The sequence below is a fragment of the Artibeus jamaicensis genome, unplaced genomic scaffold (genome assembly GCF_021234435.1).
Source record: "Artibeus jamaicensis isolate MK-2021 breed Jamaican fruit bat unplaced genomic scaffold, CSHL_Jam_final scaffold_1964, whole genome shotgun sequence".
Lineage (NCBI taxonomy): Eukaryota > Metazoa > Chordata > Mammalia > Chiroptera > Phyllostomidae > Artibeus > Artibeus jamaicensis.
The window spans coordinates 44,658,884-45,235,599 of NW_026522030.1; the positions used below are offsets into that span (position 1 = coordinate 44,658,884).

General features: G+C 39.4%; 1 protein-coding gene and 3 pseudogenes across 3 annotated transcripts; 3 read left to right on the forward strand and 1 right to left on the reverse strand.

Annotated features, from left to right (window-relative positions):
• Positions 1-48,915: 48,915 nt before the first annotated feature.
• On the forward strand, positions 48,916-420,098 carry KDM4C (lysine demethylase 4C). 3 transcript variants are annotated; one of them, XM_037156753.2, is made up of 22 exons: positions 48,916-49,084; positions 77,952-78,112; positions 86,872-87,047; positions 88,565-88,679; positions 118,793-118,986; positions 135,001-135,050; positions 149,897-150,000; positions 153,981-154,118; positions 242,901-243,091; positions 246,045-246,280; positions 249,252-249,565; positions 252,905-253,013; positions 270,367-270,548; positions 272,162-272,375; positions 274,248-274,324; positions 302,620-302,675; positions 304,820-304,928; positions 356,173-356,358; positions 377,954-378,124; positions 411,133-411,252; positions 414,562-414,654; positions 419,060-420,098. In XM_037156753.2, exons 2-22 carry the CDS (start codon positions 77,969-77,971, stop codon positions 419,234-419,236), a joined length of 3,156 nt encoding a protein of 1,051 aa, XP_037012648.2. In that variant the 5' UTR covers positions 48,916-49,084; positions 77,952-77,968; the 3' UTR covers positions 419,237-420,098. The 3 variants fall into 3 exon arrangements, with proteins under 3 accessions (XP_037012648.2, XP_053512520.1, XP_053512521.1); XM_053656545.1 differs by lacking the exons at positions 302,620-302,675; positions 304,820-304,928 and having other exon boundaries at positions 49,019-49,084; XM_053656546.1 differs by lacking the exons at positions 48,916-49,084; positions 77,952-78,112; positions 86,872-87,047; positions 118,793-118,986 and having other exon boundaries at positions 88,568-88,679.
• On the reverse strand, positions 107,331-107,807 carry LOC119057836 (ADP-ribosylation factor 1-like; annotated as a pseudogene).
• LOC119057835 (keratin, type II cytoskeletal 8-like) lies at positions 161,474-177,148 on the forward strand (annotated as a pseudogene).
• Positions 420,099-448,508: 28,410 nt separating the features above from the next.
• Positions 448,509-542,204, forward strand: LOC128626042 (FUN14 domain-containing protein 2-like; annotated as a pseudogene).
• Positions 542,205-576,716: the final 34,512 nt, after the last annotated feature.

Genomic DNA, 576,716 nt, shown 5'->3' on the forward strand with positions numbered 1-576,716 from the left:
TTTCATGACAACATTGATGAAGTTGTGTAGTTATATAGATGTATGTGTATATATACTTTAATTCATTGGTAAAGGGTTCTTGATATCTTAAACACACACATTTATTTTTAATTTAACTATAATACAATTGTAGCATTCCAATTGCTTTTAATTTTTTTATGTTTTAAGGTAAAAGTATCAATTTTTAAAGATTTTATTTATTTATTTTCAGAGAGAGGGGAAGGAAGGAAGAAAGAGAGGGAGAGAAACATCTATGTGCAAGAGGAAGCTAGATTGGTTGCTCTGGCGTGTGCCCTGATTAGCAATGGAACTGGCATCCTTTTGGTTCGCAGGCTGAATTCACTGAGCCACACCAGCCAGGGTACAAAATAATTTTAAACTTTAAATTTTGTACAGTAACTTACTTTCATTGAGAAAAATTTTTATATTTTTAGTATATATTTTATATTTTATATTTAGGTCAAGGGTTGGATTTTCCTGTCAAGAGTTAGACAGTGAATATTTTAAACTTTGTGGGCCAGTCTCTAACACAACTACTTAATTCCACCATTGTAGCTCAATAATAGCCACAAACAATACAGGTCATGGCTGTGTTACAAACAAACTTCATTTACAAAAACAGTTCATAGACCAGATTTGGTCCATGAGTATAGTTTGCTGACCCCTGATTGAAACTGTTAATAGAACCTAAATAATATTAAAATCTTAATTACAACAACATAGTTAGTAATTTTACTTAAGTAGGGGACAAGAAAAATAAATATGGAATAAAAAACAGCTCATGAATTATGTGTCTTAATTTTATTACTCTTCCAAACAATCAGCAGTCCATCAGCAGAACACCTGGACAGGTGCATATTAGAATCAAGGGGGCGGGGAAGATTAAGAATGAGTAAGGAGGAGAAAATCTATAGAATAGGTGTCCTAGAGGTGAAGTAAAGAAAGCATGTCAGGGAGAAGAAAGACATCTTGTGGACTGGTAGAGAGAAAAATCTAGTGAATTAGCTCTGAGGAATAATGGGAGATAAGTTACTGAGGTAGTAATTATAGACAATTTATCTGTGCCAGCATGATGTTTGTTACTTATTGCTCTTACTGTGATCACTCATATCTCCTTGCTTCTTATGTAGCGTTAGAAGCCTGATATTACACACCTTGGGTGGGAATATACCCAAGTGTGTGCTAGTGTAAAGCAAATTCAAATAGTATTTGTGCCTTACAACCATGAATAAATATCATGTTCCCTTTATCCTCACTGTGCCTTCTTAAAGCCAAGAAAATATTTGGGATTAGAGACCACAAAAGTTTTCAAATAAGCTGAAGTTATTGAAATGGAATCTTCACTAACGTATAGTATAACTGAAATAGGAAACAGCAATTAGACTATGCCCAAATCCATTGACTAGCTTTAAGACTGGGCTAATTTTTCTTAGTAGGAAACACTATAGAAAAAAGTCCCAAGGAGCCTGTCAGTTTTTCAGGGGCCTGAAAGGGCCTCCCTGAAACCCTTTCAGGCAATTAAGAAAATTCATCTTACCTTCGCTGAGTGTTTGTATGTTGTGTCACCTGTCTCTTGAGGTATAAAAAGAACTAAATTTGACACCTTGAAGACCTGATTTTTTTTAGTGCAAAAAAACCGAAGTCTGCAATAACCTGACTTTGATACAGTAAGTGAAACTGGGGTGCACCAGCACTTCCATTTTTTTCAATTTCAGCCCCAAATGGACTCGGTCCAAGCGTTCCTGAGAAAGTATCTGTTCACGTTCGCCATCTGAAGGCTCAACACCTGCGGGGGCAGAACGTACTGCACACAGGTACCTCCAAAACACTGCACTTGCACTCTCTGAAGCTTACAACACCGCTCCAGTGACCCCTGTGAGGGATCCAAGCATGGATATTTGAGCCCACTCAGCACCTTCCCACTTAACAGAGGCTGCACCGGCTTGAAGGAGACCCGCCTCACGACACGATCCCAGGGATCTAGGCCAGCCTGGAGGCTGCGCCTCTGACTTCACTCCTCCAATCCCAGTGCATTGGCGTAGAAACCGTGAACCAGTGGGGCACACTGACTTCGGCAGGATGTTCCCTAAAAGAATCTGCGAATGACTGGGTATCATTTTCTCCTGCCTTCTCAAGTATCTCCCCGTTCTGCGAGGGCTCGGTCAATCACGCTCCAAAAAAGCAAGACATTTTGAGTCTGTGGCTTTAACAGTTACGGCGGGGAGCCGATCCAGAAAAACCTAGGCCCTACTCACAGTCAGTTGACTCACAGGTCTCTACAAAGCCGGGCCTGAGTTAGCTTTCCCGGAAGGTTATAAGGTCACGTGAGGCATCTTGAACCCAGCAGAGTCACAGAGTCACATGAGGTTCTAAGGGGCTTTCTGGAGCTTTGGCATCCAGGTTTTTGTGCATGCTCGGGAAATCTGCCCCCTAGGTGGGAGATTTGTGGGCCACATTTGTCCTGCCTTCCCTTCCGAGGTCGGGACACACAAGCCCAAGTAACTCATTCCCAGCGCCTAGTGCTTGCTGATGGAGGGCCCAGGACCAGACAGCCAAAAGATGCTGAGACCACTGGAACTAGGGCATTTTCTCTCCTGTTCCTGTTCTCTTCGATATACACACTGTCAGGTGGAGCAAGCTGCGGACACTGACAGCCCACCTAGCCCTGCTGGGTTTTTGATCCCTGGTCTGGCAGCTCTCTGGAAGACCTAAATTGGCGGCCCCCCACCCCCATAGGACCATTGGTGCTTACGGATGTCACTGGGTAGCTGACCCAGGCATGTCCCTCACCCCTCAATTCCTCTTCCCGCCCCCCTTTAAATCACAACCCCCAGAGATTTTTCCCTGGGATATTCCCGGACCGTAAGGGACAGCTTTTCCATTTTTAGCCCCTGGGGCCAAAACTTTCTACAGTGTCCACAAGCTACAATATCTCACCAGCAGGAGGGCCTTCACCACCAATGGGTGGTTCAGGACTTCCTCACTTATGGAAACCAATGGGCCTTTTTCCATATCTCCTTTCTAAAGATAGGCTATCTCTCAGGCTTAATGTATTACTTGCCTCCCATCTGTAAAAATGGATCAGCCCTTTGGCCTTTAAAACTGTATACATATTAAACTGATCCTATCCTTTATAGACCTTTTCGTGCTCAAGCTCAGATAGTCCTTTCCTCATGGTCCTTGATTATCAAACCATCATGAGGCCAGATAAACTAATTGACCTCCTTTACAAGGTGGGAGTTTTGTTAAAACATGTTTCAAAATCAAGTATGCAGTTTCCTTTAGTGTTTACTAGGTTTAACAATTTTATCAAGTAATATTTTCCTGTTCAAGCTGCCCTGGCATCATGCAGTTTTGAACCAAACAATTCATAACTGATCTTTATATTAAAAATAGATTTTGCATTAGCTATTATACAATTGAAGACTACCTCAAAGCCTGATGTCTTCTGATGCTTCTGCTTGGACATCAGTTGCTGCTGCAAAGCTAAAAAAAAACCCAAAAACAAATATATGGAGGAGAGCTGAGACCTCTGCTCGCAACAGCTCCGACTGAGCTTCCAGCAGGCATCTACCAACAACTGTCAGCCTTGCAAGGGAGGTCATTTGGATATTCTTTTATTTACATGTCAGGAAATGGAGTCCTTTACAGGATGTAGTACATGAGTGAGGTTTGGGAAACACAGATAGTTGGTATGTTGCAGTGGGGTGGGGGTAAATGGCAAGCAAAAGCTGACAGAAAGGTAAGAGTATCAGTAGGATCCCCGTGAGGTGGGCACTCTAGACAGCAAGGGTGGTGGATATCCCAAGAGTGGGTGGGCTTGTGAGGAGCAAAGAAGATACCTGTTATGATGAAATGATAGTAAGCACAAGTATTGAGCTGGAGAGTACTAGGAAGGAATAAAGAGTAGGTGGCTAGGTCTAAAGATTAAACAGAGATAGCTTGTGGCAGAAAGATGGATGTCCATCATCTGTCGTAGACTGCTTAAGAAAGACTTTGTATTGTTTAGATACTTGAAGAGCCATCATACAAGAATGTAAATAAAAGAATACTTAACAAGATTATTAAATCATACTCAGGTTTAAAAACAAAGGTTCTTTCATTCTTACATTAAAAAAGCACAAATTTTGTAAGTTTTCATGATTCACCAGGCTCATTCACTCATGGCTAATTTTGTATGGCTATTTTAAAAAATTGATGAATAATCCCAACTTTCCCCAGTTGGAATAATTGGGTTTACAAGAAGTCTCTATCCAATAAATTGTTTCTTCTGCCAAAAAATCACTGGGTTTCTTTACATATGTATGCAACTTGATATATCATCACTTAGAAATTGCAAAGAAGAACACATGGAAGTTTACAGTCAAAGTAGCAGCAGTTTTTATTTTATTTTTTTAATATATTTTATTGATTATGCCATTACAGTTGTTCTATTCCCCCCTTCATTCCCCTCCACCCTGCACACCCCCTCCCCCACCATTTCCCCCCTTTAGTTTATGACCACATGTCTCAAGTTCTTTAGATTCTATATTTCCCCTACTATTCTTGCCCTCTCCCCCTATCTTTTTTCTACCTACCATCTATGCTACTTATTTTCTGTACCTTCTCCCCCTTCTCCTCCTCCCACTCCCCTGTTGCTAACCCTCCATGTGATCTTCATTTCTATGGTTCACTCCTGATCTAGCTGTCCTCTTAGTTTGCTTTTGTTTTAAGTGTGGTTGTTAATAACTGTGAGTTTGCTGTCCTTTCACTGTTCATATTTTTTATCTTCTTTTTCTTAGGTAAGTCCCTTTAACATTTCATATAATAAGGGCTCGGTGATGATGAACTCCTTGAACTTGACCTTATCTAAGAAGCACTTTATCTGCCCTTCCGTTCTAAATGAAAGCTTTGCTGAGTAAAGCAATCTTGGATGTAGGTCTTTGGATTTCATGACTTGGAATACTTCCTTCCAGCCCCTTCTTGCCTGTAAGGTCTCTTTTGAGAAATCAGCTGACAGTCTGATGGGAACTCCTTTGTAGGTGACTGTCCCCTTATCTCTTGCTGCTTCTAGAATTCTCTCCATTTTAATCGTGGCTAATGTAATTATGATATGCCTTGGTGTGTTCCTTCTTGGGTCCAACTTCTTTGGGACTCTCTGAGCTTCCTGGATTTCCTGGAAGTCTATTGCCTTTGCCAGATTGGAGAAATTCTCCTTAATTATTGGTTCAAATAAGTTTTCCACTCGTGGCTGTTCCTCTTCCCCTTCTGGCACCCCTATAATTCGGATGTTGGAATGTTTAAAGATGTCCTGAAGGTTTCTAAGCCTCTCCTCATTTTTTTGAATTCTTGTTTCTACATTCTTTTCTGTTTGGTCATTTTTTCCCTCTTTCTGGTCCACTCCTTTGATTTGAGTCCCAGTTTCCTTTCCATTACTATTGGTTTCCTATGCATTTCCATTTATTTCAATTAGTTTGGCCTTCATATGTTTTTCTAATTTGTGACTAAAATCAACCAGTTCTGTGAGCATCCTGATCACCAGTGTTTTGAACTGTGCATCTGAAAGTTTGGCTATTTCTTCATTGCTTAGATTTATCGGCTCTGGGGCTTTAAGTTCTTGAGCCATGTTTTGATCTGTTTGTGCCTACTAGGTATGAGGAGCAGAGCCTTCGCTGTTCACCAGGGTGGGGCCACCCAGGTCACTGGTTTGTGACACTGTATGTGGGGTTGGGTCAGAGAGAGAGGCCTCCCAGGTCACTGGTTTGTGACGCTGTAGGTGGGGGCGGGGTCAGAGAGGGACAATGGCGGTCCCCTCTGCCAAAAGTAGCAGCAGTTTTTAAAAGGATTATTTGGATCATGTTCAGATAGAGCTCTACAAATTTCTTATTGTACTTGTATTCACCAATCTAAAAGACTAGTTATATGAACATGAAACAAACCAAGAAGCTTGAGCTTCATAGAGCTTTCATCAGCTGAAATAAATACATTTACTTAAGATATTCTTAGCACTTAACCTCATTAATAAGTTTTGGTATATACAAAATATTCTTCTGAATTATCTACAATATAGTACTTACTTCTGAGCATTTACTCTTGGACACTCACAAGGGTAAACAAGCATATATTGCATGAGGTAATATTATTGAAAACTATCTTTGAAAGAATAACAAAAACAAGTGAGACTATCATCTCACTATATATATATATATATATATATATATATATATATATATAATATTAGTGCATTCTCCCCTGGAAGCACGTCCACTCCTTTCTTTGCTCTCAGGCATGCATCTCCTAAACTCTAAGGGTTCCCACAAGACTTGCAACCAAGTGGGCAGTGGGCAGTGGTGGCTCATCCCAGGCTAACTCCCTGAACCTGTCTCCAAGGCCTTTTCTCTGACTTTTCAGTGAGCTAAAAGTAGCCCTACATTGGCTCTTTCATGTCACTGAGACTTTTACTTCTCAGTGAGTCCACACAGCCTCCCTGCCATGGCTCACTTTCCTATAATGTTTTTAGAGAGCCAAAGCAGCTCAACCTAGGCTCTCTCCTGTTGCTTTTTCTATCCTAACCTATTCCTCATTTCACTGTCCCCAGCTTTAAAAAACATACTCTCCAAATAAATATCATATTGTATACTTTAAATACAAAAAGACACCTTTCAGAATTGTCTAACAGCTATAATTTAATGAGCACCTACTAGATGAAGAGCACTCTCCAGATCAGCTGGAGTTAGCATTCACATTCCTAAGCTAGAGTTGCAAAGTGTGGTCATAGGCATAGTTCAGTATAATTGTTACAACTTCTTTAAATACAAATAATAGTGAACCCAATACAAATAGGCTTAATAAAAAGAGAATGTATTGGCTTATATAAAAGCAAAATTATTTTTAATAATATATTTTTAAAGATTGTATTTACTTTTAGAGAGGGGAAGGGAGGGAAAAAAAGAGGGAGGAAGAGAAACAAAAATGTGTGGTTGCCTCCAAGCACCCCCCTGTACTAGGGACCTGGCCTGCAACCAGGCATGTGTCCTGACTGGGAATCCAACCAGCAACCCTTTGGTTCGAAGGCCAGAGCTCGATCCACTGAGCCACACCAGCCAGGGCTAATAATTTTTAAAAAACAAATGATTTATTTGTATTACTACTGTTATTCAGAGTCTATATTTTCCAGCACCCAATGTCATTCAAAGCATCAAAATTTGATTCTGTAACTTGCTATGTTATTAGTATTATCAGTAATTAAGAAATTCATTTTTTTACAAGTAGTTAGTGTCCTTAAGGTAATTTCAAAGATAATTCATCTACATAATAGAGTTCAAAAGGATCACAGCTATCCTGCACCTATAGTTCATTATCAGAACTGAATGAAATATCTGGCAACAGTATTGCTATTCAATATTTAATAACATAATACTTGTAATTACAGTAGTAATTACAATTCAAACTTAAAAGTAATTCTACTTGAGGGACATAATACAGTTGTTTGGGTCACAAATTAGTCAATTTCCTAATTGGCCTACTTCAATTCTCAAGACTGTGAAACAAGTACAATATAACATCTGTTACATCTCTATAGTGTTTTTTTATTTCAGTTAGTAATAATTGCACCTCGGATAAAACTCATTGGCTACAAAACTGCCAATGCACAAAGTTCTATACTGTTTTATACCTTTAGAAATGCTCCCATTTAAAAAAAATGTACTTGATATGCAAAACAATTCAAGGAGGTCAATGTCAATAAGACTGGCACAGTACTCTCATTTTTAGGGTGGGAAAACAGACTCAGCTGTATTTTGTTGAGCACTTTAACTTATAAAAAAATCACACAACTGGTAAATAGAACAGATACGTCTGTAATATAGGTCTCCAGACTTCCAGTCCAGTCTTCCAAGAGCAAAACACTAGTTAAGAGGGCAGACTCTGACTCTGAGACTTTCAGCAATTTAACCTCACCATAGGGCAACTCATCTGTAAAATGGGAATAGTAAAGCACCTACTTCATTGGATAATAATTCACTGAGAATAAAGGATTGCTAATACCTGCAGAGCACCTAGAACAGTGCTTGGCAAATAATAAGTCCTATATAAATATTAGTAATTTTACCATATCAACTCCTATTGAGATGGAATTATCATATTATACAACCTTAACACTCAATTAAGCACACAAAGTAGGGCACATTTCAGAAGTGTTGGCTTATTTCTTTGTCCTTCCAAGCAAGTAAACATATAAAACTGTATTAAGAACACTTGCTTGGGACTGGAGATCACCAAGACCTTCAATTACTAAAGAAGCTAAAATCGAGAGCATTGAATCACTGAAAAAAGACATACCAATCAATATATAACAATTAAAAACTAATCAATATTAGCCCAAATCCACTGATTAATACATGGGAATTACATAATATTTTTAGCACGAATTATATTAGGTCAAAGCCTCAGGGAAACCCCGCTGCAACATTGCAGATTGTTTAAAGAATTGTTTCAGTACTGCTGAACTCATCCATCCGTCTCTGTTCAGCAACCAAGTTTGTGCTTATTTATTGGACACCACGGATGGGCAGAGCTTAAAGCTCAGCTACTACAGGTTGCTGCTGCAAGCTGGCTTTGGTAAATCATTTGTAAGCAGGAAGCACCCACAGTTCTAGTTACACCAATTCGGGCGATGTGCGTCCTGTCTCCCTCCTGTCTCTGTGTTCCCGACAAACTTCCAGCTCCCATTTCCCACCGAGGCCTTGTCCAATTCTTTCTATGAAAAGGCTCCACCTGAGCGGAGCGGACGTTCTTCTCACTGCCGCGTAGGTGCCACAAAATCAGGGCAATTTCCAAAACTAGCGCTGCGGATGCTACAAAGTCCCGGGGAAGGGGTTGGCAGAACCTAAGTCTCCCCTTTCCGGGTAAGAGAGGTAAAGGGTGAAACCACCGACTTACAGGACCGTGTCAGACAGCTCGAGGATCCAACCCCGATGCTCCGCCCACCACGCGGGCCCGGACGCCACCGCCTCTGACGTCACCACGCTGACGGACTCCAATAGGCCCGAGTGGTCAGTTGGGGGACTAGTTCATTAGGTCAGCGGTAGGCGCGTCTCATAGCCTTTTTAGGCCAGTTGCCCCTTTCATCTCCTGAGTCTTTTCATCCTGCAAGAACCTGGACTTCCCAAGCCCCAGGGGTCCGGAAGTTAGGAGATGGAGGCGTTTGCTTAGGTGAAGTGCGGAGGATGGAGTTGGAGGGAGGGAGGTTCCCGGAACCCAGTAGGCCACGGAGGTTCGCACGGCTCCAAGATTTCAGGGTGTGGCACTCACTATTGTTGAGGGTCGTGTGTCACACCCTTATGTACCTTTCCTAGCACTCTGACAAGTCACGCAACGCACGCAGAACGCTGGCTCTCGGGGAAGTGTTTCTGTAACTGACAGCTATCTGGAGATGGACACCTTTATTGCTGGGGTCCTGACCTGTTGGTCCCCCAAATCACTATTGGGGTGGGTGGAGGCATAGGGAAGAGGCTCAGGATAGTTTCTTAGCACCGTTTTTCCACAGTGAATTCTGAATGCACCAGCAGCTAGGGAAGACGGGGGTCCAGTAGGGCAGTTTCCGCCAGTGTCCTCCATTCCTGTTGGAACTACCAGTCTGGTGGAGTGAGCTGCCAGCTGGCTGACCTTTACCCCTCCTGCTAGCTAAGACTTTTTCTGCAGCGCTTCCCGCCCCACTACCCCCTGCCATTCATTGTCTGGTCAGTTTGGCCCACCTCCTCAACTATGGGAACTTCCTGCCTAAGCATGTCTTTCGCTTTATTTTCTAAGAGGCAATCTTCAGGCTCATACAAACAAAAAAGGTCCTGAAAGTCAAGTGGTGAAGCAGAGTTCAAAATTAAATTTGAAGTATTTTAACTGGACTTTAAAAAATTAGCAGTGCAGATAATTGTGCTGTGAGTGATGGTGCTGTAGAGAAGAAATGTCTTTTTTTAAAAGACACTCTTTTAAAGAGGACTTTTGGACTCTTGGACTTTTTGATCTTGCAGAGCAAGAAAATTTGACAGAAGAACTCCATATCTATCCACAAACAGGTGTATTTCTAGCCTGTTCTTTAGTCATCTTCTGCCCTTATTTGAAAAATGTGAAATAAAAGTGGGTACCTGAGATAATTCACTATTGTCTGCTGACTACTTGGTAGTTAAAACCAAAATTGATCTCAGAAACCCTTAACTATTGAGAAACTTGTCAAGGAGACACAGAAACCTCTCACCCCATAGACTGCTGAAATGCTAGTTGGTGACCTGAAGGCTGTCCCATATGTACAGTGTTCTGCATTCACGCAAAAATCTAAAGTATATACATATTTGACAAAGCACTGTCGGCTGCCCTGGCACCTCTAAAACTGAAGAAGAGAGAAGGTGAGTCTACTCTGAACATACCTTCAAAGCACTTTCTATATCATTAGTGGTGTTATCAGACTAAAAGCAATGTTTAAGTCAAATTAAAAATTAAAGTTCATTTTTGCAGTTGAAAGGGAACTGTTCCCTAATGAACTGTTACATGCCAGTTCCCTAATGACCTTACACTTTGTTATTCTGCCAGGCTTACTTAACAAATTTGGCATCACCCTGGAGCTGATGAGGTTAGGAAGTCTTTTTGGAAGAAAGAACCACATGGACCAGTTTAAGGCTATGATAAAATTCCCTGGTATCTGGTAGTGCATGCTCTTGCCTAAGTGGTGGACCAAAAGAAAGAGTAAGACTTCTCCCATTGTCATACCCGTTAATAGAGAGTGGGTTAAGTGATATAAGAAGACACCTTGGCATATAATAGTGTAGGCTCTCTGTTAGTGACTGGAGGCTTACAGAGGTAGGATTGAAGCCAGCTTCTTGAACTGTATCCTAGTTGTTTGTCCAAACTGACCGGACAGCCACCTAAGTCTGAAAGTGCAAGCCTGTGCTTTCTGGTATAGAGCTGCTCCCGCCATGCCCCCTGATCTCTCCCATCCTTTTACCCTGAACTTTATTGCTTTAAGAAAAGAAACTTTCCCTCTGCTGTGAACAGTTGACCTTTGCTGTGAACTCCCCAAAGAGATGACATGCTCTCTGGGCAGCTCTTGTAACCCCTGAAGTGCCTGTGTAAAATTCTCTGGTCCATGCTTCTTTAAAAACTCTGAATTTAGTTGATAAAGTTTGGGCCAAACTCATAGTAAAGAGGAAAAAACTAATGAATGAAGAGTCTGAGCCAATTCAATGTACCATTGTGAAAAAGTGTAATTTAAATATGTTTGTTATACTCTTGTACTATGCATGCTTATAAAGTGTTAAAGAAAAGTCTTTTGACATCCAAAGTACTCACGGTGTAAATAATATCTGTCGGTTGACAAATCTAAAGTTGTGATGTTATCAGGTGCTTGCTAGGTCTGACTAAGTTGGTCCCGACAGGCCCACAGGCAACCCATTCCTACAACTAGAGGCTATAAAGAGAACTAACTATGAAAAAAAAAAAGAAAAAAGAAAAAGAAGGCGTGACTAATAAACCCCAACGAAAGTCAGGACATTCTTGCCAAGTAAAGTTTGGGGACTGTGTGGCTGAATTTACCACACCGAAGTCCTCCAGGAATTAAAGAAAAATGGTGCCTTCTTCCACATAAAGGACTATGTTTCTTAGAACTAGGCTTCCATGGCCTGCCAGACTTGTAACTCATGCTAAAATTGACCTGCTTATCTGTTCCTTGGAACTTATCTGTATTGTGTTTTATTTGGCCAGCAGTTCACATACCCACGCAGCTGTAACTGATACCTCTGAATGTATTGTGGGAACAGATGTGTTGTATATGTGATACTTATCTTGATTATAAGAATGTTCCCAGTGGGATGAGTACACAGCTAGGTGTCCACCTGGATCTTTCAGCCTAGTTATGTGATAGCGGTAGGGAAGTATAGGAAGTCAGGTGAAGGGAGTACAGGGGATAAGGCGATCACTATACTAATTAAGGAGCCAACAGGAAGAAGATACGTAAGGAAACTAACCAGGAAGCTGTGCAGACTGACCTCCTATTCAGACCAGTTACTTCTAATGAACCTTCTGAGCTACAAGTGTCAGTGATTGACAGTTATGGAACTTGGGGCACTAGCCAGTGGTGACCACTAGGGTTTTGGATAGCATTTCCCTGATACCAATGGTATGCTCCATTGGAGGGGCAATTATTGAGTGCTATTATTGAGAACAATTATTGGCTTGCTTTTGAGTTCTGGACAATAACAGGCTGGCTAAGCAACAACACATGATGTTATACTCTGACATGCCCATTCTGGAATATGTAGAAAATAAAAACACCAACAAAGTGGGTATTGCCCAGCAAGCGTGCATTATTAAATGGAAATTGTATGTTTAGGAAAGAAGTAACTGGGTGTATTAATCTCATATTGCTGCTGTAACAAATTGGTGCGAACTTAGTGGCTTAAATCAACACAAATGTATTGTCTTTACAGTTCTGAAAGCCAGGAGTCCAAAATGGGTTTCAGTAGGCTGAAATAAAGATATTGGCAGGGCTGCACTTCTTCCAGAGGCTCCAAGGGAAAATCAGTTTTCTTGCCTTTTCCAGTTTGTGGAGGATCCTATTCCTTGGCTCATGATTATTTCCTCACATCATTCCAATCTCTTGCTTTCATCATTATATCTTCAACTTCCCCTATTATAACCAAATCTCCCTCTGGTCTCTATTTTACAAGGAAACTTGTGATTACATTTAGGGTTCACTGTAAGGGGGGCTCTGCCTGCAGAGCCCCTCCCCACACTCCCATCCATCATAGATGAGAATAAGTCTACCAAGACATGACCTGTTTGGGAAGGAAAAGTGGCCGATCTCTCAAAGGAGAAGAGCCAGAAGCCTGTTTTTCAGTGGGCTTTTATTTGGTTCAGTTTGCACAGGAATACAGGTAAAGCTCATCAATCATCGTCAGCCAGTAAGAAGTGAACAATAGATAACATTCAAACAACTAGGAAGGCTTATTCTGAGCCAGGGTCTGTTAGCTAAAGGGCTATAAAACCTTGGGAAACAAACTCATTTCCTGCTCCAACCCTTATCAGAAAATTGAGAGCATTCTTAGCAAAGCAGGTTTCACTGAATTTTGTGCTTTCTCTCTTAGGCCTGATCACCCTGGGGAACTTGCCCTTTCCTGCCCAGGGTTGCACCGCATTGTTTCAGGCTTAAATCAGGTAGGGGAAGTAAGGCAGCCAAGAGATTAGGAGACTTTTTGCAGACAGAATGAGGACTCAGGCTATGTCAAAGCTGAGGGGTAAGGGTGCATCACCCCCTTTTCCTATAGGCCCCTATAAGTCCTTCCCTGAGGGCTCCTTTGTGATCATGCCTGTCTTGGGTCATCTCTCCCTTGAGGAATCTTACTCATCGTTGCCTAACAGGTCAGATCCTCGGGGCCAAGCAGGGTGAAGTACAGGGGACAGAGGCAGTGCACCGGCCTGGAAGATAGGCTTTGTCTCCTTAGCAGCTTATGGTCCCACGTTCTCTTTACTCAGCCTTAGCCATGGGGGGGGTTATAGCTTCTGAAACCAGGGAGGGTGGTTCTCAACAGTTCAGATGGATAATCCAGGTTAATCTCCCCACCTCAAGAGCTTTAAATTAATCCCCTCTTCAAAATCTCTCTTACCACGGAAAGTAACAATCACAAGTCAACGGGATTAGGACCTGGAAGTATCTGGAAGCTATTGTTTGACCTTGTAAATTGGGCATGAATAGAATCTCATAGCTACATAGTTACCACAAAATGTGATTGTCTCAGATACTACGTCTACGCCATCATCTTAGTCTTCATGGGGTCCTGGGTACACTGAGGTTCCTGAGGATGCCTGGGTCTGGTTCATGGATGTACAGCTAAATTTAAGGCTAAAGGGGATTGTACAGGAAAGAGTTAACATAGCATGTCTGAGCCTGCTTATCCTTGGAAAGCTCTGTTTATAAATTTGGCTTTTAGCTGGTGTCTGGGAACTGCAATTTGGGGAGACTTCCCGCCATTCACATAACTGATCAGAGTGGTTCATTTTATCTAAACCGCAGGTGGCAAACACAAGGCCTACAGGCTGAATCTAGCCCTCCACCTTGTATTATCCGGCCAGGCACCTTGTTTCTACCTGGCGGCAGCGCCAAGCTTTTTGCCCCTAATTAAGGAGTAGTTACATTGTACAGTTCTAAGATTACATTTGTCCCTTTGAAGGCAACTGCCAGGCTGATGTGGCCCCCAGCAAAAAATGAGTTCAACACCGCTGATTTAAATTGTTTGTACAACCGATGTGGTTAATGATGAATACCTGCTTTCCTTCTGGGAGTCTAGAATTTTGGTATGTGTTAGGCAGAAGGTGCCTACGTAACCAGCCCTCGTGGATGCTGAGTCTCTAATGAGCTTCCCTGGCAGACAACATTTCACACGTGTTGACACACGTGTGTTGACACAGCTTGTGTCCTGTGTGACTACAGGGAGAGGACTTTTTGAAGCCTGTGTCTGTTATCTTTGAACTTTTCTCAATGTGCCTTTTTTTTTGTTTGCTGGCTTTGTTTTGTAATTTTTCACTATAAAAATTTTAGTTGTGACAAAACAAACAAGCAAGCAAAATAAAAACACAGACACTGAAATAGAGAACAAGGGGACAGTGACCAGAGGGGAGAGGGGAGGGAATTTCAGGGGGAAAAGGGGAAGGATTTACAGGAACTAGTATAAAGGACACATGGACAACAACTAAGTGGGGTGGAAATGGGAGGGAGGTGGGGAGCACTGGGGGGGGGTGGGCTGGGATGGGAGTAAAAAACAGAAAACTGTACTCGAACAATAATTAAATAAATTTTAAAAAATCTTAGTTGTGAGTACAACTATATGCCGAATGTTGTCAGTCCTAGTGAATCAGAGTACCTGGGGGAAGGAGGTGGTCTTGAGTTGGTGTCCAAAATGTTATTTGCCAGTTCTACTTGGTCTCACTGCAAGTATATAACAAAAGCATTGCTTGGGAAAAGTAAGAATGAGAGAACGAGGAATGACAAAACTTCAGTGCATGGTGGGCTATAGAACCATCTGTGGTATGAAACAGAAGTCTTTTATGAGAGGTAGAAGTTAAGTTATGGAATTTGAAAATTTATCTCCAAATCCCAGGGAGTCGGCCTGCTAAAGTGAGGGAGAAAAGTGCAGCCTTGTGATGTTTTTTTTGCATTTTTTTCTCCTCCAGGTGGGAGGAGAAGGGGCCCTGAAATTCCCAAGGGTGAACTTGCATTGGTTCAAAAATATGAAAAGATTGTATTGCTCTTTCCTTCAAGTGGAAGAAAAGAATGTTAGATGCATTCCGAGGATTAGAGCAAAGCAAACAAAAAGGGGAAAGGAGGGATAAAAACTGCTCTAGCCACTTCTTCAGCGTCGTTGCCATCATTGCTATTCTACCCACCTATGTTCCAGATGAGAGTCTTCCTTGGTAGCTGTACCATTAACCTTAAATGTTAAATTTATTTGTAGAGGGTTGAGTAGATTTCCATTTAAAATGTGGGGGATGGCCCTGGCTGGTGTGGCTCAGTGGATTGAGCACGGGCCTGCAAACCAGACAATCGAGGTTCGATTCCCAGTCAGGGCACATGCCTGGGTTGCAGGCTGGTTCCCTGCAGGCCAGATCCCAGCAGGGGATGCACGAAGGCAACCATACATTGATGTTTCTCTCCCTCTCTCCTTCCCTTCCTCTCTAAAGATAAACAAATAAAATCTTAAAAAAAAATTTAACATGTTCTTTAAAAAAAATAAAATAAAAAAATAAAAGGTGGGGGATGATGGATTTAAATAGTTTTGTGTTCTGTGACTGTTGCATTTGTATGTAGGATAAGAATTGATATAAAATGCTATGTGCTTGTGACTTCTTAAATGCTAGAGGAATCATCCCAATCAGGGAAAGCTGCAAAGAACAAGTTTTAGTGGGACACACAAATAATTGTTTTTTGCCACTGGTGGGTGGGTGGGAATTCAAATTTTTTGAATATAAAAACAAAATAAATCACTGTAACTGATAATATTTTTAAAAGATTTTATTTATTCATTTTTAGACAGAGGGGAAGAGAAGGAGAGAGGGAGAGAAATATCAGTGTGTGGTTGTCTCTCAAGTGCCCCCTACTGGGGACCTGGCCCACAACCCAGGCATGTGCCCTGACTGGGGGTGGAACTGGCAATCTTTTGGTTCACAGCTCATGCTCAATCCACTGAGCCACACCAGCCAGGGCTGTGACTGATAATATTTATTATACTTTTTGCCTATTGGAATTTCTGGAAGAAAGGAAACAACATGAGAAGAGAGGCACTTTCCAGATGGAAATAACATTTTTGGAGTTTTACAAAGCAGATTTTAGGTGCTAGTGAGCTTTTGTAAAATTAGATGTCTGACCCATAAAGGCTGATGATTTTCCAGCCTGATGTGCATATTTTTGAGAGGTCTATTGGGACTCTAAGACTGACAAGATTAAAAGGGTTAAATTAAGCCTTGTTTGTCCGTTGGACTTGGAACATAGTATCTGGCCTTGCAGCATCTGGGCTTTGCTGTTGTTGAAGAAGAGCCATTGGCTTTTTGGGAATCATGGTCTTTAATTGCCTTGACCTGACTGGACGCTGAAACCTGATACTTTCTGATATGGGCTGTTTCAGCCTCAACACTAGCTGTGTCAAACTAAACTTCAACAAAGTTATTCTGCTCAAAAAACAAAATTCAGCCCTGGCTGGTGTAGCTCAGTGGATTGAGAGCGGGCCTGCGGACCAAAGGATCGCGGTTCAATTCCCAGTCAGGGCACATGCCTGGGCTGCAGGCCAGTTCCCAGCAGGGGACACACAAGAGGCAACCATACATTGATATTTCTCTCCCTCTCTCCTTCCCTTCCCCTCTAAAAATAAAGAAATAAAATCTTTAAAAAACCAAAATTCAAACTCTAGGACAGATTTAGGACACCTCTGTATGGGCTATTTAGGACACCCCTGTATGGGCTGAGGTATGGGCTGAGTTGGTGGAAACACATTATGGATGATGGACAAACCTTCTAAGTCACCAACATATGCCCACTGAAAGGGCTATTTCTGGCTTATTTCTGGTAGGATCATCTGAAATTGAGCTGCTGATTGGCTCTTTCTCTCTTCCTTCCTTCCTTCCTTCCTTCCTTCCTTCCTTCCTTCCTTCCTTCCTTCCTTCCTTCCTTCCTTCCTTCCTTCCCTCTCTCTTTCTACTATTAACGGTTTATTAGGGGTAATGCTGACAGACAAAATCAGAGGGGACAGGTTTGGGCAGGGATAATATGCAGACCATAATTCAGATCTTCCAGCCTCTTTAAATATATAATTGTCACAGCCTGCTCATCATGGCTCAGGGTCCTTTTGAAATTATAAACTGATTATCCAATTGCCACGAGTGTGGAAAACGTGTAGGTAGCTCATAACCCATGTCTCGTGACCAAGGGTGGCCCATGAGGTAGGGCATACAGGGTGGTTCTGGGAAAGGAGGAGCCCCCCCTTGCCTTCAGATTGACCTTGCCCTTCTCTGTGTGCTTAGTAGGGATCAGTCTGCTCCTCCTGGGAGCAGCTGCACCGGGCCCTGAAGCCCTCTGTGGAGGATTCTGCATCTCATCTTCCTGGCATTGGCTCCTGTATGCTGTATCCCTCAGGGAAACTTTTTTTTTTTTACTGTATTCCCAATCTCTGCTTCAGGTGGGCAGCTTCTCTGCTCTGCTCTGCCATTTCCCTCTCCAACATGCAAGTCTTGACCCATTTGTCTTGAATTTTCCTCTTGAAGAACCATCTGGCTTTGAAGCTGTGCTCTGCTTGCCGCAGTTCTTCCTTCATTTGTTTAGCCTGCTGCTTGTACTTGCGCATTTCCTCGGCAGCTAATTTCAGTTGTTCTATGCAGCTGACAGCTGGTTCTCCTTCTCCATCTGCTCACATTGTTTCATTTTCAGCTTCTGTTCTGCAGCCACTTTACTTGGTTTATAGGTTTCATTGAGGATGTATAAATTCTTCATTAGCGTGTTCAATTCTGCTTTGTTGATTGCTTTAACAGATCTCTGCTTGAGGATATTGAGCTTAACATTCTCCTATGTCAGCTGTTCTTCAGATTTCATTTTTGCTTCATTGACAGATGCTTCAGTTTGATCCAAGTCCTGATTCTTGACTTTCTGATCTCTCACAGATTGCAATCTAGCATATGTTCTTTGAAGAATGTAATTTAGCCCTGGCTGATATGGCTCAGTGGATTGAGTGCTGGCCTGCAAACCAAAGGGTTGCAGGTTTGATTCCCAGTCATGGCACATACCTGGGTTGTGGGCCAGGTCCCCACATGGGAAAGGGGGGCATGTGAGAGGTAACCACACATTGATATTTCTCTCCCTCTCTTTGTTTCTTCTTTCCTCTCTCTCTTAAAATAAGAAAATAAAAATTTTAAAAAAAAGAATATTATTCAAAATTGTGTTAACCCCTTCAAAAGTTTTGACGTCATCCTTTTTCTTTTTCTTTTATTTTTTCTTAAAGAGCTAATTTCTTTTTAAAATATATTTTATTGATTATGCCATTACAGTTGTTCTATTTCCCCCCTTCATTCCCCTCCACCCTGCATACCCCTCCCCCACCATTCCCCCCCTTTAGTTTATGACCACGTGTCTCAAGTTCTTTAGATTCTATATTTCCCCTACTATTCTTGCCCTCCCCCTGTCTATTTTCTACCTACTGTCTATGCTACTTATTTTTTGTACCTTCTCCCCTTCTCCTTCTCCCACTCCCCTGTTGCTAACCCTCCATGTGATCTTCATTTCTATGGTTCTGCTCCTGATCTAGCTGTCCTCTTAGTTTGCTTTTGTTTTAGGTGTGGTTGTTAATAATAAGTGTGAGTTTGTTGTCCTTTCACTGTTTGTATTTTTAACTTCTTTTTCTTAGATAAGTCCTTTTAACATTTCATATAATAAGGGCTTGGCGATGATGAACTCCTTGAACTTGACCTTATCTGAGAAGCACTTTATCTGCCCTTCCATTCTAAATGAAAGCTTTGCTGGTTAGAGCAATCTTGGATGTGGGTCTTTGGATTTCATGACTTGGAATACTTCTTTCCAGCCTCTTCTTGCCTGTAAGGTCTTTGAGAAATCTGCTGACAGTCTGATGGGAACTCCTTTGTAGGTGACTGTCCCCTTATCTCTTGCTGCTTCTAGGATTCTCTCCTTTATTTTAATCTTGGCTAATGTAATGATGATGTGCCTTGGTGTGTTCCTTCTTGGGTCCAACTTATTTGGGACTCTCTGAGCTTCCTGGATTTTCCGGAAGTTTATTTCCTTTGCCAGATTGGGGAAGTTCTCTTTTATTATTTGTTCAAATAAGTTTTCCACTCATGGCTGTTCCTCTTCCCCTTCTGGTACCCCTATAATTTGGATGTTGGAACATTTAAGGATGCCCTGGAGGTTCCTAAGCCTCTCCTAATTTTTTTAAATTCTTGTTTCTTCATCCTTTTCTGTTTGGTCATTTTTTTCTTCCTTCTGATCCACTCCTTTGATTTGAGTCCCAGTTTCCTTTCCATTACTATTGGTGCCCTGTGTATTTCCCTTCATTTCAATTAGTTTAGCCTTCATATGTTCCTGTAATTTGTGACTAAAATGAACCAGTTCTGTGAGCATCCTGATCACCAGTGTTTTAAACTGTGCATCTGAAAGTTTTGCTATTTCTTCATCGCTTGGAGTTATTGGCTCTGGGGCTCTGAGCTCTTCTTCTTGAGTCCTAATGTTTTGGTTTGTTTGCACCTGTTACATATGAGGGGCGGAGCCTTAGGTGTTCACCAGGGCGGGGCCACCCAGGTCGCTGGTCTGTGACGCTATATGTGGGGGCAGGGTCAGAGAGGGACAATAGTGGTCCCCTCTGCTGCTTCCTGCTGCTGGGGCCCACATCATCTGTCTCATAGTCTCACTGCTGGCTCCTTCGCCGGTTATCTGCGCTCGAATGTGTGACCACCGTCAGCCCTCAGTGGGTCTGCCTGTTGCTACTCCACACCTGGGATCCGCCCACTGCCTGGGTGCCTGAGTCTCACTCCCGGGTAGGTCCAGTGGATCTTTCCTGTCCGACCCTGCTCTGCTGCTGGCTGTGCCCCTCTTACTGGTTTGGCTGAATGGTTCGTTCTTGTCAGACTTCTGTGTAGTTCAATTTTCTGTTGTTTGGCTGCATTTTTGTTGCTAAAACTTTGTTGTTTTTAAACTTGGTTGTGAGAGAAGGAAAAGTGTTTCCACCTACGCCTCCATCTTGGTGGAAGTCCTTCTCTTTTCTTAAAATAAGCATTTTTTAGCTCATCCTGCAGGTTGGCAGTGTAGGCAAGGCCCAGCTGGGTGCTTCATCTGCTCTCAATTGAGCTCATTCTTGCGTCTGTGGTCAGCTGTGCAACAGCTGGGTGGCTCCTCTGTCTGGGTGTTGGCTGCCTGTAGACTAGTGTAGGATGGCCTTGGCTGGGATCATTGTGCTTTCTCCTACATGGTGTCCTGTCCTACAGCAGGCTAGTGGGGGCTTGCTCACATGGCAGAAACCGGTTTTGTGTCATGCAGTGAAAGGAACAGAAAATGCCAGAAAATCTCAGATAAGATTCTGCTGAGAGCCCAAGGCCCATCAACACAGCCACCTGAGTTCTTACAATTTTTCAGTGATGCACTCCAAAGTCCATACTTGTTCTCCACTGCTTTTTCATTATCCAAGGTTGCTTCTATTCCAGCCTGTGGGGGTAGAGTTCTGAGGCTGGAAGTCTGAGATCAGGGTGCCAGCATGGTCTGGGTCTGGTGAGGGCCCACTTCCTGTTTTGTAGAAGTTGCCTTCCTGCTGCATCCTCACATGGTAGGGGAGAGAGAGTGATACCATCCTTAAATTTGTGTATTCATCAGAGAGAATTCTATTTTTCCCCTTGGTTCATTGGAGACTTTTTTTGGATTCACTGATCTTCTGTTCCCAAATAAATTTCTGCAAGTTCTACATTATCTTTTGTGAGATTGATCTGATCAGTTATGTGGTATAAATTAACTTGATATAATTGAGGCTTTATAGCAAAGCGTAGTTCTCCAGCTGAAGACCAGTACAGAAATTCTCAAGAAGGCACTACTTATGTTATATTAACATATACTTTCAAGTGCAGCAGGATCAAAACAATGAGGAACTGAAGTAATGAGTTTTTCTGTTTTGTATTCATGAAGTATCTGGATGAAATCCTTTGGAATCACCAAATACATGACTAAACCTGGGCTCTGGTAGATGGAGGGCCGAGTCTTGTTAGGAGAGACTGGGGTTGGTGGCTCTGGGGAGAGAGCTGAAGGGAGCTGTCAGGATCCCTGTGCTCAGTTACTCTCCCACACCGCAGATGCCATCCTTCTGGGGTGAAGCACTCCGCTCTACACTGCAACAGCCTCGGGGGAAGCCTGATTGGTTCTGTATTTCTGATACAGAGGCTGATTGCAGTCTTAAGTTATGATTCCTGCAAAACTGCAAGTTGGGGAAGGGCACGTCATAGGGAGTGTGACCCCTCGACCAACTACAGACAGGTGAGACCCCGGGGCCCTGTCTCAGGGCCGGCTCACTGCTGTTGACTTGCGTAGGGCTTTCCCAATCACTTGCAGTTTGTAATAGTGATCTGACAGCCTGACTGCACTTCCCTCACCTTTTTCCTGCTACACACACCTTAGTAAGGCAGTCTGATTATTAAACGCAGCATCCTATAGGGAGGGCTGGATCTTTTCTAGTCTGCTCTCGGTAAATGATGAGGACAAAAGGAATGGGATGTTATGTAAACCCATAAACATTTTTTTAATTCAAGTTTTCTTTCTCAATGTGGTGTGTATTTTTTATTAAATTATACAAAAATGCTTTTTTGTGAAAATGCTTTTATGCCTCTTGCATACAGCCCTTCCAGACAAAAGGTGCTGATGGGAGTAAATAAATAATTGAAAAAAATGTTATGTTATGATGGCTGAATAGGACACAACTGATTTTGTAACGATGGAGAAAAACCAAAACTCCAGCACCTGAGGACAGTGGAAGGGGAAAAATATTGGTAATCTTTGATTTTCAGAACTGTTCCCGGAACCCTTGCCCTCTTCCCAAAAGGGAAACTCACCGTGTGCCTTTTCAAGCTGTGAGTACTTTGAATTCAAGCTGGTCTGTGAGCTAGGTTCAAACCTGACCAGCACTGACCCTGAGATGGCAAGGGATGACCCCCAACACTAGCCCTTTCCTGCAGAACACACCTACAGACGTCCTTCACACTCATGAAGCTGTGTAACCGTGGTTGCCAACAAAACTGGGTGGTGAGAGCCTCAGGCAGTTCCTCTGAAGCCAAGGACTGATTTTGACTGGCCTGGGAACCTAAGGGGAGGTCCCACAGTAGAAGGCCACAGTGGGGGCCCCGTGAACCTGTACTGCCTGACTAATGTATGTCCTGCTTGGCATGCCCCAAGAATTGTAAACTCTTTGTTTCTATGGGTATTCTGTGAGCCCTCTGGGATTGTATTTCTCATCTGTGTGCCCTGACTTTCATGACACAGCCTCAGCCTTGGAAAGTTTTCAGGCCAGCTTCAATAGACCTGCTGTACCTACAAGTGATGTCTTGGGCGAGCTTAAAAAAAAAAGGTTAATACAGAAACTTAAGAGTGAAGCCAGCTGGCTTTCTCTCATCTGTATGGAATTTGTTTTAACTGGTTAAGGAAGAACACCTGAAGGACATAACAGATAAATACTGCAGATTGCTCTCACCCTGATGCATTATCTACTGATAATACTTTTGTTGTAAAGAAACCTTTCCTAAGGGCTAAGAGCCTGCTTATCTTAGAAAGTTCTGCTTACAAGTTTGGCCTTTGGCTGGTGCCTGGGAACTGCAATTTGGGTAGAGTTCCCACCATTCACATAACTGATAAGAGTGGTTCACTGTACCTAAATTGCTCATATAACCAGCATGATTTATGCTGAATACCTGCTTTTTTCTCTTGGGACTCTGGGATTTGGGTATGTGTTAGGCAGATGATACGACCAGCCCCCAGTAAACCCTGGACACTAAATCTCTAATGAGCATCCCTGGGAGACAACAGTTTGCAGTTTGCTCTAGAGTTTGCCCTAGGTGTCTTTTCCCTTTGCTGACTTTGTTCTGCACCTTTTCACTGTAACAAATTTTAGCTATGAGTGCAATGATGTGCTTAATGTTGTTAGTCCTCCTAATGAATCATGAAAGCTTGGGGATGGTCTTGGGGCCCCCTACATAGGAATGTATGATGCTGCAGCTGTGCAGCTCTAAAGAAATAGTTTTAAACTGTGCATGGAAAAGGGAACTCTGCTCATTGGCATAGTTGTGATTTACGGTGCTTGATCTAAAAAACCCTCCAAAAATATACCTTGTTATATTTTCACTGACTCATGGCTTTGGGCAATGGGCTAGCAGTGTAGTCTGGTGCCTACCAGCAGGAAAATTGGATGATCAGGTCTCAGGCTTGGCAGGGCCAGGCACTATGGTGGAAGATTGTATAAGACTCATGTTCTTTGCTCATGAACCATGTAGACATCTATGGAAAAAGACTCTTTGAGGATAAACATCAATGGAATCAACAAGCTGTCTTGATCTGAGCTTCCCAGGTAACGACCATAGCCACCTGGTACATTGTCACAAGGGGCATAGCAATCTACCTACAAGTCAGGACTGGCCCTAAAAATAAACTCTAGTGATTCTAAGACTAAAAGCCTGGTACATGTGCCCACACTGATAACTGTACAGTCAAGTAGTAAAGGGAAACATAGTCCTCAGCACTGACCCTGGCTGGTCTTGTCAAATAGACTATGTAATTAAACTTCTCGCTCTTGCTCTTACCTCCCATGTCTACCCTGTGGGAACTGAGCAACTGAAATTTGTAGGTAGCAGTGATGAACCAGGGGATGGGAGGCTGTGACTTGGTGTTTCTTTTACTACCCAGCTAAGCTTGCTAGACTTGGGCAGTTATATAGATAATGACGATAATAATCATGGATATGAAATGACAGCTCTGAAGTGCTGTTAGTGTTGCCCGAATGTTAGAGTATGGGAGATGTTCTAGGGTGGTACAAGGTATACAAAAAAGAAACTACTGAGCCACGTAGAAATGGGCCTGGGCATACGGTGTGAGTAGGACTTGGGGAGGATTGGTGAAGGGTGACTTGGTTGTTGTGGGAACAGATACTGAGCACTTGGCTCTGGTAGCACAACAACAGCTATGGCTGTTGGGAAGGGAAGAGACTGGGGAAGGACCATTAATCTCTCTCAGCTCTGACCTGCAGAGCCTCTGGCTAATTTAATGTAGAATGCCACCCTCATCTTGATCACTGGCTAATGGGAAATTTTAATCTAGAACTCTCAGAGACCTCTCAGGGGCTGCTAACTCCAGGAGTTAACAGCCACCACTTGGGACAACAGAATATGGACTTTCTGGACCTGATCTGATTTCCTTTAGTCTCATCCTACTCACAGACTATATAGCAACTGCTCTATATTTAACTTACTGTTGTATCTATTGTATGTTGCCTAGGACAAGTTAAAAAGATTTGTATAATTGGGATATTTGATGTGGTGGCCTACATTTCTAAAGAGTTCTTGATAGGTGATGTGAAAGTTTAGGGGTGGAGCTGTGGAGAAACTGCTTTGTGCAGGTGGCCTTGCATGTATCCGTATGGGCCACATAGACAAGGCTTAACCTCAATTGATCTAAGTCTTGGTAAAATGCCCCCAAATCCTGTCAGAACATAAAAGAATGTGAGGAGCTGCCGCAGGGCCATTTCTTATCCTTCTCTTTATCTTCTCTGCAAACTCTTGAGAGTTTCTTATCGCCTTCTGTGTCCAGAATATAAGGATTTCTGCCTCAAAACTCCCCTCTTCTCCACACTTCAGAGTACAACTGCGTGCTATAAATCTCCTTAGCATGAAATGCTCAACTGCTTAGTATGAAAATGACTTTTCAGAATCAGAGCTCCTTGTAGCCCGTGTTGCTTTGTTATCTGACTTCTTTTGTTTTAGTGTGGTCTAGACTGGAAGGGCAAGTTTCACAGGGAGATGGCACCTTTGCCAGTCTTGCTGTCATGGTCTATGTAAGTAAGAAACTGACCTAAACAGGGCTCCTGGTTTCTTACCTGAATCTCTCAGCTTTACCTGACACCAAGGGCAAATGCTCTATACTCATCCAAAGCCCATAATTATGGACTCTTTCCTCCTCTTATTAAGTAGTATTAACTAGTTTAATACTTGTTAACTTGAGTTTAACTATTATTTAACTATTATTTAAAATCAGTTTAAATAATAGTTAAATTTGACTAATTTTGTCAGAAATGTGATCAGAATTAATTTTTGTTTTTACAAAAGTTTTTGTGTTTACAAGTAAGGCATGCCCATTGATGACTTTGTAATTGACTAATTCTAGGCTCAAATTGTTGAAGCTTCTCACTGGTTCCTGTGTGGAGAGTAATCTGGGACATTTTAGTGTTTATTTATTTTTTTGGTGGGGTGTGTGAAGTTTTCATTGTTTTTTTAAGCTTGTTTTTTTATTTTTTTTTAAGATTTTATTTATTTATCTTTTGAGGGGAAGGGAAGGAGAGAGGGAGAGAAACATCAATGTATGGTTGCCTTTCGTGCGTCCCCTGCTGGGAACTGGCCTGCAGGGAACCTGCCTGCAACCCTGGCATGTGCCCTGACTGGGAATCGAACCGCGATTGTCTGGTTCGCAGGCCCGCGCTCAATCCACTGAGCTACACCAGCCAGGGCTTTAAGCTTGTTTTTTTAAAAATTTGTATTGAATTTATTAAGGTAACATTGGTTAATAAAATCATATAGGTTTAAGGTGTACAATTCTATAATGCGCCACCTGTCCTTAAGCTTGTTTTTTAATTCATCAACCAGCAAACAGCTTCTCGGGGGAGAAAGACAGATTGATTCTCATTCTAATCTCTAGATCTAGTTTAGAAAACATACTCCCTACCCAGTGCTTAGGAAGGAGTATTGCTGGTGACTTATTTAATAATATTTACATGACATATACTCCTTTTTTATCCCCACTCGAGGACATTTTTTAGATTGCTTTCAGAAAGAGAAGAAGGGAGAGAGAGATTAATATGGACATGAGAAACATCCAATTGGCTGCCTTACTGTATGTGCCCTGACCAGGAATCACACTTATAACCCTTCAGTCTATGGAATGAAGCTCCAACCAATTGAGCCACACCAGCTGGGGCTATACTTTTTTTCGAAAGTTGCCTTTCAAAAATGAAGAAAATATTGCAACTTGTAAAATACACCAAATTAATTGAGCTCATAATTTTAAAGTTTTTCCTTGTTGAAAAAGTAGATGTAGCAATCATTCTTTATTTCCCATGTGTGTATATATATATATATTTACATATATATATATTTGTGTGTGTATATGTATATTAATTAAAATTCTGAAAGAACACCCAAGAAATACTCATAGAGGTGAGGGAATCCTTTGATGAGGTTGGAGTGGGACATGGGCATATGTGACAAGATGGAGCTCAGAAGAGACAACCAGAATATACACTGTCTCTGAATGTCATTTGTGGTTTTAATATTTTACCATGTGAGTGTTTACATGATAATACCTGTTCAATATTAAATTTAAAAATAAAATGGATTATATTATTTTCATAATTTGATAAATATACCTCTTTCCTAAAAAGATTTGAGAATTTTTTTTATGATGTTTCATGTAAATATGTTTGTAGAATTCAGTTCAAGTTAATTAGAAAGGCATCAGACCAATTTATAACAAGTACAAATAATGTGAATATGGGCCTTAACTGAACAATTTAATCTTCGGTCCAAAGATGAAACTTTGAAAGAAATACATTTCCCTGAACTGCATACCCAAGAATAGCTTATCCTGAGGGCTAGGGCATAGTTAGGGAGGGGAAGAATGGTAGATGAAAAGGTAATAGAGACAATAGAGTGGTACCTCACTTATGGCTGGTTGTGGTGAGAAGCAATTCCTTTGAAGCACCAACTTATGACTGCAAAGTTCACCAACCCTGCAAACTCTTCATTATGCCTAAGCTCTGTAGATATTAGCCTCTTACCCAAGGGGAAGGAGCAGGAGCCTGCACACTGGGTGACAATTTCCATTTACAGTTGAGACGTACACTTCAACGTGGCCTGATTTCTTTTACTCTCTGTAGAATCCAGCTAGTGAATGTTTTTTTTCTCATCAATTATTTCACAACTTCCTAATTCAGAATATATGGTCCTTCTTTTACCATATCTTCTATGTCAACTAAGACATGAAGGAGATCATTTGAGGGGTGCAGAAATTCAAGGTCTTTGGGACTGGGCACAAGTCAGAGGTCACACTGAAGAGAGCATTAGACACATTCCAAATGTGTGGAGAGATCCTGGTGGTATCAGGAGCAGGCAGCCCGAGGTTGTGGCTCTTCCTTATGAGCCACCTGAAAGCTCATAGATACTGTGGTTAGTCTAAGGTAGCTGTTTTATCTATAAAACTTAATTTTTCAGACTACAAGGACAAGACTAGTGTTTTCACTCTTTCTTCTGCCCTCATCATCTCCCAGTTGCTGGCTACCATTTATTGATCACATATTGGATGACACTCATCTTGCCTAATATTGAATCATCACAAGTCACTATTATTATGATCTCCATTTTACGGAGAAGAAAACTGAGGCTCATAAAAGCTCTTTGTAATCAAGTTTCCACAAGTTAAAGGAGGAGAGCTTAGATTTGAACCCAGTTCTTTCTGACATCACTTAACCACTTTGCTCTGCTGCAGGAAACTGTACAAAAGAACCCCAAAGGAGCTCATAATTTGACAGGGAATTTGAAAGAGGCCCAAGTAAGAACACAGTTATGAGAGAGAGTCTCCATTTGACTCACGTTGGCAGTTATGGCTTGGGCAGGCTTATCATAGGGGCTCAAAAACGATGTGTTGAAAAGAAAGATAGTTATTAATGCCAGTATCATTTGGAATTAGTACATTCATCTCTGTGAGTTCAGTGGATGTATTATTTTGCTGAGGCAGCAGGAAAACCCAGAATAGAAGTTCAACAAAAGCAGGACAAGATGATGTAAAAAATCCTAAAAATAATCCCCTGCAGACATATTGATACAGATTTGTCCCCTGTGTGGATTTACTGTCCTTTGCAATAAATAATGTGCAATATTTTGCCCAAATTTTTGAGGGAAAAATAAGGATGTGCATTATACATGGATAGTACTAATTCTGTATCTACATAAATGTTTTTAATTATTTTATTTATGCTTATGTGTTAAAAGTATAATTCTAGAAAGCAATAACAATATTTGTATACAAAATAATACCCTGGAATGTGGTAATTTATTTTATATACAAATAAAAAGTTGAATTAAAAATTAAAACAAGATTTTTTTTCCTGAAAGTTTGGGCCAAAAATATGGGTATGCTTTATACATGGCAAAATGCAGTAAATGATGTCTTTCTTCTTTTCAAAATTTAATTTTATTTATTTTAAAATTATGGTTGACATAAAATATTATATTAGTTTTAGGTGCACAGCTTAATGAGTAGACATTTATATAGCTTACCAAGTGATTACCAAGATCAGTCTAGTAACCACAGTTATTACATATTATTGACTATATTCCCTGTGCTAAACACATGACCTCCCTCTTTCCAAAGGCATTTTCAGGCTTCAGAACTTAGAGTCAGTCTACAGCCCCATTCCAGTCAGCCTGAGTATACCATCTCTCTTCCTCCAGCCTCAATGTCTGTTTCCCACCTTTCAATCTATGACAATCCTTCTAGCCTACAATGAACAAACTATAGTACTTATTTAAAATGCAATAATTCATTTTCAAAAGTAAAAACACTGACAGATGGCTACTTCTTCCACATGCTATCTTTAGAGGCAAATAGACCTGGATTCAATCCCAGATTTTGCTACTTCCTTTCTGGAAACTTGCCCTGGTTACTTATCCTCCCCAAGACCAAGTTACATCCTCTTAAATGTGGGAATTGTAATAAACATATAACAAGATAAAAGTGATATAAAATTAAATCAGGCATGAAAACCATCTAACTCAATACCTGTCATATAATAAGTCCTCAATATATGTCACTTTTTCCGTTTGAACTACTTATCCCAGCATGAGATAGTTCTCTCTTATATTCAGTAAAACTTCACTTCATGGGCACGTCTCACTTTCTACCTGTACTATTTTTGTAGTTGTCTTATTTTCCCTGTAAGACTACTAGGTCCTTAAGGAGTTAGGGTTGCTTAGAATTATGATCTACTCCCTAATCCTCTACAGCCAACTCTCTTACTCACCACCTGTTTATACACAGTCCTTTGTACACAATATGTTCTTATTAAACACTTTAAGTTATGTTTAAAGTATGACTAAAATAAAATTAGAGAGAAAAAATGAAAGGTGAAATAAGATGATTGCATTAAAAATTTTATTTAATCAAAATAAATTCAGAGTCAAAATGACTCAGAAAGATTTCCAACTCATATCTACTTTTCATATACTCCCTTCCCACAAATTGTAGTGCTAAAATATAACAAAATATAGCACATAGTATTTTTTTAAGAAAGTAAAAAATATTGCAAAAATAGATCTGGCTGTTTGGGTTTCAGCTATTGGTATTTTTTGCTCCTTTTTTTCCCATAGAAACCTTCAGAAAGGTACTCGCCTCTTCTAATTTGGCTACCTGGCAACAAGATTCTTAAATATCTCAACTATCACCCACATAAAGGAAATCAGGAGGAAGATTTCACCTTCTGTATCAGCTGGTTAGGCTCAGGATGGCAGAAAAATGCTAATTTGCCACCTAGAAAATTCTGTCTAAAATCTGCCATCTAGTGTCGGCTTTGCAAAATTCTATAATTATTATTAGACATGTTAATTCTATATTTACCATTAGGATTTCCTTCATGGACACCAGATTCAAAAATTTTAATTATCAAATAAAAATGGTCAGAAGTAGCATCAAATTTGGTTTCCCATTTGATTTTAATCAGGATATATATATGTATTATATGTATATAACACATATATATATACTATATGTTATATATGTGTGTGTGTATATATATATATATATATAGAGAGAGAGAGAGAGAGAGAGAGAGGTGCTAGCTAGATATAATATATTGATGTGAAAATAGAGCTTTTGATCAGCATGCTAAGGTGGCGTTGGAAACCTTTAAATATAAAAACTATCTCATAATGAGTTTATACAATTGGTAGTAAAAACATAGGCCCCGTTGTTTATCCTTATTATTGGTAAATGTCATTCTTCAAAGGAAAGGGTGAGTAGAAAGTTATCATTTGTTGGGTACAGTCTATGTGCCCAACTCTTTATCTACTTTAATCTCATTTAAACCTCATCTTTCAGTCTTTGAGTTAAACTATTACAACCTCAACCAATGCACCCCAATAAATTCAATAAGAAAGTAAAAAAATTATTACAACCCCCATTTTATATATAACAAAATCAAGACCTAAAAGGTGAAGTAATTTGCCTTATATCACAGGTGGTTAGTAAAAGCACCAGGATTTTTACCCCGTTCTATTGACTCCAAAGCTCATGCTCCATAAAGCCTATTACACTTTTTGAAATGTTGGATATAGTGTACAAACCACCACTATGAAATTCCCTCTTTCATTTCTGACATTGGTAATTTGTGTGTTCTCTCTCTTTTCTTTCTCTGTCTTGCTAGAGGTTTATTAATGTTTATAAAATATTCTGCCTTTTTTCTTTTTCTTTTTAATTTTTATTTATTGATTTTAGAGAGAGGGGGAAAGGAGAGAGAGAGAAACATCGATTTGTTGTTCCACTTATTGATCCACTCATTGGTTAATTCTGTTGTTTGTTTTTTTTTAATCCTCACCCAGGGACATTTTTTTCATTGCTTTTTAGAGACAGAAACATCAATGTGAGAGAGAAGCATTGATGGATTGCTTCTTGTACACACCTGGACCAGGGATCATAAACACTCAGACCAGGGACTGAACCAGCAATCTAAGCATTTGCCCCGATGGAGGATCTGACTCACAACCTTGGCATACTGGGACAATGCTCTAACCAACTGAGCTATGTGGCCAGGACTTGTGACACTTTTCTTGTTTGCATCCTTGTGAGCTTACTCTAATGATGCCATATTGTGAGCAGCCTGATGGAAAGTCCCACAAAGCAGGGAACTTAGGGTGGCCCCCGACAAGCAGCCAGTGAAGAACTGAGTCCCTCAACCTAACATCCTGGAAACACTGAATCCTGCCAACAACATGAGGGAACTTGGAAGCAGATCCTTTTTCATTTAATCCTTCAGGTGAGATCACAGCTCTGGCTGACCTTTGACCATAGCCTTGTGAGAGACCCTGAAACACAGAACCTAGCTAAGCCATGCTGAGATTGCTGACACAAAGAAACTGTGAGATAATACATGTGGGTTGTTTCAATCCACTAATTTGGGGGGTCATTTGTTACACAGTAATATACAACTCAAATATCCACTTTATCCCTGGTAATTTTTTTTCTCTGAAGTTTACTTTGACATTAAATTAGCGACTCCAGCTTTTTAAATTTTTTTACTAGCACTTACTTTTTCCCCTATCATTTACATTTTAACATACCAATACCATTATAGTTGAAGTAAGTTTCTAGTAGACAGCATATAGTTGGGTCATATTTTTTTAATCTGATCTGACAATCTCTATCCTTTAATTGGTGTGTCCAAGCATTTACAGTCATATGATTATTGGTATTTAAATTTCAATTCCCTATCATCATTTTATTATCTGTTATCTGTGTATTTCCTATATTTTTCACTCCTCTTTTATCCCTTTCTTACTTTCTTTTGGGAAAAGAGAACAGTATTTGGTATTCCATTTTAATTTATTGATTGCATTTTTAGCTGTCACTTTATACAGTTTTACATGTTGGTGTACCAGAGATTATGATGTATATATTTTCACAGTTTGCTTAGAATCAATATTTTACTATTGCAAATGGACTGCCATTTAGGTCCCTTTACTCTTCCTCCTTTATAATTGTCTCACATATTATATCTATACATCAAAAGCTCATAAGACAATGTAATAATTTTTGCTTTCGAGCATCAAAGATTTTAAGAATGTGAAGAGGAAAAGAATAATCTGTTTTATTTACTCAGGTATGTATACCTTATATTCTTCTTCTTTTTTTTCTGATGTGTGCAGTTTCTGTCTGGTGTTATTTCCCTTATGTTTGAACTTCTCTCACAAGTTTTTAGAGCAAGGTGGTGTTGTTGTTGTTGTTTGGTAACAAGTCTTCTTAGTTTTCTTTTATCTATGTCTTTATCTCTTTTCCTGAATGATGTTTTCACCTGATATAGAATTCTGAGTTGAACATCTATTACTACATGAAATGAGCCGATAATGGTAATGTTTTTTCTAAACCCAATCCTACCTTTTGAACTGTGTGGAGCATGAAACTGCCATATAAACTCTCATGTCGTGGTGTATTGTGGGGATTTAATGTTTCCTTATTACCACACAGGAAGTCAGACCTTTTGAAAAATAAAAAAAAACACACAGATTTTAAACAAAACATAAATCTCTGTAATCTGCACATATAAAAGGAAACATTGTTAATTCTGTAAATATGTACACATTTTAAATAAAGGTAGAAGCATATAATAGATATTGTTTTGATACTTTTTCATTAACGTAGTAATATATTGGCCAGTGTTTTCTATGACAATACATATTACATGCTACAGTGAGGTATTTAATGAAAATATTAAATCCTACAATTTATTTTGTTACAACAAAAAATTTTGTTACAACCATGAACATTTAATGTTTCAATATTTTAGCTATCAAAATAATGGCAGGATAAGGTCTCATACACATAACTGACTCTAATCTCCAACTGATTTCTTGCAAAAAATGCCTAAAGTAGAATTGCTGATTTAAAGGCAATGCACATTTTTAAGTATTTTGACAGTTATACAAATTGCCCTCTAGAAAAGATATTTGGAATGTGAATTGATACATATCATTAGGTAATTTTTCCTGTTTTATTTTTATTTTATCTTATTTATTTCTTAAGGAAAGGTTATTTATTTATTAAAGAAAAGTTTATTGATCAAAAAGGTACCAATCCAGAAGATGGGATACCAATAGTGCCCCAAATGCATCTTGCTCACTGGACTAGGTTAAGGGATCTTAAGGGGCTGGGGGCACAGTTATGTAGGAATGCTGGTGGGGAGAGTTTTAATTGGAACACCTTGGAACTTGGCCATTTATGGTAAAGGGGTGTCAACACTGGAACTTTCTGGACAACAGATCCTTGGGCTTCTGAAACTTTTCAGGTTCTGGTTATGTCCTGGTCCTTTGGTTCCACTGCAAGGGTGGGGGCAGAGTGATGACTTTGGTTCCAGAGCAGCCAAAGGCCAAACTTCTCTCCTCTATGCGTGCTTTGGCTGGATGACTCGCTGGGCTGATGTCCCCAGTAACAGGCAGTGATCAACAACTGCAGATCTCCCCTACAAGTACAGAGCTTATTGTGCTAAGATCATGGCATGGCAGAGGCTGAACACCAAAGTGCATCCTCCTGTTTTTGTTTTTATTTTTAATTAATAAAATACAAAAAAGTTGCAAGACTAGAACAAATAACTCACACACACACACACACACACATATATATATATATTTTTCTTAGATTTACCATTTTTGACATTTTGCTGCATTTGCTTCATCTCTCTTCCTTTCTCCCTCCCTTCTAGTGTGCACACACACACACAAACACTCAGGCATGTTGATTGTTTATACTTTTTGGACTATTTGAGGCTGGTTGCACTTATGATGTTTCCTTTGCCCTGAAAACTTGAGTATATATTTCTTAAGTATGTAAGAGAAAAAAATATTGTCTCATAACTATAGTACTTAGATCAAATTTAGGAAATTTAACATTGATAAAATACTTCATAGTCCATATTCCAATTTTGTCTACTCTGCAGTCTGTATTCCAATTTCTTTAATTGTCCTAATAATGCTCATTATAGTATTTGTCTATCTATCAGTCCAGAACCACATAATGAATTTACTTGCCATACCCTTTAATCTTCCTTTCATTTGGAACAATTTCTTAGTCTTTCATGACATTAGCATTTCTGCAGAATACAGGCCAGTGATTTTATAGAATGTTCCTCAGTTTGAGCTTATATGATATTCTTCAATAATGTAAATGCTAAGTCTAGTTCTAAAACAGAAAAATAAAGCTGAAATAGCACTATCATAGATAACAGCTTTCATCAGGAAACATTTTCTGTAGAAAAAGGATGCTGAAAAAGAATTACTCAATATGAAAATAACAAGAGATCAAGAAGACTAAGCAATACAGCTACTAGATAATTAATCCTCTTAAGTATAGCTAATGAAATTAGGTCAGCAGAAACAGTTTTGTCAGCAATGGGTGCTCTTGCCTTTTCAGTGGTGTCAGTGAGGCATTCCTGCCTCATCAGTGGTATCACTGATGCTGGCAAAGCCATATCTACCTTGTATGCAACTATGACCAGCATCTGGACAATTCAGGGCACAAGGCAGGCACTCAATGAATCTCCATTTTCTGAGTTAGTGAGCAACAAGGACTACCCAGAGTTTGCATCTTAAGTTTCATGGTTATATTATTTTGTTGTCTGTTACTGTTAAATAACAGGAAACTAGAGTAATGGAAATAAAAAATTTTCTGTTTTCTCTCTGGAATCTGCAGCTACACTTGACTTGTGGGGATAGACCTGCTAGCTAAGAGACCTTATGAAAAAGTGTCCTCACCAGACATTATGCCTGTAGAAGGTAGGGTGGGGTGGGGTGGAGAAGCAGGCTGTCTTCTGCGGTCTCAATAGGGACAGTATTTGGAAAACTTATTACCAAACAAGAGGACTCAAGATCTAGAACTCAGGTGACCTCCTTGGAAAGCCTGTAGCAGCTGAAATTCTGCCAAGCAAGAGATGAATGGAGGATATTTGGCAAAAGACCTGGAAAACATTAAGAGGGGTACAGGGAAATGGAAGTAAAGCTAGGTGTCAGTCTCTTCTGCCATAACTGTTGACAGGGAGCAAATCTTGAATCCTGAGATGTTCTAAATTAAGCTATAGTGGCTGGAGGGTGAGAGAAAGAGACTGAACCGTTAGTCTGTTAATGGTTGCTGACCAGCTAACGAGTCTGCTGTCATTCTTGTTTTGCCTGTTGGGACTTCAGATTGATTTCTAGGTGGCTGCTTTCACAGTTTATTCAGCTAGATACCCTCTAACTCCCAGAGCAGCCACCCCCTCACCCCACTCCTTGGTTACCTGAAGGCTTTGCAGATTGCTGCCTCCAGCCAATCTATAGGAGTGGACATTTGTTTTATTCCTACTTGACTCCCAGACCTGGCCCTTCTTCACCTTCTACCACGCCTTTGCCTATAGTTTATGTAAATTCTTCCAGACTACCTCTTTTTTTTTCTTCCCTCTATTTGATGTATGAAGTAAAAGTCTGCAAAACTCTGGGATGGACATGCTCTCTTCTCTACCAAGCCATGGTGCTGTTAGTTTAGACATGGAATTTAAGTCTCAAGACCAGTCTTCTGTTTGGCTAGCATTTTTGACTCAGTGAAACCTTATTTGAAAAATTCCTTCAGTTGCAGAAGTTAAGAATTTTTAGTTTAACACAGGGAAAATTAGCTCTAGTAGTAGAAATATTATGGGTTCAAGCAGGACTTTTCTCTGCACATTAATGTTTGGAAGCAATTAAAGAAAAAAATCTTATACTGCAGAAAAACCTTAAGAAAAAGCTGAAAATCCTACAGAAGTTCCCCTTCTGGTGGAAAAAAAAATGTGGCTGGGTTAGAAAGTGCAAAAACCTACTACACTGTTAAATGTTAAATTGTCCCACAATGTTAAATTACCTTAGGAAGCTGTGTGTACAGATGAAAAATTGTGAAGACATTTTTTTAGGTGTTAAAATTTGATAGAGAATGCTATCCCTCGGATAGGATTTTGATTTTTGATAAAATTTGTCTGTAATGTCTTCATGAACTTACCTTGTCTAATGGGGGGCACAGACCTGCCAGAGATTCACTAGGGTGCTAGCCGCATTCTCTCCAGAAATTCTTACTGTGCAAGCAGCAGAATTGTTGATATTTTCTGGGTGTAAAGTGTTGGAATTGTTCGTGCTGTGCATAGTTGTTGTTGTTTTTTTTAAGGTTTTATTTACTTAATTTTAGACAGAGAGGGGAAGGCAGGGAGAAAGAAAGGGAGAGAAGTATCAATGTGAGTGATCAGTTCCCTCTCCCCCAGGAGCCATCTGCAGCCCAGGGCAAGTGCCCTGACCCGACACCAAACCCATGTTTTGCTGGGCTGAAAAACGCCTAACTGAGCCACATGGGTCAGGGCTGTTCTGCATAGGTTTTGAGTGGTATATTCCAATCCAATTTATCCCAAAAGTCCGTAATTTCTCAGAACTCGAGGATATTTTTAGGGACCATGTATTTGGGATTATTGCAGAAACGCCTGCAGCAGAAAGGCAATCTACCCTTTTATAATTTACTAAACGAAGGCACCCCCCACCCCACATCTCCGGGATAAGGCTATCTCTGTTGTTTTTTAGGTAGGGTTAGGCACACAGCCTCCAGGAGCCAGTGTGCTCCAGGGAAGGAATGGAGGGATGGGGAGAGTCATTAGGACCCTAAAAGGAGACTGCAGGTCGCCACAGGGTGGCGGGGGTCTCGTGGAGGCAGGAAACTCAGCCCGCAGAGTTAAACCCAGACCCAAACAGGTGGAGCCACACCCACGGCCTGCACCTCCTTCTACTTCTGGGTGCTCTCCTTGCTGTCCCTTTGCTTTTGACTCTGGGATCTCCCCATACTTCTTCCCCGTCAAGTCTGACCCGTGTCAACCCTGAAGTGGCTTTGTCTGGTAGCTCAGGCTGGGACGCCCCACAGCAGCAGCTAACGGACCCCTCTTCTAAGTCACATGCCCCAAGGAAGGAAAGGACACCTCAAGTAGACTTACTGTCAAAAGATGAGAGTTAAGGAAAATTTAATCTTTCTTACCGTTTTTTCTCTCATCCAGTTCTTAAACTTTTTGGTTGCAGAACCTCCTTAATTAACACTCTTGAAAATCGTCTTTGTGGGGCTTTCTTTGAAACCTGGGCCCAGCGGAATGGCTAGCAAGAGGAAGGGTGGCGAGAAGGGCAGTTCTGCCATCAAGAGGTAGTGGAAACACCATGAGCATTCTTAAGCGCATCCATGGAGTGGACTTCAAGAACCATGCCCCTCTGGTGCTCGAAGAGATCACGGAAGTTTGCCATAGAGGAGAGGGCACTCCAGATGTGCATGCTGACACCAGGCTCAACAAAGCCGTCTGAGCAAAGGACTAAGCAATGTCCCATCCCTTGCCTGGGTGTGACTGCGGTTGTCCAGAAAACACGGGGAGGAGGAAGGCTCACCAAACAAGCTTTCTGGTTGGTTACCTAGGTACCATTCACCACTTCCAAAAATCTACAGTTAATGGGGATGAGAACTAACTGTTGATAGTAAAACTGCAAATAAGTAAATATGTAAAATAAAAGAAGGAAAATTGTTTTTTGTGGACATACAATATTTATCATACTAGATTTTATTTTATTATTTAAAATGTTTTTTTTAGAGCAGCAGTGGTGGGGCAGAGGGTGGAGAGAGATAAACATTGTTTGTTGTTCCAAGTATTTATGCATTCATTGGTTGATTCTTGTACGTGCTTTGATCAGGGATCAAACCCACAACCTTGGTGTGCTGGGACAACGCTCTAACAAACTAAGCTACCTGGACAGCTCATATTAGATTTTAAGAAAAAAAATTGCAAATACACCAATACAGAAGCAAACATTCCATTAGCCTTCAGAGCAGTAGTGAAATCAATCCTAATTGTTTCCTTGAAAATTTCACTATGAATGAGAATAAATGACATGACAGAGAAAAGGGCAAATATAATCTTAGTGTTATTATAAAAATTGTTTTAACCTTGCTGATATCTGTAAAAAACTTGGAGAGCCACCATTCAAAAAAAAGTTCATCATAGTTTAGAAAATGATCACTTCCTTGAGCAATTTAGATGGGAGCCCTGTGGGAACTAGATCAGGATCTAGGCTGCTGGTGCAATCTAGACAGTAACCTGTGGAATTTACAAGGCTTGCTCTGGAATGTTGTCCTTATCTCTCCTCCATAGCATTTGCCCTTTAGTCTGGAGAGAATTCCTTTGCAAAAAAAAGAAGAGGTCATACCAAGTAACTAAATATCAATTGTTGAGAAGGATAAACTTCAATTTAAAGAAAAAACAAACACCTACATTCCTGAACAGGTGTCAGAATATCAATAGAAGTTTCACAAGCTAAGAACTCATTTGCAGAGAACAACCATTAAAATAGGAAAGCACCTTTTTGATGAAGTGGAAAAAATACTTGTTTTGTTGTAAACTAAGAAGGAAATGTAAAGAAATCTGTAGAAATGTTTTAAGTTTATACCAAAAAATGCATAAGAATTCTATAAACCTTTTAGAGATAAGCTAGCTCTTAATGAAATGAAACTACTTGATGAGAAAGTTAAATGTGGGGTCCCATTAGTGACAGAAGAGGAAGTTAGAACGAGCAAAACGTCAAGCTCAGGAAAATCCAACAGTACCTCAGGGGTCTCCGAAAGAGAAGAAAGAATCTTTTAATTATAAAAGTGATGATGCTAAAATTTTGAATAATTGTCTTGTGCAGGTCAACTCTTAAAATAAGGGAAAAATAATAGGAAAGAAATAGTGTTTTCTGAATTAGACGAGGGACAGCCAGGTGATCACCAAAGCGAGAGAGTGAAAGAGAAAATAGTTCTATCAGTTATCTATTGCTGTGTAATAAACAACCCCCAAACTTAGTGGCTTGCAGTGGTAGTGATTTCTTTCTCTCTTTCGTGATTATCTGGGCTGTGTACAGTTTATCTGCTGGTTTTGCCTGGGGTCACACTTGCAGTTACATTCTTCTGTGAGGTGGTTGTCTAGGTGGCCTCCCTCACATGTCTGGCAATTGATGCTGGCTGTTCATTGGAAGCCTTAGTTCTTTTATATGTGACCTCCTATTCTCAGGGTAGCATCATAAAAGGATGCAAGCAGAAGCTGTGGTTTCTCCTAAGACCTGATTTTGGAATCACATTACATCTCTTCTGCTACATTCTATTGATAAAAGCAAGTCATAGAGGATCAGTCCAGCCTTGACTGGTGTAGTTCAGTTGATTGGGGCTTGTTCCACAGGGTGAAAGATTGCTATTTCAATTCCCCGTCAGGGCACATGCCTGCATTTGGGGTTCAGGTTTGATTTCTTTCACATCAATGTTTCATTCTCCCTCTTTCTCTCTCCCCTCTCTCTAAAAATAAATAAATAATATCTTCAAAAATATGTCAATCAAGATTCAAAAGTGAGGAAACAGACAACTTCTTGATGGGAAGACGCACAAAGTGATAATGCATAGTCTCATGGGAGGAATTTGTGGCCATATTTTGCAATTTATCACAAGAGGAAATGAAATGAATATGACAAAGACCCAAGCTATATTAGCATTAGTTCAAGCAGAGAAAGCATTTACAACTGTTAGCTGAGTGGTGAAATGTCAATTATGCATGACTGGAAGAGAACTCAAGGAAGGTGAAACCGGATACTTGTTCTTTGTGGTCACTGTAAATCCCCTAGAAAGTGTATTATAAAGGTTCAAGCTGAAAATTGAACTCATTGATTAACAGAATGCCTACTGGAAGAATTTGAGCAGAAAAGTAAGATTAGGAGCAGTCAGCAAAGGAAAGGGAATATTAAAATCGGTGAACTCAATAAAATAAAGGTAAACTATAGAATATAAAAATATAGTGCGACATTTTGTTCTGCACAAGAATGCCCCTGATAATTGAATCTTTCTTTGTAATATGAAAGAGCAATTGCTAGAGAGATGAAGCAAGCCAACTTTGTGAGACAGAAATTAATAGAGTAACAAAAGAAAAAGTTGGTAATGTTCTGAAAAACAGGAGTTATTCAAGCAATTCAAGGACATTTTGTGGTCTCTTTCCAACTAGTACATCAATTTTATTTTTTTAAGTCAGCTTTATTTAATTATTTATTTATTTAACTTTTAATTTTATTTTGTCCCGTTACTTCAATATCATTTCTAAGATGCCAAGTGCTTTGTTTCCTATTGTAATTAGAACTTTATAAGAATAACAGTGCAATATCAAATTATCCCCTCAATGAAGAGATGTTTTCAAGTTCATGCCTGTGGGTGGATAAGTATAGTACTCCTCAATAATGAAGGGTGGCCTGTGAGATTACAGATACTCTGACCATTAGTGGAAGAGATGTGCTTAGTCTGGAACCCTGATGGATACTTAATCACTACCTGCCTAAATTCCTCCCTGTCACCACAATAAAAGGCTTACATCACAGTGGTATAAATCCCAATTCTTTTTAGCACTGTCCATCACAAATTTCACCACCAGCAGTACTTCTACCTCCTCCTAGTTATTTTGGACCACCGTACCATTTCATGGATGTAAAACTTTTCTTCCACACCTTACTCCTGGAAGAATTCCACCTCAAGCCTGAGAGAAAGCACACCTAAAATAATGGACTTGTTTCATGAATAGTAAATCTATAAACATTGACCTCCACTTTTTATCTTTAAAAATTTGTTTTTGTTAATTATAAATAATGCTGCTCTTAATATGTATTTTGGTGCATATATGCATGCATTTCTGTTGAACATATATCTAGGAGAGAAATTGCTGAGTCACAGTGTATGCATATGTTCAAGGTTAACTGATAATGTGTCAGTTTTCCAAAGTGGTAGTAATATCTAAAAGACATATAAACATATAAATAAAAGCAGCCTCTTTGTCTTTCATTTAAGATGAACTTGAAGAGACCAAGGCAGTTTTTTTTTTTTTTGCAAAGTGAGAATTAACCTACAAAAAGCACAGATACAGTATATGCGTGCATCAAAAAAAAAAAAAACAGTAGAATTTGTTTTGATTCTGATCAGGACAAGGTCACAATAATTTCTCCACCAAATAGACCATTTCCTTTCTATATTTCATACCAGAGCCCTATATCCTAGTACATTTCAATAAAAGTTGAATGAGTAAATTAATAGATCTTCTGTCTATAGAGACACACTTCAATGCAGTGGAAATCATATGATATTTATGGTTAGATATGTGATAAGGTGGACTTATTACTCTCAGATGATTTTTTTCTTGGGTCTATAATGTAAGCTAATACACCTTTTTCCTAGTAAACCCTCTGGATTATAGCAGATTACAGCAGTTGATTAACACAGGCATGGCATTATTAATGCTGTCATATGATGAACCTGCCATTTTTCCTACTAACCTGAAGTGATCTCAGAAAACTTAGGCGAGAAACTGTTTTTAAAATCACCCCCTTTTTACTTTAAATATTTTAATATTGTCTTTCCCTGCAATTAAATGTATATAATATGGTTGGGAAAGCTAAAAAAATTACTTATGCTGACAAAATTATTGTAGTGGAGTACTGCATTTCATTCTGAGTTATTGACAACCTTGGTTTAAAAAACAAATTGAGTAAAGGAAATGAGTTAAAAAGAGAAAATCCTTTCAGTTACTGAAACAAGACTTAAGGGTCAGTAGGACCCAAAGGAAAAGAAGCTCTGTTTCCTATCCACTTGTTTTTGCCTTTCCCCCTTTTTTAATACACCAAAATTTTTTATGGAAAAATAAGGGGACAGTTTGGAAGTTACATTCTTTATTTTTTTAAAGGTTTTATCTATTTATTTTTATAGAGAGGGGAAGGGAGGGAGAAAGAGAGGGAGAGAAATACCCGAGATTTAGCCATTATGTTTGGGTAGCAGTACTCATTTATTTTCATTGGTGTATAGTTTTCTATCGTATGACTATACCAGCATCTCTATCTCCATTCTACTGTTGATAGATATTTGGGTTGTTTACAGTTTGGGATTTCATATGTAACACTGCCACAAACCTTCCTCTACATGTCTTTGGTGCACATGCATATGTATTTCTGTTGCTGTTTTATGTTTTTCCACTCCACCATCATTTGTTTCTGTCAGTGTTTTTATTCTTAGCCTTTCTATGGGTATGTAAGAGTATCTCACTGTGGCTTGACTGTATGCTCCATGAATGCAAGGCCACATCTCTCCTATCTGTGGCTGTGTCACTACCCAATACCTGCACATAAAACAGTACAAGTTGTAATAGTAATGGGTGATAATAAGTAATAAAAGTGGATTGATTGGGACTGTAAGTACTCAGAAGTTTGTAACTTCAGCCTATGATTGTGGTTTTATTTTTATTTGTTAAAAGAATGCATATTTAGTGTTTTTATGTTATGATTTGGGTGTTATAAATCATTTCCAACATTTTTCTTGGTGCAAAAAACAGACTTCCTCATCAGTTCCTCCAGCACCTCACCCTGCCACATGTACACATGAACAAATGTAAGGCAATGGCCCAGGGGAACTAGGAGCCCTAGGGAAAATACGACGTATCTCTCTGAAGCTTAAATTTTATTCCATTATTCAAACAAATAATCTAACTGGTATGTAATTTTAGGCACTAGTCTTATATTAAAACAAACAGATAAAATGGTATCTAAACTCACTGAATGAATATTTAACTTACACAGGAGGCTTGAGTCACTTCAAAGTCTATTCCCATACCTGTGACCACCATACTCATTTTGGCTATTGTGACTCCTTTAGTAGAAAGCACTGAAAAGTTTGATATTGATGGGAAATTAATGAAGTGTTTCAGTTGGTTGGAATCATGATCTGATTTTTACTTTAGGAAAACAATTTTGGCTTGCAGTACAGAAGATAGGTTGGAGGGGGAAAGGTGGATAGAGAATGCATTGGAGATAGGTAGATCATTAGGTGAATTAAAAAAAAAATTCGTTTATGCTATTACAGTTGATCCCGCTTTTTCCCCCCTTTCCCCACCTCCACCCAGCCCCACTCTCTCCCCTTCCCCTGTCAATCCCCATTTCATTGTCTGTGTCTGTGTTATGCATAAATGTTCTCTGGTTAATCCCTTTGCCATGTTTCACCCAGTCCCCCCACCCCACTCGTCTCTGGCAGCTGTCAGTCTGTTCCATGTATCTATGAGTCTGTTTCTATTCTGTTCTTTAGTTTATTAGATTCTACATATAAGTGAGATCATGTGACATTTGTCCTTCACTGTCTGGCTAATTTCACTTAGCATAATATTCTTCAGATCCATCTGTGCTGTTGTGAAAGATAAGAGTTTCTTCTTTTTTACTGCTGCATAGTATTTCATTGCAGAAATGTGCCATGGCTATTTTATCCACTCATTTACTGACGGGCACTTAGTCTCTTTCCAGATCTTGGCTGTTATAAATAGTGCTGCTATGAACATAGAAGTGCATATATGTTTTTTTTATTGCCATTTTAGGATTCTTAGGCTATATCCCTACAAGTGGAAATATTTGGTTAAAAGAGAGTTCCATTTTTAATTTTTTGAGGATACTCCATATTGTTTTCCACCGTGGCTGTACAAGTAAGTCTGCATTCCCACCAACAGTGCACAAGAGTTCCATTTTCTCCACTTCCTTGCCAATGCTTGTTTGTCAGTTTATTGATGATAGTCATTCTGACAGGTGTGACGTGATACCTCACTGTGGTTTTAATTTGCATCTCTCTTATGATTAGTGATGTTGAGCATCTTTTCATATGTCTTATTGGCCATCTGTATGTCTTTTCTGGAGAAGTGTCAGGTTCTTTGCCCATTTTGAATTGGACTCTGTCTTCATGGAATTGAATTGTATTAGTTCTTTGTATATTTTGGATATTAACCTTTTGATAAAATTTTATTTTAAAATATATTTTATTGATTATGTCATTACAGTTGTCCCATTTGCCCCCTTCATTCCCCTCCACACTGCACATCCCCTCCCCCCCATTTCCCCCTTTAGTTCATGTCCATGTGTCACAAGTTTTTTAGCTTCTACATTTCCCATACTATTTTTGCCCTTCCCCCCTGTCTATTTTCTACCTACCGTCTATGCTACTTATTCCCTGTCCCTTCTCCCCGCTTCTCCTCCTCCTACTCTGTGTTGCTAACCCTCCATGTGATCTCCATTTCTATGGTTCTGCTCCTGATCTAGCTGTCCTCTTAGTTTGCTTTTGTTTTAGGTGTGGGTGTTAATAACTGTGAGTTTGCTGTCCTTTCACTGTTCATATTTTTTATCTTCTTTTTTCTTAGATAAGTTCCTTTAACATTTCATATAGTAAGTGCTTGGTGATGATGAACTCCTTGAACTTGACTTCATCTGAGAAGCACTTTATCTGCCCTTCCATTCTAAATTACAGCTTTGCTGGATAGAGCAATCTTGAATGTAGTTTCTTGCCTTTCATGACTTTGAATACTTCTTTCCAGCTCCTTCTTGCCTTTAAGATCTCTTTTGAGAAATCCGCTGACAGTCTGATGGGAACTCCTTTGTAGGTGACTGTCCCCTTATCTCTTGCTGCTTCTAGAATTCTCTCCTTCATTTTAATCTTGGCTAATGTAATTATGATGTGCCTTGGTGTGTTCCTTCTTGGGTCCAACTTCTTTGGGACTCTCTGAGCTTCCTGGACTTCTTGGAAGTCTATATCCTTTGCCAGAATGGGAAGAAGTTCTCCTTTATTATTTGTTCAAATAAGTTTTCCACTCGTGGCTGTTTCTCTTCCCCTTCTGGTATCCCTATAATTCGGATGTTGGAACGTTTAAAGATGTCCTGGAAGTTCCTAAGCCTCTCCTCATTTTTTTGAATTCTTGTTTCTTCATTCTTTTCTGTTTGGTTGTTTCTTTCTTTTTTCTAGTTCACTCCATTGATTTTAGTCCCAGCTTTGTTTCCATCACTATGGGCTCCCTGTGCATTTTGCCTCATTCACTTAGTGTAGCCTTGATTTTTTTCATCTGATTTGCTACTAAAATCTACCAGTTCTGTGAGCATACTTATCACAGTGTTTTGAACTATGCATCCGATAGGTTGGCTATCTCTTGGTCACTTATAATTATTGGCTCTGGGGCTTTGAGCTGTTCTGCTTGAGCCATAATGTTTTGGTCTGTTTGCACCTGTTACGTATGAGGAGCAAAAGCTTAGGTGTTCACCAGGGCGGGTCAACCCAGTTGCTGGGTTGTGACACTATATGTGGGGCAAGGTCAGAGAGGGATCGATGGCACTTATTCCTCTCTCTCTCTATTTCGGTCCCCTCTGCTGCTTCCCACAAGCAAGTTGGACCCTTCTGGTGCTGGTTCTCTTCCGGTGCTGTTTCCCCGGTGGGTGAAGCTTGTGTATGTCCTAGGACCCTGTCAGTTTTTCCAGTGAACTCTCCTATGAGGCTGGGAGCCTCTCCCAACACCTCAGCCCCTGAAAGTTTTTCCGGTCGGTGCTTTTAGGCTTTAATTACTGTTGCTGGGGCCGTGGTTGCTCGGTCTGTCTCACTGCTCATTTTTTTGCCTTGTTTATCTGCGTGTAATGGGTGAGCACAGTCAACCAGCTGCCTTGCGCCCTTACTGGGTCTGCCTGTTGCCACCCCACGCCTGGGATCTGCCAGCCACTGCCTTTGTGCCTGGGTCGGTCCGGCAGCCACCGCTTTTTTCTGCTGTGACCCCTCTCCGCCAGCTGCTGACTCCATTACTCTTACCACTATGGATGAATGGTTCATTGTTGTTGGACTTCCATACAGTTCAATTTTCTGTCTGTTTTGGTTGAGTTTTTGTTTCTAAATCTTTGTTGTCCTTAAACTCAGTTGTATGAGGAGGTACAGTATTTCCACCTAAACCTCCATCTTAGCCAGAAGTAGGAGATTAACCTTTTACAGTACATATCATTGGTGAAAATAGATGAATATATATTTTTAAATATTTTGTTTATTTTTAGGGGGGGGGAAAGGAAGGAGAAAGAGTGGGAGAGAAACATCAGTGTGTGGTTGCCTCTCATGTGTCCCCCACTGGGGACCTGGCCTGCAAATCAGGCATGTCCCCTGACTGGGAATTGAACCAGCAACCCCTTGCCTTATAGGTCTATACTCAATCCACTGAGCTACACCAGCCAGGCTTTTTTTTGGGGGGGGGAATAGGTGAATATTATAGTAATCCAGGTGAGAGCTAAATTCAGAACACAGGACACAGAGAAGAACAGGCACAAAAGTATATAATTTCATGAATACTAACTATCATATTCACTGTGACTCTTTAAAATATCATTTACATATTTAGTTATTGGTTGGTCTGTATTTGTATAAATAATATACACATGTGATAAGAATAAATACAAACATTAATGATTACTAATATTATTTCTTTATATTTGCAAAGGTCAAATAGACTTCAATATATTAAAATTATCATATATAATTTTATAATATATATTACATATTATATAATATATTATATATAAATATATATACAAATATAAATATAAATTAAATATAAATATATATTTAAAATTATATATTATTTGGTAGAGTATCATTTTGCTATATTGTACATATTTTAAGAAATTTATCATGATTGTCTCTGTGGTGATCTAAATAATAATTTACATAACATAAAAGTTTTAAGCAGAATCTATGTATACATTATACAGCCTCCACCTTATTGCAATTTTTAATTGGGAATAAGTCAATTAATCAACTATATGGCTAAAATGTTATTGTAATCTATAATACACAGGTATTTTGATATATTAGGGACAAAACATTGTGCTCTGTGCCATGAATCCAGTTGATTTCCTAATGGGCTCACTTCGATTTTCAAAATGGTGAAGTGCTTCATACGTTCACACAGTGCTTTGCAGTGTTTGAAGTGTTTTTTGACATTTTACATGATCTTCTTTGATTTTTAAAAATGCTTGGAGAAGTCAGCAAGACTGGTATGTCTGTCTTATGTTTTAGGTTTGGCTCTAGCTGAGTAGCTCAGTTAGTTAGAGCGTTGTCCAATTTGCTGAGGTTGTTGGTTGGATCTCTGGTGTGGGTACATATAAGAATCAACCAATAAGTGTATAAATAAGTGGAAAACCAAATTGATGTTTCTCTGTCTCTCTCCTTTCCTCTTTCTCTTTAAAATCAATACGTCAAATAAAACTGATGGGGTAGTGAACAACAGTGTAGAGGTCATGTGTTTAGCATTGTGCACCCGAAACCTGTATAATTTTGTTAACCATTGTCAGCCATTGTTGACAAATGGTTAACCATTTGTTAACCATTGTCAACCCAATAAATTCAATGTAAAGGAAAAAAACCCCTGAGACTCGATTTGCTGTGTTGGACAAATGTTGTTTGTATATTATCATGCATGTGCAAATTGTGGAGATTGGAATTCTTATTCTGATGTATGAAGGACCTTGGTTTTTAGTAGCTGACATATTTCTTAATCTCTATACTTCAGTTTTCATGTCTGTAACAAGGAGATAATATCTAGTCATTGAATGAGTACAAGGATTAATTAATATATGTGAAGCTCTTAAAATAGTGTCAAGCTCATAGTAAACTCTAAATAAATGTTAAATTACATGTTTATTGTTTTAGCATATCCAGTTGATTCATAAGGAGGGTTGGGATCCTCACAGTGTACACATTTGGAAATTCCCAGTTGGGGATACATGTTAGGCAAATTTCAGAGGTGTATGTGGTGTAAGTACACCTTAAATCTTGTTTAGAATTTAATAACTAAAAAGAGGTAGTGGTCCATCAATCCCATTAGTCTTACTTAAACACATTTTATTTGTCCTGGAAATGCTCCTTCCAGCGAGACTTGTCTTCAAGGGTGTGGCAAGTGGGTTTGAGGTATTTTAAAAAGCAGAAATCAGTGGATTGTATTAGAAAAACCCAGCATACTAGACAGCCCATGTGCTCAGTATTGTAACGATTTAGTCTTTCGTAGCTGAGAGGACGACAGGGGAAAAACCGCAAGAGACCCAGCTGGGAACTCTGCCTTTGGCAGTACAAACGTTTAACATCTGTGTGGTTTCTTTTGACACCTTGTATGGCAGAGTTGCAGCAACAAGTTGTGGCAAGCTAATTTATGTTCTTATGGTTCTGGAGGCACCTGCACTTTCTGTTACTACAATTCAGGTTAAACTGCTGTCATCTCTAGCTTTTTGGAGACTCCTAGTCCGGATTCCTATTGGGGCTACTCTTAGGTGTCCCCAGGTCAAGTGCACATCTGCTTAGGGCTGGACCTACTTCATATTAGGTGCCTGAAATACGAAGGTATCATTACACAAGGCCAATAACATGGCCTCTTGCTTGAGTTACTTGTTAAAAGGTTGGCAGGTGGACACCCTTCAACCACTGGGGATCTCCCATTGTTGTTAAGAGCCTCAGAAACCCTGCCCATAAATTGCTATCATTGCTGCCCAGGAGCGAACCCAGACGCCCAAGCGAAAATCGACTGGGCATTCCGAGGCCCCTCCTATGGCAACGCTACTTAGTCCGCGCCGGAGGGCGCCCTAGGCCGGCGTCGGAGTCTAGGAGGACGTGTGGCGCGTGGACTCCATCCTGTCCAGCGCTGCGGGTACACGGTCGGCACTTCCGGGCAAGGTTCTGTGCACCTGTTCCTTCCTCTGCTCAAGTGTCTCTCCCTTCTGGGAAAAAAGTACATGAGAACAAGATATGCATTAGCGAACCTAGGCTAAAAATGCTGCAGAAGATTAAGCCCAAAATGAGAAGGTGCTAGGCACCTTTAAGCTGTTTAGAAGTTCACGTGACCCACTAAGCACTGAGCCCATCGGGTCACGTGACGACGCGCGCGCCCTCGCGCAGGGGTATCCGCCAGCGTCGAGCGCGCACCTTCTCTGCTGCTTCCCATCCTCTCCACGGGAGGGTGAGGAGTGGCGGAGGGATCGGCGTCTGGAGCCGGGTGCGCGTGCGCAGCGAGCAGCTGTCACCCAGTGCGGAACAAGTCTCACAAATTTCTTAAATCTCTGTGGTCCCGAGGCCACTGTCTTTCTTTTTCCTTTTCCTCCTCAGGGCCCGGTCCTCGCCCCACCCTCGCACCAGGTAACCTATTTTCGGGAGTCCGTGCTATGGGGGTGGTGGGGGGAGGGCCCGGTCGGTCTTCTCGGCATTGCCCCACTCCAAGCGGGGCAGCAGGGGTTGCCGGTGTCCGGGAGAGTGGAGACACCAGACCTGAGACTATTGGTCCGCGGCCCCCGTGACTGTCAGGCTGGGGAGAGAACGGCCGGCAAGGTCTCAGGGGAGGGAGACGGGAGCCAGCGACAGACTGCTCCGGTTCTCACGGGGGTTCGATGCCGCTCTAGTCGTTCTCTTAGGGGCCAGAGTCGGGGTCGCGCCCTTTGGGGCAGACGAGCGCGCGGGTGGTCCGGAGATGCTGACTCCTTTCCTTTCCCCTTTGGTCTGGGTCTGCGCGGACTCGGGGAAGCAGGGCCTGCTTGAGTCCCTCGGGAGTGCCTCTTCACCTGGACTGTTACCGCCGCAGGGTGAGGGTGGGGGCTTCTCTTCAGAACACCCGGTCGCAGGTAGCCTTCGTGTTTGTCCTTTTGGTTTTTCCCCTCATGGGGCCATTTCTGCAGTGGCCGAAACTACGATGCGGGGTGGACAGTGGGTGCTTAATAAATAGGAGTTGGATCGGGTCGCGTGGAATGGCAGGCACGGGAGGTGGTGTGGGGTGCGGATGTGGAGTGAGGGAGTCAGGCCAGGCTGGCTGGCGCTCTGGGCTCGGGCTTAGGTTTTTCCTCGGGGCTCAGCCAATGAAACCTGCAGGGCTTGATTCCGATGCTTTCCGGGTGAACTCGGAGGCAGTCTCCCCCCAGAGCTGCACAGTGCACGTCTGCAGCGGCTGGCTTTGGTTGTGGGCGATGCTTGGGAGGGGTTTTGTCTGGTTCCTCCTCCGAGAGAGGGGAGGGCAAACTTTTTTTTAGCACTTGGTAGATTACCACGCGGGGTGATTTTTGAAGCACTGCTTCGGAAATGTGGGTTTGAAGTTGCAGTTGGTCCACCCTTACTTAACTTTGGTGAAAGTTTCTGGTAGCCTCTGTCCACCTAGTTTTGGACCCAACTTTGCCCTATTTCATCTACTTAATTTTGCAATATTTTTTATTTTTAACTTCGGGAAAGTCGACTTCGCGGTTTCTATGGCAATGGTTACTATCGTAATTTGGAAATGTTGTGCTTGAAAATTAGTGGCTTTCTGTTGTAAAAATAATTCTTTAAAAAAACTTTAATTGTATTTTTTCGTTACCATTTGACCCCATTCTACTCTCCTCCCCCTGCAATCATCACACTTGTCCATGTCCGTGAGCCCTATTTCCTTTTTTCTCTTACCTCCATTCCCTAACCGCCCCCCACCAAGTGGCTTTAATTCTTAAAGGGCCATTTTTATTTTGTAGCACTCGGGTCTCCTTTAAGATGATTACTCCAGTTCTTTTACCTAGTCAGTCCCCTCCCATCCCCATCCCCCAACTGTGTTTTATTTTATTGATTTTAGAGAAAGGGAAGGCCAGAGGTAGGGAGGGAGGGAGGGAGAGGAGGGAGGTAGAAGCCGGGGAAGGGAAGAGGAGAGGGGGAAAGGGGAGTGGAAAGGGGAGGGGTAGGGAGAAAAAAAAACCACAATTGTTTTAATGTTTTTATTTTTAACTTCGGGTTCCTTGTTCCACTTATTTATGCAATCGTTAGTTAATTCTTGAATGTGCCCTGGCCTGGGATGGAACCAGAAACCTTGGAATATAGGGATGACGCTCACTCGAACTAACTGAGCTATGAGGCTAGGGCTCCCCCACACTTTGCTTTGCAATGTATTATTACGTGGGGGTTTAGGATTTTTAGATCCTTTTTCCCAGTTTAAGGTGTTATGAAAAGTTTGTACATCATCTTTACAGCATCCCTATGAACTTGGTAATAACAGTGCAATTTAAAGTGGAGATGTGTTTCACATCAACAGACTTCAGTTGGTTGCTTTTTTTGAAGTTAAAAATATACATTTTAAGCATTGCACACGCACAAATGCTTTTAAAAAGCATTCCTATTCCTATTTTATGAAAATGAAGGTTTTAATAAGTTGAACTGGTACTTAACCTTTTTTAGATTTTTTAAAATTTACTTTTAGACAGTGGGGAAGGCAAGAACAGAGGGAAGTGTGTCTCACGCACACCCTACCTGCCCCCTACTGGGGACCTGGCCAGTAATCCTGGCAAGTACCTTGACTGGGAATGGAACCAGCAACCTTTCAGTTGCAGGCTGGCATTCCATCCACTGAGACATACCAGCTGGGGCGGGTACTTAATTTTTTAAAAGTTTTTTAAGATTTAAATTTCCATTTAAGGATGAAAATATGCTATAGTGAGTTTTCCTCTGGACATCTTCTATATCACCCAGGGCTAGGTTAGGTGCTCCTCGGGTACAGTCTCTTTCCTTTTTTTATTGTTTTGTAATTGCCTCTTGACTGGTTCTTCCTTACTACATACAATATTAGAACCTGAAAACAGGTTCTGGGTGTGTTTTTTTCTTTATTGTATTTCCAGCAGTTTAAAGTAGTGCCTGAGGTGCTCAAAATATCCTCTTTTTAAATAATAGCTTTAGTAAGAAACAATTTACATGCCATATAATCTTCCTATTTATTTATTTTTTAAGATTTTATTTTTAGAGAAAGGGGAAGGGAGGGAGAAAAAGAAGAGAAACATCAATGTACAATTCATCTTTTTAAAAAAGATTTATTTATTTTTGGAGGGGACGGGAAGGAGAAAGTGAGGGAGACAAACATCAGTATGTGGTTGCTTCCCATGCACCCCCCACTGGACACCTGGCCCACGACCCAGGCATGTGCCCTGGACTGGGAATGGAACTGGTGACCCTTTGGTTTGCAGGCCCACACTCAATCCACTGAGCTACACCAGCCAGAGCTATAATCCACCTTTTTAAAGTATACAATTTAATGGTATTTGTCACCACAATCAATTTTAGAATATTTTTATCACTTGGAAAAGAAACCCTGTTCCCATTAGCAGTTTTGTCTATTTCTCTTCAACTCCCTTCCCCTCTAGCCTTAGGCAACTGCTAACCTGTTTTCTGTCAATAGATTTGCTTATTCTGGACCTTTAATATACATGGAATCATATAATATGTGGTGTTTTGTGACTGGATTCTTTCACTTAACATAATGTTGTCAGGGTTCATCTATGTTGTCACATAGTATTTCATTCTTTTTTATGGTTGAATAATAGCCATTCTGTGACTACATCACATTTTGTTTATTTAATCATTAGTCGATGGCCATTTAGCTTGTTTCCACCTTTTGACTATTATGAATAATGCTACTATGGACATTCATGAACTAGTTTTTGTGTGTGGGTATGTTTTCTTTACTCTTGGGTATATGAGGTCTGTCCAGAAAGTATCCAGCGATATAAATATGAAAAATAGAGACATTGGGGAATACATAAGATACAAGAAATTTTGAACTTAGGACAATGATGCCTCAGTCCCATTCAAAGTAGGCACCTTGGGGCCTCACACAGTTCTCTGAATTTCCATCAGCTGCCCTGCTGTATTTCCCTGAATCTCATTGAAGGTCTGAAATCTCTTTCCTTTCAAAGGTGATTTTAGTTTGGGGAAAAGCCAGAAGTCACAGGGCACCACATCTGGGCTGTAGGGGGGCTGAGTCACCTGGGTGATTTGATGTTTGGCCAGAAAACTCTGTCCTGTCATGATAAAGCTGCCAATAACCAGTTAGTTGCCGGTAGCTGTGGCCTTCCAAATCATCTGAATAGTTTCTGCAGTAGAATGTTTAAGCTTATCACAAAATTTGATTCATCGCTTTATTCACATAGTCATTTTGAATGCCACAGCGACAACAGTACACACACTCTCTCAATGGCATCTACCACCTCCACTGACTAGTACAGTGAAGTTGTCATGGCTCACACATGCACATTCCAGTCTACTCCCCTGTGCTGCCAGGTTACGTCGATGTAGCGCAAACCATTCTTATTACATTAACAATGGCTGGACTTTTTCTGGACAGATCTTGTATATTTAGTGGTAGAATTTCTGGGTTAAACATTCCCTCCTGAATGAATGAATGAGCAAGGAGGGATTTAGTCTTGAGGGACACTCTCTCTAGGCCTTTGAGTGGTCAAATGACCCTTTCCTGCCCCAATACCAAGTATACTTCTGTAGAGTTCATCTGTGTGGGGCTTCGTTCTGCAGGTAGTGCTACATTTTTCTTGTCTAGATGTCATTAAGATCATCTCTTTCTATTAGTAGTTTGTATACATTTAATGATTATTCCCTTTATATTATTTTTCAAGTTTAATTAGAGACATGGTGATAAAACAGGTATATTCCATACTGTCATCAAATTCAGAGTCTACAATAGGACTTTCAGTCTTTTAAAATATATTTTCTTTTACGAAATAGGAATATCATATCTAATGCTCTTCTTACCACCCCCATTTATTTTAAAAAATTAAAAAATGTGTTTATTGATTTTAGAGACAGAGGAAGGGAGAGAGAGTGAGAGAGAGAGGGAGAGAAAGAGAGAGAAACATCAATTGGTTGCCTCCCATATGCTCCCCAACCAGGGATTGAACCTGTAGCCTAGGCATGTGTCTTGACTGGGAATTGAACCCCAACTTTTTGTTGTATGGGACACCAACTGAACCACACTGGCCAGGGCACCACCATCATTTCTAATAGGAATTTCTTGGGAGTTGTTCCATAGTTTAAGTCACTGTATCTTAATCTTCACCAACCTAGAAGGTTTTGTGGAGACTGATATATACATTTAATATTGAATTATTGTCTTTTTACTTTCACTAACTCCTCAAAGATTCCCCTTTGACCTTAACTCTCCCTGCCTTTTTGGAGAAGATTTTTATAATCTAAGTCTGCACTTGCAGGAGCAAGGATTAAGCCCACCTAAGTATTGGGAATAGTCCCCATAAGGAGTATACCAACTGTGCTTCTCCTTTTTGGCCTGCCGTTATTCTTTCTGTGAGGATCAAGTCCTAACTCTCAGCTCTATCAGTATGGCCAGCTAATTCTTTGCTTTCTGGCAAACTCATCTTTTTTTCTTCGGTTCCTTGGTTGGGTTGGGCTTGGTACTTTGCTTACATTATCATTCCCTCTTCTTAGACTGCCACTCCTACCTGTACCTACTTAATTTGGTTAATTTCATCTCTTCCTTCAAATGGCTCAGCTCAGTTGTCACTTCTTCCAGTTAGTCTTTCTTCAGTCCTGTATACTTGCAATAGCAGCATTCTGTAATCTCCTTCATAGTGTTAAATAATTACATCGTTAGTAATTTGCTCTCCACTTCCCATATATACACAGAAAGAAATCCACACAAAATATTGAAAGTGGTTAGTTACTTTGGGTGATGGAATTATGGACAGTCTGTCTCTTTTGTGCATATGTGTATTGGCAGAATTTTATCTTGTCTATCAGTATGACCAGGGAAGAAACTTAATAAAAATCCATGTTGTTAGAAAATCTGGAAACAGAAGAATTTATAGGAAAAAGAAAAATCATTAGTAATTGCCATTTTCATTTTGTAATTTTTTTCCTAACCTGTTTTGTTTTAATAACCTAGATGAGATTTTACTATAGCTTCAGTGCACAGCTTTTTTAAAAAATTATTTTTTTATTTTTAATTACAGTTGACATACGCATACATTATTATATTAGTTTTAGGTGTATATCCCAGTGATTAGACATTACATAACTTAGTAACTGATCATTCTGATAAATCTTGCACTCATCTGACACCATACATAGTTATTAGACTATTTTATTTATTTATTTATTTATTTTAAAATTTTATTTAGTTATTTTTCAAGTACAGTTTTTTTGTCTATTTCTCCCATCCCAGCCTCCCCCGCCCCTTGCTCCCCACCTCCCTCCCATTTCCAACCCCCTTAGGTCTCTCGTCCCTATGTCCTTCCTATTTGTTCCTCCAAATCCCTCCCTATTATTGACCGTATTTCCTATGCTGTACTTTTACTTCTCCATGGCTATTCTATAACAACCAATTTGTACTTCTTAATCTTTTCACTTTCTTTGCACATCCTTCTAGCCCCCTCCTATCTGGCAACCGTCAAAATGTTACCTAGCCCTGGCTGGTGTAGCTCAATGGATTCAGTCCTGGCCTGCGAACCAAAGGATCTCCAGTCAGGCCATGTGCCTGGATTGTGGGCCAGGTCCCCAGTAGGGGATGCACAAGAAGCAGACACACATCGATGTTTCTCTCCCTCTCTTTTGCCTTTCCTTCTCTTTTCTTTAAAAACAAACAAATAAAATCTTTAAAAAATGTTATCAGTATGACTCCGTTTTTGTTCTTGTTCACTTATTGTAAAGCTTTTATTACATTTTGATTCTCTCTCATATCTAGGGTCTTTTCGAGAATGGGGAGGATACTTCCCTAGGGAAGGATTGGTTGCCTAGGGATGGAATTTCTGGTATTTAAATTGAGCTGATTCTAAAGGAACAGAATCTAGCATCTGATACTATTAAAGTTTGGGAACTAAGTATTTGTTAATTAACCCATTTCCCTTTTTCACCCTGAGAAACTTCCTTACTAGTATATTTGTATGCTTTTAGTACTACAGAGTTTTTCCTTGCACAGTTGTTTGTTATATGCACTGCTTGTCTTATTTTTGCTGAGTAGTTTATTCTGCCTAGTAGTGGGTACATTTCTTCAAATTTTAGAGGTAGAGCATAGAGCAGTATACATAGTAAACAAAGAGATTCCCTATCATTTCATGAAAGAGGATTATATTGAGTGTTAATGTTTAGATAGGCTGTTACTTCTTATTTTCAGATACACTGGCTTCAGCAACTTTGGTATTTAGGAACTGTTGCTCTATAGAATCTTTAAAATTTATTCTAGATTCTTCTGGGTTTGTATTATTCTGTGGTAAATATTTAAGGAACAGAATTACGCGTACCAAACCCTTTTGGAGATGACTTCCTTTTTCTATATCTCCATCCAGTTCCATTGAACTAATTTGGCATCTACACATTTTAACTGCAGTAAGCTGAAATCCATCTTTCAGCTCTGCTTCTCTGAGGTCTCTCATGCATGTCATCCCGTTTCATTGCCCACTGGGGAAACGCGGAGTTATCCCAGACACCCCATGGTTCCTTAGCCCTCAAACCCAGACTATTACCAAATTTTGTCACTGCTTCCTAAATATGTTTCAGATCAGTTTGTTAGTATCCATCTGGCAATATCTCAGTATTTTTACTTCAGCCTCCTTCCTATCTCTCTTCTACTCAGTGAGGTTTTAAAATGCAAATCAGATCTTTCTCATTGCCCTGAGGATATTTCCCATGCTTGCTTCTCTCACCGCCGCCCCCAGCCTTTTCCAGGTGGTGTACTTTTCCTCTCTGTCCCATTGGCTTTTCTTTTCCTCAAGCTGTGGAGGCCCTCACTGAAAGTGCTATTTGCTGCCAGGCAGACTTTTCCTCCTACTTTCTTCCTTTCTGTGTATCTTTCTGGTCTCTGCTTGAATGTACTTCCTCCTAGAATCCTTACCTGTCACCCCACCTTTCCTCAATTTAAATCAGCTTCCTTAATGATTATCCTAATTTCCTAAACTTTTCCTTCCATAACACTTAGTACTTTATAATCTATATTTATGTGATTATTTGATTGTTTGTTCCTAACTGTAAGAATTCTACAAGGGTAGGGGTCAAGTACTATGTTTATTTACTTATATCACACCTGCACACCTTTGTCTCATCAGCACTGCACTGTAGCTGCTCAAAAAGCATTTGTTGTAAAAACGAATGTTTTTACATATATGGAAAAAGTAAGGAAATTAAAATCAGAGCACAGTAGGAAATATATTTAACCCATTCTGACCCAACACACATGTACAAATACACAACTGTGAAACAACAGTTTCACAAAGCATACTTTGCTAACTGTGCTATACTCTTGTACTTTTTGTTTTGTTCTATTTTACATATAAAAATATAGGGTAGGACCGTAGACTGCAGTTTGCACGACACAGCTCCAAGGCAATATAAGCAAAATGCTTCATTTCTATTAGCCCCTCCTCCTTCTTTGAAAAACAATTGCTATTTCTCAGTCTTTTCTGATGGAAAATGCAGGTATACCTGTAAATACCACCACCTTCCCCATTAAAAGAAAGACTTTGTTCTGCCTGATCACAGAGGAGGGTTGGTTAAGGTCAGGTTTAGAAAAGTCTAAATCTGACTCTCCCTTAGATTTTCCAGGTACTTTTTCACCCAACTGATAACTGATAAGTGGTCAGTCAGTGAAATTGAAGGCTGGCCTTTCATTAGTTTTGTTTTTCAGTTTGCTACAAACCAAACAAAATTCTAAAATGAAAACAAGAGGATTAAGGCAAACTGGTAAGTATTTGTGAATGTGTGAATTAAGGAGCTTGGCTGGGTAAGGATGTCACAGTTCAGTGGGTCACTGGAGTTGATCCGTAGAGCTGTGGTTCTCATTTGTTTACTTCACAGAATTGGTGCTGTTTGGTTTCATCATGAAATATTAATATCTTATAAACTATTTTGCTACCTATTAGAAATAACCCAAGTGTCTATTTTAACTTATTACTATGGTGTGAGATTCAGAACTTGGAAGAATGTTTAAAAAATTAGGCAAGTTCAAACCTATGTTTAATGAAAAAAGCAGTGTATAAAAATTGCATACATTGTACGGTTTCAGTTGTGTTTAAATGTGTTTAAACGTGTCTACGTTTAGAAAATATACACTGGAAATGATGGTGGGATTACTGGTGATTTTAATTTTCCTCTATTACAAATTTTTTTGAGAATGAACATTATTGCATTTATAATCAGAAAGGCTGAGTTTGAAAAAACAAATATCTTGTATATTAACATGTATTTGCAAATAGGTAAAATAACACCTTTATTAAAATGGTGGATGGAACCCGGGTTTCTAGTGGCTGTATTTTGGAGACCTCTCTCCAGGTGGGATCATAGATTATTCATGATTTATAATCTTGCACTGCATGATGATCCTTGTTTTTGCTCCTAGGTTGATTTTTTCTCTTTTCTGTCTAAGTTACTGAAGCTTACCAAGCTTTGTTTTTGGGATTTCATTTCTTTTTGCCTTGCTCAAGCATGTTGTTAATGAATGTTCACTTATGGTTGCCCATAGCTCAATATTTTGAAAGTTCTAATATTCCTTATTTAATCCAGCTGTATAGCATGAGTTGAAGGGATGGAGAGGGTTTTGGATGAATTAGGGAATATATAGATGATATCTTCTTTTTGTTAAATTTGGAAATATCTAGTTATAGTGAGAATTAGAAATGAAATTGAAAGAAACATACAGTAATAGTTTAACTGTGTAAACACCAGTAAATTTTCCCATACCTATGTTTGAAATTCAGTTTTCTAACATTCATGCCTAGTAGATTAAATTAAATATTTGAAAATATATTTGATAGCCATACAAAATAGTTTTTCTAGATGTTGATATACTATTTTTTTAAAGAAGGAATGGGAAAACTTCAAGAGAGAGGAGAAGGGAAGGAGAGAGAGGGAGAGGAACATCGATGTGTGGTTGCCTCCTATGCACCCCTCATCGGGAACCTGGCCTGGAACCCAGGCAATGAGCTCTGACTGGGGATCGAACCGGAGACCTTTTGGTTAGCAAGCTAGCATTGAATCCACTGAGCCACAGCAGCCAGGGTGGAATGGGAAAACTTTAATTAGGGGGAATTATTAAAGTAAGGACAGTTGGCCAGACACATAGGACCTTTTAGGTTGTGGGCCTGCACATGTGCATGAGTGACAACACTTTTTAGGGGACTGCATAGTACGGTTTTCATTTTCAGCATTGCAGGTTCCGATATGAACCAAGTTCAGATATGAACTTTTCCACTTGATCCCAAGTATGTCAGGCATTGGAGGACTTATTTCCACAGTGTTCCTCCCTAATCAAACTCACAAAAAGAACCAGAACCCAATTCCAAAGGGCATGTGTCGCTCTTTAGGGCTCTTTCTAGAATGTCTTGGTCCATGGAAAAGCACAGGAGGAATCACACATTGCTCGATGACAGAGAGGTCCCCAAAGATGGAAATGGGTATGGGGTTGAGGAATAATCTGAACAGGGTGTTGTTCGTTCACCTGCTGGGCTTCTCTGCCCCTCAAGACTACTCCCATCTGCTCATCAGATCATTCTTCCTGCAGACACATAGTCAGTCTCCTGTTCAGCAAGAACAAGGTTAAAGATTGATACACATTGCTTCATTTTTGCTCTCTATTTCATCTTCTAACTCATTTTTTCACCAGACATTTGTTTAAATTCCAGTCCTGAGGACATATCTTTGTCTCTGGTTGAACGTCAGTCTTGTTTCTCTTCTGTTTTGGGAGTTTATCAGATACTTAGAAAGGTCATAGGTATCCCTATGAGTGGAAGACTGATGGAATAGGCATTTCTTTATTTTTTTTGCAGGTAGCTCATTTCACCCATTTAAAAAATATGTGTTTAAATTTCAAAAGGAACCTTTGCCTGAAATTTGGGCAGTTTACTGAGAACTCTCAGTCTACAACATACAGGCAGCTATCATTAGCACAAAGAATCTGGCTCTGGGATAGGTAAATTCATTTCTCATTCTTTCTGATAATTTTATTTGCTTATATAAAAATTTAAAATTTATTTAGATAAATGTATGTTAAATACATACCTTATTATTTAAATACACAATACAAGGTATCCAACAAGGTATAAAATTCAGCAGGTATAAAAGGGTAAAAAGTATATATTCTCACCTTTGGCCACCAGATAGCCAGTTTTCTCCTTTCGGTCAACTATTGTAAAAACTATTTCTTTTAGGGCTTTCCAGAGATATTCTGTGTATTCTATATAAGATATTCTATATAAGCATATATGTACATAGGTACATTTTTTACAAAAGCGATAGTATCTATACTTACTGTTCTGAATTTAAAAAGTTTGATAGTATAACTTGGATGTGATTTTTAAAATATGAGTACATATAGAACTCTGTCTTTTTAAAGTGAGTGCACAGGTCCTGACTCTTGTGGCTCAGTTGGTTGGTCAGTGTGCTGCAAAATGAAAGGTTGCTTGCTGGTTTGAGTCTCGGTCAGGGTACATGCCAAGGTTGTAGGTTCAGTCCCTGGTTGGGGTGTGTACGAGAGTCAACCTGTCACTGTTTCTGTCCCTCTCTGTATCCCTCCCTTTCCCTCTTGCTAAAAAAAAAGTAAATAAAATTTTTTTTAAAGTTTCTTCAAAAAATGAATTCAGTGGTACATTGTTTGTATATACCATAATTTACTTAACCAGTGTAATATTGAAAGTCATTTAGGTTGATTTTATTCTAGTGATCTATTTATGATGTACCATTACCTTAATATTTTTTTCCTTCTTTTTAAAAAATATTATTTATTTATTTATCTTTAGAGGGGAAAGGAAGGAGAGAGGGAGAGAAATATCAATGTATGGTTGCCTCTCATGTGTCCCCTGATAGGAACTGGCCTGCAACCCAGGCATGTGCCCTGACTGGGAATCAAACTGCGATCCTTTGATTCTCAGACCCGTGCTCAATCCACTGAGCTACAGCAGCCAGGGCTACCTTAATATTTTAATTGTAGTTTTATAACATGTTTTCAGAACTTTCTGGGCTGTTTTTTATTTTTTCTCATTATACTTAGCTTTAGAATCAAAATTCCAAGTTCCAAAAACCTATTATTTTATTGAGAATTAACTTATAGAAAAACATCATACAGAGAAGTATCTTTAAGATGTTGAATTTTTTCCCCAAAATATGGTATGTGATTTCATTTGTCTTACATCCTTCTAAAGAGCAATTTAAAGATATCTTTTCACAGATTTTACACATTTCTTGAATTTATTCTTTTATTAATAATAATTTATTTTTTAAATAATTTTCTTTTTTACTTTGGGACCATATCAAAGCTTTAGAAAGTTGCATTATAGTACAGACAACTTTTATTTCCTTGAAAAATTTTCCTTCTTTCCCATTACTCCTTAATATAATACTTTGTTGTGTATTTCCTACAAAGACAGTTTCCTACATAACCACAGTATATCCATCAAAATCAAGAAGTTAACTGTGATCTAGTCTTTACACTCTTTACATTTCATCATTTGTTATTTGCAAAAGTACCCAGTCCAAAATGATGCATGCATTTTCTTGTTTTCAGGAAACATCCTTCAGTCTTTGATTTTCTTTTTTTCTTTTTAAAGATTTTATTTATTTATTTTTAGGGAAGGGGGCAGAGAGGGAGAAAGAGAGGAAGAGAAACATCAATGTTCAGTTGCCTCTTGTGTGCCCCCTACTGGGGACCTGGCCTGCAACCCAGGCATATGCCCTGATTGGAAATCAAACTGACAACCCTTTGGTTCCCAGGCTGGAGCTCAATCCACTGAGCCACAACAGCCAGGGCTGATTTTTTTAAAAATTTATTTATTGATTTGATAGAGGTAGGAAGAGAGACATTGATTTGTTATTCTACTTAGGCATTCTTTGGTTGATTCTTGTATGTGCTGTGACCTTGGATTAAACCTATACAACCTTAGTGTGTCTGGAGGACACTCAACAAACTGAGCTACCTGGTTGGGGCTGTCTTTGATTTTCATAATGTTGCCACTTGTGACAATAACATGCCTGCTATTTTACAGATTCTCCCTTAATTTTTGTTTTTCTGATATTTACTTGTGATTAGATTCTTGAGGCATCATTGGCAGGAATATCACAGATTATGTTGTATTCTTTTAATTGCATCTTATCAGTTGGCAAACAATTTTATTTTGTATTTCTGGTAATGTTCATTTTGATTGGTTTGTTAAGATGAGAGTCTTCTGTGTTTCTCTGCTGTAAAGTTACTGTTCGTTTTGGGAAAACTATGTAAATATCTTGTTCCTTATGGAGATTTTAATTTATTTATTTTTATGAATTTGGATTTACAGTTACTATTTTATTTAATAAGTATAACTGTTAATGTTATTGAATATTTATATTGATGCTTAAATTGTGATAGGTTTGGCCTATGGGAGCCCTTCAAGTGGGATTTTGTATCCTTTTGACATGTCCCTATAATCTCAATCCACTGAGCTACACCAGCCAGGGGGTAGTTTTTTGATTACTGCTTCAATTTCATCTGCTGTTATTGGTCTGTTCAGGCTTTCTGCTTCTTCACTGAGTTTTGGGAGATTATATTTTTCTAGAAATGTGTCCATTTCACCTATGTTTTCAACTTTCTTGGCATACAGTTCTTCATAGTAATTTCTTACAATCCCTTCTGTTTCTGTGGTGTCAGTTGTAATCTCTCGTATTTCATTTCTGATTGTGTTTATTTGGGTCCTTTCTCTTCTTTTCTTGATGAGCCTACTTAAATGTTTGTCGATTTTGTTTATCTATTCAAAAAACCAGCTCCTGGATTCATTGATCCTTAGAATTGTACTTTTAGTCTCTATGTCATTTGATTCTGCTCTGATCTTGTTTATTTTCTTCCTTATACTTGCTCTGGGCTGTCTTTGTTGTTGTTCCTCAAGTTCTTGTAGGCATAGGGTTAGGTTGTTTGTTTGATATGTTTCTATCTTTTCCAGATAGGCCTGTATTTGCTATGAACTTCCCTCTCAGGACTGCCTTCGCTGTGTCCCATAAGTTTTGGGTTGTTGTGAGTTGATTTTCATTTGTTTCCAGAAACTTTTTGATTTCTTCCCTAAGTTCATACTTGACCCATTCAATGGCATGCTATTAAACAACATGCCTTATTAAACCTCGTTGTTTAATAGCATGCCATTCAATGTCCATGATTTTGAGTGTTTTGGGTTTTTTCCTTTGGGGTCGGTTTCCAGTTTCAGTCCCTTGTGGTTGGAGAAAGTGCCTGGGATGATTTCAATTTTCTTGAATTTGTGGAGGCTCGTTTTGTGTCCTATCATGTGGTCTATCTTTGAAAACGTTCCATGTGCATTTGAAAAGAATGTGTATTTAGCTTCTTTGGGACAAAGGGCTCTATATATATCAGTTAAGTCCATTTCATCTAGTGCATTGTTCAACGCCACAATACCTTTGTTGATATTTTGTTTGGAAGATGTGTCCATTTTTGACAGTGGGGTGTTAAAAATCCCCTACTATAATTGTGTTGCTGTCAATATCTTTCTTGAAGTCTTCTAAGATTTTCTTTATATATTTGGGTGCTCCTATGTTGGGTGCATATATATTTACAATGTTAATGTCTTCTTGGTGGATTCTTCCCTTGAGTATTATGAAGTGACGTTCTGGGTCTCTCTTTATGGCCCTTTTTTTGAAGCCTATTTTGTCTGATATGAGTATTGCTGCCCCAGCTTTTTTTTCTTGTCCGTATGCTTGGAAAATTTGTTTTCGGCCCTTCACTTTTAGTCTGTGTAGGTCTTTTGTCCTGAGGTGGGTCTCTTGTAGGCAGCATATATGTGGGTCATGCTTTTTTATCCATTCAGCTACTCTATGTCTTTTGATTGGAGCATTTAATCCATTTATGTTTAAGGTTATTATTGATAGGTACTTATTCATTGCCGGTTTTGTACCCTTGTTCCTCTCTGTCTCTCTTTTTTCCTTTCTTTCCTTAAAGCAGTCCCTTTAGCATCTCTTGCAGAGCTGGTTTGGTGGAGGCATATTCTTTTAGACTTCTTTTGTCTTGGAAGCTCTTTATTTGGTTTTCCGTCTTGATTGAGAGCCTTGCCGGGTAAATTAGCCTTGGTTGAAGGCCTCTGGTTCTCATTACTTGGAATATTTCTTGCCATTCTCTTCTTGCTTGGAGCGTTTCCATTGAGAAATCAGTAGCTAACCTTTTTGGTGTTTCCTTGTATGTTATTTCCTTTTTCTCCCTTGCTGCCTTTTAAATTCGCTTTCTGTCTTGAAATTTTGCCATTTTAATGATGATGTGTCTTGAAGTGGGCCTCTTTGGGTTCCTCTTGATTGGGACTCTCTGTGTTTCCTGGATTTGTGTGACTTTTTCTCTCATCAAATTAGGGAAGTTTTCCATCATTACTTTTTCAAATAGGTTTTCTATCCCTTGTTCTTCTTCTCCTTCTGGTATCCCTATTTTTCGGATATTCTTATGTTTTATATTGTCTTGCATTTCTCTTAATCCCTCTTCATTCTTTCTGAGCCTCTTTTTTTTTCTTGCTCTTTCTGGGTTTTTTTTCCTACTTTGTCCTCCAGCTCACTGATCCGATCTTCTGCTTTATCTATCCTGCTTTTGATTCCTTCTACTGTATTCTTCATTTCCGAAATTGTATTCTTCATTTCCTCTTGGCCCTTGCTGATAGTTTCTGTTTCCTTTTTCATGTTGATATAGTCTGAACTGAGTTCATTATAGCTCCCCTGTAGTTTCTGGTAGCTCATTGAACTTCCTTGTGAGCTCTTTGAACTTCCTGATAACCAGTGTTTGAATTGAATATCTGATAGTTGACTTGTCTCTATTTCATCTAACATTCTTTCCTTTCATTTGGGGATTGTTTCTTTGTCTTCCCATTGTTTGTGAGACTCTTCTTGTTAGCCTCAGCTTCTTAAATTGATCTGTTCTGACTCCCTGGGTTTATGGTGTGAACCTCTGTGGTAGAATACCTGTGAAATTCAGTGGTGCAGTCTCCTTCGGGTATCCTGGTGTTCTCCGCTTCCGCCTACTCCTTTTTTTTTGCGATCAGTTGGAGGGGGAGGCAAAATGGTTCATGACGGCGAGAGAGTATTTTATGATATTTACAGTCACAGCCAGTAGAGAAGAGATAGAAGATCTTTAGGCTATATATAGTGTTAACCATAATCTTCAACCCAACTTGCTGCTTTTAAGAGAGGATGGACAAAAGATAAGTCTCTTGTTGGGGAGGGAAGGCTTGTGAGTTGGATCTAGAAAGCAGTGAGGTTGCGGGGGGTCAGATTCTGAGGGAAGGTGAGAGTAAAGGATAGTAAATAGGTGTAGTGTGTGAGCGAACAGTAATAGAATTCAGGAAACTGTGAAGTGGACTAAGATCTGGGATATGTGTTGTGAAGTATTTACAGTTGTATAGAATAGCTATTATTTACAATAATATTAGAGCAACAATTATGACAGACTCTATGTGATCTGGATAACGTGAACGGAGGTATAGAACTCTGGGTAGTGTGCTAAACAAAAACAAGTCACGTGCGTGTGAAGTATAGAAAATTAGCAATACACTGTGGAGGAGAGAACAGGGGAAACCTGTCAAATGATACCATATAACCAGCCAAGGCAAAGAAGCCTATAAAGAAAGAGGAGGAATACAAAGATACTATTAAAATATAAAAGAAGTGAGAATAATGAAAAAAATAATACAAATATGCAGCAACTTGTGGCTTCTCTGCTATAGCAAATTGAAATTTGTCTCTTTGTCTCTACTGTTGGGATGCCCCCTCTTTGGGCCCAGTTCTGGTCTTTTCCCAGATCCAAGTTTTTTGTGTCACTTGTGGGTAAAAGAAAAAAAGAGGCAGGAGAAGGGAGGAAAAAATGATAAGTTTGGAAGGAAAGGAAGAAGGAATAAAACAGTAAAGTAGAAAAGAGGAAAAAAGTATTGAAAGATAAAACAATAAAATTAAAAAGATAAAAGATTACCTAAAAAATAAAGAAACAAACAAAACAAAACATTGGTTTCAAACTGGCCAGACCAGTTTTTCTGGCTGCAGCAGGCTGAGGGGCAATTGGTGTGGTCTTTCTGCAAGCCCTCTCCCAAGAGCCAACCCAGCACCTCTCCACAGTGCCCCACCAAGGGGATCTAGGTCTTCCTCATTGCACTCTTTCCCCCTGGGTCATCACCGTGGGCTGGGTTGCGGGGTGCACATACGCACACAGGCCTGCCAGGCTGCCTGGGTCCCGCAGGTTCGGGTGCAGACCCGTCCCAGTTCTGTGGGGGAACTCTAGGCCCTGTGCCCAACGTTGGGTTCGCTGCCAGGCTGGGTGGGGAGCGGGCCAAGCTGCTGTCCCAGGAGAGTCCTTCAGTTTACTTTCCAAAAACTTTCTCCTTTAGAAAGCCTGCCTCTCAGCGCAGCTTAATCCCCCCCAGCAAGACTGGTGATTATCAGTGTCAGAGCCCGACACTGTGCCTCTCAATTCTCCCAGGCTGGTGACCACAGAGTCCGAGGTTGATTTCAGCCCTTTGTTTTAGTACTCTCTCTGCAAACTCTAGCAAACAGGTCTCTCCCGGCGTCCAACCTTGCTTGGCTGGGGAGGGAGGGAGCTAATAACCCAGCCCTCTTCCTAAGGACTCTTCAGCAGCCCCGGGGCTCCCAAAGAGTCCGCAGTAGATGCACAGGGAGTGAGTAGACACACGGGGAGCCAGGTGCCGGCTGAGGCTGCTGCTGCTCCTGTCTTTGCTCCGGTCCCTGAGATGCTGCTGTACTGCAGCCGTCTCCTTACCGTCTGGTTTTTCAGTGTCCGTTATGATTTCTGATCTCTTATTTTCATATATGCTTGGCAACTGTTGGCTTTTTGCGTTGTTCCTCCATAGATTGGCCAGGATTTTCTCCCATGTGTACAGGGAAATGCAGTCCACTCCGTCCTACTCCGTTGACATCTTGCCACCCCTCTCTTGAAAATTTTTTGATTAATCTTTGTGTTTAACTGTGGGAATAGACATTTGTCACTTGAATGAATGAATGATTTAGGAGGGATAGTTAGAAAGGTCTGGAAACCTACATGCTTTGGAGGAAGATGATGGGACTAGTTATCTTACTTGTCAAGCTGAAGAATTTGAAGTTAAAGTGGTTTGCAAGTAGAAGCCATTTTTACTGAGAGAATGGTTCGTTAAGAATGTTACATTTGGAAGATTCCTGTATATAGGTGGAGGTTGGGTGTTTTGTAGAGTTAAAAGCTTAGAAACCAAGGAGATATTGGTTAAATAAGGACTTGAACTTGAATAGGTTACTTGATCTTTGTAATAGTTTCTCCTATCCCTCTACTCTCTCTTCCTTCCTCTTTCTGATATATAACACTGGAGCCATGAAGCATCCAAGAGATCATTTAGTTCCCTGGTTCCCAGTCTTAGAGTTTTGAAAAAATAAAGTGGACTGACATAGGGTTGTCAGATTTTAATTTTCTAAAATAAAATTACCAAAGAAAACTCACTATGTAATGTAATGTTCAAAAAAACACAAGTGCCCTGGCTGGGTAGCTCAGTTGGTTAACGTAGTGTCCCCAATAGGCCAAGGTTGCAGGCTCTATCCCCATCAGGGCACATACGAAACCAATGAATGCATAAATAAGTGGAACAACAAATCGATGTCTCCTTCTCTCTCTCTCCCTCCTTCTCTTTTCCCCCCTCTCTCTCTTCCCTCTCCTCCCACCCCCTCCTGCCTGTGTCTCTGAAAAATAAAATCAATAAAATGTTAAAAAGAAGATCGTTTATTAAAAAAAACAAACAACCAAAGAGTGTTCTCTGAGAATAAAAGATGGAACTTGAAAAAAATCAGAGCACTTTCATTGTTGCTTTTCTGTGGACTGGTAGAACCACTTTTCCCCCCATGTTAAGGAACACTGAATTGGTTTAATTTTCTAAGTTCAAAGGTTACTAAGGTTACTTTTAACATTAGTTAAAAGTAACTAATGTTACTTTTAACATTAACAAGAATGAGCGTTTAAGTGAAGTCACATCTCCAGGTATTGATGGAGCCACAGCTCCATTCACTTCTGTGGCCCACATCTGGTCTAGTGGTTCTTAACTATTTTGGGGGTCATGTGTAGGTATATTTGAGAATGATAGGAACTTACAGGTCTCACCTTAGGGGAAAAATTGGACAAGAACATTAGGACTGAAAAGAGTACTGAAATACAGCTGAGACCATGAAAAACTTATGCTAATGTATTTGAATGTATAGTTGTCCCAAAAAATATAAATTCTAAAATGGAATCAAGAAGTGATAGAAATACATCAATTAAGATAATTGATTCTTTAGTTACATGTCTTACCATAAAGAAAGTACCAGGTTTAGATAGTTTTGCAGGTTAGTTCTACAAACTGTTGGTAGAACTACTAGACTATAGGTTTCTTTCTTTCAGGAATACTTCCCAACTTATTTTTTCAGGCTATCAAATTTTAATACCGGGTCCAGACAGGACAGTATGAATAAGGAATATTACAAGCTAGCATCACTTATGAAGATATGAAACCTAAAATATAATACTAGTGTGGATAATTCCACAGTGTGCCATTTTGATAATACATCGTCATGAAGTTGTGTAATATAGATGGGTTCAACATAAGAATCATATTTTATCACAGTAGAAAAAGGTGAAAACCTGTCATAACAGATATACAAAAAGTATTTGATAAAATGCTACATGTATTTGATTTAAAAGCAAAACAAAAAAAAAACCTTATAGAGAAAGGAGTAGAGCAGAACTTTTCTGACTTATTAAATTAAAGGGTACCTATATTCTGATGAATTAAGGTTAGAATCATCCCCCTTATAAGACATTCCACTCTCACTTCTTCTCTTCAGCATTACGGTGTCCTAGCTAGGTCATTAAGGCGAGAAAGAGAAGTAAAAGGAATAAGTGTTATAAATGAAACAACAAAAGATCACTATTCTCCAATAATTTTCAATGATAGTCTTTCAATTTTTAATGATAGTCTATCATTAAAGAATCTATAGACAAATGATTGAAAACGAGATTATTAGCAAGGTAGCTGGATGTGAGATTAATTTTAAAGCATTTTTATGTATCAGCCACTAAAGGAGAAATACTTAGCTTATAATATAGTAAATCAAAATAAGAAATGTTCTATTTAATACAGATATGTTTCATTTAGATGTTTAAATGTTAAAACAAAGGGACTGCATTCTTTAAAAATAAGTGTCATTAAAAACAAACATCCCGGAAATATATCAGATTAAAGAGTACTAAAGAGACATGACAGCTATACACAGCACTTCATCCTAGACTGAATTCCCTACAGAAGGGGAAAATAAAAGGTTATAAAGGATGCTATTGGTTCACTTGATAAAATTGGAATACAGAAATTATATACAAGTATTGGATCTATATTAAGCTTACTGGAGTTGAAAACTGTTCTGCTTTTATGTCAGAGAAGATCCCTATTAGGAAAGCACAGTAAACTTTAGGGGTAAAAGGGCATGATGTATGCAACTTACTCTCAAATGGTTCAGAAAATAACTCATATATATATATATATATATATATATGTATATATATATATATAACATACACACAGAATATTCTACCTTATATACTTGATCATGTGTATGTTGTTGACTTAAGAAATGTCCAAACCTGTAGATAATTTTACAGGAGTTTGTTTAGCCAAAACTGATGAGAGTTGCTGGCAAGTAAGATCTCAAATAAGAATAACAGTTTTGCAGTTTGTTTTATGCATTTGAAATTAAGGAGGGAAGATAGAGGAAGTTTACCTGAAAGTAAGAGAAAACAAGGTGGGGATTGGATTTCAGGATTTCAGGATATGTGGTTACACCTTCCAAAAGTATTACTCTTTTACAAAGGTGTTAAAGTAGATGTACAAGAACAGTGGAAAGACTTGGCTTAAAAATACTTCACTAAAGAAGTTATGGCCCTGGGACGTGACTACATCTCATGACATGCCGGTTAGGAATTTATGACTTATTACAGCACCCCCCTTTTTTGTCCAGTGTAGACACAGAGAGAACACAAATTGATAAAGCAAATATGGTAAGATATAACTAGATGAATCTGTGTAAAGTGTTCATAGTTTTTTTCTATTCTTGCAATTTTTCTGTTTGAAATTATTTCTGAAGAAAAAGTTTAAAAAATACTACTTATAATAGCAACAAATAAAAGAATAAACCCACAGAGCTTTGTGTCTTTATTCAACTCAAGTTAAACGCCCTCATTGATCTGACATTTTCCTAAAGCTGGGGGTGGGGCAGGGACATTATGGAAGAGATAAGGGGAATAGTTATGTTTGGCCATGAGGAAAGACTGGCAATTATTTTTTTCAAAAGATTTTTAATTTAATTTTAGACAGGAAGGGAGGGAGAAAGAAAGGGAGAGAAACATCAGTGTGTGGGAGACACATCAGCTGGTGGTCGCTTGCATGCCCCTCAATGGGAGACCTGGCCCAGGCATGTGCCTTGACCAGGAATTGACCTGGCAACCCTCTGCTCTGCTTCACAGGCCAGTGCTCAATCCACTGAGCCACACCATCCAGGGCTAGACTGGCAATTGTTGACCTTAACATTATTTTTATGCCTGTATTATAATATACAGAATGGTTCTTTTTTAAAAAAAATTGATTTTTTTATTTTGTGTTTTTTTACATTGCCATTTATCCCTCTTACCCTCTTCCACTGTAAACTCTGCAGTCACCACACTGTTGTCCTTGTCCACGAGTCCTTTGTCTTTTTTTTCAGTCCCTGCACCCCCAGCACACCCCTCTCCCCAGAGCTGTCAGCCTGCCGTCTCTGAGTCTGTCTCTATTAAGCAATATCAACTTTTAAAAAAATATTTTATTGATTATGCTATTACAGTTATCCGATTTTTTTCTCCCATTTATCCCCCTCTGCCCTGCACCCCCCTTCCACCAGTATTTCCCCACATTAGTTCATGTCCATGGGTCATACGTATAAGTTCTTTGGCTTCTCCATTTCCTGTTCTATTCTTAATCTCCCCATATTTTGTACCTACCAATTATACTTCTTATTCCCTGTATCTTTTCCCCCATTCTCCCCCCTCTTCATCCCCACTGATAACCCTCCCTGTGATCTCCATTTCTGTGATTCTGTTTCTGTTCTAGTTGTTTGCTTAGTTTGTTTGTTGTTTTTTAAAATAATATAATTTATTTATGCCATTACAATTTCCCATTTCCCCCTTTTCATTCCCTTTCACCCTGCACACCCCGTCCCACCCACATTCCCCCACTTTAATTCGTGTCCATGTATCATAAGCTCTTTAGTTTCTACATTTCCCGCACTACTCTTGCCCTCCCCCTGTCTATTTTATCCCCACTGTCTATGCTATTTATTCTCTGTACCTCCCCCCCCCTCTGTTGCTAACCCTCCATGTGATCTCCATTTCAGTGGCTCCGCTCCTCTTTTAGGTGTCTGCTTAGTCTGTTTTTGTTTTAGGTGTGGTTGTTTTTTTCATTTATTTTCATTAAAAAAAAAAATATATATATATATTTGTTTTTGTTTTAAATATATTTTATTGATTATACCATTACAGTTCTATTCCCCCCTTCATTCCCCTCCACCCTGCACACCCCTCCCCCACCCATTCCCCCCTTTAGTTTATGACCACATGTCTCAAGTTCTTTAGGTTCTATATTTCCCACACTATTCTTGCTTTCCCCTCTGTCTATTTTCTACCTACCATCTATGCTACTTATTCTCTGTACCTTCTCCCTCCTTCTCCTCCTTCCACTCCTCTGTTGCTAACCCTCCATGTGATCTTCATTTCTATGGTACCTCTTCTGATCTAGCTGTCCTCTTAGTTTGCTTTTGTTTTAGGTGTGCTTGTTAATAACTGTGAGTTTGCTGCCCTTTCACTGTTCATCTTTTTTATCTTCTTTTTCTTAGGTAAGTCCCTTTAACATTTCATATAATAAGGGCTTGGTGATGATGAACTCCTGGAATTTGACCTTATCTGAGAAGCACTTTATCTGTCCTTCTATTCTAAATGAAAGCTTTGGTGGATAGAGCAATCTTGGTTGTACTTGGAATACTTCTTTCCAGCCCCTTCTTGCCTGTAAGGTCTCTTTTGAGAAATCAGCTGACAGTCTGATGGGGACTCCTTTGTAGGTGACTGTCCCCTTATTTCTTGCTGCTTCTAGGATTCTCATTCATTTGAATCTTGGCTAATATAATTATGATGTGCCTTGGTGTGTTCCTTCTTGGGTCCAGCTTCTTTGGGACTCTGAGCTTCCTGGACTTCCTGGAAGTCTATTTCCTTTGCCAGAACAGGGAAGTTCTCCTTTATTATTTGTTCAAATAAGTTTTCCACTTGCTCTTTCTCTTCCCCTTCTGGTACCCCTATAATTCGGATGTTGGAACGTTTAAAGATGTCCTGGAGGTTCCTAAGCCTCTCCTCATTTTTAAAAATTCTTGTTTCTTCATATTTTTCTGTTTGGTCATTTTTTTCTTCCTTATGGTCCACTTCCTTGATTTGAGTCCCAGTTTCCTTTCCATCACTATTGGTTCCCTGTGTATTTCCCTTCATTTCAATTGATTTAGCCTTCATATGTTCCTCTGATTTGTGACTAAGATCAACCAGTTCTGCGAGCATCCTGATCACCACTGTTTTGAACTGTGTATCTGAAAGTTTGGCTGTTTCTTGGTCGCTTAGAGTTATTGGCTCTGGGGCTCTGAGTTCTTCTTGAGCCATGTTTTGGTCTGTTAGCACCCCTTACATTGGAGGAGCAGAGCCTCAGGTGTTCACTAGGGCGGGGCCACCCAGGTCACTGGTTTGTGTCGCCATATGTGGGGGTGGGGTCAGGGAGGGACAAAGGCGGTCCCCTCTCCCACTTCCTGCCGCTTGGGCTTGCTTGGTCAGTCTCACTGCTTGCTCCTTCACTGGTTTATCTGTGCGCGAATGTGTGACTACGGTTAGCCCTCAGTGGGTCCGCCACCTTGAGCCCTCAGTGGGTCCACCCGCTACTCCACACCTGGGATCCACCCACGGCTGCTGGTGAGCCTGGGTCTTGCGCCCGGGTAGGTCCGGTGGATCTTTCCTGCCCAACCCCACTCTGCTGCTGGCTGTGCCCCTCTTACTGGTTCAATTTTCTGTGGTTTGGCTGTGTTTTTGTTGCTAAAACTTTGTTGTTTTTAAACTTGTTTGTGCAAGAAGGCACAGTGTGTCTACCTACGCCTCTATCTTGGCGGAAGTCCCCTGTTCTGTGCCTTTTTCTCAGCTTCTTGTGGTTGCTGGCCTTCCTTGGTTTGCAGCTATATGTCTAGTCTGCCTCAGTCATCGAATATTCTTCCTCTCTCTGTGTCTTGTCTTTTCCTCTTTTTAGTACATCAGCGATACTGGACTAGGGTCCACCCTAACCAAGTATGATCTCATCTTTACATTTGTAAAGACTCTGTTTCTAAATAGGTCACTTTAATAGGTATTGGGGGTTAGGTTTCAACATATCTTTTTGGGGAACACAATTCAACCCATAACAATGCCTGGCCAAAGCAGTCTGAAAACAAATGCTTCCTTGAGTCTCTGTGGGACCCAACTGGTTGAGCTGCAGTTTTGGAACTCAAAGGCCAGGCTTCCAGTTGCCTCAGGCATGGCCTAGGCTCTGCCTCCAGTGAATTTAGCACAGGGAACTAGAGTAGAGCAGGATAGTAGCACCTTCTTGGCCTGAGCCTTGGTGCTCATTCCATTTAAAAATTTCAGTGAAGGAATGGAGGAGTGAGCGAGGGGATGTCCTGGCCTCTAGGGTGTGGGTTAATCTTCAGGAGGAATCATGGAAGAGGCTGGAATAGTGCTCTCTTCTAACACTAGCACAGCTAATAATTGTGCCCTCGTTCATTTTCTTCCCAGCCTAGTGCACTCTGTCTACCCAATGAGTGCTGCATCTCCCAGGGGGCTGCGCTCAGCAGCAGATCCAGAAGTAGTTTCTTCAAAGGCAGTTAGCAGTGCAGACCAGTTCTGAGGCAAGCTTCGCCTTAGAAACTAATACTTCTAGGATGAGAGCAATCAGTTTTTACTCAGAGAAACTGTATGTAAGGAAAACAATATAGGGCATAGATTTATGTTTAGCAGGAAAAAGCTTCAGCCAAGTAAAGCTCTTATATAAAGAGTAAGAAGAATAGATATTTTTCTTTTATGATAAGGTAAAATTTACAGATGAGAAGCATGGGAGAGTTATATAAGTCTGAATTAGTGCTAGACTTTAATTTACTTAATGAAAACGATCTGTAGTTCATTAAGGAAAAAATTATTAGGGTACTTACTATAAATATGGTTATTTGGTTTAGGTCTCAAAAACTTTGAGGCCAGCTCTATAAAAGCAAAATAACAAAGATACTGTTGTCAATCGCTGGGGACTCAGCCTCTAAAGAAGTGTAGCATTGAAAAAAATGATTATTACATCAGTTTCAGCTGAAAATTATACAGAAGGTTTTTGTAAAATGTAACAGTCCTCTGACTAGGAAACATTGCAAGAACATTTAAAATTTACTTTTCTGCTTTATTTTAGAAAAGTAAAAAAAGAAAGAATGTGTGCTGGGAATTTGATTCTAACATTATTAATTTAATAATGAAATCATAAATGTGTACTAGGAAAAACTTAAGGAACAGAAAATAAACTGCCTTTTAAGGGTAAAGAAAATAAGTAGGCAAAATGAAATGAAAATGGTTATAAATATTCAAAAGTGATCAGTATTACTAATAATCAAAGAAATGAAACTTAACAGCAGACTTTTTTTGCCTATCATATTGGCAAAGATTTGAGTGGTTAATGTGAAATTTTTAGATGCTTTAGCATTTAAATTTTAAAAATATTTATTTATTTATTTATCTTTAGAGGGGAAGGAGAGAGGGAGAGAAACATCAATGTATGGTTGCCTCTAGTGCGTCCCCTGCTGGGAACTGGCCTGCAGGGAACTGGCTTGCAACCCAGGCATGTGCCCTGACTGAGAATTGAACCGCGATCCTCTGAGCTCAATCCACTGAGCTACACCAGCCAGGGCACATATAAATTTTTTTTACTTTTCAATTTTATGATAATTGTACAATTTTTATTGATTTAATCTGAACTTATAGATTGAAAAGGTCTAAAACGTAAGCTAACTAGGTCTTCAGAATATGTATCTAATTGGCAGGTAGAACATATTGTATAATCAAGGAAGTAGTGACACTCGGAGGAAGCGAAGTATATTTTATAGACCAGTTAGCAAACCAGGTCAAGGGCTGAGGTTTAATTCTGATTACTAGTAATTTGGTGCGTATTTTAGTCTCATTGCTTCAGTTTCTTGTCAGAGCCAATGTTCTGTTTTTTAGACTAAAAATCTTGATTCCTATTTTTCTCACTTCTGTCAGAAAATTTCTTCAGAATGTATCTTCAGCCTGACCACTTCTCACTGCTCACCACCGGTCCCTGCCATCATTTTATCTTTGCCTGGATTGGCGTAAATTTCCTCTTTGCTTCTAACCTTGTTTTTGTTTGATACAACAGCTAGAGTGATGAACCTGCTCACTTTTCTGCCGAAATACTCCAGAACAGTTTCCTTAGAAAGCTGTGTCATCTCCTTGAATAGAGCATATTAGAGTATCAAGAATTGGAATGTATAAGAAAGGGAGGGTCAAGATGACTTGCCCTCTCACTCAAAGTAAATACCAAACTCTGATTCTCTCTGTCTTTTCTCTCATCCCCATCTCCCTCCCTCATCTCCTCTCTTACCATTCTCTCCTTTGCTATACCTAGTTCCAGTTACACTCACTTTTTTACTGTTCCTTCGAAGAGCCCCAGTGGCTTCTTGCTCTTGCCCCAGCCTATACTGCTGTTTGTCTAGATACCTGCATGCTTTAGTCCTTCCTTTAGGCCTCTGAAATGCCTCCCTGTATAAAATAACTCCCTCTCCTCTTTGTGTTCTATCCCCTTAGCTGGGTTTCTTCTTCAGAGCACTTATTTATTGTCTGCTTTACTCCACTATTATTAGGTTTTCGTTTCTTTCCTTCCTGAATGCCCACCCAGCTTTTTGGCATTTGTAACTACTTGTCGAGTGACTGGCTGGATTTCTAGTTCCTTCTGTAGTGGCTTCTTCCTCTGCTCAGAGAAATATGCAGACCATTGTTATTTTTTGGCCATAGGAAAAGTAGGGCTGCATTTCCTGTACCAGATGTTTCTATAACATCTGGTAATCTGGGTATAACATCTAAAGGTAATCTGGGGACATCTACTTTCTCACTGCTCAGATATTTATACTCTGTTATTCTTTACCTGTATGGCAAGTGAATCTGTTTTATAAGTAACATTTCTGTGTTTGGGACCAGTGTTTTCCTTTTCCCTACACTTGGTACTATTTTCTGTAAGTACTTTAGTAATATTTTGGTATTTATTCCTTCATTTAGTTAGTAAGTAGTTATTGTGGCAGATATTATGGGCCAGGCTGGGTTGCAGACCGGATGTTAGGGTTTAAAGAGATGGATAAGCCTGCCTTTTCTTTGAGAAGCTTAGAGTTCATTGTGTGGTCAGAAGTGCCAGACATTGGAACAGGCAATCCTATAAGAGGAATGCAGAAAGGAAGGTCAAAACACACAGATGGATCATATAGGCCTGCAGCGGAGGGTTGGGAATCTCAACAGTGGGCAGGAAGGAATTTGCCAGCTAAAGGATGCTCCAATAGGAGGAATTAGGGCAAAGGCATAGAGAGCTGTACTTGTTCAGAGAAGCACAAATCCATTTGTACTGCTGAAGCAGAAGGTATAATGCAGGCTGTGGTGCAAGGCCATGATAGTCATGCAAGAGGCTGATCTGGACACCTCTAAGGGGTCATGCATAACCTGTAGAAGGGTGAAACATCCTGCAGCCCATGGATTTGGGTATGAGTACCTCTGTAAGTGGGTGGGGAATGTGGCCTGGAAGGTTTTATCTTTTGCATGCCCTCTCCCATTGGCAGGGAGAATACAGGATATTTTCTGCTGTGTATTAATATACCTCCTTGCAGATTAGTTTTCCTTTAGATTAGAAATTCTGAAAAGGTGGCAGAATTTAATTTTGATATAGGTCATTTTTCTCACTTGTACTTGGTGAGACAGATGCTTTTTAAACCTTAAATGAATGGTGACCACAACTTTATTTGTAACCCTGATTTGTTTTAACCTACTATTATCCCATTGCATGTTTTCTCTTTATCTACTCCATCCTCATTTCTCAATACCTTTTTTTGTCAGACAAATTAAATTTATTAAAAAAAAAAAAACGAAAGGAAAGCTTTGAGAGGATTTGTTTTTTTTTTTGAGCTGTTGGATGCCAGACATATTGCTGCATCTGAAAGTGGGATGGTGGGACTCCTTCCTGCGGCAGGCACACCAGTGCTTCTTACTCACCTGGGAGTTCCCTGTGCCTGGTGTTCAATAAATGTTTGTTGAGCAATCACCTATTTATTGGTGGAAAGATTAAGTGTGTGCTTTTGTAGCATAACCTACTGCTTACTTTCCTACTTTGATCCCCTGGAATGATCCAGACAGACTAATCTCCCTTCTCCATACCCTCAATAGTTCCAAATATTTCTGCTGCTAGGACTGTTCTTTCTGTCATCTGGCAAACTCCTTTGCCTTTTTATAAGTCTTAATTCTATCCCTTTTTGAGTAACCTAGGGGATATTAGTTATTCCTTCCTGTGCACAGTTTTGCATTGTAGTTTGGCCTCTAGTCAGTGAGCTCGTATGGTGAAGATAAACCTTACCTCTTTCTGTGTCTCTGGTACTTTCGCTTGGTTACTGGCTGTTGTAGGAAAGCATGATGACAAGTGGAAGCACACCTGAGTAAAGTCTGCTGGGGATGTTGAACATTGTCCATCTTCTACTTAACCTAGACTGGGCCTTTATACATGTGTGTGTATGAGAGAGTCTCTTTCAGAACTGGTACATGGGAACAACACTGTTACCCGCTTGCAAAGTGAGAAAATTCTTACTAGGAAGGATTTTGAAGAGGCCAGTGATAATAATTAGGTCAGTGATTCAATGCCAAGAATAAGAGCTTTAGAGGAAGAATGACTAGAGGCAGTATCCACCCCTCCCCGCCCCTTGCCCCACTGCTCCCCGGCCCGACCCCAGCAGTCCAGAAAGAGATGAGGGGTAATAGAGTGGTAGAAGGGAATAGTACGTAAGTAAAAGACATGTTGCTGGAGCTTACAAGCCATTTGGGGGAAATGATCACTAGCCTTAACCCTGTAATAATTCATTGCTGATGACCGTGTCTTCCTCTCTACAGAAACTACCGCAGCCACCATGGAGGTGGCAGAGGCAGAGAGTCCTCTGAATCCCAGCTGTAAGATCATGACCTTCAGACCTTCCATGGAGGAATTCCGGGAGTTCAACAAATATCTCGCATACATGGAGTCTAAAGGAGCCCACCGTGCTGGTCTTGCAAAGGTGATTCTCCTCAGATCCTTTAAACCAGAATGATCACTTGGCCCTTTCAAGTATGCTCTTAATCTTCATGTTGTGGGAAATTGTTTTTTCCAAAGGAAAGTATTTGTAAAGTCTTTGTTCTTATTATTCCATATGGAGGGATCATTTGATTTCTTCAGAGAGTAGCTATCTTATTTTTTTAAACAAAAACAGTTCATAGAAACAAAAAGGATTGATATATGAGTTTTACAGGAGTGAGGGTATTCATAGCTTTTGTCAGTTTCCCACAGAGGACAGTTATTAACCTGAAGCTTAGCCACTACTCCCCTCCCTCCTTCCTCCTATTCTTCCCTCTCTCTTTCTTCTCTTTTTTATTCTGTATTTTTCTTTCTCTCTAAATTTTTTTAACAGATTGTTTGAGATATAATTCACACACCAGACAATTCCCCCTTTTAACATGTGCAATTCAATGGTATTTTGTATATTCACAGAACATCATCAGTTCATTGCCCATACCTAATTCCAAAACTTTTCTTCACCCCCCCAAAAGAAGCTCTGTCTATTAGCAGTCACTCTATATTCCCTGCTATGCATTCAGCCCCGGGCAACAATCTACTTTCTTTCCCTTAAAGATTTGCCTATTTATTTTGTTTTTAGATATCTGTTCACCCAGGGTGGAGTGTGCATACTACGTACCAGGCACTCACTGTACCACACATGGGAGAAGGTGGGGAATGGAGCAGAACAAGTTCCTGCCTCTATGGAGCTTATGTTCTAGTGGGAGCATCTTAGGATAGTGAGATTCAAGGACATTCAAGCAGGAATCCAAATGGTATAAAGAAACCAGCCTTTCAAGATGTGTGGACATAAAGTACAGCAAGTCCAGAGACCTGGAGGCTGATTTGAGCTTCATGTGTGGGAGGAATAGGAAGGGGGTCTGTGGAGCTGGGGCTCAGTGGGCAAGTGAAGAGGGTGGTAAGTAAGGTGAGAGCCGTGAAAGGGGCCAGATGGTATTGGGCTTGTCCAGCTACAGGAAGTGCAGTAGGAAGCATCAGCATCTTAAAGCAGAGGAGAGGAGGACATGGTAGCTGTTAGTTTGATTATTCATTATTTTGTGATATTATTTTGTAAAGATCACAATGGCTCTTATGTGAAGAATGACTTTGTTGGGGGAGGCAGAGCAGCAGCGGGGAGTCTTCCCAGGGGTAACTGTGATATGCTCAGAGTCATAGGAGTGGTTACAAAGGTCCCGAGGACTGCATTGCAGGTTTGCACCTATAGACCCAAAGTTGGAGCTTTGAAAGAGAGTTTGTTGCCTTTGACTTCAACTTGAGATGGACACTGTGTCCCTTCCATACTGGAAATCTATTTCAATTGAAAAGTTTCCCTTACAAGAATTTATTTCATAGCATTTATTTCATTTCATTATTGTTTTAAATGTTAAATTCATAATCTGGGTTTCTGTAGATTTGTCGGCATCACTATGTAAGTTTCTGAGCTCTCACAGAGCCCACATGAGACCCGTGGCTGGGTCTCAAGTTCTTGGAATTCCCTTCTCTGTAGGAAAGTCCTGTAGCTTTGAGAGCAGACAGTAGTTGAAGAGAGAGCTTCCAGAATTTCAGGAGTCAATGTTCAAGTCCTCCTACTGTATTATGGCTGCTGCTGCTGCTAGTAACCCAATTCATGGACTGTTCTGACATCTGTCCTCTGAAGTCTGTCATTCTGTTATATATGGTTCAGGTGCCTCCTAGAAAAGATTAAAATTTGAAGACATCATGTTGAATGAAGATTTATTTGAGGTAGGTGAGAGATAAAAAAGGAAGATAAAACAGAGAAAGTAATGGTTTATAATGAATTTCTCAGATGAGTGATTATTAGTTTAACCATTTTATTGGGTTAGTTCTTTAAAACATCCCATTTTTGGAACTTCAGCACTTCCAGATTATTATGGAAGAGAGTAGTCATTCTTTAAATATTTTATTTATTTATTTTTAGAGAGAGGGGAAGGGAGGGAGAAAGAGAGGGAGAGAAACATCAATGTGTGGTGGCCTCTTGCACACCCCCTACTGGGGACCTGGTCCACAACCCAGGCATGTGCCCTTGACTGGGAATAGAAGTGGAGAACCTTTGGTTTCACAGGCCTGCACTCAATTCCCTGAGCCACACCAGTCAGGGCGAGTAGTCATACTTTAGTTGAAGAGAATGATAATAATTTCAGAGTCATTTGACAAACACAGTTTTGATCATAAACTCGAAATAAGTTAGCAAGAAGTTTATTTGGGTGGAGGGGAGTTGGGGGTAACTGTCCCCTTCTTTGGGTGCTGAATGCAGTCCTTTGTCCTGTTCTTTCCCCCCTTTTGTTTCTTGAAAACATACATCATATTGTATTCCACTGAGGTTAGTGAATGCCCTGTGTGGCAGGGCGGCATGTTTAGTAACATGAGAAGAGGAAGCAGCATCTACCCTCACAAGGATTTTCAGGCACAAGCGCACCTGTGGCACCTTTGGCATCATGGAACAGAATGAAGTTAATGAGAACTATTGTATAATTAGCTTTCTAAATGTTGAACAGAGCACACCTGAGTCCAGACTTTTTTTAAAGTGAGATTCATTGAGCATGTTGGACGTATGCATTTACTTAACTTGTGATACTTTCCTTTTACTTATGTTAGGAATACAATGAGGTGTTTCTTTTTAGTTATCTTTGTCATCTTTTCTGTCAGATCACATAAACTCAGTTTCACCTACTTCCCCTCTTTTTCTGGAAGTTGCAGAAATGTAAATATATAAAACTATCAAATCATATCAAATTGTAAACATCAAAGTTATTAATGTTGCTGGTTTGTTTTGAGGGCTAGCTCTGGGGAACAGAACTGCCCATGAGAGTCTTTGTAATGCATCAATTAGCGAATGTATTGGTTTTGATTTGTAATTTATAATTTATAATTTGAAGAAAATAGTTGAGTAGATCTTTAGTTCCTCCAGATGTGACTTTGGCTTCAGATTAGAGTCTGCCTTGGTTTTCCTTTTACCAACATCTTTTAGGTTTATATGTTAGATTTAACTTTTATTTCCAGAGTAAGAGGTTTTATACCCCAAGTTTCTATCTATAAAGTTGGTAGTCAAGTTGGGAAAATGAAAAGAGTGACTACCTCCTTAAATGTGAATCTTCTATTGTTTTTGTGGAGGAAGATTTTGATGAACCACTATTATATATAACATGGGTGGAATTCTTCCACAACAATAATCTGGACATGGCTCCCCTAAGCCATAGATTATGGACAATATGTAGTTTCAGGAATAGCCTAGCAAGTACACTTAACGATCTATACCCTCAAGGTGAAGAAAGATTATACGAAGCACTACTCTTCCTCTAGCTCTTTCCTCAATAGTGATAGCAGATGGTAGTAATAGCAATTTATTTTAAGATAAGTAGTGCTAATACAGGTTTTAGTCAAAATTTTTCTACTGGCTATTCAGCTTAGGCTGGGGTTTGGAAAATTCTAATATAAAATACATATTTTTATTTTGATATAACCAGGAAGGTAAACTTTAGGAATAATGAGTTTCCTTCATTTGATTTATTAAATACAAGAGTTTAGTATTGGCTGATATGGCTTAGTTGGTTGGAGCATTGTCCTGTAAATGAGGGGTTGTGGGTTTGGTCCCCAGTAGGGTTGCGTATGATCACTGGTCCAGGTGTAAACATGAGGCAACTACTCAGTACTTCTCTTTTGCATCAATGTTTCTTTCCCTTCTTTTCTCCCTTTCTCTCTCTCTAAAGGGCAATGAAAACAATGTTCTCTGGTGAGGATAAAAAACATAAAGGTTTAATTTTGGAATCTTTAAAAATCCTCAGTATGTTGTGCTTCCATTTCCTGTGTAAGAATATCTAATGTGTTAAGATTTTAAATTACTGTCTCTAGAAGTACAAATTGGTAGTTACAGAATAGTCGTGGGAAAGTAAGTAAAGCATAGGAAATATAGTCAATAATATCGTGAGATTAGTATGTATTTTGCCAGTTGGGGTACTGGAAATAATTGGGGGACCACTATGTAACGTGTATTTTTTTCTAACCATTAAGCTGTTCACCTGAAACCAATACAAAATAAAATTGAAAGAAAAAAATAAAATAAAATTACAGTCCCCAAATAAGATTTTCATTATAGGTCTGACCTTACAAATTTTTAAAAGTTCTTTCTGAACAATTTAATCAAATTAATACATGCAGGATGGGAGTGAAAGGCAGAAAACTGTACTTGAACAACAATTAAATAAATAAATTTAAAAAATACACGCACTTGATATTTACAAAGGTACTATTTAGATTTTTGTAAATTTATAGTATTTCTTGCTTTTCTAACTTTTGGGGAAATATTGCCCAAAACTTTCTTTTTGGGTAAGCAACTGCTTTGTTTTTCATGAGAAAAGAAAATATTTAACTCGAAATGTAACACTAATTTTGATTTTAGATATATTTATTTTTAAACAGGATTGTGAACAAATCCATGTTTTTTTTTTTAAAGATTTTATTTATTTATCTTTAGAGGGGAAGGGAAGGAGAGAGGGAGAGAAATATCAATGTATGGTTGCCTCTTGTGCGTCCCCTACTGGGAACTGGCCTGCAACCCAGGCATGTGCCCTTACTGGGAATGGAACCATGATCGTTTGGTTCCCAGGCCCACGATCAATCCACTGAGCTATACCAGCCAGGAAATCCATGTTTTTTTTGTTTGTTGTTTCTTCAGATCTAACCTTGATACCAAATCTAACCCTAATCATAAACCTAACCTTAGCTTTCAGACCCTAAACTGAACTCTAATACTAATTCTAACATCAACATTAACTGAATCCTATGCCTACCCCTCACTCAAACCCTAACCTAACCTCTCTTCTTAATGCTAAACCCAACTGTAGTCTCTCACTCTAACCTTAATCCTACCTAATCCCAAATTGTAACCTAACCTCTAACACTAAACTTAATTTTAACAAAACGTAACCTCAGTCTTAACCCTAACACTAATTTTCTAACCTTGATCATGCTTCTAACCCTAATCCTAAATTTATCCTTAAGCCTACTGCTAATACTTAACCTAACACTAACCATAATCCTAAACCTACCCCTAACCCTAATTCTAATTCTAAAACCTAAACCTAACTTTAAAACTAACCTATATCTGCCCAAAATAGACAAAATAAACTTTAAATTAAAAAAAAATTTTTAAAGATTTTATTTATTTATTTTCAGAGAGAGAGGGGAAGGGAGGGAGAGAGGGAGAGAAACATCAGTGTGTGGTTGCCTCTTGCGCACCCCCTACTGGAGATAGGACCTGCAACCCAGGCATGTTCCCTGACTGGGAGTTGAACTGGCATCCATTTGGTTCTCAGGCCAGTGTTCCATCCACTGAGCCACAGCAGCCAGGGCTAGAAGAGTTTTTTAATGGGTATAGAGTTTCATTTCTGTAGGATGTATAAAGTTGTGGATATGGATGATGGTGATAGTTCCACAACAAAATGAAGTACTTAATATCACTGAATACAGTCTAGATGGCAATTTTTATGCTACATATTTTACCATAATAAAAGTTTTTTTTTAAAGTTGACCCTAATCTTAACATGAAACCTAATCTTAAACCTAACAGTAACATTTAAATCCTAAATTTGACCCCAAACGTGAACATAACCATAACCCTAACACGAATTATAAACCTATCACTAATCTAACCCAATTCCTATCTTGACTTCTAACCCCAAACCTACACCTAAAATTAATTGTAACACTAGCCCTAATCCTAACCCAAAAGCTATCCTAACTTCCAATACTAACCCTAAACTTAAACCTATAGCTAACCTCAATTCTAACTTTGACCCTAATCCTTCACGAACCCTAATCCTTCACGAACCCTAACTCTAACTTTTGTCCTAACCCTAACCTATAGTCATAACATTAACTCTATACCTAAGCATATACTTTACCCTAACCCTAATCTAACCATAACCTTTATAGTAACACTAACTCAATGTTTACCTGTACCCTATTCCTAACCCAAAGCCTAATCTGAACTTTGACACTAACTGTAACCTTTAAATCTGTTTCTAAAACTAATCCCAACTTTAGTTCCAACCTCAACCCAACCCTAACCTCACCTCTAACATTAATCGTAACCTTAAGTTTATACCTAACCTCAATAATAGCTTAAACCCTAACACTAACCCTAATACTAAATCTAATACTTACCCTAATCTACCTGGTAATCATAAATTTAACCCTAAAACTAACTCTAACTCTAAGCCCATTTTTTAACCCTAACTTTAACACTAATTTAACCTTAATCCCAATCCTACATGATGACCCTAACCACAACTCTTATCCTAATCTATAATCATAATTATAACCCTAACCATAATCCTAATCCCAAAACTAAAAGTAACCTTCCCCTTAAATTATCTAATTGTAGCCCTAATTCTAAACCTAAATTTAATTGTTACTCTGGCACTAATTCTATTCTTGATGTGAACCATAAACTGAACTTTAAAACTAACTCTAATACCATACCTAGTCGCAAGTCTAACCCCAATCCTAAAACTCACCCTAACACTAATCCTAACTTTAATTTAATCCATAACCATAATCCTAACCCTAACTTTAAATTTAACCCTAATTATAACCCTTACCCTAAACCTAAACTTAAGTGTATATTTTAACCCTAACCTGAACTCTTACCCTAACCCTAACTCTTATTCTAACTAATTCTAATCTATTCCTAACAAAACCAAAGCAACCTAACCTCTAATCCTAACCCCAGTTCTTAACCTAACCTAATTTTAACCTTAATCCTAACCCTAATCTCTAACCATAACCTAACCTCTAACATGAACATTAGCCCTAACACTATAGCTATTCTCCACCCTAAATCTATTTTTTTAATTACTCAGATTTAGTTCTGATGAAGAAGTTTAGTACTTATAACACTGTTAAATATAACCTCCTCTTTTCATGTGTGTTCAAGAAAATGTAGTATGTTTATTCATAGCCATTTGGTATGATTTTCCATATTCTTTTAAAGTATTGAGTATGTATTTCTAGTAACATATAGTATGGTTACCTATTATCTCATTTTTAATTAATATACCTTGGAGGAAATAAAATTTGTAATGTCCCCATATTGCTGATGAAAGCTAAGTTATTATTATGCTTGACATCTTATATTCAAATTAAAAAATTTTTTTTTGTAAGAGTATATTTAAGCCAAACTGACATGATGTGCTACAGAGCAAGATCTCAAGTACTCCGGAGAATAACAGTTTTACAGCTTCTTTTATGCAGTTGGAATTAAGGAGGGAACTAAGGAAGATCACATGGAGGTGGGAGAAAAGCAAGGCGGGATTGGATTACAGGATAGTTAACAAGGTTATGTGCTCTCTTGAGGGTGGATATGGCATATTTCAAAGGTGTGTTAACCCAGATGCACAGAGACAAGGGACAGGGCTTGCTTAAAGCAAAGAGAAACCTTTCACTGAAGATGTTGTATGCCTGCGGTATGAATACCTGCCATGATCTGGGCAGTTAGCAATTTATGATCACAATACCCTGTGTGGCTAATTTCCACACAGGGAAAAGAACCACCTTTTTTGAGGTTCACTGTTCCCCATTTTGTTCATAAATCAGTCAGAAGCATGCATTGATGACCAGTTTTTTGATTGGATAGTGTGATCTCATAGCACTAGGAAGGCTCATTCCTAGGAAGTCTCAGTTTGCACATTGTGTTTTTGACGGTTGGAAATGGGGCAATACTGTAACTGTGGGAAAACAGTGTGGGCTGAGCAACCTCACACAGGCACATGGGAATTAATAGTTCACATCTTTTTCCTACTCCATGTTTAGTGATGTCATATTGGCCACAGTGGTAGTGGTTACCATGGAAATAGGCAAAAGCTCCAAGTCAAGGTTTCCCTAACTTCCCCAGAAAGCTGGTTTTTAAACATTTATGAGCATACCACTCTATTTGTCATATTTCATGAAAGGTAGTTAAAAATATATTGACTAGTGCACATTTCATTGTCTTTCAGCTTTATGTTAAGAGAAAAAAAATTCTGATGTGCCTAAACCAACCTTTGGAAGTAAATTGGTAGTATGACTAACTTAGCCATTACTGTCTTGTCCTTCAGACAAGTTAAAAAATATGTACATTACACAAATGTTTACTTCTTTTTTCTCATTTGTATAAATAGTACCTGAACTTTAGAAGTTACAGTTCTGTTTGTCAATTTTACATTTAAAATTGGGACATTAACAGTATCAACTAAAAATGAAGTTAATTCAAGTATAGTAGTATTTGGTATAGTGAGTCCTCAGTAATTTTTGCTTTATAAAAAAATCATTATCAGCCCTGGCTGGTGTAGCTCGGTGGATTGAGCACGGGCCTGTGAAGCAAAGGGTTGCTGGTTCAATTCCCAGTCAGGGCATATGCCTGGGTTGCAGGCCAGGTCCCCAGTGGGGGACGCATGAGAGGCAACCACACATTGATGTTTCGCTCCCACTCTTTCTCCTTCCTGTCCCCCCCTCTCTAAAAATAAATAAATAAAATATTTAAAAAAATCATTATCAGTAAGGTGGATATTTGGGAGAATGTGAACATTTTTCTTAATCTGAATCTTCATGATTCTTCCACATTTGTCATAGAAATGCTGACATATTCCTCATGTGTATTCTGCTGTATTATGTAAGCTAAATAACTACTTGGAATATTTTCAAGCTAATATTTTATTTTATTTTCAGGTGATTCCTCCTAAGGAGTGGAAGCCAAGGCAGTGCTATGATGACATCGATAATTTGCTAATCCCGGCACCCATTCAGCAGATGGTCACAGGGCAGTCAGGACTGTTCACTCAGTACAACATCCAGAAAAAAGCCATGACAGTGAAGGAGTTCAGGCAGCTGGCCAACAGTGGCAAGTGAGTGGATCCGGTTTGCTATTTTTATTTCTTTCAAAGATATACTCGGGCATGGTCAGAAACCAAGTAGACAAAGGAGTTTGTAATGAAAATGAAAATGAGTTTCCTGCACATTACTCCTAATTTAACTGTTTCTGTTCTTCAGGTAGTTGCCCATTTAGATTTAGTTTACTGCTAAGAAAATTGTTCCTTGTTTTATCATTTTATTAATAATATCTCTGAATAGGTTTTTCTATAGTTTAGTTGTCATGAATTTTTGATTATATTCATGATTCATTTTTGTAAGGCAAATTTTCTTTGTGTGACAGTGTTAAAGTCTTAAATGATAAATTATACATACTAGAAGATGAGTGATTTAAAAATAAAATTTTTGGACTTGGCTGGTGTGGCTCAGTGGACTGAGCTCTGGCCTGTGAACCAAAGGGTCCCTGGTTCGATTCCCGGTCAGGGCACATGCCTGGGTTGCAGGCCAGTTCCCCAGTAGGGGGTGTGTGAGAGGCAGCCACACATTGATGTTCCTCTCCCTTTCTATCTCCCTCCTTTCCCCTCTGTCTAAAAACAAATAAATAAAATCTTAAAAAAAAAAAAAAGAAAATCCTTGAATGACTTGAAGGGCTACTATTATTGTATTAATTGCCAACTGTGGATTGAAAATATTTTTTAAAATGTTACGTTGAGCCCTGGCTGGTGTGGCTCAGTGGATTGAGCATGGGCCTGTGAAGCAAAGGCTCACCGGTTTGATTCCCAGTGGGGGCACATGCCTGGGTTGCGGGCCAGGTCTCCAGTGGGGGACACACGAGAGGCAACCACACATTGATGTTTCGCTCCCACTCTTTCTCCTTCCCGTCTCCTCTCTCTAAAAATAAATAAATAAAATATTTTAAAAAATGTTACCCATTGTTGCTGACATGTACTGTGTAGTTAGGCACAAGATGGTTGTGGCTATACTGAACACATACAGATGTTTTTTTCTTAAACAATAGTATAATTTACAATAGTAAATTAAACAATAGTATAATTTACATAGCATTTACATTTTGTTAGGTATTATAAGTAATCTAAAGATGATTTAAAGTATATCGGATGATACGAGTAGGTTATATGCAAATACTACCCATTTATAGAGACTTGAGTGTTTGCAGGTTTTGGTGTCCACGGTGGGGGTTCTAGAACCAATCCCCAGTGGATATCCACTTAGGGATGACATATAGTATAATTGGCAGAAGATTCAAAAAATATTTTGAAAGTTAAAATAATGAATTTTTAAGTACTTTTCTATTACTGATACTTTCAAGAAAGTATTTTCCTTACTAGTTAAAGATAGGAAGTTTTCATAGTGTTATTAAGTAATCTTAAGAGTATACATATTTGCTTGTTAAATTTGGCATCACAAATCGGGGCAGTATTTTCATTTAATGGAATTTTGTTTAGAAAGTGATTTAAATCAGATGGGTGGAGAAAAATCTTAAAATTATCTTAACTATTTTGCACTTACTATTTTCATATGCCTTTTCCAGATATTGTACTCCAAGATACTTGGACTATGAAGATTTGGAGCGCAAGTACTGGAAGAACTTAACTTTTGTGGCCCCCATCTATGGAGCAGACATTAATGGGAGCATATATGATGAGGTATATTTATATTTATGATAGGCTTTGTAAAGGATCATTTTATGTTACTACTGTGACCATTTTAGGTAGTTGAGAAGTAGTCATTTGTTGTGCTTTGTGTGATTCATAATTTCTCATGGGATAAGAAGAAGAAAAGACACATCAACAGAATTTCTGCAGCTGGTATTTTTGAATTGAAATGAACTAGTTGAACAAATACCTGATTATTCAACAGTAATATATATAGTAGTATATATTACTATATTACTTATAGTAATATAATAGTACTATAAGTAATATATTATTATTATACTGTACTACACAACAGTAGTGTGTAGTACAGTATAATAATAATAATAATATTAGTATAGTAGTACTAATCTATAGTATGTAACTATCTGACTATTCTTTAAATTACATTAAATTTTTTTAAAAGCAAAGCTCATGATGAATATATTTTGAAAACAGGATATATCCAGAATACCATGTTAAGGCAAAAGCAGTATTTTAAAATATATTCCTGTAGTTTTTTTTCTTAATAATTAAAAAAAGATATATTTGAACAGACCTATCTTCTTTTCTTCCATGAACTGTGAGAATTTTTTAAAAAAGTACATATTAGTATAGTCTTTCCAGTTTCAGGAGAACATCATCTACTAGATATAGTCCAATCCTTTTTGCCTTTTTGTAATTCTTATTTTTAATTTTTTTCCTTTTTTTAAACCTTTTATCCCTCTCCCATTGCTCTATTTTGAAAAATTTCTTGTCCAGCAAAAGGTTGAAGTAGTTCAATGAACACCTGAATACCCTTCACCTAGATTCACCAGTCATATTTGGCAGATTTGCCTTATGTTTCGTCGCTCTGTCTCTGAGCTGTAACATTTGAAAGTAAATTGCAGACATCATGACAGTTCACTCTTAATTCTTTCAACATGTGTCTGTTAATTACAAGGCAATTTAAGATTTATATGATATCATCTAATATATAGACCATATTCATAGATCCTTAATTGTCTCAATGTTATTTATAAACATTTTTTCTGCATTTGAAGGATCCAGTCAAGGATCCTTATAATCAATAAGTGATCTATAGGGTGTTACTTGGAGAGTAGATGAATATCTTTTTCCCCAACAGCCTTTCACCCAATGAATTTACATTCATTGGTACTCCTTGTCTGAGTCAATTACTATGTATTTTTATACCATTTATATTTTGAAAAACAGAACAAGCTAGAAAGGACGTAAAACATAAAGTTAGACCTTCATGAATTACCGTAAGGTGAATGCCATCGTCATCACTGACATCAGAGAAAACATTACCAGCATGCTAGAGAACCCCTTTACACCTTCTTTACCTAGTATAATACGCTCCCCTTTTTCTCTAAGGATAATCACTTTTCAGACTTTAAGGTAATCACTCCTTTCTTTAAAAATGAAGCTAATTGTATCTTGTTTCAAAACTTTATGTAACTAGAAGAATCATTCATTATATTCTTATCTGTCTGCCTTCTGTCACACCTTATCATATTTCTAAACTTTTTCTGTACCATGTGTATCTGTTATTTATTTTCATTGCTGTATATTCTATTATATGAATTCACCACAGTTTATTATTTTTCTGCTACTGATGATTGTTTTGGTCACCTCTAGCTTTGGCTTTGTGCTCAAAACTTCTGTGAATGTTTTATGTTTCCCAGAGTATGGAAGGGTTTCTATAGTGTGCATGCCTAGGAGTGGTTACAAGATATTCATGCATTTAGCTTGAAGTGAAACTATTTTCTAGTTCACACCTGTCTATAGCAATGTCTGTGAGTTCCCATTACTCCACATTTTCCCTGATGCTATTAACATCAGTCTTTTAATTTACTCTGTTGGATATGTGTAGTATCTTCTACCTGTTCAACCTCTTGTACAAGAGGTTTTCTTTTGTGTCATGCTTTTCTTATTGATTTATAGTTTTTTATACATTCTGGTTATGAGGTAGTGTCACATTTTCAAATTTTCTGTATGGATTTCGTGTTGTTGAATGCTGTTATTGAAAGGACTATTTTTTTAAAAAATATGGACTGGGTATCAAATGATACTGTGGAATTATTTTTGTCACTTTTAGATATAATGATGGCATGGTGGCTATATAAATATTTTTTCTTATCAACTGAAGATTCATACTTGAAAAATATACTGGTGAAATAACATGGAGTCTGGGATTTATTTATAAGATACCTCAGAAAACAAAGTGGAATGGGTATGGTTGAATGGAGTCAGGCAAACTGTTGGTAGTTGAGGCTCAGTAAATATGCATATGTTTGAAATATTAAAAATAAAAATTAAAAAAGAGGAAACATCCTCTCTTCTGGTTTTTCATTAGTGTAGGTAACTTCTTTATTGAGAATTTTTTATTTATTAATAAGGTAGTACATACTCAGGTAGAAAAATGAAAAATAGGGGAAATATGAAGAAAAATATTACTCATAAGCATACTAAACAGAATAGCCTTTTTGTGATTTCCCTTTGGCCTTTCCGTTTATGTGAGTGTGTGTGTATTTGTGTATGTATGTATTTACATATGTGTATGTGTTTCCCCACCAAAGATCTGAGAAGTTTTTAATAGTATTTTGGCTTTAGAAACATTTTCAGTATTGCTCTCCAGTGGATCATTTCACTGTGTTCCAGCCATTTCTGTACTGCCAGTTTCAAATTGTACCTTTATTAAATTGTTGCTATTTTTGATACTTCAGTTCCAATTGTATTACTGATTTATTTTTTAGTAATAACAACTATCTTTTAAGTTTAACATGTTATGGTTACGTTTTTGGGAAAATGAGTGCTATTACCACTAAGGCTTTCTTACAGAACATGGCACCTTGTCGTATTAAACCAGGTTCTGTGGGATTTCCACTGGAATAGGTGAGGGCATTTAAATACTGTTGATATTTTACACTTGAAGCCCAGAGCAGTTAAATTGCTTTTACAAAATTTTGAAGCCAGTAGAGAGGCTGCCAGGTGCTCTTATCCCTCACACCAGTTTTAAGGAAGCAGTTACTTACAGTCAATCTCATAGTTGTGTAAATGTGTAAAACTAGGTCAATGTCAGCTACAAATTTCTTCTGAGCTGATGGTTTATTTTGGGCCTTCTCTCTGGTTTCTTCTCTGTGCTATCCTGGCATGTTTTCAGGCTTCTGAAAGAAAAAGTGAGCTGAAGAATCATCTAAATACTGGGCTAATAGGTTGTATGTCTGAGTGCTCTAAAATAAAATAAAACTTAAAGAAAGTTTTATTAATAAAACTAAGTTTTAATAAAAACTTATTAAGTTTTTTATTAAAACCTTAATAAAAATAATGTAGACTAAGTTATTTTTTCTAACCACCCCTTTGGATCATTAAGTTCTTTGTTTCTTTTTACATATGTGATTAAGAGTTAGAAGCAGGTTTTTTTTGGACAATTGTAAAAACAATGGATCTAAAAAGCCCTGAACTAGCTTTCCATATTTGGTAGTGAAATAACAATTGTTTCCTGCACAGATGAGGCTGATGGACTTTGGTTTACTGTGCTTATCAATTTACTGCTTGTTTACACATTGGCGTTGCTTCTAGTGAACATTGACTCTAGGCTTCAGATTTAAGTAACTGAAATTATTAAATCCAATAAACAAAATCAACTAGTTTGTACACATGCAGTTTTAAACCTTCCTCATTATTTATAGGTTTGGGAGGCAGGACTGTGTCATTTTGGTAGGACTGACAAGGCATAGTATGTTATGGATTTTTTGTAGGCTCTGTGGGAGCATTTAGTAGCTTCAGAGTGGAGCTGACATTTCGATGCTTTTGAGGCATAAAGAATGATGTGAGAGAGATGTTGTAAACTGCTACTGGTAAATGAAAGTAATCACACTCAGGATACCTAAATTCAGACAAATGGAAAATGACTTGTATTTGTCTCCTTGAGGTGGATAGAGAGTAACAACAAAGAGAGTACATTAAAGAGAGTGATGAAGGGGCAGTGTAAGGACAGCCTGTGACTGTCGGGAACATCTGAAATCATTGCAGTGAATGGTCATTGAAAAAGCCCATGTATTACTATAGTAACCTTTGTATTGTTGAACTGTTCAGCTCAATATTTAAATTGTATTGGGAACTGACTTATTATGGTTCATGGCATTATATTGAAAGGGATTATAATCATCAATTTGTAGTTCACTTTCCCCTAGTTTCCAGTTATGTAGTTCACTCCCCTAGTTATGAGTGTTTTCTTAAATCTTAAAAGAATGATTGAAAATAAATCATAGTGTGTGTGTGTGTGTGTGTATAGATGGGAGTTCTTTGAGAGGATGAGGGGATGTAAGAGAAACAGTTTGTGTAGGGTGCAAAGATGAATAAGGGTCCTCATTCTCAAATAATTCCCAGAGGGGCAGTGAAGCCAGTGGGGCCATTGGGGCCAGTGGGGCAAAGAGTTATAAGGAACTGGGCCATAAAGGCAAATGTGGGGTTCCATGGAACCTGGAGGAGAGGCACTTGAAGCAGTCTTGGCATTGACATTCTTGTGGGAAGGGGACATCTGAGTTGGGCCTAGAGGAGTAAGTTCAAGTCAGGTAAAGGAGGAAGAGAGGAGGATGAGACAGGAACTAGGTAAATTAGAGGGTAAGACCAAGTTCAGTAAAAATACTTGAATTTGGAGGCTTTATACTGCACCTGGGCTTGAGGAGAGTGAGGCAGACCTGGAATAGTGGCTTGGCATCTGAGGGCCAGGGACCAATTCAAGATTGGAGACAGGGCTGTGGGCCTGGTCCCCTGGACCCATAGTGCTGTAGCAGCCTCTCCTTTCTCTTGCAGCATCAGGCAGGGAGGTGCCATTGTAATGTTGATCAACACAGGAATTGGGGGTGAGGTGTTCATGAGAGAAGCTGGTCTTGATAGTAAAGGAAGAAGGGCCTGGGGATCCTAGGGCACCGTGTGGACTGTTCATTCTGTTGCTTCTTTCAGAGGATGTACTGAGAAGTCTGTCAGCACCATGGGCAGTAGCCTATGGTAGCAATAACCCTAATACATTTTAAGCAAATTACTGTTTTTTAAACTGAAATATGAAGACTATCAAAGGCCTGCATTAAGAAAACCCAGCCTTTGTGCGTATGATGAAGGGCAGGACTTGGCCGTCAGATTCTGCCTGTTGCTATTCTTTGTAAATAAAGTTTTATTGGAGTATAGCCTCATTCATTCATTTACATATATAGAGGTCTGTTCAGAAAGTATCCAGCCATATAATTTGAAAAATAGAGACATTCTGTAGAAAATAGAAGATACAAGAAACATTATACATAGGACAATGATGCCTCAGTCCCCTTCAAAGGAGGCACCTTGGAACCTTACACAGTTCTCCCAATTACCATCAGCTGCTCCGTCATATTTTCCTGAATCTCATCAATGATCTGAAACCTCTCCTCTTTCAAAGGTGATTTTAGTTTTGGGACAAGCCAAAAGTTGCAGGGTGCCAGGCCTGGGTTGTAGTAAGGCTGAGTCACCTGGGTGATTTGGTGTTTCGCCAAAAACTCTGCAAAAAGTCTGCACAAGGTGTGATGATGAGTGGGCGTGTTGTCATGATGAAGCTGCCAATTACCAGTTGCCCATAGTTGCAGCCATTTTTGTTGTATTGCATCTCTCAACTGATGAAAAACATTGGGGTAGTACTCCTTATTAATTCTTTGGGCCTGGAGGGTGGGCCTGGGGCATATTTGTGATGGGCAATACCTTCCCAATCAAAAAACACAGTTAACATGGTCCTGATCTTGCTGCACACATTGTATTGTCCCCAAAAGCCTTTTGAATCATTTGAATAGTTTCCATGGAGGAATGTTCAAGCTTAATGCAAGATTGGAAGCAGATTTGTTCCTCTACTCACTCAGTCATTTTGAATGCTATGGTCACACAGTACACATGTTCACTCAACTGCGTGTACCACCCCCACTGACTAGTATAGTGAAGTCATCATTGTCCATGCATGCACATTCCAGTCCACTCTCTTTGGCTGTCAGGTTACATCTATGTCCCACAAACTGTTCTTGTGATATTAACAATGTTTGGACTTTTTCTGGACAGATCTTGGATGGCTTTTTTTGCCCGACAGTGTCAGAGTTGAGTAATTGTGACAGAGATTATTGGTTCACAAAAGCTTATAATATTTACTGCTTGTCCCTTTGCAGGAAAAGTGTGCCAATTCCCAATATAGAGGCATAATTATTTGTTCTTGGGTAAGGGTGCTCAAAGCCTTTTTGAGGTATAGGATCAAATTCTCAATGTTCTCAGGAGAATGAGATTCATATACATTGACTACATTGATATCTTAAGGCAGTGAAATTGTTGAAATGTTTGATGATGTCATGAACCTTCTGAAATTAAAGAAGGTCTTGAACTTAGATTTTGCAGTTTCTATTTAGAGCTACCTGTGCTCTTGAGTAGCCATATGGTTCCTTGGTTACAGTAACATTAGCATAAGAATCCTAATATCTGAACTTTACAAAAATGTTTTCTTTTTTTTTTTAAATGCAGGTTGTAGCTTTAAAAATTTTTTTTATTTATCTATTTTTAGAGAGGGGGAAAGCAGGGAGAAACAAAGGGAGAGAAATGTCAATGTGCAGTTGCCTCTCATGTACCCCCTACTGGGGACCTGGCCTTCAACCCAGGTATGTGTCCTGACTAGGAATTGAATCAGTGACCCTTTGGTGTACAGGCTGGCTGGCATTCAGTCCACTGAGCCACACCAGCCAGGGCTAAAAAATGTTTTCTAAAAAAATTTTTAAATGAATGTATTGGGGTGACATTGGTTAATAAAATTATGTAGGTTTCAAGTGTGTAATTTTATAATACATTTTCTGTATATTGTGTGTTCATCACCCAAAGTCAAGTCTCTTTCTGTCGCTATTTATCCCTCCTTTACACTCTTCTACCTCCACCCACTCCACTTTTCCTCTGGTAATCACCATACTGTTGTCTGTATCTATGAGTTTTATTTCTTTTGTGGTTAATTCCTTCACCCTTTTCACCCAGCCCTCAAAACCCCTCCCTTCTAACAGCTGTCAGTCTGTTTAGTCTGTTTTCTGTGTTTATGAGTCTGTTGCTAGTTTGTTTGTTTATTTTGTTCATTAGATTCCACATATAAGTATTTGTCTTCCTCTGACGAACTTATTTCACTTAGCATAATACTCTTCTAGATCCATCTTTGCTGTTGCAAAAGATATGATTTCCTTCTTTATTTACAGTCAAGTAGTATTCTATTGTGTAAATGTACCACAGCTTTTTTAATCCACTCACCTAATGATGGGCACTTGGGCTGCATCTAAATCTTGGCTATTGTAAATAATGTTGCAATGAACAGAGGGGTGCATTTTTTGGTATGTTTCACTAAGGGCTGGTTCACTAATAAAGGAAATTTTAATAGCCTTTGCTAACTGTACATTTAAAAAGTTAGCCTTCTGTTAAAGAAGAAAACACACAAAAAAGGTAAAGAAAAAAGTACTGTGTGGGATAATTTGGCTTGCCTAAGTAAGGGTCATGAAAGTCAACATGTATGTGTTGGAAAGAGGGGATAGAACATTTCTGGATAGCCAGTAGCCACATGTATTTCCACAGACCTTTGAAGATGGAATGTATTCTTCTTGTTCTGTGTGTGAGCTCAGAAAAAGATCAACATTATTTATTTACATTAGTACAGTACAGAGTGTCATTCAAGCATGTGGTTTATGCTACTTCAGGCTGCGTTTCTAGTACTACCTGTCATATAGTATAAGGGTGATCCTCTTAATGTTGTTAGTGAGTGGTTCATTGAATGAGGTTGAAAATGAAATTCCATGTGCTTTGCTTAAACTGGCTATTATCTCCCTAGTCCCTAGCACTAGAAGGATCTCCAAGAGTATTATCTAATTCCAAAAGATTCTTCTTTGCAAGATTTTCCCTTACTTGAGGGGTGACAGCTCCTCTTGTAAACCCCACCCACCTCCTCTATCACCCAGCCCAGGCCTTCTGGTTTAAATGCCTCATAGCATTACAGGCAGTGTAGTCCTCAGTGGCATTTGTGAGCTGATGTTTTCAGAGTAGATGAGTATAAGCCAAGAGTTCAGTTTATACTCATCATTGCAGTTCTCACTTAGGAGCACTTTAGCTTTCTCTGGATGTTTTATGTCCAGACACTTCTTTCTTTTGAAATAACCTATGAGACACATTACATTAAGATCGAAAATTTCCTTTGTGTGTAACCATTTTTCCTGATAGCTTTCTGCAGTTCACTTTAGGGAAGATAGCAGCCATCTCACAGTGAGGGGAAGGGAAGCTGCTGCACCTGTGATGTACAACTTGTGCCATATCACTGTTTTTAAATCTCCTAGACTTGTTTTGAAACTCGGTTCATTGACTAAATCATGTTCTTCCCACATTGCAGCCACATTCCGATATCTGCAGGTGTCCACACCCTATACGGTACCAGCCTGGTACTCAGATGTCTCCTACCCTGAGAGTAGCTATCAGTGCGTTGCACGAGGAATTTCTCTAGTTTTTCAAATACTGTGTTGGCTAAAGTAGTAAGGCTAAGCTTGCCAGGAACGACATTGCTTTATTTAGTAGAGGGGGGCATATTGAGATCGTGCTTTGTATGCTTCCCTTCCTCTATATGCATTGTCACCTTCAACTCTTTTTAATGTGTGGTGTTTTCTAGGTGTCTTATGCTCACTTACCCTCTTCTTGGGCATCTCTGTTCTTTCTTTCTTTCTTTCTTTCTTTCTTTCTTTCTTTCTTTCTTTCTTTCTTTCTTTCTTTCTTTCTTTCTTTCTTTTCATTTCTTTTGGTGGATTTATACTTTTATTTGATAGTCAGCAGTTAGTTCTTATCCACATTAACTGTTTGTAGATTTTTGAAAGTGGTGATTTTTTACATAGGCAACCAACATACAGAGCTTGTTTGGTCAGTCTTGATCCTCATTATGTTTTCTGGACAACTGCACCTGGATATGGTATGGGACATTATTCCTTTGGCCCAGACAGCTTTGTTGAGCCTGTTGCCAGTGCGCACATCTGGAGTTCCCTTTTCCTTTATAGAAAAGTCCAGATCTCTGTTCTTGAAACCCACTCTATTTGATGTATTTGTGGATGTTGATGGTGTACTCTGGTCACTACCTTACTAATGGCAAAACAGTCCTTCTTCTTGCTACTCGTCTTTGCAGGAGCCATTATGCTAGGCCCAAGTTGGAAAGAAAGTGCTCTTTTTGGGCTTTTCTATCATCTAAGAAAACATTTTTATTATTAATAATGGGAAGATGATAATAGTGATGCCTAATGCATTTAATATGGGCACAAGACATAATCCTTTTGGGAGAACAGCTGAGTAACAAGTGTACTGTTGTCTGTATTTTCTTACTTTGATTTGTATACAACTGAAATGATTCCAGGGGTGGATTTCACAGTCATTACAGATAGTTTTTTTTATTTGGACAATGAATTTTGAGTAAGGAGATACACGTTTTAACAGCAAATATTTGGAAAATAAGTACAGAAAATGAAGGATACTTGTGTTTACCTGACTTTTTTCTGTAGTAGACTCCGAGTCCAGTGATGACAGGTATCATTTCTCAGATTGTCAATAGTATCTGCTGCAAAGTGTGCACCTACATAATTGTAGAATTGATAAGTAGATGACATTGGAAAAATAATCTAAGGCTAGATTGCGGAATTTCCTGTGTGTCTTGGTTATTATTCTGTACCTCTTGAAGAATTGCTTGAGATCCTTTAGAAGGAAAATGATAGGATCAGAATCATGCTTTAAAAAGTGTGATCGGATAATGGTCTGCAAGATGTCCTGGTCATAGCAAAACGATTGGAGAGTGCTTTGAAGAGGAGGAAGAGGCAGGGGTTAGAGTGATCTCCTCTGGTATGTGTTTTGCTGAACACTAGTACTCCCAGACAGTGGTTCTTAAACTTTTGGTCTCCTTCAACAGAGAGGTTTATTTATGTAGGTTATATTTATCCTTATTTATTGCATTAAAAATTATGTTTAAAAGTATTCATATTTAATTCATTAAAAATAATGCATTACATAATAACATACACATTTTTATACAAAATGACTATATTTTCTAAACAAAAAATTTTAGTGAGAGGAGTGGCATTATTTTACATTTTTTTCAAGTTTCTAAAGTGTAACTTAATAGACGACCTCTAGATTTCTACATCTGCTTCTGCATTTAATGTTTTGATGTCATGTAGTCTCTGGAAAACTCCACCTCACACTCATGTACAATTGAGAGTGAAAAAGGCAAATACTGTCTTGATATAATTATGAAAATAGTTTTGATGCCACAGACTCAGATGGAATCTGAGTGCCTCCCAATGGTTTCTAAACGACACTTTGAAAAATGCTATCTTAAGATAGCAAAAGATTCATTCCCTGATCTCATTCTACATGGGTGATGGAAGGATCTTCAGGCAAGGCAATAGTGTTTCATTCTTGTTTACAGACCTTCAGGTAACTGCATCTTTGATAAGTGCCTCAGAGACCTAATCACATTAGGAGGCAGGGTTCTTACACAGCCAGCTGTGGAATTCCTGGGGAACATCATGCCATATATTCTGATATATAACTCAGGCAAGAGTTTATAAGCAGAAAATGGATTTAGGATGTAAACTCAAATCCCAGTGTCTGAAAAATATATAAAATATTTTAAAGGAATTATATTCTAAGATTCCCTTTCAATATTAATTTGCTGGTCTGTTGCTTTTGTCATGCAGGTATATACGTATGTATGTGTGTGTGTATTTATTTTTAATTATTTTATTTATTTGTTTCTAGATAGAAGGGAAGGGGGGAGGTAGAAGGAGAAGGAGAGAGACATCAGTGTGTGGTTGCCTCTTACATGCCCCCAAGTAGGGACCTGGCCCGCAACCCAGGCATGTGCCCTGGCTGGGAATTGAACCGGCAACCTGTCAGTTTGCAGGCCAGCACTCAGTTCTCTGAGTCACACCAGCCAGGGCTTAAGTATAATATTCTATACTTTGTATTTCTCCTTGAGAGGTAGTGATTTTTTTTTGCTATAGTTAGGTATGTATATGGGGTTCTATTTCTAATTTCTGTTGAATGTCTTATTTAAAATGCATACATTTTAGGGTAAAAATGACCTTTTGTTAATATGAATGGTATATATATTAAAATTTTACATACATAAAATTTAAATCACTCATAATCCTTTCACTCAGGGACAGCAGCTGTCAAAAAATTTTAGTGTATTTCTTTCCAATGTTTTTTCTCAGTTTAATGCTCCATAATTATATTTTTCAAAAGCAGATGTGGTATCACAGTGAACATAGTTCGGTCTTACCTTCCCTCCCCCCCCCCCCCTTACCGCACCTTCCAACCCTTCAGCTGCCCGATCATTTTCTTGTTTTCCAAGATGCTGTTCCCACTAGCCCACCCATCCATTTGTGCCACCATTCACATTTTTTATTTTTTCTCTATCTTTATTCAACCTCCTTTCTATTTTAAACACATTGTGAATGCTTTCCAAAAACGATAGATGTTCTTCAACAAGTGATATAACGTTTATTTTATCTGTCTTACTTTTATTGATAGGGTGGTTTTTTGGAACCGGGGAAAACAGATAAATCTAACGTGAAGAGGGATGCAGGTGGGCTGTGGAGGCAGGGAGGGAATGAGAGTTCTTGGCTTTGCGTGGGTCAATGTAGGGTGTAGTTTACAGTCTACAGTGGGGTGGCAAAGTCATTGTTAACCAGAGAATGGCACCTTGCACCAGGACACATTAACTACCTTATTTCCCGCCTTTTCTTCAGCAGTCCCTTGAAATGGAAGTCTATAGTAATCCGCACAGAATATTTAACCCGTTTACTTATATAATCAATGTCTGTCATCCTTAGCTGTGACTTTTGGGGAAGCTCAGTCTTTGCCCTAAAGTCTTCATCTGTAAAGGGTAGAGATTGAATTAACAGTTGTCTTAGGTTCCTCCCAGTTTAAAAATACTTGTTTTACAATATTTCTTCTTGAAGCAGTTTCTTTAAGAAGATGAACTGAATTTTTTCCTAAGAGTTTTTATGAGTTATAGATTTCTTTTGTATTAGGATTTTGTCAAGATCCCCTTTATAAGAAATCTGCTGGCTAAAGCATGGGAAACAGTAAGATTTTAGTTTTAACAGCATTGTCTTACAGGTGACATTATTTTCTTTTCATATGGATTAGCGTAAATACTTTAATCCACCAGATGGTGCTGTGGGACAACAAATTTATCTAAGGCTGTGGTTTTGCAAATGAACAAGTTTTCACTGAGTCACCAGCAGAGTTCCTTTCCATTTTTGTATTTTTATCATGTCAGGATATCATTTATCCTAAAATAAGAAATAATTTGAAGCCACTACACTAACTTGTGTAATTTTCACACCCAAGGTAAAATGTCATTATTCTGGCCCTGGCTGGTGTAGCCCAGTGGACTGAGCGCAGGCCTGTGAACCAAAGGATCGTGGTTCGATTTCCAGTCAGGGCACATGCCTGGGTTGCAGGCCAGTTCTCAGCAGGGGACGCGTGAGAGGCAACCACACATTGATATTTCTTTCCCTCTCTCCTTCCCCTCCCCTCTAAAGATAAATAAGTAAAATCTTTAAAAAATAAAATGCAATAAAATGTCATTATTCTGGACATTTTGGAGCAAAGACAGTTGTGGCCTATAGTAAGTAATGTGACTTTCAGATTTTTGTTTTGTGAAATAAAGCTTTTACTTAATCAAAACCCACCTGCAGGCATGTCGTGGCTGGTCTTTAATGAATGCAGTCTTAGCCTTCATGATCCTAAATTATACCATCCAGCCAGGGGAGGTGATGGTAGTTCTGTTCACATTGCATCAAGAATGTTTCATGTCTGGAGGCTGTGTTTTCTGAGTGGATATTGTCAGGGAATCGTCGATGGAAGAGAGTTAAAGTTCACCCACAGGATGACCTCACAGTATGTGGCTACTGCCCTCAAGTGTCTTTGCTTGTACAGCTGCCCCAGAACAGATTAGGCTGCCCTCAGGGTAAGGAGCTACTGACCTTGGAATGTTCACAGGGAAAACTGGCTGATCTTGTGTTAGAAATGATTTAAAAGACATTTGGATTGTTAGTTTCTGTTTTAACTCTTCTCTTTACGTCTCAACTTATAAAGCTCACCAAAGGACACTTAGATGGTCAATAAAGTGTTAAATTGGTAAACCTACAAATATGTGAGGAGTCCCATGCTGAATGGTTTATGGCGGTATGAGAAGCGTTAGGGATATGAGGTGTTTGCCGGTGCAAGGTGCTGATTAGGTAGCTGGAGAGTCATGAACGGTTTCCCTAAGGGACCAATAACATGTGCAGGGCAGAATAGGTACCCCATGGGTGGTAGGAATACCAGGTACCATAGGGATGTAAAGAGGTTAAGCTTCTAGGGTACTGAGAATCCCTGAGAATTCAGGACATTGGTAAGCATCAACATGTGAGCCATAGTGAAGAACGAGGATACTAAAGTGTTCTAAGGGTACTGGGTGATCAGTATGCCTGGTAGTTTCTATATATGAGGTCTGTCCATAAAAAGTCCAGCCATTGTTAATATCACAAGAATGGTTTGTGCCACACTGATGTATATTTAGTTTGGCTTATTTTGTAACCTTATTAAAAATAGTATCACTTTATGTAGTTCTCTGGGAACTTGGCTTTTTCTTTTCACCCCCTTTTTTATTGAATTTATTGGGGCAACATTGGTTAATAAAATTATGTAAGTTTGAGATGTACAGTTCTATAATACAGAAACTGTATATTGTATTGTGTGTTCATCACTCCAAGTCAAGTCTTCTTCCATTACCATTTTTATCCCCATTATAGACTTTGATTTTTTTTTTTTTTAACTGAATAGTAGGTTTTGTGTGAGCTACTGCTCAATCATTTTAATTGCTGGATGATATTTCATTTTATGAAGTTACATTTTATTTTTGTCATCCTGCCAGGGGATATTTTCTTTTTTTCTCTTTGAAAAATAAATATTGCTACTATGAACATACGATTCCTACATATGTAAAGAAGTTTCCCTAAAGTGCAGGTGGCAAACACAAGGCCTGCGGGCCAAATCTGGCCCTCCACCTTGTTTCTTCTGGCCTGGCACCTTGTTTCTAACAGGCGGCAGTGCTGAGCTCCTTGCCCCTAGTTAAGGAGTAGTTACATTTGTACAGTCCTAAAATTATGTTCAGCCCTTTGAAGGCAACCGTGAGGCTGAGGTGGCCCCTGGTGAAAATGAGTTTGACACTCTTGCTCTAAGCATTCACCTAGGAATGGAAGTGCTCCCTTATAGTGTCCAACTTTACCTTAGATACTGAATTGTTTTCCAAAGGGTTTGTATCAACTTATGCTCCTCCAGCAGTGTATACTTATTTTTAAGACAGTCTTACTGAGGTGTAATTTACATACCACAAAATGTAAAAATTCAGTGATTTTTGTGTAACCATGGCCACCAACCCAGTAGTAGAATGTTTCATTACCTCCAAAAGCTTCCTCGTGCTTACACATACTTCCTTTTTGGCACTTACTATATTGTTCACTTTTTTACTTATTGTCAGTCTTATGACTAAAATGTCTTGTGTGTGAATTTGTATTTTTCTGATTACAAATGATATGAGAATATATTTTCATGTCTTTATTAGCTGTTCGTGTTTCTTCTTTTGTAAAACCTGCTCCTATTTTTCTGTTAGAATGTTTGACTTTTTCTTATTATTTGGAATTATTTATGTATTCTGGATACCAAAACTATGTCAGTTGTATTGGTTGAGTTATTTGCTTTAGTTGTGGATTGTTCTTTTCATTTTTTTGTTTATTTCCAGTCCTTTTTTGTGTGATAACCAATTTTAATTTTAGCTCCTGAAGCTATGATAAAGGGTTCACTTTATAAATTTCACGGGACTGTTGAACACATTCAATAAAGTGAAAACTGCACAACATCACTTGGTATCTCAAAATCAGGAACATACTTTTGAAATATTTAAATATAATTTACAGAGTTTAAAATAAAATCAGAAGCCATTCACAGCTTTACCGATTGTCAATTAAGTGCTTGTTTTGCACTTAATACTTGATAGGATAGCCAATATGTAGTAGGGGTATTGAAAGCCGTTTGGGTATTGAAAGCCATTTGAGATTCTCATCCTGTTATATATACTCTATTGGAAAGGTTTCTTTCGTAAGTATGTGACTGGTCAGCATACTTAACCTAGTGAGCAACATGAGAACCAGAACAGCAAGTAAAGTTCTACCACAGTTTATGTACTTTTTATGTTTTTAATCAGTTAGAAATGAATAGTGAGAATTAAATACTTATCTTTACATGTGTACAAAGTATGCTGTGAAAGCACATTTGCAAACAAAAATATTGGGTAACTATTTTGTTAGGAAAATGATGTATCAAGGTAAATAGCAAAAGCATTACAGTAATTGTCTTACAGTGGAAAGATCAATTCTGTATTTTATGTTATATTAAATAAAACAGTTTTAGTTTTTTGAATCCCCAATCCAGAATTACTTGAAAAGTAGTAAGACCAAGAACCATTGAAATGCCTAAGTCCAGAATGAGCCTAAATATTTGTCCACATAGGTTATCATTCAAGAGTAGGAGTTAATGAAGGCTTTATAAGCAGTTTTTATTTTACAAATACAATAGGCATTTTGGTATTTTGGCCACTGGGAAATAAAGGCTGTGGCATCAGTAAAGGTCTGAGATACTTTACACATACTTAATCTACTTTACCTTTCAGATTTTTCATCTTATATTTTGTGTACTGCACTCTGCGTTAACGTCTTAAATTTTATCTTCTGATTAACTACTTGTTTAACACTCTTATTGAGATTTTTAGTTTAATAATCTCAATGAAATCTCAATTTTTAGTTTGCTTTTAGAAATCTACCCCACCCCTCCAGATCTGATTGGTCATTCCAAATAGTTTATCTTACTTGCTTATCTTTGTGATTCCAGTTTTTATATCTTTGAACATTTTATATATTTTAATGTCTCTCTGATAATTCTGAGATCAACAGTCCTTGATATCAGGTTGGGGAGTGTTCTACATGCTTTGTCAGCTGTTTTTGCTGCTTCCACGTTGGCTTGCCTCCCTGGGTAAGGGTGCTTTTTGGTTGTATGTTTTGGCTTCATTAAGATGAAGCCAAAATTTTACGGAAAATTTAAATTTTATGGAAAATTTACCGGTTTTGATGGAGGAGGCTTACCTCTCAAAAGGATTGGGGTTGTTTCTGCCTGGAACCAGAGATGCCATTAACCTCAAACCCTTAGTGGTCCAAATGCAAGGCAGTCCCAAGCTCTCTGCTGGCTATTATTTGGGTGTGCATTTTCCCTTTTTTCTTCTCTGCTCTCCTTTTCATACTCATGTTTACCTTTTAAAGGCAAATAGTCTCTTCATATGGCCTTTTTGTTGTAGAATTTTATTTCTTTCAAAACTTGCTCTACATTGGTTATTGTCCAGACCTTTAGAAAGAGAAGAACACACTGTTTAAAATTGTCAGTATTTTGATGTGTAAATATGAAAAAAAACAAGAAAAGTTATCTGTTTTAAAAGTAAAATGTTTAAATAATGTGATTTTTTTTTGTGGATAGGAGGAAGCACAAAGAGCTATCATGTCACACAGTGTAATTAAGTTTAAAGCAAAATGAATTGCACGTGGGTCCAATTTTATTCTTATTGTGTAAAGATCCTAAAGAGATTGTCAGTGTGTTTTAAAATGTGGACCAAAGGTTTTAATTTTAGTTCGTGAAATGTACAATTTTCAGACATTATTGTTTAATGGACTGAATTTTGAAGTCTTGAAATTTTATTTTTCTTTCTCTATGTACCTTATATTTGAAACTTAATGGCTTGTTACAGCTATATAAATTAGTGGCAGTAACATACATTAGCTTAGGCCTAACTTTCCAACAAATTAGTGGTGATTGCATGGATGGCCTTTTGTTCGGATCACAGCGCACTATTAGGTATTGACTGGGCTGTGAGGGGGTTTTATCAGGAGTGGTAGAGTCAAATGAGGAAAAGCAGGATTTAAAAAAAACCTTAAAAATTAGTGTTTTTAATAGTTAAGAGATTTTATTGTAATAGCTGTAATTATATTTCTTGTTTGTTGAAATGAAAACTGAAAATAAGTATATAAAACAGTTGATAACTAATTGTGTATTGAAAGCAGTAAGAGGTCCCAGGATACCAGACAAACCAGTTCTGAGGTTTTCCCTATGATAAAGTTTAACAGCTCCAGCTTCTTCAGTGTTTATTAAAATACAAAAGGAGAAATTAGAGGTGGTTGTTTTTAAGATGATTTTTTTTAAAGATTTTATTTATTTTTAGACAGAGGGAGACAGGGGAGAGAGAGAGGGAAACATCAATGTGTGGTTGCCTCTATTGTGCCCCCTACTGGGGACCTGGCCTGCAACCCAGGCATGTGTTTTGACTGGGAATTGAACCAGAGACCTTTTAGTTTGCAGGCTGGCACTCAGTCCACTGAGTGACATCAGCCAGGGATAGAGATGGTTATTTTTTATGTCAAATCTGACCCTTGCAGGCCGAGGAAGTGAAAGCACATATGGACGGAGGCTCTGAGGACCTGTGCTCTAAGATGACTGGCCACCTTCCCATGTTCCTATTAGTGAGACCCAGGTAACCTGGAGTGCGTGGTGACCATGCGTAGCTTCTGCTCTGGCCAGACTGGTCCCACTGAAGCAACTATACTGATCCAAGGGAAGGCTAGGGTCCCTCCATGAGGTCTGTGAGTGGTGGCTTCAGCATGCAGCCTATCCCCTGGGTAGTGGTATAAGCACAGGTACAATCATAAATGCTATGGGATGCAGGTAACCCAGTGAGTCACTCAGTCATGGACCATAAGTGACCATGCAAATGTATTGTGGTTGGTTCTGCCCACTGCATGTTCCAGACAGGAGACAGACCATGGGTATCCTGGACTCCAGCCTTACTGCAGAACCTACAGTTGGCACATTTCTCCTTTCTCTTGTATTTATAACTATTTTAAGATTTAATTTATTTGTTTTTACAGAGGAAGGAAGGGAGGGAGAAAGAGAGGGGAGAAACATTGATTGGTTGCCTCTCATATGTGTCCTGACCAAGGGATAAATAACAGGCAATGTGCTCTGACCAGGAATTGAACTAGCCACCTTTTGCTTTGTGGGATGATGCCCAACCAACTGAGCCATACCTGTCGGGGCTGTTTGTAACTATTTTAAAAAATGCACTGAGTTTGGGTTTAAAACCAACCACCAAAATAGATCTAAAGCCCAGAGGAGGAACATTGGGCTGATCTGACAGTGACTCCAGAGGCCCTGGCTGCCTAAAATCACTTCTCCGTACTAAACAGTGGGTTGATTCTATTTTTACAATAAAAATAAAGCTGACTGATATTGCATAGGAGTATCAGATACTGCCTCATCAGAAACAAGAACTGTTTTCATAAAAAACAACAACAACCCCATTGCTAGCTGTGATTGCACATTACACAGCATGGTAAAGCATCCTGGGACTGACCATGGAGACAGCTTCTGGCGCTCACACCACAGGGGCTCTTCTGCCACATGAGGAGAAAGCAAGGGTGAAGGAGGGAGTGAGGGGGGAAGGAGGAGTGTGGCTCACTTCTGGTTCTGGAGCTGAGGGGACGGCCAGTCCAGTGCCTTACAGAGCCCGTCTCCACGGATGGCACAGGTGGCCTGAATGCACCAGTTTCTGTGGCGCAGAGAGTGCAGGCACAGTTGGTTCATGATGTTAGGGAGGTCCTACTTATTTTTGAACATGAGCAGGTCAGCATCCCCTTGAGCTCCTCTTGGGCCTCATTCATGTGCTCTTGGTCATTGCTGTCAAATATGAGACCTTGTATATTCTGGAAGTAATGGAGCCACAGAGGCCAGGTCTTGTCCTGGTTACCCACATCCCCCGTGGTCTTCACATAGAAACCTATGACCTATGGTGGGGATGGTGGGCATGATCTTACCCAGCTTCGATTTGTACCGGTAGTGGTCTTCCCTGCAGCATCCAGGCCCATGATAAGAATGCACATTTCTTTTTTTGTAAAAAAGGCCCTTGAAGACGTTTGCAAAGATATTCTCCATGCTGTAGACTGGAGGGAGAAACACTGTTTAGAGAAACCCTTAGTATCCCTAGTGGTCCTGCTGCTCCGAGGCAGGCATTGATTTCACTCCCACAGGATGGCCAAAAATTAGTATTACTTAATTAGTTTAAGCAAAAATAACTAAAAAATACTGCACAGTAAATGTGAAATGAGATATACCATGTTATAATGCTGTGTTATAAAAATGGGACCCAAGCTAGTATTTATGAAGGGATTGATTACAAAGAATTGTGATTTTCTAGACTGACACCACATTTGCTACTGTGGAGACTGATTGTTTTGTTCTCATTTGTAAACAAGGAGGGCTGGTAAGTTACTGAGCATGTCATTTCTATCTGTAAAGTTAAGGGTGTTTTACATTTGTTTTCTCATCACTGGGATTATCCCAGTGCTTTTGAGATCCCTGTACTAATAAAATAATTAATTACTGAATACCTACAGAGTTTTTTAAGACTTAGATACAGCTTTTTGGGTAGATATCACATATAAAAAAAAGTTACTTAAGAAAAATTTAAAGGTATTTTTGCATGCATTACTTTGTTTCTTATGTCATCCCCTTTTAAATTATTGCGACAGGTGTCAACATTTTAATATCTACTACCTTTTTGCAAATGTGCCACAGATATATTTTGTTTGATCCACATAGTTTTAAAAGTTTGTTAATGTCACATAAAATTTGTATTTTGAGCTTCTCTTATAAGATCAGAAGATCTGGCAGTATTCCTAGTGACAGCAACAGACAGGAGCTAAGTAGTGGCTGTTTCTGTTAGGATAGTAGACAGTCCCCAGATGGTTTTCCCTGCCTCTCTTTTTTTAAAATATATTTCATTGATTATGGTATTACAGTTGTTCCATTTTTTCGCTCTCCTTTATTCCCCTCTGCCCTGCACCATCCCACCCTCCAGCATCCTTCCCTTTTGGTTCATGTCCATGGGTTGTGCATATAAGTTCTTTGGCTTCTCCATTTTCCATACTATTCTTAACCTCTCCCTGTCTATTTTGAACCTACCATTCATGCTTCTTATTCATTCCCCGCACCTTTTCCCTCATTGTCCTCCCTCCCCTTCCCCAATGATAACACTCCATGTGATGTCCATTTCTGTGATTCTGTTCCTATTCTAGGTGTTTGATTAGTTCTGTTTTTATTTTTTCTTTTTACGTTCAGTTGTTGAGAGTTGCGAGTTTATTGTCATTTTACTGGTCCCATTTTTGATCATCTTCTTTTTCTTCGATAAGTTCCTTTAACATTTCATATAATAAGGGCTTGGTGGTGATGAAGTCTTTTAACTTAACCTGATCTGGGAAGCACTTTGTCTGCCCTCCCATTCTAAATGAGAGCTTTGCTGGATAGATTAATCTTGGATATAGGTCCTTGCCTTTCATGACTTGGAATACTTCTTTCCAGCACCTTCTTACCTGCAAGGTCTCTTTTGAGAAATCAGCCGATAGTCTTATGGGAACTCCTTTGTAGGTAGCTGCTTTTAAGGTTCTCTTCTTATCTTTAATATTGGGTAATGTAATTATGATGTGCCTTGGTGCGTGCTTCATTGGGTCCAACTTCTTTGGGACTTCCTAAGCTTCCTGGACTTTCTGGAAGTCTGTTTCCTTTGCCAGATTGGGGAAGTTTTCCTTTATTATTTGTTCACATAAGTTTTTAGTTTCTTGCTCTTCCTCTTCTCCTTCCAGCACCCCTAGGACTCAGATGTTGGAACATTTAAAGATGTCCTGGAGGTTCCTAAGCCTCTCCTCATTTTTTTGAATTCTTGTTTCTTCATTCTGTTCTGTTTGAATGTTTAGTTTTTCCTAAAGCTCCAAATTGTTGATATGAGTCCTGGTCTCCTTCCCTTCACTGTAGGTTCCCTGTACATTCCTCTTTATTTCACTTTTCATAATCTTCACTTTTTCCTCTGTTTTGTGAATATCTCAACCATTTCTGTGAGCATCCTGATTATTAGTGCTTTGAACTGCGCATCTGATAGGTTGGCTGTCACTTTGTCACTTAGTTGTATATTTTCTGGAGTTTAGATCTGTTTTTTTATTTATGCCATACATTTTTTTTTGTCTGGGCACACCTGTTACATAGTACGCAGTGAAGCCCTAGGTATTCTCCAGGGTGGGACAACCCACCTGGGTGCATTGCAACACTGTATGTGGGGGAGGGATCCAAGAGGGAACAGTGTTGCTTGTTCAGCTCTCAGCAGGCTTTCAGTTACTTCCTTCACCATCCATAAGCAAGTTGGTCCCTTCTGTTGCTGATTCCAGGGTGGGTGGGTTTGTGTATGTTCTAGGACACTGTGGGTCTTTCCAAGGAACTCTTGTGTGAGGCTGGGAGTTTTTCTCGTTGTTGCAACCCCCACAGGTTTTTACAGTCAGAGGTTTTGAGACTTTATTTTCCCACGCTAGAACCCTGGGTTGTGCAGTTTGTTTTGCTCCCCAGTTGCTCCACCCAGTTTATCTGCATATAAATATGGGATGGTTAGGTAGGCCAGTTTGGGTTCATATGCTGTTAGGAAGCTTTGGGTCTCCACTTCTGCTGACCAGGGTATATTTTTTAAAGTATATAGGCCCAGGAAGGGACTAGACCTTTTCTATGGATGTTTCAAGGTGGCTGGCTACATTCTTGTCATTGCCTAGTTTGCAGACTTGAACCCTGGTCACTGCTCTGCCATGAATGAAAGGATCCTTCAGCTCCCATAGTGGCAGAGCCAGTATTTGGTTGGTAAACTTTTTTTTTTTTTTTAAACATTTTATTTATTTATTTTCAGAGAGAGGGGAAGGAAAGGAGAAAGAGAGAGAGAGAAACATCAGTGTGTGGTTGCCTCTCATGCGTCCCCCACTGGGAACTGGCCTGCAACCCAGGCATGTGCCCTGACTGGAAATCGAACCGCGATCGCATGGTTCGCAGGCCCGCGCTCAATCCACTGAGCTACACCAGCCAGGGCTGGTTGGTAAACTTTTGACTCCCACTCAGCATGTTATTTTTTTGAGATTGTGTCATTTCTTGAGAAAAAAAAAATTAACTTCATTTTGATCTTTTCAGGGTAAAGAAGAGTATGCGTATTAATTTGTCTTTATCGCAGAACCTTTTTTGTGGTGTTTAATGGATATGCCCTCATTTTTATTTTCTTTAAAAAAAAAGCCTAGCCCAGGCTGGTCTGGCTCATTGGATTGGGTGTCAGACTGCAAACCAAAGGGTCACTGGTTTGATTCCCAGTTAGGGTGAACATGTGTGGGCTGTGAGCCAGTTCCCCAATAGGGGGCGCTTAACAGGCAACCACACATTGATGTTTCTCTTCCTCTCTTTTTCCCTCCCTTCCCCTCTCTAAAAATAAATAAAAAATATTAAAAAAAGTTCAGTCTTTGGATTTCAGTACATTTGGTAGGCTAAAAGTTTGATTAGGTCAAACTCTTCTGGTCCTACTTTTAATATTTTATTCTGTCTTCATTTAGAAATAGCTTTTGGGCTGTTTTAATTGCTTTTAATTTATATCATCTTTGTGTATTTTTAAGTGACACAATCAAATTACGTATGTGTATCATGACAACAATAGATGTCACCATATTCCAGTTGTAATATGGGTTCTTAAATGTCCTCTCTGCTGTGGTTGTAATTTTTTTCTGTTTCACTCATGAGATACATTTGGGCTGAGGCATAGAGATATACTACAATGTCTTTCCTAATGTGCTATCCCACACAGTACTAGTTGACAGGATGTTGATGTATTATATAAACACGGTTTCATTGTCAATTTTTGGAAAATGTGGAGTTAAGCATGGTTAAACAGGCTTGCTTACAGTCAGGCTTCTCAGACCTTTGGAGTACCTGTCAGCACGGTGACTCTCTAAGAGGAGGAAAAAAGGGCAAAGTTTTTGTTTTTTTAAAAAAGATTTTATTCATTTATTTTTAGACAAGGAAAGAGAGGAAGAAAGAGAGTGGGAGAAACACTGATGTGTGAGAGAAACATTGATTGGTTGTCCCTTGCACGCCCTGAACTGGGGACCCTGCTGGAAACCCAGGCATGTGTCTTGACTGGGAATCAAACTAGCAACCTTTTGCTTTGTCAGATGACTCCTAACCCACCAAACCACACCAGTCAGGGTGAGGTAAAGTTTTTTAACCACAGTTTCTAGTAGGGCTTATGTTCTATTGGAAATAGTTTGGGAAAAATTAGTTTGCTATAATATTGCATTATTTCTTTATGTCAAGTGGGAATGGCTCATTATTGGTAAGGTTTGTGATGTGGCATGTTGCCGTCATGTCATGCTTCAGTCTCTCAGTGACCGAGAGCAGTCATTGTAGCATAGGTGCTGGATGCTCACAGTTCTGAAAAGAGGGTTCTTACTGGCTTGAATATATGCCCCTGAGTTTAAGGGCTGTGACTTCAAACTTGGTATGGCCTCTGTACGGTTGTGGGTGAATCGTTCATGCTCTGACGCCAGTTTGGGGTGTTTACTCCCTTAAACAGCTGCTGACTCTGGTGATGCTAATGAAGACTGAGGAGTTCTAAAAGATCCTTGATAATTATACATATGTGCACAAATCATGATCTAATGACGAATTATTTCAGAAAACCAGACAGACACTGGGTAAATAGACAAACAAAGCAGGATGGGTCTAAAATGGTGACTGGGTAATTGGGGTGAAGGGAGTGGAGGATCCAGGAGGAAATGTCTTCCTGGTGGAGGTCAAGTGAGTGACAAATATCACTCACACACCTGTTGACTTTGTGTGTTGTGCGGAAGAGCTTTATTTGAAAGGCGGGAATCTGGGAAGAGAGGCATTTGTCTCTGAACTTGGGCTGCTGTGGACTTACAGCTGAGATTTGATTGCTTTAAGCTTTGAACTGTTTGGCAGGTTTTGACTTGTCATTGTGGGGCTTGTTTGTAGCTGAGGTCTTTCTGGAGACTTTTATACTAAATCAGTTCTATTACCAATCTCCAAGTGAAGCAGCCTTTATTATAAGCTTTGCCAGTGTTTGTATGGAATGATTGTACCCCTGGGTGGGGAGAATGTGGCAGCTTTATGTGTTTGCCTGTCCTAAATTTTAGCCCTTTGGATATTTGTTGACAATTGTTGCAGAGAGAGGAGGATGATATGTTGTATTTTAAAATGCTCAGAACTGGAAGCATAGTGTTTATAAGTGAAGGCCCAGGAGTCAGATAGATTTAGGTTAATCTTTGCCACTTGCAACTAGTGAGGAATATTAAGTTTCCCCATTTGTTTATTTGAGTATAATGTCCCCTAATTTACAGGATTATTTTGAATAGGTGTGGTATATATATACATTTATTGTAACGAGGTAGAATATAGTGTACTACACCTAAGTGACAGGCTAGGTATGCTCTTTCTGTTTCTGTTCTGTTTGCGCGGTTTGTTTTTTAGTTCAAATTTTGATAGTTGTGAATTTATTGCCATTTAACGTTCATCATTTTGATCCTTTTTTAAAAAGAAGTCTCTTTACACAAATTAGAGGAACAAATGAAGGCTAAACTAATTGAAAGGAAGGGAAATGCACAGGAAACCAATAGTGATGGAAAGGAAACTGGGACTCAAATCAAGGGAGTGGACCAGAAGGAAGAAAAAAAATGACCACACAGAAAAATATGAAGAAACAAGAATTCAAAAAAAATGAGGAGAGGCTTAGGAACCTTCAGGACATCTTTAAACATTCCAACATCTGAATTATAGGGGTACCAGAAGGGGAAGAGGAAGAGCAACAAGTGGAAAACTTATCTGAACAAATAATAAAGGAGAACTTCCCCAATCTGGCAAAGGAAATAGACTTCCAGGAAATCCAGGAAGCTCAGAGAGTCCCAAAGAAGCTGGACCCAGGAAGGAACACACCAAGGCACATCATCATTACATTAGCCAAGATGAAAATAAAGGAGAGAATTCTAGAAGCAGCAAGAGATAAGGGGACAGTCACCTACAAAGGAGTTCCCATCAGACTGTCAGCTGATTTCTCAAAAGAGACCTTACAGGCAAGAAAGGGCTGGAAAGAGGTATTCCAAGTCATTAAATCCAAAGACCTACACCCAAGATTGCTCTATCCAGCAAAGCTTTCATTTAGAATGGAAGGGCAGATAAGGTGCTTCTCAGATGAGGTCAAGTTGGAGGAGTTCATCATCACCAAGCCCTTATTATATGAAATATTAAAGGGACTTATCTAAGAAAAAGAAGATAAAAAATATGAATGTGAAAGGACAGCAAACTCACAGTTATTAAGAACCACACCTAAAACAAAAGCAAACTAAGAGGACAGCTAGATCAGGAGCGGAACCAAAGAAATGAAGATCTTATGGGGGGTTAGCAACAGAGGAGTGGGAGAAGGAGAAGGGGGAAGAGGGTACAGAAAATAAGTAGCATAGATAGTAGGTAGAAAATAGACAGAGGGAGGGCAAGAATAGTATGGGAAATATAGAATCTAAAGAACTTGAGACACGTGGACATAAACTAAAGGGGGGAAATAATGGGGGAGGGGGTGTGCAGTGTGGAGGGGAATGAAGGGGGGGGAAATAGGACAACTGTAATGGCATTTAAAGAAACTTCTTTTAAAAAAAAGAAGTTTCTTTAACATTTTATATAATAAGGCCTTGGTAATGATGAACTCCTTTAGCTTTACCTTGTCTGGGAAGCACATTATCTTCATTTCAATTCTAAATAATAGCTTTGCTTGATAGAGTAATCTAGGTTGTAGGTCCTTGCTTTTTCATCACTGAATACTTCTTGTCAATCCCTTTAGTCTGCAAAGTTTCTTTTTAGAAATAAGCTGACAGTCTTATGGGAACTCCTTTATAGGTAACTATCTGCTTTTCTCTTGCTGCTTTTAAGGTTCTTTATCATTAACATTTGATATTTAATTATGATGTGTCTTGGAGTGGCCCTCTTTGCATCCATCTTGTTTGGGACTCTCTGAGCTTCTGGAACTTGTATGTTTATTTCCTTCACCAAGTCAGGGAAGTTTTATTTCTTATTTTTTCAATTTCTTGCTGTTTATCTTCTCTGTCTGGCATCCCTGTGATTCAAATGCTGATAAGTTTGAAGTGGCCCCAGAAGTTCCTTACCCTATTCTTTTTTTTTTTTCTTGATTCTTTTTTCTTTTTGCAATTCTTATTGAATGATTTTTTTCTTCCTTATATTTCAAATCATTGATTTGATTCTTGGCTTTATCCTCTCCAGTATCAGATATACTATGTAATCCTGTACATTTTTCATTGTTTAACTTAAACTTTACTTCTGCCTGGGTCCTTTTTATGCTGTTGAAGTATCCAATGAATTTCTTGAGCATCCTATTAATAACCAATGTTTTTAACTCTGCATCTGACTGACTGCTTATCTCTATTTGGTTTAGTTCTTTTTCTGTAGTTTTGACCTGCTCTTTCATTTGGGCCCTATTTTTTTGTCTCCTCATTTTGGCAGCCTCCTTATATTTGTCTCCATGTATTAGGTAGAGCTGCTTTGACTCCCTGTCTTAGTAGCATGGCATATTGTAGAAAAGCCCACCTGTAAGTTGAATGGAGCTGAGTCTTAGGTAATTTCCTAGGTGGGACTGCACTCATGAATCAGTTTGATGGAGTCTCAGATATGGTGTTGCAGCTCTGTGGCTCTGTGTGGGGGAGGGCTTAGAAAAGGGAAAATGACTGCTGCCTGGCCTCTGGAGTTTTGTCTGGAAGGAAGCTGTCCCCTGGCTCTTGCCCTGATGCCAGACACTTCAGTTTCTCCCTGTATGCTACTGGTACCCTTCAAACTGCTGCCCCCATATGGGAGCCAAGAGGTTATGTGACTGTGTAGGTCCTAAATCAGTTGCAGTACTTTTAAGAGGAGATGCCTGAGAATCCTATGGTTTCTTCTGCCACCCCAATTCCCACTGGTTTTTACAGTTGGAAGTTATTGTGACTTAGCTTCCTGGCTCTGGAATCTTGAGCTGGGGGGCATGGTATGGGGCTGGGATACCTTGCTCCTGAGGTATGCCTCCTGCTTTTTATCTACCATGCATTGGAGTGGGACTTGTGTGTTCTGTGTTTCCATGTTTCTGCATCTCTATTCCTCCTACCCATCTGAGCGAATGTGATGTCTTTGATTTGTCGGTTGTTGGACTTCTATACAGTTTGATTTTTTGAGTGTTCTGGGTGAGAGTTATGTAGTTTTGTTGTAATTTTTATGATGATTGTGTGAATAGGTAGTGGTTTTGCAAGGAAGCAAGTCGTGTTTACCTGTGCCTCCATCTTGACCAGAGTTTTGAATAAATGTCCTGATTCCTTATTTTAGCAAAAGAAATTAAAGTTTCAGCATCATGTCAACCTTGGCCTTGCCTACAACTTGGCCTTGCAAAAACATGTTATTTGCCTATTAGTGGGGAGAACTTCAGTAGTAAATGTCACAGGCCTTTATGAACTCTTATAACATGTTTGATTGTTATATTGGGGAGGCTCTCCAGTGAGATTTACTAGAGAATAGTGGAGATATTTATTCCTTCTGTTCTAAGAAATAAAGTTTTATTTTCTAAATATTTTATGTTCTTTAGCATGCTCAGGATTCCAAGAATCTTTGGGAGTGTAGTAGCTCTCATGTTTCTTATGAACAATGACTGGAAGCTCAGAAAATCACAGTGATTTTCACCCTGGTCAGTGGCAGAGCTGGGATTATAATCTGGGTCTTCCGCCAGTACCTGTACTTCTCTATCCTCATCCCTAGACCCACAGGTCTAAGGATGTCAAAGGAATCAGCCTCAGGGTTTTTTTTCAAAAAATAATGTCGAAAACAGTTAAGACTGGAGTTGACTTCTCTAAATGTAAGAGTTTCAGAGGAATACTTTGTTCCTAAATTTGTAAATTTTCATTCAATTTAAAAATGATTCCTATAATATGGCTCTCATCTATTACTTCAGATTCGTTGCCTCAGTAACGACTTTTAAATAGGACTTCACTATTAGAATGATTGGATTGATGTCTGATTGGACTAGGGATAAGAGATTGCATCACTATAAATAGAGTGAGATAAAATATTTTACACAATTTGATTGAACTTTTATAAAATTTCATAGGTTGGAACCTAGGACTTTCTCTAAAGGATACTTACTTTGACCAATTTCCAAATAACAAATTTCCCACTGTAGGGTTTAAGATAGAATGGCAATTTGGGAGAACTTGGGGATTAAATTATTTCCACTGGCACTTATAAGTATGTTACCTGAGTCAGACCTTCATGAACTGCTTCATCAACAATTTTTCTAACCATAGAGCTTGAGGAAGTAAGATCACTACAGTAATTAGAGAATTACGTATAGACCAAAATGAAAACAGAGCAACCCTGTAAGTTTTTAGTGTATAAGGGAAACATTAGATGTGGTTTTCAGTAAGGCCATTGGCATAGTTATTGTAGAGGGCCTTATTGATACACATACATTAATTTAACACCCCTCTTTAACATCACTTTGAGTAGGTTGTAATGATTTTAAAGGCATTTCGTTATCTTTATATAGGAATGTCACAGTCTCTGATAGTTATATTTGATTATGGGAAAGGCATATGGGAAAATACATTGTTTGTATACACTTTAAACAGTTGTGAATTATAGTGAATTAATAATTGACTGGTAAGTGTTAATTAAAAGAGAATCTTATCACCTTAACTCATACCAGCAACTCTAACCTTTTCTATCATCATCAGGCATGTTGGGTTATTGTTGGAGAACTACATTATTCCAACAATTTTACTAAAGTTTGGATAAGGATTTTTAATGCTTATTATATATTTAAAATTTCTCATCAACATAGAGTTTAACATTTAGTTGAAGAAGCAGTAGAAGCACAGTGATGTATCACACACTAAAATTGAAATGGGTGACAGAGAGGGATAAAAGAAGATATATTTTGCTAGTGCCATCTTGAAAGGATATCTGATTTTGAATATGACTTCTAAACTAATGTGTAAGTAAACAAACTGAAAAACAAAAAAACCCCTCAAAACTGAAAGGTGTGCCAAAGATAGAAAGCATACTCCAGATCATATATTTTGGAGCAATTATTCTTTTGCTTACAGTAAGTGGGGACTTACATTTATTTTGGCAATCAGAAAGTCATTTGGTATAATTTTATGCCAATATTTATATAGAACCTCATTATGTTCATAATAACTTTGGATATACATACATATGTGAGGCCTGTCCAGAAGGTATCCAGCCATATAATATAAAAATAAAGACATTTATTGAAGAAGATTCAAGGAAAATGACACCTCAGTCCCCTTCCAAGTAGGCACCTTGGGACCTCACACAGTTCTCCCAGTTGCCATCAGTTGCTCCATATTTTCCTGAATCTCATCAACAGCCTGAAATGTCTTCCCTTTTAAAGGTGATTTTAGTTTTGGGAAAAGCCAGAAGTTACAGGGCACCAAATCTGGGTTGTAGAGGAGCTGAGTCACCTGCGTGATTTGATGTTTAGCCAAAAAGCTCTGTATGAAACATGATGTATGAGTAGGCATGTTGTCGTGATGAAGCTGCCAGTCATCAGCTGCACATAGCTGTGGCCTCCTGAATCATCCAGATAGTTCCCACTGAGGAATGGTCAAGCTTCATGCAAAATTTGATACAGATTTGTTGGTCTACTTGCTCAGTCATTTGGAATGTCACAGCCACATCGTACACATGCTCATTTAACTGTGTCTACTGCCCCCATCGAGTAATACAGTGAAGTTGTCATTGTTCACGCATGCACATTCCAGTCCACTCTTGGTTGCCAGATTACATTGATGTCTCATAACCATTTTTGTTATATTAACAATGGCTGGACTTTTTCCGGACAGGCCTCTTTGTGTGTTTCTTGAATAATAATTGTTTTGTTTTTCATTTCTAAGTGAATTAAAATATACAGTGTAGTAATTTTGGCAGCTGTTGGTTTGAATAGTAAATGTTATCTTTACTAGTGTGTTAATATTTGATTTTTTTTCTCTCTTTCCTGGTTCCAGGGTGTGGATGAATGGAACATAGCTCGCCTAAATACGGTCTTGGATGTGGTTGAGGAAGAGTGCGGTATTTCTATTGAGGGTGTAAATACCCCTTATCTCTATTTTGGCATGTGGAAAACCACTTTCGCATGGCACACCGAGGATATGGACCTCTACAGCATTAATTATCTCCACTTTGGAGAGCCCAAGTCTTGGCAAGTTACATGTTTAATATTCATTTGCTTTGGAGTGTTGAAGTTTGGGCAAGGCAGTATAAACCTATTGAAGAGGATGTTTTTCTTTTGGTTGAATTAGATTGATAAGAGCTATAAGAAAATTTTTCACTAATAATGAATTGTCCTCCACTATGTGTAGGGTTTTGTTCAAAATCATAAAGCTAGTGGTGACTTGTCTATCTAAGTTGCCTGCAGACTAGTATTTGGGTGATGGATTGATTGATATTTTAGTCTTGAAGAATTTGTTAGGCATCTTTACTTATCTGAGCATTTGTTGGAAGGTATGTGGGAAAGTTTACTTCCTAGATATAAAGTATCAAATTATCTTAATGATTTTCTGGTCCAGTCTCATCTAAATAAATGACAGGTTCCTTATAGTATGTGTTGGCTAGCGGGAGAGGATGATAGGCATGGGTCAAAGGGCAAATTAATGTTGCCTATGTGATCTTGACTTGCAGTTTCCTCTATTTGTGAATCCCTGTCCTCATCTTTCTGAGCGATGGTTTTAAGACTTACTGCTTTCTAAAATGCATCATATAGTACATGCACTACATGTTCGTAATTATTAGTCTGTCAGTCACCTCTGTGTCCTTTGTGTTTAGCTAATTTTATGTTTTAAACTCGTTTTCATGGGTTTTAGTCTTAGGCGAGTTTATTTCCTATAACACCAGCCTGTTTTCTATAATACATGTATATGGAGGATAACACACAGGCAGAAGCATATCAACTGAACAACCCAGGAAATATGATGTCTCTGATGAACCTTTAGTTTGCTCCTCAGCTGCTTGTGCCAGTCCAGCAGCTTTTTGTCTCCAATTTAAAGAGAATGCCCTTTTTTTTTCAAGTGCTGCTGATGAGGAGTTGAGATACAGTATATAAGTTCTAGGCTCATCTTGCCATTGAGATTTTATCATTTGGCGAAGTGAGAAATTGTAAACTGTCTCCAAAAGAATTCAATTATAGTAAAACTTCCTAATGATTGAAAATGACATCTAATTGGAAGGGAAATTTTAGGTACAAGAGCAGAGTTCTTAGGACATATAAGAGAAATCCAGGCAGTTTTTAGTTTGCTGTGGAGTTTTTATTTAAAAAAACTTACTGGGAAGCCTTTTAACTTATTTTAAAGGTAAGCACATTTAATCTTAGCATTCTGCTTTCTTAATGGAATAAATCAAATTTAAAGATTTTTAAATGCATGGTCTATGACCTAGAGAGGCTTTGTGACAAAAAGTGTGCTGAGAGTTTTCATTATATAGGTGTTTACTGAGGGGCAGTTGTGAGTACATACTCGAGGCCCCATTGACTTCTCTTTGTCATATTTCTTCAACACTCTAAACATCTGTTGGAATTAGTACTTTTGGGACTTAGCTACCAGGGACTATGAGAAATATTATAAAGTAGCGCATAGGCTCCTGGGCAGTTTCTCAGCTGCATATTATCACCATGCTCTTTTTGACACCCCCTTTCAGTGTGGATAAAATGAAATGGATAAGTTCAACATGTTGGTGAAATCTTAGTATATAGTCAACCATATACTATATTTCCCTTAGGATATCTGAAAAATTAGTAACAAAACTTTTCTGGAGGTTTGTTTGATTATTAATTAATGTGAGTTTTTAGTATTAGGAGTTTTGATGAGGTCTCTGCTTTCCTATGAAGAAATATGATTTTTTCCTCTTGTACTGGAAACAGGTTTATGTTATCTGCTAATGGTTGCTTAGGGGAAAATATTCTGGTCAGGAATGAGGCTGATTTTAGAATCTTGTGTCTTTGGGAAGGAACACCACTGTTTATGAGAGAATAATGATGCCAGTTTCAAAAATACTCCTTTCTCCCAGCATGTATATATTTCAGTATTTAATTACGCTATTGGTTAGTAATTATATAGTCTCCATTATATGCATTAAGGGTAGATTTATATAACACTATTATCTTTAACCATCGTCTATAATGATAAAGCAGTAAAACACAGCAGTGAGTATGACAGCTAATCTACATTCCAGTTTTAAGATAACTACTTTAGGAAGCTAGTGATACAAATGACTCTAAGGAAATTTCCCAGTAGGTTTATGAAAGATTATATTAGATCAGCATAAATACTTGTGAGGTATACTCTATCATCATTAAAATTCCGTTTTAGTAATCATCATACTATATTTGGAGTGAGCTTTGAAAGTAAGTAAAAACAATACAAATTCATGTAAATATTGGGAGGCAAGGACTGTTTGTGGCAGAACTTAGACACGAAGGACCATCATTCAGGGATCTATTCCTTATTCTGCTGCTAACGTTTGACTTTGGGCAAATAACTGTACTTCTGGGGATTTCAGCTTCCTTACCTACAGAATGAGAAGGTTAATCAGTATAATCTGCAACCATAGGAATATTTTTAAAGTATATCTTATTGATTATGCTATTACAGTTGTCCCAGTTTTTCTTCCCTTTTACTCCCTTTCATCTTGCACCCCCCCCTTTCCACCAGCAATTGCCACTCCCCAGTTCATGTCCATGGATTGTACATATAAGTTGTTTGGCTTCTCCATTTCCCATACTTTTCTTAACCTTTTCCTGTCTATTTTGAGCCTACTATTTATGCTTCTTTATTCCCTGTACCTTTCCCCCCATTTTACCATGCCTCCCCCGCTAACCTTCCATGTGATCTCCATTTCTGTGATTCTGTTTATGTTCCAGTTGTTTGATTAGTTTTTTAAAAATATATTTTATTATGCCATTACAGTTGTCCTGTTCCCCCCTTCATTCCCCTCCACCCTGCAAATCCCCGTTCCCACCATTCCCACCTTTAGTTTATGTCCATGTGTCACAAGTTCTTCAGATTCTATATTTCCCATACTATTCTTGCCCTCCCCCCATCTATTTTCTACCTACTGTCTATGCTACTTATACTCTGTACCCTCTCCCCGCTTCTCCTCTTCCCACTCCCCCGTTGCTAACCCTCCATGTGATTTCCATTTCTATGGTTCTGCTCCTGATCTAGCTGTCCTCTTAGTTTGCTTTTGTTTTAGGTGTGGTTGTTAATAATAAGTGTGAGTTTGCTGTCCTTTCACTGTTCATATTTTTTATCTTCTTTTTCTTAGATAAGTCCTTTTAACATTTCATATAATAAAGGTTTGGTGATGATGAACTCCTCCAACTTGAGCTCATCTGAGAAGCACTTTATCTGCCCTTCCATTCTAAATGAAAGCTTTGCTGGATAGAGCAATCTTGGGTGTAGGTCTTTGGATTTAATGACTTGGAATACTTCTTTCCAGCCCCTTCTTGCCTGTAAGGTCTCTTTTGAGAAATCTGCTGACAGTCTGATGGGAACTCCTTTGTAGGTGACTGTCCCCTTATCTCTTGCTGCTTCTAGGATTCTCTCCTTCATTTTAATCTTGGCTAATGTAATGATGATGTGCCTTGGTGTGTTCCTTCTTGGGTCCAACTTCTTTGGGACTCTCTGAGCTTCCTGGATTTTCCGGAAGTCTATTTCCTTTGCCAGATTGGGGAAGTTCTCCTTTATTATTTGTTCAGATAAGTTTTCCAGTTGTTGCTCTTCCTCTTCCCCTTCTGGTACCCTTATAATTCGGATGTTGGAATGTTTAAAGATGTCCTGAAGGTTCCTAAGCCTCTCCTCATTTTTTTGAATTCTTGTTTCTTCATCCAATTCTGTTTGGTCACTTTTTTCTTCCTTCTGGTCCACTCCCTTGATTTGAGTCCCAGTTTCCTTTCCATCACTATTGGTTTCCTGTGCAATTTCCTTCATTTCAATTAGTTTAGCCTTCATATGTTCCTCTAATTTGTGACTAAAATCAATCAGTTCTGTGAGCCTCCTAATCACCATTGTTTTGAACTGTGCATCTGATAGGTTGGCTATCTCTTGGTTGCTTAGAAGTGTTGGCTCTGGGGCTTGGAGCTGTTCTCCTGGAACCATAATGTTTTGGTCAGGTCACGCCTGTTACATATGAGGGGCGGAGCCTTAGGTGTTCACCAGGGCAGGGCGAGCCATTTGCTGGGTTGTGATGCTGTATGTGGGGGCAAGGTCAGAGAGGGGCAATGGTGTTTGTTCCGCTCTCCCTCGGATTTCAGTCCCCTTTGCTGCTTCCCGCAAGCAAACTGGGCCTCCTGGAGCTGTCTCCAGGGTGTGTGAGCCTTTGCACCCTCCAGAACCCTGTGGGTCTCTCTGTGAGCCTGGAAGCCTCTCCCAGCACCTTGACCCCTGAACGTTTTTCCAGTTGGTGCTTTTAGGCTGTAATTCCCATCGCTGGGGCCCTGGGTTGTGTGGTCTGTCTCATTGCTCACTCCTTCACCTGGTTTATCTGAGTGTGAATATATGACCATTGTCAGACAGCCGTCTTGCACCCTCACTGGGTCTGCCCGTTGCCACCCCACACCTGGGATCTGCCAGCCACCTCCTGTGTGCCTGGGTCGGTCCAGCCACTTTTTCCTGTGCGACCACTCTCTGCCAGCCGCTGACTCCAGTCTGGGCCACTCCAGTCTGGCTGCGGTCCAGCCCTCTTACCAGTCTGGCTGAATGGTTCGTAGGTGTCGGATTTCTGTATAGTTCAATTTTCTGTGTTTTGGTTGCATTTTTGTTGCTAAATCTTTGTTGTCTTTAAACTTGGTTGTGCAAGGAGGCACAGTGTTTCCACCTACTCCATCTGGGCTGGAAGTCTTGATTAGTTTTTCTTTTTTCTTTTTACATTCAGCTGCTGAGAGTTGTGAGTTTATTGTCATTTTACTGTTCATATTTTTGATCATCTCCTTTTTCTTAGATAAATCCCTTTAACATTTCATATAATAAGGGCTTGGTGATGATGAACTCCTTGAATTAGACCTTATCTGAAAAGCACTTTATCTGCCCTCCCATTCTAAATGATAGCTTTGCTGGATAGAGCAATCTTGGTTGTAGTCCTTGCTTTTCATGAATTTGAATACTTCTTTTCAGCCCCTTCTTGCCTGAAAGTTTGAGAAATCAGCTGATAGTCTTATGGGAACTCTGTTGTAGATAACTGCCTCCTTTTCTCTTGCTGCTTTTAAGATTCTCTCCTTATCTTTAATGCTGGGTAATGTAATTATGATGTGCCTTCCTTGGGTCCAACTTCTTTGGGACTGAGCTTCCTAGACTTCCTGAAAGTCTGTCTCTTTTGCTAGATTAGGGAAGTTCTCCATTATTTTTTAAAAATAAGTTTCCAATTTCTTGCTCTCTCTCTTCTCATTCTGGTACCCCTATGATTCAGATGTTGTAATGTTTAAAGTTGTCCTGAAGCTTTCTTCATTCTGTTCTGATTGAATGTTTATTTCTTCCTTTTGCTCCAAATTGTTGATTTGAGTCCTGGTTTTCTTTCCTTCACTTTTGGTGTCCTATACATTCCTCTTTATTTCACTTTGCACAGTCTTTACTTTTTCCTCCATTTTGTGACCATACTCAGCCATTTCTGTGAGCATCCTGATTATCTGTGTTTTGAACTGTGCATCTGGTAGGTTGTCTATCTCTTCATCACTTAGTTCTATTTTTGGAGATTTGATTTGTTCTTTCATTAGGGCCATATTTTATTTTGGTTTCGCATAGTTGTTATATTTTAAGGAGCAGAGCCTTAGGTATTTGCCAGGGTGGGGCAACCTGTTTGTGTGTTGTGGCTCTCTATGTGGGGGAGTGGTCCGAGAAAGAGCAATGTTAACTTCCTCAGTTCTCGGCAGAATTTTAGTCACTTTCCCTGCTACTCAGAAGCAAATGGGGCCCTTTTGGTACTGATCCTGGGTTAGTGAGCTCTCCAACAAACTCACTTATGAGGCTGGAAGTTTTTCCTGCTGCCTCAACACCCACAGGTTTTTACCACTGGAGGTTTTGAGTCTTTATTTCCCTGTGCTGGAAACCTGGGGTGAGCAGTCTCTCTCTCGCTCCCAGTAGTTCTTCCCAGTTATCTGCATGCAAATGTGGGAACACAGGTCTGCTAGCTGATGCTCTGCCATGTGTCCTGTTCTCCCTGGCTGCCTGTGTCCACTCCTGCTACCTGTCTAAATGAATGTTTCTTCTTTGACTTCTTGGTTGTTAGATTTCCATACAGTTCGATTTTCTGGCAGTTCTGGTCATTTTTTTATTTTCAGCTATGTTATCCTTTTGGTTATGCGAGGAGACAAAGTGTATCTACCTACACCTCCATCTTGCTTGGAAGTTCAAAAAAAGCTGCTTATATTTCTAATGCTCACTTATTCGCTGAAACTGTTCTTGTTAGGATTTTTTTTCTCACTGTCATTTCCTCACTTATGACTGTCTGTCAATATGGCTGCTAGAGTTTCTCTTTTTCATCTAAGTGTTCTGTCTGTTGGTGGTCCACAGATAGCATTCAGCTCTGGCTGAATTCCTTTACTTAGAGTTTTTTATCTGGTGTCTTATAGGGCCTCAACTCAAGGGCTTTATTATCTAGGTCATACTTATAGATGTCCAGCTTGTATGATAAGGACTGACGATGCCTAAGTGACACAGCCTTACAAATGCATTCATTGTGACTGTAGTTTTGGTTGCTAGGGAAATCTACTCTGACATCAGATTTGTGGGGCAGAGGTTTCATGGATTATGCTCCAGAAAGAACACCTGTTAGAAAAACAGGACTGGGCAGGAGGGGAAGCGAGAGTGCAGTGGAGCCCTGTGCAGATCCCATAGGTGGGTCTGCTGTTAGGGCCCTTACGAATTCCTCCAGATTGAGGGGAGAGGGCGAGGCCGTTGTACTCGTATCATTCACTGCATATGGGACACCAGTCCTTCTCTTTCCAGAGGCCAGGATCTTGGGTAGGGTATATAACTTTGGGTTAGAGTGGGGTAAGGCAAGGATCAGCCTCTCCTTGATGAAGGCACTGAGAAGGGGGCCTCATCTGGAGGGGTACTTGGGCCTCTATCACAGCACCCTCTACAGTGTCACATTCATTTGCTTTTAAGACCTGAAAAGTAAGCAATGCTCTATTTTCCACAGTTAACTAATGAGACTTTATAATTTAAATAAAATATTAATGTGTAAACTTTAATAAATTCATAAATATTAAACCTTGTTAACATCAATAATGGGAAAATGTAACATGATCATGCATATAAAATCCATAGTTGTTCAGCCTTCTTTTTGATACAGTTAAAAATATACCTTGAAACAGTATAGTCTCAGCAATGTTCTTCCTTTTGGTTCATCAGCTTCTTTATGTACTACTGAGTTTAAACTGCAGAGAGCTATACTGATAAAATACCGAAGATAACTTGGATTCTGGGATTTGAATAAACCTATAGACCCCACACCGGAATGGGGAATGTGATTTTGAACTGTCATCAATTGAAAACTTGGTGATTGAAAATAAGATCTGACACTTGACTTGAAAGGTTCATTTTTGAACGCTTCAAAATAACCTTTGGCTTTCTGGAAAAATGGATGAAAACACCGTGTCAGATCCACCTTACAGTTTTTGGTCATTTTCATAATAAAATGCATTACGACAACAACAACAAAAACAACAAAAGAATATACCTTGATTAAAAACTATATTGTAAATTATCTACTTCAGAAATATTGAGTTTTGTGAAATATAGGTGTGATTCTGTTTTTTTAAAGATTTTATTTCTTTATTTTTTAGACAGAGGGAAGGAAGGGAGAAAGAGAAGGAGAGAAACATCAGTGTGTGGTTCCCTTTCACGTGGCCCCCCACCGGGGACCTGGCCTGCAACACAGGCATGTGCCCTGACTGGGAATTGAACCAGTGACCCTTTAGTTTGCAGGCCAGCACTCATTCCACTGAGCTACACTAACCAGTGCTAGGTGTGATACTTTGGATTTGTGAAGTTTTTTGTAGAACCAAAAAAACCTTAGTTAGTGGTTTAATGGCTTTGTTCTTTGTATCTGAATTTTATTTAAATGCCTTTGTCTTTTGCTTGGTACATATTATAATTTTAGTTTCAAAGGCTAGTGATTTCATTTTTTATTTGTGTTTTAAAAATGAGTGAACATAAGAAGGAAAGCTGGGAGAAGTGTACTGTGTGAATATTGGAACTTAGTTCTGCTATCAGGTATAAAACATTTTCTTCCAAAAGTTGGGTCACCCTTCAGATGTTGCAGAAATTATCGTAAAGGGTGGGCCAATAGCTTGTCACTTCCTTCCTATTGGCATCTTTTTGGTGATTGATTAGGAAACATGAACATCTTGGAATATGGAGTAAGTTAGGTCTGGGGTTGGGTGTCACCTATGTTACCACCTTGTGTAAATAAATTGATTCCTCTAAGCCTTGGTTTCTTCATCAATAAAATGGAGGTGTTAGTAGTAGAACTTAAAGTACAGCATCTTAGCACAAGTTCTAACTTATTATAGGGGCTCAATAAATGGAAGCTGTGATGAGCTCTAATCATAATGATTGGTTGGTTATTCTTTTCACTGAGCTCAACTAACTACAGAAAGCAAGTCAGATGTGCAAGCTCATGCCAGTAAAAAAAGGGGAGGGTCAGTTTAGAGTTGTTTTCTGTCAGAAAACTCCCTGGATAATTGAGCCTGATTATTTAGGGGAGATGACTATGAGCAAAACAACAAGAGGAAGAAGAAATTTAAACCAAGGAGGAAAGGGTTATCGCACACTCAGCCTCAGGGGGAGGGAATAGAGGACAGCCTTGTTTTAGGATTGACCTGCCTGAGCATGGCATGGATCTGGAAGGGGTTCTCCCCTCTGTGCCCTGAGCTGGATTAGCCTTGGATGTCACAGGGTAGATGAAAGCTGGGCCAGCAGGAAACATCAGAAGCACCTGTGAGTGAAACTGACAGAGGGACCCATGTAGTCATTTGTTTCAGCACAGTGCCAGAGGTATGGGCAGTGAGTGGAGCTAGGAACATTGGTTTCTGAACACATTATTGGTAGCCCCAGGGTCCCCGAATGACATTAGGGAGACTGAGGGAGTGATCTGAGAAATAGAAGTTACCCTTTGAGAAGTATTGTTAAACACTTCTAATGGACTGAATATACCTTAAAAAAAGAGACAAGTTCATAGAGAAAACCTGAATCAGAGAAATGGATCTAGTACATTTTGAAAAATAGTTTTATCTATTGGTAGTTTGAAATGTCTGTCTAGTAATTATTCAGGACAGTGCTTATATTACAGCCACCAGGATAACATCATTCTTGGTCCATTCTTTGAGCAAAGCACCCAAAAACATGCTTGGGGGATTATTCTGTTTTCTTTGGCCTTCAAATTAGATCTTTATTTTAATTTATAAAAGACTCTGGTTTTAAATAAAACATCACCTTATAAGTATCTAATTAGTGATAGATCATTAGTGATTCATAGTTTCTTAATGATGTAGTAGAACTGTTTGCAATATTCATCTTTTATATGTAACAAAAAACTCTTAAAGGCTAAATAAACAATGAGTAATTTCAACAAACTGGTATGTACTTGAGGGCATACAATGGTAGACATCTTATTTGGTGATTTTCAAAGAATACAAAAAAAAGTGCAAGAGATACTCATATCTTCAGAGAATAAAGAATTACCTGTGTGACTGAGCAATGGTGGCACTTAACGGAGTGCCTGGCTGTGAACTAGGCACTCACTGTACAAGGTCGGGTGAAAAGGGTAATTCATGTGAGCATTTCTGGGTTGTAGTAGGTGTGCTGTCCCTCACAGAACTCAGTGCCTATCCAGACAAAAGTTATTTATGCATAGCAGCTAGTTATGGAAGGTAGTGGAAAGATGATAAATACTACATGAAAAATGTAACAGAAGTGTTCTGGGTGAAAGAAGAGTGAGATTGCCGAGATTTATCATATTCAAAGAAAGCTTCAAGGGAGATGTGGAATCTGGGCGGGGCTTGGGACGTTGGGATTTGAAGCAGAACGGAGGGGGCTCTTTGAGGTGAGGAGTGAGGTCAAAGCCTGTGTGAGTGATAGAATAATTTATAGTCTAGCCTACTGAGAATAGACTGTTGATATTTAAGGCTGGGGCTAAACTGGGGGTGGGGTGGGGTCCTGAAAGCCAGCCAGTAAGGAATAAAGGTTTTTATATTCTGATAGTGCTGTGAGGACTGTAGCTGCCCCAGGGAGGTAGAGGCAAGAGAGTAGACTTAACGATTGTAGTCTAGTGGGGGCAGATCAAGATTGAAATTGAGGTTGATGCTGCCAGGAGATGGATAGAAGATTTTGAGGCTATGGAGTGGATGGGGCTTGAAATTAGCAATGGGAGCAGCGAGGATGAGAAATAAATAAGAGGTGACTCTGGTAGTTCTAGTTTGGAAGGCTAGGGGAAAATGGATTGTGAGCTGAAATGGGAATTCTAGGAGAGATAATCCGCTTAAAGGGGGAAATATGAATTTAATGTCGTGTATGTAGGAACTTTTGAAGTCATGGAATACTGTTATAGAAAAATCTAGGAAATGGTCAGGGCCATAGAAGTAGGACTTCTCTGACTTGAGGTCACTAACTATCTGTAACAGAACCTCTTTCTATAGGCCCTTCAACTTGTTGCCTCTGCTTAGTTACCAGTTCTTCCTGCTGGACAGATTTTCAATAGGGAAGCAAAGTGAAAGGATCTGATCGGGCTACATGGACTGTGAGGGCAAAGCTTGAGGCAGGGTTAACTAATTAAGAGGCTACAGTGGTAATTTGTGTGATAGAGAATGGTGGCCTGGACCACGGTGGTGGCAATGGGGACAGAGAAATGTCTTGAACAAATGAAAGGTAGAAAATGTAAAATGTGGGGGTTGATTGAATTAGGGGAATGTAACCACAGCTCCCACATTTCTGGGTAGTTGGTTGGATGGGGAACTCAAGGCAAAGCAGATCTGACAGGATGATGATGGAGGATTAAGCTTTGGACAAATTGTTTGAGGGCTGCCAAATGAACTTGCTGAATTACTGTTGGCTTTAGAGATTCAGAGCTTAGGGGACATGTATGGAGTGGAGCATGTGGGTGATCTTGAAGCCTTGAGTGAAGGTGGTTTCCTCAGGGAGGAAGGTGAAGACACCAAAACACAGAATCAGGGGAAACATCAGTGTTAGGTGTGGCAAGAGTAGAAGGTAGAAAACCACTGGAGATGAGTTGGGTCATGAACTAACTCAAGGGAAGTGAGCATTTCAAGAAACTATTAAAAAATTTCACCCTGCTGGTGTGGCTGAGTGGATTGAATGCCATCTGGCGAACTAAGGGGTCACTGGTTCAATTACCAATCAGAGCATATGCCTTGGTTGTGGGCCGGGTCTCTAGTAAGGGGTGCTCAAGAGGCAACCACACATTGATGTCTCCTTCTCTCTCCCTAAAAATAATTTTTAAAAAAGCTTTAAAAAATTCCAGACAGAAAAATGTTAGATAAAGACAAAAAAATGTGACAACCTTTGTCTGAGCAGCTATATTGAGAGTGATGAAACTAATAGGATCCAGAGTTCACTGGACTCCAGTGTGAATGGTAGTAAAAAGTGTGGCAAGCATTGGAAGTCATGCGTGTAAGGGGAGGAAAAGAAAGCAGATGAGCCCTGGCTGGTGTGGCTCAGTGGACTGATTGCTGGCCTTGAAGCCAACTGGTTGGATTCCCAGTCAGGGCACATGCTTCGGTTGCAGACCAAGTCCCCAGTAGGGGGCGCGTGAGAAGCAACCACCCATTGATATTTCTCTCCCTCTCTGTCTCCCTTCCCCTCTCTATAAAAAACCCCCTAAAATCTAAAAAAAGAAGAAAAAAGAAAGCAGATGGATGGTAGCAAGATGAAGGACTCAGGAAAGTTATTTATTTGTTATTTTATTTATAGGGTGAGGCAAAAGTAGGTTTACAGTTTGTATGGAAATAATACGGTAATTAATAAATAATAATCAAGAATGAACTGTATTTTGTGGACTCAACAACTGTAAGCCTACTTTTGTCGCATCCTGTATTTAGGCAGATGTCTAAATGCTGGTGACAAAGTGTCAGAGGGATGGGCAGACAGGCAGTATTTTGATGCTATAATTTCAAAAAAATTATTGAAAATCGCTTAGTGTTTCCATGAAGTAGTATATTGAAAGAAATGAACAAAATCTTGGATGTTATCAGAGTAGCAGGATTTCAAACTTTTTGAAAACATGCTAGTGATTTAGTGTTTTTTGGCTTTTATACCCTATGACTTGCTCTTATTCAGAGTATTCTTCTTTCAAATGTGGTCTGATAGTGGCTTATACCAATTAAGAAAAAGTTTTTTAGATGAAAAATATTAACATTCTTATAAAGTTAGAACCTTTTGCTAGTTGACTTATACTTTTTTACTCATTTTTTAGTTTTTATTAAATAATTAGATGATGTTTGTCAGTGCTCACCACGACATTCATAGGAACTAAATTTTTAGGCAATTATATTGGGAAATTAGATTCCCCCAACCTATGCCATTTAAGTGGAAATTAAGTACCTCAGACCTGCCCATCTACCTTTGAGCACACTTTGTCCTTCACAGCCTGTTGATACATTATAAGAATGTGTAGGATCCAGGAGGAAGAAAGAAAAGGCAAGGCGGAATGGGGAAACCTAAAAATGTGGGGTCCTGGGAGATGCTTAAATCTTGGGAGAAAGTTTTGATTGAAATAGACATTTGAACAGACTGGGAAGTTGGGACTCGCAATGGTTGATCCTGGGTATAGTAGGCTGACTCTATAGATAGTTTGCAAATTGGCCTAAATAATTACTTACCCTTTCTCTCCATTTCCCACTTTCATGATTTTTTTCTTCTTTCTGTATCCTGCTTCTCCTTTACATCTTCTGTTTTTGTATAGCAGGAAGAAAATTCATCATTTGAGAGCAAAAGTCAGCAAACAGTAACTGAGCATCTGCTCAGCTGGTGCTGTGTTTCAGGAGAAAGACATCACCCTTGCCCAAGGGAGCTTGATAGGAGAGCAGGAAGGCAGAAAGGCAAACAAACAAACCAATAAATTCTCAGTGCCATGGTGGAAGCCTATATTCTGTGTGGTTGGTCAGCAAGAGGGAATGGGAAGCTCTCCCTGGGGGTGACTCTGGCTGAGCTTGGAAAAAGGAGTGGATGTTTTGGTGAACTGGACAGGGGTGATAAGGCCATAGAAGGTCCAGAAATAGGAGCTGGAAAGGATAAGAGGTGTGAAATAACAAGGGCAATGTCTAAACCAGGCAAGAGAAGAGGAGCTGCCCCTTGCAGTCATTTTCTCCTAGTGTGCTTCACTGAGTGAATGCAGTGTGGCTTTCAGTTTGAGGATTTGGTTGTCCTCAGGAAATTTTGCATGTCTTCCTGTGTTAAGGGGCTGTGTGGTTGGAAGGAAGTTTTTATCCTTCAATGATTTCTGATGCTATAGAACTGTAGCAATTGTTCATTAGCCATAAAAATTTTATTAATAATCACTTACAGTCTTAAAATGAACTGGATTTTTCGGAAAGTTTTAATGTTCATTAATCCTCTCATGAGAAATCTGCACAATCTTGACAGTCACTACAGAACCTTCACTCCTTCATGTCTACACCAGCATTGGTCTTTGCAGTCCCCCTGGGTTTCTTTGTTCTGTTCTTGTGGTCCTTTTGCTGTTTTGTTGAGGTCTTTTTCTCTCATATAGACCATGTCTTGCAAGTCTATGTTTGGGTTTATTTTTCTTTTCTTTTTCTTTTTAAAGCCTTTATTTATTTATTTTTAGAGAGAGGGAAGGGAGGGTGAAAAAGGGGGAGAAACACTGATGTGAGAGAGAAACATCAATTGGTTGCCTCTTGCATGTGCCCTGACTGAGGATTGAACCAACAACCCAAGCATGTGCCCTGACTGGGAGTTGATCCAGGGACCTTTCCCTTTGTGGGACGGTGCCTATCCAACTGAGCCACACTAGTCAGGGCTTGGTTCATTTTTCTTTGCATGATCCAAGGAATCATACGTCGTGCCAAAGCCAGTTGTCTTGCTACCACCACAATGGGTTCTGAGTCCATATAAAAAGATGACATCCATTGTGGTCTTGTACATTTTAGCTAGTTTCTTGCTGATTTTTTTGTTTTGGGTCCTGTTGCCTTCCCAGGGTGAAGGACATCAGTGACCATTTGTTTTTTGTTGAAGTAGTTGGTTGGTCCAGGTAGGTGCTGTGTTGTTCATGATGGTGGTTGATCTTCAGGTAGCCAGGGAGGAAAAATACTGAATCTTTTATAGAATATGAAAATAGACTAAGACATTGTCCAAACCTGTAGAAGAAAATAATCACCTGGCTCTGATAGGAACAGCTGTACCTGGGAGATACTACACTTGCAGAAAAGAGTTTAGGAGATAGGCCAATAAAAGGGCTACCTGAGGGGAGAGGTATGGTGGGTTGATTCAAATTCTAGAATGAGTAGACAGAGGATCTTAGTTGGAGTAGAGATGCTACACCTTACCTTCTCCCCTTCCTTCTGCAGATGAACAGACTTATGTTTTCTGTGAACAGAACTTCAGATTAATAAGCTTTAACTCTGATACTGATTTTTCAGAAATGTGAATCAGGATCTATAAATACCTCCATCGACATCTGACCCTTTGAGGGCAGGCATATACCTTTTACATGTGTGTGTGTGTGTGTGTGTGTGTGTGTGTGTGTGTTATGGGGGAGGAAACCCTCTTGTTTGGGGCGTATATAAGACATGTAGGACATTTTTTTTCTGAGTATAAGTGGTGATATTAATCAGGGATTAAGTACTAGTAAGAAGTAACCATAAATATACATTGGGTGATTGTCATTTAGTTATGATAAAATTTTATCTTCCCAATTCATTGGAATGATTTCATTAATAGTGCCTCAAGTAGTAGAATATATGGTTGAATTTTCTTTCAGAGAATTGCCTAGTTACACTGTGTCCAATTAAGTTTTGCATATGTTATCAGTGGCATTAAATGCAGCCAAGTGTGGTGTTAAGTAAAATTAGAAAAGTTATTTTAGTTAAAAGTAACTTGAACTTAAAAGTAACTTGATCTAATAAATGTAGTGAATGTAGGTCTTAAGAATAATGTATTTTTACTTAAAATAAAATGATCATTTAACTTTATTTTTAGTATCCTTAATTTTCCTCATTAAACTACCTGTAAAATTTAGTATTTGTGTAGCATATTATGAAATTATTGCTTTAAAATTTGTTAGTAAGTTTATAGTAAATAAATTCAAGTATTCACTTTTGGAAACATCTTGTACTAGAAATGAGTATTTCTCTTGAAAAATTATTATTTTTTTCTATAATCAAGACTTTAAAAGTCACATAATCATGAAATAAATAGTAGCTGTTTTTTTTATGACTGATCATTTTATTTAAAATCTATTTGAAAGGTACAAGATAAAGGTTTGATTAAAAATGTAAATGTTGCCATAAAATTTTCTGTTCTATTTTGCTTGCCAGTAAAAACATTTTAAAAGATTAAAAAACACCCAGCAACCCAGTTTTTGTAAAAACAGAGGCCAATTAACCAAGTACAAAATGAAAACATATGACCAAAAATAGGCCTGGATTTCTTGGTGCTGGTAGGAGAGAGGTTCTAGTTTCTGTGCTGTGGCCGCTGCCTCCTGGGCTCACCATTTCCCTGCTGCTTTGCCTTTGTTCCTTAATCTTTACAATGTGGTTGGTATGGTGAGCTGGGTCATTAAAATAAGTGATTTATGAGTTCATTTTTACTTTTGTCCAGTGTTTAAGGGATATGACTCTGTGATTGGTTTTCTAATCTCTACTCAGTTCATTTAAGTGGAGTTTGGTATAAAATTTTTAAAAAAGATTTTATTCATTTTTAGAGGGGAAAGGAGGAGAAAGTGAGAGAAACATCAATGTGTGGTTGTTCTCTTGTGCTCCCCTCACCTGGGACCTGGCCCACAACACAGGCATGATTCCCTGATTGGGAATTGAACCAGCAACCCTTTCATTTGCAGGCTGGCACTTAACCCTTTGAACCACACTAGCTCGGCTGCTGTAGAATTTTTTTACGTGACGTTATTTAGGAGTAAATGTTCTTAGGATGCTACCTGAATAAGTATAAACCAAAAATCTTTATGTTTAAAATTTTAGGTATGCAATACCCCCGGAGCATGGGAAACGACTTGAAAGACTAGCTCAAGGTAAACCTACTTTCTGTATTTTTCATCTAGATAAGTTTTTTGTTTTTGAGATATTTTTACAGTGTAGAATGTCAGTGTGTTAATTTCATTATTTCAAGTTATTGGCTACTAAATGTTTCTCTAATGGAACATTTTACATTGTTTTCACATTAGTATATGCATAGTTTTCCTGGTTGTATAATCTTCATGCTTTTTTTAATTGGCTGCTTAGTATTTTATCAAGTGAGTATACTTAACCTATTTTGGTTATTTCCAATGTTTTTCTATTTTATATAATGTATTAACTTCATTATGTCAAAAATATTTTTCTTTTTCTTAAATTACATCTTTGATATAAATTCCAAAGAGTACTGATGCTGCATCTCAAGGTGCAGGTGTTTTATGAATGTTTTTATTTTGTCAGGTCATTTCACCAAAGGGTGACTTCTGACTCACAGGTCTTGTTTTGTCCTGTTGGCCTGGGACTGCCCTTATGGGAATATGAAGATGCATGTCCCCAGGTTACTGGAGGAGCATGAGAATATATGTCTTCTTAGACTGGCAAAATTGAACATTCTGTACTTTAACTTGAATTATTATTTTTTGGCTTTGTTCATCATTATTTTGGGGAAGTCTGTTGTTGGTTTTACCTGTGTCCAGTTGTGTTTGCAGACAGTGTCTTCATTTTTCTTCTCTGTCTTAAAGATATACTGGGCAACCTTGCCCTCATCTTCGTACACAAGGAAGAAGAATCAGATTTATCTCCTGCCAACTTCATCCTCAGTTTTGTTAATCACCCTTAGCAAGGAAGAAGTAGGCTGTTAGCGACTTATTTTCAGGGGGAAGAAAAGTTTTATTGAGCAACAACTAAGGATAAGATAGATGTTCTGCCTTTATTCAGGATTGAATCCTCAGTGAGTATTTCTCTTTTAGTCAGGTGTATTCTGTTTCATTGGTATGTTAGGTTTGCCCTCCAGTAGGAAAGGAATTTTATCCCTACTTTATGGAAGCCTTTTAAAAAAATAATGAAATGGGCATACTGAGAAACTTTATTCTTTGACTTGAGGGTTCTAAACAGGAATTTTTAATAACATTTAAAAGTTACTTTCCTCCAAATCATATTGACAGAAAAGTTTTAGAAGGAATAGTTACGTATCACATTTGTAAGAAGCATTATTATAATTTTGGCAAGTAATAAGTGTAAAGCCTCCGTGTTTTTATAATGTGATACATTATAGTAATAATAACAATGTAACTGTAATCTTGAACTTTGTTGGGGACTATTTTCATGAATATTAAGGTAGGTGAACCTTGGTTCTAGATGATAGATTAAAGCACAGTTTAGGAAATGATTACCATAATCCTTAAATACACAGGCAGTGAACTTTATACTAAATCTATATGCTGCACTATCTTCTCTGTAATAATTACTTCACCATTTTCTTTTTGCTCCAGTACCAGAGAACTTTTTAAATGGAGTCAGTGTAAACTTCACAGTATGGAGTCACACTAAAATTTCAGTGGAAATATGTCTGTAACCACTTTAATATAATCTATCTGAGAATAACATTCCAGGAAAATAGGTGCCATTTCTTTAATCGGTAAGAGGTTAATAAATTTAAAGGATGAACAAGAACTTTAAACTCAACTACATGTTTATTCAAAACTGTTTTGCAGTTATTTTGAGCAATGACATAGGAAAAAGACCCTGTAAGATAGTAGAGGATTTTCATCCGCTGACCAGATGCCAGCCCAATTTATTGAATTCTGCTAAATAATTAAAATGATAAAATAACACAGTAAATATGATGGAGCTTTGTAGGATGTCTAGGTCAAGGCAGCACTTGATACATAAAGTGAAAAGCGGCCTTGGGTATTTTCCATTATCTTGTCTCCACATCATAATTATCACACTTGCCTTTTATGCATGAATGCTTTCATCTTTGGTTCCTGTTGAAATCTTGATTGACTGTGACACCTGCAAATATTTTATCTGAAAGACATTAGGCCTGCATCTAATAAAGCCAGGAGTTGAATTTTGCCCTCCAGTGGCTTTCTCATTTATACAGGTTTTTCCCCCCACTATTATGTAGACATAAATATAATAAAAAATCTCCAGTGAATTGTTGCAATTTTTATACTTGATATGTTTGGCTGTAATGCCATTGCATTCTTTCTAATTTTTGGTTTGATAAAATTGAATGGAAAGTATAAAGGAGAATAGAGGTATAATGTTAAATCATAAATGACAGTTTTGAGGATTTTCAGTTTTCAGAATGTCTAAATCTCATCCATTTAAAAAATAAAACAATATTTTTGCTCTTCTATTAAGTTAAGCAGAATATGGCTTGAAGACAATTGGGAATGGCTAAACACATTTGTGAAGGACTGTATTCTATTGTTTTTTTTATTATGAATAAAATGCCTGTACGTAATAACAATTAAAGACGACTTGCTTTGGTCAAAATTTTGGTTAATGGGGAAAAATATGTGAGTTAGGACTTTGTGCAGCTGATTCTAGACATGTGAATGATCACCTTTGTGAAGCTGATTCTAGACATGTGAAGGAACCTTGTTTGAAATGAGTGACAGGATGGTAGAAGTGAATAAATTGATTCTTTTAGGTCATTATCCTTATGTTCGCTTGTAACAAGTGTTTTAGTTTTGACTTATTAAAAAAGCAATGAATGTTGCAAAGGAAGCAAAAAGGAACAGAAGTATCATTTCAAAGGCTTATTTTAGTTTACGGTGTTTTTTTTGAAACAGTTATCTTTGAGGTATGTATGTGTATGTTTAAATGGCTATTAATTTTAAATTTAAGCCTGAGGAGCAGATGCTTAGCCTGAGGAGCAGAGATCCCTATTCCAGGAGGTGGACCAGTATCTGTGGTAGGATTCAGGCAGGCTGTGGATTCTCTGAAATTATATTTGAAATAGGGCATATATGTGTATTTCTGGGATGCTATCATGGAATCTTAAAAGGGTTTGTTCCGAAAGAGATACTGTCAAGAGATTAGAAAACAGCAATAAATATGCCATTTTTAATTCTATGAATAGATTCTCTGAATTGACTTGTTTTCATACCTCTATCTCAGAGTTTGGAGAATGTACTTTTATGTACTTTCATAAAATAATGGCCAATACATTATTTTCTTAAGCATTCATTTAGCAGATGGTCTGAAAATATTCTATTAAAATGTCTTGTTTTGAAAGGCTAATGAATAAAATACCTCTGATTATAAGCAGTCAATTTTAAGGGGCCCTGTAAGCCATAAAAAATGAAGAAGTCCAGTGATATATCCTCTCCTTCATGCCAAATTCGTGCTTCAGGCATGGAGATCAATGTATGGTGTGCCAGGGTGTTTGTTTTCATTTTACTATCAAGTTGTATTAAGAATGGTGTGACAATCTGTAAACTTAATTTTCTCATAATTTGATGTTAGATATCACTATGATTAAACTTTTTAATGTTTTATAGCCAGCCATGTTTCTATAGTGGGATTTTAGACATCAAACAGTAACATATAACATATACCAAGTTAGCATAATTGAAATGTAGGATGAAATAAAATTCTGAGAAATGACAGTGGAGAATGGGGAGGAAGAATTCAGGAAGGGAATGCCCGTTAGCAGGGAGGAATTACCATGGAGGGAAATTAAGAGTTCTTTGATTCTGCAGGGTGGAAGCAAGGCCAGGAAAATCTTGGCTGCTTTGACTGTGATTTCTTAGAGCCCAAAGTGCATAGGCTGGAGATTCCTGGATGACCCGTGTATGTATGGTCCATCTGTCCTGTCAAGGTGGGGAAAGTAGGAACTGAAACAAAGTGATCTCAGGGTGCAGTTTAAAACCATATGTAACGGCCCATATACCTGTTAAATTGAGTGGAAATAACCCACCAACTTGAAATTGGAAAAAGTTGCCCTTTACAAAATGCACTTTACAAAAGTCGCCCTTTACAAAGTGCAAGGGGAAAAAAAAAAGGCAATTGTTTAGGAGAACCACCATCTTTCTTGATACCATCCGTGATCAGTATGGAGTTCTCCTAGTTGTTCTCTTGGAGAGTTCCATGGAACTGTATCTCTACCAGTAGAGATGCTAATGGGTTGTGGAACACTTGGAGCTGAGTGAAGCCTGCAGTGTGGTAATTTTCTATCTATTCCTGAGTAATTAATTGCTCCACAAACGGTAGGAAGCATGGAGAGTCCAACTACAGTTTAAACACCTAATGTTTTCTTATGTATGAATGTGGGTAAAAATGACCAGGTTTCTCTCCATGTAATGTATGTAGCTCATTGGTTTATTCCATTAATAATCTTTTATATGTAAATGCTATCTGAAAGCATTTCTCACTGCAGCAGTCCTTCCATGTCCTTGTTTTGTGTTTTTTCTTACCATTCATTTGTATAGTTGCTATACAGATGGTTATATGAATATTGCACAAACCATGTAAAAATTCTATCAAAGCATACGAGGGTAAATTTTAATTATATTCAAGTGAAATTGTCTTAAACTCTGTTGCTCCTGTGGACATATATTCTACATGTCTGATTTCTCCATCTTTTGTCCCTCCTTTTTCCTTTCTTTCCTAACTGATTAATAACTGATTTCACCTTCTGCAAACTATTGTTTATATACCCATAGAAACTGTTACTAGGCTTTGATTAATAAATCTGTTTCCAAGGCTGAAGCTTGGTAATTTAATAGCCTTGCATATGTTTGTGTTTGTCATATGGGGTTTGGATTTAAAAAGAATTTCATAATTAGTAATAGCTTATATATTAGAAAATGTAAACCAGTTGACAATTTGGGAAAATTTTTATCTCACAGGAAGAGCACACTATTTTTAGATCGTATTTGTTTTATTTCTAGCACAATTTAAAAATGTAATATATATATATGATCAGATTGATTGAGGTAAAATGCACTTCTAGTGAAAGCTATCTTGATTGAATATACAAAGTCTATCCAGAAGGTATCCAGCCATGCAATATGAAAAATGGAGATATTTATTGAAGAAGATATAAGGTATAAGAAACATTGTACGTAGGACAATGATGCCTCAGTCCCCCTCAAAGTAGGCACCTTGGAACCTTACACAGTTCTCCCAGTGTCCATCAGCTGCTTCATTGTATTTTCCTGAATCTCATCAGTGGTCTGAAATCTCTTCTCTTTTGAAGATGGTTTTAGTTTTGGGAAAAGGCAGAAGTTTCAGGGTGCCAAATCTGGGGTATAGAGAGGCTGAGTCACCTGGGTGATTTGATATTGGGCCAAAACCTCTGCATGAAAGACATGATGCATGAGTGGGTGCACTGTCGTGATGAAATTGCCAATTACCAGTTGCCCATAGCTGTGGCCTTCTGAATCATTTGAATAGTTTCCGTGGAGGACCATTCAAGCTTACCAAAAAATTGAATGCAGATTTGTTGCTCTATTCACTCAGTCATTTTGAATGCAGTGGCACACAGTACACATGCTCACTCAACTGTGTCTACTGCCCCCTCCGCCAACTAGTACTGTGAAGTTTTCATTGTTCATGCATGTGTGTTCCAGTCCACTCTCCTTGGCTTCCAGGTTACATCGGTGCCATGCAAACTATTCTTTGTTATATTAACAATGGCTGGACTTTTTTTGGACGACTTCTTACTGTTTACTGAGTTCTAACAAATCTATAAAATGGTGTCAATACCACCATTATTGGTTTGTAGAGCAGTATCCCAATAAAGTTCTCTTGTGCCCTTTGCCTTAATCCCTTCCTCCAGCTACTGGCAACCACTAATCTGATTTCTCTTCTTAGAATGTCATAAAAGTGGTATTATACAATAGGTAGACTTTTAGATCTCATTCTTTTTCACTAAGAATAATAATACTTCTTATATATGTTCACTTTTATCTTGAACACAGGGCATCTTGGGATGTGTCTTGGCCTTTGAGAGGGCTTGAGAGGTCTATACTTTCTTATGTTACACAGCTACCAGCAGTACTGTGGCAGTCTTAGCAAACGTGATTGTGGGATGTTTTAAGGTTTCAAGGCTCTCTTGGGATCCTTGGAGTACATAATCTCTATTACACTAGACTTCATCCCTTTAACATGTTCTTTGGATTGAGAGAATGGTTCCAAAGATCACCTTTGCTTGCTTACCACTGTATAATATCTTAAAAAGGAAAAAAGTATAGTAATGACTTTATTTTGTTAGGGATTGATGGCCAGCATGTTTCATTTTTGCAGTTAATATAACCAAGCTATAGACCAAGAAATTGAGTTACTGAGTAGCCTATTGTAACTCTGTATTGTTGCTTTCCTCTTCCTTTTGGATGCTCTAACTACAAGAGTTAATTCTTGGAATAAGTGTTTAAACTATTTTATTCCATGCATCTTATGTAATATCATAGTTCTAATTTTTGATCATTTAAAATGGAAATGTATGTATTCTTACTATTTAAAAATTTTGTAGAAATGTAATTTTTTCAAACTTTTCTTTCAATTTTTTCACCCCCAAATTAGATACAATTTTATTGGGAGTTCACTGGTTTACCTGTTATAGAGACTAATGTGTTACTTGTAGGGAGGAGTTGGTATGGGAGGAAGAAGTTGTATAGTAGTTGTCCCTACTTGTCTCCATAGTTTGGAATGTGAAATAACTGATTTTCTTCTCTGTTCAGTATTTTTACTTTTATAGAATTGTTACTTGACGCCCATTTGGGAGTAATTTGGAACCCAGAGAAAAATTTAATATATAATAGCAGAGGTAAAGAAAACATTGGAGAATCTGTAGGTGAATACAAAGCAAAACATGAAGCAGTATAATTTAACTCTAGTTGTGCTTGACTGTTAGAACTCTTTTATGGTGAAGTTTGTTACTAGTCACCAGCACTGCTTGCTAGGTTTGGGTCATAAGGCCTAAGGTATTAAGGTGGTTTTTAAGACTTAGTAACCATTGAATTTTTATGGCAACTCCCCAGTTGGTTTTGTAGGTCTACCGGGACAGAGATCCACCTTCTCCACTAGCAGGCTGCTGAGGTGGTAGAAAACAAAGATTCCTTGAACTAACATGATGACTAGAGTCAATATGGTGGGAGTGAGTAATAGAGATAATAATAATGGCCACTATTTCTTGAATGTTAGTATGCGTAAAGTAAACTCAGTCATTTTAATTGAGGTCGAATTTATATAACATAAAATAACCACTTTGAAGTGTACAATTCAGCAACACTTAATATATTAACATTGTATAGCCATCACCTCTATCTAGTTCCGGGAGAGTTTCATCACCCTAAAATGAAACCCCGTATCTATAAATGAGTTACTCTATTCCCACCCCTCCAGACCTGGGCACCTTTTGTCTGCTTTCTTTTTAGGTATTTACCTATTCTGGATATTTCATATACCTGGATTCATATAATGCTCTTTTCATGCAGCATGTTTTTAGGTCATAGCTTATATCATTACTTGAATATTTTTTGGATGAGTAATATTTTGTTGTATGGATATACCACACTTGATCATCAATATATTAGTTGATGGACATTTAAGTGGTTTCTACCCTTTGACTATGGATGCATGTTTTGTGCTTTATTTGATTGGATTGCCATGAGGATCCTGTGAGAATAGCCACTATGGAAAATAGTAGGGAGGGTTCTCAAAAAATTAAAAATAGAACTATCATGTAATCTAGCAATTCCACTTCTGGATTTATATCTGAGGGAAATGAAATGACTGTCTTTAAGAGATATCTGCACCTCTATGTCCATGTCCATTGCAGCATTATTTACAGTAGCCAAGACATGGAAACAACCTAAGTGTCCATTGATAGGTGATTGGATAAAGTAGCTGTGTTATGTGAATACAATGGAGTATTATTCAGCCACGAGAAAGAAGGAAATCCTGCTATTTCTTTCAACATACTAGACTTCAAGGATGACACTTGAGAGCATTATGCTAAGTGAAATAAGTCGGAGAAAAACAAATACTATGTGATCTTATATGTGGAATCTAAAAAACCTGAATTTATAGATAACAGAGAAAAGATTAGTGGTTCCCAGAGGCAAGAGGTAAGAGAAGCGGGTGAAGGTGGTGAAAAGGTATAAACTTTCAGTTATGAGATGAATAACAGTTACAAGGATTTACTGTATAGCATGGTGACTGTAGTTAATAATATTATATTGAAAATTGCTAAGAAAGTAGATTTTAAAACTTTTACATATAAAAATATTATAACAAGGTTATGAATGTTACTGAACATTACTGTGCTAATCATTTCAGAGTGTGTGTGTATATACACACACACGCGCGCACACGCACATATATAAAGTCATTACGCTGTATACCTTAAACTTATACAATGCTATATGTCAATAAAGCTGGAAAAAAGAGAACCCAATTAGGAAGTAGCAATAACATCCTCATTATATGGATGGGGAAATTGAGAAACTGAGAGATCAGGGGACTAGTCAAAGCTATATGAGTGTTAGAATTATGTTTTGAATCCATGTCTCTGCAAGGCTGAACTCCAAGTTCTTCTTTTTTAAAATTATATTTTATTGATTATGCTATTACAATTGTTCCAACTTTTCCCCATTGCCCTGCTCCACCCAGCACCCTCTATTCCCTCAGGCAATCCCCACACCATTGTTCACGTCCATGGGTCTATGGATCATGTCCATGTGTAGGAGTTCTTTGGCTACTCCATTTCCTCTACTGTGCTTTATATTCCCATGGTTATTCTGTAGCTACCTGTTTGTACTTATTAATCCCCTCACCTTTTCACCCATTCTCCCAGAACCCTTCTCATCTGGCAACCATCAAAATGCTCTGTGTCCATGATTCTGTCTCTTTTCTTCTTGTTTGCTTAGTTTTTTAGATCCCGTTGTTGGTAGATTTGTATTTATTGACATTTTATTGTTCATAGCTTTGATCTTCTTTTTCTTAAACAAGTCCCTTTAACACTTCATTAACACAATAATGGTTTGGTGATGATGAACTCCTTTAGCTTTTTCTTGTCTGGGAAGCTCTTTATCTGCCCTTGGATTCTAAATGACAGGTTTGCTGGGAAGAGCATTCTTGGCTGTCAGTCCCCACTTTTCATGACTTTGAATATTTCTTTCCAATTCCTTCTAACCTGCAAAGTTTCTTTTGAAAATTCAGCTGACAGTCTATGGGAACTTCCCTGTAGGTAACTAATTTCTTTTTTCTTGCTGCTTTTAAGATTCTCTTTTTATCATTAAACTTTGGCTTTTTAAGTATGACATGTCTTGGGAGTGGGCCTCTTTGCATCCATCTTGTTTGGGACTCTCTGTGCTTCCTGGACTTGCATGTCTATTTCCTTCACAAAATTGGGGAAGTTTTCTCTCATTATTTTTTCACATAGATTTCCAGTTTCTTGTTCTTTCTCTTCTTCTGGCACCCCTAATGAAGCAAGTATTAGAATGCCTAAAATTGTCCCAGAGGTGGCTTATACTATCTTTTTTAAAAATTCTTTTTTCTTCTTGTTCTGATTGGTGGTTTTTTACTTCCTTATGTTTCAAATCATTGATTTGATTCTTGGCTTCATCCACTCTGCTATTGTTTCCCTGTAAATTTTTCTTTATTTCAATTAGTATATCCCTCACTTCTGACTGGATCTATTTTTTCTTGTTGAGGTCCTCATTAATTTCTTGAGCATCCTTATAACTAATGTTTTGAACTCTACATCTGATAGATTGTTTATTTCCCTTTTGTTTTGTTTTTTTTCCTGGAGTTTTGATCTATTCTTTCATTTGGGCCATTTTTCTTTGCTCATTTTGTCAGCCTCTATGTATTAGGTAGGGCTTCTGTGACTCCATGTGTCTTGGTAGCATGGCCTAATGTAGTAGGTGACCTGTAGGGTCCACTGGCACAGCCTCCTTTATTACCTGAGCTGGTTACTTCAGGTGCACCCTTTGTCTGGGCTGAGTATATGCTCCTCTTGCAGTTGAGTCTTGATTGCTGTTTGCAGATCAATGGGAAGGATTTATCCAGGCCAGTCGGTTGGACAGCAAGGACTGGCTGTGATCTCTGATCACCAACCACCTCCCTCTGTGGAGGATCAGCTGTGCAGGGGAAGGATGGTGGTGTTCCAATGTGATTTGTAGATGTCCTTTGGCTATGTAGGCTCTGGGGTTTCCAGGGTGGTACAGATCAAGGTCAGCCCCCACCTGTGTTTTGCCTGGGGCCCTCTAGCCTGAGCTATAAAGCAATCTGAGATGGCTGCTACTTGTGCCGCGTTTGGAGATTCCTAGGTGAAGTCAAGCTAGCCAGTGCTAGTGCTCGGCCTGGGATCACTTAGCAAGAGGTTCAGGAGTGGGGGCTTACTGAGCCCATCTGTTCCTTGTTTGAGAGGGTTAGGAAGTTGTGAAGCATAAGCTAAAGTCAATCATACATATGGAAAAGTCACCATTAACAGTTTGAGTTGGCCAGTAAGATTCGTGGGGCAGAGTCTTAGGGATCTCCAGGGCGGGGCAAACAGTTAGCCAGGTTCATGGAGTCTCAGATAGGCACTTGTCCGCCAGCTCTGTGGCTTTGAGTGGGGAGGGTTCAAAAAAGGGACTATGGCCTCTGCTGACCTGTCTGAGAGAAAGCTGTTCTCTTGCTCCCACTCCAATGCGAGACACTGCATTTTCTCCCTGTATGCCACTGGTGACTTTCAAGCTGCCACTGGTGCTCAAGCTGGAGCACAGACAGAGTGAATCCGAGTGTGTCTGTTTGTTGGTTCTTTCAGGGGAACTGCTTGGGACTCCAGAAGTTTTTTCACTGACTCAATTTCTGCTTGTGTTTGCAGCCAGAAGTTGTGGGTACTTTTTTCCTGGCACTGGGCTGTGGGGCCTGGTTTGGGGTTGGGACTCCTTACTCCTGAGATCTCCCTCCCAATTTTTATACACCATACATGGATATGGGATCAGCCTATTTTGCATTTCTGCCCCTCCTACGGGTCTGGATGTGTGTGTTTCCTTTAATTCCATAGTTGTCAGACTTCCATTCAACTTGATTTTTGACTTGGCTCTGATGGTTGTTCTATAGTTTATTTGTAATTTTGATATGAATGTGCGAGGAGGCGAGTCATATTTACCTATGCCTCCATCTTGGCTGGAAGTCCCAAGTCTTAACAACTGTTATTCTCTTTGTTTTTTTGACCATGCAGGCAATATAAAAATGTCTTCACATAACTCAAACAATTTGGTATTTGAGCTTCTTTTGGTAGTAAAACTCAATACCAAAAAAGTTGTTTGTTTGTTGAGTGCAATATTGGAGAGAGGAAGGTTGGTGTTCAAGCAATCTTGTGTGTTAAGTGCCTGGTAGATGAGATCGTATAAGACTTGTTGACAGTCACACAGAATAGTTTGCATAGCACAGTAGGCTACCTGTCAAATGCTTCCACCAAAATATACCCACAGGAGAGGAGAGTGAAAATCCAACCACCTTATAGTACCCATGCAGATTTTGTATTTTCCTCCCCTAGTGTGTTTTTAAAAAATATTTAATTTATTTATTTTTAGAGGGAAAGGGAAGGAGAGAGGGAGAGAAATGTCAGTGTATGGTTGCCCCTCATGTGTCCCTCGTTGGGAACTGGCCTGCAACGCAGGCATGTGCTCCGACTGGAAATTGAACCGTGGTTGTTTGGTTTGCAGGCCTGTGCTCAATCTACTGAGCTACACTAGGTCAGTATGTTTGTTTTCATGTAAAAATAAACCAAGTGATTTATCATGACAAAAGTAGAAAGATGTGTCAGGTTTATCTGTGATACTTCTCCACCTGGCATTATAACCTAGTGGTCATGGGGCATGTAAGGTGTTGCAGTGGTAGGCTAGCTGCTATTTTCACTCCTGGATGATTTAGGGGTCAGTGTAGAACTGCGTGCTAACTGGAACTTCTTGATCTTCAAGATTGTGAAAGAGTGGACTATACCATTTGGTGACCAGCAAATTGGAAAGTCTTATGTAATGTTACAATAGTATCATTAAAATATGATAACTTTTAGAGACGTCTTTGAAATAAATTACTCAAAACTTATAAAAATAACATCAAGTAATTAAATGTTGGAATAGAAAAAATGATTTGGAAAGGCATATTTTAAAGAACTTCCCTGGGTTGGTGGGTGGGTGGGCTGGAATGGGAGTAAAAGGCAGAAAACTGTATTGAACAACAATTTTTTAAAAAGTAAAAAAAAGAACTTCCAAAAATTTTAACACATACCATGTTTTCTCTTTATTTCATGTCTTTTACAAATTTTCTGCTAGTCTTAAGTTGAATTTTTAGTTAAATGTTGTCTTTTATAGCAGCTTTTTTTTGTTATTTTTCATACAGGTGATTCGAAAGTTATTTTTTTATTTATCATGAAAGATACATTTCTTTAGCTTGCATAGGTCTGAGTTTTAAAACTACTATATCTAATAATATTCTGGTTATATTGGCTTGTGTATATATCGAGTAAAATACTTTTCATAGACTGGTGTGAGGGTGGGTATGAACTGTATACTCCTGTAGGTCTTTTGAGGTGAAGTTCATTTCGACACACATGCTTTGCATATAATTTGTGCTATTTATGAGGTATTTTCCAGGGTTATATAAAATATAATAGCCTGTTGTTAATATAAATTCTGAACCAATGAGAAGTTCTTAATATACTGCAGATTACCTTCCTTCAGTGGTTTTCCAATTTAAATTAACTTATGACCAGTCAATACATTGTACAGGTCTTGACTACAAATCCATATCAAAAGAAAATTAAATAGAGTCCTCTTTCTTCATTGATTTTAATTTAAAATGTAATTCATTTAGTGCTGCACAAAGTTACAGATTTGAAAAGTTTGATAGATCCATTTAAATGGTATTATTAAAACATTTCATGGGTTTTGGGTGTGGGATCCTCCTGTTGTTCTTAATCCTGTGATATGCCTCAGGGCATTATATTGTGTAGATATGGCCATTACATTAGTGTGGTACTTTTTTTCCATTCACTGAAGTCTACATTCTTTCAAAGGGTTACGTATATTTGCCATAATGCTTTATTTTCTTTTTTATATATTATTGAATATTAACTGTGAAGAGAGGGGCTGCATCAGATGAAATGTGGGGCAAAATCATCCCTTTTATTTGCATTGGTTTTGTAGAAAATGATACTATTTCTCTTGTTTCTGTTGGCATGTAATTTTTTTGGCTTTCTGTCTTTTTTTTTTTTTTTAATCCAGGTGCAGATGCTTAAGCAGAATATACTGCTTTTTGTAGGTGGTTTCTTATACTCTAATGGTTTTTCCTGGCTGTTTTGATTTGTTTTCTTCTGACAATCTGTGGCCTCACACACTCGGTGGTGGCATCAAGAAAGGCTTATTTACTTTAAAAATATTTTCTTAAAACCCTACTATTCTAGGAGATAAAAATGGTACATGATTGCTTAATGAGTGCTGGTAATTCTTTTGTCAGAATGGTCACATCCTTGAGCTATTTGCATGTAGTGAGCCACAGAGTTAGATAAGGTAACATTTACTTGGCAGTGGAGGAGTTACATAAAATCTGTGTTTTACATTCTACTTTACTCATACACATTGCACTCATTTACTCATGGTTTCCTGGTGAGTTCTATTTTCCTTCCAAATTCTCTCTGTGCTTCTCCTGTCTTTTCCATGTTTCTTTTCTCTTTCCCTTCTACCTTGCCCACTCCCATCACCATGGTAGTGTTCCCCTCTGAGTGTGGAAGGTAAAAAAGAGCAGAGCATCAGGCATGCTTATTTTCTTCTGGCTTGCATAACTGAGTTAATGAGTCTGCTTCAGACAGAATTGCAGGGTTGAAGCCAGCAATGGAGAAAAACAACTGTGTTTTGCTTTGTAATACACTGTAGAAAAAAGGATTGTTGGCAGTATAGCTTTCTCACTTAAAGGCCTTCTCAAAATACACCATACAGGTTGGTGAGGCAGGTTTCCAAGTGTTTAACTGGTTCAGGAACTTAGTAGCAGTTAAACTGTTTAAAATTAATCAGAAAGAAACAAAGAAAGGTGGGAAACTGCTATCTGTCTACTGTCTGGTACTGAGGCAAATGCTTCTTGAATGATCACCTCTATGAGTCTAAAATGAGAGATTCCTCTACTAAAACACATAGTTACCCATCCTAATCTCCCTTAGTATTTTGTCCATTAATTAGATATTAGGCAGATTAAATTCAAATTTGTTAGAAATTGAAAATTTTTCAGGTTTAGTAATTTTATGTATTATGGAAACAATTCTTTGTAGGCCTTTTTAATAAAAGTCAATCTTTGGTGATACCAAAATGTATCTGTTAATTTTTAAGAATTCTGACTCTTGCTTTGGCTGGTGTGGCTCAGTAGATTGAGCACTGGCTTGTGAACCGAAAGGTTGCCCATTTGAATCCCAATCAGGGCACATGCCTTGGTTTTGGGTCTGGTCCCTGGTTGGGGATGCGTGATAGGTAACCAGATGATGTTTCTCTCACTGCACATTGATGTTTCTCTCCCTTTCTTCCTCTCTTCTCCTGTGTCTGAAAATAAATAAATAAACCATTTAAAAAAATTCTCTTATTTTTAGTACAAGGTTTTGTGTGTGTGTATGTGTGACATTATATTGTGTAGATATGGCCATTACATTAGTGTGGTACTTTTTTTCCATTTACTGAAGTCTACATTCTTTCAAAGGGTTACGTATTTGCCATAATGCTTTATTTTCTTTTTATATATTATTGAATATTAACTGTGAAGAGAGGGGCTGCATCAGATGTGTGGTGAAGTTGGCCTGTATTTGCACAAAGCTGTCATTTTAAAAGACTAACAGCAGAAAGCTTAAAAAATTGTCTGAAATTTTTTCTTAATTGATATATTATTGCTTTTATTTATTATTCCCATTTAGGTTTTTTCCCAAGCAGTTCTCAAGGGTGTGATGCATTTCTTCGCCACAAGATGACACTGATATCTCCCTCAGTGTTGAAGAAATATGGCATTCCCTTTGATAAGGTATATTAGTGTTCCTCTTTAACAGACTAATTTCTGTGTGTAGTATTTGTATTTAAAATGCATTTAACAAAAGTCATATATAGCTGTGATTTCACAGTGGAATTTTTAGGATGTGGGGAGAAGAACTCAGATTCATGTTTTATAACCATTATTTATCTAAATAGTAATTTGAAGTTATTTTTATTTCAGAATACATTTATATGCTGTCATAGTTTAGTTATAACTACTGATAATAAAATGTAGCACATTTGACAAAATAGCATGTAGCTCTTCTGTAATGAAGTCTTTTGTATGTGCAACTTAATTTATGTCTGTTTTCTAAAAAAGAATTCAGAGCAGTTATTATTAGCAGTTTTGTTGGTTAGAATCAATGATTATAATACCATTATATTGCTTCTAAACACACTTAGACATAATACAATTGAGATTTCATTATGGATAAAGTTGCCCGATGACTTAATAATCAGATGTTGCTTCTTTGGGGTATTTCTAAAGATTAAGTTCTGTTAGACTCTGCACATGCTAAAGCCCTCTTTTTTTTGGGTCCATGGGTAGTTACTGGGTTAGAATTATTACAGAACATGAAGAACATTTTTATGTGAAGAAACTGAAATGAAAAAAGCTTTTGCCTAGGTAAATAAAAGCTCTCAGTTGGAGGAGGATTAAGCCCTTAGCTACTTCTGGAAACATTGAAGAATAGCTCCATTCTCATCTCCATTTTTTGTTTGACTTTCTTCCCATAATCCTTGTTGTGTTTCACCTTAGAATCTTTTCACTGTGACTAAATCTTTACCTCTTCTTAATCTGAGGTCCTTAAAGTCCCCTCTGCTTCCCTTCTCCCCCCACCCCCTTACTTTGGTTTTGTTTGAAGTATAATTTTTTCCAAGGACCAAGAATCCTTCTACAACTTGGAGTGACCCCCCTGCCCACTCACAAACTGTGTATGTGGCAGTCATTGTGATGAGGTTGCTCTCAGCACTGGGTTTACTGACATACTTTTACCCAGGACAAAAAAACATGATTCTGAGTGTGCACAGTGGGAAATGTCCATGGGCATGGAGAGGAGCTGGTGATAGGTGACAGCACTGTTGCAAAAATAGAGGTGAGAGGCTGTGCCCCCCAGAGGGGCCTCTGTCACTTTGGGGCTTTGTCTTACTAGCAGACACCTCAGGGCACTGGGCTTTTCTGTCATGGACACATTCATCAGTAGTGTTTCTTTCAGGTGGTTGGCATAAGTTTAATTGGGTACTTTTATTTAAGTTGGAATATTACAAAGTAGAGGAGGGTGGACTACAGTCCCACAAGAAAGAAAAAACCTCCATGGGGTTAGGACTGGTGATAGGTGTTGATCGAGCTGTTCTTTGGAGAGGGGCTTACATGAAGTAGCCAGACCGAGGGACTGGTTTATTCTCCCAGGATGGAGGTCTTCAGGGTTTGTAGGTACTTTGCACTCTTTAGGGGAAGGAGGTAGGTGCCCTGCACCCTTTTTTGTCTGTGGATCCCCAAATCATCTTTTGAGGATGGGACATTTTCTGGTTTCTGTGGAAGTGGCAGGAGATTGTCTTCAGATGATGAGATGCTAGTGACATGAAGGCCAATTGACAAAGTATTTCTATAAAATACCGCCACTTCCCCTTTTACCTTTGTGAATGGTGTATGACACATGATGCTGTGCTCCTTAAAGACTCACTCCCTGATGTTAACATAGCATGGGACAGAGTAGCACAGGCTTTGGAATTAAACTTCCAAGTTCATTGCTGATTCTGTCCCTTGGATAAATTACAGTTTTTCTGAGCCTCATTTTCTTCGGAGCTTCATTTTCTTCATCTGGAAAATGGGATAATAAAAGTACCTACTTATTAGGGCTATTATGAGGATGAAAAGATATCATCTGTATCATTGATTTTCAATCTTTTTCATCTTATCACACACATAAACTACTAAAATTTTGTGGCACTCAAAAATAAATTTTTTGCTGATTTGACAACAAAAGTAAGTATAACTTTGATCCATTCACACTGGATGGCTATTATTGTGTTGACTGTTGTCATTTATTTAATTTGACAATCTTAGGGAAAAGAGGTCAGTGCCCCTGACTAAATAGTTGGGTATTGCGTGTTTTAAAAATTCCTGTGGTGCACTGGTTGAAAATCACTGGTCTGTATGAAGGGTTTTGCATAGTCTATGTTATATAGTAAGTATTCTCTCTCCCCCATTCAGCCCCTTTTCTTAGCCAATCATTTCACAGTTGGAGTAACAGTTTTCTTTTTTCTTTCAATGTATTTGTACATATTCATATATATATATATGTATATATATGGAAATATGTATTTAACAAATAGTCCATGTTTACTTTTAGATTGTATGTATTACTCTTTCCAACTTTTTCCATGACATGGAATTGCGATGATTGCTTAATCTTATAATAAAAGGGACTCATTCTTTTCCCCACAGTACTTTTTTTTCTTTTTTAAAAATAAATTTATCACACAGAGGCAGTAAATTGGCTTTATATTTTGGCTAACTGATATTTTTCTAGAAATTTCACAGAGGCATAAAATTTAGAGTCCCATTAAAGGAGGACAGGTGTTATTCTTCATCATGGCAAGAGCAGGGTTTTCGAGGTAGAGTAGAAAAGGATTCTAGGTGGGATTCATTGGAGCAGTGACAGTAGTTTCCTTTTTCCAATGACAGCAGTCCTTTCTCCTGCCCCCACCTTTATAGACGTAGAAACAGTTGAGCAGGGTGAGTTTTCTTTTATCAGATAGTATAAGAATGTTCCTAGTTTTCAAGCACAAGTATAATTAATGAGATTCAGTGAGGAAAGGAGAGACTCAGGCTGTCCTCATGTGGCTCAGAATGGTGGAATTGGAACTATGTTGAACACTGATAAGCCATTCTCTGCCTGCCAGGTGGCAGCTGAGTTGCAACTCATTGCAGTAGGACACCTGCTGGAGTATCATGGGGGGAGGAGAAAACGAACTAAATTTCAAACTTGTTGGGGAAGAAAATACAGCCGCACACAACATTATAGCATTCCCAAACTCGCGAGTGAATTGCTGTGTGTATACCTATATTCATACAGTGTGTCTCCTATATGTTTACACACATGTATATACCCACATACTCATTTCTCAACACTTTAGGAATGAAATGAACCATGGTGACTGAATGAGCTAGTGAGTAATAAACTTGATAATCTAGCATAAAGTAGGCAATTTTTAAAAAGCACTGAAAAATTTAACTTTACTATTTTTTCTATTGATCATGGTGTATTTTGTGTGCTTTGATGATTATACAAATCTTTTAAATTTTAAAAATAAAAATAAATACATTTTTATCTTTGCTTTGTAGCTCCTGGTTGATTTACCTATTATTTAAATTATATTTAAAAATTCCTTCACTCACACACATGTATATATTTATTTGACTAGTTCTTTGATAGAAATTTTACTATTAGATAAAATAGAGTTAATTGGTAGTTTTCTAAGTATTGTGGAAGAATAATATGGTGAACATCACCAACTCTTTAGCAATAGGAATTCATAATAAAACCTGTTTAGTATGCATTATGAACATTGTCACAGTTCTAACTTGAAAAAAATCAGTTATGATACTTCCTTTTATATAATTCCAACAACGCAAAACTTAAAAATATTCAAATGTATACATGATTAATAATATGAACATATTGATTAGAATAACTTAAAGATATTTTTATATAAAGTATGATATCTTTAACTATAGATTGAATGATTGAATTATATAGCTCTGGTCACACCCTGTTTAGAAAAGTCTTAAAAGTTTCCTGAACAACTAATAAAGGATTAAATAAAGAATCTGGGGGTGCTTTTTACACTCGTATATCCCAATGTCATGGCATTATTTATTTATTTATTTTACAGGAAATATACTTCAATTGTGTTCATAATATGAGAAGTCTTAAAATTGGAAAATACTGTCTATTTTCTACTCTGCAGATCACTCAGGAAGCTGGAGAATTTATGATCACTTTTCCATATGGGTACCATGCTGGTTTTAATCATGGTTTCAACTGTGCAGAATCTACAAATTTTGCTACTATCAGATGGATTGACTATGGGAAAGTTGCTAAATTGGTAAGTTATGCCTCAAAAAATAAAACATAAATTAAATGTGTATTCTGGTTAGTATAGAGGGAAAACTAAGATCATATGCAGCATTTATTTTTTTCCTCATTGTGTACCTCTCACCATGGTAATTTATTTCAGACTAGATTTTACATTACCATTTGTAGCTACACTTGTCTATTTTGAAATTAATGTGGAATAATTTACCTTGAAAGGTAATTTTATGCTGATATTTGCTTTCTCTTGAGGCCGCTGACTGTTTTTTGTGAGATTTTTCTGGTGGCTCCCTGTGTGTGGCTCTATGACTGAACTGTCTCCATGTAAGAGTTCAGTCCATGGCTTAGAAAACAACTGTTTACAAAAGAAAGTGTCCGTAAAATCATAACAAGTTGAGGTAGACTGGTAAGAAAGGATTAGAACTGCCCTCAGTGCAAAAATGAATTCTTTTAAATAATTTTTAAAAATTGATTTTAGAGAAAGAGAGACAGACAGGCAGACATCGATTTTTATTGTTCTGTTGCAGTCATTGGTTGTCTCTTGTATGTGCCCTAACCAAGGATTGAAGCCACAACCTTGGTGTATTGGGATGATGCTGTAACCAACTGAGCTATCCAGCCAGGGCCAGAAATTAATTCTTAAAAGTACTTATGTAGAACAAGAAATATATCTTCATGGTAACTTTAGAATAAAATTTTGCTACTTCTGCTCATGTTTAATTTAGTTCCACAGACTGTGTGTTTTCATTCACAACTTCTGCTAATTAATTTCCTTCTGTGGCATTAAATAGAAGACACCCTCAAAGTGATGGTGGCTTCTGTTTGGTTGCTTTCTTTTGGTGCAGGAAGGGAGAGAGCAGCTTCTTAATGAAACTGTGTTTTACAGAGTATGTAAAATTGACATATTTAGTGGAAAATGATATATACAGCTCACATGGACTTATTGTGGCTACTGCATGGTACAAGCTAGTATTTTTCATTCTACATTGATAAAGCTTGCATGCAGAACCATTGGGTGTATTCGAATACAAATATTTAGGAAAGATAACTCTAGGTTTAATTTATGTGTATTTAGAAAATTACATAATATATTTTTAAAAGTATAGCTCTCTGGCAGCTTAAGAAGCATTTGAATGAATTCATGACATAAAAGAAAGCTCTGATAATAGAAGACTTTTTCTGTTTGAGTAATTTCTATTTGAGGGGTAATTTAGAAAGGAAGAGAACTGAACTATTTCTTCCCATTTCACATCCTTCCTATTATAATAAACCTAATTAAAAAAAATCTCAGTGTGTATGTACCTTGACCAGCTACTGCAGTGTTTTTGCAGAAATGTAATGCTAGTATCTATATTGAAACAGTGTCATAACCTCAAAGTTATAACAAGGTATGCTATTTTGTAGTTTGCTTCTTTAATCATTGACATAGTAAGTTAGATATCCAAGCTGTTAGAGTCACTAGAAAAAATGAGTTTATGTTTGTTTACTACATATTTCAGATCCAATTCAAGGTATTGACCAAAATAGCTTCTCCCCAAGGCTAAAATGAGTTCACATTTCCACGTACATGTGGAGTGGAGTGTGACCATGTCACAGAGGTCTATGGTGATCTTTTCCGAAACCTTACTCTTGGAACCTAGCATTGTGGCGTTGTGAAGAAGTAGTGCGTACTGCGGTGGACGAGGCAGGGATTTGAGGCTGAACTTTTCTTCTTCTACTTAGCCATGTAACAATAGGAAAGTCATTTATTCTTTTTATTTCTTCCTATACAAAGTAGAAATACTTCTCTACCCCATAGATTCCTTTTGAGGAGAAAAAAGTTAGGTGTGTTCATATGCACTCATGCTGTGTTGATTTATAGCATTCAATTTAATCAAGGGATATGACTGACTTTGTTCTGGGTATTTTACTAGGTACAAAATGTTCAATGGTTATATATAATGCATTTTGGCCAATTTAAAATTATTGTAATTACCTTTGTTTTTAGGTGTTGTCTCCATCCTTCCCTTACTTTTGGTGAGGTGGTGCTACCCTGAGAATGTATTATTTTTCTATTGCTGCTGTAGCAAATTTTTATAAAATTAGTGATTTAAAAACAATACCCATTTACTACCTCATAGTTCTATAGGTTATAGGTCTGACTTTGGTCTCACCAAGCAAAAATGAAGGTACTTGTGGGCTGCATTCCTCACTGGAGATTGGTGAAGAATCCATTTCCTTGCTCAGTCAGGTTGTTGGTTGAATCCAGTTCCTTGCACTTGTAGGACTGAGTTTCCTTTTTCTTCTTGGCCTTTCAGTGAGGTCCCCCCTTCAAGGGGCCTCTCTCAGGTTCTTGCACATGGTTCCCTACATTTCAGAGCAAGCAATCTGCAAAATCCCTTTTGTCCTGTAAAATACAATATTTACAGATTGTTACAGATTACAGAGATTCAGATGGATATCTAGGCATTTCGCATACCTAGAGTTTTGCATAGAGAGTTCTGATGAATAGCTGACTTGGTGGTATACTAAGAATGTACTTGGAGTCATGTAACTAATTTCTTTATTTTGCTTAAAAATAGGAAACTAAACTTGTAATAGATACAATTCAGAATTTTTCATTAAAACAGCCTTATACTTTTTAATCATTTCCTCAATATTAATGTTTTCTTGGCTATTCTCAGTTAATAAGTTCTGTTACACTACAGTGTGCTGTGATATTTTTTTGCAAATTTTAGTTTCTTTTACCACTTATTTGATATATTTTTATTGATTTCATGTCTGTTTCTTTAGGCAACTTTACAAATTTATGGTGTGTGTGCCACATGCATATTGGAAAATTAGTGAGTTGGGCAATTAGTTTTTTGTGTTTGCTTGGGGACAAATGTATGGTAGATCAATAGTCAGTTGCACTTAAAGGACTTTCAGTTGTCAGGATTACCAAGTTTGTTACTTTGTGTTAATTCTTTGCTTTTTTTCTATGTATTCTAAATGATAATTATTGAAAAAAACCAAGTTGTTTGTCAAAACAATGATGAGTTATGCATTTGGGAGGGATAATTTAAAAAATAATGGCATGCTTTTTCATAGTTGAAACACTGGGGGGTGATATCTGCTTTACCTATTATATATTTTTTTAAGATTTTATTTATTTATTTTTAGATAGTGGGGAAGGGAGGAGAAAGAGAGAGCGAGAAACATTGATCAGTTGCTCTTGTAAATGCCCCCCCCCCCCCCCCCGGACCAAACCTGCAACCTTCTGTTTCTCAGAGTGATGCCCAGCCAACTGAACCACACCAGCCATGGTTAACCTGTCACATACTTGATTCGAGTACATGAAAGCATCTAATAAAGTATCGATCTGTTTATAGTGCAGCATTAATCAACTAATGTGGGATCTCCACTGATTGTATTTTATATATTACAAACTAGTATTTCTTATTTTCATGACTTAGAAAAGAGTTGTTACAGAAGGCTATTCTTTAGTTAAAAAATGGCACTAGGGTTTGAAAAGGTGATCCTCAGGGATTCACTAATATATTATCTTTGTTCAACTGCCACTGGACTTTGGTTAATACGACCTTTTCAGCCCATTCAGGTGGCTGCTATTGAACAGAGCTCCATTTATTCAAAGTGCTTGTCTGCTGTATACCAGGCACCATGCATGTTTCTATGAATTCATCAATTGGAGGTTAACGTGTTTAATGAGAGCAAAGAATGGCTCTGGCAAAGAATCAAGGACTGCTTCCTTGGTCCACTGGCTGCCTGCCTTCTGGTGGCATCTCTGGAGTAGGAACGGAGAGGGGATGTCTGTGGATTTCTTTTGAATGTGTTACTGACCTTTTGGTATGTGGTATATATGTTTAAGAAAAGACTAACATTGATTGGAACTCCCATTATTTGTGCTAAGCCCAAGTAGCTATCTTCCAAATTTTAGCAAATTTCTAGATGCTTTATATTCTTAACATCTATAATTATGTGAATATTTTACTGCCTTTCAGTATATTCTATTTTTTCAGCACTTAATTCCAAATAATCCCTCCCTCTTTTTAATCATATCTACCCAAACTGCCTCATCTCACAGAAGGCTTTTTTTGTACTTAGATTATAGAGAATATCTTCAGAAAATGGGCAAAGGTGGGCATGAAGGGCATTGACCTCATAGCCTTGATGCCAACTTAATTTGACTCTCCCTGTTTCTAAAAACCTCCACGAATGCCCCATATCCTTACTATTCCTCTTGTTCCTCTCATCAGTGAGGGTTATTTAGCTCTCTTTTGCCTTGACTTGCAAAATACAGCATAGCAAATCATGTGTGATACTACAGAAAACAGAAGGTCTTGCCTTCAGAGGACACATCTACCTGACAAGGCAGTTGTGTAATTTTCCCCATTTCATTAACCAGAGGTAAGATTTTTCACTGAAAAAAATTGAGGAGAATGTTTCATGTAGCCACACACTCATTTGACTACTGACTAAGGCAGTGTTTGGCTTTGGTGAGTGCTCAGCGATTTTCTCCTCTGCAACAGGAATTGTGCTGTGTGTGTGTACAGTGGAGAAAGATATATTAGTTGTCTTCAAGGAGATTTCGTAAAGAGCAGAGGGCTTGTAATAAACCTCTGTTTGTAAAGTCGTGGTATGAATGGGACGTGCTATCAAGTTATTTCTCTTCGGTATTACAGTAGCTTTGAACATCAGAGCAATCTAGAGTAAAATGCTGTATTTATTTTTGTAGTAGAGGTTTAAAAATATGTAACATAGATTAAGAGTTGAAATAAGATGTTGGTACATATTCGAGGTGAATGTTTTCTGTTTGTGGTGTATTCTTTCTGTGGTGAAATGGAGTCCATGATTACTTCTGTGCAGCAGCTGTGTGGCACTCATAGGGCTGCTTCCTGGCTGAGTTGGATCAAAGAGCTGGCCTGCAGGTTGTATTTCATTTTTCCGTTTGGTGGGATGAAATGCAGTTGTTTTGATGTTAGGTTTGATGGATTTGTTTGCCACTGCATTCATTAGCTTCACATCAAAAAACTGACAGGCTGTTAAATGAAACTTTGGCTTAGATTTTCAGCTTGACTGTTTGGAGACATTTGTGAAGATATTTTGTTTTTGTGTTGCATCAGCCTCAAGCACTGTGAGTGTCTCAAAGGGAAGAAAAGTTATTTACTGTACTGATTTTCTTGAGTAAAAAAGAATCATTGTCTTGAGGATAGTCATATCTAGCCTACACCATCAGAAGTCGTGTATTTATGACACCGTGCGGTGTGAGAGCCTTATCTACAGCATGATAAGTAATGTTATCTTCTTGGAAGGAGAAGTAATAGTTGGTAACTCCAAAATGATATCTCTTATTTGCATTAATTTTACTATAGGTGATTCTCTATTAACATGATATGCCCGAATGTTGAAAAATTGCACTGCATGGTTGGGAATGTTCTCTTATGAACTCCAGGAGCGTTACTTCACTATCTAATTTTAATGCATTCTGATATTTGAATCCTCAAACATTCGAACAAGTTTAGAAAGAGATGATGGAATTTTGAAATTGATTTCCCTTTCATCTAGTAGGGATTTCAACTATTAGATTTTCTCGCATACAGAAACCACGGTATGGGTTCATTTTATTTTATAGTTCAATCCTTCTGTAAAATTAAATTGGGTTTTTTTAAAATCAGGTAGCATCCTTCCCCAAAAACCTTTAATCTTGGGCAGCAGATTGTTTTAATAAAAACAATCAGGAATCATTTTAGGGGTGAACCATTAGGTTATAAGTTAATATGCTTTACATCACAAAATCCTAATACAGTGGCATTTCTCTATTCTTGTGGCTTGTGAAAGAAAGCAAATGTGGACTGTTTTTCACATTGCTCATTTACCAATTCTTGGCATTCTAATTTTAAGTGTCTGATAAAGCATGTATATTACAAATTTGTGAACCATGGGGGTTTTTATATTCTGCATTTTCTCTTTTTACCCATTCGTTCTGTTTCCCGGGCCCTGGTGGTACACTGCTGATAGGTGGCTGGGTGGTGCCTTTTTTACAGGGCTTGAAGGGAATAAGAGACAGTATTATGTAGAGAAAAAGAAGCAGAGGACCTCTTGTCCTTACGAGCTTGTACTCCAACTAGGGAGTTAGTATTTACATATCCGTAAGAGGTATTTGGACAGAATATTCACGTTTGTTCCTGTTTTACTCTGATGTAGTATTGAGTTGTGGGATTCAGAAAATCTGAGACTTCCAGCAGTGGACTAGAAAGCCTCTGCCTGGGAGAAAAATCTTTCCTTGAGACCCACCTGAGATCTTCCTTTTATATCCCTTGGCCAACCATAACTATAAAGAAGGCTGGCTAAGTAAATGGCAAGCCACTGACATTTTTAGACAGATGTTGTCTCTGCATAGGGTTGTTCTCAGCCCTGTAGAGCTTTAAAAGCATGGACTCCTAGCCCTGCCCATCCAACAGGATAAGAATCTCTGGTGAGGAGACACTGCATTTGCATTTTAAAAATTCCCATGGGTGAGTGTGGTGGATGCTTTGGGGTTGAGACCCACAGGTCTTTGGTAAATTAAATAAGACCTTTGTATGATTGGGTTGAAATCCTTTGATGTGATAAAATTTTTTCTACTAAAAGATATTTTGATTTCCAAACCATCAGCTTATTTGCCTATAAATTGGCGATGTGTAATAACATCCAAATATATAATTAATAGCCTCTGTTCTGTAATAACTAATAGGTGTTTGGGCACCTGCTGAATTGGAAGTTTCATGGATATGTCCTGTAAATATGCCCTTTAGTACAAAATTTTTAGAGGGAAGAAGGAAACATATTGGGCAAGATAAAATAACAATATAAGAGAGTGGCATGAAGGTTAGAGAGATGAGTGTACTGTATATAGCTATTTCTTAAGTATAAGCTTTTGTTCAGTGACTTCTTTTTGGAAACTTTTTTTTGTTTTTAAATCCCTTCCTAGGTTTTTTTCTGTTGTTTAAGGGATGGGGAAAGAGAGGGAGAGAAACATCAGTGTGTGGTTGCCTCTCACGTGCCTCTCACGTGCCCCTTACTGGGGACCTGGCTGGCAACCCAAGCATGTGCCCTAACTGGGAATTGAACCAGTGAGCCTTTGGTTTGTTTGCAAGCTGGCTTTCAATCCACTGAGCTACACTGGCCAGGGCTATTTTTTTCTTTCTTTTTTTCTTTGCGCAAAAACAGGGAGCCAGTCTCAGGTGGAGACTGGTTCCCTGTTTTTGCACAAAGAAATAAATAGCCTCTCCCAAGCCCTATTGGTGCAGTTGCCTGCTTCCCCTGCTCCCTGCTCTGCTCTACCCTGTTTCTTTTGTAAAAATGGAAGAATTTTGAGTGAATTAGACCTTTATTTTTCTGTATGGTTGGATGGTGGTTTGGGGGAAAGGGGAAAAGGAACAGGCTGGGGAATTGAGGTAAGGGATCATTTACGTGTTTTCAGCCCCTCTTTCCCTCCCTCTATCATGTACACTCATCAGATTGTTACATAATTTATTTTGCTTTCTCTTTTTGCTATGCCCATTTTCAAATGGCAGTAGGGATGTGGGATCAGATATGAAATGAGGGTGCGTAGGGAGTCCTCCCGGGCAGCCATTTTCCTCCTCCCTGTCCATTTTTAAACATGTGGCCTCCATGGGGGTGCTAGGGACATGGGGAAAATCACTCTTGTGCCCATTACTTCTCTCTATTCACTTCCTCACCCAGTTAGTGTGGTTGATGATGTCTTTTCTGGTGTCATGGCAGTCACCTTGTGGATCCCCTTCCAGTATTTCCTCTCTGACTTGTTTCCCTCCTCACCCAAATCATGTCCCCACCCTCCTCAGTCTCTGCTCTGCACATTGCTGAAGATCCAGGCTCATGTCAAGTTCTGTACTTGAGCAATGAAGTGGAAACAATGCAAAAATAAATAAACTCTTGATCTCTTATATAATAATTAATAATATAGTACTATATTTGGGCTATCAAAGCTGAACCTAAATTATCAAAGAGGTAAGTACCATCTCTATTTAAAATATCTGAAAACAACTTTCTCCTATACCCCCTCCCCATAATACCTGTATCTCCTTTAAGCTTATTTTTTCTTATTACTGTCTGACATATATGTATAATATTCAAATTTATTTTTTTTCTCTTGCACTTATATAACAAAATTCTATAAGAGTGAGGATTAAAAATATCATTAGTTCATTTCTGTGTTCTCTACCTAGCACATAATAAATACTCAAGAAATAGTTTGTTGAATGATTAATTGATTTGCCCAAGGCCATTTATTTGATCAAAAGCATCAGAACCAAGATTCAAAGATAGGAATCTTGTGTATCTTTTTATTTTCCCCATTTAGATATTTTTATTTTTTTAACAAAATATTTCAGCTAACATTCACTGACAGCTCTGTCAAACAGCACAAAATTATAGCTGTATTTTAAATATCGATGTAATGTAGAAAATTTGAGAACCTAAAGTTGTCCAGTCCATACCAAAAATTCATTTTCAAAATAAAAATGTGATCACATCAAATCAGATGATGCCCAAGATTTCATTGCAGAAAAGGAAATGTTTGATTTGAAAAGTTTTGGGACAAGGCAAGAAAAAGAAAAAACATGGATCATTTGAATAAAGTCACTTCTCCTGTACCACCAAATAAGCTGATTTTCTTTGGGAAAATCATTCTGTCTTGCTGAAGCTGTAATGTTAAAATTGTGGTCCTGTTCCTATCTTGATCCAAAAGTTGTGGTTGGAAATGTCCACTTGTGGCTTATATAGAAGCATATAGGAGATAAAGAACAGTTTGTGGCCAGTGGGGCTGGATTCGAATGTAGGCACTTCTGTTGCTGGCCATTGATTCTCCTGCTAGCAGTTTAACTCATTTGAAAACTTTATGATCTGATTGCTAATTGTATGCTCTTACACAGTACCTCTTTTAAAAGATATATAGCCTTTTGGTATTTAATTTAAAGAAAAAGCTGTTTAAAGGAGGACATGGGAAAATTCCTTAAGTGGGCTCAGAACCCCTGGCCTAGCCAGCCACACAGCAATTTCTTTTTGTTTGTTTGTTTGTATGTTTGTTTTCAGAAAAAATGGCTAAGTGTGAAATAGGATTTCTTAAATAAGGCATGCCAGTCAAGTCACTGGTTCCCTTTTCGTTGGCTGCTAATGGAACAATAACAAAATGTGATGCCCAATTGTAAGCTTGTGGGGGTTTTGTTTATTTGATCATTTGCTATGACCTCTTTGAATCAAAAGAAAGCTTTAATGGGATTTCACTGGGGTCAGTGGCTGTAGACTTTAATCTGTGGATCCATAGTCTGTCCTCCCTCAGCTTTGAGCAAGGTGATTGAAAGGATGAGCACTCCTCTTTCAGAAACTCCTTGGTGGAACTGTAGTTTAGAAGTTCCCTATAGAAGCTGTGGCCACAGAACACTCTCTGTGCCAGTGGCAGGACTCATCCTCAGGAAGAAGGCTAAAAATGATGAATGTAATAGCTGAATAAGTTTTTTATGTTTAGCTATCAAAGGGAATAAGAAATGGGTGAAGAAACCCATGATTGATCTCAATTACTGCTTTAATAGGTCTGTACCTTTGCAGTTAAAAGAATCAATGTTAGCCAATTCAAAGAAGAAAGGTGGCCCTAGTAAGGCAGGCCCTAAAAAAATCCGATGTGAGACAGGAGCCTAGTGCTTAGTTATCTCCTCCTTTTAGCATACTTACTATTTTTAATTTACTAGACATTTATCTCCTACAAACTGGCCAATACTGTATTTTTACCTCTTTCTAAAATAAAGAAGGCAAAATAAGAGTGTCTTCTGGACATTTAGGCACTCTGAATTTTGTGTCGATTTCCAACATAAAATTTTAGAGCGCTGATTAATTCTTCATGACACTGCTTACAAAATTTAGTGCTTACAGCTAATTCTGCCAGGCATTGTTTCTTGCTTTCTTTTTTTAAAAAATAGTTTTGAAAGATTTTATTTATTTACTTTTAGAGAGAAGGGGAGGGAGAGAAACATCAATGTGTGAGAGATACATTGATCAGTTGCTTCTCGAATGCCCCCAACTGGGGACCTGGACCACAACCCAGGCATGTGCCCTGACTGGGAATTAAACCAGTGACCTTTGGGTTCCCAGGTTGGCACTCAATCCACTGAGCCACACCAGCCAGAACTGTTTCTGTCTTTCATTTGTATTGATCAGGTTGCATTTTTCTAAGTGCTTTCTTTAATTGAGAACAATATCAGTATTTTTATGCCTTTTTGCTTATAATGCTAAGTGCAATTTCTATGATTTTATGTCCGTTACTGTTATTGTTTGATATTTTGATTTTTATCATACTTGAGTGTGACTAATGAATAAATTAGTTAGGTAAGAGAATTTCCAACTTAGTTGTAATGTCATTAAAATATGAACAATGAAATCATAATATTGGGAAATTATTCTATAGTTAGATATATCCATACTTTGGGGGCAGGGGATGAGAATTGTATGTGTGTGTATGTGTGTATATTTCACTATTATTATTATTTTATAATCTTTTATGAAAAGGCTAGAAACATTATGGGAGAAAAATATAGCATGCCTTATGTTCCATGAGATTACATGAAGTTAGTTTTATAAAATTAATTATATCTTGCATCTTCCTTCAAAATGCTTAATCAGAAATACAGCTTAAATCGTCATTGAGGTTCCATGATCTCCATAGGATTGCTGTCAGAAGCACTCCAGGGAGACAACATAGGGTGGTAGAGATGGCAGACACTCTGGAGAGTTACACACTTTGTCTTGAATCTCCCTCAGACTGTATGTAATTCTGCTGACTTTCACTTACTCATGTATAAGGGAAACATTGTTTTGTAGTGTCGAAAAGGTACAAGTTCAAGGGTTAGCTAGACTCTGATTCCATTCCTACCCTTTCTTTTTACTAACTCTGTGGTTGGAGCAAGTACTTAACTAACCTGTCTAAATCTCCCTTTTTCCACATGTAAAATGAATATTTTAGCTTCTGTATAGTACTTCTGAAAAATAAATGAAATTAAATATATGAGGAGCTTTGCAGAGTTGTGTGGACTATGTAGCAATGTGGTGAATTAGCATTGTATTTCCACTGCATTTTTCTTCTAGAATTTCAGTTTGGGAATTGACTTTGGCTCAGTGGTGGGCCTGTCTGGTGTAAGGGTCTGTCTGTTTCCTGTTCCAGTGATGATGGATCCGTTCAGTGGGCCAATCCTGGAATAGAAGGGAGAATAGGACAGGACTGGTGGAGACATAGAGGAAAATGCCCTGGGGGAGTAACGGGATACTTATCTCTCTTTCTAGATGAGGACAAGGCAGCGCTGAAGTCTGCAACTTACAAATCATAAGGTGATCAGACCTAACTTAAAGTCAAATTTTGTATATCTGACTAGGGAGATGAAGTGGTTCTGTTTAAAAAATCAAAGTCTAGAGAAAGCATGCCAGTGTTTATTTTTTCATCACTGTCAGAAATACAAGTTATTCATTGCTCTATCTTCAGAGGTGTTTCTTGCTTACTAAAAGTGTTTTGATGGCTAATTTGAGTGTAGGCAAATAAAAACCCAGCCCAATCACATCGATGTTAGAATTCTGGTTCTGTGTGGGGAACTTGTGTAACTTGCCTCTGTCAGCTGGAGTTTCCTTACCTGCGGAGAGACCTTTAACTGGTGCCCCACCAGGCTATAGGGAGAATGGGGTAGCTGGGACAGTCACATAGCACCATCTTCTACCGCTGAATACATTTTAAAAAAGGGATTCGTCATGGGTCATTTCTAAGTCAGGGCACTCCCCAATACTAGTTTGGGAAAGATGAGTTCAGACCTGAATAGCAGTGGCTGTAGGGATAGTATTTGCAGGATATGTGCTAATAGCAGGCTGGACAGATGGGTCACTTTATATCTTTCTACAGATTTCTCAGATCCTTTTACTTTTACTTTCCACAAAAATTGAGGAGAGTATGAAAAGTATGACATCAACTAACAGTGCTTGGGTTCTGTAGGCCATATTTCTGAGAGGAAGAATGAAGGAGCTGCTGCTTTTGTCTTTGAAAACATACTCTTGCTCTTGGGCACCATTTTGAATTTGAAATACCATGTATTGTAAATCCTTGGAAAGAAAGCCATCATGGATGTTAAAGATTCCTGCTAAGTTTGACTGTAGTCCACATGTGGCTTTTACATACTCCAGAGTTTTATTTCAATTGAGTTAAAAAAAGTAGGTAGTTTCCAGCAACTCCCTAAATTCTCACAGTGGAAATTTTTAAAGGCCTATTAGTAATTTTCAGTGATTCTTGGTAGAGTATTTCCAGATCTCAGGAATGTATATTTTGGATTGTTCTTTAGTTTTGAGTATTTTTAAAAAATGGACTATTCTGATAATTTTTTTAAAGATTTTATTTATTTACTTTTAGAGAGAGAGGAAGTAGGGGAGAAAGAGAGGGAAAGAAATAGCGATATGTGAGAGATACAGGGATCAGTTGCCTCTTGCATGCCCCCAACTGGGGACCTAGCCCGCAACCCAGGCACATACCCTCACCCAGAATCGAACCAGCAACCTTTCAGTTTGCAAGTGGGCACTCAATTCACTGAGCCACATCAGCCAGAGTTGTGCTGATGATTATTGAAATAGAATGAAGAACCATTTCTTCGCTGGTAAATAAAATTGGAAAATTGTTCGAACTTCAGTATTATTAAAAATAATAGTAAAATATTCCTTATTAGTAAATATAACAGGGACGTTCCAATGGACATGGGAACATAGTGGAGTGGGCACCCTGTACTTCTGTTGGTGGCAGTATAATTGGCATAAGCACCCCGAAAAGCAGATAGACAGTGTATATAAATAGCTCTCAACATCTCTGTGCCCTTTGACCCTTTTTTTTACTCTCTTAAGAATTCATCAAAATTCAGGCAAAAGTTCATTTACAAAGATGATTGTTGTAGTACTAGCTTTATCAGCAAAAATTGGATTATAACTAAAATGTTCAAAGATCTGGGAATCATTGAGTAAGTTATTATACTAAAATATTTTTAATTTTACAGAAAATTATTTGAAAAGAAATCACCATGGCTCTTCATATTAATACCCAAATACCCAGTGTTCAAAAGTACAAAAATAAAAGAAAGAATTAATATGTATCTGTGATTTAAAAAATTCGAGTATAAAAATATTTAATGACACCCATTCGAGTCCCTTCTTCAAAGGTAAAATCTGGCCCTAGCTGATGTGGCTCATTTGGTTGGTCGTCATCCTGCAAAGCAAAAGGCCACTGGTTTGATTTCTGGTGAGGGCACAAGCCTGGGTTATGGGCTCAGTCCCTAGTTAGGACGTGTACGAGAGGAAACCAGTTGTTGTTTTTCTTTCATACCAGTGTTTATTTCCCTCTCTTTCTCCCTTCCTTCCCATTTCTCTAAAAATAAATAAAATTAAAAAAAAAAAGAATGGTAAAACCTGTTAACAACTTCTTATATACCTTCAAAAATGTCAGCATATATCTATATCTTTTTAAAAATCTACACAAAGATGATCCATATTGAACATATTATTTTTCATCGTCTTTTCTGTTAATATGTTTATTATTTATAACAAGTAAAAATTTTTAGAATGTAGATGTTTATTAGAAAAATCTTCTAGCTTATCCCAGTAGGGTATGACAGATGGTTTGCAGTGGATTTTTTTCTGAGGGGCATCACAGAGTCACAGTAGTGCATAAGAGTTCATTGCACAGATCTTGTTAACAAATCAGGACTTTGAAAATGAATGCCTTAGTTCATTGCTCTCTTTTCATTCACTTCATGCAGAGCAGATGGCTACATGGACCTGGTGCACTTGCATGTTTCCAGTTCTGTGTTTATTGACGGGCCCTGCCTGCACCTGCCATCTCTGCTTATTCCACCACAGTTAATACTGGAAGATAGTTAATGCCATTATAGTTTTTGTTTTACTGAATGACAGCATTTGTAACTGTGTCGTCATATTTAAAGAATTGGACAGGTCAAAAACATTTTAATAAATGTCTCTAGAGTTGCATTTTTCTGGCCTCATGAAATACTATTCCAGTGAATTTGGAAGACATGACAGGAAATAGTAACTAAATGACTTTGTCAACAGTTCTATGATAATGGGAAATTGAAATAGAAATGGCACAAAGGGGAGTTGAAATCCAGCCTGGTTTCTAAATATACACATAGGCTAGGAGGGCTACATAAAATAATACCAACTGAAATAATCATAAAGGGTACTCTAGATTTATAATACATACATAAAATAAGACAATTGGGAAATTATTGACTATTGTTGCAAGAGAACAGATGGTAGTTAAAATACCTTTTAATTTTATGTCATTCTTAAAATCAGACAACCAAAGAACATATACCATCTATATTTAAAAAGTTAAATTCAAACTTTTCTATTTTGGGTGGAATGCTAGAGTTGAAGAAAAACAAATGCAACATTACTCTTCCAGTAAAAGCACACATTGGAGGCTGCCTTGGCAGGGGATTGAAGAGATAGATGAGGGAAAAGATGAGTAAGAAAGCAGTGTTCCAAACCGTGCTTAAGTCCTCCTATGTGAAACTTCTCTGTTACATATTTCCTCCCATAAGTGGCCCTAGTGATGTTGAATATTTAAATTCTGAAATGTCTAGACTGTGTCTCTCTAAAACCTCATCCATTTTTCAGTACATGCCCATAAATTTTAGCAAACATGATTTAATGCTTTAGTACTTTACATTTGATTAGAGAGAATGTTAGGTTTTTGTGAATTTTGGTGCTGTGTACACTCTGACCTTCAAAATTAAAGCTGAATCCTAAGCCCTAAAATGTCTGAGTAAGCTTAACCAGGACTTCTTAAGAAATAACAATTGTTCTCAGATTTGTACATGGGTTTGTGCTGTAGCAGTAGATCTGAAAAGGTGTTTCTGTTGTGTAGGCTCCTTATTATCAGTCCATGGTGTTTCCCCCCCGACTCTCAATTAGTATATAGATGTATGCTGTTGAGGTGGAAGGAGTCTGTGGCAAATAAAGGAGTCTGACTGATTCAGCCATTAAGTGCTGGACCAACAAATGTTGGTGCTGAGCACAGATTCTTGTTCAGTCCCTGTTGCCACTTTAATTTGTGTTCACACCGGTAATTCTATCAGAGCAGCCTGTATGAAAAGAAAGAAAAAGAAGAAAAGGAATCGGAGGTTCAGATCCATATTTCAAAGTATCTACTCTTTGAATTGTGCAATGGAGTATCTGAAGTTCATACTCAATTACCAAGTAACTGATGAACTTACTTAAGAAGATTGGGATGATGCAATTCACTGTGTTTTCAAAAAAACATGTTCAGGTTGGGGGGAAGTTTATAAACCTAGAATTCCAATGGGTACATGCAGAGTTTAGCTTTATTGTATTGATATAATGTAGTTTTTATGGATTTTTATTCTCAGAGAGACCCCTTTTGTCTCCTGTTTATCCTCTCCATTTTACCATCTGGAACAAATTGACACAATAGCAGATTGAATCAGATGTATTTTCTTGGTTTTTATAATTATTAAACTTTGCAATAGACTTGTGGAAACTCCACATGATAAAGGCAAATGACACCGTTGTGGAGGGAATCCTCTTCAATAGATGCCGTGTACCTAGCTCTCAGCTTTCTGTTTTCTACTCCCTCAGTAAGGTTTGTCTGTGGACACAGTAGTCCTCAGAGGGCAGGTTAGTGGTTCTGGACCTTTTGCTTCAGGTTTGTTTCTTAAGCAGAGGACCTGGAACCACTATTCAGTGCTTACCAAATTTCTCAGACTGGTACTTAGTTTAATTCAACATTTATTAATTGAGTGCTGTGCAATGGCCTGTAATTAGGCTTTTAGGAGGAGGCCCCTTCTTGTATTGTAGTTATTCCAGATACTGTGGAATCATAGAGTGTCAATTTGATGAGATCTTGGACCTACTTTACTAAGCCAGGCTTTCTGTCATGCATATAAGTATTTTTTCTTTTAAAGAAAATTAGACTTCTGGCCAAGATGGAGGCGTAGGTGGAAACACTGTGCCTCCTCCCACAACCAAGTTTAAAGACAACAAAGTTTTAGTAACAAAAATGCAGCCAAAACACAGAAAATTAAACTGTACGGAAGTCTTGACAGTAACGAACCGTTCATCCAGACCAGTAAGAGGGGCAGAGTCAGCAGCGGAGCGGGGTCAGGCGGGAAAGATCAGCCGAGCGACCCAGGAGCTCAGAAGTGCAGGAGGCAAGCGGTGGTTGGTGGATCCCAGGTGTGGGGTGGCAGTGAGTGGACCCAGTGAGAGTGAAAGGCAGCTGACTGACCGTGGTCACACATTGGTGCGTAGATAAACCAAGCGAAGGAGCAAGCAGTGAGACAGACCGCTCAGGCCAGGGCCCCAGCGATGGGAATTAGAACCTGAAAGCACCAATTGGAAAGACTTTCGGGGTCGAGGTGCCAGGAGAAGCTCCCAGGCTCACAGAGAGTGCGTTGAAGAGACCCACAGGGTCCTGGAGGGTGCACAAGCCCACACACCTGGGAACCAGCACCAGAAGGGCCCAATTTGTTTGTGGGAAGAGGCAGAGGGGACAGAAATCTGAGAGCAAGCTGAACAAATGCCATCGCCCCTCTCTGACCCCGCCCCCACATACAGCATCACAAACCAGCAAACTGGGTCGCCCTGCTCTGGTGAACACCTGAGGCTCCGCCCCTCATATGTAATAGGTGCAGCCTGACCAAAACATTATGGCTCAAGCAGAAAAAGAACTCAAAGCCCCAGAGCCAATAAATCTAAGCGACCAAGAAATAGCTAACCTTTCAGATGCACAGTTCAAAACACTGGTGATCAGGATGCTCACAGAATTGGTTGATTATAGTCACAAATTAGAGGAACATATGAAGGCTAAACTAATTGAAATGAAGGGAAAGGCACAGGAAAGCAATAGCGATGGAAAGGAAGCTGGGACTCAAATCAAGGCAGTGGACCAGAAGGAAGAAAGAAACAACCAAACAGAAAAGAAGGAAGAAACAAGAATTCAAAAAAATGAGGGGAGGCTTAGGAACCAAATGTTCCAACATCCGAATTATAGGGGGACCAGAAGGGGAAGAGGAACAGCCACAAGTGGAAAACTTACTTTGAACAAGTAATAAAGGAGACTTCCCCAATCTGGCAAAGGAAATAGACTTCCAGGAAACCCAGGAAGCTCAGAGAGTCCCAAAGAAGTTGGACCCAAGGAAGAACACACCAAGGCACATCATAATTAGATTAGCCAAGATGAAAATGCAGCAGAGAATTCTAGAAGCAGCAAGAGATAAAGGGACCGTCACCTACAAAGGAGTTCCCATCAGACTGTCAGCAAATTTCTCAAAAGAGACCTTACAGGCAAAAAGGGGCTGGAAAGATGTATTCCAAGTCATGAAATCCAAAGACCTACATCCAAGATTGCTCTATCCAGCAAAGCTTTCATTTAGAATGGAAGGGCAGATAAAGTGCTTCTCAGATAAGGTCAAGTTCAAGGAGTTCATCATCACCAAGCCCTTACTATATGAAATGTTAAAGGGACTTATCTAAGAAAAAGAAGATAAAAAAGATGAACAGTGAAAGGACAGCAAATTCACAGTTATCAACAACCCACCTAAAACAAAAGCAAGCTAAGAGGATAGCTAGATCAGGAGCAGAACCATAGAAATGAAGATCTTAGCAACAGGGGAGTCTGAGGAGGAGAAGGGGGGAGAAGGTACAGAGAATAAGTAGCATAGATGGTAGGTAGAAAATGGGGGGGGGCAAGAATAGTATGGGAAACATAGAATCTAAACTTGTGACACATGGACATAAACTAAAGGGGGGGAATAGTGGGGGAGTGGGCAGGGTGGAGGGGAATAAAGGGGGGAATAGAACAACTGTAATAGCATAATCGATAAAATGTATTGGAAAAAAGAAAATTAAAATATTATCAAGTATACATTTTATATCTTGTTATATCCTGTTTTTTAATATTTTCTTATGCCACTTTGAAGTGCTCAAAAATATTATTTTTAATTGCCGACTATATCATCCTAATTTAACTATTCCGTTGTCATAGAGGTTGTTTAAAATTTTTATTATCATCAATTACATTGCAGTAAAGAGCTATATGCATAAATTACTGTCCAACTTCCTTTTTTCTTTAGGGATAAGATTTTTAGAAAGCTAATTATGAGTCAAATAGTATTTGGATACATGTTGTTAGTTTGTTTCCAATATTTGTACTCACATAAGCAACACGAAAATGCATTTTTACAATTCTTAAATTGTTATCAAACCAGTTTTTAGTTTTTTAAAGGAAAAGTCTAATCCTATTTTTAATTATCAGGGAATTTGAACAATTTTAATAGCCTACATTTTTTATCCATATTTTACTATTTTAAAATATTATTCTGAATTAAGGATATGAAACTTTAGCTCTGTTTTCTACAAATACCATTCCCAGTTTGTTTGCTTTTTAGTTGCATTGGAGTATTTTTGTGCTTTTACAGGAGTCAGTGTTTGCTTATGGTTGGTCCTAGGATTGAGCCTCTGTTTCTCTTTCTTTTTAGCTGCCACTGTGCACCCTGGACTTCCTTTCCTCCATTCATTGTGGGGCAGGCATAGGCTTCCTTCCCCACTCTGTTTCTACAGCAAGTTTTAGATGTCTTGTTTGTCTTTAAAAAAGGTTTTCAATTGTGTTTTTTCATTATCATTTAACCCCCTTATACCCTCCTTCTTCCTGCAATCACCACACTGTTGTCTATGAGTCTTTTCTTTTTTTCTTCCACCTCCTACTGTTTGTCTTAATGCTTATACTGCTAGTGACTGCAGGGAAACTGGATTGAGAGTCATACTTTGGGAGTTGGAGAGGTTCCAAGTAGGAGTATGTCCTGTCTGCCTCATAATGTCAGGGGATAAGGGTCATTTTTCTCCTGGTTCCTTTGTTGATAAAGGAGGTCATATAGCCCCCAGGTGTTCAGCAGCTACTTGTACTCGAGTGGGCTCAGCATCAGCTCCCTGGCCTTTTCCTGGGTGGGCAGCAGCTACCGAGTTGGCCTGGGTGCCAACATGAATCTGGCTGGGGGTTTTTGGTGGAGCTGGAAGTATGGGGACAATCCAAGCAGTCCAAGTAAACCAGAGCCTGCTGAGCTCCCTGTAATGGGAGGTGGACCCTGAAATCCAGGCCATGTTCATCCAGGAGAAGGAGCAGATCAGTAGCCTTAATAACAAGTTTGCTTCCTTCATCGATAAGGTATAGAGGCTGGAGCAGCAGAATAAGATTCTGGAGGCCAAGTGGACTCTTCAGCAGCAGAAGATGACTTGCAGTAATGTGGACAGTATGTTCAAGAGCTACATTAACAACCTTTGGAGGCAGCTGGAAATAGTGGCCCGGGAGAAACTGAGACTGTAGGCAGAGTTTGGCAACATGCAGGGGTTGGTGGAGGACTTGAAGAATGAGTATGAGAAGATCAACAAGTGCACAGAAATGGAGAATGAATTTGTCCTCATCAGGAAGAATGAGAATGAAACTTACATGAACAAAGTAAGCTGGAGTCTTGCCTGGAAGGGCTGACCGGTGAGATCAACTTCTACAGGCAACTGCATGAAGAGGACATTTGTGAGCTGCAGTCTCAGATCTCTGACATGTCTGTGGTGCTGTCCATGGTCAACAGCCACTCCCTGGACCTGGATGACATCATCGCCGAGGTCAAGGCCCAGTACGAGGAAATCTCCAATTGCAGCCAGGCTGAGGCTGAGACCATGTACCACATCAAGTATGAGCAGCTGCAGACATTGGCTGGGAAGCATGGGGATGACCTGTGCTGCATGAAGACAGAGATTTCGTAGATTAACTGGAACATCAGCTGAATCTAGGCTGAGATCCACAGCCTCAAAGAGCAGAGAGCTTCCCTGGAGACCCCTATTATGGATCCCTATCGTGGATGCCAGGCATCATGGCAAGGTGGCTGTCAAGGATGCTCAGACCAAGGTGGCTGTTCTGAGAACTGCCAAACAGGACATGGACCAGCAGCTGCATGAGTACCAGAAGCTCATGAATGTCAAGCTGGCCCTGGATATGGAGATCACTACCTTCTGCAAGCTGCTGGAGGGCAAGGAGAACCCACTGGAGTTTGGGATGCAGAACATGAATATCCATACCAAGACCAGCAGTGGCTACTCAGGTGGTCTGAGCCCAGCTTACTGGAATCTTAACTATGGCTTGAATTTCCAGTCCAGCTCGGACTCTGGCGGAGGCCCTGGCTCCTTCAGCTGAACTAGTACCAGCTCCTCCACGACAGTGGTTGAGAAGATTGAGTTCCACAGCGAGACCCAAGCTGGTGTCTGAGTCACCTGATGTCCTGCCCAAGTGAGGTACTGCTATGGTCCCTGCTATCCTCTGAGCCCTTGGGGAAAGGAGCTGTTAAGGGGAGTGGAGGGCACAGGAGACCCACCCAAAACTCAGCCCCAGGCCTCAGCTCATTCTTGGGGTGGGGAGGGCTTTACTGCCTGGGGGACTGCCTCCTACCCATATCCCAGACTAAAAGCCAAATAAAGTATTTTTTCCCCAAAATAATGACTCAGCGGGCTCTGCCAAAAAAAAAAAAAAGAAAGAAAAAGAAAAAGAAAAAGGCCTTTACAAACTAGGCTCTCAAAATTACATTTTCATCCCAGTTCTTATCCTCTTATGTCTCAACATGTCTGGACTGCTCTCTATTCCCCTAAACAGGTTTACATTGTATAGGTTATTGATGACATATAAAAAGATAAACCTTGTAGAAAATCTAGGGTAGCCTTCAGAGTTCAGCTTAATATTTTATGTCTCCCATGAAACTTTTCTTGAGGCAGTGTATCTTTCTTGGGAAGCTGTAGTTTATTAATTGTGTCTTTTCCCATCTCTATCCTCTGAACCTGCCTCTTAAAAGATTGCTTTTTCTTGTAGTCATTTTCAAAGAGCAGGTCATGCCATCATGATAACCCAAGGGAATCAAAAGAAGGTGTTCCTCTGCCTGCCATTCATGGAGGGTGTGTTTTGACTTGATACAGAGCTGGGAAGGCAAAGGATGAAGCAACTACAGTCTTGGGAAAATAGAAAGAGGGCACAGAGGGAAATGGGTATTCAGCAGAAAGTCTAGACACAACTGTAGACTAAACAGTCATTCACTCACTAAGCTATACATTTAATAGGGAATGATGTACTCTGGTACTGGGCAGTTTGCAAGGGGGGAAAGTTATTAAAAATCAGTTTCAGTTGGATACGGTTTTACAAATCGTGTGTGGAAATGTGTAGACAGTAGAGGGTATGCTTCAGTAAATTAACAGCAAGGAGCTTGATGACAGCTTGAGTGTTTGTGACTATGCTGTTTATTAATAAAACTTCAGAGGAAATTTGTAGCTAAATGAAAGGACAAAGCGAGCCCAGTTTATGCCATTTGTATATTATGGTGTAAGCCTACAGCAGAACTAATTACTGGAGTTGTATGGATTAATGAACAAAGATGAACAAGGTTGAACTTCAAGGAAGTGTGCTATTTAAAGAGTTGTTTGTACTTTCAGTTGGGGATTTTAACTGTGGTGTAAAATAGTCATATATGAAGAAAGATCAATTCGATGCCAAATTGTGAGACTACATTTTTTTTTCTTTTTCTTTTTTTTTGAGAGTATGTGTTTTTATGAGCTTTTGATAGTACTCTAATGTTAGGTGACATTTTTGAAATAGTGAAAAACATATGAATGCTCAGATAATGTTTTTCATAAATATATGATGTGCATTTCCCCTCCATATATATGTCCAGCTTTTGGTTTTTAAAGATTTCTCTTTGAGACACTGGAAAATACTGGCATTTCATATTTTTATGTAGTCATTGTGTACAATTGTAAATTCAAATGAGTTTTAAAATCAAGTTGCTTCTAAATGTTAGTTTGATAAAAATAAACTATACTGCAAATTATTTACATGTGTGACATGATTTTATGTCATTTTATGGAAACTGTTAGATTTATGATACAGATCAGTAAATCTAGAAGTTATTCTTCTGGACAAGTTAAGCAAGGATATTTATAACACCCTTTCCCTACGTTTCACTAGTGTGAAAATATGGCTACTAGCAGTACAGGATTGATAGAATAGAATTTTAGGACATCTCTACTGTGCAGGCGTTAGAAACAGTGGGGTCAATCTATATGAACAGGTGTGAGAAGATCTTATAATATTTTAAGTAAAAATCAAAAAGCTAGTTAGGAGTAGTGTGTATAGTGTCAGGATATAATTTTTAAAAATCTTTAAAAATATGTAAATAGATGAAATGAAATGAAAGGATACATATTTAATTATGGTGGTTTACGGTCAGTGTGATGAATTTGAGGTGTATAAAGCGGGGACCCTCACCTTTCATGCACTCTGCTTCTTGTAGAGTGTAATTACTTTTTTACAAGACTATTTTCATGTATTTTTATGCTATTTGAAAAATGTCCAATGAAATTATTTTTATAGGTTGTAATAGTATACAGTTTTTAATAGTAAATCCACGTAAACTTGGATTAGTTTAGAGAACTCTAAACTAATGTCTGAATGTCTTACAGGCATATATAGTAGAGATGTTCTGTAATCTGTCTACTTCTGGATATTTAGTTTGTAACCAGTATTTTAATGTGGAGGAGGAAGATGATAGATGTGTTTGTACATGCACATTTTAAAGCATTTAAAATTTTATTATAGCCCTGGCTGGTGTAGCTTAGTGAATCGAGGGCGGGTCTGCAAACCAAAGGGTTCAATTCTCAGGGCACAGGCCTGGGTTGTGGGCCACGTCCCCAGTAGGGGGCGCATGAGAGGTAACCACACATTAATATTTCTCTTCCTCTTTCTCCTTCCCTTTCCCTCTCTCTAAAAATAAATAAATAAAATCTAAAAAAAAAATAAAATCTGTTTAAAAACTTTATTTTATACTTATTAATTGACCTGTAACTAAGGTGACACATCATTTATTCTAAAATGGAAGAAAACAGCATTGATACACATTATTTAAAATAACTGTTGAAAAAATTAAAATGGACATTTTCTTTGAAACTAGGGCAAGTGGGAGGGTAGGGCAGGGTCTAAGTAGAGGTGGGATAAGGACAGGGAAATAGGGGACAACTGTAATAGTATCAACAAAAAAAAATTTTTCAGGTAGAATGTAATGTTCTGTATGTGTTGTAGTAAAAAAAGCGTGAAATTGCATATTAGCTATTGCTAAACCATGTACTATGCATGTACTTATCATTCCCACATAATCAAAAGTCACTATGAGACTGTAAATTGTATTGTGGACTATGGTGCTTAAAATATTAACGTATTTAATTCTGTTTATTCTCAAATTAAAGATTTATGGACAATGTGTATTGCTTACCAGCAGAGGGCAGTGTCTCTCTTCACAAATTTTTTGTTTTTTGCCAAGTCCTTTAGGAGTAAGTTTCCTTCATAGCATTTGACCTAATTTGACACATAAAGTCATAGTTATTTACTAACTATAAAATTGTAATTGATATGTTTTATATAGAATTAAATATGATAAAATGGACGTAACTGAATGTAGTCAGTAATATTTATACTACTTTTTATATTCCTTTCAGATTGGTTGTTTCTTCAAAGAAGTACTCATTTTATGTATAGGGAGTATGCGCATTTAGCCTAAAACATAGTCAACTTCCAGTGTTTCTTTTGTGAAATGAAGTTACAGTTAGCCCAAATCTACTGCAGACTGCGTGTGGTCCCTCCACGTTGTGTAGTACGGCTGCTGTGCAAAGGGGAAACATGCTCTCACACAAACACGGCATCAGCACAAAATACAATTTTTGGTGGGTGAACTTACAAGCTGACAAATAGCAGTGTTTGAGGTAATTAATATAGGTTACTTGAATAGAGACTGATACATGGTGTGCAATAAATGTCTGTTTATTCTTTCTTTCATGAGGTATCGGCATTTATTAAACTTTTAAAAGCAATTTGGGGATCAACATTGTCTCATATTGTGCCATGGCAGTGGCCAACACTGCATTCCTACTTTTTGCTTGCCTCCCAGGTCTGCCTCAGAAACTAGTTTTAGGCCACAGCTCCTTGTTCTGTGATTGCACTTTTGGTGGCTGCAGATCCAGTACCCTGTCATTGGGTCGCTATTATTTAAACATATACCAGCCATGCCATGTTAGCTGTCTTTCAGACAGGTTACTGTGGAGGCACCCACTGTGGAGGACCATTCTTGTCATCTGGCTTCTGAGGGGTTTCAAAAAGGTCAAAATATTTATCCTTTAGTTTTTCTTTGAGCTGTGTCCAGAACATGCTAAAGGACTGTAATTCTGGAATTTTTTTTTTCAAGTCAGTCACTTATCAGAGACAGAAACTGTACTTCTGGGGGAAAGGTTTAAATCTTGAGACTCCTGTTCTAAAATATCCCTTGTTTTATTTTATTTTATGTTTTGTACTGAGTCTTTTCTTTGTAAAATAAAGCAAAAACATGAAACGTTTTGAAAAATGCAAAATTCTGCTTGAGACTATTTATAAAGAAAAAATGTAATTCTTTAATTTGCTGGTTATGTACACCCAAAGGAGAAGGGTTTGGTCCTAGTTCAACTTTGGCTCTATGATTGTGGAAGGATGTCCTTGATTTTGTGGCTGTGGCTGAGAGAGCTGTACATATACATATATATGTAGATGGAATTGGGAACAGAGATGCAAAGATCAGCACTTGACCTCTCTAATGTGAGCCAAAAAGGCTTGAGAATGCAACATGTTTCTTTACTCCTGCCAGTTGTAACTACATGAATATGGATGTGTTATGACTGCCTGATCTAGTACATCAGTGGCATCGATGTGTATTAGGGAAAGAGATTTAATTTTATAAACTCAAGCTATTCAGCAGTGGCTGAAAAAAATCACCAGAGGTGTAGATAGATCTTTGCTATTGTCATATGTTTCAAAGATTTTGTCTATTAATTGCTGTTTTCAGAGCGATAGAATGCTGCTCAATTTTTAATGAAAACATAAAATACTTTATACATTTTTTATTAAAAATAAAAATGTAAATAAAATGAGGTAATACACCTTGGGAAGATTGAATAAGATATAAAATAGCAACATATTCAGAATAGAAAAACAAGAAAGAATTTAAAATAAAATAAGACATACTAGAAGAACATGTAGAGGGTCAGGTTGAAAAGGACTTCCAAGTAGGGGACACCATTGGTGGATACCATGAAAAAAAGATGATGAAATTTGAAACTACATTATAAAAAACTGCACACTAAATGAAAAAAAATACACTATTGTATTAAAAGAGATAGTGGATTAATAAAGTATACCTCCAATTAATCCCTAAATGTTACTTTAATAGCAGATGAGTTATACGGAAAACATTTAGTCAAATATTGATATAACTTGATGCACAGTGTAAAACCTACAAGAATATTTAAAATAAAACTGGATATTTTAAGAAAATTTGGCACATCTCAGATGCTACTTGGTGTTTACCTTTAGATACCACAATGCTGTGGTTTTTCTTCTTTGCCATTAGGTGTACTTCAGTGGGTATGTTTGAGAAGCAGCACCACTTTAACATATAAAGAACCTCATTCTTAATTCATTCATATTTACCATGATTGAAATTCAATGAGTCTTTATTTTGTGTCAGACATAAAAATTAGATGAGTAAGAATACAGTAATTCATTTAATTTTTTCAACTGTCCAAGATGGGGTAGTAATACTACTAATCTTATATAGGAGAAAATTAAAGTGAAAGGAAGGCAGTTCATCAAGAAGAAATATAGTAAGTTAGTAACTACATGGCCTTTATTTAATCTCAGTGGTAGTCACAGAAATACTAAGGGGTGAGTGCCATTTCTCACCTCTCAGTTTGACAAAGAAGACAACCTAGAGGACACCCAGGCCACCAGCCTTAGAGATACGTGTAAGTGTGACCTGTGACCCTGCATTCTGCAACTGGGAATTCATTTTGTGGGGAAAAATGAGAAAGTTACACCGGATGTGTTTATTTGGATAACCTTTGCAGTATTGATTATGCAACAGAAACTTTGGTAGCAAGTAACTGTCCAACACTAAGGAATGATTAAATAACTTACAGCACACCCATCCGTGATATGCTAATCAGCCCTAGAAATGATGCGGATGTGTGTTTATATATATAGACAGACATTTCTAATATACTGACAAGGATTAAAAGCAGGTAACAAAACAGGGTATTTTCCTTTTTATGTTTGAAGTTATACATGTAAATTGTGATATCACGTAGGGTCGGGTGATACTTTTCTTTATTATTATATTTTTGCCACAACCAATTATTACATGTGCAATTAAAAATTAAAAGTTTGTTTTCAAGTATTGAATTTACTTAAAATTAAGTGTATGTCTATTAGTGAATGCTTTTAAAGTAGAGGTAAGACAACAAGCATAGTAGTAGCTTAGGAAAATAACCAAGATGAAAATTGATAGATCAGGGTTTACATAATTTGCTAGATTGGAGGCTTTGAGTAAGTTACTGGTTTTCAGCTTCAAACAAGAGTGTATATATCAATAATCCCTGAGTGCATATAACTGTATCTGATATTCATAGCAACGACTATGAGCTGTTAAGCTAGTTAATGATTTTGATGTATGTATACCATGATAAAGTAAGCAAGTATATTAGAGAATATTAGAATTAATAGCTTCAACTAATACTTCTAATACTTTTAACTATTAGAATTAATAGTTAAAATCCATGCATGCCCTTCTGAAGGTACATTTCACTTCCTACCTGTGTTAGATAAATTAGTCTGTTTTAATAATGTTAGCAGTGTTCTTATTTCAAACAAAAGGGCGGGTTTGACTAATCTCCTGGATCTCTAAAATATTGTATCTGGAATTGTAATTAAAATTTTTTTGGTGGTAGAGATTTTTTTTTGAGATATTTGAAAGGTGTATGTATGAATCTGTGAGACTTAGCTGGCTGCTTCAGGTCCCGCATAAGATCATAGGGGCAGAGGAGGGAGGAGCAAGGGCTGGACACTGTCCCCTGAGAGGGGGAGACCCGTCTCAGAAATGAGTAAGGTGGGAACCTGGTCCTGAAATTCCTTGCCATCCAGTTAATCTCTCAGTCTTTCTCCTAGGAGGTGGGACAGAATGGGCAGGTAGAAGGTGACCTCTGGAAATACAGGTTTTACCAAGTTGCAGGCAGCGCCATGGAGGGGCCTGCAGGGTGCTCTCTTGTGACCTGTTAGCCTTATTCCTCCTCCCACCCCAATTCCTTCCTTGCCGCTATCTTGCACTTCCTTACAGCCCTTTTTTAGGAATAGTGCTGCTTCTTCCCAGTCTATGGAACACTCACTGTGTGCTGTGGGTCTCAACTGTGCTATCACTTCTTGCAGGCGGCATTCCTGACCCCTCACGTGCAGGTTAATAGGACCACATATATCTTATCTTCCAGGGTTATTCTGTAGGTTACATGAGAAAATGTACACAAAGTGTGTACATTTACAGAATACAAAGTGTATTCTGCTCTTCTCTGAGGCAGAGTTGTGGGAGCCCACACAGTCTTGGGTTTGACTGTAGAAGGAACATAAGTACTTCAACCAAACAGTGGATCAAAACAGAAATAGAACTTTAATGTATGTGAAAGTAAGGTAGGTTGAAGGTGTAGAAAACCCATGTATACAATTGTTTCCTTTTCTATCTGAAGGGTAATATGCTTGGGTATAACCTTTTCTTTAGTGTGAATAAGAGAAAGCATGTGTGTTAGCTGATTTTTGTTTTGTTGTAACCTACAGGAATTGTTGCTTAGAGGAGGAAGTGTTTCTTTTCCCAGTTATCTGGATTCTGAGGAAGGTGGCATGTGTCAGTCAGTGTCTTCTGAACTGCTGGTTGATCTCAGAGAGATGTGTATGTATTCCCTCTGAGTTACGATGGGGTTTCCCCCCCTTTTTTTTGTACTAACTTCGATATAGAAACAAGAAGGGAAGGATACATTTTCTCATCATTTTACTAACTGATGTTTCAAGAATTGTGATATTCAATTCTTGGAGTTTTTTCCCTATGGTAACTTTTCTAAGTTGTTGCAAATCAGTGGGTATCTTCAGCATGTTGAGAAATTTAACAAAACAAACAAACAAAAACCAAAGGAAATACTGGCTATTTCAGTCCTTCTGAAAAGAAACGGAATGTGAGGATTAAAATGCTTGAGGGCTAACCTTATTTCAGTAATGATAGTTTAGTTTTGTGTATTCAAATGAGCAAACAAAATACCAACATTTATACTAGGAAAAGTATTAATAAAGGATCAGATTTCTTTCTGGGTAATATAACTTTAAAAATTAGAGTCCAGGGATATGAGTTGAAAAATAAAAATTCTTGCACGAAAACATTTACTTAGTACTAACATTTAAATTGGTTTAAAAGTTTAAAAAATATATAGGTATTCTGAAGCATGTGATGAAACAAACGTATTTCTTCTAATGTAATGCAGTAATTGTGGAACCTATTGTACTGTTTTAGGTTTAAAGTTTGCAAAATTGATTTTTTGAAGTATATTTTTATTTAGTCCGTGCCTGTCCCAGCTGGGGAAGATAACGTGTCACTTTCAAAGTGCTTCTCCAGTGGCATTGGTGAGAGGCAGGTAAAGGAATGTTATTTGACACCTCTTAGGGGTGTGGATTGGTGGACATCACGTTCCCTGCATGCCCCGTGGGTGGGTTTGGAAGAGGCTCCTTATTAGCCAGAGCTGAGCTCCACGGGACGCCCTGACAGCCTGCCTGCTTACCTGTTTGCCCGCCTGCCTTCCTTCTTTCCTTCTCTTACTTTCTTCTGTTTATTTTTTTCAGTGAAATAATACATACAAGCAGAATTGAAACTTCTCAGATGCACATTCATGCAGTTACCGTTAAAATCAAACAGCTGTATTTGACATCCCCTGAGGCCAGCTGATGTCAGAGTTTTTGATATTTGATGCAATTTTAATTGAAACATATTGCTGTCAACATAGGAGAAAAAGATAGCACGATAGTTGTGTACAGATAACAAATCGAGAGTCAGGACATTAAGAATTCTTTTAGAAGCAGCCACAATTTCTGCTTTTCCATTTGAATTTTGTTCCATTGTCTATGTTTGCAGTTCAGAGCCCAGTTCTGATCTTTGTTTACAACATTTCTTATTTTTCCATTCTAGATAGGATTGTCTAAGACAGCAACAAATAAGTACCTTATTCTCCGGCCAATTGTAATAATACCTCAATGGTGCGCCATTTAATTTTGGTAAAATTAGTGTTTACAATGAGGAGTATGGACATATTAGCCAAGTTCTGAGTGCCCTTTGACATTGAAAGACCTTTAAAATTAGTCTCATTTCATTCTGTGTCTTTTCATTTTGCTACTTACCTGTTTTTCTCTGTTTTAAGGATTGTGTTAGGTTACTTACAAGAAGGGGCCACAAATATGAAATTCTGGAGTTAACTTTGTTTTCAAAATTAACATTCTGAAAGGCTCTGGAATGATAGAATTTTTTGAATAAGGCACTTTTGGTTTATAAAATTTATAAATTTTCTTTACTGCTTCTAAGATACAGCATCTTATTAATTTGCTAGGATGCATCATACTTATTTTTTTCTTGGGGTAGAAATATGCAAGAAGCACATTTCTATTCTTGCTGTTTAGATTAAGCAGAATGGGTGTTCTGTCATTTGCCTAGGCGTATTTGTCTTGGGGTCTTCACATTTTCCTGAGGGGTTAGGAGGTTGCTTGGTAAAAGGAATAGGAAATAAAAGAAATTGACCTCCCTTGAAGTAATCATGTTCAGGGTATTCTCTTCTAACTACCACTTTGATGAAGAATTGGAGATGCCACTTTGAGGTTGGGGTTAAATTTCCTTTCAATTTCAAAAGACAGAAAATGATTGTTACATCTAGTCATTAAGAAGACATTGTTGTGATTGTTCTTGAGCCTTTTTAGTCTATTCCATTGTCAAGATATGATTGTTTTTAACTCTTCAGAAGAACAATAGTATGGGAAAAAATTCTCTTTGTCTAATGAATAAAGAGACTTGTTTTTTTTCTTCTTCCTTTGAATAGAATAATTTATATATCTTCCTGGGACCTTACTGTAGCTTAAATCTTGGTAGTTACACATTGCGTTGAAGGTATAGCTCTTGAAGAACATGGAAAGGGCCAGTTGCATGAGTTCAGTTTCCAATGTAAGCTGTCTGTAACCAGAGTTAACATTAACAGCTTGTGGTAGAGGCGGGACCTATGCTGGGTATGAGAAGGACACATAGTTTTTTAGCACTTGAATATATTAGCAATCAGACTTTTAACATTGGTTAAGGTACAAGGTAGTGTGGGAGTATAGGATGGGGCAAGGTTAATTCCAACATGGCAAGGATCTGAAGCATATTTTGAGAGAACTGATATTTATGCTAATAATGATTGGAAGGGATTTTGAAGGTATTTGTGGATTGGAAATATGTATTTGAAAGAGGGAATCACCAGCTTTAGTAAAATAATGGAGGCAAGATGTGGTAGGATGTTCTTGGTAATTGACTTGTGTGGTTTGAGATGTAGTACAATTAGAATGGTGGGTGGAGCCAGGCTATGAAATATCTTGAGTGTTGTATGAAGGAATTTGAACCTTTTCATTCTTTGTGATGGGGAGCTAATCAATTTTTAAGAAGAGGTTTCAATATAATCTCTATAAAACATAGTGGTAAAAAGAAATGATAGATAACTTTACAATTTAATAGCATTTTTCTTCTTTTTTATGCTTTTCTGTACACATTTAATTACTACTATAAATATGATATTCATAATTTTCCTAGTTTCAGTCTGAACATGTAATTTGTAGTAACAAAGTATGAATTCTAGTACAAATTTTCTAATTTTTTGTATGGCCTTAGTCAAGCCATTTCATTTTATATTTTTTATTATTTAAAAATTTTTAAGTGGAATTTATTGAGGTGATACTGGTTAAAAAATTATATAGGTTTCAAGTGTACAATTGTATAATACATTATCTATATTGTGTAGTCAACATTCAGAGCCAGTTTCTTTTCATCACCATTTGTTTATACCCCCTTTACCCTCTTCTACCTCACCTTACCTCCTTTTCCAGTTAACAGTAATCATCGTACTGTTGTCTGTGGCTGTGAGGGTTTTTTTTTTTTTTAATCCCTTTACCTTCTCCCCCTATAACAACCACCCCTTCTCCTTGCGCCTACCTCACCCTCCCCCCCCCCCGCCCCCTCACTGGCAGCTGTCAGTCTGTTTTCTGTACGTATGAGTCTGTTTCTATGTTGTTCATTGGATTCCATGGATACTAGTGAGATCATATGGCTTTTGTCTTTGACTGGCTTATTTCACTTACCATAATACTCCCCAGGTCCATCCATGCTGTCACAAAAGCTAAGATTTCCTTCTTTTTTATAGCCAAGTGGTATTCCATTTTATAAATGTACCACAGCTTTTTTTTTTTTTTTAGATCTACTGTTCTGCTGGTGGACACTTGAGCTGCTTCCGAATCTTAGCTATTGTAAATAATGCTGCATTAAACTTGGGGTGCATATATCTTTTCAAATTAGTGTTTCACGTTTTTATTTGGATATATTCCCATAAGTGGAATAGCTGGATCATAAGGCAATTCCATTTTTTGTATTTTGAGGGAGCACCATGTTTTCCACAATGGCTGTATCAATCTGCATTCCCACCAATAATGCATGATGGTTCCCTTTTCTCTACTTTCTCACCAGCACTTGTTGTTTGTTGGTTTATTGATGATAAACACTATCACAGGTGTTAGGTGATATCTCATTGTGGTCTTAATTTGCATCTCTTTGATGACCAGCAACGTCATCATCTTTTCATATGTCTATTGGGCTTCTATATGTTCTCTTTGGATACCGGTCTATTCTGATCCCTTGCCCATTTTTAAATTGGATTATTTCTTTGTTTCTATGTTGAGTTGTATAAGTTCTTAAATTTTGGATATTAACCTCTTTTCATAATGTGTTGTTGGTGAACATGTTCTCCTGTGCAGTGGTTTGTCTTTTCATTTTGTTGATGGTTTTCTTTGCTGTGCAAAAACTTTTTAGTTTGATTTGTTGTTTTTTTGTTCCCCTTGCCCAAGGAGATGTATCAGAAAAAAAAAACTGCTGTAAGAAGTGGCTGAGATTTTACAGCCATGTGCGTGGTGTAAGAAGGTGGTCTAGTTTCACTTTTATATTTTTGCACATACCTGTTCAATTTTTCTGACAACATTTGAGTAGACTGTTTTAACTCCCTTGTGTGTTCTTGCTCCCTTGTCAAATATTAGTTGACCATAAAAGTGTGGTTTATTTCTGGGCTCTCTGTTCTGTTCTGCATTTTTTCAAATCAGAGATGGGGTGTTTGGGTTTTCCTTCCTCTACTGGGACTGTGCATTAGCTTACAGAAACGGATATAGTATATTAGATTTATTTCCAAAATGATGTATCCCTACTAACTTGAAAGACTGCATTGCAGGGAGGTTTCTGAATAAATCCCCTCATTTCTTTGTGATATGCCTTAGATTCTCTGCCTTGTAAGTCAGTTTATTTGGTAAAAGCCTGTGTAATAATTTTGGTAATGATTTTAGTATTTATTGGGTCTTGAAAGTGTTGTCCCCTCACCTTTCATTTGGGGACTAAGATTATAGTCATATAAATCATATGTAGAACATCTAATCATACAGATTCTTAAAATCTTCAAAAAATTTTTTTTCAAAAAATGTTACACTAATGCTTCTTCTGATTCTCTTTGATTCATGTGGCTAAGAGTTAGGCCACTTGTGTGATTTGTATTTCTTTCTTTTTTTAAAAAATATATTTTATTGATTATGCCATTACAGTTCTATTTCCCCCTTCATTCCCCTCCACCCTGTACACCCCCCCATTCCCCCCTTTAGTTTATGACCACGTGTCTCAAGTTCTTTAGATTCTATATTTCCCATACTGTTCTTGCCCTCCCCCTATCTATTTTCTACCTACCGTCTATGCTACTTATTTTCTGTACCTTCTCCCCCTTCTCCTTCTCCCACTCCCCTGTTGCTAACCCTCCATGTGATCTTCATTTCTATGGTTCACTCCTGATCTAGCTGTCCTCTTAGTTTGCTTTTGTTTTAGGTGTGGTTGTTAATAACTGTGAGTTTGCTGTCCTTTCACTGTTCATCTTTTTTATCTTCTTTTTCTTAGGTAAGTTCCTTTAACATTTCATATAGTAAGGGCTTGGTGATGATGAACTCCTTGAATTTGATCTTATCTGAGAAGCACTTTATCTGCCCTTCCATTCTAAATGAAAGCTTTGCTGGATAGAGCAATCTTGGATGTCGGTCTTTGCATTTAATGACTGGAATACTTCTTTCCAGCCCTTTCTTGCCTGTAAGGTCTCTTTTGAGAAATTCGCTGACAGTCTGATGGGAACTCCTTTGTAGGTGACTGTCCCCTTATCTCTTGCTGCTTCTAGAATTCTCTCCATTTTAATTTTGGCTAATGTAATTATTTCTGATTTTTTTTTCTTTGTGATGCTGAATCATTTATACTGACCTTTTGACCTTCTATTTTTTGAGTGGTTATCTTGCAAGGATAGTTGGAATTTTTGTAGTTCATAGTGATTGCAGTTTAAGTTTAGTGTGCACATACATTGCTAGTAAATTACATTATTGGGTTTATTTGAATGATGAATGAATGATCAGAGTGACAGAGAAAGGTTGTAAAATTTAACCTTCCATTGAATTCCAAAAAATGTCTTCTTGAGTTTATGTGCTAGAGGACTGCCAGATGACAGAACATAGTCAGGATAGCAGACATCATAGACAAGTTCTGAGTCTTGTGGGGTTTGGTATCTGACCTAATTACTTATAATGAATGACCAGTGAAAAAAGATATTGATATAACCACATCTAATGGTTGTTTATCTTTGTTATTTGTTTTAAATCCCTTGTGTGTCAATGACTTGAGAATCCAGAATTGTCTTTTTTGGGGCAGGGAATGAAAGTGTTACCACTTTGTCTTCAAGCACATCAGTTTTCATCTTCATCTATAGGAGAAAGAGTGAGAGTCTGAGAAGAGATGTTGTAGGTGGGGCATGTAACTTTTTTCCTTCTGCTGATGTTTGGAAATTTCTTGGTAATTTTGGGTAACATTTCTCAGCATGTCTTCCTTGTATACCTTAGGGAAGACTGTGTTTACTTCTCACAAACATCAGATATGGTAATCCAGAATCCTCTTTTAAATAGCTGCCTGCTTTCTCCCTTTTTGGAAAATGCAAGCTGTGGTTTTACACTTAACCTAGAATCACAGAACTTATAGGATGGAGGAGGTGGTTAATGGTAGCAACAAGCTTTCATCATGACTGAGGTCACGGACTAGTTTAATATACTGCGTAGTGCTCCTTTTGGATAGCTTTGATTTGTGCCTCAAGGTCCACTTTGCACAGGTCTCTCCCCTGCTGTTTGCTGAGGGTTGCTGGTCTGTGTGGGCCACCACAACAGACTCCATAGCCTTCTGGCTTCTGGTTGGATTCAGGCAGTTGGAGTAGGCAGGAGATTGGAGGGAAGGAGAATGAGGGTCCAGTGATATGCAGCTCACCCTCAGGGTTGCCTTAGGCCATCCTACTAGGAACTCTCCTCTGGATTCACTACTCTAGGCCTTTAGACCTATTTCTCCACCTCCTTTATCAGACTTTTAAATATCAGAGTGTCACAGAGCTCTTCCCTTGGCCCTCTTCTCTGTCTTTAAAAGTTCTTTATTGATTTGGTTATTTGTCTTCCCTATAATAGGATGTAAGTCCTTTGCAAGCAGGCAGTTTGTCTTATTTGTGCTTGTGTTTCCTGTGCCCAGAACAGAATGCAAACGTAGTAGCCACAGACTGATTGGCCAGATCCCTCATCACTCCTCTCATTACTTGGATTTTTGTGTCCCAGCTCCCCATAGTTTCACAAAAAGAGTAGAGGCGGTAGTTCTGTGATCACCTTGAAAATTACTGCAGTATCCTGGAGTATAGTTGATTACTGTACTCACCTATGTTCTCACTCCCCACCCCCCACCCCCAATAATTGTACTACTTTGTGACAGGTAAAAGCCAGGGTCTTTTGCTGTGTGTTGATGCCTTTCCCATTTTTTAATCTCCCTTGATCAGTTACTTCACTTGCTTTCCCACCTGTTTATTTTCAAACCTTCACCTTTTGACCATTTTGGAGGTTGATGGTTAACCCTTGGCTCTAACCCCAGCTCTTAAAATCTGTCAAGTAACTCTGAGAATGCAGAACTCTGAAATTCCTTTATAAAGGGATTTTGAACAAGGAATCCAAGCTGCTAACATTCCCAGTCTCTGCTTCTTTAGATGCACATTCAGTGTCCTCTTCAGCTTGCCTGTAGGCTGTTTTCCAGTCTGTTGGCCCAGTACTAGCTCCACTCTGTGCTTTAGCAAAACTGAGGTACCTTATACCTCACACCTATGCCTCGTCAGTCTCCTTGCTTTGCTTCATGCTGTTATCTGGATTATGTTCCTTATCCAAACTCTACAGTAACTCAAGGCTACTTCAACTACTTCCTCTTTGCAAAGATTTTATCTGCTCATCCTAAGTTTAAAGTAATCGCTTCCTACTGTGAAGTTCCTAGTTACCTTGATCTTAATTATAGTGCTTAGACTTTGCCCTCTTGTGTCTAATATCTCTTGTAGGTCACGGAAGACAAATGCTTAGCCCTTGTCTTTTGTTCAATATTTAATGAAGGAATAAAAGAGACTTGAACTCATTAAAGAAACTTAGGTGCCCTTTACTATTTATGGTACTTAGCTATCCTGGGTGTCAATTTTCTTTTAATTGTGTTTATTTTTCCATTTCCATGTAACAGCATATAACATTTGATTGTAATGCTTTACTTTTCACAAAGCAGTGTACATTTATCCTATTTGATGCCCCGCAAATAGTTCAGTGTATGTAAAATAAGGCAGAAGGCCATCTCTTTGGTTGTCTGCCCCCGTCACTGGTCCAAGAGCTTTAGCCGTCTTACTAAGTTGACTCGTCTTACAGCCCTGATTTATAGAGGAAGAAACTCAAGCCCATGAGTTACCCATTGGATGTCACCCAGCTGGTATCTCAGTAAGGTTTGCAACCCAAATATTATTTTTTAGAATATGTAACAAGGAGGGATATTCTGTGGGTGCCAACAAAGAATAATTCAGAAGTTTATCTTTCCAATTTGAAGGAATTGTAGAGATTTTCTTTCAAATGTTTACTTTAGTTTTTAATGATTAAAATAGACTTGATTTCTGTAGCCTTCTGCCACTTCTTTCTTTTATGGCTCATAAGAGTCTTATTTCTGAAATGTCATTAATTTTATTGGCCCCTAAAGAATGTTACTCGCTACTGATGAGTCCTGAGGGTCTTTGGGATACTAGTTTTATTTTAACTCTTCCTGGTGTAATTGGATCAATGCGATGCTTCTTGCTTAATGGCTTTGGTTTGTCAGAGGAGAAAGATGTTCTCCTTGGTGCCGTGCTCCAGCGTCTCCGTCTCCCAAGACTCTGCAGAAATCACGTTGTTTAGAGTTGGCAGTTCCTGGGATGTCTCAGAGGTGAGATTTAGCCACTGATGGAAAATCCGCTAGGTCATTCCCAAGTAGGTTTTTTTTTGGGGGGGGGTGTTGAATTTTCACATTCTTGAAATAACTTCTGCCCCATTCTGTCAATATTTACAGAATTGGCAACATTAGCTGTTTCTGTGTATTCATCTCTGGTCTTTTTGTATACATTTATTCATTTATAATTGTGCATCTAATATAGAGAATGCCTAGAAAATCAAACAGCTATTGAATTTAGTGTAGTGGCATTTACTTAAAATATGTTTTGAAAGGATGTACAGAGCATAATTCCTTCACACTTCTTAAACAATCACTATTCCTGTGTTATAAGAGGATGATACTCTCTAATCCAGTATTTTTCACAATAATGGACATAATAAGAAACCTGGAGAACTTGTAAAAAATGTGGAAGCTGAGTCCCATTCCTCTACACCTACATTTTGAATCAGGCACCACAGAGTAGCCTGAGGCCTGTGATCCTCTGAGTACATGTTAAGATATGCTTACTGCAGTCTTACTCTTCTTCATCTTTGACTACCATTTTCTTTTGCCAGGATCCTTCTGGGCAATGCTGGCATTTACACAGAATTGCTTAACTTTTGACTCTTGGATGTTTGGAGTACTCTGTCTCCCCCATCCGCACATACCATGGGGCCTTAATCCCCTGTAATGTACAGCAGGCATTGCTAGATATTCAGCTTGTTTATCCATTTAGCACCCCCCCCCATCCCACAGCCAGTGTGAAAATATCATCACCTCACTATAGTAGGAGTATAGTTGCCCAGAGGGGTGTGTATATACTGAACAAAGTAAATATGGTGAGAATTGGTTAACAATTAGTTGTAAGTAACAAATAGGTGTTAGATTTAATGTTCAAAAAAAGGGTCACAGCTATCATTGTTTTATTAAGAAATACCCTTCATTTATTTAACAGGGATACTTTTAGATACTCAATAATGGTTCTCAACCAAAGATTCATGCTTCATAACAATTTCTTCCATATTTGAATGAATATTATTCTAAATATTAGTCTTGTAGGGGCTGTGGGTGTTAGTGAACATTGGTCATCTCTTAATGTCAATGTTTCTGGGAAAAATGTTTCCTGTGGAGCTGTATATCAGCCCATAAGGAAATTATAATTAATTCTCTAAATGTAGCTGTCCATGTAAAAATAAATCTTAAGTCATAGTGTGGCCAGGGCCCTGGCTGGACTGTGTAGGCCAGAGAGAGATGAGAGCAAACAAGGTGCCTGAAGTTGAGTAAGGAAATGAGTTCTCATGGGCTGTTGCCATCACTGAGTCACTTGTGCTCTGAAGAGTACAATACTGTGAGAGAGATTCTGCCGCAGTATTTGTTTGAGGGGTGGGTAAGAGAGAGATGATTCAGATGCTGTCAGAAAAATGCTTCACGAAAGATGCTGGGTTGTAACAGGTGTGGAGGAATACATGTGGTGGGGCTATGTTACCCACTAGACAAGAGCCACAGCCAGAATGCAGAGGTGGAAGGTTATGTGATATACTCCCATGACCAAGTAGATCATCCTGGTTCTCTGGTACATAGACTAAGAGTAGGAAATGGGATTTCGGATCATATTCTTATGGCCTACAATACTGGGCTTATAGGAGGAATCTCTAATCCATAAGCCTGGTGATGCTCCCTTCCCCACTTTTTAAATCACTTAGCTTTGGGCCTTCAGGAAATTTTTGTTGAAAAGAGTACACATTTGTGGCATAGGAAGTCTGAAGCAGAGAGATGCCGCAAAGTACACAATTAAACCAATGATAACTGTAGCACTAGTCACTATTTAATTCTTTTCATATTTAATCCTTAAAGTTATTTAAGGTAGGAGGAACAGGCGAAATGTCTCCCTCTGGTGCTCACCCAAAGGAGCAGAGCTAAACTTCAACCCTTGTGTTCCCATTTCCACTAACTCATTTAGGGGGATGATATTGTCCCTAGGATATTTGACAATGCCAAGGGATGTTTTTGATTGCCATGAACGGGGAAGCGCCACTGGCATCATAGAGGCCATTGGTGCTGCTAAACATTATACAATGCATTATACAGGGGCAGCCCCCCACATTGAAGAATTATCTGGCCTCAAAATGTCAATTGTGGGCGGTACTTACTGTACTACCACACTTTGTGACCAGCCTTTGTGTGGTAGTACAGTACACCCTATTAAGTTTTTCTCTTAGCTGTATAACTAATTTAAGAAAGAAGTTTATCTCTTCTTAGTTTCTTGATTGTACAGGAGGTCTAAATGAGTTGATTTATGTCTGAAGTACTAAAATCTTAAAGCGTTTTAATTCCAAAGAAGCATGTATCTCATGCTAAGTAATACTATATTTAAATGGCATAAAATAGACTATCAGCATAAATTTAATTAGTTTCTCTAAAGCACATTCGGAAATTATCCTATGGGAACACTAGGTATTAGGATGTTAACTTCAGAAAGGCGTAGTAGATTCTGACAGGTAATTATGCTTACCGGTTCCAAATCCTTTGGTTTCTTTCATACTGCAGGTGGTGGTGTTTGCTTAAGGGAAAGATAAATACCAGCATTATCTGTCTATCTGGAGCAGATCCTACTTATCTGAGGAGAGCAGTGCTGGATGAGGGGCATAGCTACCAGTGGCTAAAGTGAAACAGATCAGGAAAGGAATGTCCCGGATTCAGGGTCGACTTCCCTTACGGAAAAAGTGATTCTAATGAATAATGGTCTTCCCTTGGGAATCTGGCTCTACAAGTAGTTTTAGGCTAAAATTTTATGTACAGTTTGAAAAAAAGAATATGTTAATAATAAACTTTAAAAGGGCGAATAAAAACCCTTCCAGTACAATTGAACTTGGTGGTAATTTGATTAATATATTCACTTATGTATAATTTTTACACTCATGTGTATATTAAAATCTCTAAAGGAATAAACATTTGTGTGAAGAACATAGGCTTGGCAGTGACAAAGGTATAATATAATGGTAAGGAGTTTGGCATGTTTGTTTTTAGTGTGAATGGTTCTTTGAATCATCATTTTCCAGTCTTTAGTATTGTAGAAATCAGAATTGGATAATGTTTTTAAAATTAAATTTCAAAATTAGCTTATATCCTCTAATTTTATCAAGAGGTTTCATTGAATATGAGCTGATCCTTTTTTAAAACTAAATTATTTACACCCAAGATGAAGGAGAATTGCTAGTATTAAGGATTAAAAGTACTAATAATTCTAATGTTTAAAATGTGCTTGTATTCCCACTTTTCTAACTTTAATAATTAATGATTTTTATTATGAAAATCATTCAGGACTTCATTTTTATTAGGAAGTATGGAATAAAATGTGATTATAAACAGGCCATTAAACATATTTCTTTAGTATATCTGTTTGTAGTTTGTATTGTTTGTATTTCTGTTGTCACAAAATAGCCTTAAATTCTTGCAGAGAATTACTTGCTGAATAGAAAAGTTCTGATTTCTACCAACAAGGAACATATATTACACATTTAAGGCTTGAATTTTGTACAGATACTGTGAAAATAGATGAACAAATAGTAAACAGTAATAACTTTTAAATGTCAGCTTTCTGGTTAATAAAACCTACTAAATTACATTGGCAGACAAATATACTTATGTTTAAGATTTAACATTTTGTTTGGATTAAAAAAATAATTTATTTTGGCTTTCAAATGAAAACTAGAATTACTTAGAGCCAGAAGGCAGCTCCAACACATGGAATTTATTCAAATCTTAGAGAGAAGGGAAACAAACCCCCACACTATCAACATTAAAAAAAATATCATGTGATTTCAAGATATCCAGATATTTGTATTTTTTAAAACTCCATTATGTGCTAAACTGGTGTTTTTAAGTTAGAAAGATTTCCTCCCACTTCATATCTCTTTTTAAAACTACATATGCTATAAAAACTGGAGATTTGTGGGTTTGTATATAGATATGCATATGTATATACATATGTATATAGGTAGTATTACTTTAGATGGACTTGATTTTCTAAGCAAAGCCAGTGTATAGATACATTTATCCATAGATAACTGGGTATGAGAAAAAGACATTGCCATTGACTATTTAATATTTTCACTTTTAATTTCAGTAAGTCATCATCTTACATAGCCCATAAATTAGGTGATACCATCTTAAAATAAAATTAAGGAAGTTTCCCAGCTGAACTCATTTAGTCCATTCCTGAGTTGTTTTCGCTTTGCCCCTGGTGCTGTAGTTAACTAGTTTACGTTGGCTCCTCTAGCGTTCTGGTGAATGAGAATGCCCCTTGCCTTGATTGTTTAGGTAACAGGAAAGCCCATTCTCTGGGTTCTAGTTTGTAGAAAGCCTACATGGCGAAACAGGATTTGGGGAGGTACAGTGTAGTGGTTACTAGCAACGGCTTTAGAGTAACAGGGATCTGCCTTGTTACTCTAAAATGGGGGAAGAAAAAAACCCCCATTTTTCTTCCACATAATAACTGTGTGCCCTTATTCAAAGTACTTACCTGTTCTGTGTTTTAGTTTCCTCATCTGAGATAATAATATCTATCTCTTGGAGTTATTTGTGAGAGAGGTAACTTATGAATGAACTTCAGTACACTGTCCAGCACTTAAAACTGAGGAAATGCTGACAAAATGTCTATTATTACTGACCTGGTTTCAGGTAAGGATCTAGACACACATTCCCATAAATAACTTAAGTCTTTTGGCCATTTTACAGTGTAAACTGTGTGATCATAACCACTTGTATCAAAGAAATAAAAATAGCAAAAAACTGCAATTAATTTAATATCGTAGTTAACAGGAAGTAGTAGAATTAAAAGTTTTATTGATAGTCTCCTTGTTTACTGTATTTACAAGACTTACTGGTCTCTTAACTACAGAGCATTATAGGTTTAAAAAAAAACTATGGAACTCTCTAGGTTTTGAAAAAAGAGTCATTATTATTATCATCATCATAAAAAATTGAAGTTATTCTTCAAAAGGAGTAGCATTCGTAAGGCTCTTGGTAGTCTCATAGTTCAAAATATCTTCTAGGGAAATAGTCTTTGTAGCTCATTCTGGAAACTCCATGTCCTTTTAAAGTGTAAACATTGATTGGTAAAAAATAGGTTTTAAGTGGGAGTCTAACCCTGATCTTGTGTTTCTGGTGTTAAAATCTATTCATTCAGCTTAGAAATTTTACACTATGAATTAAATACCAGGGTGTGTGTGTGTGTGTGTGTGTGTGTGTTTTGTTGTTTTGGATCTCAAAATGGAAGTTCAGATTCACACTGCTGTTATGGAGAAGTAGAAGACCTTGAGATTATTGTGGGAGGTGAGGAGGAAAGACTCCTTAAATACATCAGAAAGAATGGTATCAGGATGTATAGTTTTATAAGCATGTTAGAACCGGTAATCTATACCTAGCATTTCCTATTTTCTCTCCTTGTTTTTCTTGCAAAATTGAGCTTCAGAGTTAAAGTTTGATACTCTGAAAATAGAAAATGCTAATCAGATTTAAAAAATAGATGGCTAGTTGGTTAGTGGAAAAGTAAATAGTTGAAGAAGCATTTTTAGATTCTCCTGTGTGTTGTGTATAGCGGTGTACCCCTAAAGGAGGGAATTTTTACCTTGCAGGGTGACTCTGCAGTTAGGTTTCCTTTGGGCATAGTGGCAAGTATTAAATCTTATTTGTAACATAATAGAGTATTCTTGTTACTAAAAGCAATCTTTTTTGTAAACCTGTATATTATTGAATATTGACCTCTCTTACAACAGAACAAGCAGTTCTTACTTGTTGTGCCTCTGTTGAGAATCCTATTTACCAAACTAGCTACAGTAGAGTAGTATCTCCTGAGTCCTGGAACCCCTCCCCCCCATTCCCTTCTTGTGTGGCAGAGTAAATTTTTTAATTTGTCATCTCAGTCAATGCTATCAACACTTTCACAAATTGGTGGACATACCTCATCTAAACAGGAGAGAACCAACTAATTTATTCTAATTACATACACTAGGTGTTCTCTAGATTTCCTTCACCTCCTTCCCTCAGCCAAAGGTTTCCATGTTTGTGTGAATGATATGTATGTATGTGTGTATGTTTATATGATTTAATGTATAGCTATATCACTTACATTGAATATATATCATACTTATATATTTGATATATATTTAATAAATACATTTCTTTTGTTTCCTCACTCCTGTGACCTAACACCCATTTTCATGAGGGTTGCTTAGCCTTCGTTAGAGAATATTCTAGCTGGATAAGAATAGTGATGGTTTTACTAAATGACTAAAACTTTTTCAGGAGGAAAAAAAGAAACAGTAAGTCTTTTGTTCTGTTTTAAAGGAAATTAATATTTTCTTTGCCCCTCCTGTCTAAAGGCTTAAAAAGGTAGCTTAACAGTGTCAAAGACAGGGAAAATTGAAACCAACCACATAAAGCTGTTTTTGGAAGATACTTTAAATGAGAACAGTCTTCCAAAACTCAGCTGGCTTTTTAGTCAGCTAAGCCATCTGCTTGGTTTTTCAGCTGGCACTGTCTCCAGTTTCCCTGATTTTATAGCTTTCCCTTGGGAAAGTACAAGATTTCAAATCATTACAGCATTGCAGAGCCTTTTGGAGAGCTGTGTGTGGCTTAGACGTTTATATGTTAGTCTTCTATTGTATAATTCCAAATGGTTTTTTCTTCTGTGGAATTTGTGGTTTTATAAATTTTGGAAGAGGGAGAATCTGAGAAAAGAGGAAAGATGGTCAAAATTGTTTTTCTCACCTAAGTGTGTATTTTCCAGATAAACTAATAATAAAATGGTAGCTCTTTCATTGACGTTAACTTACTCATGTTTCTTTTTCTCTTAAATATATTTTATTGATTATGGTGTTACAGTTGTCCCATTTCCCCCCTTTATTCCACTCTGCATCTCCCCTTCCCACCCCCCCATCCCCCCACCCCCTCACCCCCCTCAGCCTCTTGGTTCCACCACTCGGTTCATGTCCATGGGTCATACATATAAGTTCTTTGGCTTCTCCATTTCCTATATTATTCCTAACCCCCACCCCCGTCTATTTTGTATCTACTAATTATGCTTCTTATTCCCTGTACCTTTCCCCCCATTCTACTACCCCCTTTACCTCCTTGCTGATAACCCTCCCTGTGGTCTCCATTTCTGTGATTCTGTTTCCTGTTCTAGTTGTTTCATGTTTCTTTTTTTTATTTTTTAAGATTTTATTTATTTATCTTTAGAGGAGAAGGGAAGGAGAGAGGGAGAGAAACATCAATGTATGGTTGCCTCTTGTGCATCCCCTGCTGGGAACTGGCTTGCATCCCAGGCATGTGCTCTGACTAGGAATTGAACTGCAATCCTTTGGTTCTCAGGCCTGTGCTTAATCCACTGAGCTACACCAGCCAGGGCTTGTGTTTCATTTAATGGAAATGAATAAACCTGTTACTCAAATTAGATTGTGTTATATATTTTGGTTCTACCATTAGTTTATTTTTATCTCATATTTGGTGATGTCACAGTTTGATTGCAAACATTCCTATGAGGGTGTTGATATTGAATTTATTTAGACCATATAACACTGATTATAGTTTCTTAGAAGTATAAAATAGGTATGTTTAAATTGATGCATAGACATTAGCTCAGTGAATGAATGTTCCTTATGTTTTAAAAGTTAATCATATTTGTAACAATACATTCGAATATTATCATATGATGGTGAATGAGTAATTCCCACCATCTCCTGGCTGCACACACATACACACACATGAAATATAATTATTTCCTCTGCGTGTGTATATATGTTTGTGTGTGTATGTATATATCCATAATGAAATAATGGACAGAAATTTAGGCTTTATGCTGTGGGTAGGAACCACATTTCTTCTTCCTGCCACTTGTGCTCTAAATCTACAGATAACAGTTCCCAACCCACATATCATTTGAACTTCAAAATGAGAACAGTTAGTACCTATTATTGTCACTACTCTGGAGAGCAAGGTGTGTGCAACTTTTAAAAGTCTTTGTGGGGACTGTGACAGTTTTCAGTTATATTTCCCACCAAAAAAGGACCTAAATGCTAGTGGCTTAAACCAGTGATTTTTTAACCAGTGTCCTACAAGAATTTTTAAAACATGTAATATTGGACTGTTTATTCAGGGGCACTGACCTTTTTTCCCTTAGATTCTCAAATTTAAAAAAAAAGACAACAACTAACACAGTAGTGGTAGTTGATGTGAATGAATCAAAATTATACCTTTTTGTTGGGGTCAGATTGGCCAAAATGATATTTTTAGTGTGTCACAATTTTTTTTTGTTTGTCGATAGTTGTGAGTTGTCATTTTATTGTTCATATTGTTGGTCTTCTTCTTTTTCTTAGATAAGTCCCTTTAACATTTCATATAGTAAGGGCTTGGTGATGATGAAGTCCTTTAACTTTCCCTTATCTGGGAAGCACTTTATCTGTCATTCCATTCTAAAGGATAACTTTGCTAGATAGAATGATCTTGGATGTAGGTCCTTGCCTTTTATGACTTGGAATACTTCTTTCCAGCCCCTTCTGGCCTGCAAGTTTTCTTTTCTTTTTTTGTTTTGTTTTGTTTTGTTCTGTTCTGTTACCTTGAACAATTTGTGTGTTTTTCAAAGAAATTGTTTTTTCCTTTTTAAAAAAAAATTTAATTATTTTTCAAGTACAGTTTTCTGCCTTTTACTCCCTTCCTGGCCCACCCTCCCGTGCTTCCCCAACTTTCCTCCCATTTCCACTCCCCTTAGCTGTTGTCCATGTGTCATTTATACTAGTTCCTCTAAATCCCTTCTCTTTTTCCCCTGAAATTGAGAAATCAGCTGATAGTCTTATGGGAACTCCTTTGTAGGTAGTTGCTTTTAAGATTCTCTCCTAATCTTTAATATTGGGTAATGTAATTATGATGTGCCTTGGTGCATGCTTCATTGAGTCCATCTTCTTTGGAACTCCCTGAGCTTCCTGGACTTTTTGGAAGTCTATTTCCTTTGCCGTATTGGGGAAATTCTCCTTCATTATTTCTTCAAATAATTTTTCAATTTCTTGCTCTTGTTCTTCTCCTTCTGGCACCCCTATGATTTGGATATTGGAATGTTTAAAGTTGTACTGGTGGTTCCTAATCCTCTCCTCATTTTTTTTGAATTCTTGTTTCTTCATTCTCTTCTGATTGAACACTTACTTCTTCCTTCTGGTCCAATGCGTTGATCTGTGTCCCAGTATCCTTCCTGTCACTGTTGGTTCCCTATTCATTTTCCTTTATTTCACTTTGCATAGCCTTCACTTTTTCTTCTATTTTGTGACCATACTCAACCATTTCTGCGTGTATGCTGATTACCAGTGTTTTGAACTCTGCATCTGATAGGTTGGTTAGCTCTTCATGGCTTAGTTGTATTTTTTCTGGAGAAGCATTTTTTCTCCAGTTGTATTTTTCTCTTCGCAGCCATTTTTTGTGCTGTGAAGTTTTAGTAAGTAGTTTATATGTGCCATGAGGTGAAAAGGGTTGAAAATCACTGGCTTAAGCTAATGCAAATAAATACTTGAATTTGAAAGACTTAAACTCACCTGAAAGGCAGAAGTATTCTTTAAAGTAATTTCAGCTCTTAAATTCTCATAATTACATTGAAACAATGAGAAGAAAATATAGCCAACATTTAAATACTTAAGTTTTCATTTCTATTATATATTTTACTAGCATCATATTTGAACCAAATATTCATCTTTTACAGTCATATAACTATCCTATGTATAATATACCACTTCCTCAGAAATGGATTATTTTCCTTAGCATTTTAGTTTCTCTTTGGCTGTCTTCATGGAGTTTTCTGTAATAATTATTCTTTTCCTTGATTTTGAAGCATTACAGTATTCATACAACTTAAACTCACTCCTCATACCTAAGAGGAGAGGATGCCTCTCTTTCCAGGCTGAGCCACGTGTCTTCATTGTCATTCCCAGTGCAGTTGCCTTGGTCTTTCCCTCTGTGGCTTCTTGCTGTCAGTCCACACACATGTTCAGGGCCAGCCTCAACATGGCCTTTAGCTCTAGATCTGTTGTGTACACTTTAATTAGCAGTGGGCGTACAGGTTTATCTCCTTGGATGGCATTTGTTCTTTCCTCACAGAAATTAGATTACTGCCTGGTATATATTTTCTGGTCAGTATGTGACTTAGAAATTTAATCTCCTATTAACATTTTTTCCATAGTCAGTTAGTTTAATTATAAACTCTGTGTAGTGAGGATGAAAGTGCTTTTCTGTTCTTTGTTGAGGAACAATGTTCAGTAACTCATAAGAGTTGATAAAAAGAATTAATCTAGTATAAAAGTGAATATTGATTTAATTTTTTTCTCTGATGAATGGTGCCTTAGAGATCCAAGAGAATATATTCATTTCTATTTTAGACAAGACTAATTTTTGATGAAGACAGAAGTTACTGTATTTCTATTAATTTTGTCCTAAAATATAGGTTGTGTGTAATTTCCTGCTCCATGGACAGATCCCTAAAGAAGGATCTTTACTCTTTGTGTTTTAAATCAAGATGTGTAAATTTTTACTGTTGGTTCAGCATAGAATACTGGACACATTTCATTTATCCTGTTTGCAATTTTGCTATCTGAAATTGATTTTTCATTTTTGTGGTAGTTAATTTTGCCTTTGCTTCTATTTGTAAGAATGTCTTTGTTGTATTCTAGAAGTTTTTTCTCTGCTTCTTATGAATTAATGCTATGTTTAAAGATTTATTATGTTCCTACAGCATTTATTTTTTAGAAGCAAATGTACAATAGTTCAAATTATACAAAACAAATTCACTATGAGTTTATTAATGGGACATATTCATGGAACGATGAAACATACAAACAAAAAACTATATTATATTTCATGGACCAATAATCTCACTTTATTTTCCCTTGAGTTCTATCAGGAGAGCAGAGCATGCTGCTAGCCAAGAGAAGAAAGCAAGAGAGAAATAGAATTGACTGCCCCCGCCTTTAAAATTAAAAAAAATTTTTTTCATTGCTTTTAGACAGAGAGAAGCATCAATCAGTTGCTTTCTCACATGTGCCCCATGAGGTTGAACCTGCCGCAATCTGGGTATGTGCTCTGATTGGGAATTGAACCCACAGCCTTTTGGTCTATGGGATGACATTCCAACCAACTGAGGCACACCAGCAAGAGTGGAATTGACATGCTTTTTATCAGTTGTGTAATAATATCCTGATGCTGGCCCTCATGGCAGCAGAGCTAGAAATGGCCCTCTACTCCTTGTCATAGTCATTCCCAACCTGTAAGTACAGTAGATTTACTTGAAATCCAGGAATCTCTATCTAGCAGTCTGCAGACCACAGCTAGACTATAAGTTGAGTCTGTTGAACACAGAGTGTGAGTCAATGTTCTAGAAATGGCTGAAGTACATTCATTGCCAATGTTGAAATATCAGGAGATTTCACACAAAACTCTGGAGTTACAGGTTCTATTGAAAACTGGGACAGTTTGAAACTTCTGCCCCAACATTCTCTCCTGAACAACATTTGGCTGGAATCCAGCAGAGGCTGACTACTTCAGACCATGCAACCTCTTTCCAGTTCTCGTTAAGTCTCAGCCTACTCCTCACCCACCAGGCACAGAGGCTCTTTGGCTTTACTGGCACCTTGCCCACCCAGTTACTGCGAGGACACGTGGCCCACTGCATTCATTCACATCATCTGTGTGGTTCTGTGCCTGAGTTTGCTTCTCACTCCCTTCCAATTTCGGTGCTCCTTCAATTAACTAGACAGTTAAATATATTATTTGGACTGTGTTATTTTAATCTAATTCTTTGAAAATTTGATGGAAAATTGTCTACATTTCGGGCATAGGATAGTATCAATAAGGGTTAAACTAAAAAGTCTCTACTGAGCACCTGTGTGCATAACATATCTAATTAATAAAGCCCTCTTTCCACATTCCAAGGAAATTAAGTAGTGATTAAGATTCTCAGTATACTCATTATTTTCCCTTAGAATTCTGGAAGGAGAGTTCATTGTGAAAGAACCTTCTACATCATAGGCTGTAAAGTTCATGTTTATACACAGAAGCTTATTCTCTTTGCCTCACCGCTATGGGTGGATTTGCCTTTCTGACTCCAACACTCAATTCTTCTTTAGCTCCCTTTGTTGAAATGAACTTGGCGTGAGCTTGGCAGTGCAGCATAATGTAGCTCTGAACCTGCATGGCCCCTGCTTCTTTACAGCTCCAGGTGACAAGGAGCCCTTTTTAAAGGGATCATGGATATTAATTGGAAGAGCAATTATTTTGAATATATATGATTTCATCTTCTTTATGATAGATTTGACCATATTGTATTTGGAGGGAAATATAATCACCTAAGAGCATCAGGAAGTAGTAGAGTAATTCTTAAAATGAAATTGGTTTATCTTAATTCATCCAGCTTATTTGGTTTCCTTTCCTATACTTAGTTTCCTTTTTTGTTTTTAAAAATTATATCTGTTTAGCTGTATCTCTTTTTCTTTTTTTAGTCCTCAGAGCTTTATTTTTTTTCTCTATATTTACCTGCAAATCTAGTAGCTACCAGAGCTTTTGAAATCTGTGATTAGGTACTGAATGTTATGGCTAATTCTCTTAGGTATGACAGTGCCCACTTACATTTTATGTCTTGAACTTCATAATGTGTCACTTCTGCCATTATTGTTCTAGTACCAAGAAGACATGAGCTTAGTATAAACTGTGTCATGTGTGTTTGCCTTCAGTTATGATACTGCTTTCATTAAGGTTTGTGAACTAATTGCTAATTTTTCTTGTTTTAATCCGGTGGATTTTGTCGTTAGCATCGTAGGATACTTTTGTAAATTAAAGTGATCACCTAGTGGCCATCTAACTTTCTTTTGGCAATTTTATTCTGATGTTTTATATAAGGAGTAAAAGTTCAAGATGGAAATAATAGCACAGAAACAAGAATATTTTAAAATGCTAAGTAGTGGTTGCTTCTGTGATAGGATTTCAGAATATAGTTATTTAATTTTGTGCTTATCTGCATTTTCCAAATTTGAAACAATTGAACATGATATTTCTTAACCAGAATAAAGTTATAGACATTTTTAGAGCATAAATATTAAGGGAAATAAATTACTTTTCTTTAGAAAATTATAAATATTTTATAGTTATCATCATTATTCAGAAAATACTATTTAAAAAATCTCTGTTTCTTTTTTGATAAAACAGGACACATAAAGAAATTGCACAAATAATGATCTGCCTCAGTGGACCTACTTTGGTCTGCTGCCAAAGGGCATTTAAGCACACTGTGTACGAGTGTGTCTTCTGAGTCAGGCTGAAATACTGTGTTGGCCAAAGAGTTTGTTTGGTTTCATCCATAAGATGTCTCTAGTTGTGCTTAGTTGTCTTTGACTTTATTTGAAACAATTTTGTTAGATTGTATTGTGCTCACTGTCCCATCAGCCTGCATTAAAAATCGGTGAATTGTTGTGTAGCCATTTTAATGTTGAAAACAGAAGAAAATAAGCAACATTTTTGGCATATTATGCTTTATTATTTCATGAAAGGTAAAAATACAACTGAAATGCAAAAATTGATTTGTGCAGTGTATGGAGAAGGTGCTGTGACTGATCAAATGTGTCAAAAGTGGTTCGTGAATTTTCATGCTTCAGATTTCTTGCTAGATGATGCTCCGTGGTCGGGTAGAAAACAGTTGAAGTTGATAGTGATCTAATCGAGATATTGGGAACAGTCAACATTATATCACATGGGAGCTAGGTGACTTAAAATATCCAAATCAACAAAGTTATTGGTGAAAATGAAAAACATGTCTTTTATTTTACAGAAAAAACTAAGTGGACTCTTTGGCTAACTCAATACTTGTTAATAATGCTAAATTTAGGGACTCATCTCAGGGCACACTGAACCAGAATCTTGAGAATACTTGAGAAAAATCTGTGCGTCTAATGAACTCTACAGGTGTTTCTCATGTTGCCAAAGTTTGAGCTCCACACCCCCTGTGCTTACCTGCGAGGAGAGTAGTAGTCAGACTTAATTTTTACCTGGGTTCTTGTTAATCTTCAATCATTCTGAGCCTAAGTGTAAAATGTTATAGTGTATTCTTCCCAGTTTGCTTAAATTTATATATTATTTAAAAAGTATACAGTTTTAGATTGCTTTGTTGAATTATGATGTTTAAGAAATCTTTAAATGAAATTAAATTATCTACAAGTAGAATGTGCTGTTGAATTGAGTCTATGTTCTGAATTTATTATTGATTGATTGAACATCCTTACATTTGATGCCAGATTCAGGAGTAATAGGCTGTTCCAGGAAGTAAATATTGCAGTGAGAGTTAAGTTTTTAAGTGCCTAGAAGATAATGTGTTAAATTCCCATCTATAAATTGATTTTCATTTGTAGGATTTTATGTATGCCAGTGTTGGAATAACAATGTCTTTTAATAGTTTGAAATCAGGATTCAATAGATAGGCAGTGTGTCTTTTTGGTGACTCTTTAGAGTTTGGCTCATGTCACTTTTCTCTTTTTTTAAAAACCTAAATTGGGAACAATCAAATACTATATGAAAGCTGTCAAAGGATTTTGGCACTCATTGTGAAAATTTTGTTCATTTTTTTTCTCTAAAACATATGTGTTAGTTTTGGATAAAAAATTAACTTGAATATACTTTGTGTAGATGCCCTTTAACCAAACCGCCAGGAGCACATTTGTCAAATATTGTAAAGTAGAATTTTTTTTGCCTCTTTAAAGCAAAGGAAACAGCACCTCATGGGGAACTATATATGCTGAGAAGGGCTTACTATTAGATTTGGGCTTGGTTGGGGATTTGGGGGGAGGTTAAATGAAAGAATAGTTTGGGTTTGGATTGGATGCTGGAAGAAAGTGGGGTAATTGTATGATTCGTTATCTTAATTTTATCTATAGGGCAACAGGAATACAGCAGGCTAAAACTGTAACTGATAAAAGCAGTAGAAGTTACTCATATTACCTGGAACTAGGGATGTTATATTATCATTGTGGTTTGTGTAGTGTCCTTATTTTTGTCTGTGTTTCAACACAACTGTGTAGTGATTGTGTTTTTGTTTTGCTTTATCCTGATCGGAGTACCCTTTACTGATCTCTCTCTCATTCTTGCTCTGTACATACACAAACACAGTAACACACACACATACACACACACACACACAAGCTTTCTCTCTCTTTTGTTTTAGTCAGCTCATTTAGGTGAACAATAAAACAATGAATACAATTTATCTTTTATTGTTAGAATCAGCCCAACCTTCCTTTTGCAAATAATTAGCCTGTTTTTATCTGACAGTCTGGCTGTAAATATTATTTTGGGCAGCATCAATTCAAAATGATTTGGGGATTATAAACATGTAAAATAGCATTGATGTATTTTATACAGATACTAATTTGCCTAAGTGTGTGTTTCTTGAACTTACAATTAAGGATAAAAATGACATAGTAAATAATTAACTTAATTTTAACAAAATTATAACCTTTAAAGTAGCACTTAGTTGATAATATTAATGATGTGCCTATTATATTTTTTCTGAAAATATGAAGTTAAATGGATTTTAATTTTTCTTGGAAATAATGCATGTAAGTTTAAATATCTTTTCAGATTTTAAATATAGCTTAAACCAAATAATGTTTTATTACATACAGTTAGACCTGTAATCTGAAATACATACTAACATTTCTTGAAGATAGTGGAAACTTTTACATGTTAAGGTCTTGAATCACATGTAAAGTGTGTTTTGATATTTTCTCTCAGATATTAAAGGAAAATGAGTTTTTTCTGGTTATGTAAAAGACTATCTAAATATGCTTAATTTTATATAAGTCAGAAGCAGCACAATTGGAAACCACAGAATTTAATATTTGTTTGATGCAGAAGTGTCTTTTGTATTGTAATTTATGGCAAAATTTATTTAATACAAATGAGAATTCAGTTGTGGTAAATAAACACAATTTTAAAATAACTTTTTGCTATAAACAAATTATGTCCACTTACTTGTCATTGAATGATTGTGATATTATGGTGTTGTTCGTTTAACCAGAGGTGCTAGTGGTTCCTACTGAGTGGAGAATATGAAGTGGTTTAATTGATACTATATCAGAAGACATTTAAAAAACTTATACTTAAAGAAATTCAATGTAATATATTATATTTTATTTTTTAAAAGATTTTATTTATTCACTTTTAGAGAAGAGGGAAGGGAAGGAGAAAGAAAGGGAGAGAAACATCAATGTGTGGTTGTCTCTCAGGTGGCCCCCACCAGGGGACCTGGCCCACAACCCAGGCATGTGCCCTGACTGGGAATTGAACTGGTGACCCTTTGGTTCGCAGCCTGCGCCCAGTCCACTGAGCTACACCAGCCAGGGTGAATGCAATATATTTTAAAATTTAAGACATAGAACAACAGATAATGCAAAATGGAGTTCTGCTAATAGAATATCAATACTACACTTTCATTTTATATTTTGATTTTATTTTTTATTAAATACTTAAAGGTGTATATGATACACCTTTAGAATATCTTTTCTTACCCCTTTTGGCTTCCTATCATTGATCTTCAGTTCATATCATGGTAATTTGGAAACATTTTCTAAAGAGAATATAGCAGGTGATTTATTTTTTGTTCTAGCATTGTTAAATTTTATATTATATATTTTTATTATTTACTTTTTAAAAATTTCTTTTACTGTCATAACTTGTTATTCATAATATCATGCAGATTGCTTAGGCTTAATGTCCAGACTTAAGCCTAAGTCTACTCTCTTAAGCATATGTCAACTCTCTTATTTAGGTGTAGTATTCTCAGGCTTTCAAGGGCCTTTTCTATGTAAGTGTGTTTGCTTATATGCATGGATATATGGTGAATAAGTAAATATTGAATATATTTTTTAAATTGATGACACTCATTAACTGGTATGTCAGTGCTGTTCTTTTTCATTATCTTATGAATTTTATGTTAACTTTTTATGCCAGCTTTTGTTGGCAGTATTTAATGTCCCACAGCAGGAAAGTTGTCTTTTTTGCTTTTCCTCATTAACTTGGTTATTAAGTAATCCTAAAGCTTTTTTATTACATTTTAAATTTTACCTCTACTCTCAATTATAATGCATCTCAATTTAGCTGTTTCTTGGCTAGTCCTAAATATTCCAGCAACACTCATATGCCACCTGACATAAGGTAAAGTGGGGGGGGGGTGAAAATTAAATAGAAGAGCTCTTGCTTTTAACAGAATCAAATACAAATCATTTACTTTTATAAAATAACTAATATATAACCATGTCCATAATCTTTCCAGGACAATCTTTGCAAGGTGTTTATATTTACTGATTTGTGCCAGATTTCTTTTAAGAATGTCTACTTACAATTTCTACAAACTGTATTTCTCTTTAACCTTAATAGTTCTGGATATGAACACTTTTTTTTTTCAATTTGCATTTTTTACTTCTGTAAGAGATTGAACATTTTATTTTTATTTATTTTGTTTAAAAAATCTTTATTTAAATTTTTTTCCTTCAGTAGTGGTTTTTTGCTATGTTATATGAGCTCTTTGTTTAGTTAAGGATAATCATAACTAGTAGCTTTCTTTTTTCTTATTTATTTATTTTTGAAATGTGGGAAAAGGTGTTTGTGTGCATGTATATGTGTATTTATATGCATACACACATATTTTTCTTTAAAGAAAGAGGAAATAGGGGAAAATAATTTTTCTTGATCCATGGTCTTGGGAAAAGCTGTCTACATAATAGTGGCATCTACTTCTGGGGCCTTGGTATTAGCCCTGAAAAATCTTTAGTTTTGAGGTCACCCGTAGGGACTCTTTTTCCCAGTTGTGTTCAGAGCCATGATCTGGGTCTGTTTTGCATGGATCCAGGGAGATTTTTCTTTTACTTTAGGGCAGTGTAGGTGGTCAGTAGTACCTCATAAGGTCCTTCCAGGGAGGTGACTGCATGTGTTTTCTTCTAAAGGCCTTGATGCACACCTGATCTCATCAAAGGGATGGCAAGACTTGTCACTTACTAGAGGCCATGCCTCCTTTACCTGCTGGCTATAAACTTTTAAGTATACCAAATACTTAGTTCTTATATATAGCATGAAGTTGTTCACTTAAAATTTCTTAATGTTCATTGAATCTAAGAATGAAGGTTTTAGAGATGCCAGCATGCATTGGGTGTGTAAATAGTATTTCAAAAGGGGTCAATCTGTGTCTCCTATTTGGATTATTCTGGATCTTTGTAAGAGTCAAGGGCAAAGCTTCTGGCCTTTTAAGTCCAGTTTCTTGACAGATCTTTCCAAATTTCCTTTTAATATCTAGATGTTTGTGTTTCATTTGCTCTGGTGATTTACGATGATATGGAGTATGAATTCTCAATGAGTACCCCAGAGTTTTTGCAAGCAGGTGGTTTATATCTCCTGTGAAATGAGTTCCTTAATCTTATTTAATCCGTAAAGGAATGCCAGTTTTTTTTTTTTAACTCATCTTTCCCATTTGGGTTACTCTCAGAAAAGCTTCACTTCCTACAGTATTATAGTCACAGACATTTAGGCTATCATTTATTAATGTTATGTATATATATTAAAACCATCTAGAAGTGATTTCATTGAGTAGTGTGAGGCAGAGACCAAACTTAATGTTTTTTATATGTATTCTTATTTCATATTGCTTATTTGAAATTGTGTTTTAATGTCATTTTTTAACCAGTTTATCTCTAATCTATTTAGCATCTTCTAATATGGTTGTGCTTTAGAGTCACCAGGAAGGCTTTTAATCAATTTTGGGGCCCCATCCTACAGTGACTAAGTCTGACTCTGTGTATGTGGCCATTTCACTGATACTTATTACAAAACTGTCATAAGATTGTAATATATACCAAAACTGAGAGGCACTCCTGTATACTTTCATAATCATTTGCACTTGAGCCCGAGTTTCATTTTGTTTGTTCATTTTGTCTCTCTGTCCCATACTTGTTACTTATTTATAATAGATTTACCCAGCCCAGGTCTCCAGCAGAGGGTACGCAAGAGGCTACCATACATTGTTGTTTTTCTCCCTCTCTTTCTCCTTCCCTTCTCCTCTCTCTAAAAATAAATAACTATTTAAAAAAAAAACCCACAATGAACCTTGTCATCTGGATTCAGAAGCCCATTATCAGTTTCTTTCAACCATGATTTAATAATATCCAGTTGATCATAGGGAGATTAATACATCCTATAAAATAGGGATACCTTTGTTTGCATCTTGTTTGTTATTGGGAGTTGGCTTTCTATGAAACAAGAATGTCTTGGAAAATGGCATCAAGAATTCATATTTAGGATTTCTGGCCAAATGCAGGCATAGGTAGAAATGCTTTGCTTTCTCACACAACCAAAGAAGGACAACAACAAATTTAAAAACAATAAAAAACAACCAGAACTGCCAGAAAATTGAACTGTATGGAAGTCTGATAACCAGTAAGTTATAGAAGAAACATTCATCCAGACTAGTAGGTTGGGTGGAGACGAGCATCAGGGGCAGAGAGGGCATATGGCAAGGCAGCAGACTGTGTGGGCTAGGAGGTGGCTGGTGGATCAGGTGGTTCCACATTTGCATGCTAATAAGCCAAAAGGAAAATCTGGGGAGTGAGACAGAACGTGCAACCCAGGGTTCTAGCTGGGAAACTAAAGCCTCAAAACCTCTGGCTGTAAAAATCTGTGGGGCTTGAAGTGGCAGGAGAAGCTCCCAGCCTCACAGGAGAGTTGCTTGGAGAGACCCAAGGGATCCTAGAAAGTACTCAAATCCCCCCACTTGGGATACACACTAAAATGGTCCAATTTGCTTGTGGGTAGCAGGGGAAGTGACTAAAAGCTGGTCAAGAGCCAAGAAGCGGTATTGTTCTCTCTCAAACCCCTTCCCCACATACAGCGCCACAACACAGCAATGTGCGTTGCCTCACCCTGGCTAATGCCTAAGGTTCCACCCCTTACTACATAATAGGTACACCAAGACAAAAAAAATATGGCCATAACAAAAGAACTGATCAAAACTCCAAAAATAGAACTAAGTGATGAAGAGATAGCCAACCTATCAGAGGCAGAGTTTAAAACACTGGTAATCAGGATGCTCATAGAAATGGTTGCATATGGTTGCAAAATAGAGGAAAAAGTGAAGACTGCACAAAATGAAATAAAGAATATACAGGGAACCAACAGTGATGGGGAGGAAACCAGGACTCTTCTGCGGTGCAGAAGGAAGAAATGAACATGCAACTAGAACAGAATGAAAAAACAAGAATTCAAACAAATGAGAGGCTTAGGAACCTCTGGGACAACATTAAACATTCCAACATCTGAATCATAGTGGTGCCAGGAACAGAAGAGGAAGAGCAAGAAATTGAAAACTTATTTGCAAATGTAATAACGGACTTCCCCAATCTGGCAAAAGAAATAGACTGCCAGGATGTCCAGGAAGCTCAGAGAGTGCCAAAAACATTGGACCCAAGATGTAACACACCAAGACACAACATAATTAATTATATTACCCAAGATTAAATATAAGGAGAGAATCTTAAAAACAGCAAGAGAAAAGGAAATAGTTATTAACTACAAAGGAGTTCCCATAAGACTAGCAGCTGATTGCTCAAAAGAAACCTTGCAGGCATGAAGGGACTGGAAAGAAGTATTCCAAATCATGAAAGGCAAGGACCTACATCCAGGGTTGCTCTATCCAGCAAACTTCCATTTAGAATGGAAGGGCAGACAAAGTGCCTCCCAGATCAGGTCAAGTTAAAGGAGTCCATCATCACCAAACTCTTATATGAAATGTTAAAGGGACTTATGTAAGAAAAAGAAGAAGACCAACAACATGAACAGTAAAATGACCACAAACTCACAACTATCAACAAATGAGCCTTAAAAATAAAAACAAAAGGGTACTAAGCAAACAACTAGAACAGGAACAGAATCACAGAAATGGAGGTTACATGAAGGGTTATCATCATGGTGGGGAGAATAGGGGAAAAGGTACAGGGGATAAGAAGCGTAAGTGGTAGGCACAAAACAGATGGAGAGGTTAAGAATGGTGTAAGAAATGTAGAAGCCAAAGAACTTACATGTTTGACCCATGGACATGATCCAGGGGGGAGGGGATGCTGAAAGGGGAAGTGTGCTGCAGGGTGGAGGGGGAGAAAGGGGAGAAACAAACGCAGCAACTGTAATAGCATAATCAATAAAATACACTTTTAAAAAGATGGAATAAGGAAAGGTAAAATTAAAACATTTTTCTTATTCTTTTTAAAAATATTTTATTTATGTACCTGTAGAGGGGAAGGGAAGGAGAGAAGGAAAGAAATATCAATGTATGGTTGCCTCTCGTGTGTCCCCTGCTGGGAAGTGGCCCGCAACCCAGGCATGTGCCCTGACTGGGAATCGAACCATGATCCTCTAGTTTGATGGCCTGCGCTCAATCCACTGAGCTACGCCAGCCAGGGCCATTTTTCTTAATTGTTGTGATAGGTAGTAGTTTATTCAAAATAATAATAGTGAGAATGTATTTGATTATGTATGCATATGTATGTAGGTATGCTTGTATAAGGAGAATGAGAATAAGATTATGTAATGGTGAAATAAGTAACAGCAATAATATAATGGGAAAAATATGTGTTTATGGTAGTGGCTGTTAAATACCTCTTATAACCAGAATTGATCACTTTAGTTGAGTGTTAAAACTCTGCGCAACATACAAATCATTATAATAGGACAGTGACACCTAGGTGTACAATTTAGAAATAACATTAAAAAACACTTATTACACTGAGAATTTGAGTATCATTCACATTTTTTTACATTTAAGTATAATGTAAGTATACAGCATAGACATACCTAGTCCTTTACAAATAAAAGGAAATGTCATGTGATTTATTTCAGTTTATGTAAATTGGGAACAAAATCATAAAAGCAGTAATTAGCAATATTATTTAAATGACTTGTATTATTAATATACAGTTTATTAAAATGGATGTTTTTGTCATTTTAAGTGTATTCAGATGTTTCCTCCTCTATTATAATATCATGAGGAAGGTAATAATGATTTTTAGAAATTGGCTTTGCTCTTATTTAGTTCATAATTTAACATATAATAACTAGAGTTTATAAGGATGAACTTAAATTGGCTTAGAACCTATATTGCTGGTGACATTTTAAATTAGAATAATCTGAAATGAAATTTGAGAAAATGTCCGTAAAATGTTAAAAATGTACATATTCTATGATCTGGCATTTGATTTCTAGGAATTTGATTTAAAGAGATAGGGAGAAATAGTCAATAGATTCATGGAAGATTTCATTTGTAAAGATGCTCAACATAGCATTATTTAAAACAGCAAAACAGACCAACCACCTGACAGCACCACTCTGGTTAACAGTAGAAGGTAAGTGACATAAACCAGGGTGCAGTTACAGAGCAGAACACTGTGGAACCATTCAACAGCGTTAGGTGCGTGCTTAGTGCCATGGGACATTGTTCACAGTGTGTTCTGGGAGAAACATCGTATCCAGTATTTCCAGTGACCTAAGTTCATTTAGAAAGGTGAGTACAAGAAACCTATGTTAAATGTTATGGTTCTCCCTAGGTGGTTGTTATTTTCTTCATTTTCCCATGTTATTTTTTAACATTATTCCAAGGAGCAGATTGAACTATGCAGTTGGTACAGTGAAGGGAGCGGGGGACCCAACACTTACTTTAAAAAGATTTGCTTCCTGAGATAAATAGTAATTGCATTTTTACGTGATGAATTTTTATAAATGGTTTAAAATACCAGGATGAATATACTAATATCTAACAAAATTGTCACAGATTATTTGAGCCATTTTCATGATTAACTGATATTTTTCTATTTTGGATGTTACAAAACCCTTGCCAACTTTTCTCTTTGAAATGGCTGGAATTGGCAATATATCTTTTTGTGTTCATTTTGGCACATTTCATGAATGGATATTCATTATGGAAAACATCTAGAATCTTCATTTCACTAAGAGAAGACAGCCAGTGTTCTCACTTGATCGAGCTGATGGCATAGTATATTTGTTTATTCACTTTTGCTTCATCGGCAATTTTGATCCACCATGAAGTAAAGGCTCTCATTGTATCTAGTTTTTTAAAGATAAAATTGAGAGATTTAAACATGATTTATCCTACTTGGACCTATGGTTTGAATTAACTTAGCTGTTTGCATTCATTTCAAGAGAAGCATTTAATCTTTAAAATGCAATAATCTAATCAATCCCATAATTTTTCTAGTTACTCTGGAGATAGTATCAAGCTGACTATAAAGCTTTCTTTATTATTAGAGTATGAAATACAAAATTGACGTTGATAGCTCATTTTGAAAACAATATGTATTTAAGAGAGTAAGATTTTGTTTCATGTAAAAATCTCAGTGTATAATGTTACACAAACATTTCCCCAATTCATGCTGACCTTTCCTTGGTGATCCTCAGGTGTGATTAGTGAGCTTTGAGAGAACAGAATTTTTTTGCAGTGCTGTTACTGAATTAATGTGGGTGATAGCAAATACACTGGTTTTGCTAAGATACAACCACCTCCTCTGTCATCTACTAAACTTCTAGAATGCATATACACTTCCAGGTCTAACTGTTGGGAAGTCAGCATAGTACTTCTCACAAGTCCGTCAATGCTCTTTTCTTTTTTTCATTCTGTTCTCAAATACTACACTTCGTTCTATATTCACATTAAACTAACCAGACAGGACCCCTTCTAACTGAACTTTTCTCTCCCTACCTTCCATTCCTTCATTTTCTGTTGGTTATGATCCTATGTATCTTTCAATGTCTACTTCAAATAGCAGGAGCCATCTCCCCCATGCAGTATGACTTTGTCTTGGGACTCCATTTGAATCTCTGTTCAGTATTTAGTCACATAAATGTCTTCATGGTACATTTGTTTTTATGTTCCTAGAAGAATGATGCTATTTGCTTGTTTGTTTGTTTATTTGATCCCTGTAGAATTCCTGCATGTATAGATCCTCAATCTTTGTTATATTGAGTAAAATTAAAGATTTCGGTAGCTACACTTGCCAAGTAAGATTGGCAGATCTTACTTGGAAACAATCTTTTATTATTACTTGTAGGAGTACTTATCCTGGGGTCCAAGAAGAGGCTTTAGTGAGCCCTATGAAGTTATATGAAATATTTTTTTGTATGTTCATATGTGCATTTTTCTGGAATTTGAGTCTATTGCTTTTTATCATATTATAAACAGCATCTTTTACATTGTTCAAACATCTACTTAAAATTATTTAGCGTTTAATAATTTCTTAAATGTACCTAAGCCCAATGAAGGAGAATCAAGGCTAATAACTATTTGCAGGTAGTACATTCAGAATCTGAATGGTTGGAATTCATGTACCCTCTCCCTATTTCATGGATTTTAGATTTTGAGAAGATCAGAAAATTCTTGTTCAGTTTAACTTTGGTTTAAGGAAATTGACCAGGGGCATAGTATGTTGACTTGAAAACTGAAGGCTGCATTCTGAACCTAATTACTTTGTTTTCATCTCTGGTACTTCACAAAGCATAAAAGAATTTTTGTTGGAGGAGTGTGAAGTCTAACTTTGGTAGTGTGAGCAATCATATACTTGTGGAAGTTCAGTGCTAGATTACTGGGCCGCTGCTTTAGAAACAGGTGCGTGCACTGGGGGGTTTAAATGGTACAGTGCTGGTACCTGGATAGTGGAAGCCTCTGACTTCTAGGGTAGAACTTAAGTCTGCATGGCTCCCTATGTTTTAGCGGAATTCTGCTACTGTGGGATGGGATGAGAGTACACAGAGTTTTAAGAGGATATTAGACAAAAGTAGTCAATCAGTTATGTAGGTGGGATAAAGGACAGAGAGATGAAAGGCTCCTGCATAGCTCTGTATGGTGTTAGATTTTTGTTCTCATATCTGAATGGAGACAGAGATATCTTTCATTTTGTTTCTTGCCCTTGGTTTAAACTTTCATTTTCATGGAGGGAAGTAGTGGACCATGACCCAGTCTCCCAAGAACTGAGTGTAGAATTTCTTTTACTAAGCAATGAGTGAGGATGCCTTTGATCTGGATTCACTTAATCATTCATCTTGTCCATTGTGATGCTGGCAGATTTGCATGGAATTTGTCCTGTACCCTTATTAGGTATTTCTCCTGGACAGGAAAGCATGAACAATTTCTAATTGAAGGCATGATGGCTTTTAGAATTAGACACTCTTTTTTGTTTTGTAAAATAGTTATAATCTTTTAGCTTCTTTTCTCATTTGCCTTATCAGCAGTACCAAATCAGTGAACTCATTTGTGGAAAATACTTCCTTTGTATCAAAGTATCTCATAATTTGATGTAATAACTTTAATTTCCATGGCAAGCCATTAACCTCTGGTGGAATACAGCAACATTTTTGTCCAATACAGAATTATTAATGTAACTAAAAGAGCACATTACAGCTAGTTGTCTTTAACTTGGGCTGGAAATATATCATAGCCACGGTACTTCTTCTGCCTGTGCCTCATTTCCAGAGTCTCCTTAAGTTCTTTTAGAAATCGTTATGTGGGTCCTTGTAAATACTGTTTTTAAATTTTCTGTTGGCTGTCTATTCAAAAAGTGAAATGCCACCTCACCAGTTTTTTAAAATTCCATTCTATCTAAGTCAAATGTTGGTAAGCTCTGGCTCCCTGCCACATTTGTAAATAAAGTTGTGTTGAAACACAGCCATGCTCATTTGTTGATCAGCGACTGCTTTTGTACCACAACAGTAGAGTTGAGTAGTTGTGACAAAGATAATATGGTCAACTTCCAGTCAAGATGGTGCCATAGGTAACATGGTTTTCACAACCACAACAAAACTACAATTAAAATAGAGAACAACCATCACTCAGAACCATCAGAAAACAAGTTTAATGGAAGTCTGACAACTACAGAATTAAAGAAACCACATCCATCCTATAGACTTCTAGGAGGAGTAGAGTTGCTGAACGGGATGGTCCCACATCTGCATGTGGTATATAAAAATTTAGGAGGGATATCTTGAGAGTAAGGAGTCCCAGCCCCACACCAGGCCCCCCACACCAGGGTCCCAGTGCCAGGAAAATAAGCCCTCGTAACTTCTGTCTGCGAAACCCAGCAGGGATTGAGTCAGTGGAGGAAACTATTGGAGTCCCAAGCAGTTCCTCTTAAAGAACCTACTACACATGGCTTAATCAGACTCACTCTCTCTGAGCTCCAGCACTAGGGTAGGAGCTTGAAAGGCACCAGTGGCATACAGGGAGAAAGTGAAATATCTGGCATCAAAGCAAGAGCTGGGGACAGCCTTTTCCCTAGACAGAAAGATGGGTCATTGTCCCTTTTCTGAAGCCCCCCTTCACAGAGCCACAAAGCTGGCAGACTGGTGCCATTTCTGAGACTCCATTAACCTGGATAACACTGTTTGCTCTGACCTAGAGATCTGCTAAGACTCCACCTTATCCTACCCAACTTACAGGCCCAGGCAAGCTGTTAATAGTGACTTTTCCATGTGAATGGCTGGTCTTTGCTCATCCTTCACAACTTCATAACTCTCTCAAACCAAGCAACAGACAGCGTCAGCGAGCCCCCAGCGACTGTATGTCTTGTTAAGGGGCTCCAGACCTGGCACTAGTAGCATCCAGATTAGATTCACAGCTTGGGTTCTGCTGGTCATCTCCAGGACCAGCATCAGTAGCAGCTATATCAGATTGCTTTATAGCTTAGACAGGATGACCCCTGGGCAAAACACAGGTGGGGACCAACCTTGTCCTCCACCACCCAGGAATCCCCAGAGCCTGTTCATCCAGTAGACAGCTATGTTGTAGCACCACCTTGCCTGCACACAAGCTGTTCTTCTACAGAGGGTGGAGGTTGGTGGTCAGTGGTCACAGCCAGTCTTTGCAGCAGACTGGCCTGGGTAAATCTCTCTCACATTGATCCGTCAGCAGCAGCCAAGGCTCAAATACAAGAGGAGCATATTCTCAACCCCCTTGAAGAGTGCACCTCAAGTACCCATCTTAGGCAATAGGGGAGTCTTTGACACTGGACCCTACAGGAGACTTACTAGATTGGGCCACAATACCAGACAGGGAGTCATAGCAGCTGTACCTAATACATAGGAACAAATACTGGGAGGTTGCTAAAACGAGGAGATAAAGAAACATGGCCCAAATGAAAGAATGTATCAAAACTCCAGAAAAGGAGCTAAAAGAGATGGAGATAAATATCTATTAGATGCAGAGTTCAAAACACTGTTAATAAGGATGCTCCAGGACCTTAGTGAGGACCTCAGCAGCATAAAAAAGATCCAGTCAATAACAAAGCACACTCTATTTGAAATTAAGAACAACTTACAGGGAAACCAAAGTAGAGTGGTGAAGCTGAGAATCAGATCAATGATTTGGAACATAAGGAAGAAAAAAACGAACTTAAAAAAAATGAGGATAGTATAAGCAGCTTCTTGGGACAACTTCAAGCATTCCAACATTTGCATTATAGGGTTGCCAAGAAAGAGAAGAAGAAATTGAAAATGTATTTGAAAACAATAATGAAAGTAAGCTTTCCTAATTTGGTGAAGGAAATAGATATGCATATCCAGGAAGCACAGAGTCCCAAACAAGAAGGATGCAAAGAGGCCCACTCCAAGACACATCATAATTAAAATGCCAAAGTTTAAAGATAAAGAGAGAATCGCAAAAGCAGCAAAAGAAAAGCAGTTAGAAACCTACATGGGAGTTTCCAGAAGACTGTCAGCTGATTTCTCATAAGAAACTTTGCAGGCTGGAAGGGATTTGCAAGAAATATTCAATAGTCATGAAAAGAAGGGACTGACAGCCAAAATTGCTCTATCCAGCAAAGCTGTCTTCTAGAATCGAAGGGCAGATAAAGAGCTTCCCAGACCAGAAAAAACTAAAGGAGTTCATCATCACCAAACCATTATTACATGAAATGTTAAAGGGACTTATTTAAGAAAAAGATCAAAACTATGAACAATACAATGACAGCAGCTACAATCTATCAACAACAGAATCTCAAAAACAAAGCAAACAAGAAGAACAGAGACAGAATCATGGATTCAGAGATCGTTTTGATGGTTGCAGGATGGGAGAGGTGTGTGGAAGAATAGGTAAACAGGTGAGGGGATTAAGAAGTACAAATAGATACTTTCAGAATAGTAATGGGGATGTAAAGTATGGTGTAGGAATTGGAGTGGCCAAAGAAATTATACACATGACCCATGGACATGAATAGTGGTGGGGGGATTGCCTGAGGGAGTAGGGGGTGCTAGGTGAAATGGGGGATAGGGAGGAAAATCAGGATGACTGTAATAGCATAATCAATTAAATAAAGTAATATAAATAAAATTCAAAAGAAAACGACAATGATGCAATGAAACAGACCAGCACTTGAAAGAGAGAAGGGGCAACTGACACTCTCTCTCCTCTGTCCATGGCCATGTAAGGAACAATAGTCTAAGACTGCAGGACAGGGCCATCTGTAGATTTTTAGAAGATCTTAAAATGAAGAAGGCTCAGGGTCTTTAGCTGTCCACTTCTTTCCTCTTTATGTTAGTGAAATATTTGGGGGAAGCTATATCAATGGAACTCAGTTGCTTTTTGAGTTCCTGGGTCTCTTTGAAAAGGAAGGGCAAGTGTGGGAAATGCTATAAATGTTTTCTAAGCCTACAGGCTCTAGGCTTTGAAAGGAGTCATAGGAGGGACCTTGTGATTTCTCTCTGGAACTCTACATTACCTCCTGTAAAACCCTATTATTTCCTCTGTAATAATGTTATCATAAAATTACATATGAAAGGAGGAATAATACATTATAAACTTTATAGCTGTACTATTTGAGTGAAGAAACAAAGATTGCTTGTTTGGAGCTATATTATTATTTGTCCTTAGCTGGTGTCCCAATAATTAAGTCATTTTCTACTGAAAACACTTTAGTAGTTTTTTGTTAATGGTATTGTTCATTGTTGAGCAAGATTATGAAGTTGACAGGGAAAAGACAGCATTATGAATTGGTTTTGGAAATACCTAGTTGAATAAAACTTTTCCTTGCCCTGCAATGAAAAGAAAAGAATGTATGAGTAATTTTGTTTAAAAGGCATCTTTGTTTTAGTAAAGCCCTAAATGTGCCTTCCAAAATCAGGATTAGCTGAATGTGAGCAATGCTTTTATTACTGTAATTGATTTCTTTCTATTAAATAAATAATTTACTTGGAGGTCATCCCATCTCACCACACTATATCTCTATGGCCCTAAACATGGATTCTGTAGGTTTCTAGTGATAAATACTTTGTTATTATTACTACCATAAATGTATGCACTGAAACTGTGAATTTTACTGTAGAGGAATGTGAGGATGAGAGGAATAGGCAGTTTTTACACAGTTGTGTAGCCAATAAGGAGCAGAGCCAGTATGGAGGTCCAGCTCTTTGACTCCAACCTTGAGCACCAACCACCACTCTGTCATTAACCCTTGTCACCTGACATGACTCTTCTGTAGCATGGACACTCAGACCCACTCCTGGTTCCATTTCACAGACTATAAAGTTATGTCTCTGTTAGAGAATATCCACACCAGGGCACCAAGTTTGTGACAATGAATCCTCATTCACATAGGCAGTGCACGAAAGAAATCATCTGAAGCACAATGTTTCTGGGGTGACACCATGGTTCTGTGCACAAAAGAATGGAATGGCGTGGTCTTCCGAGAAACAGTGGTCTCCATATGGTGGTGGGTTCAAGATCACCAAATATTCTTTCTATGTCATTCTTTGATGACACAGTAGTCACCACTGCTGCTGCAGGTGTAATTGCTGCAGCAAGGACAAAAGTTCTCTTAATTTCCCTATGGTTTGACAAGCTCTAAACTGGCCAAAATGCAATTTTTTGCCTGGAAGAAATAAAGTCCCATAAAAAAGGTTGAGATAAAGAATGGAATGGCAAATGCCTCAACCTCCATGAAAGCTAGCACAAAGATTTGTCTTGCAGTACTGATTTTTTAAAGAATATGAATGGTAGGTTTAGTTTGTCAGATTTATAATAAAACATAGTAAAAGATTTGCGAGAGAACTAAATACCAAAAGTGCTGACAGGTGGCATTTTGCATAGCATAATCTTCCTAAGCAGCTGTCTGCTGGGGTGAATTTGCACGTGGTTGAAGGGCATTACAAATAAAAGAGCTTATGCCAGAGTCATTACTTTCTACCTCTAGAAGATGCCTCCTAAAAATATCACAAACAGGAGTTTATGCTTCATGCTAATCAGCCCCAGTATAAAACCACTCAGCAAAGCCAGTAGTTCCCTTGTCTAGCTTAGTACTGTGAGACTGCAGCACATGCTCATGTAGGGACTGCAGCTCAATCAGGCTGACCCTTAAGACACCATTCCAAAAGTGTAGCCAAGCTTGGGGATGCTGAAAAAGTCTGTAGCACTAGGAACTGGTAATAATGATACATAATGCCACAGAGCATTATGGAGCTCCCAATGTGTTCTTAGACCAAAGAAAGGGATACCAGTACACATGATTTAATGAAAGAAAGAAATATTTCTCTACTGCCAAAAAGCATAACGCGGCACAGCAGGTTCTTCACTTAAGCTATGAAGACATCTGAATATAGCAGGTTTCTATGCCCAGTCATATCTCACAGAAAAGGGGGTCAGCAATCTTTTACTGAAAAACTCCAGAGTAAATATTTAGGCTCTGTGGACCACATCATCTTTTTTTTCAATTATATTTTATTGATTAAGCTAGTACAGTTGTCCCAATTTTTCCCCTTTTGCCTGCTTCTACACACCCAGCACACCCCCCCTCATTCCTTCAGGAAATCTCCCCACCATTGTTCTGAGTCCATGGGTCATGCATATAAGTTCTTTGGCTACTCCATTCCCTATACTGTACTTTACATCCACATGGCTATTCTATAACTACCTATTCGTACTTCTTAGATCCCTCATCTCTTCCCTCATTACCCCCATACCCCATCTGTGTTTTGTCCAGGCTACCCTTCCTGAGCTATAAAACAACCTGAGGTAGTTGCTACTTGTGCTGGGTTTAGAGATTACCAAACTAAGCCAAACTGGAACTATGCTGACTGCTGCTAGTGCTGGGCCTGGGGCTCACTGAGGCCAGTTGTTGCTTGTTCGATAGGATTTAGGAAGTTTTGAGGCAGGAGCCAAGACAAGCCATTCATATGGAAAAGCAGCTTGGTTGGGGGTGGAATCTCTGGGGAGGTCCAAGTCAGTCCAACACTGTTAGCTAGATGGATGGAGTCTCAGATATGGCATCAGCCTTCAGGCCTTACGGGGGTGCAGTTAGAAAACAGACAAAGGCCTCTGCTTGCCTTGATGCCAGACACTTCAGTTTCTCCCTGTGTACCACTGGTGCACTTCAAACTGCTACCCTGTTGCTGGAGCTCAGAGGGAGTGAGTCTGAGTAGGTGAGTCCATGTGTGGGTTCTTTAAGAGGAACTGCTTGGGGATCCAGCAGTTTCTTCCACCAACTCAGTCCCTGCTGGTTTTGCAGCCAGAAGTTGTGGGGACTTTTCCTGGCACTGGAACCCTGGCCCTGGTCTCCTGGTGTGGGTCTGGGACTCCTGGCTCCTGAGATCCTGGCTTCTGAATTTTTGTCCACCACAGGTCAGTGAGGGACCAGCTCCTTTTGCATCTGCACTTTTCCTACCAGTCTGGGTGGATGTGGGTCTTTAATTCTGTAGTCATCAGACTTCCATTAAACTCTATGTCTGATGGCTCTGAGTGATGGATGTTCTACCTTTTTCTTGTAATTTTGATGTGGTTGTGTGAAGAGGTGAGCCATGTCTGATTTCGTCATTATCTTGACTGGAAGTCTCCCTGTCTTCAATTTTAGATTATGATGTCATCAGAGGCTCTTTGTGAATATACCTTACATTATTATTGGTGAACCTTACCTACCTAATTCATTCTAAGCATTCTGATTCTCTTTTGTTTGTGGTTTTCATGCACAGTGCCACCTGATGCACAGTAGTCGCGTATTTACTGGGAACAATTGCAGAAATCATTTACTGGGTTTTAACACTGGTCAGATTTGCTGAGGAACTGCATAGCTACTATCATTCTCTAGATTTTCAATTTATGGGTTCCTATTATAGTTCATAAGATGACTTCAAGAAGTTAAGTAATTTATAGCCATGGTATGTTAATTCTGTGAAATTGTAGTCTAGTTAGGCTATACGAATTATGACTGCAGTTACAAGTTGTTTACAACAAACAACTAAGGCATAATAGATCTATGCCTTATTTTGAATCTTAATAAAAGCAAATGCCTGTCAATTTAATTTATCACCAGATGTGTTCATATTTAAAGTCCTTTATAGTGAAATAAAAGCTTGACTTTAGGATTATGGTTCCTGCAGATTTGACAGCTGCTGTGACTGAGATATAAAATACTGTAGTGGTATTGACTGCTATAATGAAATCTGGGTAGCTCATTTGAAAAGCTGTTATATGAGGTGAATTTCTTAGAGGTAAAAACAATTAAAGTAATTTTTAAAAATCAGAGATCTGAGAGGTCATTTGATTAAAGTTCCTAGGAGGTCCCTGTCAGGTTAAGAACTTTCTTATATCACATGGTAGAACTGAAATCTCGGCCAGTGCACCTTCCCCCATTACCTCTCTGTTCCAAGGCAGAGCTGCTCCCCTATGGTTTATCAAATATTTGTGCCATCTGCTCATTGTACAATGTTTCCAAGGCAATAGTAGGAAGAAAAGAAAGCTCTTTAAAGAGTGTAATATGTAGAATGATGATTTAAAAAGTCACACTTAGAAGAATTTTCATGTCCACTTGTATCCATCTGTCCCATATTTGAATGCCCATTCTGCTCTTGGCAGTAGGATTGAGCAGAGTGCTACACTCTGCTGAGTGCTAGAGGCATTGGACAGTACTTGTATTCCAGTAGTTGAGACTCATGCAGGATTTCTTAACCTCAAACCTCAGCATTATTTTTAGCAGTTTCTTGGCCTGTACCCCAGTGTTAGCTCCTAATGGAGACCGCCAGAAATGTTTCCTGGCATTCTCAGATACACAGTGTTAGGGGCGGAGAGCAAATGGCCTACAGTTGAGAACCAATGGACTGGTGGGCATTACTGGTGTGAGAGACATGCAAGCACACAGTAAAGTAAGTAGTAAATACACACCGTAGGACGAACTAACCTTGAGTCACATAGAGTGCTATGAAAGAAAATGGGGAGCAGTGGCTTCTAGAACACTTTTCAAATTCATTGCCTTTCTCCTAGGTTGACCCTGAACCACATTGTAGCTAAACAAGTTTATACTATATAAAAATTGTTACTTTTCAAACACTGAAAACATTTTGCTTACTAAAGGAAGTATCTAAAATTATTTTTTCTTTTTTTAAAGTAAATATTACTAGTTCTGAATAGCTCTGTTCAAAGGATGGTCTTTATGTAGTGGCAATTACATAGTCATGCTATATAATTGCATGCTATGTAATTGCATAGTCATGATACCGTGTTGCTACATATGGGCAACCATTGAACAGGTGCTGATTCATGTTAAGAATCAGGCGGTTTGCTTACAAGTTTAGCACATTGTATTTATTGTTATTGATTGACTAAGTGTAGCAGCTGAAAGTTATTTACCCACTTTTCATCAGAGAAAGAAGTGATTGTACAAACTATCAATAAAAGTTTATAAAGTTTGTATAGAGTCACATTTTAACTATTACTTAGCAGAAAGAATGTAGCATTTGTAAATAGCATTATTAATAACTCATCAATTGTCTTTTATATTTACTTAAATCTTAAATTGAGACTTAAGTTAAAAATTATTTATAATGTCTATTTTGAAACTTCAGACTTTGCTAATGTAACCTGCAAAGTGAAGATCTGTATCCCTCCCAAACAAAAACAAATATAAAACCATTTTAACCTCTTTGATAGTACTTAACATTGTTACTCTTCTGTCATCTGTACACTGTGACTTATTTTTGACTATTATTTTTCCGTGTTACTGCTTTTGCTCCATAAAAATTGCTATAATTTAAGTTCCTTCCCTTATAAGGTCATTGTATTTGAAGGATGTTGTTGGTGCAGTTTCTGTGCGCTCCTGAATGAGTATGTGCATTAATCAAAGACTATGAAATGCCTGTTGGCACTCTCAAGTTCATTTGTAAATCAGCTGTTGGCTAGGTTATGCTTGCCAACATCCATTCTATTATGTCCTGTTAAAGTGGTGGGGGAGTGTGGAGTCATAGTGGGATACCTTAGGAGCATAGGTGGCTCTCTGGGTATGTTTTGAAGAAAATGAAGTAAATCGACTGAAAAAAAAAAAACACCAAGAATAGGACTGAAGATAATGAGGCATATTGTTCAATATCCTGTATCTAGGAAATACACAAATGAACTTGCGTCAACATCCTGAGGTAGAGGTCCTTACATTCATTATAGCATATGTTTTCTTTCTACAGCAGTGTTTTACCTCTTTAGCAGTAGTTTAAGTAAAAAATTCTGTTTAATGCATTTAAATAGCAGATGTACATAACCCATCCACTTGTCTAGTGTTCAGAAGTACAGACTTTGACCTTTGGACACTGAATCCATTAATGTTCAGATGAGTTAAGATAATTGAGATTTTTAAGTTCTCTGGTAATCAGTGAGGCCATATGAAGGCAATACTTTATTGTTTCTTTTTAAAACAAAGTATGCACAATGATCATTTTATTGGTTTGATTTTATTAAAAAACACTATATATGTTGGATATTTATATTCTTACCTAGTAATTTTTTATAGTCAGTGCAATAAACTCAGTAAATAAGATGCGCATTTCTTTGTTCCATTAAAGAAGAAAATAGCCATCAGCTTTAATGACTGCCCTAGTCTTGACAGAGATTTATTTGTTTCTACTTCAGTGAATCCTCTGTAACAGGAAAAATTTAATTTATCTATTTCTTCTTAAAATCTCATGTAGTATTTTCAGTTACTATAAAAAAGAAGAGCTCAGCATCAAGCAAGAATCAGTTATTGACGTTTTCCTTAATTCATTCCACATATGAGAATTGCAGAGTTAAAATGTGAAATGACAGGCCTTTAACTATTTTATAGAACACTTGGCTTTTGGTAGCTTTTTTTGGAAATGATTTTTATAAATTTGTCTTAAAATTAATTAGTAATCAATTGTAGAACCAGACTGCCTGGGTTTGAATCTGGGCTCCACCACAGGCATTAGGCAAGCTACTTTATACCAACCTCCAGGGGTGGAATTGTTAAATATAATCTGATTAGAATGGTGTCTGGCATTTAATAAGTGCACTATGCAAGTGATAAATAAATGCAGACACATGCTTTCTTTATTGTTAATAATTTATCATTGAAAATATATCCAAAGACCTATGGATATATTATCTTTGGGTATATTGACTATACTCAAAGTGGTACAATATGGTACAATACCCATATTGTACCACTTAGTTTATTAATTCATGCAGAAAGTATTTCCCGACCACAGTAATTGAGAGTGGCACTAGTGAACATGATAAGCATGATCTTTGTCCTTTCACAGGTAACCCTTAAAGAGTAACACATAAAATAATTACACAACTAATTAATTGTGACCATTACATTTGCCACATGTTCAGGGCATTGGGTTGTTTATAGTAGGGGAGATACCTACCTAGACTGTATTTAAGGTGAAATATGAAAGATGGTACCTGGATAAATATGGTCGGTATGGTAAGGTTTATCAATCTTGTTTATCTTTTCAAAGAACCAGTTCTTGGTTTCATTGACCTTTTGTATTAATATTTTATACTCTATTTTGTTTTTTTCCACTCTGATCTTTACTATTTCCTTTCTTCTACTAACTTGGGGCTTTGTTGTTCTTTTTCAAGTTCATATATATATATTTGTTTATGTTATTTATGGTCAATTTTTTTTGTTTCTTGAGGTAGGACTATATTGCTGTATGTATTGCTATGAATTTTCCTCTTAGGTCTGTTCTCAAGTGTTCCATAGATTTTGGGTTGTTATGTTTTCATTTTAGTTTGTCTCAAAATATCTTGATTTTTTTCCTTGATCTTATTTTTGACCCATTCATTATTTAGTAAATGTTATTTACCTTTCATGTGTTTGTGTGTTTTTTAGGTTCTCTCCCTCGTAATTGATTTCTGGTTTTATACAACCGTGATCAGAGAATGTGCTTGATACAGTTTCATTCTTAAATTTTTTGAGACTTGTTCTGTGGCCAAGCATGTGATCTATCCTGGAAAATGTTCCATGTGCACTTGAAAAAATGTATATTTTGCTGCTTTGAGGTGAAATACTTTCTAAAAGCATCAATTAAATCCATCTGATGTGGTGTATCATTTAAGGCCTCTGTTTTCTAGTTGATTATCTGTGCAGAAGATATAACCCTTGATGTCAATGGGGTTTCAAATCCCCTACTGTGACTGTATTTCTGTCAGTTTCTCCCTATATGTCCATCAGTGTTTCTGTATATATTTAGGTGCTCCTCTATTGGACGCATAAATGTTTAAAAGGATTATATCCTCTTGTTGGACTGATCCCTTTATCATTATGTAATATTTCCTATGTCTTTTATTATACTCTTTCAAACAATACTCTTTGTTTGAAGCCTATTTTATGTGATGTAAGTATAGCTACCCCAGCCTTTTTAAAAATTCTTATTTGCATGAACTGTCTTTTTCCATGCCTTTACTTTTAGTCTCTCTATCTGATCTGAAGTGGGTCTCCTGCAGACAGTATACAAGGTCTGAACAGAAAGTATCCAGCCTTGTAGTATGAAAACTAGAGACGTTTCTTGAAGAAGATACAAGAAACATTGTGCATAGAACAATGATGCCTCAGTCCCTTTCAAAGTTAGGCACCTTGGGATCTTGCCCAGTTCTCCCAATGGCCATCAGCTGCTCTGTTGTATTTTTCTGAATCTCATCGATGGTGAGAAATATCTTCCTTTTTAAAGGTGATTTTAGTTTTAGGAAAAGCCGGAAGTTCCAGGGTGCTAAATCTGGGCTGTAGGGATCTGAGTCACTAGGGTGATTTGACATTTTGCCAAAAAAACTGCATGAGATGTGATTTATGAATGGGTGCATTTTTGTGTTGAAGCTGAGAATCACAAGTTGCCCATAGCTGTGGCTGTCTGAATCATCCAAATAGTTTCTGCAGAGGAATGTTTAGGGTTAAGGCTAAATTTGATGCAGATTTCTTGCTCTACTCACTCAGTCACTTTGAATGTGACTGGCACAGAGTCTACCATCCCCACTGACTAGGACAGTGAAGTCATTGTTCATGGACATGCATTCCAGTCCACTCTCCTTGGCTGCTAGGTTACTATGGTGTGGCACTAACCATACTTGTTATATTAACAATGGTTGGACATTTTCTGGGCAGACCTCTTATATATATCTTTTTTTATTCATTCAGCTACTCTATGTCTTTTAATTGGAGTATTCAGTCCATTTACATTTAAAGTGATTATTGACAGGTATGTATTTATTGCAATTTTATTGTTTATGATTATGTTCTAATTTTTTCTTCTTCTTAAAGAAGTCCCTTTAACATTTCTTGTAGTACTGATTTAGTGGTGATGAAATACTTTATCTTGTTCTTGTCTTGGAAACTCTTTACCACTCCTTCAATTTTAAATGATAGCCTTGCTCCTTAGCATCATCTTATTTATAGATCCTTGCTTTTTATCACTTTGAATATCATACCAATCCCTCATGGCCTGAAAACTTTCTATTGAAAAATCAGCTAGCAGTCTTATGGGAGCTCCCTGGTAGGTAAATAACTGTCTTTCTCTTGCTGCTTTTATTTTTTTAATTATATTTTACTGATTATGCTATTACAGTTGTCATGATTTTTCCCCCTTTACCCCTCTTCCCCAGACGCAGCAGCCAGAGTTCCCTCAGGCCAACCCCACACCATTGTTTCTGTCCATGGGTCATATAATTTCTTTGGCTACTCTGGTTCCTGTACTATACTCCACATTCCCATGGCTGTTCTGAAACTATCTATTGGTACTTTCTAATCCACTCACATCTTTACCCATTCCCGCACACCCCCTTCCGGTCTAGCAACCATCAAAATGCTCTCCATATCCATGATTCTGTGTCTGTTCTTGTTTGCTTAGTTTGTTTTTGAGATTTCATTGTTAATATATTTGTATTTATTGCTATTTTATTGTTCATAGTTTTGGTCTTCTTTTTTCTTGAATAAGCCCCCTTAACATTTCATATTATGATGGTTTGGTGATAATGAACTCCTTTAGATTTTTTTTTTGCCTGGGAAGCTCTTTATTTGTCCTTCAATTCTCTATTTTTTTTTTAAAGATTTTATTTATTCATTTCTACACAGAGGGGAAGGGAAACAGAGAGGGAGAGAAACATGCATGTGTGAGAGATTTGATTAATCTGTTATCTCTTTTTTAAAAAATATATTTTATTAATTATGCCATTACAGTTGTTCTATTTCCCCCCTTCATTCCCCTCCACCCTGCACACCCCCTCCCCCACCATTTCCCCCCTTTAGTTCATGACCACGTGTCTCAAGTTCTTTAGATTCTATATTTCCCATACTATTCTTGCCCTCCCCCCTATCTATTTTCTACCTACCGTCTGTGCTACTTATTATCTGTAACTTCTTCCCCGCTTCTCCTCCTCCCACTCCTCTGTTGCTAACCGTCCATGTGATCTTCATTTCTATGGTTCTGTTCCTGATCTAGCTGTCCTCTTAGTTTGCTTTTGTTTTAGGTGTGGTTGTTAATAACTGTGAGTTTGCTGTCCTTTCACTGTTCATCTTTTTTATCTTCTTTTTCTTAGATAAGTCCCTTTAACATTTCATATAATAAGGGCTTGGTGATGATGAACTCCTTGAATTTGATCTTATCTGAGAAGCACTTTATCTGTCCTTCCATTCTAAATGAAAACTTTGCTGGATAGATCAATCTTGGATGTAGGTCTTTGGATTTCATGACTTGGAATACTTCTTTCCAGCCCCTTCTTGCCTGTAAGGTCTCTTTTGAGAAATCAGCTGATAGTCTGATGGGAGCTCCTTTGTAGGTGATTGTCCCCTTATCTCTTGATGCTTCTAGGATTCTCTCCTTCATTTTAATCTTGGCTAATGTAATGATGATGTGCCTTGGTGTGTTCCTTCTTGGGTCTAACTTCTTTGGGAGTCTCTGGGCTTCCTGGGTTTCCTGGAAGTCTATTTTCTTTGCCAGATTGGGGAAGTTCTCCTTTATTATTTGTTCAAGTAAGTTTTCCACTTGTTGGTCTTCCTCTTCCCCTCCTGGTACCCCTATAATTCAGATGTTGGAATGTTTAAAGATGTCCTGGAGGTTCCTAAGCCTCTCGTCATTTTTTTGAATTCTTGTTTCTTTCTTCTTTTCTGTTTGGTTGTTTCTTTCTTCCTTCTGGTCCACTCCATTGATTCGAGTCCCAGTTTTCTTCCCATCATTATTGGTTCCCTGTGAGTTTTCCTTTATTTCACTTAGTGTAGCCATTATTTTTTCATCGAATTTGTGACCAAAATCAATCAGTTCTCTGAGCGTCCTGATCACCAATGCTTTGAACTGTGCATCTGATAGGTTGGCTATCTCTTGGTCGCTTAGTTGTATTTGCTGTGTAGCTTTGATCTGTTCTTATGTTTGGGTTTTTTTTTTGGTCCTGTCATGCCTGTTACTTAGGGGTGGACCCTTAGGTGTTCACCGGGGTGGGGTAACCCAGTTGCTGGGTTGTGAAGCTGTAAGAGGGGGCAAGGTCTGAGAGGGAACAGTGGTGTTCACTCTGCTGTCTGTCAGATTTCAGTCTTTTCTGTAGCTTCCCCCAAGCAAACTGGGCCTTTCTGGTGCTGACTGTCATGTGAGTGGGCTTGTGTACGTACTAGGACCCTGTGGGTCTCTCCATCAAACTCTCCTGTGGGGGTGGGAGTCTCTCTGTGTCTCAACCCCCACAGGTCTTTTCATTCAGTGTTTTGAGGCTTTATTTCCCTGTGCTGGGACCCTGGGTTGTGTGGTCTGTCTCACTCCCCCCTCTGGCCTGGTTTATCTGCATGAGAATGTGGGGTCAGCTGGTTAGCCAGCCACCTTGCTCGCAGTGCCTGACTTCACAATCGCCACCTCGCTGGTTCTGCCCCTTGCCACCCCACGCCCAGGTTCTGCCAGCCACCGCCTGCGTACCCAGGGTGACTTGTGCGCCCAGTGCCACCGCTTTTTGTGCCCTAACCCCACTCTGCTCAGCTGCCCAACTCCACCCCACCTACCGGTCTAGATGAATATGTTTATTTTAACTCCTTAGTTGTCTGACTTCCATACAGTTCAATTTTCTGTCAGTTCTGGTTGTTATTTTGTTTCTAAATTATTGTCCTTATTTTGGTTGTGCAAAGAGGCACTGTGTGTCTACCTATGCCTCTGTCTTGGCTGGAAGTCTTTATCACCATTTTTTTACCACTCTTGTCTTGCTAGTGGCATGCCTACATTTCATTTAGTTCTTTTTCTGGTGGTATCTCCTGTTCTTTCATTTGGGACATGTTTCTTTGTCTCCTCATTTTGGCTCTCTCTTTCTCTTTCTGTTTTTTTTTCCTATGTATTCAGTAGGTCTGCTATGTCTTCCAGTGCTGGTGGTTGGCCTTTTGTATTAAGTGTCTTGTGGACCTCAGTGGTGCAGTCACCCTAATCCTGTCATTCAGCTGTTCTAGGAATGTCCCTTGTGTAGGTTATGTGTGCTTTCCTGTTGTAGTTGAGCCTTGATTGTTTTTTGGCATGTCTGTATGTTGACTTGACTTTTATGCTGTGGCTGGCTATGGGTATTGGCCATGGCTATAGTATATGAACTGCTGTGTCCATGCTGTGACCTCACTAAATGGAATACGCCCCAGCAGGTTCTGGTACTTGCAGGACCACCCTTTTGGTGGGCTCTTTGTGTAAATAATCACTTGGTGCTCTATTGTGGCCTGAAGCCAGCTACCAGGTATGTTGGTTCAGGTGCCTTTTGGTACTGCTGCTGTGCAGGTCAATATCAGAGCTTCCTGTGACCAGCCTTGCACTACCTGTTAGGAGGCACAAAGTGATGTGTGGTTGGTATCTGCTTCTGCGGGGCCTGGGTACATGTGGAAGGGACCAAGCTGTGAACTAAGGTTGGCTGCTACTAGCACAATCCTGCCTGGGGCAGGTCAGTGAAAGGCCCAAGACACCCTGGGACCTCAGCCACCTGCCATCTTCCCATTAGTCTCAGCCACTAAAAGAATCTTGGATGGTACATGAATTGTGTGAGGCAGTTTCAGAGGGAATCACTAGGTACAAGAAAGTGTGTTCAGCAGGTTACTACAGATTGAAACTTGGCACCAGTGCAGCGTCTGAGGGCCCTCAGCAGAAGTCTTGGTATACTGCTGTCTCCCTGGGGCCCTTAGGCCTTTGTGTCCCACCAACTAAGACCTCGGTGGGGCAAGGTCTTAGGGACTTGTCAGGGAAGAATTAATAGAGTTCACCAGTTTAAGATTTGGTCTCATGGGGGGATTTCTCAACACAGGAAAGGTGGTGCTTTTTGGCTGTGCAGGAAGTTAGCCTTTCACCCTAAAGGCATACAACCCAGCAACTGGAATTCCTTGAGACTTTTTTTAAGAATGACTACAACACAGGCCCAGGCTGGTTGCCCCGGACTCTGTCTTGGGCTGTATCTGAGTTGAGTAGGGTGGGTTTTTAGGGGGTAATCAAGGTGAAGCTAGTGTAGCTTACCATGCTACTGTCATGCGAGGAGTGGAGGGCTCACTACAGGGACATTGGTAGCTGTCCTCCCACCCCTCACCTGAAGCTTCACAACTCAGTGTTTCCCTGTATGACTCTGTTGCTCCCCATCCCCCAGCCCCCAGCCCTCCACTGGAACCTACTATTCCTTTAAGAGTACACCTGGTTTTCTATCAGCTTTCCATCCCACAGGGTGGTTGGCGTCCCTGCTGATTTTTACAGCCGGGTGTTATGTAAGCTCCTGTCCCTGGCACTGGTTCTCTGGGAAGGGGCGCCTAGTGTGGGGGATCCTCTGCATCTGAAATAGTCGTCCAGATCCTAATCACTGCATGTGGATATGGGGCCAGGCTGTTTTGTGTCTCCACCTCGTTTGTGGCTGCTTCTGTTTATCCTTAGTTACATGACTTCTGTTTAGCGAGTCTTCAGGTGGTTATCCAGTTTGATTGTTCTATAATTTAGTTGTAATTTTGATGTGGTCATAGGAGGAGGTGAATGCAGTTTTCACCTATTGTACCCTCTTGGAGAGACTCTCTGGATTTGTTTAAAGGGATCTTTACTGCTTGGCAGAATGTGAAGCTGCTGTCAGCTTTTTTTATGAGTACTTTCTGGACTTAGTCCAACTTGGATTTCAATGTATTCAATAATAAAAGTATATGTGAATATGAGGAAATGTAAATCATTAAAATTGCATTTCTATATAGCTGGTTTTTACATTTGGACTGATTAATGAGTTTCTGTGAAGTAAAAATAAGAGCACAAACCACCAAACCACTTTCTAGATTTTATCAGTAGACACATTGCCCTTGGGGACTTCTCTTGTCCAGAGCTGTTAATGATACATTGGAACAGTGACAATTCTACATTTTATTTGAATTAACCAGTTGCTTAGAGATTAGACATAGAGTGAAAAATCTGATTTATAGTTGTATGTCACTTGGTGGAAAAAAAGGTGCTCCTTAATGTTTATAGCATGTTTCCTATTAATTAAGGCAGAGTCCCCATATATCCTAATGAAATACTCTTGAGGTGTCCAAATCAAAGGTTCTACATAATAATAAGGTAATTCAATTTTAAATAGATTATATAAATAGAAATGAGCCAAGTCATTAAATAATACAAACAAGTGAAGTCAACTTTAGAGTTTAATTTTCATTTTTGTCTTGCTTGTAACAACACTGGCAGTACTGTAGTGTTTTGGCAATCATTCAATGAATATTAATGGAGCATGTACTGTGTGTTGGTTGGTGATGGATATATAGTAGTAAAACAGACCAGAACCTTGTCCTTCTAGAATTGTAGGTTCTAGTGTGGGAAGCAGATGTTAACTAAATAAACAGAGAAACATTTGATTACGAATTGTTTTTAATGATCTGAAGGAAAGGCAAAATGTGCTAGGAAATGAAATACTTTTGGTTTGTGAAAAAAAGGATCAAGAACAAAGAGAAACTTTGTCACTTCAGAAAGGGATCTATCTATTTATGGATATTTCCACTCCAGGTGTGGGGCTTTACTCCAGTGTGGGTATAACTAGAAATATCCACACCTGGATACCTTTGTACTCACTTCTTCCCCAAAAGTCAGGTATAAGGAAATAGATCAGTCTCTCACATCTGTATACTTATTGTAGGTAGACATATATATGTATGTTACATTTATGATCACGTAAATAATCTGCTTTTTCTACCTAATGGTAATGCTTTTGCATATCATTAAATGTTCTTCCATAAGTTATATTGCTTTTTGAAGGAATATCCTATTATTTCCAGAAAATTTTTCCCCCATTTTTTGGGTCTTAGATAAACACTGCAGATGTGAACATTCATAAACATAAACATAAACTGGTACATTAATTAATAATTATTTTCTTAGGACAGATTTCTGGTTGCATTACTGGTCTCATTATTTAATATTTTGAAAGATTATTTTATATTTAAATGTTTTGTTATGTGTTGCTGAATTATTGGCATTATTTATTTGTAACATGTCATGAGGTGGTTTAATGCAGCTTCATTTTGCTGTTTGTGAGTCTGGAGTCAAGCAGCTAATAGTACAAGTTACGGAAGTTAGTTCTGCATATTGGATTCCTCTTGGCCTTAATCTGATTTAAATTTTGTTCTTTCTGTCTTGATTTCCTAGAATAATAATGAATCTTCTTGTAAGAACTGTTTCTCTACTTCTTTATTGATGGTGTTCTAAATTTGGCCAGAGAGAAATTGAAGAAACAGTTAAAATGTATTCTGTGTTTATCTGCCTTCTCTTCATTTTTCCTTCTGGGTCATGTTGAATGTATCTACCTGATTTTCTGCTTTAAATAGTTTCATAAAATTAATAACAAAGAAAATAAGAGAAGTGCCAGACATGTTCTCAGAGTTGAGTAGGGATGTAGAAGCTGCCAGGTGAGATAAATCTGACATGCTGAATCACTTACTTAGAGTGTTGCTGCATGTTTTCTACAGAAGTGTTGCTGGCAAAGTATGTTGTCAGTTAAGTTTAAAATTTTTATTTTCAACAAAATTATTTGTTTTTCTTTTCATTATTTAATGTTAAATTTCCAACCATATTGTTAACATTAAAAACGCCTGAAGTAAATTATACTGCTTCCTACAGGCATTGATTTTTTGATCTAGTTAGCTGCCATGAGGTTTGCTGTTTTGGAATTATAATACCAGAGATTTTATTTATTATTATTATTTTTTAAAGATTTTATTTATTTACTTATTGGGAGAGGGGAAGAGAAGGAGAGAAATATCAGTGTGTGGTTGCCTCTCATGCTCCCCCTCCCGGGGACCCGGCCCCCAACCCAGGCATGTGCCCTGACTGGGAATCGAACCAGTGACCCTTTGGTTCACAGGCCAGTGTTCAATCCACTGAGCCACCCCAGCCAGGGCAGATTTTAGGTGGCAAAAAACATGTGATCCGAGTGCACTGAGTGTGGGCTAGTGTTTATGACAAAGGTCATTTTTCCTGGGACTCACTTTCAGAATTCAGTATGACATATAGAGATTAAAAAATATGACCTAGAATTTATTTTAAAGCTGTTACAAAGTTATTTTGTTTCTCCCATTCGAAGAACACCTGTAATATATACCTTTACTATATATACTATCCAGAGCTTCCATTCTGGGGATTATATTATGCATACATGACCACTTTATTAATTTTTTCATTTATTCCTTTCTCACTCTCTTAAAAATATATTTATTTATTAATATTATCCCACACCGATATTGGTGTTTGAATTGTACAAAAATACGGAAAAGGTTTACAGATGCTGCCTTTATCTCCAATTACACAGAAGAGAAGAGGTGAACATCTGCAACATCAGCAATACAATTTCTAACATGACCAGCATTTCTTGTGAAACCTGGAAGAAAACTAGTTCTGTGTTCAGGCCCTTGGTTTACTCAGCACGATTCTATCTACTCAGTTTTTGCTCAGTGAATTGGAAATGATAAATCCCAGAAGCTGGTCGGTAGGAAACGGAATGTTGTTTCACTTGAACCTTTTCTTTTCAATTCACTATCCTTGTCATATCCAGCAAGTCACTGAGATACTAGGTGCCTCAGTTTTTCATCTGTGAATTATGATGATTAAAGCACATGATTTATTCTTAAGATTCATTCCAGGTGCAGTATGAACTTCTAATTGTGTCCACTTAGTTATTTGAAAAAATTATTTGAATGATTCTCAAAAATCAGAGTATCTGAGCATCACAGGAGGATTATATGTTGTATGCTTCCATGCTATTTCTGAGGGCTCTCATACATGATCTTATATATACTTACGAGCAAATATTTATATTCATAAAACACTAGATCCCTCAGACTCTGCAGATCCCTGTTTTATCTCATGTTGCCCAATTTATCATCCATACAAAGTGTAACACGCAGGCATGAATTCAGAACAAAGTAACTTCATCTGTCTCACAATACTAAAAAGTTCAATTTCATGCTGTGTTTTACATGGCACAGCAGGAGTGAAGTGTTTTATATCTGTAACTCTGAACTTCCACAACCTTTCTGTCAGATATGCAGGTAGATGTCAAGAAGCAGAAACTGTAAAAATAATTTCTACAGAATTTTTTGAGACTCCAAGAGCAAGCTATTTGAATCTATTTCCTTCATTTTGCATAGTTTTCTTCATCTTTTTGAGCTGTGTTCCCCTGGGTCAGAAAGATAGAGTTTCTAGTCCCATACCTTAAATTGCTTTATAATTGCTTTACTTTATAAGGGAGACATATCTTGGCCTGGTGAAGCCTAAAAATATTCAGAAGAAATTAATCTGAACCTATTAGCATTAGGGAGAGCGGAAGAAACATATTTTGGAAAATTATTAGCTAGACTGGATAAACTCTATCAACACAGCATGATATCATGCATAAAAAATAATGAGACCCAGACATTTGTTTTCAACAACACTTCAATTTAGTTATGTGTCATAGAAAAGGGAGTTTTAGATGGAAAAATGAGACCCCTATTTAAATTTAAAGCCATTTAAAATGTATTGAACATAGTTTGGGTTTGGAATCCCACAGTGGAGTTGATGAAGAGTATGGGAGCTGTTCTGGATTTGAACGTGGCAAAGGCTATATCATTTGTGAGCTCTGTGACCTTGGGCAAGTTAACGTAGAATCTCTGAGTGTCTGTTTCCTCATATTTTTTTAAAAGGCTATTGAAAAATATTTTAAAGGGCCTCTTCATCCTTTAGATACCTAGAATGCACTCCTCAGTAAGACAGACATTGTGTATATTTTTGGAAGGGGAAGATATGGTAAAAGTATCTGAAACCACTCACAAAAATGATTCATTAAAATTAGGGTAAGATATTTTGGTTCTGGTATAATACTTGTTACTGTGACTGTGATATACCTTTTGCTTTTAGGGAACTTTTAAAGTTCTCATCTTCATGTCTATGAAAACAAAACATTCAGAATTTTATTTTGGGTGTGTATTCTGGAACCCCTGGAGCCTTCAAAGGTATTGTGTACCCTGACAAAACCAGAGTCCTGTGAACTCTGCAGACCAGTCTGGAGGAAGCAAGGGTTGTTCAAGCCTCTTGCAGACCTTGCTTCCTTAATGGACATAGGACAAACAAAATGGCCTTTGCACTCCTTATATACTGACTTTGTTGATTAATATTGATCATAGTTTCTGTTTCTATTTCCTCCCTGCTCAGCCAGTGTAAACGTAATTATGTAGTTTAATTTTCATGTACTCTGCTAAAACAGGCCTATTATTTATCTTTGACTGGTATCATATAAAATGTGACCCAGGAAATCCAAGTGCTGCGTAAATATTATTTTTCATCTTAATTAGACCTAAATATTTTAAAACTCTATTTTCTGTAATAAAATAATTCTTATACATTGTCAGGTAATTATAATAATTTTTCCCAAAATTATTTGTGTAAGAGGGTACATGTACAAGTGAGCAATGATTGAATAAGTATATGGATGAAATAAATCAGTGTTATAGTCACATTACATATGACTAAGGGGTGAAGGTCCATTTGGATGTACAGTGGTGGCTTCCCAGCGTGTCCCATAGATAGGAACTGCAACTGGCGGAAGCAGGACATTTTCTGTTGTACTACCGCATAAGTTTCTTGCAATATTTTTTGGCTTTGGTTAACTATTTGAAGAATCACACATCTTTACCATCTTTAAAATGAGTTCTGTAAAATACAAGTATTTGAGTAAAAACTGAGACTTAAAATTTTTTCTTTGGTTGACAAGAGCATTTTGAGTTTACTTCAGTTTTTGTGGAGAAGAGAATCATGGAGATCGTAATTATGTTTAAAGAGCTCATTTGATCCTGTATGTTTACGTATTCTTTGACCTTTGATCCCCCGTGACAGAGCTAAGAGAGCATTTTTATATGAAGAAGATGACTGAGAGCTCTTGGCATCCCCAGTTTTATGTAGCTGTAGGCAGACCTGTGTGCAGCAAACAGAAAGAGAATGTGACTGCTGTTTATTGATCATATTAAACAGTCAAATTCATTAATTAGAATAAGCACCACTGTGGACTTTGTTTGTATTTACTTTCTTTAGCTCAGCATAATATATGTTAAATTTATGTACATTTACCACACTGATTCTGAATTCCCTTTTTTCTAATATAATGCCTTAGAACAAAGTTTCTAATTTCTTCAGCTACCTAAGAAATACTGGCCTATTGGGAGTACTCCAACAAGGGTGAAATTAATTTCAGACTTGTAACTGGTAATGAAAATTTTATGATAAACGAATGGATGGGCTACAAAAGTAGAATATTTTACTCACCTTTTGGAATTTATTTAAAGGAATTCCAATATAAACAGGTCCTTTAATATTTTTTATAGTTAATCCACATATTACATACTTTTATTAATTATTAATTGTCTGGTGAACATGTAAAGAAATACATCCATCCCTAGCTGGTGTTGCTCAGTGGATTGAGCCCTGGCCAGCAAACCAAAGGGTCACTAGTTCGATTCACAGTCTAGGGCACATGCCTGGGTTTGGGCTAGGTCCCCAGTAGGGGGTGTGTGAGACACAGCAACTACATATTGTTGTTTCTCTCCCTCTCTTTCTCCCTCCCTTCCCCTCTCTAAAAATAAATATTTTTTTAAAAGAAAGAAATCCAGCACTTTTTGTAGTATCTTATTAGGTTAGGTGTTTATATAAATAGATTAATACCAATAGAGGCTGGCTTTACTAACTGTAGAATGCATCTATTTTCTAAAATTGTTTTATTTAACAACTCTAAATTAGGCCATGTTTCTGTTAAAATAATTGATTAAATTAAATTCTATAAAAGTTGGAACATAATACTAGAAAATGCTAATCAGAAGAACTTGTCTAGAGTACATATCACAGAATATTGTACCTTCATCACATTCAGAATCAGAAATAACTAGGCTTAAGTATAGCAAGAAAGTCTTGGGATCCTGGACATCTATAAATTTAGTGTGGTTTAACAGTGTGGCAGTATCAAAGAGCTGATCCTTTCTCTTCTGTACATTTGATATGATGCAGTATAAACCTATTCCATTCAATATTGGGTGGATGTTTACATAGATGTAAGATGAAGATTAAAAAGTAAGAGTGGATTAGTAGTAACATAGTTTGTGTTAATGCTAACAAATTACTAGCAGGTTATTCTTTATATATAAAAAGAAAAAAGTGTTTAGCATTTGGTCATCACTTAGCTGAAAATTGATAAAAGGTTAAAGAACAGGAAATAATGAATTGATGCAAACCTAGATGAATAAAGACTGGATTGTAGTATATGAGTTGGTAAAAAAATCAGATTAAAAAAACTCATCATAGCCTTTCAATTTAATACCCACATTGTATAAAGATTTCTGTTGATGCTCTACCTCTAGAATTGTCTGCATATTTTTTTCAGTGAAGTATCTGAACTTACTAAGTAATAAATTGTATAAGTTACTATAAAAGGTAGCTTAATAATTGAGAATAAAATTGTATTTCAGGCCTAGTTACTGATTTTAGCTCTAAATAGTTATCACATCATCACAATTTTGTAGTTATCCCATCATCATAATATAAAAGGTTGCTATGCCTAATACTTGAAGTGTCTTTGTTACTATTTAATGTAGAAATTGTGAATAATTGTGTCTAATTATGTTAATAACATGTTCTTAATTCTTATCAAAATAGCTAAAGAAAGTGTGTTAGAAAAACACATGGAGAATATATGTCTTTTTTTGTTCTTTATTTATTAAATACTCTTTATCAAAGGGCACCAGTTACAAACTTTTGGGCTCTCAGAGCCAATGAATGGTGAGTCCTTTGAAAGTTTGGCATTTTTATATTTTATATATAGTCCCATATTTTCATAGTTCACATACTTGGAGATAGATATAAGACAGTTTTACTATGTGTTGGAAAGGAACTACTACTTTTTTTTTTTAACTGTAGTTCTGATCTAATGTAGCAATTCGGTTTTGCCATGAGGATAATTAACTTATAACCTTTGAGAACAATAATTTCTGGGGGTATGCTAGATTTTGATAAAACTATGTGTTAATAATAAAATTTGTCAACTGATTTGAATTCCCGAAGGAAACAGAAATTAAAATGTTGCTTATATGTATTTTTTAATATGAGCCCTTTCATTGTTAAAATATAGTTACAATCAATATGAAGCATTGGATCTTACAGTAATTTTAGGTTGAAAGGTATACTACTCATGTGTTAGCAGAAGACATCAATATATGCTTTATTTGGATACTCATAAATTTTGAAAACCAGAGTTTGCCACCATTGGCTCACCCTTTTTAAAATTGCCCTGTTAGTAAATTTAATCCATAATTTTTCTGATCAAAGATACCTTCACATGCTAATTTATGTTTCTGTGATTGCTGTCTCCATTGAAATTAACCAGAAAAGATTAATTTTGAATTTTAGTTTTGTTATAAATGATTTCTTTGTTATACCTTAAGTTCCAGGATAAAAAGAAAATTTTGGATTTTAGCATCTTTACCATAATAATCTCAATTCATTTTGCAAATACCAGCTGCAGTATACTAAGCATTTCCGTAGAAAGGATGATCTTTGGTGTAAGAGCTGTTGTGAGAGTAGAAAGAAAATCATGGACCACCATTGATCTTGGGAGGTACTTATTCTCTTGGAATATGTTTCCTCTTCTGAAAACTGAGATTTCTATGTCTTACTGACAAATATCTGTGAGGATTGCCTTCAGTAATGTAAGTAAACCACCTAGCCAAGGAAGCATATTTGGTGTTTACTAAGCACTGGTTTCCTCCTCCTTTCTTCTTTCTTCTTCTTTTTTCTCCTCCTCCTCCCTTCTCCTCCTCCTCCTTCCTCTTCCTCCTCTTCTTCTTCTTCCTCCTCCTCCTCATTCTTCTCCTCCTTCTTACTCCTCCTCCATTTTTTTTCTTGTTCTAAAAGTTTTCTTACAAATTTACTGTTAAAGTAATTCTTTAGGTCAGTTCTAAGATTGATGAAAGATACTTTAAATGCCCAAAGTCCTAAAAGAAATTTGTAGATGAATTCGCCTTTGGGATGATTTTTCTAACTAATCATAATTTTTTAAAAGATTTTATTTATTTATCTTTAGAGAGGAAGGGAAGAAGGAGAGAAACATCAATGTGTGGTTGCCTCTCTTGCGTCCCCTGCCAGGAACTGTCCTGCAACCCAGGCATGTGCCCTGACTGGGAATAGAACCGTGATTGTGTGGTTCACAGGCCCGCGCTCAATCCACTGAGCTATTATGCCAGCCAGGGCCATAATTTCTTAATAAATATATTTTAATGATTATGCTATTATAGTTGTCCCATTTTTTCCTGCCCTTTATCTTTCTCCTGTCTGCACCTCTCCTTCTACCAGGTGCATTCCCTCCACCCCTCCTTAGTTCATGTCCATGGGTCGTATATATAAGTTCTTTAACTTCTCCATTTCCTGTATTGCTCTTAACCTTTCCCTGTCTATTCTGTGCCTACCGATTATGCTTCTTATTCTCTGTACCTTTCCCCCCATTCACTCCCCTCCCCCTCCTGCTGATAACCCTCCATATGATCTCTGTTTCTGTGAATCTGTTCCTGTTCTGTTGTTCAATTAGTTTGTTTTTGTTCTTGTTATTTAGGTTCAGTTGTTGATAGTTGTGAGTTTGTTGTCATTTTACTGTTCATATTTTTGGTCATCTTCCTTCTCTTAGATAAGTCCCTCTAACATCTTATAATAAGGGCTCAGTGATGATGAAGTCCTTGAACTTGACCTTATCTGGGAAGCACTTTATCTGCCTTTTCATTGTAAATGAAAGCTTTGCTGCATAGAGTAATCTTGGATGTAGGTCCTTGCCTTTCATGACTTAGATACTTCTTTCCAAGTACTTCTTGCTTGCAAGGTTTCTTTTGAGAAATCAGCTGATAGTCTGATGGGAAGTCCTTTGTAGGTATCTCGACCCATTGGCTTAATTATTCTAATTACATTCATTGACTGCTTTTGTTTGCAAACCTAGGTTTTCAGCTTTACAGACCTTTCAACATTCATTTCACCCATGCATCTTTGTGATGGCTAATCCTTCTGTTTCAGGCTAATCCTTCTGTTTCAGGCATGCTTTTGAATGTGTGGTTGGTTTCCTTTTAGTTGTTTTTGCTACACAGTTCCTTATGAACTCTACCATGCCTTTGAACATGTTATTTTACCATTTGTAAATGTGAATATGCAGGTTCCCACCTCCACTCAGAAAAAAATTAATTTATCCTTCACTGAATGTTTAAAAATGTGAAACATTCTCTATTACATGGGAATAAATGTTCATATACATTATATTCAAAGTAGGACTCTGTGACTTTATATAGCTAGTGAAATGTTTAATGCACAGTAACCCCTTTGTGTTTCAGTGCACCTGCAGGAAAGACATGGTGAAAATTTCAATGGATATCTTTGTGAAGAAATTTCAGCCAGACAGATATCAGCTTTGGAAACAAGGAAAGGATATATACACCATTGATCACACAAAGCCTACTCCAGAATCCACCCCTGAAGTAAAAGCATGGCTGCAGAGGAAGAGAAAAGTAAAAGCACCCAGGAGGTAATGATCCCTTCTCCAGCCTATCCCACTTGTACTCATACAATTAAAATGGGTCATGACGTGATATTCTCAAAGACTATTTGCTTTGCTAAAAATTTATCCCCCTTGAGTTTATGAAGTCTCTTACTGAAAATTTGAGGTAAAGTATTTTTAATTCTCGAGCAGTATAATAAATAAATTGTGTTTTGTGTTTGGGAATGTCCTGAGGTTGTTACACGTGGAAAGTACTAGAACAATACTAGAACTTCTCGAACCTGTTATACTAATGTCTTTTAAAGTTGTATTGGTGTTCTCTATTTATCTCCGTATTTTTATTAACTTCAGTAACTTGATTTCCAACTTTTTCATGTTGCTACTGATTTTCTTTCTGTCTTTAGTCGTTTTCTTCTTCATTTGTCAAATATCTGAGAGACTACTTTTTTCTTGGTGATTTCTATATTTTGCTACATTTATACACTTGGTTTTACTCTTTTACAAGGTATGAAGCAGAGCAGATGGTGTTTCTGTAACAGTGTTGTCCCTGTGAACTTTATTCAGCAATCCATTTTTGTGGTAGGATCATTTCAGAAGCTTTTACGTCTGTTATGGGCATCTCACTGCTTTTAAAACTCGTTCAATAGGATATGTGTTATGTTACTCAGGTCTTTTGGCAATTCTTTTTAGACTCTTTATGTTTTCCAGGGTTATATTACATTTTTACTCTCCAATATTTATTAATTGTTTTTCTTTCAGATTATAAAAGTAATATTTGTGCATTGGAGAAAATTTGTAAAATAAGGAAAAGAATAATGAAGGAATTCCAAATCACCCATAACCTCACAGTCCAGAGATAACCAATGTTAACATTTTCTGTATATATCCTTTTCATATATATTGATTATATATCATATAATCTTATATACCTTTCTAAAATTGGGGCCATGGTCTATTAACAACTCGATGACCAGTTTTGTGAGTGCTTTTGATTTAATCAAATGATGTACTACAACATTATTTTTAATGACTGCATGTATTTAACTAATCCCCTGTATTTGGACTTACAGCTTGTTTCCAGCTTTTTGTTATTAACTAAAATAACAGTGTGATTTTAAATCTTTGCTCACACTTTTGATGTTTATTCTCTGATTCTCTTTTTTCTCTGACATTTATTTTCTGCTATTTTAGAATGGTAGTGAGCAGAGGAACCTTAAGAACATGGAGTCAAACTTCTGCATTTTATGAGAGAAATAACCCAAGGCACAGAATTAGTGGCAGAACTCAAACTGAGGTGTTTTTATTTCACCCTATAGTTATAAATAGCAGTGATTTTAAAACTCTTAGTTTTCAAATGAATTTAGTAGGTTAGGAACAACATTTTAAAATTAGGAAGTGAAATAGAATAAAAAGTATTCTAGTCCTTCCTGTGTAGTGAAGGCAAGTATTAATTCTTGAAGTGTGTGAGCATGTGTGTATGTGTGCGTTATGTCACCATCTAGAATGTATAACTTACTGCGGGTTGCATTCTAAAAAGTGTGGGAAACCCAGATTTAGTGAGTCACTGCCTTTGATAAACAAGTTAGTCCACCTTACCAAAACACTGGTTGTGGGAGTGGGCAGTAGTTGATCTTAAATTCAGAAGGTATATCAGTAGATCAAGTTGAGAATTGTTCTTTTAGTGACCAGGAAACACAATACTTCAATTAGATACATGATCTGGTCTCTGAGTTACTAACCACAGTGGACCTTTTGGGCTGCTGATGAACAGAGATGATTGGCATTGGGCAGATTTGAAATACTTAAAATAATCAATGAACTTTGCTCACCCAGTTTGAAAGCCTAATGTTAAGGGGCTTGTGGATTATGCTGAGCCTTGTAGCTTGATCACACAGTGTGCTGACTCCCGTAAGTAAATACTGTATCTAGGGAAATCTGATGAAGAGAATGATTGATTGAAATCTCAAAGATCTGTCAGCCAACTTGCTGTACATGTACTATGCTATTAGTAATGTGAAGATTTTCTGTATAGCCTAGTGCATGGGTTCTCCATAAATGTGAAAATGGTGATGCTTATACTAGTAGTGTTACTACCAGCAATAGCCAAAGCTAATTTACATAGGTGGTCTGTGGATCTGTGGCTACCCTCTTCATCTCAGATCTCTGGCCTTTCTGACTTCCTAACAGTGCTTAGTGTTTGTGTATGTATATGTGTGTGTTTGGGGCACTGAAATACATGTTGCTTTGATTTTAATTGTAATTTTTTCTAAATGAAAGTGTTAGAAATGCTGTATCACATACAAAAGGCACCTTTGACAAAGCTAGCAAATGACTTGCTTGAAAATACTAAAAGATGAAAAAAATAAAAATGATGTCCACTTTGAAAATAGTAACTTGATAGAAGATATTAAAAACATATGGATAATCTTTCTTCTCTTTATTTTCTTTAGCCAATGCTGATTTGACATTTAATTTTAATGATTTTAATGCATACTTCAGAAATACACAAATACGCAGGGAAACATGATCACTTGTTGACCTTGGAATGTAAATCTACTCAGACGTTAAGAACAGCTGTATGGGCTCTCCCCATTTTCTTTTCCATTTTTCATTATCTAAATAGTATTTGATTTATTGATTTGATTTCTCCCCTGCCATCATTTTTCACTTTACTTTTATTTTCAGACTTCTTTTAATATTATTATAGAATTTTAGCAAAGACTTTCTCCAATAATACTTAGTAATCAATTATTTACACTTGTTTTAATTTTAAATTTTAGTAAATTGTCATTAAAACTCTTGTTATATTTTTAATTTCAAAATTAATCTTTTACTTGGGAAAGTTATCTCTGCACAATAATTAAAACACTATCCATTTTTTCTTATTTTAGTAAGTGAAAGTAACATTTGTAATGGTATGTGTTTTATTCTGTTTGTTGCAAACAGTCTCTGCTCTGACCACAGCTTCTCTTATTAATAGCTTTCAGTGCACTGGTTCTAACTCCAAGAGGCCTAAAAATCAGGAGGACAAGGAAGTGTCAGCTGCAGTCAGTGAGACAGACCCTATCCCTGACCCAGTCCCAGGCAACCTCAAAGTCAGTGAAAAGCCAGAAGAAGCAGGAAAACTGGGAGACACAGAAGCACCTTCAGAGGAAGAGACCTCTACTAGCACGAAGCAGTTGGATCCAAATTCATCAGATAATGTCAGACTCTCAGGTGAGAAACTGGCTGTTTCATATATAACTTGTAGGTGGTTGATGATCTGATGCCTTTGATCTATGATCAAGAGAACAGATAATCTTTCTTTTACACATAGCTTAACCAATAAACTATCTAGACTTACAGGTTAATTCCGTCAGGAGGCCAACAGAGTGTTATCAAGGTCTGGAGCACCACTGTTTCATAGAGTGAAATCGTGAGACAAACAGCATGTCCTTTTTAGTTTAATAAAAAGAAGATTCTAAAATGAAAAAAAAATTTTTTGTTGCTACTCAATTTACAATATATAATACAGTTTTGGAACGCTTCTCTTGAGTTCACATGCAACAGAGAAAATCAATTATAGATAATGCTTTGCAAGTTCTTTTCTTTCATCTTAATTTTAAGAATAAAATAAACAATAAGGTTTTTAAAAAGAACAACAAAAATTATTCAGTCTTGGGTAAGGGTATGTATAGTTTCCTGGCTGTTCCTCTATAATAAAGCCATCATCTGTCTCAACTACTTTTCTTTTCCCCCTTTTATAGCTGGTATCTCTGAGAGTGCTTTAAAGCTTTGCCTCTTTAGTATGGCTTGGGGCATTTGTCTTTATACTAATAGAGCTTATTGGTAATCTCTGTCTTCTTTTCATACCTCTCAACCAGTCTGTCCTTCAATATGGGATTCTCCGGAATCCATCCATGCCCTGCCCCCTTTCCCCTGCTTCCTCCTTTTTCAGGGCACCATTATATCTTATTTGGGCTATTGCAGAAATTGCTTCCTTCCTGTTTTGCCAGTGTTCACTCTGGACAGCTCTGCTAGTTAGTTCCATACATGGCAGTCATAGTGATCTCTGAAAACGATGTGGCTTAGATCTTTTGCTCACTTGTTCTTTTTTGCTCTTCTTCCACTTAGAGTGAAAGAAAAGTCCTTATCATCATCCTAATTAATCTGACCTTCAGCTGCTTCTCCATGCTCATCATCTTTGGCTTGTGAAATATCTGAGTTAATAGATTTTAAATCATAGACTTTTCTTCAGTGAGTTCATACTTTAGTGGAGAGCTAGACAAATATAATTACAATCTAATGTGGTCAGTGCCATGTTAGAGTTGGCATAGAATGTGGCTGATATACCAGGGAAAGACCTAAAACCGGAGGCTACAGTATTTCTTAGAGTAAGTGATATCTGAATTGACTTGAGATAAATGGATGGAAGTAAGGAAGGTGGAGAAGGTAGGGAAGGGAACAGCAGCAAACAGTGTGGAGAAGACAGTTATGGAGTGCATGTGGCTATTTCTTTCAAGTCCCTCACCATAGTTTAATTAAACACTTTATTAATTACTGGGTAGTTTAGGCCAAGGGCCCTCATTTTTTACTAGTTCTGTTGCTACACAGTTATTTGGTTTAGCCACACATCTATAGATGATGCTGTCATTGTATGATATATGATTAGTGTAGGGCATAATTGTTACTGGATCTGTATAGCCTTACATATGTTCTCTACATACATCCTCAGAACTGGAATGTTTTATCAATAGCATCTCTTAGCATCATATATTGGAATATAATTCTTCTTTTTCCGAAATATTTCAAATAACTATTGCTTGGATAATTATTGTTATTCTCTGGCTTTTGACATTTGTCTATAGTAGAACCTCTTTTGAATCCCTTATTTTGTCAATAAGTTATTCTTTCATTCCCTTTTTAAAATTAAATTTATTGGAGTAACAGTGGTTAATAAGATTATATAGGTTTTAAGTGTACATGTCGGTGATTCGTGGTCTGTATATTGCATTGAGTGCCTTCCACCCAAAGCCAAATCATCTTCTGTTAGCATGTTTGGGGCCCCTTTACCCTTTACTTTCCCCCAACCCCCTGTCATCTAGTAACTACCATACTGTTGTCTGTGTCTGTGAGTTTCAGTTTTCTATTCCACATAAATGAACTCATGATTCTTAGCTTTTTCTGACTTACTTTGCTTAGCATAATATTCTCAAGGTCCATCCATGTTGTCACATATGGCAGTGTGTCATCTTTTCTTATGTTGGAATAGTAGGCTATTGTATATAAGAGATCTGTTCAGAAGATACCCATCCAGCCATGTAATATGAAAAATAGAGACATTTCTTTAAGAGTATACAAGAAACATTGTACATAGGACAAGGATGCTTCAGTCCCCTTCAAAGTGGGCACCTTGGGACCCCACATATTTCTCCCATTCGCTATCAGCTGCTCCATCATATTTTCCTGAATCTCATTGATGGTTTGAAATCTCTTCCCTTTCAAAGGTGATTTTAGTTTTAGGAAAAGCCATAAGCTGCAGGGTGCCAAATCTAGGGTGTAAGAGGGCTGAGTCACCTAGGCGATTTGATGTTTGGGAAAAAAACTGCGTGAGATGTGATGCATGAGCAGGCCCATTGTCATGCAATCACCAGTTGCCCATAGCTGTGGCCTTCTGCATCTTCCACACAGTTTCTGTGGAGGGATGTTCAAGCTTAATGCAAAATTAGATGCAGATTTGTTGCTCTACTTACTCAGTGATTTTGAATGCACTGGCCACACAGTACGCATGCTCATTGAAAGATTTGTATCGCCCCCACTGACTAATACAGTGAAGTTGTCATTGTTCACACATGAGCATTCCAGTCCACTCTCCTTGGCTTCCAGGTTACACTGATGTCACACAAACCATTCTTGTGTATCAACAATTGCTGGACTTTTTCTGGACAGACCTTGTATGTACCACATCTTCTTTATCCAATTCCCTATTGAAGAACACCTTAGTTGTCATAAGTATATTCTTTTGCCAAACTCCAGGACCTTAACCTTAACAACAATAAAGGCTGCACTGTGCTATGATGACCTTTCCCACCCATGTCTGTGGAATTTTAGAGGGGTAGTTGAAAGATAGTTAGTTCAGAGTAGTTTGACAGTTATGCTCATTAATAACACAATGTTAGATTTATTGTCTTTTTGTTTTGCTCCTCAGGAAACAGCTGTTTAACTACATCTCTAACGGAGGAAATAAAAATTAAGGATGACCGAGCCTGTGCCATAATTCCATCTTCAAATCCCAGTGAGACTGATGATTCCATATTTGGTGGCCATATGACTCCCAAGGGATCAGACTCACCCATAATTCCATGGCCAGAGTCACCTGAGTTGTGCTCCTCAGTGGCAAAGAGTAACAGTGTGCTGACAGAGAGAGAAAAGAGTGATGTGGAGAGCCGTGGGAGTGCTCTTGAACCTGGGGAGTTCCCAGCGGTCCCCAGTGAAGAGAGAAATGGCTTCAAAGTCCCCAGTGTATGTGGCAATGTTTGTTTTTACTGTATTTATTGTATGGTGAGAGGGCTTTCTGAAAATTGTCCTATCCATCAAAATCTTGCTGTAGTGGAGAAATAACATTTCACAGCTTATATGTATTATTCTTATTTTCTTGGATGATTGGGAGGTAAGCCTTCTTTGAGTTTTGGCTCACAATGTGATAATTCAGAGAGCATGGACCTTTTGGCCACATGTTGGAGATTAATTTTATTTAAAAAATTTTCTAAAATCATGTTGAGATAATTATGGATTCATATGCAGTTGTGAGAAATAGTACAGAAAGATCCTATGTACCTAGTTTCCCCCAATAGTAACTTCTTGGAAAATTATAGTACAGTATCATAACAACACAGAGTGGTTCTATCACCTGCAGTGTTAACCAGACTGCAAATGGTTTTACCTTCAGGGCTTTCATCTCCTGCCAACTGTTAACAATTCCGTGTCCCAGGCTTCCCATTGCCTCTATTTTAACATTAGAGCTTCCCTGGTCATACTTTCCCCTGACACTTCCCTCATGGACTTGGATTCTAGGGCCAGGCTGACCTTTCTGGCCCTGCCCACTGTCAGAAAGAGGCCATTTGCCTCATGAAAAACTCAAAACTTCTTGACTACCAAACTCCTCATTCTGTGTATTGGCACAGGGCCTCCCTGTTTCTCACATGTTCTGGTGTGATGTTAGTGCCATATGCTTTCAGCGTAAACTGCTGCTTTACCCGCGAGATTGTAGTGGATTAGGCAGTCACACACTCTGATTGTGTGTAGTGATCATCAGAGTTATTAGTCTCTTTTGACCTGTTCAGCTTGATGAAGTAATTCAAGTGGGTAAGGAGAACCTCAGTTGTTGGAGCTGATAAAATGAGTAAGCCCCTGATTTCTCCTGTTTATTTCAACTCACCACAGGCCTTTTTTTGATCTTTGAGTAGCAAGGGAGAGTAAATAAAGAAATCCAATTGGCATATTCTGTTTACAGGTAGTTTTAAAATGGTAAAATACAGATAATTTTCTTATTTGACCTAATAATATTGATCATTTTATATATGTTTGTATATCCTATTGAGCCATAAAATATTTAATCAAAAGTTTATGAAAAAAAAAAAGAAAAATATGGTCTAATTTATTTGAAAAGACTAAGGGAAGTTTGAAAACAGTATTCATGTATTAGTACACAAATTTTACAATTTAATTTTATATAGGGATTAATTGTAGCTGAACAGATATTGGGATTCTGGAATGGTGATTTAAACAAGTTCCTGGAATTTAAACAAGTCAAATGCTTGTTTAAATTATATTTAGTCACATACTTTCAACTAGAATGGAACTGAAAGTTACTTTACCTGGTGACTTGGGTAAGCAAGGAGCAGGATCTTTATCATTTCACTGAACAAAGACTGCCTGCACAGGAGAAGCAGGAGCAGCAGGAGAACAAATGCTGCTCCTGAGGCCTGGGTGACTTGACCTTCTTGGAAACATCTGTATGGTACCCTTCTCACATTGTGAGGTCAGAGCATTCTTCTCAGTAATACAGACCCACTTCATCCTTGTGCAGTTTTGAGCAGTGTTTCTTCTTATTAGGTGTAATACAGTGTGTATTCTGGTAGCAATTGGCTATCATCTATCTTTTAAAGCAATATTAGGTTATTTTTTTAACATACCTTTTTGTTTCTCTGTCTATTTACAACTGGGATCCATGCTCTCCCTAGAATACACCAAGTATGTTAGCACTTTACATGTTATTACTGCTGACCAATATATTCCTACCCCAAAGACCCTAACTGTATCTCTCCTTTTCTGCACTCAGGCCTTCTCTGAGACCTGTATGAAATAGCCCCTCTCCGACTCTTTCCATTCCGTTCTCCAACTTTACTTTTTATTTATTGCATATTTGCTCTATATTACCTGATAAATATTTACTTTTTACTTGCTCATTGACAGTGCTCTACCCCCTCTATAAGGCACACTCTTTGAAAACAGGGACCTTGTATAATTTTCCCTGCCGTGACTCTATGTTAGAGCATGTGGCATACAGTGAGGGCTTAGTAAATAGCTCTTGTTGTTAAGTTATAATTGCCCACATTACTTTTTAGCTATTATAAACTATAGATAAATGTTGTCTTGTTTTACTTTTCCATACTCCTAGTTTTGAATAGAATGAATGTTCCGACGTGCTTTTTTTTTTTTTTCCCCAGCAAATCCTGTTTTGGTGTTAGATGCCAGCATAGTTTTCTCTACTTCTGGCCACTGCTTTTTGATCTAACAGGAACATTTCTGAGACTCCTTTCTTTCCAATGAACTGTTGATATAAACCAAATACTCACTCTCTGATAATTTTCCCCCACCTCCATTTTTGGTTGTTGTTGTTGTTTTTTTGATTGAGTGGCCAAGAGAAGCTTGTAAGTAGGTTCTGTTCTGTCAGGTTGTACATGGCTTTTTCCCCCTCTACCCTTGAAAGGAAAATATAGTTTGGAGACCCCAGGACAAAAGACTTTTTATACGATTTCAGTGATTTTGAGGTGACAGTAGTTTACCATAATTAGAAAAAAAAACTTTGATTTCTTATTTAATCCTCTAAAAAGTGATCATTCATTTCTGAATGAACTGGAGGTATACAGGTTCATTTTGACATTATGGTTTTCTGTGTGGATAGAAAGAAAAATAACATAATATTTCATGTGACCTGCATGGACATAACCAAGTGCCACAGTACTATATTTTTAATGTGAATATATAATTCTAAATTTAGATTAGTGTTAAAGAACTTTTGAAAACTTGCCAACTGCTGAGTTTACTGCAAACTTGATAAGCCTACCCTCCACAATATACAGACAGTATTTTAATATGAAGTGGAAACATAGTTAATTGACCTCTTGGTCCAATAACTCATAGGATGGATTCCTATTTCTTTTGATGTAAACTTTTAAGTTTCTTTTTAAAAAGGCTAATTCCACCCTGGCCAGGTGGCTCAGTTGATTGGATTGTGGTCCCATACACCAAAAGGTTGTGAGTTTGATTCCCAGTCAGGGTACATGCCTACACTGCAGGTTCAGTCCCAGTCTGGGTGTGTATGGGAGGTAAGTGGTCATTGTTTCTCTCTCACATCAATGTCTCTCTCCCTCTGCCCATTCCTCTCTCTCTAAAATAAATAAAAACATATCCTCAGGTGAGGATTAAAAAAAGGGATGGGGTTAATTCCCCAGGATTTAAAAAAGTACAAGAGTTTTTCATAATTAATTTGTCATATATCACTGTGAACCATAGTGTTTTGTTTAAAACAAGTTTTTAACTGAAGTAATTTGTCCCCTGTTTTTGTTCTGTAATCAGAGAATAGACGGAGAAACCAAAACAGCTAAAAGTTGGCGCCATCCACTTAGCAAGCCTCCAGCAAGATCCCCAATGACTCTGGTGAAGCAGCAGGCACCCAGTGATGAAGGTAGCCATGTGACGGTTTTCCGTGTTTTTTTCTGTATATGTGTACAGTATTCAGTGTTTATTTTGTCTCTTGTAACAAACTTACCAAAAAAACTGCTTGGGAGAGAGGTCATTTCACCATATTGTAAATATATGCCATAAGATCTAAGGTATTAAAGAATTTTTAGGGAAAAGAAATTTGCGCCCTGGCTGGTGTAGTTCAGTGGATTGAGCATGGGCCTCTGAACCAAAGGGTCACAGGTTCGATTCCCAGTCAGGGCACATGCCCGAGTTGTGGGCCAAGTCCCCTAAGGGGGTGTACAGGAGGCAACCACACATGGGTGTTTCTCTCCCTCTCAATCTCCTTCCCTTCCCCCCCTCTAAAAATAATAAAACCTTTTTAAAAAATTTGGATTTTGGGGTTAAATGCTTGCTTCACATAATTTAGCCACATTCCTAGCAGAAGTCTTCTCTTTTTATATAATGGGATACAATTGGTCATTCCTGATATTCTTAAAATACTGCAGAGGAAGTTGAGAATCATTTTTTTTCAGGTGTCAAATCATAGAATTAACATGCTGTTAAGTTTCTTTGCATTATCTTTGTTTTTATTTATTTTAAAAAATTTTAATATATTTTATTGATTATGCTGTTACAGTTGTCCCATTTATCCCCTTTATTCTCCTCCACCCTTCACACCCCCTCCCACCCACATTCCCCCTCTTTAGTTCATGACCATGTGTCATACTTGTAAGTTCTTTAGATTCTATATTTCCCATACTATTCTTGCCCTCCCCCTCTCTATTTTCTACCTACCATCTATGCTACTTATTGTCTGTACCTTTTCCCACTCTCTCCTCCTCCCACTCCCCTGTTGCTATCCCTCCATGTGATCTCCATTTCTGTGGTTCTGTTCCTGTTCCAGTTGTTTTCTTAGATTGTTTATGTTTTAGGTGTGGTTAATAACTGAGTTTGCTGTCATTTTATTATACATGTTTTTTATCTTCTTTTTCTTAGATAAGTCTCTTTAATATTCCATATAATAAGGACTTGGTGATGATGAACTCCTTTAACTTGACCTTATCTGGGAAACATTTTATCTGCCCTTCCATTCTAAATGAAAGCTTTTCTGGATAGAGCAATCGTGGATGTAGGTCCTTGCCTTTCATGACTTGGAATACTTCTTTCCAGCCCCTTCTTGCCTATAGGGTCTCTTTTGAGAAATCAGCTGACAGTCTGATGGGAACTCCTTTGTAGGTGACTGTCCCCTTATCTCTTGCTGCTTCTAGGATTCTCTCCTTCATTTTTTTTTATATTAAATTTTATTTAGTTACTTTTCAAGTACATTTTTTTTTAATCTATTTCTCCCATCCCACCTCTCTCCTTCATTTTAATCTTGGCTAATGTAATGATGACGTGCCTTGGTGTGTTCCTTCTTGGGTCCAACTTCTTTGGTACTCTCTGAGCTTCCTGGACTTCCTGGAAGTCTATTTCCTTTGCCAGATTGGGGAAATTCTCCTTTATTATTTGTTCAAATAAGTTTTCCACTTGTGGCTGTTCTTCTTCCCCTTCTGGTCCCCCTATAATTCGGATGTTGGAACGTTTAAAGATGTCCTGGAGGTTCCTAAGCCTCTCCTCATTTTTTTTGAATTCTTGTTTCTTCATTCTTTTCTTTTTGGTCATTTTTTTCTTTCTTCTGGTCCACTCCCTTGATTTCAGTCCCAGTTTCCTTCCCATCACTATGGGTTCCCTGTGTATTTTCCTTCATTTCATTTAGTGTAGCTTTCCTTTTTCCATCTAATTTGCCACTAAATTCAACCAATTCTGTGAGCATCCCGATTGCCAGTGCTTTGAACTGTGCATCTGATAGGTTGGCTATCTCTTGGTTGCCTAGTTGTATTATTTGTAGAGCTTTGATCTGTTTTTTCTTTTGGGCCTTTTTTTTTTTTTTTTTGGTCTTGTTGTGCCTGTTACCTAGTGAGGGGTGGAGCCTTAGGTGTTTACCAGGGTGGGTCAACCCAGTTGCTGGGTTTTGATGCTGTATGTGGGGCGGGGTCACAGAGGGTACATTGGCACTTGTTCTGCTGTCAGACCTCAGCTCCTTCCACCACTTACCCCAAGTAAACTGGGCCTTTCTGGTGCTGATTTTCATGTGGGTGGGCTTGTGTACGTGCTAGGACCCTGTGGGTCTCTCCAACAAACTCTCCTGTGAGGCTGGAAGTCTCTCCCTGCACCTCAACTCCTACAGGTATTTTCAATTGGTGTTTTGAGGCTTTATTTCCCAGCACTTCGGACCCTGGGTTACACTGTCTGTCTCGCTCCCCAGTTGTCTGCACACAAATGTCAGACCGCTGCTGTTCAGCTAGACTCCTTACGCTCTGTGTCCCACTTCACAATCACCACCTCACTGGGTCTGCCTGTTGCCACCCAGTGCCCAGGGTCTGCCAGCTGCCATCTGCATGCCCAGGTGCCTTGCCCACCCAGTGTCACCACTTTCTGTACCAGGACCCCTCTCTGCTAGGCCTCCTGACTCTGCTCTGCCTGCCAGTCTAGATGAATATGTCTATTTCAGCTCCTTGGCTGTTCAACTTCCATACAGTTTAATTTTCCGTCAGTTCTGGTTGTTATTTTGCTTCTAAATTTTTGTTTACTTTATTTTGGTTGTGTGAGGAGGCACAGTGTGTCTGCCTACACCTCCATTTTGGCCAGAAAGTTCCTCCATTATCTTTATTTATAATGTGAATCCTTTAAATTTGTTATATAGTCTTGAGTAAGAAACTATGTGTCATACTTCTGTATCTTGGTTCTATCTGGAGGTTGATAGATGAACTCTAAAGAAATGAGGAAAATCTAGAGGGGATTCAGAGAGAAATGGCATCCAGATTGGAAGGGGAGCACTAATGCTGTGGATGCTTGCGGGGAAATATGCCACGACTAAAGTGGATGTAGGGAAGTCAGAGGTAAGATTTCATAGGTGCCTCAGACACACATGGTTCTACTCTTATAAACCCATGTGTTTGGTTAAGGATGTACTAGGGAAAAACAAAACAACACAACTGATCATAGGCACAGGACGAGAAGAAGAGGACTTGATGCCTGGGTTTGGGCTTGTGTGAGGAAAGGTGGTAGGATAAGAAGAGAAAATCACCCTAACATTTCTTACTTTAGGACTACTATCAAATTTACTCTTTTATTCTGACTCAGAAATTTAGAGTGAAAGGGGTACATCTTGTTAATGCCTCCAGGGCATCTAGCAAAACCAATTACAAAATTTTTTGAACCCACTTTAAAGAGGAATCCGGTTGATTGATGACGGACAGTAGACTCTGACTGGAGTCCTGGCTTTGTCTCCTGTAAGTTTCTTGACATGGTACAGATCTTTACTCTGGTTTCAATTTCATCTTGTGTAGAATATGAAGACCAGTCATGAATGATCAGGTGTCCTAACCTACAGGGTCATGAGTGGATTTTTGGCATTTCAGATACACTGAAATAACATGTGGTGATATGTTGAGCTCATCACCATTGGATTAAATTTTTATTTGTTACTCTTCAACTACGATTTTACGATTTCTAGAATAATTATGCAGAAAGATTGAAAGACACAGATAACCCATTCGTACTGTGTTCACCCAAGTACAGAGATGATCCCACCTGTAAGTTTGAAAATTGACAAGATCAGATTAAAACTCTGGTTATGGTTCTAATTTTCTCTAATCTGAACCATCTGGGTAACTTTTTGTAACTCATCAAGTCAGCAAGTGCAATACTGTAATGAGCTGTTAAGCATCTCTTTGAAATTAAAGACATCTTAGACCCTGATCCCTATCTCTATAATCTGCATGCTTTCAGGGTTTGATTAAGAGTGCATTTCCGGCAATGTAACGGTAATTTATTTTTTGGACAGCCTGTCTATATTAATATTATAATTCATTTAATAATGAAATAAATATTTAAATACAGAGATGGAAGAGATGGAATTTGCTGCTTTAATTAGAGATTATTCTTGGTGTTTGATCATCATTTAACTTAGGTTTTCTGTTATTTGAAAGAATAAAATATCTATTTAAGCATAATTACGTAAGGAAAATCTCAGGAACTCAAGTGTGACACAAATTGATTACTTTTCCAAATGTTTTTCTCTCTTTCACACTGATTTTTTTTTTAAACACTCATGTTTATGGTGTAATTGAATACTAATCCAGTCCTGAGCATATTTTCCCAAGACTGGAACTACCCACTGATTTTACTTTGTTGGAGATTTTTGGTTTTTTTTCTAGGATTGCCTGCTTTTTCCTGTGGTATTTTCTGAAATTTACCCTGTGTCTTTAGTCACTGTAAGTGCTACTTCTGGTGCACAAGCTGGCACTTGGGCACTTTGCAGTAACCCCTCAAACAAAAGGACATGATTTAGAATTGGCTGTTTCACCTTATCTCTGGAGATAGGTGTTTTGGGGAGAATTATGCCCTCTTGTCCCTGGTGTTCTATAATTCTTTCCTTTTTAAGAGTATAGTATAAGGGGAGAGGGAAGGGAATTTAAGGAGAAAAAGGGGGAGGGATTTTGAGGAGCAAGTATGAAAGACACAGGGATGAGGACTGGGGGGAGGAAATGGGAGGGAGATGGGGAGCATCGGGGGGGGCTGGGATGGGAGAAATAGACAAAAAACTGTACTTGAAAAAATAACTAAATAAAGTTTAAAAAAAAGAGTACAGTATAGGGTTGTCAGTCTTTATTTTGTTCCTTTTATTTCTAGGATTTATTAAGTGGATATATTGACAAAATGTATTAATGATGTCTTTCATTGATTCAGACTTTAGAAATGTTATTTTAAGTATTAAGTTAAATAAAATTTTTATTTTAAATGTTCAAAGCACCCATTTATTTGTCTTGCTAGATGATAATGGGCTTATGAGTTTCTGTTTTTAGCAGGGAACCTGAGACCTGCCTTTAGTCTCTCCTTGGCTGTTAGTGGCGACATGGCCTCGGAGAACTGAGTCATGGAATCTCTCAGGCTCATCATATGTTTACTCACGTGTATGGTGAATTGGTTGGATTATTGGTGATCCTAAAATTTCTTCCAAACTGCAAATGTCTTTAATTCTATGAAAATAGGAGAGGACATTCTGTAGCCCCCCACCCCATGCCCCATGCCAGCCTTTCATTGAAAAGCAAAATATTGAAGCATAGAAACATCCCTCATCAACAGTGTTTTCCTTCCATAAAACTTCTTTTGTTCACCAATTTTGAAAAACAAATGCTGTTTTATGACTGTTGCATGTCATGCTCCAAATGTTATTAATTTTTATATAATGATGTCTTTGTTCTATCAATTCTTACTAGCTTGAGGTAACATTATACTATTAGACTAAGCACAGTTATATTTTCTGTTTGTTTAAGCAATAAAACAGCAACTTCAGCAGATTAGTAAATAGATTGTCTTGGAATGTTGATAGGTCACAGCCAGTGTTTTTCTGCATTATGTAGACATAAAACATTATATGTTGTTGGCACTGAGATTTAATGAATATTTTATCTAGCATTCAGATGTGTTATAATAGTCAGGCATTCTCAGTTTAACTTGATTTCTCTGTCCATAAATGCCAATGGATACCCAGTGGCATGGAGTTTTACTGTAATGTGGGGAATAAAAATCAAAAACACCTTTCTCTTACTGTGCAGGTGGAATCATAGGGCTTGATTGAATGAGGGAGAAGTGTTTGCTTTTTAACTTAGGTTATATGGTTGCTTTGTGTATAAGTATTGTGTGCTAACAGATTGTGCCACTGGAGCTCCTATGTGGTTGCTTTTTTTACTTTTCAGAATCAATCTTGAAATTTTTCTAAATGTGAGTGGCATAAAATCTTAGGTGTCTGAATGTGCTGAAAGCATTGGGATTTTAGAATGATAGTTAAGACTTTGGTTCTTTTGAATTCATGTGTGCATTGTTGCTCTTAAAGTCTTGAAGGAGGCGATTGAGGAGCAGTTTTTGATACTACAGTTGTATGGTTCATTCTGTTCTTGAGAAAAATAAATTACTGTATTAGGTTGAGATGTATGAAATTGATGATGTTTGTTTTTTTAATCTACAAAAACTGTAATTTCGTTCAGGTTAACTTAAATGTATTACATTTCCTCAAATTTGTGCACTACTCCCTTTCCGTGTAGATACAGGTGTCTTAACCCTATAGGCCATGTAGTTATCTCTTATTTGGTACCACATTTTCTCCATTTCTACTCCCACCTTTTGTTTGTGGAAGTGACGATGAAGATCAAGAATAAGTGTGCAAAGTTTGCAACATTTATGCGGATTTAAAAATTTATTTTTGTGATTTCGTTTGGTCTTCATTTTCTGTGTTTTGCTGCTGACTATTGAAAACTTAGTCCTGGGCTGGCAATGTTCTGCAGGCTGTCACTTGAGATCATTGTCATGGGTTTTAGGAAGGGGCTTTTCACTGCTTGGGGGGGTGAGTGTGGGGTTAAGTGCCATTTGTAGGCTCCTAGATAATGAGTGATTAGGAAGTGGTTCATTTTATCATCATTTTAATTGTATAAAGTGTTGTTTTATTTCTTTTCTCTTGTTTGGGTCATAGGTTCCCAGTTTTAGGGAAATGATGACATGACTATTTTTTAAAATGTATTTCAAATGGACTTCTGATTTCTACACTGATGTTCTATTATTTTACTGTTCATATTTTGTTTTGTTTTGTTTTGGTGACACATTTTCAAGATTGGAAAGTGTAGGCATTTTTGTTGTGCTAATAAAAGAGAGTAGAAACTTGAAAAGCTTTGCTATACTTATGTGAATATTTGAATATTGCTCAAATTTTTTCATAGTTGTGAAGACCTCCACTTTAAGAAATATACTTCTTAATGCCTTTAAGTGAGTTAGCCAAGGATCTGGGGGTAAGAGTCTTCTTCAGAGAGAACAGTGAGTACAAAAGCCCCAGGGAAGGGAGTGAGCGTGGCGTATTTGAAGAACAGATAGCAAGAGGTATGTGTAGCTGACAGGACCACCATATGGCTTTGGATGTAGAGTGACAGAATGGACATATGCCGCCTGTCCTCTTTTTTTCTGTACATTCTCCTTACAGACTAGTCCATACCCTTGTTTTTCCAGTAGTTGGTGTCATGACCACCCTGGGTGAAGTTTTTTGTTCTCCTTAGCAGCTGTTTTGTGTGATCTACAAAATGTTACCCCTTTTAGTTCTTGGGCCAGTATGTCTAAGGGTCCCGCTGCCTTTCCATAGATGACCATGCCTGACATTTAGCTAAGGGGAGTTTTTTTTTGTTTGTTTTTTTTTTTTTGCTGGTAAATCACAACATGCTTATGGTTCTTTGTTTATAGATCTTGTTTCACCATTTTTTGACTTTGAGTTATAGAAGCTATTAATGAAATGGTATAAGAAACTGGGTTTCTTGCATGGGAAATTTCGAACTTCTTGAAGGCAAAAGACTATTTTAACTATAATTTCCAGGATCTATCGTATTACCTAATACACAGTGAATTTCATACAGGGTCTGTCCAGAAGGTATCCAGCCAGATAATATGAAAAACAGGCATTTCTTGAAGAAGATACAAGAAACACTGTCCATAGGACAATGATGCTTCAGTCCTCTTCAAAGTAGGCACGTTGGGACCTCACATAGTTCTACTAATTGCTATTAGCTGCCCCATCATATTTTCCCCAATTTCATTGATGGTTTGAAATCTCTTTCCTTTCAAAGGTGATTTTAGTTTGGGGGAAAAGCCAGAAGTCTCAGGGCACCAAGTCTGAGCTGTAGGGGGGCTGAATCACCTGGGTGATTTGATGTTTGGCAAAAAAACTGCATGAGACGTGATCCATGAGCTAGCTAGCACATTGTCATGATGAAGCTGCCAATCACCAGTTGCCCATGGGTGTGGCTTTCTGAACCATCCAAATAGTTTCCACAAAGGAATGTTTAGAGTTAACACTAAATTAGATGCAGATTTATTGCTCTGCTTGCTCAGTCATTTGGAATGCGCTGGCCACACAGTCCACATGCTCACTCAGTGGTGTCTACTACTCCCTCTGACTAGTACAGTGAAATCATCATTATTCATGCATGCACATTCCAGCCCACTCTTCTTGGCTCCCAGTTACACTGATGTTGCATAAACCATTCTAGTTGCATTTACAGTGGCTGGACTTTTTCAGGACACACCTCGTATGCTTATTCTTTCTTCATCTATCTTTGATTTGATGATCAGAATGCGTTCTTTTGGTACATTGTCATCAAGTTTTCCAAAGATATGCCGGCTTTCTTTTAGAAGTTTTTTTTCCATCCCCACCAAGATATGAAAAACTCCTGTGCTGCTTTTTTCTATTTTATATATTATTAACAGTTGTTACAGTTTTTTAAAGATAGATGATGTCACCATTTCACTGTTGAGGAAACTAAAGCCCAGAAACAGTAATTCACTTGCTCAAGGCCACAAGGCTGGCATTTGGTAGATAATAGGCTTTAAATTCTGTCTGATTTTCAGGTTTGCACTCTTTCCTACTTCATCATGCAACCCTCAAAAGTAGCCTTAGTACTGGTAAAAGAAGCTGAAGTGAGCATATGTGAACATTTGATAAGAACCAGTCATTTCTGTTGATAGAGTAAATCATTTGCAGTATTTCTTGTTGTCCATGTGTATTGCAAGAATATATATGTATATGAAATATGAGTTAACGTTTCTTAAAAAATTTAAGCAAATCAATGTTGCCCAAGTTCTCAGTGAAATCCACCTCCCCAAAGGGTACCGTAATTGTCAGGGTACTTTGGGGTAATAGGAAATTTGAAGGAGTGTGCTTTGGAATGTTTGTTGTGTAAAGCAGTATATTGAATGATTTGGAAAATATTCTTTTGAAATGTTTCCAACTTCAGTTATTGGGAGGTTGTGCATAGCAAAGAATAAAACTGTTCACTTAATTTTCTAGACCTAAAACAGTGGATTTCTCTGTTATTCATTCATACATTAGCTTTCTAGGGTATTGTAATACACATTTAGATTTTTCCTTAATGTTACCTCTTGCCAGTAAGATCATGTCTAAAAAGTCCTATATTTTTTCTTTTGCACTTAATTTTTTTGTTCTTTTGAACACACCTTGGAAATTCAAGGTTTTATAAAATCACTGAAATACAGTTTGCATACAGATTATGCAGTAGCTTGTATGGAAAGAATAAACTTCCCAAATTTGAATTTCTCCCTCCCTCCCTCCCTCCCTCCCTCCCTCCCTCCCTCCCTCCTTCCCTCCCTCCCTTTCCTTTCTTTCCTTTCTTTCCCATTCTTGCCCTATTCCTCTCCCTACCACACCCCCATTTTTCTCCAGGACATTTGAAAGCATATATGTAATGCCTCCCAAGGCTGAGATTTTGCTCAAGTACTTCATAGATAACAGATGCTGCTGTGCTCTTCACAGCAGAGAATAGTGCTATACCAGCCAAAACACATCACTGGAACTTAACCTCAGCAGCAAAATCATTGTGGTGATTGGTAAAGGGAAATTGTACTGTAGTAGAGGGCTTTCTCCATCTGCCAGGTTCCATCAGCAAGTCCTGGCAGCAGCCCTTCCACAGTGGCCCAAATGTTTTTCTATTGAGAAATCCATTTACATTGAGTAAGTAAAATTTGTTAAAAAAAGACTGTACCAATGAGTGCATAAATCTGACATATGTTTGCTTTTAAATTGTTTTCCCCAATTCACAGGACCCATTTAATACTATTATGACCACATTTTAACTTTAAAGATTATATATTTTTATACTTATAACAACTTATAACACCCCTCTTGTTTATTCCAGACTTTTAAATATATATATTTTTAAATATATTTTTATATTATTGACGTATTTTGTTTATACAGTTTTGTGTCCTGATTTTTCCTCTTAAGATAATTCATTTTTGCTTAATATTATATGTTATATAATATATTTATGGTATATTTCATTAATATTCTTCATAAGTACCCTTTCTAATCTGTGGGCATTCCATAATTTATATATTTTTAAATGGGCACTTCTGGGGGGATACTTTTTAGAGGACATTGATTTTTTTATTATCATAAATAATATTCAGTGTTACTTTTTAAAAACAGAACATGATTATATTTCAATATACAACTTCTTTACAACCATAAAACAGCACAGTAAAATAACAAAAACACGATATTTCATTTGCAATGCATGTGAAATGGTTAACATTTTAGTCATAAATGAGCTCTTAAGAAACCAGTTACAAAGACACTAATAATCCAAGGGAACTGGAAAAAAGAAAATGAAAAAATATAATGCCAATAGAGAATAAAGGCTTTTTTTCCCCCTGAAAGAATAAATGTTGTCATATTTGTATGTAGGCGCTAACTGGGTTTCTGTATATATTGGTTCTTCCTGTTCCAATTTGTCTTGTCATGTTAAGAGTTTAAAATTAAAGATATATATTTTAAGTAATTTTCTGGATGATATTTATAAAGATTATGCTGGAGACTCAGAAGGTAGTCTGGTGGGGTGCAAAAAATAAATTTCCTCCCATCTAAGTTCTGGCTGGGCTAATAAATTAACATGGACTGATTAACAGAGAAATAAGCAAATTTGATGTTTGTACATGTGGGGTTTCCAAGAATATAAATTTCAGTGACAAATCAGCAGTTAAGAGATTTATATGCCATTTTGAGCTAAGGAGAAAAGAATGTGTTATGGAACCTTAAAGGGCAAGAAGGCAATTCATATGGAGCTGGAGAGGCAGGTATTTGGTAAATAATTGTTTGCTGGACTATTTTTAACAATGGAGCTTTGATTAAAGGGGCCTTGCTATGCTCCTCCCTGTCACATAGTAGTTCACATTAAACTATAGTTATCTTTGATGATAGCTTTCTTTCTGGAGCAGGTCCTCTAAATTTCTTTTATGCAGTTAGAAGGAAGGTTAAAGGTTTTTCCTGAGTCTTATTTCTTAAAAATAATTAGCCTTAGCTGGGTGCTCATTTGTTTGGATTTTGGTTGGAGTGTCATCTGGTACACTAAAAAATTGTGAGTGTGATCTGGGTCAGGTCATATGCCTTGGTTGTGGTTCAGTCCTTGGTTGGGGCATATATGGGAGGCAACTGATCAGTGTTTCTGTCTCAATTTGATGTTTTTCTCTCTCCCGCCCCCTCTCCTTTCCTCTCTGTCTATAATTAATAAAAATATCCTTGGGTGAGGATTTTTTTTTAAAAAGCTTAAAATAATGCATATTCCAAAAGGCATATTTGGAGGTGGCAAACTCTGTTTCCATCATCTATTGCAGCACTAGGTCTTGCATACTAATAAGTAGCATCTTTATGGCTGGTATCACATATAACTTGTTGGAAAATGCTGTAATTTAGGTAATCTTATACTCATTTTGCCGATGAAACTAAAGTTTAGAATTATAAGCAAACTTTAAAACAGATTGCATAAATAAAATAATTTAATGTTATTTTATTAAATAATAGACTTGTGTCAGAACTCTATTTTTGTGGCAATGCTTACTTCAGAATAGTTACATAAACATTGGTCTAGAACACAAAGTCAGGGCTTCTGTTCATTTCTTATCTAATTTATGACATTAACAGTACAATGTTTGCCATAGATTTAATTTTGTGATCACTTGAACTAATATTTTAGTTTTACTCTTATATAAGCTTTAAAAACCTATATACATATGAATGAAAGGCCTCATAAATTGCTTCATATAGAAAATAATCAAAATAAATATTTAATCATTAAAATTAAAAGTATATATCTATAATAATCCCTAAGATCACTTCTCTCTGGGGCCCCCACTATACCTTGCAGATTTTTATTAATTTGAGGGGAAAAATGTCCTTCTTTTTAATGAGATATACCTCAAAAGAGTCTAAGTAGAAATCTTAAGAACATTCTGTGAACATCTTAAGATTCTAGAGTGAATTACAGCAAGCCTGACTTTCTTTTTAGAACCAGAAAGTTTTTAGGATTTCTTGAGCTCCCAACTTTGTATAGTCTTTTTTTCTTCCTCCTCAAATACTGTGTAGAATTAAGTCTCACTTGTGACCCTTCTGACTGCTTGTAGATCGTTGGGTTAGTATCAAATGTGCTACTGATTCTCAGACTGTATAGTTACATGTCAACAAGACGTATTTCTAGTTTGGGTATTACAATACCCAATACCTTTGGGTATTACAAGTGAGAATACTTCTGATGACAAACATGTGGGTTATTTTTCCTGAATCAACCAATTCTGAACTTTCCAGACACCAGTTGAATACCCTACAATTTAACTCATTTCAGGAGCTAACAACTTGGCATTAGCTCAACTCCCAGAGGTTAACGGCTCAGTCTCACAACTGCAAGTCCTTATTCCTGACCAGTGGGCTATAAAATCTGGGAGTGAGGGGATTCCTACAACTCCTTTCTCAGGTTTAATAATTTGCTAGAATGGCTCACAGAACTCAGGAAAACACTTTTCCAGGTGATGTAGGCCAAGGTCAGCCCCCACCTGTGTTTTGCCCAGGGCACCCTGCCTGAGCTATAAAGTAATGTGAGATGGTTGCTACTAGGGCTTGGAGATTCCCAGGCAAAGCCAAGCTGTGAATCTAATCTGGCTGCCAATAGGGCCCGCTGAAGCCAGCTGTTGCTTGTTTGATAGGATTTAGGAGCCAACACCAGCCATTCTCATGGAAAAGCAGTGTGGGTGGGCCAGTTAGGTGGGGTAGAGCAACTGGGCATCTCCAAGGCATCACTTAGCTATAGCACCAGCCTACTGGCTTTTTGTAGCGGAGGGTTTAGCAAAGGGACAATGGCCTCTGCTCGCCTTTGTGCCAGACACTTCAGTTTCTCCCTCTATACCGCTGGTGCTTTTCAACCTCTTACCCTGGTGCCTCAGCTCAGAGGGAGTGAGTCTGATTAAGTCCATGTGTGGGTTCTATAAGAGGAACTGTTTGGGGCTCCAATAGTTTCTTCCACTGACTCAACTACTACTGGTTTTTGCAGCTGGTAGTTGTAGGGACTTATCTTCCTGGCGTTGAAATCCTGGTTTTGGAGGCCTGGTGTGAGTATGGGACTCCTTGCTCCTGAGATGTCTGTCCCAAATTTTTATCCACATGGGCATTGGACCAGCCTATTCTGCATCTGCACCCCTCCTACCAGTCTGGATAGATATGGTTTCTTTAGTTCTGTAGCTGTCAGAGTTCCATTCAACTTGCTTTTGTCGTTGTCAGACTTCCATGCAGCTAGATTTCTGACATTCTTGAGTGATGGTTGTTGTATATTTTAGTTGTAACTTTAATGTGGTTGTGCAAAGAGGCAAGCCATGTCTGCTTATGCTGCCATCTTGACCAGAAGTATCTCTTCACGTTCATACAAACTCCTGCCAATCACCCAGGTCTGAATGACCATAGTTTGTTTATTATTCTTGAAAGTAAAAATGGTGTTACCTGAAAAAGGAGCTCAATCAACTTGTGATTCAACTAATTGCACTTGTGCTTTCTCCAATTATTCAACTTCAGTGCATAGCAGAAGTACTTGCCCCACACATCTCATTTTATAGCAAATTTAATAAAATTGATACTTTTTTTCTTTTGGCTTCATCAAGGCATTTTTAAGTGAAACTGCTCCCCCTCCCCTACTCACCCCACACACTAGGAGGTAATAAAGAATATGATGACTGGGTTGGTGCCACTGCCTTCTTTCTCAAGTTAAGGCATAGTTTCACAAGCATCATTTTATGTATTTTGATTATATGTAATATATATGTATGCCATCTGTATGAACTCTGAAGAAATAAATGTTCAGGTCCTCTTTCCATTCTTTAATTGTTGTTTGTTTGTTTGTTTGTTTGGTGTTGAGTTGTCTGAGTTTTTTTATAAACTTGGAATTCCTTATCAGATATGTCATTGACAATATCTTCTTTCATCCAGTATGTTTTCTTTTTGCTTTGTTGATTGTTTTCTTTGCTGTGCAGAAACTTCGCAGTTTGTTTATTTTTTGTTTTCCTTGCTTGATGAGATATACCAGAAAAAATATTACTAAGAAAAATGTTTAGTGCATACTCTGGCTTGTAGAGCATCCAAATAGAAGACAAATGCTGTTGGGTCAGAGCATGACCCGATCTTTGGATGACAACTATAGACCAGGGTCCTCTACCAGGTCAGCGTTGAAAGGGTTTTAGGACAACCTCAATTTGCATAGGCTGTCTAGGTCATGTCTCACCGAGCCCTTGTCCATAGCCGCATCTCCTGCTCTCCGTCTGTCCTTAGGAATTATCCTTTTCTGCTACTTCTTTTTCTTTATTCTAGGCTTTTAGGAATTAAATAAAATATCATTTTCTATGATAAGTGAATAATAATACTACTAATAATAGTAATACCATCACCAACAACAATATGGAAGCAGGTACTTTCATTTTCTTTTCAGTTGGCATCTTTGAGTTAACCTTTACCCTCATTCAGCTTTTCTTATTTTTTCATCTGAGCAAATCTGTTTTGACTTTTTCTAAAATAAGTCAATAATTCAAGGGCTAGAACAGTCTGGTCCACAGGACCACCCATGCTTGGGTGATGAGGACTTTACTCCACACTATTTCATTCATAAGTCTGTGACAGCTACTGGTGAGGAATTTTAGAATGTGTCACAGTCTAGACATTAAGTGCTAGATGTAGCTTTGGTTGCTGTTACCTGTTCTGATATATTGTGCTCTGCTATTGGCATTAAGACTATTCTCTTAACCTGTTATGTCTTTCTCTATTTTTCTCCTTTCTATAAAATTTTTGAAAATGATATTTTTGTGGAATAGATATCTAACCCTTTCAGGTTAACAGATACACATGCTTAAGAGATTTGACCCTCTAGGGGCATCATTATGAACAAATAAGGTTTTTAAAAAATATATTTTATTGATTAAGCCATTACGGTTGTCCCATTTCTCCCCCTTTATTCCCCTCCACACTGCACACCCCCTCCCCCACCATTCCCCCCTTTAGTTTACGTCCATGTGTCACAAGTTCTTTAGATTCTATATTTCCCTACTATTCTTACCCTCCCCCCTATCTATTTTCTACCTACCGTCTATGCTACTTATTCTCTGTACCTTCTCCCCCTTCTCCTCTTCCCACTCCCCTGTTGCTAACACTCCATGTGATCTCCATTTCTATGGTTCTGCTCCTGATCCAGTTGTCCTCTTAGTTTGCTTTTGTTTTAGGTGTGGTTATTAATAACTGTGAGTTTGCTGTCCTTTCACTGTTCATATTTTTTATCTTTTTTGTAGATAAGTCCCTTTAATATTTCATATAATAAGGTCTTGGTGATAATGAACTCCTTAAATTTGATCTTATCTGAGAAGCACTTTATCTGTCCTTCCAATCTAAATGAAAGTTTTGCTGGATAGATCAATCTTGGATGTAGGTCTTTGGATTTCATAACTTGGAATACTTTTTCCACCCCTTTCTTGCCTGCAAGGTCTTTTTTGAGAAATCTGCTGACAGTCTGATGGGAACTCCTTTGTAGGTGACTGTCCCCTTATCTCTTGCTGCTTCTAGGATTCTCTCCTTCATTTTAATCTTGGCTAATGTAATTATGATGTGCCTTGGTGTGTTTCTTCTTGGGTCCAACTTCTTTGGAACTCTCTGAGCTTCCTGGATTTCCTAGAAGTCTATTTCCTTTGCCAGATTAGGGAGGTTCTCCTTTATTATTTGTTCAAATAAGTTTTCCACTTGTTCTTGCTCTTCCCCTTCTCTAACCCCTATAATTCGGATGTTGGAACATTTAAAGATATCTTGGAGGTTCCTAAGCTTCTCATCATGTTTTTGAATTCTTGTTTCTTCATTCTTTTCTGCTTGGTTGTTTTTTCCTTCTGGTCCACTCCATTGATTTGAGTCCCAATTTCCTTCCCATCACTGTTGGTTCCCTGTACATTTTCCTTTATTTCACTTCACAAAGCCTTCATTTTTCCCTTTAATTTGTGACCAAAATCAACCAATTCTGTGAGCATCCTGATTACCAGTGTTTTGAACTGTGCATCTGATAGGTTGGCTATCTCTCCTTTGCTTAGTTCTATTTTTTTTTTTTTTTTTGCTTAGCTCAATTTTTTTTTTTTTTTTTGAGCTTTGATCTGTTCTTTCATTTGGGGCTTTTTTTTTTTTTGTCTTGACGCACCTATTACGTAACAAGGGTCAGAGCTTTAGGTGTTCACCAGGGTGGGTCAACAACCCACGTTGCTGCCTTGTAATGCTGTATGTGGGGCAGGGGTCCTAGAAGGAACAATGGTGCTTGCTCCTCTCTCTGCTGGATTTCACTTACTTCTCCCACTACCCGCAAGCAAATTGGTCCCTTCTGGCGCTGATTCCCGGGTGGGTGGGCTTATGTATGTTCTACGACCCTGTTTATCTCTCCAGTGAACTCTCCTGCAAGGCTGGGAGTTTCTCCTGTGGCCACCTCAACCCCCACAGGGGTTTTCTGTCAGGGGTGTGAGGCTTTATTTCCTAGACTGCAATCCTGGGTTGCACAGTCTGTCTTGCTCCCTGGTTGTTTCTCCTGGTTTATCTTCAGTCGAATGTGGGACTGCCCAGTTCACAACCTACTGCCTTTCCAGGTCCATCAGCTGCCACCTTGCCCTTCAGCCACCTTCTTGCCCTCCCTGGTCCTGTAGCCACTGCCTTGCCACAAGTCCTTTCTGCCCAGCTGCCTATCTCCACCACTCCTACTGGCCTGGATGAATGATTCTTCTTTAACTCCTTGGTTGTCAGACTTCCATACAGTTTGATTTTCTGTCAATCCTGGTTGTTTTTTGCTTTTAAATTTGTTGTTGACCTTCTTTTGGTTGCATGAGGAAGCACAGTATGTCTACCTATGCCTCCATCTTGGCTGGAAGTCCCGAGATTGTCTTCTCTATCCATGTAATGGCGTGTATTGCTTGGCACATGATGGATGCTTTGTAGATGTATTTGTCATGAATTCTTGAGCCTAAAAGTTAATTAAATGAAATCCAAGTAGTACATTTTTATTGAACTATGTACTATGTTAGGTAAGGAAATTAAAAATATTGGTAAGGCAGCTACTTGCCTAGCAAATTCCTCTGTTAGCTGAAGATTATCTGAAACTTACAAGCTATATAACTATGGGAAGCATTAATGGTAGCAGTAGAAACATGGACCTAGTGGAGTTGAAAGGAAGGAACAGTTTAGTTATTCCTGGTGGGGAAGGAGGTGGTGTCAAGAAAACATGTTTCACTTCTCTCAGAATCTATTGGAAAGGTAAACTAGGTTTCCTGTCTCACATTAATATCACAGACACTTTGGAATGTTTGCTTCTTTTATAACCAGGGTTGTTTTCCCCTGAGTCCTGTGTTGACTGTGTTTTCATGCCCTATCTCTTAAGAATTGCCTGAGGTTCCATCAACTGAGGAAGAAGTGGAAGAAACAGAATCTTGGGCAAAGCCTCTGGTCCACCTTTGGCAGACGAAGTCCCCAAACTTTGTGGCTGAACAAGAGTATAATGCAGCCATAGGCAGAATGGAGCCATACTGTGCCATCTGTGCTCTCCTCATGCCATACTACAAGGTAACGAGAATGGAGGGGATCATTGTTAAGGTTTCCTTTTACTGAATACTTTCTGCTACCATAAAAGCACAGGTGAATAATTGTAAGGTAAGGATGCATATGAAAAGGAAGACATTGATACTTATGTAGCTAATGGCCATCATAGAGCCCCAAACAGAATTTGTAATCACTGCTTGAGAGACATTTCATCATTTTTGAATAAATGATTGGTTTATTTGTTGACCTTGGTTTATTTCAGTCAAGGGGCAATTCCAACCTTTTTTTCCTACTTTTTCACTAAGAAACCTAGAACTTAAAGGCTAAAAAGAGAGATCTTAGACCTAGTCTCTGTTTTATGCTAGAATCACTCTCAATAATATAGATGTCAGCTCTGGGACCACTTTTAAGTGTCTCTCTGTTTTCCCACATGGAACACGCAAAAGACACAACAGGATTCAATTCAAAGTGAATTGTCCAGCTTATTCTCTTTAGCCAGCTATGCACGATGCCAGGTATGCATCATGTTTTCAATATCATTCCATATCCATTATCCTGATGACTTTTTAGCTCACTGAGGGCCACGTTTTCCAGCTCCAACAGACAGAATCATCTTCAGGAATCTAGTGAAGGTGATGGAACTACCTGATCTACTATAAGATAAAGTGAAGTATATTGATATGAAGATTGTGTTCTGGGTTATTTTTTCACTCAGTGAATTGAAAATATTTTATTCAAGATCACATCTTAGAGTTCCATCATGTAAAGTAAATGCTTTTCTATTCAAATATTTCAGAGCATGTAAGTGTGTGGTATGCCACATTTTCAGACCTTGTAAATAGAGGAGGTGCTGTAGATTACTTTACTCATTTTAGAATGTGGCCCTGGTGAGTGACAAACATTTTTGTTTTCCTTTTAAGCCACTAAATTTCTGTTTTCTTAGAAAAACTTCACTTTTTCTTCATTCTTATTTCTATATCATAATCTGTAATATTTGCCCAATATTTTAAATATTTCCACTGAAATTGTAAGATTTAGGGATATTTATTAATATCAGGTCTCTGGAGATAATAAGGTAGTTATTAATTAGAGTTTCAAATAAACAGTAAATATTTTTTATACATTTTGATTAGAGATGACTATCTTGTTTTGTACATTATATTTTTTATTTAGTGATATGTACCAGATTTTTTTGTCTTGATGTTTTCAAACTCTGTGGAGAGGCACAACCCTTCAAAAACTCTCTCAGTACTTTTGCATGGATTTAAACTTAGTTCCTTAAAACACTCCATTCAGGTGTTACTGGTAAGATTCTTCAGTAAATGAAACCAGGTCTGTTGATCTAGTGCAAATAAAGAAATGAAGAAAAATTCATCAGAAAAACTGGTGCTTTCGGTGAACTATTTATGTAAGAATATAGTTCAGTAGCTCATTACTTTCTTGTACAAGCAGATGCACAGAATGGGAGCCTGAGGAGGACTGGTGGTAAAAAGCTAATAGCTGGGACAAAAAGAACATGAGGAAGAACTGAAGCTCGAATTTAGTGGATGGAACAGCTGTTAGTAGATTTGAGTGATCAGAACAGATGATGAGTTCTTTTCCATGTTTTTTACTCATGTGGAAATTCTGTTTTTCAGCCAGATAACAGCAATGAAGAAAATGATTCTAGATGGCAGACAAAACCAGATAAAGTGGTTACTTCAGGAGGAAAGACTAAGCCCCTCATTCCAGAGATGTGTTTTATTTATAGTGAAGAAAATATAGAATATTCTCCACCTAATGCCTTCCTTGAAGAGGATGGAACAAGCCTTCTGATTAACTGTGCAAAGTGTTGTGTACGGGTTCATGCAAGTAAATGAATCTCTCTTCATTAATTGCTGGCTTTTCAATGCTTCACAGTCTTTATTTCTTACCTCTTTGTAACCTGTCAAAGCTATTGCATTGAATTATTGGTATTCTTAATAGCTAGATCATTCTTTCTCACATTTCTTCTAATGAATGTATGAGTATGTATAATTGTTCTTTTTCTCTCCAGTTTTATACAATGTCAGTGGAGAGCAGGTCTGGGTTTGTTTGTTTGTTTGTTTGGGTTTTAGATTTAGGGTCACTGTGTACGTCCTTTTACATGCTTGAATTTTGCTTATTTTAAGCTGCAGTTTTTAAAAAGTTAATTTTAATTTCTGATGTTGATTCATAATTATTTTTCTTTGTGGCTTTTTAAAGAGGAATATTCATTTCTCTTCATTGGCGATTTTGGGAATTATTGGTAAATTTAGTTAATGAGTTAAATTTTTATTCTTTTTAAGTGTAGGGAGATCTCTTTTGCCTTTCGTGGGAGAACAGCATTACAGCTGTTTTCCCCAGGACTAGGATAGCTAGGCTCCGTACCTGTCTCAGTTTGATATTTTTACATAATTGGATAAGTGGTAAGTAGATTTTTTAAATTGACCTGCCATGTGAATCCTTTAAAAATACGTAAAAGGAACCTTTATATATTATGTTTATTTGTAAATATTTTAATATTATAGATCTTACCAAATTATATATTATTTTAACATAACTTATGTAGAGTTTATCTCTTTCAATGTAGTCTCAATGGTTTATAATATAGATATTTCCTTCTGTATTTACCTCAGTGCAATACCAGTCTTACATTAGGTTTGAACCAGCCTTAGTGTCTGTCATTTATTTATTAATTAGATACAATTAGCTTCCTTAAAGGATTTGGACATATCTGCTTGAAATACAGTTATAGCAACCTTCTTATTATATTTGTATCAATTTGGTTTTTAATATCTATATCAATTTGTAACATACATACACACATTCACCCTACATTATTATATGTATATCAGAGGCAAAGCACCATTTCACAAAACAATTAGGATTTTAATCTTGACTTCTGAATATATTAGCTATGCAGTTTAACCATAATATTTTATAAACGTGCTTGAACTAAACGTTTTATGGTTTTGCTTAACTATGATAGACTTTTCTTTAGGTAGTTACAGTTCTGTTATTTTCTCTTCCCATCTCAAATGTTATACAAATGTGACAATAAAAATTACTTATTTAAATATATGAAATCCTTTTATTTCAGGAAGTCAGGGTAACAAGTTTGTTGGTTGTACACAATTGCTGCATGTGCTTGCATCATCACTAGGTCCTTATATAGTTATTTTGAGCCAGGCATATGCGGAATAGACAAGTGGAATCGAACACATTCCTTTATCTCTAAACATGAATTGTGCACCCTCTGAAATTGAAGCTAGTTAAATATAATTTTTGAAGTGTAATTTTAAATTATAGCAATTTAAAAATGTTATGTCAAAGTTTAGTTGTTTTACTTTAAAACTTCTCCAAATTTTGCTTGCTTCCTGAATAATTTGGTTCTTTTTTAACTTATTTTGGAATGTTCTGCATGAGTAAAAGAAGTAGACAAGAAAATTTAGAAATTTTATGATTGCCCATAAAAGAATTATCAGTATTCTCTATGAAAACTATCGTGAGCATTAGTTACTATTAAAACCAACTCTCATATTTGGCAGGACTTATATCCTATTGGATATGAGGCATGAGAACCAAAAGTATCTTTGTTTTATCCCAATAATCAAAAATCGTATGGTAGTCAGTTGCTTTGATTTTATTTATTAAGTGCTAATATGTGTAATGTTGACACAATGCAAAATACCTAATTTGTTAACCCATGTTATTATTTTATAGGTTGTTATGGTATCCCTTCTCATGAAATTTATGATGGATGGTTATGTGCCCGGTGCAAAAGAAATGCATGGACAGCAGTAAGTAGCTTATGTTACTATCTCTTAGCTCCTCTTCTCACTCCACTCACTGTGGACATGGTTAAATCTAGTGGTAAGGTAAGATTGTGCACATGCTTCTCTGTGAGGTTTCACCCTTACTGTATTTTTGGTCTTGTCTTGTTAAGTCATCCACAATGTTGCCCTATATTCGTTCTAGAAATAGTAAATAAAATTTTAGGTGTCACTCCTTATCTCTGGAAGCAGTTTGTCAGAACAGATCCAAAATATTGTTCTCTTTTACAATTCTTGAAAATAACTATTCACAGTAACCGTTAAGGTGGGGATCTTCTCTGAGGATACCATGCTCATATACAACTCTTCAACTAGCATGAGGACTTCTCTCATTTATTTATTCATTTATTCACATTTCAGCACATTTTAGAGTTCTCTTGTCCCAGGCACTGCTGTGAACTTGAGACAGTCCCTTCAACAACAAATTATCCCCTACTTGGGGGACACAGATTCCTCTCCATTTAAATGGTGTTTGTGACTCTGTTGAAACTTTACCTCAATATCCAAGTATTGAGCCCTATTTTATTAATCAATTATGTAACTTATTTTGACATTTAATTGTGTGTTACCTTGATTTTTATAAAAACTTTTCTTTCAAGAGGTATCAAAACATTCCTGAGGATAAGAACCTGTCAGATCTCAACACCATATTCCTCACTCTTGATCTTAGAGCAAGTGCTTGGCTTGATGGTTTCGATTATAATAGTAGCTATGGTTGCTACTGACAGTGATTACTAATGACAATGCATTAAATTTCCTTGCAACCAAAGTTAAAAACCTGAAGGAGAGAATAACGAATATGCCTTGCATGATGAAAATTTATGGCATGATTATGTATGTTTAGCTTTCAGTGTTGAAATAGACACATTGTGACTGTAAATTAAAGGTGTGCATGGGGATGTCTTTCTGAATGTTATTTTCAGAATAACATTCTCTTTGGCTAGTGAAGGGGAAATAGGTAACACTTTTTCTAGTTTGAGTAATCTGGTGTATTTGATGTTAGAGGCTAAATATCAAATTTAAGAAGACTTTTCATTAGTGGTTCCAGAAAACATTTTGGTATGTCCTTTAGTGTGGTCATTATGTTAACCAAAACTATCTAAGTGTAGAGAATCTGTAAATTAGCCAGGAAGTCATTATAATAAATATATTCAACTTTTGTTTACCATGCAGGTCTAATTCACATTGTAGGAGCCAAAGAAAAGCTTAGAGAGTCAGTTTGACTAGGGATGTCTTCTCATTTACCTTCAGGTATAGGCTTAGAAATATGCTATTTCAGTTCACCAAGGTGTGGAGAGTTTTCTGTTCCATCCATGGTTACTACCTGGCTCCTGTGCTCACACACTGAGCAGTTTGTTATTTATCAGAGGTACTACTGTTCTTTGCATGGAAGAGCCAGGGCCAGACCTAGGCCACTCGCCGTGATTCTAAGTCTGCTTCTAATTAAGTAGGCCGTTTTCCTTAAGCATGTCTTAAGAAGGAAGTGGTTAGATTAATCACTCTTTGGAATTGATTAAAACATCTTTATATTAATCTTAACCCCTGCACCTCTAGGATATACAGTAAGTCTTTTTATTTTAATATTGATACCATATAAATATTTCAACTTGTAATAGAAATGGAATTCTTGAATAGAACTTGACAGTGATCTTTTAGAACTACATAATTTCTTATTTCTCAGTGGAACCAATGCAGATTCACAGTAAGCTAATTTTTCAAAAAATTTATTCATTTTGAGCGAAGTTTGTCTATGAAGCTTTATTTAAAATCTTTCTCCTCAGAAATACTTGAATTCCAGTTTAGGCATTGCCGAGAAGTAACTGATAATATTGATATTTTGTCCTTAACTTCCTTATTTAGTGTGATAGTAAGTGTTGCAATATTAATTTTTACTAAACACGAGTATGATTCCTTGGACTTTGTGGCTGGAATGATTGCATTTAAAGTATCCTAGACTTGACATTTTTAAGAGTCAGTCTCTTAAGAATTTTTCAATTTTTTCAAAATTTTCACATTTTCAATTTGAGGTTCCAATGGAGCCCTAGACTTTCTTTAAAATGGAGGCTTTAAAGGAGCTAATTGAACTCTAACAGTGCTGGAAGGTTAGATGATATTTCATTGCTAGTGTGTACTTCACTAACTCTAATTCCTAATTATTTCCTGGGATTTTCTTTTTAAATATACTTTGTGCAGGTAAGATTTATTCATCATGAATGCAAAATACTCCAATAGCATATTTTGCTTGGGTTATACATTTATACAACAAATGTGACTGTTCTACTTAATTCTATATCCTTTTGTGATGACTGCTTTAAAAATCTTGAGGGTAAGAAGAAGAAACCTTGAAACATCTTGTGTCATTCTCATAAGGTATATGTGAGAATTGTATGTGGTGGTTGTTGTTTTAAAGATTCTTTTAAAAAAGAGTATCCATTGATGGATCAATGGATAAAGAAAATAAGGTGTATATATATGCAGTGGAATAGTCAGCCACAAAAAGAATGAATCCTGGCATTTGTGATAGCATGGATGAACCTTGAGGGCATTTACTAAGTGAAGTAAGTCAGACAAAAATAAGCACTTTTGCTTTGACTTCTATGTGTAATCATTAAAAAAAAAAGTGGAACTCATAGAAACAGGATAGATAGGTGATTGCCAGAAGTGAGGGGATTGGGGAAAATGGGTAAATGTAGAACAAAATGAATATGTTCTAGGGATCTAATATATAGCACAGTGACTATAGTTAACAATCCTGTATTGTATATTTGAATGTTGCTACAAGAGTCGATCTTGAAAATTCTCATTGCACACCCATATAAAAATGTAACTGTGAGGTGATGGATGTATTAACTAACTTTATTTTGGTAGTCGTTTTTTAATATATATGTATATCAAATTATCATATTGTGGACTTTAAACTTATACAGTATTATATGTCAGTTATATTTTAATAAAGTTGGAGTAAATGGGAGACTATAACAGTAACTATATGATCAGGTTAGACATCAGTAATTTAAATTTTGGAAACAAGGACATCTTAGGGATTATTTCACCCAGTCTCAGGAAATAACTAAGTAAGTTCATATATTACATTTGTCAGTGTCATCCTAGACAGGGTAGTTGAGGATTTATATAAGGCTAGAATCAATGCCCACAGACCAGCTGTGTTTTTATTTACCAATTCAAAAGAGTAGGCATCACTCTGGACCTTTCTGCTCTGATAGTTTTTTGGAACTGCAGGCAAGAACTTTGTCTCATTTATCTCTGTAGCACTCCTAATACCTGATATAATGTTGGATCATTCTGAGCTAGTAGAGCATAAATAGGAAGGTTTTGATCATGGTGATATGGGCTGGGCCTTTATCTGTGACTTGCAGTGCTTGCAGCATTTCTAAAGTTTTGGTTTAGTGCTCACAGTTTCACTTTGCTACCATTTCTTCACTTTATCCATTCATGTCAATTAAAATAAGCAAGAAGAGGCTATATTGCAACTTCATGTGTTGGAGGAAGAGCATAGTTATAAATTTAGGATTATACCGTAACTCAGATTCTAGGATCCTGGCTGTATACCCAATGACATGAAATGAAACAGTCCAAGAGCTGCAGCCCTAAATACCTATCCTGAGATCCAGGTTGTATAATCATCCTAACTAAATATCATTTCTTTGTGCCTATTTGTTCTGTGTCAGTACTGCTCAGATAAATGGACACAAACAACTCTCTGAAAGCTATGTTTTGAGTTTATGGTTCATTATAATCCAGCTTTATTAGATTATTTTATTTTCAGCTCTGTATGTTTTCATTCTTTATGTGACTATATAATTCATTCTGCAGCAGTTTTTAATCCTTCATTATAGTATCACTTCTGAGCACATTCCAAACATTACCAGGTTCTGCTTTTAGGCATAGAATGTCAATATTCTCATTCTAGCTTCTGTTCCTTGTTAATTTAATTCTTAATGTGGATGAAATCACTTTTGACCTAAACTACTATAGTTTGTGTCTAATCTGTTTATTGGTTTACATGGTATAATGACTATAAGTTACTATTAAAAATATAATGCTAATATGTTTGCTGTAAAATATAGAATTTATATTGCTTTCTCCCAGGTTTTCTGCCACCATTTTCTTATTTATTGTTTTTTTTAGGTTGAGTTTTTGATAGTTGTGAGCTTATCGTCATTTTACTATTCATATTTTTTATCTTTTTCTTAGATAAGTCCCCTTAACATTTCATATAATAAGGTCTTGGTGATGATGAACTCCTTTCACTTGACCTTATCTGGGAAGCACTTTATCCATCCTTCCATTCTAAATGAAAGCTTTTCTGGATAGAGCAATCTTGGATGTAGGTCATTGCCTTTCATAACTTGGAATACTTCTTTCCAGCCCCTTCTTGCCTGCAAGGTTTCTTTTGAGAAATAAGCTGATAGTTTTCTGGGAACTCCTTTGTGGGTAACTGTTTCCTTTTCCCTTGCTGCTTTTAAGATTCTCCCCATATCTTTAATCTTCAGCAATTTAATATTATGATGTGTCTTGGTGTGTTCCTCTTTGGGTCCAACTTGTTTGGGACTCTGTGAACTTTCTGGATTTGTATATCTATTTCCTTTGCCAGATTGGGGAAGTTTTCTTTCATTATTTTTTTAGATAAGTTTTCAATTTCTTGTTTTTCCCCCTTTTTTTTTTTTTTTTTGTACCCCTGTGATTTGGATGTTGGAATATTTAAAGTTGCCCAGAGGTTCCTAAGCCTCTCCTCATTTTTTGAATTCCTGTTTCGTCATTCTGTTCTGGTTGAATGTTTATTTCTTCCTATTGTTCCAAACCATTGATTTGAGTTCTAGTTTCCTTCCCTTAATTGTTGGTTCCCTGTATATCTTTCTTTATTTCACTTTGTATAGATTTCACTTCTTCATTTTGCAACCATATTCAGTCGTTTCTGTGAGCATCCTGATTACCAGAGTTTTGAACTGTGCATCTGAAAGGTTGGCTATCCCCTTTTTACTTAGTTATTTTTCTAGAGTTTTGATGTGTTCTTTCATTTGGGCCATGTTTCTTTGTCTTGGTTACGTTTTAAGGGGCAGAGTCTTTAGGTATTTACCAGGGTGGGGCAACCCACATCATCACCATGTGGTGGTGGTATATGTGGTGGAGGGGTCAGAGAGGGAACAATGCTGCTTTCTTGGCTCTCACCCTGCTGTAAGTAATTTCCCTGATTCCCACAAGTGACTGATGCCCTTCCAGGTGCTGCCCTGGTGCTGATTCCCCAGTGGGTTGGCTTGGGTATATTGTAGTACCCTGTGGGCCCCTCCAAATGACTCTCCTAAAAGATGGACAGTTTATTCTGCTGCCCCCAACACCCACAGATTTTAACAGCCAGATATTCTGAGGCTGTCTTTCCTGGAGATGGAACCCTGGGTTCCATGGTCTGTTTCACTCCCCACATGTTCCTTCCAGAAAATGTGGGACTGCCCTGTTTGCCAGCTACTGCCTTACCACATGTCCTCTCTTCCGTAGCTTCCCATCTCCACCCCTCCCACCTGTCTGGATGAATGTTTCTTCTCTAATTTCTTGGTTGTTGGACTTCCATACAGTTCAATTTTCTGGCAGTTCTGGTTGTTTTTTGTTTTTAAATTGGTTGTTATCCTTATTTTGGTTGTGCGAGGAGGTGAAGCATATCTACTATTCCCCCCTCTTGGCTGAAAGCCTGTAATGTAGAGTTCTAAAGTGCAAATATATTCAAACAGGCTTTAGAAGTTTAAAAGGAATATTGATAAGATTTTATTTTTTTGAAAATTAGGGACAATGTAGCTCTTTAGTGGTACTTTCTTTCCAGGTAATTTGGTTCTTTTTTAAAAAATATATTTTATCTATTATGCTATTATAGTTGTCCCATTCCCCACCCTTCATTCCTCTCCACCCTGAATACTCCCTCCCACCCACATTCCCACCCTTTAGTTCATGTCCATGTGTCATAAGTTCTTTAGCTTCTACATTTCCCATACTATTCTTGCCCTCCCCCTGTCTATTTTCTATCTACTGTCTATGCTACTTATTCTCTGTACCTTTTCCCCCTCTCTTCTCCTTCCAGTCCCCTGTTGCTAACCCTCTATGTGATCTCCATTTCTGTGGTTCTGTTCCTGTTCTACTTGTTTGCTTAGTTTGTCTTTGTTTTTGTTTTAGGTGTGGTTGTTAATAACTGTGAGTGTGCTGCCTTTTTACTGTACATGGTTTTTATCTTTCTCTTAGATAAGTCCCTTTAACATTTCATACAATAAGGGCTTGGTGATGATGAACTCCTTGAACTTGACCTTATCTGAGAAGCACTTTACCTGCCCTTCCATTCTAAATGAAAGCATTTCTGGATAGAGCAATCTTGGATGTAGATCCTTGCCTTTTATAACTTGGAATACTTCTTTCCAGCCCCTTCTTGCCTGTAAGGTCTCTTTTGAGAAATCAGTTGATAGTCTGTTGGAAACTCCTTTGTAGGTAACTGTCCCCTTATCTCTTGCTGCTTCTAGGATTCTCTCCTTCGTTTTACCCTTAGCTAATGTAATGATGATGTGTCTTGATGTGTTCCTCCTTGGGTCCAACTTCTTTGGGACTCTCTGAGCTTCCTGGACTTCCTGGAAGTCTATTTCCTTTGCCAGATTGGGGAAGTTCCCCTTTATTATTTGTTCAAATAAGTTTTCCACTTGTTGCCCTTCCTCTTCCCCTCTGGTAACCCTATAATTTGGATGTTGGAACGTTTAAAGATGTCCTGGAGGTTCCCAAGACTCTCGTCATTTTTTTTGAATTCTTGTTTCTTTTCTGTTTGGTTGTTTCTTTCTTCCTTTTGGTTCATTCCATTGATTTGAGTCCCAGTTTTCTTCCCATCACTATTGGTTCTCTGTGCATTTTCCTTCATTTCACTTAGTGTAGCCTTTATTTTTTTCATCTAATTTGCTACCAAAATAAACCCATTCTGTGAGCATCCTAATTACCAGTGCTTTGAACTGTGCATCTGATAGGTTGGTTATCTCTTGGTCACTTAGAGGTATTGGCTCTGGGACTTTGATGGGTTCTTTCATTTGAGCCATTTTTTGGGGGGGGGCGGTGTCTGGTCACACCTGTTACTTAGTGAGGGGTGGAGCCTTAGGTGTTCACCTGGGCAGGGCCACCCAGTTGCTGGGTTGTGATGCTGTATGTGGGGGAAGGGTCAGAGAGGGAACAATTGCGCTTGTTCCGCTCTCTGTCGGATTTCAGTCCCTTCTGCCACTTCTCAGAAGCAAATTGAGTCTTTCTGGTGCTGGTTTCTGGGTGCGTGGGCTTGTGTATGTTCTAGGACCCTGTGGTTCTCTCCAACAAACTGTCCTCTGTGATGCTGGGAGTCTCTTCCAGCACCTCACTCCCCACAATGAGTGATTTTAGGTTTTATATCCTGGCACTGGAACCCTGGGTTAAGCTGTCTGTCTCGCTGCTTGTTTTCGCCTGGTTTATCTGCACAAGTGTGTGTGACCTTGGACAGCCCGCTGCCTTGTGCCCCTCACTGGGTCTGGTCCTTGCCACCCCACGCTTCGGGTCTGCCAACTGCTGCCAGCGTGCCCAGGTCTGCCATCCATGGCTTTTTCCTGCCATGACCCCTCTTCACTCAGCCGCCTTTCTCCACTCCTCTTACTGGTCTGGATGAATGGTTGTTGGACTTCCATGCAGGTCAATTTTCTGTCAGTTCTGGTTTGTTTTTTTGTTTCCAATTTTTTGTTGTCCTTAATTTTGGTTGTGCAAGGATGCACAGTGTGTCTACCTATGCCTCCATCTTTGCCAGAAGTCACCTGGTTCTTTTAGGACCTTTTGGGGTCGGGGTGGGGAGCTGTGAGGTTTATTTTCAATGCCATAAATGGGAGTGAAATTTAAATGTACAGATTGCGCACTTATCTTGGAAAGTCACATCATAGATTTGTGATTTTGACACTTCATGTACATGGCAGCACTAAGCATGTGCTGGAGTTTTTCATTGCCACTGTAAAAATTCCAAATAAAGTTATTATTTATGCTGTGTCTTATTAGTAGTCTTTTTTATTACCTTACATAATTCTTGGGCAGTGGGCACAACAGATGCAGTAGCTCACATACATATAATCTAAACAAAATCTAAATGAAAGGAAGAAGCAATGTAATGAGAAGGTTTGACCAGAGATGTATATCTAAGGTTTCTTCTGGTCCTAAAATGTTATAATTACGTGCTGTTTTGTATTTCCATTTTTGAAAATTAGTTTTCCTTAAGAATTTGGGACCTTCAAGGAAACTAAACTTATTTCTGTGCTTCTTAACTTAGTTAGAGATGATGACTAACAGAAAAGTGTAAAAATAGAGGTGGCACTGGTAATTATTGGTATGATCAATGCAGTTATTATGAGGTACAGGAAACCCTCACTGGTTTAAAAAGAAAATAAGGACTTCAGGGCCTTACTAGAACTTTATGTACCTGCTGTTTGGGAATGCATAGCAATAGGCATTATCCTCAGAATTCCTTTTTATTTCAGTATATCTCATTCTACTTCAGGAGAATTTGTTTGAATATTTCCAGTTGTGAAATAATACAGTGTAAAAAAAGCTATGTGTTATATTCTTGAATGAATATTGCTATGCTATGAAAAAATAAATTTTGTAATTAGTGAAAAATAAAAAAACACTCTATAGGCTAGAATTTTCATTTTTGTATAATGAAATGCGTAAGCTAGGTGAGTGCACACATTAAAAAAAATTTGGTGAAGAGCATTTATTGTACTTGGTAGAACAATAAAGTTTTATTGTATATGTATAACAAACATAACATTCTAGTTTTTTTCCCCAAAATGGTTTTAAGAAATCAAAGTCCAGATATGAAACTCGTTTTCACCTTGGCCATACATTTTTTCACTGTGCCTTTTAACTCACTTGTTTATTTTTAAAAATACAGTAACAATTGGATATAAGCAAGCTATAGTTCAGTTAATGGTCATTTGGAATTAGCATTTTCTTTTACAGTGGAATATGCAATTGCAATGATTAAAAACATTTTGGCATTTATTTATTTATTTTTTTACTGCTTGATTTTAAACAGTGGCATCTATAGATTTTGGGATAGTTGCCATTCATGCTCCCTAAGGTTACACGTAGCTATTTTATTTGGCTTTTCAACAAAAGTGAAGTCTTTCCTTTGCATAATCATAGTCACAAAGTTATAAGGTAACTGAGCTAGTAGTTTTTTTAAAACCCTCTCCCATGATATTACTAGAGCTTGTGGGCTAAGTCATTTGTTGGAACATATCTGAACGCCTGATTTTTGGAGTGTACTAACGTCATAATACTCGTTTTTTTCTTCTTTTTTTAAAATTACAGTTTACATTCAGTATTATTTTGTATTAGTTTCAGGTGGACAGCACATCGGTCAGACGTACAGTTCATTTACACTCAATTCTTAAGTTTCAGGTAAATGTGGAAAGCTGGTAAATGTTGACATATTTAGGAACTGTGAAGCCCTATCAATTCATGGTCTTTTTAGGTAGAGTCTTTGACACCCACACTGCATTGAGACTGGGTTTTATAGAGGTGCATCTCATGTGAAGAAACCCTAACCACACTTTGTTCAATCTGAAGATACTGCTTTCTCTCCTTTCTCTCTCAAGTAGGAGTTCTTTTAGGGAGGAAATTATTTAAGAAAATTTGTGCGGTTGAGGATTATGTTACTTTTACTCTATAATAGAACCTTTCTATTCCCTCTCCAGCTCCCTAAATACAAATAGTAATATTGCCATGATGATAGATGATAGAAATTGCCAGTAACTTAACTCTTGAAAGTTTTGTTTTTATAAAAGTAAAGGTTCAGTTGTTAAATTTTGACCTACAAATTCAGAATAATTACTGATTTAAAGATAAACTAATATAAGTAGTAGGGTTTAGAATTTTTCTCATTTTCATAAAATTGAATACTGACAAAGACTAATGACTTCTTTATCTCAAATCTCATTTTACAGATAACTAACCAGGGGTTTGAGAGAGTAAGCCTTTTGCTCAGGATCACTACTCTGTGGTAACAGAGCCGGGATTCATGGCACTACTCAGGCCTCCAGATTCCCAGGCCCAACGTCTTTTATGTCTTTGTAATTAATTTATTTTTAGAGTGGGAAGAAGCCTGAACAAATGGCCTAATTCTGAATCACATTTTTGAATGATTTTGTTGAGTTTACACTGAGAATAAAGCTAGTACTAATTTCTAGTGTAATTGGTTATCTACTTAATATGAAGTCATTAGTGTTATTGGGTGGTTGAGTAGAGTAATTTCTTTACTTTTTTAATATTTACTCTAGTTTTGCCTGGAGGACCTTTCCCAGAACTGGATAATCTCCTGAATTCAATTTCCCCACTGACAACAGGGCTGACATTTTTCTTTTGCAAAGAGCTCTGAAGTGGCTTTGTAGATCAGAGCCATTGATTTTCAGATCAGATTGGCTTATGGCCTTGAGAGGTCACTGTGGCACTGCCAGTTTTTGTGATGTGTTTTATGCTATATATTTTTTTATTCCATGGGATACTGTCAAGACCTGGTGATGAGAGGCTGTCAGCCTGAAAGACTGACTTTGATCCTCAAACAGGTAGAAAAACTAGTAGAAAAAAGAAAGGCTTCATTCTTGTTGAGGCAGGGCATTCACAGGTGGGTGGTGGCCGTTTTTAGCCAGGTGGATGCTGACACCATTGCTGTTCTCCGTAGAGGTGTCCTCTAAGCCTCTAGCCAGGACCCACATGCTCCCATTTGAGGTAATGCCTTTGGGTTCAAAGTTACCTCTTGCATCCTAAGGAGGCAGGTAATTCTGATTAGCTGCAGGCTTAAACCTTGGCTCATAAAGGCTGGGGCAGTAATAATTATTTTAAACAAACAGAACAACGTATTTGTGGATATCAGTTGTCCTGAGAGCATAGCTGTGATGTGGGGGCTTTTCTGCTAGACAAATGCTTAAAGGCTAAAAAGTTACAAATCATTTTCTTCTGTCCTTTCTTATTCCTTTTGCTCAAAAGACATTATTCCCTCCCCAGCCCCCACCCCTGCCACTTTGGTAGAGGCAAGACGGAAAGAGAAGAAGTCTACAAAGCTTATTGTAAGTGAAATTATATTCATAAATAGCTTCTTGATTGAGAACAAATGCCTCATTAATTTTAAGTGCTTCAACCAGAGAGCCCAAGTTAAAGTCAGGAAGAATAATGACTGACATTACGGGGAGCATAACATACCGTACTCTACACGAGGATATGCATGCCCGGAGGTCACTGGGCTGCAAGGCACAGCTCCTTAGCAAAGAGGAAAGGGATCACTAGCAAGAGTGCGGGGGAAAGAACTGCAGTGCAGGCATTTCTCATGAATGGCAAAAATTAGTCCAGTGACAGGACAAAGAAATTGTGTACTTTGATTTGTTATTGAAGGCTATGCTGGAAGAAAGAATAAACCAGAGTTTTTCTTTGAAAGCCAAATGATGTACATTTTTAACAAAATAATATGTATGTTCAACTTGAAGTACTTTGCTCAGGATCCTGAAAATATTATTATGTAACTGCAGTAAGTTCAGTCTAGATTCACTCTTCAAATACAGAGGTGCTTTTCCTTGCCACGAACCATGTGCCTGGCATGCTACCAGACAGGTGCTCTGTAAATACCAAGTTAATTTTTATGTTGGTATAAGCAATGTCATGAGAAAGACAAATCCAGGGGAAAAGCATAATTTGAAACGAACTCAGACTATGGCTTTCTCTTTCTTCTGTTATCTTCTTCTTGTACAAGTGGCTGATAGTATTAAAGTAGTTACAATGTATAGTAAGTATACCAACCCCCTCAAGATGTCCACATCCTAATCCCTGGAACCAGTGGACTATGTTATGTTCATGAAAAGGGGAATTATGATAGCAAATGGCATTCGGGTTGCTAATCAGCTGACCCTATGAGAGAGAGATTAACTTGGTTATTTGGGTGTACTCAGTACCATCACAAGGGTTCTTAAATGCGGAAGAGGGAAACAAACAGAAAAGGAAGTCAGAGTGTTGTGATGCGAGAAGTATTATACTTGACCTGCTGTTGCCAACTTTGAAGATGGAGGAGGAGGGCCACAGGCCAAGACAAGTTGGCAGCCCTGAACAGCTGAAGAGAGCAAAGAAGTGGATTCTTTCTGAGAGCCTCTAGAAAGGAATGATCCTGCCGACACCTCGATTCCAGCCCAGTGAGACCCATTTTGGACTTGTGACCTACTGAACTGTGTACATTTGTGTTGGTTTAAGTCATTAAGTGTGAGGTAAGTTATTATTGCAGTAATAGAGAACAAATACAGTATTTCAGTACTAACCAGGCCCAACCCTGCTTAGCTTCTGAGATTACACAAAATTGGGCACATCCAGGGTGTATGGCTGTAGACCAAATACAGTATTGAATAGAAAGATGACCTTTTGAAAGGGTGATTAATTTTACTTGAAACTATTTGGCATTCCACTAGGTACATTGCATTTTCACTGTCATCTCTCAAATTTACTCATCTTTCTCTGCTACCTTCTGGCTTTCTAGCCCCACACCCTCTCGTGTCTGGACTCTAGCCATCTTTTTTTACACTGACTTATGATTCAGAAATGCTCCCACCATTTCAGTCTCTACCTCCCCTCTTTACTTTTGTTTTAGCTACCATATTTCTTCCCCTCTTCTTCTTACTTTGTTTTTAGCTCCCTCATTCAGCTGCCTTGCCACTCTCTGACTTTATTATTCTCCCTTGGCATAACTCAACTGTGATATGTCCAACTATTTGTATTTTGTACCTGCACTCTTTTAGCTGAATATGGCTGTGGCAAAACACCCACTATGCAGATGGCTTTTGCCTTCAATTTGTAACTATAGTGCCAAATTTGGAACTCATACTGTATTCCCATCATGCATTCACTCTACCTCTCTTCCGGTCAACTGTTTCATACCTTCTGTCATCTGAAGTTTCCCATGCCCTTCCCCATCCTCACTTTCACCACATGAAGTCACTTTGTATTTCACTGAGAAATAGCAAGCCATCAGTAGAGATCTGCATGTTTCTACCTCCATTATGTCTATGAAATGATGGGTTCCAGTAACCCATCCCTTTCTCTCCCACATCACCAACGATCCCCTCTCTTATTTCTTCCATTGTCAAATAAACAAAAAATCTCTCTTGATCTTTCTTTTCCATTAGTGGAAAAGAAATTTTCCCTATTTTCCCTCCCACCCTATTTGTTTATGCCCCCGTGTATAGTAAAACTTCTTTAATGTCTTGTTTTTATTCTCTTTTTTTCTCCCTGCTTTTCTTTTAAACTTATTCTAGTCACAGCCTTTGCCCCATATTTCCTTAGAAACTTCCATTTCACCAGCACAATCAGTTGATCACTGCTTCCTGTTTGAACCACTATCTTCACTTGGTTTCCAGGACTCTGCTTTCTCCTGCTTTTCTTCTTAAGTAACCAGCCAGCCAGCCAGCCATCCAGCCCGCCCCTTCATTTCACTCCCTAGAGTTCAAAACGTGGGCCTGTCCTCTGCATGAATCTAGTTGGTAATCTGATCCCATCTCATAGCTTTCATAACAGCATCTAATCATTCATGGCGTGTACCTTTCTCTGTCCAGTTCAGCCTCTCCACACAGGTACAGGTCCATATGGCCCACTTCCTGAGCAGCATGCCCATGGGTAGTTGAAATTCACCCCGTCTCAAACTGAATTGCAGATCTTCTTCAGTTGCAGGCTTTCTCATTTTCCAGACCTTCTACTGCTGAGACCCAAAACTCAAAAGTTAGACATGCTTTCTTTTCTCATGCCCCATATCCGTCCAACAGTAAATCCTGTCTTGTTTGCTTTTAAAACAATCTAGAATCCCAGCCACTTCTTAATCCTGTGGAGGTTGTGGCTAATCTGAGAGATACAAAAACATTTCTTGGGTTGGTCAAAAAGTTTGTTTTTTTTTCCTTGGTAAAATGGCTCTAGTAGCATTTAGTTGTCTTTAACTTCATTCTAAACAATTTTGTTAGATTATATTGTGACAGCTGTCATAGCATGCATTTTTAAAAACTTATGAAAATTGGTAAATTTTTGTGTGGCCATTTTAATAGTGAAGATGAAAAAATACTTGACATTTGTGGTATCTTAAGCTTTATTATTTCAGGAAAGGTAAAAACCCAACTGAAATGCAAAAAAAAACCTAAAAAGATTTGTGCAGTGTATGGAGAAAGTGCTGAGACTGATCAAATGTGTCAAAAGTGGTTTGTGAATTTTCATGCCAGAGATTTCACTCTGGGTGATACTCCACAGTTGGGTAGACCAGTTGAAGTTGATAGTGATTAAATAGAGACATCAATTGAGAAAAATCAATGTCATACCATATGGGGGATAGCTGACATGCTCAAAATTCCAAATCAATAAAGTTGTTGGTGAAAATGAAAAATGTCGCCCTGGCTGGTGTAGCTCAGTGGATTAGCGCAGGCTTGCAAACCAAAGGATCGTGGTTAGATCCCCAGTCAGAGCTCGTGCCTGGATTGCAGGCCAGTTCCCAGCAGGGGACACATGAGAGGCAACCATACATTGGTATTTCTCTTCCTCTCTCTGTCCCTTCCTTTCCCTTTTAAAGATAAATAAATAAAATCTTAAAAAAAGAAAAATGTTTATTTTATAGAAGAAAAAAAACCACATGAACTTTTTGGCCAGCCCAATAATATTGGGTGCATAAGTTCAAGGTCATGACTAGCTGTGCATTTGTTCATGACTGATCTTAAGCCACAATGTTAAAGCCTTCAGTTTGGTTATAATATGTGTTGCGTAAAGGTGTGTATATTGTCTGTTAGAGATACTGTGAACTCTGAAGTCAGTGTTGGTGTAGTTTTTTTCTGTGAAATTTGAAGTCAGTGTTTTGTGTTTTTTTCATTTACCATTGAAAATATTTGGAAAAAATAAATTGATTTGGTAATCCAAGAGATGTTGACAAACTTCAGCAAATGCTACTTGAGTCCGACTATGAGAATGATAGAATCAAATGTGAAAATCAAAGTGATTTAGAAAATGGAGATTATGTGGCAGTTCATTCAGAAGATTCAGATACTGAGCAAGATATTTCTAGTGAAGAAAGTGAAGATAAATTAGACATGAATGAAGAATATTTTGTTAGGATAAAAAATCAAAATGGAGGAAAATCTAATAAGACAAATTAGAAAACAGCTACAGAATATTTTGTGTCAACTTCCATTAGTTTGGCCAAATGCAAAAAGAAATGCCAAGACAGAACTTGAAATATTATCACAAATAATATTTTTGATGTAATCTTATTATATACAAATAAATACATTGATTTTATCTTGAGCTGGTTTTCACAAGAAAGACATGTTAAACAAATAGACAAAACTGAATTGAATGAATTTTAAGGCCTCATATCTAGCTGGTTTACATCACAGCAGTGAGCTAAATTTGCAGGATTTATGGGCTACAGATGGTAGTGGGATTGTACTTTTTAGACTTGACAAATTTAGATTTATTCATAATTGTATCAGGTTTGATGACAAACTTACCCACTTTTAGAACTCCTGAAAGTGGACAAATTAGCAGCTGTGAGAGATTTTTTCTTAGCATTTGTAGAAAATTGTAAATTATGTTATTCTATGGGACAGAATGTAACAATAGACAAAATAGAGGCAGATAGATTTAAATAATCATTCCATCCAAGCCCAGGAAATATGGTATATAATTTTTTTGCTACGGTCAATTCAGAAGTATTTGACACAGGAAAGCTTGAAATATATGCTATTAAGCAGCCTGAAGGTCCTTACTTGATTAGTAGTAAACCCCCAGATATAATCGACATTTCCAGAACCCATTTACTCATCAGGACATATTATTACAGCAGATAATTGGTTTACTGATCTAAATCTTATCTACTACTTGAAGAAGAAGCAACTTTCATATGCAGGTACTATTCCTGAGAACAAACCCCAGCTAACCCCTGAATTTGTGTCTTCTAGAAAGAGGCCTTGAAAAATCCAACTTATTTACTTTTGGTGTAGATTACACACTTATATCTCATGTACCCAAAAAGGTAAAAAATGTAATTTTAGTTTGAAGTATGGATTTCAATAACACCGTAAATTTAGATTTGCAAAAGCCTGGCAGAATAGAATATTACAACCAAGGAGCCAGGAGTTGACACTGTGGACCAAACAATAGGAACGCGTCATGTAGCCAGGAACACCAGAAGGTGGCCTATGGTTATAGTCTACAGAATCTTGAATATTGCAGGAATAAGTGCTCAGACTATTCATAGGCTGAACAGCAATGTGAAAATAAGGTGCAGAACATTAGAAATCTTGTAACACAGTGTCAGAATAAAAAGGCAATCAGAAATCTCTCAATAGCTGTGCATGAGCCTTTACATCTGAAACTTCATCAATTTGAAACACAAATTGAAGGTAATTCTAATGACATAGCAGATAAGAAAAAGATGTGTTAGGTGCTATGCATCCAAAATGAATGGCTTATCAAAATATTGTTGCAAGTGTTGAGAAAAGTATTTATGACTTGAGCATAGCAATATTGTTTGCAATCACTTACAAATATTTTGCAAAGCCAACTCTTGAAGATTCTAAATAATGTTAGACATTTTTTATTTTTTTAGCAATATTCATTTTGAAAATAAAAATTTTGTTTACATTTTTATATTTCTTTGTTTAATTATATATGTATTATAGCTCAAAATAAATACAGTTATGTATTATAGAAATATAATAAATGGAAATTAGGAGTGTTTTAAAATTTTTCTGTATTTTCAGCACATAGTAGTAATGAATGTATCTTTTGGATACACATGGCCTCCTGCAGGGTTAATCACCTGTGCTGATGCTACCCAGATTAATCTACTCATTTTCTCTTTCTTGGATTAGGGCGGTAACCTGCTAGCTTCTCTTCTCATTTCTACCTGTGAATCTCTGTCCTCTGCTATCAGCATAGCAATTGGAATGATGTAATTAAAATATAAGTCAGATTATGTTCCTGCTGTGCTCAAGCTTTGCAGTAGCTTTCCATCTTTGTCAGAGTAAAGTCATCAGTTTTTTTCATGGCCAAGAAGCCTTATCAGATATTCTTCCACTCACTGGCTGACCAGTAGGATCTGCTGGCATCACCTTTCTCTAGGTATCTCCATGGCTCACTCCCATAGTACCTAACATCTGAATAATGTACTGATTTAATTCGCTACTGTCTGAACCAGAATGTAAGTGTTCCAAGGGCAGCGTCTTTGTCTTTCACTGCTGTTGCCCAATATCTAGAACATGGTGATTAATCAATATTTGCTAAAGGTATGTTTTCATTTATGAGACTACAATATAAATTAGATGTGGGCATCTAAATTGCAGAACTCACTTACTATAAAATTCACTGGAGCTTGTTGAATTTCCATTTAGAAGATAACTGCAGGAAAGCTGTCATTCAATTTCTTAATCACTCAGAATTCACTCCAGCCCTGTCCTTATGAGATCCTGCCCTCGCCAACCCTGATAAATGAGCCACATCTTCAGAAATGGATCTTTTGTGTTTTGTTGATCAGCACTTTGTAAGCTAGTTTTCTGCTAATATGATTAATTACTCCTTTTTCCCCAGCTCGGACAGCTGTATTTTATGGTTTTGCATTACTGTTATGAATGTGTCAAATAAGGGTGTGGGGAGGTACTTCAGTCTCATAATTTTTCTATAGCATTGAAAATTGGCTTTAGTGGCACTTACAGATGTGTCAGCTAAAATGAGAGCTTCTTATGAGGCAGCTTGGGAATGTTGGTATTGGCATTTCCTTAACTGATATGTTACAGAGGAGTCATTGGAACATGATTTCCCTCTACTACAAATAATGAACAGCTGATAGCTGTGTTATAACAATGTGCTTCTCGCCGTTGTTAATGTTCTGTCAGCATTTTTATTGTAAAAACTTTTTCATGGTTTAATAACTGAGCCATAAAAAAATCATTCCACGTTGTTAATTGGTATACTAGCTATACATCTCAGTGATGATTCTTTATGCAATCAAAGTTTAAAAATACTTGGTATTGCTAACAGGGGATTTTGTGAATGGTATTAGGTGAGGGAAAGGGACCTGAAGAGAAAAGGTACAAGGTTCAGAATATAATCTGAATTTATATTTTCTCATTCAGCTTTTAGCTGCCCTGGAGTGGGTGGGGGGATGGAGATACACTAAAATGGCTCTTTTAATGCTGCATCAGGAGACAGGAATAACAGCAGCCACATACAGTAATCATGTTATAATAGGCCTTTCAGTATTTTGTTTTGTTTTAGGAAACATTGCTTGACTAACAGTATATCTAAATCTTTGTAATAGCAAGTTATTTTATACAGTGTGTTATTGTTCCTGTAAAAGCATGATCATTAAACATACGATAAAACAAGGCTGGCAGTGAGCACTAGCTTTTTAATTTTATTTATTTATTTTTGTGCTGCAAGGCTGCACAGTTTGGGTGTCTCCAGAGGTTAGATTGGAGAGACACTTGAGTACATTGAAAGAAATCATAGGTGACCTATTAAAATTTTCATTTAACTAAAAGAAGAAGAAACAGGATAAATCTCCATGGTTATATTTTTATTTTATTTTTTAAATTTTTATTTACTTATATTTAGAGAGAGCGGAAGGGAGGGAAAGAAACATTGATATGAGAGAGAAACATTGATTAGTTGCCTTCCGTACGTGCCCCAACTGGGGACTGAAACCCAGGCATGTGCCCTGACTGGGACTCTCGAAGCAGTGACCTTTCAGTTTGCTGGGCAATGCTCCAACCAACTGAGCCACACCAGCCAGAGCAGTTATAAATTTCAAATGAAACCTATTTAATGGAAAAAAGGGTTAATTTCTTCATGTGTCTGTGGGTTTTCTTTTTTTAAATATAAGAGTACTGAAGACCTTGCCAGGTAGCTCATTTGGTTAGAGAGTTATCCTGATATGCCAAGGTCGAGGGTTTGATCTCAGCTCAGGGCACATACAAGAAGCAACCAATGAATGCATGGATACGTGGAACAACAAATTGGTGTTTCTTTCTCTCTCTCTCTTTCTCCCCCCACCTCCCTGCTCTTCCTGTTTCCCCCTCTTTCCTGCTCTCTCCCTTCCTCTGTCTTAAATCAATACATTTTAGAAATTAAATAAATATGCTACTTAAAAATACTGACTATTTTTAGGGAAGTCTTCTATATCCAGCACTCTCAGATTCTCAAATCTAATTTTCTACAGAAAACTACTGCAACTATTTTGTTAAGTGACCTTTCAGATCTTTTCTATGCATAAACTGATGTTTTATTTTGCTTTCTTGGGGCACCCAAATGGTATCACAGTTTATTTAACATGCCTTATGATGCTTTCATTTAATATTGCATTGTATAATTCTTAGTAACTCAGTGCTTATGGATTGACTATACATTACTATTTTAAATTTCAAGCTTGAATCCTTTCTTATTGAAAAATTCAGAGTTACAAATAAAATCAAAGCAACTGATAATTCCAGTTCTTGCCAGAAGCAGCTATTTTCTTTATTGTAAACAGAAATGAACTGATAGTCATTCATTGTGCATTGCTCCTTCTGCATAGATATACATGTTTATTTAAGATAGATTCTAAGAAATTGAATTCTTGAGTCATAATTTATGTGCATTTAAAAATTTGATAATGCAAATGCTTCTCCAGAGCCACCGTAACAACTCACATACCCTGAAACATGTATTTTGTAATTAAAAAATCTGAAGTTATATCTCATTATTATATTTTTTATTTCCTTTAGTTTTGAAGTTGGCTATTTTTCTTATGTTTATTGGCAATGAAGAGTCTTTGAATTTTTTGCCTATTTTCCAGTAGTGTGGGTTTATAAATATTTTCAAGATAATAGTCTGTTTTGTATTGAAATCTTTTCTTGTTTTATAATTGTTCATTTATTTTATTTAGAATTTTAAAATTTTATAATAGCCAGAATCTATTAATCTTTCCAATATGCCTTTTGTCTTTTTAATGTCCCATTAAGAGGTATTTATACTAAATTCATCAATATATTTGCCTATAATCTCATTTGATAGTTTTGTAGTTTTACTTTGATTTTTGAGGTTAGGTTTGTAAAATCAATTGCAATTTATTTTTGTAAATGAGAACAGTTCTCTGTCTCTCTCTATTTCACCTCCCTACACACATACACACACACACACACACACACACACACACACACACACTTCATTCAATAGAATTCATTATTGAAGACTTTGTGGTATTAATTTCAATTATTTATTCTGCTCTTTCTGTTTTCTAATTCTCTCTTCAACTAAGACTAGTCTGCTATTTAACATATCCTTTAAGTTTTTAATTTAATTGTTTTGCATTATAAAATTTTATTTCAATTTTAAGAATTTAATATGTCATAGTATCTTACATTATTAATATACACATTTAATTATGAGACATATTAAAATGCTTATTTTACATGTATCTGAGATCATTATGCATCTAATTTACTGTCTGTTGTTTCTTTACTTTTTTTTTTACTCATGGAGCTCATACTTTATTGTGTGTGTTTTGAGTTTTGATTGCAGGGTTATATTCCTTAGAATGACACTTGGGAATTTCTTGAGGACTTTGTTATTGGTGGATCCTGAAAATTGCAATTTTCATTTTTAAACTATCACAGTCTACTTCTGATACTGTCATCCTGCTTCATGAACAGTGTAAGATCTCACAACAGTGTACGTAATGTCATTAACCCCATCTCTTTATGATTTTATCTTATACTTTATTTCTGTATACACTGTACTCCACAGCGTTGTTATTTTTGCTTGAAACAGCCAAGTCTTTTAATGAAAGTTACATTCTCTTTATCTCTCTGTCTCATTGTCTCTTTTTCTCCTCTTTCTATGTGTATGTGTTTTGAATAATCTAAAATTTTATTCTATATTTACTCATATACATCCCCTTTTTTGGTGTTCTTTATTTATTCCAGTCAATCCATGGTTTCTTCATTCTGATTTTTTTTTAGATAGTGTAGGTCTCCTGAAGACAAATTCTCAGATTTTTGTCTTTATGAGACTCTTTTTATTTTATCTTCATTTTCAAAGGATACTGTTCCTGGAAATAGAATTGCAGGTTACCAGCTTTTTTTTTTTACCAGTCCTTTATACATATTGTTCCATTGCTATTTGACTGCACTGTTTTCTGGTTAGATTTCACGTGTAATTCATATAGTTCTTTACTGAATATGTCTTCTTTCTCTGCTTTTAACATAGATTTATTATATTTGGACTTCAGAATTATTACTGCTTTATATTTAGGTATGTTTTCTTTGTATTTATCAGTTTGAGGTTTGCCAGGTTTCTTGGATTTGTGGGTTGATGTTTTTTATTGGTTTTGGAATGTTCCTCTGACGTTATCTTTTCAAGTATTTCTTCTCACCATTTTCTATTTCCTTTTTGGACGCTAATTATACATAAATTTAATAGGTTGTTATTTTCTCTTAGGTCTCTGTTAATTCTTATAACTGAGTTTTTCCTTATATTTCCTATTTATGTCTTTAAAGTTATTGAACTTTTACCAAGTCTAGTCTCCATTATAATTTAATGAATACATCATTTCTGATGTCATTTTTTCATTTCTATCATTTTAAATTGTTTTATAAGTAGTTTCCACGACTTTCCTAAAGTTTTCTATCTCTTTGTATATGTCATCTTATTTTTGTATTAGGTCCTTTAGCATTTTGAACATACTGTATTCAAGATCTCCACCTGACAATTAAAATATCTTGTCCATCTTTGCATTTGATTTTATTATTTCCTCTCTTGATCATAAATCATATTTTCTTTTCAGAATACCTTGTATCTTTATTTTTATTGTGTGCTGGACATTTTGGTTAGCAAATGAGAAATTATTATTTTTAGTCAATGCATGCCTCTTCACCTATTAGTTATTTAGAGTAGGAATGAGCTCAATCTGATTTGTGTTTGATCAGGGTCTGACCTTATTTTTGCAGCTTTAGTTTGACTCAGTCTACTGTGGTTTTAGACATTTTAAGGGTAGGATCAGGACTTTCCCTTAGGCAGTGTCTGTTCTCTGAGCACTGTGGAGACTCTAGCATCTGTCTGCTTTTCACAGCTGAGTTGACAGCTTTCAGAACCGTAGAAGACCTCTCCTTGATTTACATACAACCTAGCTTCCTGGCCCTTGGGTTCCTGGGGACTTTTGTTTTTTCTGCAGCTCTGCTTCTTAGTTTCTGTACTCCAAGTATTAGTGACAAATCCATATTTTTTTCCCCTCTGTTAACCAAAGAAGAAGTTCAGGCTGTAATAAAGAATACAAAGCATTTATTTAATCAAAAAGATTGCAACCCAGGAGGCACAGATTCAGGTAGCAACCTAAATTGTGCTCCAAAGAGAACAAAGGCAGATTTTTGTAGAGTTGAAATTTAAAAGTGTAGTCCTCCATACAAGTAAAGGCTTCTGGCAAAATGAACAGGGATTGGTTAGTTCCAGTATGCAAGTGGTAGAGGTGGAAACTACAAGGAGGAAGTAAAGTCTGTATATCGGGTTGGCCAAAAAGTTCCCCCATCCCATAAGATGGCTCTAATGGCACTTAGTTGTCTTTAACTTCATTCGAAACAATTTTGATAGATTGTATTGTGACAGCTGGCATATCAGCATGCATTTTAAAACATCAAAATTGGTGAATTTCTCTGTAACCATTTTAATATTGGAGATGGAAGAAAATACTCGACATATTTGGCATATGTGCTTAATTATTTCAAGAAAGGTAAAAACCCAACTGACACACAAAAATATATTTGTGCAGGGTATGGAGAAGGTGATGTGACTGATAGAACTTGTCAAAAGTGGTTTGTGAAGTTTCATGCTGGAGATTTCTGTCTGGATGAGCCTCCACAGTCAGGGAGACCAGTCAAAGTTGATAGCAATCGAAGAGACATTAATTGAGAGCAATCAATGTTATATCATGTGGGAGATAGCCATCATACTCAAAATATCCAAATCAATGAAGTTACTGGTGAAAATAAAGAATATATCTTTTATTTTTGGAAAAAAACAAACAGACTTTTTGGCCAACCCAAATGTCCATGTAGCAGTGGTTTAAGGATATTCATGGCTCAGCCTTGAGCTTAGTTAAGCAACAGGTTAGCAACTTAGTAGCAGTTCTGAGAACTGAGGCACCAGATGTCCATAGGCCCCACTTCCTCAGTGGCCTGACTCTATTTTAAGTATCTCTCTCAGCAATTTTTATTCCATTTTATTTTCTCTGTTACCATCTGCTAAAGCACTACACTCAGATTATCCACTGACAGTACTATATTTAAGTTGTCTAGAGTCACAATTAGCCTTTCACATTTTAACACCTGCTCTTATTGTATTCATTGTATCTTTACATTTATTAACTCATTTAGGGAAGTAGTATTTCCCCCCTTTTACAGGTGAGGTATCTGAGGCACAGAGGGTAAGTGGCCCAAGGTCATATCACTAGTAAATGGAAGCAGTGTGATTTGAACCCTAGCCATCTACATTTTGTTAAAATACCATAATATAGTTTGGCTCTCTAGTTTTAAGTTAAATTGGAGTCATTTAGCCTGAGGTTAGATTGCACAGACTGCTAAAATGTTTTTGCCTGAAATGGTATAATTTTTTTAAGGATGAAGTAGAGATAAATGTGATCTCTTATCAGTGAGAATTTTTATTAGCTAGATTAATGAAACAAATGGGAGCACAGATTGTTATATATGCTGCTTGACAACAAATTTTTTTATGATATGAGTTCTCATGGGGGGATTAGTTTAAAAATGAATTTTAAGTTACTTACAAAGATGAGGAAATGGGGACTTGGTTATGCCCTTTATCATCATCATCTACATGGTATGATGAAGCATCCATGGGTCCTCTCCCTTTCTCAGGTGTTAGCTTCCTCGGGAAGGTACAGTCTCTTATTTATTTTGGCATTGTAGTTTGTTATCTTGTGCCTTGTCTTGTACCCGGAGGCAGTGGATGCTGGGGGAAAAGAGCATGGGCATGTGGTCAAGCAGACCTGAGTTTGAATCCCAGTTGCTCCTTTTATTGGTTAGGGGTTGGAAAATCTATGGGTCAAATGCAGCTCACCAACTATGTTTAGAAATAACATTGTTATTGGAGTACAACCACACCTATTTGTTTACATATTTTCCTACAGTGGCAGAGTGGATTATTTGCAACTACTCTGCAGTTGTGCAAAGCCTAAATTAGTAAATATTTGGCCATTTACAGAAAAGGTTTGATGATCCCTAGTTTGGATGATTTTAGACAATTTTCTTCATCTCTTGAATCTTAGTTTTCTCATCTTTGAAGTGAGATGTTAATTACTTAAGTTCGTTAAGAAAATGAGGCAAAGTATGATGTTTCTGTCATGATAAATGTAATGAATTGGATCTTTAATATATTGTCTATTCTTCTAATAGAATTTTTATTATTGATATCCAATTTAATGAATCAGTTGTCCTGAAGGATATTCTGTCACTTCCTACTTTCTCAATTCTTTTACCGAATTTTAAGATGAGCAATAAACTAGTACAGTTGGTATATTTGGTTGGTGCCGACCTTAATGTATATCAGGAATTATACAGATTCTTGAGAAAGGTTAAGTTTTAGAAGTATCAATTAAGTATCTATTAAGTTTGAGAAGTATCAATTTTAGAAGTATCTATTAAGTTTTAGAAGTATCAATTTTGTTCTCTGACAACAAAGTATTATTTGAACAAAGAAAGGGGCGGTTTTAAATTATTCTGTCTAATATTGCCTTTTACTGGATTATGAATATAAGCATTTACTATAAATTCATTTACAAATGAGTTGACAGCTTGATATCTTTGTATTTTCTAACAGATCAGTTAGTTTGACCCATACATGGGATGGTGATTAAAAAAAATTAATGTAACTGAATAAGACTCTTTTTTCTTACTCTTTTCAAAATTGAGTGAATTGAACAGAAACCATGATATAATATAATATCATGTAAATCATATAAATATCCTTACCTGGCCATGATTGTTTTTGTACATTACTAAGAACTACAATTGTTCAAGTAAATCATAGCAAAAATAACTTTGTGTCCAGTCATTATTTCTTAACTCCATGTTAAATCACTGGAGCCTTCAGCTCCCTTTTCTTAGTGTTCTAGTATGGGAAAATTATCTTTGCAATTTTTCAATCCTGTGGTAATTTCAAGATTTTCTCTCTGCCCTATTTTGCCATATTTTCTCATTTATCTAACAAATTCACAGGGAAGGTATATTCTCTATTGAGTAGAATGACAGAGAAATGGTAACCTGACATATTGTCATGCACTTATTGAATTTACATTGTGGTGAGGACAGCAGAAAGAATTCAACAAGTAGTTAATAAGAGAAATGACAGAGAAGTAACTGAGCCAAGAGATGAGGAGAACCTTCTCTAAGAGATCAACACTTGGATTGAGATGTCAAGGATTTGTTCAGTTTCATTAGTGAAGAGTGCAGCACAGTGGGTCTGATTTGTGTTTGGAGGCATTGGGAACCTCTTGGGAAGTTACTGGGTGTCTAAGGATGATGAGTAGTGCAAAGTGAGGGGGCACAAGGTTAAGACTTAATGATTCTCACCCTCCTAGGCCACATTAAGTACTGAGAACCATTAGAACCCATTCTGGTCAGTTCCATGTTGACTGTGGGGTAGCTATTGTAGTACCTTTATTTATTAGACCTTTATTGGTCTAATAAAGGATGCTGGTGGTATCAACTAAGATGACATCAATGATAATGAAGAGAAGAAGGTGGATTTGGATGTGGGATTGATAGAAGTTGATTGATTGGATCTAAAATGAGAGGAAAATTATGTCTTCCAGTATGAGCTAGAGTGGATGGTTCATACTACTGATTGGAAACAGTGTGAAGGTTTGAGAAGGTACAGGTTTGGGAAGAACATGTGAGTTCAGTTTTGTACATGCATTTCATGTGTTTGAGATGCCATTGGAGCAGTCAGCCATCTCAGGAGATAAATGTTTCACTCATTCGCTTTTTGAGGATTAGGATAGTTTATCAGGTGCCCAACAAGCCAGTGTGGGAGAAAAGTGAATAGCACTGATAGGAATTGTAGTGTTTAAGGAGCTTGAAAAGATGCCTGTTGAAGGAAGCTAATGATCAACCAGAGATGGAGAAAGGCAGTGAAGAGTGTTGGGTCGTAGCAGCCACAGGGAAAAACGAAGACATTATCAACAATATTGAAAGCTACTAAGAGGTCACGCATACCAAGGACTGAATTATCTCTTACACTTTGTGACATGGAGGTTACTGGTGATCCTAGGAAGAACAAATTTTGTATTTGGTAGGTGGGAGTCTTAACTTCACTTAAAATGTACATCTACATATTCTACTTTAGAGGACTTTTTCCACCTGTTGTAGTAATACCCTGCAAATCTTTTAATGATCCTAATCAGGTTCTTTAAAGCCGCTTCCATGCTGCTTTGCTGTATTTAACTCTGCTAACCTGTCCTTTTAGGTGTCTTCTCACCACTAATTTCATTAATCAGACATCTAATTCTCTTAGTGTCTGAGCTCCTCACAGTTCACAGCTCTCCTTTGCTGCATTCCCACTTTGATATTGAAATTTTTTATATATAATTTTGACCTTGGGTTTTTTGTTGTTTTTTTTTCATTTTTATCCTCCCCTATTCCATAATTGGATTTTGAAACACTCCTTCTGTTGTGTGCTGCATCAAAACATTATTTCAAAGGCTTTGTGATGTGGATAGAGAAATTCTTCCATAAGTTATCTCTTTAAGCTGGGTTTCTTATGGGTTCACATGTATATACACAAAGCAGCGTTCGCTACTTTGAACCATCGATCATCGCCTAGGAAATCTCAAATATATGTGCAGAGATGTTCCAGACACACAAAACCATTGAATGTCTCCAGTTGTTTGCCTTTTTTCCCTGCCTATTAAGAATTACATAGATACGTTGATTTTCCTCAGTTGTTTTTTTTTTCCTCAGAAAAATAAAAGCTATGGAGTCTGACACTCTGTTATTAATAGTTGATACATTAGAGAGTCCTTGTAAAGGTTTGCAGAACTGTCAGAATTACTTACAGGTCACCTTGGAGAACAGTTAAAGAAGTTTTCTATATACAGCATAGAGGGAAAAAACCCAAATAGGCTGTATCTATTGATACTTTAAAATTGATTTTATTGGGGTCACATAGGTTAATAAAACCATGCAGGTTTTGAGTGTACAACTTGATAAAACATCGTCTGCATACTGCATTGTGTGCTCATCACCCAAAGCCTGTAACTATTTTAAAAACTCCATTAATGCAGTAAATGGGAAGGACAAGCTTGACGTTGAAAATAAGTTACTTAAGTATAATATTTAACAAAAAGTTCTAGGTCAACCAAAGGTATTGATTGCATTGCTTTCTGGTCCTATTTTTCCCCAGGGCCTTTTCCATAGGGTTATAGTGAGAAATGATGAGTAAAGTTTGTATTTGTAGTGAACGTCATCATCTTGGAGTGAAAAAGTCCATACCAATCTAAGACATATATTTCCAATAATGTTTTGGCGTTGTCTTCTGCAGCTGGATAGCCTGGGTTCTTCAGAACAATTTTCCAAAGCCATTTGCCCACAGAAAGACCCAAATAATAATTTTTATGATCTCTAGCTGATCCTCAGCTTCCTGTAACAGGCATCTCTTTCAAGATTCTTAAACACTAATTTCTAGCATAGGCCCTTTTCACTTCTCTGTCCACATCTTTTTACGAAGAGCTTCCTGCTTCTTATCTCGGAGTGAAGTGTACCAGTTCTCTGTTTTTTGGGCTTTTTAGCCATCTTGACATGAGTGGGTTCCCAGATCACAAGAGAACCCAGCTGTTTTCTGTTCTAGAATTGTAGTTCATACCTCTCCAGATACCAAGTTCTCTGTGTCACAGCTTTCCTTCATAGATGGCAGCTGGACATGGTACCAGGAAAATGATGGTTTCCTCTAGGAGATACGTATACTGAGAACATTTTTAAGTATACCCTCACCTTTCAACCTCTTTTCTTCCATTCGCTTTTTGAACTGATCAGAGATGGGCCTTCATAAAATTCCTGATGGTTTTAATTTTAAAATAAAAAATTAGAATAAAAGGGAATATTTAGCTAAAATAGTAATGGCTTTTATTATATAGATCTGATGATTGTGTGGGTTTTTTTTCCTCCTAGGAGTGCTGTCTCTGCAATTTGAGAGGGGGTGCTCTTAAGGAAACTAAGAACAATAAGTAAGTAATCTGTTAGTGTGTTGAATTTCACTGTTTTCTTCCTCTCTAATGGTTGAGTCTCTGGGTGGCAGTTTGCTTTATCCATCATTATTGGACACGTTGTTCCAAAGCTTGTGCTGTAGGGATCTGACGTTGGAATTCTGTACAGGGACCATCACTGACACCACATTTACCTCTGCTGGACAGAGATGTTCTAAGTCTTGCTTCTGTTTTATGTCTTTGACACCATGAAAAATAACTCCTCTTTTACTAACAGATTTTTTAAAAATGAAGTCAGCCCATATCTTTCTAGGTGCCTTTGGAATTCTCGCATTTAATGTGATGAATTCTATTAGTCTAATAAAAACAGTACACCTGAAAACAGTGAAATATGTTAACTTCAGATAAATAAAATCAATCATGGTCATAACAGTAAAACAAAACCATTTATTTTAACACCAGCAAATTAGAAGAAAGTGTATATATGACGATAGAAACACAGGGAGAAAACATTGATTTTAAGATTTAAAGAAAGGTAACCTTTGTGTATGTGTGTGTGGCAATTGTTAAAGTATATTTTTGTGTGAGTTTTATCTTCGTGACCTGATTATAAGATTTAAAATGGGGCCAAAGCATTTATAGGATCCTTTGGAAATAGAAACACGTAGAAGTGGTTTATGTAGAGATTTTAATATGGCACTTGATAGATTCAGCCCCAAGGTAAGTTTTATTTGGCCAATACACATTTTATAAATTTGACCCAAATTTGAAAAGTTGAGAGACTTTTACATTAAAATCCATATTTTCATCTTTACTTGAAAAATGATTGTGCATCTCTATAGGGCAATAAGAAGTAGAGATGAGAACCTGATCTAAATGGGCTTGCACTGCCCAGGTTGCCATGATTTAACCTGTGCACTGCATTTGTTCACATCCTGTGTGGTCCCACCAGTACTGGACTTGGACCCCGGGGGCTGTGATAATGGAGTTTCCATAATCATGTTCATGTGCACATGTTTCTCATTGCTGATAAGGAAGAATAAAGGCATTTGACACTCCTGCATTGATAAATTTTAGTCCAAGGAACTATTTTCCCCTAATTTTGGATCCTCATCCTTCACAGTTCATGTGATTTGCACTATATTAAAAAGTATTGAGCTGTTCTGGGATGTTGTACAGGTCATGTAGGCCGTGAGATGATTTAGGGGGTACTGCACAGACAGTTGATAACAACTTCTCATCCTAGTTTGTACTCGGACAGAAAGAAATAGTGGTTACTGTAGAATTATAGAACTCAGTTATTTTTGAAGGAGTGCCTTGATGGGGTTGACATTCTGTTCCTGTCTTTGAAGACAGGATAGAGTCTTGCATTGTTTTAGTGAAATGAGTACACTTTGATTTAAAAATAGGTTGGTGGATTGATAACTCTTTCAAGATCTTTTTAAATCTCAAGAGTCTTTGTTTGGGGCATGACATTTATGAGAAACTTATTATGTTGGTGGGGATGTTGTCATTTTTCTGGAGTAATTCAGAATTTGAAACGAGATACTAGATTTTAAGTAGGAAACAAGGGAATAAGCTAAATTTCCTTTCTTCTTATCTCTCGGTTCCTTCGATTATAGTGAGATTGCAATGAGAAACAATTTAATTAAAGAATTAATCAATATTAGTTTTTTTAGAAAACCTGCTGTTTGTTTTGGTTTGCTTTATGCCATTTGTATTATGTAAAAACATTATATGCTATATCCAGTTCATAACTTTTATTAATTGAATTACTCTTTTACTATATATTAATTAGCTAAAGTATATTAAACACATCTCTCTATATTTCGGTATAGCTCTCTCTATGTTTCATTTCAAATGAAACAGCAAGCCTACATTTCAGTATTTTGCAGATCATACATAGAAAAGTATGTATATTGAATTGAGTCTTTGGTCTTCACCTAGTTTCTCATGTCACAGTGGTAGGCAGATGTGCTACTGAATCCATCCAGGTATTACAAGTTTAAAATTCAAAGGATAGTCAGGTTATGATAGATTCAGGCTTTTGACTTTCTTTCCTATCTCTGTGTTTCCCCTTTGTGAGAATTACATCACCTGCTTGATGTACAAGGTATATAAGTTTAGGGAACTTGTGTTTATGTTTAATGTCTCCTTTTCTGTAGGTGGGCCCATGTCATGTGTGCTGTTGCGGTCCCAGAAGTTCGATTCACTAATGTCCCAGAAAGGACACAGATAGATGTAGGCAGAATACCTTTACAAAGGTTAAAATTGGTGAGTGGCAAAGCTTCCTTTTTTACCTCATAAATTGGTATTAACTTTAAGTTCTGAACATTTTTTAGGAGTGTACACATTCCCAAGATATGTTTTCTTCATTTTATTGTTCTGCCCTTTTTTTCCATTTAGCCTAAATTTACTTACCTGTACATACTCTTTTCTTGTTATATTGTAAATATGCTTGTAACCTTACTCAAATTCTGTCTGAAATAAGGCAAAGAAATACTATATTTCCTGGATTAATGTGAATTTTCAAACTATAGGCTGTCTCGTGAAGTTTTTCCATGATGGCCCTGAGCTATCTAACTTAAACTCCCCTCCCCCTCCCCTCCCCTCCCCTCCCCCCCCCGCCCCTCCCCTCCCCTCCCCTCCCCTCCCCTCCCCTCCCCTCCCCTCCTCTCCCCTCCCCTCCCCTCCCCTCCCCCCCCCCTCCCCCCACCCTTCCCTCTTCCTCTCCTCCTTCTCCCTCTCCCTTCTCTCCTCCTCTCTCCTCTTTCCTCTCTCTCTTTGATTGGTCTTAGCAAAATGCATCTAACCTGATTATATCATTCTTCACCAAGAAGATACTTGCAGAGAAACACAAAAAATCTTATTATTACCCAGGGATTTTCACACTTATAATAACTTACCAAATTCTCTGCCTGATTATCTTCTTACCTATTCAGAAACTTTCATAAACATCTTTCCAGTGGTTCCCTTTGTTCAGAGTATTTTTTTTTTATTGAAAAGATAGGCCTTTAATGTCTTTAACATTGAAGTGACCTTGGAGTTCTGTTAAATTGTGAGCCAAAAGATCACTAGGTTATGTTCTTATGGTTCATATTTAATGAGAATTTCCCCTAAAATTAAATTGCATGACCTTAAAAAACTGGAGCATATCTTACACATGGACTTAATACCCTGGAATTTCTTCAGTTCTTGGTATTTTTAACTTGAGGTCTTTCCACTTATAGAATGTTTCTGGGAGTGTAGCTATAACAATGTACCTTATTATTAGCTTGTTTTGTTACTAGTTTTTTCCCCTAGTGGGCAACCGGTCATATTGTCTTTGGACCTCTGCTCGAGTACTTAGAACCTAATCTAGTGTCTCTTGTTCTCAGAGAAGGCAGAATGAACACTGCTGTCTTTCTTCATAGCTCTGTGAAGATTTCACATTGCTAGAGAGCATTGGCCCTGTATGGAGCTGATGACTGCTGTTGGCAGACAGGAGTGGTGGAACTATCATGCTCAGGCTGTGGCAATGGAAGTTTTGTGAATGAGATGGAAATGAATGGGTCATTGAAAAGGCCCATTAAAACTCACTGTCAGAAGAGAGTTCTGTTTTGGTGCCTGGCTTCCATAGGAAAGCTTGAAATTTTATCTCTTGGTCACCAATTTTTTTAAAAAATGAAAAAAAATTTTTAATATTTTATTTATTTTTAGAGAGAGGGGAAGGGCAGGAGAAAGAGTGGGAGAGAAACATCAATGTGTGGTTGCCTCTCATGTTTCCCCTACTGGGGACCTGGCCCGCAACCCAGGCATGTGCCCTGACTGGGAATCGAACCAGTGACCCTTTGCTTCACAGGCCTGTGCTCAATCTACTAAGCTACACCAGCCAGGCCTGAAAATTTTTTTAAGACTTGCTATTGGTGGGGAAAAAAAGAAGAATTGCTATCAGGCAGGATATTTAAAAAAATGTTGAGTTCACATGTCAAAGAACTTTTAGTGTTTAATGTGACATACTAACAGATACCTTACATTTTCATTTTTATGGTTTACAATAATATATATTTTCAATAATTCAAACACTACACTGAAAGATGACTTACCCAGTTTAATGCCCCTCAGAATGAGTGGTCTCTGCTCTTACCCTGGCACCTGTTGTCCCTGAATGTTTCCTTAATGATGTAGTGTTATTCACACCAGTCCCGAAAGGGTTTTAAGAAATAGGGGGGAAGGACAGACTGATCATTTCAGTGCCATTCAGGAAGGCACACCAAGTTGTATTTAGAAGTCTGGAATCTGATGATTGCATGGGAAAGTGACAAAGCTTATTGTTTTCTTCCCAGTGGTGTGCCTTGCCTTAATTGTGTATATCACATATTCCTTCTGAAATGTTTTCCACCCTCAAACAATTAGTACCTTTATAGGAATATGTCTTGAGTGAATTTAAGATCACCTAAAGTCTATTTCAAAAGACATTGCAGAGATGATTATTGACATACAAATGTCCATGACACAGTTTGGGTGAAAATATCAGGCTTTAGGTTAGATTGTTTTTTCTTTTTTTAATGTAATTTTATATGCAGAGAGAATTTCATAGTATATTTATCAAAATGCTCACACTGGTTAACTTAAATGGGAAAATTCAAAGAGAAACTTCATTTTGTGGGGAAAAAAACCCCACTAAAAATGCTGTAATTATTTGAAAGGCAGCAAAAGCATGAAGTCTGGATAACTTTTTCACCAGGAATCCTCACCAAAGTGCTGCCACCCTGGTGAATCTGTCTGTGCCCTCGTCTTAGTTAGTGTCCTTCAGTGATAGCAGCGCACTCAGGCAGATTGGCTTTGAGTAACAAAACTTACAAATGATCACTTGTGTGGGGGGTGGGGTGCACCTTTCCAGAGAATGGAGTGGTAGTCAAGGATATGCTTTCCTGATATTAGCATTCTTTTGAAGTTTAAATAGTCTAATGAGTGCATGGCCAGTGGGAATTCAGAGCAGCCCCCGCCAACCCCCCCCTTTTTTTTTTGACACAGGGGCAGCCCTTTGTATCTAGTGAATGTATGTATATGTATGTGCCAGTATTGGTTTCAGCCTTTTTATGGAGCTGTAGCCAAAACTTTCTGGGTGCTAGACTGTCCCCCACCTTCTTATTCATGCAGAGGGGGAACATTAAGAAATAGATGTTAGTGTGAACTTACTTCACCAAACAATTATTATCTTACCTTGCCAAATACTTAGTGTATATATATTATTTTATTTATTTATTTTTGTGGTTTTTTTGTGTGCATTTTTTTTAAAGATTTTATTTATTTATCTTTAGAGGGGAAGGGAAGGAGAGAGGGAGAGAAACATCAATGTATGGTTGCCTTTTGTGCGTCCCCTGCTGGGAACTGGCCTGCAGGGAACCTGCCTGCAACCCTGGCATGTGCCCTGACTGGGAATCGAACCTCGATTGTCTGGTTCGCAGGCCCGCGCTCAATCCACTGAGCTACACCAGCCAGGGCCTTGTGTGCATTTTTAAAAAATACTTTTTATTGATTATGCTATTATAGTTTTTCCAATTTTCCCCTCTCTATGCCCCCTCTGCCCTGCTCTAGCAACCCTCCAGCATTCCACCCCCCACCTTAGTTCATGTTGATGGGTTGTACATGTAAGTTCATTGAGTCCTCTGTTTCCCATACCATTTTTATCTCTCCCCATCTACCTTATGCCTACTAACCATGCTTCTTCCCTGTACCTTTTCCCTTCTATTACTCCTTTCCCTCTCCCCACTGAAATCCCTCTGTGTGATGTCCATTTCTCTCATTCTGTTCCTGTTCTGGTTGTATGCTTAGTTTTTGTTTTCATTGTTTTTCTTTTCTTTTAGGTTCATTTGTTGATAGTTGTGAACTTGTTGTCATTTTATTGTTCATATTTTTAATTTATTTTTTCTTGGATAAGTCCCTTTAACATTTCATATAATAATAGCTTGGTAATGATGAACTCCTTAAACTTGGTCTTAACTGAGAAGCACTTTATCTGCCCTTCCATTCTAAATGAAAGCTTTTCTGTATAGAATGATCTTGGATATAGGTCCTTGCTTTTCATGATTTCATATACTTCTTTCCAGCTCCTTCTTGCCTGCAAGGTTTCTTTTGAAAAATCAGCTGATAGCCTTATAAGAACTCCTTTTTAGGTAATTCTCTTCTTTCCTCTTGCTGCTTTTAGGAATCTCTCTTTATATTTAATCTTGGGTAACTTGAACATGATATGTCTTGTTGTGTTCTTCTTTGGGTCCAACTTCTTTGGGATTCTCTGGGTTTCCTGGACTTCCTGGGAGTCTATTTCTTTTGCTAGTTTGGGGAAGTTTTCCTTCATTATTTGTTCAATTCAGTTTTCAATTTCTTGGTCTTCCTCTTCTCCTTCTGGCCCCCTTATAATTCGGATATTGGAACGTTTCAGTTTATTCCACAGGTTTGTAAGAGTCTCTTCACTTTTTCAAATTCTTATTTCTTCATTTTGTTCTACATGGATGTTTACTTTTTCCTTTTGTTCCAAATTGTTAGTTTGAGTCCTGTTTTTCTTCCTGTCACTGTTTGTTCCCTCAACATTCTCCTTTATTTCACTTTGGGTATCCTTTATTTGTTTTTTTATTTTTCCACCAAGCTCAATCAGATCTGTGAGCATTTTGATTACCAGGGCTTTAAATTCTCCATCGCATAGATTGGCTATCTCCTCACCAGTTAGTTCTCTTTCTGAAGTTTTGCTCTGTACTTTCATTTGGGCCCTATTTCTTTGTCTTGGTGTAGCTGATAAGTTTTAAGGGGGCGGGGCCTTAGGTATTCTCCTGAGAGGGCAACCCTCCTTGCCTGCTTTGGCGCTGCCTGTGGCAGAGGGGCAAAGGAGGGAACAGTGCCGCTCTCCTCATCTCTAGTACACTTTTCTAGGGACTCTTGTGTGAGACTGGGAGCTTCTCCTACCACCGCAACCACTGTAGCTCACAGCAACCTCTGAGTCCCCTTAAGTCAGCTTCTCCCTCGGAGCCCTCCCAGCTGCACAGCTAGCCCTGCCCCGAAGGTCAGCCATACTGGTCTGGTTGTTCTGGTTGATTTTTTCTTTCATTCCTTTGTTGTTGGAGTTTGATGCAGTTTGATTTTCTGGTGCTTTTGGTTGTTTATTGGTTGTTATTTTCCTTTTGGTTATGCAAGGCAGCGAAGGGTCTCTACCTACTCCTCTGTCTTGGCCAGAACTGTTAGTGTATATATTTTAATAAGACATTGCTCTTGCCTTCTGGAATCTTGTAGTCTAGATCAGGCTTTCTCAACTTGGACTCTGTTGACCTTTTGGAGAGGAAAATTCTTTGTTGCAGGTGATTGTCATGTGCATGGTAAATTGTAGTATTCTTCAGCAAACAGACAGTGCCATATGTTTCCTGGGAGGGAAAATCACTCCCGTCTGAAAATCTACTGGTCTACAAGGAAGACATATACATAAAGAGACAATTTTCATTTCGAGACAGATAATATTTTGGTTGAAAGAAGTAAGACTGAGAAAAGTGAAATTCTTAATTGCCTTAAAAAAACATCCTAGGGTGGCTCCCCCCCCCCCAAATTATTTCATGTCAATAAAGTATTAGAATTCAGTAACATGTGCATATTTGCTACTCTCTTAATTATATATAATCTGATTTAGTATTTTAGCATTATCTTTTCTTATAGAAATTGAGCAACACTGAAGTATAATCAAGTTTCTTAAAGATTAAAATTCCATGAATTTAATCCTGTAACCTTTAACACATACATGCACATGGTAGTTTACTACATAGTAGTAAATATTTATGAAATAAACAAAAGGCAGCAAATTGTTATTTATCATTTGTGCTTTTGGCTTAAAATTATGATGGCTTCATGATTTGATCAGACAATGCCAAATGGTTTGTGCCTTTTTATGGTTTCCACTTAAAAAGTTGTGGTGGTAAATTCACACACATTTCTGTGAATGTTGCTCTAAATCCAGGCATTCATTTCCTTATTGGCATCACAGGATATGTGTGATTAAGTCATAGAGCCTAATGGTCCATTGCAGAACTTATGGAACACCCCTGCAGCACTTGCCCTGTAGCCTGAGAGTTCTGATCTTGGAGTGACCTGATGTCGGTAGAACAGATTGCTCACCCAGGAAGCAGCAGCAAGGGGGACGCTGAGACTCTCTCAGTGCCCACTAGGTGGTGCTGATGTACCAGTTTCCCATCCACTTGCCCTTAGATTGCCTCCCTTAGCAAGCCCACCCTTGTAGAAGAGAGAGAGAGAGAGAGAGAGAGAGAGAGAGAGAGAGAGAGAGAGAGAGTGTGTGTGTGTGTGTGTGTGTGTGTGTGTGAGAGAGAGAGAGAGAGAGAGAGAGAGAGAGAGAGAAAATTCAAGCTGGGGTGCTCTAGCCCAAGGGATAGCAGCAGGGTAGGGAAAATATTGTTTGCTGAATTCCAGAGGGCAAGTTTTTAGTTCAGTTTTTCATTTAATCTTCAGAAAAGAAGTGCTTTCACTTGGGGCAAGTTAGTGTTTTTTTGTGTGAAGTACTAAGCAACACTAGTAAAAGCCAGTAGCTGTAAGAGGCTTACAGAACGGCCATGAGTTTAAAATGTATTCTGAAATAGGAAAACTGTATATTTTTTAAAATGCTCATTATTAGCAGGCTTTCTAGATTATGGAATATTGGTATTTATGCAGAGGTATTTGAATATTTTGGTAATACCATTATTAGCCTTTTATTTATTCATAAGTTCAACATGCAGCTTTTGAAATGCCCCTCTGTATAATTATTTTGTGTAAGAAGATTTTTGTTCAGGATGTAAGGAAGGATTTGTTGACTTTAGCAGAATTTTCCTCTTACTTAGTGACCAGTAGAAAGAAGAGACAGCAAATGGAAAACAAGAGTTTCAGTGCTCTCTAGTAGATTATGTTGGTCCTGAAATGGTGTGTGCTTCAGGAGAACCTTTATCTCATCCAGCCACCTTGTTTGGTAATATCACACTTGTGGCCTCCACTTGTGAGATAATTAAATGGACAAAAATGATGAGAGTAGACTTTTTTCCAAGATATTTTATTTTATTTTGGTTGCTGATAATTTGAAATACTTTAATAAAATTCATTTTTTTTAAAACCAAAATTTTAGTGCAAAATATATTTGGCTATAGTGGTTGATCTTTATCTCATTAGTTTGTTCATTTTTTCTTTAAAAATATTTAGCTTTTGTGTACAGTAATTATTTAGGGGGTTGTTGAAGTAATTGCTGCCTTATCTAAAAAATGCTACAGGTTGCTATCTAAATGCATTAGGTTATTAAGCAGAACCATCTCTTTATAGGAAAGAAATGGTTGAAAGTTACCTGAGTAGGCTACACCCGAAGTCATATTTGAAAGGGGAAACCATTTTCTCTGTCTATTTAAGCATTCTTCTGACTCTTAATGCAAAAGGAATTAATTCATTTAGAATGAATCCCTTTGCTTCTGAATGACTTTTCCATATAGGAAAAGTTATCTTTGTGGCAAGTATTGTCATTTCCAGCCTCTTCCTCATGTTCTCCAATACCTTCTCTGCCTATCCAGAGAACATCAGGGCTTTGGCCCTTGGTGGGGTATTGAGGACATTTCCTGTTCCCCACTTGAATGGTGTGTTCAGGGACAGTAAGTCTAGGGGTTTTTTGGAGTCACAGATGGTTGGTATGCCTGAGGACAAAAAGAAAAAATTGCCCACAGGGGAGGCACATGATAATAGATTTTAGAATTTTCTCCATCATTTCTTTTTCTTATTTTCTTCTGTTTTGTTTTCTTTACTAATGTGACTGGTTGGCCATTGTCATAGCTGAATCTTTAGAAGAGGAACACAATTGTGCAGAGATAAGAACACACACAGAGAATTAGGGAACACACGTGAATTAGAATATCTTTTTTTGGTTTTCACAATAGAAAAAAATGCAGGTAAAATTATCAGGAAGAATTAAGGACAGGAAGTTAGAGAGGGCAGACAATGTTTTTATAGTATGATCGCACAAGACAGCACTATCATCTGCTGGAGCCATCTTCAATATCAGTATCATCTTTGGAAGCATATTACCAAAAAATCATCATACTTGATTGTCAAATTTAAGGGAGGAACATTAAAAAAACTCAGCTAGAGGAGTAAAATAGCATGAAGTTCTGGCACTACATATTAACCATGAATATCTATTACATACATTGACCACTTTTTGAAGATTAAATTAAAGACCTATGGAATTTATTATGTAGATAAAACAGCAAGACCAGTTTATAGATTCTAAAAAATCTTAGAAAATTACAGCAGACCCTAAATGCAACTGTTAGTTTTAAACATTTTTCCTGTTGGAGGGACAGTTCTCAAGTAGAAGTGTTGTAAGAATGTTTCAATATTAAATTGTGTGTATCAAAGCAAATAATATCTATCTTGATTGTGTTTTTGCATAAAAATTTGGTGGTGTTAATTGACCACCCATCCATCCCCTCAGTGGCTCAGCACAGTGTCTTCAGTTTCTGTGTCTGTAGGAACTCCCAGGATTTTTACATTTGAAATCCTGTTTCTGTAACCAAATGGAGAAATGAATTCAGAATAGCTGCACTTGCCCCCAGGCACTCGATGCCCTCCATCTGATTTGTATTTGACAAGTGAACCAAGCACAGGCACAAGTGTTCTCTGAGTGAAGAACATTATTTTGAAAAGGAGTTTACACTGCAATGATGACTGAGCTACAAGCCTTTTAGTGTCTGGCTGAGACCAACTATTCTGCTTAGAAGCCTCTATACACTTTAAAATGTGTACCTGAAGGCAAATAATAGTGAACTTGAAAGCCAAAGATTATAGTTTTGAAAGGTACATCAATTCTGAAAATACAGTGGTTTCACTGTAGTATTCCATCTGAAGAGTTGCATCAAGGTAGGGGGAATACATTCAGTTTTCCTACTTCAGAAGAAGGAAGGCACTTGTTCTCTTGCTAACTGACTTATGTTATCAGATGTATTAAATACTAAAAATGGAATTACTGAGAGAGAGATGAAGTCTGCCTCTTGTGCTATAAGATCATTCTGAATCCTATGTAGTTAATGTTACAGCAGTGTTAGAGAGCAGCTTTGCTTTCTTTTTAGAGGAGTTATTGTTGTATTTGCAGAGCCTCTGTTAATGCATTTTGGGAAATGTAAAGACATTGATTATCTTTCATCACTTTAAAAGAAAAAAAGTAGTGTTGTAAAGGCAATAAAAAAAGCCATTATGTTCTGCATTAACTCATGTACTGATTTATTCTCATCTTCAGTTATTTTTCAAGACAAAGGAATTCTAAGAGAATAATAAACATAGACAACGATGAGTGAGTTTATTGTTTAAATGTAGTTGTGGAAAAATTTGCTTTGAGTAGTGAACTGATGGAGGAATAAGTGATACTACAAATGACATAATTATGGTGTGGTGTGTGTGAGTCCTATTATTTAATAAGTCCAGTGTAAAGTTTATAATATCATTAAGAATGTTCTTCAGGACTTAAAATACATATGTCCCCAACTGTGTAAGATTTTAAAATAAATGTAGTATAAAAAAAATGTACATTTGTAGCTGTATAGTTCTTAACTGTCAAAATGATTTGCTACAGGGACTAGATCCTATTGCAAGCTGTCAAATTTGTATATTGCTATAATACCAAACCATAAAATCTTTTGAGTGAAATGGAAAATGTCAGATGGGCATGACTACAAATAATATACTTTCTGAAGGCTGTAGACGTCCATAGGAGAAAATGTGTAAATGCATGAAATGTTATCTTGTTACTATGGATTTTTCTTTATCTGCTGAAAGAAGACTGTGAGGCAAGAGAAAATTGATTGGGACCTTTAAATTTTTAGTTTTGAGTTAATTTTTCTCCATGAGGCCTAATTTTAAAAACATTGTTAGATAAGTAGAACTTCAGGTACCATATTTTGCCGTGTATAATGTGTGCCGATGTTTTTGTGGGAATTATACATGGATTTATTATACCCATGGGTGTATGTAATTATCATACCCATGTATAATGTGCATCCTTATTTTTCTCTCAAAAATTTGGGTAAAAAGAGGTGTGCATTATACACTGCAAAATACAGTAATTATTAAAGAGTATTGTGACAGAGTAATCTTAGTTTTTAGCTTGCACTGCTGAATGGCCTGTTTTTTTAATCTTGTCTGTGTGAGTAGGGATTACTGATGGGTCTTTTTTAATACATATATATACTCTTTACTTTTTTTAAAAAGATTTTATTTATTCATCTTTAGAGGGGAAGGGAAGGAGAGAGGGAGAGAAATATCAATGTATGGTTGCCTCTCATGCATCCCCTGCTGGGCACTGGCCTGCAACCCAGGCATGTGCCCTGACTGGGAATTGAACTGCAATCCTTTGGTTCACAGGCTCGTGCTCAATCCACTGAGCTACGCCAGCCAGGGCTACTGATGGGTCTTTCAACTGACTGTGTGAGTTGGGACCAGGGTTCCAGAGATGGGGTCACCCCTTTTGCTCTAACATTGACTGGGCCAGTGCCAACAAACATGTGCCAAACCGGGGCAGCTGTGAGACAGCTCTGAACAAGCACGAGGGTTTTTCTTAGTCAACAGTGATTGGCAGCAGACATTATAATTTTTGAAAGGAATAGTTATTATTGTCAAACAGCAGATTCATCATTATTTTTCTAATATTTTAGATGAATTGAGTTGTTTATTCTTTCAGAAAGTTGTTTTAAAAATCAACAAAAATGTTATAAATGCTTTTTGTGTAAAGTGAGAATTCTTTCATACTTGTTATTAATTGAACATAAGTCACTGTGGAATATTTTAGGCATATTCCCATAATGCACTGATGCCATTTTCTAACTTATAGGTGCAGGTATCAGCACAGTTTCAGGCAGCCACTATTGGGATATATTGATTTGAAATAAAAGGTTCTCTGAGTTCATTTGGATCATGCAGTTCTTAGGCCTATGTTACGCTGAGATTGAGTGTGTGGGCTCTGGATAAGATTGTTTGATTACTGCATCCTCCATTTAGGCAAATTTGGCCTTGCAGTTTAACCTCTCTGATGAGCTCTCTGTAAACTGGGGTGACTGGGGGGATTAAATGAGAAAGTGAAGGGTCTGCCACATAGTGTCATTCAAGGTTCCTCATTGCTTATGGCTATTGATGCAGCCCCTTACTGCACAAATCTCTGTAAAGCTGCCTTCCAGCCAGTCAGGACCAGAGCAGATAAGTATTTACAAGGAGGAAGTAGGTGCCTGGTGTTGTCTCATCTGTTCATTCATTATTTTGTTCAACAAATACTTATTTAGGACTTGCTTTGTGGTTAAGTGATAGATGTACTTTGTTTTCACTTTTATAGATACTATAGCATAATGGAAGTTACTGAAAACTAGACAAGCAATTCCAAAGTACTATGGAAAGATCTATTTTAGTAATAATCCAGGATGTATTGAAGGATTTAAGTAGATTTGCAAAAAGTTGAGCAAGAAGGAAAAGTCCAGTATTCTCATGAAAGACAAATGTGTCCTGAAACCACTAAAAACACAGCCTACACTGGGATATTGTTGTCAAGGTGTGTGGCCACATATAAAAGGGGATTTGCTCTAAGAATCACACAGGATTGCACAAACCCATGAAAAGGTATTCATTCCAAAATTACTTTTAGTTTTAATTTCAGTTAAAAAAAATCACCTTTTCACTAACAGTTTTTGAGATCAAACTGCCTTAAAGATAACATTTTACATTGTGGATTTTTTTTTGTTTGGAATACAAAATACATTCCATCTTTCTTTAGAAACCAAATATTTTAATTTAAATAAATGGGGAAAGTAGTCAAGTAAATTGACTGTTTTTTATTGCAGAAATACTATATGAGGTTAATTGAAACTTCCAAAAAGTTTTTTTCTAGTGCCATCTCATTACTAATTTAAAAATTCATCAATTTTAAACACTTATTTTATCTTTGCAAAGCAAAAAAATTATGAAATCTTTTCAGTAAATAGCAGATATTTTTCGGTAAAAAGAATTATGACATCCTGGCAAAGGTATAATTTTAATAGACTAATGAGTTTTCTGACCAGAGTCGACTGAGCCTCATCTGATTTCTACAGTGATAAATTGACTGTGTCAAAATTTGCAGTCTAGTCTGGTGAAATATTTTACTTTGAAAGTTTAATTCTCATTTTTTATTTGCAAAAGCAGTGGTAGTGTCACAGCAGCTTATAACATGCTGGTCATTGGGTGTGATTTATTTCAATGAACGTCACTTGTTGGTGTGTTTAGTCGTTGTTGACCCATATTTAATCCTAAAAACTCTAAGTGGTATGAAATGTAATAAGTCAGTCACCCACTGTAGTTAAAATAAACAAACAAAAAAAATCTAAATCATGATCCACGGATCTATTCAGTTGTCTTTTCCTGGCTTCAGTGATGTCACAGGTTTGTATTTGACAGCTGTTGATTTGGGGGCAATGGAAGAGTGACAGCTTTCTTATAGCATTATGGGGATCCACCTAGAAGAATTTCTGCCACAAAGCATATATTTGAAATGTAATGTAATCATCTTTCATCGCATAACTTGGGGATCCTGGCTTGGCATTTTAAAGGTTTAAAGGGAAATTGTGGAATAAAGAGCATTTTTCTCATGCATTTAAATTTTTTTATTCAGTAAATATTTATGGAGCTGATCACAGTATTTGGTGCTCAGTGGTGGGGCATGAGATGGAGAGGGTCATTCCTTCTGTGGGGTCTAGATTCTGCAAGGACTTAGATCTAGAACTGCTAAGAATGTTATTTATTCTTTCGGTAGTTTGGGAAGGCAGAAGGGAAGGCCTGGATTAGCGCGTTCTTCCAAGGCGTTTCTGTACAGAGAGATGAGCATTTCTGTTTCCTAGTGTCGGGGTATCTAGATAATTTCGAACATGGGTAAAATACCAGAAGTTTACATTTTTAAAAATATGATGAAATTAGTTTGAGATTATTTTAGAAATAATAACGAACATCTTTAAAAAACAAACATTTTTAAAGGTATATTAACATCAAATTTGAAATTATTCATAGCTCACAAGAAAAAGCAGTATCTTACAACATTCAAAAATGAAACATTATTTACAATGTGTAGTGTTTCTGTTATCACAGCGTCTTGAAGTTTTATTGTTTTTTTAAGAATTGAGGAATGGTGTTGTTATTATTTCTTTTATTGTACAGAATAAGAGGCATAAACTCAGTACCTGTCACAGAAATGTGCTTTAAAATGTTTCTAGGAGGAAGCCATTCAGACAGAATCATCTTTTGGTATTATCCCATTTTTATGTTTCTCAAAGCTATTCGTAAATACAGGTGGGCAAAAGTAGGTTTACAGTTGTTTGTATGGAAAATAGCATAATTAACAAATAATAATACAAGAATAAACTATATGTTTCATGTACTGATAGCTATTAACCTAATTTTGCCCTATCCTGTATTTTTCAAATAATACTGTGAATATTACAGAACATTTTCATTGGCTGGTCAACTTAGAACTAAGGGGGAGATCATTGGCCCAAATGTTTTTAGAAACAACAAGAAAATTTAAATACTCATAGGTACCATTTTTTAAAGAATTCTTTTTTATGATTATAACTGTAGACACCAGCAACATGAGAATCACTCCTTTTCTTGGCAGGCCCAGGAGTTAATGTATGTGCATTTTCAGGCTTCTGAATTTGACAGGGGTCAATCAACATTTGATTTCAAAATTCCATCTTTCTTAGTGATGGAACTATTGAGTTCTAAGGTCTGTGTTCTTTTCCTGCCTGTAACGGTGTTGCAGTTTCTGTGCTCTTTGCGACATGCTGATTTGGGGAGCTGTGCCCGACAACTATGGCACATGACACCACCTCAGTGCACATTCTGCATAGATAAGGCATGACGGCCTTTTAACCTCAGCTTGCTGTGCACACAGAGGATGACAGCCCACCTGTACTGGGGAAACTAGACAAGCTATCATGATGTGCTCATTCTTAATCACATTCTGTTTCTCCCAGAAACATTCCAAGAAAATGACAGGCCAACCTAAGAGTTTAGGTTGTCAGCCGGAGAGACACGAGGCACAGGGCATCTCCAGCACAGATAAGGCTAAATTGTACTTTCAAAGTTTGACTTGTTTATTTATTGTTAGAATTGTAATATGTAGGTCATAGAAGGCTCTTGGTCCTTATTTTTTAAATTTTATTTTAAAGATTGACTTAGTTACTGTTTTTGTCATCAAAAAATTGTTCTACATTAAAATGGGAGCCATCTCTACCAGCCTCTGTGCCACCCCATACAAATGATCATGTCTGACGTACTGGAGTAATATTTTTGACTTTTCTATGGAGAAAATAGCTTTGAAGGATACAGCATTTTACCATACTATGTTATAATTAAGAGTGTGTTTCAAATAGCATACTATGTACGTATGATACTCAGACATATATACATAAATCTGTTTATGAGAGTATCAGTCTTTTAAATGTAATTGTGTTTTTTGTTTCCTTTGGTCTTACCATGAACCTACCAGCATTTATAACATTTTACACACCTTTGCTTAGCTCACTCACTTAGAAATTTTCAGGCTTCATTTTAGAAGCTTTTAAAAATAGAATTTATTCACCTAAATTTTACTAAAGGTGCTGCCGACTAATCATCAGGCGTGCCATTTTCCACATGTATAGAAACGTTTGAATGTAATAATAAAGTGTATGAGCTTTGTGGCCTGGCACCCTGGATTCACATCTCATCTCTGCCACATACCAATAACTTTAGAACCTGTCATCCTCCTTGGAAGTCTGTCCTTGATTTTTATGACAGTTGATTGACATCCCTTCTCTCTTTGGCCATTTGATTTCAGGTTCTTCTTGTCTCCATCTTGAATGTTTCTGTTCTCCCAGTTTCTGTCTGAAGCTTTTATTTTACCCTTTACATTCTCAGTAAGGATTTATAAAATCAGAATTGCAGTAATACTACCTTCTATCATTATTTTGAGCCCTTCACTCAGTGAGTGCCTAGCCGTAGTGCTCAATAAATGTTTCTTCCTATTCTTATTATGATTATATTATATACTATTACAATAACAAAATTATATTAAAATAACAATAATGTATATTATTTTTAAGTTTACTTTGATCATTTGGGGCACATTTTCTCATACATAAAATGTTACAAGTAACTAAATACCAATAAAATTTACAAATGTTTTAATGAATTTAGAGATAACTGTTGGGATTTAAATAATTATAGATTCACAGAAAGTTATGAAGGTAGTATAGAGATTCCTGTGTGCCCTTCAGCCACCATTCCTCTTTGGCTGTGTCTTATATAACTATAGTACAATATCAAAACCAAGAAGTAGATATTGGTACAGTATGTGTGTATAGTTCTATTTAATATTTATAGCTGTATTTTATTTTGAGGAAATGTAGTTCTGCAGAAATGGCTAAAAGGAAATGAAAACAAAAATAGTAGTAATGTATTGTGGTTTATAGCATAGAACTCTTGCCACTCAACATAAAACAGCCCTATAAAAATTGTGCAAACATTTGATCTTATACTTCACCGTAGGACAAGTACAGATGGCACATAAGCACATGATACGATGCTTAGTGTAATTATCCATCAGGTAAAAGCAAGTAAAAACACAGTGCAGTGCGAATAGTTATACGGGATAGTTCAAGTGAGTATCACTAACTGAGAGTGCCAAGCGGTGATGCCAGTGTGTGGCAGTAGGAACACTCCTGCATTGCTGGTGGGGATGCACAGTGGTGCAGCCACGTTGGAAACAGTCTGGCAATTTCTTATTAGATTAAACATACAATTCATACCATCCAGTAATCTCACTCCTAGAAATTTACCTAAGAAAATAACATTTATGTTCACACAAAAACCTATTAGTGCCATTTATAGTGGCTTTATTCATAATGGCCAGAATCTGGAAACAACCCTTTGTTTTTCAACTGGTGAATGAAGTAACCAATGTATAATACTACTACTACTTAGCAACAAGAAGTAACAAAGTACTGATACCATCGATGTGGGTGAATCTTAAGGGCATCATGCAAAGTGATGGTTCCACACTGTATAATGCTATGCAGATTAAAATCAGGGGAAAAAATAGCCCGTAAGGACAGAAACTAGGTTAGTGCTGGGGACTGTGTCTAGGTGGAGTGACTGACTGCTGAGGGACACGGAATTTTTTTTCTGTGCCAGTGGAACTGTTGTATATCTTGGTTGTTGTAGAGGTTGCATGACTTCATTTTTGGTCAAAATTTATAAAAGTCTAAACATTGAAAGATGAATTTTACTATATACCAATTACATTGTAATTTTTAAATAAAGTATAAAACCATATTTTTAATGTTGCTAGATTGACCGTGGAAATGGCTAAAATACTCATGATAATCCAGTGGTATAGGAAAAAGGAAATGTGGTGAAAAAACATAGACGTGAAAGGAAAGAGTGTAGATGACAATACAAAGGGAAATGTTTCATCTTGTAGAGTCCATGACTGCCCATATCTCCCCACATTCACTGTTTACACTGCCTGTAGATGATACTGGACTTTTGGGGGTCGAATCTTCCCCTTGGGAGGCTTTTTACATAGATCTCCCTTCATTCAGTAAGGATGGATTTTCATAGCTAAAATCCTGCTGCCAAAATCTTTCCTAAGAAAGGTTTTAGTTTCTTCTGCTTCATCGTAATCATTATCTCAGTGAGGATGAAATGAGATATTTGTTACATCTGTACATGGCTGGCACTGGATAGTGAAGTGATGATGTCAACTCTTATTTAATAGATGAGAAATCAGAAGTTTAAAGCGGTTATGTTATATAGATAATGATTGAAAATCTGTGAAAAATCTGGCCTTCAGACCCAAATTCCATGCTCTTTGCTAGTAGGCTATATTCACCTTTGAGTGAGATAGCTTCCTGATCTTCTCAAAGACTGAAAACACTCTTAGGCAGAAGTTACCTGTTTTCAGTATTTGCCATGAAAATGATTATTTTAGTTTAGATATACTACCTGTTTTTTGTTTTGTTTTGTTTTGTTTTGTTTTACTTCAGAGGAGTGTAAATGAATGCAGTACTTTAAAATGAGTCTGTCTTAAGCCCTTGGGAGAAATAGGTTACAGAAGAAAGGGGGAAATATTCTTAAATTAAGTTTTAAAATATTCTTACAAAGTGTCATTAGCTTTGCAGGGCCTGTCAAACTCTAGTTCACTCTTACCTGGTGTCAGATCTGTTGGAAAGCTTTGACAAACAGTTGGTGTAGCAGAGACGGCTAAAAGCCTCAGAGAGGTGCATTGAGACGTGTAAGTCTATCATCTAAATAAACTCCACTAGTGGCAGATGTCGGAGCACTCTAACTCACAGTGATGTGGGCACATGGGTTTTGTTAACCAGAAACAGCATTTTAACATTGACAGCGTTTAAAAAGAAACCTCTAGACAGCAATTTGCTGTCTGAGGAACTGTAAACTCATCTTGCCTTCAGATGAAAGGACTGTAGTGCAGCTCACTTTACAGAGAAAAGAAGGACGCCACTATTGGGTTTATTTCCTAATATTGGAATCTTTTACATATATAAGCAATTTTTTATAACTTGTTCTTGAAACTTGACCAAAATAAAAACTTTGGTTATAGAAAGTTATGCACAATTAAAGTTTGACCACTTTATTTTCATGCTTGGGATCAAATCTTAGTAAAGTCCACTTACTGCCTTTGTATTTTAAAAAATACAGATACTTTTGAAGCATTTCAGGTGCTGTATTAAATTCAGCATCAACATTTCATTTATCCACCCTTCCCAATTTTAATTATTTGAGAGTAACCCTAAGAGACCAGATCACGATAGTTCATAGTTTTGCTCTGCTTTTGGTGGCTGCTGTATAACGTATTAGCAAGTGAGTCTAGCTAACTGCCCAGCATTGACATGTGGGCACAACTTTGTTGCTTCTGTATATGAGAATACCTGTTTTTCATGGAAAGGTCTTTACTCTGTGGATTGGCATGAATTTGGAAGTTTACAGAGGTCTCAGGATGTCCTTGAGAATGGATGGTCTCTTTCCTTGGTATGTGTGAAGCAGTGAACGGAATCCCCTTTCTTGAGCAAAATAAGGGATGTGAAGAAGTTTCTCCCCAAGCAGATTCTGAGAGAAAGTGCCCAAGCTGTGATGGTGGGAGGATATGCAATGAGTAGTTGTCAGTCAAGCAGTTCTGCATTCGAGTGTTTTGCCATTGTCTCCCAAAACAGATCCCATATCTAATACCTCTGCATGTCATAAATTAGTTATAATTACTTCTGTTTATGCTGAGTTTATAAGATGCTTTTTAAAATATTCAACTTATGTATTTAATTGTATTGACCTTACTTGTCAGGAAGGATAAGCTAGATAGTAGAGGGGAGAGAGAGAGAGCAACCCGGTCTGTTGGACATTTTATTGAGTCATTTTTGAAAGATTTTTATTTGGGAGATAAATCTTGATTACAATGATTTGTCTGTTAGTGTTCTTGAAACAAGCCAACCCTCCGGTGTGGACCTAACACCTGCTGCATGTGTGCGCTACACTGGGGGCCGTGCACAGTGCCATCCCATGGGCTGCCCTTGTCCTCAGCAGTTCTCCGTGTGCTGTGATTTCGGTCCCCTCTTCGCCACATCCCTTCGTAGGCACTCTCCTGTAATGAAATACCAGTAAAAACAACAATACCCTCCCCCGACCCTGCCCCAAGTTCTTGCTCTCATGATGTTTTAACTAGGCATTATTTCAACCCCCCCCCTTTTTTTTTTTTTACTGGAAACTCAGGTGATTCTAAGGAAATTAAGATAGATGAAATTCATTTAAGGTGTATACATTGGGGGTGGGTGAGTGGGGAGCTGATGTTAAATTGACCTGTATCACGCTAAAACAATTCTTGTTTGCACAAAATTCATTAGTATCTGTCATTCGGACTGTTTCAACTTTTGATACATTGTATATTTCGGGGTAGACTTGGAATTTAGAAACAGAACAGCACCAGTGATGAAACTGGTGCTGTTTCATCAGCCCCAGTGCTGATTTTTCACTATGAAAACCAGTTCAGGAGGAACTGGAAAGTTGCTTTGGCACTTCTCCCTGCCCTGCTCCACCCAAACCTTGTTTAAGATGCTGTTTCTCATCTTAAATGGAAATAGCATCATCTCTAGGGTGGGGACACAACAGCCTAGCTCCTGCTTGAGTCAGTCCATGAGTTTTTCCTAAGATATGACACCTGTGCTTTCACCCTGGGACCTTAGGACATTGTGCTTAGATGTTTTAAATGTTTTTGACCTAGTATGTGGCTAAAGCTACTTCTTTTACTAGTATACTTTCCCTATCCTTGAATCTCTTTCCTTTTGTAATTGTGTCTAACATATATCCTACTACAGCCTCAAAAATAGTGACTGGAATCAAATTCTTTCCAAGGTGTATCGAGTTAATGATTTTGGAGCATCCTGGGGTCTCCTCCTGTAGCATGGAGGCATTTAAATAGCAGCCTCAGAAATAGAGCTGTTAGTCCTGCAGCACATCATAGGCCCATGAGGCTTGTTTCCTGGGGAATCCACTTTGTATCTCTCAGCCTGAGTTCTGCCTTCCTGCTGCACATTAAAGCAACGCCACATATTTTGAGTTTCACTCATTCATCACAGTTCTGTCTGGGTGATAATTTTTGTTTTTGAAAACAGATGTGGAAACTGAGCCGACAGATGTTGAGAGCAGACCTGTTGTTGAAGCTCATGTTGTCACACATGTTGTAGGAAGACAGGTCGTTAGCATTCAGAGTGGAACACCTACAGTGTAGTGAATTAAAAATGCTGTTTGCATGTCTCTTGGATTAGTCTTTGTAGTTTGATTTACGTTGCTCAGGAGGTAATTAAAAGTTGTCCCCACCTCCACCTGATCTGTGCTAAAATGAGTAAATATGAAGTAGGTATCTTATTGTATTTTAGTGGTAAGCAAGATATATTAGTGTTTTTGTGTTAAATATTCTTTTTTTTTTTTTCTGGCTGCTCTATACCAGGCATTGTCTAGGTAATCCTCCAACAACTCTTTGAGGTTGATATCATTATTCCCATTTTATACCTGATATAACTGACACTAAGAATTCAGTAATTTGGAGCCCATACAACTACTAAGCAGCAGAACTTGTTACTTTACCTGCTGTGCTCCCTGTAGTACTTGTTTTTTTAAAAAAAAAATATTTTATTTATTTATTTTTAGACAGAGGGAAAGGGAGGGAGAAAGAGAGGGAGAAAAACATCAATGTGTGGTTGCCTCTCATGTGTCCCCTTACTAGGGACCTGGTCTGCAAGCCAGGCATGTGCTCTGACTGGGAATTCACCCCGTGACCCTTTGGTTCTCAGGCCAGCGCTCAATCCACTGAGCCACACCAGCTAGGGCTCCCTGTAGTACTTTTGAAGTGTGGTGGAGTCAAGCACAAATGGAGAAATGGAGGCTCTGTGACTGACGGGGATACCTTTAACCTTCTTCACAGCGGCTGAGTCTGTCCTCATAGGGCCCTGGGCTCCACAGTATGAGAACTTGTCCCATCAAGGCAACACAGCATGTGGTCCACATTTTCCCCTTCCAGACCAGCCACCCTTTTGCATTGTGTGTAAAAAACATTTGCACTCACTGTTGTTCACGTCTGTATCTTGGTCAGATATCAACCTGATTTCTGAGCCAGGGCAGAAAGCACACAGCCACATTTTCACCTTGGGCTTCTCAGGTTCCTTGGCCAGCAGATACTTGCACTCTGGGCTCAGAGACCTTCACTTTCCACGTGTGCCTTCAGTACAATTAAAAGGGAGGGGAGGGAAATTTCTTCAACGTATCTATTTAATTATTCTAAGCATGTCATTAAGAATCCTTCATAAACCATGTTTTGATGAGAAAACAATCTAAGATAAATTATACAAACAAAATGTTCCCAATTAATTTTTTTAAATGAACAGGGAAAAGACTCGAAAAGTCATATCATGGCTGCCTCTGGCAAAATGCTGGCAAAATGCTAGGTAATTTAAAAAATACTTTTATATACACTGTTGTATATTTTTCAGTTTTTCTACAAGAAGTTTTGCATTGCTTGTGAAATCAGAATAAAAGTATAAAATTGGGGAAAATGTTATTTAAACACCTTGGGTTTTTATATGACTTTTTCTCTAGTGACTTCAGTTGGAAGGATATGGGCCCAACTTATAATGCAGAGAACATTCCTGAGTTTCCTCCCTCTGTCTTCAACATAAACATCCTGAGTCATCTTTTCTTTTTCGTTTAATTCTAGACACATTCTTTTCCCTTGGTAGTGTTCACAATTCCATACTTACCTTCTCTTTAACAGTCCTTTTCAATGTGGAAGTATCCCTTCTGATGTCTTTGGTAGTCCTTTTCAGGAAATCCTTTCTTTGCTTGCTAGCTGTGATGAAGACCTGTATTTTTGAAGTGATTCTCATTATCATGTGTCATTTAAGAAGTATGTATCTTGATTATCTTGATTAAATTGAATATGAATGCAATTCAATGCCCTCTTTTCTAGAGGTTCCCTATCCAAAAAATAACTTAAATTCAAAATGTACTGAAATTTCAGTCTTTAATTATTATGTTATTGATAGCCTGAATCAATTAATTCTTGTCTGTCAAACATAATTTCCATGTGTGTTGAGGGTCTCCAAACCATCTCCAGGTTTGATGCTCCGATAGGGGACAAACGGGGCTCAGCATATAGTTGTACTCACAGCTGTGATTTCAGTGAAAAGATACGAAGCAAAATCAGCAAAAGGAAAAGGCACATGGGGGCAAAGTCAGAGGAAACCAGGTGCAGGCATCCAGAGTCCTCCCCCTGGTGGCATCACACAGGACTCCTTAGTCCCCCCTGAAACGAGTCGTAACCACACATGGGAATGTTGCCAACCAGAGAAGATTGTTAGAAAACCAGCATGCAGAGGTTTTGCTCAAGCCTGATCATACAGATAGGCACCCTCTACCAAGCATGTACCAAAATTTTAGACTCCCTGAAGGGAAGCAAATACTCAGCATAAGTCACATGGTACTATACAAATAGTTTAGTCATGGTGAGCCATTCTTAGCAGGGAACGGGGTCGGGGGAACCTCTCAAAGTCCAGGTTTCCAGACACCTGTCAGAAGTCAGTCTTGTAAGCAGTTCTTTCAAAGGATAGTAGTCTCAGGCCTTTTTACACAATGTGCAATAAAAACTAGAAATAGAGCCATTTGCATTAAAGGCAAAAATGAATTTGCTGCAGTATAGAATGTCCCTGCTATGTTCGTTAACCTTTACACAGGTGACTTTGGACATCTTCCCTCTAGCTCAGTTTTCACCTCTTTAAAATTCACTAGAACTTTGCATTTCAGAATTCTGTGGTTCTGTGTGTTCTCTAATACTTTATGTTAGTGATCCTCAAACTGGGGTCTGTGTACCTGAGGATCATGGGAAGACTGTCTTAGAGGACAGACCTTCACATTCTATTAATACTTTCTTCATATTGATATGGATGAGAATGAACCTTGAAGTGGTCTGCTGGTTTTCCTTTCCCACTACCCCTTTCTCTTTATAGAATAAATGTGTTATTCTCAGATAAATAAAGATTCTGAGGGCAAGTCAGGAGATAGCCAAGCAAAGATAGATTAGGTAATACATACTGGAAAATAGCATGTTATTTTGCCTAGGCTATACATTTATTGCCAAAATGGTGGCCTTTTATTACTAGCTGCTCACTAAAAGCAATGGTCTTCTCTTCTTTGGCCCACAGCTAGTCCACATCATCCAGCCTCCCTTACAGGTGGGAGCTCAGCCAAAGATATTGGAGTAAAAGGTGACAGCTGTCCCTCTCAGGCTTGGCTCCCATGTGCCCTCATCCTTGCTGTTTTCAGGAGTGGAGTTGACCTAGAGAGAGGCCTCTGTACCAAATGCCGAGACGGCAGTACTTCTGTTCCTGAACCACTGTGGGGGAGTACTGTGCCACTGAACTGTTTGCCAGCCCAGTGCTGATAATGTAAGCCAGGAATGAAATTCTCTTGTGTTTAAGCCATTACATACTTGGGGGCCTATATTTTACCATAAATACACCCTTGGTTATCTCTTATAATCAGAATTCAGAAATTAGATGCTTGAAATGGGGGTTCATATTAATATGTTTATTTTATTTTAAAGATAAATTCAGACTTTTTCTGACAGAAAATATATCTGTTTGGGCAGATTTGTTTGATAGTGAGGACAGCTTTTGTCCATTACGTTGTCTATTTGGCAGACATTTAAAATAATTTGGGCTTAATCTGCAGTCTCAAAATTTGACCAAAAAATATTTAAAGCATACCTGTAATTATATCTTGGAACTCTATGCTGGAAAGTAATATCCTTTACCCTTTTTAAGTCTTGAAACAGAAAAATTTATAAGGATCAATTTAACATATGTAAGGAGAGATGTAGTTTTCCAAAATTCTTTTGGGGACTATGAAGCAAGAACATTTAAAGAACACTGGTACATAAAAGAGGACTGCTAGTAAATGATTTAAATAAGTCTTAGTTGACCTGATCCATACACAGGCAGTTAGTTTATTCACTTGTGTAAATGAATTGAATGTTTGGGTCAAACCTAAAACAAAGGACAGAGACTAATGCTATAGCTTGAACAACTTCTGCTGTTGCAAGTCTTCTAAATTACCCTCTTAAAATATGTGTAGATCTCATCAGGCAGGTGAATGGAAAGGCTGAATAAGTGGTCTTCCTGTAAGAAAAGTGAATGTGTAGGGGGATTACTCTACTTAGTGTTGCCAGTAAACCTGAAATTTTATTGTTCCTTCTCTCTTTCCTGAATCTCTTTTATGTGTGGGGAGACACATAGATATGGGGTGGACCTTGAGATGTGGGCCAAGTGTTTGTGGGAAACAAACTGAAGAATAACTAGGTGACTAAAGTGCTAAGGGAGGGACTTGGTCTAACAGAATGCAGTCTCTTAACTTTATGACCTGGCAAGCCCGGTCCTCATAGGGTTTTAAATAACTTAAGGGAAACATTCCTACTTGTGCCCCATATAGCATACAAAACTCAGTGCAGTGAGGAACAGCAGAGGGCAGCCTGAGCATCTGTCCTCCATGTAGCTACGTAAAAGATCAGAGGAAATCATCCGAGTTCACAGTTGGTACTCCCCATTGACTAAAAGTGTCTCCAGGAGTGTGTCCCTGGCATTCATCCACTGTGATGATGTTGGCAACCATAAATGCCGGAATCACACCTAGCATTTCTGTTGAAAAACACTGACCTCCCATTAAGTCCAGAGGCTGCAGGGGTGACGGGGAAATCTGGGAGTAGAATAACTGCTCTGCGTGGGCAAGTATGAAGACAGGCCTCTTTGTGATGAAAGGAGTCATTTGGGTTTCCACTGTCTGCAAAACAATAGTGTAAGGTTCTGGAGGTGAGTTCAGAGGGGCAACAGTAGAAGACAGATGGCGCAGTGAGGAACAGCACATATGACCTCAAACTCAAGAGACAGGAGGTACATCCTCAATTTCTTGTACTGCTGTAGGAATTGCATGACAACAGGGTCCTTGAATGCTAATTGCTGGCTGAAAGGACTTTTTGGGAAGATATTTGCGTGGATGATGTTTAGACGTCAGATGCTTTCTACTTGGTCTGGTCTGTGCCCCTGTGAATGGTATCATGGTGACTCTGAGAATGGAGCCATCAGAGAAATACTAGTGAGGCCATTCCTCCAAGGCCGAGACTGTGACCTGTTTATCCTTGCATCACTTGGGGTGTGAGCCCAAACTCAGGATAGGCTTAGATGATAAATGAGTGTACCAGTTATAAGGTTTCTCTCCATCCTAGCCCACTAGCAGTCACAGAGGGACTCAGACTAATATTCCATTAGGAATGCTGTGTGCTCACCCAAGTTTCATTTCAAGACCCTTTTCCAGGTAAGATTCAGGAGGAGGTGAGAGAAGAACCCAGTCAGGCATTGTCACTAATAACTATGATCAAGACAAGACACTAAGGGCAAGGGCATCCCGTTTAGAGTGACTTCACAAACCCTCACTGGATCTTCCAGAGCCTTGCCATTCCAGTCCTCTCTGAGGGTAATGATGGAAGGGATAGTGCTCCTCATGTAGCTATTTGCAGAAGCAGAGCTCTGAGTAGTTCTTGCCTGTGAGTCCCAGAGTGCCTACAGAGGGCTGCAGGCAATCCTTTTCCTGAGAGAGTCCGCTTTGCTCCTGCACCCAGCATTGCCTGCTGACTTGACATTTCATCTCGACCAGATCTCACACTGCTTCAGAATTGTTTCCTTGAGGGCAGGAAGATCTACAGGGAATAAAAAGTGAAATGGGCAATTTTGTCAAGCATTTGCAGTAGCAAAACAGAGAGCTGACAATGGGAACTTACGTGTATTGTTCAACAGAATAAATGATCAAGTTGTATGCAGGAAAAGGAAATTGTCAGATTTTGGAGAAATGATAAAATATAGCACCGCATATTAAGGACCTATTCTTTATTTAATACTTATGGTCCTATCCGTTGTTAGGGTTCAGTCCCAAGCAGGGATAAGACCTGTAATTCTCTATTGTCTATTTTTGTGAAGAAGTTTGTGCAGTATTTAATTATTTATCAAATAAATAGTTCTCTCAGCTTACCAACCTGCATATACTAAATATTTCATGAACATTTTCCCTCATTCTGAGTCAGTGTTTTGTGTATGTGTTTGTATGTGTGTATTTACATAAAACACACACAGGAGAAATATTCATGTTAGTATGTGTATGTCAGAGGAGAGAGGTTGATGATATTTGCCTTGGTTATGTCTTAATTTTAGCTCTAGATCATCAGAAAGTCTAGATTAGCATTTCTGTGCAAAGGACAGACCACCACCAGGAGGGATCTTGTCCCAGTTTTGTTCCTGGCTATAAAACTTTAGGCAACAATTTAGTCCCTAGATGTCTAATATCATTGCTACTTGTAAAACGAGATAATCATATCTACCTTCCAGAGACATAACAAATCATGAATTATTACGTGTAAAGTGCCTAAGGCAAGTGAAAGTTAAATAGTTTATTAGGCAAGGTGGTATAATTTAAAAAGTAAAATTGTTGGGCAGATTATGTTCTTTCCATATCATCCCATCTTTCAAACTAAAAATAGAGGTCTTTCTATTATACCTCTATGAGAATTTGGGTTCAAGTCTTCAAGGATTGTTTTTTGTTTGTTTGTTTGTTTGTTTAAGTTGGGAGAAGATTGAATGAGTAAAGGCATTATGTAAAGACAGGACTAAAAAGCTGTGGGGGGTAAAGAGTAGTCCATGTTATACAGTGGCAAAAGAGTTACTCAAATTATCACCTTTATATTCGTAATCAAGTGCCTAGAGAAGACAAGGCTTTGAGTGACCAAGTATTTGCTGCCATAGAACATTTTAGTGAAAATAAGGAGCTTAATGGAGTCAGTTGGTTGCTTTTAAACACTGGGGAACTTAGGGAAAGAAAATAATGAATTTGGGGCTTTTAATTTAATGTGAGTGGTAATGACCTGTGCTGCTACTAAACTCAAGCTTTAGGAGCCACTGCGTGGTGCCGCCATCTCTGTTTTTCCATCTGTGAGAACTATGGTTCTCTCAGCCTGGGCCCCCAGTTAAAGAACACCTAGAGCGAAGTCACAATCAACATTAAAAATGAGCAAGAAACAAAGATTTTATGGTGTTAGCCATTGGAAATTAGTACTGGAGTACTGGAGATTGTTAGTACTGATGCATGAAAGGCGATCAATATAAATTTGTTATACTTTTGGAAAATGACACATCATGTTCTATGTTCAGGGATGTGTTCTTTAATAATTGTTCCAAGCATTGCTTTTGTCCTCATGCAGATATCCATGAACACTCATAGAGCTCTACCATAAATGATACCTAGTGTCACTTTGTGTATTTTTAATACTTTCATATATTAGCTGTGTGATCTTGGTGAAGTTCCTGGTCTGCTCTGTGCCTTAGTTTCTTCATCCGTAGAGTGGGAATATTACTATTGCCTATCTTACGGTGCTCAGAGATTAAATGAATAATATGTGAAATACCCTCAAAGCAGTATCTGACATGTAAATATTATTAATTTTCTATAAATATTTAATGATTACATATCATGTTTCCTGGTCCTGAGCAGTTCCTTGTAAGGGCTTATCAGGAAGAACCGTCAGGAACACACTGGTTCCAGTGTCCTTGGAGCTCTAGGTCTAGGAAGAGAGATGTGTTAGAAAGTGATTATGAAGAGGCCTAGTGCTATGAGAATGGCCATCGGGGAAACTAACTTGATTTGGAGGGTCAGGAATGGATGACCTTGAAGGCAGACATTTAAGAACTGAAAGATGAGTGGGTGTGGCCAAGATGAAAGTAGAGTTGGGGTAGTAGTAAGTGATCCAGGTAAAGGGAATGGTATATTTGAGGCCCAAGAGGCGGGAAGGAGCTAGGCACATCAGAGAACTGAAAGAAGCCAGTGGGGGCAGGAGCGGCAGAGGAGCCAGGGCCCAGCGGAGGAGGAAGGAGCCCTGGAGCAGTGTAGCAGAGGAGGGAGTGGGGGCTTCTAGAGGGCATCTCAGCCGAGGTGTGTGACCACGGGCAAACACCTTCGGGCCTCGGTTTCTTATTTCTAACATAAACGATCCTTTCAGTCCCAAAGTTCCTGTTCTAGAATTTTTCTTGCCCTTTCCTTTCCTTGTTTCAAAGAGCCAATGAAGTTGTGCCCAAAGTTATTTCTTAGGAACTCTAACTGTTCAGAGAGAACTACAGGAGGGTAAAAATAGGCTTTTCCTGGTCTGATGCTTAACCTGACTTTTACACTGTAAAATAGTGAGTTGTGATGGCTGACCCTCAGCAGCTCGGGGTCCTCGGATGACATTTAATTTTACTTGAGGATAGCACTGTAGTGGTAGTTCCTGCTGGATGCAGAAAGTCAAGAGTTAGTGTTATGGTCCCGCACCCCTTTTCTGCTCATAGGAGTGTGGGCTTTTTTAAGTATTTTTTTCTTTTCTGTTGTGGTGGTTTTTTTGTCTCAGACTGCATGGTGAGATAATTTTAGCATTTATAGAAAATGGTGCTCCCCACTAGGCTTATACGTTAACCCCTCCTGAAGAGAATGGAGCATGCAGAGGAAGAACTTGGGTTTTTTTTCTTTCTCTTTCATTATTTTTCATTTTAAAAAGCTATTCACCTCTAGTACATTTGAATCCAAGAACAAGCAGGAAGGTTTTAAGAAATTGGTAGATATTTCTGTAGCTTAAAACTTCACTGGCCCTAATTGTGAATTTCTGAGTTGGGCCATACAGGATTCTGTTGTGTGTCCTCTTAGGCACATTAATTGCTGCAACACGAGTGTTAGAATAGTTATTATTCTGTTGAGTAAATATGCCTTCTGTCACATAAGAGAATAATTATCCACAGTTTGTGCTGTGCTTCTGAGTGAAATCTTTGTAGGAAAGTGACCCTGGGGGAGGGTGAGTCAGAAGAGTGCACTCTGGAGCAAGCTGGTCTAAGAGGGATGCCCACCCACCTTCTTAGTTCCAGTCCTTTCCCACCCGCCCTCCCTCCCCCATCTGACCATACTGATCTGGGAAAGAAAATGCTGTGCCCCACACTGCCCTCCCTGGTCAGCCTTCTTTCCTATCTGAGCTGCTGTCAGAGTGCTCTTCACCTTGGACAATTCGGGAGCTGCCACCAGAAGACCCCTGGGATTGTGGACTACAGGATCATCTGGCAGGCACCTTCATACTGGTGTACCTACCCACCTCATCTGCTGCATACGCTTTGTAAGGCCTGGGGCAAGGATAATTCATACTTTTTTCTAAAGTTGACCTGCCTGAGAGCAGGCCTGCCATCTACAGGGGTTCCAGTTCTCCACCCCTTATTCTCCCACTGAACTCTCATTCATCTCTGGTTTTACTGAGGTACCTGCTCTGTGTTGGAAGACCTCTGGCATGCTAACCAGAAGAATGATGCAAAATGCTGGTTTTAGTAAAGTTGAAAACAGGAAGGAACATAATGACCTAGAAATAGCTATTTGCAACACAGGTTGCTCCTTTTCTTTACTTTTGACAAAATTAAAGGAGTACCTATTCATTCTGATCATGAAGAATGGTGGCTGCTGTGTATTTTAAGCATTTAAGTCTAGAAGAGTTTAAAAATGAGAGATATTTTAATAAAACTCTAGTCCTTTCTGCTTATTAATGTGAATGCCTTTTTAAAAAAGAAAAATATAAAAATCTTTATCTGTTTAAGGGGTACATTTCCAATGAACATTAACTTTAATAGTTACCACTATTGAAATATATATAGCTTTGATCAGTTGTGACTGAAAATAAGTATAATTATTATTCAAATTAGAAAAATTTAAAACATAGACCATTGATATAGGAAATTTAAAAAATGAAACTTCAATCTAATATACATATTTTTGTTATACAGAGGATTAGGGTAGAGTGGTCAATAAAATAATTTTAAGCATAAAAGTATCTCCAGATAAAATTATGTTGGGGAAGTGGGATAGAGGTAATATAAGTTTAAGGAGAATAAGGAATGCTATAAAAACTGTTAAAGAAAAGCTGTTCTTTTATGCTTTTAAATGGATAATGGAGTTCTCAAATCATGATGGTATTTAGAGATATGTGTTTTATTTCTAAATGTCAATATTTAATAATAAGAATTGTAACTTTCAAAATTATTTAAAGTTAAGGTGAGAAATTTTAGGCGTTTCCTTAAAATTATACGAGTACATAGATTTTCAAAATTCTATCTGCTTCTTGTTCTTAAAGGAGTCTGGTTTGGGATACCACCGCAATTTCCAAATCTGACTTGGGGAGTGTCTTTTAAAAATACAGAATTCTGGGCTGCTGTTTAGATCTCTGAATCAGAAGTTCTACTTGGGGGATGGGACCTAATTTTTAACATGATTTTCTGATTCCCTCGAACACTGGTGCAGCCCGTCCCAGGACCAGGGTTTGGCCCCCTGTGTCCGCTTGCTTCTCCTTCCAGGCTTGAAGCTTCTGCTTTGTCCTCTTGGCAGGACTCGTGAGGCGGGAGGTGATAGACTGATGTGGAAGTGGTGCAGTGGCAGATACTCTGGTGGGATGGAATTATGAAGCCAAAAGTTCCTAGGGTGTCGTTCGTGGAATGGGGACCTAGATCAAAGGCCATTTTGTCCATTGACTTTTAAGAGAGGTTAACATCTGCTCCTTAAGTGATCTTTGCCTATCTCATCCTAAAATGTGGCATTTTTGAGCCCTCCTTTGAGAATTTTCAGTTCTGTATTGCGATTTATTAGACTTAGCAACCAGGATTAATATTGGCCCAAGCTATACCTGGGACCAGTTAAAAAACATTGATTTGAAAACAATTTGGTTTCCAAAACTTGAGTCCATCAAAAAATCAAAAGCAGTCAGTGATTTCTAGCCATCCTTCTGGATCTTTTGGTTATAAAAAAATTCCTTTGGGATATTACATGTGGCTATTATTAAGAAGTATGAATGAAACAGTCTAAAGTGTTAGACTTAATGGACTAAATTTGCTACACATTGCTAGAGGTGTGTTGTCTTTCTCTTCTTCCTTTTATGTGAGAAATTTGTTGCTGTTTCCGGTGTCTCAACAAGATAAATGAACTAATTTAAAATATTTTCCACGCCTCATCTGTCCACTCCACAAGCTGTCAGTGGGCTTGGATTGGGAGCCTGCGTGCTAGCAGTCCTCAGCCTGTACTGATATTGGGAGAGAAGAATGTCATTTCCATAGCAGCTTGGAATGCTTTTGCAAATGTGCTTTCACGTTCTTGCAGGACTGAGTAAGAAAGTCGACATTTGGTTGAGCCTTCTAAAGCATACTTGCTTGACTTAAATAGAGGTATTATGTATTTTTTTAATTGAAGAGGTGATAGAAAATTTTCAAGAATTGATGAAGGGAAAAATATTTGACATGAGTTAAAAACCAACACAGAAAGGAGAAAAATATTGGAGTTACTAAAATTTAGAATTGTAGGCATTAAAATTGAACAAAGTTAATATTTTTCTTTAAGATAATGCTTCTAATTTTATTATTTTGTGATTTGAATAATTTTTCTAAAAATCTTGGAATCTATCTTCACAGGTTGTTTTTCTTTTTTACAATCACTTGAATTTGTCATATATTCCCCCATATAGCACATTTAAAGAAAAAATAGAGAGAGAGAGCATCATAGTGGGCATACAACTTAAAGGCTTTCATCCCTTGCATCAGGATCAAGCTCTTCACAGCCTTTGCTTAGTGTGTTTGTAGAGAAGGCAGAGCCAAAGAAGTGATAAGTTGGAAAGCATTTTTACTGTTTCTGAGATAGTACAGATGGTTTCCTTTTGGAATTTCTGAACTTTTTTCTACTTAATAATACATTTTAATGAGTCTTTGGGGGAAGTCACAACTTTACTACACTGCTTATCACTGCTGCCTGCTCACAGGACACAATACTCTTGTGAGGTATAATATTAAAATCATTTCTGGCTTAAAGTGGACTTTGGCTTTTAGCCTAACACTGAGCAAATAACCTTTCCAGTTCAAGTTAAATGTTCCCATAAGCTCCTTAAAACCAAATTTTCCTTGTTAAAAAAAAAGTTACTGAATATAATTCTCACCGGGTAAGGTATGAAAGCTATTTAAATTAGAATTTTTTTAAAATCATTTTCATGATTTGCTGTTTTGGCCCTCATTTTACTATTGAGGGATAGTACTTTGCTAGGTTTATAGTGAGAGGTCAGAATTCTCTCAAGGGAGTGTGATGTCCATCAGACTGGTTCAATTACTTAGCTTGAACTATAGCTTAAAGCAGAATGCAGCCACCCATTGCCTGTGTGCCTTCATTAGGGAAGCCTTGCAAAATCTCTCTCAGTGCCCCTCTCTGTTCTTAATTGTGACCCTGTTATTGTCCAGAATTCGAAATATTCAGCTCTTTCATTGTACAAGGTCAAGCTTTCTATGATTTCCCCAGTATGTCAGTCCCAAGGTAAATGAAAATTTGATAGCTACACTAATAACCTCATCAGAACTTTCTGTAAAAACTTGACAAGTAGAGTCTTCTAAATATTTTAACAGAGACTTTTAAAATGACATTTACCTCTTCTAGGACTTCTAGGACCATTTTTGACAGTGGCATGTAGTATTTTTATTTTATTTGAAAACATAGTTTGGGGCTTTATAGAAAAAAAGGAATACTTATCTCCACAGCTTGTTATCAGCAGGGAGGATAGTCATTCTTGGGTGGATGGAAGGTTTATTGGTAGAAAGATTTTCGAAACTATTTTGTGATAAAGGATTTCTTTGCATTTTTGCCTCTAGTCAAGTAGATTTCTTCTGGGTTCTTGCTAAGAAGAATAATCCCTCTAGTGCTGCTTTTAATTTAACCAAGTTTAAAATGTTTTCAGAAGAGTTAAGCTTCCTTTGCAATTAGTGTCTGGTATGGTCAAATGAAGGAATGGCTTTGGGCACGCTAGAATTTTTTTATTATGTGCCATTTGACATTCTCACAGAAGATTCAGTACCATGGACTAGTCAAAAATAGCACCATTTTCACTTGACTTTGCAATGTGTTTTGTATCCCCTTCCCAAGACAGATACAACTTTCTAAGCATACTTCTTTAAAGATTTTATTTTATTGACTATTAGAGAGAGGGGGAGGGAAAGGAGAAAGAGAGGGAGAGAAGCATCAGTGTGTGGTTTCCTCTTTCGTACCCCTTACTGGAGACCTGGCCTGCAACCCAGGCATATGCCCTGACTGGGATTCGAACTGGTGACTCTTTGGTTTACAAGTTGGCAGTCAATCCACTGAGCCGCATCAGTCAGGGATAAGCATTTTTTTAAACTGGTGTTGTAAGAGTTTATGTTTCCTATGATATATATCCAGTGTGACCCAACTGTTTAAAAAGATAGGCATATACCACAATATCAACTCATTGTCATGATTTCTTACATATGGCCACTGATAACTACACTTTACCTGAAAGGGGAAGAATTAATTGTATGTCATGACCTTGTTCATTAGATGAAAGTTGGCAAGATAAAAAAATAAATCCTTGAAGGACATAGGCTTTTTATGAGTAGGTGGGCAGAGTTGTGAAAAAACCACCATAAAGCCTGAAACCTGGGTGGGGAAAACCAAAATCCTCTACTACTTGAGGCTCTGTTTTAAATCTGATCCTCTGCTGAGTTCATAAATGTTTCAAGTGAACCCGAACAGGTGACTCTTTCTTCCCTGGGGGCTCTAGGATGGTTTTCAATGGAAGCTTTTAGTGTGTCATTTTCATAGAAATGGCTTTAACCCAATTCAAGTCCAAAACGAGGTCTGAATTTACTTGGAAGAAGCAGGAAAACCCTATGTGACATTTGTCCAACTTCACACACGTCTAGCAATAGAATAGAATAATATGTTAATCTCACTGTGTAGATGTTGTATTTTAAAACTAAGAAACTTTTCTTAAAATCATTTAAAGAGTTTTCCTCCTAGAAGAAAGCAGAAATACGTGCTCCCTATAATTGAAGAAGAGTCTGTGAGCCCAGATATCTTAGTGTCTTATATTTTGATGTGTGCTATAGAGACATGATTCCAGTTTATAATTTTAAACATAGTTTACTAAACATGGTTAGGGCAGGAAAAAACGGAGAAACTATTTACTTCAAGGTCCTGGGTGGAAACCCTGAATCTGTTAAGGAGATTCCCATGCCACACACCCTGCCCCTTTATAAAAATCCTGAAAAACATACACTGGTGATAAAGAGTTAAGCTGTGGTCATCGCACTGGCCATTGAAGTGGGAAGCTGGGATTGGAGAATGAACTTAGTCAGAAGGAAAAAAACACATGGCGCTGAGTGAGGCTGAACAAGGGAACTTGGTACGCAATCGTCAGAAAAGGTTTTTGATGCTTGTCCTGAGACAAAGGCTCCAACCACAGGCTCATAAGTGCCTGTGGACTTATTTGTGGACTGTCTTAGGAAGATTTGTTTAAAAAATCACATTTTTTTTTACCCTCAGTGGTACTTTGCCCGGATAATTAGTGGGATCTGTTTTTCTACTCCATTTTAATGTATATCTAAGCTCTTGTGCCTTTTCCTTTGGCAACCTAAAAGGAACTGATGTATTAACACATTCTGCTGTTTCTTTTTCTTCCTTCTTTTAAAAAAAGTAACAACTAAGAAAATGATCCCATTCACAATTGCTTCAAAAAGAATAAAATTCCTAGGTTTTTAAAACAAGCATAACAATGGCCATGTTTGTAAAGCCTTTTATGTTTAGAGAGCACTTCTGCATCCATTATCCCATTAATTCCCACAGTGACCTTGTCAAGCACAGCTGTGGAACCTGAGGTTCAGAGGCACATGAGAACTCACTCAGTGGTCCTGCTTTTTAGTGGGAGAGCTGGAACTCACTGTAGTCTCTATCAATGCCTCTACTCTGGCCAGGTAGGGGCCAGGATATTGCATCAGCCTATACCAGCAGGAATTACGAGCTCTTAATTTTACTTTCACAACAAAAAATGTAGAGGACTTGCACTCTTCTTTCTGTTTCCTCATTTTGCATTAATCTGACCAGGACCATTTGAAGAGGATTCCCCAAAATAATGTTTTTTCTTGATAATTTACCATTCAAAAGTACCACTTTGAACTCAATATTGTAGCACTGAAATATATATGTCTGTATACACTTAGATAAAAATAGTTTACGTTTTACTGCCCTGAAGCCCGATGGACTTCTGTTGCATGAAGCAGCTGAGGGGCTTTCTTTACACGTAGGGCATGCACACAAGAGAAGTAGGTGTGTGAATTTCAAAATGAACTGAATTATCTTCATCCTTTAAAAAAGTAATATGGGTGATAGAAGACCACACTTGAGTTTTATGATTGCCAATGAGCCATAATATAAGCAGTAAATGTCTCTCAGAGTATGAACACATTCTTTCACACATCTGCTTGGGTAATTCACTGTTCTGTTTGCAAAGCTCTCACAGAAATGGAATTTTTAAATATTGAGAAAATTCCATCAAGAAATAGAGAATGAAAAGCTTATTATAAAAGTCATGCCAAGGGTAAATCAGATGTGGCCTACCATGTGAAAAATATTTACTTTTAATAGAAAGGAACTTATAAAAGAAGTTAATGTTCTCACCCTTCAGCTAAAGAGTTAATTTCTGTGCTACTCGAATACTTGTCAGTTTTTCAGGACATTGTAGATAATGTAATGTATATAAGGCATTGTTATCTTCATGAAGAAAATCTGTGTGTTTGGAATTACTTTACTCTGTTGTTCCAGGTACACATTTTTATGGCCTGGTCATGGCTAGTTCTAAAGGCAGGGAAACTGAGGGTAATACATTGTCTTTTGGATTCATTGTGGGAACAAATCTGTGATAGAGGGAAAAAAGTAGTTCTAACTGTGTTATGGTTCATGCCCAAACTTTTATTATTGTTGTAAAAACAAAAAACCCAACGACCTTAAGAAAAAGAAAAACTCAGGATTCCACTAACTAAATGTGATGTTTTTTACTACTGTACCTTGAAGTCTCTCTTCACATGTGTGCATAGTTGTAATCTCTGTGTTCATAGTGATTGCAGACATTTTTAATCTGCATTGGGGTTCTTAACTGTTTCATGGACTCCTTTGGCAGTTTTTGGTATAGACCAGGGGTGTCAAACTCATCACCGGGGGCCACATCAGCCTTGCAGTTGCCATCAAAAAGCTGAAATAATTTTAGGACTGTATAAATGTAACTACTACTTGACTGTTAAGGAGTTGAAATTACATTTGGTCCTTTGAAGGCAACCGCAAGGCTGATGTGGCCCCTGGTGAACATGAGTTTGACACCCCTGGTATAGACTATGGATCTCTTTTCAGAAAAAAATTGTTTTAAATATTTAAAATAAAATACACAGGGTTACAAAGGAAACAATAATATTGAAATGCACTTATTATTTTTAAAATTTGTGGCCCTGACTGGAGTAGCTCAGTGGATTGAGCGCTGGCCTAAAAACCACAGGGTTGCAGATCAGATTCCCAGTCTAGGGCACTTGCCCTGGATTATGGGCCAGGTCCCAGTAGGGGGCACATGAGAAGCAACCACACACTGATGTCTTTCTCTCTTTCTTTCTACCTCCTCTCCCCTGTGTCTAAAAATAAAATAAATAAAATCGTTAAAAATATATTTTTTAAATTTGTGATATGGCAACGTTCTTTTCTATCAGTGCATGTGGCAAACCCATAATTATATAATTTTTTAGTAATTATGAGCATAAATATTTTGAAACTGTCTGTGGATCTGAATGTGAAAGGGAGGAGGGCCAGGGTGGTTGAGGAATATCACATCCGATGGTCCCTGCTATCTGGATGAAGGAAGAGATTCGGTTGTCTCTAGAATGTGAGGAATTGGGCTGGGGTTGAAGTGATAAGGTTTGGGGACATAGAGGGCAACAGAGGTTAACTTTTGCTGTATCTCAGTTACTGTGTAAAACCTCTTATATAGGTTATTCCTTTTAATCCTGAGAACAGCTTGATGAAGGGGAGTTGATGTTTTTATCTTTACTTGACCAGTGTGGCAACTAAGCTTAGAGAAATTATTCACAAATAGATCATTGAAACAATATTAACCATTTACCAGCCCTCAAGGGAAGTCTGCCTTAATAATCCAGAAGCAATGTTCTGATCCGCAAAGCAATGTGAGGCCACACTGGGACAGCATTAGAATTCAGTCCCAGACCTTTGACTAGGACCTGTTTTACCACCTTTGTCCACTCCTAAATTGGGAAAGATAAAAAGAATTTCTAAGTGACCCTGCCACTTGATTTGTAAACCCCAAATTTGTGTCATCTAGAAGACAAATCCCCAAACTTGGTTGTTTGTCAGTTTTTCTCCTGAAGCAACTGTCTTAGACACCTGAACCAAGTATAAGGCGGTGGTTAGGGGCTGTAGGAGGAGGGATGGACTCTGGACCAGACTGTCTGTGTTCACACAGGGGACCATACCCTGAGCCAGCTGTTCTCAGGCCCACAGTTATGTCTATCAGAGAGTTTCTCCCTCTGAAAGGTCACCTGGGATACACCTAGTCTTCACTGACTTTATAGCAGCAGTCTCCAACCTTTTCGGCACCAGGCCCTGGTTTCTTCGAAGACAATCTTTCCATGAACCGGGGTGGGGAGTTTGAGGGGTGGGAGGATGGTTTCGGGATGATTCAAGCTTATCCCGAAATTAAATTTAAGCTCACCCCTTGCTGTGAGGCCAGTTCCTAAGAGGAATTGGGACTGGGAAACCCCTACTTTATAGTTTTTTATCACTGCTTCCTTAGTATTATTTGGAGACATATGATGCCAGGGTATTTTAATTTAAGCATTAATTTTCTCAGTGTGGTCTGCTGCTGGCATAATTGAGAGACAAGAGGCAAAGAGGTTGGGGCAAACCAGAAACAGAACAATTCATGGGTGATAGTTGCTAATAAGCTTCCGGTGTATTCAGAGGCTTTGGGACACTACTGGTGTTCAGACCAGAAAGCACACCCCAGCATAGCAGCTTGTGCCGTTATCAAAGAAAAATCGTGAGGTCTCTTTATTTTACCTTTTACTGACCATTCAAGTAAGTACCATTCACCAAGATAAGTATATGCAGCAGGAATGTATGGAGATGTTCATTTAAATCATTAAAAATACTTATGGGAAGTTGGATAAGAGGAGGCGCTTAAAATCTGACTTGTGGGATTCAGTTCCTTCCTTGCAGATTAGCAAATGGGAGGTGCACTTACTGTTTAGTCCCCAACCTCACCAATAAATGCAGTTTTGATAAAGACACTGAAAACAGGGATTTGAGAAACCATATACACCTCTCAAAAAACATTGAACAGAATAACCCTTCAGCTTTCATGGGGTTGGATGTTTACATTGTATCAAAATAAGTAGTACTAAGGATAGTTAGTCTTTATCTTTGATTTATTTTGTGTTTTCGGTCTTCAGGCTCGATGCGTTAGGCCTTCGGGCTCAATGTCAGAAATAAATAGAAATGTGTTCTTGTGTATGATTTGATAGTGTTAATAGCAAATCATATGTGATATTTATAATAAATAAAGATTTTTTGCCCGCCCTTGGAACAGTAGAAAGTTTATAAGCCAGCCTACCTAAATTGTGTCAAACAGGAAAATTGTATTTTTCTGTTTAACACTGAGAATGAAATGATTGAAATACTACCATTTTTACATTAATTCATTTTAGAGAGATCTAAAAACCAGAGTTTTTAAAATATATTTTATTAATTATGCTGTTACAGTTGTCCCAGTTTTTCCCCTTTCTACGTGACACCCGCATTCCCTCTGGCAGTACCCCTCTTAGTTCATGTCCATGGGTGGTGCATACCAGTTCTTCGTCTACTCCATTTCCTGTACTGTTCTTGATATCCCCCCATCTATTCTGTACCTACCAATTTGTACTTCTTTTTTTAATTAATTTATTTTAATTGTGGTTCAAGTACAGTTTTCTGTATTTTACTCCCATCCCAGCCCATCCCCCCAGTGCTCCTCACCTCCCTCCCATTTCCACCCTCCATAGTTTTTGTCCATATGTCCTTTATACTTGTTCCTGCAAACCCTTCATCCCCTTTTCCCCTGAAATTCCCTCCCCTCTCCCCTCTAGTCCCTGTCAGCTTGTTCTCTATTTCATGATCTCACCTTTAACAGGAACCTAAACAGTTTGAACTTTTTAATCTTTGCACCTTTTTCTCTATTCTCCCCCCTTCTTCCTACCAACTGATAACCCTCTGAATGATCTCCATATCTATGATTTTGTTTCTGTTCTGCTTGTTTGCTCAGTTTGTTTTTTAGATTCAGTTGTTCATAGTTGTGAATTTATTGCCATTTGATGTTCATAGTTTTGATCTTTTTCTTAAAGAAGTCCCTTTAATATTTCATATAATAATGAATTGGTGATGATGAACTCCTTTAGCTTTACCTTACCTGTGAAGCATTTTATCTGCCCTTTGATTCTAAATTATAACTTTGGTGGGTAGAACAGTCTTGGCTATAGGTCCCTGTTTTTCATACTTTTAATATGTCTTGCCAATCCCTTTAGCCTGCAAAGTTTCTTTTGAGATGATAACCAGCTGACTGTCTTATGGGAACTCCCCTGTAGGTAACTAACTTCTTTTCTCTTGCTGCTTTTAAGATTCTCTTTTTATCTTTAACCTTTGGCATTTTAATTATGATGTGTCTTGGTGTGGTCCTCTTTTGTATCCATCTTGTATAGTTCCCTGTATTTTCTGGACTTACCTATTTTCTTCACCAAATTAGGGATGGGTTTTAGAGGTTTTTTTCCCCCATTTTTTTCAAATAAGTTTTCAATTTCTTGCTTTTCGTCTTCTTCTTCTGGCACGCCTATGATTTGAATGTTGGTATGTTTGAAGTTGTCCCAGAGACTGCTTTGCCTATCCTTGTTTTTGTTTTTTTTTTTTTAACTTTTTTTCTTCTTGCTGTTCTGACTGAATGTTGTTTTTCTTCCTTATGTTCCAAATCATTTATTTGATTCTCAGCCCCATCCACGCCACTGTTGATTCCTGTAATTTTTTTCTTTATTTCACTTAGTGTAATCTTCATTTCTGAGTGGGTCTTTTTTATGTGGTTGAGTACCCAGTGAGTTCCTAGAGCATCCCCATAACTAGTGTTTTGATCTCTGCATCTGATAGGTTGCTTATCTCCATTTGGTTTAGTTCTTTTTCTGGAGTCGTGTTCTGTCCTTTCATTTGGGCCATATTTTTTGTCTCATCATTTTGGAAGCCTCCTTGTGATCGTTTCTATGTATTATGTAGAGATGCTTTGACTCCCTGTTTTAGTAGCATGGCCTGTCCCAGAAAAGCACACCCATTATTTGGATGGGACAGAGCCCTAGGTAATCGCCAGGGCAGGGCCATCCATGTGAACCAGGTTGATGGAGTCTCAGATATGGCATTTCTACTCTGTGGCTCTGTGTGGAGGAGGACCCAGAAAAGGGACAGTGGCCACCGCCTGGCCCCTGGGTTTTGTCCAGGGGGAAGTTGTCCCCAGCATTTGCTCCGAAGCCAGGCACTCCTGCTTTTTCCCTTGTGCCAGTGGTGCCCTGCTGCTCCTCCACTGCTGGAGCCCAGAGGGAGTGAGTCTGCATAAGTTCACTTTGGGCCCTTTGAGGGGAGATGCCTAAGTATCCCGCAGTTTCATATGCTGCTCCAACCCCGACTGGTTTTTACTGCCAGAAGTTATGGGGACTTCTGTTCCTGGCACTGGAACCCTGAGCTGGGTGGTCTGTTGTGGGGCTGTCAGGAATGAAGGATCCCTCCTGATTTTTACCCACTACACATGGGTTGGGGACCACCCATTCAGCATCTCTGCCTCTCTGCTTCTCTGCCCCTCCTACCCATGGAGATGAATGTGACTTTTTTAATTCCTTGGTTGTCAGACTTCCATACAGCTCAGCTTTTGAAAATTCTGGGCAATAGTTGTTTTATAGTTAGTTGTAATTTTTGCTGTGGTTGTGCAAGGAGGCAAGCTGTGTTTACCTATGTCTGCATCTTGAACAGAAGTAAAAAGTAGAGTTTAGAAATCCTCCTAAGTAATAAGTAACTTTACAAATCTGAGTAATTTCTATAGGGTAAGAGCATGCACATCAATGAATTTGGCAGGGCTTAGTTGTACCAAAAAGGACAGAGTGCCTTTTTTTTTTTTTTTTTTAAGTAAATAATTCAGTAGTTCTGAGTTCTGTTTAAATGCTTTATTCAGGGAGAGTAAGAGTTTTTGTTTGAGCTCTTGTAAACAGTAATTTCAAATAATGAAATTTCACTCTAGGAAACAGGTGCTCTTTAATATTAAGAAATAAAAATGCAAATGCAAAAGTGCTTAGGGAATATTTACTTTGTGGTTTAGACTTGCTCTCCTTGCCCATCAGCTGAAAGATGTTTGGTGACAATAAGTGCTCAAGATTTGTTCTGAAGCTCACTATGTGCTGTAATTGTATACCCCCTTCACCCTTTAAATTTGAAATAAACTTGAAATAAATGAAGGAGCCCAAACCTGCTTTTGGAGAAGTGTAAGCGATTGATTTTTCTCAGCATCGATAACATTGCCTGTTTTGTAATTCAGCAAATACTACTATTAGTGAAATGCCTCTTTAATATGAGATTGTGATGTTGCCTTTAATACTTTATTTACAAATACTGTTTTTTTAATGTCTGGTTTTTCTGACATTCCAGGTAGGCAGTGCAGATGGGTAGCTCTGGGGGTGAGGTGGGGTAGGGTAGCGTTTAGGGAAGAAAGGCAGGAAGCGTTCAGGGGCTAGCCTGTTTACCCCTCGCCCTCCTCACTCCTTCACTTGCATTTGTTCCTGGCATGTTAGTTTTGCTGTTCCTGTGACTTGCCCCTGGGCCTATGCTGAACTAGAATTCAAACTGGGATCTGACTTCCCAGTCTGTTCTTCTAACTACTATGGAATACTGTCCACATAGTAAGAAACAGGGTTATTTGGTCAGGGTACTCACCAGATAGGTACCTTAGATTACAAGATAAGTAGAATTTGTCCAGCCCCAAAGGAGCTAAAGATGGTCAAGCAAAGAGATATCTGACCAAACAGGCATTCTTAGCCAAAGGTCATTCTAATTTTCTGTGTGGTCTGCTCTACAGAGTTGCTTGGTTGCCTGAGGTTTAAACCTAATCCACTCAGAACAATTTAAAAAATAGTAGTCCTGTTTTTCATCGAAAAATTATCTACCACTACCAATCCATCATTGTCCTTTCACCTTGGCAAGTGAAAGTGAGATTTGTGTCAGGGAACTACTGTCCAAGATCTGAAATATTGCCTTTCTAGCCTGTCATCCTTTGTCTGTTCTCACATTTCTTAACTCATTTTTGCCTATGGTTTTCCACCTGAGAGCTTTGTTACATTCATCTGGAATGTCCTTCCTTGTTCTTCATTCTACCACGTGTGCCTTGGCTAAGACCTGCTAGTTCTTCAAGATGAGCTCAGAATCAACCTGCTGTTGTTGACCTCCCTAGTTCTCTAAAGCCCTGCTGGGTAGCTTTTCCAAGCCATGCGGCAGGCCCTATGTCCTTGCCGCTGAAGGCTCAACCAGTGTGCAGCATGTCCCCAGCACTCTCCAAGGCAGTGTCTGACTTGGTGCAGGAGTGTTCCCCACAGCCTCTGAACTAGAAGAAATTAATTAGGTGAAACTTTTGACTTTGGAGAAACCCAATTTCACTTTATTATAGGTTCTTAATAGCCAGACCGATGGATCTGACCCAGCAGTGCCTGGACTTGGTGGCTCGTGGCCCTCAGTTCTGAGTGGTGCACAGGTAACCTCCCAGAGCTTTCCTGCCATGTGACCCAAGCCGTTCAGATATAATCATATCTACTTCCTTGTTCTGCATTTGATGTACCTTAAGTGGTTGTCATGAAGTTGATTCTCTTCCAGATGTTCTCAGTAGAATGGTAGAAGTGCTGGGGTAGAGGTAGGGAACTAACAGGCGCACATGCTGGCCTCACCTTTGTTCAGCTAGTCCAACCCTCTCTCCTTCCAAATCTAGTAGTGCTCTATCTTGCTTATCATAATTACCACTGCAACGCCTTTGTTGCAGCTATTTTTGTATGCTATATTAAGCTCCTTGCATATATAGATTGTGTATTTGTTTTTGTTTCTCCTTTCACATTTTGTATAATGCTTTTTATATATAAAATATTTAATTAGTATTAAAATGCCCAAAAGAATGAATTAACACATAAATAATGAAACAAGCATTCCTTTAGTCAATGGCTATTTATTGAGCACCTACTATGTGCGGTCAGTGCCCTAGTGCTGGGATTAAGAGATTTTTCCAGAAAGGGTCCTCTTTTCTGATCTTCCCTATGGTGTATCTGCTCATCCAAAATGAAAGGAAGTGTGATTGAAGTGCTACGTAGCCTTTCTGGTGCTAGAATTGTTTTGTGATTCTTATTTAGCAGGTCTCAGGGCTGGTAATGACTCTCTAGCCTGGTTTTGAGTAAATGCAGCCATCTCTCCAACCCCTGCCATCTCTGCCCAAGAGCTCTAGCTCTACCCCTCGGCCTAGCTGAGCTCATTCCTCCACCCTTTCCTCTTCAGCCTGCTACTTGACTTTTTCTTAGCTTCTCACCTTTTGCAGGGTGAACCTTGCCAAACAAAAAACAATGAGATAAATGGCTTCTGATACATATCATAAATAAGGGTTTAATTTAACAGACAACATCAGGAGCCATTAGTTTTAATGCTTTGAATTACAGAAATAACTTTTCTTGGGGGATATGTGGAGAGACAGAGGGCTTATCATATTATGATCTGAGGCATACTTATTCAGAATTGAGCTTTACTGGTATTTCACGGTGTGTTCTAATTGGATGGTTGAGATCGGAACAATTCTGTGTGGCTAAAGTGGTGTGAGACTACATCTTAATTGCTGCCTCTCACAAAAGCAGCCCCAAACCCTGCAGGGTCTGTATACCTTGAACGTGGGTTTTCAATGTTCTCCTTTCAGTCTCTCTCCTGCTGCTCTTTAGCTCCCTGGATAAACTGATTTTTCTTATTATCAATCTTCTTTCTCTGCTGCTTCTGATCCAGCTATTGCATTCTGCTTTCTGTTGGTAAAGTTCTTTGCATGTCTGTTTCCCCCTGTACTGGAAGCTCCTTGCTGTAGAACTCACAGCAGTATCATGTCAGCGTTCCCCCAGCACTAATATTGGCACTTGAGTGATTGACTTAATAAATACTGATGAGCAGAAAATAAATTTTCTGAGTTGAAAAAAAGATTCTGCTTTAAAACCTGTATTAAAGACTTGGAGCAAAATGAAGCTTTCAACCTCAGTCCTTTGACTTGTCCAACACTATTTCCTGTGTGAGTTGGGAACGTTAGCTTGCTGTGTAGTGCTTGAAGGAGCAAGTGTCTGGAGAGCAAGAGGAAAAAGGAGTTAGCTAATACATCATTATCATTACTTTATTTGTCTGATGAGGAAGCACTAATTAAAATAAAAACCATTTGTGCCTGTTTTGGAATTACCTGCCTATTTATGGAAGAAAAAAGAATCATAAAATTGGCAAAACAACAGTAAAATTATACCACAAATCATATATATTAAAAGAAAAAAAAGGGAAGGGGATGTGCTTTGAACCTCCAACTCCTTCACAGCTCATCATTTCTTGATGCCCTTTGCCAAGCTGTGTGCTCAAGGAATCTAATGATACACAAAGCCTCATTGCCAGATACTTCATTAATTCCTCAATCCATTAGGAGCCTTAATGGCCTATGCTACTGGAATAAGTATGGAAATCCAGTCCTCCAAGAAAGTACAGTGCTCTATAAATCATACGCGCCTGAGGATTCTCTTATTCCTTGACACAGATAGATGAGAAACATTGTACTTCCTGAATTCCTTTATAGTATAGTGGCTCTCAGAATAATGGACACCCTTAAACTCTCCAACCCAGTAGTTCTCAAAGCATAGCCCCTGCTTCAGCATCATCAGCATAACTGGGAACTTGTTAAAAATGCAAATTCAATGCCCTGCTCCTCCATACGGAAACTCTGGGTATGGGGCTGGCATTCTGTTTTAAGATGCCCCCCGCCCCCCAGTCATTCTGAAGTGCTCTGATGTCCTTGTGGCATACTATGTACTGAGGGGTCTTTTTTCACTCTTGAGGATATAGATGAGAGGCCCGTAACTTGACAAAATGTCTTGATTGGGTTCAGTTTAATTCAGCAGACACTGACTGAGCAGCCGTTATGTCTATGGCATGCTTTCCAGGAAACCATAAAGGTGAATGACACTTTAAAGTCACTCTTAGTGTCTTCTGTGCCAGCATTTTCCTGGTATGCTGTGTTGGTCTCCCTGGACGTCAGCCCCTTCTGGACTTTGTGCTAAAGCACCCAGAGGGATAGTTCTCTGGGCTGCCTCATTTGACTTCTGAAACCTCCTTAATAATTGCCATCCAGAAATTGGCTCCCCATCCCTTTTCACTGTCACCTCAGTGAACTGTGGGAAGAATGGCCCTGTCTTTCTGAACCTTCCCTACTTTTAAATGCCCTGTAATCTTACTGTTCACCAGCTGTCTTCTATCCCCATCCTTCTAGAAATTGGTATCAACCTCTACCCTCATCCATTTTTAGACTTAGGCAGCTGCTAGAGAGGTTCTTTCCCTCAGAAGACAGACTGTCCAAGCCTGACCTTGAGCTAAATAGAGTAGTTCTATTTAGAGAAAGATACAGAATCTCTGTCAATGAGTAACGAGTCAAAAAACATTTAAAATTTACCTTCCTCCTAATAGCCACTTTCCTCGCCATTCTTTCTTTACTCACCATTCTTTGTCTCTGTATTTCCATAGCTTCTGTCAGGATAAGAAACATCCAAATCTATAGCTGATGTTTATGAGCTTATTTGAGCCAAACTGATGACAACTGCTGGGAAGCAAAATCTCAGTGGATTGAGAAAGTGCTCTGGGGAATGGCAGTTTTGCAGTTTATTTTTACATAGATTACAATCAGTGGAGGTGGGAGAAAGCAAAATGGGGAAATTTCTGAGACTGGATAAAAAGTAAAATGAAGAGACATACTATTTTACATAGTGGGTGTAGGATGACTACCAATTAATATTTACAGCACATAGAGATGGTATTGGGGCAACTAGCTATGGTGGGAGTTGGTGCCCTGAGGGGTCTGGAAAAAAGGGGTACTCTGACATTCCAAAGGTATTTATCACAGGTGCAAAAGGATAGTAGACAGGCTCACTCAAGGGAAAGATAGACCTTTGTGAAGGAAGATAGCAGCCTAGGACAGGACTACCCACCATGACTCACCTTTAGTTGCGAGGTTTTAATTTCAGACCATCCTATGTGGTTACTTTTGGTCTCTGAGTTTGTAAGGCCACCCTTGAGCTTGTCAGGTTTAGTGCATGGCCCCTTTTCCATCCACACCTTCTTAGAGTTTCTTTTCCTACCAGGCTATCCTTTATCTACCTTGCTGCTAGAATGATCTTTATTAAATACTCATTTTATCATTTCCCAGCTTAGTAACTTTAAATTTGTACCCCTGGCCTATAGCAGGGGGTCAGTAAACTAAAGTCTGTGTTTGTTATAAATAAAGTTTTATTGGAACATAGCTATACCCATCTTTGTGGATTATCTATGGCTTCTTTTATACAATCATGGCATAACTGAGTAGTTGCAACTGGGATTGTATGGCACATAAGCATAAAATATGTATTTATTATCTGGTACTTCAAGAAAAAGTTTGCTAACCCTGGTGATATATTTGGTCTTGGTTCTACTAATTTACAGTGTGTTTTCTTTTTTGCTTGCATTTGTTCTGTTTCTGTTTATTTCCTTTTATGTCTTTGTTTGACTCTTATTCTGTTTTTGTTTTCGCATGATTAATTAGTATTTTCACTGCCTTCCCAGACAATTCAAGAATGCTTGAATATTTAAAACTTCATTTTTACCATTTTCTCCTTATATGCTATTATCATCTATTTAAATTCTATCTATATTTAAAATCTAAAGACATTACCATTATTACATATAAAGTTGATATTCATTTAGATTTATCCATATATTTAACATTTTGGTTGCTTTTCCACTTCTAGATGCATATTTCTGATCCTTGAATTCTGCAAAAAATTTTAAAATCTTAATGTTTGCCTTTACATTTGAATGATAATTAGGTTGGGTATAGACCAAATTTAATTTTCCTATAGAAGTTGAAAGACATTATTTCAGTGTTTATTAGCATTCCTTCTTGCAGATTAGAGATCCGATGATAATCTGATTTTTCTCTTCTCTGGAAGATTTTGGGATTTTTTTTCTCTTTCTTTGGAGGCCTAGGATGTGTCCAGGATATTTTTAGGTGATTTTTTAAAAATTAATCTTATATGTTAGGTCTTTTTCAGGTCTGAAAACTTTTTGGTTTTTTCTCTTTCCATTCCTCCAGAACACCTTTTAGAAAGGGAAGAGAACATCTGCGTACAGTCTAGCATTTGTGTCCCATTTTTCTTCTTTTTGATATTTTCTTTTCTGTTCTATACAATCTCTAGGCTCCATCTTCCAGTTTCTAGTCTGATCTTCAGTGAGATACATTCCAATATTCAGCACATCTGCATTTTTTTCTAGTAATATTTGTAAATTTTTACAGGTGGTTATATAGTTGTTACTGGTTTTTTAAATTGATGGGACATATTTTAGAATCTCTTTCATAATCGATACTGTGTCTCTTTTAAACTCATCTTCTTTTCCACTTACCTGACTCCTTAACTCAGATATTCTTCTGTTAATGATGGTACCTTTTTTCATGGCATTGATTTTCCTCAAATGTTTGTGATTTTAAAAGTATTTGTTGGTACTTTAGTTACACATCTTGGGTGTGTTTGTTCTTGCCTCAGCCCAGTGAGAACCCGCTTGCCTTGTTGAATGATGTGTTGGACACTGGACTTGGATTTAGATCAAATCAGATTATCTGATGTGTTGCTGATAATGGGGGCAGGTGGAAAAGTGGGGCTCAACCAGGTAGTTCGTCTTTTAATTAGGTATTTGCTTCCACTCTTGGCATTGGTCATGCCAGAATTGTCCCTGAGATACCTACTGATAGCTTTTTGCTGGGGATCTGCTTCTTGGAGTTAGTCACACTCTTTTTTTTTAGTGTTATTGTGGCTTGTTTCTTTTTCCTATATCTTTTTTTTTTGGTACCAACACAAATATTTATTTAGAATAAGAAAATAGTTATGACATAATATATATTAAAATGATGGAAAACCATAACTATCACAGACTTCTGAAAAGCAACCGTATTTTTATAAATTAATTGCCTAACAGGCCTTTTCATTAATTCATTTATTTGGGGTCATTGAATTAGTGGTCTTAAAAGAATCTCATTTAATAGTAGGACATCCTAAGAGATCTTTAATTAAGAATAAAGTTTGAGCCCTAGCTGGTGTGGCTCAGTGAATTGAGCACCAGCCTGCAAACCAAAGGGTCACTGGTTCAAGTCCCAGTCAGGGCACATACCTGGGTTGCCGGCCAGGTCCCCAGTAGGGGGTGTGTGAGAAAGGCAACCACACATTGATGTTTCTCTCCCTCCCTTTCTCCATCCCTTTCCCTCACTAAAAATAAATAAATAAAATCTTTTAAAAAAAAGTTTGAGGTTGATATATGTGTCTATAAAGAGCATTTCATTTCTCCAGGTTATGAAGATGTTACCTTTGGTAGTTTCTGCCAAGTATACATGTCTAAATCATAGCAGAGACTTCAGCCAGGCTTACCTCAGACATGACTAGCTATCAGAAGTGACCATTCATTCAAAAGGTGTCTTTTTCCTATTTATTTAGGGTTTGGGGCTAGAGAGATAGTAGCCGGGGCTGAGCCACTTGTCTCGGTCCAGTCAGTTGTTTCTCTGAAGCCTTCTTCCCAGTCTTGCCCCTTTACCATAACTCATCGCAGCATTCTGGTTCCATACAGTGTTTGTCTTTACTTCTTCCACGGCATTCTTCCACTGTAACATTTGTAAGAAGTGTCTTAATTGTCCTTCTCTTTGCCTTACTGAATTAAATTCTGTAGCCTAGACAAGTGTAGGTGTCAGATTGCCACAGACGCCTCAGCCAGGACTGGGATCTGGTTTAGTAGCAAGTAAGGGAAAATGGGTGTGGAGGTACAGCAGGGCCTCCAGTAAGAAGTCATTTCATTCAAAGTTGTTTCTTTGTAATGTTGATGAGATGCTATAAGAACTTAACCCTTGTTTATATCTATTAGCCTATGGTAAAATCGGTTTCATTGTGCATTTTTTTTTTGCTTAAAGTTGTAGAACCGATGAATACTATCAACTGAGTGAGGACTTACTGTACTACATAGATGGTACTGCTGGATCCAGAATGGCTTTTCCACTGGGTGTTGTGTAGTCTTTTGTCTCAGCAAGAACCTATTCAATGTTTAAGTCAAAATTTTCAGCCTCGTGAATGAACATCTTCCAAAGCATTGAGTTACAACAACCTATAGAGCAACAATTTTCAACCTTTTTCATCTCATGGCACATATAAACTAATTTCTAAAATTCTGTGGCATGCCAAAAAATATATTACATTTTTTGTCAAGCTGACAAAAAATAGGTATAATTTTGATTCATTCACTCCTGACGGTTATCTTTGGGTTGGCTGTTGTTAATTTTTAATTTGATAGTCTAAGAGAGAAGAGATTAATGCTCCTGACTAAATATAGTTGGGTATTGCATGTTTTCAAAGTTCTTGTGGCTCATTGGTTGAAAATGACTGGTCTGTAGTTAGATCAACTTTCTAAGGATACTGGTTCTACCCTTAGAAATGACCACCTCTGGTCCTCCTTAGAAAGGAGGGCACTTCTCTTACTAGATTCTGAGGATTGAATTGTCTGGGCTTACCTGTATTCTTTCTGTCTCTTTTATCCTTTCTGGAGGGCCTCTGTTTAATGAGGAAGTTAAAGGTGGAGAAGGCTGAGAGTTAACTAATTCTTTAATTAGTTACGTCATAGTACTCTCTCCCACTCTTAAAAAGTCCTATTTAATTAGGAAAATAGGAAACAAGTTCTCCTTTGATATATCTGTTAATATCTGAAGTTATTCAAATGCTGACCTCCATGAGTATGATTAGGCTCTTAGAAGATTGTCTGATGATGCCTGGGGCTCCTGATACGAGCTTTGCTATTATATCTGTCATCACATTTCAGATGATTAGAATTTTCAAAAAGATGCCAACATACCAAGAATTACCACGAATTTATTGAAACTGATACTGACAAGATATCAAGATAAGATACTAAATAATGCTTTTATTCAAATGGGGTCTTGTTTTAGTTCTATGATTCTATGATATGTTCTCTCTTTTGGTAATTACTTAATTAGCTAAGCCACATCCTTCCCTCCCCCCCCTACAGACACTTGGAAATGCTTAATTATACATTGAATTCAGATGTACTTGTATATGAAGATCAGATAAATGCCCAGGATGTAGGACACTTATGGGGACTAGTGAGAGATAATTTTGCTCAGATGGACCATGAAGGACCTTTTATAAGCTTTCCTCTTCCATCCCATGCTGTTCCTTTTTTTCTAGAACATCTTGGAGATAAGGAGAAGCCTTTGAGGAACATTAAACAGGTGGTGACATAGTATTTTGTTATAAAGGCATCAGTCTGGCAGGTCTGGAGAAGATGAATTGAAAGGAAATGAAATAAAAGACAGAGGTGCCAGTTAGGAGGCCATTACTATTCTGGGCAAGACACCATGGGCAGAAGCAAAGGCAGTGGCAGTTGGTATAGGTGGGTTAGGGAGAAATAAGAGCAAGATTAAGGTACAGAATCTATAAGGCTGGAGTGACTGATTAGATGCGAAGACAAAGAAGAGTTAGAAGTTAAGTGCACACTGATTCTTGCAGGTCTGTGATAAAATATTACAGCCCCAAAATGCATTGAGTTTACCTTTTTTCTAATTATTATTTTTTGGTCTTGGGAAGGAAAATGTAGCCATAAAAGAAGAGCAGTTGCACCAGCATTCGACAAGATTGCAGACCTTTTTTATCCTTAGGAATAAAAAGTCAAGCTTTTTGATCATTCTGTGTGTTCTTTCTGAACCTAACCTATGTTGTTCTACAACTGTTTTTTTCCCTAACCCTCAAGTATTAGTTCACAAATCTTATATTTAGTGAAGCTGTTTTATTTTTCCCATCTCCCATAACAATTGTACTGATGATGTTTAGTGCTAATTGTATGCAATTTAATTTTCAGATTGTGGTAATCATTATTGCTGTTTTTATTTTCATTCTTTCTTCCTCAGGCATAGTCAGCTATAGATACTCAGCAAAATTATGCCCTTTGGGATGATTTTCAATTTTCTCACTTTGGGAGGCATATTTTTGCGTCAGTCGTGAAGAGTTCAGATTTGGATTATTAAACACTTGAACCCGTAGTTTCCACATTGCACCATTTAACACTTTTATATTTTCTTGCAAATGGAAAACTTAGTCCATCTGTGTGCTATTTGGGTATTTTTGAAGACCTCATCTAATTTAGGCAAGTATGTGCCTGTCCTCCAAATCCATATTCTATCTCTTGTTGTACAGAAAGGTCTGCTACGCAGAAAGTGAAAGAGAAATAGCTTCAGCATTCATGGGTGCACCCTTGGGCCTTTTCCTCAGCTCTGGAGAACCTTTTCCTTGGGCCTGGAGAATCACGTGCAAAAGGGTGTGGTTTTTAAACAAAAGAAGCATTTCAACATATGTCTGATAGTATGTGATCTTAACAGTGTGTTTTCTTGAAAGTATATAGCTTATATTGCCACAGTTACTCTCACTCCTTGGGCCCCTGGGGGGTCAGAACTTGTTGATGTAATGAGTTTTCTTCATCTGTAATAGCTATTATTCTGGGAAATGTGGAAATTTGTTTCATTATAGAGTTTGAATTGATGCTTTTTTATGCTTTAACCCTCCAGAAATGCATCTTCTGTAGACACCGGGTTAAGAAGGTCTCTGGAGCCTGCATCCAGTGTTCCTACGGCCGCTGCCCGGCCTCATTCCACGTCACGTGTGCCCATGCTGCTGGAGTGCTGATGGAGCCTGACGATTGGCCGTACGTGGTGAACATCACGTGTTTTCGACATAAGGCCAATCCACATGTGGTAAGGCCTGCTCTAAGCCCTGCCCTTCCCTGATTCTAAGATTGTGTGTGAATTTCCTCATAATGCTACTCATTGTTGACATGTCTAGACTTGAGGTGTGGGTTTCTGGAGGGCAGGGATTTTACAGTATTATTGAATTGTGTTTGCACAGGACCCATCAGTGTCTGGCACAAGTTAGACACAGTAAATATTTCTTGAGTTGAATGAGTGAATGAACAGGCATAATGATGTTGCCTGTTCTAGTTTTGGGTTTGTATACGGCTACTGAGTGTGGTTTTGCAGATTGTGCACTGCACATAGCCAGGGTGATGGGGAGATAGTGTCTGGGAGGGAGTGGTGTGCAAACACCGCCTGAGACTTTGCAGTGCTTAATGTACACAGCTGTACACTATGGCCTTGGGTTTTATTTCATCCCTTCTAGAAGAAACAAAGAGAGCAATACAGTGAAGTGAGAGGGTGTGGTTGTGCAGCAGCCCTAGATGGAACAAACTAGGGGAAGCATGGAGGCCCTGCGAGGAGTGGGGGCAATGCAGAAAAGCAGCAATGTTGAAGAGAAGTATAGATACCAGTTTTTTCTACCTTGATTGTGCCACTCAGGACCTGTAAAAGAAGAGCGGTTCCCTATGTTTTGGAAAAGAGTGTTTGCAACCAAATGGCATGTGAACTTAACTGTAATTCAGTTTACCTGTCCTGGGTGAATGGAATCTTTCCTCTATTTTAATTGTTTAAAAATATTATGATAGTGTAGAGATGGTTTTTATGCTTTTGTTAGCTTTCCAATTCATGGTAATTGTTTTTGGCTGCCAGTGAGGAGACTAAAACATTGTATGGATGCTCAGCTTCACTCGATGTCCTTTGTTATCCCTGGGAGGCTTGGCCACAGACTATTTGCAGCCTAACATGCTTGTCCTGTGTCTCTAATAACCTCCTGTGAGTAGCTTGCCAAGATGTCAGTGTGGGCTTGGGGAGCCATGAGCCATACACAACAAATCTTCCAGCTTTTTAATGATTTCAGCAACTTCCATGGGTATCTAGAGAAATACTTGATGTTTTGGGGTTGGGACTCTGCAGTTGTGTGTGAATGTGAGTGTATAAAATGACATCAGTAACTGTCTCATCTGTCTTAAAGCTATTCTCCACGTTTTTCTGTTGTTTTAGGTCAAAATCACATATTTAGTTGTGTTTTCTTTTTAGTTCCTTGAGTTCATGGGCTCTTGCTAAGACTAGTATTACGTATTCAGCAGAAAATACATTTTAGCAATTTTAAAAATGTTATAGTATTAACACATTGCATCACTGGTGCTTTGCCATTTACAGTGTTCACTCAGGAGCATTACCTCACTGGCTGTCATGTGGTTGGGATGTGAATGAGGCCATGACCTCTGGAGTCAGAGTATTTGGTGTTCACACTTAGATCATGCCAGTGGTAACACATGTGCAGCCTTGTGCAAGTTTGTATCTCTGAGCTCCAGCTTCCTCCCATAAACAATGACATGCCTACTTCACCATGTGTTTTTCGTCCATATCGCAGAGTCAGCCTCAGAAAGTGAAAGTTGTAATGCTGCTTTCTCTTTTTACGTCTACTACTGCTGCAGGCTTTGCTGATACAATCCTATGTGAACTGGGACACATGAGTAATATTCCTGCTTAAAAGATAAGACACCTAATTTAGAGAAGGTTCAGTTCCTTGCCCAAACAGAATCATTTAATGAGTGGCAGGTGCTGGAATGTAAATTGCTTTTCAGCCCATACTCTGCTACTTGTTGAATTCCAAATCTCAAACCTCGAATGGTACTAGAGGTGTTCATCTGTGCTTGGGATCATACATCACCATTTTAATATTCCTAAGCTCTTTGGTTACTAATGATTATATTGACATTGCTATTAAAGAGATGCAGGTGTTTAATCAGGACCCTGTTCGTTTTAAGTATGATGTGTGTGGTTCAGTTAGGTTTATGTTACTAAAGTGTTTCATAAATGATGATGAAAAAGAAAATATTTGATTTTTGAGGTGATTTAGAAGTGTCTCTATTCTTCCCTTTAAGCCTGGTGTATTTTGTTAGGGTAGGGAAAGCATCACATAATTTGCAACATTTCATGTGGCAGTTTTTTCTTATGAGGGAAAAAATTTAATGTTTCTAAATTGCCTTTGCAAAGTTCTCTAGTGGGAAGCACTATGAGCATTTGATATTTGAAAATCTGTTACTGTTAGCCTTACTTATCCAATATTCCTCCATTAGACTCCAAGTATGGGCTCCTCTCCAGAATGTTTGACAGCTAACCAGAGGCATAGACTCAAGCAATTTAGGTGAAGAGCATTGTGATTGCATTCAGTGTTCTTTCCTTTTCAAGCATAAAGAAGTTCAGATTCACTCCAGTTTTTCTCTTTGTGTAAATTGTAAGTGCTAGGAGATGTGCTCCTTCAACTCAGAACTGTACCCTGTCCATGTTCTCAACCATACCTTGGTGTTTTGGGAGTCATGAGCAGTTGCCGAATTATAGCAGTGAGCACTATTAACATCAAGCTAACTTGGCAGCCTTACCCTTTATCCAGAATAGAGGATGCCTGTACAATTCAGGTGAAATGAAGTCTAAAGCGACAGTTACTTCCACAGGATCTCCATTTTTACTCACTCTTGGTTTTTTGTTTCCCTTATTTTTTGTTGCTCCCAGTTTTTTACATTTTGCATCAAAAAGGACCATTTTTAAGGCAAACTTTATTCTTTCTTTAATGCCACAAATTATTTGAAATATATTAGCTTATTCAATATTATTGAGCTTTGGTGTAAAATTGTAATCATGCATAATGTTATAAAATTTCATCTGATTTATTATACATTCTTTTGTCAAATAGTAAGCACACTGTGTAATTAAAAATATATTATTTTTTAAAAAATAGGTAGTTTTCAAATTCTTAAAGCTAGAAAGGTATGTGTAACAGAAAGTACATGGCTAAACCTTGTTATTTTAATCTAAATTTTAGTATATGTTTTTCAGTGTTTTTGTCAAATATGGTTTTTGACTGGCACCTGCTCTCTTTCAAAAGTAAGGTTTTATTTGTGTGTGCACGTGTGTATACACATGTGTTTGTGTGCATAGTGTAGTACTTGACCACCCTTTGCCATGATCTAGTGCGATCTATCTCCTGGCTCTATTTCTGAATGTTCATTTGAATTTATTTCTGCCCCATTGATCTGAATGCTACGCAGATGCTTGTAAGGAAGAGAAAGAAGAACACAATGAGCAGTGAAATGATTTAGAAACTGGGAACCTTGAAGACATTTGCCTATTCCAAACCAAACCATGAGCTACTCATAAATTAATACACTTCTTGCAGAGTTCAGACACCACAGGGTCCATCTCCTCACACCTGAGTAAACCTAGACAGGTGTCCCGTGGAAGGGTTGCTGGATTACCAGGGGAAACAGAGATTAGAAAGATGGCATACACAGACTTTTTCCTAAGCAAATTATTTCAAAAAGCCTTCATACTAGTATAGATCATTCCGCATATGCAGAATAGGAGCACCACAATCACTTGTACTTTATGCAATAATTCATTGCGATGATCATAGCCTGTTTTTTATCTTTATATTATTGTCTCTTGGAAAAATGATATTTGAGTTATTAGTTGCTTTCATAGTTTCTAAGTTGTGGCTATTAACATGGATACAGACACCTATTCAAAACAGAAGAAAAACTTGTATATAGAAAACACGTTAGCGTTCAGTCTTTTTCCTGCAATTTTATTTTTTGTTCAACATGATTTTAACTAGATTATGTTTAACTAGATCATTATTTTAACTAGATTAACTGGTATTCTGTCCTTTTATTTCAGGAACTAGTACTTGGCCATCCATAGAATATGGTATAAATTTGTTGAAAAAATTTTAATGCTAGGGAAATGAGATTAGTGGGAAAGAAAGAGAACTAATATTTATTGAGCATTGTTTATGTCACATGTGTGTCATATGTTTTACATGTGCACTTTATTTCAAGGCACTGTGGTTGGTGTGGATAGTGGACAGTAGCAGTTATATTGGCTTCTGCACTGGTACCTTGAACTCTGAAAGGTTCTCTTCTATAATATCTTGCAATTCTGCCTCTCTATCCATCCTTCCTGTTCCAATCTGTCACTTATCTTAGTAATAGAACTGGAATCCTTGCTCAGCACTTACTGATTTCTTTTCTCCAGCCTTTCTGTATTTGAGTCAGCTCCCAGGCAAGCCTCAGTACAACTCCTTCCCTGCCCTCAGTATGTATGACTCAGGACAGGAGGGCACACCCACGCGCACAGGGTCTGGTGAAGGGCTCAGAGCAAGACAGCTCTTTTGGTTAATCTGTGCCCCTACAGGCAGCAAACCTTTGAGTGGCGATGGGCAGGATGCTTGTCATCACTAACTTCATAAAACCATTCCTTGGTATGCAGGAACCACCCTCACCTCGCCGACATGGGTACAATGCATGATCAAGGCCCCTAAATTTTAAATCCCAGAATAGTAGTTCTTATAACAGGAAAATATTATATATCCTTTCATTAGCAGTTATTGAGAAAATACATAATGACAAAAAATTAAGAAATGAATGATTTATATGAATTCATTAATTATAGACTCTGCTGTGTTTCAGGTTTATTGTGGATTAAGAGACCCCAAACACTCACTCCTGCTGTAAATTCCCACTTAATTAGCCAAGGATTTAAAGAGGTAGCAGAAATGGGTTGACTACAAAGGGTGGAAGTGAATGCAACCTATCGTAACAAAACTTGTCCCTGCACCCTGTTAATTTAAATGAGTATATGCAGTTGCCTGTGTGTAGGGTCCTGACAAGCCTGAAATTGAAGATACATCTTTGCTGTACCACAGGCTTTTATACTCAAGACTCACTCAGGAAAACATTATCCATTCTTTTCATTTAGCAAACTGTCCCAGTTCTTAAGCCAGAATTAATCAAGGTCAACAAAACCATCTGCTCTACTAGGGGAAGAAAGTAGACCTACTTCCCAGATGGGTACCTGAAAAATAGCTCCCTCCAGCTTTCTAGAATTCTAGAAAGCCTGTTTTACCAAAGTCTACCCCTGACTCTGGTTTATGACTTTTAACTTAGTTGGTTCCAGTATGCATTTAGGTTTGAAAACCAAAACTATGTTTCATTATAGGTGTGCGTGTTGCATTTCACTATATGGTGTCTCTTGGATCCATGGTGGGTGGTCACAGGATTATGTTTTTCTAAGCAGGCAGTGTTTAGTTAATTTACAGTAGTAGGTAGGACTTTGCTTAGCTATACTTTATATTATTTAACCTTTTTACAGCTACCAGTTGACTAATCTTCTTCTTGCTGCTCCTGTCACACTTAAACTGTGTAGACTCAAAACTAGGCAGTCTGACCCAGAGCCAAGACTCTTAGCTGCTATAATCTATTACCATAATAAGAGAGATTAAATAAAAATATAAATAAAATGTTTTGGGAAACCAAAGAAGGAAGCCTCTAATTCTGTTGGGGGCAGTCAGGTAGAATTCTCAGAGGAGGTAACATTTGTGTTGGTTCTGAAGGGAGAGTTTGAATTCATTGATTAAGCATGGCGATGATGGCCCATAGAGGGAATCTATGTGCATGAACTTTTGCAAAGGGCTATTTATGTGGAAAGGTTGAAGAATTCAGGATGATTGGGGTCTAGGACATGTCAGGATTATGGAGGGATCAGAGAGAGTGCTGGTAGGGGAGTCGTGGCTGGGAAGTCAGAGAGTGAACATTTTTGTGCAGTAGAACCCCTCTATGTTTTATGTCTGGAAATTAAAATGACAAACTCTTCCTTTTTCTTCAAGTTAGGTAAATAAGCTTTGTCAAAACAAGGATGGATTTAGGGGAATGAGATATTTCACTGGAGGATTTTTTTTTTCTAAAGGAGATGGGCCATGGTGAGGAGGAGGCACCCCCTGAAGCAAGATCCACAGATACTTGACCCACCCCTTGATTTGTCATAAACATAAGCCATCCAGCTGCTGTCTCACATACAACTGTACACACACACACACACACACACACACACACACACGGGACAGTGCTGAGACCAGGCAGGAAAAGCTAGGTAGTTGTCTTTCAGGTTTCTCAACCTGACACAGCTCCTTGGACTGCTCCTCATTCTTCTGCCTCAGGGCATTCTCTTCACTCCTGCCATACTGCTGTAGGCAAGACTTAATAAAGTTCTGTTTGTCCTGTAATTAAGGATCTAACACAGGAGGTGTGTATGTGCAGGACAGTGGTAGGACTCTCTTTCTTGAGACTGAATGAAGGCTGGTTGCCGAGCAGAAGGGACTGAGTAGACATGGGAACATTGGTTAGGAGGCTATGCTCTCATGCAGGTGATAGATAAAGGGGAACTGGATTTCTACAGTGGCCATATCAGGGGTGAAGACAAGCACCTTGCTTCTAGAAACTTGTTGGAGGTGGGCTCACAGGCCTTAGTAACTTAATCAGATGTGAGGGGAAGGGAGAAAGAGGGAAATCTCTAAAAAACAACCAGATAATTGAGAACGAATCACGTGTAGGAGTTTCATCTGCTTTCACTGTGACCTTCTGCCAGTGAACTTCTTTTGGCTTCAACAGGGTTGACACATCAAATGCAGCTATGGGTTGAATCCATCCTTTCTTGTTCCTTTTTAGTTTATCTTCTTTAGTTTGGAGCTTAATCCCATGGTTTGAATCTGTCCCCTTTTAGTTTCTCTTCCATTCTTTTAAGAAAGAGAATCAGATTTTAGCTAACACTCATATAAAAATGATAATGGATGGTGTCAAACACTTTTCCTATCTCCCAGGTCCTATCTTCTTTGTATTTTGCTGCCATTGGAATTGTTTCAGTGGTAGTTACTATTCCTATAACAATTTGGATGTTGTTAACTTCCATTCTGTTCTGTGAATTTTGTAATGACCAACTGTACTCTTCTCAGACTTGTGTTTATTTATCTGTTACTTGTATAGGGTTTGTTTCATCTACATAAGTTATTTTCTAAACATCCTGTGAACTTGCACTGATATTGAGAAATGGAGAATTATGATCAAAGCAAAGGTCTAAGGTAAAAAATTCTTAGCAAGGATTTTAAAAAAATACAGTGACTCAGGCCTGAATCTGATCAATCTTCTTAAATTGGGGGTTGACTGGGGATTGAACCCACAATGCAGTTATGTGTTCTGACTGGGAAACGAACCCTCAGCATTTCGTTTGCTGGACAACGTTCCAACCAACTGAGCCACACTGGCCAGGACTCATTTTCATTTTTTGTTTTGTTTTGTTTTCTTCTCCTGTAGCCATTTCCATAGGCAGGGAAGGTCAGTGAGCAAAGGACCTTTCCCTCCATGCTTTCTGTCAGTAGAACACAGATCGAGTGGATCCACAGCACATCCCAGTGACCTGGGTTTAGTTTCCTTTGGGGACCCCATTAATCTTGCTTTTTTAGCTAGTGAAGTTAGAGAGAGCCAGGGAGTCTCACTGCAGGCCATCCTGCCTTCGGCTGGGCTTGCTGTTTTTTCATAGGACCTGGCTGTGAGCCATGTAGGAGAAGTTCCATCGACAGTGTCTCCACAGGTTCCCCACAGCGACCTCACAATCCCAAGCCAGAGGATCTTTTGCCTCCATTGAGCCAACTTCAGTCTCCCCTTCTGTCCTTACACCTTTTCTAGATTCCTTTCAAAGTCTGGCCTCTTGGTAAGAGTCTTTGTACCAGTCTTTACTGGGTACCAACTGCAGTGGTTCCAGGCCCATTTCAGATGCTAAAGTGTATTTCAAGGGTGTTTTGAATTTGCGGGAAGAGAAAACAGATGCCTCCATTGCAAGTTCCAATCTAATCAGCCCAGGATACAGAAACAGATCAGAAGGTAGAGACTGTGCAGGCAGGGCAGAGGCTGAGTGCCGTGGTGTGTCCCTTCTCCTGCCCATTGTTCCCTGGTGGACTCTCCAGTTGTGGCAGTGTCTGCACTGGGTGGGCCATGGGTGGGTACTGAATAAAAGCTGTATTTTGGTATTAGAGTCTTGGCTCTAAATTAGGGGTACACACCTCCCTTCTGGAAAAATTTACTCTTAACTATCTGGGCATTTCCATTTAAGGAACTTTTGTAAGTAGTTGACTCTTGAATCAGACACAAGGTCAGCCAGGCCACATACCCATTTATCGAGGCAGCAAACAGCCAGTTCTCAGGTGGCTCAGAACCATAGCTCTACCTTTAAATACAGCCTTTCACTACACTCTGATTTCTTTTCCTTTAATCTGGTTGAGCAAAAGAACATTATTTCAAATGTATATTACATTATATTATATTCATTGTATTATATTATACTTATTACCTTATATTACATGTAATAATATAAATGTGTAATATATTGTATAAAATGTGGACTATTTTAACTAAACTTTTTATTCTGGCCTTATAAAACTTCAAATTAATCCTGATTTTTAAACAAAATTTCAAGAGAAATCTGCATCTTGGTGTAGGTGTTTGGTTTTTATCACAAGAGCAAACTCAGAATTCCCAAGAGAAACTTGGCAGTGGTGTGTTTCCCACTTGGCTCTGTTACTTCCACCATGAAGTGCCTGTGGAACCGGAACCAGTCAGCAGACCTAGAGGTCCACTGTGAGGAACCAACTGTGGAAGGAATATTTGTGAGGCACAGTTGGTGCTTGGCAACACAAGGACCACACATACTGAGGGAAATCAAGTCTTCCACTCCAAGGGCCACTAATCTGGTTACATTCTTTTTGCATAAGTAAAGCGTGTTTTCATGTAAAATGCTTGCTCACTTTCTTACAGCATTAATATTTCTCAGTTCCAGAAATTTTGAGCTTTTCAGCAAATTATACCCTTTTCCAAAAAAAAAATAATTAAGGCATATGGTATTGTCTGATAGCTTGTTAGGAAAATTAAGTAGTGACACTAATCCCATACTTTATTTAACATTGGTATTAGAATCAAGCACCATGAATACAATGAAAACTATAAATGGAAGGTGTCAACAGACATACAACAGCAAAGGGTGTTGGGTATTTGACATTCCAACATCTCGTAAAGCATAAGAAGGAGGATTTTTTTACACCTTCACATAGAAAATGGTAACTAGATGCCACAGTCATAATGAAATCCAAAGATACAAAATGTAATGAAAGCATAGCTTTTTAAGGCTGTTAACTGGAAGCAATTAAAAAGGTAATTAAGTAAGTTCCAACATGTCTATGTAAAAGGCCATTCTCTAGGTCAGCATAATATGACCATTCTCAACAAATGTGGTGTATAAAACTCTGGATTAACTAGGAAGGCCTCCTGGGGCCTCTTCGTGGGAAGCCAGTCGGCCTGGGGGTACCGCAGCTTCTTTGACCTGCCCATTCACAGGATATTGAAAGCCGTCTTGGGCTCTGACACACTTCTCACACGCAGGTCAGTCCTTTCTTTCCTTTTCTGGTAAAATGGGCATTTATTGCCCATTCCTTATCTGAAGTTGGCTTGTTTTCATTGTGAGGTATTATGCATCCTCTCTTGTCTTCTTGCCCTGCACTGGGTGTAGCGGGTCAGTGAACTTAAAGAGAGTGGTATTGGAAGAAGCATAACAAATTCCTGTTTCTACATTTTTCAATAAAATGTTTTTAATTTTTCTTTCTACCTTTAATGGTTGAGCTAGCACTCTTGCTTGGGTAGGAGGCAGAGAGAAGTGCAACCCCCTTCATTGTGGGCCTCAGGTATCCTCCTGTGTTATTTCCCCCCATTTTGCTTTTTCCTCCTTGAGCACTAAATAGGCCTTTTAGCCAAGTTTACTTATCTTTCCCCATACATTTCTGAGGAATTGGAAGAAAATGTAAAATTTGTAAACTCTTGTATTCAACAACTTTTAACTGTACCTTAAAATCTATTACCGCGTATTTGGGATAAAAAACAGTGTCCTTACTAGAGACTAAGAAGTGGCTTTTGCTGAAACTGTAGGGCTTACAGAGATGAACCTTGGTGATATTTGAGAGGACAGGAGGGCTACAGGCATGAAACCGGAAGAAGTGGGTAATAGCTACAGAGTCTCTCAGTTCTCTTCCTTCATTCCCTGTCTCCACAGGAACCCCATACACTTCCCTTTCAAGCATAGTGCTAGGCACACATATGCTTTTAATTAACACTAGATAGACTGATAGATGGAGATTAGCTTGGTTGATTAATAATGGACTTTAAAGACTTTTTGGCTGTATCCCCTTTAGGTAACATGATGAGCTGGCTAGGCAGAATCTGCACTACTCCCACTGCTGTTGTAATGGGCAATAGAAAGCCTTTGGCTGACTTTTCTTCCACTATCACTTTGGCCATTTGCACTAAAATTTTGAAAGATACCTAGACAGCTTGTGCTTGCCCAATCTCAATCTCTCTCTCTGTCATGCTCATGTAAAGTAGTATGTCTTTATAGAACCACAAATGGCCTGTTCCACCCTGATTTTCTCTTCTCTTCAAGGTGACCATCCTTCACTGGTAGTAGATAAGATAAATAAAAATAATAATTATAGGTAATATTTGTACAGTGCCTTTAGTGTACTGTACATTTTTATACATAGTATATTATCTCATTTGATCCTCATAGTAACCTTATGTGGCAGTGTTATGATTGTATTCATTTTATAGATGATGAAATGACACTTTGGAGAAGTTCAACAGTCATTAAAAATTATAAAACTTCCAGGTCACGGGAGCCAGAGCACATGGCCTTTCATTTAGACTGTGCTGTTTTGACAGTCATTTTTCCAACCCGAGACTATGGCTTCATTAGTTTACATGATTTCATTATTTACTTGGGCTTCCTTCTTGGTGGCACAGAAAAACTCTGAAATCTTTAATTAGTGTATTTTGCTTTGGGTTTCCTTCCTTAAAAATTTTTGCATATATTTTATCTATTTTTATTCTATTCACAAACTGTAACTGAGATGCAAAAATCATTATTGGCAAGAGTACGGTAGAGTAATACCCTATGCCCCTTGCTTCTATTGAAAATGTCTCATCCAAGATAATTAAACACAATTGTTGTATTATCTGATAATTGAACAAGTGCTTTTCCTCCTCATTTTCCCCAAATTGTAATTTCTTCCACATTTTTTCAAGATTGCTTTGAGTATTTTAGGGCTTTTGCGTTTTCACATACATTTCAGAATCAGTTTGTTAATTTCTATACATGCGCATAACCCAGTGTGAATGATTGAGATTTTGTTGAAGCTATAGGTATTCCCAAATTTTACTGTTGCTACACAAGAAGACTGACAAGTTCCTGAAATACAAAAACCAGGTCAGAGCGTTTGGGGGCAGGCATCCAGGGGCTCACTTATTCTCTTAACCAATGAGCTTGAATGCAACTTAGAAATTGCTCATATCAGTTTCCACCTTAGCAGTAGGATGCTGCCATGTCCCTCCAGCTCCTCCAGTCTAACTGATGTGAGCTGTCCTCTCTGCTTTTTATGCAGTCAGTTGCTTAGTCTTCAGAATAGAAAGCAGAAGGTGCTTACTTGTTCAGAGCTCCCTACATTAACACAGTGAAGTGTCTAAAGATGGTCCTCCCATTACAGTTCTCTTCACTTACCTCCCAAACAATACCACTTCCTCTGAGGTGAGCTCATGACTCAGGTGGAAAAGAATTAGTTTTTTTTTTTTCTCAGTGCCTTGTGCAGTTTATTACTTATGCTTCTACAGACGTTAAAGTGAATAAGGCCTTAAATCTGCTGGGAAACTGCTTACCACTGTATTATATGTTTATACTTAAAAACCCATGAGAAATAGAAGTACACGTGAACAAACAGACATGTAGAAAATTAAATACTTGTGACATTTTTATGAGTGTGCATGTACATTTGTCTGTAAGAGCAATTATTCATGAAACCCCAGGGCTTTAAGTTTTTTCTGGGTAGATTTTTACCTAGTGCCTTATGAAGAAAGCTTTCATTATTACAGGGCAGGTTTAGATGAATGACTTCTGCTGTGTTAGTTTGGTAAAAGAAGAAGAGTTTGTATTAATTTATTTACTCAAATCCCTCTAGGAATTTTTATAAGATGGATACTTGAAAATCTACAATAATAATACCTCACAGGTTATTAATTTGCACAAATTAGGGAGAAATAATGAAGTTGGAGAAGGTGAAGGGGTCACAGGATGTAAATGGAAATGTGCTTTTTATTTTGTCTGTTTATTGGATAAGTTGCTTGACTTTGTTTCTTTAGCTTTCTTGCCTTGCTTGGTCTGTGAACCTCTGTACGCACTATTTTATTTGGATTTACACCCTTTAATAACACACAGATGGACGACCCAGTCATGAATTTTCCCTAGATGACATCTCCACCCATGGTGCACGTTGTCAGATGTTGGGTGACCTGCCTTCAAGGTGTGGACACGGAGCAGCCTTGCCAAGTTTTGGATGAGAAAGGATCCGTCTTGCTAAAGCATAGGAAGCGTCCTTCCTTCTACCACACAGGACTCTTCCTCGGAGCCCTCTCTAGAGAGGTCGTAGTCAAACAAACTGCTCTCTCTGCTCTGTCAGAAACGTACTGGGGAGGAATGATATTTGAGAATACAGTGCATATTCCATTCTCAGTGTTTGTTAGATTCCTGTGTTAGTGTATGTCTCCCCCAAATTACCCATTTTAGCTCTATAAATTAACTTGTCATAGAGGTATCTTCTTGGAGTTTCATTTCACTGTGTCCTTTTATAGACAGTACATAAAAGCACCATTGTATAGGTAACATCGTGAATTTTATAAGGCTGTTGTTAAAAGGTTGACTGCCATGCTTCTAAGGCAGTGTATAGGCAGTGATGGCAATAGCAGTTTTGTGACTCTGCCCGCAATAGTCATCACATTGCCATTGTCACTAGGTATTAGTACTTAATACACTGTTACAGCAGCATAGGTATGATACCACAAATTATTCTTCCCATGTTATTTCAATATAATTTTTCTTTGTAATCTTGTGTGCTTTATTTTATGCACTTATAAACATCAGTCTGAGTAGGGGTTCGCAGGTTCACAAACTAACCAAAGGGGTTTTTCAGCACCAAAGACTCTACTCTCAAATGGCCTTCCTGACGTGTGTTCATATGGGCTTCCTAGCTCTTCCAGACCTGGTTCAGATGTTCCCTGTGGTGGAGGCTTCTCTGGAGGGTCCCTACCTGCCCCTACCTGGGTGCTCTTAATACCTGCAGCTGTGTCTGTTTCCTTTCTGCTTGTGAGCTATTTGAGAGAATGTATGTTCTCTTTTTATTTTAATCCTTGGCTCCTAGCAATGTGCCTTGCTTGTAGTAAGCACTCAGTAACTGCTTATTTAAATGCCACTTTTTCACTCCATGTCCATCCTTGCATTGCTTTTCCTCTGTGCATTGCTTTTCCTTTGTGCAAGAACCAGTTGGTTCTTGGCTCTGTCTCAGAGGTTACTGCTGTAGAGTACTTACTTGTCAAGTAAGGAATGATTTTTTTTTTGATCCTATGTTGTCAACACTGGCTTTTAAATATTTTGGAGTCAGACTGTTAGCTCTTGGTGTGCCTTTGATGAACCAGTGCATGTTTTAGGGACATCTTTTTGTTCCTACTCAGGTTGTAATCATTGAGGATTAGCCATCTTTTCTCTGAAATGTGGCAGTGTATTTAAGCATTGGTGTTAGAGTCTGGAAAGTTGGAGAGCTGTGTAATAAGGGCCTATTTAATTTCTAAACCCACCCTGATTGAAGGCAACATGGTATCAGTAGAGAGAAGACCCTTTTACATCTAAACAATTGGATTTCATTATTGGTGTTGCCTTTTAGAAGTGACTTAGTTTGATGGGAAGAACAGATAGAGTAATCTCAAAAAGACTTGATGAGGGTCTTCTTTTTTTTTAAATGAGTACAGTGTCAAACCTGAGAATAAAATCTATTCACTTGACTGAAGCAGCAGGTCTTAGGAATGAATAGTGATTATTAAGAACAAAACAAAAGTGTTCTTTTTTTGTTACAGCGCATTTGGCCTAAATGTGAGATAAAAGTTAGATGAAATTTTATAATTAAATTTGTGTATCATTCCACTTTACAAAGTATTCATTTTCTCAAGTCCTTGTTATATCGTAGTTACTGAACTGAAAGATAAATGTTGAAGATGGTCTTTTTTTATAAGTAATTTGGCCTCAGCTTTTTTTTGGCATCTTAGTTAAGTAGGTCTAACTGTGGATTGGTTGTTATTAGAATTAGAAACTTGCAAGGACTCTTGTATTTGTATTACATTTAACATTTTCAACAATTAAATGAATACATAATGGAAAGTACTGAAAAAATACATGAAGAATCAAAGAAATACAATTCCATTGCCCAGAGTTATACATTGTATACAGTTTCATATATTTTTTCCTAGTTTTATATATCATCTGTGTGTGTGTTTGTGTGTATGAGAGAGAGAGAGAAACCACCATAGCACTTAATGGATTAAAACAATGACAGCTTTTTAGCTGATGATCTCTTGGACATCATTTAGGCTGGGCTTAGCTGAGTGGTTCTTCCGTTCCAAGGTTGTTGCCTCATTCATCTGTGGTCAGTTGCAGAACAGTTTGCCTTCTCTTGGCTGGATTCTCTTACATGTCTTGGACCTCAGCTCTGGTCAATGTGGTCTCACATGCCTGCAGAGTAACTTTGTTCACATGACAGAGTCTAGGGTCCCTGAAGAGGCAGCAGAAGTGTACAATCCTCTTAAACAAAAGGTCTCAAATTAGCACACTGTTACTTCTGCTGTCTTCTTTTGGCCGAAGCAGGCTAAGCTGCAAGGCTAACTCAGATTCAGAAGGTAGGGAAGTAAACTCTAGTTCTTGATGGAGGGGCTGCAAAGTCAAATTACAAAGGAGGTGGAAATGGTGGAATGAAGATCGGTTGGTACTTTTGCAACTTACTGCAGTGTGTGTGCATGTCATGTGTATGCATATCTGAAAATGGAGAGCGTACGCAGTTATTTCTGCATTTTTCATCACTAGATAGGTCCCAGATCTCAGTTGCTATTTCAATGCAGTGACTTACTGGGAAGATTAAATGAATTTTTATATGAGAATTTTCTCAAACAGTATGTAGAACAGAGGAGGTAGTTACTCAATAAATCATAGTTTAAAAAGAAAGAAAAAGAAAATATAAGTTCTTTAGGCAACCACTTGAATTCTATCAGCCTCATTTCCTGGTTGGTTTTATTCTTCCTCAGATTTCTTTCCACATTTATTCTCTTAGCTGATGCTGCTGAGGTGCTCATGATGGAAGAATACCTGTTGCTGGGCCCCACCAGCCCCTCACCAGCTCTGAGACCTTGGAAAAGTCACTTGACTTTGTACCTCAGTTATTTTCTCTATTTAATGAAAATAACTTTCTCACAAAGTTATTGGGAAAATTTCTCACAAAGTTGTTAGTTCTTACGTATTTGGACTCACATTACAAACTCTAGGTATGTTATTGTTTCTTAGGAACTTTTTGATGCTTTTGTGGAATTTGTAGAACATTATCTTTTTTTTCACATTTTTTTATTTAGTTATTTTTAAGTACAGTTTTTTGTCTATTTCTCCCACCCAAGCCCACCCCCCTGTCCCGCGCTCCTCCCTCCCTCCTCCCCCACCCCCCCAGCCCTCCTACCTGTGTCCCTCTCATTTGTTCCCCCAAATCCCTCCCCCCTTCCCCCCTAAATTTCCTTCCCTCTCCCCTCTGGTCACTGTCCACTTGTTCTCTATTTCAGTGTCTTTGTTTTTATTCTGCTTGCTTGTTTGTTTTGTTGTTTAGCTTCCTGTTAAAGGTGAGATCATATGGTATTTGTCTTTCAACACCTGGCCTATTTCACTCAGCATAATGCTTTCCAGTTCCATCCATGTTGTTGCAAAGGGTAGTAGCTCCTTCTTTCTCTCTGCTGCATAGAATTCCATTGTGTATATGTACCACAATTTTTGATCCATTCATTTACTGATGGGCACCTAGGTTGTTTCCAACTCTTGGCCATTGTAAATTGTGCTGCTATGAACATCGTGGTGCATAGGTTCTTTGAAATTGGTGTTTTAGGATTCTTAGGATATAATCCTAGCAGTGGAATCGCTGGGTCAAAAGGCAGGTCGATTTTTATTTTTCTGAGAAAAAGCTGTACTGTTTTCCATAATGGCTGTACCAGTCTACAATCCCACCAACAGTGAACTAAGGACCCCTTTTCTCCACAACCTCTCCAACATTTGTTGTTTGTTGCTTTGTTTATGATAGCCATCCTGACTGGTGTAAAATGGTATCTCATCGTGGTTTTAATTTGCATCTCTCTGATAGCTAACAATATTGAGCATGTAGAACATTATCTTAACATCTTTTTTTCACATAACCAGCATCTCAAACTGATTTTAGCCTTTCTTTAAAATAAGTTGTATTCAAAACAACAGCATTGTTCATTTCTGCTTAGTACATGTTAAAGAAAATTTGACTTTCACAACCTTAGCCTGAACACTGATCTTCAAAATACCATAGCCATTTCTTTAATTTGATGGAGCCCTCTTGTCTAATGTCTGTCTTCTGTGATCAGAAATGGCATTCTTAACATCAATAGATTCTCAGGCTTTCCTGACAGGAAATATTTCGAGTATATATAATCAGTTATGGAGTATACTTATCAATAATTTTTTTCTTGCAATAAATAAATCAGAAATCCTGTCAAAATAGCATTATAAAAAATCTGTTTTCTTAGTGTTCCTCATGAGATCATGCTTGAAGTTTATGAAAATTTTTATTTAGATGAAGGCTGGATATTTAATTTTGGTGCTGGCCATATTTCCAATCAGTCACTTTGCATAAATTTCATGTCCTAAGCATGAAGAAAACGGTTGTGGTCTGGAGACATCCTTTTCTCTGTCAAATCGGTGTCACTTTTCTTTTCCCTGACTGTCTGCTTCCACTTTTCACACCCTGTGAATTTAACCATCAACCTTCTTTATTCCCTTTCTCCTACTCACATACATGCCTCCCAACCCCACAAAAGAGGAACATCTTCCTAAAACTCCCTTTTGCTTTTCTTTGCCATTTTCTAAACTGAATGAATCAGTCTTTCCCATTTGAAAATGTGTTTGTACCCATCCTTATAATTCATTCATTCATTTTTTTTTTTTACTGATTCATTGTTCATTCATTCATTATTTAGCAGCAGTGTTGCACATACCCTGCTAGATGCCATAGATAAAAAGACAAATGTGTTTTGGCACCGTTCCATGGATTTGCCCTGTCATAGTAAGTCCATGAAAGTGACATTAGGCCAGGCCTTTAAGTAAGTTATAAACAAAGGCTTTGGAAGCCTTGGCAGTGAGGGGAGGAGACCACATTATGCCTTCCTTCCTCAGGACCATAGCTATGAGTATATGCTGTGACAAGAGTTAGAGTCAGGAATGGATGAGGTAAAGAGCAGGACAATGATGATTTGGGACTGGGTTGAGCCTTGTCATGTGAAATCAGGGTGCTATGCAGTCAGACATGATAATTATTGAGTGCAGGTGGGTAGTGTGGTTTGTTAACTGGGTCTCTGGTAGTTCTTCATTTCTTAAAATGAAGCCACTTGACATTTGCTGAAAACTAACTGCCCGTGTGTCTAGGTATTTTATGTATCCTATTTTATAGCAGACCTTTCATGTAAGTGCTATCCCTTCTGCAGATGAGCAAACTGAGGCTGATAAAGATTAAGTAACATCCCCAAGATCACCTAGCTGGTAAGAAGCAGAGCTTAGAATTCAAATCCAATCACCCTGTCTCCTTAAGATGGTAAATCCAATTTTAACAACATCCACAAAGGAACTAATATCATAGTGAAATGCAATATTTGTACTTGTAACCACTATAGTTCTCTTACTGTATCCTTTGGTAAAATGTTTACCCATCTCACTACACCTAAGGGCATAGAAAATTTTCCCAACCAATACAGCTATCACTGGGGAATAATTTCAAGGAGGAAAATATCCTTTTAGTTTTGTTAGGCACGTGAGAAACCATATGGCCAAGCTCACCCTGTAAGTAGCAGGCCCTTAGGAACATGTTTGTTGGGAGCTGTTCCTTGTCCAAATCAGGAGCATCCGTGTCCTTCCTTTCACACTATTCCAGGCCCTCATCTCCTACCTGGACCATTGCAGTAAGCTCCACCAGGCCCTTCTCCACCTGTAGCCATATAGATGTGGCTCATTTTTCTTCTGTACCCAAACCTCTCAGTGGCTTCCTTAAGGTCAGAGGATAATGTTCCGATTCCTTAGGATAGCGTAAGACCTGTCCTCCTCCCCACTCTCTCCCCTCACCTCCCACGCAGCAACAGGACCGCTTGCAATTCCTAGAACAGAAATTCCAGGCTGTTTCTGGCCTCGCATGCCCATGGGCATGTTGCTCATGCCCATCACTCTGTGCTTCATTTCCCTCCACCCCTAATTCTGCCCATGATTACAAAGTCATGCCACAGATGGCGTGCTGGAATATATCCCATTAGTCTTCTGTCATGTCACCTATAAGAGGACTTCATGGCACATACCGTTGTGAGTCTGTACTAGAGAACAGGAATCACGTTTTTATGGTGTTTGTATATTTGAGTTCCCAACACTAGGGGAGTGCTTCGTGCCCACTGGCTAGCCACAGATGACTGTTGAAGGCATTAGCGAATTAATGACTTACTGGACATGTGTTCTTCAGTTTCTGGAAGGGAAAGATCAAACATAGCACTTCATTTGTCCCCTATAAGATGTTTTTGTTATTTTTGAAATTTGGGGTGGGGGTATATAAAGCCTTTACTAGAACTAAGATTCTGAATGACAACACTATAACCCAGTAACATAAGTTTCCCTGATGGCAAATACTGGGATTTAATGAATCCTGGCTTTTTCTGAGGTATAAGTGACATGTCAGAATGATGTTAGTATCTTGGGGACTGTGAGACTGTGCCTTCCAGAGCCCCATTTATCAAAGGGCCTAGACCTTCCTGGGTGTTGATTCAGTGCCTTTGTAGTGCGTCAGAGGGTGTGGCATCCAGTTAATTAGATCAATGAATGAGACTTAGAGTCAGAGAGGAAAGGGGACTCAGTGCTTGAGAGCAGACTTTTGCATGTGATGTTGACTACTGACACTCATCTGGCAGGAATAGGGTTGTAGAAGTTCCTGAAGGGAGACCAGCAGCCTTACCCTGAAAAACACAAAATACAAAAACCCCCAAAATACAACAAACTAACATTTCTGGAGTATTTGCCGTGAGCCAGGAGCTCTGCCAAGCATTTTCGAAAGAAAGCCTAATCCCAAAGTCTTTTGCTTTCATAGCATGGTGCATACACCTAGAGACCTAGCCATGCTGCTCCAGGAGGCTACGGACATGTGTGAAAAAGAGGTGTGGAAACAAACAAACAAACAAACAAACAAACACAAAAAGGAGTGGAGTCTACAACTCGTGACTGTGTTCTTAGGGGAGTACTGGGGCCCATCATGACTATCCAGCTGTTATCAACACGATTTGATAATGGGAGTTCATCCTTAACATTTCATTTAAAAATGGAATGATCTGTCTTGTGGATTACTTTTACACTTTACAATTTAAAACTATTAGTTCAGCTCTCCTATAAGTCTTCACAAAGTAGCCAGGTGTATATTAAGATAGAACAAATGAGTAAGTGGGTCAGTGTTCTTGAAGCCAAGCTTCTCACTGAGAAGCAAGGGCTATACAAGTCAGGTGGGGGGAGGTGAGAAAGAACCCTCTGGGGATGAATAGGGATTTCACTGTGAACTTAAGGTCTCTGACATATACATATATGTATTTATGCATATATCTGTGTGCATGTATGTATAACTGTGCATGCATGCATATATATATTCCTTGCTGTGCCTTTTCAAAGGGTCAAGAAGCAAAGGTATCCCTGTAATAATTACTAATAAGCCTCCTAAGCTCCATATTAGAGACCTCCATATTTGTCTTTAATATCACCCTCTTCTAAAACAAACAACATCCTCCATAGAGATGCCAGCATCTTGTTAGGTCAGGAAGTAAGAAACTTCTTTAAAAAAAAAGAAAGAAAGAAAGAAAAAAGTGTCTAAGAGCACAGGAAACAGTTTGAAGAAGGTTTGTCTATTGGCCAAATCTGGGATAATTTCAGCACCAAAATAATTAAGTATGTATTAATTAGAAACAGTTGTGGAAGAGGAATTATTAAGTTCATACTGATAATGGATGGATGGACGGATGTGGCGAGAGTAGGCACCTCTTGCTTAAGAAATGACAGGTGCCAACTAGTAAATGCAGAGGGAGGGAATGCTGGGGCAAAAAAAAGCAGCACATCACCACCGTCATAGTAAATGTGGGATCAGACAAGACTCATCACAGATGCTAAATCTAAGCAGAAGTATGTAGGAAAAGGACTTTTGAATGGTGTGAAAGTTTTTCCCACAGATCGCTTATTAGTTGTAAAAGAAAAAGGATAATTATAAAATGGAGAAATTGGACCACACTTTGACCAGGGTCAAAATTCACATCACCATTCAGAGGCAGACAAACATCATGTGCCTCCAGATGTGATACCCTGAGAACACAGCATCACCTATGAGGTAGTCTGGCCTGAATCTAATCCAGTACAAGCTGGATCTAATCATGAGGAAACATCAGACAAATGCTCTGTTTAAAAAGCAGGGGAGGGAGAATTGTATTTCAAAAGTATAATTTCACAATCATAAAAGACAAATACAGGCTCTGGAAATGTTTCAGATTAAAGGAAGCTAAAGAAATGTGACATCTAAATGTAGTGCCTGACCCTAGACTGGATCCTGTACTTGAAAGTGGGGGACTGGAGTATGGGGTACCCTAAAGGTCATTATTGGCTCAATTGGCAAAATTGGAATATGCATTGTACAGGATCATGTCAATGTTAAAAATACTAAAGGTAGTAACTATAACTATCATATAACTATGGTTATGTAAAAGAGCATTACTCTTAGAAAACACACACTGATGTGTTTTATTTAGGAATAAAATCCTGGTAAGGCTCAAAAGGTTGGTGATGAGGGGCTTATATTTATATTTATATTTGTATTTGTGTGTATACATACACACACAGTTTTTAAATAATATTTATTTATTTATCTTTAGAGGGGAAGGAGAGAGGGAGAGAAACATCAATGTACGGTTGCCTCTAGTGCATTCCCTGCTGGGAACTGGCCTGCAGGGAACTCGCTTGCAACCCAGGCATGTGCTCTGACTGGGAATTGAACCGCGATCCTCTGGTTTGCAGGCCTGCGCTCAATCCACTGAGCTACACCAGCCAGGGCAACCATTTTATATATACTTAAATATATAAAGCAGACATAATATGCAAAAAAGGAAATGGTAAATGTTAATAGCAATAGATAACAATAACTGAATCTGGGTAAAAAGTAAAAGAGTATATGGCTGTTTTTGTACCATTTATATTCTTGCAACTTTTAACTCTGAAAGGATTCCCCAATAAAAAGTTTAAAAAAAAAGTATATATTACCAAGTGAATAATTGCTTTCTAAATAAATATTTCTTTTCTTTTCTGTCCTTCCTGTTATTTTTCTCCTCATTCTTTTCTCTCTTCTTTTTCTGCCCATCTTTAGAAGTTCAAGGCTGGCGAAAAGGGCATCTCCGTGGGGCAGACGGTCATCACGAAACATCGGAACACTCGGTACTATAGCTGCAGAGTGATCGCCATAACATCACAAACCTTCTATGAGGTCATGTTTGATGACGGCTCCTTTAGCAGAGACACATTCCCTGAGGATATTGTGGTAAGTTCCTGGGGGTTCCTCTTCCCCAGTTTACTTTTGGTATAACTAAAGCAGCTGAACTTTTCAGGAATTTTTCTTCTAGCTTTTGAAGTAACTCATTTCACTTACTATTTCATTCATGCGTGCTCTTTCCCACTGTGAAGAAATAGCATTTTCTCTTAGGTTCCTGTGCCTTCATCATTGTAAACAGCAGCTCAGTAAACTTAGACTCATCTTCCTGAGTTCTTTTAATTAAATGAGAAGTGTGTGTGGCCAGGAACATAAAATGTAGATTCACCTGTTATTTTTTTTTTTACAGTATGCATATTTGAATTCCTTTATTACTTCCTTTTCTTTATGCTTAACTGCAGAATATGTTTTTTTTTTTCCATCTGACCTGACAGTGACATCTGTGATCTGATGTATGTTTCATATGGGAGTAACAAAAATCACACAGAATAAAGGCTGTGACTTTTACTGGGTTTCTTAACTGGTCTGGAATGGAATGTGTGTGTGTGTCCCTCATCTACCTGTCTGTCTCCTTGTTCTTCTGACCCCTCAATGAACCCTTTGGGAATGATTCAGAGGCACTAGTGAATGTGTCTCAGGAGCTTGTTTTTGACAGGATGTTTCAAAGAAGAACACTTTTCCACAGAAGTTTTATGAAACTGAGATCAATTGAAGAACTGGGGGCAAGATTAGCCTAGTGGTCATCGTATTATCCCTTAGCATTTAAGGGCAGTAACTCCTACCTTGTTCTAGGTCTGTTGATGCATTGCTCTTGGTACTTAGAAAGATATTTCTTAATGACTTTTATAATAATAATTGTGTATTATAATAATTGTGTGTATGAGATTGCTCATAAATATTTCTAGAACTTTGGTCTCCTGGGGCCAAAGAAACATTGGTTTAGTTGGCTTTATTATGCTTTCTTCTCTATGCTAAGTAAGTGACACAAGTTTTTAAACAAAAACGGCCAATTAATTTAGGCAAATTAACCATCCTAGGACTTGATAATATACCAGTAGAGTGCATTGTGCTTCTTTGCAGAATTCTAACTAGAGCTTCTTTTTGCTGCATTGCCATTCATAAACAACAAGCTTTAGTTAACATGCGTTCCTTTGTTAGAATAGGTTGCCCCTTTAAGCACTTAGTCCAAAGTCACTGAATACCTGTGTGCCAAGCATCACACTGGGTGCCAGCGAAAACATTGAGAAAGAAGGTGTGATTCCTACTTAGTCCACAGGGTGGGCGGCTGGTAAACGGGTGCTTTCTGTAAGTGTTATCAATGCTATGAATGAACCAGATGCAGCTTCCCACCTGCTGGGTCCGGAAGAATGAGGGAGAAACTGCACAGGGTTCGTCAGGCCAGTACTGACATGTACCTCATGCCAGCACTGCTTCCAGAACCCGATGTGCGTGAACTCATTTCTTCCTCACAACCGTACAAGCTAGGCACTACTTTTTTTCACATTTGAGTTCTAAGGAAACTGAATCACAAAGAGGTCATAAATAACTTTCCCAAGGTCACACATAGCTAATAAGTCTCAGAAAGAGTATTCAATCCCAGAGTCTGGCCTTAGAACATCAGTTCTCAAACCCTGGGATAAAAGGACATTGAAAGCAAGAGGAGAATTGTTTCACAAGGCCATGAAAGGCCTGGAAACATAGAGGATACTAAGTCCCTTGCCTTTCACCAACCTTGCCAAAGTATATATGTGTTTTTGAATCAACCGCCTTTCGTGCATTTGGAGCCGGAAAGGAGAGAAAACTTGGGTGGGGAGTGTGGTGAGGGTGTGATAAAAGACTTTGAGCGTTAATCCCCAAACCTGAGTAAATAGTACTTTGCCCACGCTAGTAGTTAATGAATCCTAAATTCTCTTTCACCTCATAATCCTCCACACACCCTGCAGTTTTAAACTTTCCTCGGATGTGTTTAACTTGTACTTTGGAAAAGAGTGTCTGTGATCCTGGAAGTTTTTTGAAATTCCACAAGCCTTTCCTCTGACACCTTCTATTCCTTCTTTATGTAAACCAAAACAAGTTTGGTTTTCAGTATGTGTGGGTGTTGAGAGAATACCAGCTCTAAAAGTTATGATTGTTCGGAAGTACCATGGCATTGAGATCAACAAGAAAGGAAAAGCAAAATTCTTTATAGCTTGATATGCATTACTTAGTATATTTAGTAAAGGTTCGAGGAGCTGTATGTGCATGCATGTGTATGTGGTCATAGCCTTAGCCTGAGAGAGAAGGGCAGCATGTGCAGTGCAGAAGGGCCATAGAAGGAGGGGAAGTCTACCTGAATTTGTGTGAATGGTAATATCTTCAGGGAAAAAAATATAGTCATCTGCAAGCAGGTCTTCTCTCTTTTATCCAGTCCTTCCTATCTCTACAGGGAGGGGCCCATAAAAAAACAATTATCTTCTGGAGGGCAGGCCTCTTGTAGTACAGACTTCCCATGCTAGGTGACTATTCTAGGAACCCATCTGTATCAGTGTACCAGCTGGCATTGTTGTGAGAGGATGTGTTTGGCTTCATGAAGTTTTTTTGGAAGACTCAACACATTTGCCCATTTCATCGTGGGTGATTTAGGAGCACACCAGCCCACCTGGCACTGAGTGTTCAGCAGTTTTTGATAAAAGATGGCATGACTCCCGGGCCCCACTCTCCCTGTTCACTGGATCTTGCCCTGAGCCACTTTTTTTTGTTTCCCTGGATGAAAAGATCCTCAAAGGGGAAAAGTTTTGCTGATGTGGAAGAAGTAAAACAAAAAACGACAGAAGTGATAAAAAGAATCAGAATCAATGAGTTTAAAAACCATTTTGATCAGTGGAAAAACATTTTGATAGGTGTATTGGATCAAATAGAGAGTACTTTAAAGGTGACTGAGGTTTAAATGTGTAAGTATAAGTACACAATTTTTTATAAATAAATTCCAAGTTTTTTAGGTCCCCCCTTGTGTACTCTCTCCCACCCCATTCCTGACATTTTTGGTTACTTGTTTCAGGCCTCTTACACCAAGAAGAAATGTTTCAATCATGTTTTTTCCATAGTTTCTAATAGCATCACCATTTTTTGGCTTTTGTGGCTTTTTGCTCTTTGTTATCTTGGTGTGCTGACTTAGACGTCCCCATGACATTTCTGGTGGCTCTATAGGGAAAGTTTTTTTTATTATAATATTGTATCAGTCAGAATTCGCTAAGAAACAAACCAATAGGGTGTGTTTAAACTATTTAATATAATCAGTATATATATTGTGTGGGTCTTATTGGCTCATATGGTTATGGAGACTGCAGAATCCCAAGATCTACATTTGGAAAACCAGTGATGTTCCAGTCTGAGTCTAAGTAGCCAAGAAACAAGAGAGTTGATGGTGTAGTTCTGCGGGTGTCCAGCCTGCGGACCACGGGCTACATGCAACTCACGTAGGCTACATGCAACTCAGGATGGCTATGAATGCGGCCAACACAGAATTATAAATCTACTTAAAACATTATGTGATTTTTATGTTATTACATGTTGCCAACTATTTATCATGTGGCCCAAGACAACTCTTCTTTCTGTTGTGGCTCAAAGACACTAAAAGGTTGGACGCTCTTTCAGAAGGTAGGCAGGCTTGAGACACAGGAAGAGCCCATGTTGCATTTAGAGTCCAAAGGCAGGAAAAAGCTGACCCTGCCCAGGTCAGAGGCTCTTGGGCAGAAAGAATTTCCTTTTGAGGGGAGGAGGAAGTTACCCTTTTTTGTTCTATTCAGACCTTCAATTCATCAGATGAGCCCACTCACATTGGGGAGGGTAGTCTGCTCTGCTCTTTCTGTCAATTCAAATATTAAACTGATCCAAAACACTCTCACAAACTCACCCAGAATAATGCTTAACTAAAACATCATTCAAGTCAACACATAAATTTAACCATCACAAATATATTTTTCTGAGGCCTTTAGAAGACTCTGCCTGGTGGTGCCAGAAGCTCTGACTCTGTGGCAGAGTGTAATTTCCTTTTCTATAAAACAGTGACCACATCGTTGTGGTTGGTTTCTAGCACTCTGTAGATTCAGCCCATTAGCCATGTACTTTGTGCTGGTCATCATCTATCTTCCCACAAGGTGAAGTCATGGTATTTAAGGCAAGCTTTTAAAATTTAAAGGATTATCAAAGGTTGATTGGGGCCTGCATTTCTCACTGCAATTAATGAAAGCTACACGATTAAATGCCTTTGATGTATGTCACCTAGACTTCCATTTCAGATAGGGGAATTTGATGTTACATTTTTAGACATATTGGAAGAGTATAATTAAGTGTATTATAACTATATTTACATGTAAATTATATTGATTTCCCTATACAATATGATACATATATTTGCATTGTCATTTTTGATATTCATCTATACAGAATTGCACTCTGGGAGGTGGGGCATGCTTGGTACCCCAGTGTTGAGTTTCGTGAAGCAGTAAGAATGATGTAATCAGATGAGTTTCTGTCTCAGTATCTAGCAGATCATGGCAGAATAATTATTTGTTGGAAACACTAAATTCGCATAACTCAGAGAAATCTTGTTTTCATTAGATGACATACCCATGACATCTGAAACTGGTGGTAGAAAAGGACTTTTTCTTTTGTTTGAGAACTCTTTAATCCACACAATGTGCTTATCAGGTGTGAGTGCAACTGGAAAGGTTCTTTCTTCAAATGCACTTGAAGTCAGTATTATGGCTATTGAAGAATGAGCTTCTCTAATCTGCGAGTACTTGGTAACTAGCACAATTTCCATTTTTTAACTACAAAAATCAAATTTGGAATATGAAGTTTAATCATCCAAAACTATCAGTGGCATGAATATCTTCCCTTATGAGGCCTAATGCTTTAGTAAAGAAAGTTACATTTTCTTATTTATAGAATCACTGATTACAAATCACTTTACAAACCCATAGAAGAGAACCTTTACTGCAGGCTGGCCTATTCATGTTTTAAAATGAGTTTGCCAAGCACTAAAATGCCTATTTTAGGGTTATGTGATCAGAGATATTATTCAAAGCTGTAGGGAGAAACATTCTTTGGACTACCAGGAAATTTATATTCATATCTAGGTACTTTATTTCTGTGATAGCAAGAAAAATGTCCAAAAATTTTCCTCTCAACAGTACACCTGCAGAATATGTGTATCAGTCCAGTTAAACTCAGCATGCAATCTGTAGCTTTCAAGAGCGGTAGTAAATGATGTATTGCAACACACCTCCACCTGTCAGTCTATGAAATTGCCACACACTTCCTGATGAATTTTTTTGTCTCCTACTATTTTGATGGGAATGAAAGTACCCACCTGAGACAACTCAACAAGCACAGAGATTCCAGAGCCCACTTTTAACCTCTGCTAAACCTGGCATCCTGGAGCATGTCCATGTTGACACTAGAGTGATGACTGCTTCCTTTTGTCCAAACTTAGAGCTCATTTCGAGGGAGGAGGTTTGGTCAACAGGATCTGGGTAGTTCTAAGACGAGCACTTAACATTCACCAGTGGATGTGAGAAGAGAAACAGGACCATTTAGAAATTTGACAGCAAGAGTCCATCACTGAAATTTCCATGAGGACTTGCTACATTTTTCAGCCTCTGTTGAAATGTGAAAGAAGCACGAGAACTATACTCTTCAGGGTTCTGGGGATATATTGTCATGACCTTTAGTTTTTCTCGGCTGTACGGTACAAACTGAAGTTCTTAGGGCTAATTTTTTTCTCAGTTTTTTAAGCAAATTGCTTAAACTTTCAAGTCTCAGGTTTTTTCCCCATTAAGGAGGGAGTAGTATTTCTACCTTCTAGGATTATTGGAAGGACTAAATGAGATAAATGCTTAATACATAGTGGGCTCAATATCATTTTTTCATGATATTAACTTTAGTCTGTGGAACTCTTTTTTTCCCTTGTCCTCTCTATTTAGTTTATGCTGTGTTTACTGTTCTGATGAAACTTGATTAGAAGCTGTGTCCTCAGAACTCTGTTTCTACTTGAGAGATTAAATGGGGGCCTGTATGTGTGAGATTTCACTGTGTCAGTTTATTGTTTCCACTTGGCTAGTTAGGTGCAGGGGTTCTGGAGGCAAAAGAAAATAATCTAAGCGGGGCAGGGTTGAGAAACTAAGGCTTGTTGTTCCCAGAAGCAGTGCTGTACTGTGGGATCCTGGGAAGCATTTTTAGATTCCTCTCAGCTTCTAGCTTTGAGGTACCCTGCATTTTCAAGTCAGATGGACATTACACCTCATCCCACATCATTTGTGATGTTGGCTCCAGGTTAATGTCCCTAACCACCCTCCTTATCCCCTGAGTTTCTACCATGGCATTTCTAGAATCAATGGAAATTTGCCAGATGAGGCTCCAGAAACTTTGTTGGTTGAAAACTCTTGAGGTATGGCCCGCATGGCTTTTAACTGCTCAGGAGCGGTGCCCTAGCTTCTCTTTCTTGACTGAGGACAGACCTGAGAATCTGTGAGATAAAGGGTTCACCAGGTTCCCACTGATGCTTACTTCATCTTGGGAAGCCTTTTATACATGCCAAAGAATATCAGTTATTTGATTTTAATCATTATTCAATTTAAAATTTATTTTTCTATGCCTTTCACTTCAGCTGACAAATTTTATTTTATTACTGTATCTAAAAATTTTACACAAAAATAAGAAGAAATTCATTTGTTCCTTTATTAATGTTTATAAAAATATATAAATTTGACAGATCAAATCCTAATCATTTTACATTTAAGTAATCAAATTTCCTTGGATATCTTAACTATGATTACAGATTTAATATATACAATTCTTACAAATGTCACAATTTTTAAGTAGTGTCCATAACTCTAATAAACCAGACATTAGTTCAGTTGTTCAAATTCTTTTAAGTATTTCAAACATCTTCAAAAAACAAATAACATAAAGCAGTGCAATATTTATAAAACACATTACCTTTATAAATATAATTTATATTGGATTGATTGTATTTAAACACGATGTAATTGATGGATATATAAATAGAAAGAATATACCCACCAAAGGGAATAGAATTACTATCTTTACTAGGAGTTTACTAAGAAAAAATCATCAAAGAACCTCAGGGCCTTTCAAAGGCATAGTCTGGTTGTTGTCTTCGAAAACTAAACCCACAGTTACTGGGCAGGGGCTTCTAACTAAGGTCAGATTTCTTCTGATTCATCAATTTTCTAAACCTTGCATCCTTCATGAACTAGGCCCTGGGATTTTATTCCCTTTTGTGTAATTCTTGCGTGGGTTTTTGTATTACAGCTTCGGGCATACTAATGAATTGTTGAAGCCCTTATTTGAGTTGGACTCCCTTTCTTTTTTATAAATTGTATATATCTTAATGACCATGGTTCTGTAGCTATCTTCATTGACAATTTCCATTCAGCACTGGTGATGGTCTGAAGAAGTATGTCATTCCCCTGATGTCCCATGCAGGAGATGAACTAGTTGCCCTGAAGACACACTGTCAGTTATATTTTTCTTCAAATATATACCTTCCTAACTTGACAGTATTTTTCTTACTTATTTAAGTATTTCTTTTGGTAATTATATTAAGGTCATTGGTTTAGGGAACTTAGTCCCAGGAGAAAGGTTCCTAGTGTTCCTAGTGTATTCTTTTAAAGGGGATTGAAGGTATACCATCTCATCTTCTATCTAAAAAATCAAAACAACAGTACCGAACCTGCAGGCAATGTTATTAATTTCCAGGACTTCATCATTTCTTTTCAGTGCAGAGCTTAAATCCAAAGGTGGCAGTCAACATGAACCAAATCTATCCTGTCTTTGGAAATATTCAGTGATATTCTTTTTGATTTATGTGTTCAACACTGCTAGGCACCACAGGGGATTCAAAGTTATGTAAACATAGGTGTAGGAGTAATTGAGGTGTTATAGAGGCAAAATAAAATACCCAAGTGGTTTCAAAGACTAAGAAAAATGTTGGTCCTGACTAGTGTGGCTCAGATGGTCGGATGTTGTTTCACATAGCAAAAGGTCACTGGTTTGATTCCCAGGCAGGAGAGAGAGAGTTCTCAGAAATATTCTATGCCATGGGATCCTGGAAATCTCTTGGGTTTTCAAGTCTAGTAGCCATGGAGTCATTATATTACAGTGGCAGAGACCAGGTTGACCGAGAGACACCTCTTGTCGTCAGTAGGGCCTCCTCAGCTTTGGGAATTCATGCCCCATCCCAGCCTGTTTGTGTTGTTTATTACTGATGTGCCTTACCTTTGCCTGCTACCAGGAGATGATCTAAAAGATTTTACAAGAAAAATATCCAGTGAAGGTTATTGAAAATAAGTTCACAGATAAAGTAATCATGATGGGGAGGACTTGAGCTGGGTTATTGACTTGTGAGGATCCTTTATGTATTCTATATACAAGTCCTTTGTTGGATGTTTTGTATTTTTTCTCCTAGTTCAAGTTTACTTAATTTTCTGAGTATAACAACTTATTTATCCATTCATCAGTTGATGGACATTGGATTATTTCTTGTTTTGGGCTATTGTGAGTAATGCTGCTATGAAAATTTGCTTTGAAGCCTTTGTGTGGACCTGTGTTTTCATTTTTCTGGGATAAATATCTAGGAGTGAGATTACTGAGTTGTACGTTAGATGATGTTTAGTTTTATTAGAATCTGCCATACTCTTCAAAAGTTGCTTTACCATTCTGTATTCCCACCAGTCATATGTGAGGTTTTAGTTACTCTACATCTTCGCCAACACCTGATATTGTCAGTCTTTTGGATAATACCATTCTAGTGGGTGTGTTGTCATATCTCAGTGTGATTTTAATTTTTATTTTGCTGATAATTAGTGGTTTGGGGCACCTTTTCACATGCTTATTAGCCATTCTTACATCATCTTTGTTGAAAAGCCTACTAAAATATTTCACTGATTTTTTTAAATGTTATTTATTTATTTTTAGAGAGAGGGGAAGGGAGGGAGAGAGGGAGAGAAACATCGATGTATGAGCGATATATCAATCGGTTGCCTCTCTCATACCCCTAACTGGACCTGGCCTGCAACCCAGGCATGTGTCCTGACTGGGAATCAAACCAGTGAGTTTGATTCTCAGGTCGGCACTCAATTCACTGAGTCACGCCAGCCAAGGCTATTTTACTGGTTTTTTAAGTGCGCTGCAAGAATCTGTTTTATATTTTGTATTTGAATCCTTTCTTAAGATATGACTTATAAATATTTTCTTCTAGTTTGTATGTTGTTTTCACTTTCTTAATAGTGTCTGAAGAGCAGAAGTTGTAAATTTTGATGAAGCCCAGTTTATCATGATGAAGCTCCTTTATAAATCATGGTTTTAGTTTATCACTTAAGAAATTTTTACCTAACTCAAAATCAAAAATATTTTCTCTTATGTTCTCTTCTAGAGTTTATAGTTTTAGGTGTCACATTTAGAACTATGATCCATTTTGAGTTAATATCTGTGTGTTGTATGAGGTACCACAGGGGTGAAATCCATGCAACATAATTTAATGAATTGTGATGAGAATTAAATTAGAAAAGATTTATAATCATCATAGTGCAGCTCCTTACACATAGTAGGTACCCCAAAAAAGTGGTTCCTTTTTGCTCTTTGACTTTCTCAAAATTGCACAACAGAAGGGGAAAGTCTATTTTAATTATTTCCTTTAATGTTCTGAACTTGAAGAAAGCCTTTTGGATAGCTCATTTGGGGAACTATTTAGTATCAGGAATATTTTGGAAATGTGTATTGTATAGATCTTCAGAAATTTAATTCAAACATTATAATTTCTGTACCTTTAGAGAAAGGCTAGAAAGTACCAGATAAAATAGTGGTTCTTTCTGCAGTGAGATCTTATGATAAATGTGCTTAGACCTAAAAAATACTTTCACAGATTTTAGATCACTGTTTCCAATATCATGTCAAACTGGGACGTAGTTTGTTTTTCCAAAGAAATAAAGCAGGAAGGGAAGGGTAAAAAAGAAAATACTTTTTTTGTACAAGTGCAATAGAAGTTAATGAAGAAGTGCTTAAAGAAGAAATTAAACTTCAATTTTTGTCTTTTAACCTGAACTTGTCTGTCATAACTTATCTCAGGTTGATATATAACATCTACTAAGCTTCAAACTTCTTGAAAACAAGGACCATGTGTGTTTAAATTACTGCTACATACGTAGATCTCAATACAGAATCTGCTTTATAGTAAGTGTATAATAAATAGTTGTTGAACTAAATAATGACTAAATAAATTAATACTAACAGCCATTGCATTCAGATATTAAATTTGTTATTCTATACTTCAGACATTAGTATATTATTTTTAAAATTCATCATCAATGTCAAGAATTGTTTTTAAGATTCGGTCCGAGTTTGTATTGTAGGTTTCATGCCTTTTCAGGTAAAGAACATTTTGTTCTCAGAGCAGAGCCGTGTTCCAGCAAGACTTCAGTATTTGAGCTTCCACATAGATCCCTGTAAATAAGAAGGTCCCTGAAAATATTTGAAAACACTGGTCAGGTGAAGTGAGTTGTTATGTAGGGTCTCACCGCCATGAGAGTGAGTAGTCTTTATGAAGAGAAGGCTAAGGGAATTACTGCAGCAGGAATTAATGAAATTAATGCAGCTTGCCGGGTACCTGTGTGTGCCCGAGGGTCGAACTATTAGGAAATGTCTCCAGTGGTCTCAGCTGGCTTCCCCATGAATGTTTAGCTCTGAACTCTGGGTATTAGTGACAACACTTCTATATCTCAGAGTAGGCGAAACAAACTTTCATTTAAGAGAAACTACAGACATAATGAAAATTCTTTGTATCTTTTAATAAGTACATGGTCAGATATCACTGTTGCTGCACATCATGGTAGAGTATCAGAATGTCATCATTCATAATTGACTGTTTTCTTCCTTCTTAAAATGAAAATGATACACTAATATCTCTGACGCAAGGTTCCAAGCTTTTAAATCTTTCCTTGTCACTGTGTCGTATAACCATACATTCTCTATAAAGGCCTTAATTTTTCCAAAGCTGACCCTTTCTGTAGTGTACTTGTAAGCATGGTGTTCTACATACAATTTCTGAAATATGCAGCTAACACTGAGTTTCCTGAGGCAAATAGTCAACAGGGAACTGCCTATGTACAATCCTTTTTACATTATCTTTCACCTTCACCGAACCTGAGATGTGAACACACCAGGATATTGCGTATACATACATTGGTGACACCACCCAGATGATATTGCGTAATAAATGAACAGTTATGTTCCTATTTGATCATGGAGTTTAAATTATTTTGGTAATAGAGTGAATTTACATTATTGTTTGCTAAGTGTATTAAGTAGAAGTCAATACCATCTATTTAGTTACAAACTGACACTGTCTTCATTAAAAATAATTTGTATTTTTTATTACCTTTTAGTCCTCTTATACCCTTCCCCAGCAATCACCACACTGTTGATGTCCATGTCCATGAGTCCTTTTTCCTTTTTGCTCAATCCCTTCACCCTCTAACCTCTGCCTCCCTACCCCAGCCATCATCCTGCTCTCTGTCTATGAGTCTGTCTCTATTTTGCTTGTTAGTTCAGTTTGTTCATTAGACTCCACATGTGAGTGAAATCATATGGTGTTTGTCTTTCTCTGACTAGCTTATCTCACATAGCATAATGTTTTTCAGGTCCATTCAGACTGTCACAAAGGGTAAAAATTTCTTCTTTTTTAAGGCTGAGTAATATTCCATTGTATAAATATCCCATAGCTGTTTTATCCACTTATCTGTTGATGTACACTTCGGCTGCTTCCATATCTTGGCAATCGTAAATAATGCTGCAGTGAACATAGGGGTGCTTATGTTTTTTTTGAATTTGTGTTTTGAGTTTCTTCAGATATATTCTCAGAAGTGGGATTGCTAGGTTAAAAGCCAGCTCTATTTTTAATTTTTAGAGGTATCTCCATACTGCTTCCCACAGTGACTGCAGCAGTCTGCATTCCCACCAACAGTGCAGAATGATTCCCCTTTCTCCTCATCTTTGCCAACACTTGTTTGTTGATTTATTGATGATAGCCATTCTGACAGGTGTGATGTGATACCTCATTGTGGTTTTACTTTGTATTTCTCTGATAATTAATGAGCATCTTTTTGTATGTCTATTGGTTATCTGTTTGTCCTCCATGCAGAAGTGTCCATTCAGGTCCTTTGCTCATTTTTCAGTTGGGTTGTTTGGGGGGTTTTTTTTGTTAGGTTTTTGGTGTTGTTTTGTACTTCGTTATTGGATTTGCTGTTGAATTTTACAAGTACTTCAAATTTTGGTTTTTAACCCTTTAACAGACGTATTGGCAAATATATTCTCCTATTCTGTGAGTTGTCTTTTTATGTTGTGGATGATTTCCTTTGTCATGCAAAAACCTTGTAGTTTGATGTAGTCCTATTTGTTTATTTTTTCTTTTGTTTCCCTTGCCTGGGGAGATGTATCTGATAAAATATTGCTATGAGCAATGTCTGAGATATTGCTGCCTATGTTTTCTCCTAGGATTTTTATGGTTTCAGGTCTAACATTTAAGTCTTTGAACCATTTTAAATTTATTCATGTGTGGGGTGTAAGAAGGTGGTCTAGTTTCATTTTTCTGCATGTATCTGTCCAGTCGTCCCACCACCATTTATTGAATAAACTGTCTTTAGCCCACTGTATGTGCTTGCTTCCTCTGTCAAAAACTAATTGACTGCAAAGGTGTGGGTTTGTTTCTGGGTTCTCAATTCTGTTCCATTGATCATGTGTCTGTTTTTATGCCAGTACCAAGTTGTTTTAAATACTAAGGGCTTATAATACAGTTTGCTATTAGGTAGCACAATTCCTTCAGCTTTATTCTTTCTCAGGATCACTGTTGCTATGCAGGCCTTTTGTGATTCCCTATAAATGTTTGAAATATTTGTTTAGTTCTGTGAAATACATTATTGGAATCTTGATAGGAATTGTGTTGCATCTATAGATTGCTTTGGGTAGTGTGGGTTTTAATGATGTTAATTCCTCCTATCCATGAACACGGTATGTGCTTCCATTTATTTGTATCTTCTTCAGTTTCCTTCTTCAGTATCTTACAATTTTCCAAATACAGGTCTTTTACACCCTTGGTTAGATTTATTCCTAGGTATTTATTTTTTAAAAATATATTTTATTGATTACGCCATTACAGTTGTTCTATTTCCCTCCTTCATTCCCCTCCACCCTGCATACTCCCTCCCCCACCATTCCCCCCCTTTAGTTTATGACCACGTGTCTCAAGCTCTTTAGATTCTGTATTTCCCCTACTATTCTTGCCCTCCTCCCTATTTTCTACCTACCATCAATGCTACTTACTGGTATTTTTTTTGAAGTAACTGTGAATGGGATTGCTTCTTTGATTTCCCTTTCTGTTAGTTTATTAGCATATAAAAATGCAGCTGATTTCTAGATATTAATTTTGCATCCTGCTACTTTGCTGAATTTATCAATTCTAGTAGTGCTTGGTGGAATCTTTGGGGTTCTCTATGTATAGTATCATGTCATCTTCAAGTAAAGATGGTTTTACTACTTCCTTTCCAGTTTGCATGCCTTTTGTTTCTTCTTCTTGTCTGATTGCTGTGGCTAGGACTTCTAGTACTATGTTGAGTAAGAGAGGTGAAAGTGGACATCCTGTTTTGTTCCCAATCTTAAGGGGAATGCTCTCAGTTTTTGCCCTTTGAGTATGATGCTGGCAGTGGGTTTGTCATATATGCACTTTATTGTGCTTAGGTATGTTTCCTCTAGTCCCACATAACTAAGAGTTTTTATCATAAGTGGGTGCTGGATTTTATCAAATTCCCTTTCTGCATCTGTTGACGTGGTTTTTATCCTTCATTTTGTTTACGTGGTGAATCACATTTGTTGATTTCTGAATGTTACACCACTGTTGCAATCCCAGAATAAATCTCACTTGATCTTGGTGTATGACCTTTTTGATGCATAGCTCTATTCAGTTTGCTAATATTTTGTTGAGGGTTTTAGCATCTATTTCATCAGGTATATTGACCTATAATTTATTTTCGTAGTGTCTTTATGTGGTTTTGGAATTAGGATAATGCTGGCCTTATAAAATGAGCTTGGGAGTCTAACTCCTGAATTTTTTGAAATACTTTGAGAAGAGAGATTTTAGCAGTTCTTAGAATGTTTGGTAAAATTTACCTGTGAAGCCATCCAGTTGAGGGATTTTGTTTGTTGGGATTCTTTCGATTCCTGCTTCGGTGTCACTAGGTGTGATCTGTGTATTCAGATTCTCTGATTCTTCCTGATGTAGTTTAGGAACATTGTATGTTTCTGGGAATTTATCCATTTTGTCTGGGTTGTCCAGTTTTTTGGCCTATTGTTCATATTTTGATTTGATAAACCAAATGACATGTATTTCTTTGGTGTCAGTTGTTATTTCACCTCTTTCATTTCTGATTTTAGTTATTTGTGTCCTTTTTTTTTTCTCCCGTGATTAGTCGGGTTAAAGGTTTGTCATTCTCTTTATCTTTTCAGAAAACAAGCTTTTGGATTCATTGATGTCTTTTTTTTTTAATACTATTTTGTTTATTTCTTCTATGGTCTTTATTATTTGTGTAGTTCCACTCATTTTGAGCTTTGTTTGTTACTTTTTTTCATTTCCTTTAATGGAAATGGAAAGTGTAAAGTTAGATTGTTTTTAAGCTTTTTTTGTTGTTGTTTTTGTTTCTGTAGATGGGCCTCTACTGCTATGAATTTCCCTCTTAGGACTGCTTTCTCAGTCTCCCACAGATTTTGGATATTTGTGTTCTTTTTCGTTGTTGTAAGTTATCTTTTGAATCCTTCCTTGATCTCGTCGTTTACCCATTTATTGTTTAATAACGTGTTGTTTAGCTTCCATGTCTTTGTATTATTGTTATTTGTTTTCTTCTTGTGACTGATTTCCAGTTTCAGAGTATTATGCTCAGAGGAGATGGTTGATATGATTTCAATCTTCCTAAATTTATTGAGACTTGTTTTGTTTCCTAACATGTGGTGCATCCTGGAAAACATTTCATATGCCCTTTGAAATGAATGTATATTTTGCTGCTCTGAGATGAAATGCACTAAAGATAAGTAAATCTGTTTCATCTAGAGTGTTATTTAAGGCCACTGTTTCCTTGATGTTTTTCTGTCTGTAAGATTTATCCATTGAAGTCAACGGGTGTTAAAAATCCCCTACTGTCACTGTATTTGTATCATTGTCTCTTTTTATGTCCATGAAGATGTGTTTCACATATATAGGTGATCCTTTCTTGGGTACATAAATGTTTACTAGGGTTGGATCCTCTTGTTGGGTTGTTCTCTTTATCATTATATAGTGTCCTTCTTTGTCTCTTACTTTAGCCTTGGTTTTAAAGTTTATTTTGTCAGAAATAAGTATTGCTACCCCTGCTCTTTTTCGCTTTGCAAGAATTATCTTTTCCCATTCCTTTACTTTTAGTCTGTGTATATGTTTTATTCTGAGGTGGGTCTGTTGAAGACAGCATATATGTGGGTCTTGTTTTCTTATCCATTTTTTACCCTCTGTCTTTGATTGGAGCTTTTAAACTATTTGCATTTAAAGTGATATATAAAAAAAATAAACTTGTGTATATATATATATACACATATATGTGTGTGTGTGTGTGTGTATTGCCTTTTTGGGTTTTTTTTAACTATATCCCTTGTTTTTCTTTCTTTTCTTTTTCTTAAAGGAAGCCTTTTAACATTTGTTGTAATACTGGTTTTGTAACCAACTCCTTTAGCTTTTTCTTGTCTGGGATGCTCTTTATCTGCCTTTCCACCTAAATGATGTCTTTGCTTGGTTGTAGGTCCTTGCTTTTCATATCTTTGAATGTGTCATGGAAATTTCTTTTGGTCTGAAATGTGTCTGTTGATAAATCAAATGACAGTTTTATGGGAGTTTCCTAATAAGTAACTAACTGCTTTTCTCTTGCAGCATTTTATGATTCTCTCCTTGCCTTGAAGCTTTGCCAGTCTAACTGTTATGTGTCTCATGTGGGCTTCTTTTGATTCATTTTGTTTGGTACTCTCTGCCTATTTTGGACTTTGTTTTTTCCTTCATCATATTAGGGAAGTTTTCTGTCATTATTTTTTCAAATAATTCCTCAATCCCCTACTCTCTCTCTTCTCCTTCGTGTATGCTGATGATGCAGTTTTTGTTACACTTTATGAAGTCCTAAAGGTCATTTAACCATCCTCATTTTTTAAATTTTATTTAATTAAAAAAATTTTTTTTGCTGCTCTGCTTGGGTGTTTTTTTTCAACCTTGTCTTCCAAATCACTGATTTGATCCTCTGCTTCATCTAACCCACTGTTTATTCCTTCCAGTGTACCATTTTTTCCAGATATTGCATTCTTTATTTCTGGGTGGTTCTTTTTTTATGGTTTCTATGCCTTTTTTCATGCTGTTGAGCATCCTTATGATCATTACTTTGAACTCCATATCTGACGAATTGCTTGCCTCTGTTTCATTTAGCTCTTCTTCTGGAGAATTCTCTTATTCTTTCATTTGGGGCCTTTTCTTTGTCTTCCCATTTGGCTGCCTCTTTGTGTTTGTTTCTGTGTGTTAGTTAGATCTGCAGAGACTCATGCAGACCGACATCAGACACTGCCTGTGACTGGCCCTGAGGAATGCGTTTGGATCTGTCAGCGATCCACTGCTTGTAGCTCTCTCTGAGCACTAGGCTTTAAGGAGGTCCAGCTAAAGTTAAAGCTTCTAGTGATCTGCTCTGCCTGTAGGCTGTCTGATAGGCTTAGTTACTGAAAGAGCCTCCAGTTTTACTCCTCCATAACAGGGCTTAAGCTCCATAGGGTAAAACGAGGGATTCCTACAAGTGGGGTTATTCCTTCCCCAGGCTGATTCCACTTGGTGGGGAGTGCTCTGCCTGAGAAAGGTGGCCTCTGCAGTACGGGGAATGACTTATCACAGGGATCCTGGGTGCTGACACTTCAACTCTCTCCCCAGAGCCACCAACCCCAGATTTTCTTCACAGGGCTCTAGTGTGCTCTGCCTTCCCTCTGCCGCCCAAGGTAAGCGGCTGCAAATGAGTTTTTGTGTGTTGGTCCTTTAGGAGGTTGTTTGCATCTTTAACCATCTCTCCCTGATGGACAGAAACCCCACTGCATTTTACAGCTGGGTGGTATTTGCGTTCCTTTCCTGGTCCAGGTGCTGTAGTCTAAGGAGCCCAGCTTGTGGTTTAGATCACACACTTCTCTGGGGAAACCCACAGCCGCTATAATATCCCTCCAGTACTTCAGGTGCCGTCTGTGGGAGCCGAGGAAGCCCTCTTGTTCCTCCACACTATCTACCAGTGTCAGTTTGGTGATGTGATTTCTTCTGTGAGTCCTTGGTTATATAAGGCTTCACTCTAGCTGGTGTTCAGTTAGTTATTCAGGATCATTTTTCTATAATTTAGTTGTAATTCCACTTTGGTCCTAGGAGAAGGTTAGTGTAGCTTATACCTACTCTGCCACCATCTTGAATCCTCTCAAGTCATTTCATCTTTTAATCTTTCTCTTTAAAATGGGGATATTTGGTCTAGGGGCTGTTACAGGCCTCGTCAGATTCTGGCAGGGAAGAAAAGCAATGGGTTATCTCTAATCATCTCTGACCATAAACATGGGAGTGTGTCCTGCCACAGCCATCCCCTCTTTCGTACATACACATTCTCCTGTCCTGGTTTCAGACTTTAATGATCACTTGTGTGGGAAACGTGAGGCCAAGGCCTGGCAAATGGCTGTAATGTGGGTTCATAATGCCATACTCCCAACATGTCTTGTCATTTATAGATTGCATTATCATTTAGAGAACAAGTTATTCTTAAGTCTCATCCCAGGCATTATTTTTCTTGAGATATTTTTACATACCATGAAGTTTTTTTGCAGTTGTGCATTTCACCACAGAAACTGTATAAGCCTTTTCCATAGCAATAGGCTGAGCCCCAACATATCTGTCTGTTATATCAGTTCTGTACTTTTTGCTTCACCCATTTGGGAGTCACCCTGTTGGTTTAAGTTAAAACAGCTCTTCTTGGGTGCATGAGTAGGTCTCTTTCTTGGGGTGTTGATCCAAAAGGATGCTCCCTTTCTTTGGCCATGGAAGAAGCTGATATTATAAGAGCTAAAAGAATATAGCCAGAGAGTGACTGAGATTAGTTCATGGGAAATGTTAACTGTTCATCTGTGTCTGATTTTTTTTCCATTCTTGTGCATATTCAATTCCCAATACTTTGGTGATAGGAGAGAGCACATAGACAAGGGCTTTGGAAATTTAGTAACCATAATCTTAGTCTTGCCTATCACTTCCAGTGGGACTTGGGTAGGTCATTCAATGAGGGAATCTTAGCCACAGTGTTGATTGTCTAGTTCTGAGTAGTCATGGCTCAGTTCAGGTCTGCTGCATGAATGAGACAGGCTAATGAGTAAGTGTGCAGTCCCTCTCACTGCAGCCTTTAATACACCCCATTCCCTCCCCCATTCTCCTTGGTGACTCCTTCCAACTCCTACACCTAGAGGAGGTTTCTTCTGCCACATACCTGTGAGTGGTTCTTAGGCTCACTTTATTGAACACAAGTGAGCAGGTAGCTCACTACCAATTTATTGCAATAATGATTAGGAAGCATTTACTTCTTTGTGTAGAGTGTAAACACTGCCTTTGCAATACTCCATGAGCCAGTCTTAGTTTGTGACTTCTAGTTCACAACTGGAAAAAAAACCAAAAATTCATTTTCTCTTTCCACACCTATAGAGAGCTATCAGTTTCCTCCCGAGTCTTCTCAAATCCAAACAAAACTGTCCTCCTGCCTGAATCAGTTAAAACGTATTTGTTGTAGCAAGGAATGAATGATTTAATGAAAAAAAAAATGGTTTTCAGAATGCTCTTCTCTAGGACACTCAGGACGATAGTTTTTGGACAGTGCCCCACTCAACGTGTTGCTCTCAGGTGTGAGAACACAGTGCCTGAAACCCAGCCTGACCAGACCCAGCTCTGGTCCTCCAGGTGCCGTGGAACACTTCCCAGTGCAACTAGGAGCAGTGGTACATGAATTATTTATGCCACTATTAAAAATCATGTTTGCAGAGACTACTTAATGGCACAAGATAATAAATGGAAAAATCAGGCTCAAAAATTGTATATACAGTATGATCCCAATTATATATAAAAATATAAATATGCAAAGGAAAAATCCTCAAAGGAAAAGCATCAAAATGTTACTGATTATATCTGAAGAGTGTAATCATGGGTGATTATGATTTTCAACTTTATCACCTTATGGTTTCCATATGAGCATGTTTTATTTTTATAATCAGAAAAAATGTTATTTTTAAAAAAGATCTGAACCCTTCTGAGAATTCTGTATATTGTGACTCATTTTCCATGATTTTCCTTATTTGGATTCTTTTAGATTCTTATGTCAAACTTTCATTTTAGTTCCCCCATTTCTTAGTTGTGTGGGATATAATAACCATGTAGTGTGCTAATCATCTTTCTGTTAAATGCTTCTGCTTTATGCTGTAGATCTATATGTAGTAGTTCTTACATATATCTTTTATTTATTATTATTATTTTTTAATTTTTATAGAATCTATTGCGGTGACATTGATTAATACAATTATATAGTTTTCAGGTATACAATTCTACAATACGTCAGCTGTATATTGTATTGCATGTTCACCACCCCAAGTTTTCTTTTTTTTATTTTAGTGCTTGCATTTTCTACTAGAGTTGCATAAAGTAAAAAAACCACATCTGTTTTTCTCATTGCAAATCCTACAGCAAAGGAGGTACTTGAAAATTAGGTGTTGAATGAATAACTGCCCCGCTGTCTTCTTCCTAGGTGTTTGATTCCTCCCTACCCACAGGACTGGGTTGTTTGGATTTCAACTCGGATAACATTGTCTGATCTGCTGTAGGGGGTTATTGGCTTCTCACTGCATTCTTTCTTAACAAGTTTGAATCCCAAGGGTCACCTTCTACTAAGGTTTTGTTGTCCCCTCACTGTCATCCTTCAGATGTTCCCTGTTGGTATAATTCATATTCAGTCACAGTTCACATCAGAGTCACCAGCCGCCAGTCACTGTGTTTTGCTTTTCTGTTCTCTCCTTTTAAATATATTAGTTATAATTCTCCCCAAAACTGTACTTTGTATTATCACCTCCATTTCATTGATGAAGAATCCAGCACATAGAGAGGTAAAACAACTTTTGCTTGGTAACAGCTCTTTGACTCCACGTAGTGGGACTCTGGACTTGGAAGCACTAGGCTGTGCCAGTTTAACATGATGTGTCCTATGTGAGTCCAGCGCACACTCTGGGAGGGAGAACACGCAACACAGAGTGAGACTGGAATCTGGCGCTGATGCTCTGATCTCAAAGCCGCCCAAGTGGCATGTGAGTACAGAATAGCCTTCTTTCCCACAAGGCTTATCATTACCTTTCCTTCCATCTTTCTTTTTCAGTTTATGGAACTGGCATTTATTTTTAGAAGCCATTACAAAGATGTTTGCCTCAAGCCTGTCTCCATTTTGCAACATAAATTTTTATTGATATAATAAATATTTTGTTTCCCACATGCAGTTTAGCTTCTGCCAACATGTATAAAAAGGGGGAAAGATCTGTTCTATATAGATGGGGAAAATTTTCCCCCTCTTTGAATATGTGGAGTTTTGATCCTGGGGTCCTTCTACATTAGTGTCTGCAGGAGAAGTAGGAGGAGGTTGCAGCCAGCTTGGGGCAGTTCTTAGAAATGGTTTTGGCTGTCTTTCCAAGTTAGGAAGAACTGGATGTGTAGCAGACAACCATGTAACCCTGGACAAAGGAGTTGACACCAGTTATCCATAAATTTGAGGTAAATACTAGGATCATTATTGGAATTATTGAGATACAATGTATAAAGCAGTTAGGATGGTGCCCAGCACATAATAAACACTCAGGTAGTGTTTATGATTGTGGTTTGGTTATTTTTGTTGGTGATTGTGGCAGTAAGTTTTAGTCAGCTCCTTGATTAGAGGGTCCTTGAGCATGAGACTACTAGTAACACTGATAGAAAATTACACATCTTCTATACCTTTATCAAAGGTGAGGTGATTGAAAGACACCTAAAAGAAGTACCAGAAAGCTTTAAACAACAACAAAAAAAATCTCCTTTTCAAATAGTTTGTATATCAAGGGCTTCTAGGAGCTGAACTTAAAAGATTTCGCATTTTGGTTTCTGCTGTAATGGGGCTTCAGCCCAGGGATCATTGGTGGGATCATCCAGAGCACTTTTCAGAAGAGAAAGGGGTTGGGGCTACAGCTCTATCCTCCTGGCTTGGCCAACCAGGGAGTATATTCAGTGCAGTAGCCTGACCAACTGTGGGCACCCCAATAAAGTCAAGTGTTTGGTGCCAAAGGCTCCAACAGTGATCCTGCAAAACGCTGCTGGAGCCACTAGCTCGCTTCTCTCTTGGGCACCTACCTGTCTTTAAGCACCACTTTACTGCTCTCACCACAACTGACCTAGCCAGGTGAGTGCAGGAGTTTTAAAGGGGGACTCTGGGGTTAGTTCAGTTTATATGGAGGGTGACTTAACACTGAGGACAGGCATGTGTAGTTTTGGTTAATCATAAGGAGAGAAAGTAATTGACACAGTTGGTAACAAGAGGGTGAGTCGTGGATACAGAGTTCCTACTTCCCTGCCACTTTCCCATTATCACATACAGTTCTTCATATTGTGGATATTCATGTATATGCTTGAGTTCCCCACTGGACTCTGAATTCCTTGGAGAGAGGACTTCACAAGTACTCTGTTTGTCTCCAATGATGGGATTAGTGCTAGGCATAGGGGAAATACTCAGTATACACCAGAGTGAGAGAGAAAAGTGGGGCGAGGAAGAAGGAGCAAGTTCTCTCTAAAGTGGGTAATCAGTGAATAAATGATCATTTTAGTTCCATTCATACTCCAATTCTAAGAACACAGAGAACCTTTTGTTTGCATTTTAGAGCCTCCTGCCTTGTCCCTGATGCCCACATATGCTCACTGACTTTCTGTGTACCTCTGTCACGGACCCTTTTGGTTGGTTAGATTAGATCCCCAGTATCACCCCTGACTCTGGTTATTGACTTTTCCATGGATCCTCACTTCAAAAGAACAGGAAAATTAATTTTCAAAGAAACTGCAAACTTCATACTTTCTATGGCTTTTAAAACTTTTGCATGGAATCTTACCTATTTTTAATAACATAAAGATGTAACTTATTTTAGAAATATTCCTTCTGAGGCTTACTGTAGTAACCTTCAGAAAACAACCTCCATCTCAACCTCTATGCCTTTACCATACATGTGCTCACTCTTGGCTTATAGCAGAAGGGAAAGTCTATGTTAACAAATTAAGTGGCCCTCAAGAATTCACCAAATGTCAGTGCTATTCTTTCTGTGAAAACATTCTTTCAGAAGATAGGTGTAAGTGTCAAGATATTGATGAAGTATGGCTGGTGGGAAAGAATTTGGCTGTTTGAGGGAATGAGGGCATTGCTCCAGCTTAATGGAAACAACCAGAGCATCTCAGATGGAGAAAAGGTATGTGTGTGTGTTTCATTTAAGAAAGAAAGAAAAACAATTAAAAAGGATGTGAGACTTGGAGTTTTCCCAGAATGATAAGCATCAGTATGGAAGTGAGTTGGCCAGTGTTTTATAACTAGCACAGAACATACTTAGATAAGATACCTCAGTGCAGGAGCATTCCAGATTTTCTTTCAGGTTATGTTAGAAGGCTTTCAGGTACTGTAGAATGGCTTTAGTCAGAGAAAGTAACATATAATTTGTTCTTTCTTTATATGTAGAATGTATAGTGTATTCTGGGAAATTATCTTACACAGTGTTCTCAACCTGGCCGAACATCAGATTGCTTTGTAAGAGGGCTCTGTCATTCTCAAAGCAGCAGTTACTTATCAGTCAGGGCTATCAGTTGTTAAGTAACGAAAACTGAGCATAACTGATTTAGCCCACAGAATCTCCAGTTCTGCAAAAAGAATAAGATCAGAAGACAAGGGAGATCAAAAGGAGGCTACTCAGCCAGAATACGGGCAGGGCAAAGCCACAGAACACAGGCAGGATGAGGCCACCAAGCCAATCCAGGAAGGATGCGACCACCTCCTCCTGTGTGGTCAGCCTGGACCTGGATTCGGCCATCGGCTACTACTGCTACCCTCTGGGAGAGAGATCTGCTCTCTTCTGTTTCTCTGCGTCCTTGTTCACAGGTTTTACATCCTGGGCAGGGGAGGCCAATTGGCCAGGCCAGCTGGGCAAAGAAGTATCTGGTGCGTACTAGCACCTATAATGGCAGGCCAGCTCTGCCTGCCACTTAGACTCTGAAGAGGGAAAGGGATTCAGGTGCTGGGCAGCCAAACGAATGACAGATAGCCAGTGTGATTGGTGCTGGTTGTCAGTCAGTCTTGTTAATCCCTGCCAGAGTCCAGTAATGAGCAGGTGATTATCTCTCAAAATGCCAGCAGCTGCTGCCATCAGTTTGCTGCTGGTCGCTTAAGCATGTTTCCCTGGGGGTGCATCACAGGCTCCAAATTATATGTGGATTAACTACTGAGAAATCATGTACCATGTCTTCCTCTGGTGCAGCTGGACATACAGACAGGGCTGCTTGCTTTGTGTTTTATAATTGGTAGAGATAGAGGTAGGCATGGGTGGGGAGGGGAGTGATGAGGCAAGCAACAGTGAAGGACAGTGGCTTTCAGAGGTTTCTTTTAAATGGTCCAGTAAGAGTTCCGAGAACATGATTTCAGAATTCAGATAATCACATTGGCAGTTGGACTTTTCTCTGTAGTTGGTGGAGAAACGTAGGAGTTTGGCTGTAACTTTGGCAAGAATATGATATGACACAGTCTTCTTGCCTGGGTTGATGACCCATCTCTGTCCTTTAATCAAAGCCAAAAGCCCATTCTTGACTGTGATTATTCTTTTTACATCATCTATTTAGTACTCTAGCTACCAGTTTAGTGGCAGCTCCAGACACCTGTATCCCTGTGGACAGGATTTGGGCAGATTTTAGGGATGTTTACATACCTCTAGAGGCAATACAGCAAATGGTAAACAGCTGTTTTTGTTAGGCGAAGGCAAACTGCTTCTGAGGATCTAGACAGCAATGGAAAGAAATGCATCAGTTAACATTTTTAATGCATATAGTTTTCCAGCAGAGATGTGTACTTGCTCCAACAACATGTTACAAACTCCATTAGGAAAGAGCTTGTTGGCATTTACATCCTCTGATATAATAGATCTCAAAATCTAGTATTCTTTAAAAAAATCACTCAGGTCACCTAGAGCTGTGGGGAGGAATAGAGGCCTAGAATCCTCATCTGTGAGGTGTGTCCCAGTGGTTGGGACCATACTTTGAGAAGCTGCGCTCTGTTGTCTCCTTCCCTGAGCACAGCCCAAGACAGATGTGAGCAGGCTGAAAACCTTTAAAAGCAAGGGCATACCTTTCGATGTGGTTTTCCACAAACTAAATCCCCTCATTTTCAGACATTTTATTTTATTTTTCACACCCTCTTATATTGCATCGATTATGCTCTTACAGTTGTCCCAATTTTTCCCCTTTGGCTCCCCATCCAGCAGCACCCCCCCACTCCCTCAGGCAATCCTCAACCCATAGTTCATGTCCATGGGTCATGCATGTAAGTTCTTTGGTTATTTCATTTCCTATACTGTACTTTATATCCCCATGGCTATTCTGTAACTACCTCTGCGTACTTCTTAATCCCCTCGCTTCTTCACCCATTCCCCACACCCCCCTCCCATCTGTCAACCATCAAAACGCTCTCTGTATCCATGAGTCTGTCTCTGTACTTTTTGTTAGCTTAGTTTGTTTTTTAGATTCAGTTGACAGGCATGTGTTTATTGCCATTTTATTGTTCACAGTTTTGATCTTCCTTTTCTTAACTAAGTCCCTTTAACATTTCATATAGTAATGGCTTGATAATAATGAACTCCTTTAGTTTTTTCTGGTCTGGGAAGCTCTTTATCTGTCCTTTGATTCTAAATGATAACTGCTGGATAGGGCAACCTTGGCTGTAGGTCCCTGCTTTTTATGATTTCGTATACTTCTTGCCAATCCTTCTAGCCTACAAGAGTTTCTTTTGAAAAATCATCTGACAGTCTCATGGGAACTCCCCTGTAGGTAACTAACTACTATTCTCTTGCTGCTTTTAAGATTCTCTCTTTATCTTTAACTCTTAGCATTTTAATTATGATGTGTCTTGGCATGGGCCTCTTTGCATCCATCTTGTTTGGGACTCTGTGCTCCCTGAATTTGCATGTCTATTTCCTTCACCAAATTAGGGAAGCTTACTTTCATTATTTTTCAAATAGATCTTCAACTTCTTGCTCTTTTCTTCTCTTTCTGGCACCCCTATGAAGTGAATGTTGGAGTGCTTGAAGTTGTCCCAGAGGCTCCTTACAGTTTCCTCTTTTTTTTTTTTTTTTTAGATTCTTCTTCTTATTGTTCTGATTGGTTGTTTTTTGGTTCCTTATGTTCCATATCATTACTTTGATTGTCAGTTTCATCTGTTCTACTATTGATTCCCTATAAATTGTTTTTTATTTCCATTAGTATATCCTTTATTTTGGTCTATGTCTTTTCTTTTTTTTTAGAATGTTTCAACTTTTTTTTAAAATTTTATTGATTATGCTGTTACAGTTGTTCTATTCCCCCTTTCATTCCCCTCCACCCTACCCCCCCATCCCCACCATTACCCCCCTTTAGTTTATGACCAAGTGTCTCAAGTCCTTTAGATTCTATATTTCCCATGCTATTCTTGCCCCCCACCTTCTATTTTCTATCTACTGTCTATGCTACTTATTTTCTGTACCTTATCTCCCCCCTTCTCCTCCTCCCACTCCCCTGTTGCTAACCCTCCTTGAGATCTTCATTTCTATGTTTCCACTCCTGATCTAGCTGTCCTTTTAGTTTGCTTTCGTTTTAGGTGTGGTTAATAACTGTGAGTTTGTTGTCCTTTCACTGTTCATGTTTCTTTAACTTCTTTTTCTTAGATAAGTCCCTTTAACATTTCATATAATAAGGGCTTGGTGATGATGAACTCCTTGAATTTGATCTTATCTGAGAAGCACCTTATCTGTCCTTCCATTCTAAATGAAAGTTTTGCTGGATAGAGCAATCTTGGTTGTAGGTCTTTGGATTTCATGACTTGGAATACCTCTTTCCAGCCCCTTCTTGCCTGTAAGGTCTCTTTTGAGAAATCCGCTGACAGTCTGATGGGGACTCCTTTGTAGGTGACTGTCCCCTTAGCTCTTGCTGCTTCTAGGATTCTCTCCTTCATTTTAATTTTGGCTAATGTAATGATGATGTGCCTTGGTGTGTTCCTTCTTGGGTCCAACTTCTTTGGTACTCTCTGAGCTTCCTGGATTTCCTGGAAGTCTATTTCCTTTGCCAGATTGGGGAAATTCTCCTTTATTATTTGTTCAAATAAGTTTTCCACTGGTGGCTGTGCCTTTCCCACTTCTGGTACCCCTATAATTCAGATGTTGGAGCGTTTAAAGATGTCCTGGAGGTTCCTAAGACTCTCCTCATTTCTTTGAATTCTTGCTTCTTGACTCTTTTCTGTTTGGCCATTATTTGCTTTCTTCTGGTCCACTCCATTGATTTGAGTCCCAGTTTCCTTTTCATTGCTATTGGTGTCCTGTGCAATTCCATTCATTTCAATTAGTTTCGCCTTCATATATTTGTCTAATTTGTGGCTATAATCAACCAGTTCTGTGAGGATCCTGATGACCAGTGTTTTAAACTGTGCGTCTGAGAGTTTTGCTATTTCTTCATTACTTAGATCTATGGGCTCTGGGGCTTTGAGATCTTCTTGCGCCATTCTTGGTCTGTTTGGGCTTTTTAAGTGTGAGAAGCGGTGCCTTGGATTCCCAGGTCGCTGGGTTGTGACGCTGTATGTGGGGGGCGTGGTCAGAGCGGGGAAATGGCGACCCCCTCTGCCGCTTCTCACAGCTGGCTGCGGAGGAGCAGTGCCTTAGGTGGTTCACCAGGGCCGGGCCACTCAGAGTCGCTGGGTTATGACGCTGTATGTGGAGGTGGGGTCAGAGCAGGGAAATGGCGGCGCCCTCCCCTGCCGCTTGCCGTGGGGACTCGCTGGGTCCCGGTCCAATCGCCCACTCCCTCGCCTGTCCACCCGCGCACAAATGCGCGACTACAGTCAACACGCAGCCCCGCTCCCCCACTGTCTCCCCCGAGGTCGCTCGCCTGGTCGCTCGCTTGGTTGCTCACTAGGTCCAACCCTACGCCTGGATTCCGTGTGCCTGAGTCCATCTGAAGGAGTCCTCCTGTGCAACCCCGCTTCACCAGCTGCTGGTTTCGCCCCTTACCGGTCAGGCTGAAGAATCCGTTGTTAACGGACTTCCGAAAAGTTCAATTTTCCGTGTTCTGGCTGTGTTTTCTGTTGCTAATATTTAGTTGTCTCTAAACTTGGTTGTGTGAGAAGGCACGGCACGTCCACCTATGCCTCCATCTTGGCGGAAGTCCTGGTCTGTGTCTTTTCTATGTTGTTCGAGTCCTTATTATAAGTTCCTTGAGCATCCTTATAATCAGTGTTTTGAATTGTGCATTTGATAAATTGCTCATCTCCATTTTGTGTAGTTTTTTTTGTGGAGTTTTGATCTATTCTTTCATTTGGGCCATGTTTCTTTGTTTCCTCATTTTGGCAGCCTCCATGTGTTTGTTGCCATGTATTAGGTGAATCTGCTATGACTCCCTATCTTGGTAGCATGGCCTAATGTAGTAGGTGTCCTTTAGTGCTGAGTGGCACAGCCTCCCATATCAACTAAGCCGGTAGTCAAGGTGTGCCCTTCATGTGGGCTGAGTACAATTTCCTGTTATAGTTGAGCCTTGATTGATGTTGGCACATCAATGGGAAGTATTTGGCCAGGTCAGCTAGCTGCAAGAACTGACTGTGACCACTGACCACCAACTGCTGTGGAGGATCCGCTGTGCAGGGAAAGGGTGGTGATGTTTCATTGTGTCTGTAACTGTTTACTGGGTGTCTACTGTAGATGTTGGGTTTCCTTGGTGGTCCAGGCCAGGGTCAGCCACCACCTGTTCTGCCTGAGACCACCCAGCATGAGCTACAAAGCAATCTGCAGATGGCTGCTATCTGTGCTGGGCTTGGAGGTTCCCAGGTGAAGCCAAACTGTAATCCAAAGCTGGCTGCTGCTAATGCCAAGCCTGGCATTAGTCAGAGGTACAGGGGTGACAGGTTGCTGAGGTTGGTTGCTGCTTATTTGTGGGGATTTAGGAAGATGTGAAGCCTGAGCCAAGACCAGCCATTCATATGGAAAAGCCACTGTTGACAGCTTGGGTAAATCAGAGCCTCAGGGATTAGGGTAGAGGGGGAGGGGAGAGGAGCTGCAAACAGTGTTAGTCAGGGTGATGGAGTCTCAGATATGGCAGCACCCTGCCAGTTCTGTGGCTCTGTGGGGGAAGGGTTCAGAAAAGGAATAGTGGCCTCCGGCCACCCTTTTATCTGGGAGAAAGCTGTCTCCCAGCTCTTTTCCTGATACAAGACACTTCAGTTCCTCCCTGTGTGCTCCTGGTGCCTTTCAAGCTGGTACCCTGGTGCTGGAGCTTAGAGGGAGTGAGTTGGAGTGAGTCCTTGTGCAAGCTATTTAAGAGGAACTGTGTGGGACTCCAGCATTTCTTCCATCAATTCAAACCCCAGTTTTTTTACAGCCAAAAGTTATGAGGGCTAATCTTCCTGTCACTGGAACCCTGGGCTTGGGGGTTCTGATGTAGGGCTGGGACCCCTCACTCCCAAGATATCCCCCCCGAATTTTTATCCACCACACGTGGGTGTGGGACCAGCCCGTTCCACATATCCGCCCCTCCTAACAGTCTGGATGGATATAGTTTCTTTAGTTCCTTAGTTGTCAGACTTCCATTCAACTCGATTTCTGATGGTTCTGAGTGATGGTTATTCTGTAGTTCAGTTGTAATTTTGATGTGGTTGTGTGAAGAGGCAAGCCATGTTTACCTATGCCTCCATCTACCACACCTTTTATTGTTAATAAAAAACCTTTTTTTCCACATGAAAACTTACCCAGAAACCAGTCTATGAAGCACGAGTTCTGTTCTGGTTGAAGTGATTCAGGGGGCCAAATCTGATGAACTCTGCATAGATTTCAGCCCTTTTAAGGATCTAAGAGGCCACACGCCACAGAGCTGTGGAGTCAGTGTGACAGGCCTCCAAGCTTGTTGACTCCTCTAGTGTCTCACACAGATAGGTGGTCAGTGAATAGATATTAGATTAGTGATTGTGACAGTTTTGGGGACACCTGCAGCTTTTGCTTTGGAGGGATCAGGGTTACCTAAACCTCAAAACTTTCAACTTCCTCATCAGCTGATATGTTCCTGGTTGCATTTCTGTTTAAATGCTTTATACTTCGTGTAGTCATAGAAAGTTTCTGGCAAACTCCAAATTCAATACAGCTGATGAATTGAAACCATTTTTCTATGGCAGAAACTAGATGTTACAAAAATAACTCTTGTGTTTTTCTATGAGAGCCTTAAATCTGTTTGGAAAGTAGCTGGGATTTAAGTAATGGATAATACTCACTAAATGAAGTCATATGCAAGTCAGATATGTGCCCTTCCAGCTAAAGGACCTGGCAAAGGGCGAGAAGGCAGCCATCATGGCACAGAATAGTGCCTCCCGGCAGTGCAGGGGAGGGGAGTCACAGAATAATTTTATGTTATATTTCTGGTTGGTTATTTTTCTTTATTTTCCCACTATGAATAAAGAAAAAAAGGAGTTATAAAAGTAAGAATGTTGAGAAAGGAAACTGAAGTATCCTCCCTAGATCTTGACATGGAAGAGTATGAATTAGTCTAGAGCTTTGGGGCTGATAGAAAGCAAAGCGAGGCTGCGGCTGAGCCAGGAGTTCCTTGAGGCCAAGGCCCTTTCGGCCAGATTGGGGTTTATAGTGATTAAAGTGTGACTGACAAATAGTAAGAAAAACATCAAGCAGTATCTCGGGCATTTACTTTTCAAACACCTTTCAATTAAAAGAAGTGGTTTTTACTTGATATTGCATACATTTAGTTCATTAATAAAGCTATACTTTTATTACAAATACCTCAAATAAACTTTATACTTTGCTTAATTAGGCCACATTTCTGTGGCCATTGCCACACTGTGGTAGCATGGTACCTGAAATAGCAGGTCAGGATTATTTGGGAGGGTTATTTAAATGTTAAAAAACCTGTTGAAGGTTAAGTCTGTAAAACTAAGGACCTAATTCTCCTGCTTATTGGTGGTTTTTTGGATGAGGAAACCGGAAGTGAAGCCTCCATGATTCCCTGGGGCCTTGACTTATCTCTGTTGGGATTGAAGAAGGACCCAATAAATAGAACTTATCCTCCTCAGGAAAAAGCAATATAGAGGGACAAAGAAGTCCAGATTTGGAGATTTAAAAAATCTCCTTTATTACAAATGAAACAGACAGTGTAGGACAGGCCTGTCAAACTCTTTTTTACCGGGGACCACATCAGCCTCATGGTTGCCTTCAAAGGGCCGAATGTAATTTTAGGACTGTATAAATGTAACTGCTCCTGAACAGTAAAGCAAGAGCTTGGCACTGCTGCTGGATAGAAACAAGGTGCTGGCTGGATAAAACGAAGTGGAGGCCGGATTCGGCCCTCGGGCCTTGTGTTTGCCATCAGTGCTATAAAGTGTGGCTTGTGCTACAGGCAGACAGGTTTCCTAATATTTGACTGGAGAATAAGACAGGCCTCCTAGGGATACCACCAGCTCCTTTCTGGGGAAGGAGCAGAGCAGAATGAGTTCTCTGTCCACAGGGTGGCTCCAAAGAGAAGGGTCAAGTGAGGGGTTAAGGCAGGGCAGCTATATTTCCTGTCTCACAGCCCCTGGGCATCTCAGCATATTTTTTACAGTGCCCTTAGGCCAAAAGAAATAACAAACAGTTCCATTTATTAAGTTAGTTAGGTCTACATAACTTGATAGGAGTAGTAAGCTAGGTGTCTGACAAGTGTCCTGTGGTTCTCCTGAAAATATTCCACAGAGCCCCTGTGTGTTTGCTATGGCACCCAAGGCACTGTGGTGCATAGTTGGAAAATACAGTCTCCTTCAGAACTCAGAAATAAGATTAAGTCACTTCTTATTCTCTTAGTAGAGTAAATGAATGAGGGAGTAGAAAAAAGTCTGGGAGCATCACCATAATGGTGCTTCCTCCACAGGGAAGAAAACTAGGAGAGGGAAGAAACATCCTCTTGTCCCAAAGTGTCACCAAAGTATCCAGGTTTCAGCTCAGAGTTATTATCCCAGAGCTAATGTGACTCCCAACCTAGGAGACTGGACAGTGTGTGTCATATTTACAAGCTAAACCTTTCAATGTTCTTAATGCCACACCTACAGCAGGAAGAGAAATGGAAAATGAGGTGATAATCCCAGGGACGTAGGTAGAATACCACACTTCGGTAGCCTGCCCTTTCAGTTCTGCTTGCCCAAAGTCAAATACTATGAAGGCCAAGAGTAAACTTGTTTTCTCTGAACTAAGTTAGATACAGACTGTCATTTCTACAGAGCCTCTGAGCACACAGTTTTTGTCTTTGTCCATAGCTCTAAATGGAAGCATAGCCTATAGAGAGAAAAATGAATAGCTGAGCTTTTCATGTTTACTTCAATCCTGACAATAAAATGGCCACTCCATTATAATGCAATACTTCTATTAATAATAAAAATTCATATATGGTGGATTTCTAATTATAAACAACTAAGTATTTTCTGTGTATGTCTGTCATTATACCACAGAACCATGCCCTGGCTGCATTTATAGCTGGATTTGGTCAAGTGTGCATTTCAATTAGTCAGATTTTCCTCATCAGTGCAACACCAGGATTAGCAAAACATGAATTGTTAAACATCAAAAAAAAAACTTACCAAAGTGGTTAGGTATTTAATTCCTTTCTGTTAAAATTGTATTGTGCCAAACTGAGCACATAAATGTAAGAGCTTGCAACATGTCAATGAGAATGTTTTATTGTTTCACTTGTATACCTCCTTCACCCCACCCCGTAAAAAAAAAAACACCTTCCAGGATGAAGTGGTAGGAAATTTGCTCTGCATTACTGCCTTCAGAAGAGGTGGTGTTGAGTAGAATACCTGAAGTGAGAAGACTGGGTATGGCTGTCACCACAATTACCTGTGGAAGGAAGTGGGCTAGTCACTCAATGGGAGATGGTGGCAGAAGAACGCCAGTTGGGGGAGATCCAGAGCTTTTCTGAAGAGGTCTGCCACACAGGACACAGTGCCCCAGCCTCGCCTGCCATGCTACAGACACTTCCTATGTTCCCTTTTCTTTGCTCCTTCCTCAGGCACTACCAGATGCCGTCTCGCTCTGCTTCTTCCCCACCCCATTTTGACCTGGGTGTCCTCAGCTCGTGTTCTTCCATTCAGCTGCACTCCTCTTGTGGTCACCGTAGCTTACAGGACCTTCCTCAGAGGCTCAGGTTCCTTGTCAGTAAAATGGGGGATAATTGATAACCTCTGCCTACTTCATAGAGTGATTATGAGGCTCAAATGAAATGTATGTTAAAGCATTTTGTTAACTGCAAAATGCTACATAAATGTCATGTGTTATAAATCATTAGCTGGTCTGTTCCTCAGCTAAAGCATTTTTATGTATATTTTACTCACCCTCAGAACAATTCTTTGTCAAGTAGCAAATGTAAATGCTGCTGTTTTTTCCTGCTTGGATTATGGTGGTTCTTTTGCAACTTTATGTTGTAGGCTGAATCTTTAAGTACTCCTTTGGCTCATATTGCTTCCCCTGAACACCCATGCAAGATCATAATCCATAAAACAGAGGCAATAACTCCTTTTAATTGCCAGGAGTTCATCATTTGCTAAGTTCTAACTGCAGTCACTTAGACACTTGTCTTGAAAAGCCTGTCTCTGTGTATTCCATAGAGCCGAGACTGTGTGAAACTGGGCCCTCCTGCCGAAGGAGAAGTCATCCAAGTCAAGTGGCCTGATGGCAAACTCTATGGGGCAAAATATCTCGGATTGAATGTGGCCCACATGTACCAGGTGAGTGCTGCCTGATGTCTGATGCTTGCTGAGATGGACAGGAGGAGCCAGAGGGCAGAGAGTATATCCAGTGTGCTACTGAGCAATAAGCAATATCAATATGGGGTATCTCTTAATTTATAAACAAGGCAAAGATTTGATGTCTGATGATCCAAGTATTAGAGTTTATTACCATGTCTGACACTGGAAAATCCTAATGACATTTGGTGAATGGTAAGGACAGTTGTTAGGCTGCAAAGATAAGCAACTGGATGCAACACTGCTCTCCTCTGTTTTCATCGTATGGAGAGAGACTAAATTATCTCATCATAAGCCAAGATGATGATGGCTGTACATGAGCCCATGAATTTGTGGCTTTTGCCTGAGAGACGTGGCCCCCATTGGGCATCTCAGCAAACCTAAACCAATGCTGCAGACGTGGCCAGTTAATACACCCAAGCTTAAAGGGGTGCTGTTTAATGAAAATACGGCTACCAGTTGCATATTCTGCTCAGGGGAGGACTCTACAGTTTATCAAAGAGTATACAAGTAAAAAATGAATTTCATCCCTATCAAAAATGAGAATGACATGAGCTTTAACAAGAAAACAATGTGGATAGCCCATGTACATTTATATTCCTTTAGAAAGACTTTAAAGGACAAATTTATTAAAATCAATATTCTATAGTATTTTCAGTACGCAATGACAGAAATCAACATTCTTGGGCTAAATAGTAGAGTAAAACAGGAAGATTAAAGTTAAAGGAGAAAAAGCAAGAAGGTTCAGGCCTGTCAAGTTAGAAAAAATCTTGAGAATAAGATTGCCAGTTTCAGCAGAAAAGTTGTTCAAAGACCAGTAAGGGACAAGGACTTCAATGGGAGAGTACATTGTAAGGCATTGCATCAGGAACTGGAGCACAGTGTGATTAAAAGTGTGCAAAGAAGTTGGAAACCTTAGAGAACAACATTTTGTGAAGTCTAGAAAAACCCAAAAGGAGTGGGGAGAGGAATGTGCGTGTGTGTGTGTGTGTGTGTGTGTGTGCCATTTTTCCCTTGGTATTGGTGGCAATGTTACGTTGCAGGTTCGGGTCATTTATAATAGGGTGTGTACTGGAGCTTCTTTACACCAGAATGTCCAAAAGTAGACAAAAATCACAAGGGAGGTTGATACTGGAGACTCCTAGAAAAGAAAGTATATCATTCAAAAGAAAGTAATTGCATTTAATTAAACAATAAATGCAAAAAAGAAGCATCTCACATGTAACAAAGCTATGTGCTACATGAAAAGTACAAGAATATGAACATGTTGAAATTCAGGCTAACTAGTAATCAGTGTGTTAGCTTGAGATGAATTTATGATGGACTGTCAACATAGAACTATGAGCATATTTATAGACATAATGAAGAAGTTAAGACTACAGGAACTAGTATAAAGGACACATGGACAACAACTAAGGGGGGTGGAAATGAGAGGGAGGTGGGGGGCACGGGGGGGTGGGCTGGGCTGGGAGTAAAAGACAGAATACTGTAGTTGAAAAATAATTAAATATAAAATAAAATAAAAACAAAAAAGTTAAGACTAATATTTAAATTGTCTCTCAAGTACAAGTAGTTTAGTTTAGAATTCCTCATTAAACCAGTGGCCTTTTGAGATTATTTTGTGTTTTGTGTCTAATTATTCAACCTTGCCATTGAGTAGGCAAAGACATTTATAAAAATAGACATACTAAAATACCTACTGCACGGTGATAAGGATCCTGAGTATGTGTATTTTTGGACCCTTATAGTAGCCCTATAAGGTAGGTGTCTTTTACTCTTATGTTACAAATGAGGGCAGAAAGGATCATTGAATTTAATAATTTGTTTAAGGGCACCCATCTGGTAAAGGGAAAGGCCAGAATTTGCTCTCAGTTCTGTCCCAACTATGGTTAACAACCCTCCCAGATTGCTAGGGACAATCCCTGATTTTAGCCCTGAAGTCCTGCATATAGGAGACCTTCTGTCCTGGGCAAACCAGGACAGTTGGTCACCATAGCATACTCCCCTGTTCATTTTCTAATTGCCCTTTTCTCTTGTAGATTTTTCAAATAATCTAAAACCAAGAAAAGTAGGCACAGGTGGTTCTAGCTGTGCTATCAAATTGTGTAAGTGAGATGACACCTTGGCCTAATTAAATATTAAAGAAACCATTCTGCTAAAACAAGGCCAGAAGAAAAGCATTCTCTCCTCAGCCTGCTGAGTGAGTGTACCAAGGAGAGCTGGCCTGTGACTGAGACCTGATTACACTGTGCTGTTTCAGTTCAGTCAGCTGTGAGGGGGGGCATGGATAATAAGTAACTATATATTTTATTATAATATTTTATAAACTCCAGCATATTTTTATTAACACAGCTCAGCTCCATGGTTTAACTTAACCTTTTAACTACAAGTGTAAGCATGCTTTTATTTCTTAAAAGTAAAGCATTCAGACAAACAGACAAGTTAGGGACTTCAAAGATATTCTGAGTGGTTCAGAAAACATGTTAGGAATTCTACCCTGTTCACATACCTTTTGCTGTTTCCCCCTGAAAGAGTTCACTTGGGGTTAAACCTGAACCAAGAACAGTCCCTTCATGATGAATTTCCCCTGGACGCCTCATGTTTCTGTTAACCAGCGTCACAGCCTTTTCTCTGAAAACTCCTAAAATGTTGGAAAAAACTGATTTTGAAATTATTGCTCCTACTTGATTAGCTTAAACAATTTAAAACATTTTCATTTTAGGTGATATTTTTGTACATTAGTGGTTTAATTGTTATGTGGGTGAGATGTGGGATTTTCCTGGCCGTTTGCTTGGATTTGACAAATGTAAGTGCTAAACATTAAAGCTATGTAAGAACTTGAGATACTATTTTGTCTGGAAGGATTATTATATCATCATTTCTTTCTCACAGAGGAAACAGCTCTCCCTTTTATATCATCAGAGCCTCCTAAAGGAACATCCGGTACTGATAGGCCCAGCCTGTCTTAAATTGGCCACATCTCAGGTTTTGAGAAATTACTTGAGCAGCAGCTACTTTTCTTTTTGCTTTGGGGGGTAAAGTGTTCATATCACATATTCTAAGACAGTGATTTTCAAGAATTTCAGCTTGTTTGAAAACATATTTTGTTCTTAGTTTGATAAGGGAAGGACTCTTTCTTCCTTGGCTGTTGGCTGGTTCCCTTGTTTATTCTGCTTCACTGTTTTCTTCTTCTTCTTCTTTTTTTTTTTTGTCATTAATTGGAACACTGAAAAAAGTGGTCAGTGCTGGTTTGTTTTTTAATATATATCATGATGTTTTATTTTTCATTAGGTTGAATTTGAAGATGGATCCCAGATAGCAATGAAGAGAGAGGACATCTACACTTTAGATGAAGAGTTACCCAAGAGAGTGAAAGCTCGTTTTGTAAGTGCTGGCACGTGCCACTCAGGGATCTGCCCTGTGATTCCCTAGTCCTCTCCCAGCGGGAAACGTGTGAGGCCTCTGGGTTTATTTTGAAGAAAGTCATTGCAACTTTTCCCTTATTGAAACCTATTGAGTGCAAACCTCAAAGTTGACCCAAATCAGGGAAACAGAAATTGGTTCCTTATTTTTTCTCTAATGATGCTTCTTTGTATTAACATTTAATGGCATACATGATAGTTGTTGAAGGTGTGCTCTATCCAGCAAGGCATTTACAGCCTTGTTAGTAGAAGCAACAGTAAAAGAAAGCTTTTAATAGTAGATTAAAGAGGACTCACTGAGCATAAGTGACTGTCTGCTTCCCCATAGCCTTATCATATATTGATTAACTTCTCTGTCTTCTGTTTTACATCCAACAAAGACCTAACAACCTGAATAACTTGTCTGTCAGAAGTTTGTTCATATTTGTGTCAGTTCATAGTTAAACTAAGCTCTCACTTTTATCACAAAAGGAATAAAGAAAGCCCAAATGCTAGTTGTGTGAATAACACTAAAGCAGTTCAGTAAAAAAGAAAGTGCTATTGGTTTCAAGCCCAGCACATACCATTAAAAGACAAATAAACATGGAAAAATAATCAAAACTGAAGTCGTTAAAAATATAATTCACAAAACTTAGTTTTCATTATTGTATCATAAAATATTTAGCGGACCCTGAAATGAAGTCAGTTTTAGTCATTTAGAATTTCATTCTACTGCATCTGCAAAATGATAAATACTGAACAGGGAAATTTTAATGAATGGGATTTTTCTAACTAAAATGAAAATTCTTTTCTGAATAAGTAACACCCTTAGTTTTAGTTAGTTGCTTCTACTAACAAGATTGTACATGCTTATGATATACTTTTCTGCAGTGATAGAGTTACTGTAGATTGATTTGGAAAAAACCCTGGGTCTTCTTAAATGTCCAGTTGTATATTTAGTTCCTTTTCCATCGGGTGGGATCCTGAAACTAGGCAATTGCATCACATGTGAACTGACTTCTGTCTTAGCTGCATCCCTGACAGGAAGTTACTTCAAAGTGAAATAGTCAAGAGAAGAGTGATAGTAACCATAGTGACACCTACCCAGAGGGCACAGAGGAGACCACAGGCCTGACAGGAGATTAATCACTGGATGACAAACTGCAGAGAAAGAAAAAAAATCAAATTCTTTTATTGTAAAGACATCAGCTAAATCTTAACAAACCTAAAAACTGAGTAACTTGTCAGTGTTCTAGGTCTTAAAATCTGTTGAGAACAACTTCATTTGAAGATGCTGGAGATAGCTGCCTCTCATTGTGTGCTCCTGTCTTCCATGATTTCCTCCTCCTCTCCCTTCTCCTTTTTCCTTTTTTTTTAAATTAAAAAAAAAACTTTTTAAAATTGTTTAGAGATTTTGAGAATGGGGAATGGACCAGGGAACCCTCTGGAAGTCTGTCAGGTCTCCGACTCTCTAATCCATGTGCCACTAACCATCCTATGAGCCTGGTCTGGTGGATTTCACATACTATTACTTAATCATTATTAAAAGAAATCTTCCTGCCTTCTCCTCTGAGATCACAATCTCTTTGTTCTACATTAGATTTGTCTCCAATATCAGGATACCCTCTCATGTAGGTTTATTTGAACTCAGCTCCTGAGTTTTCTAGGGTCCATTTCTCTGAACATTTACACCAGCTCCAACCTTCCTTCTTTAAATTTCTAGAGGAAAAATATTAATTAAGAAAAGACAGTGAACAATACACACATCTGTAGTCTGAATGTAACCTGTTATGTCAGACAGTTGGCCCTAGTAGAAAGTTTCTTCAGAAACAAAGGCTCGAAGTCGCTAAGTGCAGCTTGCCACCTCTGCTTTTACTGAGTCAAAAGACTTGGGCGCTGCTGTGGTAGCAAACCGGCTCTTCCTTTGGGTTGGTGTATAACATTATCGCTTGTGGTTAGTTCGTCTATGACTGCTCTTTTTTTTTCCAGTTGGCAAAACAAAACTAATTGGAAAACTCATTGATGGAAGATATTTATAGCTAGAGAAATCTCTCTTGTGTGTGTTAAGCAGGGGTGAGTTAGCAGCCCTCGCTGGGAGGCCCCCATGTTTTAATGACTGTGCTCACCCAGACACACGCTGACTTGGAGAGAAATTTTTCAAAAGAGTCAGCAGTCCACCTCAGTGATTGTGCTGGGTTCTATGCCACTAACTTCAGAAACAGCCCCATTACTTTTTATTGTCTCACAGAATAACCATAGCAACGGTGCATAATTAACTACAGAGGAGAAGAGCCACTGGTAAATTGGTTTCATTATTGTGTTTGAGAAGCTGAGTTTTGCTCTTCCACACTGTGGCAACACCTTCATGGATGTTTTATTTTCTCCTGTGATAACTTAGCACTTACAAAAGGGAAAGGTCACTCAAAGGAAGTACTTTGCCAAGAATAAATGAAACAAAAATAGTTTTCTCCCAGTGGCAGAGGGTGCCCACCAACCCTCAGTCTTCTCTGGTGAAACAAGGCCGTGTCTGGGGGAGCCTTGGAGGCAGCCTGCTACCCTGGATAATCGTCTCTAGCTGGCAGGGAACATGTCCGCTTGTGTACTTGGGTCCATTTTTTAGTTTTCAAGTCTCTTTGCAACTATTCCATTGTTTACCTCTTTTTCATGACTGACTATGTGTTTTCAAGCCCTAAAAGTTGGACCGTGTTGCCTCTGTCACCAGCCAGAGGAGGCAGCCGCAGTGACACAGTGAGATGCACTACACTTTGCAGTTACTGTGGACTTTACCTGAGCATAACAGAAAAAGCCCTCACGCCTTCCCCCAGCTAACACTTACTGACCAGTGAGCGAGCGCTGGGCATATTGCCTGGTGTTGAGAACATGTAAAATTTGGTACTCAGCCCCCATCGCCTCACCCTCACAGTGGTGAGTGGGTTAGGGAACTCCTGATGGGGAGAAACTTACCTGTCCCTCATCCCTGCTGTTACCCTCATTCTACCACATTAACATGGAAAGTGTTACAGAAACCCAAAAGAAGGGCCCTCACATTTGCCTGTGGTAGAGAAGACGGAGTATCTTCCATGCAGAGGAGACAGTGCATCTAAAGACAGAAATGCAGGAGAGCCAGTAGCGTGGCTGGGACCCGAAAACAAGTCAGTGTGACTGGAGCACGGGGCAGGATCCTGCCAGGTTATGCAAGTCCAGCCTAGGGAGGTGGGATGTTATCTTGAAGGCAGTGGAGGCTATTGAAGTATTGTAAGGATGGATGTCATTTAGTGAGAAAGTTTATAGAGAATGGTCATCTCCTGGTTCTACAGAAAATAGCCAGTATGTGTGTGTGTGGTGGGGGTGGGTGTAGCATTTGTTGCAGTGCTTTAGAAGAGGAATTGTGAGGACCTGCACCACTTGGTCAGTAGAGTTAAAGAATAAAGGGTGGAGGGCTTCATGTAGGGGAGGGTCCTAGACAGGCTGGGGGCAGGGGGGAAATACAGTGACTTTTAGGTTTCTGATCAGTGTAGCTATATGGGTGGGAAAAGTTGCGCCATTTATGAAATATAGTCGGGACAGCGATAGAGAAGGAAAATTTTGAGTTCAGTTTTGTACAGGTTGATTCAAAGTGCCTCTAAGATAAGAACTCCGAGAGGCCCACTGGGCAGCGGGACATGCGGGCCTGAGCGCAGGAGGAGGTCCCCGGACTGCAGTGACAGGTGTCACCATCACAGGAGTAGATGCAGAAATTGAAGCCATGAATAGTGGGTGTGAAGACCCAGGGCACATATGTGGAAAGAAGGCCACATGCAAAATCCTGGGGGCATGAGAGGTGAGCAGATAGTTAGAAAGGGGAACTGCTGAGACATCCACAGTGAGCAGCCAGAGGAGTTGGAGATACAGGAGGAGGGGCGCATGACAGGGGAAAGAGTGTTGAGCAATAATTCGGTGACAGAAGAGGCAGATGTTTTTAGGGTAGAAAAGTGTCATAGGAACTAGGACATGAGCAAGGACAGTTTCGGGGAGGTTGTCAGGGCAGGGGCCCACTCCTAGGAATAGGAGTGAGTTAGAGATGACTGTGGACAAATTCCTCAAAAATCTGGTTGGGCGGGAGCCAGAGGGAAGATGGAGAGTGAGAGAGATTTAAATGAAATGACTTCAGTCCTGCTTGTGTTGGGGGAAGTCCCTGGGGGTTGGAGATCTTGAAGAAAGAGACTCCAGATGGAGGCAGGAGACCGGAGCAGGTAGGAAGGTTCCAGAGCCACCTGTGTGGGCCCTTCCACCCCGGGCTGGTGACCTGACTCTGGCACTCCGTCTCCTGCTGTCTGGACCAGAGCTTTGTACATTCTTGTCCTATCAAACGTCATGCCCTTCTGCAGTGTAACACTGGCTAATTTTAGTCCACAGCCTCTGATATGAGATTTGAAGACACATTTTATGGAACAGACATAATCCAAGGGGAGAAAAAGAGACAAAGAATGCTGAGCTCCAGGTTTAAGAATGAATATGTGGATGACCCCGTGTACCGCACTTTTTTGAAGAGTTCTTTCCAGAAGAAGTGCCAGAAGAGACAGTAGTCTGTGTGTCCTGCTGCAGGACACAGAGCAGCTTGGGCCAGAGAGGAAAGACAAGGGGACAGCCATGAGCTGTGCCATGTGTTCCTGCAGCAGGTGACAGAGTGGCTCTGACAGTGGAGAACTAGGCTTCCTGGAGTATGGTAACCCAAACCGCAAAATACACACGTTATTCATTGGATACAACAACCTGGAGTCATCCCCTGCTCTTGCTTTCACTTGCAAGCAATTGTCTTTTATGATCCCAAAGGATTTTTCTAAGTGAGAGGAATTAATAGTGAATCACCCACCGAAAAAGCCACTGCCAGAGGAGGTGGGTCACCAAGTGTGGCTTAGGCCCCCAGTCAGGGAACTTCCCTCCCCAGCCCAGCGGTGGGCTCCTCAGCACCCAGGTGGGAGGGTGGTAATTTATATACTTTCCACAGTCAGGGAAGGACTCTCCCTTATTTGTTTCAAATGGCATTTTTTATAAAACATTTTTAAAACTCAATGGCATGTATGCTAATGAGATTTACCCGTGTGCTATCTCTATTTCCCTTGTACAGAACTTTTGCATTTTTTTATATCCCTATTGTTTTCGACTGTATCTGATGAGAACTAAGTGGCTGGCCTTTGTGAAATTTTTGGCTCTTGAGAAAGAATTCTTATGAACTGTATGGGAATTTTATATATTTAAAGGGAAATCTGGGGCTGTTATTTTTAAACACTTTTTTTCATAATACATATTCTGAGTAGATATTTATAAAATATGTTTCTTTCATTATGTGTTTGTAAAATTAGAGTTTAAATAAATATGCTTTGATGCATAGTTTTGAATTAATATGATTTTTCCTTTTTAAAACAGCCTGAAAATGTACTAGTGTTTAAAAATAAAGATTTCCATTTTCTCCAGTTCTGTCTTCTGACTTGCTTATTCGTCTAGGTTTCAACCAACAGAAGGACAAGTTTTATTTGGGAGCTGGCCATCAAGAGATGCTGGCACAAAGGTTTGTCAGACCCTCCTCCCACCGTGGACTTCTGTGAATCACTGTGGACGGAGGGCCGGACATTTATGGCCCGCCTGCAGTGCCAGTGGGAGCGCTTTCCTCAGCTCCTCCTTCTAGGCCAGAAGAAATCGGAGCACCTGGCGTCTGCAGCTCTTTCCCTCCCAGGTGCCTAGGTCCCCAGTTACCTTTAGAAGAGACTGTATGGGTCCTCCCACCCCTCCCCTCACTTTATAGAGGATGAGTCAGGAATAGGCAGGCAAGGGGTGGCCCAAGGTCACACAGTCCCCAGTAATGAATGCTTCAGTGAACTGCGGCCACGGGGGTGCTGCTCAACTGCTACAAAATCTGTGGCCTGTGCAAGAAGCACTTCTTTCGAGTAGGAGTCTGTAGGTTGGTGGATCCAGGCCGGGCTTGGCTGGCAGCTCTGCTGAGCTCAGCTTCGGTGACCTCACATACGTGCTCCACATGTCTCCTGTCAGCCCACTGGACCGCCCGGGCCACTCAGGTAAGGTCTTCTCAGGTCAATGGCAGAGGTAGAAAGCAAGTGAGCCCAGCTGAGTGAGCACATTTCAGTCCTGCCTGTGATGTTGGTTAACATCCTCTGTGGGCCAAATCCCACCGCCAGGGATTGGAGGGCATTTCGGAATTTCATGGCAAAGAGTGTTCATGTATTGGGTTACAGGGCAGAGAGTAAAGAGCCAAAACATTAATCACAGAGCCACAGTTAAATCTCACTTCTCTGGACTGAGTACTGGCTGAGTGCTGAATTTCCAGTGCCTCGTGGCTGAACTCTGAGCTGGGGAAGAGCCCACCAGCCTTATTTTTACAGACTGAGCACTTCACATTCTCTACCAGTGTAGTCATATATTTTATCAGGTAATCAAGCTTGCATTTTCTATCTCTGGGTTTTGAATAGAACTGACCTACTGTCTCTTTGATATGCCAGGAAAGTAGGCCTGTGTAAGGCATTAAAAGGAATTAATCTAAATAGGATCATTCGTTTTGTACATGTTCGCCTGTCAGTGAGATTGCTGATTGGCTGCCACAGGCAGAGACTGTGCAGAGTCCTGTGTGATTTCAAATACAGCTGTTTTTCATGGTCTCACTTAACTAACGTTCACATAACCAAGTACAGCTGTGTATGCTCTTTAATAGTGCCGGCCACAAATGCACCCGGCTCTTGAGAGAAACACCTTTATTTCACTGCAAAAAGCCATTATTAGTTCCATAACCAGACAGACCGTTAAAGCTTTTTCACTTACTGTCTGACACCTCAATTGTAATTTTAATTTTTTTGCATTACACTAACTGCATTTTTAGTGCGTATATATAGTATGAAATCAGTTGAAGTCCTTCTAGTATTAAACAGAAATTTTGCTAGTTATAATTCTAATGTAGTTTGAAATACAAGCCCTTTCTCTGGAGGTTAGAGGATTAGTGAAATCTGCTTGACATACTCTACAACATTTTAGTTCTTTTATGTATGTTTGACATGAGAACAATGTGATCCTTATCAGTTTGCTTTTACTAAGGTAATTTTGTTTAGTTCACCTTCGGAGAAATTGAGAAGAGGCATCCATACTAAAATATCACATGAGTTCTCAGAATGCATTATAAATTGCTCCTGGGTAATAGTGTATAAAAACATGAAGACTCTGAATGTAAAAACATGTCAGAGGAAATGGGTCTGCCACTTTTCCCCATGCCTGTCCAATGTAGACCAAGGACAAAATGCACATGTCGCTGTAAATGACCTGGACGTCTTAAAGTAATCATATGAGAGTAGTATATGCTGCATGATAACGTTATTTATCTTTGCTCATTATTAAAAGGTATTGGAAATGAAACCATCTTAATTTCAGATATTAATCAGCCCCTTAAACTTGAAGCTAACTAGAGATCCCAAGGCATTTTTATTACATGAAGTGGTTGGTTGGTTGCAAGACACCATCGTGCTACAGACTTTTTCTGAGAATCCAATGGCAGTCATTGGAAGTGTTACACATTTCGCTCGCCCAGCACGTTGTAGAGATGTGTAGCACTGACTGGTGGGCAGGCCTAGACTCTCCATCAAGTGGGCTGACAATTCAGAAGCTCTGTGCTCCATCCCCAGAAGGTGCAGCTCTCCTTAGAAAATGAACTTCATCAAAAGAAGCTGATACTAATGAGGTATTGAGCATCTATTGTATATACCCAACCTGGTAGGTTTCTTTTTGGCATTTATCTTATTTAGGCTCCACAAGAAATTAGCAAACTAAGTATCATTCCCCTCTTTCGTGGACATAAACTCCCAGAGAGGCTAAGTAAATTCTGAATTACTCAAAATTCTCATTTTGTAAAAGAAAAAGAGGATTCTAAACCTGAATCAAAAGAGACACTGGATGGACCAGTCTGAAGCTGAAAAGACAAGTTAGCACCAGAGATGTAAATAAGGAAGGCATCATCTTTATTAAAAATACATGAAATGAGCCTTTTGGCAAAGGCAAAACTATAGGGACAGGAAAGAGATGGGTGACTGCCAAGGGCTGGAGGTGGGACGGGGGCTGCCCACAGAGTGGTCTGTTGGAACTCTTTGGTGATGGAGATGGTGACCTTGGGGAAAGCATTTCAAGTGGTTTCAGGTGACAAATCTATTAACAGTGAAATTTGTGTTCTCTTTTGGATATGCATCCTTCTTTTTTAAAAATATTTTCTCCTTTATCTTTAATTTTCAGAAGTTGGATGATAGCGTGTTTTAGCTTTGATTTATTTGGGTTTATTTTGTTTGGAATTTGTTTAAGTACTCGGCCTTTCACCAAATTTGGGAAATTTTTTAGCCATTATTTCCTGGGATATTTTTCTAACCTCAAACTCTTTCTTCTCTCATTCTAGGACTACAATGACTTAAAAGGTTCTTGATGATCTTTTAAGTCTGTTTTCTCTGTTCCAATTCGCTAAATTCTATTGATCTGCCCTCAAGTCCATGGATTCTATGCTCTGTCATCTCCAAACTATTATCGAGCCCTTGAGTGAGATTTTTGTTTTGGTTATTGTATTTTTTAGTTCTGTAATTCCCATTTGGTTCTCTTTTACATCTTCTATTTCTTTGCTGAACTGTTCTATCATTTTCATTTGTTCCAAGAATGTTCATAATTGTTCATTAAAGCATTTTTTTTTCTGATGGCCACTTTAAAATCTTTATAAGATGATTCCGGGGCCTAACTCATCTTGATATTGGTATTTGTTGATGGTTTCTCTTTTAAGTTGTGCTTTTCCTGGTTCTGGCGTGACAAGTGATTGAGCTGTAACCTGGACTGTTGTGGTATTTTGTTCAGAAGACTGGATTCTATTGAAATGGTCCCTTTCAGCAGGCAGTCACCCCATTGTGGTGTAGTGCCCGGGTCCGGGCCTACTTTGGTGGCTGTGGTTCCGATGACCATGTAATTTCCAGCTCTCACACTACTCTGCTGCTTCCTCTGTGTGCGCCCAGGAGCTCTGCTGCAAACCTGGATACTCTAACACACTTTGGCACAGTTGTCGGAGTTTTTGGTGAGTTATTGTGGGTCAGTTTCATGTGTGAGTCAGGCAGAAAATTTCTCTGCAGGTTTGGAGAATTCCGTTTCTGAGCTCCCTGCTCTCCAAGATCCTCCTTCCATCCTCTGCTTAGGAAGGTGAGGGATGCTGCCTCTTACAGTCTCTGCTTCAGCATGCTGGCAGCGAGAGAAAGGCCATCCAGGACTCTCGGTGATGCCAAGTCAGGGGGCAGGGGGCAAATCCAGATACCCTACTTGGTCTCCACCAAAACGCCATTGCAGGGGTGGGGAGCCCCTGAGTGAGGGGCAGAAATCCCAACTCCCTGCTTGGTGTCTGCAGAGACCATTCTTGGTGTGCAGGGTGTATGCATTCTTGGTGTATTCATTCACTGGGCAGTGTATTGACAAAAAGGGTTTTGTCCTGCTGTGCTGCCCCTTTCTGGGTCCTTTGACTGGAGACAGAAGGCTTTTCTTAGAGCTTTAGAACTCGTGTGTGTGTGCGCCTGTTGGTGGTGGTTCCACTTTGCAGGCTTCTGTAGTTCCAAGTTCAGGATATATGGGGACTAAAAAGAGAACTCACCCCTGTGTAGTTCCTATTCCCTGAAGTTCCTGGTTAGTCTGCCTACCTCTTTCAATATTTCGAGGTCCTCTTATGATTGTTTGTTGTATTATGTCCATGGCTTTTAATGATGCTCAGCCAGGAGGAACAGGGAGAACAAAGTCACCTCTATCTTGTCCAGAACAAGAAGTCCTCACTTTTTCTTTAATATGGTTGAAAGTAATTTATTGCTAAGAGCAAGAAACTACTTTAAAGTGGGATACTGAGGATTTAAAGGGAATAATTGATGGAGGAATTCTGCAGGGAGGAAAGGGGATCGGGAGCAAATGTGGAATGGTTGGCCTTGCCCAGGAAAAGGGAGATTTCCTCCGTGAAGACTGAACTCCCGATTATAGGAGCAGAGATGGCAGACCGTAGGATTGTTTCAGGAAGGGGCTTTCCAGGTCTGTTGCCATATGGAAAAGGGTGTGAAAGAATTGAAGATGCCAGAGACGGTATTTCTACTCGTTAGTCTGTGTTGAATAAAAAAGGTAGTTGATGTGAAGAGGGGATTTCTTGGGAAAATCCAGAGGGATCTAGGAAGTAGATGGGTATGAAAGACTGATTAAGCTCCCCTACTGCTCCTTAAGATGTTCCTGGCCTAACCCTCAGAATCTGTGACTATGTTACCTTAGGTGGCAAAAGGGACTTTGGAGTTGCTATTAATTAAATTAAGGATCTTGGGACGGGAAGATAATCCTGGATCATCTGGGTGAGCCCAACTAATTACAAGGTTGTCCTAAAAAGGAGGCAGGAGGTTTAGAGACAGAGGAGATTGATGCTGGAAGGAAGCAGTGACCTAAGTGATCTGCTCTGAAGATAGAGGCAGGGGCCAGAAGCCAAGGGCAGCAGGAAGCAGAAGATCCACTAAAGCCCCTCTAAGGAACCACCCTGCCAACACCGACTTGAGCCCTTGAGACTGGTTTCAGGTGCCTGGCCTCCAGAATGATCAGACAATACATTTCTGTGGTTTTAAGCCACTAAACTTGTGGTAATGTGCGATAGTTTCAATAGGAAGCTAAGACAGCTGCTAAACAGATACAGCAGGAGGAGGGTGAGAGAAGGCTTTCAAGGTGAGAAGCAGTGGTCAGAGGAGGGGTTTAGTTAAGATTTATACAGTTGGGATTTAAGTGTAGACAAGGTTTAGGGTGTGGTCACGTGAATGGAATGGTGCTTCAAGTCATTGCACTGACTTGTGTTAACTGTTGGGTTGGCCAGAAAGTCTGTTTTTTTTCCCCACACAGTGGTCCTCGTAGCACTTTAATTGTCTTTAACTTTATTTGAACTTACACCATACACCAAAATAAATTCAAGGTGGATAAAAGACTTAAATGTAAGTCATAACACCATTAAAGTCCTAGAGGAGAACATTGGCAAGAAAATCTCAGATATTTCACGCAGCAACTTCTTTACTGATATGTCCCCTAGAGTAAGGAATGTAAAGGAATGAATAAACAAATGGGATCTCATCAAAATAAAAAGCTTCTGCATGGCTAAAGAAAACAGTATTAAATTAGCAAGACAACCAACTGTATGGGAAAACATATTTGCCAATGATACCTCAGACAAAGGTTTAATCTCCAAAATATACAAAGAACTTACACGACTCCACTCTAAGAAGACACCCAACCCAATTAGAAAATGGGAAAAGGACTTGAACAAACACTTCTCCAAGGAGGACATACAGAACATTCAGAGACACATGAAGAGATGCTCAATATCGTTAGCTATCAGAGAGATGCAAATTAAAACCACAATGAGATACCACTTTACACCAGTCAGGATGGCTATCATAAACAAAGCAACAAACAACAAATGTTGGAGGGGTTGTGGGGAAAAGGGGTCCTTAGTTCACTGTTGGTGGGAGTGCAGACTGGTACAACCATTATGGAAAACAGTATGGAATTTTCTCAGAAAAATAAAAATCGACCTGCCTTTTGACCCAGCAATTCCACTGCTGGGATTATATCCTAAGAATCCTAAAACATCAATATCAAAGAACCTATGCACCACAATGTTCATAGCAGCACAATTTACAATAGCCAAGAGTTGGAAGCAACCTAGGTGCCCATCAGTAAATGAATGGATCCAAAAATTGTGGTACATATACACAATGGAATTCTATGCAGCAGAGAGAAAGAAGGAGCTACTACCATTTGCAACAACATGGATGGAACTGGAAAGCATTATGCTGAGTGAAATAGGCCAGGTGCTGAAAGACAAATACCATATGATCTCACCTTTAACAGGAAGCTAAACAACAAAACAAACAAGCAAGCAGAATAAAAACAAAGACACTGAAATAGAGAACAAGGGGATAGTGACCAGAGGGGAGAAGGAAGGGAAGTTAAGGGGGAAAAGGGGGAAGGATTTGGAGGAACAAATAGGAAGGACACAGGGACGAGAACTAAGGGGGGGTGGAAATGGGAGGGAGGTGGGGAGCAAGGGGCAGGGGAGGCTGGGATGGGAAAAATAGACAAAAAACTGTACTTGAAAAATAACTAAATTTTAAAAAATTGAAAAAAAATAAAACAGAAAAAAAAACTTTATTCGAAACAATTTTGTTAGATTGTATTGTGACAGCTGTCATATCAGTGTGCGTTGAAAAAGCTTTATCAAAATTGTGAATTTCTCTGTAGCCATTTTAATATTGATGGGAGAAAATATGCAACATTTTTGGCATATTATGCTCTATTATTTCAAGAAAGGTAAAAATGCAACTGAAATGTAAAAAAACATTTGTGCAGTGTATGGAGGAGGTGCTGTGACTGATGGAATGTGTCAAAAGTGGTTTGTGAAGGTTTCATGCTACAGATTTCTTGTGGGACAAAGCTCCAGGGTTGGGCAGACCAGGGAAGTTGATAGGGATCAAATAGAGACAGTAATTGAGAACCATCAACATTATACCACATGGGAGATAGCCAACATCAAAATATCCAAATCTATAAAGTTACTGCTGAAAATGACAACCATGTCTCGTATTTTATGGAAAAAAAAAAGTAGACTTTTTGGCCAACCCAATACTTTTTTAAATTGGTAATTCATATAGCATAAAATTTACCATTTTAAAACATACAATTCAGTGGTTTTTAGTACGTTCACAAGGTTGTGCAGCTGTGACCACTGTAGTTAGTTTTGACATTCCATCTTCATATATAACAACAGCATTTACAAAACGATTCAATTCGTTTTTGCTGCAACTCCGCAGACCGAGACCTAAGGAGAGTATAATGAAATATATTCTTGAGCATGAAAAATTCTTCTGAACGTATATACTTACCCATTTGAAGAGACTATACACTGGACCAAATGGAGACCTACCCCCTGTTGGATTGGCCAGCTTTGTGATGGTGGTGATGGCTGTGGTGGGTCTTTTCAGTGGCAGATTTCAGAGCAGGGAGGTACCACCGGCCACAAAGCTGCCCTTGAAGGTTGGCCAGGAACACTGGAGCACAGCTCTTCGGAGAAAGACAAATATTGGGCCATATCAGTGTCGGGCATCTCACACCCTCCCAATAGGTGTCCCAGGGCTTCCAGAGAGGTCGGTTCCCGCAGTTCATTACACCTGGTTTGGAATCTTATGAATGATCCACAGCACTTCCCCTTCTCTCCCCGGGCGTCTTTTCCTCTTCAGTGCGGGTGCTCTTTTGCTCCCAGGGATTTTTTGTAAGTTATATGTCCTAAATCTCTTAGAAGTAAACCTGTTTATGTCTTTATCTCACTTAGTATGAATACTCACATATCACTATAGAATATTCATGTGGGGTGTTATAAAATGCTTGGTATGAAATTACCCTTCTGAAATTACGAACTCATACAAAGTAAATCAGTCTGGACCCAAGGATTCCAGATAAGAGAGTGTGGGCCTCTTACTTTACACCCACTTCTCACCCCTGCTGCACCCACCTCACTCACCTCCATATCCCCATGATCATAACAGAATCTCACTGAGCTTGTCGCTCAGCTCTTACAGAGCTAGGGACTGATGGCTTTTGCACTGTTGTACTGCTGACCAGAGCCAGACACTCTGCCGGCTGAGGTTAACTGCACACAGCAGGGCCCTGAGGAGGGACCCGATGCTGTGCCATCCTGGTGGCTGCCCAGGGAAAGCCCGTGTTGCCAGAGGGTGGGAAGGCTCCTTCGCAAGGCAGGCTCACGCTGCAGGCTGCTGCTCACTTCTGTGGCTCCAGAAAGCAAACAGGTGCTTCCCTGGGGCTAGTCAAAGGAACAAAGGAACGAGGTAGGCCACGTGGGTGGGGGAAACATGTCTTGTTTGCCCTGCAGCGGAGATGGACTCCAGGAAGGGCCTTGGAGGCCTGCATGGCTGGGAATTGAAAGGGCAGCTTAGTCCATAGAATGCCGTGTGCTGGTGCTCAGGGTGCACCTTTACCATGATGTGATTATGAAGCAATTTCATTTTTTCCCCAAAATCAAAGCCGTATGAGAAAAAGGGTCTGCTAATAATTTCTGCATATTTTGGTAACAAAGAAAATGGCTGTTGATGATGGTAATGAAAACTGCTGTACATAAATTTGCACCCTTTGTTGCCACATATAAAAGAGACCTTGTATGGCAAGCTCATTAGTAGCTGAACTTTATTTTGTCAAAGGAAATGGAGTCAACAGAGATTATGTTTCATCTTTAATATGGCTGTTCAACAACAATGCCATTATCCTGAGTTTCAGATGAATTTAATTGAACTTTAATGAACAAAATTAGCTGTTTTATGCAATTAGAATCCCATTTAAATGGGTTAGGAAATGAATAGAATGGGAAATGGGGTTGACTTTATTTTCCTCAAGACTGACTCTTTAGGCTTCTTTTCATCCCTAGGTTTTCTACCCCCCACTGAATAGAGACATATCTTTAGAATTTAAGAAGATTTTTGACTTGCTAAGTTTTGATCCTCAGGGAATAGAAAATTCCTGGGACCTCCCGGGAGGCGGGAGGCAGAGGACACCAGCGAGTGGGCGCCCGTTACAGAGACCCAGGGTGGAGACTCTCCCAGCCCAGCTGGCCCCGCCTTGCACAGCTAAAGTCCCTTCCCTTCTGAGGTGAGAGAGGGTATTGAGCAGCGTCTGACAAAGGTAGGAGGGATGATTTGGGTGCAAGGCTTTCCTCTACCACTTAATATTTTGGTGACCTGGGAGTATGAGTCATGGCATCTGAACCTCAGTACAATGGGAAGAATAATACCTAGATCCTAAAAGTGATGGTAAGTATACAGTGAGAAAATGTATGTAAAGTATTTGGCATATTGCCCAGCTTAACAAATGGGAGCCACTACTGTTGTTAGTATCGCTGTTCTTCTTTATTGTCATCTTTAATCTTACAACTTCTTGGGACCTTGATGTGATGAACACCATACAGCGCACCTAACTTAGTTCAGTGATTCTGGCAAACAGCAAGCTTTCCCAAGTATCTTCCTCCTCAGCTGGAGGAAAGAAATGAGATGACAAGGTCATTTTGCTCAGGGGCTGGGAGGGATGGGGGAGCAGTAGAAGTTGCTATCACTGGATGGATGTGCGGGAATAGCCAGGTAACAGGAAATCACTGCAGAGAGTCACATAAAATTCTCATTTGTTCCCCCATCTGCGATGTGAGGAAATTAGGCCATCCCTATGGACCTTTCTCGCTTTGAAGTGCTTGCAATACTGCAGATACTACGGAACTGTTTTACCTAATGGACCACATTCCAGTGAGCCAGCCCTCGCCAAGAAATCCCTCCCACTTGCTTCAGAATTGCTGGAGCGTCCTGCCGAGTGCTCCCCCAGTGTCAGTGTCGACTCAGTGCTGGGATGTGGCTTCCTGAGACCCAGCAGAGGTGAGAGGGCCGCCCAGTGGGCTTGGTGCAGCCCCAGTACACGCAGATATTCATGTTCCTCCTGGCCTCGTCAGACTAAAGGTTTAAATGTGTTCTCAGTGAACGTTTTAAAAAACAGCATTACTTCCATTTTAACTAAAAAATGCTGGTGCATTATTTTAGTCTTCTATCAAATGTTCCCTAATTATTTCTGGCAGTTCCCAAGGGGTCGCTTAGACGTGCTCATAAATAAATGCTCTTGGTTTCCACGTGGTGACTGCCACTTTGCTCTGTTCCTTCTCTGTTGTAACTTCAGGAATGCCAGCTGCCTCCGGTGCCACTCCCCTCTGGGGGGGGCGGGGGCGGCCTTTCTTCTGCACCCTGTTGATAAAGGTGAAGCTAGCTCACATTGTTCCCAGGAACCAACTCGGATGGTGCCTCATGTGCAGCGTTACTGTCCTGCTGGCCTCACTGCTACTGACCTTGGGGGCTGCAGGGCCGGGGCTGCCACCACGTTCTTAAATGGGTTGACGCCCGTTGGCATTGCCCCATGCCAGTCCTGCCCTCCTCAGAAGCAGAAAGAGCGCGTCCTGGTCTGTGCCTCTTTCTGCGCCTGTGCTGATCCTGCAGGAACTCGACCTTGTGCTCCTAGTCTCCCAAACTGCGTGCGTTCACTGCCTTCTTTGTTCCTGGCAGTCCTTGCTCCCACAAGGGACAGGGGCTCCATGGGGCTGAATGTTGGGGGCTGTGAAAGCTGGGAAGAAACAAAACATCTCCTAGATTACTTCAGCACTACTAGGCCTACTGTGAAGGAAAAGAAGCTGCAAAACTTAGCCATGAAGCTGAGCCTAATGGAAGTGAACGTGGCTGGTGACAGGAATGTTCTCAGGGTCTGCAGGTCCTGTCGGGCTCCCACACTGGTCTTGAACTTTTTCTGTCATCTGCAGCCACCTCCCTCACACCTCCTTCTGGCCTCTGCTGCCACTTGGCCTCAGCTGCCAGCACTCGCCCTGTGGTAGCTCCAGCTTCTGCGGCCAGTGCCACCGACTCTTTCCCCAGATACCCAGACCAAACCATCACTGGAAATAAGCTGGCTGAGGGCTCAGATTTTGGTCTCTCGTTTGTTAATATATCCCTGGAACACGTAAGACTGGTTCTACCACTTACTCAGTGTGTAACCTTGGGGTAAGTTACTTAGGCTCTTTGCTCCTTATTTATTTTCTTTACCTTCAAATGGGGAGGGGGTGGTAATAGCTCATTTATAGGGTTGTTATTAAAATAAATTAATGAAAAGCATTTATATTAGTGTTTGACACAGACTATGTTCAATGGAAGCACTTGTTACATAAATTAAAAGATAAAGTACCTACATATAGTTGGTACTTAAGAAATATTTGCTGAATCAATTAAATACATTTCTTAACCAATCAGGTTGATTTAATTGCCATTTTCACAGCTGAGAACTCTTGTTCCAGGCTGCCCCACATTCCCCTCCAGCCCCTATTGTCTACCCTTGGGCCGAGTTCTCACTCCAGGCCATTTATTGGGCGAGGAGTATGAGGTTTTGTGTGAACAAAATAACTCACAGGAAGGAAAGTGGCAGGCACTTGAAGCTTGCCTGTCTGGTGTGGTAAGGGCCTTATGCCTTACCCAAACTCAAAGTTGGCCCTTTCCTCCGATGGCTGAGTTGCTGTTGACCAATTTATGCACCAACTCCTTCCTCAGGGCATTTTTCCCCAGGCAAGTTGTCTGTTTTTCCTGCTAAGATGTGCATAGTGGTCTCTCCCATTCCCCCACCAAATAGGCTCAGTCTCTTTACTCTCAATGGTAAATAAAATGCCAAGACTCCCACTATACAGCTCCTCTCTCTTTGTCCCTGTCATCCTTTGCTCTTCTTTAGTTCAGGGACCTTCAGATTCTAGAGACAGGGCCTAGTCCCCTGTGCACTGCCGTGTACTTGTGTGCATATACTTGCATTTTGATGCCAAAAATGTTCTCTGACCTAAGGTATTCAGATTTTATATTTTCCAGTAGGAGGCCACCTGAGAGCCAGGGATAACACTTCTAGGGCTGCCAATCAGATAATGAGTAGAGGCCTTTATTATTCTTTTCCTCTGGCTCCTCTGAGAGCCAGGTTCCACAGGAGGTCTTAAGTTATCAGGGAGGAAGTTTTTCAATTCAGTTTTTTCTGGGAGTTGAGTCCTTTAGGCTCCACAAGCTGAAATGAACAGTGGGGGGGCTGGCAAGGGAGCCGCCAGCGTGTGAGTTTGCAGACCAGGTAATGAGGGCAGAAGTAAGGCCCGCCGTGGGCCACGAGGAGGAAAGGGAGGGATGCAGCTATTAGCCCAGACTGTGGCCTGCTGGAATGCCTGCTGCTGGGATGGCTGAGTTATGACACTCGGGGAACTGGCATTTGATCATCTTCACCTTGAGCCTGGGAGACCCTGGGATCATATTCATGCCTGTTAGGCCAGTGGTTCTCAGCCAGGCTACATGCCAGTATCACCTAGGGAACTATTTAAAAATACAGATTCTTGGTCCACGCTTCAGATCATACAAATCAGAATCTCTCCCAGTTGGTGACCAGGAATCTTAGGGTTCTTTAATCCCCCAGGGGTGGACCTGGTGTGCTCCACCATGGGCCTACCTGGACGGTACGATGGAAGTGGATGTGATCCCACTGGGTTGAATGCTCTCCTGAGTCAGCTATCAAAGAAGAAATATTGGTGCCAGGTGGGTACTAGAAGTGTTGGGATCCTTTCATAAATTATGTATGTCTAACTAATGCTGTGCACCTGAAACTAATATAAAATACTGTTGAATGTCAACTGCAATGAAAATAAAGGTAAATTAAAAAGAAAAACTAAATTATAGTGGAAAACTCGTGATTTTCCAAATTTTTTTTAAAAAGCAGAAATATTACTACTTGGAGAAAGCGTGGACTGAAGGAAAAGCATTCACTTTGGCATTTTAAGACCTGAGTTTTAGTCCTGTCTCTGGCACGAAGCTGGACAAGTCCTTATGGGTAGTCAGCCCCAGGGAGCCTCAGGTTCCTCATTTGTAAAGAGGGGGCAGCAACTCCTGCCCTGTCTACTTCATAGAGTGTTTTCAGGCAGCAAAGGGGATAATACATGGAAGTGCTCCAAGATCCAGAAAATAGTATTCAAGTATCCAGTTCAAAGCTCTAGGGCGGGGTGTCCAACCTTTTGGTATCTCTGCACCATACTGGAAGAAGAGTTGTTTTGGGCCGGACAGTAAATATGTTGTAACATATAATCACACACAGAAAATTTCATAATGTTTTAGGTAAATTTACAATTTTGTGTTGGGCCGCATTCATAGCCATCCTTGGCTGCAGGCTGGACTCCCTTGCTAGGGACAGTAATGCTATTTTGTGTTCTCTTGATGAATTTGTAATTGATCTTGTGAAACAACCCTTTGTGAATGCCTTCTCTGATTCTGCCCCCTGTACAAAAAATACAAGTAAGACAAGTTTATATTTAAACTCTTCATATACCTTTGGTTCCACCAACAAGAATCAATTATTAGTCAAGTTATGGAAACAGCCTAAGTGTCCCTCAACAAATGAGAGGGTAAAGAAGATGTGTACACACACACACACACACACACACACACACACACACACACACTGCAGTAGAACATCATTCAGCCGTGAGAAGGAAGGAACTCCTGCCATTTGCAGCCCTGTGGATGGACCGTGAAGGCATTAATGCTAGCTGAAATAAGCCAGACAGAGAAAGGCAAGTACTGCATGGTATCACTTATAAATGGAGCTTTCATTAAAAACCAAATTCATAGGAACAGTAGGAAAGTCATTCCGAAGGGCCAGGTTGTAAGGAGAATGGGGATAGGCTGGTAGAAGGATATAAACTTTCAGTTGTAAGATAAACAAAATGTGAGGACTTAATGTGCAATGTGACTAATGTATAATGTAACACTGTCTTATATAACTGAAATTTTCTAATACGGTAGAACTTCAATGTCTTCACAAATAAGGTGATGAATGTGTTAATTAACTAGATGGGAAGAATCCATTCACAACATACACATATATCAAATCACTACAATATACAGTTTGAATATATTACAATTTCATTTGTCAATTATACCTCGATAAAGCCGAAAATAAAATTACAGCAAATTGCTGGGCTCCCAGATGAAGATGGGGGAAATAACATGAGTTTACTTCTGTCCTTACCCCTAAATTTAGTAAAAATATAGTAATTTTTAATTGCATAAAAACACAACGAAAAAAATGAGGGAGAAGACAATATTTTTAAATGGAAGCTAGAAAGCCAAGGGACTACCAAAGACTTGGCTGACTAGGAGAAGCCGAGCCTTCAGCTGGCGGCCGGCAGAACCGAGAACCGAGAAGCTCCACACACAGAACGCTCATGGCCTGGCAGAGCTCAGGAACGAGTGATTCCGTGTCCCTCTGACAGTGGGGACCAGGGCAGGGCTGTACAAAAACTATTGAACGATTATTTAAGTAAAAATTTTAAACCAGAGCAATAGACACCCTCGAATTCCCCCAAAGCCTTAGGAATTGGTGATTACGCGTTCATGTAGAAGTGGGGAAGATAGAACTAAGAATAGAACTTTCCAAAGATTATTCACAGAGGCACTTTGTTAATCCCTTGCAGCAAGGGGCCTGCTTCTGCTCTGCTCCCAGAAAAGACGGGAAGTGTGATTTCCGGAAAGTGTGAGATGCAACAGGGGACGAGAGGACCACAGGCACGATTGAGAGCAGAACCATTGGCTGCAAGGGCATCAAACGAAAGTTTGCAGACTGGCTGAGACTCTGCCTTTCTCTTCACTGAGTTTCGCCATGGTCAGGGCATTTTACCCAACCAGAAAAGCCCAGGGTTGCTGAAGCCTTCCCTTGTATACTGAGCTTCCAAACAAGTTTTTTGTGAGGGAGCACCAGAGCATGTAATATGAAAGGCAGAGCAAACCTGAGCAAACAAGAAAACTCCATTGGAGAAAATTAGCTCTACCGAGAGAAACAAAGAAACAAAAACTTCAAAACCTATCATTAATAGCTTCAGGAAGACAAGAAAATGCTACAAAAAGGAACATTCGAAGAACCTAAAAGAGTTTCTGATAATTGGTAGAAAGTTCAGTAAATTTCTAAAAAAACCCCCCAGCAATACAAAAGATAAAAGGAAAGACAAACAAAAAGGTGAGGAGCCAGTCCTGCAGGCTAAACACCCAGAGAGTTGGAGTGCCAGAGAGAGGAAACAGCGGTCAAGAAATAACTTAGGGAAACAACTTCCCCAAACCTGTGGACAGGAATTTGAATGATAAGGAGCCACTGAGTACCTGGTACTTGGAGAAAGACATGTCAAAGTCATTATTTCAGAATATCAGTATTGTGGGTACAAAACTAAGTGTTCACAGAAATGTCCAGATTTTGTACAAAGAGTCAATCATTAGAATGGCAGGACATTTTTCAATAGCAATAATGGAATGTAGTGGACTGGAGAGTAAAGTGAAAAAGTTATCTCCAACCTTGAATTCTTTATCCAGCCAAAATATCAACTTATCTGGGGACAGAAATTTTTCAGACCTTTAAACACATAAATAATTTACCTCTCATGGGGCTTTTTTCATGAAACTGCTGGAGAATGGGCTCTGTCAAGACAACAGAGTAAACCGACCAGGGAAGAAGACGCGGCCTGCTGGGTACTCTCCGTTTCCTTCCTCATGTCTGTCTTCATCCCTCTCTGCGCCCCAGGAGATGGTTTCTATCTACTGCATGACCTGGGCTGCCTTGCTGGCTGATTGACAGTTGAGTTTGACCAACAGAGATGGTGGCACAAGATCGGCAGGAAGGAACCGGGGTGGCTGCTCCCCATGCTTCTTCCTCTCTGGGCCTCGGCTGGGCGGAGGCTGCGATCTTCCCCGACCGGGACTCACTGCCCTCGGGCCACCCTTCCGCCACAGCTACAGCTCTCCCCAGGCTCAGACGACACTTTCTTCCCTTCGCTGTTCTCGCTTCCTACTGCGGGTCAGAAAGAACAATAGAACCCGTCATGTGCTCAAAGGTAGGAGGGGAGAGATACACAACTGGAGGGAAGGCCTGGGTCGAATTAGTGTCAACAGCATAAAAAACAAGCACATGAGAAGACAATATAAATATTAAAGTCAGGAAAACAAAAGAGTCGTGCTGGGAACGGAAGGTAATTTCAGCTAAACCGTGTGGCTCAGCTGCAGCACCACACGAAGATATAGCAGGATACAGTGTAAACAGCAGAAGTAATCGACAAGGAGCCCTGACTGGTCCGGCATCAGCCCGCAAAGCAAAGAGTTACCCGTTCGATTCCCAGTCAGGACACAGGCCTGGGTTTGGGGGTTGGTACCGTCAGGGCACATGTAAGAGGCAACTGACTGCTGTTTCTCTCCATTTCTTTCTCCCTTCCTTTCCCTCTCTCTAAAAATAAATAAATAAATAAAATCTTTAAAAAATTATAAAAAAGAAATAATTTATATGCAGATCATTTATTTTTTTCAAAAACTATTTGAATATAATCATTTAGCAAGCCCAAACATTTCTATATTAGATTATTTTGGAATGGCATTTATCAACTAGGTTTTTTAAAATGAATTTATTGGGGTGATATTGGTTCATAAACTGATATAGGTTATAATATATAATCTGTATATTGTATGGTGTGCCCACCCCAAGTCAAGACTCCTGCACCCTGTTCTCCCGCCCCCACCCTCTTTCACCCTGGTACTCACCGTGCTGTTGTCTGTGAGGTGTTTTTTGTTGTTTTGTTTTTGGCTTAATCCCTTTACCTTTTCATCCAGGGCCCCAACCCCTCCCCTCTGACAGCCGCCAGTGTTCTCTGTATCTATGGGTCCGTTTCTATTTTGTTAGTTAGTTTATTTTGCCCATGAGATTCCACATGTAAGATCATGTGGTACTGTATTTGTCTCAGTCTGACTGGCTTATTTCACTCTGCACAGTGCTCTCCAGGTCAGCCTCTAAGCAGAATATGTAGAGTAATAATAAAAGATTCAGCTGAAAGCTGTGAAAAGAATTGCCATTGAAGAAAGGGAATAGTGAGGTAGAGAATTCTGGTTTGTTTTTTTTTTTAAACAAGACTTGTAGAATTATGGTGTCTGAACTATTGCGGGGGATATAGTTGATAAAAATGAAACTGATTTTCTTCTTTAAAAAGGGAGACAAGCAACTAACTTCCTACTTCTCTCTTTTTATTCCCATCTCAAACCCTAGAACTCCCCAAACTCCCTTGCTACTTTCCAGCAGATCAGGGCTCAAGACAGAAAGTCTCGGAGGGAGTGAGGAGGCAGGATGGGGCAGATTTGCGCAGGGCACCACCCTGTGGGGGCCACACAGACGAGGGCAGCGGGTGGCACCCACACTGAGGAAAGATCCATGTGCAAATAGTCAAAGGACACAAGCAGAAGGGGCTGAACTGTTCTGGACTCAAGAGGTTACCTCAGGGGAAGGAGCCCTCGGATTGTACAGAAAGCCAGTTTCTTCAGCAGGGCCTCCAGCCCGCTGCCAAGCTCTTGGCAGCTAAAAACCAAAACTGGGGCACAAACTGTTACATAACCCTGATGATCAGAGAGAATTATGGAAAGTTCCCTAGGGGAGGCGGAAGAACTTTTCTTAGCCGTAAATTCTGAAAGAAATATCTCTCGTGGGGCTTTGATGGGAGGCAGCCAGTGAGGCGGGTGCGAGGCCCTCAGTAATGCTGCCACGGGACGTGTAGGGACGGCCGCCTGCGTCCCCTTTGATGAAAGCCCAAGGCTGGCTGCGGGGCTTGATCAGAGGTGTGCCCGAGGACGGCTGGCTGTGGAGCCGAGAATCAGAGACAGAAGAATATGTTTAAAAAATCTGAGACACAGAGACTGGTGTGACCAGCAAGTGAAACACACCGGGAACAGTTTTACAGCCAGAAAAATAAAGCAGGAAAGTGAGAGGAGCCGCCTGTGGGTCTGAGGACAGCCAGGGTCTCTCGAGGCGGCCAGATGAAAGGGCCCTGCTTCCCCAGGGTCGGACCAGGGTCAGGGAAAGCCAGTGCCTGGGAACTGGCTGCTGAAGGCCTGAGCTTTGTGTCTTGGGGATGAAGCACAGGGCCGAGGGTGTCCTGGGCCCCGTGACTAATGGCTGAGTTGTGTGCTGAGTCCTTTCTCCGAGTGTTCTCAGAAAACCCTAAACTTGGCAGAACAGTTGTCATACCTTTGGTGTGCTTGCCCTTCAAAGGGAGACTTGAAAAAATAGAGAGCCTTTGGATTTGCTAACCTTAAAAGAGCTGTGGGAAACTAGGACAAGTTTTATTCCAGGTGGAGGCTGGAGAGGCTTCCTGGAGGAGGTGGCTTTGGGATTTAAGGCTTACATGATGCAGAGGATGTCGACACTGGTAACAACATAGGTGGCCAAGCTCTCAGGGACAGGGAAGATAAAGGGCAGGTACAGCCAAGTGTCGGCTGTTCCAAGGAAACGGAGAGAAATGAAAATTGAAAGCAAGACCAGGACATGCTCTGGAGGGTCCTGAACGCCAGACTTTTTCAGGGCAACAGATCAAAAGTAGGTGGCGGTAGTGGTGTTTGTGTGTTAAGCATGTTACCGCTCCATCCTGTTCATTGCCTAAATGCCATCTCTAATCTTGGGCAGCCACTCCATGATCTCCTTAACGACTGCTAACATTACTCGAACTCATACTGTGAGTCGAGGCACTACACTGGGTGCCTTGCATCTCCGGTCAATGAAGTAGGTACTGTTTTATTATAATTTTTTAGCAAATGAAAGCTTATAAACGTTGAGCATGTGCTCAAGGTCGCACAGGTGGAATGACGGAACTGGCTTCCAAACCCGGCCCCATGCTTTTGTTCATTAGCACTGAGTGCCCTCCTTGAGCTCGAGGACCAGCCCTTGTCTTACAGAACCCAGGTCAGTACAGAGGGTAGAGAGCAAGTGTTGGGAAGATTCCCTTGGCCCCTGAGTGTTAGAGTAGGGTGCTAGGAAGACCAGTCAGGCCAGGCAAGGAGACTCAGTCCCCTCCCAAGCTCAGGAATCTCAACTCGGACCCTCTGAAGTCCTACTTCTGGGGCCCAGAAAGGTGGAAGATGGCTGCCTGCCTCCTGCTGTTTGAGGACAGGGCCCCTAGCTCTGCTCGTGGCTGCAAGATACCGCGTTAGAGTGGGACTCAGCCATGCAAGTGTTTTTTAAATCTTAAGGGGACTGCTCTCGGGAGTTAAGGCCTCTGCGGTGCTAAGTTCACACTGGTTGAGGTTTCTGGTGTGGCCAAGGGTGTCAGTCACAGGAGGCACTGGCCCTGAGATATTCTTCCCTCCGTTCTTGCATCAGGCTGTGGGTGGGTGGGAGGCAGCAATGCCAACTCCTCATGGTAACTCCTGGTCACAGGCTTGCCAGCCTTACCAGTCAGGGAGTAAGCAGGACATCAGACAGGGTTTTGGCCCGCCTCCTGCCACTGTGCGTAAAATTTCATTACTAGAATCCTATATAATTGCTGCCTTCTGGGGTGTCCTATTAAAATGCAGACCCCCCTGGCAAAAGACGGTATTTTAAGTACCTATTACCTGATTTCTCAGCTAGGAATATTTGAGTGAGAAAATTATGGAAAATCAAGAGGAAGACCTTTAAGGGGATAGGATGGAGGCAGTTGGAGGAACTGGGTGACTAACAGCAACCGGAGTGGGAAAAGGACACGGGGATTTCAAGGTACTTCGGGACAGCTCTTCATATTCATACAGTCAGGACAGGTTTTAGAGTTTAAATAAAACCAAATACACTCATCCAAAAAATTACCAAGCCAGGAATAAAAAGCATATTAATCCATCCAGTCATCCATCTATGCATCCATTCTTCAAACCCAGTGTATATAACAAGTTCCTGCTTTATTCCCGCCACTGATCCCTTCCCTCTTGTTCCCGGTGTTGTGGGAGAAGAGATAAAACAGATGTAAACATGACTCCGCATAAGATACTGTGTCTGCGCCCACAAGGCAGGGACAGGGAGTTGTGACGGGGGCCCCAGGACCCTGGGCAAGACTCCCCGGAGGAGGTGGCCTCTGAGCTGGACCTTGAAGACTGGGTAGGACTCTAGCCCGTGGAGCCAATCTGGACATGAGGAGGGCACGGGGATGAAAGGAGGCAGGAAATCACAGGCTATGTCAGGGATAGGAAGTGGCCTGCATGGCCTCACAGAGCTGGTGCAGGGAAGTTCGGAGATAAACCTACTCTCCACCTAGACCAGCCTTTTTGCAGTTTCTTGGTCACTCCTACAACATTCACGCCTCAGGGTTTTTGCTGTTGCTGTTCCCCCTGCCTGAGAACCGCATTTCTCATATTCCTGCTAAGCCTGTTCTCTCACTTGCTCTAGGTAACTCTCAAATATTCCTTAATCAAAGAGGTAGTTTTGACCTCTCATTCATAAGATGGTGTTCCTGCTGTATGCCTCCTATCATTACCTATCAAGCATGGTGTCGGAGGGCGGCCAGCCCCTGGGGAGGCCGTCCCCCTTAACTGCCGTGTGATTGGCTGCAGTGCACGACCTGCAGGCTCCGCGTGGCCTACGTGCTGGCCCACGTGTGTTTGCTTCGTTTCCGATTCTGTTAGCTCCTCCAGGACGGGGATGTAGAGCCCCCAGCATGCAGAACAGGACCTGCAACACAGCAGATGCTAAAAAGTTATTTGATGTATGAAGAACTAATATGTGCTTGGTGTATGCATGTGTCTGTGTGGATGCGGGGCCGGGGGAGGGCTAAAAAGAAATATACCAAATGTTGATAGTGATTGTATCTTAGCAATGGAATTACGTGTGATTTCTCCCTGTCTCCTTTATCTTTTCCTGTGGGCACGGTTATTTTAATAAGAATATATTATTTTTACAGAAGTGAAACTATTTTGGAGTCAGATAAACCTCAGACTCAATTCTAGCTCTACTCTTGTTTTGTAACCTTGGGCAAACTCATTACCAACTCTGTGTCCTTTCAAATCGGAGATGCTATCTATTTCATTGGGTCATGGTGAGGATTAAATAAAATACGTATGTGGGAGCTTGGCACAGCACTTGCCTGAAAGGAAGCCTTTAGTAAATAGTGCTGCCTCCCTCCCTCCCTCTTAAGTATTACAGTTTTTATTATTCTTTTTTGGGGGGTGGGGAGACCCCACTGAGAAATAAATAAGGCCCCCAAGATCTCAGGAACAAAAGGGTCTATGTTTAACCCCATGTGTCCTCCCTGAAGGGGGGCAGAAAGGAGTCCCTGGGCGGGAGTGACCCCACAGGGCTACATGGTGAGCTAACAAAGAACAGGGCCGGTCAGTATCACTCACATCTCAGTGAAGTGATACAATTTTAAGTCTTTTAAGGCTTCTAGACACTTACCTGCTTTCTTATGGATTTTAGCAATAAGATGGGCTGGGTGGGCAGGAAGACAAGGGGGGGGATCCTGTCCTTTATCCTTCCCGGCCTGGATCCAAGTGGCAGAAAGACTGAGGCACTGGGAGCAGACAGTGGGAGCTCCAAGGGCTGCCGGAGGGAAGAGAGCTGCTGGGCAGCAGGTCAGAAGCTCCGTGTGTCCACCCTGGGCCGAAGGCCAGAGCCGGAAGAACTTGTTTACCTGGGCCCAGAGACCTGGGGGCACAAGCTCCAATCTCAACATGTCATCCTTAAACTCAGACAGCAGGGGGCAGATTTGCTCATCATATATTTTGTGATATTTATCTTGGTCAAAACTCAAGTTCATGCCCTTGCTAATGATGAACTTCATTGCTTACCTGCTCACTTTCCAGAAAGCCCACCAGAGAATGTCTCAGGCAGTGGCTCAGCTGTTACCTCTGGTAACTTCTGGCCTGAATCCGGCCCCCTCCCACCGTGGGAAGTTCAGTTAAATCAATTCTGAGTGAAGCCTGAGGTCCTGCTGCTTCTCTTTTCTTCAACACTGAAACCAGCTTTAAGCAGGCAGCTCCCTCCCCCATCCTCTGGCCCATCCTCTTTCCTATAGGATTGTCAGTCATTCTAAACAAAAATGTCCCAAGACCTCAAACATAAGAGTCGCAACAAGGAAGACAAAGATGTCAATGGCTAACATTTCTGAGTAACCAAGTATTTCCAAATCCAAAAAGATATCTCTTCCCAAGCCTTGCACCCAAAATGTTTCTTCCTAGTCATAATTAAAGACAGATAAAGCCATTGTTTCTGGCTTACACAGAAGCACTGTCAGCAATTCCTCAGTCTTTCAAATGCTCTTCATGATGAAAAGGAGAGAGGGCAGGGAAATGAGATTCTCCTTCCTAGGTCATGAGGCTCAGTGTCCAGAAATGTCTACTGTGGTGTCTCTCATATCCATACCTCTTTCTGAAGGACACAGCCCTAACTTAGTACCATGCTGAAATGTAGTATTAATGAGTCTACCCCAAGTACCCCGGGAGTGGGGACCTGACCCAAGGGCATGTAAACCTTTGCTGGCCAGTGGCCCATGAGGGGCTAGAGACTCTGCTCTAGCAAGAAAGAGCAGAGCAGGAATTTGAAATGAAGAAGATCTAAGTCTGAAAGTATGCATCTCACAAGCCAAGAAATGTCATTAATCAGCTGAAGTTGGAATACATTAAAATGATGAGAAAGCACAATGCAGAGAAGTACACATTACATCTGTGAGGTATTGAGGCACGTGCTGAATCGATCATTAGGCGAGGAGTGGGCAGAAGTAGACACAACACTGTTACTGAGAACTGGTTGTCCTCGGTGGAACTGTTTGTGAGCTTGATAGTTTCATAGTCACAACTGTGAGTAACTCTACACAGTGACCTGTAGTAGACGACAGACTGAAGCCAGTTTTGCCAGCTGTTTTTGGTTTTTAGCTGTCCTTAGAAAAGGTGGTGTCCGTGTCCCCCTGGGGCCTCCATCTTCCAGCAAACATCACTAGCACATTTTCAGTGTTCAGAGTCAGCCTTGGCAGCCTTGCTCTTCTCCAACAGTCGCTGGCTGTCTGCACGGCTACTTTCCACGGAGCCCCTTTGCGGCTCCTGTGAAGATGACATTAGAGGCAGTTTCCATTTTCCCTGTTTGGCTGCTTGAGCGCTCTGGGTCTATGCTGAGTCGCAGCCCCGCAGCCAGACAGGGTCTGGCTGTCTTTTGCCTTCATGTGAGAAGCCCGAGTGGACATGCAGTCCGGCCAGGCAGGATGTCAGATTTGGGAGTAGAGCTCCTTGGGATTATGTGTGAACGGAGGCAACAGAGCTCAACTCTCCTCAGACAGTTCGCTTTATAGTGAATTTTAGTTTTTGCTTTGGCTTCTCTAGTTTTTCCCTTTAATCGTGTCCAGAGAATAACGTAGAAGTTGCAGCCAGTGAGGATTTCAAGGGGGTGACTGGGAGTCATTTTAGTTCCTAAAAGAAACTTAGCCCCTACTGAAGAAGAAATGATTGTAGAAATCCCTCCAGTCAAAGGTTTTCAGGGGTACATATAAAGACAACTTAAATCTTTTAAAAGCCAAAGAAATACAAAATTTCATCAGTATTGCAGCTTGGATAGATGCGGCAAATCTGCCTGAAGAGATGAAAGAACCGAGAAGTGGCCCCTGTCCCAGTGGGAAGCTGTGGGTGCCCTCAGCGCAGAGCCCCAGTCATCGTCCCACGAGGAACCTCCTCTGTGGCTAACAAGTCACAGCGGTGAAGGACACAGCAGCCCCCAGAACATTTGGGAACACAATCCCCAAATTGTTTGGGAGTATATAACTAGCATCTTTTAACCTCAGATATATAAGAATAGAATGTCTAAAGAAAAGTAAAATTATTCATACTTTTTCTTTAAGGAATCTGTGAATATTTGATTATTTCCAAAACTTAAAAATAATTTATCTTGTTAGAATTGTCGGCTAATTCTAACTATATCTATGCTTTGATTAATTTATTTAAATTTATTATTTTAAGTTCAAGTTACTTTTTAAATGGCATTGGAACATATAATAATTAAGATTCATTGAATTTATAAGATTAATCGATAGCTTTACAGGGGTTAAGTATTTAGTTTTTAAGCTAAATTGGACAACTGGTATGCTTCAAAAGGTGATAGGATGGTAATGACAGTGGACTTAACACCCATACAACTTCCCTTTCTCTTGAAACCTTAGAAAAACTATAGCAAAGGGATTATTATTTTTTAAAGACAAAAGCCCATAAGGATGGAGAGAAAAGGCCAGGAGACAGAGGTAACAAATTTTGGAAGCTAAAAAGCAAATGGATTACTGTTGATTTACTTAGCAGACACAAGAAACCTTAATCCTGAATCTTTAACCTGAAATGAAGAAGCCAAGACTATCCTGATCTAAACCACAGAACCTCAAACGGCCCAGCACTGTACCGGGGAAGGAGGTGAGGGTGACCAGAAAAGGGGCACTGGTTACAAGTAGTTAGAGCCCTAGGTCCCAGCCCCCATCACAACCCTGGCAGGATGAACTTGATCCTTTCTTCTCTAAGCAGAATCAAACAAAGAGAGGGGTTCTGGGCCAGAGGGCACAGAGCCCCAGGTGACAGCACGGGCACTGTGTCAGAGGAATGAGCATAAAGACACGAACGTATGCACATGGTACGATGAGTGCTGAGACCCCCACAGACTCCTACTCCACACCCCCAGCCCAGTTTCTTCCCGTTTAGTTCCAAGAACCACTGAGAGCCAAGCTTCCATCTGCGGCAGGAGACGGGAAGAGTAGTACTTATACCCTGGGAAATCTGAGCAGCCCAAAAGGGAAAACCCAGAGACAGTGGCACCAGGAATTCCTCGGTAACGGCTCAGCCAGCTCCATCTCAGTGAAGCTCAAAATTGACAAGGCCCCGTCCGTGTACTCAGGACTTCATATCTGCTCTTTACTTACCCACTTTTAGACATGAGCAGACAAATGAGGCCTGCCAGACATCTGAAAAAGGCTCTAACGTGGGTGACAAGGGACTAAGACAAACCAACCAGTGACTGGGAGGGCGCAGAGACCACAAAGGGAAAGTAACTATAACTAATGTGATTGTTACAATAATCAAAAGTAAGCGCAGACACTGCACCCCTGAAGCAAGAACAAGGGGGGGGCGGGGATAAAAAGGAAGATACAGAAACTACAAAAGGGCTTTTGAAAATGAAAAACATCATAGTATAAATAAAAGCAATCAAGAGGAAAAAAGCTGAGGAACTCCTCCCAATAATGACCAAAGTAATAGAGATGGAAAAAAAAAACCAGATAAAAAAAACAATAGAAGACCAATTTAGGACAATCAACAACCAAATACCAGAAGTTCTAGAAAGAAACAAACAGGGAAAAAAACCCCAAAACAAATAACCCATAGCTGAGTTAATCGCCAAAGAAACAACTGAGAACAGAACATACCCGGGTCTGCAGGACAGGCGTGTCTGGGTTAAAAGGGCTCATCACGTTTGCAGTGCAATGGATGAAAATCCATGTGGAGTCTCAGCATTATGGAATAAACATGATTGTGGGGCTGTATAGCTGCTAGAAGGCAATTTTAGAATGTTCAAGAATTAACAACTAAAATGGGCCAAAACTTTGCAATGGCTATAATAGAAACTAGAAGACAACTGAACAATGACTTCAGAATTTGGAGGGAAACCATTTCCAACTTAGACTTTTCTACCAGACAAACCCTAATTAAATGTGAGGGTAGAAACAAGATATTTTCAGACACAGAAATATCGAAACATCTAGCCACCGTGCATACATTTTGGGGAAGTGGAGGATATATTTTGTCAAAACACGAAATTAACGGTCCATCCTATAAGGAAACACTGAACATGTTGAGTTTCTATATCCTGATTCTGATTTTCTTTTACAGTGGGTAAGTGGGCCACTGGGCTCCGTGTTAGAATGTTGGACATTTTAGAATGGTTAGGATTTAAATAGGAGACAACTCTGAAGTGTTCTGTCATCCACATTACATAGTGTTGAGAAAACTGGAGTCCGGCCTAAGGCACAGGTGGAAGGAGTCTCCAGGACTGTGAGGAAGGGAGGTGTCTGGCACCTCAGGCTGGGAGGACAACTGGGGAGACCCCAGCAGTGAGACTCAAAAGGCAGACGAATTATCCAAACCACACTGACCATCATACCATCCTTCTAAATCAGTTAAACTACTAGAGAATTGCTCCAACAAAAAGGGGGGGTGGTGAGCCAAGAAAGAGGTAGCCCTGAGACCCAGGAAACAGGGATGATACTCATGGGAAGACAGGGAAGGGAATTACCAGTGACTGTGTGCAGCAGGCCTAGACCAGCCCAGGAAGCCAGAGAATGTATTTGTGCAGGTGGGAGGTGTCCAAGAGGGAAAGGTCAGTGTCAGATCCTGACATTATACAATGTATGCAATATTGTATTGAGATTTGTGGACATCATGGGAAGAAAAGGCAAAATGCACAAAGAACCAAAAAACTCTAAGCAAAATTTTAAAATGCAAACAGTTGTCAACTTCAGGGAAAACAAAAAATAAGAAATAGAACAGAATCAGTGTCCACGATGCTCAGCTGAGAAGAACATTTACCTAGACAAACGAAGTGACCACTAAGAATGGCGCCAACCAAAGTGTGGACAGAACCATGCATGATAAGCACAGAGGAAGGGGGCATGAGAGCCAAACCCTTTTCTGTTATTATAGGTCAGGAGAAATGACTCAATTTGAGCTACAAAAAGTTAGCAGTATATGCATATTATTTAGAAGTATGGAGAAGTGTATATTCCAAAAGAAATCTCTGAAAGGAACTGCCTCTGGAAAAACACAGAGCAGATAGTCGGGGGTGGGGGGGCACAGTAAAGAAAGTCTTATTTTTATTATAAGGCTTTTTGTACTCTTGGGCTGTGAGTTATGTGCATGAGTTACTTTAACAAAAACAAAAAATAATTTAACAAAATGAAGTAGAATATATTAAATTTATAAATAATATTTTAAATGTTTAATGCTTAATTAATTTTCTAATTGGGACCATGTTTAACCAAAGGCTCCTAAAAGTGATTGTGAGATTTGCTGGAATTATGTATAAAATAATAAAGTTGAGTGTAAAAACTGAGGGGAGAATTAGGTTCAATTAACTTGAATAAATTTAATATTGTTCTTAACAAACCAAAGTAACTTCTGAATAGCCTTTTCTGTGCATACGAGCCCTTCTAGAAAACATGAAATTCCTTTGTATTATTAGATTTAAAAACTCGTGGTAAGCGCTGGAGGTGGGAGGAGGTGACGTGGTTGCATGGCTGACTCAGCTTTGGAGAAAAAAGTCTTCAGCTGTGGGTTTTTCATGAGTTCCCTCCATTTATATGCTGGGAACAGAGACTGATGCGGGAACCCCACTATCCCAGTCACCCAGAAGCTGGCTGCCTCTACGTGGTGCTATGTGAATCAGGACGGGCTACTTGACCTTGAAGCTCTGTCTGAGCGTTCCTGGGTCACATTTTGTGCTGAGCAGCCTTCTCCACCGGGCCGGTCAGTCCCCAGTGGGACGGACAGTAAGGCTGACAAATTGCTTCCTCAGTCCTGTCAGTGGCCTTCACTGGCACAGTCATTAGGCCTCGGGGAAATGAGCAGTGGCTGCTAATTAGGAATAGAGTGGGGTGGTCGCTGGGCAGCTACAGGGGATGCTGGGGATTCGGGGACGCAGTTCAGAGACTGTCTAAAAAATTCCAACCTGAAAGCAAGGACAACTGTTGAATTAGCCCGCACGAATGGGCACTCGTTTTAACAGGTGACAGGTTGCAAACGGTTCCGTAGTCACCCCCAGGCACCATTTACAGTCCTCCAGAATGTGGGGCTGGGAAGGCTGCGTTAAAATAGGACAATTAGGAGGTACAAGCGCCCATTTTGCTTCCTATGGTTTTGCTACCCATGGTCAGCTGTGGTCCAAAAATATTAAATGAAAAATTCCAAACATACACAGTAAATTTAAAATTTTGCTGTTCTGAGTGGCGTGAGGAAATCTCGCGAGAACCACTCCTTCGCGCACAGGACGTGACTCCCCCGCAGTCCGGCGCGTCCACGCTGTTTACGCTGCGCCACCATTGCGGCCTGTTTTCCACTCTGTTGGTGGCGCCGCGCTTGTGTTCAGGGAGCCCTTATTTAACTCAATAACGGCTCCGAAGCTTGAGAATAACGTATGGGCAATACAGATGCCGAAGAGAAGCCATAAAGTGCTTCCTTAAAGGGAAAAGGTGAAGGTGTTGTAAGGAAGAAAAAAACGACATGCTGAGGTTCCTAAGCTCTACAGTAAGGACAAATGTTCTATCTGTGAAGTTGTGAAGAAGGAAAGGAAATTCTTGCTAATTTTGCGGCTCATACTGCAAAAGTTATCACAGTGCATGATAAGTGCCCAGTCGCGATGGAACAGCCACCGAATTTGTGGGTGGAAGACATGACAGAAAATGTGCTGCGACCGACAGTGGCGTGTGGTGCCAGGGAGCACCGAGCCTATACTACGACTTCAGCAAGGGAGCCCCTGAAGCAAGTGAGTAGTACTTCCGCGTAACTTTTATCTAGTATATTGTTGTAATTATTCAGGTTTATTATTCATCTCTTCCTGCGCATAATTTGTGAATTAGGCACAATCAATTATTGTAGGTATGTATATATAGGAAAAACATAGTCTGTATAGGGTTTGGTACTAGCCACAGTTTTAGGCTTCCACTGGGGTTTGGGGATGTATCCCTCACAGGTAAGGGGGGACTATTGAACTGAACTTCAGAAAGACTCCTTAGACTGGGGTCTAAGAAAGGGCAAGATAGGAAACATTTGCATGCCATATGATCTCTGTCACAACTGCTGAACTGCCATTGTAGCACAAAAGCAGCCGCAGACAGAGTGTAAATGAATGAGTGTGGCTGTGTTCCAATAAAACTTTACAAAAAGAGATGGTGGGCCAAATTTGGCCCACAGATAGTAGTTTGCTGCTCTCCACATATGCTCCAGTCTTGCTATCATTTCTTTGCATGTGCTTTTCTCTGCCTGGAACACATTTCACTTCGTTTATTCCCACTTAAGCCTTCCCTGGCCTGTCTGGGTAATATCCCCCTTTGTAAGCTCCCATTGTACCCCATACTTCCACCTTCACACACCAGTCATGCTGCAGATCGGTGGTTCTCAAAGTCTGGTCTTTTGGCAACATCAGCATCACCTGGACATTTGTTAGAAAAGCAGATTCTCAGGCACCACTCACAAGCCCTGAATCAGAAACTCTGGGGCTGGGCCCCCAGATCTGTGCTTCATAGCCCTTCAGGGAACTGTGGTGCTCACTGAGTTTGAGAACTACTGCTCACGGTAAGGTAATTTGCCTGTTCTTTCTTTGGACCCCACGTCAGACATAAGTTTCACTGGGCAGGATTGCATCCATGTTTTTCACCTGTGCGTCTGCCAAACCCACGGCAGGCGCTCTATGAATTCTACTGAGTGGAATGAGAAAGACCAAGGTAAAAATGAGTTGAGGGGACTTCTGCCTTCCTGTTTCTACCGCTTTCCACTCACTTCCAAAGTCAGCCACGCTAGATGCTCCAGACTTTTTGTTTGCTTTTTTCTTTTGCATTTCCTGGGGATTCGTTGCCTTCCTAATGAAATTGCCTCTCAAGAAGCCAGCATTCCTGGGGCCCTGGGCAGGTGCCATTAACTTGAAGGAGTTCCCTGGGACAGGCCCAACAGCTGGGCTGGGGGTAGGTGGTATCTCTGAGTTGGCAAGTGGATTTGGCTGAGCTCCAGCAAGTCTACATCCCTCCTCTGAGGGCTTCTGAAAGCTGGTGGTGGGGTAGGTGCATTGTCTTCTCCACGGGAGCCCATAACACAGCACAGGAAGTGCAGTGAGACAGGGCAGAAGCCAGATGACTGTGAGAACGCCAAGGGGACCAGCAGGGGAACATGAAGGTAACAACTCAGTGACAGTGGTTGCAGCAGCAAAGGCCTTTTAGCTGTGTTCTTTCCCTTCTCCTTTAGCTGAGTAAAAGGTCTTTTACTCAGAGTTCTTTCCCTTCTCCTTTCCCCATCCTTTCCCACCTCTCACTCCATATCTCAATGTGGTGGTACCCATCACATGTGGACACTTAAGGGTAGGACACTGGATCTAAGTAGAAACTTTTTTTCTTTAAATAAAGCAAAACATTCACTGTACAGTTTGGGGGGTGATTTCTGAGGAGCGAGCTTTCCCTGTCTGTATATGAAAGGAGAACTTCTGCCCCTTCATTTCCAGGCTGGCATTTGTAATGACATTCTTGCCTGTTCTTGCTGAATGTGGAAGTGTTGTCTGCGTTCTTCTAGAAACCTGCGGTGAGAGGGCTTCCCTCTGCAATTTCTCCTGAAGTGAGTGGAGAATGATGTCCATCACTGCATTCAGACTGATGAGGGTGTCCAGAGAGGCAGGGGGTCACAGGGAGACAGGTAGGGCCTGGAGGAATGGGGGCCCTATCTGACAAGTAAGCCAGATCCCACTTGCCCAATTATTCAGTTCACGGGTTGGCAAACTATGGTTCCTGAGCCACATCCAGCCCACTGGTTGTTTTTGTAAATAAAGTTTTATTGGAACACAGTCATGTCCATTAATTTACATAGTGTCTATGGCTGCTAATGGCAGAGCTAAGAACTTGTAACAGAGCCTGTCAGCTCACAAAGACTAAAATATTTGCTGTCTGGACTTTGACAAAATTTGCAGGTTCCTGCCCTGGTGTAACATTTATTTCTCCTTTATAACCTCAGCCTTTGCCTTAGCCTGGTCTTACTTAAAGGCTGTTGCCTGATTTAATTTATGCTACTGGTGTAAAATATTAACTTTATGCTTTTAGCATAGAAATAATTTTCAATTTACAGAAAACTTGCGAGAATAAGAATAATACAAAAATTCCACATGAACTTTACTAGATTCACCAATAACATTTTATACCATTTACTTTATTATCTCTGTTCATACTCTATATAAAATATTTTACATTTCATATTTATTATATATACTATTTTTAATCATTTGGGGCTTAGTTACATACATCAAAGCTCTGTACATTTGCGTACTTCATGTGCATGTATAAGCTTCCTAAAAATCAGGATTTTCTCCTTCAATAACAAAGTACACATTTAACTTTAGTAAGGTTAACCCTGATACAATACTTTTATCTCTTCCACCATTCATATTTCAGTGACTGTCCTTTGTAGTATTTTTTTCCCTCCAGTGTAGCGTCCAGGGTCAAGAATTGCATTTACTTGCTATGAACCTTAGGCTTTTGAGGTTTGATTCTGTTAAGGAATAAAGCATTTCCTTTATAGTTCATCTCCCCAGAAAACTGTAAGGAAAAGGCAACATTTTTTCTGGTCCTTTGGAGCCTGTACCGGGGAGCAGCTAAAACAGTCTGGGGATATTGCTAGGAACAGGGTAAATGTCCACAGAACAAGACTTCCAGGAAGGCGGGTCCTTACAGCTGCCTGCCCATCCTCTGAATATGTTAGGGAGATGGATTTCCAGCTGAACTTTCTCTCTGGCTGTGGTGGCCCCGAGAGATCCCTTTCCAGGATGGACACCAGCCTTAAAGGAGAAATGTATGTTAGACCTTCCATTATCATGACAATTTGGAAATGTGGGCATGAACAAGGACCTTAGGACCCCAACATACAGATTTGGAAGCTGCAGATCTGGGGAAGATCTGAGCCTGGTAGGTTTTTACAGATCAACTTCATGACAAATTAAAATTAATTATATCAATTAAAACAGCCATTGAAAGAATAATTAGTGATCCTTTTAAAATAAAAAAGATCTTTCATCAGCATAAGTGGGTTAAATAAAAATTTATACTGGGTACGATAAAGTTCAGTTTTGGTATGTAACATATGTAATCTTGCAGAAGTCTGCATGTGTAACATACCATTCACTACATCGTTTATTCCTTTTTAAATGAATGATTTATTAAGGGCCTATTGTGCGCTAAGTGCCGGGGATGGAGAAATGAATCACACACTACTGAGTATACTGGGAGGGCCCTTTTGCTGCATTAAAGAATCTGTATTTATCTTTCAGAAAGTGTTATTCTCAGTGGCCCTTGCCTGGGCCAGGAGAACACAGGTTTGAAATTTTGAGCTTTTGGGGGTGGTTTGGAAACGTGTTGTCTGGCTGGATGCCAGTCTGTGGCTAGACTGAAAATAATGATAAAGGGTTTAAGACTAACGATTCTTCCAGAACAACCAGCCTGACAATGAATAATATGCAGTTTGATGTGAAAATTAGAAAACTGGCAGACAAACCTGTGAGAAGGAAATTGGATTTCCACAGAGACGAATGGGAGGCCATGTGGCTGAATAGAGTTCATAAGATGCAAAGGCATGCAGGGGAATTGCAATCCTCCCTCCTTCCCAGCATGCAAAGTAGGTCTCTGTTATTTATTTATTTATGGGCGAAAAGCAAGACTTTTATGATTCTGGGGTTTATTATCAAAATGGATGGATTCAATATCGAGCAATGATGTGTTCAAAACGAAAGCCACATCATTAAATGTCACAGGCATTTATTAACACAGTTTTCTCCTTATTTGAATAAAATAGGCATTATCCTACCAGGTCCCACATGACTGTCTCTCTCTCTTTTTTTTTTTTTTTTGGTCTGGTTTTGGTAGAGTCAGTTTCTGGGAAACAGTAGAGTCAAAAACCAATCTGGGGAAACAGAGATATCCAAGGGAATGTGATGAGCAAGGGGGAAAGTGCCTAGTTGGTTTCTTTAACAAGGAGGACTCTGTCTTCTGAAGGTACCAATGTGGCCTGTTAACTTCTGCTCTTTTCCTTTTTCTCTTTAGCTCCTCCGTCATCTGTCCCATTCACTCACTCTTTGTTTCCCATCTCATTTTTCCTCTCTCTCATTCCTCTGTCTCACTACATATTATTGGTATCAAGAAAGGGCTTCCATCCTTGTGTACTGTGACTTCTAACCTGGACACACAGTTGGTGCAGGAAGTGGTTACCTGCATCTCAGGGTCCTTTGAATGTCTCCATGCCCAGAGCAGCTCCACACCACAAAGAATGCACAGTTTTGAATGTCCATGCTCCAAATGAAAAAAAAGTGATATGGGAAAAATACATAAATCCATTATTACTGCTCTGAAACCTCTTTCTGCTCCAGGCAGAGAAGATAAATTACCACCCAAGTGATACAAAGTTAGTTTGAATATTTCATTGGATCAAATATATCACAGTGTCTGGAAATCTCTCCTCTTTTAAGATGGAATTAAAGAATGGTTATCAGACCAATAATAGACATTACCATTTGCATACGTTTTATCTCAAGAGACTTCTGAAGTTCTGAAGTTACGCAGTACTCCAGTGGTTAATTGTTCTTCACACTCCCGACATACCAAATTACAGCTCAGATTAGGGAGGATCTGCTGGTGATTGGGACAACCCGCAGGAGCACACAAAGAGGGCATCTTTGGGGGCTGAGGAGCTGCAGGGGAGTGCGACCAGTCAGGGCAGTGTGGGGCCTCTTAAAGTGCTCCTATGAGGCGGGTGAACTTTATAAGGTTAGTGAAAGAGCTCTTTTGCATGTTTTTGATTACAAACAAGTAGGCATTCACAGATGACAAAAACACTAGTGCTTTTTCCTTTTTAACTGTCCATTTTCACATTAAAGACTTAAACTCCTTGAAATAGCTTCTAAAGTTGCCATTAATTCCACTTTCCCTCAGAATTTTTATCGAGCAAGTATCTGGTCTCAGAAGTTGTGCTGGGATAGAATTAATTTTCAGTGTTTATCATTTGTAACATCAGGATGATTTTTTAAAGTTCTTCCTGATTTCTTTATAATCCCTTGAGACTTTCAACGATTAGTAGACCCATTTTATTTACTCAGAGCCTCCCAAGCCCAGCACAGAGCCAGATATGGCAATGACATGCCTTTCTTTTTGAGTAAAGAAATGACACACCCATTGCCGGGGGTGACATTCTTCTTATGGTTCCCAGTTATTACCTGCACAGCCATAGGCTGTTCTGTTTATACAGATGCTGAGCTCACAGGAATGCTAGACTGGTTAGGCACTTTTAGCTTCAGTTGAGAGATGGTCCAGGCTACCAGTTGTAAAGTGGACTCCTACAAGGAGAAAGGTATGTGGGGTAGCATTAGATGTCATCTTTGTCATGTAGTCACATCTGTGGCACAGACAGTGTCACCAGACATTGTATCTTTAACTCTGAGCTTTTAAGCCTCCCTTCGATTAGCACCACGTGACTCTGTGTGATCAATGGACCATGAGAAAAAGTAACGTCATTTCCCAGCATAGGCAGTTGAGACCCAACTTCAGTCTTCTCTGTCTCTTTCACGGTGACTTTGGAGACCACAGTTTTCAATTGTTCCATTTGAACATGATAGAGGCTTTATCAGCCCAGGTTCTTGGGTGAGTGTGGAGCAGTTTTTCCACTGATTACAATTACAGTATGAGAGGGAAAAAGAAAACTCTGTGGTATTAAGTCACTGAGGTAGAGTTAATCTGTTACTGCAGCATAGAGAATTCTGACAACACTCCCCCTGCAGCCAAACTAAGGTTATGTGGTCACTCATAGTGGCAAGGAGGCTGGGAAAATGGGAGGAAGATTGGTAATCTGGCATAAATGAACCATGCTCTACCCCTGCTTTACCCCAGAAAAAAGTTGGGGTTTGTTACAAGGAGGACACTGGGTAGGCACTTTCACTGTCTGCCAGATCACCAGGCACTATTCACGCTAAACGAGGGAAAACTAAAGCCAGAAAGGCAGAGGTGGAGATCCAGGTATTTTTGTGGTTCCACAGCCTCAGATTAAGTGTCCCAGAAATGTCTGATGTCAAAGTTCTCTGAGCTGTCAGGATGTCTGGTTAAGTGGCTGTTAAACAGCTTCAGCCTCCCACTTCCTTCCTCCCAACACCCAAAAGGATGCCCTTGAGGTAGGGAGGGAAGTGATCCCCACTATCCCTTTGCCAAATCTCTCAAAATGGTTGAGGTTGAACAGATTGGTGTTTGAAAAGGCTTTGAGGCTCTGGCATGAAAAGTACCACAAAAGAGCAAATGCCTGCAATTCATCGCCATCGCCTGCACTTGCTGAATGGAACAGGAACTGAATTGCTTTAAACTGGAATTTCAGGGCCTGTGGCTGGTGTCTGGGATTCACACCATAGTTTTTTTTGGAAGGTACTTTCTTCTGTATAGACTTCTCTTTGTTCTCTCAGTTTGTTACCCAAGTTAACCCTCAATACTCTCCTCACCCAGCACCCTCTGCAGGAAAGTTTGGCTCTGAGAAGTTTATCACTACTTTCCTCACCTTTTCTAGTGTTCACTGCTTCTACCCCTAATCAGTCCTCTCCTCCTCAGGCCCCTTCTGTTGGGAAAAATTGAACCCTTATTTGCTAGATCCAGGGATTGGCCCAATGGTAGGGGTAGGGGCAAGGGCAGGGATGGGGGTCTGAGGATAATGCGCTGACCCACCTCCACAAGTTACAGGGAGGGTTGTGAAAAGTGCATCTTCCACAGCCCAGAGCCATTGATGTGGGACCTTTAAGGATGAGTTTTAGGGTCTGTGTTTTTCCAAGCAGATGAGTATTTGCCAGAAAGAAAGCTCCATAAAGATTCTTCAAAAGGTGAATGGATTGTTAAATGTTCACAGTGTGAGGGCCTGTGCTAAGTGTCTTCCCTATAAGTTCTCATTTTATCTTCCCTGAACCCTAGGAGGTAGCTCTAATTCTCAGCATTCCTCCAGTTTCTACATAAGGGATCTTAGCCCCAAAACTCAGCCAGGATTGGAACCAGGTTCTGCACTAGCACCTTAGCATGATTGAGTGTCTGTTTTGTTTCCCTGGGGATTAACACTTTTAAAAGGATTTCAGGGCAAGAACCCAGTGGAAATGGATCTCCAGTGGTGACATTTCTGGCAGCAAGACTGGTAGGAGGCCATTACCCAAAGTCGAAGTGTCAGGAAGAGTGAAATCTCTTTGACAGTTCAACACCCCAGTTTGGGTTTGCCCATGTGGCATCTGTTGTTGAAGTCAGTAGAGCTTACAATTTAATTTCATCTGCCTGCAAACAGTCTCTCTCATTGGGGGGTGGAATGATGATGGGATTCTTCCAGTCATGCAGTTTCACTTTCTACAGGGACAGTGCATAAGCACAGTCCCTATTTTCTGCAGAGAGGGAGAGTAACCCCTCCCCCACCCCAGGCTGCTTGTAATGAGGAAGCCAGTGTCTGGGTAAGGAGAGAGTGGGGAGGCTTCCAGAAAGGGTGAGAAGGGGTCAAGCTCTACACAGTATTCCTGAATGATAGCTCCCAGCTCCGTAGTCCTTCCCTCTATGGCTGTCACCTCCACCGGCAGGCCAATCATTATGTCCAACAGAATTGGAATGCTTATATTATCTAAGTGACAAGGAAGTGGCTTTTCTGTCTAGTCGAGATGAACTCTCAGCATGGGCATAAGGGACTCTTTATTTTCAACTCTGAGTTAATAGGACCCGTTGGTTCAATACTAAAGGTGATGATGACAGTAACCAGTAGTGCTGGCAGTAGTTACCACTTGCTTACTACTATGTGAGGTGCATGTATATATTTCTTTAATTCTTACAAAAGTTCTGTGAGGTAGGAACCTCATGCCCATTCTACAGAGGCGGAAAGTGAGACTGAGCTAGAGGAGGTAATTGTCTTGTGTCACACGGCTGGTAAAAGAGCCAGGACTGCAACCCAAGTTTTTCTGAGTTTGAATGTGTACCTTTTCTACTGCCTCCTCCTTACTGACCCTTCAACTGTGTGTCCCAATTACTGGGTGTAGATAAGGAAGCTAACTATGACAACCAAAGATGCTGCAAATGGTATCCAGAGTGGTAAGGGGATTTAGGAGTTCTCTTCCCCTCTCCCCAGGGAACTCCTTAGAGGAACTGGTTGGGGGATACTGTTGGAAATTTCATTTTCTTTTATGAGTTATTGGTGACAGAGTATGCGTGAGTGTTTGCATGTTCTTGCAGTACTGATGTCTGACGTGTGACCTGTTTTTTATTAAAGTTACAGCTTTCACAGGGAGTTGGGGTTATTACTGGTGTTATGGGAAAGCAGGTGTCAGAGTTTCAAAGTTGGACTCACTCTGGCATGTGGAAGGTGATTTGAAGTTTTTTTTTTCCTGGGAGATGTATATGCTAATAGGAAAAATGCCTTTTCTTCTTTTCAGGCCAAGTTCTGAAAGATTATACTAGCTCTGTGGATTGCAAAAGGAAAATAAATGAACAGACATAGGCCTGGGAGGCAGCCTTGGGAAGGAAGGGAAAAAGGAAGAGAGAGTAACGTCACTGAGGAAGACAGACAAAGGGAGGGTAGTCTCGCTTCCAGCAGCGCTGCTGTTGTGTGTGTTGTGAGTACGTGTTGTGTGGGTGACTAGTAGGCTGTATGCCTTATTGAACAAATGAATTCTGGCATTTAATCCAACAGGGTATTAGAGCCTAAAAATTAAAGCAATGGAAAACCCAAGTCATATATATAACTCCCTTCCTTTAACTTCATGTTGAACAAGAACATTCTGCTGGTATGTCAAGATAAGCCTGTCTTCAGGTTATGCTGCGCTGTGGATATTTATCGTTATTATGGCCACCCTATAATTTTTGGACTTTCATTTTACATTTTGTAATTTTTATCGTTGAGATTTTCACCTTCCAACACCAAAGGCAAGAAAACTTGCATTCTAAGCCACCCTTGAGGCTAGCTAAGGCCAGAGATGTACACCAGTTTGCACCAGGGAGATGGGCCACATGAAGAGGAAGGTCATGTTCAAAAAATGCCCTTTAAGAGAGAATGGCAGGACATGATTGGGCTTTCAGGAGGAGCAATCACAGCAAAGCGCTAACAGTAACATCCTGGGTTAGCACAGCCGACTCAGTGTTTTATGCTCTGTGTCCAGCTGGTCAGTTGTGATGTGCCTCTATCTGCAGTGCCAATGAGACTAGCCTGTATGAGTGGTCTGGTATTGGCATTTTGATCTTCTTCTTGACTGCGGAGTCTCTGAGCTTGATTCACTGGCTCTGAGTTTCTGAAAATTCAGAGTTTCACATTAGCTATAATGATTTTCCTTTTATCTGCTGTTAGCTAGAGTTGGTTCTAATATTTGCAGCTGAAACCCTGATCTACTTGGGTGGATATTTCTGTCTTTTATTGTGAATTAATAAATGGCATTCTAGTTTTCCTGATTCTGACCTACCCTGGCACACTGATAAGACCCCAGATTCTGAATCTTCAAGACAGAGTGTGTCAGGCCCTGGGCACAGAATAGTGGTAGGTTTTCCAAGGAAAATGCCACTGGGGACATGTTTTCTTGATCATCTGGCTTTCTCCAGGTAGCACACTCAGCATTGATGTACTTTATACTTATTTCCCATTTATAACCTTTATTAGTCAGGGTTCTCAAGAGAAATAGAACCAATAGGATTTATATAGCTGTACAAATGAAATTTATTGTAAAGGATGGATTCACATGTTTATGAAGGCTGACATGTCCTCCTAGAATGTACACAAGCCCACTCACATGGAAATCAGCACTAGAAGGGCCCAGTTTGCTTGGGAGAACTGGCAGAAGGGACTTAAATCCAACAGAGAGTGAGCAAGTACCACTGTTCCCTCTAAGACCCCACCTCCATATACAGCATCAAAACACAGAGACATGGGTTGCCCGCCCTGGTCAACACCTAAGGCTCCAACCCTCATATGTAACAGGTGCATCAAGACAAAAAAAATGCTCCAAACAAAAGAACAGATCAAAGCTTCAGAACAAATACAACCAAGCAACCAAGAGATAGCCAACCTATCAGATGCACAGTCAAAAGCACTGGTGATCAGGGTGCTCACAGAATTGGTTGAATTTGGTCACAAATTAGATGAAAAAATGAAGGCTACACTAAGTGAAATGAAGGAAAAATGGACAGGGAAACAATAGTGATGGGAAGGAAACTGGGACTCAAATCAATAGAGTGGACCAGAAGGAAGAAAGAAACCAAACAGAAAAGAATGAAGAAACAAGAATTCAAAATAGTGATGAGACGCTTAGGAACCTGCAGGACATCTTTAAATCTTCCAACATCTGAATTATAGGGGTACCAGAAGGGGAAGAGGAACAGCCACAAGTGGAAAACTTATTTGAACAAATAATAAAGGAGAACTTCCCCAATCTGGCAAAGGAAATAGACTTCCAGGAAGTCCAGGAAGCTCAGAGAGTCCCAAAGAAGGTGGACCCAAAGAGGAACACACCAAGGTACATCACAATTACATTACCCAAGATAAAAATGAAGGAGAGAATCCTAGAAGCAGCAAGAGATAAGGAGACAGTTACCTACAAAGGACTTCCCATCAGACTGTCAGCTGATTTCTCAGAAGAGACCTTGCAGGCAAGAAGGGGCTGGAAAGAAATATTCCAAGTCATGAAAGGCAAGGACCTGCATCCAAGATTGCTCTATCCAGCAAAGTTTTCATTTAGAATGGAAGGGCAGATAAAGGAGTTCATCATCACCAAGCCATTGTTATATGAAATGTTAAAGGGACTTATCTAAGAAAAAGAAGATAAAAAACATGTATAGTAAAATGACAGCAAACTCACAGTTATTAACAACCACACCTAAAACAAAAACAAAAACAAAAAGTAAATTAAGGAAACAACTAGGAACAGAACTACAGAAATGGAAATCACATGGAGGGAATCAACAGGGAAGAGAGAGGGGGAGAAGGGGAGAAAAGGTACAGAGAATAAGTAGCATAGGTGGTAGGTAGAAAATAGGGGGAAGGCAAGAATAGGATGGGAAATGTAGAAGCTAAAGAACTTATAAGTATGACACATGGACATGAACTAAAGGTGGGGAATGTGGGTGGGAGAGGGTGTTCAGGGTGGAGGGGAGTGATGGGGGGAAAATGGGACAACTGTAATAGCATAATCAATAAAATATATTTAAAAAAATGCAGAACTAATGTCTTAGTTATACAGGGTGCAGCCAGGAGACCTCAGATAGGGATTTGTAATTGAGTCCAAAACTCAGGGTGTGTAGGAAATATTTTAAAAATATATGTATATGGGATGTTCTCACCTCCTGCCCACCTACAGGTCTGAACTGGGGGATAGGACACATGGAGCAGGGCCATTGAGCGCTGTTTTGCATAGCAGTAGTTGTGGAGCTAACCTCTGGTCATGGTCATGTAACATGTCTGTAACTTTTAATTGGTTTTATGGGTATGTTAAATAGTTGTGGCCATGCTTTGAGCTAGGGAGATGGGAGTGACTTCAACCCAGGATGTACCTGGGAAGCAACTCCCCTGGTTAGAGTGCCTGCATGGGAGCTTGGAGTAACAAGGGGGGACCATGCGGCTTCGGTGAGAGTCAGGACCATGTGGCTGAGGAGGCAGGAGAGACCTTGCTGGGAAGGAAACGGGTGAAAGGACTCTTGCTGGTGGGCCATGAGAAGGTGCCACATGGTTTTGGATTAACTGGAGATTGCAGTGGCAACAGAGTGGTTGATGCTGGAACTGAGGGGCTGCCCGAGCCAGGGACTCTACTTCTTTTCCTGGGATACGGCACCCCAGACTGGGCAGAGGGAGAAGGAAGGACTGCGTGTGTTTGTGGGTATTCTAGAGGACTTTAGTATTTTGATGAAGACATTAAGTCATTACCCTAAGTCTGTATAACTTTTTGAATAAGTAATTCCTTTCCTTTTCACTAATCTCTGGGATTGAGAGATATCATTCCCTGGTGGCAGGCAACGCGAACCTAGTACTGGGTGCAGGTAGGACCCTGGGAGTCGAAAGGGGGATCCATTCAGTAATAATATATTGTCCCCCCCCCTGCGCCCCTCCCACCCCTGACCTGGGTCTGTTCTGTAGCATTAGGGCAAGAGAAGATGGACAGGCAGAGAGCAAATTTGTCCCTCTTCTGTCTTTTGTTCTGATCAGGCTCTCCACAGATTGGATGGTACCACTTCCATTGCTGGGGGTGATCTTCATTCAGTCAACCAATTCAAATGCAGATTTTTTTGAGAAATATTTTTTTTGTTTATCCTCACCTGAGGATATATGTATTGATTTTTTAGAGATACAGGAAGAGGGGGAGAGAGAGAAACATCTATCTGTTGCCCCCCGCATAGGCCCCCTGACCAGTTTTCAAACCCACAGCCTAGGTATGTGCCCTGACCAGGGATCAAACCCACAACCTTTTGGTGTTCAGGGTGACACTCCAGCCAATGGAGCCACCTGGCCAGGGTGAGAAATACTCTTACGGACATACCCTGAAATAATGTTTTACCAGCTATCTGGGTGTCCCTTAACCTAGTCAAGGTGACACATAAGACTAGCCATCATGCAGCCTCATTATATAGTTGCTCGAATTAAGAGGGCCACGCTGTTGTTAATCATATTGGTCTCTGTACCTAGGCATTTACACTCTGTTCAGGATGACTGCCTTCCATCCAGAGGAAAATTCTAGACCTTGGACTCCGACATTCAAGGCTTTCCACATACGGCTCCACATTTCCCGCTGTATTCCCAATACTCTTATTACCACTACCAAATTGCAATGTTTGCTTTTCCCTTTGATCTTTTTAAAATTATGGCCATTGATTTTGCTATTTTCTCTGCCTGCAGGAATCTTTCCTACATCTCTGTCTACCAGAACATAACCCGTCATTCCAGACTCCATTCAGATTCTATTTCTTCAATAAAGGCTTTTCTAATAACTTTCTGTAGAAATATTGGCTTTATCATATGAAATCTTCTCTGCTACTGATGCTATTCCATCATGACTTGTACAAAAATTAGTTTGTCTATTTGGACATCTTTTTAACTATATTGTGAATTGAGGACAGAACAATGTCTTAATTCATTTTGTTTTTTCTTATATCAATGACTATTGATACAAGAACCTTGAGTATGGAAATGTCAATAGACTTACTGAATAATTTAATTAATTAGTGAGTCACTCATAGTAGATATGCTATTTGTTAACACAAAAATTAAGATTGGGGGTTTCTGTGGACCACCCATAAGGTCGTAACTCCATAGCAATGCAATTTATAAACCTAGATGTTATAGTGTTGGGGAATATTATGTTCAAGCAACATTTCCATGCTAAATTGTGTGTAACAGGAAAGATCTGTCCTTCTAACATGTTCCCTCACATGTAGACTCAGCAGTGGATGAGAACAGAGTTGAACTCAGAAGAGTTGGAAGAACAAAACTCTTAAGATTCCAAGGTCCTGGTTTCTGTAGTGTTGATTCTACTGTAAATAGAATAAGGAGTAACCTTAGGTAAGCAATTTATCTTCTCTGAGCTTTGGTTTCCTCAGCTAAAAATTGGGTTATGGTAATATTTCTGCCTCATTCGATTGATGGGAGGCTAAATAAAGTAAGAACAACTTGGAAGTAAAGGGAAATTGGGGATAGACATCAGTGGGATGGAGCTAAAGAAAGAGTGATAAGAAGGGGCGAGTAAGCACGGTGGGACAGAGAATGGTATCAGGGAACCTGAAACCGGGCCAGAGGCACTGGAGATGGAGGGCACCAGGGCTGTGGCAGAGACTGCTGTTTGCTTACCAAGGCTTCATTCCCTACTCTTCTTTACTTTCAGACCCTTCTGTTGCCAGGGGAAGCCACCTGGGAAAGAGCAAGTGTTTTTTTCATTTGTTGCTGGGGTTGGGGCCTGGGAGAGTTCTTGCATATTGTATGTAAGCATTCTGTGTGCCTTGGGGAATCAGTACTGTTGAAAGAGAAATTTAAAACTTTCTCGTGAAAAATCACAATTTGGAACGGAGCTTAAATAAATAACAAGAGACTGGGGCCTCTTTATGGCTTAGGGTATAAAAAAATCTCTTTTTACCTCCTATGTCCTGGATAAGCCTTCTTTTCCTTCCTTTACTTCCTTCCTCCCTCCCTTCCTCTACAATCATTAAGTGGTAGAGAGCAATGCCAGGATTTTCTGAAAGACTTACCATAAGAAGAATTGGGGTTTACCTGGTGAGCTAAGGCTGGCACATTTTATCTACACTTTTACCTTTGCTCATTGCTGCTGCAGCCTTCTCTTCTTCATTGTGATGATGAATTTTCATCCTGCTGCTTTCCAAATGAGAAAAGATTTTAAAACAGCCAGGTATAGTCTCATCCCTGTGGTCCTGCTTTGTACCAGTCATACTCAGAACAGGGCAGAACATTTTCTGTTCATTATCACCTCATCACTCAAGCTCCCCTTGTCTGAGAGGGTCAGTGAGGTGGGCTCTGAGCTGAAAGCAGGAACTGAAGTGCTAATGAAGAGAAAGTATTCAGCACAGATCCTGCCCTCTCACTCAGCCCCCACTGAAAATGGTAATATCATGAGATCATCTTTCTTCTCATTGCTAAGTTTAAATGAATTTTAATGCTACTGTTTTTTGGATGTGGATGGCTTTAGTTCTAAGCAATAAACTGTCTGTCCAACAGAGAGGAAAATTAACAAATATTATTAGGTTGATGCAGAAGATTCTTATCTCTTTACAAAAAAAGGACAATTTGTGTCAAGGGAAATATTTTAGAGAACAAGGTGTAGCAATCAATCTGATACAAATCAAGTTTCTGTTTTACACACAAAATCAGAGCACCTGCTCTGTGTTAAGCATTGGGCCATGTGGTAGGAATACAAATAAATATTTAACATTTATTAAGTGTTTTCTTTAGGACAGGAACCATGAGTTAAGTGCCTCTGTGATGCTTTTATACTTAGTCAACTTAGCTAAACTAGAACTATAGTTCCCAGATTTCCTTCCTGGCATGGTTGTGGGTTAAGGCTCACTAGAAGAGAAATGTGCACGCAATTTGGAAGGCAGAACCGAAGCAGCAAGCCGTGTGCTCTGGAGGACCAGGCAGGGCTCCAGGTGCTGCTGCAGCTCACGCATTTGGCACTGATCTGCTACTAACCTTGCTGGCAGGGGTGGGTCGGCAGCTGAGCCTTCAGATCTTCCAGCACCCGCAGAATCTCATCCTTCAGCCTCCTGAACCAGATCTATGTGCATCTTTTTGGTGAGGGCACTGTGTCTTCGAGGTAGAGGGGCTGAAAGACACTTGTGGGTTTAGTTTGTCCTGTAACTTCAGGGTTGTCCTTATGGGTTCCAGTTTTCTGTCTCTCTCCCTGTTTCCTGTCCAGCTTTTCTGACCACTGGCTCTGCTGGCCTACAGCAGCTCCAGCCCCACCCCCAGGTACAGGGCCAATAGCCCTCCACAGGCTTCTTTGCTAGGGGCTTTTTACAGCCTCTGTTAGTAATTTCTCTCCGATCCTCCCCTTCCAGGATGTACTTCCCTTGTTTGTCCCACAGTGGCACCAGGTCGGTGTGTTTGGTCAATCCCTTATTCTGTGTCACTCACAGGACCCTGGTTTTGGCGCTGGCTGAGGCTTGAAGGGTCTCAAGGAAACTAGTAGTGAAGATTTGAAGGAGGGTTGGGAGGTTGATGTTGGAGGATAGAGAAAAGGCAACTCATGGCATGTACTGGTGAAAAGTTTGCATCATCATGGTCTGTGGTAATTTGAAAATGGAAAATGCCTTATATGGCACGTTTCATTAAGGGGACCCTTGAATATTATAAGTGCCAGCTTGTTTCTTTCAGCAATGTATGAAGGAGGAGATAGAGATGAGCTTTAAAGGGAACTAAGTTTTTCAGCAGAATTTAGGAGAAATATAGAGGACTGAAGCAAAAGCCAACAAAAGGACCTCAAAATAAGAATGGTTTAGGGGAAAGGAACAAAGGGCAGTAAAATATTGTTGTAGAGTAAAAAATAAAGTCAAGTGTATGACTGTAAACTCTGATGTTAAAAACTCAGAAGTATTTAAGGGTCTATCAAGCTTAGGTAGATAATAGGACTTGTAAGAATCTTAATGATGTGCCTCTTAGATGTTCCTGGCTTGATATCAGAACTTCTGAGACGTGTATGACCTTTGTTCCATAGCAGCCTGGCACGCAGTAGAAAAGAAATCTGGACAGGGCATTTGCCCAGTAGAATGGAATGTAATTTAACACATAAGAAGCATATGTATTTTTTAAAAAATTAGCTTGAACTTAAATGAATGAAAGAAAATAGGCCTCTGGATCTTTAAACTAGAAGTGGGAAGAAAGTAGGCCAGAAGTAGGTTGAGAAAGGTGCTTAACTACAACCCCTCAGTCATTTCTGATGGAAAAGGAAGGATGGCTCATAGCGTGGAGCTGAGAGCTCAGAGTGCCGAGCAAGAGCTGCCTTGTACATCCTCCCCCGTACATGATGCTTTTCTCCAGGAACGTGGAGCTTGCACAGCCCATTTAGAAGGACCAAGGTGTACCCTGGACTTCCTGTTCTGGAGGATAACCAATGGGGAACAGAGATCAGTGGGTAAATACTCCAGCTTACATGCACCTTGATAAGCACATTCTTCATGGTTCTTAGAGCTTCCTCAAGAGAAATGAGCCACTGTTGTAAACAGCAATCATGTACAGCAGTCATGTACTTTTTAACATATTTTACTAGCTTTTCTCATTTTACTATTTTATGTTCACCTTCCTTCATTTATGCTTCCCAGGATCGTTCTCCAAATAAATCACCTGCACCCAATTCTTATCTGAGGAACTGGTTTTGGCAGAATCCAAATTAAGAACAGGCAGAAATGTTGACCCCCTGATGGGAAATATCTGAGGTCATGTCTAAGCAGGGTTCTCAAGGGATGTACCAGGCTAGCGGGATGGGTGGGGTGAGGTGGAGTGGGCGTGGCTGGCGGAGTGGTACCACTCCTCAGTGCCTGGAGGTGAAGAATAACCTGATGAATTTGGGAAACTTTTGTTAGTTTGAATGGCTAGCCAATATAAAACTTTTGTGTGGAATGAAAAAATGTGCCCCTCTCGGGGCAAATGCCATTTGCCGAACATATAGTTACTATTGTGTTTGTCTGAATTAGAAAAAGGTGCACAGGGGGTAATGGGCACTCCTTCCCTTAAGAAGATACAGCCTATCAACAGATATTAGGGCTTGGCATGTGGTTTGGGCTGGATTTCAGCCTCCTCTCAACCCTTGGGCAGTGTGAAGAGTGCATCTGGGCAGGTAGGCAGAGGTGTTGTGAGAGGGCATATGGGTTGAACTTAAGAAAGCCGTCCTGTAGGTAAAGGGCTCTGTTTTAACAGAAGGGCCTGGCATCATTAGGTTTGTGTTTTAAGAAGCTGTGGATAGAGGAACTTAGGGTTATGGTCAATACTAAAAGCAATTGGAATACACATTGTATTTGGAGATGGGAAGGGATGGACATACTTTCTAGAAATGGGGAAGGTAGAGTGGGTAGGTGTTCATTACAAACTGGTCAGGAGTGGGAAAGTGGGAGTGAGGGGAAATATAGCAGACGTTTTGAGCATATGATGGTCACTCAAAATTCCATGTGGTCCCTACATTCCCCAGCCTCTTCACAGTTAGGTGGGGACCTGTGGCTAATTCTCTTATTGGCTGTATTTAGAAAAGATATGTGAAATATATATATCAACCCCCTGCTGATCCATTCATTTTGATTAAGCCATTTTCGTTTGTCCCCACAGCCTAACAGGCTATTCAGAGTCATCAGGAGACATCAAGAGTGGTACCCACTTTCTGATTGGGATAACTGGGTGCATGGGTCAGTCCTTGAAGTGTCTTGGCAGAGAGGGATGCCGTGTTACATTGAGAGAGCCATATTTTCAGGTCACTCATGGAGAGAATTGTTAGTGACTTCTCTGGAAATAAAAGCACCAGGACAAGAGCAACAGAAACTGGCCATTTCACTTGACTCAGTGAGCATCCACCGAGTGTCTTGGCCTGTGTGATACCCGGAGGGAAAGCAGTGATTCAAGAAACAGCCTTGGCCTCCTGCGAGTTCACAGTCTGACTAGCGAGAAAGAGTCAACAAGCAAGACAAGAGGTGGCTCAGTGGGTCCCAGGAGGACATAACTGTAGAACAGATAGGTTTTGAGTTCCTCCGGTGAGAGTGCAGAGGAGGGGACCCACCAGGACATACTACCCCTCAATAGGAAAGCCAAGTGTATTGTGCTTGTGTCTAAAAAATGGTCTAGAGAAGTCACAGGGAAATATAAAGTAGACCCTAAGCCTGATGCATATTCATCCCAATGACGAATTAAAATGAAAATGAATCCATGTCAGTGATGGAGCAGATTTTTTGTGCTCAGACAAGCCATTTTAAATTTTCTTCTCCTCATCTGTTCTACATCTTCAAAGATAGCCCCTGCATAGTCATGTGGTAAATATCTCCATGAGCTGGTGATAGAAAGGGGTACTAGTATTGGGGGTGCTGTATGGCTTAGAAAGGAGAACTATTTTTTACGCATCTTTTGTTCCTACTCCCTCCCCATCCTCCCAGCAGGAGCATTACAACAAACTCCCTCTTTCTCTCTGTCACCCCCCCACACCCTCTAATTCCCTGTCAGGAACACAGAGCTCTGGCTGCAAGTGTACAGAGGGCAGTCTCGAATACCTTCCTAATGTTATGATCCCTTTATAGGGAAGCGTGGAAGGCAGATTTTCCCTATGGGGCATGTTTGCTAATCCAAGGTTTGCAGAAGGTCTCCAGGGTTTGAAATCTGTGTGCTTAACGTATTTCATTCAATGCCTGCATGTATCATTGCTAACATTCCTCACTTGGGTTGTCTCTGAACCTCCTCCCAGCTCCTATTCACATCTGAACATCCGGCTCCCCAGTGCTGTGGAGACTATGAAATTAGCCTAGACAGCAGGTGGGCATTAAAGAAATTGGAAAACAACAGCTGATCTAAGTCATGGTGCACTGTGGACTCTTGTGAGGGGTGACTTTGTCATGAGACAGGCCATCTCCCCCTCCACGGTCTGGGAAACACAGCTCCAGACAGTCACTTATGAGGAAAGGGCAGTGGTAGGCTCTCTTAGCAGTCCCTTTCTCATTGTCTCTGCAAGGAGTCATCCAGCCTCTCAAGGCTGTCTTGGGTTTTGTGTGTGTGTGTTGGAGGAGTGCATATAGTGTGACGATTGTGCCTCATCTTGCCCCCAAACAAGAAGCTTCCATGCCACAAGAAGGTAGGCAGGACTGAGAGAGGGTGGGAGAAAGGAAATAGTGAAAATGGCAACATTTTTGGGTACCCACCTATGCGCCAGGCACTGTGCCTTACCTGCCTCATTTAGTTTTCCTGACAAGTCCATGGTGTAGGCACTGTTGTTTCTATGTGTTACACAGAGAAGCAACACGATCAGAATTTGAACCTCAGTAATCTCACACCAGGGCTTGCACTCTAAGAGGGGGAAGCAGCAAAGAGAGAAGTGCCTGCCGTGGGCAGCTGCTAATGGGCAGGGATAAATATGCCCTAGTCCCTGGGAAAATACCTGAGCAGGGCCTACAGTTCAGTGGAACTGAGCAAAGAGAACTGCTATGGCCTTTGGGTCTTTGACTCACTAGGGAGCATGATGTAGATAAGAGTGAGCTGGCTCTGCAGAAATGATTTGCCCTTAAGCTCTCTGCTTACTGAAGATAGATTCCTTGGATTAGATGGGTGGGAAGAGGAGATAATTTTCCCAGAGTCTTCAGAATGGCTGGGCTATAATAAGATGAACCAGAACTGACAGCTGCAGCAGCACAGGGAGCAGTGCCTGGTCCAGTTACTGTTCTTGTCATCACTAACACTTTCCTATCTGTGTCAAGTTCCTGATAATAAATACTGTAACAGTAGTACAGCTACTATGCATATGGTGCTTTATTAGATGCTGGGCACTGTTCTAAGTATAGCACTTCTGATAATAATCCTATGAGGTAGATATTGTTATCATTTCACTTTTATAGCTGAGGGAATTGAGTGATGTTAAGTGACAAGGATGTTAAGTGACTTGCCCAAACTCACCTACCTAGAGAGGCACAGAGCTAGGTTTTGCAGCTTGGCAAACTCAGGCAGCCTGGCACTGGAATCCAAGCCTTTAACACCTCAAGCTACCTTCTGGGGCTTGCCATCTGAGAGGTGCTGTGAATATTGGTGAGTGTAAAGAAGTTTCTTGCACCCAGCTAAAGAGCTTTGCACATGAGCAGAGGAGAGTAAACAGTCTGCATTTAAGTCAAGGAAAATAATATTGCAGGAGCTGGGCAGGCCACATGGATGGGTGGCTGTGGCTGGAGCTTTCTGTGGTCCCTGGGGGTGTGCATACATGAGTGATCTCAGCTTTCTGCAGCAGTCTGGTTCTTTTCATTCAGGATTCCACTTCAGTCTCTAACTAAATAACTCCCTTTGGGGAAATAACTTCCTCAGAGGAAATAATTCCCTTCGGGCTGAAGGGGCAGCAGATGTTTTGGAGAACTGGCATAATCAAGGTGTAAAAACACCACCTTGACACCCAGCTCCGATCCCCCAACTTTTGCTCTCTGTCCTGATGGAGAATTCATTAATAGAAGCCCGAGAGGCTGAACTGCCAAAAGTCCCATGTGATCTGAACCACATACGGAGCTCACTGCTGTGGGAGAGGAGGGCCTGCTGTTGCCTTGTGGGAACCCTGCAGCACCAGGGAAGCAAAAAGGAGTGTGTGAAGCAAAGAACCTCGTTGTGGGGAGAGGACAAGGGGGCAGGTTAACACACTTAGAGCTTAGGGCAGCCTCACTCCAGGTAGAAAGATACTGATAAGTTAATGTCCATAGAAAATAAGGGAAACTAATGCTTATCAAACAGCCCTTGTTGGCCAGGAACCAAGCATGTATTTCTCATGCAGTCTTCTCAACTTCTGAATGAAGATGGTGGTATTTTATTGTTCTCATTTTACACATAGGGAAACTGGAGCTCAGAGAAGTTAAGAAACATACCCAAGGGTGCCCAGTGAGTTGAGGGCAGAGCTGGGATTTGGCCTTTAGAGCCTACTGATGACTGTGGCTCTTAAGCCACTACACCCCACTGTTCTGTGCAGGTGAAGCAGTGCACCCTGTTAATCTTGGCAGGTAAGCCAGTGTACTCTGCTGCTCTGTGCATCTCACACCACTGGTCTGTGCAAGTAACCTAGGAGTTGTCAGGCGTGGTGTTCTAACTGATGGATCAGATTTTACAGAATGGGATATAGCAGAGAGAAACCAAATGCTCACTTTGCAAAGTGAACATTTGGGAAAAGTTGAAAGCGCTCTGCAGGGATGTAGTTCAGGGGAGAGAAGCCTAAGGAGCTGCTTCTATACAGCCTTAAGGATTTGAAAATTTTCTTGGTGGCACTTTAAAGATGCATTTGTAGTGAGAATAGGAGATGTGGGACCTTGAAAGCATATTTAGGTCAGAGTCTAAAGGGAAAATTTCTTTTTCACTGAAAAGGAAGTTACTCTCTGGAGATTACATAATCTCCTTCCCTGAATCCTTTAGGTAAAAGTAAAATGCCTATTAGGGAAGGAGGGTGGATATCAGAGGTTGGCGGATCCAGCTGGGCTTTCCTGCCCTAGCCTGAGAGCTGTGCAAAACACAGATTTCCAGGTTGCATGTTAGACTTACTGAGTCAGACCTGGAGGCGGGCCCAGGCATCTGGGTAATGAGCACCAGTGTAGTTCTGACTCACTGGAGATTGACATCCATTGCTGAAAGTTTTAAACCCGCTCTGAGGCTATAATTTCCAAGTAAGTGTAGAGTTCTTCAAAGCCACGTTTAGCCAACCACTTAGGCATTCTGCTAAATTAGGTTTTCTTAATCTGAAGTTCATTGCTGGCTTAAAGAGCCCCAAGAATCCCATAAAATTGGAGGTAAAATTCTGTGTGTATGTGTGTTTTTGTGGAGAAAGGGTCTTTCATATCCATCAGATTTACAGAGGGATCCATAATTACAACAGTTTAAGAACTTCAGCAGCATATGTTCTGGCAGCTGCTCTGAGCCCACTTAAAATCCTTACAAGGAAAGGGGGCTCATTGATACATAGATGCGTTTTGGGTTATATGTGCATTTGTGTATGTGTATGTATTGGTATGTCTGGTGGAGAGCAAAACAGTACTACTCAGAAAAAAAACTCAGGTTGTTCATAATGCTTAGCTGAAATTACTTAGTAAAAAGTTATATGCAGTAAAAAAATACCCAAACCATTTAGAAAATGAGCAAAAGACATGAACAGACATTTCACCGAAGATATACAGATGGCAATGAGCACATGAAAATATGTTCAAGATCATGACCTATTAAGGAATTGCAAACTGAAACCACCGTGAAATATCACCACACACCTATCATAATGGCTAAAATTAGAAGTAGTGAGTGGTTAGGATTCAGAGAAACTGGATCGCAAACATTGCTGGTGGGGATGTAAAATGGTACGGACATTCCGGGAAACTCCTTGGCAGTTTTCAATGCTACTAGAGATATAACTGCCATACAGCCTAGCAGTCTCACTCTCGTGCATTTATCCCAGACCAATAATAACTTATGTTCAAATAAAAATGTGTACATAAATGTTCGTGGTGGCTTTACTCCTAAGAGTCAGTATCTAGAAACAACTCAGATGTCCTTCAATAGGTTAATGGTTAAACAAAATGTGATGCATCCTTATAATGGAATGTTACTCAGCAATGAAAAGAGTGAACTACTAATACATGCAGAAACTTGGATAAATCTCCAGGGAATTTTTTTGAGTGAAAAATGCCAATTTAAAGACTACATACTGTATGCTTCCACATATATAACGTCCTTGAAATGATGAATTTATAGAATTGGATAACAGATTAGTGATTTCCAGGGATTAAGGAGGGGGTGGGGTGGGAGAGAGGTGGGTGTGGCTATGAAGGGGCACCATGAGATGTCCTTGTGGTGATGGAAATGTTTTGTATTTTTTCTGTATTAAGGCCAATACTCTGGCTGGGATATTGTGCTATGATTTGTAAGATGTTACCATTGAGGGGAAAAAGGATAAAATGTAGACAGGGTATCTGTATATTATTTCTTTTAACTACATGTGGATCTACAATTACCTCAAAATAAAATAATTTTTAAAAATCACATTAACCCCAAAAGGGTAAAGTTTTACCACCCTTGAGAGTATTCCAAAGAATGTACTCTCTGCTTGAAGGCAGCGTTGAAAGAAGAGTTATCTAAGTGCTTGGGGTAGCGGTGGCCATACCAGGACACTGCAACTTCCAGGGACTCTTGGGAACGGGCCACCAACCACCTGAGTACATCAGCTCTGGTCTGCTGGTTAAACAGTCAGCCTTGTCACTAGCATGGCTTTGTGTAAGAGAAAAGATGTGGTTCGATCGGCTGTCCTCTGTGGTTTTGATAACTATCTTCCAGTATCTTGGCAATCTGAGATACCACCCCAGGATGGGCATGACCTGCTGTGAATGTACCAATTTGGGTCACATGGTTGAATGAAACTAAAGGGACTTAGTGTGGGTTTTGTGTCCATGTACATCAGCCTCTGTGTGCATGAAAATCATGTTTGCAGAGTGCTAGCAAGGAGTTGGCTAGATGCCTTACTGTGTGTTATTTCATTGGATCCTCACGACAGTCCTTTGAGACCTGCCTTATCATTCCCATGTACAGATGAGGAAATGAAGGCTTGCAAAAGTGAAGTAACTTGCCTTAGGTCACATAACTAGAGAGTAGCATAGTTGGTATTGAAACCCGAGTTTTCTGACTGTTAAACCCATGGTGCCTCTAGCTCATTGTGTGCAGGTCTTCACAAATGCTCACCTGTAAAGAGGAAGTCACAGGAAGTAAGATTAAGGAAGGAATCCTAAGGACTTTTTCCCTACTGACACAGCCTAAGTTTTAAGTAGGTGGTTTGAAGGACCATTAGAATTAAAGAAAAGCTGTGTCAGGGAATCTTCCTGAATAAGAGTAAAAAGGAACGACTTTTTCAGAATCTTTTTTTGAAGCCAAAAGCATATTGATTCCTCTGGCCTTTATCAGAACCTTCCTTTGGTTCTCCCCAGGGCTGACATCTGCCTGGCACTTGTTTCCATGTGCTGAGGACAGTATGTGTGGTTGTGCTGAGTTTCCGTTGCTGGCCCATCATGTCTGTGCTCAATTGTCCTCTCCTCCTGGGTCCCTCTAAGGCCCACACCAGGAGACCGAGGGTGGTTTGACACTGTCCGTCATGGTACAGATGGGACAGGGTCTCCGGAGTCCCTCATTCCCACCTTTCCCCTTTCCCAGCAGAGATAGGGCTTGGTAGAACAAACGAGGAAGACCAAGAAGTAACAACACAGCAACTGTTTATAAACAAAATGGTAACAATACAGCAATTATACAACAAAACTGTGAACAACCAGTGACACCAACTAGTGATAATGTTATTGCAGTAATGATTGACACCGGTAGCTGCAACGGGAAATATCATGTGTTTCCAGTTTTATTTATTGAGCGCTATCACCAGTTACTGTGCCGAGCATGGGTTATGTTGGTTCACCCAATAACCCATGAGGTGGGTACTACTACTGTTCCCACTTTGCACATGAGGAAGTAAAGAAACAGAGAAGTGAAGTCACTTCTCTGGGTCACACAGTTAGTATAGGAGGAACCAGATTTCAGATGCAGGTAAGATGACTCCAGAGCACAGGCAGCAAACACGAGGCCCGCAGGCTGCATCTGGCCCTCCACCTTGTTTCATCAGGCCTGGCACCTTGTTTGTAACAAGTGGCAGCGCTGAGCTCCTTGCCCCTAGTTAAGGAGTAGTTACATTTATACAGTCCTAAAATTACATTCGGCCCTTTGAAGGCAACCGTTAGGCTGATTTGGCCCCCAGTGAAAATAAATTTGACACCTCTGCTCTAGAGCCTTCCTGTACCACCCTTTGCTGCCAACTCCGAACTGTACTGATGGTGCCTGTGGCCAGAGCGTCCTCCTCCCTGATTTACCAGAAGCCTTGTGGATTTCCCAAGTGTTGCAGGGCAGCCAGATTACTCAGAGTGCTAAATTAGTGTGTTTCATAAGTTATAGTGGTCTGCTAATTAAATTTGGAAATAACAAACTTTGCTCAGCCTCAGTAACTCAGCAGATTAAGGAGCCCTGAGATGCAAGCAGATACTGGAAGTTTCACAAATTGAGCAGCATTCTAAGATTCAAATGAATAACTTCCCTTTTTATACATGTTTGGAGCCACCGTGGAGTCCCAGGAGCCCCAGGTCATACTTTGAGAAACACTGACATACAGGACCAAGTCAGGGTGCTGGAAAGATCATCTCCCTGATACCCTCTCTGGAGAGGTCCCTAGGGACTGGATGCAGACAACTCTCCAGAGGTTGTACTTCCAGCCAGAAGTCTGGGAATTTGTTTAACTTACAAAAGCATGACAGTGCAACTGTGTTGCTGACTGTAGGGGTCAGAGGGTCCAACCAGTTTCCCCAGAGACCCTAACTCAGGACTGGGGCTTGTGAGACCATCTGGGTTATGCCCTGCAGCCCAGGAGCCCCTGCATTTGGATGCTTGGATAAGAAACAGGGACACTGCCTCACTGAGAACTCAGTCACGGTTTCTCCGATGCCAGAGAAACCTTCACGGCATTCAACACTGAAATATAGATAATTTCAGGCTCTTCTTAGGAGGGTGTTTCTTTAATTACAGAAAATAGAAATTTGATCAAGATTCATCCTTTCCCATTTGGAATTATCCTCTTGAAGTCCCTTTAAATATTCTTTTAAAAAACTTCTATATTAGCATATTTAATATAAGTTATTTAATTAGATGATGATTTGCTCCAATTAGAGATGAGTAAGTTTCCTGTGTAACTCTCAGAAAAGATTGTTCTGTGCTTTGATACATTGATGGAGAGAATACCAGAAAGCAAGGGAGAAAGGCAGGATTATGCAGACTTTGCCAGGTGGTGATGCACAGGTGGTGTGCATGCTCAAAGCCCCTCCAGCCTTATGTCATAGGCAAATATCACAGTGGCCAGTTTCTATTTGCCAGTTGGCCTGAGCGAGGCTGTTCATTCATTCCTTGGGCACCTACACTGTGGTAGGCACTTACTAGACTCTGGGTGTGGTAGAACGAAAACACCAAGTGTTGCAGTTTTCATGAGCTTACAGTTTGATGGAGAGACAGACATTCATGAACCAATTATAAGTGAGTTTTACTTTCAAACTGAGATGAGTATGAGGAAGCAAAATAACATAATTTCATGAGAGTGTGCAAAGGAGTGTTGGGAGATCATTCCTCATGGGTCCTTCACGCTTCTGCAAGTCTCGTGACAGCTTTTGCTCTGGACTGTCTTCTCAGGGATATTTGTATAGCAAACAGCCTTGAAAAAGAGACAGTACCTTCTTCTGGAGCAGAGAGCAGCATTGTTTCCTGGCCAGTATAATAGACAGGTCTCCCTGTGGGCAGAGATTGGGCAGGTTTCCTAAGACTGGGGTTCCTTCACTGGAATGCAGACCCACTGTGTAGGCTATCCCACACCTCGCTCAAGGAATCTGTGACTTGGGGGTCAAAGGAAGCTAATATAACATGCAGCTCCTGCTGCTTCCTGTGCAGTGAATCATAATGTCCTTTGTTTTAGATCTGCAAATCTTGTGTCTTCCAGCATCCATGAAACTGTGGCAGGCTAACTAGTTGGTTTGCAAGTAGAGTAGGTTCTCAGATCTATGACAATTGTTGGCACAAACCAGCATCACTCACAGAATTCTGCTTTTGGCTCATTTATGTTGAGGCAGAAAGCAAAGACAGGTCACTGGTGAATGCTTTCCTTTGGGGGGAGAAAATGAACAAGGCCAGAAGTACCAACCTGATAGCTGTCCCATCTCTACACCCACAGAGCTGGAAGTCCAGTGCTCCAGTGCCATGGAGTATGGAGAAGGGTAGGGAAGGACAAGGTGTTAATGCGGCTGCCATTTATTTTCATTAGTGTTAAGCTAAGAGATGAGGAGCTGGTTCCATCTCCTCAGACTTCATTAGGAAGGAGCCAGGTTTTTGGGGGACCAGTCACAGCTATTTCCCAAGAGGAGATTCAGAGTCTGAGGTCTGAGATTGCTCCCTAATTCTAAACTGGGGGTTTAGCCACCTCAAACTTCTGCTTTCTATTTTTTATGACATATGAAGCTATTTGTCTCTTGCCATTCCTGCAGGCCAGTTGGGACCACATAAGGCCACCCTTTCCCCACAGCGTATACAGTGTAAAGGACCAAGGAGATGAGGTCAGTGGTGGCAGACTGGCTGAGGCAGGTAACCGGGCTGGGTCCTGGTCTTCCTACTTTGACAAGCCTCTGAATGCCTTTAAAAAATAGTACTTTACCTTACCATTTTTTCCAATGACAGGTTTATATAAAAATTATGTATTTCAAAAACAGATTTTTTATGAGGTAGAAGTGAAAGAATAGGGGATGGTGATAAGTATTCAAAGCCTTTTTCAGCCTCCCTTCATTTGCCTGCGCCTTCTAAATTATGTTTGACTACTGAGACCAAAATTACAATACTCTCTAGTGTGGTTCTGAGTGTATATAGAAGAAATACTTGAAACTATGGCACACAGGGCAGAGGGTAGTGTTTCTATACTTCATAATGGAGAAATTGGTGAAATACCGATACGATCAGACTCAGAGGACTGAGGATGGCTGGGCTTTTCCCTCCTCAGCATTTCAGTGCCAGGTGCAGTGCTCGGCACTCTGTAGGTGCTCCAGACAGAAATACTGTATGAATAAACCTATGAGGGAAGAAAATAAACAGTCTTAAGGTTGCAAGCTTAGTCAGCTTGTTTTTCCTGACTTCAGCCTACCCATTAAGCAGTTTGACCCCAGGCAGACATTCCAAGGGAACCTCAGAACTTCCCCCAGGTGGTGTCTAGCAACTGATGAATTTCTTTTTGCCCCTGAGAAGTCACTATTCTTTGACATAGGGAAATAAAAACCCTTGGAAGGGCTGATATGGGGAGGTAGGTATTCATCAGGTCCCCTCAACAGCACCCTGCCTTCCGAGAACTTCCCGGAAGCCTCAGCACATTTACAACAGTACAGGAAACACAGGATACCTGCTTTTGGGGTGCATTTCATCCCAGGCCTAAAATTATTTCTTTCAGGTCACATTTACCTTGATCTTCCCTCTCAAATAGCTTTTAGTATTTCCAAGGCCATAGCCCTTTCTTACCCTAACTCCTCCTCTTCCTCCTCCTCCTCCAACTCTTCCACCTTCTCTTCTCCCATTTCCTTCTTTCCTCCTCTTTCCTCTTCCTCCTCCTCTTCCTCCCCCTCTCTCCCCCTCTCTTATCTCTTTTTAACACACACATCTCCAGCAGACTCTTTTTTTTAAAGCAACAAATTTTAAGGAAAGGAAAACATGGGATCAGGGGAGAAGTATATACTAGAAAGTAAATACAAATATGAACTTTCATCATTGTTTCATAACCACAAAAAAACAAATACAGAGAATGCCCTGTACAAATAACACAATAAAATTTAAACATGGAGGTGTTCCCTTAGCAAAGCTGAAGATGTCAGTCTCTGGTATTTGGATTTCAGGCTGCAGTTCTTGTCGTTGAATATATTGCTGGGTATGTGGCACCCAATTTGCTGTTGCTGTGGCTTTTTCTAAGAACAAATGGGAGTTTAGCAGGGTCCTGTCAACAGGATAATCACAGGCTCTTGTGATGACATCTCTTTTCTTTCCTTCCAGGAAGAATGCTTGGCACTCTCATTTTCTGATCTAAATAGAAAAGGTCTGCCCTGGCTTAGCCACAGAACTTTGTAGCCATAACACCTGTTCACAGCTTCTCACCTCTTGGTACAGTTGAGAAGTTTTTTTCTCATGGGGTAGAGCAGACATTTGACCTGTGCTGGGAAGTACCTGGGTGTGGTGGTGAGATAGATCCCTCATCCCACCACTGGGGAACTTGGGACACTGACAAAGGAGAACTAACCTGAAACTGGTCGCTGGTGTTTTGTAGCTGAAAGTTACCTCTAGGACCTTTTAGGCAAGTCCTTCTAATATAGAAAGCACTGGACAGTCAGGGATTGGGTTTGAGTCACTGACAGGATGGGACACTTTGGGCAAATCACTTAAACCTCTCTGAGACTCAGTTTCTAAATTTAAGGAGTGGCCCTCTCCATAGGAGCACATTCAGTGACCTGAGACATACGGTAACAGACATCCAGGGGTAGGCACTCCCAGGTTGTTATGGCAACAGAGTTGTCTTCAGGAACTTGAACTCTGCTTTCTACTCTGTCTTATTGGTGTGTGGTTGCCATTTCCAATGTCATCTTGTGGTCTAAGACAGTTGCTGAAACTCCAGTCTTCCCCTCTGACTTTTAAGAGATTAGGAAAGAGGATAAGAGCCAAAAAGTCAGACCCCATCTTGGAGTCACCTCCCTTTGAGCATATCAGCTCCAAGAGAGGCTGGGAACGGTAGTCTTTTATTTGGATCACAGGCTTTCAGTTAGTGAGGAAGGGTTGGGAGGGGATGGATTCTGGGTGGATTCTGGCAGTTTCTGCCACAGGCAACAATCTGGCCCAGACATTACAGGGAATAGTGGCCACAGGTCAAAGCGGGGGAATGTTGTCTAAGTGAAAGTAGGTTTTTTTCCTATAGCATTTTTTTAATTCCGACAGTTGAGCATGAACATATTTTGCCCCCAGTAGGGACTTTTTCAAGGCTCTGTTTGGTCCTATTAGGAGATAGGAGAGTTATAGGGAAAATAAACAGGCTGGCTGGCAGTTGGGCACCCATGATAAATTATTGCTGGGCTGTGGGTAATGACAGAGGAGCTCTGAGCAGTGAGCATTATCTTTCCTTCTCACTTCTGAGCACAAGGCCACACAAAGTCCTTCACTGTGACAGTTATTGTGGCAGCAAGGTTCAGAGTGGCTAACTTCTGGAAGATTTCAGAGTAGAACGATATTCACCATTCTCTTATCTGGAAGATGCAACTGGGACAAGGTAGTGCCATTCTGGTGGGAAATTTCAGGTATAAGGGCTTATCCACTTCCTTCTCTTTTACTCTTCATGCCCAGTCAACCAATAACATCAGGGACTTTCCCCCACGTATCTCCTGTCATCATCCTTTCCTCTCTGAGGGTCACATGGATCATGGGTCTGGATTATGGCCGCCCACACAGTTCCTGACTAACATCCCCTTCACCTTAACTTACCCACCCACCCTCCAGAGCAGATAGCTTTTTATTAAATACATTTGTATTCTGTCCCCCACCTGCTCAACATCCTTGTACTATTTCCTTTTTTCATAAAATTATGTTTGTTTATTCTTTTTACATGATATTATCTACTTATTTATAGGCATAACAATGAAAATGGTTGGTGGAGGAAGGTACACAATACTCAGATGAATTACAGATTCCTTAGGAATGTTAGATACCTGTGTGAAATGGCATACATAAACTTTATTTTCTATATTGATTAAAAAAATTGTTCATTTTTAACATTTTCCCCCAAAGAAATACAATAGTGGCCTGTGCCATCTTTATTATGGATTACATTATGTATTTTGTGCAGTCCTACCAATCTTCTGATATGTGAGAGCACACGTATGTGTGTGTTCTTGGCTGTCGGGTAGGCATGTGCTTCTACCTCTCATACTATACTCATTTTTCATTCATTTGGTTATTAATTATTCTAACAAGCATTTTTTCAGAATTTTCCATTCACCTGGCATTGTGATAGCCCTAGAGTAGGGATCTGGGGTTCTCTGCTCTGCCTGTCCTTTAGTTGCTGAACATGGGAAGTACAAAGGGACCACAGGATTGGGATGACTGCCAGCACATTGAGGGGCTCAAGTTTTGAGTTTTTACCACTAGTAAATATTTGACTATTTTAAACAAGTGGTACAGCTATACTTTGGAGTTGGCTAACTATTAGCCCTGTGAATAGTGATTGTACTTCACAGGGCTCTTTGTCAGGGCCACCAGGTGCTGGTGTGCAAGGCATGCTCTGCTCAGCTCCAGCGGCATTATTTTCTCAGAGCCACTGTGGATGTGTGGGGTTATGATGGCACTTTTCTAGCAGACGGCAATCTAGTGTCTCAAAGAAAGAGTGCCCTTTTCCAATTTGCCCTGAGTTGCCATTTAGATTAGTGGTGGGGCTGTTGCTCTGAAAATTAAATGGGGTAACTTGTCCCATGTGCCCAGAATAATGCAGGTTTATACAAAAACTCGATGTAAGTCAGTTATGTAAATTTACCGAAAAAGAACGAAATTCTTTTTTGTTATAGCTTAGTGATGCCTGTTTTAAAATTTCATATAAATGAATTGATGCAGTATTTATTATTTTGTATAGGATTTCTTTCATTCAGCATACTTTCTTTGAGATTCATCTATGTCGTTGAATGCATTCGTAAGTCTGCTCCTTTTAATTTATTAGTATTACATTATATGTATGTATATAACACTTTGCTATTCTCCTGTTGATGGACACCTGGAATATTTTCAGTTTGGGGCTATTACAAATAAAACTGCTGTGAATTTTCTAGTATTCTGCTGTGAACATGTATTTTTGTGGACGTATGCTTCATTTTGGGTGATAATTACAGTAGAATTACTGGGTGACAGGGGAGGTGTATGTTTAGTTTTTAATAACTGCAGCCATTTCCCCAAGGTGGGCATACACTGTACGGTCCCAGCACCACATGTAGGTGTTTGCCGCTGCTCAGCATCCGTGCCCCCATTTGCCATTATCAGTCTTTTCCACTTTAGCTACTGTATGGTTGTGAACTGGAGTTGTGGTATTAATCTACATTTCTCTGATAACTAATTACTTGAGCACTTTTTTGTGTGCTACTGGTCTTTTATGTATCTTTTATGAAGTGTCTGTCCAAATTCTTTACCCATTTAAAAGTTATTTTGAACTAATTTTTTTAGACTTACAGAAAAGTTGCAAAAATAGTACAGATTTTCTCTGTATGCTTCATCTAGCTTCTCAAATGTGAACATCACATATAACTATAGTACTATTAAGGAAATCAGGAAATTAGCATTGGCACAATACTGCTAACTAAACTGTAGACTTGATTCAGATGTACTAATTTCCCTACCAATGTTCTGTTTTTGTTTCAGGATTCTATAAAGGATCCCACATTTAATTTTTATTTCTTATGCCCCTCCCCAACTTAAAAAAAATTGGGTTCGTTGTCTTGTTTTATTATTAAGTTCCAGGTATATTTTATATACTCTGGATCCAAGCCTTTTGGTAGAAATGTGCTTTGAAATTATTTTTCTGTTCTGTTGTTTGCCTATTCTATTTTATTAATATTAAATTTGATGACGTCTAATTTATCAATTTTTTCTTTTATGGTTATTTTGTTCTGTGTCATATTAAGAAATCTTTGTTCACACTTATGAAGAAATTATTGTATTTTCTTACAGAAAATTTGTAGTTTTAGCTTCTATGTTTAGATTTATAGTCCATTTCAGATTAATTTTTATGGGTGGTATATAGTAGATGTTGAGACTACCATATTTTTTCCCTATATGGATACCAAATTTTTCGAAGACTATTTGTAAAAAGATGTACTTTCCCCATTGATTGTTTTGGTTCTTTGGTTGAAAATCAGATGGTTTCATAAGTGTCTGTCATTGATCTGTTTTTTGATCTGTGTGCAATTACTGTACTGTCTTGATTATTGTAGCTGTAAAGTAAACCTTGAAGTTGGTTAGTGTGAATCCTCTAAAGGTGTTCCTCTTTTTCAAGATTCCCTTGGCTATTCTAGGCACTTTGCATTTCCATATGAATTTTAGAATCAGCTTGTTCATTTCTACAGAAAAGGCTATAGCATTTGTACTAGAATTTGGGAAGCATTAGTGTCATAAAAATGTAGTCTTCCAGTTCATGAGCATGATAAATTTTTCTACATATTTAGAAACATTATTTCTAAATATTCCCAAGATTTCCATATTTTTAAAGTGTTCTTCTTTAATTTCTTTTAGCAATGTTTGTAGTTTCTATGTCTTGTCCATATTTTGATATATCCACTTCTAAGTGTTTTGTATCTTTTGAAGATATTATAAATAGAAATTTAAGGCATTTTATTTTCTAATTTTTGGCTACCAATGTATGAAGGTAGAATTGATTTTTGCATGTTGACCTTGGGAAGTTCTTCTTTTAGTAGTTCTAATAGTTGATTTGCAGATTCCTTAGAATTTTCCAAGTAAATAATGTCATCTTATTAGAGAGAATTTTACTTCTTCCTTTTTGACCTTTAGGCCTTTCTCTTTTCTTGCCTTATGTGCTAGCTAGGACCTCTGGTACAATACTAAAAAGAAGTAATAAAAATACCTTTTCCCAATGTTATGGGGAAAATGTTCAATATCTCCTCACTGAGCATCATGATAATGCTATTTTTATCTTCAGATGTCTTTTATCAGATTGAGGTTGTTTCTTTCTATGTCCTTTTGCTGTGATATTCTAGCAATAATGGGCATGTGAATTTTTGAAAAAATATAGTGCTTTTTCTGTGTTTAATGAAATGATCAAAAAAGTTTTTCTCCCTTAATCTGTTAATATGATGAATTACATTGATTCTCCAGTGTTAGACTGCACGTACACATCTGTGATAAATTCCAATTGATCATGATGTGTTACTATTTTTATATATTGCTGTATTTGATTTACTGATAGTTCATTGAAGATTTTAAAAAATTATTTTTTTAATATATTTTATTGATTATGCTGTTACAGTTGCCCCATTGTCCCCTTCACTCCCCTCCACCCTGCACACCCTCTCCCACACACATTCCCCCACTTTAGTTCATGTCTATGTGTCATAAGTTCTTTTAGCTTCTACATTTCCCATCCTATTCTTGCCTTCCCTATTTTTTCCTACCATCTATGCTACTTATTCTCTGTGCCTTTTCCCCTCTCTCCTCCTCCCATTCCCCTGTTGCTAACCCTCCATGTGATCTCCATTTCTGTGGTTCTTTTCTGTTCTACTTGTTTGCTTAGTTCACTTTTTGTTTTTGGTGTGGTTGTTAATAACTGTGAGTTTGCTGTCATTTTACTATATATGTTTTTTATCTTCTTTTTCTTAGATAAGTCTCTTTAACATTTCATATAGTAAGGGCTTGGTGGTGATGAACTCCTTGAACTTGACCTTATCTGAGAAGTACTTTATCTGCCCTTCCATTCTAAATGAAAGCTTTGCTGGATAGAGCAATCTTGGATGTAGGTCCTTGCCTTTCATGACTTAGAATACTTCTTTCCAGCCCCTTCTTGCCTGCAAGGTCTCTTTTGAGACATCTGCTGACAGTCTGATGAGAACTCCTCTGTAGGTGACTGTCCCCTTATCTCTTGCTGCTTCTAGGATTCTCTCCTTCATTTTAATCTTGGGTAATATAATTATTATATGCCTTGGTGTGTTCCTCCTTGGGCCCACCTTCTTTGGGACTCTCTGAGCTTCCCGGACTTCCTAAAAGTCTCTTTCTTTTGCCAGATTGGGGAAGTTCTCCTTTATTATTTGTTCAAATAAGTTTTCCACTTGTTGCTCTTCCTCTTCCTCTTCCCCTTCTGGTACCCCTATAATTTGGATGTTGGAATGTTTAAAGATGTCCTGGAGGTGCTTAAGCCTCTCCTCATTTTTTTGAATTCTTGTTTCTTCATTCTTTTCTGTTTGGTTTCGTTCTTCCTTCTGGTCCACTCTATTGATTTGAGTCTCAGTTTCCTTCCCATAACTATTGTTTCCCTGTGCATTTTCCTTCACTTCACTTAGTGTAGCCTTCATTTTTTATATAATTTGTGACCAAATTCAACCAATTCTATGAGTATCATGATCACCAGTGCTTTTGACTGTGCATCTGATAGGTTGGCTATCTCTTGGTCACTTAGTTGTATTTGTTCTGGAGCTTTGATCTGTTCTTTGGTTTGGACCTTTTTTTTTTTTTTTGTCTTGATGCACCTGTTATATATGAGGGTTGGAGCCTTAGGTGTTGACCAGGACGGGCAACCCATGTCTCTGTGTTTTGATGCTGTATATGGAGGTGGGGTCTTAGAGGGAACAGTGGTACTTGCTCATTCTCTGTTGGATTTAAGTCCCTTCTGCCACTTCCCACAAGCAAATTGGGCCCTTCTGGTGCTGGTTCCTGGGTGGGTGGGCTTGTGTACATTCTAGGACCCTGTGGGTGTCTCCAACGAACTCTCCTGTTAAGCTGGGAGTTAGTTTCTCCTGGTGCCTCAACCCCACAGGTGTTTCTAATTGGTGTTTCTAATTGGTGTGTTGAGGCTTTATTTCCTGGCGCTAGGACCCTGGGTTGTGTGGTTTGGTTTGTCTCACTCCCCAGTCTTGCCTGGTTTACTGTGTGTGAATGTGGGACCTCCCTGTCAGCCAGCCACCTTGCACGCTGTGCCCCGCTTCACAGGTGCCACTTTACTGCAATGGTCTGCCCATTGCCACCCCACGCCTGGGGTCTGACAGCCACTGCCTGCGTACCCAGGGTCTTTCTGTTGCCATCTTGCATGCCCAGGGTTTGTCAGCTGCTGCCTTGCACACCTGGTGCCATCGCTTTTTTTTTTTGCCACAACCCCTCTCCACCCAGCTGTTGGACTCTGTCCCTCCTACTGGTCTGGACGAATGTTTCTATTTTAACTCATTGGTTGTTGGACTTCCATACAGTTCAATTTTCTGTCAGTTCTGGTTGTTATTTTGTTTTTAAATTGTTGTCCTTGTTTTGGTTGTGTGAGGAGGCATGATGTGTCATCCTATGCCTCCATCTTGGCCGGAAGTGAGAAAAAATTATTTATTTTTAAAGTTACATTCAATAGTATTCTGTATCACTTTCAGATATATAGAAAAGTGGTTAAAATAATGTCATATTTTTGTAATTTCCTTGTCAAGCTTTATATCAAACTTCATTATAAGCCTCATAAAATGAATTATGACACTCTGAAAGAATTCATCTTAACATTCACATTAGTTCTTTTATGAAGTTTTTTTAAGTAGCTACTAGAATATTTTATTTAAAATTTTTTTAATGGAAGGGAAAGGAGGGAGAAAGAAAGGGAAAGAAACATTGATTTAAGAAAAACTGATCAGTTGCCTCTCTTATGCACCCTGACTGGCGACTGGACCCACATACTGGGTGTGTGAGTTGATGAGGAATGGAAGTGGTGACCTTTTCCGAAGCAGAGTAACACCCAACCAACTGAGCCACATTGGTCAGGGCTCTTCTGTGAATCTTTGATAGAGTTCACCAGTTAAATTATCTAGGCCTGGAGGTTTCCTTATAGGAAAGTTTTTGATAATAGATTCAATTTCTTTAGTAGATAGATACAGGGCTATTCATATTTCCTATTTCCTTTTGCATCATTTTGCGAAGTTATATTTCCTTTTTTTTTTTTTTAAGATTTTTTTATTTATTTACCTTTAAAGGGGAAGGGAAGGAGAGAGGGAGAGAAACATCAATGTATGGTTGCCTCTAGTGGGACCCTTTCTGGGAACTGGCCTGCAGGGAACCGGCCTGCAGCCCAGGCATGTGCCCTGACTGGGAATCGAACCGTGATTGTCTGGTTCGCAGGCCCACGCTCAATCCACTGAGCTACACCAGCTAGGGCTACAAAGTTACGTTTCTTGAAGAAATTGTGCTTGCATCTAAGTTATAAAAATTTCCTTTGTTTATAATATTCCTTTTTGTCTTTTTGGTTCTAGGATCAGCAATGCTATCTCTTCCTCTGCCTTCATTCTTCATATTGCTAATTTGTGTTCTCTCTCATTTTTCTTAATCAGCAAAGTTAGGTACTTGCTGATTTTGTTACTGTTTTCTAAACAGTAACAAAACTTTGGGAGGCATACTCATTTCCTGTTTGTTCCACGTTTTGGCTTAATGTATCTGTTTATTTTCATTTACTTTCATTCTTACTACTTTCTTTCTCTTTGGCTGTATTTTGCTTTCCTTTTTCAACCTCTTATGGTAGAATCTTAGGTCATTGATTTTTGTGAGATTGCATTTTCCAAAGATGGTCATAAAATAACTTCTATCTCACTTTCTCTTCTAGAACTTTATCATGCCCTGTCAAGAGTGAAGTCTAATTTCTCTCCCTTGAATTTTGGGAGCTTGTGATTGACTTGTAACTAATATAATGCAGTGGAAGAGATGCTGTGTAACTTTAAAGTTAGGTTATGAAAAAGCTATGTAGCTTCTGACTTGTTTGCCATAAATTTTACCCTGGAACCCAAACCTTCAGGTAAGAAGGCCAGATACTCTGAGGTTTCGATGCTGTGAGAAAGCCAAGTTCTATGGAGAGGCCACGTGTAGGTGTTTCAACAGTCCTTTGTTGAAAACAAAGGACTCTGCCTGGTTTTAGGAGTTGTAACTACCTTCCATGGCTAAGGCTGAATGAGTGACCTCTGGAATGCGAGCCACTAAGGAGACAAAGCTTGTCTGTGGTAGCAGTGCTGCTTCTGTTTCTTCCCATGCCCCTCAGAGGTTAGTAGGTTAGTAGGTTAGTCTATGATGGGTAAGACCCCTCAGAGGAGGGGCAACCTAAGCCAGACATGATCACTTGGGAGGCCATCATGGAAAGATTCCGGGGGGGGCTGCAACAAAGAGGGAGTGATGGACCCTTGCACCCCAGCTATTCTGACATAGCCTGAGTCCCCATTTCCATCTGGGAGAAGTGCTTCCTGGCTCTAATCCACTTAAGCCTGAAAACCTGTGATGGGGGAGGTGGTGCAGCCCCTTGCTGACTATAGCAGGATCTGGGGTGATGGGCATAATAAAGAATTCATAAAGTCTTGTGAAGCCTGCTTTGCTAAGAGTGCTTGCATTCATATGATAAGGGTCCAAACAGGACATGAGTATGTCTCCCAAAGTTTCTGCAACCCCCTTACCTAATAGACACGGACTCAGACTAAGCCCTCAGATTTCTTTGAAATGTTATCTACTGTTTGATCCCTGCTGCCAATATTCCTGTGTATTACAACCCAATAAAAGCCATTGAGGAAGGGGCTCCTGGTCTTTCTCCTCTGAGAGATTGACCACCTCTTCTCCCCAAGCAGATCATGTCTTGGTAGTGTCACTTTCATCCGTGGCAGATGGAGGGACTTGCTGGCAAAGTTGCCCCCACAGTCCTTGCTTTCAGATCCTCCCAAGCCAGGAGCCAGACGAATGAGTGAATGAGTAGTGAGATGATTCTAGATGCGGCCATCAAGTCCTCCCCAGCCTCACATCTTCCCTTGTGATGCCTCTCCACTTTCCAGACGTTGCAGTAGCTGGAATTTCAGCACCCCAAGTGCTGCTTACTGAAATCTGCCCACCAACAAAAGACCCCATAAAAGACAAACTCACCCCAGGCCAGTCCATTTGTCCAGTGCTAACTCACTGTAATTTTTGCCTGCTGCTGGTGACTCTGGTATTTCGAGTTGGTTTGTCTTATAGAAGCTCCTCTGCCATTCATTAACAGAAGTGGAAACTTAGCATCTATCTTTTAAATCCATGAAATTGCATTATCTGCTCTATTGAGAGAGTTAATCTCTTCAGTGCAGATATTTAGTATTTGTCATAACTCTAGTAAACTTATTTAAAAATATTTTCAATTTTTAATGTATTACGAGTTTCCCTTCTGGAAGACTCATGGTCCCTCTCAGCCTGGTGTCTGTCCGCTCCCAGAGAGCAGCATGAAGAGAGCCAGAACTCAGCTGTCAGTTGTTCTGACTCATGAGTTCACCTTGAGGGTCCGTGTGTCTTGTTCTGGAAAACTGTCCTTGGAAACCTTAGCGGAGTAACTTTGCTCCCTGAGTAGATTTTTTCAGAGTAGATACACCCCAGCAGGCCTAACAAACAAACGAGGAAGAAGAAGAGAAAAGTCTTTCCTTGGAAACTTCTTCACAGGACCGGCTATCCTCTAGTGAGAGATCCTTAACCAGGCTGGCGGTGCTTGGGGCACTCAGAGAAGGCCTCGCTTCTGGCCTGGTGGCTCCTACACCACAAGAGCATTTACCTCTGCATTCCCTCCCCCTGCCCAGGCTGTACTGAGCTTGTTTCAGCAGCACTGAATGCCACCTGCTTTTCTGTGACATCTTGTTTTTTGCTTGAATTACTTTTGGCTGGGGTAGAACATGTGTCTACCTCCCCTCTGGGAGTGGAAACAGAGATGACTTTGTGGAAAACAAAATGTGAGGCCTATCCTCAGAGTCAGTTGGAGCTGATTGTCATCATTTATTAAAAGTGCAATTCTCTTCAGAACATGAAATGGGGATAATGGCTTAAAAGACTCATCAGTGCATGGCTGAAAATGAACCCAAGATAATGAAAGTGGAGAAGGGCTAATGATGCAGAAAGAGGACCAAAGTTTCAGGTTAACATCACACCGATTTAACTGGGGAGGCTATCACCGAGAAGTCGAGAAATGATCCTCACATAGGGAAGTCTGCAGTGTTCGGTGTGTGTCTGTGTCTGTGTGTGCGTTTGAGTGGAGGAGCAGGGGTGAAGCTGGGTGATAAAAAAGAACACGCTAAGTACAGAGATGGACTGAAACCAGGAGTCTTCTCATTCTTTTTCTTTTCGGTCTCTACAGTTTCTCTTTTTCTTTATTTTTTTAAAAGCACAAATCTAACTTAACACTCTATTACATATAATCAAGTTTTAGAATCATGTAGCCCCATCACTTTCTACCTGCGTGACCTGAATATCCTAATCTGAATAATGGGGAATAATGTAAGCAAAGCTGAAGGATTGTTGTGACAAGTGATTGAGATAACCTATCCAAAAGCACCTAATGTAGTCCTGGGCAATATCAGCTGCTAAGGCTGGCTTAGTTTCCACCCCTCTTACCCCTACCTTCTTCTCATCAGGCTATTTTTTTTTGTCTCATAATTCAAGTATTAACTGGGTGTATTGTTACAGTTCTAGCATCTGTGTTGCACAGAATTACAGACTCATATGGTCCTTGGTGTGGAAGGAATCATAGAATTTAAGGGACTTACCCAGCGTCTTTCACCTTGTTCAGTCGACAAGTATTTATTTAACGCATTCTGTGTGCCAGTCGCTGTGGGATACAGCAGTGAGCAATATTGACTCAGTCCTCACCATTTGTAGAACTTAAAACCTTGGAGGGGAAACAGGTTTTCTTTAAGCAAAATATTGACACGGGTAACGAATAAATCACAACTGTGTGAAGTGGCAAGTGAAGAGCTCTGTGAGTATAGTGGGGAACCTGGTGTAGAACGGCGTGTCAGGGAAGGTAGCTTCACTGGAGTGGCTTGCGTTGAGCCCTGGAGGGTGAGCTGGAGTTAGCTTGGCGAAGAGTTGAGGGGGGCGGTGGGGGCAGGGAGGAAGGAAGCCACATCCGAGAAACTGAAAAATGTCTGTGTGGCTGGGCAGAGGTGGGAGGGGTTGAGGGAACTGGGTGAGTTGTGTACTTGGCAGCTGCTGAGAGGCGGAAGCTCAGGAGAAGCAATAGAGGTGAGGTAGACAGGCTAGCCCAGCTGAGGGGGCGTGTCCAGGGAGTTGACAACACGATACAGTGTGCAGTGTTGGTTCCTTGGTCAGGGAGTCTGAGTGGCGCTTGTCAGAGCTCCCTGGCAGTTCAGGGCTGTGGGGCCCAGTGTGAGACCAACACATAGAGCTGACTGAGGAGGGCTTAAGTCAGACATTTCCGAGGAGTCCAGATCAAGCAGTTACTTCTTCCCAAGTGTATTAATGAAATGCCAAAGAGTGGATCCAAGTGTTAATGAAGTGTTTTTCTAGTTGGGAACTGACCACAGTGGAATGTTAACAGCAAATTTTATAGGTTTTTATTTTGCTTAAAAATGTGTACTTAATTTGCTTTGGAGAATAAGCTCAAAGAATGCTTCTTTTTATATCAGAATTTTTAAAAACTGAATTTATTGGGGTGACGTTGGCTATAAAATTATATGTGTTTCAGATGTACAGTTCCGTAACACATCATCTGCATATTGTATTTTATGTTCACCACCCAAAGTCAGGTCTCCCCTGTCATCATTTATACCACCTTACCTCCATTCCTTCTGGTAATCACCACATTGTTGTCTGTATATATTTTTTTGCTTAGTCCCTTCACTTTTTTCACTCATCTCCCAGCCCCCTCCCCTCTGACAGCTGTCAGCCTGTCCTCTGCATCTGTGAGCCTGTTTTTGTTTTGTTCATTAACTTATTTTGTGCATTAGATTCCAGACAGTCTATTCAACAAATAGTGTTGCACAAATTGGACAGATACATGCAAAAAAAAAAGAAATTAGACCACCTTCTTGTATCGCACACAAGAATAAACTCAAAATAGATTAAAGACTTAAATGGAAGGCTTGAAACTGGGAAGAAAACATAGGCAGTAAGATCTCAGACATTTTTTGTAGCGATATTTTTTTTTCTGATATATCTACTTGGGCAAGGGAAACAAAGGAAAAAATAAATGAATGGAACTGCTTCAAAGTAAAAAGGTTTTTGCACAGCAAAGGAACCATCAACAAAATGAAAAGATAACCTACCGAATAAAAGATCATATTTGCTGATACATGTAATAAGGGGTTTATATCCAAAATTTATAAAGAACTAGTATAACACCCCCCAAAAAATCCAATTAAAAAGTGGGCGAGGGCCTGAATAGACACTTCTTCAAAGAATGCTTCTTTAGAATCTTTTAGAACCAGTTCACTGCTAACTGCAGGGAATTTCTCACAGAAATTTGTAAATAAGCAATTCTGGTATTAAATTAGCCCCCAGCTATCTTAAGCAAATATCCTACAAGAGGAATTGTATTATCTAACTGGCCAGTTGATTCTTGGCTTTTTTCAGCTTCAAGAAAGAATTTAAATAGGATCCCTGTGTGTTTCTCTCATTTCAAATCCTCTAGAGCAGATAAACATTATCATGAAACTGGTCAAGGATGAAATTTAAATAAATAGTGATTGGAAAGGGTGATAGTAAGAGTTTCCAACTCACAAAAACAGACAGATTAGTTCAATTAACTGCAAAATTTGGAGGACAAAGATACAGGGAGAATTATTTATGTTGATGTGTTATGCATGCTCAGTATTTTTGTAAATAAACCTGTTGGGGGGAAGGAACCCCCCACCAATATAATTATCCCTCAAAAATACTCCACCGAAGCGCAGTTTGGAGCCAGGAACATGTTTTTCTCCTTGCAAGCCACTCTGTCTTGGTAAGGCAGTGCCTAGGATAGCCCTCCCTCACCACAACAGGCCCCCCTCTGTTGTACCACAATGCTGCGTGTCTGACTGTGGTCTAGCGTCCTGTGTATTTGTGGGGATCATGATAGCTGTTCATGTGCTTGAGTCACTCTCTGAAGAGAGAAAATAGAGGCTGCCTTTATGCTAAAAGCACTTATTATTTTCTTGGGGGGAAGAACTTTGAATAGACAGCACACCAAAAATCAGAGTGGTAGAAAGTTATTACCTTGGCCCAATATTTAGCAAGGAATGACTTCAAAACAGGGTGGACAGCCAAATTCTATTCATTCAACCTCCACATAAAGTCACATAGACACTTACACACTTAAATTGCTCTTCTGTTACTCTTGGTGCATAGACAAGGATTCATCCTGACGTAGTAAAGTAGAGATCAGTGTGCTTTAATCTGGAAGACTAGGAAAACATTCCGTCAGGGCCACAGTACAATGCAGTTTGTCTGTTTCCGTAGGGAACATCTCTTGATTTTGTCTATCCTGGAATTCTGTATATTTTTGAGAATTCCTCTTTCCCTTTCCTTCCTTCTTCATCCCCTCTTTCTCTCTTCCCCTCCCTATTCCTCCTGTACCACCAACCTACCATTCCCTGTAGATCTGTCAATCATGACAACTGGAGTTGTCAGTCTCCACACAGTATACTCTGGTTATGGATTGTAACTCAGGTTCTAGCCAATCACGATTCCCTATTTCTCTGTATACAGTAACTGGTCCCTAGGTTGGTTCATGATCCATGCAGGGAGCATCAGAATTCTTTCCTGGAAGCAATAACAGACATTGAGAGAGGAACCATCTTTTCTGCTGGAGAAGATGAGCTGGAAGGTTGTAACTCTGGGGCAGCTGCTACCACCCTTTTTGCAATCTGAAGTGACACTAAGCTGAGAAGAGTAAGGCAAATAATTTTGGTATAGTTGAACCTCTAATTTCAGTTTCTGAGGCTCTGGTTTTTACACACCCACCTCCCCCCTTTCCTCCTTCCATTCCCTCTCCCTTCCTTCCTCTCTCCATTTCTTTTCCCCTCCCTTTCATTAATTTATTCATTCATTCAACAATTATTAAGAATTTAGGTTTCATTCATTCATTCAACAATTGTTATTAAGAATTTATGTTTCAGACACTTTTCTAAGGGTGGGGGAAATGATGGTGAACAAGACAGACGAAGTTCTTATTCCCTTGGTCCTTACCTACTACGGAGAGGAAATAGACAACAGATTAGTAAGCAAATAAATAGTTGCAGTTACTCAAATATGATAAACTGAAGAAAATAAATAGGAAGCCCGGGGGAAAATAGACAACAGATTAGTAAGCAAATAAATAGTTGCAGTTACTGCAAATAATGATAAAGGTTATGAAGAAAATAAAATAGGGAATGACTAAGACAGAAGAAGCCAGACTCAAGGGGGGGAAAGAGCTGATTTCGCTTGAGTGTTCAAGGAAAATGTCATTGAGGAAGTGTTGCTTGAGCTGGTGCCTGAAGTACAAGAACTAACCATGTGGAGATCTGGAGAGCAGGAAGTCCATCAGAGGGAACAGCCTAAACAAACAGTGCTAATGAGGAAAAGATTAGGGTATTCAAAGAAGAAAAATAAGTGAACAAAAAAGTGAAGTATGAAGGAAGGTGGAGTAAGATGGATTTGGAGATGATATAAGACTTACAGTCTTTGACTAGCAGTTGAGTTTTATTTTAGAGCTGAGGCAAGACTTTGGAAACTTAAGAGAATATGACATTAAATTTGAATCTAAAAAGGAACACTACTTTTTGGACTAGAAGATGCACCCCCAAAATTTGGGAGGAAAAGGGGGTGAGTCTTATAGTCCAAATGTGGGTGTTACATTTACATTGGTGAAATATATGTTGTTCGTGTTATTAAATATTTTACCACATTTATTGCTTCAATTTTTTTTTCTATTTCCTCTAAAACCTAAGTGCATCTTATGGTCTGAAAATACAGCACTTTGGTTGCTATACAGAGAATAATCATAGAGAAGAAAGAGTAAGAGCCAGGAAACTATTTTGGTGTTTTGCCCTGGTAATTAGGATGATTATAAATATAACAAAGCTAATAAGAATTATTATGTCATTAATACACACAGAGTTCCAGAATGATTCTGCAGTTTCACAAATATCATTCAGGACACAGCCTCTTTACATCTTTTAGCAAGTTGCGTTCAGTATAGTAACTTGGTTTCAGGGCTCTACTCTCTTGTTTACTGGATGGCTGCCTAGTTCTAGGCATCTTACCTAGCCACGGAATGTCTGGATGATGAAGAGACTGTCCTCTAGCAATCCTCTTGTTATTAGCAGGGAAACCTTTCTAAAGCCCCTTTCTACCCCACAGACCAGGATTGGGTCATATGCCAAGGGGGAATAGAATAGAATTAGCACAGTTTATTAAGCCCATTATGGTTCATGCCTTTCCATGAGTACACAAATGTGCGAGCATCTGAACAAAACCAGGATTTGCCAGCAAGGGAAGCAGCTAAGTATCTGCCATGATTTTTTTTGGTTCTTCTGAATAATCCAGATAACTTTTAAAAAAACTTTAATATTCCTCCAACTCTTCCCTCCCCTACCCACCTTCAGTCTTTGTGTTAAACTCTGTTTTTGATAGAAGGGGAGACCTTGTGCAATAATGCAACTCTAAGTATCTTTATTACAGGTTGAGTTGAACTTCGAAAACTACTCTAGGAACTATAATTCATAGTGGGTCCTCCTGAATTTGTTATTTAACAACTCTTCTTGACCAGTGAGCTCTCTTTTGTTTTCACGGGGTCTAATGGGGCCAAAGATGGGGATTGGCAGGTCCAGGTAACATTGTTACTATTTGTGAGCTGTTTCTTTTGAGGTCAATTCAAATCATCACTCTCCTGGTACATTCCCTCATCTTCTTTGTCATTTTTCATCTTGCTCATCAATATTCCCATCTTCATTTTTACATGTTGGTGACCTGACAGTTCCTCTTCTCCTGAAGCAAGATCTTCTGATTGTACTTGCTCGAGATGACTTGGGTCAAAGTCCTGGCCCAGCAACTTCATCATGAAGCATCGTGCTTCTCCCGTTGTCTTCACTGCTGCCCCCAGCCGTCCTCCACCATGTTGTTCAACCTCTGCTTGGCTGGAGGAAGATTATTTTTCAGGAAACTCTCAGAGAGCAATTCTGGATTCCTTTCCAAAGCCAGATTGCTACTGCAGTTCTGTGAAGTATCTTATTGTCCTCATAACAGAGCCAATATAGTCACTTCCTACTGAAGTTACTCTGAGTTTGATTTTTGTCACTTGCCATCAATGTCCCTGACTAAATATACTTGCTGTGTATAGATTGCACTCTTGATGGACGAGGAAGATAAGTATAGATAAGTAAGGCTTAAAAAGGAAGACTGCCTTGTCCCATTTAATCAGCTGAATCAGCAGCAGTGCTGGGAAGAATTTTCTTGACTGTCAGTTTAGTGGTCCTTCCACTTTTTTGAAGCCTGTGAAGTCTCTTCTCCTGTCTAGCCTCACTCATTATATAATATTGTTTACATCAGTGTTACCAGACTCTCCCCAGCAAAGCAGGCAGTGGCAACATCTACTTTTGTCCATGGTTCCTGCAATTCTAGTGTCATGCTTTATTGAGTCTCTAACCATAAGTGTCTTTTAGCTGGACACTGGGTCTGACTTTAAGTACAAATAAGGTGTAAGTAGCTACCCAACTGGGGAGAGTGAATAAAAAATTACAAGACCCTCTTGCTTTCTATCTCTCCATAAGTAGCAGCAGTTACAATATTCCTCAAGGGGAGAAAGGATGCACAGCAGCTCTTTATCAGGTAAACTTGAATTTGTTTATCATGTCCCTCAAAGTGATAAAACTGATGATTGAGTGATAAGATCACTAGCAGGGTTGGCGGGATCTAAGCTTGTTTCAGTTTCTGCCTAAGACCATGTAGTCTAGAAGTACTTAATTTAAGATCTAGATTTTAGGGGGTTTACAAACCTCCTAAGACAAAATACAAACTTTCTGGGCAATTTTTGGTAAAGAAGGATAATAAGTTTCATTAGATTTTTATGGCATCCCTCATGGTGCATGAACACTCTAGTGCAGAGAGCTGCTCCCTCCCTCCTCACCTCTCCCTCCTCACCTCTTTCTCCCCACCTCTCCCTCCTCACCTCTCCCTCCTCACCTCTCCCTCCTCACCTCTCCCTCCTCACCTCTCCCTCCCCACCTCTCCCTCCTCACCTCTCCCTCCTCACCTCTCCCTCCTCACCTCTCCCTCCTCACCTCTCCCTCCCCACCTCTCCCTCCTCACCTCTCCCTCCTCACCTCTCCCTCCTCACCTCTCCCTCCCCACCTCTCCCTCCCCACCTCTCCCTCCTCACCTCTCCCTCCTCACCTCTCCCTCCCCACCTCTCCCTCCCCACCTCTCCCTCCTCACCTCTCCCTCCCCACCTCTCCCTCCTCCTCCACTTTCCCTTTTGGAAAATAGCCAGTTTATTGCCAGCTCCTCAAACTGGAGTGAGCAGACCCCTGAGGTATATGAAAGGGGTGGCAGGCTATTGGATAAACATAGACCATAGTGAAACTTTTACTAAAAGATTTAGATAAAACTTACTTTAATATTTTAAAAACAACCTTATATAAGATGTACAATTTTGTATAAGCAGGCATGTACAATTTTGCATGAATTTTAAGTTAAAACATGAGGCTTACACTCAGGAGCTCCTCTTTGAGTTCTATCCATTCACCTTAATGTATGAGTTCCTGCTTCCTAAGGGATATAAAGGGCATTCAGGTAGAAGAGTTCAGGGGCTGACACATCAGAATGGGGACAAATTCTGGAGTAGAAAGACCTGGGCTCAAAACATGCTTCCATCTCTTACTGACCCTGTGTTCTGACAAAATTAGTTCCAGCTTCTGGGACTCATTCTTTCCTTAGCCATAAAATAAGGATAATAACCCCCTCATAAATTTTTGTGGGCTGCAAGGCAGTGAGGACTGAGAGGTGCCTGGTGCACAGTAGGCCTGAACTGAAATCTGCCTCTAGGAAACTCTCTCATTGGTCTTAGTTCTGTCTTTGGGGGCCTGGGGCCTGAGTATATCCATCTTTGCCCTTCTGTCGTGCAATCCTTCAGTCACATTTAATTTTTTTAAAAAGATTTTATTTATTTATTTTTAGAGAGAGGGGAAGGGAGAGAGAAAGAGAGGGAGAGAAACATCAGTGTGTGATTGCCTCTCGTGTGCCCCCTACTGGGGACCTGGCCCACAGCCCAGGCATGTGCCCTGACTGGGAATCCAGTGACCAGTGACCAGTGACCCTTTGCTTCGCAGTCCAGCACTTAATCCACTGAGCCACACCAGCCAGGGCGCATTTTTAAAAATTGTGGTAAAATATGCATAACATAAAATACATTCTAACCATTTTAAAGCATTACCAGTCAGTGGCATTTAATGCCTTCACTACGATATACACCATCACCTCTGTTGAGTTCCAGAACTTCTCATGACCACAAACAGAAACTCAGTCTGTATTAAGCAGTCACTCCCCATTTGGGCCCCCGCCTCCACTCCCTGGGCCCAGGCAGCCAGGACCCTGCACTAGGCAAAATGGGTTTGCCCGTTGCGGCTGTCTCATATAAGTGGAATCCTACACGAGGTGGCTTTTTGTGTCTGGCTTCCTGTTTCCCTAGAGCTCACAGCAGTGAAGGAACCAAGGAGAGGTCGGGGAAGGGATGGCAGGAGGCACTTAGGGACTGAGAAGGGCCACGACAAACATTTTTACCTCACTCTGTAGCCCCAGACCCTGCTTTACACCTGGCAGACAGTGTGCAGCCATGTTGCTACGGGCCACAGGGCCTGGCACGGCATCTGTGCCGGTCATCTGAATGATGAGTGTGAGGCCAAGGGCACTGCCACAGCCAAGGTCAGCCTGGGCAGCAGGTGCTTGGGAAGCAATCTTTCAAGCTGGTCGAGTCCAGCTGGATGTCATGTGCTGTTTATCCTTGTATGGTACAACGGAGCCTCATTATAGGAACAGTGCTCCGCCAAACGTTTGCAGGAAAGGCAAACCAGACTGACTGGCTTGGCTGTGGCCTTTGGAAAGGCACAAAGGCCACTCATGTGTGCAGCCAGCGAGCTGCATGGGCAGTTAAATCACTCCCAAGGAAAATCTTGTTTGAGCACTAAAGGTCATGGCTATGATTTGTCTGTGATTCTTTGTCAATACGTTTTTCTAACCAAGTACCACATAAAGGGTCCATTATATGGGCTTCGGCGCAGCCCGCTTGCCCTGGGATGGGAACGGAAAAGCCTGTGGGCAGGCCCTGTTAAATGCACCATTTAGCCTTGCGCAATCACTCTCCATCATCGCTTGCTTTTTGTTTATTCAAGTCCTAATTCATGGGGGGCGGGGGGCAGGGGAATTAACGTAACTAGAAGTTTAGGGTCTAATAAAAGACTTTAACTAGTTTCACAAAGATATTCACAGATGGCTGCACAGTAAACATTGTAAAGGCCTAGAGCTGGGTGAGAAGTTTGGAGAATAAAGCTCTGAATTGTGTTTGTGTTTTGCTTTCAAGATTCCAGGCTGGTTGTAGTAAATCACTGGGTTAAGCACAGGGATTTCTGCTTTCCCCCTGGGTCCTGCCCTGACCTCCTCACAGACAGGACCTGGAGACACCCTAGAGTCAAATTCTGGCTTAGCGCTTAAGGGTTGTGGGTAGCTCTGGCTGGTGTGGCTCAGCAGATTGAACGCTGGCCTGTGAACCTAAGGGTTGTGGGTTCAATTCCCCAGTGAGGGCACATGCCTGGGTTGTGGGCCAGGTACCCAGTATGAGGAGTGTGAGAGGCAACCACATATTGATGTTTCTCTCCCTTCTTTCCCATCTGTCTAAAAATAAAATAAATAAAATCTTTAAAAAAAAGAATATTGTATATTTCACAAGCTCTTTTAGGGGCAGGTGTTGGATAACAGCTCAGGCAATTGCGTTTGTTTTTGGGACCAGCAATGCTTCTGAATCCCACAACCTTGACCAGTTCGGTGGCCACTGAACTCCACAGAAAACGGAGGAGTCCCCAGCCTACATGGACAAGCATCTTTCTCTATGGAAACTCCCACTCAAGTCCTACCTTCTCCATGAAGCCCTAAATAACTTAGAAATTTAATTTTTCTCCCAAAGAAAGTAAGACCAGGGTAGGGATGCCAGCTTCAGGACAACATCAGAGACCTAGGCCCCTTGGAGCTCTCAGTTATTTCATTCTTTAGTTTGTGGTCCCTGTTTTGGCTGGAGCTATGTTTGTTGCACTTAATGTAAAATGTGAAAATCTGTACTTTTAATTTCTCTCTTCCATGAAAGAAATCTGGAGGCAGGTAGTCCCATTTGGTCCTTGATGCCAACAGGGACCAGGCTTCTTCTAGATGATCACTTTGTTGTGCCCAGGGTGGGGCTGTCATCCTGAAGGTCTAGGATGTCCGAGACATCAGATCCGAGTTCTAGGCAACATAGTAGAGAAGGGTAGAAGGGTACACTCTGGCCTTGTTAAGATTACAAAAGAAAGAGCCCAGAGTTTGGAGGCCAGGGAGAAGAGGATGATACCCAGTAGATGAGATCAAGTCAAGAAGTAGTAATTTTTTGACTTTTTAAAAAAATGTATGTAGAAGAATGTGCCCATTATATAAAGCTAAAATGCTGGGTTCACATCTTGCTGGGTGATCAATGTGACCCTTGGCCTCAATTTCCTCTTTTGTGCAACAGAGAGATTAGGTGTTCTAGAAACCAGACTATGAAGTTGGGCTCCTTTGGCTCAAGGATGTGTCAAGGGTGCCCTGATGTGTGTGGCTTAGTGGGTTGCACATTGTCCCACAAAGAGAAAGGTCACTGGTTTGATTCCCAATAAGCGCACATGCTGGGGTTGCGGGTTTGGTCTCAGTGTACATATGAGAAGCAACTGGCCGATGTTTCTCTCCCTTTTTCTTTCCATCTCTTCCCCCGCTCTAAAAATAAATAAATAAAATCATAGGAAAAGAATATTGTTAAGGGTTTCAGGATCAACCAAGATGGGCTTGCCGGCAGAGTAGGGGTCCACTGAGAGGGCGAGTCCAGAAGGGAAATGCTGGGTAGAATCCAGGAACTGGAAAAGAAAAGCTGAGAGCCAGCAGGGCAAGACCAATAGCATGTGGATGGGGCTGGAGACAGTAGGATGCAGAGGAAATGGGAGAATTAAGTTTGGAATTGAGGTAGCCAGAAATCAAAGTACCCAGGGGTAAGGCGAGCTGTGTAAGAACTAATGGAATGCAGATGGCCCGTCTGCCCACCATCCCTCTTATGTCTGGGCTCTTTAGGTTTGGAAGAGGTCTCTGAAGGCGGTGGAACCTTTCAGGATAGGGATATATGGGGCTAAGGTCTCTCTCATGGCCCTAAACTGCTGTGATTCCAAGTTGAATGAAGAGGTGATAAAAACCCTCTTGAAGGTTTTCACCCTGGGAGCTGCTGCCTCTGGCATCTGTGTCCTTTCTGGTTTTGGGTTGGGTCAGAGGCGTCACTCAGTCTGGAATAGTAATGAGCAGTATTAGATTCAGGGTATTCAAAGACATAAAAAGTTCTCTATCAGGCAGAGATAAATGGATTAGGCCAAACCGAAAGACTGTGGGGGCTTTCTGAGATTCACTGTGCTCATCTGGCTTTTCAGAGGATGGGCTTTGTGTGAAGTTTCTCTCTGGTTTTGGGGAAAGGGGAGTTTGGCAGTGAGTGAACAAAGGCAAAGAAAGCTTCCTGAAAAATTTAAGTATTGGAATTTAGAATTTGTGTAGGTAAATATCCTTTGTTGGGAAAGACAGATAATGTTTTAGTACTTATGAGGGTATCAAGAATTTTCCATATTCTCTCAAGTACACAGCAAGAGTCAGGTGCATGCTTCCAAACAGTTTCCTCCACTGTCAAAGGCTAGGGTTTCACACTTTCAGAAATAACTGCGTTCTTCACCCAAATTCTCAGTGACTACTCTCCATGTAATATTCACTGGTTCATGGTACTCTTGTATTTTATTCGCTTGATGGCATGTGCATGAGAGGCAGGAGCAGGGGGCTAAAACTTTATTTGCTGCAGGAAGGGGCCCCAGCTTTTTGCACATTTATCTGTTACTCCCTTAGGGGACGCTGGGAAGAGAGACTCCTGAAGGGACCCGGGTCAAGGCACCCTGCTGAGTTGAACTGCAGTCAACTTGGCTGGAGGGAATTTTCTGGTGTGATGGGAAAAACTGAGGGTGCTGTTTCATTTCAGACAAAATAAAAGGGCCTTTTTATTTGCTTCTCTCTTGTATGTTTTGTGGTTCTATCAAAAAATAGAATTGGGACATGCTTTGGCAGATAGACATTTTTGTATTTCCAGGGGGACTCAAATAATTTATTAGAATTTATTTACAACAGATAGAGTCTTACTTTTTTTATAATGTTAGGAAAAACCACCTTGTTGACAAGTCAAAGGCCCTGAAAATAATATTTCAAAGGTTTACAATAAGATCTTGAAGGTTAAATCATTAAGTAAGTGCTCATGATTGAAAATATATTATTTGACCTCAATTATAGTTTAAAATATGTAGAGTAGAAATAACAGGTTTTCCCTAATCAGCAAAGCTTAAAATTTTTTCTGAGGAAAATATAGCTACCTACCATTTCAGCAACATTTTTTTAAATGGAGAAAAGCCAGACATTAGGTCAGGGGATATCATCCATGGCTCACCTTCACGTATTACAGTGTATACTGTGTATATTATATATAGTGTCAATTGCAAGAAAGAGGAATGAATGAATGGATGAATGAATCAAAGGCAATTTATGTTTTAAAAAGACAAGATACATACAGGAAAATAGAACACATGGCTGCCTAAGCTAAGTGCTCAGTGAGAAGAAGCCTTGGTTCTGTTCAGAGTTACACCATCTGCCCGACAGAACCCAGAAACAGCAACTTGGGGTCATCTTTAACTCCCCCCTTTCCTTGGTCCCCTTATATGTGTTCCCAGCTCTTGACTTTTGTTCGTGTGGATTCCTCCCCTGGCATTCCCTCTGCTCTGTCCTTTGCATACTTCAAGACCAAGGTAAAATACCAGCTCCTACCTGGAAACTTCCATGATGTCCTCAGTACAAAGTCACCCCTGAGACTTAAACCTCCTGGCAAAATTCTAGTGACCTGGAGTGGTCCACTTGGAGACTGTTTTTTGTCTTGAGCTAGAGAAAGTGAGAAGCCAGAAAGGTTTCACTTTTCCCTTACAGGAACCAGCCCTGCACCTGAGGCATTTTCAGGCCATTTATTCATACCTTCATACCTCATGTGCTTGGTAGTTAAGAATAAGAAGTGGTTGTTGTGTGTCTCTTTGGAAGGGTCTTGGGCTTCTGGACCACACTAGGAGGAGGCTTGGTGTGGAGGCCATAGAGTGACAGACGGAATCAGGCAGACACAGGCTGGGATGGGCCCTCTCTTGGGAGGGAGCAGGCCCAAACCATCCAAACTATCCCACTTCTTCAGCTTTATGACAACAAGAAAGGTGGCAGGATAATGTAGTATGTGGCTATAACTGCTCTGCTTCTCATTCAGGGCAATCCTGTGACCTTTGGTTCTTCCCCAGTCAGGGGCTGAGCTTGCTTTAGAGCGGCCATAGATGAGAACCTCGAAGAACAAAGAAGTGGTAGTTGGCTTTTTGGAACTCAGGACAGAAATAAAAGTCCTGTGAGTTGGGGAAAGCTTTAGATTCTGTGTGCACCAGAAACAGGAAGCTGGGGAGGTGAGCCAGCTTTATTCACCTGTCTAGATTGGAGAAAGACTTCTGGGCATGATGCTGCACAGTCATAGGGAGCTGAGTAGTTGTGTTCTGAGATGACTGAGGCCCCACATGGCAGTGTGGTCCTGGGATAGAGTGGAGCTGTGTCTTGCTTCTCAGGTGAGGCCCAGGGCATTACTAACATCTCAGTTTTCTTGTACCATCCAGGTTGGCTATTGCATATCTCTCAGCAAAGAGAACCTGAGATAGAGAGCCCGACTGACTTCCCACAGCCCCGGGGTAGCATGGAAGAACATCCAAAAGTTCCCCCACCCACCCCAGACACCACTGGGCTGCCTTAGAGAAGGCCTGTCACATATCTGAGAGAGGACCAATGGGCCAGAAGAGGACTTGAAAAATCTCTGGACAAAGCCAAAGAAAGAAAATCTTGGTTGACCTGAGCTTACCTTGTCTAAGATGAAGCTTCTATTACCAAGAGGAAGAAGGGCTTGAGATAGAAATATAAAAATACAGAATGATACATTTATTTGCTTATTTCTGCTTTTGGTCTAAAAAATTATTTTCTGCTATACAAAATATATAGTAAGAGATACCACCATATCCTTGAGTGTTGTGAGTGTCTCCTGATTTATTGGCAGAGAAAAGAGCCCCAGCTACCAGTATAAGTGCTAATAAAATGCTCTGAGACCTGGCCAGCTATCAGTTCTTTTTGGAGGTGAGCAGAGGCAGCGGGGTGGGTTGGGGAGGAGACTTGAGCCTCCACTAGGGGCCACCAGACACCACAAAGCCACAGACTCCACTGTCCAATTCAACATCAGCCACCTCTGTTGAGTTCTGCAAGCCACTTAGCAGAAATAAGTATCTTGTGGAGTCCTGGCCTAAACTTGCACTCTGCCCTATATTTGCACTGAAACTTCTAATGTGGGATTAGGAGGGTCTTTGCTTTTTGAGAGGTCCGGTGAAAGATTTTCCTTGAAAGGAGGAAATGCTTTATTGCTGAGAACTGTTTCACAAGTGGCTCTTTTCTCACAGAGAAGTTGATAACTTAAAAATCACTTGGCACAGCCTCCGTTTTCCTTAGAGATAGGAGATGGCTGTGCTCTTGGTAGAGACTAAGCAGCAGTGTCTTTTTCATGGGACGTTTCATGGGATTGCACTGAACTCTCATCAGCTACCCCGTGTGTTGTCCGCTTAGGGGAGGGCTGGGAAGATGCTTTACCTTTGGCTGTTTCAGGGACATGTAAGCACTTTAAAAAGCCAGTTCTTTAGCACTTGGAAACCTAGTCAGTTGGATATCTCAGTTTGGCTTTTAAGATAAGGTCTCTGAGCCTTGGGTATTAGATACAATAAAAGTGATGAGCACCTTGGAAGTGCTCTCCTGTCCTGCTGTAGTGAGATGTCCACTTCCTTTTTGTGGCAGATCCATGCTGGCCACCCTCCTCAAAAGCCATTTAATCTTAAAGCCAAATTAAAGTTCTTAGATCTGCCCGAAGTCCTGACTCCTTAGCATGGCGTCGAGGGTTCTCTTGGCCCAACCTTTACTTGATGTCAGCTCACACCTTGTATCCCATTGTAGCCCGATAGTAGCAATAGAAACATACATGTCGTTAATCAAACAGACCACCTTTGGACCCTTATTCATACTGGTACCCAGTATATCCTTACCCTTTGTCCATCTGGTTAGTACATGCTAGTATTTCAACACTCACCCTCCCTGAATCCTTTCTTGAACTTCCAAGAAATCCCAACTCTCACTCCCTCATGCCTCTGCGGCACCTTGTTTTATAGCTTCTTGAGCACTTTGTGGGAGTGATTTACTCACATGATTGTCATCTCTTCTAGATTGTGAAGACATTTAAGGCAAAAAGTAGTCCTAGCTAAGTCTGTGTTTCTGATGTTTGGTGTCTAATAAGCTCTCAGGAACTATTTATTGAGTAGTTGAAATCTGCTTTGAATTCTTGTGAAAACCTTGTGCACTGCTCACATAACAGTGGTGCCAACCAGCTCCTTTCCAGTGAGTTGGATGTGGTTGTGCTGAGGAGAAGTATTCCAGCTCAGGATGGGGAAGATCATGGTGCTGCTCAATCCTGGCTTCAGGTCAGAGGAGCCTAGAGTCAAGAAAGTATTTCTGAAAGCCAGTAATTCACCAACTAAAAAACTAGACAAAGGACTCTATTGCCATTCATCATGCATGGTCTCTTCTAAGAGTTTATTCTTGTTAGGGATTCAGCCAACCAAGACCACACCTTCATCTGAGAAGCTCCAAAGAAGCTTTGAGGGGCAGGTTCCAAGCAAACTGTGACATAGAACATACATTTTCACCCAGCAATTTTCCCTCCTCTCTGGTTCTCTCTCTGATTGCTCAGGTTATAAAATTGTAACTAAAAGGTTCAAAGTGCCCCCTTCACTTCCCTTTAAAGACTATCAATTTGTGAACACCTTTCATTGTTAATAGCCCCACAAGTGTATTATAACCTCGTGTTTGTGTGGTCATAGCCCCTATGAGAACTTCAGCTTCTGAAGGTTGGGAAAGTATACCTTATTTATCTTTAGATTCTTGGACTCTATAGTGCTACAATAGTCAGCTTTTGAGAAATGTTAGTTGACTGAATGCAGAAATAAAAAGTATATATTTCCTACCTCCTACTAGGTTTCTGAAATTTCCTTAGAGGAGCACAAGTTTTCCTGGCAAAGAATATACTCCTATAATTTTTAGAGTAAGTAGAACCACACAAAACTTGTCACATATCTGAAGATTGTCCTGATTTGGTAGCAGCACCAAAAAGGTTTATACTCTTCATCTGCAGCATACTTTATAGTTTAAAATGCATAGTCACCACCTTCTGTCTTATTTGACCTTTCTAATGATGACCTTGTGAGATGAGTGTTACTCTTAACATTTTCCAATGAGGAAACTGGGGTTCAGAGAGGTTAGTGACACCTTAGAAGTTGCACAGCTCACTATTTCCTGAATCAGAGCTAGAACTTCAGTCTTTGGAAGATAACTCAGTGTTCCTTTCATTATACCACACAACCTTCCTAGCTCCATCACCTCTGGACCTAGTGAGGTCTCTGAGGTAATGTTATGCCAATTTTGAATGCAGACTTAATTGAAATGTTTTAAAGTATGAGACTAGTGTTAATGGTTTCCCATTGTTCTAAGAATTATGCAGTCATCATTGAAAAATATATGCCTATATTTTAGACATTATGTTAATAGCACACATATTGCAAAACAGAATCACTAAAATACTCTTATCTCTCTGTTGCTACAGTATGTGCAAAATATGCTATACATTCTAAACTTTTCACTTAAACTCAACATAAGAGTAATGGAAAAATTCAGTCAGTGAAGATACCTGCAGCCTCTTCAATTTGTGTGTTTGCTGTATCTATGGAAATAGGCAAATATGAAACTTTGTTATATCTATACAGTGTTTAACAATGAAATGCTTGAGAAAATAGTCAACCAAATGAATGTTGCACAGTAAATTTGAAAATCTGACTTTTTAGAAGATTCTCTACAATACTTCTAAATCCTCCTGCCTTACAGTTTTCGTATATCTGAAAAGATAAGCACTATATGTAAAATTGGATGTCTTCCAAGCAATGTGTCTTTCATTTGTAGTTCCCTAAGAGCTCAGCTATATGCAGTAATTTCTGTTTTAGAATGCTGACTGTGGAGTAAAGTATTTCCCTTAAATACACAATACCTCTACCAATATTCCCTAAAATGTTTGGATAAATATGGTTATGACTTTCATATAATTTATTGTGTTTTGTCAAATCATCCTCATAACTCTCACTCTGTATTTTAGAAATTTGAAAACACATCTTATTTCTACCACAAGAATATGGATTCCTTGAGGGCAACATCTGTAGCACATAGGATTGTGTTTAGCTACCAGTAGCAGAAAACCTTCCTAAGGGGCTAAAATAAACAGGGATTGAATTATTTCATAGAACAAGAAGGCCAGGGGCAGCTGCTAGGCTGGTGTGGTGACTTAATAATATCAGGGCAAATTTTGTTGCAATTCTCTCGCTCTTTTCCTTACTCTTGTTGCCTCTTGGTTCCAAGAAGGCTGCTATTCCTCAGGTTATTGAGTCAACAGTAAGGGCAGGACAGAAAAGGAAGGGCAGCCGCTATTTCTGTTCTTTTTGTTTCTCAAAGACCTGCTTGTAGACTTTCACCTGTCTCCTTGGCCAGAGTCATGACTTGGCCACTCTCAATGGCAACAGCCTGGTAAAGTGGGTATTTAGCTTTTCTGACTTTTATGGTAGATGATGGCAGGGTGGATGGTGGTTGGGGGCGGCCATTGGGTAAGCCAGCCTGCAGTGTTCACCACAGAGTCCTTTCTAACTTCTTCACATCTCCAGTGGTCCTGACACAGTGCCTTGAATAGCGTAGTTATTTTCAGATGGGTGGATCTCCTTCAGTATAATTCGATTTACAAATCTTACATTGGCCTCATTGGCACAGATTTTCAAAGAAAAGGAGCTAATGTGAATGCATGCGTGTGATGTATGACTAGGCCGTGTATGTATACCGAGTCACTTAATCCTGAGAACAGTCCCCATTTTCCAGATGGGAAAACTAGAATTCATGTGGATTAAGAAGCTTGAGGAGGTAGCTAATGGGTTGAAAAGACTATTTTGAAACAGATCGGACTGATATTAAATCCCAAACTGTTTCCTCTCTACCACCCCGACTGTTGAACAATTCAAATCACTTTGATATGCAGATCATTCTACTAGAATGGCACATTCTTTTTTTCTCTTTTTAAATTGAATTTTTGGGGGTGACACTGGTTAATAAAACTATGTAGGTTTCAGGTATACCGTTGTATAACACATCATCTGTATATTGTACTGTGTGTTCACCACCCCAAGTCAAGTCTTCTTCCACCACCATTTATTCCCCCTTTACCCTCTTCTACCTCCCCAGCCTCCTTTCCCTCTGGTAATCACCATACTGTTGTCTGTGTCTCTGAGTATTTCTTGATATTCTTTATAATTGTGAAGTGGAAAGTTTGACTTACTGTTGTCAGTGACCTCTGAGATAAATTTTGTCATAGGTTGTGACATCATTAGATGTTCTAAACTGCAAATGCTTTTGAAAAAGCAGGGGTTAAGTAGAAATGACCAGGGTAGGCTGAGTGAGAGATATGGTTTATTCCAGCCTCTGCTATATTTAGGGGTAGCAACAGCGTATCACCTTGGATTTGACTTCCCTCATTCAGAGAAGAGTCATTTGCATGGAGCCTCTTAGCTAAGGTGTGTAAATGCTCCTTGCCCAAGGAGGCCCCAGGGCCTTTTGTGTCTTCATTAGCACTGTCATTCATGTGGAGCTGATTTAATAGGCATCATTTGCATGTGTCTAGAGTCTTTGGGGCAGGAGGGACTGTGACCTCAACCCCTCCTTCTGAGATTCACATTAAGGACACTTACTATTTGGTCCATTGGCAGAAACATCAAGGGATCAAAGAGAACCCCTCTAAGAGTTGCCTTACACAGTGAAGAGAGCCCATGAAACCTGTGGCAGATTCAGGAGGTCTCTGTCTGGGGAACAGGAGTGAATGAATGAGTATAGAACAAGAACACCAATACCAGACTTGGCGTCACTGTATCATACAAGCACCAATTGGACCAGCAGGACCAGTCCTGCTTTGTGGCTGCCCATGGTCGTGGGAAGCAATAGCAGAAGTAGCCTGATGAAGCCCTCAGCTTTCTGCTTACCTGGAGCTTGGTCAATACAACTCCTCTGTGGACTGCATGAGAGCCCAGGGGCCTTGGGATAGGCTATTGAAATCCGAGATGTCTCCCAGTTTGAAGCTCCAAAGGGCTGATACAGGGTCTGAAGTCATATGGAGGAGAAGGAAACAACTGTATTTTGTAGTGAGTACATAGGTGATGCCCTGACATACAGGTACAACTAAGCTGAGGCTTTGTTGAAGAATTGGTTTATTTCTACACCTTCAGGTGGAGGTAGATAAAGGTACTGCTCGATGGTATGGTATTAAATTATTGGGTCTAGAACCTAGAGGCACAGAAGAATGGCAATAAAGACATCTCTTTAATGAGAATTGATTCCTGTTGCAGACTGGTAAAACCGAACTGAAGGTTATAGAACAACTGGAATGTCATGTCATAATTTGTGTACATGTAGGGAACTGAGAGTGATCAAGTGGATGGGAAACAAGGGATGGGAGAGCTGAGGGCAGGGATTAATGGGGCTAAAAATATAATTTATTTGGTTTTGAATGGGTATGTGCACATGTTTAAAGTTTAGAAGGTTTGAAATTCCTGTCCCCATCTACTCGGTTCCCTGCCATAGAGGCAACCAAAGCTACGGGCTCTTTACCTACTTCTTGAGAGATATTTTATACATATGTAAGTGTGTGTGCCTGCACCTTTTATACAACTGGTATTATAGCATATATAGCTTTCTGCATTTTTTTAAAGTATATTTTATTGATTATGCTATTACAGTTGTCCCATTTTTTCCTCCCCTTTATTTCTTCCACCCTTCACCTCCCCTCCCAATAGCATTGCCTCTCTTAGTTCATGTCCATGGGTCCTACATATAAGTTCTTTGGGTTCTCCATTTCCTATGCTATTCTTAACCTCCCCCTGTCTATTTTGTATCTACCGTTTATGCTACTTATTTCCTGTACTTTCCCCCCATGCTTTTTCCTCTCCGTTCCTGCTGTTAAAACTCCATGTGATCTCCATATCTGGGATTCTGTTCCTGTTCTAGTTGTTTGCTTAGTTTCTGTTTTTATTTTGTTAGGTTCAGTTGTTGATAGTTGTGACTTTGTTGTCATTTTACTGTTCATATTTTTGATCTTCATTTTCTTAGATAAGTCCTTTTTTTTATTTTTTTTAAATATTTTTATTTATTTTTCGAGAGAGGGGAAGGGAAGGAGAAAGAGTGGGAGAGAAACATCAGTGTGTGGTTGCCTCTCCTGAGTCCCCTGCTGGGAACTGGCCTGCAACCCAGGCATGTGCCCTGACTGGGAATCGAACCTCGATACTCTGGTCCGCAGGCCCGTGCTCAGTCCACTGAGCTACGCCAGCCAGGGCTAGATAAGTCCTTTTAACATTTAATATAATAAGGGCATGGTGATGATGAACTCCTTTCACTTGACCTTGTCTGGATCAAGGTGAACTTTATCTGCCCTTCCATTCTAAATGATAGCTTTGCTGGGTAGAGTAATCTTAGATGTAGGTCCTAGCTTTTCATGACTTTGAGTACTTCTTTCCAGCCCCTTCTTGCCTGTAAGATTTCTTTTGAGAAATCAGCTGATAGTGTTATGGGCCCTCCTTTGTAGGTAGCTGCTTTTAAGATTCTTTTGTTATCTCTAATCTTGGATAAAGTAATTATGATGTGCCTTGGTGTGTGCTTCCTTGGGTACAGTTCTTCGGGACTCTCTGAGCTGCTTGGACTTCCTGGAAGTCTATTTCCTGTGCCAGATTGGGGAACTTCTCCTTTGTTATTTTTTCAAATAAGTTTTTAATTTCTTGCTCTTCCTGTCCTCCTTCTGACACCCCTATGAGTCAGATATTGGAACTTTAAAAATTGTCCCATAGGTTTCTGTGACTCTCCTCATTTTTTTGAATTCTTGTTTCTTCCTTCTGTTCTGGTTGAATGTTTGTTTCTTCCTTCTGCTCCAAATTGTTAATTTGAGTCCTGGTTTCCTTCTCTTCACTGTTGGTTCCCTGCATATTTTCCTTTACTTCATTTTGCATAGCCTTCAGTTTTTCCTCTATTTTGTGACTATACTCAACCATTTCTGTGAGCATCCTGATTAACAGTGTTTTGAACTGTGCATCTGTTAGGTCAGCTATCTCTTCATTGCTTAGTATTATTTTTGGAGTTTTGATTTATTATTTCATTTGGTCCATGTTTGTTTGTCCAGTCGCACCTGTTGCACTGTAAGGGGCAGAACCTTAGTTAGGTATTTGTCAGGGTGAGGTAACCCATGTTGCTGTGTTGTGGGGGAGGAGTCAGAGAGGGAACAATGCCACTTGCTTGAATAGTCACTTCCCTTGCTACCCACAAGCAAATTGGGCCCTTCCAGTGCTGATTCGTGGGTGGTGGGTTTGTGTACTTTCTAGGACCCTGTGGGGTCTCTCCAATGAACTCTCCTGTGAAGCTGGAAGTTTTCTCCCATCACCAAACCCCCCACAGGTTTTTATAGCCAGGATTTTTGAGATTTTATTTCCCTGGGCTATAACTCTGGGTTGCATGGTCTGTCTCACTCCTCAGTTATTCCTCCCAGTTATCTGCATGCAATTGTGGGACTGCCTGGTCTGCCTGCCTCTGCCTTGCCAAGCGTCCTCTCTTCCCTGGCTGTCCATCTCTGCCCCTCCTACCAGTTTGAATAAATAGTTCTTCTTTAACTCCTTGGTTGTAGGACTTCCAAACAGTTTAATTTTGGGGCACTTCTGGTTATTTTTGTTTTTAAATTTGTTATGTCCTTCTTTTCGTTGTGTAAGGAGGCAAAGTGTATCTACCTTCGCCTCCATCTTGTCTGGAAGTCCTCTTCTGCATATTAAAACAATTGGCCATATGACTTGGAAATCATTTCATCTTAGTATAGAGAGAAATATGCTATTCCTTTTTCTTTTTTGTTTAAAGCTGCTTGCATCTGATTGCTAAAGATGCACTATACTTTATTTAACCAGTCTTCTGTTTATGGACATTTTAGGTTGTTTCCAGTATTTTGCTACTGCAGTTTTGGGAACCACTCTGCCTGGACTCAGGAGTTGTAACTGCCCCTCATGGCTAAGGCTGAGTGAGTGACCTCCAGAATGTAAGCCAAAGCTTGTCTCTGGGAGCAACGCTGCTTCTGCGTCATCCTCTGCTCCCAATGCTTGGTTGGTTAGTCAGAGATGGGTATGACCCCTCAGAGGTTAGTAGGTTAGTCTATGATGGGTATGACCCCTCAGAGGCGGGGCAACCTAAGCCAGACATGATCACTTGGGAGGCCATCATGGAAGGACTCGGGGGGCTGCAGTAAAGAGGGGGTGATGGACCCTCGCGCCCCCCCCCCCAGCTATTGCGACATAGCCCAAGTCCCCATTTCCATCTGGGAGAAGCACTTCCTGGCTCTAATCCACTTAAGCCTGAAAACCTGTGATGGGGGAGGTGGTACAGCCCCTTGCTGACTATAGCAGGATCTGGGGTGATGGGCATAAGAAAGAATTCATAAAGTCCTGTGAAGACTGCTTTGCTAAGAGTGCTTTCATTCATATAATAAAGGTCCAAGCAGGAAATGAGTATGTCTCCCAAAATTTTTGCAACCCCCTTACCTGACAGACACTGACTCAGACTAAGCCCTCAGATTTCTTTGAAATGTTATCTACTGTTTGATCTTTGCCACCTGTATTCCTGTGTATTACAACCCAATAAAAGCAATTGAGGAAGGGGCTTTTGGCCTTTCTCTTCTGAGAGACTGACCACCTCTCTTCCCCAAGCAGATCATGTCTTGGTAGTTTCACTTTTATCCATGGCAGATAGGGGGACTTTTCGGGCAAAGTTGCCCCCACAACTGCAATGTTTTGCAATGACTAATATTGTTTGTACATCATTTGTGTGTATTAGAGAGGAAGAGAGAGGGAGAGGAAGAGGGTTAGAGAGAAAGAGAATGAGAATCAGTTTTATTCCAGGATAAATTCCTAGCCAGCCATGTATTCTAATATGTGAAACTTTATTTACAATGGTCCTGACTGTTTGCATTCTCCAGCTACTAAACAGACCAAAAGGGCTGTAGCTTTAGTTAGGAGGTTCAGTTGAACTTATCAAGCTCTGCTGTGATGGATAATAAGTTCTGGAGAGCCATATGTTTCCCATTTTGCATCCCTAAGACTTCCTAATTTTCCCTCACAGTCTTGGGGATGGATGGCATTATTATTTTTAGACATCAGTCTAAGGAGACACTTCCAGATTCTCTAAGATTGGTGCCTCTCACTATCCCCTAGTATCTGCAGGTGAAGGAGATGCTTGATTTTAAATGTTCCTACTCTAAGGGTGCCTCCTTCCTTCCAGTATAAGAAAGTGCAGCTAGAGGCAAAGTAGAGATTTTGGTATCAAGGTGGGTGGGGCTGGCAGAGCAAATAATCAGGCCAATGAGGAGCTAAAATTAATAGCTTTTATGGTGGATCTACTTGTAGATGTTTGAGAGTTGGCTGTAATTGAATTTTTATTGTTCAGTCGAAATGCAGTACATCCACTGGCCTTTTAAATTTTTAATTGAGGAGATATATTTAAAGTTTTAAATTACTAGATCTATTTTGCTTTGATTGGCCACTATATAAAACCAGACGGAGCACCTAATAGTTCTGCACCATCGATCAAAATGTGTTTCTCCATTTTTTTTCTTACCTCTACTGTTAACTCATCACTACTAACCTGATTTTATTCTTTCACATGGTGTGTGATGAATTAAACTTGTTAGCTGGCCAGATTATACAGGGCACATTAACACTTAATGTTTTTGATGGAGCACTGTGCAACACAAAAGCCATTCCTTAGAGAAGACAATTAAGCCTGCTGCTTGCCACGTTTTGGACTTTGTGGTTCTTTTTTTCTCTGAGTGGGCAGATAATAGCCATGTAATCATTTCAGTGCAGACACATTTAATTAGTTTCTTTCTTAAGAGGTTTCTATTACTGCACAACGGTCAGTCCTCTGAGTAGCTAGTATCCCTGCATTGGACTTTCTGTTCTGCTGCCCTGGTGTCTATTTTTAGAGAATGACTGAGAAACTTTTGAAGCAAACTAACTCCACAGGGTCTTTGTTTGTAAGAAATGTACGTTTGGATTTCCAAGAAGGCAACTGAAGAGGTTTTCTCCAATTTTCCATGTTTAGTTGACCCAACTTCCTGATGCTTTATTTTCTGCTCTTTAGAGGCAGGATAGAATCAGCCTGGTGCTACTCAGATACCCTGAAACCCACATGTTGGACTGGGGCCTGGCTTGTTTCTGTCTTACCAAGTGAGACAGGTGGCTTGTGGTCGGCCCCCTGCCGATGTCCTTGTTGCTCAGGGCTCAGGCCAGTGCACACCTGATGCTGTTGCCTGCTTGCCCCTAGTGGAGTCAAATTTGTAATCTCCATGGAAATGCCATAAACCATTCTCTCAGCACTTCTTGGCAAGGACAGAGATTATCTTTCTCTGATATTTGGTCCACTACGGCCCAGTCACTGCCCCTGAGAAAGTCTAAAGCTTTGGCCATCTGACCCCACATCTTTGGTAATGTTTGGTGTCCAGGCTCAGGGCTCAGTGTGTTTTCTGCTTTTTCTCACTTTCATGTCCCTTCATAACTTCTGGGCCACTGCAAGGCTTGCCAGTTCCCGTGAATCTGGGAAAAATCAGGAAGGAGCTGAGGGAATGGCTCTCCAGTTTTCTCATCATCCTTGTGGCACTGGGAAGCCTTGTACTATAAACGCTCTGCTGACTCTCACGTGGTATGGCGGTAATCACTTGTATGAAGGCTGATCTCCCACAAACTCTCTCAGAGGCTAGCCTCATCCCCACTGGTACTCAAGGTGGGGCAGTGGCAGTGAGACCAGGGCTTTTCCTCCTTGCTTGCACTTGCAGGTGGAGGCTGAATCATGTCTGTCTCTATACTCCCACAGATGAGGAACACCACAGCTGGCCTAGGCCGGTGCTCAGCCATCATTCTACATTGCTGCTACTTCTCATAACACTGATAAAGGGAACAACAATCACAAATGATGTCTTCTATGGGAATCAAAATGGGGCCTCTTGTCATGATTTTTTTAAACACCAGCTTCTCCAATTCCCCATCTCTAACATCATTTATCACCTCCCTGAAAGGTGAAGTGATAGGATCTCACATGATTAATCTTCTACCATGTTTGGGTGCTTTACTATTGCTGGTCATCCCAGCATTACAAGCCTGCCTTTCTTAGTCACTGTATCTTAGGTGCTGTCTTAGGTTTTACTATCAGTCAGTCCTCACAATAACCTTGTATTGTAGGGGCTCTTATCTTTCCCATGATAGCCTGTTCAAACAACTGGTTTAAATCATATGTCTGATAAAATAACAACAGAAGCAGCTGCTGCTGCTAGCATTTGTAGAGTACTTAGTATGTATGTACCAGGCACTATTCAAAGTCCTTTGCATATATTAATTTATTTTAATAGTAGCAAAAACCTTATGAGCTGTGAGGTACATTTTAAGTGTCAACAGTAAAAAAGAAAATCAGTGATATTTTTAGAGCTCTTGAATTTGAGCAGATTGACCCCAGAGGAAGGTAGAAATAGTTCCTCTTTCAGAGAAAGAATTAATCTTTTGTTTAGGAAAATGCTTTAGTGAACCTCTTACTGAAAGTAAGGTATCTGGACCTCCCTGGATTTGAAGATATTTAAACAAAGATGAGGTCACTGCTCTGCATAGTAAAATACAGAAAGTTTAGAGTTGTTCTCTAGTATCTTGAGATGGTAAAAAGAACCTGGAGGAGAAGAAGGTAGGTTCAGGGAGGAGAGAGGTAGACAGACAGACACACCAGCAACATGGTGGGAGGTTAGAATTCTTGAAGGAATGCAGACAGTGATACATTTTCTTTGGATGCGACCACTAGTGAATTTTTTGGGACAGGGATGCCTGATACTCAGTGTGAAGTTGTTTCTGCATGTATTACAATTGCTCTTTGTTAAGCCCAAACGTTCAATAAAAGTTGGCCACTCACAAAAAAAAAAAAAAAAGTTGGCCACTCGCACAACCTGCTGTTGCTGCTTTGGAGGAGTAAAGGGAAAGGACGTGGGCCAGGCTTCCAGACCAGCAGTAAAAGGATTTAGATACTTGGGCCAGAGTTGAAAATGAGTTGAAGTCAGGTGGCCATAGAGAAACAAGCTGAAGTTATACTCACTTGGAAGTGGGTGGGGAGCCCCTTAAATTCCCTTCCCCAAATGTACTCAAGAAAAGTGAAACATATAAGGGAATAGGGGGAGGGAGGAACAATTGGTAATGTGTGATAATTAGTTATTTTCTAAATTGGAAGATGTATATCTTTTAGGGGTGTAGCCACAAGTGACAGAAAGCATCATCTTGAATGGACCTAAACAACTAAGGATATTGTATTATCTCACATACCAGGAGGTCCAGAGGTAGGGCAACTTGTGTGTTGGTTGATTCATTACCTTACCCATGACCTCAAGGATGTAATTCCTTTTGATCTCCTTTGCTTCTTCAGAGTTGGGGTCATCCTCAGAGTGGTAGCAAGATAGCTGCAAGAGCTGCCTCTCAGCTTTGGAACTTGGGTTTCTATGGAATTGAGTTCTGCTGGACATGATCTCATTTAATATGGGATCTACCTATCTGTCATCACCAAATGGCTGCCAACTGGTATTTGATGTCTCCTCTTTGTAGCACTTCTTTGTGTCTTTGTCAGTGTTCCCTGGTGCAATAAGGAGAAATGGAAGGTGGGAAGAGGTAAAAACATAGTCTTTTCTATGAAACAACCAAACAAAAAAACCCCAAAACCCCACAGTTTGTGGAGAAATGATGAATTCTATGGGAGAAGAAGAGGGATGAGGTGAGGACTGAACATTTTGTCATATCAGAGAGCAAGGAAACCATCAAAAACTTGGTGATGGTGTTAAAAAGACTCAGAAGTCAACATGAAGGACTCTCACTGGCCAAAGATGAAACAATTTGCGAATCAAAAAGAATAAATGTGAATGGACTAAAATACATAAGATATATTCATGTGCATGATTTATAGTGGTAGAAAAAAAATAGTCACTTTTCTAGGAAACTAATCCATCATTCTGAATATAGGCAAATAAGAGTAGAGTTCAATCTTTAACTTGTATTTCCTGTGTGACCTATACCTCAGAGCAACCAAATAGTTGATGAAAGTTTTGCTTTAGAGAAAAATTCCAGTTAATGAATGGAGAATGATAGATTTAAAATATCATCATTTCAATTCTTAATGAGATAATTGATCTAAGCAATTAACATCCATGCCTGCTAAGACCGTTAGTTGAAAAGCTGATAGGGAACATTATAATGGATGAATCAGGCTGGCCACATCTGAACTCCTCAGTCAATATTAACATCAGGCTAGACTTCCAGCCAAGATGGAGGCATAGGTGGAAATACTATGGCGCGTCATACAACCAAACTTAAGGACAATAAAGATTTGGAAACAAAAACACAACCAGAACAGACATAATTGACTGTATAGAAGTTCGACAATAAACTGGTAAGAGGGGTGGAGTTGGCAGTGGTGGGGCAGGAAAAAGTAGTGGTTGGCAGACCTGGGCACGGGGAGGAAACGAGCAGACCCAATCCAGTGAGGTGGGCAAGGCAACTGACTGACCACGGTCACACATTCACACACAGATAAACCAGGCAAAAAAGGGGCAAGAGACAGACCATGCAACCCAGGGCCCCAGCACTGGGGAATAAAGCCTAAAAGCACTGATTGAAAACACTTGAGGTGCCGGGAGAGCCTCCCAGGCTCACAGGAGAGTTTTTTTGGAGAGATTCACCGGGTCCTAGAACATACACAAGCCCACCCACCCGTGAACCAGCACCAGAAGGGCCTAATTTGCTTGTGGGGAGCAGCAGAGGGGACTGAAATCCATGAGAGAAGAACAAGCGCCGTTGGTCCCTCTCTATCCAGGCCCACACATACAGTGTCACAACCCAGCAAAGGGGGTTGCCCTGCCCTCGTGAATACCTAAGGCTCCATCCTCATATGTAACAGGTGCCACCAGACCAAAAAATTATGGCTCAAACAGAATAAATCAAAGCCCCAGAGCCAATACTTTTAAGCAGCCAAGAGATAGCCAACCTATCAGATGCACAGTCAAAAGCACTGGTGATCACGATGCTCACAGAACTGGTTGATTTTGGTCACAAATTAGATGAAAAAATGAAGGCTACACTAAGTGAAGTGAAGGAAAATGCACAGGGAAACAGTAGTGATGGATAGAAAACTGGGATTCAAATTAATGGAGTGGACTAGAAGGAAGCAACAACCAAACAGAAAAGAATGAAGAAACAAGAATTAAAAAAAAAAAAATGACGAGAGGCTTAAGAACCTCCCGGACATCTTTAAATGTGCCAACCTCCAAATTATAGGGATACCAGAAGGGAAAGAGGAACAGCAACAAGTGGAAAACTTATTTGAATAAATAATAAAGGAGAACTTTCTCAATCTGGCAGAGGAAATAGACTTCTAGGAAGTCCAGGAAGCTCAGAGAGTCCCAAAGAAGGTGGACCCAAGGAGGAACACACCAAAGCACATCACAATTACATTACCCAAGATAAAAATGAAGGAGAGAATCCTAGAAGCAGCAAGAGATAAGGAGACAGTCACCTACAAAAGACTTCCCATCAGACTGTCAGCTGATTTCTCAAAAGAGACCTTGAAGGCAAGAAGGGGCTGGAAAGAAGTATCCCAAGTCATGAAATCCAAAGACCTACATCCAAAATTGCTCCATCCAGTAAAGCTTTCATTTAGAATGGAAGGCAGATGAAGTGCTTCTCAGATAAGGTCAAGTTCAAGGAGTTCATCACCACCAAGTCCTTATTATATGAATTGTTAAAGGGATTTATCTAAGAAAAAGAAGATAGATATGAGCAGTGAAAGGACAGCAAACTCACAGTTATTAAAGACCACACCTAAAACAAAAGCAAACTAAGCAGACAACTAGATCAGGAGTGGAGCCACAGAAATGGAGCTTACATGGAGGGTCAGTAACGGGAGTGGGAGGAGGAGAGACTGGGAGAAGGTACAGAAAATAAATAGCATAGATGGTGGGGAGAAAATAGACAAGGGGAGGGCAAGAGTAGTGTGGGAAATGTAGAAGCTAAAGAACTTATGACACATGGACATGAACTAAAGGTGGGGAATGTGGGTGGGAGGAGGTGTGCAGGGTGGAGGGGAATGAAGGGGGGAAATGAGACAAATGTAACAGCATAATCAATAAAATATATTAAAAAAATTAACATCAGGCTTTACGTACCTCCTGATGTGATGCAACGGGAAGTAGAGAGCACCACTATGAACACTTCTAAAAAAAAATTGAACCTAAATATCATTAAGCCTTCCAGCTCACAGGAAGTATCGGGACACAGGAATAAAATGTACTCTATGGACCTTTTTCTGGACTGTGCTTTAAAGAACCTAACTACTAAAAAATAGATGAGACCATAGGAGAAATTTGGACACTAACTAAATATTTGATAATATTAAGGGACCGTTAACTTTTCAAATGTAATAATGGTATTATGGTTATTTTTAGAGCATTTTTAGAGTATTACTTTTTACAGATACATAGTAAAATATTTACATTTGAATTAATATAAGGTCTGGAATTTGTTTCAAAATAATCCAGTGTATGTGTGGGGGAAGTATGTGTGGGGGTATGGATGGCAGACTTGGGCCATATGTTGGAAATTACTGAAACTGGGTGATGGGTACATGGCGTTCAATCTTGTATTCTATTGGCATGTGTATGACCTTTGCCACAAAATAAGTTGACAAGAAAAGAATCAGATATGGTTAACCAACTTGAATCCTTGTAATTCTGGTTTCTGCCAGTTTGGCTGTATGCAGGGGCTTGATGGAAAGGCCTCTGCAAGGACAAATGATGGCCAAGTAGAGATTGCCCCAGGAGTGAGGACTGCATTCTCGGGACCTCTTTAAATATATGAGACCATTGTTTCCAGGTCTGAGCCACCTTGGTATGTGGATCCGACTTTTCTTGTTCTCCACTTCCTGTCCTCTCCCTTCTGCTATATTTTGGGCCGGTGACAGGATTCAGTGGAACTAACTGGGTAAGATACAAACTGGGAGAATTTGCTTTTAGGCATTGTGGCATTGGCTCCTAACCAGCATACCTCTTGTTGCTTGCGCTGTGATTCTGGGAGGTTACCACAGACCACAAGTCAAAAAACCATCCTCTTTGACTGGTGGCTATGATTTGACATAATTTCTCCATCACTAAACATAATGTCTTGGATCCTGTTGAAAGGTAAAGCCCATAAAAAATGGCTGACTCTGTAACCATTAGTTTTTCAAGTTAAGGTTCCAAGAAAAAACTCATCTTCAGAGGGTTCTGATGCTCATCTGGGTAAGGACATTTTCATCAACTCTAATAAAAATGTTAAAGGGTGGAATATTATCAGTTGTATAATTTTCTCCATCTAGCTCTTTTTATACTCTTGGTGCATGCTGTGCTTTGTTAATCTAAGATGGTATCTGACTTAATATAGAGTTGTATGATTGATTTTAATTTGTATATGATAATTTTTCATGATATTTCAAGAAGAATACTGATTTTCAGGGGCTCTGCTACTGATCAAGTTTGAGAACAGAGTTCTGAGGTAGAACTGTTTACATTTTAGTGTGAGTGCAGGATCTAATGAGTGCAGGATCTAGAGATCTGGGCTGCAGAATAGCTTCGTTCTGGGTGAGAACTGAGGTAGAAAACCCCAACTAAACCCTGTCTGGTTTAAGAATGTGTTTATTTGACAGCAGCATCTAAATAAAAAGGCCTCAGTGACGATTAAACTCTCTTAGGAGCATCACCCAAGCTGGAGAGATGATGTTTAAATGCAGACCTTAGCTCCAAGTTTCCTGGGCATTAGTGCCTGGACCTGCTGGTCACAGACTACGAGAGTTATTTCTGGCTTTAAAGGATATATACAGTTAGTTATAATGGCACAAAAATGGGAATTCACTAGAAAATTTTCCTTTTATTCCTTCTCATATATGTTCAAGTAGTTCAAGATTGTAGCTAAGTAGAAGAGACAATTGTTGGTAAGAAAGGAAGCTCTCAGCCTGGGGTTGGACCTTGTAAAGGTATGAGTGGAAAGAGACACATATAATTTAATTCACATTCTTTAATCTGGTAAATTGGAAGGAAGAACAAGAAGCATTTAGGCCATCAACTAATTAATTCTTATTGTCTCAGGCTTCTGTCTCAGCCCAAGGTAGCCAGATGTTGCTAAGGGACAGCTGGTGGAAGTAGAACAACTAGAGCCCTGAAGGCTGGGATTCTTAATAGAGTTTGGTGTCTTTTGATGGTTCCTAATCATGCTCTGTAGATAGAATTTGTCATTTATTGCTATAAGGATGAAAACAAGTATCAAAAATACTTTAAATCTGTATGATTCATCCCATTCTAGTTGTATCTGATCTTTGTATTATCTGTCGCTAAAAATCAGTTTTCTTGCTCTCGTTATAATAGCCACATGTGGCTACTGAACACTTGGTGTGTGGCTAGTACAAATTCAGATACAGGTACTAACTAAACACCAAATTAGAAGGGTATGTATGGAGAAAATAATATAAAATATTTCACCAGTAGTACTTTTTAATGTTGATTACATGTAAAAATAAAACTATTTTGAATATATTGAGTTAAATAAAACATTAAAACTAATTTCATCTGTCTTAAAAGACTAGTGAAAAGACCATCAGAACACTTAAAGTTACTTTGTGGCTCAAGTTCTGTTGGGCAGTGCTCTGCTAGGAAATAATTATGACATGCCTAATTCATGGTATCTTGAGATCAGTGATGTGAAATCCAGACCTGGAGTCCTGGTTCTCTACATTATACAAATGTGGCCTTAGACAAGTATTTTTTTAAAGATTTTATTTACTTATTTTTAGAGACAAGGGAGGGAGAAAGAGGGATAGAAACATCAATGTGTGGTTGTCTCTCACATGCCCCTCACTGGGGACCTGGCCTGCAACCTAGGCATGTGCCCTGACTGGGAATCAAACCTGCGGCCCTTTGGTTCTCGGGCTGGCCTTAGACAAGTTTCATTCCTCCCTAAGCCCCAGTGTCCCAAGCTGTGAAATGGAGAGAGTAAGAGTTGCTACTGTGTTGGATAGTTACGAGATTGCTAGAGATAGTAGTTGTTTCAAAGCAAGTAATGGATATTATTCCTTACCTTCTGCTCCTGTTCCTGCTCCATTGTGCTACTCTGGAGCTAACCCTACTCTCGCCGAGAATCACAGACTTCTGTTGAATTGGTAGGCACCAGCCTACAAATTTCCTAATTTCTGCAGCTGAGGCCGTTTTTCCAACCATCTCCTCATTCATACTTGAACTTGACTTCACACCTCAATGCCCCTTGAGCATTTGGGGTTCACACATTCAGTTTCTTTGTTCGCCCATAGTACTCTACATAATAGATTACACTCACTAAATAAGTGTTTGAATTAAAAGAAAGAGGGAGAAAGTGACTTATCTAGGTAATACAAATTTGGTGATTGTAGCAAGTTTATCTTTGGAAACATTCTGAGAGCCTGTGATGGCATCGTGTTATATTTTCTGATTCTCATGGCAACTGTGGGATTGTCACATTGACTGTTGACTGTTGCTTTCAGGCCATTTACACCAAGAATTCCCTTCCAGAAGGAAAGTCATGCTTTTCTCCCCTTCCTCCCAAAATGAAGAGAATGTGTAATGTCTGAAATCTTTGTTAAACGTCATTCATTGTCCCAGTATTATGCTTGCCTGCTTGCTTTTCTGTATCTGCTAAGTGGAAAATCATGCTCCTTCATGCCTCAAATGAGCTCATATAATGGTGGTAGGATGCCACCCTTAAATGCCACAGGGAGGGAAGGAGTTATGATGAGGTCTTCCCCTGATCCTAAGACTTGGCTGTGAGGATGCAGTCAGAAATGGAGATGCACACCATCGCCTGCAGTGCTGGTGGAGCTTAGCTGTAGGTCCTGGGGGCCAAAGGCCAAGTGAACTGCTCACAGGCTGAGGTCCAGGCCCGCCTGCATAAATGAAGAGCACAGACTGCAGGCGGAGAACATGTAGAGCAGGGACTCTGCTGTGGCTTGGCCCTGGGTTCTCCAGGGAATAAATGAACAGTAAACCCCTTGGTTAGACTCTGTGTAATGCTTGTCTCACTAAGATTAAGTGAGTGAGTGCTGGTCCAGAATGGGGTGCCCTCTCTGATTTATCAGCTTTTAAAACTGGCCGCCATAACATTCTACCCAGAATGTTGTTCATCCAGTGTTGTGGACACAAGAGAACTCTCCTCATTCTCCCTGGATGTAACTTTTGTGTATCCCACCTAAGTGGAGTATTTGGGGCAGCACGAGAGTAGCCCCATCTCAGAGAAACCTCACTGCAAGGCATACTCAGAAATAATAGATAAAATCTAATTATTAAGAGTCTTCATTTATTCATGGTGTCTCTACTATAGGAATTCTGCTTCTTGAATCATGGGGCTGAGAAAAAGACTTCATTCCTTTCGACAGAATGCAGGGAACAAAAAATTTTACACAAACCTCAGAAAGCCACACTACACAAAGGAACAGGTGGCCAGAAGGCCTATTGCTTCTGGCAGTTTCCTCCGACAATTTTATAAAACAAGTAACAGTCAACTCAACAATCACAAGCTTTGGTTTGTTTCAATTGCTCTGGAACTGGCCTTCTGCCTACGGTACTCTTAGGACTCACACTATTCTGTGTGTCCGTCTTCCTCTTCTGTGCGAAGAGCACCCATTTCTTCCACTTCTGTGTGAAGAGCTGTTCAGACAAGACGTGCTCTGTGAGAGTGAAACTAATAATGCCTCAGTGACCTTCAGAGGCTTCCTGGTTCCCATCATACCAATTTCAAACTGTTTTGTCAAGCTTTCAGGATTCCCCGCTATTGTCAAAGACACATCATCTCCTGTTTCCACAAGGGCATTCTGTGCCTTTATTCCTTTTGGTTGTTGCATCTAAAATTTGCCTTCCCCCTCCTCAATTTCTGTGAAGGCTTCATTGTTTCTCACAGCATTTCATATATTTAATCAGTATAGCTAAATCAGTACCCACCCCAGAACACATTACCCTGCATTATTCACTATTCTTCAGGTGTGTAAATTGTATATCCCAGCTAATAGTGGCCAAACACTGACGTTTTACTTTTTACCCCCAAAACCTAGCTGCTGATAAGGTTACTTGGCTTTTATAACAAGGGATACGTTTTGACAATTAGATCTGTGCGGCCAGGAAGGAGGTCCCTCAGGACGTAGCGAATTTTCTTGTCACTGGAGAATATTCACTAGAATATCCTTCAAAGGGCCTTCCTAGTGCATAGTTCTTAGTTGGTGTCTTATACATATTTGATGAATGAATGAACTTGTGTCTTGAAAAGAGATTCAAACAGAGTTGGGAGGGTCTGATAAAAGTCTTTAACACTGAGCCACTATTATTCTATAAAACACTTGCTTCCTAAAACACAAGCATTTGTTGCATTCATGCAAGTCTGTATTCATTTGGAAAGTTTCACATTCATTCCCTCGTTTATTTGTGAGGGGTGGGAACTTTCCCCATTGTCTAAGTATTCTGCCTGAGGAAAATGGTGGAAACAAAACAAGTGCAGGAGAGGAGAGGGACCCTAAGCCACCAGAACACACTGGTCCTCATGACATGGCCTCGGGCCATAGCTGGGGAGGGCTTGGGAGAGAAGTCAGGGCCATGATGCAGATTAATCCATGGCTCACTTAACTTCTCTGGTACAGCTCTAACTTCCTCATTTGATGTGGGTCTTTTGAACTATACCATTAAATCCAGAGCTTATGCAAATGGTGCTGGTGTCACTCTAGAACAGAGAAGTTAAAATTGAAATTTGGATGAATGTTTTAGCTGACCCATAGTTACTATTTATTACCCAGTGGTAAATTCTAAGAAACATTCAGAAAATTTGAAAATTCCAAACCAGGTGCCTTGAGAGGATATGCATGGAATTAATTTCCTGCTTTGAAAATGGTATTTTGATGGATGGCATATAGTAAGTCATCATATAACAGGGAATTCTCATTTGAAGAGTAGAATGTGTTAAAGAGTTGAGGTGAACCATAGCAGTTTTTGCTTGTGCTGTCTTGTAAACCATGTCAGTATACTATCAGTTCAGCTGCAAAGTTATCAATCATATATTATGTGCAAATCATTTTGACGAGTGCCTGTCAGAGCTTTGGATTGCTTCCTCTTGAAGAGGACACCATGAAAAGATGCGGGTGGCGTTGTAAGCATGAAGTAGGAGAATGAGAAATTGATCAGTGTGTATGACGTGTGATTATACCTGTTTTCTGTTGATGAATAACAAATTACCACAAATTTAGCAGGTTAAAAGGACATGTTATTATCTCATAGTTTCTGTGGATCCAGAGTCTGGGAACATCTTAGCTAGGTCCTAGGTTAAGGATCTAGCAGGGCTGAACTTAAAGTATTGGTCAGGCGATCCCACTTACGGATATGTATTCAAAGAAACCCACATCACTAATATGGAAGAACACATGCACCCCTATGTTTGTTGCAGCATTGTTTACAATAGCCAAGGTATTGAAGAAACCCAAATGTCCATCAATAGATAAGTGAATAAAGAAGTTGTGGTAGATACATACAATGGAATATCACTTAGCCATAAAAAAGAACAAAATTTTACCACTTGAGATAGCATGGATGGACCTAGATAGAGGTATTATGCTAGGTGAAATAAGCCAGTCAGAGAAAGACAAATACCATATGATTTCACTTATCTGTGGAATCTAAAGAACAAAACAAATAAACAAAACTGAAACCGACTCATAGATAGAGAGAACAGAATGATGGTTGCCAGTGTTAGGAGTGGGGGGACTGGGTGAAGAGTGGGAAGAGTAAGAATCACAACTTGGTAGTTACAAAGTGGCACAGGGATGTACATGTACAGTACAGCATAGGCAATATAGTCAGTAATACTGTAATAACTAGGTATGGTGCCAGGTGGGTCCTGAAAATGCCAGAGAACATTTTGTCAAGCATATGTCTGTCTAACCATTGTACTGTACATCTGAAACTAATTTAAAATGATATTAATGTTAGAAAAGGTATTGGCTGTTTTGTACTGCTTTCTAGAGCTTGGGTCCTCTTTCAAGCTTTCTTGGGTTGCTGACAGAATCAGTTCCTTGTGGTCATGGGGCTGAAGTCACCATGCTGCAACTGACTTCCTCGTGGGTCTGCTCTCAGATCCCGCAGGCTACCCAGCTGCTTGCAATGTGGTCCTCACACGGGGCCTCCCATGTTGGCAGTTTGTGTCTTAAAGGCCAGCAGGAGAATCTCTGATTTTCTCTGATTTATAGTCCCTCTTTTAAAGGGTTTACCTTATTAGGTCAGGCCTGCTCAGGATAATATCCTTTGAGACTACCAAAAAGTCAACTAATTAAGGACCTTAATGACCTTTACAAAAAGCTGCCATTGCTATTAACACAACTTAATCACAGAAGTATAGTTCTATCATAGTCACAGGTCCTGCCCACACTAAGCTAAGGGGTGGGGTTATACAGGACATGCACAACAAGGGTGGGAATATTGGGATCACCTTCAGATTTTGCCTACTACACTGGCTGTTCAGAAGGCAAAAAATTATTGTGTTTGCTAGAAGTTGGAATGAGGTTGTTACCGAACAAGAGGAGGAGGTCCGAGGGAGGGGCAATATAATATTTGGCCCACCTAGGGATGCCCAAAACTGCTATACAACAGGGGCCCCTCCCAAAAAACAAAATACTAAAATCTACTGGGCCCTTCTGTCCGCCGCCAATTGGAAAGACATCTCTTAATGCCAGAGATTTGTGAAAAGGAAACAAAATGTTTATTTAATGCTATTCAGGCCTAATGCCACCACTAAAATATCAAAGTCCTTTAGGGTATACACCTACACCCACACAGCGTTCCCTTCTCCCACTGTCCCAACTCTGGGTACCGTAAATCAGGAAAAGAGCACATGTCTGTGTTGCAGGCCGCTGGCACCGTCAGCTGTGTCACTGTGCAGGATCTCGAGTTAATCCAAAGCACTGTGGTACCCTCTCATGGTCCACTGGCAAGAGTCCTTTGTACCCAGTTCCAATCAAAGTCTCTCTTGCTTTTCAGGCCCCGCGGCCAAAGGGGGCACCCCAAAGCCGCGTGGGCCTCTTCTACCAAAGCTGCAGGACTCCGCACTCCACCAAAAGCATGCGGCTGTCTTCTTCACCTGGCTGCAGGGATCTCCATTCTGGCAAAGCTGCGTGGTTTTTTCCCTTTCACCTGGGAAAGAGGAGGTCCGCACCCTGCCAAAACCACGTGGCTCCCTCTTTCACCTCACCAAGAGGGGGTCCTCACTCTGCTGAAACCGCGTGGCTCTCTCTCCATCTGGCCAAGCGGGGACCCTTCATGTCCTGGAGCCAGTCTTTTTCAAGCTCTCACACAGGCCTTTTCACTCAGGAGCGCAGCCCCTTGTTACATTCTGAGTCCAAGCCCTTCTCACTCCTGAGAGCAGCCCTTAGTTCCCATCTTGAGTCCCTGCCACAACCTTCTCCCTCAGGAGCACAGCCCCTAGTTACATTCTGAGTCCAAGACCTTCTCCCTCAGGAGTGCAGCTCCTAGTCTCCATCCTAAGTCCCCTGCTACTTCCTTCTCTCTGGCTCCAAACTTGGCCACTGCTATTTAACATATCTATGAAACCAGTTAAAGGTTATAGATATGTTAAATAATCATTCCAGAGGTTAGCTCCAAAACTGTTGCTATGCAAAACAGCTCTCAATGGCCTGGCTCCATTCATCCCTTCCCCCTGGGGGGGGGGCGGTGAGGACATCTTATATGTCTCTCCAATATTCCTATACACTTTGAATTCTGGACACCATTCCAAATCTGTTTTTTTGGGGGGCCCCTCCTGGCTGCACCCTGTATCAAGGTCACAGGAGAGCATAGGTTTTCAGCACTTAGTCAGCCATACCAACTGGGTATTTTACAATTCTGATTAGTTCTGGAGTTAGCATAAGTTCTGACAGGTTAGTGGGAATCTCACCATCCTCATTTTTTTTTAATTAAGGCACAATTGCCATAACATTTTATTAGTTTCAGGTGTCTAACAGAATGATTATATATTTGTATTATAAAATAATCACTACCATAATTCTGATTAATGTCCATCACTGTACATAGTTACAAATATTCTTCTAGTGATGGAAACTTTTAAGATCTACTCTCCTAGCTACTCTTGAATATGAAATATACTGTTACGGGCTATCATCACCATGCTGTACACATTTCCATGACATTCGTTTGTAACTAAAAATTTATACCTTTTGACCCTCTTGTATTAGCCCACCTTCAACTCCCTGTTTCATTCAATCACCAATCTGTTCTCTATGTCTGTTACCTTGGTTTTTTTTTTTTATTTATTTTACTCTTAAATTTCATACGTAAGTAAAATCATGGTATTTGTCCTTTTCTGTCTGACTCACCTACCTCACTTAGCACATTGCCATTATGGCCCATCCATGTTGTTGTAAGTGAAGCTGCCCTCACTTTGGAGGCCAGCTCAAGTCCAAGGGGCCACCTGCACTTCTGCTTGGTGAACTACACATTTAGAGGATCTCTGGGCCACCTCTCAGGTTAAAATATTCACTAGAACAACTCACAGAACTCAGGAAAGCACAGTTTAAGTACATGTACACTTACTGGTTTATTATAAAAGATGAAATGAACAGTCACACGAAGAGACACATAAAGGGACAAGGTCTGGGAGGTGGTGGGCCCCACCATGTCAGTGCCAGGTGCTCCATTGTCCCAGCACACTGCTGTGTTCACTAACCCAAAGATTTCTTCAACATTGTTGTTCCAGAGTTTGTATATGGAGTTTCAGTGTGTAGACGATATGGACTGAATTTTGTCTTCCAAGTTTATATCCGGAAGCCCTACTGATACAGGGTGCAGCCAAGGGGAGGGGGCCCTAAAAAAGATTTGGAATGGTGTCCAGAATTCAAAGTGTATAGAAATATTGGAGGGACATATAAGATGTCCTCACACCTCCCCCCCACCCCCACCCCCAAGGGGGAAGGGACGAATGGACCAGGGCCATTGAGAGCTGTTTTGCATAGCAATAGTTTTGTAGCTAACCTCTGGAATGATTATTTAACATATCTATAACCTTTAACTGGTTTCATAGATGTGTTAAATAGCTGTGGCCAAGTTTGGAGCCAGGAAGAAGGGAGTGGCTGGGACTCAGGATGTTACTAGGGGCTGCACTCCTGAGTGAGGGGGCCTGTGTGTGAGAGCTTGGAAAAGATTGGCTCCGGGACATGAGGGGAGAACTGCCCAGGTGAGGAGAGAGCCATGTGGTTTGGGGCAGAGTGAGGACCCCTGCAGTCATGTAGGAGAGAGCCACTCGGTTTCAGCAGAGTGTGGACCCCCTTTCCCAGGTGAAAGGGAAAACCACGTAGCTTTGCCAGAATGGAGATCCCTGCAGCCAGGTGAAGAAGAAAGCCACATGCTTTTGGTGGAGTGAGAACCCCTGCAGCTTTGGTAGAAGAGGCCCACGTGGCTTTGGGATGCTTCCTTTGGCCGGGTGGCCTGGAAAGCAGGAGAGACTTTGCCTGGAACTTGGTACAAAGAACTCTTGCCAGTGGACCGTGAGGGTGCCACATGACTTTGGATTAACTAGAGAGAGATCCTGCCTGCACGGTGACACAGCTGACGGTGCCAGTGGTCTGAAACACAGACGTGTGCTCTTTTCCTGATTTATGGTACCTGGAGTTGGGACAGTGGGAGAAGGGAGCTGTTTGGGTGTAGGTGTATACCCTAAAGGACTTTGATATTTTAGTGGAGGCATTAAGCCTAAATAGCATTAAATAAACATTTTGTTTCCTTTTCACAAATCTCTAGTATTGAGAGATGTCTTTCCAATTGGCGGCGGACAGAAGAGCCCAGTAGATATTAGTATTCTGTCCTTGGGAGGGGCCCCTGGTTGTATAGCAATATTTGGCATCCCTAGGTAGGCCAGGTATTGTATTGCCCCCCCATCCCTGGGACCTCTTGTTCGGTAATACTACCCCTAATGTGATGATATTTTGAGGTGTGGACTGGGAGATAATTGGGTTATACTAGGTCATGAGTGTGGGCCCTCATGATGGGATTAGTGGTTTTATAAGCAGAGGAAGAGAGATTTCTCTGGGTATATGCTCCAAGGAAAGGCTATGTGAGGACATAGAGAGAAGGTGGTCATCTGCAAGCCAGGAAGAGAGCCCTTAATAAGACCAAACCAGCTGGCACCTTGATCCTGGGTTTTTAATCTCTAGAATTTTGAGAAATTTCTGGTTTTTAAGCCACCCAGTCTTTGGTACTTGTTATGGCAGCCTGAACAGATCTAAGACAGTGGGTATGATTAATTAAATTATGGGCCCCATGATTGAACTTAATCTCCAGCCCCTGTGCCCTCCTGGGGTCTTCCGTGGTGGAGTAGGGCTGAAAATTCAGACTCTGGAATCAGGTGATGATTTCTTCTAGTGACCAGCCCTCCTCCCCAGGCTCTCTGAGCCCCTCCTCCAAGAGTCGTCTAGTTAACATAAACTCAGGTATCCTCAAGGAGGCTTCTTATGAATAACAAAAGGCACTTCTATCCCTCAGGAAATCCCAAGGGTTTTCGGAGCTTTGTGCTAATACCCAGAGGATATTACCTACTTTGTATATCATATATCAGAATCTTGACAGAAGGTGTCAGTGTGGCCAAACCAATTCAGGTGCTTCGTAGTCATACCTGAAAAAGTTATGTAAACATGTAAACCTATTTATGTGTGTGTGTATTTACACACACACGCACATATGTAAGTTGCCATTAAGCTATATAGTACATAGTATATGTATTTAATGTGTGTATATATAAATGTATATATACACACATGGAGTATTGGTGTGGTTTTGTGTCAATTCTCATTTTTCCACGCAAGGAAATGCTTAAGCCAATGATACTAAGGAGTTATCTCTTTTGTTGTTTTGTTCTAGGTTTTTTCTCAGTGCATTTCCAATCTCATGCCAGTCTACTGTTAGGGGAAATGAAGCGACCAGACCCCGAGGGATTCTGGAGGACGAGGTTTATTCCTTTACCTGCACGGGCCCAGAGGAGTCAGTCTCCAAATTCTGAGCCCCGAACAAAGGATTCTTGGGGAATATATAGATTAGGGGTCTTCCTGTGTACGTGACAAATGTGGGGTACAGAAACAGAATGTGATAATCGTTCTATTAGTGGGGGTGCTAGTTTCAGTCCTACTGACTATCCGGCTAGCCGCTCTCCTGGCAGGGGGGTGCCAGTCCCAGTCCTACTGACTATCCGACTATTTGCTTTCCCAGTGGGGGTGCTAGTTCCAGTCCTACTGACTATCCGCTCTCCAGACAGCCCCATCGCTCTCCTATTGCGCCTGGGGTCCTAGGCGAGCCAAAGTCTCCTGAGGCTTCTCCTTCACTACCTCCGACATGGGTCCATGGTAGATTGAAAGTCTCATTTGGGCACCAGGATTGATAAAAAACCTCTGGAGAATTATCTCTCTCCCTGGATGCATTTGCATTGTGGCTAAGCTTTGTAATTTGTCCTATTTATGTTTATAATTGTGTTCCTTTTCAATCTGAAACTCAGGCATGTTGGCCCTCAGCAGCGGATACTCAAGAGCTGCTTTTTTTCCTCACTGTTATTTCTAGTGTGGTTTTACAACCTATTTTTGCTTTGAGGACAAGAATGCAGAGAAATGCTTCCTGAAGTTTTCACTGTTTTTCGTCAGATGTGTCCCATGTTGCACGCTCACATGTGTCCCATAGCTGCAGCAGTGTGTCACCATTTCATTTCCACAAGTGCTGGTGCTAAATGTGCGAACTTCGTTAAACTGTTCCTAGGTGATTTAACACAACTCCGAACTTGACACTGTGTACAGAATGGCAAGTGTCCTCATTATCCTTAAGTGTCACCAGTCAACAAGCAATGCCTGCGAAAGGGTGTCAGAAACAGGTTGAGGTAATTATTAGGAGTAAGAAAGGAGAGGAAGGAGAGGAAAAGACATGGGAAAGGGAAAACACAAGAAGGTGTAGAATCAAAGGAGAGGAAAGTAAACCAGTTTACCTGGTAGCGAAGGATGACGCCCTCCTCTCCCACCTTTCCCACTCCCAAACCTAAAACCCAAAAATCTCAAATCTTTTTCAGGTGACAATCAACAATGAAGCCTATTGAAAACATAGTTTTAAAAGTAATTAGATTTTTGAGGTGTTCTCCTATAGAAGTAGTCTATACCAACCTGCAAATAGGCTTGCCAAAGACCAGGAACCTAGATATGGAAACAAATAGGGCAGAGAAACCAGAAGGAGTGAGTGACACAGGGTGCAGCCAAGGGGGGAGCCCCCCCAAAGATTTGGAATGGTGTCCAGAATTCAAAGTGTGTAGGAATATTGGAGAGACATATAAGATGTCCTCACCGCCCCCCACCCCCCAGGGGGAAGAGACAAATAGAGCCAGGACCTTTGAGAGTTGTTTTGCATAGCTACAGTTTTGCAGCTAAATGCAAATGAAATGATTTGATTATTTCAAATGATTATTTAACATATCTATAACCTTTAACTGGTTTCATAGGTATGTTAAATAGCTGTGGCCAAGTTTTGAGCCAGGGAGAAGGGAGTGACTTCACCCAAGATGTAACTAGGGGCTGTGCTCCTGAGTGGGAGTGCCTGTGTGAGATCTTGGAAAAGATTGGCTCCGGGACATGAGGGGATAACTGCCCAGGTGAGGAGAGGGCCACGCAGTTTGGGGCAGAGTGAGGACCCCTGCAATCATGTAAAAGAGAGCCACTCGGTTTCATCAGAGTGAGGACCCCCTCTTGGTGAGGTGAAAGAGGGAGCCACATGGTTTTGGCGGAGTGCAGACCCCCTCTTTCCCAGGTGAAAGGGAAAACCACGCAGCTTTGCCAGAATGGAGATCCCTGCAGCCAGGTGAAGAAGAAAGCCACATGCTTTTGGTTGAGTGAGAACCCCTGCAGCTTTGGTAGAAGAGGCCCACGTGGCTTTGGGGTGCCCCTTTGGCCGGGTGGCCTGGAAAGCAGGAGAGACTTTGCCTGGAACTTGGTACAAAGAACTCTTGCCAGTGGACCGTGAGGGTGCCACATGACTTTGGATTAACTAGAGAGAGATCCTGCCTGCACGGTGACACAGCTGACGGTGCCAGTGGTCTGAAACACAGACGTGTGCTCTTTTCCTGATTTATGGTACCTGGAGTTGGGACAGTGGGAGAAGGGAGCTGTTTGGGTGTAGGTGTATACCCTAAAGGACTTTGATATTTTAGTGGAGGCATTAAGCCTAAATAGCATTAAATAAACATTTTGTTTCCTTTTCACAAATCTCTGGCATTGAGAGATGTCTTTCCAATTGGCGGCAGACAGAAGAGCCCAGTAGATATTAGTATTCTGTCCTTGGGAGGGGCTCTTGTTCTGTAGCAGTTTTTGGCATCCCTAGGTGGGCCAAGTATTGCCCCCCCCCCCCCCCCCGGACCTCTTGTTAGGTAACATGAGGAGGTGGGAGATGGATGAATCTGAAATAAATTCCAAGGTGGAGTGAGAAACAATCACGGCGTTGTTTATGGAGCAACTTGGCTCAGGTCTCAGAGACAGGGGTGACGGGGCAGGACCTAGAGGAGGGCCTCCTGACCCCACTGTGAAGAACACTGATCTCTGAGCCCCAGACCTTGCAGGAGGGCAGCACATCTGATTATGTGACTCCGACAAAATGTCAGGGAAATGAAAACAAATGACTGAGCAGTCCCTGGAGGGATAAAGAGTTCACTTATTAAGCTCCCTGACCAGAAACATTGAGATTTAGTCATCTAGGATGATTTTATTCCATCTTTTATTATAGGCTGCACCACATAAATCTGTGTTTTATTGCTGGAGCGAGATGCTGCAGAATTTCAGGATGACTTTTGGCACTGTCTGAGCTGGCTCACTGCTGTGCTGACAAGCACTTGTGGAAAATTAGCAGTGATGATATTAATCACCTTCTTTGGGGCTCTTCTCCCCCCTATACTCTGTACACTCTGTTAGACCTTTGTTTTGTCCTTTCGAGAACAAGAACACCCCCCCCCAACTCCTTTACAAGTGACATTAGAAAGTGGGGTGGTCGGAAGGCAAAGGAGTAGTCATGTCCTGAGGCCCTTTGGGTGGGGTGTCTGTTGTGTGACACTGTTGTTATGGCTTCCAGACATGTCACATGCCTGGAAAGCTCTGGGCATGGCTGCTGGCACAGGGAAGAGAAAGAAGTATGGATGAATGTGAAAGTATGGCCAATTTTCTTCTCTGACCAGAAGATTTAACTAGGGCAATTCAAGAGTGTAAAAGATTGTAAGAAATAGGAGGTGGTTGAGTGAGGGATTTGAAGTGTATGTGTACATACCTGTACACATATATATACTCTAGGCTGACAAGATAATTTATTTTGGGGCTGACACCCCTTGACAATTGATGTCCTCATTCTCTGTTCTACAATGTCAAATACTTTTCTACCAACAGCGGATTTCATTTCTTCCCTCTACTGCTTCCTAGTCCTTTTTGATTAGTCCTAGTTTTACTCCTTTTCCCCCTAAACTATCTCCTGAAAGGTTACCCTTGCCCTTCCTGCCTCTGCTTTGGGCAACCACATCTAGTCAGTTGGTTTTCAATGTCATCTCTTGATGACTTCCAAAAATATAGCTCAAGCTCTGCGCTTTCTCAAACAGGAATAGATACTGCAAATTCAGCCCTGGGCGAGATGAAGGGAGATGAGATAAAGCCCAGCTTGTCCTTGCAATTGCTTACCTGACCTGGATCTATGAGGGCAGGATGCTGAGCTATGTTGAAGGAATGGGCTGGGGTTTTGTCTATGTTCTGATGTGCTCTGTACCCTGAATGTATGTACTCCATTTGGTCTGACCCAATAAGGCAGGACCTGGTGAAGACTTGCAATGAGGCTTTCTTGGAATTCTGTACTTGGGAAACAATGAGTTCAGTGTAGTAGTTCATGTGAACCTGGGAGTCAGATTGCTTAGATTCAAATCCTGACTCCACCATGTCCTCACTGTGTGTTCCTGCATGAGCTTGCTTGGTGAGTAGCCCTTTTCTGGTCCTTCACCTGCAACAAAGGGTAATAATCAGATCTCACCCCTTAGGGTCACCATGAAGATTAAGTGAGATGATGCATTTAAAATGCTGAGCCATGCACATAGTAAGGACACTAAATCTTAGCTATCTCAAGCCATTTGGCTTGTTTCTCTCCCAAAAGAGAGAACAGTCTTTTCTGAGAAGCCTATGACAGAAAGCAAAAGGCATTAATGTGGAAAGCTCTTTCTTTTGTGAAATAAAATGCCGCACCCAGATCTGGGGCTTTGTGATGGATTCATTTAGAGCTCATTATGAACAGGTTGATGAGAAGTAGGTGGGTTAAGGATGAGTGAAAAGCTTTATGGTGGAGTTTCTCCTGTTTTCTGGGCTCAGCTCTCAGAAAGCTGATTAAATGAGACTGGGGCTGTGCAGGGCTGCCCTACTTCAGGCTTTTGTCAGCACTTCCTTTGTAGATTCTAATTTCCAGGGCATAGAAATGGCTGTGTTGAAAATATTCTCTGAGGGCTTGAGCTTGGTGTGGAAGATCTTTATCAGGCACCAAATAATCTTGTCAAGCTTTAAAAGTAGGAAAGAAAGGGAAAAATGTTGGAAAGGGGGAATAAAAGAGAAAGACAGCCAAAGAGAGGAGAGCAGAGTGGAGATGCTGAAAGGTGAGAAAGAAAGAAAGAGAAAATTCTTTTCAGAGTTCCTTAGATGCACACTTTAAAATAAAATAGCACCTCTATGTCAAGCATTTCTCCAGCGTCCTTGTCTAGGCCTTATACTGTAGTAATTAATTGAAAAGGGCTGCACCACACACCTTCCTTCTGTCTGTCTGTCCTTAAGGTGTATTACCTCTTCCCACAAGCTGAATTCACTGTTTGTTGCCTGCCCTTTATTTCTGCCAACATGGAGTTTACCATATCCTTTCCATTAAAAAGCTACACCAACCTAATCTGTGGTGTCTTACCGAATGGACCCACCCTTGTGCTCCGGGTTCCCCCTTCCCCATATTAGGTTTGCCTTGCCCACCACCAGGGAAAGACATCTCTCAATACCAGAGATTGGTGAAAAGGAAAGGGATTATTTATTTAAAAAGTTATACAAGCTTAGAGTAATGACTTAATGTATTCATTAAAGATACCAAAGTCCTTTAGAATACCCACAAACTCACAGTCCTTCCTTTTCTCCTATGCCCCCAGTCTGGGGTACTGTATCTCAGGAAAAGAAGTAGAAGTCCATGGTTCAGGCAGCCCCTTGGTTCTGGCACCATCCACTGTGTTGCCTCCATGATCTCCAGTTAATCCAAAACCACGTGGCACCTTTTCAAGACCCACCAGCAAGAATATTTTCGCTCCTTTTCCTCCAGGCAAAGTCTCTCCTGCTTCCTAAGTCACATGGTAAAAAGGGAGCACCTTAAAACTGCACAGTCCCAACTTTCACCAAAGCCACATGGTCCCAAAAAGCCCTCAGTCTGGCTGCTGTGCCTGGGTTTAAATCCCAGTGCCAGTCTTCTTCTGCAGCACCATTTCTGCTTGCCACAATCTGTTACATCTGCCAGCATTCCCGTATTCTTCCAGCTTTACTGGGCTGCCATAGTAAGTCTGGGCAGGCGTGGCTCCATGATGTGGAGCCAGTCATCTCCAAGCTCTCCGGCAGGCACTGTAACCAGTGGGAGTTGCCTCCCAGTTGCATCATGTGTTGAAGCCCCTCCCATTTCCCTGGTTCAAAGCATGGCCACAGATATTTAACATATCTATGAAACCAGTTAAAGGTTATAGATATGTTAAATGACCATCCTAGAGGTTATCTGCAAAACTTGCTATTCAAAACAATTCTCAATGGTCCTGCTCCATGTGTCCCATCCCCCAACTCAGACTTGTGGGAGTGAGGACATCTTATATGTATATATTTTTCCTAATATTACCTGGACACCCTGAGTTCTGGACCCCATTACAAATGCCCATTTGGGCATCCCCCTTAGCTGTACCCTGTTACAGATACTCACCACAGGAAATTCTGGAATGTTAGTGCCCTTAGCATGAGGACTTGTGCATGACGGAGGCCATGTAAGCAGTGGAGATGGTCTTCCACTTTTGTTTCTCTTCCACACCAATGTGTGACTTGATGGATTGGGCTCTGCAGTGGGCAATGAACCTGTCCTGTGGGGAGGTGTGGATAAAGGAAGGGGAGAGAACTGTGAAGTTTGGTTAAGTATCTCTGTCTTCCATGAAGTGGGGCATAGAAATGGCATCCTATGTAAACCTAAAGATGATGGAATGAAAGGACTATAGGGTATTTTTGCTCTGCCAATGACAGGTAACTACACACAAAGGGAACACTATGACCAGTCCTTGGTAGAACAGAGCTGGGAAGACAAGCCTCTGGGGATTTTAACCCAAACAACCTGGGTGAGGAGGCCAGCCCTTGGTCTCTTAATAGCAAATGACATCAACCAGGAATTGGCAGGATCAATCACCAGCATCAGGAAATAGCAAGGGTTTCTAAAGAGTTTTGGGTTCCACCAGTAAATGAATGGATCAAAAAACTTTGGTACATATACACAATGGAATTCTATGCAGAAGAAAGAAAGAAGGCGCTTCTACCCTTTGCAACAGCATGGATGGGACTGGAAAGCATTATGCTAAGTGAAATAAGCCAGATGGTGAAAGACAAATACTATATGATCTCACCTTTAACAGGAAGCTAAACAACAAAACAAACAAGCAAGCAAAATATAACCAAAGACACTGAAATAGAGAACAGGCTGACAGGGACCAGAGGGGAGAGGGGAGGGAATTTCAGGGGAAAAGGAAGGGTTTACAGGAACAAGTATAAAGGACACATGGACAAAAACTAGGGGGGAGTGGAAATGGGAGGGAAGTGGGGAGGGCTGGGGGTGGGCTGGGATGGGAGTAAAAGACAGAAAACTACTTGAACAACAATTAAAATTAAAAAAAAAGTTTTGGGTTCTACAGAGTGAAAAAAAACCTGTCCCCATTTCAGCTCTTCCGGCCTTCAATAGTTTTGTGACTATAAGGAAGTCTGTAGCTTCCATGAGCCTCAGTTTCCCCACGTGTGAATTGTTACTTGAAATTCTTGCAAGTGTTAAATGGAAATTGATTCTCCCTATTCATTCGACAAGTCTTAACTTTGGATTATTAGGCACCTATCATGTGTCAGGTGTTATGCTGTGGATGTAAGTAAAGAGCTTGGCAATGCTTAGAAGTTCAGAGATGTCAGTTTCTCCTCTCAGACTATTCAGTAGTCCCAGTCAGGGCCTCTTGAATTCAGAGCTTTGCTGTAGGGAAGTAGGGCTGGCTGTTTGGAAAGCAGGAGGAAGTCATTGTACATCATTATTCATGCTCTGGTTAGGCCTGCTTTAAGAATGTTCTGACACTATTTCCATCCATCAGAGCTGTCTGCGTTAGTTTAACTGTTCTGAACTCTGAAGCCTCTGCCAAGCAACAGCCATTTCCTCTCGGCCTGCCCAGCCCCAGCACCTCTGAGCAGGGCTCAGCTCCATCACAGGGACACTTATGGTGGCAAGAGGTCCTTCAGTGTCTGTGGCCTTTGCACTGTAGACGACTGTAGCTGAGGTCACCTCCTTTTCTCAAGAGAAAATGGTTTGATGGGGTGCTCTGGGTCATGGGGTATGCCTCTGTCTGCTTAGAACTTGACAGAAAGCAGCTGAGTAAGGATGACAAGCCACTTAATGGATGTTAATTACTGCTTGCAGCGTCCCTGTAGGTTAGAGGACAAGAAGATCCTGATGTCAGGCCTGACTTGCCGTGGCTGGCGGCAGGCTGGCACTTACATTTGATTAGGGTTGTGACTAGTTTAGTACAGCCAGAGGGACCCAGATGGCAAGCTCAAGACTTACCTACCTCGTAAAGGGACAGTTCACAGGTACATTCTTCTTCAAGGAAACGTTCACAATGAGCTTTGGCCTCATTTATTCCTTCCATGTCACACCTGATTTATCCCACATTGATTTAAATCAGGACCTCTGAGATACAGTTTGGTTTCTGAGCTTTACCTTCCTTGATGGGATTAGAACCAATAATTCTAGAGAGTATGGGTTTAATCCCAAACCCTCATTTACTGAATCCCTCCCTGCATGGTAGCTTTGCAATGCTTCTATTTAAGTGTAGTGGCAGATGAAAAAACATAAGAGTAATTAATGATATTATAAATTGGAGAAGCAAATGGCAGTCCTCTTAAAGCTGACCTCTGGTTCCTGCACTAAAGAAGAGATGTGTATAGGTTCCTATGCAGTGCATTATGTTGAAATATCATCTTCTAAGCACTAGTTACCTCAGTTTTAGCCTAAGTGGCATATGGAAGGTGTCAGTTGTGAATATTTATTGGGATTGAAATGGACTCTTAAGAGGCGAATGCAGAGGGAAAGCATCTTGTGATATTAATATATGCCACCCAGGGGCTGATGGATGAGCTGGCCCTTCCCCACTCCAGGAGCTGGGGAAGGTTCCTTCTGGGAGTGGTGCACAACAATGCAGTTGCAAGAACCCAGTGTCATCTCCAGCTGTTTGGAAGATAGACTTGAGTTCAGGCGCAGGTGGGGGAAAAGGTGTCCAGCAGAGAAAATGAGAGGTAGGTTTTCCTTCTCATTTAAGTAAGAAGTTTAACATCACAAAGAAAGCCTTTAGCTTCACAGCGCCCGTAGGGCATGCTTGGCCTCTCTCCATTTCTGTGGTAAATCCATCAAGACAAAAAGTGCTCCCATCTTAGAGAGCTTTGGAGGTGAACACAGTGGAACCAAAGGAAGAGCCTTCACTTTTGATCACAAATGTATGGAAGCAGTCAAAGACACCGAAGGTAACTTGGGTTTGTTGTAAAGTTTAAAGCTATTTTTCTATGAGAATCTCTCATGTGGACATGAGTGCAGTTAAATAGGAATTCATACATAATACATTATATGTTGGTAAATGTGCATTTCATTCAGCTTTTTAGTTAAGGTATAATTTTCATAAAGTAAAATACACCCTTTTTAGTGTGCCATTATGTGAGTTTTTGCTAAAGTATAAAATCATTTAACCAACAGTCGATCTAAATATACAATAGTCCCTTCACCTCCCAAAGTTTCTTGGCTCCTTTGTAGTCAGTCCCTCAGCAATGACAACCACTGTCTGTTTTCTTTCTATGGTTTTGCCTTTTCTAGAATGTCATATAAGTGGAATTATATAATCTGTAGCCTTTTCAGTCTGGCTTCTTTCACTTAATATTGAACATCCTTTCACTTACTGCATTTGAGATTCATTTCTATTGTTTATATATAAGTGATCTGTTCTTTTTTTATTGCTAAGAATTTTATTCTAGGGCTGTATCACGGTTTGTTTATCTTAGAAGGGGGATGTGTGGATTGTTTCCAGATTTTGGCAATCATGCATAAAGTCACCTATGTACAGGTCTTTGAGTGAACATGTTTTTATTTTTCTGGGGTAAGTACCTAGCTGTGGGAGGCTGTGTTCTGTGCCTGGTGCACGTTTCACTTTGTGAGAAACTGCCAAATGGTTTTCCAAAGTGGGTGTACGTTTTGCATTTACACCAAAAAAGGGATGAGATTTCTGTTCTTCTATATCCTTGATAGCACTCAATATTATCAATTTTTTAAAACTCAACCATTATTTGGTGTTTAGTGGTATCTCATTATGGCTTTAATTTGCATTTCTCTCATGACTAATGATTGAACATCTTTTTACATTTTTTTATTTGCTATATACAGGGGTGGTGGGCCAATGTAGGTTTACAGTTGTAATACAAATAATTCATAATAAATAATATAAAAATAAATTGTGTTTCATGTACTCACAGCTGTATATTCTTTGGTGCAGTGCCTTTTTATCTTATACTCACTTGAAAGCAAATTGTTAATTTGCTAGAAACATGGTATTTTGTTTTAATTATGTTAATTATTATTATTTTTGGTTAGGTTGAAACTTTCAGCTCTCTTTTGGCCTGGTTAGATCAACTACCGCCCTCCCCCACCATTGGCCGGCCGTAGGAAAGACACTGAGATCAACATAGAGTGTAGCTAGTCATATTTTCTTTAAGTCAGACAGCAGAAAACTGAACTAGCAACATTTTCGTGGATAGTTTTGGAAATAAAAAATAACTGCTTCCATTCTCTCTGGAGAAGCCTACCCCATCTAGTGAAATGGAGCCATTAAGCCAAATTCCCCTTATAGGAGAACAAATAACCATAGATGGTTTTTTTAAGAGGTGACTTGTTTTTCCTAGAGCTATCAGACCCCAGAGGATTACAGGATTCTGGTTTTTAAAAATAGCCCTATGATTTCCTCAAGGCAAATATTGATTATTTGTGACTCGAATCAAGAAGTCTTAAATCAAGAAAGATAATGTGCTTCAGGTGTCACTTTAAAAAAATAAGTTGATACATCTGTAATATTGATATATTTTTAGATAGAAGATAAAAATAGAAGTAACAGCAACCTGTGCTACCTACCTGATTGAAGAAGAAAATAAGGCATTGAAATATTTTCTTCTTTTAGTATAATGTACTTGCAGTGGACTTCTTTTAGGGCTTTCCCAGCTCCCCAGTGTTTTCTTTCTTGACAACAACCTTCCTTGTCATGTCGTTTCTCATTTTCTATGGCCCCGGGCCCTCAGTAGTCGTGTTTCTAGTACCTAACCCCACCCTCCTCCTTGGCCAGAATTTATGTGATCAGAGGTAGGTACCTGACTCAATCTGGGCCAGACAGATCTCTACTGTTGCTGAATCTGATATGATGCCAATTTTGGGGGCATGGCATTTTTTGCCATGTGTACATGAAGTTAAAGAAACCTATTCTGCAAATGAAATAAAAATGAAGCTTATTCCTGGAATGACCAAGATTCAAAGCAGAGAAAGGGTCCCACCTACATTCCTTATGGTCCAGTTCTTTCCCTAAGTCTCTCTACACTTAAATATCATGACGTACTTTAATATAATTCTGTTGAATTCCATCTTAGATTGAAGGTAGCTTGAGTTGGCTTCTAATATTGCAATCAAGAGTCTCAAGTTCAGTAGCATTGGGTGATCTTGGCTAGCAAACCCTTCTCTTTGAGTTGGCATCCTGTCAAAATTCTAGTCACAATTCATACAAATGCTGGGCTTAATGATGTCAGACGAATAACTGAAATTAAGGGTAAACAGTGAGTTTGAAGGTAGGTCTCAATGGAGAAATGGAATGATTTCATTATTTCTAAGTGTAGTAAGATTCTTAGGATCTTAGTGGTTATACAGTTTAGTTTATATTGTCCAGCCTTTCACACAGCAGACCTTTCTTGAATTTGGCTGATGGCTGTCTGACCTCTTATTATGTAATATCAATTGGTTTAAGTCTGGGTCTACACATACTTAGATAGATATATTTTATTTTTGGTTTTAAAGTCTGTATTTCTTCCTCCAGACTCCATTCCAAATATTTTCAGATAGTTATTGCTCTTAATATTCTTTTGGGATTTCTCTTCTCATTCACTTCCAAGGCCATCAATGGATAGGAGATTTTTGCCAGCAGGCATTCCACTTTTAATTCAGAAACACTGATCAAACTTGCTGTTTGCTTTCTGGTTGTGTGCTGATGACTTGCACTCTCAATGCTTTAGCTCACGTCTTTTCCAACACATTGCAGTCTACTCCTAGAAGACTCTGCTTAGGGCAAGGACATTTTTGGCAATATGAAAAAGATCACCTCACACAGACTTTGCTTATGTCAAAAGGGTCATCTCCACTATTTGGGAGTTTCCACAACTAATGGTGGGAAGAATAAATGGGAGGCAACAGTTGCACGTATGGATAGGGACAGAGGGGCAAGCCCAGGCCACCCTCCTCCACTGCGGCCTTGGGAATGGAGGAAGCTGAGCCCCACCTGCTGGAAGCCAGGCTGGGCAACAATGGCATGCCAATCTGTGTCCCACAGCAGGTGCTGGGCCTCTTTGGGTGTCATCATGAGATGAGATGGCTGAAATAGCTATGACCAGTCAAAGACATTTTGATTCACTGGATCTTGCCGAATTTGGTAAAAAGTAGCCATGGTGGCACAAACCGTTTGGCCAGAAATTAGACATGTCACTGGATGGCGGGCGGGTTTTCATGTTCCAGAAGGTTGGAAAGTTGGCTGCAATAGCTGTGGGAGGAGGATTTTTGTCTCATTCAGCTTGCAGATCATACTGGGTACACTTAAGCTGACTGGCAATGAGCAGAGAAGGACATGAAGAAAGCCAAGAAATAGCTGAAGATCTTAAAAGCAACCACTTATCTACAGAGGTGAAAGGCAAAGCGGAGGAGATGCTGTCATTTGTGAAGAAGAATGTCGTAGTGACTGGCGAATCTTTTGGAGGCTTTCTACTCGGCATGGCACCCTAAGGAGGATGACTCATTATCCTTGCTTTTTCCAAGTAGCAGCCCCTTCACTACATGATAGGACATCAGTCTCTTCTTCCTCCTCCTATTCTGCTGTGCCTTCCTTCTTGCTGTAGCATATCTGAATGGCTTCTATAGGTATCTGTTGATACGGCCCTACTCTCAGCCTCCTGACAACAGAAGAGACAAAAGACATTAACTCTCCTCCCAGAACACTCCTGTTCGGCTGATCTTTAGGTCGGCAAGAATGTTCCTTTCCCTCTACATAAAACACTTACTAGAACACATTACAAGATGGCTCACCATAGAGGATGAGTGGATCCTCAACATTTGTTCCAAAAGATTTGGAAAAGGAGTAACAAGCCCATAGGTACCTTATTATGTGCTAGATAGGAAAGGAACCGAATACATTTGCCTTTAATTATGAATAAAAAAAACAAAGGAGGCACCTATGGTAGTACTTGTATATATAGTAGATGATCAACCTATTTGATAAGTCTAGTAAATTATTGATGACCAAGTTAAAGCTTTGCTATGTAGATAAAATTTGTTTACACCCTTTCCCCCCAAACTGGAAAGAAAGTAGTCTTGAAGTTTGTGATTAGATTTCCATCCTCTCACTTCAGAACAACAACTAACATTTTGTAGCTAGTTTGAAAGTGTCACAGACCAGCTGGGACTGGAAGTTCTTGGAACTCCATAGTTACTGGGCTGTGTCAGACTGATGAATTATGTAGAACCTGTTTTCCATGAGTATTATTAATCATGCTCAAGCAAATGAAGACATGCTAATTAATTCGTGGTGGTTTTTACCTGCAAATGCCAAAGGAACTAAACCAAATTAAATCTTCTATTCTCTTCAAGACCAGCACCCTGTTAAACACCTTATGACTTACCAATTCAGTTTGAAAGACGTGGTTCTTTGGAAACTTAGTTTGCCTCTGATTTCAGAATCTGAAGGTTCTTTCTTGAAAGTATAGGCCAAAGTCTTACACATAATGACTTGGAAAATGTATAGACGGCATTCATTGCTATGATTTACAGAGGACCCAGCATACCCTAGCCTCTGTATTAGGTAGTCGAACCATGTTATCTCACTGGTAGGTATTACCAAAAAGCCGAGAGGCTGGTATTATCATCTAATTGTACAAATGAAGAAATAGACTCAGACACTTGATGTAAATGCCCCATGTCATGCAGCTTAATAGTACTGAGCTAGAATTCAAAGCCAGACCTGTGTGACTCCATGCTTTTTCCACTGGCTCTTGCTTCTCCAAAGGAGACAGTTCACTGTATGTGTGAATTTTGCCTGCCAGATAACTGCACGGTGCTGTGAATGGTGCACTCTGTACTGTATTTGAACAGTGAGGGTTTCACTTTTTATTTTCCCTATTGGAGAAAAGTTTGAGAACAGAGTTTTAGGGTTTTTTTAAATGATTTTCATTAGAACAGCATCATGTGTAATACTACTCCATTTTCACTCTCAACTTCCTGTGTATATTTCCTTTTGGTAACAATTAAAATATTGTTCTGCAGATAAGGAATGGCTTTTCCATCCACGGCCAGGTGTTTGCCACGTGAGCTATGTTTAAGGTGCCTCTTAAAGCAAGTGGTCTCTGAACATGGCAGTGGGCCACTGGGAAGACTGAAAATTGCAGACTCTCACTGACCGCAGATGGTTTGCAAAGGGTGTTACTCTGCACCTTATGTCCTTGTCTAGTTCAATGTTCCTGGTTATCTTTCCCAACACTACCTAAATGTCTGACAAAATGGAGCTGAAGGCTTATTTGGGGGATGTTGACTGTTGTTACTGGTGTTTCCCTTGGCAGTCACCTGGCATGTCCACAGAAGGAAGAATGCCAGTTAATGCCCTGTAGATGGTTGAGGTGTCAACGTGGAGTCCTCTGATATATCTCCTGAGAGCAAGCCCCACTGAGGTTGGATAGGCTGGACCAGCATTGACTCTAGAGCTGGTCATGCTCCAGGTAAGAATCTGGGAAGCAGGGTTCTGGCCGAGGTGTCTTTAGGGGGGCTTAAGTTCCTTCGTGCATATTAGGTGGTTGCCAGCGTTCTTGCAAGGACGCAGAGCACTAGAACTTCTGTTAGAGGAGAAGCCCATGGAGCACTCTACTCAAGACAGAATATTATGTAAACCGACATACGCTCTGATGCTTCTTTAGATGACATGTAAGTTGTCTTCATTGTTAGTTATTTCACTCACTTTGTCTTATCCAAATTAAATAAATACTAGTCATATGTATATGTGTGTGTTTTTGTGTGTGTGTGTATACACATATATATGGGGGGGGAGAGAGAGAGAGAGTTCACACTTGAGTATCTCTCCTCTTTGCCACTTTAAGCAACAGATGTTCCTATTTTGTCAATGACTTAGTGAGATGCACAGGAGCACGTACTCTCGAATCTCCATCTGTCACTGTGTCATGTAAGGCAGGTCACATTCTCTCTGAGCCAAGGTTTTGTTTTTTCACCCGTGAGATGGGATGATTATTCTTACCTTAGAGGGCTATTCTGAATGAAGATTAAATGTAAATGAAATGAGCAGTGTCTAGCTTACAGAGGATGCGCAAAACTGCATGTTTTCTTTTGCTAAAATAAAGACCGTTACTTTTTATTTCTAAAGGTCTCTAGAACCCTTCCTTCTCATCCTGACACACCACACATACAGGGTCCAGCAGAAGTAACTCCACTGAGTGTGGTTGGTACATAGGTGAATGTCTCACACAAGATGGACAGCAATTTGAACATTTCACCTAAAGTGTCATATGGTATGCTTGAGTGTGATACAATTTTGTAATAAAAGATTTTTATGTAATAAGAAAGCGATGTTATTTGTGCAGGGCCCTGTAAATACACATACCACTTCTCTGTGTGTTTTCCAGGCAAACAGTTCAATATCATGTGGTAGTGTTTGCAAGTTGTAGTCAGCATTAATAAGTTAAAGTTTTCCTTATATTTCTTCTGTTAGCCTGTCCTCTTCCACAGGGTACAAGAGAAATAGGAATTAGAATTGCATGGTATAGTGCTCAATCTTTTCCTGACTCCTAATTAGAACCTCCTTGCATGCACACACACATATACACTCCCACTCTGCATTTTATGCTCCTCCGTCTTCCTTTTCAGATGTCCTCACTGCACACTTTTTCATTGTTGGATGTGTTTCTGCTGGAACCAGAAATAGCAAAAGTGTCCACTTGATTGTGGCAGAGTAATGCATGTGTTGGGTGGCATTGTCAAACCCTCATAAAAAATTAGAAAAATGCTCCCACTATTTCATGGGCTAGTCAAAGGCAGAAGCAGCAAGAGTTGTTGGGAAAGGAGTGGCAAAGGAAAAAAATACATTGTTGCTTTTTCCAGGAAGAAAGGAGGGAGCTTGGGAGCAATGGGCAAGTCTTTATTTTCCTAGAGACTGAATTGGGTGTGTGGCTTAGAAAGAAAATGAAAATAAATCCCTCAGAGTTCCACTGCCCTTCAAAGGGAAGGAGCAGTAAATTGCCTGTCTTGGGTAGACCCCTGCCAAAGGCTTATCTCCATGCTGAAATAATGTCTTCTGGAGCCAGTTTTATACTTCAAGACTTTGTTCTGTCTTTTCCCCCTAGCCGTTCTTTCATCAGTTCTAGCTTGAAAGCTGGTCCTAATGTCAGCCAGATTCCCTGTGTGTGAGTGAGGGGCTCAACTGACAACAGCCCCCACGAGTGCCCTAAGGTCCCCTGCTTTGTGACCTGCAACCCCCTTTGCATTCCCTCCTGTAATGTGCTGCGTTTGAGCTGTGTAGCCAACAGAGTATGACAGAAGTGATGGTATGTCACTTTTGAGACTGGATTACAAAAGATGCTGTAGCTTCCACTTTGGTTTCATTTCACTCTCTCTTGGGTCATTTTCTCTGGGGGAAAGCTTCTTGCTGTGTTCTGAGGACACTCCCAGAGCATGTGTAGAGGCCAGTGAGGTGAGGACCTGATACCTCCAGCCAACACCCATATAATGTAGCCTTCTTTACATTGTATTTTTCTGTGCCAAATCTAGCCTTCAGATGATGTGAATTCAGATGATGTGAAACTTCAGCCTTCTAGCCCCAGCTGATAGCTTCATAGTAATCTCACAAGAGACCCTGAGCCAGAATCATCTAGGTGAGCCAATTCCAGATTCCTGACTCTTAAAAACTGTGAGAAAAAGAAATATTTGTTGTTTGAAACGACTGTCAAAAACTGAGAAGGATCTGCTATGTTACCCTACCTGAAAGCTAACACATTAGCCTACCACAGTTTATGGACAGTAGTAGAAGTCACAGGACCCCTGAGTCAGACACAGAGACTTACATTATATTAGTCACAGCACAGCAGTCGGTGTGAGCCTCTTGCCTGCTGGGGGGTGATGCACCCACAGTGGGTTTGCCTCACAGCTGAGGAACCCTCAGCTTGGAAAACCCCAATCTTTTTTAAGAGGGTTTCAAGGAACTCTGCTCAAACTTTACTCTGGAGGGAGACATTGTTTTCTATTACACCGGATGGCAAACAGTTCTGGCCTTTGTCCCAGACGGGTACACTGTCTCCATCTTTCCAGGTTATTTGCTCTACAAATGTCCTAAAAAAAGATCATCTGGACCAAAAGTGGTCAGTGCCTCTGCTCACAAGAAACACAAGGGACTCAGTGCAGACTTGTCTGCAATAGCTACTGAGTTTTTGGATAATTTTCTGTACAGCAATAGGTAACTAATGCAATGTGGACACCTTGTCTGCGCCTCACCTGTCAGAAGCACTGCCTGTGTGGCAGAGTTGTGTCTGTTTACAGAGCGTGGCTCCAGGGCCTTTGACTGTAAAAACAGGGGAAGGTATAGGAAGTCCTCCAGTTTGGGAGGGTGATAAAAAGGGAGACTGGGAAGGAAACAGATGTAGGGAAGGGACCAGTAGATGGAACAGATTAGATTTGATATCTGTAGCTTCCTCTAGAAACAAAGATTTTACCTAGAGAATAGTTAGCTTTGTAAAATAAGAGAATTCATTAGTTAGCATCTTGCTGTATTTTAAAAAAAATCTCTTTTCATCTTTGCTAGTAAACTGATTTTTTGCAGTGTTGGGGTGTTGCTAGAGGTTATTTCTCATACTTTTTCCCCTAGTTTTGAGCCAATCCATAGAGAATCAAATTTAGAGAATCCTCTTTAAATGGTATATGAGATAAAGTACTTAAAAGATTTGTTTTTGTTTATTTGTTTTGTGCAGTGAAGATAAGGAATCAATTAAAAGATATCTTGGGTTTTCTGCCATTAGGCAATATCTTCCATTCTCCTCATGAAATCAGTTGAGGGGACGAAGAATTATTGATAGTTATTTTAATTTGAAATGATTTTTTAAATGTTTTTATTCAGTTTAAAGAATATAAAGTTTTAGAACTATTAAATTATGCTCTTCCTGGAATCATTTTTAGAAACACAGAACAAAATCCAAAAATGTGAATGAGTTTCAATTGGCCCATAGGAATGGATGCCTTATGATGCTCAATAGATGACATTGCTCCAGGCTTTCCCCAGCTGGGACTCACTGATCACAGAGGGCTCAGGGATGCTCTCTTAGTTCTCCAATAGGAAATTCCATGGCTGGTTATCCAGTTTTCAGAAGGCTCTCTCTAGTAAGGTACCCACCAGGGCAAGCTATAGTCTTGATTATAGCTTGGAGGATAGGTTAAATACATGCTCTTTAATTTAATTTGTCTTCATTTTTTCATCTCTTAAGTGGGACCTGTAATACTTATCTCTCTTATGGCTGTTGTGAAGTTTAAATATGCTAAAGTAGATAAAGAATTTAGCATTGTTCTTATAATAAATACTGTAAGCTAAGGCTAGTATTATTAATCCTCAACGATATTAGTAACACTCCTCCATGGGTTATATTATGTCATTTCAAATGCAATACAGTCCTGTTAGATGACATCAGGCTCTGTCTTGTCCTCTCTTTATATTATATGTCAAGTCATGCTTCTCATTTGTATAGAGGTCTCATTTATATGGTGTTAGGTATGTACCTCTCTTCCCTGACACATGGTACAGTCTTTCAATAAATGCTTGCTCTTGATCTTGTCATTGTGATACTAGACAAAAAATCCCACCCAGTTACCAAATTTTGCAAAGCCTGGCTATTCTCATAGCATATTGATTTTAACTTTTTCTTAAATAGGAAGGCTGTTCATGGAAAATTTTCCCCAACAGCTGCAATCCCTAATGGGTTCAACGTATTTTGTGTCTAAAAACCACAAACTTGGACCAAGAGGAGGCCAGCACTGTGAGTTATCTATCCTACTCACAGCAGGTGTAAGTAGGAATGTAGTGCCCAGAGTCTTTGCCCTTTTGGGAAGATCTTTTCAGGGGTGAAAACCAGTGGTGTAGGCAGCATACATGATGGTACTCAATATTCCCTAGACTTGTCACAGACTGGGGAAAAGTATCTTGCAACTCTGGCAGTGAGAACCAGCCTTTTATATACATACCAAGGACCTCACAGTATGTTGGAGTAGAGACTGAGGGTGCAGCAGATAACTGCTGGTGCCTCAGCCACATTGCTTTGGCACCCACCATTCCTACTCAGCCCTATCCTATGGCTTCTACTGCAAGGACCCATGAACCTTTGCTTAGGGCTTTCTCTGGCCATGGGAGCCCTCTAAGCCCAAGTTTGGGGCAGGCAGGGGAGTTAGCCCTTGGAACTGAAGGACTTGAAGATTAAATGCCAATCTCCTTTGCCTTTCATGTGGGGAAACTCCAAGGTGTCTTCTATAGTTCCCTGCTGTGACTGATTCCTAACTGTCCCAGATTGGTGCCATGCTTGATAATATTCTCTTTATCTGCTTTCTTCTCTTTCCTTTCTCACTTCTCTACTCCCTAAGCAATGATTCCTAGGATCATCTTGTGGATAAATTCATATCCTTGTCTGAAAGATGGCTTTGGAGAAACTCAATGTAAAACAAAGGACCCACTATCATTGCTTCACTTTCTCAACCCCTAAGTATACTGTGTCCTGTGGAAGCTCATTCCCTAGAATCCCCCTTCTCTGTATCTCATAGAAAGGAGGAAATGAAGAAGGGGGCTTGATATCATAACCATCCACAATATGGGTGACTTCAACCCCTTCATCTCATTCATATCTTATAGAGTGCTATGATGTAGTATTTCTGTTTTAGAGATGAGGAAACTGAGGCCAGAGGGTTAGGTATCTTGATTGAGGCAACATAGCTTCTAGACAACATAGGACCAGATCCAGGTTTTCTTACCGTTTGAAAATGTTCTTGTTTCCAGTTCATTTCTGAAGGCATGAACAGATCAGGGGAGGAATAGCGTACATCCTCGCATTCTGTGTTAGGCATTTAAAAAAGAAGCATGATATGGCTCTAAAGATTTCATGTTACTAATGGAATAAAATACAACTCCATTCTATAGTCTGAAGAGTCCTACCTGATTTGGCGCCAACTTATTTCTCTGATTGCACCTTATACCACTCGCCCCCTTCCACGCACTGTTTAGCCAAACTGACCTTCCTTCTGTTCCAGGCATACAACAAGCTCATCCCGCACCTGTGCCCTTGCTGGTTCCTCAGCCTAGAATATTCCTCAGATTTTTGCAGGGCCACCTCCTCGTGAACATTCTTGTTCTTGTGGAAATATGGCTTCTTTAGAGGAGAAGTCCTATTCCTCTGTGAGCTAAAGCTAAGCCCCCACGTCCCCTGTTTGTCTCTCCTGGTCTTTGCCCAGGAATTCTCCTTCCAGTTCTTCTTTTTAGATTCTATTCTCACTTGCTTCTTGCTTGTTTCCTAGTCCTACTATCTGTAAGCTGATTGAGGACAGGGACCTCACTTGTCTTGTTCATGTTTTCCCAGGGCCTAGAACAGTGTTGGTACACAGGTGTCAAATGAACACAAAATAAAGGTGAGGCAGTAGAGAAGGAAAATTCTAAGCAAGTATACGAGGAGGACCTTAAAGCATATTTTGTATATAACTCAGATTTATTTAGCCAGCTCTTTGTATCAGCAGAATTAATATAACTTGAAAGCAAATGCATCTTGCTGACATTTTGGAACCCATGTGTATGCATTAATACCAATCAATTTAAGTGTGGGTTTCACAGCATGGCATTCGGATGAGAAATGCTGGAAAGGGAGAAGGTGGACAGCTTCTTAGCTTCTGTTTTTCTGGCACATTTAACATTGTTCCAGTAAACTGGGCTCTGGGTTTAATTAAATATTCTTTGGGGTAGGGATAAGGGGTGTAGAGAAAGTCTTGACAATTCTTCTTATCTTAGACTTCACTTAAAAAACAACAAAGATATTGTGGTTAAAAGGCTTACTGTTTAAGTCCTCTGAAATCTAGTTTTTGGGCTTCCTTATCTGTTTTACTTTGATATTTGCATTTTTGATCAATGATTTTTTTAGGGAGTTGAGAGATAGAAAATGATATACCTGTGCTCACATATTTGTTTTGGTAACATCCCTTACTTTTCCTGATTATAAGATTAACTATATTCATCTGAAAATTTAGAAAGTAAAGAAGAAAGTAAAAAGTATTCATAAGTCTATCCATTAACAGTGACTGCTAACATTTTGGTGTGTTTCATTCTAGTTGTTTTGCTAGGGTTCTGATATCTGTGTACTATGGTTCCTCAAGTAGAAGATACTCTCTCTTGTTTTCACTAAACATTCCACTAAAATGGAATGTTGTTTTACTTACTGTATTTCAAGAAAAACGAAGTTAAAGATATTTTTCTTTCTTTTTTTTTGCTAAAACATTAATAATTATGTACCATTTTCTTATTACAAGAAAGAAATTATGGGCGAGTCCCATAATTTGGGACTATGTTCCCTTTTTACTTTAACTTTAAATTTTTTTAAATATATTTTATTGATTATGCCATTACAGTTGTTCTATTCCCTCCCTTCATTCCCCTCCACCCTGCACGCCCCCTCCTCCACCGTTCCCCCCCTTTAGTTTATGACCACATGTCTCAAGTTCTTTAGATTCTATGTCTCCCCTACTATTCTTGCCCTCCCCCCTATCTATTTTCTACTTACCATCTATGCTACTTATTTTCTGTACCTTCTTCCCCCTTCTCTTTCTCCCACTCCGCTGTTGCTAACCCTCCATGAGATCTCCATTTCTATGGTTCTGCTCCTGATCTAGCTATCCTCTTAGCTTGCTTTTATTTTAGGTGTGGTTGTTAATAACTGTGAGTTTGCTGTCCTTTCACTGTTCATCTTTTGTTTTTTTTAAATTTTTTTAAATTGATTATGCTGTTACAGTTGTTCTATTCCCCCCTTCATTCCCCTCCACCCTGCCCCCCCATCCCCACCATTACCCCCCTTTAGTTTATGTCCATGTGTCTCAAGTCCTTTAGGTTTTATATTTCCCATGCTATTCTTGCCCCCCCATCTATTTTCTATCTACTGTCTATGCTACTTATTTTCGGTACCTTCTCCCCCCATCTCCTCCTCCCACTCCCCTGTTGCTAACCCTCCTTGAGATCTTCATTTCTATGTTTCCACTCCTGATCTAGCTGTCCTTTTAGTTTGCTTTCGTTTTAGGTGTGGTTGTTAATAACTGTGAGCTTGTTGTTCTTTCACTGTTCATGTTTCTTTAACTTCTTTTTCTTAGATAAGTCCCTTTAACATTTCATATAATAAGGGCTTGGTGATGATGAACTCCTTGAATTTGATCTTATCTGAGAAGCACCTTATCTGTCCTTCCATTCTAAATGAAAGTTTTGCTGGATAGAGCAATCTTGGTTGTAGGTCTTTAGATTTCATGACTTGGAATATTTCTTTCCAGCCCCTTCTTGCCTGTAAGGTCTCTTTTGAGAAATCTGCTGACAGTCTGATGGGGACTCCTTTGTAGGTGATTGTCCCCTTAGCTCTTGCTGCTTCTAGGATTCTCTCCTTCATTTTAATTTTGGCTAATGTAATTATGATATGCCTTGGTGTGTTTCTTCTTGAGTCCAACTTTTTTGGTACTCTCTGAGCTTCTTGGATTTCTTGGAAGTCTATTTCCTTTGCCAGATTGGGGAAATTTTCTTTTATTATTTTTTCAAATAATTTTTCCACTGGTGGCTGTGTCTTTCCCCCTTCTGGTACCGCTATAATTTGGATGTTGGAGCGTTTAAAGATGTCCTGGAGGTTCCTAAGACTCTCCTCATTTCTTTGAATTCTTGCTTCTTGACTCTTTTCTGTTTGGCCATTATTTGCTTTCTTCTGGGCCACTCCATTGATTTGAGTCCCAGTTTCCTTTTCATCGCTATGGGTTTCCTGTGGAATTCCATTCATTTCCATTAGTTTAGCCTTCATATGTTTCTCTAATTTGTGGCTATAATCAACCAGATCTGTGAGGATCCTGATGACCAGTGTTTTAAACTGTGCGTCTGAGAGTTTTGCTATTTCTTCGTCGCTTAGATTTATCTCTGGGGCTTTGAGGTCTTCCTGCGACATTTTTGGTCTGTTCTGGCCCTTTAAATGTGAGAAGCGGCGCCTTGGACGCCCAGGTTGCTGGGTTGTGACGCTGTATGTGGGGGCGTGGTCAGAGCGGGGAAATGGCGGCGCCCTCTACTGCCGCTTGCCATGGGGACCGCTGGGGCCCCGGTCCAACCGCCCACTCCCTCGCCTGTCCGCTCACCTGCAAATAGGCAACCGCAGTCAACACGCAGCACCGCCTCCCCACTGTCTCCTCTGCAGTCGCTCACCCGGTGGGTTGCTTGGTCGCTCACTAGGTCCAATCCTGCGTTTGGAACCCGTGCGTCTGGATTCCGCACCCGGGTCTGACCCAGTCCTCCTGTGCAACCCCTCACGAGACACCGGTTTCGCCCCTTACCAGTCGGGCTGAAGAATTTGTTGTTAACGGACTTCCGAAAAGTTCAATTTTCCGTGTTCTGGTTGTGTTTTCTGATGCTAATATTTAGTTGTCCCTAAACTTGGTTGTGTGAGAAGGCATGGCACATCCACCTATACCTCCATCTTGGCGGAAGTCCACTGTTCATCTTTTTTATCTTCTTTTTCTTAGGTGAGTCCCTTTAACATTTCGTATAATAAGGGCTTGGTGATGATGAACCCCTTGAACTTGACCTCATCTGAGAAGCACTGTATCTGTCCTTCCATTCTAAATGAAAGTTTTGCTGGATAGAGCAATCTTGGATGTAGGTCTTTGGATTTCATGACTTGGAATAGTTCTTTCCAGCCCCTTCTTGCCTGTAAGGTCTCTTTTGAGAAATCTTCTGACAGTCTGATGGGAACTCCTTTGTAGGTGACTGTCCCCTTATCTCTTGCTGCTTCTAGGATTCTCTCCTTCATTTTAATCTTGGGTAATGTAATTATGATGTGCCTTGGTGTGTTCCTTCTTGATGGGTCCAACTTCTTTGGGACTCTCTGAGTTTCCTGGATTTCCTGGAAGTCAATTTCCTTTGCCAGATTGGGGAAGTTCTCCTTTATTATTTGTTCAAATAAGTTTTCCACTCATGGCTGTTCCTCTTCCCCTTCTGGTACCCCTATAATTCTGATGTTGGAACGTTTAAAGATGTCCTGGAGGTTCCTAAGCCTCTCCTCATTTTTTAAATTCTTATTTCTTCATCTTTTTCTCTTTGGTCATTTTTTTCCTCCTTCTGGTCCACTCCTTTGATTTGAGTCCCAGTTTCCTTTCCATTACTATTGGTTTCCTGTGCATTTCCCTTCATTTCAATTAGTTTAGCCTTCATATGTTCCTGTAATTTGTGACTAAAATCAACTAGTTCTGTGAGCATCCTGATCACCAGTGTTTTAAACTGTGCATCTGAAACTTTGGCTATTTCTTCATCGCTTAGATTTATGGGCTGTGGGGCTCTAAGTTCTTCCTGAGCCATGTTTTGATCTGTTCGTGCCAGTTTGGCTGAAGGGTTCATTGTTGTCAGACTTCTGTGAAGTTCAATTTTCTGTGGTTTTGGCTGCGTTTTTGTTGCTAAAACTTTGTTGTTTTTAAATTTGGTTGTGGGAGGAGGCACAGTGCTTCCACCTACGCCTCCATCTTGGCAGAAGTTCTTAACTCTAAATTTTTTAAAATATATTTTATTGATTACTCTATTACTGTTGTCCCATTTTCCACCTTCACTCCCCTCCCCCTGCATACCCCCTCCTACCCACATTCCCTGCCTTTAGTTCATGTCCATGGGTCCATGGGTCATACATATAAGTTATTTGACTTCTACATTTCCTATACTATTCTTACCCTCCCTCTATTTTCTACCTGCCATCTATGCTACTTATTCTCTGTACCTTTTCCCCCTCTCTCCCCCTCCCACTCCCCTGTTGATAACTCTCTGTGTGATCTTCATTTCTGTGGTTCTGTTCCTGTTCTGGTTGTTTGCTTAATTTGCTTTTGCTTTTGTTTTAGGTGTGGTTGTTAAGAATTGTGAGTTTGCTGTCATTTTACTGTTCATATTTTTTATCTTCTTTTTCTTAGATAAGTCCTTTTAACATTTCACATAATAAGGGCTTGGTGGTGATGAACTCCTTGAACTTGACCTTATCTGAGAAGCACCTTATCTGCCTTCCATTCTAAATGAAAGCTTTGCTGGATAGAGCAATCTTGGATGTAGGTCCTTGCCTTTCATGACTTAGAATACTTCTTTCCAGCCCCTTCTTGCCTGCAAGGTCTCTTTCAAGAAATCAGCTGACAGTCTGATGGGAAGTCCTTTGTAGGTAACTGTCTCCTTATCTCTCGCTGCTTTTAGGATTCTCTCCTTCATTTTTATCTTGGGTAATGTAATTGTGATGTACCTTGGTGTGTTCCTCCTTGGGTCCAACTTCTTTGGGACTCTCTGAGCTTCCTGGACTTCCTGGAAGTCTATTTGCATTGCCAGATTGGGGAAGTTCTCCTTTATTATTGGTTCAAATAAGTTTTCCACTGGTTGCTCATTTTCTTCCCTTCTTGGTAGTCCTATAATTCTGATGTTGGAATATTTGAAGATGTCCTGGAAGTCCCTAAGCCTCTTGTCATTTTTTTGAATTCTTGTTTCTTCATTCTTTTCTGGTTGGATGTTTTTTTCTTCCTTCTGCCCCAAATTGTTGAGTCCCAGTTTCCTTCTAATCGCTATTGGTTCCCTATACATTTTCCTTTATTTTACTTAGCATAGCCTTCATTTTTTCATCTAATTTGCGGCCCAATTCAACCAATTCTGTGAGCATCCTGATCACCAGTGTTTTGAACTGTGCATCTGATAGGTTGCCTCTTTCTTTATCACTTAGTTGTATTTGTTCTGGAGCTTTGATCTGTTCTTTCATTTGGGTTGGTTTTTTTTTTTTGTTTGTTTGTCTTAATATGCCTGTTATGTAGTGAGGGGCAGAGCCTTAGGTATTCCCTAGGTGGGCTAACCTACGTTGCTGTGTTGTGATGCCGTATGTGGGCAAGGGGTCTGAGAGGGAACAGTGGTGCTTGTTCTTCTCTCTGCCAGCTTTCAGTCATTGCCCCTACTCCCCACAAGCAGATTGGGCCCTTGTGGTGCTGATTCCTGGGTGGGTGGGCTTGTGTACATTGTAGGACCCTGAGGGTCTCTCCAACAAACTCTCCTGTGAGACTGGGAGTTTCTCCTGCTGCCGCCTCAACCCCCACAGGTGTTTTCATTCAGTGGTTTGAGGCTTTATTTCCCCTGAGATGGAATCCTGGGTTGTGAGGTCTGTCTCGCTTCCCAGTTATTTCTCCCAGTTTATCTGCACGTGAATGTGGGACCACCTGCTCTACCAGCTGCCACCACAGTCTTGCTGGCCAGTTGCAGTCTTGCGCACCCAACTCCAAAATCCTGCGCTGGGTCCCCCAGCTGCTGCCTTGTCATAAGTCCTCTCCGCACTCATCTCTGCCCCTCCTCCCCGTGTGGATGAGTGTGTCTTCTTTAACTCCTTGGTGGTTGGACTTCCGTGCAGTTTGATTTTCTGTCAGAATTTCTGGCTGTTTTTTTTTAATTGTTGTTGTCCTTCCTTTGGTTATGTAAGGAGACACAGTGTGTCTACCTATGCCTCCATCTTGGCTGGAAGTCTCAATTTCACTCTAAAATTAATTCATCACTTTTGGCCAAGCATAGGTGTATAGATCGCCCCTATAATGTGCTGCTTCCTATCATGTGTACTTCAAATCTCGACCCCAGTGGCATCTTTCTCTATAGTCTAAAGTCAAAACATATTTAAAAATAATGGGATTTTATCTACATTTTCTACTTGGTTCAACTTTTAATTTTTCTGTATTGACTGCCTATCATAAGTTGCTCTTGAAATTCAGCCAGAAGCTTTTACTCATGTATTTTCAGTGCCCAAATAATAGTCCTTCATAATACATGAATCAGTCACACCAAGCTCTTCTAGCTTTAAAGATTTCATGATATATTTGGTGAGACTGGACACCATTTCCGTATGTATTGCAAGAAAATGACAAATATGTCACAATTTAATCTATTTGGCAGCTGGTAAGTTCTTTTTGATATAAATTATTAAATTCATCTTAACTTAAAATATATATTCAGCTGTGAAAAAACATGCACCATAGAATCAAAGATACATGATATATGTGTAACGATATGAACGTCTTTATTTCAGAACAGTGGTTTTCAACTCTGCCACACATTAGAATCATCAGGGTATTAAAAATAAATCTGTGCCATAATTATATCCTCAGACATTTCAGAGAGGCCCAGGGAGTAATATTTATTTAAAACACATACACACATACACAGAAACACTTCTCATATATTTCAATGAGTAGCCAGGATTGAGAACAATGATTTTATAGCTAATATGCCAGGATTACTCTGAGGGTGGAAACTGTCTTTATTTTGGAAAATACCTTGGTAAACATCCTAGGATAGGAGGCAGGACCCAGAGAGGACTGCTATTCAGGGCCTCACCTGTAAGAGTTATATCGCTTGCATGGGAAAAGAAGAGAATCTATCTATTGCTCTTAAAAGAGGAGAGGTAGAGAGAAGAGGGAGGATGAAGAAAGATGTGTCTATGAAATGTGATGCTGATTAATGTAATAGGCACACAGCCCGTGAAAAGTTTCTTTAGTGTGGTGGCTAAAAGTAATTTAAAAAATGACAACACTTAATGTTCAGTTTGAAATAGTTTGCATATTGTTAAATGAACTTCTTTATCTTCCTTCCAAATTCTTTTTTTAAAAGATTTTACTTATTTATTTTTAGGGAGAGGGGAAAGCGGGGAGAGAGGGAGAGAAACATCAATGAGTGGTTGCCTCTTGTGCATCCCCTGCTGGGAACTGGCTTGCAACCCAGGCATGTGCCCTGACTAGGAATTGAATCAGCAACCCTTTGGTTCACAGGCAGGCACTCAATCCACTGAGCCACACCAGCTAGGGCTTCCTTCCAAATTCTTGATTCTATTATGCTCTTGAATGCTTTGTGTGTGTTTTTTTTCCATGATGGAAATTGAGGAAGTTGCTGAACTAAAAACTTAAACTCTGGGTTGATACAGGATGGGACAGAAAAGGATCCTGGAATTGAGGTGATGATGAACATATCACTCTTTAGGAAAGGATTTTGTTTTTCATTAAGGTATGCTATTAATGGCTTAAGCCAATTTAGTTCAACATGTGAATCCAGGAAATCTTAACTTACCACATAGTCCATCACATATGTACATGTCCTTATATCTCTGTATTCATATTTTAAAATAAATTGGGATCATACTGTATATCCAGTTTTTAAAAAGATATTTTATTTTATTTTTTTAGAAAGCTGAAGGGAGGGAGAAAGAGGGAGAAAAACATCAATGTGTAGTTGTATCTCATATACCTTCTACTGGGGACCTGGCCCACAACCCAGGCATGTGCCCTAGACTGGGTCTCGAACTGGTGACCCTTTGATTTGCAGGCCTGCACTCAATCCACTGAGCCACACCAAATAGGGCCGTATACACAGTTTTGTATCCTATTTTCTTTGCTTAGTATAATGCCATAAACATTTTCCCACATCATTAATTATTCCAAGAGACTTGAATTTTAATTGATAGTTTATCTTAGTAATCATACTATGATTTATTTAAATATTATGTTAAGGGACACAGTGCAGGACAATGTAAGTACTCAGGCTCTGCAGCTGGAGGCGCATCCTTCCCTGCACTAGCTGCATTGCTGTGCAGGCATCTAGGCACCACTGCCCCTATGCTGACGCCGTGTTATCCTTCACAAAAGGGTCTGCAGTTTCAGGGGCTGAAAGTGGGGTGTAATTGTTTTTGGTTTGTTTTCTTTGATAATTAGTGTGAATCCCAGTTCACCTGCTATTAGTATTTTACAATTTATTCTTCTCAGATCAACTTTCCCAGGATTGAAATGTTAATTTGAGTGAGTATGCGTCCATGTTGCTATGTTGACAAAACAAAGTCATGAATCATTGTAGAGAAAGCAGATCTGCCTCAAAGAAGTGATACTGGCTCATCTGCATGATAAAGTAAATTACCTACCGAGTTCTTTGAGAGCAAATATTCCACAGTTACCTACCAAGTGGGATCAAACCCATCTGCAGATGTTCAGGTGAGAAATCTAACCTAGAATAAGGTAGAGAAATGCTTATGAAAAGGAAAGCAGAAAACCTGTGAGCTGCCAGTTGCCAAGAGGTTCATATTAGGATCTTATTAGGGAGTGATTTAGAATAACTGAGCATCATCAGCTTCATAATTGTGATAAGTGTAGCACAGGAGGTACTGGGCACCCAACCTGCCAGACACTCTGGGCAAGCTTACTGGGCTGTGCATGGGAACCCTGGCCAACAGTTTACACTCAGTCCTAATGTTACCGAATACAACAAGAGGAGGAGGTCCGAGGGAGGGGCAATACAATATTTGGCCCACTTAGGGATGCCCAAAACTGCTATACAACAGGGGCCCCTCCCAAAAACAAAATACTAAAATCTACTGGGCCCTTCTGTCCGCCGCCAATTGGAAAGACATCTCTTAATGCCAGAGATTTGTGAAAAGGAAACAAAATGTTTATTTAATGCTATTCAGGCCTAATGCCACCACTAAAATATCAAAGTCCTTTAGGGTATACACCTACACCCACACAGCACTCCCTTCTCCCACTGTCCCAACTCCGGGTATCGTAAATCAGGAAAAGAGCACACGTCCCTTTTTCAGGCCGCTGGTGCCATCAGCTGTGTCACTGTGCAGGATCTCGAGTTAATCCAAAGTACCGTGGTACCCTCTCTCATGGTCCACTGGCAAGAGTCCTTTGTACCCAGTTCCAGTCAAAGTCTCTGTTGCTTTTCAGGCCCCGCGGCCAAAGGGGGCACCCCAAAGCCGCGTGGGCCTCTTCTACCAAAGCTGCAGGACTCCGCACTCCACCAAAAGCATGTGGCTTTCTTCTTCGCCTGGCTGCAGGGATCTTCATTCTGGCAAAGCTGCGTGGTTCTTCCCTTTCACCTGGGAAAGAGGGGGTCCGCACCCTGCCAAAACCACGTGGCTCCCTCTTTCACCTCACCAAGAGGGGGTCCTCACTCTGCTGAAACCGCGTGGCTCTCTCTCCCAGGCCTTCCCACTCAGGAGCGCAGCTCTTCGTTACATCCTGAGTCCAAACCCTTCCCACTCAGGAGCGCAGCCCCTAGTTACATTCTGAGTCCAAGCCCTTCTCACTCCGGAGAGCAGACCTTAGTTCCCATCTTGAGTCCTCCTAGTCCCATCCTCAGTCCCCGCTAGTTGCTCTCTTCTTCCTGGCTCCAAACTTGGCCAGTGCTGTTTAGCATATCTATGAAACCAGTTAAAGGTTATAGATATGTTAAATAATCATTCCAGAGGTTAGCTGCAAAAACTGTTGCTATGCAAAACAGCTCTCAATGGCCTGGCTCCATTCATCCCTTCCCCCTGGGGGGGGGGGCGCGGTGAGGACATCTTATATGTCTCTCCAATATTTCTATACACTTTGAATTCTAGACACCTTTCCAAATCTTTTTTTTTGGGGGGGGCCCCCCTGGCTGCACCCTGTATCACTAAGGGCCACTTCTCAGCAGATCATTTCATTAACAAAATCAGCATAACAATTAGAACGGTTTTATTTTTGAGTGGGAGGAGGGAAGAATTTATTGAAAAGAAGTTCATGCTCTTTGCTTTCACTCTTTAGAAGATAAGCAAGATGTTATCTTCTGAGTGCTTTGAAATGTCCTTTATGTAAAAGGTTTGCTGATCCGGTATTAAGTGATCTCAAGATCTCTGTACACATCAGGCTGCAAAATATTCCTGTGGCCCCCCCTTCTCTCTGCCCCCCCCCCCACTTCCTTAATAGGACTCACCTGCTTACCTACAGCCCCTCTGCAGAGATGCTCTGGTGAGAAAGAGTCTCAGATGGTGCATCTGAATGAGAATGTGAGAAGGTGAGAAGAATGAAGAGGAATTCACAGCTAAATCTTAGATGAGAGAGAGCAGGGTGGGAGGGCAATTTAAGGGTGGGGAATTTATGAGATGTTAGAAGCAAACTCCTCCCTGACTCAGTTGGCTAGGCAGCCAGGACTGTGAGCTAAAGGAGGAAGGTGGTGAATGGACTTCCAATCCAAATCAGGGAGCTGCTGATGAGGGGGTGGATGGTCTCAGAGAGACCTAGATACCATTTGACTTTGTTAAAGATATTTGGAGAGTATAGTGTAAAGTTAAAAATAGCACAGCTCTACAGACCAGACTTTGGCTCAGGGGAGGGGAAAGAGAAAGGCAATGGCAGAGATCAGCAGCCTTGAAAACAAATGCTTTCCAGGCAGCCAAAAGCAAGATCAGAGTACGAAATAAAGGGCTGCAATGGGTAGACCTTCTGAAAGGGAAGAACTGGAGAAAAATGGGTATGTGTTAGCAAAGCCACAGCATCCAACAAGAAGCCTGGAGATGGGAGTCGTAGCTAAGCTATGTACCATTGTGGTTTAATAAAAATAATTTATTTTTACTTAAAAATCTTTCAAAACCACAGGAAAGACCCTAATTCCATCTTCCTTTCTACATGTACTCTCTCACTTCTCTTTTGACAAAGTATCTAATAGAAACTTACAGTGATTACAAGTTATCCCTAAATACATCTGCCTATACCTCCTAAGAACAGGACAAGTTTTTATGCAACCACAGCTCTATTATTGCACCAAGGAAAAAATATTAATTCGGTAACATTAAAACAGTGTCTAATCTCAGGTTTCCTCAGTTCTCCCTAAAATGTTCTTCGTAATCATCTACCCTTCACCCCACAATCCAGGCTCTCATCAAGATACATGGGTAGCATTTGGTGGTTATGTCTTAGGAAGGTTCCATTACTTTCCTTTTTCTCCTTCCTTCCTTCCTTCCTCCTTTCCTTCCCTTCTTTTTCCCCTCCTCCCCCTTCTCTTTTTCTCTCTTGTTCTTCCTCCCGTTCCTCCCTCCCTTTCTTCCTCTCTCTGTTTTTTTTTTAAGTTGGATTTACTGGGGTACAATTTACATAAATATAAAAATATTTTAGAAAGTCCATTCCTTTTAGTGTACAGTTCTATTAGTTTTGAAAAACACACAATTGTGTTATTACCATCACAATGTAGAAGTTACACAGTTAGATTATCCTCCAAAATTTCTTTGTGCTTCTTGGCTGTCTACCTTTCTTTATCCCCTGGCCCTGGCAGGCATTGATCTATTTTTTCCCTATAATTTTGCCTTTTCCAAAATACCTTATAAAGGGAATCATACAGAATATAATTTTTTGAGCCTGTTTTCTTTTGCTTAGCATAATTCACTTGAGATTCACTCATGGTGTTGCATGTGTTAATCACTTGTTCCCTTTTATTACTGGGTGTACCATACAGATGTAATGTATCTTGTTTATTCAGTTGATACTGTATTTTGTATTAACCAGTTGAAAGAAATTTAGGTTGTTTTTTCTTCTAGGTGATTAAGAACAAAGTCACCATAAACATCCAGGAAAAATTTCATGTGAGCCCATGTTTTCATTTTTGTTTGGTAAATAAATACCGAGGGGTAGGGTTGCACTTACCAGTATGAGTTGATCTTTATAAGAAACCACTAAACTGCTTTCCAAAGTAGTTGTACAGTTTTGCATTTCTACAACCAGTGTTGGAGTTCCAGGTACTCTGCTTTCTCCATTTTTAATGACATTGATTCCTTATGATGAGACACAGTCATGGTCCTGCAAGGGATCCACAGTTTGGTTTCCTCAGGCCAGTTCCTCACAATTAGACTCAGGACAGCATTTCTGGCAGCAGCACCATGTAGGTCATGTGGTGTAGCTCTCTCTGCATTGTGCCAGGGACCCTGCTGTGTTAGGCTGTGTTCCACTTTAGGAAATGCCACTGTGCTCCTACTTAAGGTTGTGACAAGCATATGTCTCCCTTGTAAACATCCCTTTGTAATAAATACTCTGTGGATAAGAGGATGCTCTGAGTGTATGTGGATATTTCATTCTCCAATAATCTTCTTTCCATTTGCTTTTGCATTTATCAGTGATTTTGCCTGAAACAACTCTTATATTGCGTTCAGAGTGGTGATTTCACATTCTATCATTTCTTCTACATTTTCAGCCGATGTTCTTCTGTGGAGAGGAAGTTTTCTCCCTTCTCCATTATCTTTTGAATATCATGATGGGCTTATATTTTTTCTATGTGTTCTAATTCATTACTATCATTGTTCTTTTTGATAATGAAATGTGACCAATCGTTGTCCCCTTGGGCCATCTGCTGGGTTCATTAATTTTTAAATACTACATTGCTTTCTGGTACAAGATGTTCCATTATCATCTTGTACTTTCCCTGTCTCAGATCTGGAATCAGCCATGTTTCCTAGGAGACCTGGTGACTTCTAATAGAGAATAGTATAAGAATTAAGTGCTAATTGTGTCTCGTGGCTTTTGAGATTAATTTCTTCCAGGGCCTTTTCAAAGTCCAGTTAGGAAATTTCTTTTTGTTAATACCTCAGATTCAAAGTCAAATAGACCCTTACCAGTCCTGGTTTTGTATTTGTTTTCTTTTCCCCTCCTTCAAGTAAATACCCTGGTTCCCAACAACAGCGATACATTTTCTCATTTTCTCTCTCCTACAAAATATAAATGCTTTTGAAATTATGATAGCACTCTATCACCAAGTACAATCCTAAGTAAAATTCCACACTTCATTGCATTTTTTTTGTCTTTAGGGCATATCCAGGATAATGGGCTTTTCCAGGAGGCTCAGGTGAACTTCAGTGCAGACTCTAGCTTGTACTGGGTTTATGAGCAGAATGGGACTTGGGAAGACATCCAGTTTTCTCAGGTAGAGAAGGATCTGTTATAGATTTTCTAAATTATCTATAATTGATCCACATATACATATATTTTTCAATATTCTGATCAGGTGTTACACCTCTGTAGTAAAGTGGTACATACAATTTGAAATATTATTTGTCTACTAATGTTTCTTGTTTTGAAAATTACCTTGGCTGATAATAGTACAGTGGCATCAGGTTTTGTTTGTGCATTTTTTTTACTTTCACCTTTTCTGTGTACTTTTCTTCAATGAGTGTCCTAGAGGTGCTGGTTATGTCTGTGCCTTGATGGTGGGGACTGTTTCATGAGTATACACTTATACCCAAACTCCTTTAGTCATATACTTCAAACAGGTACAGCTTTTTACATGTTAGTCATACCTGAATAAAGTGGCTTAAAAATGTGTCCTATAAGTAGCACTTACTTGTTTTTCAAAGTATCTAACTTACTTAGCCTTTAATTTAAAGGATTAATTTCTCTTTAATGTAATTACTTAGATATTTGAGCTTAAATCTGTCATCTGATTACTTTCTGTTTGTCCCACTGGCTCTTTCGTGTGTGTGTGTGTGTGTGTGTGTGTGTGTGTGTGTGTGGCTGTTTCTGTTCTCCGGTTTCTCTCTCTTTCCCTCTGTTGTGTTGCTGTAATGTTGTCTCCTGCTATGCCTCGTTATTTTTAATTGATGTCACTGTGAGTAAAAATTATAAAGATAATTTGAGGCTCTGAATGATATTATATTTCTCCAGAGAAGAATTACTTTTGTTTCTGGTAGCAGTTAAATTAGGCACAAATGACCTTAATATGATCAGGAAATGAGCTGATTCAAAGCTGAGCTTGGTCTCATGAGTGCTGCTCTGTTTTTGGTTTACCTTAACATCAAAGGTATACCTCCTGGTGTACATACTATGTATACTTGGGAATAATATAGATTGTGAAGTGATTGTGTATATAGATATGTAATATCAATTAGGTCAGATTGTTTGGTAGTGTTTTTCTTTTCTGTGTCTTTACTGATACTTTTTTGTCTATTTTAGGAATTATAGAGAGAGGGCTTTTGAAAGCTCATCATCATTGTAGAATTATCTACTTCTGTAATTCTGTCAATTTTTGCTTCATGTATTTTCAGGTGCTGTTATGAATTATATACTTATTAATGATTATGTTTTTAAAATAAATTTACCCTTTTATTATTATGAAATGTCCAAATTTATTGCTATAATACTCTATCTTAAAATTTATTTTATCCAGCCTTCTATTGCTTATTGTTTGTATAGTACAATTATTTATATTCATTTACTTTCACCTGTCTGTATCATTCTATTATAGTATTTATCTTATAGACAGCATGTAATTGGTTTTTCTTTTTTTAATCCATTCTAATAATCTCTACCTTTTAACTGTAGTGTTTAGTTCATTAGCATTTCATATAATGATCAGTATTGTTGAATTAGGTTTGTCATTTTAGTGTTCATTTTCTTTTTGTCTGCTATGTTTTTGGTCCTCTTTTTCCCTATGTCTCCTTTTAGATTATTTGTATATTTTTAGAATTACATATTAAGTCATTCATTGGCTCTTTAAATTTAGCTTTTTGTATTGTTTAGTGGCTATTCTATAAATTATAATATGCATTCTTAAAATTTCATAGTGTATTTAAAATTAATATTTGCATAAAATTCAGAAAACTTGAATCTATTTATCCACTTCCCCCCCATTCTTTATATTTCAGTTGCTATATATGTTATATTTGAGTACATTATATGAGGTCTGTCTGGAAAAAGTCCAACCATTGTTAATATAACAAGAATGGTTTGCATGACATAGATGTAACCTGGCAGCCAAGGCAAATGGACAGGAATGCACTTGAATGAGCAATGACAACTTGTACTAGTCATCGGGGACGATAGACACTGTTGAGTGAGCATGTGTCCTGTGTGGCTATTGTATTCAAAATGACTAAGCAAGTAGATCAACGAATTGGCATCTGATTTTGCATTAAGTTTGAATATTCCTCCATGGAAACTGTTTAGATGGTTCACAAGGCCCCATGGGCAACTGGTGATTGGCAGCTTCATCACGACAACATGCCCACTCATAAATCATGTCTTGTACAGAGTTTTTTGGCAAAATATCAAATCACTCAGGTGACTCAGCCCCCCTACAGCCGAGATAGGGCGCCCTTTGACTTCTGGCTTTTCCCAAAACTAAAATCACTTTTGACAGGGAAGAGATTTTAGACTGTTGATGAGATTCAGAAAAATACAATGGGGCAGCTGATGGTTACTGGGAGAACTGTGTGTGAGGTCCCAAGGTGCCTGCATGAAGGTGACTGAAGTGTCATTGTCCTGTGTTCAGTGTTTCTTGTATCTTGTGTCTTCTTTAATAAATGTTTCTTTTTCATATTACATGGCTGGATACCTTTTGGACAGACTATATATATATATATATATACACACACACACACACATATGTACACAAATATATAATATAGTATATTATATATTTTATTTTATTGGGGTATCATTAAATTTATTGGGGTAATATTGGTTAATAAAATTATATAGGTTTCAACTATACAATTCCATGATGCATTATTTGTATATTGTATTGTGTGTCCACCACCAAAGTCAAGTTATCTTTCTTCACCATATACTTGATCCTCTTTACCCTTTACTGCCCCCAGCCCACCTTCTCTCTGGTAACCTCCATGCTGTTGTCTGTGTCCATGAGTTTTTGTTTGTTTTTTTAACTGTTCATTTGTTGCTTTCAGTTTTATATTTTGACTTATTTCACTTAGCATAATATTTTCAAAGTCCATCCATGTTGTCCCAAATGGCAGTTATTTCATATTTTCTTATGGCTGAGTGGTACTCCATTGTATATGTGTACTACATCTTTTTTATCCAGTCATTTCTCAAAGGACACTTTGGTTGTCTCCATGTCTTCACCACCATGAATAATGCCACAATGAACATAGGTGTGCCTATATCTTTGCAAATAAATGTTTTTAATTTGGGGGGGTAGATACCCAGAAGAGGGTTTGTTGGCCATATGCTAACTCTATTCTTAATCTTTGAGGAACCTCCATACTGTTTTTCATTGCAGCTGTACCAGTTTACATTCCTACCAGTGTTACCGAACAAGAGGAGGTCCGAGGGAGGGGCAATACAATATCTGGCCCACCTAGGGATGCCCAAAACTGCTATACAACAGGGGCCCCTCCCAAAAACAAAATACTAAAATCTACTGGGCCCTTCTGTCCGCCGCCAATTGGAAAGACATCTCTTAATGCCAGAGATTTGTGAAAAGGAAACAAAATGTTTATTTAATGCTATCCAGGCCTAATGCCACCACTAAAATATCAAGTCCTTTATGGTATACACCTACACCCACACAGCGTTCCCTTCTCCCACTGTCCCAATTCCGGGTACCGTAAATCAGGAAAAGAGCACACATCCCTTTTTCAGGCCGCTGGCACCGTCAGCTGTGTCACCGTGCCGGCAGGATCTCGAGTTAATCCAAAGTACTGTGGTACCCTCTCACGGTCCACTGGCAAGAGTCCTTTGTACCCAGTTCCAGTCAAAGTCTCTCTTGCTTTTTCAGGCCACACAGCCAAAGGGGGCACCCCAAAGCCGCGTGGGCCTCTTCTACCAAAGCTGCAGGACTCCGCACTCCACCAAAAGCATGTGGCCGTCTTCTTCATCTGGCTGCAGGGATCTCCATTCTGGCAAAGCTGCGTGGTTTTTTCCCTTTCACCTGGGAAAGAGGGGGTCCGCACCCTGCCAAAACCACGTGGCTCCCTCTTTCACCTCACCTAGAGGGGGTCCTCACTCTGCTGAAACCGCGTGGCTCTCCTTCATCTGGCCAAGCGGGGACCCTTCATGTCTTGGAGCCAGTCTTTTCCAAGCTTTCACCTAGGCGCTCTCACTCTGGAGCGCAGCCCCTAGTTACATTCTGAGTCCAAGCCCTTCTCCCTCAGGAGAGCAGCCCCTAGTTCCCATCTTGAGTCCCTGCTAGTTCCATCCTGAGTCCCCCTAGTTCCATCCTCAGTCCCTGCTACTCCCCTCTCCCTTCTTCCTGGCTCCAAACTTGGTCACTGCTATTTAACATATCTATGAAACCAGGTAAAGGTTATAGATATGTTAAATAACCATTCCAGAGGTTAGCTGCAAAAAACTGTTGCTATGCAAAACAGCTCTCAATGGCCTGGCTCCATTCATCCCTTCCCCCTGGGGGGGGGGGATGGTGAGGACATCTTATATGTCTCTCCAATATTTCTATACACTTTGAATTCTGGACACCATTCCAAATCCTTTTTGGGGGGCCCCCCCTGGCTGCACCCTGTATCACCAGCAGTCAGTGAAGGCTCCTCTTTCTCTACAGCCTGTCTACTTACTACTTGATTGTTGGTAATGACCATTCTAACAGATAAAGTGGCATCTCATTGTAATTTTCATCTGCATTTCCATAATAGCTAGTGAAGTTGGGCATCTTTTCATGTATCCGTTGGCCATTTATATGTCTTCTTGGGAGAAGTGTCTGTTCAGGTCCTCTGCCAGTTTTTAATTGGATTGTTTGTTTGGTGTTGAGCTGTATGAGTTCTTTACATATTTTGGATATTAACCCCTTGTCAGAGCTGATGTTTACAAATGTCTTTTCCCATTTGGTTGGTTGACTTTGTTTTGTTGTTGATTTCTTTTGCTATGTAGAAGCTTGTTAGTTTGATATAGTCTCATTCATTTATTTTTGCCTTTATTTCCCTTGCCTTTTGGGTCAAATTTTAAAATATTCTTTCAGATCAAGGTCCACATGTTTAGTATTTATGTATTTTTTCTCTGTAATTTATTGCTTCAGGTCTTATATTTAGGCCTTTGATCCATTTTTGAGTTACTTTTTGTATATAGAGACAAACAGTAGTCTAGTTTCATTCTTTTGCATCTGAGTCTATATTTTAAGCATCACAAGAAAATATTATATTTTGCTTCAATCATATATATTTTAATTTTTAATTTATTTTTAGAGAGGGGAAGGGAGGGAGAAAGAGAGAGAGAAACATCGATATGTGGTTGCTTCTCACACACTGGCCAGCAACCCAGGCATGTACGCTAGACAAGAAATGGAACCGGCAACTCTTTGATTCACAGGCTTGAGCTTAATCCACTGAGCCACACTAGCCACGGCATCAATCATATATACTTTAAATAAATTAATAGAAAAGTTGTATGTTCTTATTTGCACAGATAATTTACTATATCTGATGCTCTTTGCTCTCTTTTGAATCTCTGGTTTTTCTTCTGATACCATTTTCATTCAACCTGAAGAACAATTTTAAAAACGATTTTTTGTTCATTTCTTACAGTGTGGGTCTTCTGGTGTGTAGGGAACCAGTTTGTTTCAAAGTGGCGAATGTGACTCAGCCCTGTATCAAATGCTGCCAGGAGCGAAGTGGTAGGCAGGAGTCAGACCCTCAAACCAGTTTTCCCGTGGGAACCAGTCTCAGAAAATGCATCCATATTGTTACGGCTTGCTTTTGCTACAGCTCCCTCACCCTGGTCTGGAACAGTAGATGTTTATTGCCTATCTTCAACGTAATTTCCAAAGCCTTTATAAATTTTCCCAAGGACAGAGCGTAATCAGCTCACCACCTTTCCCTTCTGCATTTGTTATTTTCGTTGCCTTGATTGTACCTAAAATGTAGACAACAGCATTCTACGTAATAGATAATAAGACCTGAGAGAAACAATAAAAGCCTGTCCCGGCAAGGGTTGGGGTGCTGTCCCCTTGAGAGAGTGGCTAGGGTGTTCGCCCCTTGAAAGAAGTGGCATAGGACTCTCATCTTGAGAGAGTACCTGTACCGTCATCCCTTTTTCTCCACAGGACTGCTGTAATCTGTGTGCATTTGTTCTCATCCTTAGCCACAGCATGCAGACTCTGCTGGCTGGAGTCTGCAATACTGGTGACTAATTCTCTTAGCTTTGTTTTATCTAAAAATCTCATGATTTTACCTTAATTCTTGAAGGATATATTTACTGTGTATAGAATTCTGGGTTAACAGGTTTTAGTTTTTCAATACTTTACAGGGTGTTTACTGTTAGTTTTCTTGCCTCTCTAGTTTCCAATGAGATGTCTGCAATCATCTGAATAATTGTTGCCCTGTAATATGTCATTTTTGTCTGGCTGCTTGTCAGTGTTTATATTTAGCTTTGATTTCCAGTAGCTTGATTACATATAGGCATGGTTTTCTTTGTGTTTATTTGGTATTCAGTTTGTTGACCTACTTCAATCTTTATATGTAAGAATTTACCAAATTTTGGGAAGATTTTGACTATTATTTAAATATAGTTTCTGACTTATTTTTTTCCCCTCAAGCTGGGCCTTCAGTTGTACATGTGGTAGACGTTAGATATTATTCCATAGATCCTTACGATTTTTTAAAAATATTTTTCAATCTTATTTCTCTTTTTCCTCCCAGACTATTACTGAAAATATTTTCTATTTAATGGGTGATTTCAAGTTCATGGAGTCTTTTTATTATCATCTCTAATCTGCAGTTATGTCCATCAGAGTTTCTAATATCAGATATTATATATTTCAGTAATTTTATTTGGCTCTTTTTTTGTGTTTTATGTTTCACTGTTCACATTCCCTATATTTTATTTATTATAGTTATATTTACCCTTACTTCATTTAGAGAAGTTATAGTAACTGCATTAAAATCATTTTTAGTCTTTTAAAAAATATATATCTTATTGATTATGCTATTACAGTTGTCCCATTTCCCCCCTTTATTCCCCTCCACCCTGCATATCCCCTCCCACTCGCATTTCTCCTACCCCTTAGTTCATGTCCATGGGTCGTACGTACAAGATCTTTGGCTTCTACATTTTTATACTATTCTTAACCTCTCCCCATCTATTTATGCTATTTATTCCTTGTACCTTTTCCCCATGTTTCTGCTTCCCCCTCCCCCTCCCTGCTGATAGCCCTCCATGTGATCTCCATTTCTGTGAGTCTGTTCCTGTTCTAGTTGTTTGTTTAGTTTCTGTTTTTGTTTTTATTTTTAGGTTCAGTTGTTGATAGTTGTGAGTTTCTTGTCATTTTACTGTTCATATTTTTAATCAAGTCTATTTCCTTTGCCAGATTGGGGAAGTTCTCCTTCATTATTTGTTCAAATAAGTTTTCAATTTCTTGTTCTTCCTCTTCTCCTTCTGGCACTCCTATGATTCAGATGTTGGAACTTTTAAAGTTGTCTCAGAGGTTTCTATGCCTCTCCTCATTTTGTCGAATTCTTGTTTCTTCATTCTGTTCTGGTTAAATGTTTATTTCTTCCTTTTGTGCCAAATTGTTGATTTGAGTTCTGGTTTGCTTCTCTTCACTGTTGGTTCCCTGCATATTTTCTTTTATTTCACTTTGCATTGCCTTCACTTGTTCCTCTGTTTTGCAACGACACTCAACCATTTCTGTGAGCATCCTGATTACCAGTGTTTTGAACTGTGCATCTGATAGGTTGATTATCTATTCATCACTTAGTTGTATTTTTTCTGGAGCTTTGATCTGTTCTTTCATTTGGGCCTTTTTTTTTTGGCAAGCCTGTTATGTTGTAAGGGGTGGAGCTTTAGGTGTTCACCAGGGCAGGGCAACCCATGTCACTGCCTTGGGTGCTGTATGTGGGAGAGGGGTCCGAGATCAAACAGTGCCGCTTGCTTAGCTCTCTGCCATCTTTCAGTCACTTCCGCTGATACCTACAAGTAAATTGGGCCCTTCTGGTGCTGATTCCTGGGTGGATAATTTTGTTAAGTTCCAGGACCCTGTGGGTCTTTCCAACAAAGAATTCTCCTGTGAGGCTGGGAGTTTCTCCCACTGCTGCCTCAACCTGCACAGGTTTTTTCAGTCAGAGGCTTTATTTCCCTGGGCTATAACCCTGGGTTGCACAGTCTGTCTTGCTCTCCAGTTGTTCCTCCAGTTTATCTGCACTTGAATGTGGGACTGCCTGGTCTACAGGTGCCACTTCGCTGGGTCTGTCAGCTGCCACCTTGCGGCGAGCTTTCTCCACCTGGCTGCCCATCTCCACCTCTCCTACCAGTCTGGATGAATGCTTCTTCTTTGACTCCTTGGTTGTCAGACTTTCATACAATTCAATTTTCTGACAGTACTGATTATTTTTTTGTTGTTAAATCTGTTGTTGTCTTTCTTCTGGTGAGGAGGCACAGTGTGTCTACCACACCTCCATCTTGGCTGGACATCCTAAAGTCATTGCTTTTTATTTTTAACTGCTATGTTATCTCGATGTTAGCTTCTGTTAATTGTGTTTCTTATAAATATGGATTACAATATTTTGGCTCTTTTTTGTTTTTGTTGAGTAGTTATGGATTATTGCCTCTGAAATTTAGAATACAATAGTATATTGTAGAAATTCTTGATTCTGTTAACTTCCTTCAAACACTATTGATGTTTTTGTTTCAGCAGGGAATTAACTTTGCTAGACTCAAATTGTAAACTCTTTCTCCCTTATATTTGTGGCAGCTTAAATTTCAGTTCAGTTATTTTTTTTTAAATTTTATTTGTTTTTAGAGAGAGGGGAAGGGAGGCAGAAACAGAGAGAGGAAAACATCAGTGTGTGGTTGCCTCTCATAAGTCTCCTTTTGAGGACCTGGCCTGCAACCCAGGCATGTGCCCTGACTGGGAGTCGAACCAGTGATCTTTTGGTTTGCAGGCTGGCTCTCAGTTCACTGAACCACACCAGCCAGTTTTTAGTTCAGTTCATTAAGTTTTACCTGCAAGCTAACCATAGTGTATGCGTGGCCAAGGGTGTTCGGGTGGTTGGTGACATGGGCTGTGAAAGAGTTGACAAAGAGAAGAAAGTGCAGAGAATGAAGTTTTCATTCGCCCTCCAAGAAAGGAGAGGGGCATGGTGTGGAGAGATACACCAGCCTGGAGGGGTGGGCGCTTTGAGCTTTTATTGGATTATGATTGGATTTAAAAGGGTGGGCAGGCGGGGTACAGTTTGTTCCAGTGTTATCTCCTGCCTGTGGCTGTAGGGCGAAGTTAGTTCTGTTCTTGCTTCCAGTAGTTTCTAGTCCTGGGGACAAGCTCAGAAGAGGAAAATGGCGTGTTTAACAAGGTTGTAGGCCTGCTAGGCCAGTGGCGCCACAGCAGCAAATGGGGCTGGCTTTGTCCTTTCAGAGGGGTCACCCAGAGACTTGGGTAGAGTTTATACTCACTATTTAAGGTTCCCTCATTTTCATTCTCTATCTCCTTTCTTTCAGAGATTTTCCCTCACTTCTGGCTGTGGTGACCCAGATTCAGTCTTCTGGTCCTTCAGTCAGAGGATGGAAGGTTTCCTGTTGGAGTTTGGTTCCGTACATGCCATCCTATGATTTGCCCTCAGTACAAAGCTAAACAATGGAAAACTCAACCTGTCCTAGTCTCTTCTTCCAAGTTTTGACTCATCAGTAAAATTTTCCTGCTTTTGTTTACTTTGCAAAACCTTTAAGAAATTGTTATCTGTGTGAAATTGTTATCAGTCGGTTTACTCCATTATTTTAGAAGGGGAACTCTGGCTTATCTTACTTAATAAAATTATACTATCCTGAAAAGAGGTCTAAAAATATAGTAGTACTGATATTTCAAAATCTCAGTTAGAGATTATTGATGGGACCCAGTATAACTTTCCCGCTGAGGAAATTGAGATTTCTTGAGGTTAAATTCATTTATTCTTTCATTCAGCAAATGCTTTGTGAGCTCTTACTATGTGTCATACACTGTGCTGGGTCAATAGAGACAAGTTTCCCAAGGGCGCTCAGCCTTTGGAAGAAGTGGGTCTAGGATTTTGTGTCTTCTTTCTAGTTCATTGCTTTTTCTGCTACTGTTGGGAAGACTGAGAGAGGAGGGTAAGAAGAAGAAACCCCTAGGGCCCAGGCTGTAGACCATGCTTTTGCACATAGCAGGATTTTCTTCTTCTCCTTCTCCTTTTCTTCTTTAGACTAGATCATCTTCTACTGCATGTGCATATCACATTTTCTTTTTCCATTCATCCATTGATGTGAGATACATAACAGTGAAGTAAGTTTGTCATCGAAGGATAATTAGTACCTGATTCTCTTGTCTAAAAGAGTTAAATGCATAGAAACAGAATTGAAATGGTGGTTGTGGGGGGCTGGGGGAATTGGTGAGTTACTTTTCAGTAAGTCTAGGTTTTAGATATGCAAGATGAGTAAATCCTAGAGATTTGCTGTATAATATTGTTCCTGTAATGAACAGTACTGTATTGTGCATTTATCAATTTGGTAATTGGGTAGATCTAATCTTAAGTGTTTTTTACCACAATAATTTAAAAAATGTGTGGAACAACTAAGAGCAAGAACAAGAAGGTGCTTTAAAGGTTACCTTAAAGAAAGCTTTCTGATGCCCCTTGAAGAAGAACAGGTTTGAGGGTAATGCAGTTATAACTTGCAACCAAAAAATTTGCCTGGCTTTCATACACTTAGGTCTTCAGCCTTGGATCGTGGCTAAGGAGTAACTGCCAGGCTTCCATCCCCTTAAGCTTGTGGATTACTTCTTCCCGAGCACTTACTGCCATGTGGCTGGCCGTGACTCCCCCTGTGCAGGCAGTAAATAAACCCTCCTGGCTGTGGGGTGATTGACTTAAATGAGTTTGATTTCTTTCCATGTGAAGAGCCAGGAATTGCCTCTGTAAAAAATGCAGAGAAAGAGAGGGGCAGAGGCAGGAGAGTTTAAACCTTTTGGTTGGACCTTTTCAATTATTCATGGAAAATCTATATACTCTGTTATCAGCTTTAAGCAAAGCAACTTTGGTTTTTTTTGTATTGATCAGGCAATTTATTATCTTTATTTAAACTCTTCAGGCAATAAATAAATAAAAAGCAGCTGGAGAGAAAGAAGCTTCTTAGAGAAAGTAATTTCCCAGGCAGATAGTTTAATCCTTTAAAAATTAGGCTTATAAACTTAAAGTTAGTATCTGATTATTCTATTTGATCCCCTTTTCAAAAGGACACTAGTCTTGGTTTTTCTGTTTTAGCTGAAGTCTTCCAGTGTTTACTTCTTTCCTCACCAAAATCTCTTTTTATTTTACTCATAAATTCATCTACAAAGACACAAATAGTAAATTATATTACAAGTTGAAATAAAAAAGCTTCCATTTGAGTAGCAGTCTCATTTCTCTATCACTTCTTGGTGAAAATAGTCTGCTTAATCTCTTTAAACTTTATTTCTATTGTTACAGAACAAGAGGTCCGAGGGAGGGGCAATACAATATTTGGCCCACTTAGGGATGCCAAAAACTGCTACACAACAGGGGTCCCTCCCAAGGACAGAATACTAATATCTACTGGGCTCTTCTGTCCACCGCCAATTGGAAAGACATCTCTCAATGCCAGAGATTTGTGGAAAGGAAACAAAATGTTTATTTAATGCTATTCAGGCCTAACGCTACCACTAAAATAGCAAAGTCCTTTAGGGTATACACCTACACCCACACAGCTCTCCCTTCTCCCACTGTCCCAACTCCGGGTACCGTAAATCAGGAAAAGAGCACACGTCTGTGTTTCAGACTGCTGGCACCGTCAGCTGTGTCACTGTGCAGGCAGGATCTCTCTCTAATTAATCCAAAGTCATATGGCACCCTCACGGTCCACTGGCAAGAGTTCTTTGTACCAAATTCCAGGCAAAGTCTCTCGTGCTTTCCAGGCCCCTTGGCCAAAGGGGGCACCCCAAAGCTGCGTGGGCCTCTTCTACCAAAGCTGCAGGGGTTCTCACTCCACCAAAAGCATGTGGCTTTCTTCTTCACCTGGCTGTAGGGATCTCCATTCTGGCAAAGCTGCGTGGTTTTCCCTTTCACTTTGGAAAGAGGGGGTCTGCACTCTGCCAAAACCATGTGGCTCCCTCTTTCACCTCACCAAGAGGGGGTCCTCACTCTGCTGAAACCGCGTGGCTCTCTCTTCAATGGCTGCCACGTCTCCATTCTGCCCCAAACCGTGTGGCCCTCTCCTCACCTGGGCAGTTATCCCCTCATGTCCCAAGAGCCAATCTTTTCCAAGCTCCCACACAGGCGCTCTCACTTAGGAGCACAGACCCTAGTTACATCCTGAGTAGAAGCTACTCCCTTCTCCTTGGCTCAAAACTTGGCCACCACTATTTAACATATCTATGAAACCAGTTAAAGGTTATAGATATGTTAAATAATCATTCCAGAGGTTAGCTACAAAACTATTGCTATGCAAAACAGCTCTCAATGGTTTCTTCCATTTGTTTCTTCCCCTGGGGGGGGGTGAGGACATCTTATATGTCTCTCCAATATTCCTATACGCTTTGAATTCTGGACACTATTCTAAATCTCTTTTGGAGGCCCCCCCTGGCTGCACCCTGTATCACTATCATTGACAAAATTGGAACACTAACATTTGCCCTTTCTACTTCATTGTCAGATGAAGATTACACAAGAAAATGATGATGAAACTAATTTTGTATAGTAATCCACTGTTCATTAAATTATTTAGTATTTTTATTTTCTCTAGGTCTTTTGATGTTCAATCCAATGTTTTCGCTTTTTGTTTTTTATAGTATAGCATATGCAGTATTATAAAATTAGAGGGTTAAATGAAATAATCTCAGATTTCTTTTTCTGATTTAAAATTGTGTGATTTTATTATTGCTTTTCGTATAGAATTCTTTTAAAGCTAAAGATGCTCAATAATTTGTTGTGGTTTCCCCCTGAATCCTGGGAAAATTGTCATCAGTAGAGTCCACTTCTTGAGTAACTGAACATTTTATCATCTTTACATATTCCCGGCTTCTCTGTACCTCTGGGTCCCCCACTGTGTTTATTTAAGAAGTGCTTTCCTTTCCTCATCTGACTCACAATGAACAGCTATTCTGTGCTCTGTGTTGTATTGGTGGGTCTCACCTGGAGTCTTGACATTCTCCTGGTTCTAGTCATCTGTTCCTCCTAATCTCACTGCCTAGGGCCACGCTATGGTGGAATTTCCTTCATTTACTCCTTCCTTCACCCTTGCTGGATAAATGTCTCCAGGTTATTTTCATCAGTCAGAAAATAATTTTCTGAAAAGAGGTGCTTTAATTTCAAAATAAAACATGTCCTTTTCTTAAGACAAACATTGCTGTACTCCCATATAGTAATTTGTAGGAACTTTAATGCTTTCTGCATGAGTGTGAAGAAGTTAACAGGTGAAGATCCAGTTCTTTTCTGGGGGTGTGTATAATTATAATTATGTTCCTTATCCTCAGAAATA

Excerpts from the sequence above, each read along its gene's own strand:
- KDM4C (XM_037156753.2), top strand. The coding sequence starts at position 77,969 with ATGGAGGTGGCAGAGGCAGAGAGTCCTCTGAATCCCAGCTGTAAGATC. Across the intron at positions 246,281-249,251 it reads AGATAATGTCAGACTCTCAG|GAAACAGCTGTTTAACTACA; the intron begins GTGAGAAACTGG and ends TTTGCTCCTCAG. Across the intron at positions 411,253-414,561 it reads ATGTGGCCCACATGTACCAG|GTTGAATTTGAAGATGGATC; the intron begins GTGAGTGCTGCC and ends ATTTTTCATTAG.